Source organism: Equus przewalskii, chromosome 7, assembly GCF_037783145.1.
Source record: "Equus przewalskii isolate Varuska chromosome 7, EquPr2, whole genome shotgun sequence".
Taxonomy (NCBI): Eukaryota; Metazoa; Chordata; class Mammalia; order Perissodactyla; family Equidae; genus Equus; species Equus przewalskii.
This window is the reverse complement of record NC_091837.1, coordinates 22,773,223-23,240,022: the sequence shown is the minus strand read 5'-3', so window position 1 is coordinate 23,240,022 and position 466,800 is coordinate 22,773,223. Positions and strand designations below refer to the sequence as shown.

Sequence of the window (466,800 nt, the reverse complement as noted above, 5' to 3'; positions counted from 1 at the left end):
GATTTCCTTGACAGATGTTTCCCATTAGTGCAGGCTGACCTAGGTTTAGATTTGTGACATTGGCCGGGCCCCTGAGGGGAGCCTCCATTTTGTGGGTCCTGATATACGAATTAATTTTATCACTACATTCATCCATCCCGTTTATTTAATAGTTATCTCATAATGGTATAGCTTGAACAGGCTCTTTCTATGGCCTAGAGATTCTGGACTTGATAATGAGTCCTTCGATGTTTGCTGTAGAATTTTTGAGCCAGAAGAGCCCTTCAAGGTCACTTTACGCACCCTTTTCATTTCACAGTTGAAGAAGCTGTGCCTCAGAAGAGTCAAATGTGCTCATCTACCTCCAGACAAAGCTGGGACAGGGGGACAAGTCTCTAGTCTCCAAGTTCATGCTTTTGGGGTCAGAAACTCGGATCTACATAAAGAAAGGAAGAGCATATAAAGAAGGACTAGGTAAAGGTAAAATAACAACTTTTATTTTTCTTATTCTTAATTGATCTAACAGATAACTGTTTGTTCAAAATAATAATAGTAACAATGTATTCAATTATGTATGCCTCTGTATATAGTATATATCATATATATACTTATGTATACTTGTATATAAGTGAAATTAATGACAGCAGTGATGCAAGGGACAGGAAGAAGGAATTAGGATTGTTTTGTTATTGGAAGGTACTCACACTACCTGTGAAGTGGTATAGTGTTATTTGAAAGCAGGCTTGGATTAGTTGTAAATGTATATTGCAAATACTAAAAAATTTTAAAAATGAAGTATAACTGATATGCTAAGAAAAAAGCAGAAAAAGAGTAGAAGACAAAAATAGGAACAAAGAACAAGAGCAAATAGAAAGCAGTAATGAATACGGTAAATATTAATCCAACCATATCAATAATCACTTTGAATGTCAGTGGTCCAAATGCATCAGCTACAAGACAGAGCTCATCAGAGTGGATCAAAAAACACAACACAGGGGCCACCCTGGTGGTGTAGTGGTTAAGTTCATCTGCTCTGCTTTGTCAGCCTGGGGTTTGCTGTTCAGATCCTGGATCCGGACCTATACACTGCTCATCAAGCTGTGCTGAGGTGGTATCCCACATACAAAATACAAAATAGAGGAAGATTGGCACAGATAATATAGCTCAGCGACAATGTTCCTCAAGCAAAAAGAGGAAGATTGGCAACAGATGTTGACTCAGGGAAAATCTTCCCGGCTAAAAAAAAAAAATAATAACAACACACAACCCAGGGCCAGCCCCAGTGGCCTAGTGGTTAAGTTTGGCATGTTCTACTTTGGCTGCCCAGGTTCAGTTCCTGGGTGTTAACCTATACCACTCTTCAGTGGCCATGCTGTGGTGGCGACCTACATACAAAAAAAAGAGGAAGATTGGCACAGGTGTTAGCTTAGGGCAAATCTTCCTCAGCAAAAAGAGAAAGATTGGCACAGATGTTAGCTCAGGGCAAATCTTCCCCAGCAAAAAGAGGAAGATTGGCAACAGATATTAGCTCAGGGTGAATCTTCCTCAGCAAAAAGAGGAAGCTCAGCAACAGACGTTAGCTCAGGGCTACTCTTCCCCAGAACAAACAAAACAAACAAACAAAAAACATACAACCCAACCATATGTTGTCTGCAAGAAACTCACTTTAAATATAAAGACATGTATAGATTAAAAGTAATGAATGCAGAAAATATATCATGCTAACACTAATCAAAAGAAAGCAGGAATATCAATTTCAGACAGAGCAAATTTCAAAGTAAGCAAAGTTATCAGGGATAAAGAAGGGCATTACATAATGATGAAGGAGTTAATTCCCCTAGAAGATATAACAATTATTAACATGTACATGCCTAACAACAGATAGCCAAACTATGTCAGGCAAAAACTGGTAGAACTGCAAGGAGAAAGAAATGAATCCACTGGGCTGGCCTGGTGGTGTAGTGGTTAAGTTCATGAGCTCCACTTCGGCAGCCTGGGGTTCGTGGGTTCAGATCCTGGGCGCAGACCTACACACCACTCATCAAGCCGTGCTATGGAGGCATCCCACATACAAAATAGAGGAAGATTGGCACACATGTTAGCTCAGAGAGAATTTTCCTCAACAAAAAAGGAAGAAAGAAAGAAATGAATTCACTATGATAATTGGAGACTTCAAGACCCCTCTCTCAGAAATGAACAGATCCAGCAGGCAGAAAATCAACATGGACAGAGCTGAACTCAACAACACCATCAGACAACTGGATATAGTTGACGTCTATAGACTGCTTCATCCAACAACAGCAGAATACACATTTTTCTCAAGCTCACATGGAACATTCACCAAGACAGACCACAGTCCAGGCCATAAAACACACCTTAACAAATTTAAAGAATGGAAATCATACAATATTTGTCCTCCAAACCACAATGGAATTAAACTAGAAATCAGTAAAAGAAAGATAACTGAAAAATCCCAAAATATATAACTATATAAGGTGAATGCTCATATATCACTCAATAATTTATTAAAAGAGATGAACTGATTGTTGATACAAAAGGAAATACAGACTGTATTGATGAGAGACAATAGAATGTCATGGGAGTCCAGAATCTGAAACCAGGGGGCTCGGATTTGAATTTTAGCTTTCCCACTTATGAGATATGTAACCTTGGGCAAGTTACTTAAATGCTATTTTCTCATCTGAAAAATGGGCACAATAATAGTACCCACTTCCTACGGTTGTGAAGATTAAATGAATGAACATAATGTGCTTAGAACAGTGCCTCACATACTAGTAAATTATATGTTTGTTTTTAAAAGTGCTTTAAACAGTACCTAACACAATTTACATTGATAACTACTATCATACGTGGAAATACGATTTGGAATTAATTCTATGCGTAGCATTATACTAAGTAGGAAAAAATGTGAACATTTAAACCAGAGTGTCTCAACTTCAGCAGCATTGACGTTTTGGACTGGATAACTTTTTGCGGGGAAGAAAGTCTCTCCTACTCACTGTAGGATGTTTAACAGCATCCCTGGCTTCTAACAACTAGATGCCAGTAGGCCCCCCCCAGCTGTGACAATCAAAAGTGTCTCCAGGGGACTCGCCTGGTGGCTCAGTGGTTAAGTGCGCACGTTCTGCTTCAGCCACCTGGGGTTCGCCTGTTCAGATCCTGGATGCGGACCCAGCACCGCTTGGCAAGCCATGCTGTGGTAGGTGTCCCACATATAAAGTAGAGGAAGACGGGCATGGATGTTAGCTCAGGGCCAGTCTTCCTCAGCAAAAAGAGGAGGATTGGCAGTAGTTAGCTCAGGGCTAATCTTCCTCAAAAAAAAGTGTCTCTGGACATTGCCAAAAGTCCCTTGCTAGACAAAATCACCCAGTTGAGCAGTGCTGATGTCAAAGTCTCGTGTGGACCACAACTCTCTTCCCTTGGATAATTGTCCCCCACTCCCAGGTTTCCCTTCTACCTCTTTGAGCTGTTTCTTTTCAGTCTCCTCTGCCCACCTTCGCACTTTGGTATTCATAAAAATATTGTGAATCTCTTCACTTCTCACTCTACAGATTCTCAATGGATGGCATTGCCCAGCCCAGTGTCTCCCTATATCATAGTCATTCTAAGGAATCCCATGTCTAGAGCTGCACAGCGTTCTCCTGAGCCCCAGACCGCGTGCATCTTCACCTGTTGATCAGATCTGTCCCCTCATTACCCTCTTCCCTACCCCTTCTGCTCCTTTCCCTGGGTCCCCATCTTGCTTTGTGGCACTACACCAGAGACCTGGGAGTCATCCTTGACTTTGACTTCTTCCTAAATCCCAAAGCCAGTCAGTTCTGTCCCCTACTTTCTGCTCAACTCCATCTACTTCTCCAATCCCTCAGCCATGGCCGGTGCTCAGGCCACATCTTCTCTTACTTTATTGCAGCTGCCTCCTAACTGCCTCCCTGCTGTTAGTCTTGCCCACTTTCAATCTATTCTCCACCCTGGAGACAAATTGCCTTTCTGTATCATAAGTTTGACCTTGTCTTTTCCTGTTTAAAATCCTTTAGGGCTTCCCAGTGGCTTCATGATAACCTCCAAACTCATTAAATTATCTATACAGGGCCTTTCCTGTTTTGTTCCCTGCTCATCCCTCCAGCCTCATCTGCCACCAACCTCACCTCACAACTTCCTCTCTAACCATAGTGAACTGCTTGCAATGCCCCAAATGGGTCACACTCTCTCCTGCCTCTGGGCCTTTGCATATGCAATTTCTCTATTGGAAAGAGCTCTTCACTGGCTTCTTCACCTGGTTATCTTCAATCAACCTTCAGGTACCAGCTCTGCATAGTTTTTCGGGGAGAATTTCTCTGAACCCCCAACACTGTGCCAGGTACCCTGATATATGTGCACATCACACCTACACTTACTCTGTCATAGCATTTGTCACACAGTATTGTAATCGCTTTTTGGGGAGGTTTTTTGGCTTCTGCTTCTTTAAAATTGAGGTGCAATTAAGATATAATAAAATGCATAATCTTAAGTGTTCAGTCCAGTGTTTTGGTGATTGTATATGCCCATGTAATCACCACCTAAAATAAGATATGGAACATTCTCATCACCCCAGAAAGTTCTCTTGTGTTCCTCTCTAGTCAACACCCCCTCCTGCCAGCAAAGGCAATCCACTGTGTAACTGTTTATTTGTCTGGGTAGACCATAAGTTTCACGAGGGCAGTGACCATGTTTACCTTCTTTATACATTTCAAAACCTAGCACACAATAGACAACTGGTAAAAATGGGTGCATGAATGAATGCTTGGAACATTGATAGAATGGATAGAAAATTGGAGTGATTGCATTAATTTATTTGGGCATTTTGAGGGTTAACATTGCTAATTTTACGAGCAATAGTACCTGAGACAATTTTCTTTGAATAATATTTCCTTTCTGTTCTATAGCTAGCTTTAGCTATTCTCTTGATCTGACCATACTTTTTGCTTCTGCTAAACACCCACACACTTAGTGAGAACCATCCTTCCAGTTTACAATTTAGAGGGACTCAAAATCAAGGGTCTCTGCCTACTTTCATAGATTTTTTAAAAACTTTTTTATTATCAAATGCTTTTGTAGATGTTTGTTAAACCTCATACAGCAGTTATTAACATATGGGATCAGGTGAAACGAAGGAGAACTAAGTGTTATTTACCAAGTCAGTAACGAATGGAGCAGAAAATAGAAGTGCTCTCTCTCCCTGGGCCTTTGTCCAGGTTCTACACCTGTGCTGGTAATGAGACCTTTCTCTTGTTTAGGTTAAAACTCAAGGGTTAAGCATTCCATCCCCAGTAACAGTTATTAAAGTCAAAATAAAGCTTTGTAATTCTTCATTTATTTGAAAGCACTTTGAATTCCACAAAATTCAAATTTCACACTAAAGTGAATCAAATTTTAAAACATATTTATTTCAAGTTGCCAAGTATATATAATAATATCACATCAAACAGCTACAGAAATGTGAAAATATAACATTTCAGACTGGATTGTTTTCCAACACCACCAAACCACTCTCCAATTCTCAGTGGACCTTGAACTGGGTGCCCTAAAAATTTAACTCAATTCTGGCACTGTCTCCCTGGAAATAGCATCGGATCCCACAACTTAAAGGCTCAGTTCCACAAGACTGCCCCCACTTCAGATGCCCATTGGAAGTCCAGGTTGTCACCTGGACTTCTGACTGACCGGCTATAAATCGGGGTTCCCATGATCCCCTCCTCTGGTCTGATAATTTGCTAGAATAGCTCACAAAGCTCAGGGAAACATTTATTTACATTCGCCAGTTTATTATAAAGGATATTATAAAGGATACAGGTGAAGAGGTAAATAGGGCGAAGTCTGGAAGAATCCTGAGCACAGCAGCTTCTGTCTCCATGGAACTAGGGTTCCACCCTCCCAGCTCTGCCCACGGATGTGTTCACCAGCCCAGAAGCTCATAAAATCTTGTTCAAGAATTTGTATAGAGTTTAATCTCCAGCCCTCAAGTCACTTGGTCTTCTGTTGACCAGTCCCATCCTAAGTCACCTCCTTAGCATAAACACAGGTGTGCTCAAAAAGGGCTCCTATGAGTAACAAAGCCACCCCCATCACTCAGGAAATTCCAAAGGTTTCAGGGGCTCTGTGCCAGGAACCCAGGGACAAAGACCAAACATACTTATTATACCACACAGACATTCACCAATAGATACCACTGGTAGGCCTCGGTTGTTATATTCTGCATGGGCTTCCAGGCTAACCATGTGGGAAAAGTAGATCAGGTCAACTTTCCCCACTCTTGAGAAGTGCTGGCACTACCAAGAAGGCAGTAAAGGGGACTAAGCCTGCTTCCAAGGTCATAATAAATACATTTATTAAATCCCTAATTGCGTGTGGTGCTGTGCCATGCTAGATGATTCACAGAGAGAATTAGCTAAACCTTGTCTCTTCTAATACTTTACAATCCAAGGCAGACAGGCTGATGCTCATTCACATTTACCGACAAATTGGACAGACGCAAACATTAAGTCAACTCATAAATGAACAGGGTAAACATTCAGAGATGGGGGGATTCAGATGGTTGAAATAGGCAGAGTTGTCTTGAAAAATTCCAATTTCAGGCTATGCAAGATAAAAAGCTTGGTACTTTTCTCTCCTCTCCACCACCACATTCATTTACAACCGTATAGTATATGTAAGTGCCTCATAATTGTTCTCTAAAATGTCAGTCTTTCGCCCATCATCCCAAAAGGAAATCTCATACCCATTAAGCAATTTCTCCCCATTCCTCCCTCCTCTCAGTCCCTGGAAACCACCAATCTGCTTTCTGTCTCTGTAAATTTACCTGTTCTGGACGTTTCATATAGACTCAGACAATGTAACCTTTTGTATCTGGCTTCTTTCACTTAGCATAATGTTTTTAAAGTTCAGCCATGTTGTAACACATATCAGTACCTTATTCCTTTTCATACCTGAATAATATTTCATTGTGGATACATAGCACAATTTATTTGTCCATTCATCAATTGACAGACATTTGGGTTATATAGATTTTGGCTGTTGTGAATAGTGCTGCTGTGAACACTCATGTACAAGCATTTGTTTGAGTACCTGTTTTCAATTCTTTTGAGAATATCCCTAGGAGTGGAATTGCTCGTTCTTTAAACTTTTCCAACTGCCTATAGAATTCAGCATAACCCAGCTCTGAGCTGCTTGCTGAGGGTGACTGTTTTCTGGGAGAAGCAAATGCCATTATTAGGGCAGAGGAATTCTATATATTAAGAACTAGACTCTTATATATTCATCAGACAGTAAAAAGAAAAAAAAATCTTAGGAGATGTACATACACTATATTTTAGAAGGTATTTGAAAATATAGTTATTTAAAATTTGGCAGGTATAGGAGCTATCTTTTTATATTCAAGAGTCAGTTCCAAACCAGTCAACGTTGAAAGCCTGTTTATCCATTACAAGATTCATTTGCCCCTAAAATATATAGAGACTAAAATGTTTGGCTTGATGAAAAAAATGTTCAACTCTACCAGAAATAAAAGAAATGCAATAAAAACAAGAAAGATACCATTATTTAGATACAATATTAGCAAAGATTTAATAAATTGATAAATAAATACTAGTCAAGGTGCATGGAATCAGGGCCTTTCTTTACAAGACTAACCCGTCACCATTCATGTGTGCCCTTTACCCCTTTTGCCCACCCCAGCTTCCCCTCTGGTAACCACTAATCTGTTCTCTTTATCCTTGTGTTTATTTATCTTCCACATATGAGTGAAATCATACAGTGTTAGTCTCTCTCTGGCTTATTTCACTTAACATAATACCCTCGAGATCCATCTATGCTGTTGCAAATGGGATGATTTTGTCTTTTATTATGGCTTTGGAAAAATATCTGTTCATATCCTCTGCCCATTTTTTTTCTTTTTGTGAGGAAGATTGGCCCTGAGTTAACATCTGTTGCCAATCTTCCTCTTTTTGCTTGAGGAAGATTGTTTCTGAGCTAACAACTGTGCCAATCTTCCTCTATTTTATGTGGGATGCCGCCACAGTATGGCTTGACGAGTGGTCCTACGTCAGCGCCTGGGATCTGAACCTGCAAACCCCAGGTCACCAAAGCGGAGAACATGAACTTAACCACTATGCCACTGGACTGGCTCCCTTAGCCATTTTTTGATCAGGTTGTTTGTCTTTTTGTTGTTGAGTTGTACGAGTTCTTTATATATTTTGGAAATTAACCTCTTGTTGGATATGCGATTTGCAAATATTTTCTCCCAGTTGATGAGTTGTCTTTTTGTTATGTTCATGATTTCCTTTGCCTTGCAGAAGATTTTTAATCTGATGTAGTCCCATTTGTTTATTTTTTCTTTTGTTTTCCCTTGCTTGAGTAGACATGATATTCAAAAAGATGCCGCTAAGACCAATGTCAAAGAGTGTACTGCTTGTGTTATCTTCTAGGAGTTTTATGATTTCAGGTCTTATGTTCAAGTCTTTAATCCATTTTCAGTTAATTTTTGTGTATGGTGTAAGACACTAGTCTATTTTCACTCTTTTGCGTATGGCTGTCCAGTTTTCCCAGCACCGTTTATTGAAGAGACTTTCCTTTCTCCATTGTATAATCTTGGCTCCTTTGTCAAAGATTAGCTGTCCATAGATGTGTGGTTTGGCTTCTAGCTTTCGATTCTGTTCCATTGATCTATGTGTCTGTTTTTGTGCCAATACCATGCTGTTTTGATTACTATAGCTTTGTAATATATTTTGAAGTCAGGGATTGTGATGCCTCCAGCTTTGTTCTTTTTTCTCAAGATTGCTTTGGCTATTTGCGGTCTTTCATTGTTCCATATAAGTTTCAGAATTCTTTCTTCTATTTCTGTGAAGAATGTCATTGGGATTCTGATTGGGATTGCATTGAATCTGTAGACTGCTTTAGGTAATATGGACATTTTATTTTATTTTATTTTTGAAGACTAGTCCTTAGCTAACTACTGCCAATCCTCCTCTTTTTGCTGAGGAAGACTGGCCCTGAGCTAACATCCATGCCCATCTTCCTCTACTTTATATGTGGGATGCCTACCACAGCATGGCTTATTGCCAAGTGGTGCTGTGTCTGCACCTGGGATCCCAACCAGTGAACCCCAGGCCACCGAGAAGTGAAACATGCGAATTTAACCACTGTGCCACCAGGCTGGCTCCCTATTTGTTTTTTTTTAAGAGTTTTGATCTCTTTGGTGAAATATTCCTTCTGCTCACTAATTTTATTCCTGAGCTCATTGAACTGTCTTTCTGAGTTATCTTGTAACTAATTCAGTTTCTTTATGATACGTATTTTGAATTCTCTGTCATTGAGATTGTAAGTTTCTGTGAGTTCAGGATTGGTTTCTGGAGACTTGTTATTTTCCTTCCGCTCTGAGGTGTTAATGTAGTTCTTCATGGCGTTTGATGAAGTGATCCTTTGCCAGTGCATTTATGGTAGTATCAGGTCACAGATTCCACCTGCCTCCTCTGGAGGGTTGGCAGGAGCTGTGTTTTTTGATCCCATCCCATCTGATGGAAGTTGTGTTGGTAGGGCTGCTGTGTGTTTGCCCAGACTGACTGCAGCCAGTCTGTGGTTTTTGCTCATGTGGGTAAGGTCTCTGGGCTAGGTGGGTGGGTCTGGCACCATAGGTTGGGCCACTGTTCTTGGCAGGGGACTGGCTGAGCTGCCGCATGCTAGGTAAGAGGGGCACCTACACAGGGGCTGAGCCATCACTTGGTGGGTCCCATGGTCTGCTGTGCTCTGCAGGGGGTGCAGGGGTACCTTCTTGCCTGCACTGCACTAGTAGGGTTGGGTGCCCACATAGTGTCTGAGCCACTCTCACTCAGTGTAGAGTGTTCCCATAGGTGAGGCCACCATGGCACATTGCACACTCCTGCAGCCAGGCTGCAACTCTGAAAGTGTTCGTGTGGGCTGGGCTGTCCCCACCTCCTCTTACAGTCGCACACGAGGCTGTTGTGTGAGGATCCGCCAACTGGCTTGCTGCCGCCAGGGAGAGGGAGGAGTGTGCTTACTTAGTTTCACTGCTTCCCAGGGATGAAGCCCACCCACCCTCAGATGTCTAGCTGTGTGGATCTCTCAGAAGTCCTGTTGTGCCGTGCAGGGAGTCCTTTGCTGGTTAACAAATCTCCATTTAGTTGTAACTTAAATGAGAGAGACAGAGGGAACAACTCACTCTGCCATAATGCTGACATCACTCACTCTACAAGGCCAAGTTTTATAAAATGGATCTATATGCATAGAAAAAAGTCAGTTTCTTTCCTCTATAAAATGAGAATAATAATGTCATGCACCTATCCTGACATCTGTAGGGGGAAGCCCCAGGTTTGATCTTAGTCTCCACTCCCTGCTCATTCCTCAAATCTGGTCTACTCTCTTCTCAGCCTGAGTGATACTGAACAAAGAGCATTCAGAAAATATTTTGGAATGAATGAATAAATGAATGCAGACGTGACAAATGAGTGTTGAAGACTGTTGCTCCATCAACTCCGAGAAGGAAGAAATCATTCCAGCGGGAATGTCAGGCACGGTTCCAGCTCTGGCAAGTCTAGGCCTCTGGAGGAGAACCTCATATAACCTGAGCTATCGTGTGCCTCCAGGCCTATCTTTACAGTTGTCCTCATGGCTTCTCTTGTAGACACTGGGATAGAATCACACTTCAGGTAAAACCAAAGAAACTCACAACATTATCCTTCAAACTGGCGTCCTTCCTAAGTTGCACATCACAGCTGATGAAAGGGCTGGCTGACCCCTAGGCTTAAGTTTGGGGGTAATTTAACATTTTTCTTGATCCTCACTAACTGCTTTATAATATCTTCCTTCAAAATACCTCCAAGAGATCTTCCATTCCTTCTATTTCTGTCTTTTAAAGACAAATTATATAAATAATGCATTGTGTTTGCAGAAACTTGGAAAATGAAAAAAATATATATCCTCATGATGTGGACTGAATGTGTCCTCCAAAATCCACATATTAAAGACTTAAACCCCAATGTGACGGTATTTGGGATAGAGCTTTTAGCAGGTAATTAAGGTTAGAGGTCATAAGAGTGACCCCCAATCTGATATGACTTGTGACCTGATAAGAAGAGGAAGAGAGATCTCCCCATCCCCCTCCCTGGTCAGGTGAGGCCTCAGCAAGGAGGCAGCCATCTGCAAGCCAGGAAGAGAGCTCTCAGCAGACACTGGATGGGCTGGCCCCTTGATCGTGGACTTTCCAGCGTCTGGAACGCTGGAAAGTAAATTTCTGTTGTTTAAGCCCCTGAGTCTGTGGTATTTTCTTATTGCAGAATCTTTTAACACAGAAGACAAGTACTGTTAACACCATTTCCTTCCAGATTTTCTTTTTCTTTCTCATCCAACAACTATCTTTGCAGTCTTGTATACTTTCCTTCTCATGTTTCCCTCTTCTTCCCAAATTACAGCTCTTTTACTGGACTTAAAATGTTTTCACTGATCAAATTCACCAGACTCTGCCTACGCTTGAGGCCTTTTTAGTCTGGATTCCTTCAGCGTGAGGCATGAGGTTGAAAAAGATGCTAGAAATCTTCTTGTTCAAATCCTTGCAAGAGCATAAATCCACACTAGTATTTTTTTATTTTTTATAAAGAACATTCACATCTATCACTTTATTTAGTTATCAATAAATTCCATGAAGTAGGTATTGTTATTTTCTTTCTTTTCTTTTCTTTTTTTTTTGAGGAAGATTAGCCCTGAGCTAACATCCACCATGAATTCTCCCCTTTTTGCTAAGGAAGATTAGCCCTGAGCTAACATCACACTAGTATTTTTTGACGTAAAATGAAATTACGACAATTTGTGTGGATTTGGAAAATGGCTGTCTGAATTAGTGAAAAGTCTGAATTATGATAATTTTGAAAGAGATGTGATTTTAGCACACTCAAGTATGTGCAATAAATTTGAATAGGCCAAACAAAATTTAGCAAAATTGAAACTCTTGGAAATTTGCTTTTATGAATAGATAAAGATGATTTCCCGTGCATTCAATAACAAGTTTATGTTTTTATAGTACTTTATCACTTTCAAAACACTTTGCCTTTATTATGTATTTTGATCCTCAGTCTCAGAATTAGAGGAAGCAAGTATTATATTTTCCATTTTAGAGATAAAAAGAAAGCTAGTGACTGACTTGGAATGGGTCAAAAATCCTCTAGCTTATCAGTATTTTTAATGCAATAAAAATAACAGCTAACATTTATTGTGGTTTCTTAAGTCCTGGGCACTATTCTAAGCACTTTAAGTGTATCTTCTTATTTAATGCTTATTATTTCCGTTTTCTACCAAAGATGCATCGCAGCATGATGATCTGCTTAACAAGTTCCCCCTAGTCTGTCATTAGCACTCTCCCCTAAGGCACTGGAAAATTTATCCAGCATCAAAAGACTTACCCATCACTTTTGATGAACTCTGCTTTGGGGAAGAATAAGAGTCTTGACAATCCAAATCACATACCAGAGGCTAGAAAACGTTAATGCAGCTTCCAAATCAGCAAGGGAAATTGCCTTCATATGTGAGATGTGGCCGAGTATATTCAAGTAATGAAATGTTTTAGAGTACCACTTCTGAAGTGGATTCTAAGTGGATGGTTTAAAAGAGGCCGCTCCTTGGCTTGGAGTCCCCTGCCTCTTCTCTGTGATTTGGATCTGTCTGTAGTACTTCCTCAGAATTCTGAACTAGAAAATTGAAAGATACTAAGTCAATACAGTGATACTCATAGTCTCACTAATTTTATGGTAAAATTTGCTTGGTTTAACTCAACAGAGAATATCATTAATGTCCTTAATGAATATTTATCATATGCTAATTATATGTCAGGTGCTGCTATATGTGTGGAGATTCAGCAGTGACCAAAGATAAGGGAAACATACCAAAGTGACACAGAAGTTATCACTGGGTTGTGATGTGATAGTCAGTTTTGCTTTTTCTGCTTTATCCTTTCCTATATTTTTCAAGTTTTCTACAATGAGCATGTATTACTTCCATAGTCTGAAAAAATATATAGTTATGTAAAGTTTTTTTTGCGGAGGAAGATTCTTCCTGAGCTAACGTCTGTGCTAATCCTCCTCTATTTTGTATGTGGGTTGCCACCACAGCATGGCCACTGAGGAGTGGTGTGGGTCCATGCCTGGGAACCAAACCCAGGCCACTGAAGCCAAGCACGCTGAACTTAACCACTAGGCCATGGGACCAGCTCTGTAAACAGTTCTTAATAAATATAGTGTCATGTCAGTGTTCAGTATAAGTTTAATCTGAAGGTGGAATAGTGATTTTTAAAGCTGTTAAACTATTACGCTTTTATTACAGTTTTTCTACTGCAAAAACTGCTTAAGAACTATATCTCAATCAGGATAACAAGGTTAAGCATTAACATGTACCTTATAAAACCAATTAAAAAGTGGAAATTGACCTATGGCTCTTCCTTGTGTGTGCAACAAGGAACTAAAGGGACAGATTGTTTGTGTGTCCCTTATAGAACCCAGCCTGGTTAATTTGCAATAACACTACACACGTATAAATACACAGATATGCAGTCATAATGATTGCAAAATGAAATAAAATATACTCCTGAAAACTTTAACTTTTGAGTCTTTTTTTAACCTTTTTAAAAGTGTAACCTAGAGTAAAGTGTATAATCTTAAGTGTACAGCACAGTTTTTTTTGTTTTTTTGTTTTTTTTTTTAAAAGATTTTATTTTTTCCTTTTTCTCCCCAAAGCCCCCCGGTACATAGTTGTATATTCTTCATTGTGGGTCCTTCTAGTTGTGGCATGTGGGACGCTGCCTCAGCGTGGTTTGATGAGCAGTGCCATGTCTGCGCCCAGGATTTGAACTAACGAAACACTGGGCCGCCTGCAGCGGAGCGTGTGAACTTAACCACTCGGCCACAGGGCCAGCCCCCTACAGCACAGTTTTTTAAACCGAGGTAAAATACACATAAAATTTACCACTTTATTTTTTAATTTTTAATTTTTAATTTTTAAAATATTTTATTTTTCCTTTTTCTCCGCAAAGTCCCCCCAGTACATAGTTGTATATTCTTCGTTGTGGATCCCTCTAGTTGTGGCATGTGGGACACTGCCTTAGCGTGGTTTGATGAGCAGTGCCATGTCTGCACCCAGGATGAAACACTGGGCCGCCTGCAGCGGAACGCGCGAACTTAACCACTCAGCCACAGGGCCAGCCCCAAAATTTACCACTTTAAAGTGTACAATTCAGTCGCATTTAGCACATCCACAATGTTGTGCAACCATCACCTCTATCTAACTTCCAAAACATTTTCAACACCCCAGAAGAGATCCTGTACCCGTTAAGCAAGTACTTCCTTTTCTCCCTCCCCCCAGCCCCTGGAAACACCAATCTGCTTTCATTTCTGTGAGTTTGTCTATTCTGGACGTTTCCTGTAAATGGAATCACACAACATGCGGCCTTTTGTGACTGGCTTCTTTCACTTAGCATAATGTTTTCAAAGTTCATCCATGTTGTAACGTGTATCAGTGCTCCATTCCTTTTTACGGATGAATAATATTCCATTACATGGATACACCACATTTTGTTCATCCATTCATCAGCTGATGGACATTTGGGTTGTGTCTATCTTTGGGGTCTTGTGAATAGTGCTATTTTACGTGGACATGTTTTAATTTTATTAGGTTCATACCTAGGAGCGGAATTGCTGTGCCCCATAGTAACTCCGTTTAGCTTCTTGAGGAACTGCCACAATTTTCCGTTCACACCAGCAGTGAATGAGTGTTTCAGTTTCTCCGCATCCTTGCCAACATTTGTCACGAACCATCTTTTTGATTATAGCCATCCTAGTGGGTGTGAAGTGGAGTCTCACTGAGGTTGTCCCTGTCTATGGCTTGTCTGTGTCTGAACTAGACTGTGACCTCAGTGTGGGCCTGAGCTGAATTTGTCTCACTCACCACCATTTTACCGCGTCTAGCTAAGTACCTCACACAAAGTAAATGATAACAACATATTTGGTGAATAAAAGAATTGATAGACACTGCTAGTTTTGTGCAATCCTCCTAACATTTCCTCTCGTATACATTTTGCCAGGGCTCACCAGAAACAGCTTTAAACATAAAGCAGTTGATAAAAGGAATGAATTTTTGTGTTAAAGTCCCCAAATCTAGTTTTTATTTCATAAATTCCTCATATAGTGATATTAATATTGGTTTTGGAAGAATTCTAAAATTTGTTTTGCTGATTGAAGATTTATTGATAATCTTGTTGTCATAGATATTGACTAAGTTAAACAGCTTTCTCGAATGCCCATTTCAAGGGTTACACCTATCCAGGTGTGGATGTTGGGTAGTCAGGCCAGAAACATATCATAAATATATTAGTCTATTTTTAACACACTGTCTAAACAAATTAAGCTCATCTTTTCTCTGGGATAATACTTTTTTTCTCTGAAACTTTTCCCTCTTCTTAAAGATGCTCACTCTTTTATTCATTAATTCATACAAACTAAGATCCTGAAGAAGAATTTCCTTCTTTTCTCTCCCACACACACAATGAATAAAATACCTGTTCAAAAACTTAAAATGAACAAGATATTAGAGAAGTTCTCTGGCAACTTAATTGTTTTTGTGGTTCATGGCCATTAAGAGCCTGAATATAAAGAATGAAAGAATCATACAGTTTCTAAGACTGAATAATAACGCTCAGAAGTTCCAGAAGCTTATGGGAAAGATGACCTCTAGTGCTTTGGCTGGGAAGCATGAAGCCACTTTTAATTTTCCAGTAAATCTGGCTTGACAAGAACTGGCTATCATTCCCTCAAGCTTTAAGTCAAGTGAAGCTTTAGATCAAGGATATATTATATCCTGAACTCTAGTAGAAATAGATTGTTTCTAAAAACTAAATAAGAAATGCTGTGGGTACGTTTCCAATTTATTCTGATCAATCTCTGAGACTCCAAAGTTAAGTTCTGACTTTGATTTCTAATATTAGGAAGTTTTATTCACAGCTGGCCTCAATATGAAGTGAGAGATGTATGTGGGGGAAAGAATTAAAAAGGAAGGAAGATACTAAATCTGAAATTATTAAATTTAGCTCATGCTATGGACTAAATTTTGTCTCTCCTCCAAATTCACATGTTGAAGCCTAACCTCCAACATGATAGTATTTGGAGAAGGGCCCCTGGGAGGTAGTTAGGGTTAAATGAGGTCTTGAGAGTGGGGGCTTCATGATGGAATAAGTGTCCTTATAAGAAGAGACATCAGAGAGTTCGCTCTCTCTTTCTGCCGCATGAGGACATAGTGAGAAGGTGGCCATCTACAAGCCAAGAAGAGAGCTCTCACCAGAAACTGAATGGACCTGCACCTTGATCTCGGACTTCCCAGCCTCCAGGACTGTGAGAAAATAAATTCCTGTTGTTTAAGCCACTCATCCATGGTATTTTGTTATGGCAGCCTGAACAAACCAAGACAGCCCATACATCTATTTATATAATTGTTTGGTGAGATTAAAAACACAAAAATCAGTAAAATCTATTCCTCTTGCACCAAATCTTCCCTTTGTATAAACAAACTGAGGTTTAAGAATGGACTGCACAGGGGACGAGAAGGGACTGCCTTTAGTAGATTGCACTTTTGGCCTCAAGTCTTCACCTCTCCCTGTGTCCACACTTGTTGCCATGCGACTCTGCAGTTCCTCTTGCTAAAGAGGCAGAGTCTATTTCCTGACTCTTGGATCTGGGCTGGTCTTATGCTTTAGCTAACGGAATGTGACAGAAGTACTGATGTGTGCCACCATTGAGCTTAGGACTCTAGGACCTATTTGTTTCCACTTTCTCTCTTGCACCTCTGGCTTCACTGCAAGAACATTCTCTGGGGCAGCCTGCTAGAGGAGGAGAGATACATAGATAGAGCCACTCCAGTTGTCCCCAGTCACATCTGTTTTAGATCATCCAGTCAGCCAGCACTCAGATGATCTGTGATGGAACCTCAACAAGATTAGCAGAGCTCCCCAGCCTTTCACCTCAGATGTGTGAGCAAACACACTTCTTGATCTAGTTCTGATGTTCTGTATTTATGAAACAGTGTTGTTGTTGCAGTGGAGAACTATACATTGCCATTATTAGGCACTAGATGTTCATCAAACATTACAGATCCAGAAACTCTTGCAAACTGAAATGTATGCAATTTTTACAAACCAAGGAATTAACATCCTGCAAAGAAGGAAAAGCAATGAGCAAATGTAGTTTCTGCTTCTATTACTGATATTGGCCACTTCTACTGGAAACTGCCATTAAGTATTGAGAGTGAGTCAGTGTATCCATAAAGAAATGAAAATGGTGAGTGTAAGATGTACTCATATACTTGTGAAAATTACGTAATGTATATTATCTTTCGCTTACTAGCACTAAGAGATATATGAAGTGGGTTCAAGCAAACAAATGATGAGAGTTGACAATAGAAATGTAAACTCGATCCCAATTAATTAATTTGTTCATTGATCCTTCCAGCTACAGACAGTGATGTCTACTTGGGATGAAATAGAAGGTCCAGAGACAATGAGAGTTTCTTTCCCCAGGGAGCGAGGTCACTTTAGTTCATGAGCTTTGAGAAGCTGGAATGTTACCTTGAGTCTGGAAATACTTAGTGATGCTTGTCAGGCTAGAGATCAAGTTTCCCCAGCAGCTCAGTTAACTACCCAGAACTTTTCGTATTGATTGGGCCCCGAGACTCTGCATGACTCTCTCAAAGTCAGCGCTCATTTTACTCAATAGGAGATATTTTCTTCTCTCTCAGCTGGATTTTCTCAAATTATCAAAAGAGAGTGTTTATGCATGCACACTGGAGAATTGGTTCACACATTACATTTTCCTTTTTCAGAGCAATCAGCGCTATTATCTATTTCCTCTAACATGATGTCTTAGAATTGGACAAAAACCAGTTAGGTTTTTCATTTTCACAAGTTTTGCATCTGATTAGCAGGTAAAGCATGCATTCTGTGACACTCCTGTGACACTTTCCCATCTGTGGTGGGAGCTGCAGATGATGTGCCAGCACTTAGCTGCTGGTGAGTTACTGTCTAATGAGCAATGCGGAAAATTGGTTGTACTTGGCACAATTCTACTTAGGTTGTACAGTGTTCAGAGATACATAAAATCATGAATGCCATCATCCATTACTCAGAATAACTTAAACATCTTTGATAATTATTCAGTTTTTTTAATAATCATGACATTGCTAATCATGATTCATAATGAAATAGCAAGCTGGGTTCCTGATCCTTGTTAAAACGTAGAGGCTACCCTCATGCATTGCTGATGGGAATGTAAAATGGTGCAGCCACTGTGGAAAAGAGACTGGCAGTTCCTCAAAAAGTTAAATATAGAGTCAATATGACCCAGAAATTCCACTCCTAGGTATATACCCAACAGAACTGAAAACATATGTTCACACAAAAATGTGTATACGAATGTTCACAGAAGCATGATTCACAACAGCCAAAAGGTGGAGACAACCCAATGTCCACTGACAGACGAACAGATAAACAAAATGTAGTCTACGCATACAGTGGAATATTATTAACCCATGAAAAGGAATGAAGTACTGATACATACTACAACATGGATGAACGCTGGAAACATCACACAAAATGAACACAGAAGACCACACATTGTATGAATCATTTATACGAACTATCCAGAAGATGTAAACCTACAGAGACAGAAAATAGATTAGTAGTTACCACAGGTTGGTGGGATCGGGAATAGGGAGTGACTGCTAATGGGTGTGGGGTTTCTTTTTGGGGTGATGAAAATGTTCTGGAATTAGATAGTGGTGATGCTTGCAGCCTTCCTTTCCAAGCGCCTGAGTCAATTGGCGGGGTTGAACTAATAGGAGCCTCTGGAGGGAGGTTGGAGGGTGAGAGAAACAGAGAAGCCACGGTACTTCTTGCCCTCTCTCTCAGGCAACATCCTCCTGCAGTGGCTGTGTCATTCCTGCAGCTCCACTTCCCACCCAGTGACTTCAGCTTCTGGGCTCTGGTCACCACCTCTTTTCTTTGTCCCTTCTGTCCTGGGAGTGGTAGCATCTTCTTGTTGCTAATCTCTGTCCCACTTGGCTTCTCAGGTCTTCTATCACCTGTAGAGCCAATTCTCTGTATTAATTTCCCTCTTTTTGAAACATCTAGAGCGGCATCTATTTCCTGCCTGGATCCTTCTAAGGGCTACATCAGCTTACATGCCTTCCAGTAGTATGTGACCTGCCAGTTTCCTCCAAACCTTACTAATACCGCATAATATCATTCTAGGATGAATGGGGAGTTATTGCTAACGTACATGGGTTTTCTTTTTGAGGTGACGAAAAAGTTCTCGTAGTAGATAGTAGTGAAGGTTGCACATCATTGTGAATGTACTTAATGCCACTGAATTGTACACTTTAAATGGTTAAAATGATAAATTTTATGTTTTTTACCAGAATAAAAATTTTTAAAAATAAAAGTAAAAATAACAAGTCATAAAATTGTAGCACAGTAGAGGACTTAATGGATCGTCCAGTTTAAACTTTTCATTGCTACTGTGCCTGATCCAAGTTCAAGGGAAGCCTTAGTGGCTGCCTAAACCACAGAGCTGATTAGGCAGATCACTATTAATAATAATTCAGGCTATGAGAAGTAAGTGTCTTGGGAAAGGTACAGATGAATGGAAGGGAAGTTGTGAAAAATCGGATTGAAAATATTGTCTAGGAATTGATTTTGGAGGGCTATGAATGCCAGACTATGGATTTTGTAGTTTATTAGGTAGGAAACAGAGACTCACCACAGGGAGGTGATACTATCTTCTTTTCCACGTTGGGATACGTGGCCACTTGCAACCTGATCTGGTTATCTGCAAACGGCATTTGTGAAATCCTGAGAAAAAAATGTTTATTATTTAAAGAACTTACTGAAACTCCCAAACCTCGAGGTTAAAACTTAACATAATGGGCTAAAAACTTTAAAGGTGTAAATTTAGTTTCGTTGCTTCTAAATACAATCATTTTAAAATTCAATTTTAATTGCTTTCAAATTAAATGAACAAACGGACAGCCCCCGGGACCCTTCAGCCCTGGCCCCCAAGCGTCGACTCCTTTTCAACCCATGCCAGTCCACGTCGCCCGGGAACCTGCTCTCCTTCCGCAACAGTTTCTGTGGGGACGCAGTCTTTAGGTGCACCGCCTTTGCCCCACCCTCCACAGTGCCCCTGGGCATTCTAATTGGCTGTAGCCCTCCCAGGTGCTCAGCTCTGGTTCTCTGATTGGCCCACGGCGTGCCGCGAGCGCGAAGAGCCCGGTTTCCTGGGATACGGCGCTGGCGAGTGGAGGCGTAGGGGCGGCGGTTGTGTGCCCTGACCAGGAACCCGGTGGGCGGCTGGGGGCCGGCTCGGGGGCTTCGTCGGGCGCGCCATGGCCAGCGTGCACGAGAGCCTCTACTTCAATCCCATGATGACCAATGGCGTGGTGCACGCCAACGTGTTCGGCATCAAGGACTGGGTGACGCCGTATAAGATCGCGGTGCTCGTGCTGCTCAACGAGATGGGCCGCACGGGCGAGGGCGCCGTCAGCCTCATGGAGCGGCGGAGGCTCAACCAGCTGCTCCTGCCGCTGCTGCAGGTGAGGGGCCCCCGCCAGCGCCCGCTCCTCCAGCGAACCCCGCCCGAGCACCTGCGCTGTGCCGGACGGCTCCCTGGGCCTGGGGGCAGGCGGTTCATCAGATAGTCTCCGCTGCAGGACCGCGAAAAAATAAAGATTCTGAATATCACCAGCGGACGCTCAATGAGTGCTTAAGGCGGGCCAGGCGCTTCACGTGCGTTTTTGTTTGCAAGTTCATATCTGGCCCCAGCCTGCGACTGGGGGAAGTGTTATTTTCTCAGATCCTCCGTCTTCTGTAGAGTGGGGCTACACGTACTCTTGAGCGTGGGAGACACAGATGGATCATAGAGGCCCCGTACCCTGGAGGACTGTAATAAATACTAGTAATGACATAAAAGTAACAGCGAACATTGAACCCCTACTGTGTGCTAAGCACTTTACGTGTTTTATTTCATTTTGCAGACTGAGGTTGTAGCTCTGCCACTTACCAGCTGTATGGGGCTTACAAGCCCCATAACTTATTTAGGTCTCTGCTTTCTCTCTAAAATGGGAACAATAATAGAAACTGGCATGAAATGGCTGTATTAAATTAGAAGATCCATGGAAGCACTTAACAGTATGTGGCACGTAGTAAATTCTCAATCAGTGTCAGCAGTTTTCATTTTAATGTGTTCTCGTAGGGCATGTACCTCCCCTTATATCAGTTGTGGTTTGTCCACTTATTTGCGTGATTGTATGGCTGATGTCTCTCTCCCCTACTAGACTAACCTCCATGAGGGCAGTACTTTGTCCTATTTTTGTTCCCCCTTGTATTCCTCAAAGCCTAGTACAGTGCCTGTACTGTACATTCATATGTGGAATGAGTGAAATGTGACATGCCCTCCTTCTGGTGGATGGATGTACTCAGGTGAATGGGGAGGACTTCTTAGGGGAAGAGTAGTGTTAATCTGGGGCTTGAAAGATGAGCAAGTGTCTATTGAGGAACAGTGAGGGCAGAAACAAAGGTCAGGGGTCTTGGGCCCCCAAATTATGGGATATGAAGAGGTAAACCTAATAAAATTGTACCCAGTGTTGCACATCTGCAACTCAGTATAGTTTATAAAGGGCTTTTTAAAAATCCATCACCTGTATTTGTTGGGAGGAGAAGGGGTACTGAGGACACAGGTTAAGTGGCTTCCCCAATTAGTTAAATAAAAGGAATGAGGTCTCTCACTTGGAGCTCCTGGTCCTGTGTACATTGCTATTATTATAAGTGCCTTTCCCCCGTTATTCAAATGAAAGTTATAACACTGAAAAATTTGATGAGTAGAGAAAAGGAACAAAACAGTAATTCTGGTGTCTTCACTCACACACTGTTCTCCCTTTGCTCATGTTGTTTTTCTGTCTTGGATTCTCCTGTCTGGTTCTTTGCCTGGCTGACTACTATATGGTTGTAATCAATGTGCATACAGAATTTGTCTAGTGAAGTTTCAACCAGACCTCAATGTCTTTACTTACTGTTTGGCTTTAAAAATTAGCTGATTTCTAACTACTCAACTAATACACAGAGATTCATTGTAAAAACTTCAAATCGATGAAGTGAAAAGTTATGGTTCTTCTGCATGCTCTCCAGTCCTGTTCCCTGAACAGTTAACCTCTGGTTATCACTGTTAATGTTCGTTTGTTCAACTATTTGTTAATAGTTCAGAATGGATCTTTCTAGATCTTTTACTATATTTTTGTGTCTAGAGATAGGTAGATGCGTATAATTATAAGTATATATACATGTATCCTTTTACTTTAATTTTGCCTTTTTTTAAACGTAAGTTCTGCTTCTGTTCTACACTTACTCCTGTCACTTAATGAGTCTTGAAATCTTTCCATGTTGGCACTTTTGAATAGCTATACCTTATTCTTTTTAACAGCTGCATTATATTCCACAGTAAGAAAAGAAATGTAATTTAGCTCATCATTTTAACTAATGTTAAAATTTATAATTTATTAAAAACTCTTTATTGACAAATTTATAGGTTCCTTTCAGCTTTTCTTCATTTCAAACAATGCATGCTGAACATCCTTTTCCAGAAGTGTAATTGCTGGGTTATCCACATCAGAAATTGGCATATATACTGTCAACTTACTCTCCAAAAAAGATTCAGTTTTTAATTTTAAGCCTCAACTAGGTGTAATCTTCTTGATGGCTGAGGTTGCATACTCTCTGTCTCTAATGGTACCTCTTATGGACTTAGGCACGTAGTGTGTCTGCCTACCTTACAAGGTTTTGGGAAGGATCAAATGGAATTATGTTTATGAAAAATAGGACACCTGTGTTTGTATAATGTTTTCCAGTTTACAAAGCACTTTTCATTATCTTACTTAATCTTTGCCACAAACAAGAGAGATAGTCATTATTATCTCCATTTTACTGATGAAGGAAACTAAGGCCCAGGGAGGCTACAACTTTGCCGTGATTATAAAACTAAGAAGGAAGGAACAGTGGATCCCCAGACTACAGATTCTATACCTTTTTTTTTTTTTTTTTCAATTTTAAACCATTCTGCCAATGAAGGGAAATACTATGCAAATGTAAAATATTACTTTAGCATTTTATGTAGATAGATTTTTTTCCTTTCCTGATTTGAGATTTCATGTTTGGAATGGTTGTTAAAGCAGTGGGGTTGATAAGTGAATTCATGTTTGCAGCTGTTTATCAATCTCCAACTCTTTAAAATTTATCTGTAACCTTCCTCTCTCTCCTTTACCCAGGGCCCGGATATCACACTGTCTAAACTATACAAGTTAATTGAAGAATCTTGTCCTCAGCTGGCAAATTCTGTACAGATCAGGTAAACTTCATTTTCTTCTGTATATATGAGAAGATGTCAAAGTAGTTGAAAATTAGAAAAGAGTACCCAGTAATTCCTTAAAAAAGATATCTTTATTATTCTAGGTTGTTTTCCAAAGTACCTTTGTTTGTTTGTTTTTAAAAATAGAGAACATTAAATATACTGCTTCAAAATTTAGTGTTCTATGTGGGTCTACCTCATTATTTTTACTTGTTGCGGAGAATTCCATTTTTACTGGCTGATGTGTTGCTTTGAGAAATGTTTTGATCAAGAAAACGTCGTCAATGATACTTTTCAGAATATAGGAGTGACATTTTGGATTATCAAGTTTGTTTTATGTGCTGCCATTTTATGAATCTCTGAATTGCTTTTAAAATAATTTTAGATAATTGTGGAATGTGAAATGTGGCAAGATGTTCAAAGGGCCTTCCTAAAATACACATCTCAATTTTCTCATTTAGAATCAAACTGATGGCTGAAGGCGAACTGAAGGATATGGAACAATTTTTTGATGACCTTTCAGATTCTTTTTCTGGAACTGAACCAGAGGTTCACAAAACAAGTGTAGTAGGTATGAAGCTCTTCTGAGGAGAGCAGACAATGTTTTCATCAAAGTGAGCAGCTTTCTAAATCACATCTATCCTTACTCTGCTATATCTGAACAAACACAATGGGGATGTTGGACGTGTTTTAGTTTGTATTTATTGCCTTGCCAATTTGATCTATGTTTAAATAGTTGTCTTGTGGAGAAGCATCTTCTGTTCCGTCTACAATCGTCACAGTATTAGCGTGGTTCTTGAGGCTTTTAGGGCTTCTCAGCTCTTTCTCACAGTCCTCTGGATCACTTGTCTGCTTCGTACAGCTCTAAGTCAGGGTCACCAACTAAGCTTTTATGAAAAGAGGTAAGTAGGAGTATCTCATTGATACGGTTTATAAGACGAGGGCATACCTGAAATTTCTTGACGCTTTTCTGTTATCTTTACATCCATGCTCCATCCATATGGCTTTTTTCACGTGATAGTTTTATGTTATTCAACATCCATTATTTATTGATCTCCTCTGTGCCAGGCTCTGGACTTACAAGATAAACACAGACCTTCGTCCTGTGGGGATTACACTCTGGTAGTGGGAGCCCAGACGATAAAAAGTAAACAAATAAGATAATTTCAGATAGTTACAACAGCCATGAAAAAATAGATTGGATGGATAAAGAGTGGTTATGCAGGTGATAGGACTGAACCTTGAATAAAAAGAGGAAATCAGCTTTGTAAAGGATGGGGGAAGAGCATTCTAGATAGAGGGAACAGCAACCACAAGTGTCTCTTTTTGATTCTTTTGAAGAAAGAATTGTGACAAATAGTCATCAACTTTGTATAGCTTGGATCTCAGTTAATGCCTTCACCTTGTCTGTGTCATATCTTGTAGGTTTATTTCTGCGTCACATGATCTTGGCCTACAGTAAGCTTTCTTTCAGTCAAGTGTTTAAACTGTACACCGCCCTTCAACAGTACTTCCAAAATGGTGAGAAAAAGACAGTGGAGGATGCTGATATGGAACTGACCAGCAGAGAGCAGGGCGAAAGAAAAATGGAAAAAGAAGAGCTCGATGTATCTATAAGGTAACTTGAGTTTTTCTGACAGGGATCCCTTTCCTGCAAAATAGCATCAGTGTGGGCACAGTAAATCCTCATTGGTTCAGAGTTCGTGTGCTGGCCGTCATCGTTTTGCCCCTCCAGATCTGGGAAGTTGACTTATACAGGCTGCGTCAGTGGGCTCCTTGCCCTCTGACTTCTGATTGGGAGGCACTGGTGGGAAATCCAGAGGGCCAAAGAGAGTGAGGTCAGCGTGCTGATTCGCTGGCTCCCTTCCTTTGGGGTCATGTTGGGCTGACTGTAGGATCACAGCTTCTGTCAGGTGATCCTCTCTGTGCTCCTCTGAGGTATAGTAACTAGGAACATTTCCCAGGCCTGGTATGTTAAGGTGCCCCACTGTTACCAGCCCTGGGGGACTGTGTTGTCCCTTGGGGCTTCTCTATCCTCTGCTCCTATTTTTGTAAGTGGTCCTTTATTAAACTCTTCTCAAATTACCCCATTTGAATGTGCCATTTGTTTTCTGCTGGGACCCTGACACATAGCATTTATTACATCTGAGTGAATTAACAGTTGATTAATTCAGGGAAAATGTATTAAATCCCTACTAAAGTTCAAGCACTGGGGATGTGGTGCCACTCTCACCTCGTTGTTCAGGCTCAAAACCTAGGAGTGTCCTTGGTTCCTCCTTCTCCTTCACCCCGACAGGCAGTCCTTCCTCCACAGTCTGTTTGGAGTTAGTGCAATTCTCTCCATCGCCACTGCTCCCCCCGTAGTCTAAGCACCGAATCTCTTTACTGGATGACTGCTCCAGCCTCCAGCCAGCTGGTCTCCTTGCCTCCACTCTTGTCTCCCTACAGTCTATTTTTCATGCAGCATCCAGGGGAACCTTCACATATGTAAATCACACCACGCACTCTTCTGCCCCAAGCCTCATTGACTGTCCTTGGAATTTAGACAGAAATCCAGGCTTACCATGGTCTTGGTGCCTATGTGGCCGGGCTCCTGTCATCTGCCCTGCCTGCTTCTCCCTGCTCTGCCTTCACTCTCAGTAGTCTGACTGCTCTGGCTCACTTTCAGTTTCTTGAATACTCCAAGCTGATTTCTGCCTCAGGTTGCCTGGAATTGTCTTGCCTAGCTCCTCGCTTGCTCTCTTTCGCCATTCAGATCTCAGCTCCCATGTCCTCATACAGGCCTTCCTTGAAGTAACCTCCATCCCAAATACTTCTAGCTTCTTTATTTCCTTCATAGCTCTCCTCGCTATTTGCTTATTCATTTATATCTGCTTCCTCTGCCTTCACACCCCTTCAGAGCTAAGACCCTTCTCTGACTTGTTTCACCAGATTTTTGTCGGTGCTTACTATAGTGCCTGACTCTTAGAACGTGTCTGTGAATATGTGTTGGATGAATGAATGCAGAGAATGAAAATATGTAGTCCATTGCCCACACTGGTAACTGGACTCCTAACACACTTTTTACTGACTTCCTCCCCTTTGCTGTCTCATTTCTCCCCTCCCCAACTGTTACCTGGGATCACCTCCCAAATAAACTACTGTTACTTGGAGGGAAAAACATGTATGTGTGTATTTCATATTCCCTGATCTCAAGGAGCCCAGTGTGGTGAGGAAGACTGACACGTGAACAGACCATTACAGTACACTGCGTTCAGAGCTCTAAGAGAAGGAAGCCCTGCCTGCCCTTGAGACTGCCTGACCCCCTGGGAGGTGGGGGACGACTGTGTAGACTGAGTGCCTCCATGCACTTCCTGTGAGTGGCCTTTGTACTGTTGCTGGATTTGTTCAGCACTTCCTGGGAGCAAGAAGGTTGTAGTACCATTCGGTAACACTTAGAGCTGCTTACAAATGCTTCTCATCTAGTGGAAAGACAGTACCGTGCAGGGTTAGGAGTCTGGCTCTGGAGTCAGACCACTGGGTTTGAATTCTGGCTCCTCCACTTATTCCCTCTGAGACCTTGGGCAAGTCACTTATCCTCTCTGTGCTGCAAAATGGGGCTCATATCACCTCCTCAGAGGGCTGTTGTGAAATTAAGTGATAAATCCATGTCATATAGAGGGTTTGGTGCCTGGTGTGTAGTAGACATTCAACAAATATTTGCTCTTATTCTTCTATTATTTCTCTTTTAGGCAACAGTGTAGTCTTTGTTCTAGTTACTTTATATACTTAAAGTAGCAGAATGATACTTGTTCAGAAATGTTAAAATTCAGACTTTACTTATTTTGGTTTGACTTTCTCCTAAGTTAATCTGGTTTAATTAGGTCTAATGGCATCTTTTTGTTTTTATCCTCTTCTAAGAATTCAGTTGTCTGTAATCTGGTATTTACTGTTCAGGTGTATGATTTCAGAAAATAGTGTATATTTAGTAAACTGAATTTTATCACTGTATTGAAAGAAATGTATTATTCAAGTGTAGTTCTAGTTAAGTATTATAATTCTTTGTTCAAAAAGAAAGGATTTTACTTGTTATAGGATTTTTAAAGTTTTATGACATTTATATATATTTCTTGATTCTTTTAAAAAGGAAGATTTAATTTTTTTCTTTTTGTGATCTTTTCTAGTGTTTTATTGTGTTATAAGTGTCTCGCTTTAGTTCTTTGTCTTTTTGTTTTTTGTGTTTTTTTGGTCATTGGAATGTTTTTAGGTCTCTTTTCTTCAGGGAAATTATTTTTCTTGCCTTAGGAATTTGTATTAAAATTAGAAAGGGGAAAGTCACGTTGAATAGCTTGCAAACCCCCCTCCTACAATGAAATTATTCCTATTTGAAAATGGGAACCCACCTGTTAATTTAGAAGAGAGGAAGTAAATATTTGGTTAAAAAATGTTTATCAGATGTTTTTTAAAATCCAATTACAGAAGAAAGTGCAAACTGAAATGTAGCTTCAGCTTTTCACCTGCTCCTTGTTGCTAAGTGGCATCGTTTGTGTCCTGCGGAAAGAGAGCAGGCCTATAGGGTTATATCACGTGAGTTTCCAGTGGGGACTGCTAGTCTGCAAGCGGCTGGAACTGCATCTTCTCTTTGCTTCTAAAAAGACCTAGCATGAGTAGAAATTCTCTGGTATTTCTTCACTTGCCTGTGATTTAATGTAAATTTCTCAAATTCATTAATTTGGTCAACAGTACTTACTGAGTGCTTCCTGTGTGCCAGGCGCTATGTTAGGGGCTGTGCTGTCAGCGAAAAGGGGACAGTCCCTGTCCTCATAGAATTATGTGGGGACAGTCAGATAATAGGGAGGAGCTAAATAAATAAGTAATGTAGTTTCAGAGAGTGTCAGTGCAGTGAAGAAATGAAGTGGGATACAAGGATAGCGAATGACTGTGGGGTGCTGTCAGGGAAGGCCTCTGTAAGCCTGGGAGCTAGGCGATGCAGGAGCCAGCCCGGAAGAGGTGCCAGAGTGCATTGCAGACGCAGGGCGCCCAAGACAGTTCAAGCTGACACGTTGGAGGGGCAGACGGAGCACAGTGTGGCTTGAGCACATGAGGTCGGAGAGGAGGGCCTATCATGCCCTCTGGTTGCATACCTCCAAAGGGCTCAGGTCCTCGTGGCCTCCTTGGATGTTTAATAACTGTTCCCTGTCTCAGTCCCTCCCCTCCCCTGCTGTTGTCCTGTCACTGCCCTGCTCAGAAATCTCCAGATTCCACAAAGTCTCCCAGCCTGGGTTTGAGGCCATCCATAGTTGACCTCTCTGACCTTGTCTTCTGTCTCTCTGCTTGGATCCTTTACGCCAGCCAGTCAGGTCTGCTTGTATCGCTCTTTTCCCAGGCCTTTCCCCATTCTGTCTTTTGTTTTCTTTTCCTGGAGTGCCACCTTCCTTCCTCATCATTTTCTCCAGTGCTTCCCAGCTTTCAAGTTCCCTATGTCTCCAGCTGGAGTGATTCTCCCTTTTCTAAGTGCAGAGATCATATTCGTAATTGATATTTATTGTTTACTGCCATCTTTCCACCTGGGCTGGGCTTAGCCCTCACCAAGGCCATAAGCCTGTTAAGACATTGCATTTTCCTCCAGGACCTAGACTTGTGTTTTATGCATTACAAGTGCTAAAAAAAATAAAAAAGTTGTTGATTGATTAATCCTATATCATATTTTTAAAATTTCAAATATAGTGATTTAAGCCCTTTAGAGTTCCCAGACTCCTTTTGGGGATGTGATGAATGCCATGCTCTGCCTCCATGTTAAAAAGCGTATCCATGCAAGCTTTTGATGCAGTTTTGCAAGGTTCCTGGACTCCTTAAAGTCCTTCCATGGACCCAGGGGAAATGCCCTTTCAATATAGCACTAGTAAGTCTAAAATTCTGTCTCAGCTGATAATTAGATTCATAAATAAGGTATACTTGAGCCCTGTTCCTAAATTGAATACCTCTGACTTCTTAAGAGTTACTTTCTCTCCAGGTATTTATGAGGACCTGAGGAAGGAAAGGAGAAATGAGTAAAGGGTGGTTTGGGCCATGGCATTTTTACTTGCTCTTCCCAAGCTTGTTCATATCGGTTGCCACCATGGAAGCCAGAGCCAAATTTAATCTTCATTTATAGTAACTGTATTTCTCTTCATTTGTAACAATTCCACTTTGGGTGATTATGATTTTCTCTTTCTATTTTATTAACTTTATTGCTTTTGTGTCCTTTATCATAAGATACCTCAAGTCTTTTTTTAGGAAAAGGTGTAAGTAAATAAAGCATTGGTAACAGTGAGCGTCATGGAGTTTAGAGGAGGATAGGGCCAGCAGAGGCGCATCCAGTTTCATTCCGATTCTCATCCGTCTCTCTCCTGTTTGTGTGCAGCCGTATTTCTTTCAAGCCTTGGGCTTACTTTCTTTAAGTGCTGTGTTAGGAGAAAAGGGCTTTTATTGCCTTAACTGTTTTCCATTTGAGAACTTGGCCTGTGCATTTTTTTTCCATTTCCCTCTAGGTCACTCAGGGCTGGTCCTTGGCAGCTGTGATAGTTGCAGAATCTGATACACTGCCTTGTATCAGCAGTGAAACCAAGAGAATATTAGAGCAGCTCTTCCCGAAGTGTGTTCTGTGGAACACTGGTGCTTCTTGAGAGATGTGAGGAAAGGATTCTTTGTTCTAATGAGTTTAGTAAATGGTACATTAAACAAAAGTGAATAAAGTTTCTTTCTGTTGGATTTCTCTACTGTGCATCATGACTCTCCAAGCAAAATAGAGTATACAGCTTTCGCTAAATAATTTAACTTCAGAAGCATTTTTTTTCTTTTAGACTACCCATTTATATACTGTTTGCACGAAACAGTTTGAGAACTGCTGTATTAGACAAGGAATGCTTATAAAAATATTATTGATGAGTAAATTGATATTATGCTTATCATAATCCTATATAGAGAAGCCATTTCTTTAGAGTCATGTGACAAAAGGATATTATTCATGCTTTGCTCCCAAAATAAGTGTTTTGTATTGTGCATGTATAGATTTCTCAAGTCTCAATTTATATCAGCGCATTTCTTTTTTATTGATTCTGCGTAATCTAAACTTCTAGGCAAGTGGTTTTTTCTTAGGTAAAGCCCCTTTTTCCTGCTCTCTACATGCTCTATACAGCACCATCTTATATCTGTAGCAAGGAGTTAGAAACTCTTCATTCATTCATTTCCCAAACGCTGAGTGCTGTGTGCCTGGGCATGGACTGGGTATTCATGTACAAATACAAGTGAGAACCACCAAATGTGGCAAGGCCTAGGTGCTGTTAGAAGCATCTCTAGGAGACAGTGGGAGGTCAAATGAGAAATGCCAGGAGAGATTCGTGGAGGATATGCCACTTGAGGTAATCCTGTATGGTGGAGGGTGTACAACAGCCCAACAGTGGGTGGGACCATGGGCTCTGCAGGCCGAGGAAGCAGCGGGGGGTATCTTGGCATGACAGGAGACCTGTACGTAGTTCATCAGGGCTGGAGTGTGGCTAAGAAAGACGGCAGAGGAGAGCGTGAAAGGTAGGACGACCATGAAGCGTCACAGCTGTCCTGCTAAACAGTAGGGGCTTTATTCTAGAAGGTGATGGGATACCACTGAAGGGCTTTAAATCAGGGCTGGCATGATAGATTTGCATTTTAGAAAGATTACGCTGGGAGCTGTGTAGAATTGAGATCTGTGTCTGTCCGTAATTATATTGCATGAACTTTGGCAGGTCATTCAACATCACTTTTTAAGTATGTTTTTTCTATTCCTGTGAAGAGAGAATTTCGTTTTGAACTGCTCTGATGAAGAATGTATTTGACTTTGTAAGCGTTACCATTTTCACTATTGTGTAATTCTTTATTATTTTAATTTTATTTTTTCTAGAGAAGAGGAGGTGTCTTGCAGTGGGCCTCTGTCCCAAAAACAAGCAGAATTTTTTCTTTCTCAACAGGTATGTTTTGTAATTTATCATGAACTTTTTTTAATCCTTTTAAAAATTTTCTATAATGATATAAGGAATTAAAATAGAATTTATTAGTGATAAAGAAAAATTTAGGTAAAATTGAAGGATCTAAAACCCAGTTAAGTACTAATATTAATTTGGAACTAGTTTTCTACATATTTTCTGTGACATTACATGTCATGACATATGCCTGTTACGTTAGTAGGCTTATTAGTGAATCTGCATTATTCCTTACTCTCGGTCCTCTTTTCTTCACTAACAATGCAGTTGTAGTTGTGTTCCTTCCTATTTTGTGTGTGATTGTATTTTTCAGTTAGAGTTATAATGGAGGTTCATTTTGTAGTGGTGTGTGACTGACAGCCCAAAAACATGATTTAGAAGACCGACTTCCCTTCTCCCAGCATCTTATTGTGGACATTTTCAAACAGAAAGAAAGGGGCTGGTCCCTTGGTGTAGTGGTTAAGTTCTCATGCTCTGCTTCAGCAGCCCAGGGTTTTGGTGGTTGGGATCCTGGGCACAGACATGGCACTGCTCATTAGGCCGTGCTGAAGTGGCATCCCACATGCCACAACTAGAAGGACCCACAACTAAAATATACAACTGTGTACTGGGGGGGTTTGGGGAGAAAAGGCAGAAAAAAAAAAAGATTGGCAACAATCGTTAGCTCAGGTGCCAATCTTAAAAAAAAACACAAAAAGAAAAATTGAAAAGCATTCTACAGTGAATACCCATCACCTGGATTCTATAATATTTTGCTCTGTTTTTATCATATATCTGTGCATCTAGCCACTGTTTCATTTTATTTTATTATTTTTTTTTTGAGGAAGATCAGCCCTGAGCCAACATCTGTCAATCCTCCTGTTTTTGCTGAGGAAGACTGGCTCTGAGCTAACATCTCTGCCCATCTTCCTCTACTTTATATGTGGGACGCCTGCCACAGCATGGCGTGCCAAGCAGTGCCATGTCCGCACCCGGGATCCGAACTGGCGAACCCTGGGCCGCAGAGAAGCAGAATGTGTGAACTTAACCTCTGCGCCACCGGGCCAGCCCCTCATTTTATTTTTTGATGCATTTCAAGTTGCAGACATCAGTACACTTCACCCCATACATTTCCTGCTCGTGCTTTTGAGCCTTGCTTTTTCCTTTTCTTGGTGACATAAGGTGAACGTTTTTCTCTCATGTTTTCAGCATAGAATTTGGATTTTTGCTCTACTTTTCTAGTTTTCTCTAATTTTGTCATTAATTTTCTTTCTACAGAAAGTTGTAATGTTTAAACCTAGATAAAAGTGATAGAATCGCCCCTGCAGATGAATTTCAGATTAGAAAGACCCGTGTAGACAATTGGTTAACTATTGAGGAGAAAATATACCTGGGTCCTCACCTCATCCTCACACCTTGGAGCATTACAGATAGATTAAAGGATTAAATGTAAATATTGAAAGCTGTAATTAGACTGGAAGGAGCTACGTATTAACTTTTAACAGATCTCTATGTGAGGAAAGACTTTCTAAACATAAAAGCTGTGGGAGAAAACACGTAGGAGAAGATCATTTGATTTTTCAGCATAAAAATTAAAAACGTCTGCATGTCAGAACCTGTTTTAACAAAATTAAAAGGCATACAACAAAAGGTGAAAAAGTATTTGCAATAAAAACGACAAAGGGTTAATAGTTTTGCTTTAAAAATCATATTTTCAAAGACTTTGAGAGAAAGTTTATATTAAAAGAGCAGCAAGTAAAATTACATATCATATTCTAGTTTTATTAAAAATATAGTAAATATATATATATATACACACATATACATATCTGTATACACACACGTAGAAGAAAGGCTGGAATAAGATACACTAATGTATTAATAGTGTTATTTCTGGGTGGAGGTTTACAGATGATTTTTTTTCTTCTGTATACTTTTCCATGTTTTTGGAATCTTCTTCTAATGATATAATTAATTAAAATAAAATTGGAACTTGGGGCTGGCCCCGTGCCCAAGTGGTTAAGTTTGCATGTTCTACTTCGGTGGGCTGGGGTTTCACCAGTTTGGATCCTGAGCGTGCACCTAGCACTGCTCATCAAGCCATGCTGAGGTGGCATCCCACGTAGCAGAGCCAGAAGGATCTACAACTAGAATATACAACTGTTTACTGGGGGGCTTTGGGGAGAAAAAGAAGAAAAAGATTGGCAGCAGATGTTAGCTCAGGTGCCAGTCTTAAAAAAAAAAAAAAGAATTAGAACTTATTACTTATAAAGAAAAATGTGTCTAGGTAAAATTGAAGGGTTGAAAACCCAGTTAAGTACTTATATTAATTTGGAACTAGTTTTCTATGTATTTTATATAGTTGTTGCTGGCATCATCCATAGGAAACATATAACCAAGAATAGGGCAACTGTGTGCTGCCTGGCTCTTCGCAGTGCTGGACGTACACACTGCCTGCCCTGAGGGTGCTTACAGTCTGGCATGGGGTCAGACTGGCACTTTTTTTTTTTTTTTTTTGGTGAGGAAGATTTGCCCTGAGCTAACATCTCTGCCAGTCTTCCTCAGTTTTGTATGTGGGATGCCTCCACAGCATGGCTGATGAGTGGAGGAGGTGTGTGCCAGGGATTCAAACCTGCCAACCCAGGCCACTGAAGCAGAGCTCACAGAGCTTTAACTGCTTGGCCACGGGGCCGGCCCCTAGACTAGCACTTTTAGTATAGTTTGATAAGCACTCCAGGAAGGGTTAGTGCAAGGGGCCTATGGGAGCATGTAGGCATTTATATGGGACCCAGTCTACAAGGTGGTAGAAGCAGGTGGCTGAAGTCTAAATTGGGGCCTGAAGGATGAGCAGGAGTTTGCATGGGGGAAGTGTGTGGTGGTTGGGAGGCTTGTGTTTCAGGAAGAGGGAAAAGTGTTCTGTATGGTCAAGAGGAGAGTAGCTATGGAAAAGAAAATAATCAGGTGATGCTATTTAGAATTCATTTCCACATGTTTATTGGCCCTTTCTTTCTACTGAATTGTCATTTTTAAATTTTAGGCTTCTTTGTTAAAGAATGATGAAACTAAAGCCCTCACTCCAGCTTCTTTGCAGAAAGAATTGAACAACTTGTTGAAATTTAATCCTGATTTTGCCGAAGCGGTGAGTTTTTCCCAGAATTTATTGTGGAGTTGGAAAGCAACGATGAGACTCCTCTTCATATTGAGCAGCCCTGCAAATGAGGACTGGTCCATTGGCTCAGGTTCTTGGAGGGAAATCACGTTGTTGGCAAGTCAACAACTCAGCCTAGGTTGCAAAGCTTTTTCCCTCCCCCTCCTCATCCCCGGGCCAATGGGAATTTCTTCAATCCATTGATGTTCCCTTTATTCATCATCTGTCTGATGTGAACTTTGGGTGGGAAGTACTAGAATAGACTGATTTTTTTTGTTTTGGGGCTAAAATTTCTTTTCCTTTCTTCAGTCAGTTTTTATTTTTTAAATTTAAGTAATTTCATTATTCAATAAGAATTCAAAAATCCTTATTGGATTTTTACCCTGAAAACTTTTTTTTTTTTTTTTTGAGGAAGATCAGCCCTGAGCTAACATCTGCCAATCCTCCTTTTCTTGCTGAGGAGGACTAGCTCTGAGCTAACATCCGTGCCCATCTTCCTCTACTTTCTATGTGGGATGCCTGCCACAGCATGGCTTGATGATCGGTGCCATGTCCCCACCTGGGATCTGAACCGCTGAACCCCGGGCCGCCAAAGCGGAACATGCGCACTTAACCGTCGCGCCACTGGGCCGGCCCCTTGAAAACTTCCTTAATAGTACCTGGATTTGACGTCTGACTTTGTTCACCTCTAGAAATGTGTCTGTTTTGCTTCTTAGTAACTGTGATCTGCCTTCTGGAGGGAAGTTTAACAGTGAATCAAACAAAATGAAAAGAGTGTCAAAGTACAAGATAACTCAGTAAACTGGTAAAAGTCTCACTGTTTCTTAACTTGGACATTCAGAAAAATTAATTTTGTAATTTTTATGTGATTCAGGTTTTAAAATCTTTACTTCTGAACTCGCAATATTCCTTAATAGCTGAGCTAGCTGAGTTTCCCCCTCCACCCTTTCTCACCCATGGGTCTGAACATCATTAGTGGCATAGCGGATGTATATTTAGGATAAACACTGGCACAAATGCTGATGGAACTCCCGTTTTTCATTTGGGGACTCCCTGGCGAGGGGACAAACCAGTGTATCCTGAACCTGTTGTATTCTGCCTGGGGAGAAGAGATTAAGCTAAACTATGACCATCCTGCTAGAAGGGTGGGGGATGCACGGGGGTTTGCAGCCCGTGGAATTCTCTGCATTAGTCTTAGCACGACACTTGAAGTACGGTGCTTGTTTCTGTTTTAGCACTACCTCAGCTACTTAAACAACCTCCGGGTCCAAGATGTTTTCAGTTCAACACACAGCCTCCTTCATTATTTCGACCGCCTGATTCTTACTGGAGCCGAAAGCAAAAGTAACGGGGAAGAGGGCTACGGCAGGAGCTTGAGATACGCCGCCCTGAACCTGGCCGCCCTGCACTGCCGCTTCGGCCACTAGTGAGTTTATGTTTCACTCTCAAATGGTAATTGAGATGCATTTTTTAAAAAATGCTGTTTTAAGAAAAAGAAGAAGAAAAGAAAGAAAGAGACTGTTCAAGCTGGGCTTGTCCATAACTTCCAAAGAGGGAAGCTTTTCTGCACTGGATGAGAGTTCGTGAAAACCTTCTGCCTGAGTGGTCTGCCCCCTGCTGTCTCGAGCTAGCATTGCTCTCTTAGTTCGCGGCCTCTTTCTTTCATTACTTCTAAGAACAACAGCCATTGAATTAAAAGGAAATTAGGTCATTAGGGCAGAGATTCCCAGAAGGATTTTTCTGAGGTAATAATGGGGATGTAAAAGCTGTTTTGAGTATTTTGAAAAGCCAGAAGGAAGTTGTGCCTTTACTGGGTGAAAGACCAAACAGTTTACTGAAAGTCACGTGTTTGCACTTGTGGACAGAATTCAGGCGGCTCCGTGAGGTGATGCTGGCTTCTCCCGTCGCTGAGATATGCCTATGATTTTAATGACTCAAAATAGGAAAATTGACCAATTATTGTTTAGAAAGTAAAGCTAAGTGGATAAAAACTTTCAAAATATGGAGGCTATTTTGAAAACAATGAAGTAATATGAATAATGATGAAAAGGTAGGAAATTCTAATTGAAAGAGTCTCTCTCCCCCTCCCCCAGTGGCTTTTTCCCATTTGAGAGAAATGTGGCTGCTACAGGCATCTTTGAATAGACTCTGGCGTGTATTAGTGGAAGCATAGCGTCTAAAGTTCGAGAATTGGGACTTCTGCCCCTTGCTGTCTGGGCCGAGCAACACCTGGTTGTCACATTTTGAAAGAGACGTGGACAAGCTGGCGCTTGTGTGGGAAACAGTGTTGTTGGAGGCACTCACAGCCAGGTCACATGGATAGTGTGGGAAGGACGTGAGCACGCTTAGCCTAGAGAATAAATGATTTAGCACAGCATGTGTTTGACATCTTCCTGAGGTCAAAGGTCATGTGAAAAGTGCTTGGATTAGTGGAGGATGTGACTACTAGAGAAGGTGGAGAGCTCATGAGTGCAAGTTAAAGGGCAAAACATTTTTGTTCTTTACAAGGAAGAAGTTTCCTTGTATAGACCTATCGGAGGACGGGGTCAGTGGAGTGCTCAAGCCTACAGCAGGGGCATCATTAAAGGAATTCAAGGGTCAGATTGATGCTTGTGACAAAAAATGTTTAAGGCTACTCTAAAACTCCATGATTTTGTGAGATTCTGTATTATCTCTCTCTCTCTCTCTTTTTTTTTTTTTTGCTGAGGAAGGTTTGCCCTGAGCTAACATCTGTTGCCCGTCTTCCGCTTTTCTGTATGTGAGCCACTGCCACAGCTTGGTCACTGACAGGCGAGTTGTCTAGGTCCGAGCCCAAGAACCAAACCTGGGCCGCTGAAGCAGAGTGCACCGAACTTAACCACTAGGCTACCGGGGCTAACCCCCCGTGTTATCTTTTAATAGTCAACTTCTTTTTGTCTGCCCAGCTTTAATAACCCCTTTGATCATGGCCTTTCATTTTTTATGTACTCATAATGAGTAGCAAAGCCATTTGTAATATTTACTAATAACCTATTTCTGTGTTACAAACAGCTTGTTCTAGGGTTTGGAAATTTGTATACAGCCTTCTAGATACAAATAATCTGTTGATGTACAGAATTTCTTTATGTTTACAACGTTATCAATAGATAGGCAGCTAACTGTATGGAATTAATTACTAATTAATTCCTGATTTACTCAGGTCCAGGCTTCTTTTTTTAGTCCTGAAGCTATGGGCCTGTGTAAATCTCTGTCACTTAGCTAGCAAAATTGTAGAGGGTTCTTAAAAATCTTTATAGCTGTTTATTGAATATCTACTGTGTACTAGGTACTCTTCTAGGTTCTGGGGATACAGTAGTGAAAAAAGAAGAAAAAAACCCTGTTCTCATGGATCTCACAGCCGAGGAGATAAACAATAAACAGCACTCAACACAGTTGTCTCAGGTGGTGACAGGTTGGGATGGGGGCTTAGAGAGTGATGATGGGGAGTGCTGTTGTTTTCATAAGTAGCATGCTTCCTCCAGCTTTGCGCATAGATCACTCACTCCTCAATTGGTAAATCTCTTTAACATTGAAATTGGTTTCAATGTTAAGGGGGCAGTTCAGCCCTCCCTAACCTCTGCCATCTTAATATTTGAATGGAGATTTTAAGGATTTGAGGGAGTGAGTAGTCTCTGTGTGTATGTGGAGGAAGAATGTTCTAATCTGCTAGAACAACAAGTGCAAAGGCCCTGAGGCAGGGATTTACTTGCTATATATGAGGAGGAGCAAGTGTTGTGGTTAGAGTGCTATAAGTAAGGGGGGAATAGAAGAGAATGAGGTCATAGAGGTGGCAGGGGTCAGCATTTAGGGTCCTGTAGGCCTAGTTAAGGACTTTGGCTTTTACCCTGAATGATATAGGTAAGCCATTGTTTAGAGGGTACAGACCTTTCTACTCTGGCATTTTGAAAAGAGTAGATAGCCAGTGCATTCCAGATATGACAATCATTTTGCCTCCTGCTCTTGTACTGAAAATTTTTCTCAGAGGCTTTTCCAGTTAGCAGTAATGGAAAACCATAAGGTCCTTCAAAGATTTGCCTGACTTTCTTGAAGTTTCTGTGTTGGTAGTCTACCATTTCTTCCTACCTTGGAAAAATAATCTCTTTAGTCCTGTTTTGGCATACTATCTGTACAACTATCCTAAAAGCCTTTTTTCTAAACATAAGATTATCTATTTGGTCATCAGATTTTTAATAAAGTTAAATCAACTGATATTTATTGAAGGCCTGTGTGTGAAGATATTTTTCCTGCCCTCAAGTGGCTTATGTTCTGGTGCATCTCAGCATTAAAAGAAATGTAAAATAGGTAAAATATCTTGTTTCTTTATTCAAACAATTAGTTACTGAGGAACAGTTCAGCTCTCCCCAATTAAAATTAATTGTGTGAGGGGACCAGCCCAGTGGCATAGTGGTTAAGTTCATGTGTTCCGCTGCAGGAGCCTGGGGTTCACCAGTTCAGATCCCAGGCGTGGACCTACACGCCACTTATCAAGCCATGCTGTGACAGGCGTCCCACATACAAAATAGAGGAAGATGGGCACCGGTGTTAGCTCAGGGCCAGTCTTCCTCAGCAAAAAAGAGGAGGATTGACAGCAAATGTTAGCTCAGGGCTAATCTTCCTAAAAAAGAGAAAATTGTGTGAGGCTGTTGCTTGTATTGAAAGAAAATTTGTTATGTAAATTTTTCCCTAAATAAGTGATACCCGTAGAATTTCTGATTCTATTTGAGATTCTCAGTGACCCAGCATTAATAGGACTACTATTCTCTAACTTGCCACTGGGAAACCCAAAGTTTCAGGCATCGCCCGTGACCTCTACAGGTTTATAAACTAGTTGAAGAAATAAAATTAACACAGATTAAATAAATAGGAGGTGATACACAGTAGTATTTGAGCACCATAAGGTGGGGTACACATAGCATTTCTGGGGCATTTGCGGAAGTGAGGGCTAAGTGGGGCCAAGAATAGTTGGCTGAATTTCCATGGAAGTTGAGAGGCTGGGGGAGACATTCCAGATGGAGGGGAACCACATGAGCAGAAAAAAAATCTTAGAAATGGATATCCTCAAGCTACTTTATACAACTAGTTTTGAAAAAATTATAAAAGTGTCAAATGCCACAGTTAAAAGAAATTTAAATAATGCAGAAAGGAATGCAATGAAAAGTAAAATACGGTCTCCTCTCCTTGCCCTTCCCCTCAGTGATAGACAACTAAAATAAAAATCTTAGGGGCTGAGATCAAGGAGAGCCGTTACTGCATGCCCCTTTCAGTAGAAACGCACCTTAGAAGGGACATGTTCTCTGTCTCCACTGTTGATGTTTCTCGCTGCTGGGGAGGGGAGTGCCTCTGAGGGAATAAGCCCACAGTTACAACTTCCAACCCAGAGGCCTACACCCTGGTGAATTACGCTACCGATGACTCCCTGTTACCGTCGCTTGCGCGTGTTTGTGGTTGTTAATGAGAGATTAATGTTCCGTCTGTCGTTAGTCAACAGGCAGAGCTCGCCCTGCAGGAGGCTATTAGGATTGCCCAGGAGTCCAACGATCACGTGTGTCTCCAGCATTGCTTGGTGAGGCCACCCTCCTGTCTTGGAAATTGTGCCTATGGGTTGAATTGGCCTTTGGAAGGCCCCATTTGTACTGAGTTATTTTGCAGGTGGAAGCTTCTTAGCAGTGATGGCAAATTAGTTAAATGGTCATGGGAATTAAGGAAAAGCAACCCATATTTATTTATCTTTCTTAATTCTTTTTATTTTATTTTATTTTTCCTTTTTCTCCCAACAACCCCCTGGTACATAGTTGTGTATTTTTAGTTGTGGGTCCTTCCAGTTGTGGCATGTTGGATGCTGCCTCAGTGTGGCCCGATGAGCAGTGCCATGTCGGTGTCCAGGATTTGAACCGGTGAAACCCTGGGCCGCTGTAGTGGAGCGCACGAACTTAACCACTTGGCTACGGGGCCGGCCCCTACCTTTCTTCATTCTTGACATCTGTTTTGCACTGGGGGCATTTCTTCTCTACAAATTTTAAAGCAACTTGCCACGCAAAACTACCGCATTAAACATTAGCACTAACAGAAGGGGTATCCAACACCTAGTAACTGCATGAGATGTTGTTCTGTAGAGGCATAAACACCAAGCACAAGCAGAACACAACTCAATCATCACCTGAGAATCTCGCTTTCTCAATTACAAGCCATATGGGGGCTTCGTGCTTTTTTTCTGGAACCCTTGCCACTCACTGCTGTCAGAGGTGAAGATCAATGGCTTGTTTATTTCAGTCTGATAGTTTTAATGTTTGATGGGTTTCATTTAGGTTCATAATTTGTGAAAGCATATTTCAGAGGATTTATTTTGTCCCTTGTTAATTCCTCCTTACAACCACACTGATATTTCAGTAGAACATTAGCCATCATCATGGAATACTTTGATGCTTTCTCTTGCCAGAGCTGGCTTTATGTGCTGGGGCAGAAGAGATCCGATAGCTATGTTCTGCTAGAGCATTCTGTGAAGAAAGCAGTCCATTTTGGGTTACCGGTAAGGCTCATCTTTCTGTGAGATTGTTTAAATAAATGGTGTGGTTTTTAATTCTTGGTAGTTTCATGTGACCTTAATTATTAATCAAACCACTGAATTCCTTTGATAGGTTTCTCCCTGTTCCCTTTATCCTATAACATCTGTGAAAGTTGCATTTATCATTTTAATGAGATCTTTGTTTAGTTTATTGATCAACATTAACTTCCACATAGTCACTTAGAAAAATTTAAGAAAGGCTCATTTTTAAACCAGGGATTGGCAAACTCTACAGCCCGTGGGCCAGATCTGGCTCACTCCCGCTCGTGTATGGCCCTCAAGCTAAGAAGGGGCTTTACATTTTTAAATAGTTGGGGGACAAAAACAACAAAGAGGAATATGCAACAGAGACCAAATGTGACCCTGCTAACCTAAATTATTTACTGTCTGGCCCTTTATAGAACAAGTTTGCTGATCCTTGTTTTAAACAATAAACAAAGCCAGGAACCAGTAAACCTGATGGGCAGATTCGTCCTTTCTCATTTGAGTGACAGGGAAGGACCTGAATTATAATCCTCAGTGACACGTACTGGGGGGCATTGAAAGGGCATAGTCTCCACACATGAAGTAGTAATGACTGTTGGAATCTGGATTATTGTTGCTCAAAGAACCTTGTTCTGTCTCAAAAACGTCTGCTGAAAACTTAACCATTGACAGTGAAACTGCTTAAGCATTCTGTCTCATAAAGTTTGCAACAGAGTCCAGTAAGATCGAAAGTAATGTGTCTAATAATTTAATGTATATGCTTTTTAAATCTGTAAATTGTCCATTTGACTCATTTCTGGGAAAGGAAACTTACATGTACAGAATTGATCATAACAACAAAAGTAAGTGGCTCCTTAAAATAAATGATAGATTTCTTAAGGACAATTTTTATTATGGATTTAAGCTGACTTTTTTTAATTGAGCTTTCATCCTTGAAAATTATACCAGAAGTTAATGAAAAGATAACTATGCTCATAACAGGCATCGTTTTAAAATCTCCTACTACATAATGTGCCCAGCACTGTTTGCCATATACAATTTCATTTTAATCCTTACAGTAATTCTTTACGATAGGTTTGATGCCCATTTTACAGATGAGCAAGCTGAAGCTTGGCTAAGAAGCTAAGTGACACAGTAGCAGCAGAGGCAGTGTGTAAGTCCAGGTCCATCAATGTCGAAGCCCTGGCTCTTCTCGGTGTACCATTAGCCTCTCCCACCCCTAGTTTTTCAGGAACATGCCTCATATGGGGCAGGGGCAGGGGCAGGCGGTTGGTACTTTCCTTGTAGATAGTGCTGTCACTGTACATGTGCTGGAATGTGAACTAGGCCAGATTTCTGAAGAGCACAACAAATTCTGTCATGTAATCTCTGTCTTGAGTGGATATGTCTGTCCCCTTAGTACCTCGCCTCCCTGGGAATACAGTCCCTGGTTCAGCAGAGGGCTTTTGCTGGGAAGACAGCAAACAAACTTATGGATGCCCTAAAGGACTCCGACCTCCTACACTGGAAACACAGCCTGTCAGAGCTCATCGATATCAGTATCGCACAGAAAACGGCCATCTGGAGGCTCTACGGCCGCAGGTGGGTCTTCAAGCAGACTGTGAAGGCTGTGGGGGCGTGAATCCTTGTAGAGATGAGCAGAAGCTAATAAACTGGTTCTATGAAGGCCAAACAGACAGTCTTTCCTCCTTTGATGGAAGTTGTTTGTGCAGGGGATTAAAGACAATGCTTTCTAGTTTAAAGTCATTCTGTACTTTGCTCAGACTTTACAAAGTTTTTTCCTGTGCCCATTCTTATTTACTCCTCCCAACTGCTCTGTGTGGTGACTGGTGGCTGATGTCCATTCTAAGATTCGTAAACCAGGGCGCAGACTGGTGGCTGATGTCCATTCTAAGATTCGTAAACCAGGGCGCACACATCTGATCTGCCCAAGATCACAAATGAGTTAACAGTGACAGAACCAGGATGCAAACCCAGGTCCTCTGACTCCAGGCGCTGTGCCTGAGTGCTCTCAGACAGGAACCTCTTCTCGTTTGCAGGAGGCATGGGCCATGGTCGCTCAAGTGGAGCACCCCCTGAACCCCAAAGCTATTATGTAAAGAAAGTCGCTCCCAGTTAGCCAAGGTGTGTTCTAGGGGATATCTGCAGCCTCATGTTTAATTTCCATTTAGCCTCCTTTAGCTTGGAAGTAAGCTTCTGAACCAGAGTTTTAATCCTGGAGCCCTGTCACTACCTGACCTCTCACCTAGACAGTCTGCTGTTCCTAGGAATTCAATAATGAAAGGAAATGCCTATTTTACAAGTCTTGTTTTTGTACTTGAGATAATTTTTTGGCATTATTTGGTCTGAAACAGCTGCAGACCCTGGCTGCTGCTTACACTGCCAGAGCATCTGGTGCCAGGATGGCATCCGGTCTGAATTTACCCATGAAAACTAATTTACCCATGACCACAGGGAGAATTAGAGGCAGCGGGGGGCGTCTGGAGCTTGGAGCTCCTGGTTGTGCTGTAGCTGCTACATTTCCCTTAAGGCTGCACACCCAGGATCTTTTCCACCCTGCTTGTTCTGAGGGTGGGGAACCAGCGCTGGGAGGCAGCTTTCTGACAAAGCCGGAGCCTAACTTCCGTCAGTTTCCACTCAAGATAGCTGTAGGGCGTGGCTGAGGGTAGCCTGGGTCTGTGGACTGAAGGGGATTCCTGTTCCGTCTCCTCACCCAGCACCATGGCACTGCAGCAAGCCCAGATGTTGCTGAGCATGAACAGCCTGGAATCGGTGAATGCGGGCGTGCAGCAGAACAACACCGAGTCATTTGCCGTTGCGCTCTGCCACCTTGCAGAACTGCACGCGGAGCAGGTAGGCGGGTGGCCGGGCCAGTGTGCTTCTGGAGCAATGGAGGCTCCACCATTTCTTCCCTCTAGAGCTTGAGAAAAGCACTGGACATGTCTGGGACAGGTCTGATTGGATGCAGGTGGCTGAAGAGGTGCAATCCCGCCAGTGGAAATGGACTGGGTGTAGAGTCTGCAAAGTTTGTTGAACTTGGATCCCTTTGGGCATCAGTGAAGGGAATAAGAGGCTAGCTGTTTCCATGTAACATGTAGAATAAAGAAGGATCTTTGAAATTTAAGGTAATAGAGCTGTGTATGTTTATAGGAAAAGGGAGAACATAATAAAAGTACAGCTAAAATGATCGTAGCTCATGCTCGTTGTACATTTATTCTGGGCCAGGCCCTGTGCTCAGTGTTTTACGTGTATTATCTTACTGAATCCTCACCATAGCCCCTGAGGTCACCTTCATCATTATCCCTGTTTTACAGAGCAAGAAACGGAGATCCAGGTAGCTAAGTCCTATACCCATAAGCAGTAAATGCCACTTAGGTCTCCAGCCCGAGTCTGATTGACTCCAAAGAAGGACAGTGGAATTGGACATAACTTTGATTTATAGCCCAAGTAATTTTACCTGATTCTCTTTGGAGGGGATTGATTAAAACAGCTCTCAGGGGCCAGCCCGGTGGCACAGTGGTTAAGTGCGCACATTCTGCTTTGGCAGCCTGGGGTTCGCTTGTTCAGATCCTGGGTGCGGACATGGCACCGCTTGGCAAGCCATGCTGTCATAGGCGTCCAGCATATAAAGTGGAGGAAAATGGGCACGGATGTTAGCTCAGGGCCAGTCTTCCTCAGCAAAAAGAGGAGGATTGGCAGAGATGTTAGCTCAGGGCTAGCCTTCCTCAAAAAATAAAACGAAAAACCACAGCTCTCATGCTGCTCTAGTCTTTCTTCTTCGCTCAGAATTATCTCCTTTCATGGAAAGAGGTCAGGGAAACCTCTTACCTAAAGCCCTCTGTCTCACTACAGCTTTGGCTGTAAGTACATTTCCTTGATCAAATTATTTCTCTCCACCTTTTTGTGGTACAATGATGATTGTTAGGTTGTGTCATAACACTCAATATTCCGTAATCTGCAGCCTAAAGATCTTTGGGTGGTTTCTACCCCTCTCAGAAGTCTATAAATACCTCCCTCTGCTAACCCTATTTTAGCATTTTACAGTCCGCTAGGTAGCTGTGTAAACCAAGGGGATGGCTGGCTCTAGCTGCTGGGTTCTGTGTGCGCCATCATCAGCCGCTTTCTTCCTGTACCTGGGAAGCATGGCCAAGCTTTCTGACGTCGAACAGTAGGCCAGCTGCACTTGCTGTTTGCTTTCCTCCAGAAATGTTGCATGCTCATCACTTTCTTGTTTTTTTCCCCTCTTAACGGCACTGGAACCTCTTTAACATTGCTTCTTTCCCTCTTCTGGCTCCGTGGTTAAGTGGAGCAGTTGATAACAAAAGAGTCAGTGAACACTCAGTTGGATATTTGATGTGAGCCCCATGTGACTTTTTTACCCCAATAAGTTTATTGAGATACAATGCACACTCCATACAGTTCACCCATTTAAAGTGTCTCCGTGTGGCTTTTTGAAGTAGGATTCTCCCAACTGACCCCACCCTTAAACAGTGGAATGACTTTCCTTTAGTTCTCTTTGAGTTATGTAGGATAGAATTGATTTTCTTTTCTACTGGCATGGAAAACTACTTGACAGAAATCTTGTCTTGGCTCAATTCTTTTTTTTTTCTTTAATCTTATGGTTTTTTTTTTTTTTCTTCTTCTTCTTCTCCCCAAAGCCCCAGTACATAGTTGTGTATTCTAGTTGCACGTCATTCTAGTTCCTCCTTGTGGGATGCCTCCACAGCGTGGCTTGATGAGCGGTGCTAGGTCCACATCTGGGATCCAAACTGGTGAACCCTGGGCTGCCAAAGTGGAGCACATGAACTTAACCACTCAGCCACGGGGCTGGCCTGTTGGCTCAATTCTTTAGCCTTGAAATTTTTTACAAGGTCAGTTGTTAAGAGTTCTGTGATTTTTCCTGGGAGTAAGACCCTGAAAGTTAACCATGCTTTGGATCTATGTTAATATTTCCATCTTCATCCACTTTTCATCTCTGGGCTCATGTGAAAAACCTGCTGTCCCCATCATTGCCTGGCTCGATGGCCAGGATATGTCAGGAAGCCTTTTAATTGCACAGCTGGAAGATGGTCAGTGGCCTCTTTATTTCAGTTCAATCCCTTCCCCCCTTTCCTCAACCTGCCTTCGAAAGACCTAGCTTCTAGTGTTAGAACATCCACCATGTAGATATACTCACTGGGCTGGTGACGGTCACCTTTTAATTACACAGAAAGCAGCTTTATCATGAGTTTCCATTTGCCCTTTGATTTCCCTTGTATGTGCTTCACATTGTGTTCTGAAATGGATCTCCAGATAAACTGGATGCTGCAGTTTGGCGTGGCAGTGACGGGGGCTCTGGAGAACCTATGAGGGAGTCAGGGGCTCTGAACTGCTGTGTCTGAGCTTCCTCCTGCGTCCCAGAGGAAGTACTGAGATAGCCAGCCGCCTTTGCTCTTTCTGCGTAATTCTGGGCTGTCATGTATCATTCCGCTCCCAGCCTCAGGACTGGCAGGTCACAGTGGGAATGGTTTGGGGAGTACTGCAGCGTGTGCACTTTTCTCGCTAGTTGGCCGGAATGTTTGACGACAACCCATGTAGGTCCACGTGCCCATCTCCCTACGGCAGTGATGAAAATAATTGGCAAGATTGGCCAGTTAAAATCACAAGAATAAAAACATTAGTGACCTTTTATTGTAATTCAATGTAATTTCCACTTATGTTAGATGAAATTCACTTGCACTCTGAGCAATACAGACAGAAGGTATATTACCTAATCAAAGGAGTGGGACAAATTGAAAAGCTTTTGGAGTCAATAAGATAAAGATAAACATTCCGACAATATAAGAGTATAAAAAAGACATGAACATTTATTCACAGAAAAAACATAAATGGCCAAAAATCATGAAAAAACTCCAATCTAGTCATTAAAGAAGTTCAAGTCAGTGTAATGAAATAGCAGTTTCACCAGTCAGATAGGCAAAGATGCTTAAATTTGGGGGAGGAGAAAGGCATGGAGTGCTGGTGTGAAAGTACTTGGTACGTTTCTGGAGGGTAGTTTAGTAATATATATCAAAGGGCTTAAAAGTGCCTCCCATTTGGCCCGGCAATTCTAGTTGTAATGTTTTATCCTAAGGAAATAATAAGACAAGTATGCAAAGATATATGCACCAAGATATTCATTGTAGCATTTTTTTAAATGGAAAAAATAGGAAACAACCAAAATATCTCAAACTAGGAGATTATTTTGATGTAAAACATTATAATGATATAGATTTGTATTTGTCGACACTGCAAGTTGAATTCGCTTAAAAAATATTTATTGAGAGCCTACCATGTAGTAAACAGTGTTATAATCAATTTACAAAAATAGTATATGTAGACCTGTTTTCGGAATATTTATATGTTTTATATTTATGTGGATAAAAGAAGTGTAGAAGGATGCGTGCCAAAACATTACTGTAATTATCTTTGGTGGGTTAAAAAGTAATTTGTCTTTTTCTTGTTTACATATATTTTGTAAGTTTTTTTCTAGAGTGAACACGTATTACATGTATGATTAAAAATATTTTTTTAAATAAGCAAATAAAATGTATTAGAACTTAAAAAAATGGCCCTTGGATATTTGACAGTCTTTGCCTGGTGTCTTCCAGGTTGCCGCACCAAGGACACGTGAATCATATCACATCTGGTGTGCGGTGCAGCAGGTGTGGTTTCAACACAGGTGTGCTAATCAGATCGCATCTTTCTATTTAGGGCTGTTTCGCTGCAGCTTCGGAAGTGTTAAAGCACTTGAAGGAACGCTTCCCGCCTAATAGTCAGCATGCTCAGGTAACTGCCTTTTGCGTGGCATTGGATGTATCTCTGAAAAGAGTGTTTTTACTGTATTGTTGTCAAAATGGAATATTTTAGAGTCCCCTCAGTTTGTTGTGTCTTGGTTCCTTTCTATGACATCTGTGCAGTGAGGTCAACATAGGTCCATATGAGACTCTGAGAGCTCTGTTCAAGAAGGCTGAGAGGGGCCGGCCTGGTGGCATAGTTGTTAAGTTCGCATGCTCTGGTTCAGCAGCCCAGGATTTGTAGGTTTGGATCCCAGGCATGGACCTATACACTGCTCATCAAGCCATGTTGTAGCAGTGTCCCACATGCAAAACAGAGGAAGATTGGCACAGATGTTAGCTCAGGGCCAATCTTCCTCACCAAAAAAAGAAAGAAAGAAACTAAATAACATCAAAAAAAAAGAAGGCTGAGAAATAAACTCTAAGATTTAAAGTAGGGTACAGGCATACCTTGGAGAGATTGCAGGTTCGATTCCAGACCACTGCAATAAAGCGAAGTTCGAAATAAAGTGAGTCACACAAATTTTTTGGTTGCCCAGCACATACAAAACTTATGTTTACACTATACTGCAGTTTATTAATGTGCATTAGCATTATATCTAAAAAAACTATGTACCTTAATTAAAAAATACTTTATTGCTTAAAAATGCTAATCATGATCCAAGCCTTCGGTGAGTCTCATCTTTTCGCTGGTGGAGGGTCTTGTGAAAAATGCATTATCTGCAAAGCACAATAAAGCAAAGTGCAATACAATGAGCAATGCCTCTACTTCTTTTCTTCCTGTCTTCCTGGCTTAAGTTAGTACTCCTTGTATCTCTGACTATATGGGAATAAGGAAATAAATCATCAATGTCCTTGGATAGATCAAGAATTAGGTTTCAGTTTTGTTGTTTTGTCTCTTACTTGGCAACTCTAATCTTTTCCTCCCAGAATTGAATAACTTCTTGGGAAGATGTTGTACCCAGAAGGAGTAAACTTTATAAAAGAGTCCTAGGCCCTCTGTTCCTTATTGTACCAATTTCCAGCCCTGATGAGACCAAGAAAATTGTTGTAAGACCCTCTTTCTCTTCCTTCCCTTACCAAGTTTAGTCTTCACTGGATTAGGGAATTTGATATTGGAAGAGACCAGGGCCTGGGACTCTGCCACTGCTGGTCCCTGAGGCTGCCATTCCCCTGGGGTGTTGGCCCTGCCTCATTAGGTTTATTTCTCAGCCTTCTTTTTTTTTGATGTTATTTAGTTTCTTTCTTTCTTTTTTTGGTGAGGAAGATTGGCCCTGAGCTAACATCTGTGCCAATCTTCCTCTGTTTTGCATGTGGGACACTGCTACAGCATGGCTTGATGAGCAGTGTATAGGTCCATGCCTGGGATCCAAACCTACAAATCCTGGGCATGCGAACTTAAGAACTATGCCGCCAGGCCGGCCCCTCTCAGCCTTCTGAGCCCATGGGCATGGGAGCCGAGCTGGGGTCTCATTGTTGCTTTTCAGCAGGCTGCGATCTGAATTCCAAGTACCCAGGTAGCAAGGTGGTTAGCAAACAAAGTAAAAGAAGATAGCACCCAGGGATGCTGTGGGGAAGAAAGAATTAGGTGTGGTTCTGTGGTAGTTCTAATACGATGGGACATTTTTGGTTACAGTTCTAGCCATTTTTTTTAAAAGGTGCACAGTAAAAAAAAAAATTTAATTCGCAGTTCACAACAAAAACATGTATGGCCCATAAATATATGACAAGATGGTCAACCTAACTAGTGATCGGGGAATTGAAAATTAAAACAACGGTGAGATATTTCCTACCCATCAGATTGGCCAAAAATAAAATATCTGGGAGCTGGCCCCGTGGCCGAGTGGTTAAGTTTGCGCGCTCCGCTGCAGGCAGCCCAGTGTTTTGTTGGTTCGAATCCTGGGCGCGGACATGGCACTGCTCATCAAACCACGCTGAGGCAGCATCCCACATGCCACAACTAGAAGGACCCACAATGAAGAATATACAACTATGTACCAGGGTGCTTTGGGGAGAAAAAGGAAAAAATAAAATCTTTAAAAAAAAATAAAATAAAAAATAAAATATCTGACAATACCAGTTGTTGGTGAGGGTGTGGATCAAAGAGTAATCCGTTACTGGTGGGAAGTGTAAATTGGTATAACCTGTTTGAAGAACAAATGGGCACTATATTAACGTGAAGGTGCATATGTCCTACAACCCAGCATTTCCACTGCTTGCTGTATAACTGAGATAAACTCTTGTACAAGGAGAGATGTATAAGAATGCTTGTTGCAGCACTGTTCCAGAAGAGTGAAAAACCAGTGCTACCTAAATACCCATCAACACAAGAATAGATAAGTTGTAGCATATTTATATAATTGAAAACTATATTCATTGTGAAAAGGAATGAACTAGAACTACTTGTATGAACATGTGTAAGTCCCAGAAAAATAATCTTGAGCTTAAAATCAAGTTGTGAAAGGATATGTACAGTATGATACTATTTATTTATACAAAGTTTAAAAACATACAAGATCATACTTTATATTGTTTAAGTATGCATGTTGTAAAAGTTAAAAACATGAATGGGAAAGGTAAACACCAAATCCAATGCTTACTTTGGAAAAAGAGGGGAATGGAATTTGCAAAGGACTTCAATAGCATGTAATAGTATCTGAAGCAAATAAAGCAAAATGTTGTGATTTGACAAAGTTGTTGATTGGCACACATGTTTGTTATTTTATTCTCACTGCTTGTTCATATACTTGAAATATTTTTTTAAATGTTTTAATCTCAAAAAAAAGGATATGTGTGAATTGTTATAAGGATGTTTGCTAAGCAAGCCAAAATACTTTTATATCCCTGTTGAATAATGAGAACATTTGCCTTTTTGTCCCTAATCGTTTTTTTTCTCATTAGTTATGGATGCTGTGTGATCAAAAAATACAGTTTGACAGAGCAATGAATGATGGCAAATATCATTTGGCTGATTCACTTGTTACAGGAATCACCGCTCTTAACAGCATAGAGGGTGTCTATAGGTAAGAAGCTTTGAGAACTTCAACCCCAGAATGAAGTCATTCTCAAATGGGTTTATTCTTATTTGTTTTATGTGTGAATTAATTTATTAACTTTAGCTTAGGAAAAATACTTTTTTTCTATTTATTATCTGTCTATTATAGGAAATTAGAAAATACAGATAAGCAAAATGGAGAAAATAAGTATCACCCAGAGATAATCACTAACATTCTGATGTCTGTAATTCCAGGTTTTTTTCTTGCATGTGTGTGTGTATGTTGGTGTATACATGTCTGGGCTTACACACACAGACACACACACACACACACCCTTTTCTTTCTTTTAACGAAAATTATATCAGGCACGGTTCCTCCTCTTGGGAGGTTTACAGTCTAATTGAGGGAATAGAGATTCTAACCCTGAAAGTGACTATACTTATAACGCTTGCAAAACATCAACATAACCAGTTGTCTTTCTTTTGTTTCTGTACCAGAAAAGCCGTTGTACTACAAGCTCAGAACCAAATGTCAGAGGCACACCAGCTTTTACAAAAATTGTTGATTCATTGTCAGAAAATTAGGAATACAGAAATGGTGATCAGGTAAGGGGTCTCTCGTGCGTCTCTCATGGATGGTCCTCTGTGCTGGACGTTCTCATCCCGTCTTTTCCTCTTCGGGCAGCGTCCTGCTGTCCGTGGCAGAGCTGTACTGGCGCTCTTCCTCCCCCACCATCGCGCTGCCCGTGCTCCTGCAGGCTCTGGCGCTCTCCAAGGAGTACCGGCTACAGTACTTGGCCTCCGAAACGGTGCTGAACTTGGCTTTTGCCCAGGTAAGCTGATCTGTTTTTGTAGCACAGGTTTGTGCTCAAGAACTGGCGAGTCTGTTAGTACTTTTTGGTTTTTGAAAGGATAATAATGAGCTTTCACTTCTTAATATTGAAGTCTGGGGACGTAGTGTCCTTGTGAGAGCCCTCCACGGAAGTCCGGAGTTGTGTACTTGGTGACACATGACACCTCCCAGTGGCATTGGCTTTACTGAGCTGTGTTTAGTAAGGGGGACTCGCCACTCCATTGAGGACATCTGCATCATATTAGTGACTAGCTGGGCTGGAGCTAGGCTCGATTGAACAAGGGGATGAGTAAAGAAATGAGGGAGCTGTGTTTGTTGAACGGTTTTGGAAATTGAATTGTATTTTATGTGGTTTTCTGTCTCCTCTTGCAGAATGTAAAGGCATGAGAGAAGGGACTCTGTTTTTTCCCTGCTGTATCCTGTGGTGCCTAGTAGGACCCATACATAGTAGGCTTTTAATAAATGCTAATTGAATGAATGAATTTTGAACTCACTAGAGGAATTTCCTAGCTAAAGCAGAGGTTCCCCAAACTGTGCATGAGAATTGTTGGGAAGATTTAAAAAATATCCATATATCTGGCCTTGCCTTGAACCTGTCAGTCAGAATCTCTAGAGGAGGAGCCTAGGAATCTGTTTTCCTTATCAGCTTCCTCAGTTTCTTTTTCCTCTTTTTTTCTTAATTAAGATAAAATTCACATAACCTAAAATTCACTATTTTAGCCATTTTAAAGTGTACAATTCAGGGGTTTTTAGAATATTTACAATGTTTTTGCAGCTATCACCACTGTCTAATTCCAGAATATTTTCATCACATCGAAAAGAAACCCCATACCCATTAAGCAGTCACTCCCCCTCTCTGCCGCCCTCCTTCCCCTGGCAGCCACGAATCTAGTGTCTGTCTGTATAGATTTGCCTGTTCTGGATATTTCATGTAAATGGAAACATACAATATCTGGCCTTTTATGTCTGGCTTCTTCACTTAGTGTAATGTTTTCAGGGTTCATTCATGTTGTAGCAAGTGTCATTACTTCATTCCTTTTAATGGCTGAATAATATTCCAGCAGATGGATGTACTGCATGTCATTTATCCCTTCATCAGTTAATGGACAATTGGGTTGTTTTCATCCTTTGGCTATTATGAATAGATGCTCCTATTATTATTCCTGTACAAGTTTTTGTGTGGATATATATTTTCATTTCTCTTGAGTATACTTAGGAGTAGAATTACTAACATGATAATTCTGTGTTTATCTTTTTGAGGAACTGCCAAACTGTTTTCTACATTGTAGAAAATCTTATATTCCCACCAGCAATGCATGAAGGTTCCAATTTCTTTACATCCTTGCCAACACTTGTTATTTTGCCTTTCTTTTTTTTATTGCACACATCCTAGTGTGAAGTAGTACCTCATTGTGGTTTTGACTGGCATTTCTCTAGTGACTAATGATATTGAGAATCTTTTCATGTATTTATTGGCCATTGGTGTAGTTAGAGAAATGTCTATTTAAGTCCTTTGCCCGTTTTTCAGTTGAGTCATTTGTCTTTTTGATGTTCACTTGTAAGAATTCTTTATATATTCTGGATACTAGACCCTTATCAGATGATTTGCAGTATTTTCTCCCATTCTGTGGGTTGTCTTTTCACTTTCTGTTTCTTTTTTCTTTTTTTTTAAAGATTGGCACCTGAGCTAACAGCTATTGCCAACTGTTGCCAATCTTTTTTTTTTTCCTTCTTCTTCTTCCCAAAGCCTCCCATACAACAGAAAATAGTTTTATATTCTAGTTTCAGGTCCCTCTAGTTGTGGCGTGTGGGACGCTGCCTCAGCATGGCTTGATGAGCTGTGCTTGGTCCACGCCCAGGATCCGAACTGGCGAAACCCTGGGCTGCCAAAGCAGAGCGTGTGAACTTAACCACTCGGTCACAGGGCCAGCCCCTTCACTTTCTTGATAGTGTTCTTTGATGCACAAAAGTTTTTAATTTTGATGAAGTCCAATTTATCCATTATTTTTGTTGCTTGTACATTTGGTAGCCTATTTAAGAAACTGTTGCCTAATCCAAGGTCATGAAGATTTACGCCCATGTTTCCTTCTAAGGATTTTATAGTTTTAGCTCTTACATTTAGGTCTTTGACCCATTTTGAGTTGTTTTGAATATGGTGTGAGGTAGGAGTTCAACTTCGTTTTTTCACATATGGATATCCAATTGTCCTAGTGCCATTTGTTGAAAAGACTATTCTCATTGAAGGGTCTTGGCACCCTTGTCGAAAACCAGTTGATCATAGATGTACAGGTTTATTTCTGGACTGAGTTCCATTGATCTATGTATCTGTCCTTATGCCAGTACCACACTGTTTTGATTACTGTTGCTTTGTATTCAGTTTTGAAATCATGAAGTAAGAGTCCTCCAACTTTGTTCTTCTTTTTCAAGATCGTTTTGGGTATGAGTGTTCTCTTGCAATTCTATATGAATTTTAGAATCAGCTTGCCCATTTCTGCAAAAATGGTAGTTGAATTTTGATAGGGATTGCTTAATCTGTAGATCAGTTTGGAGTATTGCCATCTTAACAATATTATAGTCTTCCAACCCAGTAACACAGGATGTCTTTTATTTAGGTCTTCTTTAATTTCTTTCATCAGTGTTTTATAGTTTTCAGTGTACAATTCTTGCAGTTTCTTAAACTTATTCCTAAGTATTTTATTCTTCTTGATCTATTGTAAATGGAATTTTGAAAATTAGTTTCATTTTTGGATTGTGCATTAGTAGTGTATGCTGATCTTATATCCTGCAACTTTGCTGAACTTGTTTATTACCTTTTACAGTTTTTTGGGAATTCTTTAGAGTTTTCTGTATATAAGATCATGGCATCTGCAAATAGAGGTAGTTTTATTTCTTCCATTTCAATTTGAATGCCTTTTACCTCTTTTTCTTGCCTAATTGCCCTGGGTAGAACTTCCAGTCCAGTGTTGAATAGAAGTGGCAAAAGTGTACATCCTTGTTTTGCTCTTGATCTTAGGGGGAAAGATTTCAGTCTTTCATCATTAAATATGGTGTTAGGGCCAGCCCCGGTGGCCTAGTGGTTAAGTTCAACGTGTTCCGCCTTGGTGGCCCGGGTTCAGTTCCTGGGTGCAGACCTACACCACTCGTCTCTCAGTGGCCATGCTGTGGCAGCGGCTCACATACAGAAAAAAGAGGAAGTTTGCCAGCAGACGTTAGCTCAGGGCAAATCTTCCTCAGCAAAAAAAAAAGAAATATGATCTTAGTTGTGAGTTTTTCATAGATGCCTCATTATTAGTTCAAGGACATTCCCCTCAATTCCTAGTTCATTAAGTGTTTTTATCATGAAAGATGTTGGATTTTTGTCAAACGCTTTTTCTGTATTAATTGAGATGATCATGTTGGGTTTTTCCTTCATTTTATTAGTATAGTGTATTATGTTGATTGATTTTTGTATATTGAACTACTGTTGCATTCCTGGGATAAATCCCACTTGGTTGTGGTATATGATCCTTTTAATGTGCTGCTGGATTTGGTTTCTAGTGTTTGTTGAAGATTTTTGCTTCTGTATTCATAAGGGATAGTGGTCTGTAGTTTTCTTGTGATAGCTTATTTTGCTTTGGTGTTAGGGTAATAGTAGCCTCAAAAATAGTGGCCTCTTGTATTTTTTGTAAGAATATGAGAAGGATTGATGCTAATTCTTTAAATGTTTAGTAGAATTCACCTGTGAAGCCATCTGGTCCTGGGCTTTTCGTTGTTGGAAGTTTTTTGGTTCCTGATTCAGCCTCTTTACTTGTTACAGGTCTATTCAGATTTTCTCTTTCTTCTTGAGTCAGTTTTGGTAGTTTGTGTCTTTCTAGAAATTGTTCATTTCATCTAAGGTGTTGGCATACGATTGTTCATCGTGTTCTCATTAATCCTCTTCGTTTCTGTCAGGTTAGTTAAGTACCCACTTTCATTCCAGATTTTAGTCATTTGTGTCCTCTCTCTTTTTTTTTCTTGGTCAGTGTAGCTAACAGTTTGTTAATTTTCTTGGTCTTTTCAAAGAACCAACTTTTAGTTTCATTGATTCTCTCTGTCATTTTTCTGTTCTCTATTTTGTTTATCTTCATTCTAATCTTTATTATTTCTTTGCCTCTGTTAGCTTTGGGTTTATCTTCTAGTTTCTTAAGGTGGAAGTTTGGCTTATTGATTTGAGATCTTCTTTCTTTTATAATATATGTCTTTACAGCTATAAATTTGCTTCACTGCATCCCATAGGTTTTCACTGAATCTCATTGGTTTTGGCATGTTGTAGTTTTGTTCATCTCAAAGTATTTTCTAACTTCCCTTGTGATTTCTTCTTTGACCCATTGGTTATTTAAGGGTTTGTTGTTTAATTTTCCTCTGTTTCTGAATTTTCCGGGTTCCTTTCTGTTATTGATTTCTAATTTCATTCCATGTGGCCAGAGAAGACACTTTGTATGATTTCACTCTTTTTAAGTTTATTGAGTATTATTTTGTGGCCTAACATATGGTCTATCCTGGAAAATGTTCCACGTGCACTTGAGAAGAATGTGTATTCTGCTGCTGTTGGGCGGAGTGTGCTATAGATGACTATTAGGGCTGGTTGGTTTATGATGTTGTTGAAGTCTACTATTTCCTTGCTCATCTTCTGTCTGGTTGTTCTATCCTTGATTGAAAGGAGAGTATTGAACTCTCAAACTTTTATTGTTGAACCGTCTATTTTTCCTTCAATTCTGTCAGTTTTTGCTTCATATATTTTGGGGTTCTGTTTTTTGGTGTATATATATTTATAATTATATCTTCTTGATGACTTGACCCTTTTATTGGTATATAATGTCCTTTGTCTCTTGTGACAGTTTTCAACTTAAAGTCTATTTTGTCTGATACTAGTATAGTTACTCCAGTTCTCTTTTGATGACTGTTTGCATGGAATATCTTTTTCTGTCCTTTTGCTTTCAGCCTATTTGTGTCGTTTAATCTAAAGTGAGCCTCTTGTAGACAGCATATAGTTGGATCATGGTTTTTTTTTAAAATTTTTTTCATCTATTCTGCCAATCTCTGCCTTTATTGAAGTTTAATCCATTTACATTTAATGTAATTATGGATAAGAAAAGACTTTTTCTACTTTGCTATTTTTTCCATGTCTTACTTTTTTTTTGTTCCTCCATTACTACTTTCTTTTGTGTTAAACAGATGTTTTCTAGTGTACCATTTTAATTCCCTTGTTGTTTCTTTTACTATATACTTTTGAGTTATTTTCTTAGTGGTTCCCCTTCCCACAATGATTCTTACATGGCTAATTCAATTCTTGAGAATCACCAATTGAAAGAATTTTGATGCTGAATCTTTTGGTAAAGATAAAAATCTTGGGGCCGGCTCTGTGGCCGAGTGGTTAAGTTCGTACTCCGCTGTGGTGGCCCAGGGTTCGGATCCTGGGTGCGGACATGGCACCGCTCGTCAGGCCACGTTGAGGTGGCGTCCCACATCCCACAACTAGAATGACCCGCAACTAAGATATACAACTATGTACAGGGGGGGTTTGGGGAGATAAAGCAGGGAAAAAAAAAAGAGAGAGAGAGGGATTGGCAACTGTTGTTAGCCCAGGTGCCAATCTTTAAAAAAAAAAAAAAAGATAAAAATCTTTCCATAGTGTGAATAACTACTCCCTACTGTATCTATCATAGTCTGAAATCAGATTGTCACACATTCTATTTTCTAGGAGTGTGGTGCATATTATTATGTAGTACATGTCGGGGACAAGGCAAGCCAGACATGCCGTTCAGCAGAGAAGAGCCAGAATGAAGGCCTTCCTTTGTGGGCAGCGGGTGTGGGTGTGTGCAGTGCCACGATGTTTCTTTTTCAGCTCATCCTTGGAATCCCAGAACAGGCCTTAAGTCTTCTCCACATGGCCATTGAGCCCATCTTGGCTGATGGGGCTGTCCTGGACAAAGGCCGGGCCATGTTCTTGGTGGCCAAGTGCCAAGTGGCTTCAGCAGCTTCCTATGATCCACTGAAGAAAGCAGAAGGTAGGAATCAATAGAAAGATTGTTACTGTTACAGAAAACTTCTAAAACTTCGGACCCAGAAGATTTAGAAAAGACTTTAAATTGGGGACAGTATTTAAGTTCTTAGTGTTCACAGATATATGTTAAAATTTCATGCAGCATTTAAAGTGCTTTCACATGCATGCTTGGCATGAAGGTTGAGGACAAATGATGGCTATTTTAACTCTGTAGAATCAGGTTCCAGGCTAGAAATCAGGACTAAAGACCTTTTAAAAACCTCACCCTAGTATATATATGTTTTTCCTCTCAAAGAGTAGAATATAAACGTATCTGGTTCATGTCAAATTAATAAAAGTAGATATTAAGTTTTGAAAACTGTATGTGAAGTGTTCAGTTAAAAATGTGTGGTATTTTCCCCACTTTCCATCAGCTCTGGAGGCCGCCATTGAGAACCTCAATGAAGCCAAGAACTATTTTGCAAAGGTTGACTGCAAAGAGCAAATCAGAGATGTCGTTTACTTCCAGGCCAGACTCTACCATACCCTGGGGAGGACCCAAGAGAGGAATCGGTGTGCAATGCTCTTCCGGCAGCTACACCAGGAACTGCCCTCCCATGGGGTGCCCTTGATAAATCACCTCTAGTGACAACAGCCCTGCTGGGCTGCTGTGCAGAGTATAAGACTTTGGACTTGTTCACACCCCCTCCCTCCACATAAACGATGGACTTGATGTCTGTCCTGTCAATAAAATTGCATTCTGATTAGTTTGTCGTATTTCGTTGCTAGAATATACATATTTGTTTTGTTCTCCCTTTTTTTTTTCTTTTGATAGCAAAAGACATTAACTTTTTGTTAATAAACAGTTTATAAATAAGTTAGTGCAAGTGTTAAAGATTATTTTTTCTCTGGACAAAATTGCCAGTATCTTTTTAGAAATTATGCACACTCTCTATCATTATGTGAATTCGTTTAACACCTATGCTCAGACAAGAGCTATTTAGGGTGTTGGTAGGTCTCTCTGGGAGGTCAGCACCGGTTTTTCTGAGGCTTGGATTTTCCTTCTGGAGCTCCCCTGCTTTGTTGGACTGAACTGGTGTTTGTGGTGGGGCTGTGCGTGCTTGCAAGTACATGTTGGTTCCTGACTGGAGATTAAGAAGGAAAAGATCTTTTTATCGTTTTTGGACCAATGACAAGAAGCATATTTCAATCACTTTCTGGATGTTGGCTTTCTTATATCTCTTGCGTGGGTGTATATTTTCTATATTTAACTATATAAATGAGGGATGATGATAACTTAAGTCTAAGGATTCATCATGAATAAGGTGATTATAAATTAAGAAAGAGTCCGGAGCTCAAGGGTATGGATGCCGTCACTCAAGTAGACAGTGTATGTTTAATGACATCTCACCCCTGCAGTCAAACAGAAGCCAGTTATTGCTTTGTCTTCATGAATTTATCTTACCCTTGAGTATTCACAGAAAAATCCCTATGTTTCGAGTCTAAAAGAGCAACAAGGAACCAACCAAATTTTGCAGCTTCTATCATTGGCTCTTTTTCCGTTAAATTTAAACCCTCTGATGGGAAATAATTTATCTCCAGAGCTCTTTGAAACAGTGTAAAACAACTCCCACTCATTAGGATGGGTTTGCTGGCCAAAGACAGCTGCTCTGGAAACAAGAGACTCAGTGTAGAGATAGAGATGCTAATTGGTATGTTGATATTTAAAAATCTTTCCTTAAATTTATTTGAAAGGTTATATAAGTAGAGGGTAAAAATTAAATATTCTTTTTTTTTCTTTTGAGGAAGATTAGCCCTGAACTAACATCTGCCGCCAATCCACCTCTTTTTGCTGAGGAAGACTCGCCCTGAGCTAACATCCATGCCCAGCTTCCTCCACTTTATATGTGGGACACCTGCCACAACATGGCTTGACAAGCAGTACATAGGTCCACACCCGTGATCTGAACCAGTGAACGCTGGGCCGCTGAAGTGGAATGTACGAACTTAACCACTGCACCGGGCCAGCCCCCAAATTAAATATTCTTAAAGGCTGTATAGTAAAAAGTAATTCCTCCTCCCAGAAAGTAACCACTATTATCAGTTTCTTTTTATTCTTCCAAATATATTCTTTCATCTGATGTCAGTTTTGATCAATGTGTTTAAACTAAGATCCTTCCAATCGAAGAAGTGATCTTAATCATTCTGCCTTATTAAGGTCCAAGAGATGGGGCAAGCTTGCGCAGCTGATCCCACAGGTATCAACATAAAAACCAGACATTAAACCTGACCAGGACTGGCTACATAAATTGTGGGGCCCAGTACAAATTAAAACCATGAGGCCTATGTTAAGCAGAGCATTAGACCAGGTACGAGGCCCTTATGAGCATACAGCTCTGTGCGACTGCAGTTTGCATGCCTGTGGAGCCAGCCTGCCTGACCCTGCTCTCAGCCTGCACATTCACCTTGGGAGGACTGAATCCCAAGCTAATATAGTCTGTGGCCCCCCTGCCATCTGTGACTTAGATTTGTTGGCTGGGGCCCATCTCCTCCAGGAAGGAATAGTGGGTCAAATGGAAAGTTGGAAACATCAGAGTGACCCCAAAACTCAGAAATGTCTGGGTCACAGCTAATTGGGTTTTTTCCTGGTGGAGCATTTGGTGGGGGGAGGAAGAGTCAGGCTGGTGTAGTTACGGGTGGTTTAATTCAGGGGTGTAAGTATTCATGAATGGTTAAATGGAGAAAGGGTTTGGTGAGGAAGGAATTGAAGCGAAATAGCCAGTGCGCATTCAGGCCTATCCCAGAGACCTTAGGATCTATCCTCAAAGGGGAAGAGAAAAACAGTGTAGTGACCTGAGCCAGTGGCTTGGCGTGGTGGGAACTCTGTACCTAGTGGATTTGGTGTGGGTGTTTCCAACTGTGGGGCAAGGGGACAAACAGCTAACACAGAGTGCCCTGTGGTAAGTTATTTATGTATATTAACACATTTAAGCTTCATAACAATTCTAAGAGTTAGGCAATAGCATTAATCCCATTTAACAGAAGAGAAACTGAGGCATAAGGAGGTTAAGCCATTCACCCAAGGTCACACAGCTAGTAGGTTGCAGAGCTGGGAATCCAGCCTAGTTGGTGCATTACCCTAAAGCAGCCTGTTCTCAGTTTTGAAAAGTACTGTACTGTCGTTGTGAATATTCTTCTTCAGTTTGTTGAATGCATAATTGATAATATGAGTCGTCATTTATCTAGTGCCCAATATAGGCCAGCCACTGTGCTAGGTCCTTTCACACATACCATCTCTAATGCCTGGAAGCCAAATACCATTTTATAGGTGAGGAAACAAAGCCCCAGAGATCCAGCCTGATGGAGCCCCCTCACTAGTAAGGACCAACGTCAGGGTTCAGTTCTGGGTGTGACCGGCTCCTCACCTACAGGCTCTCGCATCACCAGACCACGTTGTGTTCCTCTGTTACCCCGAATCTTTCTACTGGTTCAGAGCGTATGAATTTTGTCCTGACGCGTTTTGGTGGTTACACTGACTTTTTTCTTTCTTGTAGTACATCTAAGACAAATGAAGAACTTTATCTACACCCCAGCTGCCTTCTTTTATGTTGTTAGTTATTTTGGGGACTCACAAACATATTAATCTCGTTGGTTGAAGGGAAACTTCTCAGGGTCTTTTTTTTTTTTTGGCCAGCATTTTTCTACTGTTTTGTTGAATGGGAAAGAATTCAACAAATAAAATAATCAGTGTGATCAATCCTGCTGTCTCTATCCGGATGCTCAAGTTTTGGGAGGTGGAACATTCCAGTGAACAACATGAGTAGAACACAGAACAGTTCAAAGACGAAGCGCTGGCAGGAGCTTGTGGCGCCATCCTAGTGGGCGGGATAATTTCAAAGTCTTACCTTTCAGCCCTTCCCTTGTACTGTTCAAGTTTCCTTTAAAAATAAGATTCAGATGCTTTGTTTACTTATTTTCTTGGCAATCTGTGTTGTCAAGACAACAAGATCTGTTTGCCTAGAATAGGGTTTTCTGGTGTTCTTGGAGGAGAAAACTCAAAAAACAAAGCCAATTCTTAGTTTCCTATCTCTAAGACGAAAATGGTTTCCTAAAGTGGGATAATTCCTATCATAAGAGGGGCTGAATGACAAGGAAAGACAATTGTGATGTTCTCTGCTTTGTTCTAATTCCCCTTAATAAGACAAGCACATAATTGATGGGGTTTTTAGCTCTGTGCTAAGTATATTCATAGTTAGCTCCATTGAACGTTTATGTGCCAGGTACCAAGCCATTATCTTTATACACATTATTGTATTTAAACCTCAAGCGCAGCCTGTGAGCTCGAGTGCCATTACTGACGACATTTGACAGCTGATGAAACCAAACCAGGAGAGATCAAGTCACTTGTCCAAAGCCACAGGGCTGGTAACAAGCAAAGGTGGGATTTGAACTAGGTCTCCCTGACTCCAGAGTCACTGCTTTCAGCCCCAATGCTGACAGTATACAAATGTTTCAGATGTGGTACCTACCTATACTCCAGGAATTTACAGCTCTATTGGCAAATCAAAGCACATGAGTGAAAAAAGTAAAGATTAGGAAGACATGGTGGCTGAGCATCAAATAAGCTGCAGTCTTTGCTATAAGAGATCAGAGAGGAGAGACGTCAAGGAGGGTCTGGGTCATAGCATTTCAGGAAATTCTTCCAGAAAGAAGAGAATCTCAGGCTAGGGTTTCAATGGGCTCCTTCTAACCTTTCTTACACAATTGGTTTCTAACTTTACACAGCCATCTGTATATCTAAGTTTCTGCCTGTGTTAGCTACAGCGTTCTAATAAAACAGGCAATTTAGTAACATGATGTAAACATATAGAATTGTATATTTTAACAAGTAACAGGAAAAGACATCAACTAATATCTGTTTTGGTTTCCTTAGTAAAGCAGGGGTTGCCAAACTATTGCCCCATGGGCCAAATCTGGCATGCCACCTGTTTTTATATGGCCTGCCAGCTAAGAATCAGTTATTCATTTTTAAATGGTTGAAGACAAATCAAAATTCCTATTTTGTAGCATGTGAAAGTTACATGAAATTCAACTTTCAGCATCTGTAAATAAAGTTTTATTGGAACACAGCTATGTCCATTCATTTACTTTGGTCTATGCTGCTAGAACGGCAGAGTTGAGTGGTTGCAACATACACGGTACGGCCTGCAAAGCCTAAAATATTTACTATCTGGCCCTTTACAGAAAAAGTTTGCTGACCCCTATCCTAGAGTCATAAATGTCCAAAATGCTCCCCATCAGCCCCACTATGTATTTTTGGGGAGAAAATAGAAAAATACAGAACTACGCATCCACCATTCAGAATTGACTGTTAACATTTCGCCATTTGCTTCAAATCCATTTATAAGTAAAAGGCATAAAACTTGACAACATTGCTTATGCTCCTCCCTCTCTGTTCTCTGTCCCTACTTCCTTTTTTGGGACAGACTGTCATGAATTTAATTTGCACCCTTCCCCTTTGACTTTTAAAACACATATGTAAACACGTGTCCGTGAACAATATAGACTGTGTGGGATTTAAAAACAGTACACACAAGTTGTGCATCATATTGTCTTCCGCAACTTACTCTTCAGCATTTCCTTTTTGGGAATCTCTTCATGTCTGTACACACAGATCTAACGTATTCCTTTGAACTGTTGCATGGTATTCCACCAAACGACACATCTCATTTATCCATTCCTCTAATGAACATTTAGGACGCTCGTTCCCAGGTCCTTGCTGTTACCAACAAATGCGTGCATGTTGAATAACATCAGAGAGGCGAGGAGAGCTGTGAACCTTTCATTAATATGGCCCTTGACTCTCTCAACTCTTGATTCCCTTTTGGCTGCTTGGCAAGGTCGGCGAGACATCTCCTGGATGACTTTCGGTTCAGGACTGGGTTTCGAGACCACCCAAGGACCGCGTCCGGCAGCCCTTGAGGTCTTCTCCCCCGCCCCCTCCCTCGCAGTGCTCTTGCCCAGTTGGGAGACTAAACACACACTTAAGGCTCCAGCAAAGCAGGGCGCCAAAAGGAGTAGAATGTTCGGGAAGAATATGATGTTATCTCACAAAAAGCATGTAAGCAGTCTTCGGGAAAAGCCAGAACTTCACTGGGATTCGTGTAGTTTGGTATATCCTGGTGGAGTCGGGGTGGGAGAGGAACACCGGCCCCCAGCCTTTAGGGCGGGCCCCGAGCAATGGTCACTGGGGAGGGGTGTGCGGAAGGGGTTTCTCCAAACCGGTGGTGACCCGAAATCCAGGTCACGTCCACCGCCGGGCAGGGGTTGCAGCCCCAGGGCGGGAGTCGGGGAGCGGGGCGGGACCCCGGTGTCCCGCAGGCTTGGGGAACTTTCAGCCGCCGCCCTGCAGTCCCCGCCTTTGGCTAAAACAAAGCGAGCGCTGCCGGCGCGTCCGGCCGGCCCGAGGGCGCCGCGGCCGCCGCGCAACGAACGGGCCAGGTGCGCGTCGCGGCGCCAGCGAAGTTGCAGCGCGGCCTCCGGGGCTCGTGCGCCCGGCAGGCCCCCCTCCCCGCGGGTCGGCCACCTCCTGGCCCCCCCGCGCCGGGCCGCACTTCCCCTCCCCGCCGCCTCGCCCCCCCTCCCCGCCCTCCCCTGCCTCCGCCCCCCGTTACTTTCGTCTCCGGCGGCTCCCCTCCCCTCGCTCCCGGCGCGCGCCCGAGCCGGCGGGGACGCGCCCGGGGTTCCAGCGGCCGCGGCCAATCCCCGCGCAGCCCGCGGCGGCGGCGCGCCCGAGCCGGGCCCGGCGGCTCCTCCCGCCCCGCCCGCCGCGCCCGCCGGGGCCGCGGAGAGAGCGCGCCGCCGCCGAGCCGGGCCGAGCCGAGCCGGGGGCGCCGAGCGCGGGACGCGGCGGCGGCGCGGAGCCCAGGTGAGCGGCGGGAGCCGGGCGGCGGGCGGGGACTGCAGCCTCCGCGGCTCCCGGCGGCCTCGCGCTCTCGGGCGGGGACCCCTGCCGGGATGCAGACAAAGCCCCGAGGCCGGCTCCGGGCTCCCCCACCCCGGGGACCCCACGTGCGCCGCCAGCACGCCCCGCCACGTGGGGAGACGCGGCCCCCCGGCGCCCCTTCCCCGCGTGCTCGGGCCTGGGGGTGGCCTTCTTGGCTGGGCCGCGCCCGGCCCGGGGTGGCAGGGGCGGTCCCGGAGTTTGGAACCGTTGTCGCCGGGGGCGGGGGCAGTGAAGGATGTTGGAGGCGGCCTAGGCCCACCCCCACGTTTGACAGGTGGGGAAACTGGAGCGCACAGGGGTGAGGGCCACGGGACTTTGAGCTGTCCACCCCCGCACCCCGCCTGTCTTGGGGGCTAACCCAGGCCCTATGGGTTGGACACCAGGCGGCAGGACCCCAGAACAGCAGTTGTGGGGCGGGGGGACTTTGCCCCCGCCCCGCTTCTGGCAGCCGGAACCTCACGGGCTTGGTCCTTTTGACCTAAATTCACCTCGGGGCCGCAGCACGCTGTGAACGCAGCGGTGCCTTCCCTGGCACCCTGCGCCTGACTCTTGGGGACGCGGGGTGCTGGGCCCAGCCCCGCTCTGCATGCCTGGGGTTCCACTCGCTCCAGCCTCGAGCTTTTCCTGGCTTCCCCCACCCCCTGCACTGCCCAGTTTGGGAAGCCGGGTGTTTTCACAGCTCTGCCAGCCGCCCTGCTGCTCTCACTTGGCGCTGAAGAGGTTGCACCTCCGCCCCTCCTGTCTCCCCCAGAAGGTGGGGGCAGACGGAGGGTGCTGGGGGCGGGGATCTTAGTGCCGGTCAGCAGGAGAGGGGCGCGCTGGCTTCGGGGTGGGACATGCAGTGTCCACCTCCTGAGAGGCAACTTTTACCTTCCTCGGTCTGGAAGTGCCCACAATCCTAGAGATAGAAACTTCTTGCGCCCTAGAGCTGCGCTGTCATTCACCACTCCCCCGCCCCTGGCCCTGCCCCCAGGGGAGAGAGAAGAGGATGGATCTAGGTCCCCATAGGCTCCCTTGCTCCTGGGGGGAGGCAGGGGCAGCAGCAGGGGGACGGCTTTGGGGGAGTTAGACCCCTTCTCCCAAGCCACCCCACAAAAATGTGCAGTTTGAGAGTAAACAGTGTGCATGCTATGCAAATACAGCTTCCTAGTGAGTCTGGAACCCCCTTCCATATTGCTGCTCATACCCCTTCCTGTAGAGAAGCAGCCATTCACAGCGAGAACGCGCAAGATATTTTTGTAGTAAGAAGTGACAGCCATCATTCGATGAGCCGTAACTTGGATAATAATGCTGATAATGTTAATAACTCATATTTGTTGAGTTCTTGCTGTGTGCCAGATACTGTGCTATGTGTTGCATGCGTTATCTCATTTAGTGCCTACCAAAATCCTATGAGGCAGATTTTTGTCCCTATTGTAGAGATGAGGAGATTGAGGCTTGAAACAATCCTGCAGTGTTGCTAGGAATTAGCCCCATTTTATAAAAGGGCTCAGAGAGGTTAAGTAACTTGCCAGGGTCACTCAGCCGACCCAGGCATGTCAGGCTCTAGAACCTTTGCGCTTTACCACCTGTTTTAGAGTAGGGGCCCTTGCAGGCTGCCCTCAGCTTCTTGAGGGGCCCAGATTTGTTTACTAGAGTAGCCTATGAAGACACAGATCTCCGCAGGCATCGTGGTGATGCTGATCAGCTTGGGCTTATCTTTCCTCCCAGGTTGTTAGGAGGCTGGTAGCCAAATGTATTCACTCATCACTATGCAGTGGCCCTCATCAGGGGCTGTCTCGCCTTCCTGGTGAGCATTTGGAAAAGTCTGGAGGCAACTTTTGGTTGTCACAATGATGCTGAGCACCCCTGGCTTTTGGTGGGCAGGAGCCAGGATGCCAAATATCCTGCAAGCAGGCCAGATCCTCAAGCAGACATCCACAGTAGGCATGAAGAATTGCCCTGTCCTAAATGCCAGGAGTGCCTCTGCTGAGAAATACCAGGAGGGATGAGTGCTGTGGGATGAAGGAGGCAGAGGTCAGTGGGGGTTCTGGAGAAGTCCCTTCTGGGTGGTATGAATCCAGGAGGCTCCCTGAAGGAGGTGTCATTTGTGCTGAGCCTTGAAGGATGGGCTAAAACGTGGAGATTGGATGGGAGTAGGAGGAAGGGAGATAGGACGGGATGACCTGGCAGAGGGAACTTTCTGCAGGAACCCAGAGTTCCCTCCTTGAGAACCTCAGTCTGGATCCAAGATGAGCTGGTGGGTGGGGGGCACCTCCCTCCGGAGGAAGGGGTGGGCTGCGTGGGACAGGCACTTTGGCTCAGATTTTAACATGGACCACAGCGTCGCCCTTACCTCTCCATGAACCCGTTTGATGTAAGGGCTCAGAGAGGCTAAGTAACTGTTCGGCGTCACCTGTGACCTTCTCCCCAGTGTTCCTTCTTCTGGTGGCTGCGGGAAGCACATGGTTCCCATTTCTTTTCCTGATCCTGGAGATTTGGGGCAAATGCTATTTCAGATTTTCCTTTGGGTCAGAGGGCCTTCATTGCTATTTTCTCCAGATGCTTTGCTTTTCCAGTGGCTCCTCCTCTTTGGACCGGGTTGAAGAACCCGGATGTGGGGTGCGGGGTGGCCTGGCTCGGTGGTGCCGCAGCTGCTGTCACCCAGCTTCTGTGCCTTCTTTCCTCGAAGTTGAGGCATCTGCGCTTCCCTTTTGGAATGGACTTTTCTTCTTTCAGGCTGTGCTTGTTACCTTACTGACCTGCTAATAATATGTGACCTGTTGTGTCTGGCTTCTTTCATTGAGCCTGATATGTTCAGGGTTCGTCAGAGTTGTAGAATGTATCAGCGCTTCCTTTCTGTGGCTGAATAGTATTCCCTTGTGTGGATACACCATGTTTTGTTTATCCATTCATCCGTTGATGGACATTTGGGTTGTTTCCTTCATAAGGGCTTCTTAAGGCCAGTGTGTCCATTCCTCTGCCTTGGCAGCCCCCAATTAATAACCCTCTGGGCATAAGACATTATTTGTCACTCTGTTTGCAGAGAGGGTGATGGAAGGATGGTTCTGTGAAATCAACTGGGGACCAGCTTCCCGGAGCAAGGTTTTCAGGACTCCCTTAATTTCACCGCCACCTGCCCCTCCACAAGAACCCTAGCTCCCTTTCTAAGCCCACTGCCTCCCGGGTCGAGTCACAGGTATCATGTGTGATTTTCAGAGACAGTCTGGATTTCATTCAGTTCCATTCTTTTCAGTGATGACGATTTGTTAAATGTAGGTCCCCGTGTGATTTTATTTTACGTATTTTGTGAGACTTTTTCCAGGTAAGTAAATCCACAAAGTAGAGAGAGCCTCACCAGACAGATGGTGCCCTAACTCCGTGCCTGGGCGTGGAGTCAGCTCCGTCTGTCCCGATAGCTTTGCCAGAAATGCCCACATGGACCGGACATGGAGCAGCGGGAAAATGGAGCCAGGAGGGGGACCCAGAAACGACCAGACCCTCAGCCCCTTCTGATTGACCAGGGGATGGTGGAGCTCAGAGAGGAAGGGAAAACGTGGTCTTTTCAGAGCGTTGACTAGGAGGTGAGCTGTGTGCTGGGCACCGTCATACAGAAGACGGACCTTGGGGACCACCCGCTAGGTGAGCTGAGGTGGCTCCATTTTACGGAAGGGAAAACCGGCGCTCAGGTCCCCTGGGGTCCTGACATACCTTCGGGTCCTGCACCCTGTGTTTCCCTTGGCCTCCTTATGCTGGCCGGGAAGCCCATTTTCTCATGCGGTAGAACCCACGTTCTCCAGGATGTTGTGGCGCAGAAATAATTTCCAAATGGTTTTGCTCTCTGAAAAATAAGATTTTGAATGATTCTTTTTTCTTTCTTCTCTGATTGGATCGCTTCCTCAAGAAAACCAAGAAACAGAGCCTATTGAAAAGGAGGTGGGTGCCCCTTGACCTCGTAGGGAAGCCCTCTGGCCCTGGCCTTCCCCGGCGGGGGATGTCACTGACCAAAATGGGGACGGGATTATTTTAGCCGCCAGTGTTTTCCGTTTCAGTCATGTTTGTAGTGTTGCCACCAAATTTTTTTCTCCAATTATGAAACATTTTAAGCATAGAGAAAAGCCAAAGTTCTGTTTTGTTTTATGTTGTTTGACTGGCTGGTTTTTTTGGAAGGCTGGAAGGAGGCCCAGGAGGTGACGGAAACAGGGCAGAGCAGGGCGCTGCGTTGTACTTAGCGATGGCCCTGGAACCGTCATGATCTTTCACTGAACCCATACTTCTCGGGGGGGCTGGTGACAAGCCCTGCCCTGGGAACTGAGGAACGCTGGGACTTGATCCCTGTCCCCAAGAAGCTCCCAGCAAGTGGTTTGTGAACTGTCGGGGTGCGCTTTGGAAGAGGTAAACAATTCTAGCCATTTTTTCCTTTTGAAAAGGAGAGAAAGAAAACTGGAAGTGTCTGTGTTGCGCCCCCACCCCCATCCCATCCTGAAAGCTGCTGAGCAACTATTTTTGTGTTGTCTCTTTTTATCCTGTTGCCTTCTGTAAATAGTTGAGAGATGGCAGTTGCAGAGATAAAAATGCTAATTCTAACCTGGCGAGGAGAGACGATGGTCCCCCAAGAAAATGCCCCTCTCCCCAGGCCAAAGTCTTGCCCCGCTGCCCACATGGCTTGGGCATGAGACAGGAAGTGAGTGAGTGGGGAAGAGGACTTGTGGGTGGTGCCCAAGAGAAGCCTCTGCTGGAGAAGTTTAAATGGGGAACCAGTGGTTGGGGTAGGGGCAGGGTGTGGAGGAAAGGACGCCTCCCTTATGGGTCTTTTTAGGTTTTTATTCGGATTTTGCCTTCAAGGCCTCTGGGGCAAAGAGATTTTATTTAGATTCATTTCAACGGTTCTCTCGCCCTCTGGGTCCAGGAGTGGGGCACAGGGTTGGACCCGCAGAGCCGGCTCCCAGCCCCTCCTTGCCCCTGGCTGGGGGTGCTTTGTGCTGGAGGCTGGGGAGGGAGGGAGCGAGAGTTAGCATCTCCTCCAAGTGGCAGGGAAGAAGGAGGGAGAAGGGCTGTGGGTGGGCAAGGCCCGGATGCCTGTGGAGGCCGAGCCAGCCCCCTCTATCTCTGACGTGCCAAGCTGCAGAATGTCGAAGTCAAAGTCTTTTTCTTTTCATTATAAATTGAAAATTCCAGTTGTTTCTCTACCTCTTCCTTCGGTTCAGTGAAAGACTGGGGGGGGGATTCAGTGGGAGAAGAGGAAGGAAGCAAGATGGTTCCGACCTCCCTTTTCTAGATAACCCCCCACACCCACACCCACACCTTCACACTTCCTTGCTCTTCAAGTCAGGGCCACCAGTGCACACCTGGCCTTTGATACCTGGCTGCTCTCTCTGCCATCCTTCACTACTGACGGACTCGAGACCCTAAAGATGTGGAGTTTCTTGCTCCGTAAGCATCCAGGGCGGCAGGGGACACTATTGGGCTGCAGGGGTCAGGACGCCTGCTTCTCGCCCTGGCCTTGCCTCGAACTTGCTGGACTGCCTCCGAGAGGTCCTCTCACCTCCCTGGGTCCGAGCGACTCCCTCTGCAGCCCTGGTGCATGGCTTATGGAAGCCATGTGAGAGCATGCACGAGCTCTTACGACACAAGTGAGGCAGCGTGCAAAATTATATGCATGCTGTTTTTAATTTTATAAAAAGTGTTGCACGTGGACGGGGGTTAGAGAGGAAGATGAAAAGAGTTAAGTTAGTGTGGTCAGATTAGAGATGAAAAAATTTTGTTTTCATGGAAATTAAAGCCAGTCAAGGAGCATGAACTTGACAGGTGCTGAAGTGCTTTCTTGGCAACAGCTTCCATTTGGGGAGCACTCGCTGCGTGCAGGGGCCTGTGTGGTAGGCAGCATTGTTATCCCCAAGGTCACATGCTAAGGAGAAGGGGGGGTGCCCCTGATCACGTGTTCCACCTCTTTGGAGCCTGTGATTTCACACCTGTGCCCTCCCAAACTGTGTGATTGTGCACGAGTCCCTCGCACTCCCTGTGCCTCAGTTTCCTCACGGTGAAATAAGCGTGATGATGGTGCCTAACTCATAAGGTTATTAGGATGATAGAATGAGGCAATACACGCACAGTGCTTGGGATAGTGCCTGGCACTTGGTGAGCACTGAGGATGGCGAGCCGGCAGCCATTCCTGCGTCTGCGGCTACTCTGGCTGCTGCAACTATGAGGCAATCCTTGTGTCGAAAGTGCTGGTCAGTTTCTTCCCTTTACTCTGTCCTATTCCTCAGCCCTGCCCTTGCTTGATTTTTTTCTTTAAAAAAACAAAAGGACTTTGGAAGTTCTGGTCTCTGCCTGACTGTCAAGGTGAAGGCTGTGCAGGTTGCCAGAGGACTTGCAGCTGCCTAATAATTTTGCCTGGTTGGGAGCCTTACGGTGTAGAGAGCTTAGGGAAGAAGTTTTTCTGTTACTCAGCTCTGTGATTCTGTCAGTCAGGACCCTTGGGTGTAAGTGACAGAAAAGCAGTCGCAAACTAAGTTAAGCAAAAATGGGAATTTATTAGGTCATGTAGTTAAAAATTCCTGGGGTATGTGGGCTTCAGGCGTGGCTGCATCCAGGTACCCAAACAATGTCTCCAGCCTCAGTTCTTCTCCATCTGTTGTCTCTCTTCTCTCTCTCTGTCAACTTCATTTTAAGGCAGTATTCTCCCCAGCCCCTGGTAACTGTAGAAGTAGATACTCATTGCTGTGCATTTCACAGAAAGAGACATTCTTCTCAATACTTCCGCAAAATCCTAGAATAGGACTTGGTAGACTGACTTGGGTCACACATCTACTCTTGAATGAGTCAATTGACCAGAGCAATTGATGTCCAGTTGACCAGGCTTGATTCATATGGTAACCCCTGAAGCTGGTGGTGTGGACATCTCCGTGGAGTCACCTTTCGCACAGAAGGTTAGGTTCCCAGACATAAATTGGGCTGCTGTTCTCAAACTGAAGGAACATAGATTCTAGGTAAGCTAAAGAAAGCATCTGACCTTCTGAGCAGCCTTGGGAATAGTGAAATAAAGTGACCTCTATCCAATATTTATTGAGGGCCAGCAGTGTTCCAGAAAGTTCTAGGTCCTGGAGTTCAGCAGTAAACAAGAAAGGCAAAGGCATAGCTTTCACAAGTTTGGTCAAGTTGATATCACTGTGCCTGAATCCTCTGCATTTCTTTTCTGAGCACCATAAGGCACCGTGCCTTCACACTGTCCCCCTAACACAGGAAGATTAGCCCTGAGCTAACTACTGCCAATCCCCCTCTTTTTGCTGAGGAAGACTGGCCCTGAGCTAACATCCATGCCCATCTTCCTCTACTTTTTTTAATATGTGGGACGCCTACCACAACATGGCTTTTGCCAAGTGGTACCATGTCTGTACCTGGGATCCAAACCCCGGTGAACCCCAGGCCACCGAGAAGCAGAACATGTGAACTTAACTGCTGCGCCACCAGGCCGGCCCCGAGCCTTTGTTTCCATATTGGTGAAATAAAATGGTTGGAGCAGGTGACCACTGATGTGTGCCCTTTTTAGCACTAACATTTGATGAGTCTCAAAGGAGGGCCCGTAGGGGTATAGTAGGTCCTGGGATGTGGAAAAGGGAGGGCATGTAATGCCGCACTCAGCCTGCCCTTGGCATTGGGGAGGCAGTGGGGAATGGTGAGGACTGTGGCATGCTGGCGAGTGTATCTCATGTTCAGAGCTGCCCAAGTTGCTGCCAGGAGAGAACACAGGCCCAGTGCCATCAGAGTGTCCAGTTCTTCAAGACACTCTGGAAATTTTTATTTTTATCTGAAATCTCCCAGCTCTAAAATGTTGGCATGTCATTCAAATGGTTTTAAACACAATGTAGGCCAAGCAAAATACATCAGTGGCCGGATGTCACCCAAGAGTCACCATTTGCCACCTTTTTGCTTGAGGGCCTGTGATGGGGTGGGTCTGTGCACTCTAAAGGGAGAGCCTTTGTCTCTGAGGAGACAGTCAGTTTCAGTGACTCCAAACTGGTTCAAGGAGAGACAGTCCTAAGAGTTGATGTCACTCAATCTGATAAGACTGCTTGGCTGGGCCACGGCCCCGAGTCTGGAATATTCCAACTGGCGTCCAGCCTCAGTGCTGCGTCGGCTGGTACAGCTGAGCCTCCCGGGTCTCCCACTCAGGCCTTGGGGGCTCCTCCGAATCCCTGGCCTCCGAGGCAGCAGCCTCTCTGGTTGGGTGGGGAGCTGTGTTCCTTTGCCAGGACTGGCGTGATGACATCCCACAAAACGGGCGACTTCAACCACGGAAGTGTATTCTCTGACAGTTCTGGAGGCCAGGAGTCCCCGAGCGAGGTGCGGGCAGGGCTGGTTCCTTCTGAGGGCCCTGAGGGAGAACCTGTGCCCTGCCTGTCTCCCGGCGTTGGTGGCTTGCTGGCCATCTTTGGCGTTCCTTGGCCCATAGGTGCGGTACCTGGATCTCTGCCTTCGTGTTCTCTTGGCGTTCTCCCTGTGTGCGGCTCTGTCTCTGGGTCCAAGTTTCCCCTTTTTATAAGGATACCAGTCACATTGGATCAGGGCCCATCGTAGTGACCTCGTTGTGCTTATAGAGTCACTTGTGTGCCTATTTTTAAGAAATCACATCTGTTTATCCCGCACATAGTAGGTCCTCAGCAATTACTTGTTGAAGAACAAATGGGTGAGTGAATTTCCTTTAGGACCTCCCTGGGCCTCAGTTTCCCCACATGAGAGAGGAGGCGGCTGGCTAAGCCTATCATCTCAGGGAGGACATTGTCCCTGTCCCTGGCAGGATCCTCACAGCTATTTTGGGCGATTTTGGCCCCTTTGTTGTCTCATGGTGCCTGGGACCTCAGGGGACCCTTTGCAGGGTGTGTCTCGGTGTGGGCATGTCCCTGGCATGCTGCAGCTCCCGCGGTGGCTCTGCATTTGGTGAGCAGGCGCCGGCTGGAACCTGCCCCCAGGAAATGGGAACGCGTTTCCTAGAGGCCTGTGCCACTTGGCTTCCTGGCAGAGGAAGGAGCGCTTCCCTTCATCCTGGCCCCAGCCGGTCCATCTGCTCCAGGAAGGGTCTGGTGGGTCAGCTGAGCCACCCTGCGAGAGGGGATGGGGGGGAGCCCGGGCTGCTGGCCAGGGTGTGGGGGAGGCCTCGGGGCAGGGGAGGGACCCCGGGTGGAGGCAGGAGGCTCAGAGGAAAAGGCTCTTGACATTTTGTCAAACCCACGCAGCTCTGCAGAAAGGTCTTCTTACTCTGGGGCCCCCTGAAATCAAATGCTTAGCTGTCCCTCCCTCTCGGAGGGCCTGTGAGTCTCAAATGACCAGGGCAGAGCAGTTAGCCATGCTTGGTGCATGGTACATGCTCAGTTGGATGCTAGCTATTGCTGTTATGCAAACCATTGTCCCTCTGTGTGATTTTTTTTATTCCTGGGATGAATGTTGGTAACTTTCATCAGACCCTTAAAGGGCCTGTGACCTCATAGGGTCTGTGACCCCAAAACTGTTCAGAATGCTGGCTCAGACTCTGTAGGGGTCAATGGTGGAAGATCTTCCATCAGGCTGAATGGCTGAGACCTTGCCTGCCAGGCCTCGCTGCAGACCTGGGGCATCCAGGTAGCTTTGAGGCGCTGAGGTCTGTGTCCCAGGGGGCTGTCTTTCTTGAGACCTGGACACACCTGCCCCTCCAGCACAGAGGCCCCCTCGGTCCCAGCTGGCGCATTTCTCCTCTCCGCCCTCCTCCAGACCTCAAGGGCCAAGGCCCAGGCCAGATGCCAGCTTGTCAAGGAGACTGATTAAAAACAGCTTTGCTGGGGGCGGATGGCTTGATGTCCTTGGCCTGGAGTGGGGATCGATAAGCAATTGTTTTTCTGTTGGCAACAAAGAAAATTCTCCATTAACTTTCTCGGATGCTGCCAGACTACTTTTCTTTTCAGGAACTCTGTAGCCCTGTCAGAGGTGGCTCTGGGAGGGAGGACGGGCCGCTGGAGCCGCTCCCTGGCCCTGGGGAAGGCAGGCCCACACCACCGGGGCTGGTGGAACACACACAAGAAGAGGAACATTCTGGAATACAACCCGGCAGGTAGCCGGCATTCAGTAGGTATTTGTTGAAAGAATAGCTTTCTGAGCACTTAACCATGAGCCAGACATGATATTGAGTGCTTAGCTCATTCAATCCTCATGGCTACCTGGTGAGTGTCCATTTTGTAGATGAGAAAACCGAGGCTGAGAGAGGCTGAGTCACTTGTCCACTGAGGGCCCAAGCAGTCATCCTTCAGGGGCCCTGCCTATCCCCTCCTGGGAGATGAGGATCATAAAAAGGCTATGCAAAGTCACAGAGAACGCTGAACTTGGGTCGTGTATTCTTTCACTGACGGGGAGGGCAAGACAGGAACACAGTTTAGGATTTCTTTCTCAGACGCAGTAAGGGGGGATAGAGGATTAGGAGATGGGACCGCCTCTGACTTCTATCATGGTTACAGTTATTTTCTTTCTTTTAAAAATTCATCTCTGGGGCCTAGCCCAGTGGCTGAGTGGTTAAAGTTCCATGCATTCCTCTTCAGTGGCCCGGGATTGCGGGTTCAGATCCCAGGCGTGGCCCTACTCCACTCACCAGCCATGCCGCAAAGAAAATAGATAAAAATATAGGAAGATTGGCACAGATGTTAGCTCAGGGCTAATCTTCCTCACCAAAAGAAAAAAGAAAAGAAAAGAAAAGAAAAAATTCATTTCTGAATGGTTACTGTTTGCACATGGTACAAAAATAAAAGTAAATACAGTAAAAGTAGGTTCCTCCCACCCTGTCCTCCCACTTCCAGTTGTTTTGTCATGAGGCCATTGTTACCATTTTCTTGAGTACCTTTCCAGAAATATGCTATCCATGTGCAACTATGTATACATGTTTGGCTCCCGCCCCCCCCCCCCCCCCCCCCCCCCCCCCCGCCCATGGGCAGCACACTAATGCTTAAATTATTTTCCATGTAACAATGTGTCTTGGAGGTAATTCACATTAGTATGTGTAGAGTCATCTCTTTTCAAATAGAGGCATGGTTTTCTCCTGGGATACGTGTACCTCATTTTATTTACTCAGTCCCCTTGGATGATCATTTCAGACCACACTACCAAAATGATCTTGTACATACATCATTTTTTACGTATAAAATTGTTTGTAGAATAAACACTCAGGCGTGGAACTGCTAAGTCAAAAGTATGTGCATTTGGAATTTTGTTAGATATTTGTGAATTTCCCTACATAAGGATGGTACCATTCGTACTCCCCATGGCCTCACCAAAATAGTGCTATTATTATATATTTTTGTCTTTGCCAATCTGATAGTTGAAAAAAAGTTTCATGGTAGTTTTATTATTATTATTTTCTTAATTTTGGTAAAATATATATAACATAAAATTGGCCATTGTAACCATTTTTAGGTGTACAATTCAGTGGCATTAACTAAATTCACAATGTTGTGTAGCCGTCACCACTATCTATTTCCAGAACTCTTCATCACCCCAAACAGAAACTCTGTACCCCTTAAACAGCGACTCCCCTCTCCCCCAGCCCCTGCTAACTTCTACTTTAACCTTCCGTCTCTATGAATAAGTGGAATCATACATTTGTCCTTTAATATCTAGCTTGTTTCGCTTAGCGTGTTTTCAAGGCTCATCCGTGTTGTAGCATGTGTCAGAGGTGAATAACATCCTATCGTATGGCTAGACCACATTCTGTTTATCCCTTCATCTGTTGATGGACACGTGGTTGTTTCCAGTTTTTGGCTCTTGTGAATAGGCTGCTGTGGACATGGGTGTCTGAGTATCTGTTTGAATCACTGCTGTCAGTTCTTTCGGATAAATACCTGAGAGAGCAATTGCTGGGTCAAACTTAAATTCTACGTTTACGTTTCTGAGGACCTGCCAAACCATTTCATTGTAGTTTGAATTTGCACTTTTCTTACTATACTCGAGGCTGGGCATCTCGTCACATGACTAGGTTCTTTGTCATCCCTTTACAGTGAACTCTGTGTTCATAAACGGTGCCCGTGTCCAGGCTGGGACACTGTGCTTATTTCCTTAGTGCCTTTCCCATTGGTCTCTCTCTGCTCCACAAGAGCAAGGACCCCATCAGCCTACGTCACTGTGCGAATTGCCTGACGTAGAAGCTGTGCCATAAATACTTCTTGCAGGACTGTCCCAAAAGGGCAAGTGGAATTTGTCTGTCCCTCAGCCAGGTTCCCTGGGGAGCACAGGCTTTCTGCTCCCATCTGTACCCGCCTCTCTTCTCCCTCACTGCCACCCAGTGTCATTGAGAGATATAACTTTATTCATTCATAAAATCTCTCTACTCGGCACTCACGGCTTTCCTGGCACCTTCGTGATGTGGGTGATCAGCATGGAGCCGCCACCATCCACATCCTCAGATGTACTCCCTGAATTCCAGCGGCACCTGTGACATTTGTCCAGTAGAATTTGTCAAACACATGAACCAAAGGTTAATATTCTGTCCCAGAGACGGAAGGAATTGACAGTCTAAGGGACTGAGTCAGTTATTTTTTCTTTTAAATTCACATAACATAAAATTAACGATTTAAAAATGTACAATTCGTGGGGTGGCCCAGTGGCGCACTGGTTAAGTTCCCACGTTCCGCTTCGGCAGCCTGGGGTTCGCCGGTTCGGATCCTGGGTGCGGACATGGCACCACTTGGCAGGCCATGCTGTGATAGGCGTCCCACGTATAAAGTAGAGGAAGATGGGCATGGGATGTCAGCTCAGGGCCAGTCTTCCTCAACAAAAAGAGGAGGATTGGCAGAAGATGTTAGCTCAGGGCTAATCTTCCTTAAAAAAAAAAAAATTCAGTGTCATTTGGTACATTTCCAGTGTTGTGCAACCACCACTTTCATCTAGTTCCACAACATTTTCATCACCCCAAAGGGGAACTCTATACCCATTAGCGGTCACTCCCCCATGCCCCCAACACCTCCCCAGTCTTAGGCAACAACTAAGCTACTTTCTGCCTCTATAGATTTGCCTATTCTAGAAACTGCATATAAATAAAATCACACATATGTGACCTTCTGGCTCTGGCTTCCTTCACTTAGCATGTAGTTTTGAGGTTCATCCAGATTGTAGCAGGTGTCAGTACCTCATTCCTTTTTATGGCTGAATCATATTCCATTGTGTGGATGGACCACATTTTGCTCCTCCATTCCCGTGGTAGACGTGGAGGTTGTTTCCCCTTTTGGCTTTCGTGAATAGTGCTGTTTGGGTGTATACCTAGGAAGAGAATTGCTGGGTCATATGGTGATCATCTGTTTAATTTTTTGAGGAACCACCAAGCTGTTTGACGTCAGCCTTTTTGACCTCATGTTTGCCTCATGTCTGGCGACACCAGCTGGGGGCTGAACTAGGAAAACTTTCGATAATAGATATGTCGAGCCCGGCTCCTCAGACAGCGCAGACTGCCCTCACTCACGCTCTCGGGCGCCTGCCTGTCCTTTCTCTGTGTGACCCCGACCCGACCCCCCTCCTCGGTTGAGAACCATTGGCCTGAGGCCAGGCCAGGAGACCGGACTGCTGTGCGCGGGCTTTGCTGTAGGAGTCCTTGGACAAATTCCTTTCTTTCTTTCAAGCCTTGGTTTCGCCATTTACAAAAGGGGGAGTATAATAGCCAACCGATAACCTAGGGTGCTTGTGAGATTATGTCGACGTGTGGAAGATGTTTTGTAAAGTGCTGTCTGGGTCATTGCCATTGTGAAGCAATGTAGGCCAGAGGTTGCCATGTGGAACTATTTCATTTGGCCTGCCCAGCACTTAAAAATATTTGAAATAATTGCTAATTTAAAAAAAAAATGAAGCCATCTCACCTAACATCTTGGATTTAGGGCTTCTCTTGGAAAAAAAAAAAAAAAAGGGAAAGCCAGGCAATAGCAGGCCGGGATCCCTGCTGAGCAGCAGTTGGCTTGAGCTGAGCAGCTGCTGTGGCTTAGCCAGCGTAGGGCTCTGTTTGGGGTGTTTTGTTTAAAAAAATTTTTTAATTGCTTTTTCTCTCCAAATCCCCCCAGTACGTAGTTGTATATTTTAGTTGTGGGTCCTTCCACTTGTGGCCTGTGGGACACCACCTCAGCACAGCCTGATGAGCCGTGCCATGTCCGCACCCAGGATCCGAACCCAGGATCCAAACCCGTGAAACCCTAGGCGGCAGAAGCAGAGCCCACAAACTTAGCCACGGGACTGGCCCCTGTTTTGGGGTTTTCTCCTACTTGGTTCCTACAGGAATTGAGTTTGGACTCTAGTTAAGAGTGTGAGGAGGGGCTTTTAAAATAAGGAAACGTAGAGGATGCTCTTCTGTACGACTGAGAGCAGATCCCATATTTGGCAAGATTGTTTTGAGGACTCAGCCCGAGGGCAGCAGGAGAGGCCCCTTCGCTGGCCCTGCCCGCAGGCTGGGGCGGCTGACCCCCCCTCTCTCTGCAGGTGTCCGCTGCCGGATGGGACTGCCCCGGTGTGTCCGCGAGGGGTGAGGCCCGCACCGCACCATGTCATCATGCGTCTCTAGCCAGCTGAGCAGCGACCGGGCCGCCCCCCAGGATGAGCTGGGGGGCGGGGGCGGCAGCAGCAGCGAAGGCCAGAAGCCCTGTGAAGCCCTGCGGGGCCTCTCGTCCCTGAGCATCCGCCTGGGCATGGAGTCCTTCATCGTGGTCACCGAGTGTGAGCCGGGCTGTGCTGTGGACCGTGGCTTGGCCCGGGACCGGCCACTGGAGGCTGATGGCCGAGAGGTCCCCCTCGATGCCTCCGGGTCCCAGTCCCGGCCCCACTTCTCCGGTCGCAAGCTCTCCCTGCAGGAGCGGTCCCAGCTGGACGCGAACGGCCGCTGCGTGCACCCGGGCCTGCCCCCGTCACCCGTCGGCTCCCCGCAGTCGTCCCCGCGGCTGCCCCGGCGGCCCACGGTGGAGTCCCACCACGTCTCCATCACCGGCATGCAGGTGCGTGAGCCGGCGCCCCCGGGGCCCGCGCGTCTCCGCGTGGGGTCGGCCCGGAAGGATTGCAGTGCACCCAGTTGATCTGGGAGGTGACCCCAGGAAGTCTGGGAAGAAGTCGGCAAAGGGCGTGCGATGGTGCGGGTTCCCACCGTGGGCAGCTGGGCTTCATCTCCGGGACCCCGTGAGACAGCGGAGAGCCTGAGCCCCAGAGTTATCCCACCCGGGGCCGAGGGAGCACGGCCCTTCACCCCTCCTCCCGCAGTCACTGGGAGGCCCGGGTGGGCGGGGCGGCTGCGGAGCCAGAGTGAGCCCCCAGCGGGGAGACGCAGGTGCCGGCGGCTCTGGAACGGGGATGGCCGGTCAGCGAGAGGCCCCCGGCCTGAGAGCTGGCCCCCTGGCTGGGTGCGCACCGGACACTGCACTCAGGGCGCTGTGTGCGTTCTCATCCCATCCGCACCGTAACCTTAAGGGAGGGAGGGAGGTTAGAACTCACCTCCCCGCCAGGGTTCCCAGGGCCCCGAGTGACCCCGCGTGACCTGCTTCTTTTCCCGCCTTCCTGTGACTCTCAGGGCTGAGTCCACACCCACTTCCGTAGGCTTCTCAGATATCCGAGCTCCCTCCCTCCCTTAGCCTTGACTCTTGCTGTCCAGTCTCCCTGGAACCTCCCCCATCTTTGCAAGGCCACCTCCATCTGATGCCCAGGTCTCAACTCAGATGTCGTCTCCTCTGAAAGGCCTCTGGGACCACCCTCTAAGCAGCCCTGGGTCCCCAGCCCCTCTCTGGCCTGTTACCCTGTTGACTTTTCTTCCCAGTGCTCACCACCATCTGATTATGTGTGTGTGTAAGTTGTGTGCTGCCTGTCTCCCCCAGCTGGGATGGAAGCTCTGTGGGAATAGTCTATTCCACCACCATCCCCAGCTCCTAGCAGGGTGCCTGGTGCATAGTAGGAGCTTGAAAATATTTGTTGAAAGAATGAACGAATTGAATTGGGAGCAGCCTGGAAATCAGGAATGGCTTTCTTAGGAGACTGATGTTTCGCTGAATTTTCAGGGCTAGGTAGAATTTTCAGGGCTAGGTAGAATTTTCATAATTGGAGATGGGTACACAGAGAATTCACTGCAGGGGGAGTACACAGCATGAACAAAGGCCCAGAGGTAGAAGGCATGATACGGGGGAAAGGGCAGTCAGGGATTCAGTTAGCTAGAGTATGGGGCCCATAATGGGAGCTACTGTGGCAACAGGGCTAGAGGGAGAGATTGGGTTTATATCAATCAATATCAATAGAGAAACAAAGGAGCCCCTCCCCGCCCCCCTGACAACAGTGGCTTTAACACAATAGGGCTTATTTATCATGTAAAATAAATCTGGAGCTAGGCATTTGAGACTGGTTAGCCTCATGGTCTCAAGATGGCTGCTGTGGCTCTAGTCTTCACAGCTCCATTCCAGGCAGAAAGAAGGAGCAGGGAAGAAGCGCAAAATGTGTCTGGCTCCTAAGTCAGTCTTCTTTCTTGGAAGCTCTACCCAACAACTTCTACCTACCTCCCACTAGCCAGAACTCAGTCACGTGGCCACCCCAAGCTGTAAGAGAGGCTGTGAAATGCAGTCTTCTAGCCCAGAACATTGCCCCCAGAGTTCCGTTAAAAGGAAGGAAGGGGAGACTGGTATTTGATGGGCAACTAGGTGCTCTGCGAAGGTCAGAGCTTTAGAGGGCCTCGAAGGCCAGGCTTGGAGTCAGGATTTGCCCCTGGAAGCCGCAGGGAGCTGGGGCTGACATGGTCAGAGTGGACCCTTGAAAGCTGAATTTAGCAGTGTGTAGGGGTTGGATTAGAAGGCAGTGAGAGCCCCCAGGACAGCTCCACAGTGTCCCCTTCTGCCTGTCATTTCCCTCCAGGACTCAGGGGGATAAAAGCGACACTGGAGAGAAACATTTGAAACAACCTAAAATGTCCACCAGTGAGGGGCGGGCTCTGCGTGCCGTGGAGACACACGGACAGCAGAGACACGCGGACCTGCTCTGTGTGTACGTTCTGACACGGAGCTGTCTCCAGGGACACTGTTGAGTGAGAAAAGGAAGTTGAGAAATGATGTAGTGTGACACCATTTATGTCTCTCCAAACCCCATCCCCAAACAGTGCCCTGTATTTTCCCCGGGTGCGTGTGTGTGCATCTGCACAGAAAAGGGCCTGGGTGTGTATACGCCAAGCTGACAGCAAGGTCTGGGGAGAGGGTTAGAATTGGGAGAGGCAGTTAAGGGAAGTTTTGGGCTTATCTGTCACACTTGAAGTTTTCTCTCGTGTTTCTTTTCCCAGTTTTACTTCTTGTGATATTCTCCCCCTAACTATATTGAGGTATAATTCATTTCAAATGTACGATAATATGGTCAGCTTTGATGTATGTATATCTGCAAAACCATCACCCCAGTCAAGGTCGCGGGCATTTCCAGCACATGCAATGATGCAGCCCTCTCCCCGCTTTCCCTTTCCCAAGTACCCACTGACCTGCTTTTTAATAGATTAATTTGCAAGTTTTAGAATTTTGTATAAGCGGAATCATTTAGTGTGCACACTTTTTTAGCTCAGCTCCTTTCACAGCACAATGATTTTGACCTTTATTCATGTTGTTGCATCTGCTAGTAATTCATTCCTTTTTACTGCTAGATAGTATTCCATTGTATGGGTGTGCCACGGTTTGTTTATCCATTTACATGTTGATTTGTTTCTAGCTTTTGACTGTTACAAATAAAGCTATTATGAGCTTTTGTATACAAGTCTTTGCTGGACACGTGTTTTCATTTCTCTTGGGTAAATACCTAGGAGTAGAGTGGCTGGGTCGTATGGTAAGAAACTGCCAAACTCTTTTCTAAAGAGGCTGCACCATTTTAAATTCCTCCCAGCAGTGTATGAATGTTTTATCTGCCCTACATTCTGACAACACTTGGTTTGGTCAGTCTTCTTGGTTTTACCAATTAATGGGTGTGGTTTTAATTTACATTTCCCCTCGATTAATGATGTTGAGCTTCTTTTCATGTGCTTATTGATCATTTGTATATCTTCTTTGGAGAAATGTCTTTTCAAATCTTTTGCCTATTTTTTAATTGGGTTGTCTTCTTAATTTGTTGTAAGAGTTCTTTATATATTCTGGATACCAGTCTTTTCTCTGATATATGTGTTACAAATAGTTTTTTTCAGTCTGTAGTTTGCCTTTCATTTTCTTAATAGTGTCTTGAAGAGAAAAATTTTAATTTTCTTGAAGTTCAGTTTATCGTTTGTTTCCTTTTATGTTTTATACTTTTTGTGTATTGTCTCAGAAACCTTTGTCTGTCTCAAGGTCACACAGATTTTCTCTTGTGTCACTTTATGTTTTCACAGAAGAACATAGTCATAGATTACTTGTTTAATTTAAAATTAACTTCTAGGAGCCCGCCCGGTGGCGTAGTAGTTAAGTTCATGTGCTCCGCTTCTGTGGCCTGGGGTTCACAGGTTCAGATCCTGGCCTGGACCTAGCACTGCTCATCAAGCCACGCTGTGGTGGCATCCCACACACAAAATAGAGGAAGATTGGCACAGATGTTAGCTCAGTGACAATCTTCCTCAGCAAAAAGAAGAAGATTGGCAATAGATGTTAGCTCAGGGCCAATCTTCCTCACACACACACACACACACAAAAATAAAATTAAATTAACTTTTAAAAGTGGGCACAACCTTTTAAAAAGTGGGCATTAAAAGAGTACATACTATTTGATTACGTTTTTACAGAGTACAAAAGCTGAGGTGTTAGGAGTCAGGATGGTGGTTGCTGTGGAGAGGAGCCAGTGACTGGGAGATGCTTCTGGGCAGCTGGGAATGCTCTCTTTCTTGACTTGGGTCCTGGTTGCATGTTTGTTTAGTTTGTGAAAAATGTATCTGGCTGCAAACTGACAATTTGTGTTCTGTGTGTTTCTACTTACTTTCCAGGATTGTGTACAGCTGAACCAGTACACACTGAAGGATGAAATTGGAAAGGTAAATATGCCAGGAGCCAGGCTGGTTTTCCATGCCTATCAAGGATGTCTGAGAAACTATGGAGGGAACCCACTAGAGGTGGGAGTGGGAGGTGAGGCTTTGGAGACAAGGCTATAGGGGAGAGTTTTGCCATTCATGGTCCATTTATTTTGTTTTATTTTTATACTGTCATATTAATACGTTTCTGCAAAAGCTCAGAAAGTTTAGAGAAATCACGTATCATCATGGTGATGGTTACATCCTCCCTAATTAGTGTTAGTTTTTCCCCCTCTCAGGTATTCTCACTTCTATTTTTGCTATTGTTTCAGCCAATGAGCAGTGTCATTGCAGGGGTCAGAAACTCAAATGCCAATAGAGAAGAAGTGAGTAATAGAAATGACTAATGCAGGATAGGTGTATAGTAGGGAGTGGTGAGGACTGTGGCAAACTGTTCACATACAGAAATGAGGGCTCCATATCTTCTCATTTTTTCAAAAGAAGCTGGGAATCTGGATTTTTATATTCAATCTTTCTGTTTTTAAATGTTGGCAACTAATTCAAACTTTGTGAAAACTGCAGGTCCGACAGAATACTATTTCAGGGCAAATTCGGCCAATGAGCTATTGGTTTGCAACCTCTGTATGAGGGTCCTCATTTTACCAATCATAATTTCTGGATAGTGTGTCATGGGCATCTCCCTTTATCCAGGGCTCCTATGGCGTGGTCAAGTTGGCCTACAATGAAAATGACAATACCTACTATGTAAGTATCCACATCCCCCTCCCACCCCCATCCTTGTCCCTTGTCCAGAGGAAAAGCCTCCTGTCCAGCACTTGGCTTCCTGGACGGTTTTCTTAGCTGTTGTCTCATTTTGTTCTTGGATCATGTCCAATTTGTGCACTAGGAAGGAAGTAGTGTTCCCATTTTACAGATGGGGAAATGGGGAAGCAAAGTGATTGGCTCAGGAGGAAAATGAGTAAATCCAGCAATGTCTCATATCCTTGCTCCGGCTGCCATTTCTGCATCCTCCATAGCACCGGTAGCAGGTGGAAGTGAGACAAATTGCCCTTATAGCTGAGGCTCCAGCCTCAGTCCAATGTGGGTTCAAATCCTGGCTGTCCCATGTGAGAACTGTGCGTTCTTGGGCAAGTGACATAACTGCTGAACCTCAGTTTCCCCATGGGCAAAATAGCCAGTCATACCCCTTCCTGCCCATCACTCCAGCTCACTCATGTCTTGATTCAGTGGTAGCGAGTCCTAAGGCTCGTGATCCCCCAGCTTGGAGAGCTGACCTGGAACCTTGGAAGCACCCTTAGGGCTGGAGGGGCCCCGGGAGTTCAGCCTCCACACGACCTGTAGCTTCTTGACCCACTCTGATGACGAAGTGCTTACTACGTTGTCCTCAGGCGGCCAGCGCACCAAGAGCTGGGGCAGGCCTATGCGTGGAGCGAGCTCTCCCTCCACCCTCCTCTCCATTTTAATCAGGATGTGGGGTCTTTTCTCCCACAGGCGATGAAGGTGCTGTCCAAAAAGAAGCTGATAAGACAGGCGGGCTTTCCACGTGAGTTTGGTGGGCCAGGGCTTTGCTCTTAGGTGCAGGGGCTGGGGCAAGACAGAAGATTCCACTGAATGGTGTCTCCTACAAAGAGTGCCCTGGGTGGGTGACCCAAAGACAGCACTGGGCCTCCTGCTGAGGTTTTTAATTCATTTTCATTAAAAAAAATTTATTGAAGTAATATAGGTATCAAGTCAAAAAATCCATTAAAGGAAAACAGTTTGACAGTTCCTCAAAATGTTAAACATGGAGTTACCATATGACCTAGCAAATCTACTTGTAGGTCTATGTACCCAAGAGAATTGAAAACATCTGTTCACACAAAAGCTGGTACACAAGTGTTCAAAGCAGCACTATTCATAATAGGCAAAAAGTGGAAACCACCTAAATGTCAGTGGATGAGTGGATAAATAAAAGGTGGTCTGTCTATCCAATGGAATATTATTCAGCCACAAAAAGGAATGGAGTATTGATATAAGACCTTGAAACATTATGCTAAGTGAAAGAAACCGGACATAAAAGATCACATCTTGTATGATTCTGCTTATATGAAATGTCCAGAATAGATAAATCCATTGAGACAGCAGATTAGTGGTTTCCCGGGGGCTGGGAGTAAGAGGGAGTGGGAGGTGACTGTTAATAGGTATGGGTTTTTTTTGGGAAGCCATGAAAATGTTCTAGAATTATATAGTGGTGATGGTTGTGCAACCTTGTGAATGTACTAAAAACCATTGAATTATACATTTTAAAATGATGAATTAAAGAAATTTAAATACCACAAGGCATTACACTTGTATCTACAAAAAAAAAAAAGGCAAAAGACCAGGAGGACTTAGAAAGGAAGACAAATTCCTTGCTATACTCCTCCCTCTCCCTACAGGCAGCCCCCACTGTTAGCTCTTTTTGTGGCTGGTAATTACTCTGTGTGGTCAGATGATAGACCTGTGGGTGAGCATATCTGAGGCTGCTCCAGCATGAGCTCCCTGTCAGCAGTGCAGGGAAAAATGTATTCTTGGACCAAAAAGAGAAAGTCAATAAGGAAAAACATAAACCCCATCTTAGCACCCAACCCTGGTTTATCCTGCTTATCCGAACTCTGAGCCAGATAATATCCTTGTGCTGTTATTTGTTATCTATTTTTGACATTTTCTTCTGACTTCCTTTGAGGACAGCTTAACCCACTCCTTACCTCCCTTTCCCCAATCAGGCAATGTTGTGTTACTACACTTGTCACTTTCTTCCTTGTTCCAGCAGGTGTAGCGAGTGGCAAGTATCCTTTCCTTGAACTTATCTTTCCTCTTTTTCTATCCCACTTATGACACCTGATCTTGCTTTTACTTTTCCAAGGCTGACACATCTACGTTCAGTTCTGTTCATCACGGTTAGATCCTTACATGTAGTGTGTGACGTGAGTGTCTTGACTGTGGGCCTCTCCATCCCCGACCTGTTGACTCTTAGTCACTGCAGGGCCAAGCTGGGAATTGATTACGTCTCCCTTTTGTCATAGTCTTTTGTATTTTTCTCTCATTGGCTTTTCCTTCTTTTCCTATCTCTGACCTCATTTGATATCTCTACTATTTCCATGAGTTAAGGAGATGAGGGGAAATGTTTTTGTCTATCTTATGGAGTGGGAAACCTGAGCCCCAGAGAGGGGAAGTGATTCATGCTCCCTGGGATGTTGAGATTGCCACACAGACCGCAGACTTCTTTTTCTCACATCTCAATGTATTCCTGATTTTCACTGAGGCCTGGGGCATGCGATGGGAAGGAGGGGATTAACAGAGGGCTGAGCAAGGGGCTGGGTCTCTGGTCTCACTGATTTCCAGCAGCAGAGGAGACAGATGAGAAAAAGGATGTGTAAAGCCCCTGGTAGCATCAGCTACTCTAGCCCTGCTGAGACCCTTCCCTTTCAGTTGTCCTACCTGTAGCTGCGATCTGCAGGGGAAAATCTCTTTGCCCTGACCCTGGATGGTTCATGTCTCCTTCAGGTCGCCCTCCACCCCGAGGCACCCGGCCAGCCCCAGGGGGCTGCATCCAGCCCAGGGGCCCCATTGAGCAGGTATACCAGGAAATCGCCATCCTCAAGAAGTTGGACCACCCCAACGTGGTGAAGCTGGTGGAGGTGAGGTGGGGGGACATGGAGGAAGGTGGGAAGAAGGGTCCAGCCCTGCCTCTGTTATTAATGAAATGTCATACCACTAGTCTCCAGGGACAGCCATGTCACCTCAAACAGCTCATTGCAGGGCTGAGTAGTAATTGCTGCAGGCTCCTTCCTCCCTGTTATTTCATGTAATCCTCACTCTTCTCTAAGACTATTTATTACTCTCATTTTACAGATGAAGAAATTGAGAGTCAGAGGGATACTGAGGGTGCACTTCACCCATTTCTGTCTCTTTGGAGCTGGTTCACTTTCTACTACACCTATGTGTAATAACACAAAAGCAGCCATACACAAGTAAACAAATGGGCTGTGCTGTGTTCAAATAAAACTTTATTTACAAAAACAGGCAGAGGGCCGTATTTGGCCTCCACACTGTGGTTTGCCAACCCCTGCTCTAGAAGAGCAGTTCTCATACTTTTTGGTCTCAGGACCCTTTATGCTCTTAAAAATTATTGAAGACCCCAAGAAGCTTTTGTTTGTTTGGGTTACATTTGTTAATATTTACCACATTAGAATTTAAAACTGAGAAATCTAAATGTTATTTATTAGTCCATTTAAAAACAACAATAATCGTACTACATATTAACATAAGTGGTATGTTTTTATGAAAAATAACTTTTCTGAAACAAAAAATATAGTGAGAAGGATGGCATAGAATTTACCTTTTTGCAAATTTGTTATTGTTGTTAATGTCTGTCTTAATGGAAGACGGCTGAATTCTCGGATCTGCTTCTGCATTCAACCTATTGTGAAATCCCATGTCGTGGTTTCTGGAACACCTCTGTATAGTAGCAGAGAATGGGAGTGAAAAAGGAAAATATTGTCTTAGTGTTAAAGGGAAAATAGTTTTGATCTTATGGACTCTTTCAAAGCATCTTGGGGACCCCCAGAAGTCCCCAGACTTCGTTTGGCGCACCTCTGGTCTAGATGACAAGGGTTTGTAAACTGTGTATGATAAAGTACTTTATTGGTTGTGTGTTCAAAGTGCTGTGGGCGTGCGGAATGGGAGCAACCAGCCCAGCCTGACGGGGCGGGAGAAGGCCTCTCAGGGGAGGTGATGTTTGAGATGACCTTGGTTGTTCCTTGGATGGAGAAGACAGGGAAGGAATAGGGAAGGGCATCACAGGGGAAGGAACAGCATGTGCAAAGGGCTGGAGGCCGCTATTTGGGGGTTACATCCCTGCCTTTGGTAGATATGAGGGTTAGCAGCCATGACTTGCCTAGGGCCCATCAGGTGGAGAACTCTAGGTGGGCCAGGCCTTGGGTCTGATTCTACTCCGCAGAGCAGGGCTTTGGGCACAGGGCTCCAGGTTGGCTGCCCTGGGCCTCTGCCTAGAGTGCATCCCTTTCTCATGGCTCTTGTTCCGTGGATCTTGGGTGGCTGGGGAAGGCAAATTTGATGTGGGAAGAGGTGAGAGGGCCAGTCTACCTGAGAAGCCTGCCTTTGTTTCTCCCCAAACAAGAGAGATGGTGGCTGCAGGCCATCTCCACCTGTCACGCTGAGTTTCACACTCTCAACTCACTGCTGCTTGAGTTGGCCATCTTGGAGGAAGCCCAAGAGCGCTTGGTTAGCCAGCGGCTCTGGATCCTGGCGGGATCTCCCTTCTCCCCGCTGCCCTGTGGCCTGTGACCTCTCCACCCAACAAGACCGTTTGCCGGCCTGCCTGTCTGTGCATTCATCAGACATTTCCTGAGCTCCTGCCATGTGCCTAGTCCTGTGCAGGGCACCATGGAGGCAACTGAGGTGGATCCGCCTGCCACCTGCCCTTGGGAGAGAGGGAGAAAGTGTGATAAAGCGAAAGCAGGAGGGCCGTGAGAGAGGGCGAGAGAGGAAGTGCTGGGGCGATTCCAGGCAGGGAGACGTCATTTCCTGGGCAGCAGGGAATGGGGGCACTTCATGGAGGAGTCCATAGAGCCCAGACAGGGTTTGAATTTTCACCCTGAGGATCAGTCCATTGTCTCCTAGGAGACAGGCGGGATTCTTAGTAAAGCTGAGACATTTCCCAGGGGAGGAATTTTTGTAACCTTCCCTTTTGTAACCTCCTTTCTGGGTGTTTTGGACCCTTGAGGATTGGGCTAGAAGGTGCCTATTTTCCAGATGGCCATTTGGATCACACCCTCTGGGTTCTCTCCAGTGCCCTTCATCTTAACTGGGAAAAACAGCGGAAAGCACAGCCCTCCCCTCGGCGATGCAGGCATGCGGATGCTGCTTCCTCTCTGCTCATATCTGTTCTCTCTCTTCCTCTCCCCTGCTCCTTATCGCCTGCCTGTTCCGTGGGGCTGCGCCAACAGGTCCTGGATGACCCCAATGAGGACCATCTGTACATGGGTAAGAGAGCCCTTGCCTTCCGCTGCCCTCGCTCTGGCAGCTGCCAAAGCCCAGGGGCCCTCTCGAGGCACCCTCTGTCCCTGGCCTCTCGCACCAAGGACAGCTTCCCCTTTTGCGCTCTAGCTGGGCCCCACAGGGAGCCACAGAGAAGGCCATACCCCTGGTTTGAAGCAGGAGGTGGAAGCGTGTTCTTGCTGGGCCTTTATCTGGATGGCCTATTCATTCATTTGTGAACGCTTATTGAGCACCTACTGTATGTTGGGCACGTTCTAGACACTAAGGATGCAGTGATGAGTAGGAAAGACAAGGCCCCTGCTCTTATGAAGCTGTTATTCTAGTCGGGCAAGACAGATAGTCAACAACTAAATAAACTGGATCATCAACTTCGGATAGATGTTCTGAAGATGATTAAACCGAGCAATGTGAGAGAGAGAGATGGAGGGGCCATTTCAGATAAGAGGTGACCATTCGGCACCTGAGTGGTAAGGACACAGCCCGGTTACATCTGGGGAAGAGCATTCCAGGCAGAGGGAACAGCAGGTGCAAAGACCCTGAGGCTGGTGAGAGCTTAGCATGTTTGAGAAAAATATGGCTGGAGCAGAGTAAACTAAGGAAGTGAGTGGGGATGAGGATGGACCTGAGAGGTCGTGGTGGGGCATTTGAGTCTTAGGGGGCCATTGAAGGATCTGGGCACTGCACATGGAAATGGAAGGACTCAGGTGTGTCCTCAGACACATCATTTTTTTTAAATGGTGAGGACATGAGGCAGCCCTCAGTCAGCTCTCAGCATAAGTGCTGATGAGGGAAGGAAGGGCAGGACTAATTCAAAACTGGACAGCGGACTGTCAGGCCCAGGAATGTCTGATTGACAGGTCACATGTCCCGGTAACGTCTGGCTTCGGTGGGTGTTCAGACGAGCCTGCGCATTCGAGCGAGTACAAACGACAGCAGAGAGGGGTATCAAGGAGATGAGGGAAGTGGACATGGCCAAGCTCAGTCTAGAATCCAGAAGTCTCCTGGATGAGCAAAGGGATGATCCTTTGCTGCACAAGGACTGATTGATCATAAAGGAATGGGTCTGGTTTGAAAATAGAGCTCAGAGCTCAATTTCCCCTAAAATAGTTGCTGTGGTTCTGTTCTGAGGATGCTGTTGTTGTGCAGGACATTTTATTTCCCCCCAGGGTATTATTGTGAAAAATGCTAAGCCTACAGAAAAGTCGAAAGAACAGTACAGTAAATCCCTGTATACCTACCACCCGTATCCAACAGTTAGTAACTTTTTGTCATATTTGCTTTATCAGTCTAGCTGCCCACCCATCCATTTCTCTGTTTTTTTATTGCTGAACCGTCCAAAAGGAGCAGACGTCTTGACATGTCAGCCCCTAACCCCTCAGCGTGCATCTCATAATAAGGACATTCTCCTATAGGACCGCAGGACATTGTCACATCTGAAAAAGTTACTGCCGCTTCCTCGAGAGCATCTAGTGTGCAGTCCAAATTCAAATTTTAGAACTTTTAAAACCTTCCCTTAGAAACAATTTAGAAGCGACACAGTAAATAACATCAGGTATGTTAACTTAAAAAAATTTTGAGACAAGGAAACATTGTAAAAATGTGAACATTACAGAATCACAGTATTTCTCAAAATGCGGTACCACCCCCACTTTGCATCTGCGAGATGATGTTAGGTGAGATATGGACAAACATTAAAAAAAAAATTTTAGATTTGATTTACCATTGTATAGGAAAAACTGTCACCAGCACAACACTCAACTCATGATTTCATGGATATCATTACCTACAATAAGGCTAAAAACTTGAGTTGATTTCAAGAAAAATATGAGACAAATAATACTTTACCTGGTTTATAGATATGGCCAGATTATAAACATGGCAGGCAAATGAGAGAAGTTTGGGGAAATACAGCAGAAGTCACAAAATGTAGATCGTTTTGGGCACAGAATGGCATCCCCCGCATAATTACCACCCTTGGGGCCCCGGACCTGACTCTGCATGGCTTTGTTTCTGAGGTGGTTGTTTGTTCATTCGACAAACATCACAGTTTGTTGGGCCCTGTTGTAGCTTCTTCAGGGAACAAAACTCAAAGCTCCCTGCCCTCAGGGTACTTTCTTGCTGTGGTGAGGACAGACAGACACACTCAGCGATGTGTCTGCTTGGGTCTTAAGCGTAGGCCTCAAGGGGACGACACCATGGGGAAAAGCAAACCTGAGCAGGCTGAGGGGAGCCAGGAGTTCCGAGTCAGGGGATTGGGAAATGGAGTGGCTCCTCGAGATGCCTCACTGAGGGGACGTTTGTGCAGGACGGTGGGAGCCGGGTGGCAGAGGGACTTTGCCTTGTGCTGAGCGGGAAGGCAGCCATTGGAGGGCTTTGAGCAGAGGAGTCAAATGCGTATGGAAAGAACATGCCCCAAGCTCCGAGGGGGAGGTGCCGAAGCCCTTTGAACCAGGCAGTTGCAGGGCCAGAGTTGTCCCTTCTCAGGCGGCCGTGTGGAAGGGAGCCGTGCTGACTTTCGGTCTGCAACTCCAGTGGTTTTGAAAATCTTTCCAGCCGCAGCCGTGTGTGGTGAGCCTGACCCTCAAACGGTCATGAACATGATCAGTATTTCTAGAGGTTACGACCTTCCTACCCACCGCTCAGCCCCGGGAGTGGTTAAGCTGTTAGTGACTGAAAACAGACCTGTTTCAACAGGCCGGCTTCTCTGGGCGGTGCTTGGGTGGGTGGGAGGAAGGTGCAGAAAGTCGGGAGGCAGCTCTTGAGAGACTGGAGGGGCTGGAGGGGCTGGAGGGGCTGGAGGGGCTGGAGCAGAGGCAGCCTGCGTGCCTGTCTGGGGAAGCCTTTCCCTTGGTGCTGCCGCCTTGGCTTCTGACCACAGGCTGAGGCCGTGGCGGATCTGCTCTGCCGCAGTCTTGCCCGAGCTGGTTGATGAACCTGAGGACAGGGAGGGGCCCCGGGGGAGTCAAGTTCCTTTTCTGGTCAGAACCTTTAAGTTTTCTTTTTGTCTGAGCAGGCGGCTCTTTGTCCTTGGGCACCTCAGCCCTTGGAGAGTTTTGAAACAACACTTTGGTTTCTTCCTTAAGAAACTCCAGTGTGGGGAGATGATTCCAGAACCACAGACAACTCCAAAGTTATTCTCCACTGGATTTTGAAATCCACTGTGCTATTTTCTCACTCCCTAAAGTGCAGCCTCATATTCCCAGTTATGTTTGTCTGAGCAGAACAAAATTAGAAGAACTATATCCCACGACCCAGCAGGTCCACTCCTAGCCATATACCCAGAAGAACTGAAAGCAGATATCCACACAAATACGCGCACGTGAATGCTGTCCACGCGTGCTCACAGCAGCAGTGCTCACAAGAGCCAGACTGTGGAGACACCCAAGTGTCCGTCAGCTGATGAATGGATAGTCAAAATGTGGCACATCCACACAGTGGAGTATGTTTCAGCCGTAAAAAGGAATAAAGTACTGATCCGTGATGCCACGCAGATGAACCTTGAAAACGTTATGCTAAGTGAAAAAAAGCCAGTCACAAAAGGTCACGTGTTGTGTCATTCCGTTTATATGAAATGTCCAGAAAAGGCAAATCCGTTGCAACAGCACTCAGAGGAGTGGTGGCCAGGGGCTGGGGAGGAGTTACGGGGAGTGACTGCTAATGGGGTTTCTTTTGGGGGGATGAAAATGTTCTGGAACTAGATAGAGGCGATGGTTGCACACACAATATTGTAAATACTAAACGCCACTGAATTATACACTTTAAAATAGTTAATTTTATGTTACAAAAATTTCACCTCAATTTTCCAAAAATGCAAAAAACAAACAAAAACACCCCAGCAACAACAAAATACTGCATTCCCTGAACATAGTTTATCTACTACTTGGTGGGTGGGTTCCCCACACGCAGGGCTGGCAGGAAGCTGGCGGGCAGTGGGGCATGTGCGTGTTGGGTGGGCATGTGGGTCAAAAAGGGCCCTGTTTCAGAGGAATGGGACGAATTGTTCTTTGAGGCGATGAGGAAACCTCCAGCCCCGCCTCTAGGTCCAGGTCTTATTTTGGATTGAGAGTCACAGGAAAGTGTCTGAGGGCCAGCTGACCACAGAGCATTGAGGAGTTGTAACAAAATTATCCAACCTTTCTTGGTCTGTAGCCTGACACCTCCTGGCAGCTTGGAGAATGCGGGAGGCATTGTCAAAACCTGTTCTTGCTGTTTCTTGAATTGCAACTTCCCTAGGATTCCGAAGACCGCTAGGGCTACTTTGTCCCTAAGTAAGATGATGTTTGGGTTGTGTCCCCTTAGACCTGTCCTTTGGCATAAGATGGCTCAGGAGCTAGGTGTGACTAAGAGGACATAGGTGAGCATCAGTCACATCCCTGGCACCTCCAAGGTATGAGTGGAGAGATGAAAGGAGCCCATGAGCTTTCCCGCCTGTCTGTCTCCCTGCTTTGTTTTCTCTGGCCAGATGGGCCTCAGCTGTTTTAAGGACCAGAAGTACGGCTGGGCTAGGATCCCAGGGACACCGGAAATCTCTGACCCCTAGCCTCGTGATAGGAACTTAGAAAAGCAGGACCGTGAGCGGCTTTGGTTTGGTGGCCTGTTCCTCGCCCCAGCCCAGTCCCAATTTTAGTTTCTGTGCTTCCCGGTATTCCTAGGGGTGGTCGTGAGGTGGGGCGGATCAGGAGGAAGACAGATTTCCCAGTGTAACCATTTACCCCCTTCTCTTCCCTGCAGTGTTTGAACTGGTCAACCAAGGGTGAGTGTCCCAGCTTCCGGTGGGCGTGATGCCCAAGGCTTCTAGAGCTGCAAAGCCAAGCCAGGCGGCACTGGGCTCTGCTGGCGAGAGAGGGCAAAGGCCGGTGTGTCTGGTTTGCTTTTCATACCTGTGTCGACCTTTCAGGCCTGTGATGGAGGTGCCCACCCTCAAACCGCTGTCTGAGGACCAGGCCCGTTTCTACTTCCAGGATCTGATCAAAGGCATCGAGTACTGTGAGCGGGGCCTGTGGGAGGACTTGTGCCCCGGGGGGTTAGCATTCCCTGGTAGTGGGTGGAAAGTTTCTCATTTTCCTCCTGGAGCTCAAGAAGGTGGGAGGGAAACAGAATTGTCTGAGATGCAGAGTCACGGACAGCCGCAGAGAGCCCTGCTGGGGCCGCCGTGCCCCTGGTGAGCAGAAACCCTTCTTCCGGCCACACACAAAAATGAAAAGCAATAACTATAGTGACTAATTATCCAGCATTTTCTATGTGTACCAGGCACTGACAGGCGCTTTATTTGCATTGTCCCTTATTCCTCCCAGCAGCCCTGAGAGGGGATCTTGTTAACCTCCTGGAACCTTAGTTTCCTCTCCTGTAAAGTGGGAATAAAGAATCTGTCACCAGGGCTGAGATCAGCTGCTGCCCATCGGTAGTTCTGACTGGCGGGTGTCCTTTCTTCTGCTGGTTGTTAAGCATCTTGACTCTTACCCTTGCCGATCACATCGGATTGTTGTGAGATTTAAATGGGAAGCACTTAACACAGGGCCTAGGGCCCAGGACTGGACACTCAGCAATGGGCGCTACTCCTCATCTCCATCATCATCCTCATCATCACCACGGGAATGCAGTTGGGTCTTCCACACCATAGGATTGTCCCCTGCCATGGCCTGACATCTGGGCAGAAGAGTTAGCCAAGTCCCCAGTCCTGCTGTGTGGGTCACACTTCACGTCAGCCTGCTCCAGTCCTTGTTGGTTTGGTGAACAGGTTGAGGGTTGGCATTAGTAAGTGAAAATATGTTTGACTGTCACAAGTCTTGAGGCTTCTAGCTGGGAGCCAAGCTTAACGAGAACTCTCTATACACTGTCACACCTACTGTAGCAGGCGGTTACTAATTGCTATTGGCGTTTGATTTTTCACTCCTCTTTTTTTTTTTTTGTGAGGAATATTGGCCCTGAGCTAACATCTGTGCCAATCTTCCTCTATTTTTGATGTGGGACACCGCCACAGCATGGCTTGATGAGCAGTGTGTGGGTCCATACCCAGGATCCGAACCCGTAAACTCTGGGCCTAAGTGGAGCACACTAACTTAACCACTATGCCACCAGGCTGGCCCCTTACTCATTTTTGAAGACTGGAGAACTTCCTTAAAGACACTCTTTTCCCCTCATCCTTCAGAGCTGTGGGTGTTCCGTGGGTTTGGGAAGGGAGGGCTGGGAAGGGCCTGGGCTGTGGGAGAACAGTATGGTCCATGCTTGTGTCTCCGGGCTGTGCGGGCCATGTGGAGCTCCTCACATGGTCTTCCTGTCCCCTCTCTCCCATCTGGTGTCTACCCCACCCCCAGTGCACTACCAGAAGATCATCCACCGAGACATCAAACCTTCCAACCTGCTGGTTGGAGAAGATGGGCACATCAAGATTGCCGACTTTGGTGTGAGCAATGAGTTCAAGGGCAGCGACGCGCTCCTCTCTAACACTGTGGGCACGCCCGCCTTCATGGCACCCGAGTCGCTCTCGGAGACCCGCAAGATCTTCTCTGGGAAGGTGGGTTTGGACCTGCCTGAGGTGCTGAGTTCTGTGCCTGTGTTAAGGTCCTTTTAGTTGAAAGCAGCAAAAGTCCAGTTTAGACAGGCTTAAACAGTAAATCCATTGGATCGTGTACATCAGGAGTGGGGCACCTTTGGCTTCAGGCTTGGCTAGGTACAGGGATTCAAATAGGAGTCTGTCTTTCCATCCCTCAGCTATTTTCCTGAATTGGTTTCCTCCCCAAGGGAGGATGGGTTGTGTGCCCATCCTGAACCAATCACTGTGACTGGGGGAAGTCGTGCTCTCAGTGGCCAGGTCTGGGTCATGTGCCCATCCTTGAACCGATCACTGTGGCTGGGGGAAGTGGTGCTCTCAGTGGCTGGGTCTGGGTCACGTGCCCACCCAGAGGCCAAGGGGCAGGATCAGCCCCACCCCAACTCTATAAACCAAGAGTCAAAAAGAGGTGGTTCCCCAAAGGATAGCTGGAGGATTGGTTGCTGGACAGGCAAAAACAGTAGAAGCCCTTCACTGCCCTGTGTCCCCTCACGTGAAGCTCTCTTTTTCTTGCAGGCCTTGGATGTTTGGGCCATGGGTGTGACGCTGTACTGCTTTGTGTTTGGCCAGGTAACAGGGTGGGCTGTCCTGTCTCCTGAGTGATGCTGGGTGGTCCCCTTGGATTAATAGTTACCCTTGCAGGGAGACAGTATTTATTCATTTAAAAGTCATATCATTTTATTTCCACAGCTAGATCTGAATATGAAAAAGGGTGCCTTCCCAAATGTATATATCTGTATATGGTAGTCATATCTGTGAAAAAATGCTGTGATAAAACAGAAGGATTGACAGAGGCTCAAAAAGGTTATAAATAGTTGATGCATTTAAGGCAAGGACAGCAAATGTGCCACCTCTTCCCACTCCTAACTCCAAGACAGACATCACTAATCAATAACTGCACTCTTTCCTCTTGAGCCCAATACTGCTTTGATGTTCTCGCCGGAGCGTTCCTAGAAGCTGTTGCTGGAGGGATGGAATTGGAATGCAAGTTAAAGTCCATGTGGCGTTATTGATTTAGGGGTGCCGTTTCGTCTTTTCTTAATTGTTGTTCTTTTGTTGTTGTTTTTATATTATCGATATTTAGGGGCTTCTATTTTTAACTCTGAAGTTCTGATTGATTATGCGAGCAATAAGAGCATGAATTTTTCCTCTTCATGAGCTTGTGCTCCTCTTAGCGAAAACTTAAGAAACTGGTCCTGTGAGGCAGTAAAGGAGTTTATAATCTCCTCCCCCACAATGTTTGATTAGGACATTTTCACTCATATAGCAAAGCTGAAAGAATTATACAAAAAACACCCATGCAGCAACCACCTGGATTCTACCGTAAATGTTTCACTGTACTTGCGTTATCACATGTCCATCCATCCTCGATCTGTCTTATTTTGTTACACGTTTCAGAGTGAGTTGCCGACACTGCTACACTTCCTTCCAAATGCTTCAGAATGCAGTCATTAGTTACAGCTCACTATTTGTTTATGGTTCTTTTTTTTTCTTTTGGGGTGGAATTTACATAAAATGAAATGCCCAGATCTTCAGTGACTATTTAGTGAGCTCTGTCAGTTGGATCCACCTGGGCAATCCAGACTCCCATCTCAAGTTACTGCTCTCATTGAAACCATTTTCTTTGGACAGGAGTGGACCAGGTCACTTTCTGCGACCTTTTCCAACCTTCTGAGCACCCCACATAAAGATTCTTTTTTCCGGCACAATACCTGAGCTCCTCCTGGTCAGGCTCTCTGCTGGGCGAGAGCATCACTTTGTCACCTGGGAGGTGGCTTCAGAGTCAGCCTAGTCTAGGCTCAAATCCCATCTTTGCACTTCCCGGTACACATCACCTGTCTTAGCTTCTGTTTCTCTCTTCCGTAAAAGGAGAAGAATACTTAATTATCTCTTACGGCTTCTGAGAAGATCGACAGAAATAATTCAAACATTCATTAATTCCACAAGTATTTATCAAGCCCCTCCTATGTGCCAGGGATGCTCCTGGCTCTGGGGAGTCAGCAGTGAGCAAGACGGACGAAAATCCCTGCCCTCTTGGGGCTGACCTTCCAGTGCAGGAGTTAAACAGTGAACAAATGCACGTGTAACATAACGTCAAGAATTGGTGCTCCGAGGAGAAGTCACAGGGTGGTGGGAGGGACTGTCTGTCTGAGACAGAAGCTCAGGAAGGCCTCCCTGAGAAGCTGGGCTGTGATCAGACACCTCAATGATATTGTGCAGATGCTGGTGGGAAGAACATTCCGGGCAGAGGGACCAGCCAATGAAATGTTGGTCCTGAGCGACCTCAGTCCAGGGCCTAGCCCAGGCTCGGTCCTCACGAATCATCGCTGTTGCCACTGTGTCTTTTGTGTTGTTCTTAGCGTTATTGTTGTTCACCTGACAGGTGAGCGAGGAAGAGTGCTCGCTTTCGTATAAGCAGATAAATTACAGCACAGCTACAGAGGAAGGCTGCTGTGTGTTTGAGAAGGGCTCTAGCCCTTCTAGAAGGACGTGCCTGGGCCTTCTAGAACTTAGGAGGATGGGAACTGCTTCCTCCCTAGACCAGGCCCCTGGGCTGTTTATTTCTCGGCTGTAACCCATGCAGAGTGACACCAGCACAGGGCCGCCCTTGCAGGACGCGTGTGTCAGCCGCTGACAGCCATCTGTCCTTGACCTCTCTCTGCAGTGCCCGTTCATGGACGAGCGGATCATGTGTTTACACAGTAAGATCAAGAGTCAGGCCCTGGAATTTCCAGATCAGTGAGTATCGCCTGTCTATCCCAAGGCACCTCCCTCTCCAAGCCCTCGGTGGTCCTGTGTATGTCTCCCACCCCTGATGTGTCTCCTACCCCCAGGCCCGACATAGCTGAGGACTTGAAGGACTTGATCACCCGCATGTTGGACAAGAACCCTGAGTCCAGGATTGTGGTGCCGGAGATCAAGGTACCTGGGGGTCACCACTGCCCCATGGGGCGTGCACCAGGGGCTCAGCCTGCATCCTCTGCTTGGAATTGTTTGGCTCAACCCTGCCTTGGCCAGGCCCCACACCCCTCCGCCCACAGTGCTGTGCCCTTCTTGGCACCACTGCCCTCCCATGCCCTGGGGCCTCTGGGCTGCTGGGGCTGCTGGGGGGCTTGGAGGAGGATTTAGGACTTGTGTTCACTCTGGTTGTAGAAGTGGGATCTGTTGCCAGCCAGGCAGCCCACACTCACTCGGATTGGCTTGGGCTGATGCATCCACCCTCCCTGGACCAGACCAGACTGGGGCCTCTGTGTGCTCCACGGCCTGGCTGCTGAAGTCCTGGGTCCTTTCCTTGACCCTGCCTGTCCCTTTGAGAGATTGTAATGAAGGTGGGAGGAAGTTAGTGCACAGTTTGACCCCCTCCCACTCCAGCCTGCTGAATTCCACCTAGTTGCAGAAAGCACTGTTAGGAGAGACCCTCGTCCACCGCCATACCCCACCAGTGCCACACTGCCAATGCCACATGCACACATCTGGCCCTTTAAGAAACCTAGAGATTTGCTGTGGGAGCTCCTAGGCACCTAGATAACTAGCATTTGAAGAGGCAGCAGCCCCAAAGGTTACAAATAAGGAGTGGGTAGTGGGGGACAGACCCCTGCTGGGTCTTCTCCTGATTGTCCTTCTGACTGGTCAAACTGAGCCTCCAATTCCCCTTCTGTGGAATGGCGAGGATGCCGCCTGCTCTGAGCTGAGCCTTCTGGGCATCAGGGAGAGTTGCTGAGGAGTGATGGGTGCTCCTCAGGCAACCGTGTGAGGCAGATGCCAAATTCCAGTTACTTCTGCCAAGACCGGGAGCCAGATGGAGAATCCGGTCCAGTGTACATCCCGGCCTTGTAGCTCCCTCCCATTCTCTGTCTCTCGGCCTTTTCCACGTTTCCTCCCATCTTGCTCACCCCTACCCTCTCCTGGCTTGCCAGCTCTCTTGCATGCCTGACCTCAGGTCACTGCCTCTCCCCTCCCGCATTCCCTCCCTGGCTCTGCTCGCTGGCAGGGCCTTGGTGTTGCTCTCTGGCCTCTGAGAACCAGCTGTGCCCACCCCTCACCCCTCCTGTCATTCGTTGAAGCTGCACCCCTGGGTCACGAGGCACGGGGCGGAGCCGTTGCCATCGGAGGACGAGAACTGCACGCTGGTCGAAGTGACTGAAGAGGAGGTCGAGAATTCGGTCAAACACATTCCCAGCCTGGCAACCGTGGTAAGGCGGGACGAACCGCTGGCCGAGATAGAGCTGAGCTCAGCCTGGCGAGGACAGGCTGGGACCCAGGCGGGTGTCTCAGAAGCAGACATTGGGCCTGAGAGTCAGAGGATGGCTGGGTCTGCCCCTAACCCATAGCCACCAGCCTCTGGGCCTTGGTCACACATCCGGCCAGGTTGCCCCTGCATCTTCCAGCTTTATTTCTGTCTACAGCCAGGTCCCATGTTACCGTAGAGAGGGCTGGTCCCTCTCTAAGGATCCCATTGCCTCTTTTGGAATCCCTGCTTTCAGAGCATGTCACGGGGAGCAAGGGGCGGAGAAGGACCAGGGCAGCTGCCAGGGATGGGAGCTGGAGCCAAGGTCTCTACCATGGGATTCCCACCTGGCTGGATCTTAGTCTCCAGAGAGGACGGCTTAGCTCGTCTCACATCTGCCATGTGGGCAGCTTCCAGGGCTAGGGGCAGGGGCTCCCACTTCACATGCCTCAGAAAGTTCTTCCTGACACCTGAGGGTGAGAGTTTGCTCAGGAGCCACCAGGCCCCCTTCTGTGGCCTTACATTTGGGTCCTGACCCCAGAAGAAGGAGCCAGAATGTGGAGTCCCCAGGCCTAACCTCGGAGACTCTGGGAATCACCCAATTGCCAAGCCTCTGCCCAAAAGAGTATCTGGTTCAAGGAGGGAAACCAGGACCCTCAGGGGCCCAGGCTCCAGGCAGCAGTCTGAGGGGCAGAATCCAGCTGGCCGCCCCACCATAAGCACCTGTGAAGCCCCAGGGTGCATTAGGCCAGCCCCAGCACTAGCAGACAGGCAGGGCCTGACTCTGGGAGGGGATCAGTGGGACTGTCTACAAAGGCACAGTGTCCGGCCTCGAGTGACTGCCCTTTTAGGAGCCCAAATGCTGGCTCCTTCTCCCCCAGCTTTGCACTTCTCCCTCCTGCTTCCCCACATACCTTCTCTCCTCCTTCCAAACCCTGAGCCCCGGGGTGGGGCATCCATTTACATCTTCCTCCTCCTCCCCGACCTGGGGCCTCTGCATGACCTTCTCTATTAAAAACTCACCCGCACCAATTCACTCTTTCTCATCCACCAACTGCACCCATGTCCTGTGTCTACCATGGGGGCAGCTGGCGTTGGACCCTGGTGCCCACCATGGGTTATTCTGTTCCAGGCTGGATATGTTCTTGGGAGAAGGCAATTGACCCTAGAGGTCGGTATTAATCATTGATTATTCAGGAAGCACTTCTTGAACACTGAGTGGTTTCTGAGGCCTGTGCTGGGAGCAGGGGGTCCAGTGATGAATAAAACCAACGTGGCACCTGCTATCCTGGAGAGGCAGATGCTGGGCAAACAGCCAACAAATAAATGTACAGTATAACGGGCTGCGAGGTGTACCCCGGCCCTAAAGGAGGGGCGCGGCCCAGGTGAGGGGTTGGAGAAGGCTTCCTGGAAGAGGTGGACGTGCACTGAGAGGATGGCAGGGTGTTAACCGGGCCGAGAGAGAGTGGAGGGCGGAGGGTGTTCCCGGCAGAAGGAACAGCACCTGCAGTGATGCTCTGGTGGGAGGGAGCTAGGCCAACACGAAGCCTCGAGGAAGCCAGGGCCACTAAAGCAGAGCAAGGAAGGAGGAGGGAGGGTGGCATGAGGCTGGGCAGGAGGTGGGGCAGTGGCAAACATTTAAATCTTGGTCCCAAGAGGTGTGGGAAGCACCTGCAGGGTTTGAATTGGGGCAGCAGCACGGTCAGAGTTGGCTTTGGAAAGATCCCACAGGGAGGATGGACTGTGGGGGCCAGGAGGAAAGCAGGGGCTACTGCAGCCATCTGGGGGGGGGACGGGGCTGGAATAGGGAGGTCCAGGCCCACTCCTGACACCCAACATGCACTGGGCACAGGGTTACAGAGATGAACTAGGTACAGCGCCAGCTCTCATGGGGCTCCAGCCTCATAAGAAAGATGGACTCAGAAAGAATCACCCTCTTGTGCCATCACACGGCGACAGGCCAGCGCAGAGAGGAGTAAGAGTGGAGGCTTCACAGAGGAGGAGCTCCTTCCGCTGGGTCCTGAGGGCTGGAAAGTGTTGTCTGGCTTGACAAGGCCCCAGGGGAGGGGCAGGGCAGTCTCCTGAGGGAGAGCGACACCTGCAAAGGCCCACAGGCAAGGGGCTGGTGTGTTCCAGGAACCCGGAGCACGGGCCTTGCATCATTCTCTAAGTCAGTGTTTTTCTTTTCCTTCTTTTTTATTGAGATAGAATTCATGTAACATAAAATTAACCATTTTAAAGTGAACAATAAAGTGGCACTTATTACCTTTACAATGTTGTACAACCATCATCTCTGTCGTTCTGAAACATTTTCATCCCCCCAAAAGAAACCCTGTATCCATTAGTAGTCACACTCCATTCCCTGACCACCCCCACCACCTCCACCCCAGCAACCACCAATCTGCTCTCTGTCTCTCTGGATTTGCCTGTTCTGGACATTTCACATCAATGGAATGGTATAGGATGTGGCCTTTGTGGCCGGCTTCTTTCATTTAACATCATATTTCTGAGGTTCATCCATGGTGTAGCATGTCATTCCTTTTTATGGCTGAATATTATTCCATTGTATGGATAGACGACATTTTGTTTATCTAGTCTGCAATTGATGGACATTTGGGTGTTTCCACCTTTTGATAAATCAGTTTTTTTTTAAACACTTTTCTTCTTAGCAGCACACCCTTAAAAAAAAAATTCAGAAGCTCAGTTAGTACATGAAACAGCTTGAAGAGGCACCACACTCTGCTCGAAGTGGGTGGGAGCCCAAGTTTGGCTTCTCAGTGACTCTTTCTCAGGTGTTGAGACCATTTCTTTGAAAATTCCTTCCCAAGATACAGCAGCCAAAAGCACTCCCATGCTCTAGAACCTTCCATGGCTCCCTAGCTGGCAAGAGGATAAGTTCCAAACTCCTATGAGTAAAGGATTTTTGAGTCATAGAGGGAGTGGAGTCTGGGTTTCCGAAACCGGCCTTGTCCACTGCCAGGGGTGGGAACTCTCTGTTGCCCATCCCACCCCTGGGGTGGATTGAGGGGGTGAGGCAGGGAGAGAAGCTGAGCAGTGGCTGAGGAATGTGGTCATGGATATTACCTTTCCCGAAGGATCCTCTCCTCAGGCAGGTGTTTCCCAACCAAGCTGCGGACCTGGTCTTTGTTAGAGTGGGTGGGGGGGTGGGCAACAGAGAGTTCCCACCCCCGGCAGTGGACAAGGCCGGCCCCCAGGGTCTCTCAGACCTAGAATGACCTTCAGGACCTCTGAGCTCCCTTGCCCTCACACCACCCCAGCCTGTGGACTGGCCATCCTCAGTGTCCTGGGATGTTTCCTCTGCTCCTTAGACTTGGACATGTGTTCCCCTCCTCCATCGAAATGCAGCCCCCTGAGAAACTGGTACCCTTGTATGTTGCTTGTGGGAATGTAAAATGGTTCAGCCACTGTAGGAAACAATCTAGCAGCTCCTTAAAATGTTAAACATAGAGTTAACAATATGATCCAGAAATTCCACTCCTGGGTATATACCCGAGAGAAATGAAAACATTTTGTGTGGAAAACGTACATCCACGTAAAAACTTACACACATGTTCATAGCAGCATTATTCATAATAGCGAAAAAGTGGAAACAACCCAAATATTCACCAGTGGATGAATGGGTAAACAAAATGTGGTATATCCATACAAAGGAATATTATTCAGCCGTGAAAAGAAATGAAGTACTGATACAACATGGACAAACTTTGAAAACATTATGCTGAGTGAAAGAAGCCAGACAAAAGATCGCATACTATGTGATTCCATTTATATGAAATGTCCAGAATAGACAAATCCACAGAGATAGAAGGCAGATTGGTGATTGCCAGGGGCTGAGGGGAGGGAGAATGGGGAATGACTGTTAATGGGTACCAGCTTTCTTTTTGGGGTGATGTAAGTGTTCTGAAATTAGATAGTGGTGATGTGAATATACTAAGAGTCATTGAATTGTACACTTTAAAATGGTGAATTTTATGCTATATGAATTATATTTCGATAAAAAATGTGTAGCTCCCCCCTCTCCCCAGTTATACCTGGGAAGCAATAATTAGTTTCTTGTTGGGGTGGCCGTAGATGGCTTTCATTGAAAATAAAGGCCTGGGTTTGAAGACAAGACAGGTTGATGGGCCAGGAGGACATGTCTCAGAGGAGACAGATGGTACCAGGTGTGCTTAAGGGAGAGTACAGGCCAGCTCTCCTGGAGCACAGGGTCCCTTGGTGTCAGATAGGCTGAAACTAGATTATGACAGGCCTTGAATGTCAGACGAAGGAGTTTAGTCTTGTCTTGTTGGCAGTCAGGGAGCCATGGAGGGTTTGGGAGCAAAGGAACAGACCAGTCAGACTTGGTGATGGCTTCGGCTGCTGTATCCCGGGTGGGAAGGATGCTGTCCAGTGTCTCTCAAAGACCTGCCATCAGCCACAAGTCCTGGGAGCTGGCAGGGGCTGGGGGGAGAGGAAGAAGGAGATGGTACAAGGGAGGACGTTGCCCGGAATGTCCCCCAGGTGGCCGAGCCTCCTCTTCTCTCCTTCAGATCCTGGTGAAGACCATGATACGAAAACGCTCCTTTGGGAACCCGTTTGAGGGCAGCCGGCGGGAGGAGCGCTCGTTGTCAGCACCTGGGAACCTGCTCACGTGAGTGTCCACCTGCCTTCTTCCTGGCCGGGAGCTGGAGGCTGACTACAGGGCAGCCCTGCCTAGCCCACCCTGCCTGGGCCCATCCCTGGAGCGGTACCGTCTGGGAAGTCTCAGACCAGACCCGCCGGGCACACTGGGAAAATCAGAGCAGCTGCTGGCTTTGGTTTTGCCCCACCCTGTGCGCAGCATGCCTCCTTTTGCTGACAGCTAATCCACACTGAAGGTTTACCTTTCTCAGGGGATTTGCACTTTAACTGGGAGGGCTCTTGACAACCACAGAGCGCTTTTGTGGTACAGAAGCATGCGTGCTCGATAGTGGAATTTTCAGCCCTGTGATGGGTGAGCAAGGCCAGTCTCACTCCCAGGACCCTACGTGTCACAGCAGAGAGGTGTTCTCCTCATTATTTCCCTGGCAACAGCTCTGTGAAGCTGGTGTTTGGGGTCTGAGTGTCTCTGGGGTGGGGGACAGGCATCCCATGGATCCCATGTGTCCCTTCTCACTTCCCTTTTCCCTCCCCTCTGGCCATTCCAGCAAAAAACCAACCAGGGAATGTGAGCCCCTGTCTGAGCCCAAGGTAACGCCTGCCTGCCTGCATAGCCTCTGCTGGGGCCTGGGGGCGGGGGCAGCTGCAGAGCACGGGGCATCCCCACCCAGGCGGAGGTTCCTTCCAGCCTGTGCTGCTGTGCCCAGGCTCTTGGGCCTCTGGACCCAGGGTGAAAATGAGGGGCATCTAGGGGCTTGGACCCAATGGCGGGTCGTGCATGTGGGCTGGGGCTGCGGGTGCATGGCGCTCCACCTGGAATGCCTGTGAATTCACCCAGGTCCTATGGCCCAGTCTGGCACCCACATATGCTCCGTGCACGTCAGTGGCCTTGAAGCTCTGTCACAGGGCCCCGTGGCTGTCCCTGCTCTGGGTCCGCGTGGTCAGAGCATAGATCAGGCATGCTGCACTTGGTGGCTCTCCCCTGGGCTCTACCCTACCCAGCATCTACCCTTTCTTCTCTGATGGATTAAGACCTAGAAAATAAGTCCCCTTCCAGCCTCTGTCCCTGCGGAGGATCTGGACCTTTTCCTTGAGACCACCCCTCTTTCAAACATATACCCAGGTCAGTGTTACCAGCACCTCCCAGGACAGATGAGAATTTTTGTCACTATAAGACCAAGATGACAAATACTTGGCACCCCTGTGCCACTCATCACCCCAGTGCCTGTGGCAGAGTGGAAATGCCAGTACTCTTCCCACTGAGCCCGACCTACCACGTCTTCCTCAACTGGGAGCTCCAGGGAGCTTTTTCTATGTGTTAGGAGCAGCTTTATTGAGAGATAATTCACATACCATACATTTCATCCATTTGGAGTGTATAATTCATTGGTTTTTAATATATTCACAGAGTTGTGCAACCATCACCACAATCAGTTGCAGTACGTTTTCATTAGCCTGAGAAGAAACCCTGCACCCTTAGCTATCACCACCAATCCCCTATTCCTGGAAATCACTAATCTACTTTCAGTTTCTATAGATTTGCCTATTCTGGACATTTCATATGAATGGAATCATACACTGTATGACCTTTTGTGTCTGGCTTCTTTCACTCAGTGTCATGTTTTCAAGGTTCATCCATGGTATAGCATGTGTCAGTGCTTCTTTTCTTTTTATGGCTGAGCTATATTCCATTGTATGGATAGACCACTTTTTCTTCATCCATCCATCAGGTGATGGACGTCGTTTCTACTTTTTGGCTATCATGAACAAATAATGCTGCTGTGAACATTTGTGTGCAAGCGGCAGCCATTTCTATTTGTTAGGAGTTGGCTTATGAGATGAAATTTACTGGCCACCCATATGTAGGAATCAAGGGCATATATGGTAATGTAGGAGGAACACTTGTTTGGGGGTTATTTATGCTTTTCTGGAGCAGAGAAAGCAGCAATTAGCAATCAGAGCCAGTCCACAGCTGGAGAAGCCTGCCGGGTTGTTCCCAGATCCACTGCAGCCAGGTGACGGGGTGGCCCCACCTAGCATTTGAGTCTCACAGGGTGACAGGTAGTGGAAGCCTAATGGGCTGGCCTTTGCTCCACCTTTCTCATCTCAATCTCAAGTTTTAGGGTTTGTCTCCTGTCTGTGTGCAAGTCTGTCGTTTGTTTCTTTTCTTATTTTCAATGAGATCAAAATTGCAAGACACCGACAGACTGAGATTGGGCCAGAGGGCTTTTATTGCCCCTTTATTCCCTCACCTGTAGTCCCAGCAACGCCTGAGGGTTCCTGCACTTCCTTTAGCCTGCACGTGAGATGCTCTGGTTGTCCAAATGGTCCAGCACTTGGGAGCTCATGGGGCTTGTTTAGTCGCAGGTCTTGAGTCCACGGCTCGCCAGCTGTCTGCTGTGAGAGCCAGCTGGTACGAGCAGGCAGCTGCTAGGGCAGAAATCGAGGGCCTGATTCCACATCTAGTTACAGCTGTCGTCCCTGGGAGATTTGACGCCCCTTGTTCTTTGGCAGAAACATAAAAAGCCAATGAGCTAGTGATTTTTAAACAGAGGGATTTCTTCCTAGGAATGTACAGACATGGTGCTTTCTCTTCCTTTGTGTAGGTGAGTTTTCCTTATGGACATGAGTCCTCTGTGGCAACCCCAGTGGCTTCCCTTAGAAGGGGCAATCTTTGCTTGATGGTGGCAAGGGGTTTGGACCTTTCCTCTCTCATCACTCTCCCTCACATCTCCCATCACTCTGCCTATGTCTGTCACCTCAGGCAGCTCTAGCTGGGGGTGCTTCAGGATATGGCCTCTCGGGGACACAAGGACACTTCCTCCCACTTCCTCAGTCTCTTCTGCTCTGATCACTCACATGGCCAAGAGGAGGGCCCTTCTCTCTGTGCGAGGTGTCCCTTGGGCCTGTGTGCTGGGGCCAGTTCTGTTAACAACCGTTTCTGGAAGGCTATGTGCCAGACCAAGCCCAGGTGGTCCTGCTCGTTGCCCCCAAGAAGCTCACCTTCAGGTGACTGAAGAATCTTCAGTCTCAGCCTATAGTTCTTTCCATTTTTGGCAAATGATGCTGGTTTTCCATTTACAGAGGGGCTACAAAGTCTCCTTTGAAACTTTTGTATAAGCAAGAAAAAAGGGGAAAGAATCTAGAAGAAGTGGTTAAGTAAATAACGTCCCAGGCAGTGCGGGAACGGGAGACGCTGGTTCAGGCTGTGCCCGCATGGCCCCGGTCTTAATGCTGGTTTTCTGTTCGGCGAGCAGGAAGCAAGGCAGCGAAGACAGCCTCCGGGGCCCCGATCCGCCCCCCGTGGGGGAGGAGGAAGTGCTCTTGTGAAAGGCGGTCCCCGCGTGGAGAGCTGGGGGGCCCCGGCCCCGGGCTCCCGCGCACGCATGCCTCCTCTGCGGCCCGACGAGGCGATGGACTAGCTGCCCGACCGCGCGACCTCGCATGCAGGCGGCTCACCTGCCCCCCTGCGTTTCCATAGCAGCATGTCCTACGGAAACCGAGCACGTGTGGAGAGCCTTGACCGTCATCTATGGTTTTTTTTTCCTTTGTTGTTTTAAAGGGGACGAAAAAAAAAAAACTTGACTCCATGACGTCGACCTTGGCCGCTGGCTGGCTGAATAGGCGGGTGTGAGGAGTTGGCAGACCCAAACCTACGTGCATTTTGGGACAGTTGCTTTTTAAAAACGTTTTTATGCCAAAAATCCTTCATTGTGAACTCAGAACCATGTCGGATATACCAAGTGAATGTGTGTGGGGTTTGAAAATCGTGAAAAACTGGCGGAAAACTCCGGCGACGTGGTCTGAGACCACAGTTAGTTACTGCATTTGAAAGGGACAGAAAGAGAGTGACTCCTCGTGCAAACCCTAAACCTTAGCACCTTCCAGAACCGTGGACTCAAGGAGTCGGGAGAGGGTTAGCCCTCAGTAGCTGCAGGGAGCTTCAACACAACTTATTCGTAAGAAAGACTTTTCCATTTTTTTTATGGGTAGAGTTGTTGTCAGGAAAACGGAAAGGGCTTGAAGTTTAATCGCTTCGCAAAGGGGTTTTGCAACCCTAGAAGGGCATTTAGTGGTTTGGTGGGAGAAGTTTCGCCTAAAGGACCGATCGGGTTTCTTAATGACAGCCGCTCAAAGCCGGTTTCTGAAATAGTTAAATCTCTTGTTCAGTGAGAAAAACTTCAGGGTGAAATCCTACACTTCCATGTACATTACATGGCTCAAGAGTAAACAAAAAAACCATTTTCAGTTCTCTAGGCTGAACTCTAGAGGGGTTCAGAAATCATTTAGAGCTTCCAGGATATATTCCACGGCTTCAGGTATGTGATTGGAGTTAGAGCCAATGAAATCTATGCCTGTATATTAGCAGCTTAGCTTGTTTATAACCTGTGTATTCTAGAGACTGCTAAGGTTTGTGTTCTTCTTAAATACTAGCTGATTGTTGTAGTCAGTGAAACTTACCCAGTTTCTGGAGGGCCAGTTTGGAAATACTTTCATTCAACAGAGACAGAAATGCTTGTCCTTAACTGGCAAAGCTCTGTTAGGATCTACAGAGTAACTTTGGGGCAACTCCCCCCCTTTTTTTTTTAAAGATTGGCACCTGAGCTAACATCTGTTGCCAATCTTCCTTTTCTTTTCTTCTTCTTCTTCTTCTCCTCCCCATAAGCGCCCCAGTACGTAGTTGGATATTCTAGTTGTAGGTCCCTCTGGTTGTGCTGTGTGGGACGCCACCTCAGCACGGCCTGACGAGCGGTGCCATGTCCGCGCCTAGGATCTGAATCAGTGAAACCCTGGGCCGCCAAAGCAGAGTGCACAAACCCAACCACTTGGCCACGGGGCCAATGGGACACCCTTTTAGAGAAGATTGTTGGAACCCAGAGCATCCTCAGGTTCCAGAAGAACTAGGGTCTGGCACAGGAAGTTCTCCTTTGTGGCCGAAAGTCCAGAAAGAAAAGGTTTACCCTTTTGACTTCCAACTAGTATTGAGAAGTTTGGTTGCAGTTCAAGTGGGACATCTTCCAGAGCCACACGCGTGTGAACGTGAAGTTCAAGGAGGAGGAAAATGGGACGGACTTTGCCCCGGGAGATTCCCAGTGCTTTTTGGAGTCTGGCTTGGGGGAAATAGTGTTGGTAACTGGGCTCAGAAGGACATGCTGTCCTATAGTTTCGCCTGATTAGCGTTGATCTGAGGACTTTTTGCAGAGAGAGAGAGAAGCAAGGCCTTGTGCCCCCCTGCTCGGCACTTTCACAGAGCCTGAGCGTTCTTGGCTTCCACAGATCTTCATAAGCTCTTGACTGTCGTTTACCTAGCCTTTTCTCACTATCCTATAAACAGTACAGAATTAGGGAATGCTGGTTTCCAAGAGCAGAGGACATCTGTCTGATGGAGGGTCATGTGGCCTGCTCTCTTTCTTTTTGTAACCCAGTACTTCCTCTTGCCCTCCTGTGCTTGTTTACATTTATGGGCTCCACCCCTCTGGGAAGAGATGGGGTCTGGTTAGTTTGCAATAAGCACCTTGCAGTGGTTAAAGTCAATGGGTCTTTAGTCTTAGTCCCAGCCTGTCTGTGTGGACTCCAGCCTGGCTGAGTGGCTCACGTGGCTTGCCTGGGGAGGGCAGGCAGCATGTGGAGCTTTGGCAAAACAACTCGTGTTTACACTGCTGCATTGGACAACGCCATTTCTCCCACCACCAGACTCTCCGTGTAAGATTTCGTATGTGGAATGCCAGCGATCAGGCAGCACCCAGCTGCTTAGGTGGGTGGGTTAGGGGAGGCCCAAGTTCATAACATTTTTTTTTTTTTTTTTTTACAAAGAAACACCAAAGAAAGCTATAGAAAGGAACTGCCACCCCCGAAGTATAAGCAGAGGGCTAAAATGTAAAGCATTAGAGCTACCACTCTCTTGGAGCACATACTGATTTTTTCAAAAGCCAGTTCTGTCAGGAAAGGGGAGCTGTCAGGAGCGGCTTTTCCAGGCGAGCAAAAAGGATGGCCATCAGTTTCTTCCGTCGCTGGCTCATCTGTGGGACCAATGTGGTGTAAGCAGCCTGTGGCTTGCACGAGTTCTCTACCCATCTTTCCTCCATCCTGTTCCAGTTCCCTCATCTATTCCGCAGCCTTGCCAGTGGCTGCTATAAAGCCTTATCTAGCCCCTTGTTGGCACTTGGGGCCAGAGAGGCCATGCCCCCACTGGTCTGGCCTTTCCCTTTGAGTTAGGGCTCCTGTCCTCAAAGCCTTTCTGAAACAAGGAGGCCAAAACCTGTGCATTTAGACACATAGGTCAACCTGTTGCTCTCACCCATCTTCCAAAAGGGAGCTTCATGTTACGGGGGGAAGAACCATGACCTCCACTTGCTTCCAAGGTGCTAGGGAAGGTTTCAAGGTTGTCGGTTCCCATCTTCTCTCCAGCTTTATGGGCCAAGTTTCGTGGGACTGCTGACTTTTCTATTCTGTGATTGATTTAATGCCGGATGCTTCTGTTTTATTCCTGATCCTTTCTACTATGCATTTTCCTTTTATCAGGTGTATAAAGTTAAATACTGTGTATTTATCACTTAAAAGTACATGAACTTAGGAGAAAAATAAGACTTTGGTGTTTTCCACAGATGTTTAAGCTTCTCTGTAAACTTGAAATAAACGGACAGCAAAATGGTGCAAAGCCTGGCCTCTTTGGGAGTTTTTGTTGGTCATTGTTTGAGTCAGTGCTCTGCAGGTGGTCTGTCCTTATGTCTGTTTTCCTTCCTTAGGCTGACAGCAAGATCAGGTGTCCAAGTCGGGGCTAGTGTCTTCAGCATTACATTATTCATCCCTAATTTAAGCATGTGCTAGTACCTCACTACTCAAAGTGTGGTCCCCAGATCCACAGCATCGGCATCACTAAACAAGATCCCCAGGTGACTCGTCTGCACGCTGAAGTTTGAGAAGCACTGCTCCAACAGGCAGGTCCTTGCGAGATTCTTCTGGTGGAGAGCAAACAGGTGAACAGCTACAGGAGCAGTTTTCATCACACATGGAACACATCCTACATGACATTTCACCCCATGAAGTAGGTATTAACCCCATTTTATGGATCATCACCTGTAAACTGAGACTCAGAAAAGTTACGTCAGTTGTCCAAGGGCTCTGAATTTGTCAGCAAATTCAGTGTTCTACAGAACCTTGATGGTTGCCGGTTTTCATGGCGTCTGGAAACTGTTTCAGAACTGATGCTTTCTCCAGACTAGAGGCTGGGGTCCCCTGAGCTCCATATGTGAATCCAGCCCATGCCATTGCTTTACTGGCTTTGCACTTCATTTTTCTGTTATCAAAGGACAGTGGATGAAGTCTGAAAGATTCCTGTTGTAATGCTGCAGAAATACAACATTGAGATACTGCCTTTTGAGAGTCAAGAGCAGGTGTTCTTATTCAAGGATCCACTGAGAATCTGATGACAGCTACAAGAAATGCACACAGGTGCATCACTTTGCAGAGTTTTAGGGGTTTTGGAGCCTCCTGGAAGCCCATCCATGGACGCAAGGTTGAAGGACCCCTCCTTAGGAGGCAGCACCAGGCAGTGCCAACCAGTGGGGATGGAGCTGAATGCAAGATGACTCTGGTGAGTAAAATAAGCAGTGCCACCCCCAGCCCCCATCCCTCACCCCAGCTGGCCTTAGCATCTATGTTAGAAAAAGGGAGGCCAAGGAAGTCTCCCCCACTCCAGGAACCGATACTCCTTAGCCTGAAAGCTAACAAGCCATTCCTAAAAATTCCAGCTCCATTTAACCCATGGGTTCAAGCAGGCATTTTTCAAAAAGGCAGCATGAACCAGAGCTTTTTCAAAGGGGTTCAGTAATTTTATTTCCCCCAAAGAAAGAAAAGCCCAGGTTTGTCGTTTATCCAGCAGAAGCAGAGCACTTCTAAAATAAACATTTCCTTCAGTACTTGGAAATGAATTCATGACAAGCGGGAGGGGCAAGCTGCTTTCTTTCTTTCTTTTTTTTTTTTGAGGAAGGGTTTGCCCTGAGCTAACATTCACTGCCAGTCCTCCCTTTTCTGCTGAGGAAGACTGGCCCTGAGCTAACATCTGTGCCCATCTTCCTCTACTTTATATGTGGGATGCCTGCCACAGCATGGCTCGCCAAGTGGTGCCATGTCCACACCCGGATTTGAACTGGCGAACCCCGGGCTGCCGAAGCGGAATGTGCGAACTTAACCACTGTGCCACTGGGCCAGCCCGACAAGCTGCTTTCTTTAGGGAGATCCTGAACACCTGATGCAGAATTAAGTCGGTGTGAAGGCTAAGCTAGAAACAGCTTCCTTGACATTTCAGTCCGCGGCAAGGTGGGTGAAGTGGTGCTGCTCTTGTTGGAGACTTCTGGGAAGCAGATGGGGAGGAGGGAGGAAAAGCCATTTTCACGTTACCTAAGTTTGTGTTCCCTATAGCGTAGAATCACAATTTAATGTAAAATCTAAGCACAGGTAAGGCAACTAGTCACCACAGGAAAAAATCTGGTAAACTTTATAGGAATACAGTCTAATGAAGATCAAAATTCCTAGGCCTTTAAGAGATGGTTAAAGTAGAAAAAAAAATGCCTAAGTTTCAGCAACAGACTGCTTCGGGAACCTTTTCTGGAGCACAGTGAGCTGGGACAACAAATGCATTTACTGGATGAAGGAAATCTAGCACACGCTATGAAACGACACCCACAAAGATTAAGAAAATCATTTGTTTTAATGTTTGGTCCTCAATCATCTGAACATAGCTCTTCTCAGAGGAGAAACACTGACTGCCTCACGATTGCAGGGACGGACGAAATCTCTGGTTGGGGAAGAGGAGCAGCAGCCCAGGCACGCTAAAAGTCTAGCGACCACGCCCAGGGTCCTTCCTTTCGTTATAAAGAGCTTGAACAGAGCTGCTGGGCCTCAGAGGACTGGACCTGCCTCGACCGGGGCTGGAGATGGCAGTTTCTGAGGAAAGCCAGCCCTAGAGAAGACTCCAGGCCTGTAAGCCACTGTGGCGTCACTGCCCTTGGGCCAGAGCTCACCCCAGTGACCCCAAGTTGAAGGAAGAGCAGAGGCAACCCAGCCAAGGACAGGGGGTCACCTCTGTGCAGAGTGGTTTACTGTGCAAACCCCCCACACAAAACACAGGAGCAGCTGGGCAACTCCGAAGTGCTTAGGGACTGGAGACTGACTCAGAATCTGGAACTTTCTCTAGACATAGCAGCCTTTTCTCCCTCCTTGCTTTGCTTTGATGAGGGCTGTGGGGAGCCCAGGTGTGAGGCAGGCATCACTGGTCTGACTCACTGCCAAGACCCTGCAAAGAACAATATGTTTATCATTAATCGATATGCTTATGGGTAAGTGTACACCTACCTCGCGCCTGGACCATTTGGAGTAGGCAAGAACCAGGCACTTCTCCTGAAGACTTTGGACAGCTCTTCACAACAGAGCACACTCAAGTTGGTCTTAGTGCGGGGGTCTCAAAGCATGGTACCCAAACCCTCTTGCTACGCAAGGCGTGTGTGTACATAGACTTTGTCATAATATCCATTATCATAACTAACTCAAATGGGACTAGTTAAAATAAGACTAGATTTTAAAAAGTGAGTCCATTTGAAGAAAAGTATGAAATAAATACTAGTACAGATGGTCTAGAAGTGGAACAGATGACGAAAATGGCGTGTGCCTGCCTAGGTTGATGACACACCCAAACGGTGCCCACCTTTCTATCAGGGCCTTTCCCAGACAGGCTTACCGCCCAGGGTTCTCCCCACTGGTACGAGGTCTGAGCACCTTACCTCAGGCAGATGCCTGCTGGAGCTCAGGGGGTGGCATACCTGATCGTAATCTGCCACATATTTATATTTCTTCTCCCGATAGTAGTATTTTTTCTTCATGCAGTAGAGGACTATGACGTCACACAGCACTGTTGCCTGAGTGGAGCACAGGGCGAGAAAGAACGAGCCAGGATGCTTTCTCCCTGTTACTCTGTGTGTGCCCCTTCCCACGAAGCCTGGAACCTTTCACTGGAAAGGAAAGGCTCTTCCATCTCTCCAGAGAAGGCCGGGCCCTGAGGGTTGTGGTCTTGGGGAAGGGGTCAAGGGAAACAAGCCCAGAGGGTCAAGTCTAGAAACAGTCTAGGGTCAAGGGGAAGGACCAGGCCATCAGCTGAGGATCTCACCTCGCTGTACTAACTACCGCTGAGGAAGGCGCCAGCCCTGGGGGGACGGAGAGGTCTGAGTCACTCACCACCCCTAAGAGCGCCAAGCCAGAGCCAATGTTGATCATGGTAGGGATGATGTCAAACTTCCCAGCCTGCAAATAACAGAAGAAAAAGAAAAAAGAATTGTGATAGGGGTGGGGTAAGAGGAGAGAGCAGATACAGGGTCGGGTGAGGGCCCCTTGTCCCGGCCAACCCAGAAGAGGACTAGTGGGGTCTGACGAGAGGAGCCAGCAGCTAGCGGCCAGGCTACCTTTCCAAACACGATGATGTCGAAGCGGATGCCGTAGGCCTTGATGAGTGTGCGGTGCTCTGTGCCTGTCAGGTCATTGTAGTACTTGGCAAACCTGGGGGAAGGAGGACGGGTTAGAGGGAGACAGCACAGGGCAGCGAGTGACAGTGGCTGGATCTACCACTCTGGGTCTGGGTGAGGGATGTTAGAGCAGAACTCCCCAAAGGCCCTGGAAGAGTTGGCACTGGCTAAAGATTTGCTCTGCCTGCTGAACAGACCACACTTGAGCACTTCAGGGCCTCTCCTGGCTACTGTGGGCTGTGCAGCAGGAGGACTGGCCTGGTGACGAGGACGGCCCAGGGCCCACAGAGGCAGAGGGTCTGGAATGCTGGCAGAAGGCACAGGAAGCATTCCTTTCTCCATCATCACTGTTGCCTCCTACAGCTTAAACCGGAACTTCTTGCTCTGAAAGTCTTTCTTGATATAGCTGAGCCACCTGCCTCTCTCAAGGAGACCCTGGCCACTAACAGAATGTGGCCAGCCAGCAGCAATCTCCAATACTGCTTTGTGAGTAAGGGGACCGAGCCGGCCATGACACTCACAGCATCAGCATTGGACTTTTTTTTTTTAAAGAACCATTGATCTGTCACTGGATGAGTGGATGAACAAAATGTGGTATGTACACACAATGGCATATTCTTTGGCCATAAAGAGATGAAGGACCGATAAATGCTACTACATGGATGAACCTTGAAAAGAACAGGATGCTAAATGAAAGAAGCCAGTCACAGAATGCCACATATTGTATGATTCCACTCATCTGCATGTCCAGGATAGGCAAATCTGTAGAGACAGTAGATTAGTGGCTGCGAGGGGCGGTGGTAGATGGGAGGACAGAGAGGTGACAGTGAAGGGTACGGGATTTCTTTTTGAGGCAATGAAAATGTTCTAAAATTGACTGTGATAATAGTTGCACAGCTCTGTGAATATGCTGAAAAAGATTGAATCCTATACTTTAAATGCATGAGCTGTGTGGTATGAAAATTCTATCTCAGTAATGCCATTAAAAAAAAAACACGAGGGGGAGTGAGAACACAGTAGGATGAGAACTGCTGAGACACGACACCATTTGCAGCCCTGTGTTATACAGGGGATCTACCAGGAGCCTCAACTCTCAGCCCCTGATCTATCTGGCCCACGACTGGTCCAGGCCAGGGGAACTGAGGCAGGCCTGATGCTGGTGGAGCTCGGGGGATGGGTTCCATCAGCTTCTCTCTGTTCTGAGGTTCCAACCCACGCTTGAGGTTTCCTACAGTGGTTTCTACAAGAACTCTGTAACAGCAGAGAAAGAGCAACACAAATCTAACTCCCTTACTAGGAAAAAGTTCAAATATCTGCCCTCCTATCAGCGGGTTAGATGGTTCAAAAGGATAGCAGAGCCACGTGCATTTGATTCCACACGCCACCACTAGAGGGAGACAGGTGCAACAGAAAGCGCCATTGGCCTACTCAGCAGGTCCCCGTGGGGCCTAATTTTAAGAGTGGCTAAGTGTGAAAGATGCAATAAAGGACACATGAAAATGTACCTGGTTATAGATTTTACTGCCTTGAGAAAGTGGAAAACAACCCTAACCCTAACCCTAACCCTAACCCTAACCCTAAACCCCTAACCCTAACCCCCGAACCCTAAACCCTAAACCCTAACCCTAAACCCTAACCCTAACCCGCACCTCAGCCCTTGCATCAGATTACCAGCTGCTACTAGGTTGAATACTGTCCCCTAAAATTAACGTCCACCTAGAACCTGAGAATGTGACCTTACTTGGAAATAGGCTGTTTGCAGATGTAATTGGTTAAGATGAGGTCATACTGGATTAGGGTGAGCCCTGAATCCAAGATGACTGGTTCCCTTATCAGAAGAGGTGAAGACACACAGTGACACAGACACACAGGGCTAACGCCATGTGACGACAGAGACTAGAGGGATGTGTCTACCAGCCAAGGAACACCAAGGATGGCTGGAGCCACCAGAAGTTGGAAGAGGCCAGGAAGGAGCCTGGCCTTGCTGACACAGTGATTTCAGGCTTCTAGGCTTCAGAACTGTGAGAGAATAAGTTCCTGTTGTTTCAAGCCACCTACTTTGTGGTAATTTGTTATGGCAGCCCTAGTAAACGAAAACACAGCACTTCATCAGGGAAATAATAGCAAAGGCCTTCCTGGAGGCTAACACCTGTATCCCCTGCACCTCGGAGATTCCAGGAGCAGGCCCTGGCTTTGAGAAACCAATTGCTGTGTCAGGGCCCAGAGGCCTTTGGACTGGAGGATCATGAGCTCATCCACTCCTCAGAACTCGTGAGTGGACGTCCTGCCTGAGGCTGGCCTGAGAAAGCTCAAGCAGCCAGCCTCTCTTGGCTCCTCTGAAAACTGTCTCAGCACGTTTCTTGAGGCAGGAAAGGGCAAGGGAGGCTCTTATGGGCCAGGATGCCACAGGGCAAAGCCCTCCCTGGGACACTGTCCCTGGTGCACGGCCTTCCCACCTGCTCTTGGGGTGCTGCCCGACTGGCTGTGGAGCCCTACTGGGAAGTGATCCAGCCACCATCACCCCCAACACATGAGAAATGGGGCCCAAGCTCATGCCCACCTGAAGTTGTAGCCGGGGGACACATTGTGGTCCACATCCCGGGTATCCAGGCGGCGGAAGGAGTACTTGGGCAAGCAGAGGGAGGCAGCTCTATCCAGGTTGCAGTTCCACTTGATCTGGATGCCCATGATGCCTCCCTGTGGGTTGCAAGCAGAGACAGAGCACGCTTTCCTCAGAGCCCATTCTAGAACAAGATGTCAAAGACTGTGCTAGAAAAGCCAGGATCTGTGCATGAGACAGGAATCAGCCTAACGAGACAGGGCCATCTGCAAGGCCCCTGCCATAACAAGATAAGGCCCCTAACCAATTGGAAGCTAGGAGAATCAGACAGAGGCCACCAAGACCCACATTCCGCAGCCTCCAGACCTTCCTGGGCTCACGCATGTGCCCTAGCACCCAGACGTCCACTGAAGGTGACCCCAGCCCCATTAGCATAATAAGAATCACATCCAGAGGTGGAGAGCTAGGCTGCTAATGATACATGCATTGCATATGGTAACATGCTACGAGACAGCATAGGCACAAGCACAACCCCACCTCTACATGCCATGACAAGGCCCTCCTCCCCAGCCTTTGCCTAATAAAAGCCCCACAATCCTACTCCCTAATGAGCTGGTCACCGGTCCCTTTCCTTTCTGCACTGGCTCCCTTGTGCCTCTCCTTTGCACAAGCTAATGAACTTTTACTTTTCTACTCCCATTTGTTGTCTTTCTCGATTTTCATCCTGGAGGACAATAAGAACCAATGTGCCGGTAACACACGTACCTCGACAGCCATGTCCTGGAAGCTGTGCCCTGCGTTCGCCACTATGTTGCCAAGACGGAATATGGGGCAGAAGGGATCTGTTATGGCATCATAAATGCACGATTTGAGGTAGGTCGTGGTGATGTTGGATAGGATATTCCTCCTAAAGTCGGGAGGAAGCAGAAAACAGGAGCGAAGAAAACTTCAAAGAGCCAGAAATTTCTTCAAGACATTGATGAACTCACACGGCTGGCCACCACTTACTTGCTGAAATTAAATTTGGGATACCAGATGTTGTTCTTAACCAAAAGAGTGAAGTTTTCTGCAGCCTTTAAAAGAGCAGGTCTGAAAAAAATTATAACATATTGTTAATAAAAGTACAAATACATGTAAACTTGCATACTTATGTAATATTTTTTAAAAGCATATACACATCTTACAATGTCATTTGTCAAGAAGTGAAACATTTCTAGCATTTTCTACTCTGCTCTGCATGAACTCTAGGTCAAGAGAGGAGACGGTAAGCAAGCCTTCCGGGTTCTTCCTCTCATGGCCTCTTGCCCAAGGCAGCAGGAATTTCAGAGCCCAAGGAATAGCTAATAAAGGGTGGTGCCTGGTGGCCTCACTGGAAATCATTCAGCCGGCAGCTGTTGGGTTTCAGGGCCTGCCTCCCTCAGGTGGTCTCAGGGGAGTGCTCAGCAGATCTGGTTTGACAAGTGAAAGCAAAGGGAAATCCACCTACAGGCTGGATCCTGACCTGTCTCAAAAGTACACAAATAGTGCTGGCCTGCTGGTGCACAGTCTCTGCTTGGAAGTGCCATGTCAGCTCCTGGCTAACAATGCGAGTGGAATCTGTCCCCAAAGGGACTCCATTTCTTTGGTGGATTTCTACAGGAGAATCTGGCACTGTAGGCAGGCCCCTCCCTGGGGGAAGCTTTGAAGTTATAAACAATATCAGCAGTTTTCCCAACCCTGAGACAGGAACAAGGCCGATGACAAGGCCACACAATGAAGTGAGCTGAGCCTGATGACAAGCACAGGCCTTGACCAACACACTTCTCTCGGGGCTTCAAATTCCCTCATCCCTGTTTCAAGAGGGATGGATTATATCAGGGTTTTTCAAACTTTTGTCATTCCCTATACCATGACCTTTCCCCCACATCTGTGTATTTCATATGCAATACTCTTAACTCACCTTTTTAAAAAATTGAGGTGAAATTCACATAACAAAGTTAACCATTTTGCAGTGTACCATTGTGTCATTTAGTACATTCACAATGCTATGGTTACAATGCTATGTAACCATCACCTCTATCTAGTTCCAGAACATTTTCATCATCCCAAAAGGAAACTATGTACCTATTAAGCAATTACTATCTATTCTTTCCTCTCAGCCCTTAGGAACTACTAATCTGCTTTCTGTCTCTACTGATTTGTCTATTCTTGATATTTCATATGAATGGATGTTTCATACATGGTCTTTGTGTCTGCCTTCTTTTGCTTAGCATAATATTTTCGAGGTTCGAGGTAGCATATATCAGAACTTCATTCCTTCTTTATGGCTGAATCATATTCCATTGTAGGGACATACCACAGTCTCCCTCTTCACCTGTTGATGGGCATTGTTTCCACCTTTAGGATCAACTCACTTTTCTATTGACATTCATTTTGAAATGAAACTTTCCATCATGGCCATAAAAAATATCATTTACTACAAGTCAGAGGTGGTTATTCAAATAAATGTAACCAAGTCAAAACAATGTTACTGAAAGTTGTGGTTAATATTATTGTCTGCCCAAGGTGCTGAATCTAGGGCTTGTCCTTTGTGAGAAATGGAAATCAGCAAGTGACAGAAGCGTATTAAAGACACTCCAAACCAGGAATTCTTCCATGATATCAGCTAAGGGGCTGAATAAGAATGGCAATGAGTATGTCTTTCTCTCCATGTGACTCAATGTTATTTCATGTATCAGTGTACACTTAAAAATCATCTTATATTAGATTATATCTTTAATCGCACTGTCCAATGAAAATATACTGCAAGACATAAACCATATTGTAACTTAAAACTTCCTAGTAGACATATTAAAAAGTAAAAAGAAACAAGTGAAATTAACTTTTCTATAATCACCCAATATATCTAAAATATTACTTCAACATGTAAACAGCATAAATATTATTGAGATATTAATATATATTTTTTTCATAACAAGTCTTTGCAATCTGGAGTGCGTTTTACACTGATGGCACATCTCATTTTGGACCCAGCCATACTTCAAATGCTCGACAGCGACACATGGTCAGGTCAGTAGCTCGTGTTGGAGCTACTGTGTTGGAATATTGGAGAAAACAGCTCCATGAGATCTTTTCCAGCTCTAAAATATTAGGACTCCCTTTCTTTTAGTATTTCCTTCCCTAGCCTGAGCTACTGCCCTCAGCAATCTCTAAATCAGTGGTTCTCAACCTTTTCTTCTGTTGCAATGCACCCTGGATAAGGTTCACGTGGCTGCCTGCTCCCCCAGGACTTATCTAGGTTTCAGTCTTCTGAACTCTGGGTAAGACAGGCTGAGGTTGCAAGCAATTCTGAGAGCTTACCTCTAACTCCACCCACTCAAAGCACAGCAAATTACAATGGAGAAGAATGTTATTCTAGGGCAACCTGCTCTAGTTGATAAAACACACTTTATAGTGGGCTTTAATTATTTTCCAGCCCAGAATTTGTTCCCCCTTTTTCTGGTAACAGAATCCCAATTTTCCTTTAGAAGCCACACCTCCCCTACTCTCAGCCCGTGTCATTTGGATGGGCTGACTCCGCCTCTAGCTCCAGAAGTGGGCATGTGACCCAGGCCCAAGATGATAAGCAAAATCCATCACCCAGTCACAGTGATGGGTTGGCCTCAGGTGTGATGACAGACAGGTCTAGAATCTCAGTGGACAACTGGGCAAGGAGACCCGGCCTTGGGGGGATGTAAGCCCAGAGCCGCCTCCTGGGACTACGCCAGGTCCTGCAAATGATGCCAACGTGAAGGCAGCAGAGCCAAGAGACGGAGGCTCTGATGTTGTCCTTTGAGCTCCAGATCTAGCCATGCTGGGATCTCTGTGGTTAGTTAAATAAGAAACTGTCTCCATGGCATGTGCACACGCACATGCACACACACACTTAAGGCATTGGGAACAGTTTCCTGTCAGTTACTTGCAACTGACAGAGTCCTAACAGAAATAAGTCATCTGCACTCTTATCATGAGTGACGAATACTGTGGCTCACCTCACCGCTGATGGTTGCTGACTTGTGGTTGAGAACCGTCACCCTAGAGAAGCCTGACTACACAGACACCAAGAGCACAAAGCCACAGCACACAGGCTTAAGTCCCCTGCAGCCTTCTCTCAGGCCCGAGAATCAGAGTTTAGGGCACTTCCTTCCCTCGGTCAGGACTCACTCTGGCGCACGTGCATCATACTCCACAGGGCACCAGGCTGCCACCTCGCACGTCTTCACAGTCTCATTGAACAGCACACATCTTCCTGTTGCGACTCCTACAGGGGTGAGGAGGACCCAGGCCCACAGGGATCTCTTATTTTCTATTTTTGTGAGGAAGAGAATGGAAGCCCCACCACAGCATCCTATGTGATCCATCTTGAGCTATTCCGATTCTGGGATTTAGACAGTGTCCAGAAATAGGAATTGGAGGAAAACAGTTGCCTGAGCTCTAGCCATGTCTCTGTTTTGCCAGTTGCAGGGCTAGGGTGATGCCAAGCCACAGCACAGGGCAAGATCTGGGATGGCTTCTGGATGCAGATGACAGGTGTGTGTCAAGAGGGTCCTGCGACCCCAATCTGGACATCAGGCTCACCCAGGGTCATGCAAGGGCACTGGGGGATGTGCGAGATTTCTTTATCCTGGAGACTTTGCTATCAGAGGAGCCCCACAGGGGGCACAATCTGGCCAGGGGCTGCCCTCCCCAGGCTAAGCGTCTACTGTGGGGTCACAGCTGTGCATTCGTACCGCTGCTATGGGTGCCTGTGGAGCCAGCAACACAGTCGGCATCTGACTTACACACATTCGTCTTATCTGGAATCTGGAAAAAGAAGAACGAGTGAAAACAAGGTCCATGTGGTCCGGGTCCACATCCAGCTGATAGGCATGGACGCAGGGGACGTGAGGTCCAAGGCTCTTTCCAGGAGAAGCTGCCTACCTCAGGACAGAGGCCCTGGGTCTGGTTCATGGTGATGATCATGTTGGTCATGACGAAGAGGGAGTTTTCCTCCTGTAGAGTGGGCAGAGGGGAGAGAGTACTGCTCTGTTACCTTCAGAGGAGTCACGCAGAACCACAAGGAAGGCCAATGTTCATTTAATAGGACAGCACCTTTCACTTCTCCCACATGCCACACAGAAAACAATTTAAAAAACTGATCTTATGGTCTCCCATTCTCTTCTATGAGAGTTTATAACCTAATCGAAAACAGGAACTCAAACAAATACTTGTATATGCGTGTTAATAGCAGCATTATTCACAATAGCCCAAAGGGAGAGACAGCCCAAGTGTCCGTCAACAGATGAATGGATACACAAACTGTGGACTATACCTATAATGGAATATGATTCAGCCATGAAAAGGAATGAAGCACCGACACATGCTACAATGTTGACGAACCTCAAAAACATGATGCTAAGTCAAAGAAGCCAGACAAAAGGCCACATGTTGTATGATTCCATTGATATGAAATTTCCAGAATAGGCAAATCCATAGAGACAGAAAGTACATGTGTGGCTGCCAGGGGATGTGAAGGAGGGTGGAAACCAGAGTGCTTAATGAGCATGGGGTTTCCTTTTAGGGTGATGAAAATGTTCTGGAACTAGTTAAGGTGATGGTTGCGTAATATCATGAATGCACTCAATGCCACTGAATTTTTCATTTTGAAATGATTAATATTATGATATGTGAATTTCACTCCAATTAAAAAATGTCTATAACCTGAAATGGTTCCTTAATAAAGTTTGATTTGTTGAGGGAAAAGAGCCAAATGCTCTAAAGTTCTCTGCCGACCAGATTGCCTCAGAGGTAGAAAAACACGAGGCCCTAAAGGGCTCATATTTGGCTGTCTTCTCTCCTAGCTGGAATTAAAATAAAACATTTTGGAAAAGACTCAATCAGGGTCAGCAATTGACACTTCTCCCTTTGTGAAGGTTCAGTTTTCTCTTTGTGAGTATGAAGGTGCGACATGGTTGACGTGAGTTCTGGAGAGCAATTCGCTGGGGATGAGACTGAAGAATTGCTAATAATGACCTCCTGATATAAAGACAAAGACCTCAAAAGACTCTAGCTGGACCTCCCGTTCACTGGGTGCTGGCATTCTAAAATGAAACGCCAGAAGCTTTCTCTCAGCGTTTCATACTCCTTGGAAGAGCGGAATCAGCGCTGTGAGCCATCTGGGGGATGGACTCCGGGTAACTCGGGGATCAAAGGTGAAGATATCTCCACCTCCAGGTCTGACAAGGTGGTGGAAGCTCAGGGAATAGCTGGCATCTTTCAAAGAAAGGCCTAGAACAAATCATGTTGGGAGACGAGGAAATGGCCACAACACAGGTCACAAGGCTGTGGCATGACGCCCGAGTCTCTCCCAGCACGGGTGTTTCATATATAAACGCACTGCTTCCTCAGTGTTCACACAAGGCTGCTCCCGTGACTCTCTGGAGTCAGAAGGGAACATTCCGTACGGTCTACTTTTGGTTGCCTATTTCTTATCTATAGTCAGGCGCTGCACAACTTACGACGACACACCACATATACGACGACCGTGGTCCCAAGAGATTAGTACCGTGGAGCCTAGGTGTGTAGCAGGCTATACCATCTAGGTTTGTGTAAGCACACTCTATGATGTTCACACAATGACAAAACTGCCTAACAATGCATTTCGCAGAACGTATCCCCAAAGTTAAGCAATGTAAGACTGAATTTTAAGTTTAGGGAACTTTCAGTCTGGAGATGAGCCAAGTAGATGTGGTGCAAACAGATGTTTGATTCTCATCTTCAGAGAAGCAGAAGGACACCATGAAATCTCATGAAGAGAGCCCTGTGGATCTCATACAGCCCCCTGTCCAGATCCATGATGGAAGGCAGAGTTGCTGCATGTTCCCTCCACTGAGGGACAGAAGCAGGTGGCCCGTACCCTTCCTTGGTTCCAGTAAACAGACTGAGTGTGATATTCCCAGAGCCTGCCAGGACGAGGCCGTGCCATCCCAGGAAGCAGAGGTCTCTCTGTCCAGACAGGTGCATGCCTACAGGACCACCCACCTCCCACAAACTATGAATCTTCTGTTCCATTTGATGTTTACAGCTCATTCGCTCTGTCTTCTCCCTGGGCACCCCTCAAGACCCTCCTCTGGGGAAGGCAGGGAGAAAATGAATAGACTTGAAAAAAGAGAGAGATTCCGAAGTCCTTGCTTTCCCTTGCAGAGCTGTGAGCCAAGACTTGGCAGCTTATCTGCATTTGGCCACCCCTAGTCACCCTCGCACGTAAGCCATCTGGAGGGATATGTCGGGGTTTGGCTGCGTAAGTCAATATTTAACTTGGAGTTTTGTGGATTAAGAGACTGGAGACTAGGATGCTGCGCCAATTTTTTCCCTTACCTTTGTTCCTGAAGGAATCCTATGTGGGTATGTCTGTTTCGTTCTTGTTTTTGGTCTCTAATTGCTGTTAAAGTTTTTACACTGTCTGAAAAGATTAACCTTGTGAGTTTACAACAATAAAGCAAATACAAAATGTGGAAAGACAATATTTCCACCTGAATTTTTCCCAGGATTTAAAACATTTGCTTTTTTTCACCTTTCAGGGTTTGAGACAGACTCAGATGTGCACATGGAAAGCTTCCTGTGTTTAAGCCAGCCATGTTTCAGATCTGAAGAAATATAGCTGATTGAATATTACCTGTTAGACCCTGAGCACTGATTTCTTGACTAAGATGATCAGTGTGGGCCCTGGTGATGTTAGAACTCTGCCTGTGCCATTCGTTAATCAAGTGTGCCAGGTCAGGAATGGGAAAGGAGCTAATCAGAAGCTTTACTGCTGGACAGATGTCACAGGTGAAGCCTACCTGAGCTGGAATCACATAATCAGCCACATCCCAGATCCGGAATCCAAGTGCAGAAGTGTTGGTGACAGTCACACCCTTGGCTTTGGCAGTAACTGAGCTGACCACTGAGTCCGTTTCCTGGTATCCTTTTTCCCACACAAACACCCACCTACAAAATAAAACAGGCCTCTTAAATTGCCATTAGGATTCCATGAATCTGAAACGATGCTAGGGAGCCTCTGATAGCCAGAGGCTGAAAGTATGACACTTAGTAATTAAGTGACTTTACAAAAGTAGCTTAACATATGGGGGCTCCATTTCCATTTCTGGAAAATGGGGATAATAACATCTAAACCACCGAGTGGTTTCTGGGAAATAAATGAGATGATGCAGGTAAAGTACTTAGCACAGTGAATAACATAAAGAAAATACTCGGTGAGTGCTGTCTATGTTACTAGATATTTGAGCACTTTTAAGGAACTATGACTTGTGGAATCACCAAGAGATAATAAAAATTATGATAACAATGGTTACCATTTGAGTGTTTTTAGGTGCCAGGTACTGATCTAAGCTCTTTATATGTATTAACTAATTTAATACTGACCATTTTGTAAGGCAAGCATCATAAGTATTCTCCATTTCACAGAGGAGAAAACTGAGAAACAGAGAGGTTAAGTCACTTGCCCAAGGTAACACAGCTAGTAAGTGACAGAGTCAGGATTTGAACTCAAGCCTTTTGCCTCTGAAGCCTCTTCTCTTGCCCTCTATGCTGTCCCTCTAGAATGGAGAATCTCACCACTTAAGTAACATTTTATAGTAGTTTCTTACTTTTTCCCCAAGAATTCAGGTCACATTAATGCTTCTCTCCTCTGAAGTAGGGGCATTACTACCAGCCTGAATAATTAAAAATCTAAAAGCAATAGTGCATAGTGGTTAGGACACTGGAACACAGACTGAAGCCATGAACACAAGTTCATGTCTCAGCTCCACCACTCACTAGGCATAACTTTGGCCAAGTTGCTTAACTTCTCTGTGCTTCAGTTTATCCCATCTATAAGATGGGAACGATGACAGGACGTCACAGGATTGTTGTGAGGTTAAATGAGTTAGTGGATGTCAAACGCCTAGAACAACGTTTGTGAATCGCCATCCGTAGGCTGAAATTGGCCATGATGGGAGTATTTACACTATGGAAGTTGGCCCATACTGCAGATCAGAACTCCTCCCCACCAGAGCTGTTGTTAAACATCTCCCAACAACTTATTATTTCCAGAACCAAGGAATGCTAGCAGCCCTCTCCCCTCCTTATAAGCCCTGGATGCTGAGACTTCAGAAATTCACTGGTTTTGGTTACTTATTCATGGGTTTGTCTGGTCTGAGCAGTTTCCAAATGCATTGCCCATCCCAGAGATGGGCTTTCCCGCTAACAAGTCCTCTTCTTCAGGGGTTCTAGGAATTCAGCTGCAATAGAAGCTTCCATTCAATTCTAGTTGGACGCACGGAAGCTTAGGGCAGGAAGATCATTCTCATTTTACCACCGAGGACAGTGAGTTGCTAAATCAGAGACACATGGTTTCACAGGAATCACTATGAGATTAACCGTTTCCTCATCATGTGATGATAATGGAAATAAACGAGAAATACGTCTTCAGTCTCTTTTTTTCAGGAAGGACTGCTGTAGGTCACTATGGGAAGAGACCACAATTTCACCAAAATGAACTGGGTCAGGAAGTTAAGAGAAAAGTTAAAAAAAAAAAAAAGTCCTTAATTCAGATCCTGAGTCAGTTTTGATCATAGTAAGATGGATAAAAGCAAAAAGCAAAGCATTTACAGCTTTAAAAATCCACCTGATCAAGGTAGAGAACACTCGTAGGAACCCTAGAAAGCTCGCTGCCCAACAGAAATATAACACGAGCCATATATGTAGTTTAAACATTTGTAGTAGCCATATTAAAAAGTAAAAAGAAACAGGTAAAATTAATTTTAATGATATATTTTATGTAACCCAATATGATCAAAACATTTTAACATGTTACCAATGTAAGATGTATTAATATGATATTTTACTTTGTTTTGTACCATGTCTTTGACATCTGGTGTGTATTTTAGTGACAGCACATCTGAACTTGGAGTAGGAACATTACAAGGGCTCGACAGCCACATGTGACTACTGGCTACCATATCGTGCAGCACAGATATACATACTTTCTGCAGTCTAGAACTTTACAGACAGCTACCCTAAGGTAGATGTAAACTGATCCTTCCACGAGCATCAAAAGCCGAGAGGGAAAATCTGAGAGAGTGCTCCTGATTCCAAATGCTTCAGGTCTGACCAAGCAATGTGAGTTTAGTTAACCCGCTAGCAGTGGGTCTCAAAATTTAGGATGCATCACAATCACTGGGGGCAAAAAGTTGGTAGTAGTGGTACTTAATGAGTCCAAACCTGGGGGAGATCCAGGTGGTTCTGATGTAAAGTCCATGCCTGGAAAGCCATTTTATTGAATACTGTCAGAACCTACTGCTGCTGGGCAGATAGAAGCCAAACCCACCAGAGCATGCAAATTCCCTGGGGCAGTGTTAACAGATTCCAGTCCCATCCCAGGGTGGGGGAATCTGATACTTTTAAACAATTCCTGAAGTAAGTCATGATCAGGTAGGTTTGGGAAACTCTAGGACACTGGTTCCCAGACTTTGGTGCACATCAGAATCTCCTGGAGAGGGGCTGGCCCAGTGGCACAGCGGTTAAGTTTGCACGTTCCGTTTCTTGGCGGCCTGGGGTTCACTGGTTGGGATCCCGGGTGTGGACATGGCATCACTTGGCAAAAGCCATGCTGTGGCAGGCATCCCACATATAAAGTAGAGGAAGATGGGCATGGATTTTCAGCTTAGGGCCAGTCTTCCTCAGCAAAACGAGGAGGATTGGCAGTAGTTAGCTCAGGGCTAATCTTCCTCAAACAAACAAACAAACAAACAAACAGAATCTCCAGGAGAGCTAGTCATACTCCACAGCAATCAAATCAGAAGGTCTGGGGATGGGTGCCAGCAATCAGTAGTTTTTAAAGATTCCAAAATGGTTCTAATGCGTAGTTGGGGACCACTGCATTAGGCCTTTTAAGAAAAGGAATGACCAAGCAGATAACATCTGTCAGCTTAACAGGTGTAAATACCAGAACACTCCAGGTGGACCTTACCTCAGCTGCTAAGTTAATGTCCACCTCCTCTCGTAAGTTTTACTAAATTGCAATGCATGCATTCAATTAAAATTAAGCACTTGGTGAGGACTGAAGGTGGCAGGGCACACAGAAGCGTAAGAGGGCAGCATGGGGAATGATGAGGCTAAGGCAGGTACCTATACAAAGAACCTCAACGACCCGACAAAACGAAGCGAACTTTAAATGCTTTTTGGAAGCGTAACCTCTGTATTATCCTGGGTTACCACATGGTGCTGAAAGCACCAGAAGCCACAAACCCAAAATGAACCATGTGGAAATTCGAAATCTTGGTTTCTGTCAGCAGATAGATCAGAATGGGAAGTGAGGAGCAAAGATTAAGATGTTTAGGGCACAGCCGCACCGCCCCCGCCCCTCGCCCCCGCCCCATTGCCAAAGGACATCATGGAGCACGTCGGAAGAAAAGCAGCAGGAAGGGCGAGGATAAAGGTCTAGCCAGGCTTTATCCTTAAAACACAACGTCAAAGCACCCTTCTGCCCCGGAGCCCGGCACAGAGCCCATTCCCCCCGTGGCTAGGGTCCGGAGAGGGGTGTGTCACCGGCCTCGGGTCGCCACCCGCGGGACCCCACCTGGAGGGCGCCCGCGGGGCTCATCCGACGACCTCGGCCAGGAGGAGCAGGTGCACGGCCGGGTCCCAGAAGGAGGAGCTCCCAGGCCTCGGGTCGCCCCCAGGCCCGGGGGTCACCGGGCCGGCGCGGCCGCGCTCACCCGATGACGTAGGCCAGGATGAGCAGCTGCACGGCCCGGTTCATGAGCCCCACTTTACGGCTGCGGATGAGCACGATGCGCGGCGTGTCGTACTCGAACAGGAAGGCGGCCAGCCCTGCGCAGCAGCCCGCCATGGCCCGCGCCCCGCCGCCGCCGCCGCGCCGCCCCGCTCCGCGCTCTGGCCTAGGCCCGCGCACCCGTCGCCTCGTCCCCGCTCGGGAGCCCCGCCCAGGCGGCCCGGCCAGCCCGCGGCGACGCCATTCACGGGGGAGGGCCCGGAAGGAGGTGGTGCTAGCCCTCGGGGGAGGGGGCCAGGCGGAAGGCGTGACCTCCCCCTCGGGTACGAGCAACGCCTGGGAGGGCCGGGGGAGCGACCCCTTCAAGTGGGATGGGCTCTACGGGCAAGGAGTGACCTCCCCTTTGGGAACGAATGACCCCCTCAGAGGAGCCGGGGCCAGGGGAGTGGGGTGTGAGTGACTTCGTCAGGAGTGGCAAGGAGAGGGAATGACCCCTTCAGGAGGGCCCGGGAGAACGAGTGACCCTCTTAGGGGACATAGCGCCCTCCGGGAGTTACCTCCTCAGGGGGGCCCTGGAGGAGGGGTAATGAGCGACCTCCTTAGGGGGTCTAGGAAGTACGAGTGACTTTGTAGGGGGGCAGCCTAGGAGAAAGAGCAATCCCTCGGGAGCTCCAAACTTGTGCAGGCTCTAATGAGGGGGAGCTGGGGGCAGCCTGCCTTCTCGACCTCTTGGGGGGAAAGCCTACATATCAGGTGCCCTAGGAGCCTTTGGCTGGAGCGACACATCCTAGAAAAGGCCCCTCTTGGAATCGAAGCCAGGCCACATCCCTGCTCTAATTCAGATGCTTCCTTAGCTGCAGGACAGGGGAGGAAGCAGCCAGAGGCAGGTGAGGGGTTTCCGTGGCCATCCTTTCAACTGAGAAAGTTTTATCACAACTTTAGGGAAACTTGGAAAATAGAGGGAAAGTGGAGGAAACACCCAGAGTTCCACTACTTGAACGTAATTTTCCACGTTTGTTCATTCTCTTCAGGTATGTTTTCATAGATACGTTTTATATTTAGTTTCATTAATTCATTCAACAAGTATTAGTCAGCACCTTTGTATGCCAGGCACTGTCCAGTGAACAGAACAAGCCCAAACATCCTGCCTTCGTGGGGTATAAATTCTAGCAGATAACTGAGTATAAAATTTTAGTTTGTAGTCGTAGTCAATGATGGTGCTTTTCATTTCCTGACTCACACTAGTTATTTTCCATGTTACTGCAGACTCATCATAATGATCCTTTTTAATCTATGGATTACTTCTTCCAGAGGGTTTGCCCTGATTTCCCTAACTGTTCTCATCTGATTGCTTCTAGTTGGTGGATCCTATGCATAATCTTTGATACAACATTTTAGTTCATTTCCTGGGGGTGAGATTCCTAAGCCACTTTGTTTTTCCAAATATAGAAAGGTGAATAATAAGACAATTTGAAAAAAAACAGACAGTATCTGTCTCTAGAGATGGAATTATTGAGTTAGAGGGAGGACCAGAGCTGCCACCTGCCTCAGTCCAAAATGGTCCCAGGAAAAGGTGATGACAAATTAAGTGGATTTTATTCATTCATTAGACAGATATTTACCAAGTGCCTGTTTTGTGCTTGGCGGTGTTCTTGATGCTGGGGATATAAGGGTGGACAGAGAGATGAACTCTCTACCACAGTGGGGCTTGGTGCGGTTGGGAAGGTTTAACTTCTATTTAGAAAAGGAAAACCTAGTCACTAAATTCTCATTGGAAGGGGACTTAGAAGTGCTTTTCCTTAAGAGTCAAAACACATTTCTGGCTCTGTTTAATATTAATCCCATAGTCATGAGATGGTCCTAGCCTTAGAAATCTTGAATTTAAATGGTCTGCTTGCACTTTGGAACAAAGTCAATTAAGAGAAATGTAGAAATACAAGTTTTCCTAAATTACTAATTGATACCATATCCTTAGGCCCAACCAAAGAAACTGGTCCTGAAAAATGATCAGGAAAAGAAAACTGTTTCATTTACACTTTTACCCCTGGTTTATCTCTTTAAAAACAGCTTTCTTGGGGTATAATTGACATAAAATAATCTGCACCTATTTAAACTGTACAGTTTTATAAGTGTGACGTGTACACCCATGGGTCTGTCACCACAGTCAAGATAGTGAATATATCCAACGTCCGAGCCAGAGTAATCTTAGTTTACGTAAAGTAAAAGTAACTGCTGATTACAGTTGGGACTTTTCACACACATATGTCTTAATTACATTCAGTTGCATATTTGTTTTATAGCTTGATTGAGTATAGTCAGTTATTGAGTAACCTTGGGAATTTAGTTTAAAAAGAAAAGATTTTCAGTAAAGATGCCAATTCAATGAGGAAAGAATAGTCTTTTCAACAAATGGTGCTGAAACAACTGGATATCCACATGAAATGATGACATTTGACCCCTACCTCTTACCATATATAAAGATTAACTCAAAATGGATCAAAGACCTAAATGTAAGAGCTAAAACTAGAAGAGTCAGATGAAAAGATAGGTGTAAATCTTTGTGACCTTGGATTAGGCAGTGGTTTTTTTGATATGACACTTAAAGTACAGGAGACACAAGAGAAAATAGATAAATTGAACTTACAATTTAAAACTTTTGTGCTTCAAAGGACACCAAGAAAATGAAAAAGACAACCCACAAAATGGAAAAAATATTTACAAATCATGTATCAGATAAGGGTCTAGTATCTTAGACATCTTCACTAAGAATTCTTGAACTCTTATAATTCATCAATAAAATGACAACCTAATTAAAAATGGGCAAAAGATTTGAATAGATGTTCTACAAAGAAGATACACAAACGGTCAATAAGGACGTGAAAAGATGTTCAATGTCACTAGTCATTAGGGAAATGCAAATCAAAATCACGAGATACCCCTTCATCCTACTAGCATGACTATAATCAAAATGATAGACGCTTAAAAGATGGCAAGGCTGTGGAGAAACTGGAAAACCCATACGCTGTTGGTGGGAAAGTAAAATGGTGTAGCCGCTTTGGAAAACAGTTTGGCAGCTCCTCAAAATGTTAAACAATTACCACATGACCTAACAATTCCATTCCTACATATATACCCACGAGAACTGAAAGGATATGTTCGTGCAAAAACTTGTGCATGAATGTTCAGAGCATTATTCATAATAGCCAAAAATGTGGAGATAACCTGAATGTATCAGCTGATGAATGGATAAATAAAATGTGGTATATCCATACAATGGGATATTATTTAGCCATAAAAAGGAAACTGATACATGCTGCAATGTGCATGAACCTTGAAAATATTATCCTAAGTGAAAGAAGCCAGGTACAAAAGGACACTTATTATATGATTCTGTTTATATGAAATGTCCAAGATAGGCGAATCCATAGAGACAGAAAGTACATTAGTGGTTGCCTAGGGCTGGAGGAAAGCAAGAATGAGGAGTGATTGCTAATGAGTACAGCATTTCTATTTGGGGGGATGAATATGTTCTGGAAAATAGATAATGGTGATAGTTGCTGAACCCTTGTGAATGTACTAAAAGTCACTGAACTATGCATTTTAAATGGGTGGATTTTATGGTATATGAGTTATATCAAATTAAAAAAAGAGAAGAAACAGGGAGTAGACAACGAAGGCCTCAGAAAAAACAAGCTACATATCTCACAATAATGGGGCCAAACCTCATGTTCTTACTTCATGGGGAGCACCTCAGGCCCTTTGTTTTAGACAAAGTTCTAACAGTCTGGGTTATCTGACTCCTTCTTTGCGTATTAAGCCAGTTTGCCACAAAGTTCTTCCTCTGAAAACTGCCCTTCCTCACAGAGGTGCCTCAGCAGCCATTTTTGTACTGTGTGACCTTGTCAATTGGACCACAAGGGGGAACCGAACCCAAAAGGGCCCATCTAGTTCTGTCCTCTGGGACTGTGGCACTGGGAGAGAGGCAGCCTTTTGTTTTCTGCAAGTGACTGGAACTGAGTTGATGTAACCTCAGGGTTTGCGGCAGAGTTGTGCTCAGGGAGAAGCCGGGAAGGGGAGTCTGCAGAAGCAAAAGAAAGAAACAGACGTGCAAAGGGACCCAAAGGTGAGAGAGACTAAGAAAATGGCCTCTTTGGTTTCTGCTGAGTTCCTGGTTCTGCCCCCTTGGTTCACTTTTGCCCTTAAGGTACCCCTATAACTGTATAATAAATGTTCATTTTTTTTTTCTGTAAGCTAGTAGGCTTTTGAAACTTGGAATTGAAAGGACTTTGGCTGTGGTGCTAGGTTCTGAGAGATGAAAAATGTTCTGTCACCAGTAATGTGGGCATTAAAATAAATATTTGTATGAATAAACATTTAGAATTAGATTAGAGGTGGGAGGCACTGCCTGAGGCCACCAATACTAAGATCAGCAATAAATAAATTAACAGCCTATAAAAAGGAAAAGTCCCTGTGGAAAGCAGAGCCAAGAACTCCTAAAAACTCATCAGTCTGGGACCATTTAGTTGACAGGCCAGCAGTGGCTGACCTCGGTGCACCTTAGGGTGTCATTTGGTTATAGCATGGTAAGAATGATGTTTGTTACAATGGCCTCAAGCCGCAAAAGGTCAATCAGATAAGTTCGGGAGTCTCTTCTGTGAAAAAATGTTTAAACTTTCAAGCATTTATAGATGTAGGATTCACTTACTTGGCACATAGACATTGTGAAATACGTCATTGTATAACATAATGATAGATACATGTGGTCCAAATGTTTAATTATATATACCTCCAGAAATAGCACATCCTCTAAATAAAGAACAGCTTGGTAGCAAAAGTGAGGAGTAATTTATTTTATAATTTTGCTGTTGCTTTCTCCGTGGAGTCCTTGAGACTGAAGCTGCATTGGAACATAGAAGAAAAGAAAACCTGACTTAGCTAAGAGGCCGTGTGCTGATCACAGATAATCCTCTGTGCTATCTGCTAGATCAGTGGATCTCAACCCTATCAGATGCAATGTCCCTTCAAAAAGAAATATTTTCTAATATCCTGTTAGGAGCCCTGAAAGAAATTAATATGGAATATAAACTACCTACACTCCATTAAATGTGTATGTATATGTAAATGTGTGTATATATACGTTTGGTTTGTGTTTTTGTAATGATTAATGATGTTGAGCTTTTCATGTGTTTATTGGCCATTTGTACATTTTTGAAGATCCTTTGCCCATTTTTTAATTGAGTTATCTCTTTATTTATGTTCTAAGAGTTCTTTATATATTCTAGATACAATTCCTTATCAGGTATATGATCTGCAAGTGTTTTCTCCCATTCAGTGAGTGGGGGATAAATTCCAGATTATTGAAATGGAGAAATTCTGGAATAAGTCCCAGATTATTGAAATGGAGAAAATGAGGGCCAGCCCGGTAGTGCAGTGGTTAAGTTCACACGTTCCACTTCCGTGGCCTGGGGTTTGCCAGTTCAGATCCTGAGTGCGGACATGTCACCACTTGGCAAGCCGTACTGTGGCAGCTGTCCCACGTATAAAGTAGAGGAAGATGGGCACAGATGTTAGCTCAGGGCCAGTCTTCCTCAGCAAAAAGAGGAGGATTGGCAGCAGTTAGCTCAGGGCTAATCTTCCTCAAAAAATAAATAAAAAATTTTAAAAATGGAGAAAATGGGAAGTATGATATTCTTGCAGATGAACTGGACCTATTCCTGGAACTGTTGTCTTGAAATCCCAGCACATTTGACATTTGGTCTCTAGGATATAAAAAGACCTTGGAGACTACATCTTTTGATAGGCAACAGAGAATAGAGGATGGATAGGGAAAAAAAGCTATGAATACAAGAGGTGGGGGCCAGCCTGGTGGCATAGTGGTTAAGTTTGTGCCCTCTGCTTCCATGGCTCTGCGGTTAGCAGGTTTGGATCCCAGGTGCAGACCTATATACCGCTCATCAAACCATGCTGTGGCGGCATCCCACATACAAAAAAGTAGAGGAAGATTAGCACAGATGTTAGCTCAGGGACAGTCTTCCACAAGCAAAAAAAAAAGAAAGATGATGGAGCAGTTATGAGGTCAGCCTGTGGGGATTGTGTCTGCTATTACTGAAAACAAAGGTGTTCAGGAGTAGATACTGTGGGTGCCAGGCACTGGGATATATATAAGATTATTTACTAGTTGTGCATCCTTAGACGAGCTATTTACTTTTTGGGAGTCTGTTTCTTTATACGTGTTATTGTGTCAAGTATGAAATCGTCTTTAGGATAGTAAAAACAGCAGCTAAGACACTGCTAAATGCGTTATAGGCTTCATTTCATTCACTTGCACATGAACCGTGAGGTAGACACCAAGGAGTAAAACTGAGACTTAGATGATACAAGCGGTTGGGTCAGGATTTGAATCCATGTCTGTCTGATTCCAGAATCTTTGCTCTTAACTGTTTCATTATGTAGCCTTAAAATGCTATGAAATCATTTGTCCACTCTAAATCATTGTGTAGTATTATGTGGGACGATTTTTATGGTTTCATTGCTTGGAGTGTACCAAGATTAAGAGATAATGAGGATTGTCGGGGTCACCTTGAAATGGGAGAAATCTTGTTGGTGGAGATGATAGTTACTGGAACTCCCATACATTTCATCATGTTTCCTGTTAACGTTGTTAACATACAATGTAATCAAATATCTTTTCAAATTTACTTAGAAATTATTAGATACCTAAATATTTGGAAGGATACCCAACAGACTCAGAAAAATAAGACCTAAAGATACAGTCCCATTAGTGTCACATCTGAGAACTTTCTAAGATGGCATCTTTCCTCAGCGTGGCCTGATGAGCAGTGCCATGTCCTCGCCCAGGATCCGAACCCTGGGCCGCCTGCAGCGGTGCGCGCGAACTTAACCCCTAAGATGGCATCTTAACTACTGTGGGAGGCAGAATAATGACCCCACCCCCAGGTATCCAGGTCCTAATCCCCGGACCTGTGAATGTGTTACCTTATATGGCAAAAGGGACCTTGCAGATTGGTTGAGTTAAGGATTTTGAGACGGGGAGGTTGTCCTGGATGATCCTGGTGAGTTTAATCACAAGGCTCCTTAAAAAGTGAAGAAAGGGGCTGAAGAATCAGAGTTGGAAAAGGCCTGAGACAACAGAAGCATGGGTCAAAGTGATGAGATTGCCAGCTGGAGGCCGTCAGCCAAGGAATGAAGCTGGGAAAGGAAGAATTGGATTCCCCCCCTGGACCCTCCCGAAGGAATGCAGCCCTGCCGACACCTTGATTTTAGCCCGTGAGACCCATTGTGGATCTCTGACCTCCAGAACTGCGGGATAGTATATTTGTGATGTCTTAAGCCGCTAAATTTGTGGTAGTTTGTTAAGCATCAATAGGAAACTAATACAGTTACTAACTCCATGGAAACAGTATAAACATAAGATTCTTAATTCAGATTAAGCTCCAGAGAACTTCATTTACTGTCTCTAGTCTTTAATCTTGGGACAGTTTGATTTCTTTTCTTTTGGGAGGGTTTTGGTGTATGTTTTTCTGTGTACGCTCAGTTACTTGGCAAGGGGCCAGGGCTTGAGAGAGAAATACAAAGCTAACTCATTAGGTAAATAATTATTCCATCACAAAATAATTTCTGTAAGTACAGAAAATAAATCACCCCAACAAAACAAGACCTTCAAAAAAATTCATGGCCATTCATGTGAATTTAGATTTTTTTCCCTTAAAGAATATGTGGAAAAATAAAGATTTGTAACAGTAGAAACATTTGCCTCATTTGATGTTCTTAATGCTGCTTTTGTGGTAACTGGGTGGGAATCCTATGTAGTGGTAGAAAAACATTGATGCTGTGCTAGGTGGTGCAAAGAGACAAAGGCTGCAGAGCACATGGATTTAACTTGAAAAGTTTATAGCCATTTGAGTCCCACTCAGGATGTCTTGTTTGTATACGGTACAGCTTCAAGCAAAGGAGGTAAATCTTTAGGTGATAACTATCCTGCTTGCCGGGAACCAAGAAGTTTCCCAGCATGTGGGACTTTCAGTGCTAAAACTCGGAAAGTCCCTGGCCAATAGGATGAGTTGGTGACCTTGGAGGGATTAAGTCAGCTAGCTGCTGGAAGGCTCACGGTTGCATGGATTCTGAGCCAGGCCCCTACAGGCCATTGACACCGCTTACCCTACTCTCCTTGTCCACCCCACCCCAAGCGGACCCCTTGTCTGCTTCACTCTGGAGACTTGTACCGGTTAGACTTGAAGCAGATCTGTTAGAAAAGAGAAGGGCTGTTGCAAGAAGCAGGGAGGCTTTCCAAGAGGTGTAGCCTCTAAACCGCACTTCTCCTCATCTTACATCAGACAACTTCAAGCTTGCTTGGAAGTCTGAATAAAAACTAAACAAAACAACAACAAGAAGCATCAAAGGTGTACTTTTTTTTTTTTTTGGTGGAAGATTAGCCCTGAGCTAACATCTGCCGCCAATCCGCCTATTTTTGCTGAAGAAGACTGGCCCTGAGCTAACATCTGTGCCCATCTTCCTCTGCTTTATATGTGGGACGCCTACCACAGCGTGGCTTACCAAGCGGTGCCATGTGTGCACCCGGATCCGAACCAGTGAACCCCGGGCCACCGAAGTGCAACGTGCACACTTAACTGCTGCGCCACTGGGCTGGCCCCCAAAGGGTGTACTTTTATGTGACTTGTCTTGTAATGAAAAACCCATCTGCTTTGTTCTCTAGTGAAGACAGAGTTTTCTGGAATACACAGACTGTGTGTTAATCTTTCCCAGCCCCCAGCAGTTACTGGATTATAAGCCAAACAGTCTCTAGTAGATCTAAATCCAGCACAGTGGGAATCCAGGAGTTTTGGCTTTGCATAGCCATTTCTATTTTGAAAACCACCTTCACATGAGTGATACTCAAAATCCCATTTTATAGTTGAGTAAAAGCTCAGCCTCATCAGTGTTTGCTAAAACATTCTGGAGGTCTTGCCTCTCTGTCATAAGAGATTTCTGTTAATAATAATTGGTGGCTAAGAGCGAACGAAAGCACAAGGGGAAGGACGCGTCAGACTCCAAAACCATCACCCTAATAATAATAACAGTTTGAATTTCCGTTATCTGGAATAAGAATAACCTCTAAGGGGCCGGCCCAGTGACCTAGCGTTTAGGTTCACGTGCTCCGCTTTGGCAGCCCAGGGTTCACTTGTTCGGATCCTGGGCGCGGACCTATGTGCTGCTCATCAAGCCATGCTGTGGCAGGTGTCCCACATATAAAGTGGAGGAAGATGGGCACAGATGTTAGCTCAGGGCCAATTTTCCTCAAACAAACAAAAAAAAGGAATAACCTTTTAAATTCATGTAAGCAAATCACAAAGCATTCTCGGGATTTTCCCAATTCTTTTCTATCCTTAAGTGTAGCCCCAAAAACTCAGCGAACACTGTGCGTCTTAGGTTTGTAACTTTCAAGTGCCAGGTGTGTGTGGACATAGGCTATGCTGAGATATGAGATGTGTGGCATGCAGTTAGAAGTTAGCACAACCAACAGGAAGTGTTTGTGGAGGGTAGCATCTTGTCTCTTCCATAGCTTCCCTTTTCCTGGGTTTTCCATTTCTCACTCAGTAGGAAATTCCACAGGAAGTGGGATGACAAACTGAAGTCACTTTCTTTGGGTCAGTTGAGGGTAAAGGTTGCCTCTTTCCTGCCTTGAGAATTATCCAGAATGCTCATCTCCTCCTGCTCCCTATGTCTAGCCTCTTTACCAGGGGTGGATGCCATCAGCCTCAGCCTTCCATTTGGCCCAAGTCTGCCATTTGGCTTTGGTTTGGGTCTCAGCCTTTGGAAGGCCACGTAGTCAAATGACTACTTCAACATCATTTCTGGCCTCTCTGAACTTGTACACGATCCTTGAATGTGGGATCACATAAGTAACCATCATCTCAAATTGGAGTATCTCTGTCAGTGATACGAATGAGGCCTGTCTTTGGGATATGTCGTTTATATGTGAATATCCACTTTCGAATGTAAGTGAGCATTCTAGTTGCAACTGGAGTGAAAGAAATTTCCTTAGGTACAGTATGTTGAAATTTTGTCAGTAGTTTATATATTTAGATATATTATTGCTAAAATAAAATAATGATTGGAAGCCTTTATTTTCAAAAATAAGTTTCAAATAGTTTAATAGAAAAATCGATGGACAGACTATTAGGAAACATTTTTCTTGGCTAGATAATCTGAATAACAATAAAGGTCTAAAAATATTAGAAATTTAAAATATGAGTGAAGAAATAATCTTAATTGTGCTCTTGAAAATGCTCAGAACGTATCTTCAAGCAGTGCACAAAGCTTGTTTATGAGGTTGTTTCAGTGAAATTACATCATTATCATTGACCCGGTTTTCAAGTACAGAAGTTGAAAAGGACATTACTCTTTACTATGGTTGTGTAGTATCTAGGAGGAAGGAAAATTTAATGATCTGGTGGCAACATCACTATCAACAGTGTCCTGTTCTGGCAGAGCAGCCAAAAAATATCTTAGCTCCCCCTTGAACAGTTGGAAGTGAACGTCTGTCTAATCAATGTCCAAATGTTCAATGGAGTAATCGCAGGAGCAGTCCTAAGGAATTAATGCCCTTGTATTATAAAAATCAAACTTTAAAATTTGATTAGTAAATGTAGTAAAATTGAAATAATAATTAAACTTTTGGAAATTTTTCAAATTTACTCTTGTGCTATGGCAGTAATATTAGGCTTTGGTTATTGATTTTAATACGCTGCTGTTTGGCCAAATGTGTATTTGGTACTACTCCTTTACTCTTTTTATTAATTAATTTATTTTAATTGATGTTAAATTCACATAACATAACCTTAACCATTTTAAAGTGAACAATTCAGTGACATTTAGTAAATTCACAATGTTGTGCAACTACCCCCTCTGTCTAGTTCCAAAACATTTTCATCACCCGAAAAAGAAACTTGGTACCCATTAAGCAGTAGCTCTCCATTTCCCCTCCCCCCAGCCACTGGCAACCACCAATCTGCTCTCTGTCTCTATGGATTCACCTAGTCTGCATATTTCATGTAAATAGAATCATATAACACGTGACCTTTTGTGTCTGGCTGCTTTCATCTAGCATAATGTTTGTAGCATGCATCAGTACTTCATTCTGTTTTATGGCTGAATTATATTCTGCTGTTTAGATATATCACATTTTGCTTATCCTCTCCTCAGTTTAGGCATTTGAGTTGGTTCTACCTTTTGGCTATTGTGAATAGTGCTGCTATGAACATGTGTGTACCAGTATTAATTTGAGGCCCTGTTTTCAATGCTTTGGGTTATATACCTAAGAGTGGAGTTTCTGGGTCATATCTTAATTCTATATTTAACTTTGTGAGGGGCCACCAAACTGTTTTCCTCCTTTACTCTTCCTACTCAGGATATGTGGACAATTGTAGCCCGCTGAGCCAGCAATTCATAGTTTCTTTGAGTGGCTCCAGAAGTAACCAAGGTATGGTAACACTGTGCCCGTAACACTGTGCCATTGGTATGATCGGATCCCAGAGACCTTTACTGGGATTCCTTTGCAGTTGTCCTTGTACCTGGGCAGATCTGTGGAAGACAAACCAAAACACCTGTATTGGGAAGAACTTATCTGACCTCATTGTGCTGGCTTACTGGGGACGTTCATCTGTGCCTTCATCAAATAGTTATTCGATGTTTGGTGTTTATCTAGAACCAAACAGACAAAAATCTCTGCCTCCAGGAAGTTACATTCCAGTGACAGGAGACAAACAATAGACAATAAAAATAATAAGTAGACGGGGCGAGAGGTTAAGTTTGTGCACTCTGCTTCAGCGGCCCAATGTTCCCTAGTTCGGATCCTGGGTGCGGACCTATGCACCACTCACCAAGCCATGCTGTGGCCGCATCCCACATCGGAGAACTAGAATGACCTACAACTAGGATACACAGTTATGTGCTGGGGCTTTGGGGAGGAAAAAAAAAGAGTAAGATTGGCAATAGATGTTAGCTCAGGGCCAATCTTTCTCACCAAGAATAATAATAATAATAATAATAATAATAAGTAGAAACAGTCAGAGAGATCCCTGGAAATTTATTAGCAGAAGATTGTTTGTAATAGTCTTAATATTTTAAAAAATCTATGTTGTGACCATCGTTGTGTTCTATGTTTTATTTTGTAGTTTATTTGCTTTTTTGTTTTTCTTAGATATACCTCTGGCAAGACTTCTGTCTTATTATTAATCTTTCCATAGAACTAGCTTTTAGTTTTGTTAGTTGTCTCAGTTCTGTACTTCATAGATTTCTGCCCTAATAGTTATTTCCTTCTTTTTTCTTTCAATTGGTTCTGCTACTCTTTTCCCAATGTTTTGAGTTGAATGCTTAGCCCATGTCTTTTTTAACCTTTCTTGTTTCCTGATAAATGTATATAAAGCTATAAATTGCCCTTTAAAGTGGTCTTCTTGCTGTATCCCACTATTTTGACATATGGTGTTTTCATTATCATCCAGTGTTAAATATTTCTAAGAGGCATTTAGCAGTATTTTATTTAGTTTCCAAATATTTTTTAAATTTATCTTTTAAAAATTAATTTCTAATTTCATTGAAACGTGGTTGGAGAACCTGGTTTGTATCATATTGATCATTGGGAATGTATTGTAGGAAATACATGCTCTAATGCATGTCTGTTTTTGTAACTATTCCATGTGTGCCCTAAAATAATATTCATTCTCAGTTGGATGTTGAATTCTCTATGTATCTATTAGCTTGAGGGAGGCCCAGTCTAAGGAAGCACATTTGAGCTGAGATCTGAATATCAGGAAGGAGCCAACTCTCTGAAAATCTTGGGGGAAAGGATCCCAGGCAGAGGGATAAGCAAGTGCAAAGGCCCTGAGATAGGAATGAGCTTGGTGTGTTCCAAGAACAGAAAGAAAGCCAATATGAATGGAGCATAGTAGGCAAGGAGGGAGTTGGGTGAGCTAAGGTCCTGAGAAGTAGTCAAGAGCCAGATCAGGTAGGGCCTCAGAGGCCATGGTGTGGACTTTTGATTTTAACTAGCACAGTACATTCGTTGACCACTTAGCAGCTGATATGCCAGGCACTTTATATAAGCATAATGCCAAGTACAAACCGACCTCATTTTATACAATGGAGGGAGCATTTTGAGATTAAAAGTACCTTAGAGATCATATTTAGCCCAGACCTTTCCTTTTGCAGATAAGAAAACTAAGATGAGGTCTGGAGGGGTCTCACAGCCGGTCAGTCAAAGCCTAGGCTCTGGACAGCCTGCTCTTTCTTTGGTAGATAAGCTCCTAAAAAGGCTCCGTTTTTATATAACTTCATTCAAATGTTGTTGAAAGGAATCTTACCTTGTTATGAACCCGTTTATAAAACAAAACTCATTCTCACCCATCATATTTACTTATTTTGTGAATCTAGATTTTTATAGATTGGGTTTATTTAAAGTGAGTTTCCTACAGGGACTCCTTCCCCCCCTGAATGTTCTGCTCACTCTAATTTTATCCGTCGCTGCTTCACTTCGACATTTGGATCTGTTTCTATGAGGCAGCAGCTTCGGCCCACTCTGTATTCTCCTGGGCGTCACCTTCACTTCCAGGATGACCTGTCCCAGCCCTTTTTGATGAGGCTTCTGTGGCACGTTTGCCTCCACCTCGCAAAGACACACACAGTAATTACCCTTGGGCACGGCCTGGCTGCATGTGAGTTTTCTCACCTCACCCACCGTGGAGGCCGAGCCACTTTGCTCTCCCGGTGGCACAGGAGCTAATGCGGACAGACACTGAGCTGGAGAAAGCTGATTCCAGGCATTGGGTCAGGCAGTCTTCAAGCTGAATGGGCACGGTGCACATTCGGTGTTTGCTTGCAGAAGAGCCTGGCTCAACACAGGGGTCAGCAAGTGCCTTTGAGAGCCTCGTCTGTTGCTGCTTTATCTGAAGTTGGAGCAGACTTATTCCCATCAGAGCAGTAGAAATAGTAGTGGATGACAAAATCCATGCCTCAGGCAAGGTCTCTACCTTAAATTCTACCCTACGAAAGCCAAAGGTAAGATTTATATCCACCGACCACTGGCTTATCCCTGCTTCCTTGCAAATCCTTCCAAATAGCTGTTCTCCTGGCTTGCTGGCCGTGCTGGAGATCTCCACTGGAATATTTTCTTACAAGACATATTTATATGCATTCGGAGGGCACAAGGAAATATGAACAGCAAGCTGCCCCAAGCCTCCAAATGAGACTCCGACTGTCTAGACACTGCAAAAAAAAGTATGTATTGTTTAATAATATAAAGAAATCTCCACAAAATATAAAAATCCCACGGTTGCCTAAGTGTTAGTTTTAGTTTTGGGCAATTTAAAAAATTTTGGTAAATAAACATAAATTTATGATTTTAAGTATATGTGTACAATTTAGTGGCATTAAGTACACAGTGTTGTGCAACCATCATTATTATCCATTTCCAGAACTTTCTCATCATCCCAAACAGAAGCTCTGTACCCGTTTAAACACTAACCTCCCATTTCCTTCTCCCCCCAGTCTCTGGTAACCTTTATTCTACTTTCTGGCTCTATAGATTTGCCTGTTCTGGATATTTCATATAAATGGAATCATAAGGTATGTAGCCTTTTGTCAGGTCTGGCTTATTCACTTAGCATAAGTTTTTCAAGCTTCATTCATGTTGTAACATGTATCAGAACTTCTTCTCCTTCTTCTTCTTTTTTTTTTTTTTGATGAGGAAGATTGGCCCTGATCTAACCTCTGTTGCCAGTCTTCCTCTTTTTGCTTAAGGAAGATGGTTGCTGAGCTAACATCTGTACTAATCTTCCTCTATTTTGTATATGGGATGCCACCACAGCATGGCTTGATGAGCAGTATGTAGGTCTGTGCCCTAGATCTGAACTGGTGAACCCCAGGCCACCGAAGCAGAGTACGCAAACTTAACCACTGCATCACTGGGCTGGCCCCAGGACTTCTTCTTCTTCTTTTCTTTTTCGCTAAGGAAGATTAGCCCTGAGCTAACATCTGTGCCAATCTTCCTCCATATTTTTATATGTGGGACACCACCACAGCATGGCTGGTGAGTGGAGTAGTTCTGTGCCCTGGATCTGAACCTATGAACCTGGGCCACTGAAGCAGCGCACGTGGAACATTAACCAGAGGGCCAGGCCCAGAGCTTCATTTTTTTAGTGGCCAAATAATATTCCATTGTATAGATATACCCCATTTTATTTAGCCATTGACCTGCTGATGGACACTTGGATTGTTTCCATCCTTTGGCTATTGTCAATAATGCTGCTATGAATATTTGCATACAGGAATCTATTTGAGTCCCTGCTTTCACTTCTTTTGGGTATATACCTAGGAATGGAATAGCTGGATCATATGGTAGTTCTGTGTTTAAATATTTGAGGAACTGCCAAGCCCAGTGTTAGATTTCCTATTCAAAATATATTTGTCACAATTAAAAAGAAGAGGTGTATTTGGTAGGGCTGCCACAACAAAGCACCCCGACAAAGATGGGATGACTTAAATAATAGGAATTTTTCTTCTCACAACTCTGGAGGCTAGAAGTCCAAGATGAAGGTGTTGGCAGGGTTGGTTTCCTCTGAGGCTTCTCGCCATCTTTTCCCTATATCTTCACGTGATCTTCCCTCTGTGCCTGTGTCCTAATCTCTTTATAAGGCCACCGGCAGATTGGATTAGGGCCTACCTGTGTGATCTCACTTTACCTTCGTTGCCTCATTAGAGGCTGCATCTCCCAATACAGTCGTATCCTGAGATAATGGAGTTGGGACTTCAACATATGCGTTGGAGGAGGGGGACAAAATTCAGCCCATCACAAGAGGCACAGAGCCAGCCGCATTCCGAACAAGTCATGGTAGGAGAAAACCCAAAAGCAAGTTTTTAAGCTTGGTTTCTGGATTTCAGGAAATGCCGGTTACCTTTTCTGATGTCTCTGGATAGTTACAGTTGTCGTTATCCGTGATATATTCCAGTGATGTGGTTCTTCTTTGTCTCCACAAATGTACATTCAGGGCTAAAGGTTTTTAATAAGTACTGTCTTTGCAGAAAAAAAAAGTGCTAATTAAAGGTTCACATTCTCCTTAAGCAAGAAATATCATGCAGATTGTGTTCTGCCTTGAACATCTTTCAGTGTCATTTGCCATCCTTCTATGGCGTCATTTAAAATAGCTGCATACCGTTCTAATTTATTTAACCAGTCCTCTATTGTTGGACTTAAAGGAATTTAAAAAATTCTTTCTCAGATTCTTCCTTTTCTTTTTATCACGACCATTCAATTAGTCCAGGTTGCTTATTGAGTCATTCTTATGTGATCCTTGCAGACATCTAAGTAATCTCCCTTCCCAGGGTTTCCCCCTCCACCCAACATCCTCATGGCTGTCTGAGAGGTGTTCTCTTTTGTTTTTTTTTAAAGATTGGCTCCGAGCTAACAACTGTTGCCGACTTTCCTTTTTCTTCTTCTCCCCAAAGCCCCACAGTACATAGTTATATATTCTAGTTGTAAGTCCTTCTGGTTGTGCTCTGTGGGATGCTGCCTCAGTGTGGCTTGATCAGCAGTGCCACGTCCATGGCCAGGATCTGAACCTGTGAAACCCCCGGCCGCCAACTCAGAGCAAGAACTTAACCACTCGGCCGTGGGGCCAGCCCCATGTCTGAAGGATATTCTTTTTTTTCGTTTTTTTAAGATTTTATTTTTCCTTTTTCTCCCAAATCTCCCCAGTACATAGTTGTGTATTTTTAGCTGTGGGTCCTTCTAGTTGTGGCATGTGGGATGCCGCCTCATGTGGCCTGATGAGCGGTGCCATGTCCGTGCCCAGGATTCTACCCGGCGAAACCCTGGGCCACCAAAGCAGAGCGTGTGAACTTAACCCCTCAGCCACGGGGCTGGCCCCTGAAGGATATTCTTAAGTCACTGCTTTCCTTGTGTCCCCTATCAGCCCAAGAATGCTTCATCTTGACTTTGCAATTGGTCCAAACATCTCAGCCTTTTTTTTTTTTTTTTTAAGATTTTCCCAGATCAGTCTCTATTTAATCTTTGTCTACTTCCTTCCCAATCTGGGGAGCCAGCCAAATCTACTTATCTCAGCACATACCATATTCATTTCTTTCTGGACCTAGCTCGTGCTACTGGTCCTGTTGGGAATGTCTCTTCTCATCCCACTGAATGTTTCTAGTTTCTTCATCCGGGAGGGCCAGCTCACGTCTCATGAACTTCATAAAGCCCTATGTGGTTACTCTTGCCTGTATGGATTTTATTTTGCCTTTCTTTGAGCTTCTGTTTCACTGAGATGGGACCAAACAGTTTATGAAGCAGTAAGAAAACAACTAAGCCTGTATCCTTTCCTGGCTAGACTTAGAAGGTAGGGACCTTGTCATAAATGTCCCAGTCACACTGGCAATCTGACCATTCTTGGAACACACTCATTTCTTTTCTACTTCAGTGCTTTGTGCTTGCTGTGCCTCTGCCTGGAGTGCCCTTCCTCCAACTCGTCACAGCTGGCTCCTTGACATTTAGATCTACTTAAATGTCGCTTCCTTGGATAGGCCACTCCTGACCCCTGTCAGAGGTAACGCTATTGTTTCTATCACAGCATGCTGCTTGTTTCTTTCAGACCCTTTATCACAAGTGATTCTCACCTCATTTCTTTACACATTGCTTCCCTGCCCGAACCCCCCCACCCCCACCCCAACACACACCTACCCTCCTGGAGAGCCTGTCTTGTTCACTTGTTTATACTGGCACCTGCACAGCCAGGGTGCTCGATAAATGTTCGCTGAATGAATTGGTGAGATTGGATGGATTGGGGAAGGAGAAGGGAGATGTGAGACATTGAGGCTATCTTTTGGATTTCTGGCTTAGGAAATTGAACTGATGGCAGGTGGTGCTACTAAGGGAGCTTGGGAGTTCTAGAAGAACATGTGGGTGGGGTGGAGGGAGCAGAGATATGATTTCTGCTTTGTACCTCTTTGCATTGTCTCTAACCTATTTAAGTAAAATATCTTCAGGTGGTTAACTATATGGGCCTGGAGCTTAGGAGTGATGCTTGGGCACCGTGCAAATAACAGTAATACCCAGCATTGTTAGACCTATGGTTAACAGTTTAAATAATAATAATATCTGACAATTATTGAGTGCTTACTCTGTGCCAGGCAGTGTGCTAAGTGCTTACATACGTTTAACACTTATATCATGTGATAATTAATACAACTCTGGGACACAAAGATACAGCTGAGGTTTCTAAGGATTGGGTAAACTGCCTGAGGCCACTGAGCTAGTGGGTGAGCTAGGATTTGAACCTGGATGGTCTGTTTCCAGTGTGCCAGCTCTTCCCCACTGCACCTCTGCTGGAACAGGCGTGTAGGGACACAAACCCAAGATGAGGCTTTTGCCTTGGAGGAGCTTATTGTTTGCTTTGGGAAATATAATGTAACTCATAACTTACTATACTCAGCAGGCTTGCATAAGGCCCCTATCCAAGCCTGTCAAGTTTGGCAATTATTTGGTGAGAATGGCCAGTCAGAGCTGACCACCTCCTCCTCCGATTCCTGAAGACTCAGGCTCATGTGACTTTCATAATACAGTGATCATTAAGAGCAACTAAGGATGTCGGAAACACAAAATCATCATTCATTTTGGAAACATGTTTCGTAATCCTTCTGGGCCTGGAAAAGAGGAAACTGAAAGATCACAGTAAAAGTGAAAGAGGATAGTGTGTCTAAATCTGTCCATGAGAGAGCAGAAGGTGTTCAGTCGGAGCTCAGAGATTCCCAGAATGTGGACTGCCTGGGGATAGAATATGGGCTGAGAAACGTACAAGCAGCAGAAAGTGAAACCACTCCCAGTGCACTCTAGCGGCTAATTTGAATAAGTGGGGGAGTCGTCCCAGTTTCTTGTGGGCCCTAGGAGGCAGTGCTTTGTGCAGACAGTGACTCTGTGCAGAAGCCAAGCCTCTAGTTTTTGAGGACTGAAGGAATTAGGACCTTCATCACCTTCTCTGCACCCCGTTGGTGAGGGAGGGGTTCCCACTCCAGGGTTATGGGGTTGGCCAAACACATGACACCCAACACTAGACAAATGAAATTGACAGCAATTTATTAGTCACATATACTCACAGCTTGGGGGAGAAGGACACTACATGCCTTGCAGTGTCACAAGGGGATAGCATTTAGGAACAGAGTGAATAAGCAGCAGCAGTGGAAGGCAAGCTTGCTCTGTGGTGTCAAGAGAGTGAGCTGCCCTGTGGTTCCCACAGGAGGATGTGATTGGCTCTTTTGGATAATTCCATGGCCTGGCAGGAAACTCAAACCCACTACTTAGTGATAAGCAGGAAGTGCATCTGGTCCGTTTGATGAGGAAGATTTTATTTATTTATTTATTTTATTTATTTTTTTATTAAGATTGTGATAGTTAACAACCTTGTGAAATTTCAGTTGTACTTATTTATTTATTTTTTAAAGCGTGGCTCCTGAGCTAACAACTGTTGCCAATCTTCTTTTTTTTTTCCCCTGCTTTTTTTCTCCCCATATCCCCCCAGTACACAGTTGTATATTTTAGTTGTGGGTCCTTTTAGTTGTGGCATGTGAGACACTACCTCAACATGGCCTAGTGAGCAGTGCCATGTCTGCGCCCAGGATCCGAACCCTGTGCCGCCGAAGCAGAGCATGCCAACTTGACCACTCAGCCACAGGGCCGGCCCCGAGGACGATTTTTTTTTAACTAGGCTACCTTTTCCATGGGAGCAGACTGGGGAGAGGAACTTGCAGTTAAGCCATTCTCGGCCCTCCTGATTTCACCAGGTGTCAAGGCAGCATGTAATATTAGACCTCACTTTTAGGCCTTGGATCACAGGATGGAATGCATCAGTAGGCTCTGTTGACTGACTGCCCTTTCTCTCTAGATTCGGCACATTCCTGCCCCTGACTCAAACCTCAACAAGTGGTCTCATCCCCACCAACTTGGGATGGGGAGATATTCTAAAATTCAAGGCACACTGAGCATTTCCTCTTTTTTTTTTTTTTCAAACTTCCCAAGGAGAAGAGGAGAGAAAAGAGGATCAGTCCATTTTGCTGCGTATTTGGGGCAAATGTTTCATGGAGTAGGGAAAGACTGAAAAATGAAAACTATATCTACCACCTCTCCTAGTTCATTCTTCACACAGTGATCAGAATGATCTTCTAAAAATCAAATATAATCTCGCCAGGCTCCTACTTAAAACCCTTCAGGGGGCCGGCCCCATGGCCGAGTCGTTAAGTTCGTGCACTCCGCTTCCGTGGCCCAGAGTTTCGATGGTTCGGATCCTGGGCGTGGACATGGCACTGCTCGTTAAGCTATACTGAGGCAGCGTCCCACATGCCACAACTAGAAGGACCCACAACTAAAATATACAACTATGTACTGGAGGAATTTGGGGAGAAAATGCAGGGGAAAAAAAAAGATTGGCAACAGTTGTTAGCTCAGGTGCCAATCTTAAAAAAAAAAAAAAAAACCTTCAGTAGCTCTCTGTTGGTCTTTCTTAGGATAAAGACAAAACTCCTTGCCATTACCTATAAGGTTCTATGCAGTCCAGCCCCTGGCTCCCTGTCCAGTCTTTTCTCGTGTCTTACTTCCCCTTACTGTTTATGGAACAGTCATACAGGTCTCCTTTAAGTTCTGCAAACCTGCTATGCTTTTTCTGCCCCAGGGACTTTGTATGTGCTATTCTCTCTGCCTAGAATGCTGTTTCCTCCCCTATTCACCTAGTTATCCAGTACTTATCCTTCAGATTTCAGCTAACTGGCTGTTTCCTCAGGGAGGACTTTTCTGATCCCCCCAAATTCCCTTATTGTAGGCTCTCAGACCATCATTTACCTTCTTCATTATGATACTTATCACAAAGTGCAAGTTTACATTTGTTTGAATTATTTAATATCCGTCTCCTCACATCTCCATGACAGCAGCAACTTTATCTATCATTGGTCTCTTATGAATGCATTAAAAAAACCCTCCTGTTTTCCTATACTCTACTCACTTTTGATACACACACCACAATTCTCCAAGTCTCCAGACACCAACTGGGTGTCCTACAATTCAGTTATGACATTAACTACCTGGAGTTAGCCGCACAGATTAAAGGCTCAGTCCCACAAGATTGTCCCCTACTTCAAATGCCAGTCACAAGTCCCAGGTTGTCACCTGTACTTCTGAGCAACTGGCTATAAATTGGGGGTTCCCATAATCCCCTCCTCCGTTCAGTCATTTGCTGTAACAGTTCATAGAACTCAGGGAAACCCTTACTTGTATTTACCGGTTTATTATAAAGGATATTATAAAAGATACACATGAACAGCCAGATGAAGAGGTACATAGAGCAACGTCTAGATGGGTCCCAAACACAGAAGCTTCTGTCCCTGTGAAGTTGGGGTGCACCACCCTCACAGCATGTAGGTGTGTTCATCAATCCAGAAGCCCTCTAAATGTCATAGTTTAGAGATTTATATAGCTTCATCATGTCAGCACAATCCATGATTAACTCAGATTCCAACCCCTTCCCATTCTGGAGGATGAGGGAGTGGGGCCAAAAGTTTCAAGCTTCTTATCATCGGTTGATCTTTCTGGTGACCAGCCCCCATCCTGAAGTTATCCAGGAGCCACCAAGAATCGCCTCATTAGAACACAAGACATTCACATCACCCAGGAAATTCCAAGGGATTTAGGAGCTCTGTGTCAGGAACTGGGAGCGGAAACAAAATATATATTTTATTATATCATAGTGCCTCAATGAATATGTTGAATGAATGTATCAGTGAAGGAGCTAACTGTGATTTGAGGATCTTCTGAGGTAAGAAGTAAAAGGAGCACTTCAATAATCATGAATTACACATTATTTTTTATTATCATAGTAGTGAAGTTAAGATGTATACATTGCCAAGCTAGAATTAGAAGGGTTTAAAACATGGTTCCCTCTAAAGAGAGAAATGCAAGTCCATTACCAGTTCTATGTGAAATCAGCCAACGTTAAAAGAAAGCAGATGTCCGATACAGAGGGGAAGCGGTGAATACTGTGCAATTACCATAACAGAAGAATTGACTTAAGTACAAGAAAACAGATCCTACAAAATGTGATTCTCCTTGGGATGCCTTTGGCAATGACATTATTTTATGCAGTAGACTAAAAATAAGAATACAAATATGATGCATGTTATTGTAGGAAGTGTCAGACATTTTGCACAGTTGGCATAACACATCACTCTCTCACCCTCTCACCCTCAGCATCTGTGGGGAAGGTGAAGGAAAACAGTAGGTGGATCCAGTGATATTTGTCATCCCAGATTCTATCTGGGGCCTCCACGAGGTGATAGAGACACACTAGGAATAAGGCACCAAAAAAATAAAGATATAAAGGCTCAGGCCATCAGAATGGAAATCTGTAGCAATTACATAGAATTCTAGGAGTATAAATTTTCATTTCCGAAGAAGTCACATATAATCCACTTTTCAAAAATATCTCTGGATGGTAGTAAAAATGAAAGTTGAATCTGGCCTAATTAACTTGTTTCCTGAGTTTAAAGCCAGATAAAATCCTGAGTCAAAAAAATATTTTTGTTCACACTATTTTGCATTAATACAGTAGAAAGCTGCTGGTTTTAAAAAGTATCAAAATGGTAAGTCTTAGCGTATGTATAAAAAAACTCATAGATCCTTCATCAGTCACAGTTTTGAATAGTGGTCTCTATTTATTCTTTGAAATAGCTTTTGTTTAGAAATAGATGACTAGTCAATTCTATTGCCAAAACTATCAAAAGGAAATTCTGCAGGAGGATCCTAACACCTAACACATCCATTTTCATATTCTTAGCAGTTGATGTATAGACATGGTAAAGGTTTGGGTGGGAGTTGCTTTTTAGGTAGCATCCAGACTACATCCATTATAATTGGCTGCAAAGTACAGGATGTTAAAGGCATAAAGGTGGCTTTTTCCGGTTTTTAACAGCAGTAGTTACTTCCAGTCATAGAAACATGAGGTGGATTGGATTGTATTGAGTAACTTGGCAGTTAGATTGGATGGATTCCAGGGCTGGTCTGCTGAGTTACCTGATTCGGTCTGCAGCCCTCCTAGAACTGCCGAATAGAAACCTAAGCCCTGAGGGGGTCCAGGGGTTGTCCAGGCTCCCTGAGAATCTTAGAACCAGGGAGGTTACGGGCTGAGTCTGTGTCCCCATGAGTCAGGGTTGCTCTCTGTCCCAGTTATTTGTTGCTGTGTAACAAACAACCCAAAACTTAGTGGCTTACAACAATTTTGTTCTGTGGGTTCACTGGGCAGCTCTCACTTGGGGTGTGTCATGCAGTTGCAGCTTTATGTTAGCAGGCTCTGGAATTATCTGAAGGCTTCTCTCCCATGTCTGGTGACTGGGCTTGGATGGCTTGAAAGCTGGGGGCTGGTCAGGGGTCTCACCTCTCCACGTGGCTGCTTGGGCTTCCTCGGGCAGGCAGGTCTCAGGATAGTCAGACTTTTACCTGAGGGCTGACTTTCTTCACAGCAAGAGTGTCAAGGGACAGGAGGTGGAAGCTGCCAACCTCTTAAAACCAAGACCCTGAAGCTGACAAAGTGTAACTTCCACTATTGGATAAAGCAGTTAGAGCTGCCCAGATGCAAGGGGAGGAGAGACACAACCCTCAGGTCCTGAGGGACAAGTGCCAAAGAATTTGTGGCCACTTTTAATCTTCCACATTCTCCAACTAGAACCCAAAGGTTTGTTCATAGCTGGACATTATCCTAGTGTGACCTCATAATGAGCTGCTTTGCATTCATGTAGCTGTTCACGCATTAACGAGAAAGTTCATGTACACTGTCTCAATTTGTCCTCCCAATATCTCTGTGAGATAGTACATTGGATAATAAGGTGACTGAGGTACAGAGGTTAAAGGCATAGGATCATACCACTTCCTAGGGACAGAATTAGGACATAAATTTGAATCTCTTGACTCTTAGTCCATGCTGAGGGACTCTGGTTTGTTTGTTTGTTTACCCAGGTCACTCCGCTCTCTGACACATATAGAGCTGTAGGAGAGGAAAGCACATTTCCCTTTGGCTGAAAATCTGGCCACAGATCTTTGCAGGTGAAGCTCAAGGTGCAAGCAAAGGTGCTGTTCATATGCCTGGTCAGCCCCGTGCCATCAGTAAGGACTCTTGAAGCCACCGTACTGGCCTTCACTCCTGGGAAACTCTCTGCGGATCCTCCAGCGGCAGCAGCTGGGCAGGATAGCAAAATCAGCCAGGTCCTGGGAGCCAAAGCGCCAGGTAGCATAGCACCTATAGGCACAGTGCCGCAGCTGGCTGTTGGTGGAATCTGCATCCAGCACCAGCAAGGGCTCCCGGTAGAGCAGGAGGAACTGCAGGACGCGTCTGGACAGGACGAGCTTCCTGAACGGCTCTGAGGTGGTGATGCAGGCACCCATCTTTTTCCGACAGCACAGCTCCTCCAGGCATCTGTGGCTCTCGGGAAGCTGGGACGGGAGGCAATTTCCACACTGGCACCAGTGCGGGCTGTCTTTATGTCTAGGAGTCACCTCTTCACTAAGCAGCTGGATGTCCTCTGGTTGTCCAGGAGTGACGTGTGGGTCTTGGAGAGACAGGGGCAGCCTGGACAAGTCTGTGAAGTCCATCGAGGGCCTCTGAAAAAGTCAGGTTTCCAAACGAATCAGCAATGACAATCCGTAGAATTCTAGGTTCTTTAATTTTATTAATTTATAAGATTACATTTAATATATTATCAGTAGTAGCTATCATTTATTAAGTGTATGTATCAGGACCGTACTAGTGTTTTACAAGCATTGCCTCATTTAAGCCTTCAAAGAACCTCATGAGATATGTGTCCTTATGTCCATTTTACACATTTAGAAAGTAAAGTTCAGAGAAGTCAGGCCTCCATGCAGATAACACCTCTTCAAAGAGACTTTCTTGCCCTGACCACCTGATTTAGGTAGTTCCCCTCCTCCCAGGTCATTCTCTTAGCCCATCATGAGATTCTACGTTCTTCATAGTATCTATCACCATCTGAAATGATCTTATTAATCGATATGTGTACTTGATGATTCTTCTTCTTCCACTGGAAAGCAGGTCCCTGTCTGCTTTGTTTATTCCTTATCCTCTTTACCTAGGACGGTGCCAAGCACATAGTAGGCAGTAAATATTTGTTGACTTAGCTTCACTCTCTCCTTTCCCACCAGTCTCCCTCTTCTGGCAAATCTGTTTGTTATCCTTCAAGAGAAGTTGCTGTAATTGCCATCACTTATGTCTATTCTTTGTGACAAATACCTTCATTCACCAAAGAAAGTGTGAGTCAAGTACATTAAAACTGAATAGTTCAGGGCCGGCCCCGTGGCCGAATGGTTGGGTTCACGTGCTCTGCTTCAGCAGCCCGGGTTTTCACTGGTTCAGATCCTGGGCACGGACATGGCACTGCTCATTAGGCCATGCTGAGGTGGCGTCCCACATGCCACAACTAAAAGGACCCACAACTAAAATATGCAACTATGTACTAGGGGGATTTAGGGAGAAAAAGCAGGAAAAAAAACCCTGAATAGTTCTTGTATGTGAATGTTCACAACAGCACTATTTACAATAGCCAAAGGGTGAAAAGAACCCAAGTGTCTATCAATGGATGAATGGATAAAAAAATGTTATGTCCATACAGTAGAGTATTATTCAGCCACAAAATAGGAATGAAGTACTGACACATGCTACAACATGGATGAACCTTGAAGACATTATGCTAAGTGAAAGAAGCCAGACAAAAAAGGTCAAATATTGTATGATTCCATTTATACAAGAGGTCCAAAATAGGCAAATCCATGGAGACAGAAAACAGATTAGTGGTTGCCAGGGGCTAGGTGGGAATGGGGAATGGGTGCTGAATAGGTACAGGGTTTCCATTTTGGGTAATGAAAAAGTTCTGGAACTAGATAGTGGTGATGGTTGCACAGCATTGTGGATGTACTAAATGTCACTGAATTGTACACTTTAAAATGGTTAAAATGATAAATTTTATGTTATATGTATTTTACCATACATGCACACATACACACACAAGAATTCACTTTCTACCTAAACTCAACAAGGACATTATAGTCATGTGTTGCTTAATGATGGGGATACATCCTGAGAAATGTGTTGTTAGGCAATTTTGTCATTGTCTGAACATCACAGAGTGTACTTACACAAACCTAGATGGTATAGCCTACTACACACCTGGGCTATATCGTACTAATCTTATGGGACCACTGTTGAATATGCAGTCCATTGTCGACAGAAATTCTATTATGCGGCACTTGACTGCAAGAATGGAAAAATTTTGGCCAGTCTCTCAAGAAGAGATGTAAAAATCTTAGATGTTAGTGAATTGAATCCAGAAATAAATACAAAGAATAATAATACATCACATTCAAATTGATTTTATTGCAGGAATGCAAGGTTGGCTTAATATTTGAAAACCAATCTAATTCACTACATACCAGAAAAAAGAAAACTCATTATTTCAAAAGAAGCAGGAAAAAAACCCATTATTTAAGAATTCAATATCCATTCATGATAAAAATTCTTAGTAAACTAGGAACAGAAAGGAGTTTTCGTAATCCGTTAGAGCGTTCTTGAAAAACCTACAGCAAATAGTATAATTAATAGTGAAATATAAAAAGCTTTCTTCCTGAGCTAGGAAGTGAGACAAAGATGCCTGCTATTACTGCTTCTACTCAGTGTTGTACTGGAAGTCCTAGCAGATGTAAGTCTTAGCAGCTGTAGTAAACACCTAGAACTGGAAGAGGCAGGGAAGAATCCTCTCCTAGAGCTTTCAGAGGGAGCACAGCCCTGCCCACACCTTGATTTCAGACTTCTAGACTCCAGAGCTGTGAGAGGATAAATTTCTGTTGTTTTAAGCTACTTAGTTTGTGGTGATTTCTTATGGCCACTGTAGAATACTAAAACAGTTTAGTGAAGATGTCCAGAAATCAGAACTGCTGGGGAGAGTGTGAATTAGAACACCCACTTTGGAGAACAGTTAGGTAGTATCTACTCAAGCTGAACATATGCCTGTCTTATGACTCAGCAGTTCCACTTTTAGGTGCCATATGTTTACCATGGCAGCATTGTTGGCATGAGCCCTGAACTAGAAACTACCCAAATGTCCGTCAACAATAGAATGGATAAATTGCATGTTTATAAAATGAAAATTATTTAACAATGAGGACGAACTATTGCTATATGCAACGTTGTGAATGACTCTCTCAAAAATAATGAAAGAAGCCAGACACTCAACAGAGTATTACTAAGTATATACTTTAGGATTCATTTTTTTTTTTTTTTGGAGATTGGCACCTGAGCTAACAACTGTTGCCAATCTTTTTTTTTTCCTGCTTTTTCTCCCCAAGTCCCCCAGTACATAGTTGTATATTTTAGTTGTGGGTCCTTTTAGTTGTGGCATGTGGGATGCTGCCTCAGCACAGCTTGATAAGTGGTGCCATGTCCGCACCCAGGATCCGAACCAGCAAAACCCTGGGCTGCCGAAGCGGAGCACACGAACTCAACCACTCGGCCACAGGCTGGCCCCAGGATTCAAATTTTATAAAATTCTGGAAGAGGTAAAACTAACCTTTGGATACAGGATAATGACAAATTTTAAGCAAGGGTAGTGATTGGGTGGAGGCATGAAAGGACTTCTGCTAGCTAATCTTCGCTTTTTTAATCTAGGTGCTGGTTACATGTGTTTGCTTTGTTAAAATTCATCAGTTGTGATTTGCACAAATTTCTAGAGGTATTTATATTTACATTTTATTTTTATTTTTTACTTTTATTTTTTTGGAGGAAAGTTAGCCCTGAGCTAACATTTGCCACCAATCCTCCTCTTTTTGCTGAGGAGGACTGGCCCTGAGCTAACATCCATGCCCATCTGCCTCTACTTTATATGTGCGACACCTGCCACAGCATGGCTTGACAAGTGGTGCGTAGCTCTGCGCCCGGGATCCAAACTGGCGAACCCCAGGCCGCTGAAGCAGAACATGTGAACTTAACCACTGCGCCACCAGGCCGGCCCCAGAGAGGTATTTACATTTAATAGTAAGCTTAAAAAAAAAAAGACTAAATGTCTTAACTTACTGGGACTTTTTCACCCTTGACATCTTGTAGGCTTCTCCCAAGTAGCTGCTGGTCCACCATCCTAATGTGGGATTCATCCACAAAGGACACATATTTTAATGTCTAGGAAAATAAAGTTAAAAGCTTACCCATTTTTGTATAGAATTATCAAGAATTGCATATCGGAACATATCTAAAGGCAGCTGTTACTCCAATTTACCAAATGACAAACTGTTAAACAAGCTAATCAAAACCTCTTGCTAATCAAGAATGAATGATTTTGAGTCTAAAGGTAAATCCGAAATGGAACCCTAAGCACTTTGTTGGTAGACTCAGAGTATCCACAGCTTACTGCCTAACAGTTTTAGGTCCCCCAGGAGCTATGTAAAATTCCTATATTGTGTTTCCTCAATTTCAGTTATTCTAGATTGAACATCTCCAGAAAGTTATATTATTGCAACTTAAATTATTTACATTTTCATTAAATTTCATCCCATCTTGGGCCATGAAATGGTGATTATTTTTAGTTGCAAAGATGAACTTTTATTTTAAATTGCAAATACGTGTACGACGAACAATGAATTGTGCATTCAGCTGCTAGAAAAGGACAGTAATGTTCTTGTATGAGGAAAAGACAAAGAAGCCCTCTTTGTTGTTTTTAAGTACTAGAGATTTCTCTTTGATTGAGGGAAATCATGGAAACAAGTGCAGAGGACCTGCTTAGGAAAGTCCAAATTAATCGAATCAAAGCCATACAGATGAGCTAAAATTTCCTTTGACTAATCCTGCCTCCTAGACTCCTTTCCAGAAGCAATCACTCGTATCACTTTTGTGTATATCCAATAGCTCTTTGTATACATATATTACCCCCCATACACACATATATGTGTGTGCATGTGTGCATATAATACATGTAAAAAATGTATAGAATATAAAAATATAGAATATATGTGTATATATACACATATATAATATACATGTAGAAAATACATGGAATTAATTTATATGTGCAGTTGTTTTTTAACCTATAAATCATACCATATATATTGGTCTAGAGTTTTCTTTTTTTCCTCTTGACCAATATCTTGGATATCTGCTCCTCCAGTACCCATAACATAGTAGTTGGGAATATGGATTCTGAACCAGCCTGCCTAAATTGGAATTTCAGCTCTGCCACTTCCTAGCTGTATGATGACTTTGGGCAAATTATTTAACTTCCTTGTACCTCAATTTCCTCATCTATAGAATGAGGTAATAGTAACACCTACCTATAATGCTGCTAATAATCACATAATCACATAAACCTATCAATAGAGTTGTTGTGAAAATTCAATGAGTTAATGTATACAAAGTGCTTCAAGTGCTATATAAACCTTTGCTATTTTTATTATCTACCTCATTCTTTTAAACTGGCGGCTGGCATTCCTTACTCTGGGTTTATCATAGTTTATTTCACCATTTACCTATTGGACATTTGGGTAGGCGCTCTTTCTTCCCTCTTACAAACAGTGCTGTGATGGGCGTCTTGTACACATGTGCCACTTGAGTACCCATGTGGATGTTTCTCTAGGGCAGGTATGGAGAAGTGGAAATGCCAGGCTGTAAAGTATGCCCTGTTTAAATGTTATTAGATACTGCCAAATTGTTGTCTAAAGTCATTATACTATCTGGTTTTTGGCTGTATCAATTTAATAAGTCTGTCAAAATTGAACATAAAAGTTTGTTTTCCCTATATCTTCCTCTCTATTCTTGTTTCTATTCTTCCGTAAGGCCAAAGAATTCGTCTGAGAGATGGTAGATTGGAGTCCAGAAACTTGTCTACCATGGGATTACACTTGTGGTTTTGGCCTTGTTTTTGCACATTTCTCAGTGATCTAGCAGACTCTCTGGGTGTTTTGACGGCCTGTAGACACCTTGAGCCTTACCGGCTTTGGCTCCACAATGGACTCACACTTCTTCCTGTAGTAGTATTCATTGACTGAGCAGGGTTCGCAGTACTTGCAACAGGGATAAATACTGGATCGACAGAATTTACTCGAGTAAGTGTTGATGAGAAAGTCGATGAACAAGGTGGCCTGGGAAAAACCCAGACAAGTGCCATGTTAGTGGAACTTCTTTTTGCCAAATTGTTTTCATCAAGCGTGGGAAAGAGAATCCCTTACCAAACCAAAGTAGGAGAGAGTTGAGCCGACGAACACGATCAGCTGGATAATGTCAAATTTTCCTCCCTAAAAACAGAATGGGAAAGGTTACTCAGCTGAAATTCAGAGCAATGCTCTTTTGCTCTAACATGTAATTGTTGGTTCAGGCAGAGGAGGGAGCCCAGTGCCATGACTTTGATAGATGCATGTAAGGTGTTCACACAGCAACAGACACTGTGGAGACTGGAAATACGACTCCCACTCGTCCTGTTTGTGCCTTGGATGTGCTTGAAAACACGAGTGTTTTAAACAAAGAAGCACTGGAACACACACATTCGGAGGAGAACCCTTGAAGGTTTGTTGTTATTCCACTCAAGGTGAGGGTTTCAGACAAGCTTTCCCTAAAGTGAGTTGAGATTACTTTGGAAGCAGAGGGCTGGAATGTCTGCACAAATTCTTCCCTTAGGTGTCCTTGTGGTTTTTATTCTCAATGGTCTTTCTATCCTTGCAGCTTATCTCATTGACTCTTGTGCTGCTTATCACCATGTTACATAAGTAATACCTGTTGGACAAGGTGGTGTGGGCGTCTATTGATTTTTGCATGCCCAGCATCCCCTCCTTCTTTCTTCTGGAGACAGCACCCAAGTTTTCCTTTGGAGCACCATCTCTATCCATACTCAGTCTATGTAGTTTGAGGGTGAGGGGCTGGTCCAGGGCTGGTCCAAGACCAGCCATTGGGAGTACGGCATGACCTTGATCACAGTGATTAGTTCAGCACTGGGCATGTGGCCCAGATTGGGCCAATCAAAGCTAATGACATCTGCCTGAGGCCTTTGCTGAAACTTCCAGCAGAGATGTTCTCTTTTCACTGAGGTTGCTAAACTGGTGAGATATAAGGAGCTACCTGACACCACCATGTAGAGATGGCCAACTGAGAATGAAACCAAAACAGAGGAGAACAGATGGAAAAGATGGAGGGAGGCAGATTCCTGATGATGTTGTTTGAACATCTGGATCCAGTCATGCCTGAAGCCTGAAAATTGCCCCTGGGTTTTTCAGCTATATGAATTAAAAAAGAAAAGACTTTTCTTCTTAAGCCAATTTAAGTTGGATTCTGTTACTTACAACCTATTTTTCAGAGGGATTTCGTCATCCTTTTTTTCCCCAAACATCAGAGTATTTTTAAAGTTGAGTATTGGATTTTTTTCCCAGTCCCATTCTTGTACTCCTCAGATGACTTATTCATGGACAGAACCCCCAAGGACATTTCTTCTCCCTTTCTTATCCTACATACAAGATGCACAATGCCAGCTAACAACTGTGACCAAAACACTCACCCCTTGAGGCGCTACAGCAGTAATTAGGACACAGTCAGAGGAGTAGAGGTGCCAGTGGCTGGGAGAAGAGACTTACGGTGCCAAAAACCAGGATGTCAAAACGGATCCCAAAGACTTTTATCAGAGTCCGTTTTTCAACATTGTTTTCCTTATAGTACTTGGCATATCTGTAGGAGGAAAAGGATCCGTATTTATAAAGCTCTATCTGAAAGTGCTGTTACTTTATGAAAAGAGAAACCAAAACAGCAGCCGATCTAGTCTTCCTTGTCCGTCTTCTAATTCTGCTGTGGTTCGCAGAGGCAAGAACACAATCCAAACCCATGAATTACTCTCTCTGCCTGCCTGGAACTGAAGCACCACTTTCCCACGTCATCTCCTCTACTGCCACCAACACCGAGCGATGGAAAATCTGCTTTTCATTTAAGATTGAAATGAACAATTTTTAACCAATACAGGATTAACGACAAGCAGAGACATTTTTAAAAATAGCTTCAAGCAATCCGATTATTCCTTAAGAGGGAAAAATAGATTTGGCTTCTAGGACAAATGGAGGGGAGGTGAATCTTAGATTCCAATTATTGGATTGGGGACAGATACTCCTCAGCAATCTGTTCTCATTGTATTTTCTTAGATTCTGTATTTGTCTATTTGGCATCTGTTATCACAGGACCAAACTAACAGCCAAAGTTGTTTGCAGCCCCCCTGTGATCCAGCTTTTGTCAGTGTGTAAAAATCATGTTACAAACCATCCAACCGATCCTGAGTCCGTATCCCCAGCCACCTCCTTTATCTAACTGTCACACAGCCAGCCAATATTTCCTCTGAGCTGAATCACGCAGGGCCCAGTGCCAAAGAGGCAGAGACCACCCTATAGCCCAGAGCCTGCCGACATTGCTCAAACTGACCAGTCCTAAGCTGTTTCCCCTGTCCTGCCTTGCCTGTCCCACAAAAAAACACAATAAAGGTTCTGAGCCATGCTTTTCTCTCTATCCTTCTACCTCCTGACCAAACCTAGTGCTTCTGCCTGTGGCCCTGTGTGGCGTGGCCTGCCCCCTCCTCTTAGGAATGTAAGTAATAAAATATTTTCAATGGCATTGACCTCTTCATGTCGTTGCTCAGTCACCTTTATAAATTAAGACTCAGGCACAAATCATAATCAGCCCAAATATGCGACTTTCACCAGGGCTGCAGTCAGGAAGGTGGTATGTTTTGCTTTTTATGAATAATTAGGAAGGTTTAAATAACATGTCTCAAGAAACTTTTAAATCTGTCCCTCCCTCTTACCGCCTTTTGGTGGTTGTTTTTAGGTAAGGGTATATATTTTCTTTCTGAGTTATTAATTCACAGTCTATTTATAGGTGTGAGGAAAGAAGAAAACAGAAGACAGACGCTCTGCCAGAATATACTATGGAACATCTGAAACTCTTTTTTAACTCTGAAAATCTGACGTTAGGATTGGTTAGATATTCTCAGGTGCTTCGATGCCTGTTTTTGGCCAGAGGGGTTTTGATTTCTTTGCAACTGATTGTTCTCATTTCATGACAGTTCCTTCTTCTGCTGCTCTATCGAATGATTTTTTTTTTTTTTGAGGAAGATTAGTCCTGAGCTGACTGCTGTCAATCCTCCTCTTCTTGCTGAGGAAGACTGGCCCTGAGCTAACATCCGTGCCCATCTTCCTCTACTCTTTTTTTATATGTGGGACGCCTACCACAGCATGGCTTGCTAAGCGGTGCCATGTCCGAACTGGTGAACCCTGGGGCCACCGAAGCAGATTTGTGAACTTAACTGCTGTGCCACCGGGCCGCCCTGGATTTCTTTCTTAATACCCAAAGCAAGCATGCATCCCCACTCCATGCCCTGGGGCTGGCGTTCTCTATGAAGCTGGTTTGCCTGGGAAGGTTAACATAGAGTAAATACTTGAGTTCCTGCTTTCAGGGTCTTGGTACAGTGGTTCTCAAAATGAGGGCAAGAATCACTTGGGAAGCTGTTCAAAAGGCAGTTTCTGGGCCTCAGCCCCAAAGGGTAGTTTCAGAAGCTCTGAAATGTTTCTAGGAATCTGTATCTCCAGGAAAGGTACTAGGTGTTTTTCTGCAGGTGGACAGTGGGCCACACTCTGAGAAACACCAGGCCCTGGACAAGGATGTTTTTGTACACTATAATGGGTTGAATAGTGGCCCCTAAAAGATACATCCAAGTGCCTAACCCCAGTACCTGTGAATGTGGCCTTATTTGCAAATAGAGTCTTTGCAGATGTAATTAAGGGTCTCAAGACAAGATCATCGTGGATTTAGGGTGGGCCTAAAAAAATCCAATGACTGGGGACCTTATAGAGAAAGGAGAGGGAGAGTTGAAAGAGAAACACAGAGGAGGAGGCCATATGAAGATGGAGGCAGATACTGCAGTGTTGCAGCCACAAGTTAAGGAATGCCTAGAGCCACCAGAAGCTGGAAGAGGCAGGGAAGAATCCTCCCCTAGAGCCTTTGGAGGGAGCATGTCCCTGTTGACACCTTGGTTTGGGGCTTCTGGCCTCCAGAACTGTGAGAGAATAAATTTTTATTGTTTTAAGCCACCAAATTTGTGGTAATTTGTTTTCGCAGCCTCAGGAAATGAATACACACATATACCCGTTCTGAACAAGATAAGTGCATCGGGCTTTCTGTGTGGGTCTGCCCTCCTTTACACGTGCTGTAAATAAACTGAATCGTATGTTCACTGAATAAGGACCTTTTGCCATGGATCTTTCGGTAAAGGATGAAATTTTGTAATGTGATCAACTTCTTCAATTCCTATGTTTTAGAAAGTTATATTTTCTCATATAGCTATTATAACCTGTAATTTCCTTCTCTTTTGTGCAGCTATTTGAAAATAACTTGTCCAGTTACCCATCAGATTTCAACAATTTATTTTTGGCCAAAGATTTCTTATGGTGCTCATTACAGACAACAAATGATCTAACACTTTGTTCTAAAAGAATATTAACATCATAACCACCTCAGTTCTTCAGAAAGCTCAGATCTCTCCAAGAGCCAATGTTCTTAGGCTTAGCTGAACAACTCGAAGGGGGTTTGCTAATGTCTGGTTGGTACATTGCCCTGCATGCTTCTGCTGCTGGCTAAAAAAACAACCTGCAAGGGCAGTCAGGGGACCACTGATCTGGTCCTCTCTTCTTGCTAATGGCCGTGAACTTATTCAGCAGAGCAGCAGGGGATGATCTAAAAGTTCCCTAAACTAGGAGCTGGTTTCAGGGCCCTGGATGAAACTCCAGTGATACAAGAGGCAAAAAGCCTCTTGTGTTTTGATCTCAGCCAGCTTTTTGTCAAGGATTTCAAACTCAAATGCCTACAGGGGCCAGGCAGATAGCACAAATGAGTGATTTGAGCCAGGTATAAGACAGTAAGGAGTGGTGAGGACAGTGGCAAACCAAAAAACACATAACTTTTCTTTTTTCTTTTTGCTGAGAAAGATTCGCCCTGAGCTAACAACTGTTGCCAGTCTTCTTCTTTTTTTCTTTTATGTGAGCCACCCCCACAGCATGGCCACTAACAGATCAGTGGTGTAGGTCCACACCCAGGAACCAAACCTAGGCCACCGAAGCGGAGAATGCTCAACTTAACCACTAAGCCACTGGGGTTGGCCTGACATGTAACTTTTCTAAAGGGAACCACTGATGTTCAGCTCTAGCCGAGTGCTGCCATGTGAGATATGAACCCAGAGTTGTCACATGGCTTAATTTTTTTTCAAATAGTTTAACTTTTCAAGAAAAATAGAAGTCCAGATTTTTATGTAGAATGTCTCAACTTTCAAAACATTGTGTAGGCCCAAAACAAAAATAAAAATATAGTTGAAAGCTGCTTGCCAGTTTATGATGCTGCTTTAAATAAAATATAACTAGACCCAATTGCTTGAGCAGACCCCTCCAGAAGTCAGTAAGAATGCTAGCAGCAGGGTTAGGAAGCAGTCGATATATGTGTGTGCATACGTGCACTTTTACATGCATTCACATGCACAGATTAAGTAGACACATCATTTTATTCTGAATCGGCATGATGTGGGAACTCATCAGAAATGCAAATTCTCAGGCTCTACCTGGACCTACTGAATCAGACACTCTAGGGACTAGCCCAGCTACTTGTTCTTCACAAGCCCTCCAGGTGATTCTGATGCACACTCAAGTTTGAGAACTGCTGATCTAGAACCTCGATACTCAAAGTATCTGCATCACTCATTTCTGTTATAACCTGGCTGTAGAGACGAAATGTAGTCAGGTGAAGCATCTAAGAAGGAAGTACATTTGGGATGCTAGATGATGTAGTATAGACCACGCTTCTCAAACTTTAATGTGCACATGAATCTTCTAGGCATCTTAAAATGCGGGTTTTGATTCAGTAAATCTTGAGTGGGGCCTGAGATTCTGCATTATAACAGGCTCCCAGGTGAGGCCCATGGTGCTGGTAGTATTTTATTACATAAATATACCACAATTTATTTCTCCAATCATCTGTTGTTGGGCATTTGGATTTTTTCAGGATTTGGGCTCTGTGAACATTCATATACAAATCTTTGTGTGGACATTTTTTTCTTTCTTTACCGAAGAGTGGGATTTCTGGACTATAGGGTAGATATATGTTTAACTTTATAAGAAACTTCCCAACAGTTCTCTAATGCAGTTGTACCATTTTACACTTCCACCGGAAATCAGGAGAGTTCTAGTTGCTGTTCCTCTCTGCCAACATTTGGAATTGCCAGTCTTTTTTAATTTTAGCCATTCTGGTAGATAAATAGTTATATCTCATTGTGGCTTAAATTTGCATTTCCCAGATGACTAATGATGTTGACTTGTCGGAGTTTTTTATTTACTTATATTTTTGTCTTATATGTTATACTTGTAATATATTCATGTCCTACTAGGATATAGCTAAGTAGTAACTTTGTCTATCCTGTTTACCAATATATAGCCAATTGGCACAACAATATTTTTTCTTCATTATATATTTGATGAATGAATGAATGAGGGATGCCAATATCAGTTTCCTACTGGCTTCATAGGCAAATTGTATAGCCATTATTCTAGGGATATCCCTGGCAACTCTTTCTGAAAGGGGAACAGCATATGCCTACTTTGTGTCTGGAACCAGGGTGCAGAATGCCCATAACCACAGTCACAGAAACCTGCCTGGCTCCCACAGGCAACGATAGGTCATGGAGACTGTGTGGTAAGCCTCAAACTGAAGGGCCAGGTTAATGTTGGGACAGAGTTGTAGGAAAAGGCAGAAAAAATGATCCAGACGTAGGAGGTAATGTGGAAACTAGATCAGGATGGCACAGGACCACCAGCAGGCAACAAGAGCAGAGGAGTAAACCGTGCAGAGGTCAAAACAAGAGTAGATCAACAGCACAAAACCAGCCCCAGCCAGCTTAAGAATGGAAATGAACCAAGATTCTAGTAAGTTTGTAGGGTTGAAGTCCAGAAGCCAAAAGCATACACGACGCACTACAAAGAACTTTAAAAGTCAAGACTGCAGTGTGGCCCAAGGGATCAAGAGTCTGTAAGCTGTTCTTACTAAACGGACTTCCAATCAAAATGGCAGCCTAAGCCAGTACAGGAAGCCCCACCACCTCCACTACCACCCCCAACTGCATACGTCTAGAAATCTAAGATAAAATTTTTTTTTAAGTCGTATCAATATATTAGTGAGCTCAGAACAGGGAAGAGCGTATTCTAGGTGCTAGAGATGAGTGGTGAGTGGGGGCTGAAGCCATGTGACCCCTAGGAGTACTCAAGCCAGATCTGTATCTGAGGAGTTGGAGTCTTACACTTCTAGGGAAGGGAGCTGAGGCTGCAGAAGCCCTTTATCGCGAGTGAGCTGGGGTGGGATAGTTTTAGCAGAGTGAAATAATCCAGCACCCAGAAATTAAACCAAAAACTGGTTCATAATGGATAGATGTCATACAGACCCAGCAGGCTACAAAATTACATAATCATCCCAGAGGAATATCTCCATATCCCGTGGCACACACAGAGCTTTGCACAAGATCATTCCTGATGAAGCCCACCAACAAAGCCTCACAAGGAGAAATTCCATCCAAGTTACTGCAGATAACAGGTCAGTGTGAAAGGAGTTATACTTCTACTGTATAACTTGTACATATATGGACAAAAGAAGTAGGATCCATATGGTAAGAATGGAATTCATTCAAACAACTATAGATGGCCTTGAAAAAGAACTGACTATAAATCCAAGAAATGAAAAATAGAGCCATAGAAATTTCCTTTTAAACCTGAAAGCATATGGTAAAATGATCATAACCTTTGATCCAATAATTCTGCTTCTACAAATTTATCATAAGGAAATAATTCCAACAAAGATTTATGTACAGAGATGTACGCTGCAGAGTTATTTATAGTAGAAAAACTGGAAACACCCCAAATGTCCAAGAATGGAGGGATGGGTGAGAAAATCATGAGATGGAGGGGAAAGGGTGTGAGTGTTGGGCACAGAGGGACCTAGGTTAGGAGTATGGAGCTTCTTGGGCAAATCATGTCACCTTTCTCAGCTCTCCCCTGGAACACTAGTATCTTCCTTCCAGGGTCATTGTGAGGTGTAGAGGTGATGACTAGAATGCCTGGTTTATAGAAGTCCCTCCCTAATCTGTAGCTATTGTTAGCATTACACTCACACAAGGGGATCATTAATGTGACGGTCACAAAGAATTCTGAGTGACCAGGGCATGAAAAAAACCTCACAGAATACCAAATTGTAAGTGTGATATGGTCTCATGTAAACCTCAGGAAAGAATTGGTTAGGCAAAGGAAAATTCACCACAGGGTTATCCCGATTATCTCAGGGTAGAGGAATTATGGGTGATTTTTATCCTCTTTTCTGTGTTTTTCTCTGTTTCCCATTTCGTTTTTGTTTTACAAAGAGTGTGCATCTCATTAATAAGTAAAAAGAAAAAGAAATGCTTACAAAAATCCAGTCACTGCCTAGTTCTTAGAGAAAGTCTTTTACACTCATCTTGTTGCCTTGGGAACCAAAACTAGTCTTACTGGCTGCTGGAGATGCAATTCAGCCAGGTGGGAAGGTACCTGGGGAGCCAATGGTGGCCAGTCTGACCTGGGGCACTGTTACCTGAAGTTGTAGCCAGGGTACGAGGACTCACTGGCGGTCTTGTCGTCAAGGCGACGGAAACTGTATTTTGGACGGCAATGATGGAACCACCTGTCCAGATTACAGTCCCAGTAGATCTCAATGCCCATGATTCCTCCCTGGGGAAGACAATGAGAGACAATCTCTAAGTCCTGCTGGACGCGGGTTACACAGCCACCAGACATCTCCCTGCATAGTGATGATCACTGAAGGAAAGGTTTTCTTTTTAGGGGAAAAATGCCTATTAAAGTTTTCGGAACCATAAGCACAGTGCTATCTAACTCACATATATCTAATATCTAATGTGGCAGCTGCAAACGCATCTTCCTGCTCCTCCTCCCATGTGGGACACACCGCCATTAGACTTCCTAAAATATAATTTTCTACAAACCATTACCATAATCAAACACCATAAATACTCCCCTCATTAAAGATTAAGTTGAAACTTGTTAGACTGGAATTCAGGGCGCTCCATCACATATCTTCTCTCCATCACATATCTCCCAATATTACCCTAGAGAAAGCTCTTATTCCAAACTCTCTACACTTTTTCCTAAACACATTTGGCACTTGGCATTTCTTTTTTTTTTTTAAACAGCTTTATCGGGATATAGTTCACCTACAATTCACTCACTTGAAGTGTACGATTCAACAGTGTTTAGTATATTCACATATACATGCAACTGTCACCACAATCAATTTTACATCATTTTCATTACCTCCAAAAGAAAATCTGTAATCTTTAGTTATCACCCCCTTATCCCCTCTCAGCCCTAAGTAACCACTAATCTGCTTTTTGTCTCTGTAGAGTTCCTTTCATATGAGTGAAATCATATAACAATGTGATCTTTTGTGTCTGGCTTCTTTCGCTTAGCATAGTGTCTTTAAAGTCCATCCCCATAGCATGTCTCAGTACTTCAGTCCTTTTTGTAGTGGAAGAATATTCCACTGTATGGATATACTGCATGTTGTTTATCCATTCATTATTTGATGGGCATTTGGGTTGTTTCCACCTTTGGGCTATTATGAATAATGCTGCTATGAACATTTATGTGCAAGTTTTTGTGTGAACATATGTTGTCATTTCTCTTGGGAATATACTTAGCAGTGGAATTGCTGGGTACTTTGAACTTTTAAATCTTGGCCCTTGACCTTTCTTCCAGTAAAATGTTTCTCCCATCCACCTGTCTAGCTAAATTTTCCTCATCCTTCAAGACCAAGTTTACATCCTTCCTCATCCACTCAGCCAGTCCTATCCTCCTCAATTCAAGGTGAGCTTTCTCTCTTCTAAACTTCTAAGGAATCTCTTAATCTCTTACCTGTACTTGGTACTTCTTTCTTTCTACCAACATTCTTTGAGCATTGACTATCATATTTCATTGAATCTTAGACACCATTGCTTATAAGACATATATATTTTTTATGTTCCTCTAAGAAAAAATGCTGTCAAACTGTGAGACGCTATCAATTGAAAGCATTTCCTGACTTCAAAACTATTAGAATGTGGAAAAAAATATATATCTTTGAATCAATGAAATATGGCATTTTAAGACAGTATGCTAGATGCAGGGGATACAGAGATGAATAACAAGCAGGCTCTGACTTGGATAAAGGGGAAATAATACAGAATAATCACAACTGTTATTTATTGTCAGGCATTAAGCCAAGCACTCTACATACTATAGTGAATATCTAATGTTTTTGTCACTCAGTATCCAATTCTCCTTCTTCTGGTAAAAGCACCTGGAATTTTTTGGAGGAAAAACCCCTCCCCACTCTCTGTGGTTTGAATGGGACTGTCTCCTCTCTCAGGTCCAGGAGTGTGCACATGAATCGGGATAGTGAATCAATCTGGACCTGATGATTGGTTCAGGGATAGGTCTATGGCCCAAGGTAGACCAATCAGAGCCCTCCCTGCAACTTCTGCCAACTATAGAGTGTGAAAGTCCAGAGCAGCATTGTCCAGTATAATTTTCTGCGATGATGGAAATACTTTATATTCATGCTGCACGATATAAGAGCCACTGGCTACATGTGGCTCATGAACACTTGAAATGTGGCTGGTATGACCAAATAAATAAATTTTTAATTTCATTTGATTTTAATTAATTTAAGTTTAAATAGCTGCCTGTGACTAGTGGCTACCATATTGGACAGCACAGTTCTAGAGCTTTGATGGCTTTGCCTCAATGTGTGGAGCATCTGCCTGAGAATGACATAATCCTTGAAGAAACAACCAAGAGTCAGATTCCTGAAGACATCATTTGAATTCCTGGATGCAGCTATGCCTAAAGCTATCATACCCTTCATTCAGACAACAAATATTTGTTGAGTGTCCATTATGCGTTGAGTGTTACACAAAAATTAACCAAAAAAAGCCAAAGATCCCTGCCTCATGGAATTTACATTCTAGTCAGGGATGACAGACAACAAACAAATAAATAGATATATATTTTAAATGGATATTTAAAATATATAGTGTGTCAGATAATGCTAGGTGCCAAGGATAAAAATAAACCTGGGAAAGGCCATAGGACATGATGGGATAGGGGTGGAAATTATCATTTTAAATGTAGCGGTAAAGGAAAGCTCCACTGAGCTTGTATGGAGCAAACGTTGGAAGTAGGCAAGGGAGAGAGCTAATGCTTTGTCTGGGGCAAGACTGTTCCAGGCAGAGGGAACAGCAGGAGAAAACACTCGAGCTAAAAAGATGCTTTGGGTGGATTAGAAGGTCTGTGCCCCCGGTCGTTTTATACAAGCTGATATGGTTCCTTTGTTGCTTAAGCCAGTTGAGTTTGGTTTCTGTTATTTGCCCTCAAAATTACTTTATTTATTTTTTGCTTACTCATTTGAGTTGCATTTCTATAACTTGCAACTAGAAGAATCCCAATTAATCCAAGTATGGTAGTCTGAATAATGGCCCCCAAAGATATTCCTAACCCCTGGAATCTCTGAATATGTTACCTTATATGGCAAAAGAGACTTTGCAGCTGCAATTAAATTAAGGATTTTGAGATGGGGAGATTATCCAGGTGGGCCCTAAACGTTCCCTGTTTATAAGAGGGACGCAGAGGAAGATTTGATGCAGAACAAGAAGTCAATGTGACCACTGAGGCAAGATGCTCTGCTGCTGGCTTCGAAGCTGGAAGAAGGGGCTGTGAGCCAAGAAATGCAATGAATGAAGCTCTAGAAGGGAGAAGAGGCAGGGAAATGGATTTTCCCCTAGAGCCTCTGGAGGGAGCATGGGCCTGCTGATACCTTTTTTTGAGGGGGTGGGGGGTATTTTATTAACATGTTTTAATATTTTAGGTTGGAATTTATGGATTTTTGCTGAGATTTATTTTTTATTTTGCCCCCAGTTTTATTAAAAATTGACATACATCACTGTATAGATTTAAGGTGGATACCTGCTGATATCTTGATTTTGGCCCAGTGAAACTGATTTTGAACTTCTCACCTCCGGAAGTGTGAAAAAAATGTGTGTTGTTTTAAGCCATTAAGTTTGTGGTAATTTGTTCCAGCAGCCACAGGAAGCTAATACACCAAGTATCTCACTCATAGGGTTGTTATAGGATTAGATGAGGTAATGCAGGGAAAGTCTTTGGCATCGGCCGTGGATTTAGTACATGCTCAATAAAGGGAGCCACTTTATCAAGACCCAGGGGTCCAGCCTCTTGCCTATTTGACGTCTTCCATCTCCCAGCACACACCCCCACACCTCATGGTACAAAGGCACCACCAACCTGAATTGCCACATCTGAAAAATGATCTCCTGTTTCTCGGAAGATATCTCCTAGTCGGAAAATGGGACATTGTGGATTCTGAGTCTTGTGAAAGGTGCAAGTGATGTTTAAACCTGGCAAGAAGTTTCTCCTGCACATAATGAAAAGCAAACAAACATCTCTGTTGAAAACTAGGATCCATCTCTTTCATAGGTGTGAGGCAGTGTGGTAGCTGGGCTCCATGAGGTGCCCTAATGATCCGCCCCCACCTGGGATTCACACCCGTGTGTAGTCCCCTACCACATTGTACCAGGGTTGGTCTTTGTAACCAATAGCTTATGGCAGAAGTGGTGATGTGTCACTTCCAAGATTAGGTTGTAAAAGACTGTGGCTTCTATCATGATTCTTGTCTTGCTTGCTTGTTCTCTGTCCCTCTTGGGTCATTTGCTCTGGGGGAAGCCAGGCACCATGTCCTAAGGACACTCAAGCACTCCTAGGGAGAGGTCCCCGTGGTAAGGAACAGAGCCCACCTGCAGACAACTGCATGAGCGAGCTCAGAATAGGATTCTCCAGGCCCAGTCAAGCCCAGAGATGACGGTCGCTCCGGCTGACAGCTTACGTGCAGCCTGAGAAACCCTGAGCCAGAACCACCCAGCGAAGTCATTCCCAGATTCCTGATCCTCAGAAACTGAGAGATGATAATTGTTTGTAGTTTTAAGCTTCTAAATTTGGGGGTTATTTGTCCAACAGCAGTAGACATCTAATACAGCCAGACATTCTAGGCACTTACGTGGTATAATTGTGGCCAGGGAAGTCGATGTTATTCTTGATGAGCACAGTGAAGTTTTCAGCACTGTTCAAGAGCGCAGGCCTGAGAGAGAGAACAGTGGGCCAGTGGGACCAGAGGCTTCTGGTTTCTTGTCTGGGTCATTGTGATGAGTGAAGAGAAATGCAATCTAGTTGGCCAAACCATCTAAAATTCTCCAGCTTCTCCAGGAATAATTTCTCCCTTCTTGAGACCTCACGGTATTTATTATAACACTTCTCTGATGTAATTATATGTTTATATGTTTAGATATATGCAGCGGTGTGCTGGTAAATATGTAATAACCAGCTCTCCAGGAATAAAAAACAAGCCCTGAGATGTAGCATTTACTGATTATTGTGATATAAATACTCCCATCACGCCGATTTCAAGCTACTAATGGGACATCACTGAACTTGGAGTTGTGAAGGGATGAGCATAATTGGCTCAGAGCTGGTACAAGCCAGCTCCAGCACAGCCCTGTTTGTATTTTTCCTAACAGGCGTGGTATTCCTTCAGGGCCGGGACAGTAATTTTCTTATTTTGGCATCCCCAGCCTTTAGCACAGGGCCACACACACGTAGTTGACTCTATCAGTCATTCTCTAGAGGCTCCGAGTAGTGTAAAATTCTCCATGAGTTAGAGGAGCACAAATTCTAGACTGCAGGAAGGTTCACTCACCATCCATCCATCCCTTCATTCAATAAATATTTATTGTACTGAGGATGGGGCGGGGCACTGGGGATGTAAAGTGGTGATGGGTGTGTTGAATGAACGATTAAATCCCTTCATGTAAGACATGAGAAAACTGCAGTTCAGGGCGTTGCTTGCCCAAGGTTGTGACCAGCACAATGGAGATGCACAGTATTTATTGAATAAGTTTGTGGCAGAACCTGGACTGAAAACCACAGGCAATCAAGAGGCCCCTGGCCTTGAAACAGACTACTTGAGTGTAGGTCGAGGTCCCAACCAGGCCTTGGGCAATTCCTTCTGCGACAAAGAAACTTCCCTGACCTAGAAATGAACCTGGGTGGTGCCCTTAATGACGGAGGGCCAGACAAGCTGACACTGCCTCGTGCTTCCCACCCTGACGTGGGGAACCTTTGCCTGAACCTTCTAAAAAGTCAGCTTTTTGGGTGGTCTTCTCTTTGCCCCATAGATGCTGATAGTGTGGTCCTGAGTCACATTCATCTAGAGCTGGACTCTCCAATTTGCATCCCCTAGGCATGTATGGCTGTTTAAATTGAAATTTAAGTGAATTAAAAATTCAGTTGCTGTGTTGCAGTAGCCACATTTCAAGTGCTCAACAGCCACATGTGGCAAGTGGCTACTGTATTGGACAGGACAGGTACAGGTGGACAGTGCTGGTCTAGAACCACCACACTTCTGGGGGCAGATCATTTGTGTGCACGTCTGTGCGTGTGTGTGTATCTGTCAGTGTGTCTCTGCGTGTATGTGTGTGTTACTGAGCACTTTACTATAAGCCAAGCACATGGCTCACTTTACAATCACTGTACAAGTATCATTTTATTAAATTCTCACAAGAGCTCCGTGTGGTCGGTGCAGTTATTATCCTCATTTCACAGATGAGGAAACTGAAACTCACAGAGGTTATGCCACTTGCCCAAGGTCACACAGCAAGGATGTGTTAGAGCCAGGATTTGAATCTAGGTCTTTTTGTCCTCTTCAGAAATGCAGCAGTCCCTATGGTTTCTGTGATTTAACAGTAATTTCTGCCTTCTGAGCCCGACCTTGTGTGGTAAAGAAAATAATCAATACAGGGGACCACCCAATCTGTATGTCACTGTGGCCATTTAATTTAAGCAGACTTCCCTTCCTGCCCTCCTTCCTTTCTCTTCCTTTTCCTTCTCTTTCCTTCCCATCCCCTTCCTTCCTTTTCCCTTTCCTCCCTCCCACCTTCCTATTCTTAATCACTCAGTATGGACACTGACCAGTCAGAATGGACGCCACTGTAGCACCAGAGGTGCCCTGGAAGGTGCTAGGACAGCCAGGGGGGCAGGAGCACCCAATAGTGCTTTGGGTGATAGCTATTTCCCAGCTGGTACAGAAATATTTCAATATTTTTACAACTGGCATGGCCCTCCCAGAGACCATCACTGGTGTGGCTGGCAGTGAGTCACCAAGCTATTAGGACCCAGGACTTTGCAGGAGTTTGCTGAGAAAGGAATCCAGAGCAACACCTGGCAAGGCCTCATCTGTGCACTGCTGAGGGCCACCGTGTCTGTCCCCAGCCTGCAACTCACCGGGGGGCCTCTTCCACTGCCTCGATGGGACACCAGGCAGAGACTTCACAGGTCTTCTGGTTCCCTTTATACACTATACACCTTCCGGTCTGGATTCCTGTGAGGGTCAAGGGGTGGTAGAAGCACTTGATGTGTGAAAGAACTGTGGGGAGGAAACTCTCCAGGAGGCATGTCATTAACCCAACCCAAGCACAAGACTATTTATGCTTTTCAACCTAAGTAATGTCCGTTTCCAGGAAACCCCATCTGAACCACAAACTTACATAAGGCAAACCAAGCAAGCAACACATCAAATGGTAAGCTTCTAGAACTTGGTTTCTAAATGGTTATCCGAGTCCCTCTAGGGGTCTACAGTATGTACCAAGGAGGTGCAAAGCCACGGAATAAATGTAGCACCTTGTCCTGGAGCATCAATGTCATTAACAGATTTCCGGGTGGGACTGTAATGTTAAATAGTAAGTAATGTTAAAATGATCTCTATACCAACTCAGACACACGTGTTATGGAACAGAATGTCACATTCATGTGCCTTTTTGTGTGTGTGTATGTTATAAGCACTGATGGTTTTTTCTTTTCTGTGGTAATTTTTTAATTGTCATGTGCCTCTTCAAGTTAAAACAAGAGATATGGAAATTCTGCAGGTTAATACGAGTATTGCACCCACGTGACCTCAGGGTACAATTCATGTTCCTCAACCTTTGGGGAAATTCAAGAGGGAAAGTTTAGAATACTGAGATGAGTATTTTTTATCAATTAGATTTTCGATTACCATGTGGTTTTTCTATCGGTTAGAACCCTGTAGGTGCTAATTCTTGGAGGTTTTCAGGAGCTGCCCTCAATGGGGAATTAGAGTCACATTCATTGCAGCTGGTCCTCTGGGGGCAGAGCCGAGTCATGCAGGGGACACACGCTCTCCCGTGGCCTGATGATGGTGGAAGAAGGCAGCTGAGAGCCAGAGCTAAAGATCTGAACTTTAGGGCATTGCGAATGTCACCAAGATGCCAGACAGTCCACCCCTGGGATCACAGAAAAGAAACAGAACATACCTTTGCTCTGCGGGTCCATCCATCCCTTTTTACAACCCCGGTCAGAGGAACAGAGCGTCCTGCGGGTGGGATACTGCAGGGAGAAGGACAGGATAGTGGGGAGTAAGCAACGTGTGTCCCTAAGATATGGACAAGTGGGCGTCTATGTCCACACAAAAACCTGTACTCAGGTGTTCATAGCAGCACTATTCACAGTAGCCACAAAGTGGCAACAGCCCAAATATCCATCAACTGATGAATGGACAAATAAAAAGTAGTACGTTTATACAATGGAATATTATTCAGCCATAAAAAGGAATAAAGAACTGACCCATGCTACAGTATGAATGAACCTTGAAAACATGATGCTAAGTGAAGAAAGTTAGACACAAAAGGCTACATACTGTATGATTCCATTTATATGAAATGTCCAGAATAGGGAAATCCATAGAGACAGGAAGTAGATCAGTGGTCGCCAGGGGCTGTGGCAAGAGGGGATGGGGAGTGACTGCTAATGGGTACGGGATTTCTTTTTGGGGTGATGCTAATGTTCTGGAATTAGACAGTGATGCACACAACATTGTGAATATACACTAAAAACTACTGAATTGTACACTTTAAATGGTGGATTTTATGGTATGTGAATTATATCCCGATAAAAAAGAAGAAGAAATAAAAATCTAAAAAGCAGATGTCAGGGCAGCCAGGGACCACTTTCAGGGAGGGCCCTTGGGGTGGTGAGCAGGGGGCCTGCTCCGAGCAACCCTGTGGCTGCAGAACTGAGTGAAGCAGACAAGCACAGAGGCTCCGCAGGAAACATGGAAATAAGGGATGCCAGTTACTCTGTCCTGGCCTGAGAAAACGAGGTCAGTCAGGTCTCAGTGCTGAGGACAGAATAAGGAGAAGAGAAACGAGATGACTTGGTTTATGCATATTCAACTGCCCATTTTCACGGGAGCGGGTTAATGGCAAGTCTTAGGAAACCAGAACATGACATAGGTGTGAAAATAGCCTCTACTCATGATCTTCCTCTGACCCGTGCCTCCTCCAGGAACTCTTGTCACCTGTCCAACCACTCTGGGTCCCCTCCTTACCTCAGGACACAACCCCTGCTCTTGGCCTTCTGTCTTGAGAAAGTTTGTCATCACAAAGAAGGAGTTCCCCTGCAGAGAAAAGGAGAGAAGGCAAATGCAAGGCTTTGAGAACAGAACTACTTAATCATAATAATCCACTTTGCTGAGTGCCTGGGGACGAACCTTCCCACTCTTCTGAGCTTCAGTGTAGAAATCAGGGTCCAGGAGCAACTCGGACTACGCCAAGGGCTTAATATGAAAGCTGGACTAGCCGCCCTGCTGAGCCGAGGGAGAGAAAGGAACGTTCAAACTGATTGACTATTCATTTTCCATTCCAGCCTCAAAAGCAGCCTTTTCATTTTTTTGGACACAGTAAAATCCTGTTAAATTGCAACTCAAGAGACCTGGGGAGGCGGAGGTGGGGTGTGGGCTTCCATCAGAACGCTGTTCAGATTATCCAGGACTTTAATTAAAGGGCAATAGGGCATCTCGCCACCTGGGAAATAGCTGGAGATTTTAATGACCCACTGTTAGAAACAAACAGATAGCAGCTTGGGTTTTATGGTTTTGCAAAGCATTCCAGCTCCCAGGGGCTGCACATGTGCCCTCTTTTCCCTCCCGCCCCACATCTGTTCTCGGGTGTTCTCAGTCCCACTTCCATTTTTCCTCTTTGACAATTCGACTTTCATTTTCTCCCTTTGCAAATTTAGACAGTCACATGCCCTTTCTCTGTGATCCATACCCTTCCTTTCTTTGTCATCTATATCCTTCCTTTGTGCAAAATCTTATCCAAAGTGTTTTCCTAGAGACATTTTTTGTTGATGAAATGCCGCGCAAATGATATAGAATGGCTGGTTCTGTCTAGGCAGAAAGTTCTTTGCCCTTCTGAATCCAGGCAGACTTGATGGCCCTGCTTCTAAAAAGCTGTGCATAAATCAAGCGTGAGTGAATCAAATCATGTTTTAAATGCACTAGGGCACACTGCTATTTTGAGAAACCCTGTAGGACTTGATAAAGCAAGGAATCATCTCCTTTGAGCTGCTGGATCTGACCCAATTTTGCAATTTTTAGGTTTTCTCAGTTGGGATTTTCACAGAGCTTTTTAAATAGGGCCAATGTTTTTCTGGAGTGAGGCTCTAGGTCCCAGGGGAAGGGGGCGAGTCCTGGGAGGATGCTGACAGGTGCTCACCTGCAGGGGGAAGGTGTAGTCTGCGGTGTCGAAGACGCTCTGCACCACCTTCTTCGCTCCGCTCTCTATAATCTCCTCTCTCACCTCTGCTATTCCTTTCACCTTGGTGTGCACAGAGCTGATTAGAGGCTCTTTCCGCTGGTACCGCTTGTCACTCACCAAGGCAAAGCTAAATGGCAGACACAAAAAAGCATCAATGGTTTTCTCCAGGGAGGCACAATGCAGTGGTTTTGGATGCAGGTGCTGAAGACTTCCTCTAGTCAAATCCTAGCTTGGCATGCTGTATTTTATTGAAGTATAATTGACGTACAATATCCTATTAGTTTCAGGTGTACATCATAATGATTAGATATCTATATACATTACGAAATGATTACCACGATAAGTCGTTACCATCTGTCACCATGCAGTTATTACAATATTATTGGCCATATTCCCTATGCTGTGTGTTGCGTCTCCACGGGTCATTCCCTTTATAACTGGTGGTTTGTACCTGTTAATGTCCTTCCCCTATTTCACCTCCGCACCGCTTCCCCACTCTGGTAACCCCGGGTTGTTTTCCGATTCTATGAGTGAGTCTGTTTCTGTTTTGTTTGTTCATTTGTTTTGTTTTTCAGATTCCACATATAAGTGAAATCATATGGTAATTGTCTTTCTCTGTCTGCCTTATTTCACTTTGCGTGAGTGGACTCTATGTCCATCCATGTTGTCACAAATGGCAAGATCTCCGTTTGTTTTTGATTTCAACAGACTCCAACTGAACTCTCCCCGTTTACATTCCCTGCCCATAAGTGCAGCCTACCCCAAACCCTCAACGGACTCGCCTGTAGCTTCCTACAGTTTGCATGTCCCAAATTGCAGTTCCTCTGTTATTTACAAATAAACTCAGCTCTTTGACAATTTCAAGCTTGCCTCAGTTTACCTCTTTATTTAGGTCGACAGCATGCAAACTCCTTAGCACTGAATGCTCACTACATGGAAACTACTGCCCCCAATACCAACTTCTAATATTGCCTAATACAGATCCTAATTCACAGGACAGCTTCTGAAATACCGAAGTCCAGCCCCAGGTTGGTCCACCAGTGTTGTTCTGGGGTCCCAGCAGAACATCAGCACCTATCTAAGAGTGTGTCCAGCAGGTCAGCCACCTGTTTTCCAAGAACACCCACCAGTATATAAATAATTGATAATAGCAGTTACCCTTTATTGAACACTTAGTCTGTGCCAAGTGCTCTACATGCATCATCTCCTTTAATCCTCACAACAACAAGAGGAGATAGTTCCTGTAATCATGGCTCTTTTGTAGATGAGGGAATGGGCTCAGAGAGGTAAAGGAACTTGCCCAAGGTTACACAGATAGTCAATGGCAGAACTGAGACGCTCCACTGGTTTACCTTATAGCCCAGAGCCAGACCTTGTAACCATGTGCTATACTTATTCATGCATAATATAGGGCTCTGCCTCTGGTTTCCTGCCTTTCGGTCAGTTCATTAGCTGTTAATACCTTCTTTAGAATATGATTCTAAATTATTATGGTAGAGGGAAGAAAGAGAGAAAGTGAAATTAATAATTAAAAATGGTAGATTGCACCCCAATTTATCTGTTTTCCCTGTCTCCTATTTCCCTGAATAATTAAGAGTTTATTTGGCAAGATGAAGTACATTCGAAGAAGAGCAGTCCGTATGACCCAGCAGTTCCACTCTTAGATGTACGCCCTAGAGAAATCCCATACATGTGCCCAAGGAGTTAGATACAAGAATGTTTATGGCAGCATTTTTTGTAAGAGGGAAAACTGAGTAACCTAAATGTCCTCAAACACTGAGTGGCTAAATAAATTGTTGGATTCATACAATGGGACACTCTATAGCAGTGAAAATGAAAGAAGAGCTATTTATATCAACATGGAAATAACATAATGTTGAGCAGACAAAGCATGCTGCAGTATGATATACAGTTTAAAGAAATCCAAAACAATATTATATACTCAGACAAATACCTGTCCATGCATGTTCATAGCAGCACTCTTCACAATAGCCGAAAGGTGGAAACAACCCAAATGTCCATTGGTAGATGGATGGATAAACGAAATGTGATCTATCCATACAATGGAGTATTATTCAGTCATAAAAAGGAATGAAGTACTGAGATGTGCTGTGCTGTGGATGAACCTCAAAACATGATGTTAAGTGAAAGAAGAGACACATTCAATATCACATAGTCTATGATTCCATTCATATGAAATGTCCAGAATGGGTAAATCCATAGAGACAGAGAGTAGACTGATGGTTGACAGGGGCTGAAGGAAGGGGAAAATGGGAAGTAGCTGCATTATGGGTGTGGGGTTTCCTTTTGGGGTGACGAAATTGTTCTGGAATTAGACAGAGGTGGTGGTTGCACAACATTCTGAAGGCACTAAATGCCAGTGACTTGTTCACTTTAAAATGGCTAATTTTATGTTATATGAATTTCATCTCAATAAAAAAAGGAAAAATATTTTTTATAGATACAGACATATTATAGAAAACAAACATAGAATGACAAACACCAAATTCAGGATGGTGTTTATAGGGGGCGAAGAAAGGGAATAGGATAAATGCTGGGTTTGCTGGGAGCTAAAACTGGATTAGTAGTGTTTTGTTTCTTAAGTCGGATGGTGGTACTTGAGTGTTTACTATAGTATTCTCAACATATTTTAGTATTTCTGTAACATTCACTAACCAATAAAGCTCATGAAGAAAGACATTAAGGCTGGAGATCCAGATCTGAGATCCAATCAGCATATATGAGACAGAGTTATTAAATATGATTCCATAGACAAACATGCAACAATATCTTTCAGCCTAGCCTCACAACATGTTCATGGTATGCGCAATGTTTCTTCATGTTAGATATTGCAACATTCTCCCAGAATAACACTGGGTCAGTTTGGCCCACCATTTGGGAAGCTCAATTCTGATCTCTCTTATTCATTCCAGAATGCCAACATGTTATAGGTCAGTCTTAATGGAATCCAACCCTCTTATAAATCAGAAAACTTGTCTTTGTGTAGTAATGAATATATCATTTTAAGAATGAAAATGCTTCAGAGCTGCATCAAAGGAAAGAAGAGGAAAAGAAACAGAGTTTGCAGTATCCTGCCCCATGGAAAGAACATTCTAATGACCATCCCAGCAGCTCTCTCCCAACTCGCTTGGTGACTCAAACAAGCCATGCCATCCCTCTGGGCTGTGGGTTTAGTCCCTGAACGAGAGGATAACTGCCTGGCTCCCTAATCTCTACGACCTTTCGGCTCCAAGAAGCTACAATTCTGTGTGTTCAGAAGATGCAAAACCACTGGTGCCTGGAGCAAACGGGCATGAAAGAGTTGGGGTTTGGCTGGGCCCTGTAGCATGAGTAGGTTAAGCTGGCGGAGAGGAACGCTGCAGAGAGTCTGGGAAGGTGGAAGAGGGCTAACATGAGAGAAGCCTGGGCACTCACAGGGAGTCTGGCTGTGGGGGGCCAGGGGAGGAGGGAAGGAGGGAGAGCGAGATCAGCCCTGGAGCCCTCAGGCTGGCACACTGCACTCAACTCACCAGATGCAGACGAAGGAGCCCACCATAAAGAGGTTCTTCAGAGTCCCGAGCCACGTGTTCTGACTATGAATGGCTTTCACAGTCTTGTAATGGCACCTCAGGGGGGGTTGGCTGCATGCCAGCATGGCGGTAGGGTCCTCAAAGCACCGTGGGGAGGAAGTCCCCTCAGCAAAGCCCGGCTCTCCCTCACAGCGCCTGGGCTCACGGAGCAAAGGTAACACTGAAGTGGAAGGACGGGACCTGAGAATGAACTGCCCTCGCATCTGGTTAACTCACGCCCAACCCAGGGCCAATAGACATTTTCGTGAGCCCCTAGAAGAACTGTGGGCCCTGGGCACTGTGCCCGCTGTGCTTCTTGGAGAAGTGGGGCCTGCAGCCTCTGCTTCTTGTATTTAAAATCCCAGGAGGTGAATCTGATTATGTCCCTCCCTGGTCCACTCAGCTGTGGTGGGAGGCCAGCAAAGGGCCAAGGGCAACAAGACGCATGCTGAGAAGAAAGCACAGCACCCCCCGTGGAAAGTTAAATACCAATTGTATTAGTTTCCTATTGCTGTCGTAGCAAATTACCGTGACTTCAGTGGCTTAAAACACCATGAATTTATTCTCTTACAGTTCTGGGCATCAGATGCCTAAAATCAGTCTTACAGGGCTAAAACCAAGCTCACGACAAGGCTGCTTCCTTCTAGAGGCTCCATAACAGAATCTGTTCCTTGCCTATTCCAGCTTCTAGAGGCTGCCTTGGCACTCCTCAGCTCATAGCCACGTCACTCCAACCTCAGCTCCTGTTGTCACATCTCCTTTTTCTAACTTTGACCCTCTTGCCTCCCTCTTATAAAGACTCTTGTCCTTATTATTACACTGGGGCCACTCAGATCATCAATCTCCTCATCTCAAGACCTTGAACTTAATCTTATCTGCAAAGTGGCTTCTGCCATGTAAGATAACCTATTCACCGGCAATTAGGTGCCAGGAATTAGGACACAGAGATTTTGGGGGAGCCATTCTTCAGCCAACCACAATATAGTAAGCCTGCTGTAGCTGTATAAGAGCCCCCATTCCACCCTACCCCAGCTTTCCTTGAGCTCACCTGAGGGGGTTTCAGTTTCTTGTCACCCACGGCTTGACTAAGACATCGTCTTCACTTCTAATTCCCTTTAGCTCTCGTCCTTCTCCGTCATCTAGCACATACTTCCCAAACTCTCTTTCCATACTTCCCAAACTCTGTCTCTGTCTCGTTCGAAAAACTCCCACTCCGGAACACAATACTTTCTACACATTCTACTATATGGAGAGTAGGGAGTGAGTCCTAATCTATTGGTTAATGTTTACCAATTAGAGGAAATATAATGGATACATGTAAAGTCCTGGCCTTGAGCTCAAAAGCTCAATTATGCACATACAAACTATGGACCACGCAAATTGGCAGAGGTTTATGTTAAAGAGGCTGGAAAATTTTAGAAAACCTTAAGCTTGTATGAAGTGACGGTTGTGTTATATCATCCAGATTAAAAAAAAACACAACAAACTAGTGTTGTCTTAAGCTTCAGTGAGAGTAGAATATTCCGCTCTGGGTAGTGCTAGGCCCAGTGACCTATGCCCTGATCAGGCAGCAATAGGAGCCCCGTGTTCAGGTTTTATGAGCCACATTTTTAAAGAAAATCCCTTTTGTTGTTGTAAAGGTGTAAATTTCACAGAAAAGCACAAAGAACATGAAAAGCTTCCAACATTTTCCCTCTGAGAGGTTAAACTTGAAACTTTGAGAGTAACTTCTAGAGAGCTGGACACACAAACATGGCCACACTCTACATGCTTTTTTATAACTTGCTATTTCTACTGAATCATATGTTATTAATTCTTCTACAACTGTAATGATAAATTCATGATAGAGATAGATTTATGATAGGTAATCATTTTTAATGGTTACAGAGTATTCTAGTGTTTAGATTGGAATGTAAGAAATTACCCACTTTGTGGCGCTAAACAGTAGGATATTGGCAGGTCTATATGGTTCAAGCTAAGAGGTAAGTTGTGATAATTCACCAGCCAGGCTCTTACTGATGGATACTTAACTGGAACTTTTGTTTGGTTTTTCCCTATCGTAAACATTTTTTCAGTAATTCTGATATCGCTTTTACTATGTGTCAAGCACTCCTCTAAGCGTAGTTTAGTAACATATTAACTCTTCCAATCCTCACCTCCCCAAAACAAACCTGTAAGGAAGGCACTGGTATTACACCCACCTTTTAGCTGAGCAAACTGTGGCTTAGAGGAATGAGCCTAAGTTCACAGAATGCTATAGCCTGGATGTTTGTGACCCCCAGCATTCATATGCTGAAACCCAGCCCTCAATGTGATGGTGTTTGGAGGTGAGGCCTTTGGGAGGTGATTAGGTCATGAGGGTGGAGCCCTCATGAATGGATTAATGCCCTTATATAAGAGGCCCCAGAAACCCCTCACCCCTTCCACCATGTGAGGACACAGCAAAAAGACAGCCGTCTGTGAACCAGGAAGCAAGTTCTCGCCAGACAGTGAATCTGCCAGTGCCTTCATCTTGGACTTCCAGACTCCAGAAGTGGGAGAAATAAATTTCTGTTGTTTATAAGCCGCTCAGTCTGTGATATTTTGTTATAGCAGCCCGAACAGACTAAGATACACAGTAAGTAGCAACACTGGCTCCACAGCCTATGCTCTTTTGGATGCTATTGTAAATGGAATTGTTTTCTTAATTTCTTTTTTGGATTGCTCATTGCTGGTGTATGGAAACACAACTGATTTTTGTGTGTTGATCTTGTACCTTGAAACTTTACTGAATTGGTTTATTAACTTTAACAAGTTTTAAAAAAAAAAATTTATTTTTTAATATTTTTTTGAGGAAGATTAACCCTGCACTAATGTCCGCTGCCAATCCTCCTCTCGGCAAACCCTGGGCGACCAAAGCTGAGCGCACAAACTTAACCGCTACGCCACCACAGGGCTGGCCCCATCTTTAACAATTTTTTTGTGAATTCTTTGGGATTCTCCATAAATAGGATCATATCACCTGAGTATAAAGATAGTTTTACTTCTTCTTTTCCAATTTGGATGCCTTTTATTTCTTTTTCAAGCCTAACTGCCCTCCCTGGCTAGAATTTTCAGTACAATGTTGAATAGCAGTGGTGAAAAGAGGCACCCTTGTCTTCTTCCTGATCTGTGGGGGAAGCATTCAGTCTTTCCTCACTGAGGCTCAGTTTATTCTCTTAAGCACTATACTTCGTTGCCTCTCGGCCCTCCTCTTCTATGTTGTCGGGCATGTACTTGCACAAGAATCTTTTTACGTCTAAGGTGTTAAATCCTTAAGATGAATTTCGAGGCACAGGATGTGCACATTCTATATCTCAGTTCATTTTGCCAAACCGCAAAAGGTCAAAGCATTTCATGCTTCCACCAGCAAAGCAAGAGTGCACACACTGCCTTTTAAGAGGGCCTTGACAAACAAGAGTGGCTGTGTGGGCTTGGCTGAGAAAGCAAAGGGTCTGGACACAGTGTTGGAGGCACATGGCTGGAGGGATCAGAGTTATTATTTTGAAGAGGAGAAATGCAGTAGGAGGGTATAGTTATTTGAAGAGTGTCAAGTAGAAGAGGGACCACAGAACAGAACTCTAACCAAAGGGGAAAATTACAGGGAGACAGATTTTCACTTAGTATAAGGAGGAAATGTCTAACAATTAGAGCAATCCCAGAACAGAACAGGCTTTCCTTGTGGTTGTTAGTGACAGTGATGACGATGACTATGATGATAATTTCTATTTATCTCATCATCTCTTGCTCTCTGGTCTTCTCTCCATCTGCATTTTAACATCACTTCCCATCTTAAAAATAAACCCTCCCTGAACCCCGACATTCTTCTCCTACCACCACTGGATGCCTCTCTTCTCCTTTGTAGCCAAGTCCTTTGAAAGAGTGAGTCACCACATCCGTTTCCGCATCTGCATTCACTCCTCTGCCCACTCCAGTCTGGTTCCCGCCCCCAGCACTTCTCTAAAGCCTCTCTTGCCAAGTAAACAACAACGTCATCATCACTAAATCCAATAGACATGCCACAGACCTGATCTTCCTGGAACTCTCAGCAGCATTTGATGCCAATGACCATGCACCACCTCCCTCCCTTTCTTCCCGTAGCTTCCTGGAATCCACTTCTCCTGACTTTCTTTGGATCTCTATGACCATCCCTTCTCATAATCCTTCGGGGACTTCTGTGCTTCCCATCACTTAAAGGTTAGCATTCCTCAGGGTCTATTCAAAGCCCTCTTGCCTTCTCACCTACATCGTCTCTTTTTTTTTTTTTAAAGATTTTATTTTTTTCCTTTTTCTCCCCAAAGCCGCCCGGTACATGTTGTATACTCTTGTATACTCTTCGTTGTGGGTCCTTCTAGTTGTGGCATATGGGATGCTGCCTCAGCGTGGTTTGATGAGCAGTGCCATGTCCGCGCCCAGGATTCGAACCAACGAAACACTGAGCCGCTTGCAGCAGAGCGCGCGAACTTAACCACTCGGCCACAGGGCCAGCCCTAGATCTACATTGTCTCTTGCTGATCAGTTGCAGCTACTTCCATAGTTCTAGTTGCCATGTATATGCTGGTGATATATAAATCTATATCTCCAGCTCCAGATCCATATATCCAACTACCCACTAAGCATCTAGATTTGTGTGTCCCATAAATATGTCAAACTCAATGCCTTCAGTTCTGACTTCATCTTCCACTCCAAATGGGCTTTTTCTCCCACATTTCCTATGCCAATAAGTTCTTCCACCACCCACCAATTGCCCAAGCCAGAGACATGGCATACTCCTTAACTCATCCTTTCCCTCATTCCCCCTCATCCATTCAATTTGTCAAATCCTATTGTTTTATCTTCCTAGTGTTATTCAGATCCATCTACTTCTCTACCACTGTCACCTGCTCAGTCCAGGTCACCATCAACTCTCACCTGGACTACCCCATAGCCTCCTAAATGGTCTATCTCCCTCCACTTGCACTCCTATCACCTCCATTCTCTACATTACTTCAGTAAGAGCTTGGACTCTGGAGTGACATGCTTGGGTTGTGTGTTACTACTACCACTCTACCACTCTCCCTCTTACTAGCGACACGACCTTTTGTCAGTCACTTAACCTTTCTGGGTCATCATGTCTTCTTCTATCATAAGGGGATATTAATATTCTATTGGACAGGATTTCTGGTTCTAAACAACAGAAATCATTCTGCCAAGTTTAAGAAGAAAGATTGTCTAGAAAAGGCAGATCTGTAGAGGTAGAGAGTAGATTAGTGGTTGACTGGGTCTGGGGAGTGGGATGGGGAATGACTGAAAATGGGAATAAGGCATCTTCCTGGGGTGATATAATATTCAAAAACTGGATTGTGGTGATGGTTGCATAACTTGGCAAATTTATTAAAAATCATTGAAGTGTATGCTTAAAGTGGGTGATTTTACAATATACAAATTATACCTCAAAAAAGTTGTTAAAAAATAAAGGAAGAAGGAGATTTTGAAAGGATGTTAGGCAGTTCATACAATCTCATGGAGGACCAAAAACCAGGCTCACTTAGACACCACACAGTCAGGAATAACACCCAGGGAACAGGAACTATTCCAGAGAAAAGACTGTCAGCCACTGCTAAGCCCTAAAGTGGGAACTCAAACATGGGACAGCTCATGCCAATAATGTTTGGGAATGAGAGCCAGGACCTCAGTCACTGCCATTCTCCAATGAGCTGGATGCTACTGGGGCCTCCCCTCTGATAATAGGCTGAATGATGGCCCCAGAGCTATCAGGCCCTAATCCCTGGGACCTGTAAATGGTACCCTATTTGGGAAAAGGGTCTTTGCAGATGTGATTGAGGATTTGAGATGATGAGATTATCCTGGATTATCCAAGTGGGTGATCACATGTGTCCTTAGAGAGACAGAGGGGGCTTTCACACACACACATACACACAGGAGAGAGCTTTGTGAAGATGGAGCAGAGACAAAGATACTGGCCTCCAAGATCAGGGTGAGGCAACCACAAGCCATGGAACACCAGCAACCACCAGAAGCTGGAAGAGGCAAGGAAGGCTTCTTTCCTAGAGCCTCTGGAGGGAAGGTGGCCCTGCTGACACCTTGATTTTGGCCCAGTGGTACTGATTTTAGATGTCTGGCTTCCAGAACTATGAGAGAATAAATTGGGTTTTTTTGTTTGTTTGTTTGGTGAGGAAGGTTGGCCCTGAGCTAACATCTGTTGCCAATCTTCCTCTTTTTGCTTGAGTAAGATTGGCCCTGAGCTAACATCTGTGCCGGTCTTCCTCTATTTTGTATGTGGGTTGCCGCTACAGCATGGCTGCCAACGAGTGGTATAGGTCCGCACATGGGGACTGAACCCAGGCCACTGAAGAGGAGCACATGAAACCTAACCATTAGGCAACAGCGCCAGCCTGTTGTTTGAAGTCACCAAGTTTGTGGTTATTTGTCATAGCAGCCACAGGAAACTAACACCTGGGCAAGAGAACAAGTGGAGGCCCATATACCACGTTAAACATTTAAAATCATAACTGACTTAAAATAAAATGTGCCCTCTTGTCTACTTTGACATACCTTCATTACAACCTGATTCAAATTTAGAATTCTTAGACTCCTCAGGATTCTGAGCTGGAACGTGGAAGCACTGGCTGAAGGGACCCCGGCCCATAGCCCACACCCCTTCTCATCTCACTTCTGGTTCCTTCCAGCTCTGTGAGGGGCCTCATGTACGTGTGTGTGGATGCCCTGCACTGCATGGCCAAACTCCCTCCATACCCTCCACCTGCATACAGCATCCCCTTGGACACCCCTTGGTCTTAGAAGCATGCCCACGGGTGCTATGGTCATCTCTCAAGAGGATAAATCCACAAAGAGGTTCAGGGCCATTTGGAAAGTGAATTCTGGGGTCCTGCATACCCAGAGCTTGGTGGGATGTGGGGAGTGCAGCTCTGGATGAGCACATTCTGCCCTTATGGCAGGCAGACTTCTAAGATGACCCCAACATTTCCTGTATCATGGCATTCACATCCTACCTAATCCCCCAAACTTTGAGTATGATGGATATACTTCCAACATTAGGTTATATTATACAATTGACCTTAAGATAGGAAGATCATCTGGGTAGGCCTGACCCAATCACATGAGCCCTTCAAGAGGAGAGAGTTTTCTTTGGCTGATCCCAGAAGAGAAGTCAGAGATTTGAAGCATGAAAACAATTCATTGTGTCATTGCTGGCTTGAAGATGGAAAGGGCCACAGGGCAAAGAATGCAAGTGGCCTCTAGGATCTGAGAGCAGCCCCTGGCTCACAGCCAGCAAGGAAACAGAACTCTCAGTCCTATAATTGCAAGGAATTGAATTCTGCTAACAAGAATGAGCTTCGAAGTGAATTTTTCCCCAGAGCCCCAAGGTTAGAACTCAGTCCAGCTGACACTTTGATTTCAATCATGCCCACTACTGACCTATAGAACTGTGAGCTGATACACGGGTGTTGTTTTATGCAGCTAGATGTATGGTAATTTCTTACACAGCAATAGAAACAAACACAGCCCCTCTTCCTCCAGGGGAAGCTTGCAGCCAGCAGAGGGCCCAAGAGGGGTCTCTGAAGCATGGGGTCCAGGGAACTGGTCCCTGTTGTGTAAGTCAAGGCTGGTCCTGCCTCCATACATTCCTAAAGATGAATTCTGCTCACACTCACTACCTCATGTTATTCCCTGTGTACCAAAGTGTTGCATGGTGCATATGTTTGAAAAGCTTGGGTCTCATGCCTATGTCCTAGCTGCAAGGGAGGCTGGGAAATTAAGCTGTGACATATAGTTGAGAGGTGGAGCCCATAACACAGGAATTTCCCTATAGTTACGCTGTTCAAATCATGATTTCCCACTATAAGAACCAGTCTTGTAGGATTATTTATGATGATGAAACAGGCTAATACATGTCACAAGCTAAGAACAGAACCTGGCCCATGCTAAGCGCTCAAAAGTACTCAGTAGGCGTTACCGTATTGAAAGCAGAAAGCTCTCTCTCAAACAAAAATATGAGCAAAAAACCCTTAATGTTTTCTGGCTGGTTGAAATTTTTCATAATAAAATGTTGATGGTGGGCTGGGGAAGACTCTTCATGCTTTCTCAGTGTCCTCAAGATGAAGTTCAAGGTTGTTCACAATCTGATCCCTGCTGGCTTCTCCAGTCCCACCTTTGCCTCCCTTTCTCTGGCATTTGGCACACCAGCCAGGTGACACACATGCAGTCCTGTGAATAATCCATATAATCTGGTCCTTGCTCTTCCCAGCACTGTGCTAAGAACCCAGGAGATTCCTGCCCCAGGTGAGAGGCTGAGCTGGAGCCCTGGCACCCAGAAGCCTATGGGTGCATGAGAGCTGGTGCTTAGAGAAGCCTCCACCATCCCACAGGGAAATGAGAAAACCAGGACAACAAGGCAAGCTCTTCATAAAGCAAAATTCAGTTGTCTGAAAGGATCGTGCTTGTATTTTTAGAGTATGTGCATCCATCTTTTTTAACATTTTGGTTTAGACATTGATGAAGGGATGCTGATAGATGGTATAGTTGGGGTATTTTAATAGCTTGCTTGACATAATTAACAATGCTATGTTAGCCAGCAAGCTTGCCTCTTCTTGTTCTTCCTCCTCTCAGTAAAAGGCGTCATCATCCACCGAGAAAGCTAGAGTCATTTTCCACCTCCTATCAAATCCATCAGTTCTGCCTCCAAAACATATCCCAGCTTTGCCCGCTTCTCTCCAGCTGCACCGTCCCATTCTGGTCCTTTTCTCCATCTTCTCTCATCTGAGTGACTCCAGCAGCCTTCTCACTGGTTCCCTCACTGTCACTCCCACCCCCTACAGTTTATATTCTTCACGGTGGCCTGAGAGCGCTTTTAGAAACGTGAATCAAATGGCTTCACTTCCCAGTGTAACACTTTTCAGTGACTTCACATGGCATTGAGAAACAAACTCTAACTCTTCCTGTGGTCTGGCCCCCGCCTACTTGTCTGCCCTGGGCTCCTGTTCCTCCCTTCTCCCTCACCAGATTCTGGAACATGCTGTCTTTCTGGCTCTTCCCTTCTTTTGCTTCCAGACCTTTGCATTTGCTATTCCCTGAGTCTCCGTCCCGTGTGTCAGGTGGCTGGATTCTTCCCCTTCTAGAGGGGATCGCCTCCTGAAGTGGGTCTTCTCTGGACCCTGCCGTCTTTATCACGTCACCCGGGGGCCCAGAGTGGGATGAGAATGTGGCACCGAAGTGCAGGGGCCACAGGGAACATGCCTGGGATGGATTTGCCCCTCCCCGGCCTCTGGTGCCTCCCTCCACCTCTGTGAACTCACTTCCACTCAGCTGGAGGAGGCCCAGCCTCACAGGTGTGTGGCTGTCCTCCCAGGAAACAGGCAACCAGCCATTTTAAGGATTACAAACTAGCCCAGCAGCACCGTGTCCATGGTGACAGACAGCCTGCGGCTGTGCAGGACAATATTGAGCTTGCCGCTGGGCCAGGTGGGGGTTGACTGCGTGGCAGAGAAGCAGTTGTGAGTGGAGTTTGTTCTTCTGTTTCTCTCTCAACCTTCCCTACTCTTCTGTATTCATTAGAAAAAGCTTCTGAGAGGTCTAGCCTCCAGGAAGAGGGAAATCTTCACAAGAGAATGCAAATATCTTTTACTTCTCTGCATAAAATCCTCCTATGGCTTCTCAACTCATTCCGAATAAAATCTGAAGAACTTAGAGTGGCCTTCAAGGGCCTGAATGATCTGCCCTCCCTCCCCGACTCATGTTACCTCTCCAACCCGCCTACTACTACTTCTCATTCTCTACCTAGTCCACTCTGCTCCAGCCACATACCTCCTTGCTTTTCCTTGAACAGCCTGTCAAATCCCTACCTCAGGGCCTTTGCACTTGCTGTTCCCTCCACCAGAAACACTCTTCTAGATACTTCATGGTTTGTTCCCTCTCTTCGTACAGATCTCAACCCAAATGTCTCTATCACACATATGCTTACATATGCCCTTCATCATTCTCTATCCTCTACCCTGCTTTATTATTCTTCATACCACTTATCACCATCAGACATTTTATTATGTCTCTTTGCATTTTTGTATCATGTCTCTCTCCTCCATTTGGATATAACCCCATGAGTTTCAGGAACTTTGTTTTGCTCACTGTTATAGTCTCTAGCTTCATTGAATGGTGCTTGACTCATAGCAGATACTCTAAAATTTATTTGAGGAATGAATGAATAATGGAGGACAAGCTCATGGGATGCTCATCCCAGCCTCCCTCCTTGTTCACTTGCCCTGGCCAACCCAGAAGGACAAGATCATAGTGAAGAAGGAAGAATGATGGGCCAAGGAGTGGCGAGGCCCAGTGGCTGGCCTTTTACAGTCTGACAGGTAACCACTTCAGCAGAGTGATTTGTGGGTTAAGAACATTGGCTTTGACTCAAGTCCCTTTCAAAACCCGCTTTCTAACTGGATGATCTTTTAGAATTTAGCTCCATCTTTCATAGCTTCTGTTTCCTTATCTGGGAAATAATGAAAAGAATACCTAAGTCCCAGCATATCAAATGAGATGATAGAAATAAAGCCAACAATAAAAGGAAGTTATCTTTATTGTCATTTAGGTTTTCGAATCTCAGGTTCCTGGGAGTATAATCATCATTATCCCATTCTTCCCATCTCATTGAGGCCAGAGAATAAAACAGAATCATGGGATGGAAAACTCTATGGAATTCCAGGAACTGATTCTCAGAGGAAATTTCTGTTGAGAATACAAGGGCCTGGCCTTGGCAATAACCTGGGGCAGAGTCTTCACAGCCCAGGTACAGGGCTGAGACAAGCCAGGGGCAGAGGAGTAACCTTCAGAAGTCCCTGGAATTTCTGGCTTTTGTAAAGACTTTGTAACAGATGCTTGTTTTTTGTCTGTCTCTCCCACCCCACCCCTCACTTTCTTTTCCCATTTCTTCTGGCAATCGAATTCTTCTTTCTTAAAGAAAAGCCACTGGATGTGGTTCAGATCAGGCTCATTCAGCTCTGCCACCCTCTCCCTACTTCCTGCCATAAGAGTGAGCACATGACCAGGGTTGGCCAATCAGGTGACACCATGCCTGTAGCCCCAGCGATTTGCTCAGAGATGGATATGTAACTCAAGCCCATCCAATCAGAGTCTTTCCTGCCAGAGCTATCAGGAGAGGCTCGTTTTTTCCTCTGGGATTGCTAAAGTGGAGGATGTGAGGATACGAGTGTGCTGTCTTGCTACATAGCCTATTCAAGAAGAAAGCCAAATAGAGCCAAGATGTGGGGAGAGAGACTCAGCCCTGATGACACAGTTTGAACCTTTCTAACCATCCATGTCTGATCTCTTCCACTGCCAAATTATGTGGTGGCAAATTCCCCTGTGTGGTTTCGTGGCTATCTTGAGTTAGGTTTCTGTCACTTACTATCCAAACAATTCTAACTAACACAGACCTAGTCAGCATCCTGTCCATACGCTCCTGCAACCCTGGAAGCTGGAGCCACTTGATCCCACCTGTAGCTGCAGCGTCTGCCTTTGACTCCAGATCTGAAGTTGGCTGTGAGGGACTGTGAGAAGCTAATCAGCCCCTCGTTTTATTTCCTCTGTTGCCAGCCCCTGTCTTGTACTCCAGTCTCAATAACTGAGGCCCTGTCTTACTTCATTATCCTGGATCTTTGCTTTTTCACCTCTAGAATGGACAGCATCTGAACCCAGAACCCCATGGCCAGAACCTCTCACCTGCTGCAGTGTATCCTGAATATTACCTGAGCCTGTCTGGACTTCTACCTATGGTCCGTACCAGTCCTATTTGATGCAAACTATGGGTCTACCCATTTCACGGGTGGCCAAGTTGCAGTTACATCAGCATGAGGCCTCACAGTACAACTTAAGGCAGCATTTCCCAAGCTGTGTTCTGTGGGACTCCATTCAGTGAGATGCAAATAGACGTTCCATTAACATAGAGGAAAAAAGCAGAGTTGGCAATATTGTTTCTTCAGTTTTGTATTTTAAGATATAAACAATGGAGAAGCATTTTACATGGCAGTTATCTTCTAAAGTCAGCGCTTAGGGTGAAAATTGTGTCTGGTCAAAACTGCCTTTGGTAAACCCTGAAATTTTCCACAAGCCATAGCAAACAGACCTTCCACCTCTCAGTGATTTCATCAGAACCAATTTTTCCTCCAGCTCTGGAACAAGTTGCTGTTTTTCCAGTTTTGCACCAGGTGAAAGTCAAGGAGTTGGATTATTTTAGGGGATATGTTAGGTGGAAAACATGTATCTAGATTCTCAGGTAGGGCTGCAAGATTCTCATTCTGTGAGAAGCATGTGAGAACAGAGACTGACTGAGGGAACCGCAATTCAAGCATCCATCTCATGCTTACACCCAATCACTGAATCACTGCATTGTTTAAATTGTGCTCTCGCTCGATGCCCTTGTGGAACCCGTGTAACTGAATTTGAGGGAATTAAATGCATGTAAGATAAGAGAAGATAAGATCCCACCATATGAAAGAAAAACATTTATCATTTTATAGATAAGGAAACCAAGGCTCAAAGAGGTGAAGAATTTTTGAATCCACGTTTCCAGATCTCAAATCCCAAGATTGGGCGCAGTTACTTTGACAGTCAAAGGAGAGGGTATATATGAAAGTACCCATGATATTCAAAAAGATTATTTTTATAAATAGCTACCATTTGTGGAGCTCTTACTCTATGCCAGGCATCGATAGGGCTTGTCATGCCTTTTCTTGTTTGATTATCACAACAACTCTATGAACAGATGCAGAAGCTGAGGCTCAGAGAGGTTAAGTGACTTGGCCAAGGAAATTTAGGCAGGATTATAAAATAGGTTGCTCTAATCCTTAGCTAGTAGACTACACCATCTTCCTATATAGATGCAAGTTATCATCATCATCATCATCATCACAAAGAGTAAGGGGGCATTAGCTATTAGGGAAATGTGAATCAAAAGCACAATGGAATAGCACTCAAAACTCACTAGGATGCCCATAATCCAACAGGCAGACAACAACAAGTGTTAGTGAGGATGTGGAGAAATGGGAACATATGTTGCTGGTGGGAATATGAAATGGTGCAGCTGCAGTGAAAAACAGTTGGATGGTTCTTCAAAAGGTTGGAAATAGAGTTATCAAATGATCCACCAATTCCACTCGTAGGTGCATACCCAAGAAAACTGAAAACATGTTTATGCAAAAATGTGTACACAGATGTTCATAGCAGAATTATTTGTAATAGCGGAAAATTGGAAACAACTCAGATGTCTACCAAAAAGTAGTATATTCATACAATGGAATATTACTCAGCCATAAAAAGGAATGAAGTAGAGATACATGTTCCAACATGGATAAACTTTGAAAACATGATGCTAAGTGGAAGGAGCCAGTCACAAAGGACCACATATTGCATGATTTCATTTATATGAAATACCCAGAATAGACAAATCCATAGAGACAGGAAGTAGATCAGTGGGTGCCTGGAGCTGTGGGGGAATAGGAGGGTTGGGAGTGATGGCATGATGGCTAAGGATGTGGGGTTTCTTTTTGAGGTGATGAAAATATTCTAAAATTGATTATGGTGATGATTGCACAACTCGGTGAATGTACTAAAAACCACTAAATTGTACACTTTAAATGGGTGAATTGTACACTATGCAAATTATCTCTCTCTTTTTTTTTTTTTTGAGGAAGACTAGCCCTGAGCTAACATCTGCTGCCAATCCTCCTCTTTTTGCTGAGGAAGACTGGCCCTGGGCTAATATCTGTGCCCATCTTTCTCTACTTTATATGCCTATGTGAGATGCCTAGCACAGCATGGCTTGCCAAGCAGTGCCACATCTGCACCTAGGATCCAAACCGGTGAACCCTCGGGCCACCGAAGCGGAATGTGCACACTTAACCGCTGCACCGCCAGGCGGGCCCTGCAAATTAAATCTCAATAAACAATAAAAAAAAAAAAAAAAAGAGCAAGGGGAGGCTTCCTGACACTGGAGAGCACCTAAAGTTACATTTACAAGTCCAGTCCTATTCCTCCCCCTAAGTGGTGATGACTCAGACAGATGCCAGCATTACCACCAGGCGTGCCCTGAATCCTTGCCTCCTCCCTGGGAATCCAGGGTGTTGCCCTGCATTTCCCACCTTTCCCAGCCTGCTCTGCCTGGCTTGCCTCAGCAGGCCAGGGTAGAACCCAAAGTGTCACACTCACCTCCCGTGGCTTCTTTCTGCAGCAGACTGGTACTGCTTCCTCCTGCCTGCTCCTTCCTCCCCCCGCAACCCACCCCGACCTTGCTATGAGGTGCACAGCTCAGATTTTAAAACCACATGGAATTCAGGATGTGCACCAGAAGCTGCGCCTTGGGATTTTCCGTGCCATCAACCACTGCAGAGATTTGGGGTCATCCCCACACCCCACTTACATAACGTAGGAAAAGACGATCAGGTGGCAGATCCACTTAATGGTGCCATAATTCATGCTCTGGATCCGGGTGACTTTGTTTGTCTCATACTGGAAAACATCGTTCCAGCTGCAGCAGGCTGGCATGGTGAGATGCTTGCTCTGCTCACTCGGGGCTGGACCAGGGCTCAACCCTCACAGATGGGCCACAGTGGTCCCCCCAGTAAGAAGAAAATGAAACCACTTGATTCTTAGCAGGAGCCTTTTAAGTTTGAGCTCCTCCAATGACAGCAGAGTGGGGGCGGGCCCTGGCAACTTCCCCAGATGTGGCTGGAGATAAACAAGAAAAGCCAAGTCTTACAGTCCTGGCTGGCAGATTACCCCGCCCCAGCCGGCCTCCCCCGGTTGCCTGCACAAAGATGGTGTTCAAAGGGGGGCATTTTTAGAATTCTGTCTCTCCCCTTTTTCCTTTCACTTTTTTTTTTTAACTCATTTCAGTGGGAGGAAGGGGCAGCCCTTCACATGTCAGGAGACCCAGTGCCTCCATCGTGCCTCAGTTAAGGGCCTCGATTTTTTCCATTGCCTCAAGCCCCACTCAAGAGACTGATTGATTCATTTCTACAACCCTTTATTTAGACCCAGCTGTGTAAGAACACTGAGTGAATGAAGGTTTCTCCCTCTCCGACTTCCTAACAACACTCCAGTCTGTAGATGGTGGGGGATTCAGGTTTATCGGGGGAGTGGGAGGGGAGGAGGACTTTATTTCTATGCTGGATATTTCCTGCGTGACCCTCTAGATCCGCTCTCCATCCTGCTCTGTGCCCCAGGAGGTCCACCCATGACCTGGGCCAATCAGCCTAAGACTGCCAGAAACAAACCTGCTGTCCAACAAAATGAGGTTTACTGACCCATTCAGTGAGAGAGAGTATGTGCCAGAGGGGCCATGGGGCCTCATCAAACAAAGGGTCCTCGGGGATGTGGAGTTTAGGTTAAATTGAAATGAAAGTGGGTTTTAATAGGTTCAAAGCAAAGCAGGTTTGTGTAAAACAGTCAACTTCAGATCTGGATTGCAGAAAGGACCCAGGGCCTTGTTTCCCTGGAAGCAATAAAACTGTAAGAGATGTTGAATGCTATGTCCAGAAATCCTTTATCTGAAGCTCCACACACAAGGTGCATGCAGATCGAAGCTGCTTCTCTGTGTCAGGGACTTAGATCCTCCAGGCAAAAATGGAGTATTTTATTCCTACTGATGCAATTTCAAAAGCAAAGTTTCTGATAGCCTCTGATTTTAGAGGATGACATTTCTCAGAAAGTAAGAAAGCAGCAGCCCCTCACTCAAAGATGGGGGTGCGTTATCATTGTACAGCTACAGAGAAATATCGTTTCCTGTTCTCTTTGTGGCGACCTTTATCCATTTCTGCTCTTCCAGCCTAAGTGGCCAGGCCTATTTTTGCTTTTCCAGTCTAAGCTAAATTTTACTTTCCCATCCATGTGAGCTGTGTCAGGGGCTCCCATACCTCCTGGCTGCCAGGTCAGGAGACTGGAGGGCAGGAGGGCAGTGAGGTTGGATGTGAATTTTCCTGGCTCTTTCCTGCCAGGTGCATGTGGTAGGGTTTCTGGGCACCACTCCCTCCTTCAGGCTTATGGGTGGTAAGGGCTCCCTGCTGTTGGTCAGCCCCAGGTGGCTCATCATCCCTTACTGCTTTTTCTTAACACTGCCCATACCTTTGTAAATGGCTCCATCATTAGTTACCCCACTGGAGTACACTATCACTTTCCTACCAGGCCTCTGAGTGATACAGTAATCTTCATCTGGATCACAGAAGAGATCCACAGGGCAGTAAAGTCTGATGGTTAGAACATCGGTGCTGAGGAACTAGTTGCCTGGCTTCCAATTCTGGTGTCACATCTTACCACCTCTGTGACCTTGGACAGCATTGTGCATGATGTTCATTCCCAAAAGCACCAGCCACTAGCAGATGTAGGAGTGAATAGGCAGACAACCCAAATGTTCATCAACAGGTGAATGGATAAATAGAATGTGGTATATCCACACAGTGGAATATTATTCAGCCATTAAAAGGAATGAACTACTGACGCATGCTGCAACATAGATGAACCTTGAAAAGATTATGCTAAGTGAGAGAAGCCAGACACAAAGGGCCACATATTATATGACTCCATTTATAGGGAATGTCCAGAATAGGCAAATAGCTTCAGTACTGGCCTTGCCACCACCTGAAGACACATATTTCCTCCTAGTCTTTCTGCTGAGCTCTTACACTGATCCCTCATGCTCTTTCCTCTCTGCTTCCTCAGCCCTACTCTTTCCCCACCACCACCACTGCATGGATACTGTTATCAATAAGCTTGCCAATGAATTCTCAATTGCCAGATTTAGTGGATATGTTTTATTCATTATTTTACTTGACCTCTTGGATGCATCCAACACCATCGACTAGTCTCTACTTCTTGGAGCAGTTTCTTCCCTTGATTTCCATGACCCCTCTGAGTCTCATCATCTCCTAGTTTTTCATTTCTACCTCTCTGACTCTTTATCTTATCATTCTCTGGTTCTCTTCTCCCCTTAAATTTCAGTTCCCATGAATTCTGTCTCAGCATTTTTTATATTTCTATCAGTCAGGTTATGCTGAAATAACTCCCCAAATATCATAGCTTAAAACAATGACAATTTATTTCTCATCCACACTAAATATCCATCATGGGTCACCCAGAAGGCTCTGCTTATTCTAGTCTCTCACAACCAAGACTAATGGAACAGCCACTATCTTGAACTCTTGAATGAGAAATCTGGAAGTTCCCACAGCAGCAATTAAATGCTCTGACCTAGAAATGATGCACTCACTTCTACTCCTAACTCAGTCAAAACTAGTCACTTGGCCTCATCTAACCACAAGGGAACCATGAAATGCAATCCCACCATATGTCCCCCATGTCCCCAGAAACAGAAGAAGCAGAAATTTTTGGTGAATAGCACTAATGACTTTTACATCTTCTCCCTGGGAAATTTCATCCACAGACATTATTTGAAGAATTACCAAATGCTAAAAGAAAACGGAGTGGGAGGAGGGGCACATGTGTATATTATGTGTTTAACTCTGCATGGAATACAGCTGGAAACAGGACCTACTACATAATTTGTGGGACCCAGAGCAAAATTAACATGTAGGGTCCCTTATTCAAAAATAAAGAATTTGAAGATGGCGACAGCAGAGCATTAAACCAAGCTCAGGTCCCTTCTAAGCGTAGCTCCCTGTGTGACTGTGCAGGTCCCATGTCCAGGAGGCTGGCTGTGTCTGGAAAGATGATCTCTGGGGCAGGAACTGGGGGTTAGTCAATGTTTGTCGAGACACTTATTTATCACCTTTCTATAAAGTTTTTTCTTCCATATGCAAGCATTATTATTTTTTTTAAATCACTGATAGAGTTTAAAAATCTGTATCTCCAGACCAAACCTGCCTTCAGGTCTCCATACCTGTAGTCTATGAACCTCCAGACTTAAATATCCCACAGACACTTTAAATCACTTCTTCAAAATGAAACACCTTCCTACAGAATAATAGCGCAAGTAAGGAGCAACTAATAAGAGGGAGAGAGTGGAGACAGCAGATGCGGACTACTTTTCCTGCAGGCTTGGCTATGAGGCGAGAGAGATAAGGCTGGTTTTTAATGGAGACATAGAGTCAAGGGAAGATGGGGGTGCTGGTAGTTAACCTGGAAACATTTGAGCCATTCAAAGATGTTCAAAGTGGAATGTCAAGATTGGTGCTCTCTGTTTGTGAAGTAGGAAGCCAGGTCAGGATGGAATGGGACTGGGGGGCTTGGGTGAATTTCTCTTAGTCAAGGTTTTCTCTGTGTGTGTGTGTGTTTCTGGTTAGAGGTCAGAAAATCAAGTGACTTTCTTGGGCAGGAATGGGAGTTTTTTAAGGAAACGCTGGATCTCACAGAACTTAAGCATAGGAAATGTCGGCAGCCTGGCAAGAACTTAATAGAAATGGAAACTAAAATGTCCTGCGCCGAGGTTGCTCTTTCAGTTTGCCTGAAGCTGTGCGGTGCCACCTCTGCTTGTCTCTCTGCGCACCCACTGTGTCTCTCTAAACACTGGGCTTCTCCGCTGCCCTGAGGGCGTGAGCCAAACTAGGTTCAAGCGAAAGCCCAAATCAACTACCCCAATTCCAAGATCCCAGAGGAATGAATCTGATTGGTCTAGCTATTTATCTCTGGTCCACTATGGCTGTGGTTGGGGCCACAGGACACACATGGCGTCAGGGCCCTCCCCACCCCCACCCCCCCACGCCTGCCCTCAGTTTCCCGAAGGAGAGGGAGGAGGAAGGAGGGAGGGCTGGGAAGAAGGAAGAAAGGGATGGAAGGAAAGACAGAGGTGGTGTGGCTCTCAGAGAATAGAGGCTCCTAAGCTGGGAGACTCTGGTTAGAGCTCCTCTCTCTCAGGCGGCACAACTCTGAGGCACGGTTAGGTAGTCTCCCAGGGGTCCCTAGTGGAATTGAAGCCCGGATGCCCACAGCAGTGACCTGCTCTTGAATGCTTCCTGTATTGGCTGCCTTCCCTCCCTGTCCCACTTTCCCTTCCTGGCCTCACCTCCCAAACAAACTACTTGCTCCCAAATCCTTGTTTCAGGATCTGCTTCCGCGAAACCCAATCTATTTCAGCTTTCTGTGCTGTTGTTAAGGAGTCTGGAATTTATCCTCAGAGCAATAGGTGGATTCACAAACAGAGTCGGGGCATGATCTCTTTTGCACTTTAGTAAAATCACTCTGGCTGCTCTGTGGAAAATGGATAGAAAGGGCAAGGCTGGAAGCAGGGGCTCTGCCTGGGGAGGGGGTATAGTGACATGGAGGAGGGCTGAGGATGGATGCCTGAAGGATCTGACACCAAGGAGACTAAGCTAGGCACCAGGGAAGGAGAGGAAAACCAGGAGGGAGTGTCTACCCAGAAGCTATCGGTTCACAAAGAAGCCAATGGCCATAGCAGATATTAAGAGCAATTACAAAGCTGTGTGATTAAAGGGCGCTAGTGAGGGAACTGACAGATACACTAATGGAACAGGATAGAGTCCAGTATTAAACACAAAGATAAGTGGGAACTTAGCATATGATAAAAACATTTAACATCAGGGGAGATAGAAATTACTTCCAGTATGATCTCAGAGCAATTGGCTTAGCCATTTAGAGAAGGGCAGTGGAGGGAGGGGGATATGGTATTCTAACTTGTCATATTTAAAAAGATGTGTAAATGTTTGAAATGTGATAGAATCATCCACAGTGAGCAAAATCAGGGCCGGCCCAGTGGCGTAGCGTTAAATTCACGCACTGGGCCTTGGCGGCCTGGGGTTCGCAGGTTCTGATGCGGACCTAGCACCGCTTGTCAAGCCATGCTGTGGCAGCATCCCACATTAAATAGAGGAAGATTGGCACAAGTGTTAGCTCAGTGACAAATCTTCCTCAAGCAAAAAGAGGAAGATTGGCAACAGATGTTAGCTCAGGGCCAATCTTCCTCACATACACAAAAAAGTGAGCAAAATCAGCTACACAAAACAGGACATGCAACTTACTGATATATTTGTGTTGTGCACATTTTGCATTATGGTGGAAAGTGCGAACAGAGATAATGGATTGTTATTTGAAATACCTCAGCTGATAAGGACACTGTCACCTGGCTGGTGTTTGGTTCTTCCTCCCACTCAGACTCTGTTGGTGTCAATACCAGAGTGGATTTGCACAGTGACACAATTATACCAGCCTTACTCTCCTTCAGGAGTGCGATATTTCAGCCAGGATTCACTGTAGTTTCTTTCTTGGGAACCAGAGCTACTAAAAAAGCATGTCACAGTGATATTTTTTCCTATTTCTCCATAGCAATTCCTCATTAACGTGCCTTTCTAACCCTCTCTTCTTTCCTTCTCATCACCTAATTCAGAATCCTTATAAAAAATTCACTGAGTCTACTGCTTAGGGATGTCACTGAATTAGGAGAAAGCCCAGTGCCCTGATATTCAAAAAATGTTTTTGGGGGGCCTGCCCCACGGCCAAGTGGTTAAGTTAGCGCGCTCCACTTCAGTGGCCCAGGGTTTCACCAGTTTGGATCCTGGGTGCGGACATGCCACTGCTTGTCAGGCCATGTTGAGGTGGCGTCCCACATGCCACAACTAGAGGGACCCACAACTAAAATATACAACTATGTACTGGGGGGATTTGGGGAGAAAAAGCGAAAAAAAAAAAAAAGATTGGTAACAGTTATTAGCTCAGGTGCCAATCTTTAAAAAAGAAACCCACATTTTTCTTGGAGTTACACTGAACCAGTGTTGTCTATCATGGTGGGCACTAACCACATACGGCTATTTAAATTTAAATTAAATGAAATTTAAAATTCAGTTATTCAGCCACACTTCCCTAGTTTCAAGTGCTCAATAGCCACATGTGGGTAATGGCTACCACAATGGACAGTGAAGATATAGAACATTTCCACCATCATAGAAAGTTCTATTGGACAGCGCTGCTGATAAATCTGTGGGATAGAGGAAAAGGTGAGTACGGTTGCAGATGAGGAAGGTGAGGGTGGGCCCGGTCAGATGGCATCTATTTTCTGTGTGAAATAGGAGGAAGTTCCCTGATGAGAGAGAAAGGGAAGGCAGAGGGGTAGGAGGTTTGATGAGAGTGAAGAAAATTCAAAACAGTTGCCATGGTGAACAGGAGACGAGAGCCAATAGAGAAAACAGGAATTCCAGGGTGGTGTTGAGAATTAAAGATCATCAATTTGTTTTTGCAACAGTCTGCGTGACTAAGATTATGAAAGAGGCTGGGGCCTTCCCACCTCCAGAATCTACCTCCCACGTCCACACCCAGAGACCCACCAGGTCTTGCCAAGTGATTCAAATAGTTTTAGAATTTGTATCATTGATATCTACTACGTTTATTCTGGTCTTCTACATTTGTTCCTGAAACAGTGTGAGCAAAGCTCTATCTCTTGCCCTCCTTCCTCCTAAGTCACCCTTCCCTGGGGCTTGTATCCTTTACAAACAGGGCAAGAGTCTTCCCTTTGTCCCCTAATGCAACCCAGGCACTAGGGAATGACTTGGTTCACTCAATTTATTCTGGGTATAATGGTTCTATCCTTCTTATGGATGCTAGATTTCTTTGAATCTTGGGGTCTCCCCTCCACTTCACTTCACCCAAGCCCAATACACATATTCTTCTTGGGAACTTTTCAAATCCATTTCCAGGCCAGCCATGGTGGCCTAGTGGTTAAGTTCGGCATGTTCCACTTCAGTGGCCTGGGTTCCAGTGGGCGTGGACATACACCACTCATGTGTCAGTGGCCATGCTGTGGTGGTGGCTCACATACAAAAAGAGGAAGATTGGCAGTGGATGTTAGCTCAGGGTGAGTCTTCCTCAACAAAAACAAGATAAAATAGAATCCATTTCCTAGTCAAGACAGCTGGCCACTTTAGGTAGTAACTGAGGCCTTCTGCAGCCCTAAACACAGAGGCTGGGGATGGGTGGGGAAACTGGGGTTCTCCTTCTAATGACAGACGGTAGCAAGGTGTCTGAGATTTCTAGGGGACCAGGACCCGTTGTTTTCTCCATCAGTCTCAGCAGGACAGATATGAAAACTGAATAGAAGGAAATTTACATTGATTGAGGGCTGCTTTTGCTGGGGGCTGAGAATTATGTCATTTAAGGTGCTTTTGTCTGAATGTAACAGAATGCCTGACTCAAAGTGGCTTGAATATGAAAGAAATTATTATCTCATTTATAGGATATGCAGAGAGAGGACAAACTTCAAAAGGGGTTGATTTAGTGGCTTGACGACATCATCAAAGGTCCAGGTTCTTTCTGTCTCTCTGGACTGCCACCCTTGTTGTTGAGTTCATCCTCAGAAAGAAAGACCATCAATTCTTTTGTCTCTTTCATGGAAAAATCTTGCCCAGAGCCCCCCTCTCTTCACCTCACCCTACCGTCTAGTTCTGGAAATGAATCACATGCCTATTCATCCCCTGACAAGAGAGAGGGAATCACCATGACTGGTTTGGACCAATCGTCTGAGTTGGAGTGGATGTTGGGGTGTCATCCACAATGTCCACTACTTGGGCACTGGCAAGAAAGTGGCTAAAATGAGGACCAAGGAATCTATCCTGGATAGGGAAGGAAGTGGAGGAAAGAGGGTCCTAAGAGGGAGAAAGTAGAAGGGTCAAGGGATTCTGGAGTTCAGAGAACTGCTAAGCCTGGAATAACTGAAAGAACAGAGCCTGTAATGAGAGGAGTTGCAGACTTCAGAGGAAGATTATTTCCAGCAGCAACTGAGGTCCCGGACACAGTCTAGGGAGGCAGTGGCTGAAGTAGAGTGAAGATCACGGAATGAGGAGGGAGAAGAGCCAAGGGGCCCGGAGGCTGGCCAGGTCTTAGGTCATCCTAATAGTCATTAAAGTCATCGATATGGTGGTAGGAACTGGGGTGGGTAGGAAGGATGAGCCAGATGCCCAAGTCCTCTGAGAATAAGGGTTGACTGTTTTAGTAGACACCAGCAATGAGAAGGCATAGAAGGTGGCACGGCTAGATGCAATGAACCTCAGAGTTTACTCAAAATGGAGGACCATTGATCTGGAAATAGAGTTGGGGAGCATGGAGGACACTGTGAGAGTGGAAGAAAGATTAGCATCCTCTGGGGAGGACTTCCAGGATTCTCAGAGGAGAGCCAGGTTTTACTTGGGCCAAGGAGTAGAAAGAACTCTGTGTACTGAGGTCATGACCTAGAAAAGAAAAGAGAATGCCCTCCACTCTTCTCTTTCTCCTTCCCACAAGCTGGAATGAAATCTGGAGGTGAGCCATCTCTGACCCAGAGTATAGGAACTCATACTCTCACCCACTAGTTCATGAGAAAAGCAAGTCCAAAACAACCCCTCCCAAGTGCCCATTAAGCCCCAGAGCTTATTGTATCCGAGGGTGTAGCAGACATTTTTGGTTGCCCATCCAAAATCCATTCTCCTTTTCTTTGCTAACAGAATCTCCAATTTTGTTCAGGTTTCAAACCCTCAGGCAAGATAACTCTATCCCCTGCTCAGGGGTATCATGTTAATCCTGCTCTACCAATGGGTGACTACTTTAGGTAGGAATGGGTATGAAAACCCATTTTGGCCACTGAAGCACGAGGGAAAGTTTGTTAGGGTCTTCAAAAGAAAGATTTCATTCCTAAGAAAGAAGCATGAGAAGAAATGGTCTTTCTAATGTGACATGCTCAGGATGGCAGAGCAGAATGAAGGAAAGAATTTGTTGGAACTGCTGAGTTAACTAACTCTTGATCCATCCTTCCTGGGACTTATTCATTCACCCCGTTGTTTAAGCCATTTTAACTGGGCTTTCTTTTACTCATGGCCAAAGCATTGTGATTTAAGCATTGCTGGGGAACCCTTATAAAGTTCATCAGGAGGCTGGCAGACAACATCTCTGAAGCACAGAACGGACAGAGATAGAATTTCTGTGGTAATCAAAGATATTGGACAGCATCCCTGAAGCAGAGACAGGCGGGGACCCAAGTGCCAAGAGGCAGACTGCTTGGGTGCTGGGATGCATTTTAGGTCCAGCACCTCGGCAGGCCACCCCCTTTGTCATCTTTTCCTTGGTGTCCTTTCCCTGGCATCTCCTGGTCATACCCTGAACCATAATATTGGAATGTGGCTCAGTATCTGCGACCTTGTATACCCAAGTCTCAATTCCCTTCCCTTTCCTCATTCCCTGTGCGAGTTCTGCCAACTTCTCCTTTAGACCAGTTAACACAAGAGATGCTCTCACTTGAATAACGGATGGGTTGACTACCTCTAACTTTCCAAAACCCAAAAGCTTTTCTAAAAAACTGTGGTAAAATATACATAACAAATTTTACTATTTTAACCATTTTTAAGTGGCATCAAGTACATTCACATTGTACAACCATAAGCCCCGTCCATCTCCAGAACTTTTTCATCATCTCACACAGAAACTCTGTAGCCATTAAACAGTACCCCTCCATTCCTTCCCTCCCAGCCCCTGGCAAACACCATTCTACTTTCTGTCTCTATGAGTTTGACTACTCTGGGTGCCTCATAGAAGGAAATCAGACCATATTTGTCCTCTTATGTCTGGCTTATTTCACTTGGCATAATATCTTCCAGGTTCATCCATTTTTGTAACGTGTCAGAATTTCATTCCTTTTTAAAGCTGAATAATATTCCATTTTGTATATACCATTTTGTTTATCCATTCACCCACTGATGGAGATTTAGATAGCTTCCACCTTTTTGGCTATTGGAAATAATGCTGCTATGAACATGGGTGTACAAATTTCTGTTCATCCTGTTTTCAATTCTTTTGGGTATATAACCTGAAATGAAATTGCTAGATCACATGGTAATTTTATGTTTAATTTTTTGAGGAACCAAGTTGTTGGGTGTTTTTTGTTGTTTTTTTTTTTCAACCTACCAGGCTATCCACATGTGCTTGATAGCTTCTTCTTTTTTAAGGCAAAATCTGAATTCGTTACCCTTGGGAAAGGAAATACCTTCCTTATATCAGTGAGTTACCATCTCTCTCATTAAAGTAGAGATAAAAGCCATTAGTTTAATTTCAACAGGGCATTCTGTTACAGAGAACAGAGGGGGAAAACAGAATAAACTTATGCCAAGGGGCTGGCCTGGTGGTGCAGTGGTTAAGTTCGTACATTCGGCTTCGGCGGCCCAGGGTTGGCCGGCTCGGATCCCGGGTGCGGACATGGCACTGCTTGGAAAACCATGCTGTGGCAGGCATCCCACATATAAAAAGTAGAGGAAGTGGGCACGGATGTTAGCTCAGGGCCAGTCTTCCTCAGCAAAAAGAGAAGGACTGGCAGCAGATGTTACCTCAGGGCTAATCTTCCTCAAAAAAAATTAAAAGATAAAAATAAAATTATGCTGAATAGATGGGAATTTAGCACATGAGACAAAAAGCAGAAGCAGAGAGAGAGAGCAGACAGAGTGGAGCTGAGGGTGGGGCTGTGGCATGAAGACCCACCGGCTCCAAGGTCCCTAGAGTGATTCTGAATAAAGAATTCCTCCCTCGTTCTGGACTCCAAGAAGACTGACCCAATTACATTTCTGGCTTTTTTTTCCCCGTGAAATCCTATTTTCCATATTTCTCTCTGAGCGTGTGCATAACGAACCCTTGTGCGACTAAAAGGAGAAAGCTCCGTCTCCCTCAACGCTCACACCACTTCTGACACCAAATGTGTGGGTTTTCCACATCAACCAATTCTCCAACTCTCTGGACACCAACTGGGTGTCCTACTATTCAATTATGACACTAACTTCCTGGAGTTAGCACAGACCCCACAGGTTAAGGGCTCAGTCCCACAAGACTGTGCCCACTTCAAATGCCAATCCCAAGTACTGGGTCCCCAGGTTACCCACATTTCTGTCTGACTGGACTACAAATCGGGAGTTCCCACAACCCCTTCCTCAGGTTCAAGAATTTGCTGTAATGGCTCACAGAACTCAGGGAAACACACTTACTGGTTTATTATAAAGGATATAATACAGGATACAGAAGAACAGCCAGATGAAGAGGTACATAGGGCGAGATCTGGAAGGGTCCCGAGCACAGGAGCTTCTGTCCCTATGGAGTTGAGGGGTGCTACCCTCCCAGCATATGCATGTGTTCACCAACCCCGAAGCTCTCTGAACTCCACAGTTTAGGGATTTTTATGGAAGCTTCATCATGTAGGCATGACCAATTATTAACTTAATATCCAGCCCCTCTTCCCTACCCAGAGGATGGGGGATGGGACTGAAAGTTCCAAGCCTCTAATCATGGCTTGGTCTTTTTGGTAACCACCCCTCATTTTGAAGCTATCCAGAAGACCACCAAGAGTCGCCTCATTAGGACAAAAGATGCTCCTGTCACTCAGAAAATTCCAAAGGATTTAGGAGCTCTGTGTCAGGAACCAGGCGCTGCGACCAAATATATATTTCCTACTATATCATGGTGACAATGTGACTGAGTATTTATTACTCACAATCAAACAAACTTAACCAAAACACAGCCTCATTGTCTTGGCCTCCACCAAACTGATATCACCTTCATGTCAAAGATGTTGACTCACTTTGGCCCTTTTTGTTGAGCCAGTGACGTGGCATTCATAGGGTAGTCTCAATCCAGCTCAAGGGCTCCAAGCCAAATGAAGAAGCCAATGGAAGGGGCAGGAACAGGGGTCAGGTCACCAGGCTGAAGCTAGACACATGGACATGGGATAGAGCAGTACAGGAAACAGGAAGTGAGAGCCAGAGCCCAGGGGCAGGCCAGGAGGCTGAGCTCAGGGTCTCTGGAGGCCCTGGAAGAGGGTAGGGAGAGCACCCTTGTTCTGCTCACTTGCTGGAAGAAGGAGCGGGTGGTGGTAGAGTCCATGATTTGAAGATCTCTGTACTTGTCCCTGCCCATTTCATTGCTCTTACCAAAACTCACTGTCCATTTTATCCAGTCAAACCAGATTTCCCTTGGCTCTCTCTCTCTCTTGCTTTTTTTCATACCCACCCCCATTTCCCTTATGCCTGGAACAGTCTCCCACTTAGCATCTGCCTGCCCAGGGCCTTGCCTTCCTTTACAACTCCACCTACCACTTAGTGTCTCTGATTAAGTGAAAGTTGAATAATTATACTTCTTTCCCCAGAGCACACCTCTTAAATCCCCAATGCCCCTAAGGCTGCCATATATGATGAAAAGTGTCTGACTGACTGATTTTCTTTAAGGGAATTAAATGAGATTACTCATTAAAAGCTCCATCCTTGGTACATAAAATACTGTCCAGTGAGTTGCCACTATTAATTAATAATGAAATGTTATTAGTAATAGTATCAAGAAGAAGAAGAGGATATAAGCTCTTAGAAGACAAGGAGAGTGGTTACTCTATACCCAGGTTCAATAACCCAATATTCAAATATTTAATTATAGCAGAGATTAATAGACTTTTCTGCCATGCCTAACTTCTCCTTTTAGCTCAACCTGAAATCAGCAGGCCTTTATATCCCTAACCATGGCTGATTGGACCAGGACCTGCATCTGCCCAGGAGAGCCAGACCATTGGCTGGCAAGTGGCCAACTGGGATCTCTCTATCAGGAATATTAATTAAGAGACAAAGACACTAAAGGATCAAGTAAAAAGAAGAGGACTAGAGTGAAAGTTCTCTTCTCCAGCTCTAAATGATGTGGTCCCTGGAACCACTCTGATTCTTGCCCTTCCTGAGGCCATAGCTTTTCTAGAAGATTCCATGAGAGCTACATCCTTATTGTGAAAATTATTCTCTGGAGTTAATTTAAATAAGTGGTTCTGAGCTCATATCACAACTCTGCCACTTCTATGTGACTTGGAGAAAGGTATTTAACTTCCCGGAGCCTCACTTTCCCTATCTGTAAAAGGGGCTGATAATGCCTATTTTATGTTTTCCTGATGATTAAATGAGGTAGTGCTCTCTTGTACTAGCATTTATCAAGGGTGTAGCATCTTTATTTCTTCCCTTTCTCTTCCCTAAGGACATTCGCAATGTCCAGATACAGGCATTATATCAGTTAGGATATGAGTTCAACTGCATGCAATAGAGATCCCAAATAACAGTGACCTAAATAACATAGAAATTGATTTCTTTCTCACATACAGTCTGGATGAAGATGGTCTTAGAGCTGGTATGGCAGCTCTGAGCAATGAATTCATCCAGGGACCCAGATCTGCCATCTCTAGAGTCTTGCCCCTATTGGCATGGTCCAAAATGGCTCCCCACTAGGATCAAATTCCAAACAGAAGTCTGGCAAAAGAAGGAAAGGAGAAAGAAAGGGCATGTTCCTCCCTTCAAGGACATGACCTGTCACTGCCACTTGCAGCACATTGGTCAGAATTTAGTCACATGGCCATACCTACTTGCAAAGGGAGGTGGGAAATGTAGTCCTTATTTCTGTTCAACCATGTTCCTTGCTTAAAAACAAGGATCCTCTTACTTTTATTGAGAAAGGAGAATGGATATTGAAGGGCAAACAAGAGTTCCTGCCACTGGTACCGATGAAACAGTCCTCTGACCTGGAACCTCTCCCAAACGTGAAAGGAAATCTTTGTGTTCACAGGGAACCTGGACAGCTATAAGGCAGATGAAACAGCCCAGCCAGGGAAGAGCTCCATAGAAAAGAATTTATTTTCCCAGGGATATACAGATAAAATGATCTGTTTGTGTTTTTCCAGAGGGAATGGGCCCATACAATTTGGTCTATCTAGCTTGGCACTGATGAGGGCATCTGAAGATCAGAGTCTCAAGGATGGAGTATTGCTCTGACAATCTCCTAGGCTATGTGTCCTGGAAATGTGCTGGGTCTCTAGATATCCTCAAAGGTCACTGATTTCACAAGATCCACAAAGCCTTCCCTGATCCACTAGCTAAAAGACATTGCTCTCCCCTTTAAATTCCCATTATACCTGGCGTAGACATCTGTTGGTTTTGATGTCTGGCTTTACTTTCTCTTCTGGTTTTCCTTTGGCAGAACTATGCCTTCTACATTCTCAGTTGATTTGGTTCACATTGAGCTGTCCCCATCCAAAGACCCCAGGGGTGGACCCAGGACCCAGTTCTGGACAATCAGAGCACCACTTCACCATGGCTGCTGTGCTGTGTTCAGGAGTGGATACATGAATCCAGCTGGTCTGATAAGAGTCCTGCAACTTTGGTTAAAATTATTGAAAAAGTGGTGCTCTCTTTAGGCTGGAGTTGCTAAGTTGGTAGGATAGAGGCTTAAAGCTGTTGGCGGCCATCTTGCCAGCAGGGAGTAAAGTTAACTCAGAGAAATCCAGAGGTAAATGACGGAGTGATTCCTGATGATGACATCATTTGAACATCTTGATCAAGCCATGCATGTAGCCTTGACTAGTTTCAGAAGCCACTAACTTCCCTTTTTGGCTTACGCCAGTTTAAGTAGACATTCCTATCACTTTCAACCAAAAGAGTCTTGACTAGTACAGCATCTAGGTGCATCTTCATGACAAAGATATTACCTTGTATGTGATGTTGCAGTTGTGTCTGAATGCATCCCGTGTCTCCTGCTCGACTATGAGATCTTGAAACCAGAATCTCTCCTAGGTGCCAGGCACAACCTATGTGTTCGGGGAATGTTTGGTGAATGAATGGATGGATCAGTGGAGAGATCAATGTATCAATGGCTGGATGAATAATGGAAAGAAGTAAGATAATACATGTCCTTCCTGAACATCAAGCTCCAAAGAAGCAGCCTATGCTTCTCCAGGCCTTTCTCACAATCCTTTCCCCATTATTTTGTTCATTCATTTAGACAACAAATATTTATTGATCAGATCACCTAGTATGTGCAAGGCTCTGTGCCAGGGGCTGGGAATATGTAGTTTGGTGGTGAGGAGCTCATGCTCTTGAGTCATATGGAGCTGAAATTGAACCCCAGCTCTGCCCACATATGTTCAGTGTGGCCTTAGACAAGTTAACATCTCTGAACCTCGATTTCTTCATCTGTAAAATGGGCATTAATGGTTTCTTCTTCAGAGGGTTGTTGTGAGAGTATTTAAGATGAGAGACTTAAAGTGTTGACCATGGTACTGCTTCATAATAATTATTATTATAACTAAAATTAACACTATGTGCCTTTACAAATGTTAGCTGTCATTGTGCTCTCCCTTTCCAATTTAACTAGCAAGAGAAAGTATATATATATAAAGAGAGACAGAGAGAGACAAAGAGAGAGACAGAAAGAGGGAGACAGAGACACAGAGAGAAAGACAGGGACAGGAAAGATCAAACAGCAAAAATAATTTTGAATGCATTTTTTCTCTCTGATAATTGTGGTTCTATCTGCGTTTGGGAAAAATATACATACTTATCTGGACCAGTGGTTCAAACAGGAGTGATGGTGCAGCTCCAGGGACATTTGGCAACATCTGGAGACATTTTTAGTTGTCATGACTGAGGGAATGCTAACAGCTTCTAATGGCCATGGATGCTGCTAAACATCCTACAACACACAGCTCAACCCCACCATGACAAAGAATTGTCTAGTCTGAAATGTCAGTGGTGCTGATCTGAGAAACCTGGGTTTACACAGTGTTGGCACCTAAACTAGAAATTCAATTGTAAACTGTGAAATCAAGGGCAACAGTGCAAGGCACAGAGTCTGGCACACAGTAGGTGGTCAACAGATGTTTGATAACCACATGAATGAATGAATGATTATATCTTTCATTTGTAATTTGGCCATGTGCCTGGTACAGTGCTATGCCAGAAGAGCTGTTCAGTAAATGGTTATTGACTCCTTCCTCCCCTCTGAAGAGCCACCATGCAGCGGCTGGGATGATGTCCTCCTGGCTGGGGGATAGGATGGCCTCGGAGCAGTGGTTTGAGGTTACGATAAGTTTCTGTGGGAAGCCACAGAGCAGCAGAGCAGTGCTTCTCCACATCGTGATGGATTCATTGTCTTCTCTCCTGCCCCTCTGCTCTCCAACTCTCCACAGAGAGCTCAGAGGGCTGAGCCGAGTGAGAACCTGTGGATTCTGCTCCTTAGGAAAAAAAGAGCCCAGGTTGAGGATTATTGTTAACATGCTTGATGATCAAGAGCCCATTAGATTAGAGCCAGGGGTGGAAGACTGGGGGGGTGAGACTCTCCTTCATCACCACACTCTGTCTAATTCACTTATCCAACAAATATTTACTGAGCACCAGGGACTTTTTGGGGATTTGTGAGTGAACAAAAGAGACCAAAATCCCTACCCTCTTGGAGCTTATATCCTAAAGAAACAGGATGAACAGTAGGTAAGTAAGTTGTATAGACAGTGTGTGAGAGGGCCATATGTCCTACAGAGAGAAATCAAGCAGGAAAGGAAGATAAGATGTGTTTGGAGTTGAACTTTACTGGTTAAATTGAGGTGAAATTCCCACAACACACAATTAACCATTTGAAAGTGAACAATTCAGTCGCATTTCATGCATTCACGATGTTGTGCAACCAACACCTCTCTCTAGTTCCAAAACATTCTCATCACCCCAAAAGGAGAACCCATTCCCATTAGCAGTCACCCCCCCCCCGTTTTCTCCTCCCTTGCAACCCCTGGCAACCACCAACCTGCTTTCTGTTTCTATGGATTTACAAGTCCCTGGTAACCACCAGTTTTCTTTCTGTCTTTGTGGATTTACCTATTCTGGGCATTTCACATAAATGGAATCATATACTATGTGGTCTTTTGTGACTGGCCTCTTTCACAATATGTTTTTGAGGTTCATCCACATTTTAGCATGTATTAGTAGTTCATTCCTTTTTATGGCTGAATAGTATTCTGTTGGATGGATATATTACATTTCATATGTCTATTCATCAGTTGATGGACACTTGAGTTGTTTCCACCTTTGGCTACTGTGAATAATGTTACTGTGAACATTCTGGTACAAGTATTTGAGTTCCTGTTTTCAATTCTTTTGAGTAAAAACCTAAGTGTGGAATTGCTAGGTCATATGTTTAACTTTTTGAGGAACTGACAAACTGTTTTTCACAGTGGCCGCACCATTTTACATTCCACCAGAAGTGTACAAGGGTTCCAATTTCTCCACATCCTTGCTGACAGCTATTTTCCGTTTTGTAAATAATAGCCATCCTAGTGGTAAGAAGTAGGATCTTATATGGTTTTGGTTTGCATTTCCCTAATGCAAATCATTAGGTGTTGAGCATTTTTTTATGTGCTCATTGGCCATTTGTATATCTACTCAGAGAAATGGCTAAGTCCCTTGCCCACTTTTGAATTGAGTCTTCTTGTCATTGAGATATAAGAGTGGGGGTTGAACTTTTAAATAGCGTGATCAGAAAAGGCCTCCCTGAGAAGATGACTTTTAAGTGAAGACCTTAAGAAGATGAGGGAGCAAGGCACTGGGATGTCTGGGAAGAGCATGGCAGGCAGAGGGAACAGCAAGTGCAAAGGCCCTGAGGCAAGTCATTTTCACTTGTCTGTAACTGTTTTCCTGTCTGCAAATGGGGGAAAATATGACCGTGAAGACAATATCACATAGAATGTTAGCAAACTATCAACACCTGGGCTCGCCTGCACACTTGAGCAAGATAACTTCTCGGAGCTTCAGTTTGCTCATCTGAAAATGGGGATAATAATCACTATCTACCTCACAGCGTTCTCGCAAGAATTAAATGAAATAACATACCCAGCCAGGGCCTGGCACATGGTAGTGCTCAGGAATGTGGGGTTGGAACCCAGAGCAAGAAGGCTTCAAATCCTGAGGCATCCAGGAGGGAAACGGCTTACAGGAGAGTTTGAGGGGTGGCATAGCTGGGAGCCTGCAGGCCAGCCTGACCCAGACTACCATATACTTTCCTCTATTTGTGGATTTGAGAGCATAATTTATTTGTATACTAATAGCAAACAGGAAGATTCGAGAGTCTGAATGCTGGCTTTCGCTGAGTGACCTCAGGCAAATTTTTTAACCTCTTTGAAGTCAGTTTCCTCATTCGTGCCTCAATATTGTGGACGGGATTCAAGATCATATAATTGTCAATAGAAGAATTAGCAGCTAGTGTACGTGAATGTCACTGGCATGTGGTAGGTTCTCAAAAGATTTCCCTCTCTCATTGTTTCATCATGTGTCTGCTCAGTATTCAAAAAACCAACATTACCTTTAATCCTATCTTCAACACAAGTTGCCATGACATTTTGCTTTGTTTTGTTTTTTGGTGGCAGGTAGAATGTGGGCTTTGGGGTCCCGGGCAAGAGTTCAGATCCCGACTCCCATGCTTACCAGCTATTGGACCTTGGGTAAGTGTCTTACCTCTTTGAGCTTTAGTTTCCTGGGCCACCTTAGAAAGCAGTTGTAAGAATCTGAGATCGTTTTTGTAAAGCACCCAGACCAGAACTCTTGGTCTCAGGGCCAACGATGGCTGGCTTGGTATGAAGAAAAGGACAGGAGGTCCATGCAGGTTGGGTGGCAAGGGAAGAACAGGAGAGGAAAAACCCTAATCAGACTATCTAGTAAAGCTCCTGAAAGCCTAGCAAGCGTGAAACCATAATAGGTGAGTTTCCAGTCCTCGTTTTTCTCCCTCTGGAAAGAGCTAAAATTCAGGAGTCCCAAATGCTCTGTCCAAGGCTAGCTCCACACCCTCAGGCAAGTCCCTTCCCCTCTCTGACCTCAGTTTCCCAGGGGTCCCTCTCCAAGGACCCTCTTCTCTCTATAACCATCTGTGGCACCACTACTGACCAGCAGAGGGCAGCGATGCACCAGCATCCGCTATGGAGTCTGTGCCTCCAAGTCGGGTTTGCTGAGTTGCTATTGTCCGACCTGGAGCCAGAAAACTGTAGTGAATTAACAATAGTGGTATGTTTCTCTTTTTCAAGGAGCCTTATTTCATCGTCAATGCACAGTCAGAATGAGGCCTTGCCACAGTATACAGATGAGGAAGCAGAGCCTCAGAGGCATAAGAAACTTAAGGCCACATATAAACAATAGACTGACAATTTTGGTCACACCAATCCTCAATTCATTCCCCACACTGCTGTATATCTGGTCTGCTTAGTATTGATAACCCATTACCTGCTTTATGATTCAGGAAGTATTTTCTGATCCTCAACATCAGAAGATTCTCATCTTGTTCTCCCCAGCTTACAGATAAGCAAATTGAGGCTTCTAGAGGTTATGCCACTTGGCTCAGCATTTTCTTTTCTTTTTTTTTTTTTAAAGATTGGCACCCGAGCTAATATCTGTTGCCATTGCCAATCTTCTTCTTTTTTTAATTCTTCTTTTCCCCAAAGCCCCCCGGTTCATAATTGTATATTCTAGTTGTGAGTGCCTCTGGTTGTGATATGTGGGACACCACCTCACATGGCCTGATGCCATATCCGCGCCCAGGATCCGAACTGGCAAAACCCTGGGCCACCAAAGCAGAGCACACAAACTTAGCCACTCGGCCATGGAGCCGGCCCCAGAATTTTCTTAATCAGCTCCGTCTTAGAGGCTGTTTGGTGAACTCCAAGAAATATTAGCCTAAAAACTACAGAACTTGGTGTTTTGCAGCAATTTTCATGTGATAGGACATAGTGGGTTCTAGGCCAAATATTGCTCCTTGTTTTGCAGAAGGAATTAAGCCCCCCTCTCTGCCTCAGCATCTGCACAGGTTATTAGCAGTTATTCCTGGAATTGGAATAGCTTTTGATCAGTAGTGATACTCAAAAGGGACTCTCAAATGATACACCTGTCCCCAGCTCTAGATTCTGATATCCACCCCCAACCACCCAGCAAATCACTGTTTTTAATGGTCGTTTTATTCATATGTGTATGCAAGGCCTTTTTACAGACCCCTGGGTTGGTTAACACACTGTAATAGAACGGCATGACTCAAATTAGCTTGAACACTTAAACATTAAGGAAAATTTTACTTCATATATCAAATAAACTCCAAGGTGGCTCATGCAGCAACTCAACGTCTGCAGAATTATCCTGCCCCAAATGTCAGTAGTGCCGAGGTTGAGAAACCCTGGCTTAGACCCAACAGGATTTAGGATTTACCCTCTAGTGCAGGGGTTGGGGCTGGGTTTGCTTCGATGAAGCACATTGCAGTGAGGAGGAGGTGGGAGGACACTGCACGAAACCGGGGTTTGGAGCATCTGAAAGAGGAAAGGGGGACTGGCTTCTGGGAAGGGAATCAACAGTCTCTGTTATAAGCCTGGATTGCTGTTAATTTAGCTCCCAATGAGCTCTAACTGGCTCTTACACTGTGTGTGCCCCGCTGTTGGGAGTTAGGGGGCTATAACAGGATCAACACTTGGTCCTTACCCCCACCTTGCTTATAATCTAGCTGTTTAAACCAGACTCACATTACTTCCATCTCACTATTATCATTTTGTTGTCGTTGTTGTTTAATTGTAGAAAATACTGAAAGGAATAAACCCAGAATTACCCATAACCCGTCAGGATAGCTACCACTAACATTTTTGTTTCTTTCCTTCTCGCCTCTTTTTTCTAATTATTGCAGTTGGTGCGGATTATCTCCTCATTCATTCATTCAACAGCTATGGAGCTGAGTGCTGCTGTATATGGTTCAGATTCTCTCTGTACTAGGAGTTCCCAGAAAAACGATTTCATTGTAGCCTTGAACGGTTGAATAGGGGAGGCTTAACCTGGGTCTTGAAATCGATTTGAATGAGGAGAGAGGATACAAGGACAGCCTTCCAATGAGAGGAAGGGCAGGTCCCAGGAACAAAGGCAGGGCAGGTTGGGGTCGAGGAGAAGACTAGTGTATACTGGAAGGCTAGAGAGAAGGAGTGAGAAGTAGGGAAGATTCTGGGTGTAATGGATATCTGTTTTTTTGGCCTGTCCATCATTGTCCCCCCTTCTAATAACAATACCTGCTTTTTGTTTGGGGAGTCACTCCTTCTCCATTCCAGCTCCTATTTGGGTGTAGCTAATCCCACCTTCTTATTTAGAGGTGATCACATGACTGAGTCTGACCAATCAGAACACCACATTGCTCTGGCCAGTGATTGGCTCATGGGCGGGCACATGACTAGATCAGGCCAATCAGGACCAGTGAGACGCAATTCTGCTTGTTGGGACTGTCTGGAAGGAGAACTTTTCTTTCCAGTTGGATTGGAAGCTACTAGGATGAAGTCTAGAGCTGCAAGTAGCTGTCTTGCCATCATGAGGGGAGAGGCTGCCTTAGAACAAAGCCAACAGAGTAAAGAGTAGAACGGAGAGATGGAGAAGGATTGACAGAGTCCTGAGGACAACGTTTGAGCTCCTAGATCCAGTTGTTCTTGAAGCCCATGGCTCCTTTTGGTCGCCCAGTTGCATAAGCTAATAAGTTGCATTTTTTGTTTAAGCAAGTCTCAGTTAACTTTTTGTCTTTTGTAACTAAAAGTTGTAATACACTTTAGAACCTAGGGTAATGAAAAAAGTATTGGACTTAATGTCAGAAGGACTTTCCTCTGCCATCTATGTCCTTGGCAAACCACTTCATTTCTCCAGGACTCAGCTCTTCTCTAAAATGGAGGCAATAATATGTGCCTCTTGGGTTGTTGGAAGAAGTGAATGACAGTGCTTTGTGAACTGAAGGGAAATAAAAATATGAAGGATTCTTATGAAACCACAGGGATAATTTTAGGCAGGGGATTCCAGAAAGGCTTAAAAGAATGACAAGCTTAAAGGTAAACTTGGATGCTGCTGATGCCAGGCAGCAATGTAAGAGGGTGAAGTGGGACAGGTACAAGAAAGATCATAGGCGTCGTTGTCTACCTTTCCCATTTGATAAATAAATAAGACAAAGGAATATTATTCCAAGAAAAATGACAGCATGACTATGATGATAATCAGTAACTGACACTGGTTGCAGGATCACATATGATAGGGAGTGGTGGGGACTGTGGCAAACTGGACAGTAACGTGTCCATCTGAAGCAGGCAGCCTCTTCTCAGCTCCAGCCAATCTGCCACACAGTATATCCAGATTTCCTAAATTTTCAAGGGAACCCAGAAATCCAGACAGTCCCAACAAATGGAATTGAATCTCATTGGTTTTGATTGGCCTCATCTTGAAATATCTCAGTTTTCAAATGGTTCACCCTATTTGTTTGTTTGTTTAGCACCCTGTGAGCCAAAGACAGCTTGTCTATCTGTCGAACTTAGTCGTGGGGATGCTGGTTTGTTGTCCCCGTGTGGGTGCCAAGATGAATCTTAGTTTGAAGGATGAGAGGCTAGCAGGGAGAGATTCATACAAAATCAAGGGATGGGCAGAAAGTTTGTGCAGGAGGACTTCCATCTTCTCCTGAAAAGCAGTTCCATAAATATTCATTCAATCCTCACATCAGCCCTATGAGATAAGGCAGGTTAATTCCATTATGCAGAGCGGGGAAACCAAGGCTCAGAGAGTGCCCACATCCACAAGCTACACGGTAGCCCCTCAAGGCTGTGCTCTTTGCCTCCTTGCTGGTTGTACCCAAGTGAGAGCTGACTTTGAAGATCACCAAGAAACTTGAGACATTGCAAGGAAAATGGACCCTTTTGCTTAAAAGATGCCAGCCTGGCTTTTTTACCCGCTGCATCTCTGGTGCTTTTTGTGTCTTCTTGCCTTAAGGCTAATGTAACTACTGGGCAGCACTTCTCTGATGATGTGGCAGCCATGGGGTGCACCGCTCAGAACTCCTTTGAGAGATTCTGCTGTGAAGAGCATGGTTGACTGACAGCCCTAGTTCCTACCACTCTCGATCCACCAAGTTCATGCCAAGGCCCAGGCTGCTCCCAACCAATGAGTGAGCACAGTGCGGGTGCTAGTGCAGCCCCACGGCTGCCTGACCTGGGATTCCTCTTACGGCTGACTTTGGCTCAGGAACTCCCGGTGAGTATGGCCGAAACCTTCTCAGGACTGCACTGCTCTTCAAGGTCTTCCTGCCCACTCCTTCCCTCCCCCTCTCCTTCCACAGGCATCAGACCAGCATTGCAGTCTGAATTCTCTCCTGCCTGCTCTCACTCCCTTCCCCCTTATGCTTCATAGGCATAAATAAAAAAATCCTCAGTAAATGTCTTGCAAGTCTAAGCCCACCTTGGTGTCTCCTCCTCAGAGGATCTGAACCAGCACAGATGACTTCCATTTTGTGGAATGAGCTAATGAAGTCTACAACCATCCAAAACCACAGTCATCTGTTGTCAAGGAAACAGGGTTTCACATTGTAATGGTTAGGCCCACGGGCCTTGGAATCAGAATGACTAGGGTATAAGTCCTATTTGTCAGTAGTACGACCTTTAGGAAGTTTCTTAACCCACCCAGAGCCTTGACTTCCTTGTCTGTTGAATCAGTGGTTCTCAACCAGGAGTGATTTTGTCCCCTGGGGACATTTGGCAATGTCTGGGGATGTTTTTTGGTTGTCACAGCTGGAGGAACCTGAGGGAGAAAGGGTCATTGCTACTGATGCTTAGTGGGTGGAGGCCAGGGACGTTGCTAAATATCCTACAGCGCATGGTGCAGCAGCCCCAACACACACACACACACACACACACACACACAAACACATACACGCACAATAAAGAATGATCCAGCCCAAAATGTCCATAGTGCTGCGGTTGAAAAACCCTGTATTAAATGGAGATAGTGATGGTAGCTAATTCAAAAAGCTGTTGTGAAGGTCCAATGGGATCACTTGTTCAACATTTGTCATTTCTAGTCTCCTCCACACCACTTGCAATCTCCACAAGGGCAGGGACCAGATGATTCTAGATCAATGTTCTGTATTGCCAACGAGTAGAAAGTGAAACATATTAGTAAACTGTTATGAATTGAAATATTTATCAGATGAGTGCAAATCAACAAATAGTAACTATTGTCATCATCATCATCAATAACAACACTGTCTTCCCAGCGTCTGGCTCAGAGCCTGGGGCATAATTGGTCCTCACTGTTTGTTGAATGAATGAATGAGAAATGAAGGGGTATTTACTCATTAACTACTAATTTATGTGCTTTGGAGAAATATTGGAAAATCTTGGGAAAGAGGCCCCAGTCTTTTCCTTGTTAATTCCAGAGACGAATCTTGTTCGTCAAAGAAATGACTTTAAAGGATTGAGACCTCTGCCAAGCCAGACTTGGGGGCCCACCTCAAAGTCATGGAGAGCTCAGGACGCACATCTTGCTCCACTTAGGCAAAAAAGGAAAGCGGGCCAGGCTTTGTGCGAACTCGCCGTGAAACAAGAGCTGTTTTCAGGGCCCAGGAACACGCTCTGTCCCATGTTTAATTTCTTCCATCTGTCTGGTATCTGACCTCTGCTGCCCTCTAAGCCATTGCCACACATTGTCTGCGCACGCTCCCATATAAGGTGATCTCTCTCTCTCTTTCTCTTCCTCTCTTCCCCTCTCCCTCTCTTTCTCGGGGTTGGACTGCAGCAGCACCAGCTTCCTCCTCCCTGCTCTCCCTCTCTCCGCCTTCCCTGGCAGACTCTGCTGTGAGGATGGATGGCTGGAGAGCGGGAAGGGGCAGGGGGCTGCCAAGGAATGTGGCAGGTTTATTTTTGTTCGAGCTGCATTCTTTGCCAGGCCTGCAAGCCCCAGCCACTTGGGGATGTCACATGCTGATAAGACAGTGGGGGGTGACTGAGACCTGTGGCTCAAATCTGCAACACCCCAGGTGTGAGCCGTCGTCACAGAGTCGGGGGCTGGGGGTGGGGCCAGGCAGGGATTCTGAGGTCATGGGACTTGCCTCTTCCCACTGCCGTGTGTCTGATTCCCAAAAGAGAAGTTCGATCCTTCAGGGAAGCAATTGCAGGAACTGAGATTTGTAACCAGTCAGGCCCATCTCTGGGTAAAACCCAACATCTGTGGCAGAGTGGAAAAGAGCCAGGTATCAGGGTGAAATTATTAGCTGTGTGACCTTGGGCAAATTGCCTGACCTCTCTGACCCTCAGCGTCCTTATCTGTCAAAAAAGTATCAACAAATCTGCTTGGTACTGTTCTAGCATCATAGCAAAATGTAAACTCTGTGAGGGCAGAAATTATGGTCTATTCTGTTCATTGTTATTTCACCAGCACACAGTAGGAGCTCAACTGTGTATGTGTGGAATAAGTTTAATGAGATAATGCTTTTAAGTGCTCTGCACTCATAAATGATAGCTATTATTTCCTATTCAACAACACAGATGTTTATTCAGCACCCATTAAATGCCAGGCCCTATTAGGTGCTGAGGATACAGCCATGAACAGGACAGACAAGGTCCCTGCCCTCAGAGAGGTTATATTCTTTATTTTTTTTGAGGAAGATTGGCCCTAAGCTAACATCTGTTGCCAATCTTCCTCTTTTTGCTTGAAGAAGATTGTTGCTGAGCTAATATCTGTGCCGATCTTCCTCCATTTTATGTGGGATGCCACCACAGCATGGCTTGACAAGTGGTACTAGGTCCTCGCTGGGGATCTGAACCTTTGAACCCTGGGCCATGGAAGCCGAGCACGTGAACTTAACCACTATGCCACGGGGCTGGCCCCGAGAACTTATATTCTAATGGGGGAGATGTATAATAAATTAGGTTCAGAGAGTACTAAGTGCTATGGAAGAAATTTTAAAAGGGATGTGAAAGAAGCGTGTTTTTCAGATCTTTTGACTGTGACTCAGCAAGAAATATGTTCGCTGCGTGGCCCAGTGAACACACGTGCATGGTTATTAAACTGAAGTAAAACTTTCAAAAAACAGTTGTGGTAGATTGTCTGCAAAGATGTCTGCCAACAATTTGGCAAACATCATTCTTGTTATGCACATGCCACTCCTCAATCAAGAGGTAGAGTCTATTTCTTCTTTCTTTGAACTTGGGAGTGTCTTATGACTTGCTTTGACCAAGAGAACACGATGGAAATGACACTGTGCTTGTTCTGGGCCTCAGCTTTTTTTTTTTTTTAAAAGATTGGCACCTGAGCTAACATCTGTTGCCAATCTTCTCTTTCTTTCTTCTTCTTCTTCTCTCCAAAGCCCCCCAACACATAGTTGTCTATTCTAGTTGTGAGTGCCTCTAGTTGTGGCATGTGGGATGCCATCTCAGCATGGCCTGATGAGTGGTACCACGTCCGCACCCAGGGTCTAAACCAGCTGAAACCCTGGGCCGCCGAAGCGGAGCACGCGAACTCAACCACTGGGCCATGGGGCCGGCCCCTGGGCCTCAGCCTTAAGAGACCTGGTGGCTTTCACCTCTGTGCTCTTGGTACAGTAATCATCCCTTTATCCGCGGTTTCACTCTTCCCTGTTTTAGTTACCTGTGGTCAACAGAGGTCTGAAAATATTAAATGGAAAATTCCAGAAATAAAGAATTCATAAGTTTTAAACTGTGTGCAGTTCTGAGTAGCATGACGAAATCTCACGCTGTCCTGCTCCATCCTGCCCAGGATGTGAATCATCCCTTTGTCCAGCGCATCCATGCTGTATACGCTACCCACCCGTCAATCACTTAGCAGCCGCCTCGGTTATCAGATTGACTATCATGGTATCGCAGTGCTTGTGTTCAACTCACCCTTATTTTATTTAATAATGGCCTCAAAGCACGAGTAGTGATGCTGGCAATTCAGATGCGCCAAAGAGAAGCCGTCAAGTGCTCCCTTAAAGTGAAAAGGTGAAAGTTCTCGACTTAATAAGGAAAGAAAAACAATCATACGCTGAAGTTGCTAAGATCTACGGTAACTTTTAATACAGTATATTGTTATAATTTTTATATTTTATTATTAGTTATTGTTTATCTCTTACTGTGCCTGATTGGTAAATTAAACTATATCATGGTATGTGTGTATAGGAAAAAACAGTCTATATAGGGTTCAGTACTATCCGTGGTTTCAGGCATCCACAGGCAGTCTTGGAACATATCCCCTCAGATATGGGGGGACGACCATACTGTTAAATTACTTTAAAAAGAAAGCCATTAGACTGATGTGACTGTAATGCCGTGGTGGCCTATGTAAGCAAACCAAAATCTAACCCTGTAAATGCCTCAAGGTTACGAAATCAAAACACTAAGGACAACCAATCAGAAACAGCCAACCAGGCTTTTAGCTCTAGCCCATCCAATAATTTCCTTTCTTTGCTTCTGCGCTTTCCTCTATGTGAGCCTTTCCTGTGGCTCCTGTCCACAGAGGCTCCTGCCACTTCTGGTTTGGCACTGCCCGACTGGAATCGATTTTTGCTCAAATAAACTCTTAAAATTTTGGGGCCTGGGGCCGGCCCCGTGGCCGAGTGGTTAAGTTCACGTGCTCCACTGCAGTGGCCCAGGGTTTCACTAGTTCGGATCCTGGGCGCAGACATGGCACCGCTTGTCAAACCAGCTGAGGCGGCATCCCACATGCCACAACTAGAAGGACCCACAACGAAGATATACAACTATACCTGGGGGGATTTGGGGAGATAAAGCAGAAAGAAAAAAAAAAGAAGATTGGCAACAGTTGTTAGCTCAGGTGCCAATGGTTAAAAAAAAAAAGAAAAAAAATATTTGGGGGCTGGCCCGGTGGTGCAGCCATTAAGTGTGCACGTTCCACTTCAGCAGCCCAGGGTTCACCAGTTCAGATCCCAGGTGCAGACATGGCACCGCTTGGCACACCATGCTGTGGTAGGCATCCCACATATAAAGTAGAGGAAGATGGGCATGGATGTTAGCTCAGGGCCAGTCTTCCTCAGCAAAAAGAGGAAGATTGGCGGCAGTTAGCTCAGGGCTAATCTTCCTCAAAAAAAAAATAAATTTTAATGTGTCTCAGTTTATCTTTTAACAGAACCAGCTGCCAATGAACGACGAGAGACCACAAGGAGAAACAGAGAGTTCACATGAAGGAGAAATGGCAGCCAGCACTGAGGGCCAGAAAGGAGGGAAGCCATCTTGGATGTTCTAGCCCAAGAGAAGCTCCCAGCCGAAGTCAGCCACGTGGTGACCCCAGCAGATACCACGTGGAGCAGAAGGACTGCCCAGCTGAGCCCAGATAACCCACAGACTTGTGGAAGAAAGGTATTGTTTTTAAGCCAATAAACTTGGACTAGTTTGTGACACAGCAAAAAACAGTTCTGACATAGAATATTTACCCTTATTCTGTGAGATATTTTCTGTTCCATTTCATTTCAGCTTCTTCAAATGTTAATGAAGACCCACTAAACTGATTTCAATACTCACTAAGAGGCCATAGCTAATAGTCTGAAGAATATGGTGACGGAGAATGACTGGTAGGTGGGTTACGTTAAGTAAGAGATTCAGCTAAGGTCTCCCTGAGGAAGTAGCATGTGAGCTGTGGCCTGAGTGAGGAGAGGAGCCAGGCTGGGGAGGATCTGGGAAAAGAACAGCCAGGCAGAAGAAACAGCAGTGCAAAGGTCTTGAGGCTGAGATGGGTTTGGTGTGTTTGAGCAACAGAAAGGAAGCCAGTGGTGGGGGAGTGGAGAGAGAAGGGAAGCCTGGAATGAAATTAGGCCTCACACCAAGCAGCGCCTGGGATGTCAGCTGTGGAGAGCAACGACAGCTCGGGAGACTTGGGGCGGACAATTGACCTCCCAGGGCCCTGACTACCCATCATTTTTTTAAAAAATTGAGGTGAGATTCACATAATATAAAATTAACTGTATTAAAGGGAACAACCTGGGGCCGGCCCCATGGCCAAGTGGTTGAGTTCGCATGCTCCACTTCGCCGGCCCAGGGTTTCACTGGTTCAGATCCTGGGCATGGACATGGCACTGCTCGTCAGGCGACGCTGAGGTGGCGTCCCACAGGCCATAGCTAGAAAGACCCACAACTAAAAATATACAACTGTGTACTGGGGAACTTTGGGGAGAAAAAGGAAAAATAAAATATTAAAAAATAAAAGGGAACAACTTAGTGGCATTTGGTACATTCACAATATTGTGCAACCACTACCTCCGTCTGTTTCCAGAAGATTTTCATCTCCCCAAAAGGAAACCCCTACCCATGAACCAGTTGCTCCACATTCTCCCCTTCCCCAAGCCCCTGGCAATCAGCAATCTGCATTCTTCTCTATGGATTTACCTTTTCTGGATATTTCATATAAGTGGAATCATACATTATGTAGTCTTTTGAGTCTGGCTTCTTTCACTTAATGTTTTCAAGGTTCATCCATGTTGTAACATGTATCAGTGCTTCATTTCTTTTTATGGCTGAATAATATTCTGCTGTATGTTTATACCACAATTTGTTTAGCCACTCATCTGTTTGTCCGTAATTTTGATTCTATAATTCCATCTATAGCACTCTTAGAGACCTTGATTTGACGTCATCAGCCCAGGAGGGAGAAAAGGCCTTGGCGACATGAAAGAGAAGGACAGTTTGTGCGTGCTGATCTTGGCCTTTTCTTGTTCCCTCCCATGAACCTTTTCCTCTGTGATTCTGAGCTTCCTGATGGCCCAAAATGCAGCTCCACTGCTGGTTACCCTTAAATACTCCCCCTGAATTCTATAAATACACCAGCACTCAGCTGGGAAAAAAGGAACTTGAAAGGCATCTGAAATGAAAATACACTTTTTTCCCATCATCGGCCAAGTGTTTTCTCCCTGCCTTCCCTCCCTGTGATTCTGGGGTAAGCACTTGGATTTCAAACCGTCATCCCTACCTGGGTAAGAGAAGAGTTTCCTTGGCAAAGCCGTTGTAGGCAGAGAAAGCCAGACAGTGTGTTAACACTGGCCCTCCCACACAGAAAATCCCTCTGCCTGCCACCTCAGCGGCCTGTTTTATAGTCCTTCTTCCAGACTCGGCTGAGCCGGTTTTGAGCCAGTTTAGTAGGTTGGTGAAAATGACTTTGGGATCAGGCAGACCTGTGTTTGAATCTTGGCTCAGCAGGCTGCCAGCTGTGTGAACTTGGGCCCTCTATTCACTCTCCAGGCCTCAATTTCCTTAATTATAAAATGGAAAAAACAATACCTTCCTTGCAGTCTCGTTGTGAAGATTAAATGAGATGGTGTGAGTGTGGGCAGTGTGCTGAAATGAAATTAGGCCTAACTCCATGTGATGCCTGGAACTTCAGTTAGGGAAGCCAGGGCAGCTTGGAGATGTGGGTGTGGTTTAGTTGACCTCACAAGGCCTTTCTGCCCGGCATTTTGATTGTATAATTCAACATATAATTCAATTTATAATTCATTCCATCTGTCTGAATCCTCCAGATCCCCACCCCACCATTTTCTTCCTTGCTCTGTGTCTTGGGAATCCAATCTACATGGATGATCTCAAGGTGTTGCCTGCCCCTTTGGTGCCCTGTTGGGTTTAGCCAATGGGAGGCCCAGGCAGGAGATCAGAGGGTGGGAGGAGAGTGAGGTCAAGACTGGCTGCATCTAAAGGCTCCCGTTGGGCAGCGTTCTCTGTACAGTTGCTCTGTTGGGCTTCTGGTGCCTGTTCCCTTCTCTTGCTGCTTCAGGCTTAGGGCAGTAATGGCTGCCTTTGTCGCTGGACCCGTGCTGGTTTCCCTAAACCCTGCCCACACCTTTATAAATAGTCTTTTATTAAGTCTCCTCAATTGCCCAGAGTGTGCCATCTGTATTCTGCCAGGAAGCTGACTAATACAGAGGGTATTCATTTTAGTCCACGACTCAGATTTGCCAGAGGAAGGACATTATTTTATAATCAACTGACATCCAACTCGGAGCCCCTATCCTGTCCTTATTGGGCATCTCCCCCTCACACACACCTTGGGGGATGCCAAGTCCCTGGGCTCTTTTGCAGTGACAAAGCTTCGGAGAGTCATTTGCACTCTTCTGTCAATAGCCCATCCTGGTGACTGCTTGGTCACCCACCTATCACCCCAGGCTGCCTGGTCCTTTTCTGTCCAATGGCATTGCTGCGTCCATGTTAGGCCTAGGACAAGGAAAGCTTTGGCTACACTGAAAGCCACTGGATTAATGATGTGGCCTCCCCAGCGTATTTCCCCCTTCTCAGGAGCTGCCCCAGAATTATCAACTTGTGATCCTTTCCCAGTCTTCTTAGCATCTCTCTTCTCTCTTCTTACTTTGGAAGGAAATCCTCTCTCCACTCCCTCCTTGAGGACAACGGGTATAATCTCCCCCAAAGACCTCTACAGAAGACAAGAATTATAGCTTCTGATTTCAACCTGCAAAACTTCAAGCAATGCAAATTATTTCAAGAGGAGGGGAAATGGAAGGAGTACACACATAAATTAATGTTTTAATAAATTCTGACATATAGGTGGTGTATTTAACAAAGTTCCTGACATACACTAAGCACTCAGTAAGTGATAACATAATTATTAGTTGAGCCCAGTAAAAATGTTAGGTACATTCTCTATTTCAATCCATACTTATAACCAAGGAATTAACATGGATTGCATGTTATTTTGACTCCTCTACATTGCCCATTAATCTCAAAAACACATTAAAAAACTATTTGACAAAGATGTAGTACAAGGCACACATTTAATAAGACCTCTGGAATCTCATCCATTCAGTTGAATGTTTCGCGTATTATTTATCTTTTCACCTTTTAGAAAAGCCCATTCTGCTACTAAACATACCCACAAGATTAAATTGCCAGAGCAGAGACAATTTAGGATATCTGCAAAACTCAATTCAGGCTTCCATTTAAATTTAATTTCTTTCATCTCCAAGTAACCTAGATGGCAAAAGCATTAAATGACAATTAATGGCTAACAGAATAACCCACTTCCGAATTTGTTCCTGCGTCTGGGTTGTTTTTCCCAGGTTTAAAAGAATGAGATAAAGTGGGCAGTGTTAAGAGTGGCCCCAGATGGGATAGCATCTTGAAAACTGGCATGCACTGAATACTCATGCAGAATCCAGAAATATCTCATGGTCAGGATGAAAGGTCTAAATTTAATACCAAAAACAGAAAATTGGCGTGGCTTCCCTGTACTCTGCACAGGAAAGTTCTTGTTCGGAAGTTCTGAAAAGAGAAGGGGCTGGAGACGTTATGTTCACGGCATACTGAGATTTTTGGGGGGATCTGGAGGGTCTGATGTTATCCCAAGACATCATATGGCCCATGATGGAAGCCTGCATTGCAGAAAGATAATTCATTGGAAAGAAATTAGGGAGAAAGTTTTCATTGATACAGATACTCCCTAAAATAAGTATAGGCTTATTTCTTCCTCTTCTGGTTTTGCTTAGCCAGCTTTCAAGATTTAACTACCTTCCCTGACCACCTGTATGAGACATCTGTTGTTCTTGTTGGCATTACATCTCTGCCTCTGGTAAGAAAATGCAGCCCTTTGTTTTGGGGAGCCACTCTCACCCAGTCTGTTACTATGTCCATCAGAGTCCTAGCAATTGATTCAAGAATGGTCTGACACCTTTCAGACCATTGAGAGTCAGCTGTGGGAATTTGCTGGAACTATTGGAGAAAAGATTTTACTTTTACTGAGGTTGCTAGGCTGGCAGAATGTAAGGCTGTTGCTACTAGCAGCTCATTCTGGGGAAAGTAGGGATGGGAGACGGAGAGATGGAGGGAGAAAGCATGTCAAGATGACATCATTGAGCTTTTAGATCAAGCTATACCTGAAGGTAATAATATCCTTGGATTTCACAACTGCATGAAATAATGACCCCTCTCCTTATTTTTTATCTTGTACTAAACTGAGTCTTGAAAAATACACCTGACGAGGAGTGATTGTTTTCCCCTCTGAATAACCAGAGCAGAGGTTCACAACTGTGGCTCGTCCTTTCAGTATCTACAAGGTTAGGTAAGGGAGAAGCTTCCAGTTTCTCTCCCACCTCCTCCATTCCCTTCCATCCTCTCCTCCACTAGAGGCTGGTGAACACTGAAAGGACGATTCCATATAGCAGCATCTTCTCATCAGAGGGCTCATCAGAGAAGCAGACTGGGAATTTTAATGGTTTGGTAGCAAGGGACACGTAGGTTTCAACAGCTGTCTGTTGTTACAGTCGAAAACTGCTAAGGAATCCACATCTTGGGTCCTGTAGTCTACAACCAGGGGCCCCCAAGAGGCCAAACTTAATAAGAACTGCAAAGAAAAGACAAACTCAGGAATGCATGGCCACCCTCCCGCCGCTTACCCGTGTTCCTGATGTGCATACCATGTTCACCTGACTTAGCCAATGGAAGTGCTTTATATAAAGTGGAGGAATGTACATGAATGTTCATGGCAGCATTGTTCATTACAGCCCCAAAGTGGAAACAATCCAGATGTCCATCAACAGATAAATGGATGAACAAAAATCCGTACAATGGAATATCATTCTGCCATAAAATGGAATGAGGTACTGATAAATGCCCCAACATGGATGAACTTTGAAAACATTATACCAAATTAAAGGAGCCAAACACAAAGAGCCACGTATTTTATGATTCCATTTATGTATATGAAATGGCCAGAAAAGGCAAATCCATAAAGAAGGAAAGTAGATTAGTGGTTGACAAGGGCTGGGAAGTAGTGGGGTTTTTTAATTGCAAATTGGGAGATGATGGCTAAAGGGAATAGGGTTTGTTTTTGGGGTAATGAAAATGTTCTGGGATTAGATAGTGGTGAGGTCGCATAACTTTATGAATATGCTAAAAGCAATTGAATTGTACACTTTAAGTAGGTGAATTGTATGTATGTGATTTATATCTTTTTTTTTATGAGGAAGATTGGCCCTGAGCTATCATCTGTTGCCAATCTTCCTCTTTTTTTTTCTCCCCAAAGTCTCAGTACATAGCTGTGTATCCTAGTTGTAGGTCCTTCTAGTTCTTCTATGTGGGATGCCACTACAGCATGGCTTGATGAATGATGTAGAGGTCCAGGCCCAGGATCCAAACCCACAGACCCAGGGCCGCCAAAGTGGAACATGCGAACTTAACCTCTGGGCCACCGGGCCAGCCCCCGAGTGATTTACATCTTAATAAAGCTATTTTTTTGGAAAAAGAGAAAGAGTCAGGGTAGGAGTGGGAGTCTTTCAGAAAGGCTGTCTCATACAAATGGGACTTCCCTTCACCTAGTAAAGATGTCAAATATAGTCCAGCCAAGAGGTATCTATCTTGAGGGGTTTACAAGGAAGACTCAGCATAGCATCTAAGGAAAAAAAGTCTTCAAGTAGGTGGTTTGACTTGGGATGTAATCAGCAATGCCTTCACTGTGGTGAAACTGTGCTGAGAAATTCCTCTCGGATCCCTCCACGAATCCATCCACGGTTTTATCATAAATGAATCAGGGAGTGGTAGCAAATCTTCCTTTGGCCTGTGTCTGGGCCCTGTAGATAGGCAGGGACCCAATAAGTGCAGGCCTCTCTACGTCTCTCTTTTTTGCTTCAAGTTGGAACATAAGCTTCTCAGTATATGGATCCCAGGAAGCATAGTGACTGGCCTCAGATTCTTCCCTGTGTTCCAGAGCAATCACAATAAGCATAAGATCCCTTCAAGTTTGAGCACAAAGAGCAGATTCCACTGCTTACTTGAATTTACATAGTTTGCAGTCTCATAACGGAAAAGTATAGTGTTTCTATAACAGCTGCAACAGGCAGAAGAGGAACTAAAAACTGTTAGATAAGCCACTCTTCTCTTTCCATAAGTTACATCTGTAGACCCTACAGAAGGAATAAATCTAATCATCTCATTTTTTTAAAAAGAAGAAAGTGGTAAAATGTCCTTAGCTCTTCCAGTGTCAGACACTGTTCTAGTCATTTTATCTGTATCAACTCAATCCTCACATCAACTCTTTTGGGGAAGGTATTATTACAGCCACATTTTACGGGTAAGGATACAAAAGCTCAGAGAGGTGAGGCCACACAATGGCAGACCTAGGATTCGAATCTGGGCAGCCAGGAGAATCTCCCAATACACTAAACAGGATCAATTAATTATTGTAGTCCCTTATACGAATCTTTTATTGTTTTTCCCAGAATTATTTAAATTATTTAACTTTTCAAGGTTTTAAGTGTTTCCTCCTCCAACTGGTTGTGAGCATCTATGATCTGGTATCGGTCTTCATTTTTCACCAAGTGTCTCGCAGAGTGCCTTCGCTTGACAGTTCAATAGTCAGAATGCAGAATGTTCTGTTCCCTCTGACCAGAAAACTCTCCCCTTTCCTATTTGGCTAAAATTTTTACCGATACATAAACATCACTTTGTCCAGTGGAACTTCTCCTCATGGTACGGTCCCTTCAGCCCCAAATAAGCTTGGGATCCTTACTCTGGGCTCCCTCATCATCGGATCCTTTTATGATAGCATTTATCACAGTTGTCTTAGTGTTGCCCATTCAATTGTCTCTCTTCCTGCACTAGACTGTCAGCTCCATGAGGACAGGGGCCAGGTAATTCCTGCCCTCCACTGCATCCCCAGCAGCCAGCATAGTGCAGGGCATAGAGGAGATGTCCACTATGGAATTTGTTGCTATTATTCTTATTTTTGTAAACCTGATGCTAAATCTGTAGTTGGTTTCTTCCAAGATGTTTGAGCAGACAACAAAGTTTTCAAGGTGCGAGGAATTTCGTGTTTTTCTTCTTTTTATTGCCAGCTGCCATCACCAAGTACAGTGGTCTCCAGTCTAACAGAAGTGGGTTCAAAATACCATTCACTAACTAAGGTCTCCCTTAAGTCAGCTAGTGCAATCCTGGGGTCTCTAGTTCCCTAGACTTCCGATCCTCGTCTGTGATCTGGGCACGAAAATCTTCCTCCTGCCCACCTCATAAGATATGAACTCCAAGACGACGACAAGGAGGACTTCATTTCTGCTGGTGCCTAAAGACACTTTCAAAAGGAGTCTTAGGCCATTTACTTTTTTTTTTCCCCCAGGCTCTCAGCATATTAAAAAAATTACCGGATTTAAAGAAATTTAATTCCCAGTACAGGCTACGTGGCCCAATAACGTGAGAAAGAAGCTGAAATCTCTGTGATGAATGTGTCTTCTTTTAATCCTGCCGGAGACTCTCCAGCTGTTCCCACCTATAACCTAATTTGTAGATATTTATGTCAAAAACTTAAATTTGAAGCTCAGGCCAAATGCTTCCTCAACCCAAATCCCACTGGCCCTCAAAGAAGTCATCACCGATGCTTGGTGAATGAATGAAAGGGCACACTCACTTCAATGGGTTAATAATGAAGAGAGTATTTTGTAAACTGCAGAACGTCCGGGAAAGTTTATTGCCAGGGTGATAACCGCGCATTCCGCAGGCTGCCCGCAGGGGCTCGGAGGCCCTGAACCCGCTTTGCAGGGGGCGCGGCGCCGGCTCTGCGCTTCGCCCTCCCGGGCCTCGGCCCAGCGCGCGCCCAGGGGCCCAGCGGAAACGCGCCCGCCCTCCCCGCCGGAAGTGAGCGAACGCCACGGCCTAGCAACCGTTGCCAAGGAGCTCGTCTCTAGGAACCCGCTGGAGCCCGGATGCCTCCTGGGGGGGGGGGGGGGTGGGAGGAGTGGTTTCGTGAGGAGAATTTGAGGTAACCTCCCCAGCCCGCGGTCGGAAACTCCCCCGAACCCCGAAATAGAGGAGAACTCCCGCCCCCTCCTTCCCAGGGCAGCGCCTCGCAAGTGGAGGGGTCGCAGCAGGGAAGCCCTCAAATTGGGGGTCGGCCCGTGTGGGGCCGCGCGGTGATCCAGGCCGCTCCCCGGCGGGGTGAGCCGTCGGGGAGCCCAGATCAGCCCCCGCTAGGTGCCCGGGGCGGATGTGGGGTCCCCTGTCCCTCTCCCGAGCTCCGGGGTGGGGAGGTGGGGACACTATTCTGGGGACTCTCAGGAGGCTGCTGGTCCAGCGCTCGTGCCAGCCTGGGACCAGAGCGGCGTCGTTTCTGTCCCGAGTTGTGCCAGATAAACGCACGTCCTGGTTTTCGCCCCCTCCCCCCCCCGGGTTCTTACGTGGGTAAGTGCTTGTGAATCAGTGGGGCGACTTTCCGCTGCAGGAGGGAGAGTAATTGCTTTTGCTAATTTTAGAGCGCAGAGCCCACTGGGCATAGACAACCTACCTGTTCAGAACATCTTTGTCCTTCGCGGGTGACCGTCTGAAAGCTGGTGGGCCGCTAGGGGGGACGTCTCCTAGTTTCTTTTCCTCTCCTGGCAACGTTGTACTTTTTATCCAAGTGTTCTGTTTTTGTTTTTTTGAAAAAAAGAATATGTATGTGTGTGTGTATACATGTTAAATATTATATATATTAAAATTTTAAATCGTTGAAGATTAGATACATGTGCGAAGATTGTGACGTGGACTTTTACTTAAAATACTTTTAACTGGAAAATTTGCATCTCCAATGTGAATTTGTACTTAATTTATGTAAAGATTTCCCTTTAATAGTTTGAAGGAAACTTCAAATTTTAAAACCACATTGGTTATCCTTTCTACCGTCTTTTGACTTATATGTTTAACAATAATAATCATTTACTCATAGTTTTATCATGATTATGGAGAAAGGATAATACCTTCACATTTTTATGTTTTCTAAATATCTGGCTCCACCCACCCAATTTTAAAAACCTATTACAGAGCAAGATGCATGCAACCCCACAAATGTCTTTGGGTAAAATAGCATCTGTCCATTTCATGGTTAAAAACTACTGGAGCACTGAAGTAATTTTTTTCTTTGTTTCTTTTTTAGCATTTAATTTTTAACTCATTTTTTAAATTGCTAGTTTAAAACATTGCCTGCCTGCAAAATTTATACTGCTTCTTCCCATACTAAACAAGTGACATCTGCATGGAGAAAACACTTGGAACCTTAGTAAAGCTGTTTCAGCAATTAAATAATGAGATAGTTTTTTAAAAAGTTATGGTCTTTTTCACTGCCAGCCTGCTTAGGCTTACGTTTTTTCTGGCCTTGATCCTGTGAACAAATTCATTCATTCTAGTGGAAGAAGTCACTGTTTGAGATGCAGTGGATGTTCAGAGATGGAATTAGGCACAGGTGTGTCCTGGTGGAATTTACAGTTTTGTAGGGAAGACAAAAATGTACATTAGTAACTAGTACAAAATACAAAAGTAACTGTAGGAGAGCAGTGCAGATAAAGCGTGGTCAACTTGGAGGAGCAGGGGCTGTTACTCTTGCAGAATGTGGGGACTAGCTTGAGAAAGATTCCCCTGGAGGGACTTGCATTTGGAGGGCTCCAAGGACAGTTAGGATTTGCACCTCTGGTGACCTGGAAAGGGAGAACAGTCCTTCTAGGCAGAGAAAACAGCATTAATTGAAGGCAAAGGTGGAAACACTATTGAAAGTCAACTGAAGTTTGAAAAGGTGAAAGGTAACAATTTGGAAATAAACTTGGGAAAGGCTAAATTCAGCTAGATCTTAAACAGTCTCAAAATCCAAGAAGTTTTGACTTTATTTTGTATGCAATGAGAAGCCTACAAATGATTTGGAATGGGAGAGTCAGAAACTAGAAAACATGAGGCTGTTTCCATGTTGAAGGCAAAGGAAATGGAGGTCTGAATTACTCTAGGGTGGTGGAGGCGATGCCTCCAGGGCTAAGCTGACAACACAAATGGATGGAGAAGGCTTGGTGGAGGAAGCCAAAACAAAACCGAAGAGCGCATACCCAGGCTGAAGCTTGCAGCCTACGCTCTGCTTCACTTGGATGTGGCCCGGTACCAAGTGGGCCCAGGGTTGCCAGATCTGATTTTCAAGAGAAATTGGTAATCTAGATTAACATGGGTTACTAATAAAAAAAATTAGAAGTATGTCTGCCGGTTAACAAGTTTTTACCCCTAGATAGAAGTTGTGGAGATGAATGGGAGAGATGTTAATGTAGGTGGGATTTATTATTCATTTGTTCATGTTAATTCAGATGATTGCTATCACAGCAGTTGCATATGTAAAAACATTTGGCATTAAATATTAACAGTATGTACAGTAGGATCCATAATAAAGTCTTCATACTCTGATTTCTTTCAACAAAAGAACCCTTCTCACAGCATTTTGTATGCCATGTGGAGTTATACTTTTCATGCCTACTTCCTATCAACTTAATGCTAATTTTTTCCGGAACTTTTGTTACCAACATTGAGGAATTTTTCTGTTTTTTACTTTTTAGTTTATTTTATAAGACCTAATTATGAGTGATCAAATCAAATTCATCGTGGACAATCTCAATAAGGAGCCTTTTAGGAAGAACTATAATTTAATCACATTTGATTCCCTGGAGCCAATGCAACTATTACAGGTTCTCAATGATGTTCTGTCTGAGATTGACCCAAAGGTAAGAGTTTTCTTTTTTTCTGTGATGAAAAGGGTGTCAGGAAAGCCAGTTTCTACCTCTAAATATTTGTCAGTCTGGGGCAAAGTATTTAACTTCTCTGGGCCTTATTTTCCATGCCTGAAAAGTAATAGTAAATGATCTTTAAGGTTTCTCTGTTGGCTCAAAAATTAAATTTTCTACTTATACCTTATTTAGAAATTATTTCTCTACTTCCAAACATAAATAGAATGAAAATGCTTTTACAAAAGGTTTTATTGTGTTGCAAGTTACCTCATATCTCTCATACACTTGTCTTTTTCATAAGACTTTTAAGCTTGATGTTCTTAATAAGAATCCTGATCTGACTTGTATGTACCCTCACTTGGAACCTAGGAGCCTTCATACTTAATCTATTTTATGAAGAGACCATTGTGCCTGTTGTGTTCTAGCAGAACAATTTTGTCAGTGAGTTTAAATATTGTCTTTGTTAGATATACAATAATAACGTATTTTTTCCAATTTCTTTATTTGTTAGCAAGTTGTTGACATCAGAGAGGAGATGCCAGAGCAGACAGCCAAACGGATGTTGAGCCTTCTTGGTATTCTTAAATACAAACCTCCAGGAAATGCCACAGACATGTAAGAATCTGAGAGTGTGTTGCTTTATTAAAACTGTGCTTTAATATCTAAGCCTTCATAGGCTACAGTCAATCTTTCTAGGCAATACCTGGTCTCCCTAAGCCAGTGGCCTCAGAACATCACTAAATTTCAAAATAATCTTGAACTTTTAATGTTATTTGGTCATGCACAAGTCTTAAGTGAGTCAGTTCTTTCTCCTAATCAAAACAGTCAGATAAAGCCACTATTCCGTTTTATCATTTGTCTGTCATCCTAGATAAAAACAATAACTTAAACTTGCCTAATTAGTGAAGTATTAAAGCTGACTGTACCAATTAATGGTTCCAATACAACCTCCCCCTATTTTCCAGTGATATATTGAGGGCCTAATTTTATGTTTATTGTTAATATACAGACTTACTTTAGAATAGCCTTGGTTTTATCTTTTTTAAATAGTCATGGAAAGCAGTCATGAAATTGTAAGTAGGATTTTGAACAAATGTTTCAAGGTTTACTTATAAGCCTGTGTGTATGTGTGTGTTCTTTTCATAGGAGCATCTTTCGTCAGGGTCTCGTGATTGGAAGTAAACCTGTAATTTACCCAGTGCTCCACTGGCTTCTTCAGAGAACTAATGAATTGAAAAAAAGAGCATATTTAGCTCGTTTCTTAATAAAGCTTGATGTACCAAGTGAGTTTCTTCAGGATGAAACGGTTGCTGATACCAATAAACAGGTATACAATACATAAATGGTAATTTAAACTGTCTGTAATGGATTACAAGGTGCACATGTTCAAATACGTTTTAATCTCTCTCTAGTTTATTTGCTGTCTCTCTATTTCCAGGTGACACCAAAAGGTAAAACAGTTATCAGCAAATGTTCAGCTGTAATCATGTATGAAAATATTGACTTTTGCACACAAATACCATTTCAGTGATAGTGGTACGTGGATAGAAAAAAACTCTGAAATTAGGATTTTAGAATAATTTAATACTTAAGAATTGTGTATAGAAAGGATACTGGGCTTGGGACTGCAGAGCACTTTGGCGATCAGTTAGGTCTATACAATTTGTCATCCAAATCAGAGGGAAAGGGATTGTCATCATAATTACATTAGGACACAAGGTATAAATTGACACTATCCCAGGCAAATCTGGACATGTGAGCCCCTGTGAGGGTTGTGTGTAGGCAAAGAAGCTTGGCTTTGCATTTCAAAGGACTTCTCAATCAGGCAGAAGATAGAGAAAGGGCCTGGAGTTTGAAATATCAGTATACTTTTCTCACCAGAATTCTGGGTAATATTAGGCTCTGGCCTTAAGATCCTAAAGCTCTTAACTGCTGAGGATTCTGGATGATCGGGCTCCTGGTCCTGGGATTTCAAAGCACATTGCTGATCAAAGACTATGAAAAGAGAGGATTCGCTTGGCACGCCATGCTGTGGTAGGCGTCCCACATATAAAGTAGAGGAAGATGGGCATGGATGTTAGCTCAGGGCCAGGCTTCCTCAGCAAAAAGAAGAGGACTGGCAGTAGTTAGCTCAGGGCTAATCTTCCTCAAAAACAAAAAAAAGAGGATTCAGGCTTAAGATTTCAAAGGACTTTGATTAAAAAACACAAAAAGTACCTCTGTTTAACACTTTATGCTTTTATTCCATAGTAGGTACATAGACTGATTTGTGCCAGTTTGTTGTGAATGGCTTGTCAATCTGTCTCTCTCTCTAGATTGTGAAGTTTATGAAGATAGGTATCATGTCTTATCCATCTTTTTTTTCTTCTAGAGTTTTGTAGAGTTGCTTCTATATGGTATGTGCTCAAAATTTGGATTGAGTCAAAACAACCAACTAAATGTTTTTTCATAGATTTTGTTATTTTGGGTAGCAATAGCAGGCGCTCAGAGTCAATATTGATCTCTTAAGACATTTCTGCAGTTGAAAGGTTTCTGCAAATAATTATGTCAAATGTCACAGAAGATGCCATGGGAGAAGTACAGCAGAATGAGACCACACCAGCCCCTACTTTTGAAGGCTTTATATAATGTAGGAAATAGGGAAGTGTAACTGTGAAATATTTTCTCCTCCCTACCCTCCTCCATCAATAAATTTGATAAATACTAATTCTTCTGAAGGAAGTTTATTAATAGTTTTTACTAAATATGCCCAGTTAACTAATGGAAGAATTAATGATAATAAAGACATATTTGTTCTCGAAGTATATTTGAGGTGTGTATATATAAAATGACTTACATGTTTAGCCAGTCATTTAGCAGAGAACCTAATAAAAAATTCACCTTGTCTTTCTGAATAAAGAGTCTTTGAATGAATGATTTACAGATTTGTAGGATATGATCAGTCAAGAAAAATATTATTAATTTCCTGTCATTGCTCACAAAAAATACTGTTTTTTAAAAATTTTGGGTAAGAGTTGTGATTTTTTCCATTCATTCAACTACTTTTTATTGAACACCTAAATGGGTTATGCGCTGTGCTAGGCTCCAGGGATGCAAAAGTGTACACGATCAATATGATTTTTGTCCTCTTGGCTCTCACTGTCTAGAGGAGGGAGACAGGCAAATAACTAGGCAATTATAATTTTACATGATATCTACTCTGATATCATGATACTCTGATATAGGATAGGTACAGGGCTGGAGAAGCTTTCTCTGAGGATAGTGGTATCTATGCTGAGACCTGAAGGATGAATAGGAGTTATCCAGGTTAGAGATGAGGGCGTCAATAGAGTATTCTTGGAGGGAATAAGGTGCGTAAACTGGAGATGAGAGTATGGAATGTTCCAGGAAGTGAAAGAAGATCAGTGTAGCTGGAATATAGACTGTAAGGTAGAAAAGTAACCAGAGGGGCCAGCCCCGTGGCTGAGTGGTTAAGTTCACGCGCTCTGCTTTGGTGGCCCAGGGTTTCGCCAGTTTGAATCCTGGGTGTGGACATGGCACCGCTCATCAAGCCATGCTGAGGCAGCATCCCACGTGCCACAACTAGAGGGACCCACAACTAAAAATACACAACTATGTACCAGGGGCCTTTGGGGAGAAAAAGGAAAAATAAAATCTTTAATAATAGATGGAGTAGGATGAGGGGAAGAGAAAGAAGAGGAGGAACAGATAGAGAGAAAAATCCAAATTACTGCAATTAAGAGCCTAGATGAGATGGGAGTTTTTTTTAAATAAAAAAGGAAAGAAAAGTAACCAGAGAGGAAGCTGGAGAAGTATTTAGTGACCAGATTATACACACTTACCTTGTTGTGTCCCATATAAATGTTTAGGATATGTTTTTAATACTGTTCTATAATGATTTAAGTAATCACCATAAGTTAATTGATAACCTGATTAAGAAAAGCCTACTGGACCTAGTCATTAGTTTATAATTTTTTAACTTGTTCTTTTAGTATGAAGAATTGATAGAAGCCTTTAAAACTTTGCATAAAGAATGTGAGCAGCTCAAGACATCTGGATTTTCGGCAGCAGAAATAAGAAGGGTAAAGAAAATAAAGCATAATAATATTTTTTGAATGATATTAGATTTAGTATCTTTGTTAGTTAATTGAGTATAAGTCTTAAGACTATATAGAAACTAGTGACAGCAGTTGACAGATTTTCTTTTGTAGGACCTTTGCTAGTTCTTTACTGAAGAAATTAATGAGGCCAGAGTAAATTCATAGTGAGTTCTCATAGACCACTATCATAGATTAAAAAGATTACGTTTTGGGTCTTTATCTAATATATATACATCAGTTATATATTATAGAAAATAGAGAAAAGGACAAAAAAGAAAAAAATCATCCAGTTGTTAATGTGTTGTATATCCTTCTAGGCTTTTTTTTGTATGTATGTGTGGATTTGGGCTCACGCCATACATAGTAATTTGTATCTTGGTTTTTTAATTATTACATTGTGAATATATTCTCATTATCTTTCTATAGTATGAATTTTAATGACTAATATTCCGTAGTATGGATAGGTAAATCATTTTTTGTTTTTATTTTTTGCTATTAGAGATAATGCTATGATTATCTTCTACGTGAATTTATTTTTGTGTAGCTGTGATTGTTTCCTTAGAATAAATTCCTAGAAATGCAATTGCTCATTAAAGCGTCTGGAAATTTTTAGGATTTTTAATGCATGTTACTTAATGTTCTCCCAAAAATATTTGTACATTGTCATCAGTCGTATAAGTTCCTTCTCTAAACACTTGGTAATTTTCACTTTCATGGATTTTGTGTTTTTAGAATTCCTGAGTTATCAACACCGTCTTTATCTTATTCAGTCAGGAGACATTGGAAGCTGCTTCCTTGGGGAGGCCTTTCCTGATTCTCTAGATAGATTAGTTTCCCAATTCTTTTTGTCTAATAACACTCATTACACTTATAATTACTTTAATGTCTATCTTCCCAACTACCCTGAAGCCCTATGAGGGCAAGAACTATGTCTGTATATCTTGTTCACCACTGTATCCCCAGTGCCTGTCACAGTGCCCTGCACATGGCACGTTCTTAATAAGAGTTTGTTGAATGTATTAGGAATGAAAGATGAATTCACATCTAGTGGGGGAGAAAGACCCATAAGTTGATACCTATAACATAGTTTGGAATAAGAATGATAAATGTCCATCTGCTGTTCCTCCATTATGTCATGTGAGTAAACTGAAAGATAAAATAACCTAGAGTCTATAATTTTAATTTCATTAATTATTACCAAAGTATTTTTGAGCGTATTCTTTGTAGAAAATATGATTAAGCAAGATATAGAAACTAATTCACTCATAAACCCATTCTCTAGAGATAATTACTATTGACATTTTAGTGAATATAGTTAAATCTTGATATTATACTGTAAATAAATGTAATCTGCTTCTTTCAAGTAATGTCATATCATGACTTTTTCTCATGTTATTAAACATTCTTCTGCATAATTTTTAATGACTTTCATTGTATTGTGCCATAATTTATTTAATAATCCTCAGACATTTGGGTCATTTCCAAATTTTAGATATACTTAGCATTTATGAGAATCCTTATAGAGAAGTCTGTGACCTTTCATGAGTATTTTTTTAGGACAAATTCCCAGAGGTGGAATTACTGGGCTAGAGGGTATCAACATTTATTTTAAGACTTTTGATATTGTCCTTCAATTCAATGCCACCAGTAATGAGTAAGAGTGCCTGTTCCCTCAAATCCTATCAATACTGACTACTATGTATATTTTTACCTTTAGTATTACTATGCTGGATAGGCTATTCGTTTTTTAGGTTTAGGAAGGAGTTTTTACTTGTTTGTTTTCATTAGAAAATATGGAGCTGGTTAAAAGGAAGGTGGCTTATTTTTGAAGTCCTTATTTTTAGGAAGGGAATTGGTTAATTGACAAAACCAGATACAAATTTATGTCTTGGAAACACCATAGCCTTAAAAATAATTTTGATGGAAAATTGGCAGAATATATAGTTTGGTATTTAACAGAGCAGATGGGATGTCAGCAGCTGTTGTTCATGTTTTTAGACCTGCATACTTTCCATTATAGAAGATTTTTGAAAAATCGTGTGGCCATATTTGGAAGCAGAACACAAATGTGCTGGTTGGCAGCTTTACCTTGCTACGTTATAACCTGTCCTAGTTGCTTTTCTAGATGAACACCAAGCTGCCAGATAAATTACCCTGCATATAAAGAAAGAAAAAGAAAGAACCCTGGGGGGGGAATAGAAATGCCCTTCACGCAAAAGAGGATCTTTGTTCCTTAATACTCTGGTTTAAGTGATAAAAATGGTAGATGCATAATCATATAAAACCTTATCTGAAGTGTACAGACAAAGAATACTTTTTCTTATAATAATTTCTTGACTAATTTTTAGGATATCAGTGCAATGGAAGAAGAAAAGGATCAACTCATTAAGAGAGTCGAACGTTTGAAGAAAAGGGTAAGGAAAGAATTAGCACTGTTAGACTTTGGCCCTAAGTCTCAACGACTTGGAAAGGTTTAGGAATGCAAATGAAGATTAAGCAAAGCATGGGTATACATCTGAGGATAGACTCAAGTAACACTGATGGAAAGAGAATCTCCCTAAGCAGTAGCCCAACACTTTTAAGGACCTGTAGTCTAGAGCTTTACTGTCATCTCTAGGGAGTACTGTTTACCAAAAGGAAATGATGAGTGGATGTCTGAGTCACGTGACTTGCTGATTTCTTTCTTAAATTTGACAGTAACATGTACTACTTATTCCCTTACTGTAGGTGGAGACAGTTCAGAATCATCAACGGATGCTTAAAATAGCAAGGCAACTTCGGGTTGAAAAAGAGAGAGAAGAATTTCTTGCACAGCAGAAACAGGAACAAAAGAATCAGGTATCCACATAAAAGTTTATATTCTCATGATGAAAGAAATAATTCCTTCTGATAATTCAAATGTAAAGAAAGAGAATTTTAGAATTGTAGAAGTTCATATTTCCCTTTCTTAACACTTTGGAATACTCTTTTAAGAGTACTTTGTGGTGCCAGTAGCAACAACAATACCACCTTCGGGTTCTGAACTCTGTGTGTATCTATACGATATCTTTTGACCTTTGTTTAACTCATGTTGTTCCAACATTACAGAACATTCATTGTAATGCTAAGCAGCACGGTCAACTGCTGATAAAACTTCTAGAATCTCTCAAGGGTGTCCTGAGATTCTGTGGCTATGAGAACCTCCTTTCTATTCCACTGACCACAGTACCCTCTACACTTTACTCCAGTGGCAAATAAGCAAATCATGAAAAGGCTCAAAATCACCCACACTCCGCATTTTTAGACTTTGTCTTAAAGAAAAAATAATTTGTCCAGAAAGTATTACTTTTATTTTGTTAAAAGTCTATCTTAAAACTAAGTAGACTTAATACATTAAAAATATAGTTCCTGAGCTGGCCTGGTGGCGTAGTGGTTAAGTTCGTGTGCTCCACCTTAGTGGCCCGGGGTTCATAGGTTCAGATCCCAGGCATGGACCTAGCACTGCTCCTCAGGCCACACTGTGGTGGCGTCCCACATAAAATAGAGGAAGATTGGCATAGATGTTAGCTCAGCGACAGTCTTCCTCACACACACTCAAGTATTTATATATATAGTTCCAGTCGGTGCCATTTCCTACAAAATAGGCAGTTTAGATGTTTGGCTCTTTTGGAACTTGAGTTGGCATCATAGGAGTTCCACTGCAGCAGTAAGCTGCATTGCCCAGGCCCGGAGTGGTTACTTCGCATCAGTTTCTGATTCTGAGACATCATTTGTGAGGATGCTTGCAATCCTTATAATTAAGAAAACTATGTTATGACAAGAAAAGCCTGGTACATATATTTTTTTGACAAGTATTTTTCCTTGATCACCAAATTCAACAAATAACTAAAAAAATTTCTTAAAACTTTTTTTTAAGTTTTACGTGAAAGCGTATTGAGTTACATTTTGGGTTTAATATAGTAATTTTCTTAGTTTTTATTATTTGTTCCTTCTATATCACAACAATTATGTGCAACTTGTGTTTTTCATTGCTTGTCTATATGAGTGGTAAGTTTCAATAGACTAAGCAAGTAATGAATCTAATTGTATTTTAAAGCTATTTCATGCAGTGCAGAGACTGCAAAGAGTACAAAACCAGCTGAAAAGTATGCGCCATGCAGCAGCAGATGCAAAGCCTGAAAGTAAGTAGAAGTTGTTATATCATATAGGTGACCAGAAAATATTAGTTTAAATCACTTGTCTTCCTTAAAGTAATCGACTAATGAAAATTAATTATCATCAAGTGATATCTCAGCATATTGGAGCCTCATTTCCTAGCTAGTAAGTGAGAGTCCTAATGAAGACATCCTTAAGTTTTCACCTGGGGTTTTATATTCCCCTTCAGTGTTTCATCAGAAGGTGAGGGTAGTGGAAAGCACCATGGGGGCTGGCCTGGTGGCGCAGTGGTTAAGTTCACATGTTCCACTTTGGCGGCCTGGGGTTTGCTGGTTTGGATCCCAGGTACGGACCTACGTACCACTTGTCAAGCCATGCTGTGGCAGGCATCCCACATATAAAGTACAGGAAGATGGGCACGGATGTTAGCTGAGGGCCAGTCTTCCTCAGCAAAAAGAGGAGGATTGGCAGCAGGTATTAGCTCAGGGCTAATCGTCCTCAAAAAAAAAAAAAAAGAAAAAGAAAGGAAAGCACCATGGAGGGAGGAGGAAGGTCTCCTGTGTGTGAGTATATAAAGTACTTAGGATGGATGAAAAAGGTGGATGGAAAAAATGTGAATCATTATTTTAGAACCAGGACTACAAAGAAAAAGACTAAAATACTGAACCCTTAAAACTGAGTGTTTTTACATATTTTTGGTTGTGCTGATGGCATGGATATCCCTGACTCTGTTGTCCCATTAGCTTTCTATAGAGGATAAATTGTTCTGATATCCCAGATTACACCACCAAATCCATCCTAGGCATTTTTAAAGTGTTTTTGCTCATCAGAAGGGACCACGTAAATTAGAAGAACAGTGCAAAGCTCTCATTGGTATTGGAGAAATATTCCAATGTAAATTTCCAGCTGTTAGAGGGGTAATTCATCTTTCTGTAGTATTCTTTGGAATCTACTCTAAGGTATAATATATAGAATGACTATAATAAAGAGAAACAATAACAAGTATTGGCAAGTATATGGGGAAATTGGAATTCTCATATGTTGCTGGTGGGAATGTAGAATGGTGCAACTCCTTTGGAAAACAGTTTGGCCTCAAACGTTAAACATAAAATTATATTTCTCAGTATCTGCCCAAGAGAATTGAAGACATATGTCCACACAAAAACTTGTACATAAATGTTCATAGCAGCATTATTTAGAAACAACCCAGTGTCCCTAAACAGATGAATAAGTAAGCAAAGTGTGGTGTATCCATACAATGGAATATTATTCAGAATAAAAGGAATGAAGTATTAATGGATGCTACAGTATGTATGAACCTCAGAAACATGTTAAGTGAAAAAAACTGGTCACAGAAGACCACATATTATATGATCCCATTTGTATGAAATGTCCACAAAAAGCAAATCCATAGAGATAAAAATCAAACTAGTGATTGCCTTAGAGTTAGGGGGTCAGCTGTTGGGGTGGGTGGGGGGAGGAAGTGATTGCTGATGGATATAGAGGCTTCTTTTGGAGCTGATAAAAATGTTGTAAAGTTGATTGTGGTAATAGTTGCATAAATCTTGGAATAGACTAAAAACCATTGAATTGTATACTTTAAATGGATGAATTTTATGGCATATAAATTATATCTCAATAAAGCTGTTAAGAGATAATACAGTATTTCCTTAATTCTAGACATATATTCTTTCCCATTTTAGTTGTTTTTATAATCAGGATGTATCTTACATTCTATATGTTCATTTAACGTGGTATTTGTAATTTAGTTAATGGCACATTAACTAAAATTGTTGGCATCTTAAAATCAAGGAAATATGGTATATTTAATTGATATTTAAGAAGCCAGTACAGTACTCCCTACAAGATGTATGATTAATACGTTAACTAGTAGCTTTCCATACAATTTCTCACTCCTCTCAGTCATTATAAATTCAGATTCAAGCAATACCTGGGAGCTGCTATGCATTTAGTTATTGGTGTTATTTGATTCTTTATTTGCTAAGTTTTCACTTTTTAGGAGAAAGTTAATTTTCAGGACAAAATAAAATAATTTTTTAATGATTTTTTCCCCTTAGTATAATATGTATCTTTTCAGTGTATGTTCTTTGGATTGGATGTAGATTCCTTCACCACATCTTTGTTATAAAAAATTAAGATGAATCTTCAAAAGAAATTCATTAAATTATAGCCATTTAAAAATTAATATCAGTAAGCAATTTTTAGGCCTACTCTTGTTAAGAAATTATTAGAACTTATTATTAATAGTGAATTTTTGGAAATGAAGATAATGAATATAAGAATTGAAAGATTTGGTATGCAGAAAAATAATTGATTGATCAGTACAGTTTAATACCATTTAAAATGTTAGCCTGAACATATATTTCTGCAATATCTATTATCCTTAATTTTATTAGGTTAAATATTTCTTGCTATTATGTTTTAGTTCTGGCAACTAAACAGAATAACCAGAGATATTTGTAGTATTAGTAATATTTCATTTTTTATTTGAGTTAAGAGTCTTTATTTTGCTTTGGCTTTCTAGCCTAAATAGAAATTGTTTGGGCCAGGAAATATGTAATTATTTAGTAATAAAATAGACAAATAAAGTTCTGTTTGGGGCATGTCTTGGAATGTTGGTTTAAAATATTAATGTAAGTAATATGTTAGTAGATGCTGCAAAACAAAATCTATTGCATTGTTTAGTAATAAAAATAATCGGCTCAAAACCAATAGTCCGTTAACTCAATATTTATTGAACATCTTCCACATATCAGGTACTATGCTAAGTTCTAGGATTAGAAAGAAAGATATTTCTATTAAAGTACTCACAGTCTAATGGAGGAATGACAAACAGCGGACAATTGTAACGCAGCACGACGATGGAGCTCAGGATAAGGTTCTGTGAGAAAGAAGAGATAAAACAAACCCTAACAGTGTCAGATGGCTTCCTGCACATGGTGGCAACTGAGCTAAGTTAAAGTTGGAAAGATGAAGGAGTAGAAGACATCCCATACCAAGGCACGGTGATCTGAAAGAATGTAAATACAGTATAGTGGGCTGAGCAAATGATAGATGAAGTAGAGATAATAGAGTAGGCTTCTTCTGACTGCTTGTTTTTGAAAAGAGGGTAAGAGAGGGAGTGTGCAAATGAATGAGAAAGACAGTACTGTGCCTAGGTTGAGGGAGGGTAGTAGTGTAGTGGTCTTTATATGCTGGAAGAAAGAGTTAGACAAATGGAAATTTGAAGATTCAGAAGGAAAAGGTGAGAACTGATAGCCTTTCCTGTGTGCTCCCATTGTACTCCATGCATTGCATTGAATGTTCTACAGCAATTACCATGATATGTTAATTGTTGGCATATCTGACTCTGACTCAACTAAATTCCAGGCTAGTCACCAAGTCATAATTGGTCTATTTCCAGGCCCTAGCACACTAGGTTACACATGGCAGGTATTCAATAAATATTCTGTTAAATTGTTGGGAGGTGAGAGTAGAGACCTTAACCCTGGATAGGAAGAAAATTATCTTTTCTACAGGTAGGAAGGGAATCAAGTAAGAAAAAATGGCCGAAAATATAAAAATAAGCCATTATGTGTGCAATATGTGTTTTTTTCTGGGTAGAATGGGAGTAGGGAGCAAGAAGTTAAGGAGTTCTTGCCTTGTTGACATCTTTCTGGGAAACAGAGTCTCAAGGGTTGTATTCAGCAGCCTAGGAAAAGAGTAGATTAAACAGATGTTTAATTGATCTAGGTTTTTAGTTTAATAAGGTCTACCTAAATTTTTTACTAAGAAAGAATGTTACAAAAAGTTTCTTTCTATTTACTTAAATGACAAAAAGTGTTTTTAGTGTAACGATGTAATTTGTATTTTTTCAGAATAATGACCATATTATAAAGCATTCATTGAAGTTAATTCATCTTTATACTCTACACATTCAGGACATTTATTATATAAAAGGACTCTGCATTCAGTTATAGTAGGATCAGTGAGATGTTTTCAGAGGGTTTTTAATCAAAAAGTTTGATGAGATCTTAGTGACCTTATTTTTAATTTCATCAGGATTTTGAAAGATATTTTTTAAAAAACTTTAGAAACATATGACTACTTTTCAAGGTCTAAGTTGATAGTTTTTTTATTTTATTGAGGTTGTATTGGTTTACAACATTGTGTAGTTTCAAGTGTATGTTATTTTGTATCAGTTTCTACATAGGCTGCATTGTGCTCACCGCCAATAGCCGAGTTTTTATCCATCAGCATACATGTGCCCCTTTACCCCTTTCACCCACTCCCGCACTCCTCTCCCCTCTGGTAACCACTAATCTGTTTTCTTCATCCATGTATTTGTTTGTCTTCCACATAGGAATCAAATCATATGGTGTTTGTCTTTCTCTGTCTGGCTTATTTTGCTTAATATAATACCCTCAAGGTCCATCCATGTTGTTGCAAATGGAAGGATTTTCTCTTCTTTTATGGCCAAGTAGTATTCCATTGTGTGTGTGTATATATATATATACACCACATCTTCTTTATCCATTCATCAGTTGATGTGACTTAGGTTGCTTCCACGTCTTGGCCATTGTGAATAATGCTGCATTGAACATACGGGGTGCATAGATCTCTTTGTATTGTTGATTTCATGTTCTTTGGATAAATAACTAATAGTAGGATAGCTGGATTGTATGGTATTTCTATTTTTAATTTTTCTGAGAAATCTCCGTACTGTTTTCCATAGTGGCTAAGTGAGTTTGCATTCCCACCAGCAGTGTATGTGGGTTCCCTTTTCTCCACAACCTCTCCAATGTTTGTTGTTTTTTATCTTGGTAGTTATAGCCATTCTGATGGATATGAGGTGATATCTCATTGTCGTTTTGGTTTGCATTTCCCTAATAATTAGTGATGTTGAACGTCTTTTCATGTGCCTGTTGGCTATCTGTGTATCTTCTTTGGAAAAATGTCTGTTCATATCCTCTGCCCATTTTTTGATCAGGTTGTTTGTTTTTTTGTTGTTGAGTTGTGTGAGTTCTTTACGTATTTTGGAAATTAACCCCTTGTTGGATATATGATTTGTAAATATTTTCTCCCAATTGGTGTGTTGTCTTTTCATTTTGTTCATGGTTTCCTTTGCCTTGCAGAAGCTTTTTAGTCTGATGTAGTCCCATTTGTTTATTTTTTCTTTTGTTTCCCTTGCCTGAGTAGACATGGTGTTCAAAAAGATACTGCTAAGATCCATGTCAAAGAGTGTACTGCCTATGTTTTCTTCTAGGAGTTTTATGGTTTCAGGTCTTACATTCAAGTCTTTAATCCATTTCGAGTTAATTTTTGTATATGGTGTAAGATAATGGTCTACTTTCACTGTTTTGCATGTGGCTGTCCAGTTTTCCCAACACCATTTATTGGAGAGACTTTCCTTTCTCTATTTTATGTTCTTGGCTCCTTTGTTGAAGATCAGCTGTCCGTAGATGTGTGGTTTTATTTCTGGGCTTTCAGTTCTGTTCCATTGATCTGTGCATCTGTTTTTGTGCCAATACCATGTTGTTTTGGTTACTATAGCTTTGTAGTATATTTTGAAGTTAGGCATTGTGATGCCTCCAGTTTTGTTCTTTTTTCTCAGGATTGCTTTGGCTATTTGGAATCTTTTGTTCCATATAAATTTTAGGATTCTTTGTTCTGTTCCCATGAAGAATGTCATTGGGATTCTGATTGGGATTGCATTAAATCTGTATATTGCTTTAGATAATATGGACATTTTAACTGTGTTTATTCTTCCAATCCATGAGCATGAATATCTTTCTATTTCTTTGTGTCTTCTTCAATTTCTCTCAGTAATGTCTTATAGGTTTCATTGTATAGGTCTTTCACCTCCTAGGTTAAATTTGTTCCTAGATATTTTATTCTTTTTGTTGAGATTGTAAATGGGATTGTATTCTTGACTTCCCTTTCTGTTAGTTCATTATTAGTGTATAGAAATGCTGCCACAACTCGAAGGACCCACAACTAAAAAAAAACATGCAACTGTGTACCAGGGGGCTGTGGGGAGAAGAAGGAAAAATAAAATCTTTGGGAAAAAAAAAAGAAATGCAACTGGTTTTTGTAAGTTGACTTTATACCCTGCCACTTTCCTGTAGTTGTTGCTTATGTCTGATAGCTTTCTGGTGGATTCTTTAGGGTTTTTTATATATAGAATCATGTCATTATTCTGGCTATTTATTTCCTTGCTCGAGGTTTTCTAAACCTTTCCCTTTTTGTTACAGGTAGGAGGGCTTCCTTCCTCATTTCTTGTGAGGGAAGTCTAGTGGTGATGAACTCCCTCAGCTTTTGTTTATCTGGGAAAGTTTTTATTTCTTCATCATATCTGAAGGATAGTTTCAGTGACTAGAGTATTCTTGGCTGAAAGTTTTTGTCTTTCAGTATTTTGATTATATCATTCCATTCTCCCCTAGCATGTAAGGTTTCTGCTGAGAAATCCTCTGAAAGTGTGATAGGGGTTCCTTTGTAGATTATTTTCTTCTGCCTTGCTGCCCTTAATATTTTTATTTGTCATTGACTTTTGCCAGTTTTAATAGTATATGCCGTGGAGTGGGTCTTTGTGCATTGATGTAATTAGGAGTTCTATAGGCTTCAAGTACTTGTAAGTCCAGTTTCTTCCCCAGGTTTTAGAAGTTCTCGGCTTTTATTTCTTTGAACAAGTTCTCTGCTCCTTTCCTCCTCCCCTCTCCCTCTGGAATACCTATAATCCTTATGTTGCTTTTCCTAATTGAGTCAGATCTTTCTCAAAGAATACCTGCATTTTTTAAGAATCTTAGTTCTCTCCCCTCCTCCACCTGAAACATTTCTATATTTCTATCCTCCAAATCTCTAATTCTGTCCTCCATAATGTCAGGTCTATTTTTTATGAATTCTAGATTATTTTTTATCTCATTAATTGTGTTCTTCATATCCAGAATTTCTGTTTGGTTTTTTTTTTAGAGTTTCAATCTCTTTGGTGAAGTATTCCTTCTGCTCATTAATTTTATTCCTGAGTTCACTGAACTGTCTTTCTGAGTTTTCTTGTGACCTGTTGAGTTTCTTTATGATAGCTGTTTTGAATTCTCTGTCATTTAGATTGTAAATTTCTGTGAATTCAGGATTGGTTTCTGGAGACTTGTCATTTCCCTTCTGCTCTGAAGTGTTAATGTAGTTCTTCATGGTGTTTGATGAAGTGATCCTTTGCCAGTACATTTGTGGTAGTGTCAGGTCACAGATTCCACCTGCCACCACTGCGGGTAGAGGGTGCAGGCAGGAGCTGTGTTTTCTGATCCCACGCTGTCTGCTGGAATTTGTGTGGGTAGGGCTACTCTGTGTTTTCCCAGGCTGGCTGCAGCCACTCTGCAGGTTGCACTCACGTGGGCAGGGCCTTTGTGCTGGGTGGGCACATTGGGTACCATAGACAGGGCCTCTGGGTTTGGCAGGGGACTCACTGAGCTGCTGCATGCTAGGCAGGAGGGGCACCTATGTGGGGTCTGAGCCGCCACTTGGTTGGTCCCGTGGGCTGCTGTGCTCCATGGGCGAGGCGCTTTCTTGCCTGTGCTGCTCTAAGTGTGAGGGGTACCCACAAGGGGGCTGAACTGCAACTTGGTGGATCCCTGGGGCTGCTGTGCCCCATCGGTGGGGGCATCTTCTTACCTGTGCTGCACTGCGGGGAGGAACACCCATGCAGTGGCTGAGCTTCCATCACTCGGTGTAGAATGTTCCCACGGGTGGGGTCACAGCAGCACATTGGACACTCCCGTGGGCCAGGCTGCAACTCCAAAAGCATTGGCTCAGGCTGGGCTGTCCCCACCTCCTCTTATGGTCATGCATGGCTGCTATGTGAGGATCTGTGAACTGACTCACCACCGCTGGGCAGGGAAAGGGGTGTGCTTACTTAGTTCCACTGCCCCATCCACCTGCCTTCAGATGTATAGCTGCACGGATCTCTCAGAAGTGTTGTGCTGTGCAAGGCATCCTATGCTGGTTAATTAATGTCCATTTAGTTATAACTTAAAGGGGAGAGCCTGAGGAAACAACTCATTCTGCCATGATGCTGATGTCACTCCTAAGTCAAAATTTTTAAGAGAGGAATTGAAAATGTGATGGAAATCTGTTTTTTAACAGCTTTATTGAGGTAAAGTGGATATAAAATAAACTGCACATATTTAAAGTATGTACCTGATAAATTTTGACATATGTATGCACTGGTGAAACCATCAGCCTTAATCAAGATAACAGATATGTCCATCACCCTCAAACATTTCCTTATGCCCCTTTGTAATGTCTCACTCCTGCCCTCTCTGCCCCTCTACCCATCCCCAGGCAACCACTGATCTGCTTTCTGTCACTATAGACTAGTTGGTATTTTCTAGAATTAGCAACTTTTTTTTAAATAGGAAAAATAATATTTAAAACTTTAAATCTTTAAAAACATTTTAGATTTTGGTTCCTCATACCTCTGATTACATGCAGTATGTTTAAGAACTTGAAGATGGAAAAACTAGTCATGTAATAGCCCAAGAAGCCAGGATGTAGATTTAATCAGAAACTACAGAGGAATGACTGCCTAATTATAGTGTGATTCATTAAGCGTTTTCTCTTGCCTCCCCTTCTCCAGTCCCTGAAAAGGGGGGAATATTGTAGGGATGAATGGAGAACTTGTGAATTTGCCATTAATAAATTTTTACATGTTAATATATGGCTAGCACAACAGAACTAAAAATAATTTTAAGGCTTTGGTCCAGATTTATTATGCAATCTACGCACGCAGATTACTTAAACCGGAAATCCAGTGTTTTAAAAAGTCAAGCCAGAATTTGTAAATGTGTAATGGAAAGATCTGAAATAAACTTTGTAAAGCTCTCTAGGCTGGGAATTTATAACAAAGCCATTATTCACTGAAAATCTGTGTGTGTGTATATTTGTGCACTCTGCCAAAATAAAACTATTAAGTCTTAAAAATACAGTTTAAGTTGCCACATAACTTTAAACGAATACTTTGCAAAAGCAAAACGACCAAACATGGAAAACTGCAAACATTTATGAATGTAGATAATTTCTCTTTTTTGGATTTTTAACTTGTACTTTTAGTAATGTCTTCATTGGTTTGAAGCTGACAAATTATAATGTATTACCATTTGTGGAGTATTAAAATAGATATAAATTGCTTCAGAAGTATTGCCAAAGAAAAAGAATAAATGACCGCTTATAGAAGAAAGAATCTGGGTTAGATTTCATTTTTGTTGTCATTTGGTTTGTGGATTTCTTAAATACTTACAAGGCAAAATGTGACCCGACAATATATCTGGCTCTGCAAATGTTATTTTTGCATATTGTAGAGTATGAAAGAATTAGGTGGTAATTTAGAAGATCATAATATAACTTTTTCTGTAATTATTTAAATATTCTTCTTTGTAAATTGTCCTCCTTCATTATCGTTCTAATTAACCTCAAAAGATTTCAATGGCCAATCTTTTTTTGTACTATGCTAGATATTATACAGAATGCTTTAGACAGATATGCCCTACTACCCAGGTCTTATATTTTCAAGTGTACAAAGTATCAATATACCTACTCTCTTGAGCTGAGTATACATTTATTTTATTTTTAAAGGTTTAATGAAGAGACTAGAGGAGGAGATAAAGTTTAATTCATATATGGTAACTGAAAAATTTCCTAAAGAATTAGAAAGCAAGAAAAAAGAATTGCATTTTTTACAAAAAGTGGTTTCAGAGCCTGCTATGGGCCATTCTGATCTTCTTGAACTTGAATCTAAAGTAAGTGACAATCATCTTCTTTTTATAGATCCCAATTTTATCTCATCCACAGTTCTGTGAAAATTATGTGAACTGCTTTCTATAGTGTTCTACTCTTGACTCTTAAGTTGACAGCTCTTATGAACAGTTGTTCTTTATGAGAAATTATAGCATATAATTCTTTTACTTAATCCACATGATGTTGTAAGAACCTAGTCAAATGATTAGGTAACTAAATAACTTGGATATATAAATTAATGCATATGATTGGCTCATAGGTTTATGTATTCATAATGGGATCATTTAGAAGACAAATTTTAAAATATTTTAAATATCATTAATTTTTATTTCTAAGAATAATATTATAGCAATTTTATATTTAAAGCTAATATTTTTTATTAGCCTTTTATACTTGCTTTGCAATTACTAAACTTTCTTGTAATGGTCATTGAAACCTGGTAACATAACATTTTTGTTCCCTAGAAGTAAAATGCTAATCAGATGTATATTTCTTAAAAGTAATTAAATATCATGAAAATTGATTGGAAGGTTTTGACTTGCAAATCCTTTAATGTGCTTACTATGTGTTTAATAGCCACTACAATTAAATATATAATTCTGACCATTTTATTCTTGTAATTTACTTATAGAAATTAGATGTACAAGTCATATTTGGCTCAATTTTAATGTCATAGAATTGACAGGAGAACTCTAGTCTTTTCAAAGGAAGGATATACTGAAAGCCATGTAATTTTTTTTATTTTTTGAGGGACTATATGCTTCTCTTGGCTTTATTCAGTTTTATTTTATTACGTTTGGGAAAGGTTTAGATTAATGAGTATGATAAATGACAGCTATGATAGAATCACAGATCATTAGAACAGGAAGAGTTTTTAGATGTCATCCATGTCACCTCCCAGCTGGGTTCATGAATTCCTTGTACTAAATCCCTGGGGAATGTTAGTCCAGATTTGCTTTATCACTTGCAGTGACTTGAAAGTCACAACCAAGGTGAGCGGATAACTTCAGATTGTTAGAAATCATCTTTTTTATAATAATGCATAAATATTTCACATAGAATATTTTAGGATAATTTAGACATGGATGGTTGAATCCATATAAGTAATCAAATTGTGTGAATATGTATCCTGAGCTGTGAAATGTAAATTGTTTTTAAAAGTAATTGTTACAACCCACATTAATGGAACTGTTCCTCCCATGAAATCACTGATAAGAACTGTAAATTCAAAGCTTGGTTTGGCCAGATGTCCCTTAGTTTATATAATCATAGGAAGAGTTTTAACCTTTTCTACTTTCATACTGTTTTAGATAAATGAAATGAACACACAGATCAATCAGCTGATTGAAAAGAAAATGATGAGAAATGAGCCAATTGAAGGCAAACTCTCACTATATAGGCAACAGGTAAGACCACTCTTTTGGCCCACATAGTTAGATCTGTATTCTTATTGGTGAACACCTTCATAAACACCAGGGGCTGTATTATTGATAGTCTTAAAGGGAGAAGGCAATAAAGAATAAATGTTCTTCTGTCATTGCTAGTCTCCAGGTTATAACGGAATTTGTGGAAAAGCCACAAAAGATGCCTGTGTAAGTTTGAAATTCAATATACCTGATAATGCTTAGTTTCTTTAGTGTCTGCCAACTGTGGTGACAGAGCTGTTGGTGTTTATATCTGTGAGTGTGGAATTTGATTTTTAAATGAAAGCTTACCTTAAGTGATATAAATCAAAATATTCGTGATCTTTAATGAATTAAGGTAATATAACTTTTTCAGATTTCAAGTTAGTTTGCAAGTATAGAATAAAGTAAATTTTAGTACTAAGGCGTTTATCATTTTATCCACAACTATTAGATTATGAGAGTATATATGTTATTATGTATTTCTAGACCAAAGATTCAAATGAAAGCCATGGATTATCTGAAAAGAACCCAGGTTGGGGGAGTTTAGTGTGAAGAGAATTCTATGATCTCAGAAAATACTGAGCTACATGACAAAGCATTAGTCAAGGATGCTAGAATTTTTAAAAACCTTTTTATAATGGAAAATTTCAACCATATACAAAGGTAGAAAAAATAGTTCAATAAACCCTCATGTGTCTCTAAACTATAGCAATCATGGCCATTCTTGTTTCATATGTACCCTTGGCCCTGACTGGATTATTTTGAAGCAAATCTTAGACTTCATATCATTTCATCTGTAAATATTTTATAACGTATTTCTAAAAAAATAAAGGCTTTTAAAAAACTTAGCAACATACCACATCTGAAAAATTTAATAGTTCCTTAATATTGGCAAGTATCTAGTCAGTGTTCAGATTTCCTTGATTGCCTCTTTCTTTCTTTTTTTAGTTGCTTTATTTTAATTAGAATCCAGACAGGATTCATACACTGCATTTGGTTGATATGTTCAAGTCTCTGTCTTTTTTTTTTTTTTTTAAGATTTTATTTTCCTTTTTCTCCCAAAAGCTCCCCTGGTACATAGTTGTATATTTTTAGTTGTGGGTCTTTCTAGTTGTGGCATGTGGGACGCCACCTCAACGTGGCCCCTGATGAGCGGTGCCATGTCCGTGCCCAGGATCCGAACTGGTGAAACCCTGGGCTGCCAAAGCAGAGTGCACAAACTTGACCACTCGGCCATGGGGCTGGCCCTATTCAAGTCTCTTTTTATCTATAGGTTCTCTTTCCCAGTTAGTTATTTGTTTATTTAATAATTTTCTTGCAATTTATTTATTGAAGAAACTTGTTTATTTATCCTATTTCGTTTCCTATAGTTTGTAGTTTACTGATTGTGACCTTATGGTTTCCTTTTAACATGTTCCTCTGTTTCCTGTATTTCCTATATATTAGAACAAGAAGCTTGAACAGATTCTAGTTTGATTTTTTTTTTTGGCAAGAATATTTTCTAGGTGGAATTATGTACTTTGATTTAGAGGTAATAATGTCTGGTTGTCTCTCTATGATGTTAGCAGCCATTGATTATCATTGCCTATCCATTAATTTCATTAGAGATTACGAAATGTTGGTGCTGTGATTCCTTCTTCGTTTATTAGGTGGACTACTTCTGCAAAGAGAAACCTCCTCTCGTCAACTATGTGGTTATCCTGCTCTCTAGTTCATATAGGAAAGGCAGGGTACTTGCTTGATTCTTATTTTTATCAATTTTCAAAATAAATTGGTTTTCTCCAACTCGTTTTCTTCCTCCAACAGTAAGTGTGATCAATAAGGGTTAGTTTTTTATTTTTTGTTTGCTTGTTTATTTAATGTCATTTTGAATCATAGATGTAATCATATTTGATAAGTTTCAAACATTTTCTTTAATGATGCTCAAATTGTCCCATTTTGGGCTAGTAGGAGGCTTTTCAAGTTAACTTCTCAGTTCTTTTAAGATTCTATTTGTCTTTGATGATGTTCTTGCTTTCTGATATGATTAAAATATTTCTAAGCTCGTTTTTTACATTTCCTACCCTAGACCTGGAATTAGACTTTCTTCTATGAGTGTGATTTGTTTTAGTAGGAAATTATACTTAGAGACCACAATCTGGGCTTTGCAGGACCTTTAGTCCTGTCCAAACGTCCATAAGACGTGTGGTCCGTAAGACATTTGGTCTACGCCAAAAGGTCCTTAATATCTGGTCATATTTGGTCCTGTCCAAAACGTCCATGGAGAAATTGGGTCTACACCAATAGGTCCTTGGTAGTTGGTCCTGTCCAAAACCGTTTGGCACGGACCAAATGTCAAGGACCTTTTGACATGGACCAAATGTCTGCTAATCCAATCTGGGTAGTATTAGGATTTCTCCTTGCTACTGGGGTGGCCAGTTGTTTTTAGGTCTTTTCAGTGGACAGAGCTAGGAAGTAGTTTTTCTCTTTTTTTTCTCATGAAGTACACTGTGTACATCAAAATGTACTAAAGTACACCATGTACTAAAGTACATCATACTAATCCTTCCAGTTCAGATTCAAGACTACTGGGTTTTTACTTAACCTCATCAATCTCACATCTTTCTCCTTATGCCACAATGAAAATTCTGGTTCTCAGTAACACCAGCATAATTTAATTTGTTCTCTGCTTTAGTCCTTTGGCACTGTCATAATTTGTCATTTGCTTTAATCCATACTTTACAGACAATAGTTTCAAAATAGAAGTACCAGTACTACCACCAAAAATATGATTACTGCTGAAAATTGTTCTTTAGTTTGTTTTTTCTTTAGCGTATATCCCACTAGGGACATAGAGTCGAAATACTGTTTTAAAGTCATTTAGAATAGTTCTTCTGTGTGGTTATGCCAAAAATTAAACTGGATACATAGATGTGTTTTTTTTATATTTTTAGGCATTATTTTTTAGGGATTAATTTGTTTTATAATTATTTAAAATATTTACATGATTCCAAGTCAAATCTACAAAGCAAGAAATATTCAAAGAAGTTCCTAGCATCTACCCCTGTGCTATCCACCCTATTCTTTCCTTTCCCCATAGGTAATTATTTTTTTAACTTTATAGTTTATTATTCCATTAAGAAATAATGTTATATATTCATGTATCTCCCTTCTTAGGGAAAGAAGAATATATTATACACACTTTTATTCTCCATGCTTTGTTTATTCTTAACAATATATGCTGGTGAATAGTAGAATAATCCTTATTCCTGTTTTTTATAACTTTATTGAGATACAATTCACATACCATACAATTCACCCATTAAGGTGTACAATTCAATGATTTTTAATATATTCACAGAGTTGTGCAACATCACCACAATCAATTGTGGAACATTTTTATCACCCCAGAAAGAAACCCTAAACCCATTAGCAGTCACTTCCCCTTACCGCCTGAACCTCCAGCCCTAGACAACTACCAGAGGCCAAACTGTCTCAATAGATTTGCCTGTCAGGGACAGTTCATATAAATGGAATCATGCAGCATGTGGTCCTTTGTGACTGACTTCTCTCACTTAGCGTGCTGATTTTGTAGTTCATTCAAGTTGTAGCATGTGTCAGTACTTCATTCTTTGTTTATTACTGACTCATATTCCATTGTATGTATATATCACATTTTGTTCATCCTTTCATCAGTTAATGGGCATTTGGGTTGTTTCTACTTTTTGGCTATTATGAGTAATGCTACTATGAACATTCTTGTATAGGTTTTTTTATGGAAATATGTTTTCATTTCTCTTGAGTATATTCCTAGGAGTGGAATTGCTGGTTCATGTGATAATTCCTTATTCAAAATTTTGAGGAAATGTGTGACTGCTTTCCAAAGCGGCTGTACCGTTTTACATTTCCACCAACAGTGTAGGAAGCTTTTGATTTTTCCACGTTCTCGCCAGCACTTGTTATTATATGTCTTTTTCATTAGAGCCAAAGTAGTGGGTATGCTTATTCCTGTTCACAGTCACGTAGTACTCCACTGAGTGGGTTTTCCACAGTTCATTCAACCAATCCCCAGTTGGTGGACATTTGGGTTGTTGCCATTCTTTTGCTATTACAAATCGTGCTTCCATGAATAGCTTTTTGTTTATGTCTTTCATGTTTTTTGCTAGTGTATCTTTAGGATATAGTACCAGAAGTGAGATTGCTACATCAAAGGGTAAATGTATATGTAAGTTTGCTAAATATTGCCACATTCCTCTCCATAAGGGTTAGAGCATTTTACATTCCCACCTGCAATGGAGGAGAATGCCTGTTTCCTCACAGCCTTGCCAATAGAATATGTTGTTGAACTTTTAGAGTTTTGTAACCAGAAATGATATCTTATGATAGTTTTAATTTTCATTTATCTTACTATAAACAAGGTTGAGCATCTTTTCACATGAGCAACAGTCATTTTAACTTCTTTTTATGTGAATTGTACCTTCATATATATATATCCATTTTTCTATAGGGTTCTTGGCCTTTTATTCTAGTTTTAGAAACTCTTTATGTATTAGGAATATTTACTTTTTGCCTAGCTAATAAGTGTAGCATTTTTCCCCAGTTTAGTATTTGCCTTTTTACTTTGCTTATGGTGTTACTTTGCCATGAAAAAGTTCTTCATATTTATGAAATCAAATTTATCAATTCTTTCTCTTATTACTTCAGATTTTGAGTCGTATTTAGGATCATTTTTTCTTCTTGCAAGTAAAAAAATTTACTCATATTTTCTTTTCAGACTTCTACAATTTAATTTTTTATATCTCTGATCTGTTTAAAATTTTTTCTGATGTATGGTATTTATCGTCTGTGGCTATCCAATTATCCAGTTGTCCCAACACCTATTAGTAAAAAGTCCATTTTTTCCCCTGTGGATTTGAGATTCTACCTTTGTTTTATTTTAAATGTAAAAATGCTATTGGATTTATTTCTAGATTTTCTATTGTTCTACTGGCCTGTCTGTTTATGTACTCATATTAACTGTTTTATTTAAAGAAGCTTTATAATAAAGTTGTAATATGTAATAAAAGTAGCCACCTTCACCCCAACTGCTTTACTTTTTCAGGGTTATTCTGAGAATTCTTGTTAGTATGTTTTTCCAAATAAGCTTTATTATCAACTTGTCTAGCTCTGTTAAAAAGCCATAATTTTTTAATTATTGGATTTGCTTTATATTTATTAATTACCTCAGGACTTACATCTTTATGATATTGAGTCTTCCTGTCTAAGAATATGGTGTGTCTCTCCATTTGTTTATTTTTGTGTCTTTCAGGAGTGTTTAATAGTTTTCCTCATAATGTTTTGGAACTTCTCTTGTTAAATTTATGGTTACATACTTTATTTTATTTTTTGCTTTTATAAGTAAAGAGTTTTTCTTTCCTTATGTCTTCTGACTGATTTGTTTGTCTATGAAAGCTATTGATTTGTTTATTGTAGTTTTTACATAGATTCATTTGTTTTTTTAGGTACGTAATCTCATATATACTATGAAAATTCCAATTTTTCTTTTCAAATTCTTATACTTCTTATTGCTTTCTCTTGTCTAATGGTATGAGTAAATACCTTCAACATGATATTAAATTGTAGTGGAGGGGCTGGCCCAGTGGCATAGGGGTTAAGTTTGTGTGCTCCACTTTGGCGGCCCAGGTTTCTTGGGTTCAGATCCCAGGCACGGAGCTACACACTGCTCATCAAGCCATGCTGTGGAGGCATCCCACATGCAAAATAGAGGAAGATTGGCACAGATGTTAGTTAGCTCAGGGACAGTCTTCCTCAAGCTTGGCAGCAGATGTTAGCTCAGGGCCAATCTTCCTCAAAAAAAAAAAAAAAAAAGAAAGAAAGTAGTGGAGATAGTGGGCATTTTTATTTTGTTCCAGACTTTAGTGGGAGATAACCTCATGTTTCCCTATTAAAGAAGATCCTGGTTTGGACTGAGGTTTATATTTATTTATTCTCTCATGTTAAGGAAATATATCATCAATTCCTATACAATTCCAGTACTCTTATCATTTCTTCTCTCCCTTTTTTTTGGTGGAATAATTCTATAGAGAGAAATATTCCTTCCTCACCTGTCTTTTCATTTTTTAAACACAAAGGACAATGGAATTTTTTAAAGGATTTGTATTAGAGATTTCCCCTCTCCCATCAAATCTTTTTGAAGAAAATATTTGTACTATTTCACCTAAGAAGGCACTTTGGTTAATGTTTTTGTTAAATTAGTATAGCCATGATTCATTTAAGGAAATCCCCCAAGAGTTGCTAACTAATACAAAATGCGGCATTCATGGGTAAGAGCAGCCATTTGGGTTTGTAAACATTTGCATAATTCTGATGAGTCAGATGTTTGGTTTTAAACCTGCATTTTGTTCACTAGAATGCCCCAAATATAATAGATGTTTTAATATTTCATTTTAAAAGTATAGATGTTGAACTTAGATAAGATGACCTGTGTTGTAGTTGTGAGAATAAACCATTCTTGTTTTCTTTCAATAAAAAGAAACCCACCAGGCAGAAAAACAATAGACTTAGTGATAGCTTCTATTTACTTACCTAGAAGGTATTTTCATTAGCATTTGAGTGTTACTTGACAAGATCTTAATATTTTTATTACTATTGCGTTTTTGTTTCTCTGCTGATGTGCCCTATATTTCCAGTGCTTTTGTCTTCCAAAATGTTTTTAGGTTAATGTTTAACATATATTGCATGCTCATTCCTAAAAATATAACTGGTGATGATAGATGGTAGGACAAGAAGTATTGGTCAGGGGAAGCCAAACTGATATTAAAAATTTAGCTCAGTAAAATCTAAAAAACAGATAATTTCACAAGATAATAGAAAGTTAATTGTATCTTATTTTACATTCATTTTAATGCTCAATTAGGCATCCATCATTTCTCGTAAAAAAGAAGCCAAAGCTGAGGAACTTCAGGAAGCAAAGGAGAAGTCAGCCAGCTTGGAGAGAGAGGTGTCGGTGAAGACAAATCAGACCCGTGAATTTGGTGGCGCTGAAGTTTTGAAGGGAGATGAGGTAAGTTGGGCTAACGGGACAGAGATATAAATATGGTTTTTGTTTGAAACAGTTAATGTTTTTGACTTTTTTAGTTTTAATATCAATAATGGGAAGTTAATCTTATTTTATAAAACCTTTTTATTTAAAACTGAAAACTCTTTGCAATAATATTGAGATATTCTTGATGTATAATGAAAGAGATCATAGTGATTTTTTGAGATAATGTCCCAGATTTTCACTTTTTAATTAAGTGGATTTATATATTATAAGTATTAAGTTATAAAAGTGAAACAAAGTGAGTAGGAACTAACAAATAAGACAAATTTTTTTTTTTGAGGAAGATTAGCCCTGAGCTAACTGCTGCCAATCCTCCTCTTTTTCTGAGGAAGACTGGCCCTGAGCTAACATCTGTGCCCATCTTCCTCTACTTTATATGTGGGACGCCTGCCACAGCGTGGCTTGGCAAGCAGTGCCATGTCTGCACCCGGGATCCGAACCAGCGAACCCCGGGCCACCGAAGCAGAGCGTGCGAACTTAACTGCTGTGCCACCGGGCTGGCCCCAAAAGAAAAATTTTTATTTGTTGATAATTGTAATTCCATAAAGGGCTGAGAAAATATCACTGCTAAGTTACTTGTCAAGAGTGTGTATTTGGCCAGTGGGACTGGCATCATTAAAATGACTTCATTGTAGATGCTTACAAATTGTAAAAATACAGTTATATCTTATGTTGCTATACACTTTAAATTTTGAACAATGCTTTAGCAGCTGTTATTTCATTTAGGCTTCTGTTAGACTCATGAGGTTACTAGGGCAAGTAATATTGTTTATAGATGGCTAAACTTAAGCACCAAAAATATAATTTCCCATCTCCTTTTCATAAAGTTAGCTCAAGAAAGAGTAAATGAATGAAGCAAAATATCTTGTCTTTAGCTCAATACGTTTTTTTAGCAATTCAACTAATAGGTCTTATTTTAATTCCTAGACATTGCCTGTACTTTACCACCTCTTAATGGCTTTTTAATTTTATATTAGCTGCTAGGCCTCAGCAAAAGCTACTTGGAAAATCTGTTCATGTCCAAACCTCATTTTTGGCTTTGAACAGTTATCGAATTCATACTGTTACAAATTGGTAGTGAACCTTGCCTGTGCCAAAAACAAATGAATTGTTCCCACAGCACCACTTTTCTCTGTGGTGCTTCTGATTGTAGCCTCGCAACATGCCTTTTAGCTGATCGAGGAAGTAGTAGATTTCAGAAGTCAAGACTTGATTGAAAAATTCCTTTGGCTTTCAGCATCTACTTCCAGATTGCTTTAAGACATGGGAATATTTTTAAATGATACTTGGAAGCCAACAGGATGTGCTTCGTGACATCCTTGCTATCCAAGGAAAAAAAAGATTAATTATATAGCAGTTTTGATTTATGATCGATCATGCTACCTCCTAGCATTTTATCTTTTCTTAAGAAAATGCTGCCCAATTGACAAGAAATACTAATTGCTATGGCTGCATTTAGCATGAATAGTGCTTAGAATTCAGTATTAGATATTTCCTCCATGAAAATGTGAGGGAAAAGAACCTAGTGCCAAGCTATTACCTTTTATTTTTGATAAATTATGGTGAATAGGAGAAGTGTCTGATGACAGAAAAGTAATGATTTTTTTTAAAGGGTAAAAGATAACTTTGGAAATGCTAAGGTCAACTTAATTTTTAAACAATGTCTGATCAGAAACTAGAACAAATCAAGTAAATCATTTGGCAGTTACCTAAAAGAACAGAAGGTATTGGGGAACATTAAGCATAATTTTATAAAGAACAAATCTTGGTAGACTAATTTTATTTTTTACTTTGATAAAAGTGATAGACCATATGGACAAAAGGGAGGAAGTTTATTATACTTAAAATTATATAATATCGCTGGACTTCACTGAGGTTTTATTTGGTGTCACATGGTAACCACCAAAAAATAATGTTCTTTGCCACCCAACTGTTAACATAGTTGGTAAGAGGGTATCAAGAAGTAGTAGCATGGTGTTTGGAAAGATTACTATGTGACGAGTCACAAATAGGAGAGTGAGGTGGGGGGGGCTGACATTTACTGAGCACTTTATATGCAAGGCTCTGTGCTAGATGCTTTGCAAACAGATGCTTCTTTACCTCTTGTAAGAGATGTTATTGTTATGTACGTTTTACACTTGAATGAAGCTCAGGGAGATTATAGATTCACACAGCTAATAAGTGGCCAAGATGGGATCCACGTCTCTCTTATGTGTTCCTATTGACCTTAAGTAAAATGGGGGATGTCACAGCTTCCAAGAAACTCACAGGTTCAGTCAACATATAGTATCTGGCATCTGAAAGTAATTATTCCTGTGGGCTACATGTTACTACATGTGTGAGAGGCAGTATAATGGAATGGTTAAGAGCACAGATTCTAGAACTTGGTTAAGTGTAAATCCTGGTTTTTGTCAAGTTAACAGCTGGGTGACTTGGGCAGGTTCCTTACCTTTTTGTACTCAGCTGTAAAATGTGACTTGTTACTAGTATATACCTCCTAGAATTCTTATATATATATATATATGCATATATATATATCACATATATATGATACATATGTATATATATATATATACACACACATACATATGTATATTAGAAAATATCCTAATTCGTCTTCTCAAAAAGCCTGTGAGGTAAATATTATCTCCGTTTTTTAGTTGAGGAAACAGGCTTAGAGAAACTTAGGTAACTTGCCTAAAGCTACACCGTTAGTGATTTGCAGAGCAAGGCTCTGACCCCAGTTCTGAAAGTCTCTGCGGCTGTGCTCCTAAGTGAATACTGTTGCTATTCTCCAAGTCACTATTAGAATGAATTAATTTCAAGATTCACATTTGACTCTAAACAAGACTACATTGTAGAGTCATTAATTGGAAATGTTAGCTTGCTGGAAACTGTATGACAGCCATTTGTTTGCATGTAAACCTTATTTCTTTGATTATCCATATGTAGTTGTTTGATTAATCTTTTGGAAAAATTTAGGGATATAACTGTGTTAATAAGGATAAATGTAACCAATACTATGCATATAGTAATTTTTATTACTTTGTCGTTTTCTTTTTAGAGGTCAGATAGCAGTTTTTAAAGTTCAGTGTTGAAATATGCTTTTTTTTTTTTTAAAGATTTTATTTTTTCCTTTTTCTCCCCAAAGCCCCCCAGTACATAGTTGTATATTCTTCATTGTGGGTCCTTCTAGTTGTGGCATGTGGGATGCTGCCTCAGCATGGTTTGATGAGCAGTGTCACGTCCGCGCCCAGGATTCGAACCAACGAAACACTGGGCCGCCTGCAGCGGAGCGCGCGAACTTAACCGCTCGGCCACGGGGCCAGCCCCTGAAATATGCTTTTTGATGCTTTTTGATGCTTCTGCTGCCATTAAAGTTAATATTCTAGATGTTTAATTTTATCTAAGAATTTTAGCTCTTCTGATTGCAGATGACAAGTGCTACAGGCATTTGTTCTTCACTAGACTTTTTCATTAGTATTCCCTTGGTTTTTCTTATTAATAAAAGATAAAGTATCTAAAAATGCTCTTTTTCATTATACTTTGGTTATCATTTTAGCATTTTATTTTCATTGTGTTACTTTGTTTAAGGCAATGCACAGTAATAATCACAGGAATGTGTTTCTCTTATTCTGCCAGACTTCTGATATAAGTAGGAATTTCTTGAAGAGTTGAAATTCTCTTCTCAGTGATAGAAACTTTCTTGCCAGTCTAGGCTATCTTCATTTCTTTCTCTTCACACCAGTATTTGGTAGGTGATAAAAAGGTTAAGTTTAGAGACTGCAGTCTCTTAACATAATTAAAAATTGATTATAATGAATATCTTTTTTTTATATCTTGAAGTTTCTTATATTGGGTTTAAGTATATTATAAAATATAAATCTGGTTGAATTGATATTCTCAAAGAATTTTGGTTGCTGTCATCTCTGAGAGAAGTCACCCAAAAAATGCCATAAATCTTCGCCCTTGATCCTGACCTGTTTATTATTCTTATCAATAATTTAGATAAGTAATAATAATTGTTTATTATATAATTACAATGTGCCAGATACCATACTAGACTTATTATATACATTATCTCATTTATTTCATTGAATGACTCTGTGAGATAGATATGATTATTATTCTTAGTTTTTATAGATAAGGGAACTGTGGCACACAGAGGATTTATGCTAACTTGCCCGAGATCACATTGTTATAAGTAGTAGTACTATGATTTGAATTGAGGTAGTCTGGCTCCAGAACCCTGAATAATTTTCACACGACAGGAAACTAGAAGGAATAGTCAACCTGAGACAGACGATAGAATTACGATTCAAAATGATCTTGGTCAGTAGGAGCATTGTGCTTAAACTTACAAAATGCCTAATGGGACTATAAATATAATGTCATAGAACTCGAGTTTTGTCTGCCAGCTCAACATATCACCCATTAGTAATGCAGCTTTAAAAAACAAAATATTAAACTCCATTAGTAAAAATGTAATATCCTATTTATGGTGAAATTATGCCTGGAATATTAGTTTACATTTTTGGCTTCGTGTTTTAAGAGGGACGTAGTCAAGCCAGAGTGCAGATGAGGGTGACCAAAACAGATGAAAAGTCTGGAAACTTTCATAGAAGGAGTTGATTATATATTAACTGAGAACAAAAAACTGAAGAAAGACATAATAGAATTTCATTTAAATATCAAAAGGATTATGCAAAGGATGCTGTGCAGAAAAGAATTAACATAGCAGGCCTGAACTGCTATTCTTAGAAAAGCTTGCTTGCAGGGTTGGCCCTTGACTGGCATCTGAGGACTTGGATTTTAGAAGGATTCCCACCATTCCCCAATTAGAATGGCTCACTGTGCCTAAATTGAATGCACAAAGAGTGTGGTTTATATTGAACGTCTGCTTTCCTTTTGGGAGTCTGGAATTTTAGTATGGGCTAGACAAGTGTGCCTACGTGACCAGCCCCCAGTAAAAACCCTGGGTGTTGAGTCTAATGAGCTTCCCTGTTTGGCAACATTTCACACGTATTGTTACAACTCGTTGCTGGAGGAATTAAGGGAGAAGATTCTTGGAAGCTTGCCTCTGGTTTCTTCTGGGCTTCACCCCATGTGCCTTTTCCCTTTGCTGGTTTTGCTTTGTATCTTTTCACTGTAATAAAGCGTAGCCAAGAGTGTGACTGTATGCTAAGTCCTGTAAGTCCTCCTAGGAAATCATTGAGCCTGGAGATGGTCTTGCAGACTCCCAATACAGATGGATTAGTATTATTCATTCTTGTTTGCTTGACAGAGGGCAGAATTAGGACCAATGGATGGTGGTTAAAAAGAAGCATTTGATTGACTATAAGGAAAATCTACCATTTAAGCTTTTTTTCAGTAATAAAGCAGGGTGAAGTAGAGTGCTCTACCATTTAAAATATTCTAACAGAAGCTGGATAAGGGACATTTTAGGAGTAAAGTGTGCATTGAGTAGAAAAAGATTTTACTGGATCAGTGTTTCGAGTTTTTTAATCTTAAAAAAATGTGATTATACAAGGAATACCTGATTACATTCTTGTGGTGTGAAAATCAAACATACACATAAAACCAAAGTCCCCCTTGATTGCCTCCCACCCCCAATCCCAGTCCCTCAGTCCTTTTTCCAAAGAGAAACCACTGCTACTAGTTTTGTATATCTTTTCAGTCCTTTCTCTGGAGATAAATACAGATATAGATAATATGTTTTGGTTTTTTTAAAAATAGGAATGGTATTATACTGTGTACATTGTGCAATTTGCTTTTAATAATGTATCTTGGAGATTTTTCCATGTCAGTAAATAAAGAGGCTTTTCTGTAGAGGTTAAGAAAATCAGCTTTGGAGCCAGAACCCCTGTGTGCAGATTGCTGTTCTGCCACCTGTTAGCTGTTCAACCTCCACGTGTTACCTAACTCCTCTGTGTCTCAATTTCCTAGTCTATAAAGTGGGGATAATAACAGTACTCACCTCATATGGTAGTTGTGAGGGCTAATGAGTTAATATAAGTAAGCAATATACAACAGTGCCTGGCTTATAGGAAACAATAAATATTACCTGCAGTCATAATAATAATTATTGTCATGTACTTCTTTTCATTTAACTGCTATACTGTGTTCCATGGAATGGATATACCAAATTTATTCCAAGAGTGTACAAGAGTATCTGTCTCCTCTGTTAAACTCTTTACCAGCACTTGATCCTCAATCTTTTCATTTTTTGCCATTCTGACAGTATTTTTTTTCTTCTTTTTTTTTTTTGGTGAGGAAGATTAGCCCTGAGCTAACATCTGTGCCCATCTTCCTCTACTTTATATGTGGGATGCCTGCTACAGCATGGCTTGACAGGCGGTGCATAGGTCTGTGCCCGGGATCTGAACCTGCGAATTCCGGGCCACCAAAGCGGAGCACACAAACTTAACCACTACACCACTGGGCCAGCCCCATCCATTCTGACAGTATTTTGTTTTTATTTTCATTTTTCTCGATTAGGAGTGAGATCAAGCATCTGTCCACATATATGTTTGGTCGTTTATATTTCTTCTGTCATGTGCCTGTTTCTTTTCTTTCTCCATTTTTTTCTAATGGATTGAGTGTTTTTTCTTATCTGTCATATTTTTACATATATTCTGGATATTAATCTGGGTAATTGTTTTCTTCTAGTCTGTCATTTGTCTCTTATCCTTGTGTACGGTGTCTTTTGTCACAGAGTTTTCTTTCTTTTTCAAACAGCTTTCTTGAGATGTAATTAACATACAATAAACTGCATTTATTTAAAGTGTAAATTATTGCTATTATTCCAAGTTATGATAATATTAAAATCCTGTCCCAATGTTTGAAGTTAAGTGACCTTAGTGTTCCATAATTTGGAGTGTTTTAAAAATGTTTACGTAGAAATATCTTACTTTATGCAGGATTCAGTGTGAGAGGAGATGGAAAAACAGAGTATTATAGCATAGTATAATAGTTATGGTCATAATTATGACTCTGAGTTGTCAATAAAAGGTTGCTGTGATCATTATGATCTTTTTAAGATAAAAGAAAGAGGTTAAGTAGCATCTCTTCCAGGAAACATACCCTGTTCTTTTCCCAGCTCACACCTACAATCTGAAATGTGTTCCCATAGCACTGTTTGTGTGTGTCGTAACATACAGCATGCTTAAGATCGCTTGTTCAGTTTCTGCCTCCCCTGAGAAACCGGTAAGTTCCATGATGGCAGGAGCATATCCCTTGTTCACCACTATTTACTTAAAAGCTGGCATGTAATAGGCATTTGGTAAATGTTTAGAAAACCTGAATGAAAGTGTATAATCTAATCTAGATTTTTTTCCGTTAGAAAAGTGATAACGTTAAAAATGTCTTGGCGCTTCAGTTGATAAGAAGAATTGTTTATTTGTAACTCTTCGTCCTATAGTTGTTTATTTTATTGTGTAAAGTTATTTTTAAATGCCTGACCACAAACCTATTTGCCATTTAATATATAGCCTCTGGTCAATCCTTTTGGTAAGTTTGATTTTTGCCCTTTCATAAACAGCGATCTGAGTTTGATGACTTTGTCTCACTTAATGGAAGAGCAAAGAATAGAGCCTATGCTTCCTGTGGTGGTGCCACATAGCTGCTGTTCTTTACGGTCCGGGTCACCTTGATATCTCTGAATCTCTGCTTTAATTATTTGAAAAGCAAACAAAAAGTCATTCCTAATGATACAGTGCTAGTACCCTTCCCAGAGCTGTCATTCAAATGAATGCATGCTTTTTGGGTCTGAACTTTTTAATAGCAACAAGTGAACCTCTGGTTAAGGTTCCACTGGCACTTCATACGTTGAAAGGTCACTCCAGGTTTATGGTGTATGGGAACAAGGTCCATTGTGTTTTCTTCCCTAACCATTACAAGAAGCTCAGCTGTTTTTCAGTTAATGGCTACTTTAAAAATGTGCTGGGTCAAATAATATTTATAAGCAGCTTTAGAAAGGGCCAACCAATTCATTCTACAGCTACCGAGAGAAATCCTAGAGCTAAATTGCAAAGATTATGAAATCTTCTTTAAATACTTCAAAGAGAAGCACAATGAAGATAAGGGAATCCTGGCAAGATTTGCTGCAGCTGTCAGATACTGAAAAATTAGGAATCAAATTTTGACACTTGTAATTGAATCATCCACCCTTCTAAGTGAGCCCAGACAAACCTGTGGTATTTTTAGAACCTTTCAAATCACATTACACTTTTCAGAGTTCATAGCAGGACCTGAGGCCTCTAACATTTCCCAAGAGATGGAACAAAACAGAATCAAGTAAATTTGGCTCAAATTCTATTCACTGTAATAGAAGTAGTGTATTCTGCATGCAATCTAAGTAATGCCACAATTTTAACCCAAAATTTGAAAACTTTTCATAGACCTTTTTTTGAGAGGTAACTGCTTGGACAGTAGTTGAAAACCCACTGGAGATATAGTGACAGCTGTGCGGTGGTGACTTGATTTATAATAGAAGCACAGAGACCTTGGATGGTGTGATTAACTGTTTCACAGATGGATGTTCCTGTGCCACAAGTTTGTGTTGAGACAGATTCGTACCACATATATCATAGCGCTTATTATAGACCCCTCAAAAGGATTAGCAGGTAACCATTCTCTACCATGTGTAGGTAATTACATTGCTTATGCTTGACTTAGTGAGATTTTCTACTTTAAAGTTAAAAATGTAATGCTAACAGGTTGTAAAAGGTTAGAATAGGACTTGTACGTGTGTTTATATATATGGTACTAGTTATAATGGGTAATTTGAAAAGACTGTCATTTTAGCAGAAAACAAAGGTTGCTTTGAAACATTTTTTCCTGCTTTAAAACAAATAGCAGCTCTGAGACCAGGCTTCAGGGAGTTCAAATGATTTATGACATGAAGCGTGACATAAAAAGATGGCCTTTTCAGGTTTTTTGCAAGTCTGAATTCAGACAGAATACGAGCCACTGACAAATGGGCAAAAAAATTGTGACCATTTGAGCATATTCATGCTACTCTTGAATAGTTGGTGTTCTCTCTTCTTACACCTAACTCCCTTGGGCCTATTTCTATAGTTTTCTATGCTTAAAAATCATTTCATGAAATACTTGACAAAGATGTGATTTAATTAAGAAATGGAAAATAGCATGGATATTGGACTAACAGGATTTGAGGACAAAAGTACTCAGTCTAGTCCTGTTTTTCTAACTTGCTGAACTTTGGTGAGTTGCATTAATTTCTTTGTAAGTAATTAATTGCTCTGTAAAAGGGGAATAGTACTTTTTTTAAAAAGGAGCTCTTTCTGATTCTTCACAACATGAAGTACTTATCATATGGTTGTCTTGTAAATTCTTCACAGCTAATTGCTGTGGACGTAGTTTTCATGTCAGATACTGAGGTGGAAAATTTGCAACAGGAGCAGAGATTCTTGTTTCCACGTACGTATCCAGAATGAGGTCTGGAATCCAATAATAGTTTTGAGTTCCAGATAAGCTTGAAAAGCATTTGTAAATGGTTACATACTTAGGGAGAGAAGCTGCCTTGTGTGTTTAAAAAGCTAGCCCAGATTTTGTTTTTTTTTTTTTTTTAAAGATTTTATTTTTTCCTTTTTCTCCCCAAAGCCCCCCGGTACATAGTTGTGTATTCTTCATTGTGGGTTCTTCTAGTTGTGGCATGTGGGACGCTGCCTCAGCGTGGTCTGATGAGCAGTGCCATGTCCGCGCCCAGGATTCGAACTAACGAAACACTGGGCCGCCTGCAGCGGAGCGCGCGAACTTAACCACTCGGCCACGGGGCCAGCCCCGCTAGCCCAGATTTTGATCATTACTATTAAAGGTTCTAAAACATGGTAAATGGATAAAAGGAGAAAGGACATCTGTCAAGTTCCATTTTGATCACAAAGGACCCTGAGTTTGTAAAATTGGTCCCTAAACCAGAAGCTAGCACTATAAAGCATTAAGATCTCAGCATCTAAAATGATGGCTGCTCTTTCATAAATGACCAATTTAGATTACAAATGTATATTGGTCCAAATGATTAGTAATAGTGGCTGTAATGGGCCTTCCTGCACAGTGGCAAGCTTTATAGTTCACTTTAATTTGCTTGATTGACCTGCTATTGTGCACTATAGAAAGCTTTTTCCTTAATGTTCCGAGGATTTATTGCTTATCTCCTGTGCTATAGTTCCTTTAAAAATGTTTTTTGTTCCACTCTCGCTGTTTGCAGACGACATGATCTTATATATAGAAAACCCCAAAGAATCCACTGGAAAACTCTTAGAAGTAATCAACAACTACAGCAAAGTTGCAGGGTATAAAATCAATTTGCATAAATCAGTAACATTTCTATACTCCAATAATGAACTAACAGAAAAAGAACTCAAGAACACAATACCATTCACAATCGCAACAAAAAGAATAAAATACCTTGGGGTAAATTTAACTAAGGAAGTGAAGGACCTATATAATGAAAATTACAAGGCCTTTCTGAGAGAATTGGATGACAACATAAGGAGATGGAAAGACATTCCATGTACATGGATTGGAAGAATAAACATAGTTAAAATGTCCGTTCTACCTAAAGCAATCTACAGATTCAATGCCATCCCAGTCAGAATCCCAATGACATTCTTTACAGAATTAGAACAAAGAATCCTAAAATTCATATGGGGCAACAAAAGACCCCGAATTTCTAAAGCAATCCTGAGAAAAAGGAACAAAACGGGAGGCATCACAATCCCTGACTTCAAAATATACTACAAAGCTACAGTAATCAAAACAGCATGGTACTGGTACAAAAACAGGTGCACAGATCAATGGAACAGAATTGAAAGCCCAGAAATAAAACCACACATATATGGACAGCTTATCTTTGACAAAGGAGCTAAGGGCATACAATGGAGAAAAGGAAGTCTTTTCAACAAATGGTGCTGGGAAAACTGGAAAGCCACATGTAAAAGAATGAAAATTGACCATTCTTTTTCACCATTCACCAAAATAAACTCAAAATGGATCAAAGACCTAAAGGTGAGACCTGAAACCATAAGGCTTCTGGAAGAAAACATAGGCAGTACACTCTTTGACATCAGTATTAAAAGGATCTTTTCAGACACCATGCCTTCTCAGAGAAGGGAAACAATAGAAATAATAAACAAATGGGACTTCATCAGACTAAAGAGCTTCTTCAAGGCAAATGAAAACAGGATTGAAACAAACAACCCACTAACTGGGAAAAAATATTTGCAAGTCATATATCTGACAAAGGCTTAATATCCATAATATATAAAGAACTCTCACAACTCAACAACAGAACATCAAACAACCCAATCAAAAAATGGGCTGGAGACATGAACAGACATTTCTCCAAAGAAGATATACGGATGGCCAATAGGCACATGAAAAGATGCTCATCATCGCTGATCATCAGGGAAATGCAAATCAAAACTACACTAAGATATCACCTTACACCCATTAGAATGACAAAAATATCTAAAACTAATAGTAACAAATGTTGGAGAGGTTGTGGAGAAAAAGGAACCCTCATACACTGCTGGTGGGAATGCAAACTGGTGCAGCCACTATGGAAAACAGTATGGAGATTCCTCAAAAAATTAAAAATAGAACTACCATACGATCTAGCCATCCCACTACTGGGTATTTATCCAAAGAGCTTGAAGTCAGCAATCCCAAAAGTCCTATGCACCCCAATGTTCATTGCAGCATTATTTACAATAGCCAAGACATTGAAGCAACCTAAGTGCCCATCAACAGACGAATGGATGAAGAAGATGTGGTACATAGATAGAATGGAATACTACTCAGCTGTAAAACAGAACAAAATCATTCCATTTGCAATAACATGGATGGACCTTGAGGGAATTATGTTAAGTGAAATAAGCCAGCGAGAGAAGGATAATCTGTGTATGACTCCACTCATATGAGGAATTTAAAATTATGGACTAAGAACAGTTTAGTGGATACCAGGGGAAAGGTGGGGTGGGGGGTGGGCACAAAGGGTGAAGTGGTGCACCTACAGCACGACTGACAAACATTAATGTACAACTGAAATTTCGCAAGATTGTAACCTATCATTAACTCAATAAAAAAAAAAAAGAAAAAAAAGTTTTTTGTTCCAAGGATTTGTTGCTTATCTCCTATGCTAGAATTCCTTTAAAAATGTTTTTAGGGGCTGGCCCAGTGGCACAGTAGTTAAGTTCGAACGTCCTGCTTTGGCAGCCCGGGGTTCGCTGGTTCAAATCCCGGGTGTGAACCTATGCACCACTTGTCAAGCCATGCTGTGGTAGGCATCCTACATATAAAGTAGAGGAAGATGGGCACGGATGTTAGCTCAGGGCTAGTCTTCCTCAGTAAAAAGAGGAGAATTGGCAGCAGATGTTAGCTCAGGGCTAATCTTCCTCAAAAAAATATATATATTTTTAAAGATTTTATTTATTTTTTCCTTTTTCTCCCCAAAGCCCCCCAGTACATAGTTGTATATTCTTCGTTGTGGGTCCTTCTAGTTGTGGCATGTGGGACACTGCCTCAGCGTGGCTTGACGAGCAGTGCCATGTCCACGCCCAGGATTCAAACCAACGAAACACTGGGCCGCCTGCAGCGGAGCACGTGAACTTAACCACTCAGCCATGGGGCCAGCCCCACGTCCTAGTGGTTAAATTCTTCGTCACACTCTGCTTTGGTGGCCTGGGTTTGGTTCCCGTGGACAGACCTACACCACTCGTCAGTGACTATGCTGTGGTGGCGACCCACATACAAAATACAGGAAGATTGGCACGGATGTTAGCTCGGGGCACATCTTCCTCAAGCATAAAGAGGAAGATTGGCAACAGGTGTTAGCTAAGGGTGAATCTTCTTCAGCAAAAAAATATATGTTTTTTAAATTTTTTAAATACTTAAGAAATAAATCTCAAAGAATTCACTCATACCCTACCTGCCCAACACAATAATTAAGAATTATTTCTTAATTCTCTCCCAGTATTGGTTTATAGACTTATATACAAAAGTTTTACATAGTTGTACTCAGAGTATGTAGATCTGTAGTTGCTTACAGTAGTAATTATTCTGTTTTAGTTTTAAAGAGCATCCATCACACCTAGATCTTTACTTTTCTGTTCATTCTAGTTACTTGACATTTCTTTATTTCTTTAGTATTTAGAAGGAACAGTAATTATCTCTTATTTTCTAGGTACTCTTTAACTGTATTCAAACATAATGACAGACATTATTAATCATTATCCATTAGTCAATTTTTATAGAATTTTAGTACATTCTATAGATCTTATTTTAAAACTACCTAGTTTTATTTTAGGAAAATAATCATTCATTTTATGATGTTTAATATTGTATGTTTTGATCCTCAAATGTTATTTAAAAAACCCTTTACACAGTAATAAAGTATAATGAAGAATTGGCTACTAAACAGTGGCGGTTATGATTATTAATAATTGCAGACATTTAAGTCAAGAATTTGCTTCATTTTATTAAAACATTATAGCATAATTAATTATAACAATGAGAGCTTCTATTTATTGTATGCCACACTAGGCATTGCCTAATTGCCTTACATACATTTTCATGTCTGAGGTAAGTATTGTTAGCTCCCTTTTTGTTGTTGATGTTGAAGAAATTGATATATAAAGACAAACGTAACTTGCCCAAGTTCACTTTACGTGGTGGAGCCAGGATTTGAAATTACTTTTCTGTGACTCCAAAGCCCTTGATCTTAACAACTCTCTGGACAGTTTCTGTGACCTCGTTGTACTGTTGCTAGGACCTTTAATGACTAAGATCTAAATGAAATTATTTGTGAATTTTTGCTCATATAAGTTATTATAACACAGAATTATGAGTAAATTTCTTTTTTAATACTCAAAGTCTATTCAAAATAAAATCTATCAGCTATTAGGTTTTTGTTGGTGCTGAGCTTTTTTAGTTGGGTTGTTCTTTTAGTTTAATTATAATTTTTTAAGATTAATACAAATATGTAGTTTAAAAAGTAAAACAGTACTACAGAATTCATAATGAAAATAATGATCCTGTTCTATACTCTGAAGTCATGCTTCCTTGAGGCAACCAATCTTAATGCTTTTAGTTATTTCTTCTAATATTTACTTCTGTATTTCTTTTTTTTCTTTTTGTTTTTTTTCATTGCAGTAACATTGGTTTATAATTTACTTCTGTATTTCTAAATAACATGTTTATACCAAAATTTCTTGATTTTTTTCAATCTTGGACATACTACCATGGGAAATGAGGATTTAGCTCTACACTCCACATTCCCTGCCTACTCCCCCATTCCCATCATTCCATTCTTTATAGCATCTCAATACAATTATAATTTTTGGTTAAATCATTATTTAGTATATTCATTATGATGATTGTATAAACCTATTATTTACAGCTGAGCCACATAGTATACTATGATTATATATCCTTTCCTGTACACTTTTTTCCTTAAATTGATACCTCACTTTTTTTCATTTTTGTTTAGTTAGGTTTTTTATGTACTTTTCACTCACTCAGCTCCAGCCCTTCTGATAGAACTGTACAGTTTCTCTTTACATGGCATGTGGTCATACACAGTAATCTTTTAATTATGTTTTTTAAACCTTGGATTCATTGTTTCTGGAGCCCTTGTCATTCTTCTGTTCCAGTCTGGGAAGATTAATTTCTAGGCTTGTTGTACAGCTGTAATCTGGGGCTTCACAATCATCATCCTGGGAGTTTCTCTCACTACTCCCCTACTTTAGATCTCCTGTTTCCTGCATCCCAAGTCTTCTCTTTCTTGCTTTATTTCCTTGTTGTAATAGAGAATATTCCTGAAAAGGGGGACTTGGAAGATAAATTTTTGAGACTCTTGCTTGTTGGAAACTGTCTTCGGTCCATTCTCATATATGATTGATAGTTTGACTGGATAATAATTCAGGTTGAAAACTTTTTTCCCTGAGAATTTTGCAGGCTGTTCTGCTGTCTTGCAGTGTTCGCTGTCGCTGTCTGAGGCTGTTCTGATCCCCAGCCTTTGATGTGACCTTTGATTGTTGTTATTGTTGTTATTTTACCTCTTCTTGAAACTTTTGTAATCCTCTCTCTACCTCTGATTTTCTAAATTTTTAACATTATGGGCTTAATTATAAGTCTTTTTTTCATTCATTGACCTCGGTATTCCGTCGGCCATTTTAATTTAGAATCTTATGTCCTTCAGTTATGGGAAATTTTCTTGTATTCTCTCTACGTTTTTTTTTTCTCTTCAGACTCACTGGTTAGATTTGGGACTTTCTAGATTGATTCTTTAATGTTTATTTACTTTTCAGAATGCTTAATTTTTTAAAATTGTGTTAAGTAAGAGTAGGTGAAAATGCGTTTTTATACGTGTGTGTGTTATATGTGAGGAGTAAAGAATAATGAGGTCATGAATATGTATATACTTATCACTCAGCTTAAAAAAATAACCTTTGAGGTTCCGTGTGTGCGTCTCCTCTATCCCATCCAATTTCTACCCCTCTCAAAGGTAGCTACCATCTTGAGTTAGATATTTATCATTCTCTGACTTTTATTTACTGCTTGACCACATATTTGTATCCCTAAACAATATATTATTTAGTTTTCATAAGCAATACTCACGGGAGCATACTCTGTGTGTTCTGTAACATACTTTTTTTGCTCTACGTTATTTCTTGAGCCTATAATTATCTATTTTAATTATATATATTGTATGAATATACAACAATTTGTTGTGGCTTGTTTTCCAATTTTTTGCTATTGCAGTGTTTCTGTCAATGTTCTTATATATATTTCCCAGTGACCATGAACAAGAATTTTCCCAGGGCAGTGTTTCCTAACTTTTTTCATGGTATGACACTTAAAGAAAATGATCATTGTTTAGCATATGAGGTAAAAGGACAAGGCTGCTTATAGCTGAGAGTGACTGGCTTGAGAATTCTTTATACTATCTTGCCCAGCTGCTGCAAAGTCTAAATGGATTAATATCTTGGCACACCTGTAGTATTTGTGCCATCTGAGTGTTCTGGAGCATATCCCATTTAGGAAACTCTGCTCTCAAGCAGTGCTACTCAGAAGGGTGGTCTGAAGACCACTTCTAGTCCACAAACGGTTAGTTACTAATCCACAACCTTCTAAGTTGAAAAGAAGCATTTAGAAACATTTATAGTAATTTGCCTAACCATTTTTATTATTTTATAAAAGTATCCAGTCTACAAATGATCAGAAATTTTTAAAAACTCCCCCATCACCATAGATAAGTTTGTTGAAGCGGAGTTGGTGAGACATAGAGTAAGCACAATGTCAACTTCAGTTGATACGCTAAGTTGTTTTTCAAACTTGTTCTAAATTGTATATCCCACACTCCCAGTGGTGCGTAGCTGTTCCACTTCCTCCACATCTTCATCAACACCTAGTATTGAAGGATGTTTTATTTTTGCTAATTGGGTGGGTATTAAAATCGTACCTTATTGTGGTTTTAATTTATATTACTAATTTGATTACTAATGAGATTGAGCATCTTTTATATGTTTATTAGCCATTTGGGGTTTTCTGTTCTATGAAGTGCCTATTCAAGTATTTCATCCATTTTTCTGTTGGATTATTTGCCTTTCTCTCACTGATTTGTAGGTTGGTTTATATGTTTTGGATACAGATTCTTTATTGGCTTAATGTGTTTCAAATATGTTCTCCCAATGTGTGATTTATATTCTTTAAATTTTTTTTTTTAAATATTGGTCCTGAGCTAATATCTGTTGCCAATCTTCCTCTTTTTTTTTTCCCTTCTCCCCCAAACCCCCAGTACATAGTTGTATATTCTAGTTGTGGGTCCTTCTAGTTCTGCTATTTGGGATTCCGCCTCAGCATGGCCTGATGAGCGGTGCCATGTCTGCGCCCAGGATCCGAACTGGTGAAACCCTGGGCTGCCAAAGCGGAGCGCGCGAACTTAACCTCTCAGCCACGGGGCCAGCCCCTGTGATTTATATTCTTAATCTCTTAGTATGTATTTTGATGAATGAAAGTTCTTAATTTTAGCAAAATTAAGTTTATCAGTCATCTATTTTCAGTTTGTGCTTTTTTTGCCTTTTTTTAAGAAATCATTTCCTATCTAAAAATCATAGTATTTTCCTATGTTCTAAAAAATTTTTAGGTTTATCTTTCACTTCTAAGTCTATAATGCAGTTAGAATTGATTTTTTATTGTTATGAAGTAAGAGATCCACTAAATGAAAATTCTATTCTTTTCTCTCAAATTTACTCTGCCAGCAGTCTACATAAACAAAATCCCTTTGAGATCTTCAATAGTTTTTTTTAATGATTTTGTTTACTTTTTTTTTGCAAGGAAAGATTCACCCTGAACTAACATCTGTTGCCAATCTTCCTCTTTTTTTTTTCCTCCCCAAAGCCCCGGTGCATGGTCGTATATCCTAATTGTAAGTCTTTCTGTTTCTTCTCTGTGAGCCATTGTCACAGCATGACAACTGACAGATGGGTGGTGTGGTTCTGCGACCAGGAAATGAACCCAGGCTGCCAAAGCAGTGAGAACACTGAGCTTTAACTACTAGGTCATCAGGGCTGGCTCTTCAATAGTTTTAAAAATGTATAAAGGGTTCCTGAGGGGTTGGCCCAGTGGCGTAGTGGTTGGGTTCGTTCATTCTGCTTTGGCAGCCCGGGGTTCACTGGTTTGGATCCTGGGTGTAGACCTGTGCACCACTCATCGAGCCATGCTGGGGTAGGTGTCCCACATATAGAGTGGAGGAAGATGGGCACAGATGTTAGCTCAGGGCCAGTCTTCCTCAGCAAAAAGAGGAGGATTGGCAGCAGATGTTAGCTCAGGGCTAATCTTCCTCAAAAAAAAAAAAAAAAGTAAAGGGTTCCTGAGATCAAAAAGTTTGAGAATCACTGTTAGAGATCCACAGGAAAAAGTCAAAGGCTCCAATAAACTTGGACCAAAGACAGGCAAGTCATTAAAAAAAAAAATCCCCACAGATGTACAATGAGCATGACAAAAAAGTGATGACCCCTAATAAAGAAATGCAAATAAAAAGTAAATATGCTATTTTACTTATCAAATTGACAATTATAAAAATACTTATAAGTAGCCTTTGAAAGGCAGTTTGGCAGAATGTATCAAAACCCTGTTTCCTTCCAGCTATTTCTGGAAATATGTCCTATAGAAATTATTAAGAATGTATCTGAAGATTTAGCTTCAGTATGTTCATCATGGTTTTTTTTTTTAATTTGAAAATTCAGAAATAATCTAAAATCCAAGTGATAGAAGAAACTTCCAGTGGAAGAAAAATATTGATAATGGGTTTTCTTTCCTCTAATTCATTTGAGGTAGTAAAGCCCCTGGAGTGCTTTGATGGCCACCTGCTGCTTTGTTGTGTGGAACCGTCATTAATCTGACCCTGACTACCCTCCCCTTTAGAAGTTTGTCCAGTAAATGTCAAATAATAACCAATCAGCATAGAGCACATTAAGTAATTGGTGGGTTTGTTCTTTCACCAAAAACATTTATAGCTTTTAGCTTTTAAAAATAGTTTTGGAGTGCAGCAAGACAGAGAAGGGGAACATTGGCCTAGATGATACAGAGGATAGCAGATGAACAGGGTTGATTTCATTTTGGGCACTTTGCCCAGGACACTTTTAATAGAACATATAGTTACTCTAGGGATTCTGAGTCTGTGGTTATGTCAGGCTTACACATTTATTCTTTAAAAGGAAAAATTGCACCTTATGAGACTCTAGGTACACCCATATGACTTAAAATCTTAAAACTGTTTCTACCTGGTGGCACAGCGGTTAAGTGCTCACATTCCACTTCAGTGGCCCGGGGTTCCCCGGTTCAGATCCCAGACATGGCACCACTTGGCAAGCCATGCTGTGGTAGGCGTCCCGGATATATAGTAGAGGAAGATGGGCACAGATGTTAGCTCAGGGCCAGTCTTCCTCAGCAAAAAGAGGAGGATTGGCAGCAGATGTCAGCTCAGGGCTAATCTTCCTCAAAAAAAAAAAAGTTTCTATAATCCGGCCATTAATAATTTGCTGTGTGTAGGCTGGATTCCTTAATATTAAAACTATCTTAATCATGGGTAGAAAATATTTTGAACTTCCTTCCTCTAAAACACAATGTGTTCATTTCTTTCAAAGTTTAAGTTCAAAAAGATGTCTAAACTAGGAATTGGAAGGTTATTTTTATGTGAAGAATTTTTAATCTTACTATATTTTTAAGGAATTTTTGTATACTCAAGAATCAATCAATTTAGAATTGCTGATCTTAGATTTAGACCTAAAAATTAGAAGGAAAAATACCAACATGGTAATAGAGCTTGTGTTGGGATAGTGGCTTTGAGTGAATTTCTCCTTTTTGCTGTTTTCCAAAATTTTAGTAATATGTTCATTACTTTTATTATTTATAGAATTATTTATAATCCTCTCCCCAAAAAATTAGCCTTAAAAAGGATGTGACATTAAAAAGGCTAAGATTTTCAAAGAATTATCTCATATTAGGTAATATGGAAGTCTACTTTTGTTTTGAAGTGATGTGTTTAAATATAATGGGCCAGATTCTTACCATGGAAATATTCTTATAATTTGGTTAATAAAAGGATAGTTAGAGTAGAAAAAAATTATTGTATGTGGTAAAAAACATCTGGGAATTATTAGTTCTAATGATACATAAGAGGAAGTGACTTTTTATTTATTTATTTTTTTATTTCTTAATAAATTCTTTAGTTTGTTTTTTTCTTCTTCTTCTTCTCCTCCCCCAAACCTCCCAGTACCTAGTTGTATATTCTAGTTGTAGGTTCTTCTAGTTGTGCTATGTGGGACACCACTTCAGCATGGCCTGATGAGCAGTGCCATGTCTGTGCCCAGGATCCGAACCAGTAAAGCCCTGGGCCGCCGAAGCAGAGCATGCGAACTTAATCACTCGGCCATGGGGCCAGCCCCAGGAAGTGACTTTAAAAAGTACTATGTTTTGTTTCAGAAATACCAGAAATTTCTCACATTTGCTTCTCATATTGAGCAGTACAATACTTTTAATGAGCCAGTGCCTCAGGACCTTTATACCTGCTGTTTCTTCTACCTGAAATACTCTTCCCTGCTTCTTCCTCCTTCCTCTAACACACTCCTCCTTCTTCAGTCTTGGTTTAAATATAATTATTTTGACAAGCTTACCATCACCCACCTCCCCTAAATCCCAACCCCACCTTTACTATCTCCCTCAACCCAGGTTAAACTATTCTTTGTTTTCAGGCCACTCCACTTTTTCACAGTGTTCACTGTGGTTGTAAACATCAGTTCAGTTTGTTTGTTTTCCCCACTATTCCTTAAGCTTGATGAGGGCAGGACCTGTGAATTTCTTATTTAGAGTTGTGTTTTCAGTGTCTGGCACAGTGCCTAGTACATAATAGTTAATAAATAGTACTTATGAAATGAATTCCTTTAAATATTCATTTCATTTCCTTTTCTAAACTCTAGTTGGTATTACTTAATAATGGAGTCTTTCCATTAGAGTAGAGTAGTTATAACTTTAATTAATCATTAGTAAGTAAATAGCTGAAATAAGCAGCTGTGAGTTCCCACTAACTTGGAATATTCTTAGCTTTTTAACTTTAGGGATAAGTTTCATCCCAATGTCTCCGATGCTTCTTAGGGTACACGGTCACAGTACATTTCTTAAATGATAGATCGTAGCTACAAGTGTTGACTCTTCTGATTAGCTGTATTAATCCGAGTAGATCCAGTGCTGCCCAGATAGTACAGTACATAAGAAATACAATACCCCAGCCAGAACTGGTCTCTTGCTTTTTCTTCTTCCCCCTTTTCTTTTTTTTAACCTTTTTACTTTTATAGGGTTGAGTTTCTGTTTTCCTAATCCTTATTTGTAAAGCCCAAAATGAATAGCTTTTATATAAGGATTTACAATATTTAGATAAAATAAAAACATACACAAAGTATTTTAATTGAGCTGTTAGTCTTTTCAAGTTTTCTGATAAAACTAAGTTATTGTATTCTTGTGACACACGTGTTGGACAGTATAAAAGAAAATTTTTTCTAATATTTTTATATGTGATCTTTAGCAATTACTTTTCTACTCATTAGGTTACATATTGTTTTCTTTTACAGTTCAAACGATATGTCAGTAAACTTCGAAGCAAGAGTACAGTTTTCAAAAAGAAGCATCAAATAATAGCTGAATTTAAAGCTGAATTCGGTCTCTTGCAGAGGACAGAAGAACTTCTTAAGCAGCGTCACGAAAATATTCAACATCAACTGGTAATACAATATTATCTTGGGGTGCTAGAAATACAAATGCCAGGAGGTTTATGGGTTCCAGCTTTATCCTGAGGTCATTATTTTTACTGAAAAAAACATAAAATTATTAATTTTCTCTGATTAATTACAGAGATGTCATATAAGCTGATTCATTTATTTTTAATGTAGCAGTAAACACTAACTTATTTTTATGTGTGCTGACTTTGGGTTAATTAATAGAAGTTGAATTCCAAGTAGGTTTTTCTTTTGTTTAGCTATTAATATGAGCAAAATTATCATACCAATAACTGTAAAGTATTTATTTTTCCTGGGCTGGTGGGCAGAAATTTCTAAGCAGTCACTTCTGTGGAGCTTTGGAAAGAAATATCAGGGGAAGGTGCTGTACGGGAGTTTGCCTGCAGGCTCGTTCCGCATGTGTCTGCGCCTTCACTGTCAGAGAAGAGTTAAGCCCAGAGCGGTCCCTCTGACAGCAAAGCTCTTCTCATTGTGGATGCCAGTCCTCTGACTTCTCTTGGTTTCGCTTTTTTTTTTCTTTTACCCTGGGGCAATTATTTCATTAGGATGTTGGTTTCCCAGCTAGTAATAATTTGGAGAGGTAAAGAAAGTTTCAACCAGTTGTGGTTAGCTGGCAATATAACTCTTTCTGTCTCGTGCTGTTGAATATTGTTTGCTTCTAGGGAACTTAAGATTGAAAATTTACCTGCATCAAACATAGATTCTAATGGCAGTTCTAAAATATGTAGTAACTGCATTATTGTTCACTTCAAAATATTTTCCAATTTCCATTGTGATTTCTTTGACCTATGGGTTATTGCTTAAAACCAAGCATTTGGGGATTTTCTAGTTGCCTTTTTGTTGTTGATTTCTACTTATTTCCGCTGTGACCAGAGAACATGCTCTGTGATTTCCGTCCTTTGAGATTTGTTGGGTGTTGCGTTACGGCCCAGCATATGGTCTGTTTTGGTAATTGCTCCATGGGCAGTTGAGAAGAATGTATACTCTGCAGTTGTTGGGGATGGCATTCTATATATGTCAATTCTGTCAAGTGTGTTAACCATGACATTCAAATCTTCAATATTCCTATTGATATTTTTGTCTGCTTGTCCCATCAGTTATTGACAGAGATGTGTTAAAATCTCTAAATATGAATATTGTTTTGTTTGTTTCTCCTTTTAGTTCTATCAGTTTTTGCTTTCTACTTTTTCTTAAGTTGGGTTCCCTAGAAGCAGAGCCTGAGAAGGGAATACTTTGTACAAGTGATTTATTGAAAGAGGGAGAGCCTTCAGAAGAAGCAGACCGAGGGAAGCAGAGGGGACAGCAGAAAAAAACAAGCAAGAACATAGCTCTGACTGAAGACAGCTTCATTTTGAGCCCATGAGGAACTTTAGAACACAAATTGCACGATGGAGTTGATTCCATCTTGAGGCAGGAGGCTGGCCTTTTATACTCCCATATTAGTCAGTCATTGGCTGTGGCAGGGTGTAACCTCCTAGATGAGGCGGCTCCCAGTGGGCTGAGGGCATTCTCTGGAGAAGCAGCAACTGTGAGACATTAGCAGTCAACACTCATAGCAGCTTGCAGATGAGGTCTGAGTGGGGCACCAACCTGCTTGTTTATCATGTTAATTCACTCCATCCAAGTATAGCTTCTATAGGATTCTGGTTGGTCACAATTTCTAGGAAAACTTAAAGGAGGAGGGTTAGTGGGACAAATTAAAACTCTCATTGCTACATTTGGTCCCAAGGATATAACTGATACTCAACATCCCCTTCTTCTGCATTCTAGATTTCCGTCACCTTTGGCTAGCACCTCCACTGGTCTTGATGACTTACTTGGTGGGATGACCCAGTCCCTCATCTTTAAGAGGTCTGAGTTTCTAATAATCATACCCTTATTAGGCTGAGGTTGCTGTATTTACCCGTATACTGATAAAACTGGGCATAGGAATACCAAGATACATCCTCGTGGCACCTGAGTGCCAAACATATTCCTATCTGCCCTCATTATATAGCAGCATCTGTATCGTCTTATGATGTCCTGCCAATATAATAACTCTTTTCTTTGCCCACTTGTCCACATGCATGACAAGCCCAAGTGACAAGATGATAGCCAGAGCTTAAGTTTAGAGGACCTCTTAATGTACCTTCTAGTGGAAGCATGCCCACTCTGGAAACCAGAACATCTGTACCTACAGAGCATAAAGTTATCAAGAAGGGAGGTGTAGGGGCCAGCCCAGAGGCACAGTGGTTAAGTTCATGCGTTCCACTTCAGTGGCCCGGGATTTGCTGGTTCGGATCCCTGGTGCAGACCTATGCACTGCTTGTCAAGTCACATTGTGGCAGGCATCCCACATATAAAGTAGAGGAAGATGGGCATGGATGTTGGCTTGGGGCCAGTCTTCCTCAGCAAAAAGAGGAGGATTGACAGCAGATGTTAGCTCAGGGCTAATCTTCCTCAAAAAAAAAAAAAGGAAGTATAATTCCCTAAGTGGATAAGTGGGAATCCTGGTGAGTAGTGACACTGACACTTTTATCTCCAAAACCCACGTGTTCTGTCTTTTTGGAACACAGCACCATAGAATGGGTATTGGTTTAAGATGTACACTCCATCTTGAAGAATAGAACCCATTCTCATAGGCGATCAGTTCCAGGCTGACACCTTAGCTGTGCCTTCATGAGGCTCTTCCACTATTCTGTCAGGCCGTTAGCTTTCTGGATGGTGTGGTATGTGGTACAGTGACTGAATCCCATGGTCATATGTGAACTACCATACCTCCTTTGCCATAAAGTAGATCTCTTGGGCTGAAGTGATATGATGTGGAATTCCACATCCGTTGACCAGGCACTCTGATCCCTTGTTTAGTAGTGCGGGCTGAAGCACGTTGGGCAGGAAAAAGTCAGAATATGAGTCAGTCCTAGTCAGGATGAAATGTTACCCTCTTCAGAATGGAAAGGATCTGATGTTATCAAATTGCCACTAAGTAGATGATTGGTTTCCTCAAGGGATGATTCCATACCCGGAGCTCAAGATTGGTCTCTGTTGCTGCCAGGTCAGATGTTTGGTGATGGCAGTAGCTAGATGCATATTGGTGAGGGAGAGCCCGTGCTGTCTGGCCTATTCTTGGCCTTCATCTCTGCCAACATAGCCATTCTGTCCATGAGCCCATTGTCCAGGCACTAGGTGGCCAAGACAGAGGCTGGCTGACATCTACTGGCGAAATCATCCTTTCTACTTGGTTGTTTGGTGCCTCTTCTGCTGTGGACATTCTCTGGTGGCCATTAACATGTGATGAAAAGAACTTCATACTTAGTGCCTACTCCTATAGGTCCATTCACATACCTCTTCTGCAGACCTCCTTGTCTCCAATCTTCCAATCTTGCTATCCTGCTTTTTCTAGGCCCTGACCAACAAGCTAAGCCACTTGCCACTGCCCAGAGAATACAGGATGATCTGAGGGTTCAGCGTTCTCAAGTGAATCTATCTAGATATCCCCACCCCAGACTCAGCACCCTTTCTCTTCCCTATCAGAGCTCTGACTTTGACATAGAATATATTCAGCCTTCTGTGAAGTTTTACTAATCTTACATTTAAGTCCTCTGCTTGGTTTCTAGCTCTCTCTGCCCCTGAGCCATAGGAAATGAGAGTTTCTTTAAAGCTCCTAAGGAGGTTCTCTGACCTTATCACTTTGTTTTAAATTACTGATTAATGGATTTGAGCCTGTTATTTTCCCTCTTCAACTATCAGTGGAGCTTAGCAACAGCCACCTCAATTCCATAGTGCTTATAATTATTATTTCTCCGTACTTCTCAAACACCAGCAACATTGCACCAGCTAGTGCATCAGCCTGTGACAATTCAAGTTCCCCAAGAAGCAGACACCAAGATAGGATTAGATGTACAAGAGAATTATTGGAGGAAACACTTGTGAATGATAAAGGGAAGGGAGCAGAGAAGGCAGAGAAAGCCTTTAGGCTCTAATGCAAGTCTGACATCTGTAAAGGGAGAAGGAGAAGGAAGGAGGATTGGACAGGAAGACCTCAGACTACAGCACAGTTTTCAGAAAGTTTTGGTTGGGATGATGGGAGTTCCTGACACAGTCGCCAATTAAGGGAGTCCTCTTTCAGGCAGGAATGGGCTAGCACTAGTACTACTGCCATGCTCGGTCATTGGCTGGGAACAGCCCAGGGGAAGCATGGCCTTGGAGCAAACATGATTGAGCCAGAGAGGCAGCACTTATGGCTGTCAGTCAACTCTGTTCCTCTCAGCAGGCTCTCTTGAAGGAGATCTGAGCAGTCCATTTTCATAGCCACCACAATCCCCTCCCACTTATATTGTGCCCCAGTTCACCACAAATCTTAGCAATTGCATTGCTAAAACATGCCTCAGACTAACAATACTCTTAAGTGCCACCAGTGGTGAAGCCCTCAGTTCAGTCATCCAGTAAGTGACCCCACTCTAGAAGCCCATCCTTATAGTTTGGTCAGATTCTCTAGAAGCAGAACCTGAAACAAGAATTCTTATTCCTCCTCACATGGTTAATTCAGGCAGTGCTCTTAGGAGAAAGGAAGTGAAGGAAGCAGATGAAGCAGCGGGGAAATGGATTCAGTTGGAGTCCAGTTTCAGTCTGATCCCATGAGGATCTCTGGAGTACAAATTGCATCACCGAGTTACTCTCATCTTCAGACAAGAGGGCTACCCTTCTGCACCCCTGTGTCAGTCAGTCATTTGCTATGGACATTCTCAGTACCACCCAGAAGGTGGTGTGATACAGTTTGTGTTTAGCCCACAGCACACTTTGAAGAAAGGGCAACTGTAAGCCATTAATAGCCTATTCTCATAACAGCAGAGGGGATGAGTATATTGGCTCAGTAAGTAGATCAGGGCAGAGGACCCACGATATTGCCTGCAAATATCCTGAGATTATGTTATTCATCCATACAAATTTAGTATTATTATCTTACTGTTAAATTAGCCCTTTGATAATTATGAAATGTCCTTTTTTATTTTTTTGAGGAAGATTAGCCCTGAGCTAACTGCTGCCAATCCTCCTCATTTTGCTGAGGAAGACTGGCCCTGAGCTAACATCCACGCCCATCTTCCTCTACTTTTTTTATATGTGGGATGCCTACCACAGGATGGCTTGCCAAGTGGTGCCATGTCCACACCCAGGATCCGAACCAGCGAACCCCAAGCCACTGAAGCGGAACGTGTGAATTTAACCACTGCACCACTGGGCCGGCCCCTGAAATGTCCTTTTTAATCTCTAGTAATATCTCTTGCCTTAAAATATACTTATCTATTATTAATACAGCCACACAGCTTTCTTTTAGTTAATGTTTAAATGACGTATATCTTTTGCATCCTTTCAACCTTTCTCCATCCTTATATTTATTGTGTATATCTTGTAAGAAACATATAGTTAGGCTTTATATTTTTATACAGTGTGGTAGTCTTTGTCTTTTAATTGAAGTATTTAATCCATTTATACTTAACGTAATTACTGATTTTTCAAAGTTTTCTATTTGTCCCATCTGTTCTTCATTCCTTTTTTCTCCTTTCTTCCCTTTTCTTGTATTAGTCAAGTATTTTTGTCTTCCATGTGTTTCTTCCTTTTAGCTTACTGGTTATAGCTTCTTTTTGTTATCCCTGTTAGTTTTTTAGTGCTTATGCCAGAGATTACAACATGCACCTGTGACTGATTACAGTCTTCCCTAAATTTTTCATTTTGCTCTATCCTGGGCAATGCAAGAACCTTACAACACTTTAGCTCCATTTACCACCTCCTCATATTTTGTGCTATTGTGGATATATATATTTTAAATTCTGTATATGACTTAAATTCCACATATTATTATATTTAGTGTTATTCTAGATTTATCTATATATTTACTCTTTTCATGCCTCTTCTTTCCTTCCTGCACCATCATTATTCTATTGGGATCATTTTTCTTCTGTAAAATGAGCTCATTTTCAGTATTTCATTTAGTGTAGGTCTGCTGGTGATAAATCCTTTCGGTTTTTGTTTTTCTTGAAATATCTTTACTCCACCTTCATTTTGAAGCACATTTTCACTGAATATAAAATTTTTGGTTGGCAGCTATTTTCTTTCAGTACTTCAAAGATTTAGTTCCATTGTCCTCTGGCTTCCATTATTTCTTTTGTAAATCTTGTTGTTTTCTAAGGTAGTGTGTTATTCCCTGGTTGCTTTTAAGATTCTCTTTCTGTCTTTGGCTTCTCAGCAGTTTTACTATGATTTTCCTAAGTGTGATTTTCTTTTTTGTTTATCTGGCTTGGAGTCTGTAAAGCTTCTCAAATTTGTGGCTTAATGTCTTTTGTCAGTTTTTGGAACGTTCTCAGCCAATATTTCTTTGAATATATTATTGTCTCATTCTTTCCTCCCTTACTTGAACTACTGTTACAGTTAGATGTATGTTAAACTTTTTCACCATTTACCATGTTTCTTATGGGTTTTGTGTTTTGCTCTTTTAACTTTTTTGGTTTTTTCATTTTCCTTTTTTTGTCCTTACTGTGATTTAATCTGGATTTTTTTTCTTCCGTGCAATCTTCCAGTTCATTAATCCTCCTTTTTTGTTGTGTCTAGTCTGCTATATAATCCATGTATTGACTTCTCAATATCAGTTATTATGTTTCTCAGTTCTAGACTTTCCATTTGATTCTATTTTATAGATTTCAGTTATTTATAACATTCTCCAACTTTTCGTTTATTTTCTTGAATATATTAATCACAGCTATTTTAAATGTCCTGTCTGATAATATTCATCTGAGTGTCTATTTCTCTTGTCTATATTTTTTCTCCTGATTTTCAGACATTTGTTCCCATTACTTTGCCTACCTAGTAATTTTTTATTGAATGTCAGGCTCTGGATGTATTTGTCTTCCTTGAAAGAGCATTTGGATTTTTTTTCTTGTAGATTACCTTGATCCAGTTTTGTTAGAGCTGGCACTTTTCCAATCTTCTTTTACTCCTAAGATGCAGCCCTTATTACTGTGGCAGAAACATTACTCCTGGAAAGTAATCATTCCTAGGGCCTAACTCTTCCTCCTAGGATATGGCCCTTACTCCTAAGGAGTAGCCCTTCTGAGGTTTTAGATGATAGTCTGGGGCATTTACCAAGGCCCCTAAAGTTTGACAAGTTTTGAATTCCTACGTCTATCTATCTCCCTGGCACTATGAGACTGCTGAAATCTTTGCTCAGCTCTTTAGCAACCTGTCTGCTGATTTCCACTTATCTTTTGGGAATTTTACCCTGCTTCTACACAGCTTAGGATTTACTAGTGCCTAAAGAGGAAATTGCATACAAACTTTGGGCTAATACTCTTTAGTCCCCTCTATTTCTTTCTTAGGAATCCCAATGTTGTTGGCAGCCCTAAATTCCAACTCTGCTTCCATTCCCTCTCTCCTTGTCTTTCTTTCCATTTGGTTCTTCCATCCTCTTTTAAACCCTCTCCAATCAGGTTTTCATGCCTACATTCCACTGAAATTTCCCTTGTCAATGTCACCAATACATTCATGTTGCTAAATCCAATAGTCAATTCTTAGTCCTTTTCCTCCTTGACCTGTTAGCAGTATTTGACATAGTTGATCACTCCCTCTTCCTGTAAAATTTTTGTTTACTTGTTTTCCTGGGGTTTTTTTTCCCTTATTAACACTCCTGTTCCCACTCCATGGCTGATTTCTTCTCATTTCTCCAAGGTCTAAATGTTGGAGTTTTCTAGGCTTAACCTTTGGATCTCTTCTCTACCCTCACTCTTTTGATGATCTTATCCTGTCTCATGGCTTTAAAGACCTTCTATATGCAGACAACTCATGAATTTATATCTCCAGCCTAGATTTCTTCTCAGATTCCAATCTTGTACATATAACATCTTGACCTCTTTATTGGATATCTGCTAGACATTTGAGATTTTTTTCCTGAGGAAGATTAGCCTTGAACTAACACCCGTGCCAATCTTCTTCCACTGTATATGTGGGTTGCCACCATGGCATGGCTGATGAGTGGTGTAGGTCTGCACTTGGGATCTGAACCTGTGAACCCAGGCTGCCAAAGCAGAGCATGCTGAACTTAACCACTATGCCGTGGAACCAGCCCCATTTCAGATTTTTAGCATGTCCAAAACTAAGCTTCTGATCCGTACTACTCCCTCAAACCTGGTCTTCTCAAGTCTTCTTCATTTCAAAAAATGGCAACTCCATCCTCTCAGTTCTTCAGGCCAGAAACTTTGGAGTCATTTTTTACCCCTCACTTTCCCTCACACCCTACATCTAATCTGTCATGATTTCTTATTTGATCTATCTTCAAAATGTATACAGAACTCCTCACTACCTCTGCCGTCACCACTGGGTTCACACTACCATCGTCTCTATCTTGAATTATTGTAATAGTCTTCTACTGACTTCCCTGCCCTGACCATTGCCCCTCTATAGTTTGATCTCTGCACAGATGTTCGAGTGATCATTGAAAAATTCCTTTATTCTGAACCTTCCAGCAAGCATCCCATCTCATTTAAAATAAGTCCAAGCTCTTTCATTGGCCTAAAAATAAGGTAACGGTATAATTTATATGTAATTTATCATCTAAACTAGGATACTTGAAAATGCAAGGACAATAGACATAAACTGTGACTATGCCAGCAAACTAGCTGTGTTCTGTATGATTCCTCCCCCACTCCTACCTCATTCTTAGTTCATTTTTAGCTCTACCAATCTCCTAGCTGTTTCTGGAAAAGGCCAGGTGTGCTCCTGCCTCGTGACTTTTGCACTTGCTGTTCCCCAGGTGTCTGTGTGGCTTGCTCGCTCACTTCCTGCGGTGCTTTGCTCAGGTGTCATCTTCTCAAGAAGACCTTTTCTAACCAGCCTGTTACTTAAGATTCCAACCCCACTCTCACCTCACACTATATGTATTTTACTTGTTTACATATTGTTTATTTACTCTCACTAGAAGTAAGCTCTTTGAGGGAGGGATTTTTTTTTTTTTACACTCAACATCACCAAATAATTTAAGAACATTTGACAGTTGTGAAATTTATATTTATTCTGATACTTCCCATCAGCAGTACAACTAATCTAGAGCAAATTACCAGGTAAATTTTAAATTATTTCTTCAGGACTGGGTTTTGTCAAAGACTTCAAATTTGAGAGATCTTCAAATTTGAAGTTAGGGAACGTGTTCATGTCTGCTTTACCGTACATTTGCTTAAGCTTAAAAAGCTCCCTCTCCAGATCTTGCTGATACTCTGGGCCAACATCAACAGGTGAGGGAGGGGATTTTTTTCCCCTATTTTGTTCACTGCTGTATATTTTGTGCCTGTAGCTGTGCTTGGCACATTTATGTATATAATAAATTTTAGATAAGTGAGTGAACACAAGTGCAATTGATCACCTGAGAATTAATTCATTCACCAAACATTTATTGAGTACATCCTATGTTTTTGACTCTGTGCTCAGTACATAACATTATTCTAAAGTCTAAGATTAGATATGTACCTGAAGATACCATAGTAAAATTTAGTGTAAGTTTATAACATATAAAGGTATGTAATTATTGTTGAAGTCAATAAAGATTGTCCTTTAGGATTTTAAACTGATTTATTTTATTTACAACTTTATTGTTACATATTAAATCTGGATACTTCTTATGGAATCATTGAGGTTTTGACACCCATTTTCTGGACCCCTCCCCCCTTTTTTTTTTTTAAGATTTTATTTTTTTCCTCTTTCTCCCCAAAGCCCCCCGGTACATAATTGTATATTCTTAGCTGTGGGTCCTTCTATTTGTGGCATGTGGGATGCCACCTCAGCATGGCTTGATGAGTGGTGACATGTCTGTGCCCAGGATTCAAACCAGCAAAAACCCTGGGCCGCCGCAGCGGTGCGCACAAACTTAACCACTTGGCCACAGGGTTGGGCCACTGGACTCCATTTTTTACACCTATTTTTTATCTTTACTTTTAGCAAGCTATTGAGGAAAAAAAGGGTATATCTGGATATAGTTACACCCAAGAAGAGCTAGAAAGAGTATCCGCATTGAAGAGTGAAATCGATGAAATGAAAGGACAAACACTGGATGACATGTCTGAAATGGTGATTACATATTTTTTCTTAGTTTTGTTTATTGTGTAGCTAAGAGGCAAATGCTTTTGTGTTTGTTCTGTTTCCAGTGAAACATTCAAATTTTCATTTCTGCAAATTGTTTACTTTATATTCTTTCATCTATCTTTATCAACATCTTTTGAATTTTTCCATTTAGTAAGATTATTCAACTTGTAATCGTTTATGCATTTTGTGGTTTTCGAAGTGTGTAAAAGTTATATAAAATTAAAGAAATACTTAAGATAAAAAGTAAGTTTTCCCAAATCATATCACTCTAACTAATAAAATTACTTCATTTTTGTGTACATCCTTAGTATCTTACCATATTCAGGACTGCTTTTCAGCCAGAATGCACTGATCCAGCTTCATTAGGCATTAAAATGTTGAAATCTTTCCTTACTTTTTCGTAAATAGCTGCTGCCCCAAACTCTCAGAGTACCCATCTCCACCTGTCGTGTCCACATTGGCCCAGAACCTTCTGGATCTCACCACAATCTAACTCCTAGAAAAATTAACATTTAGCACAGCAGAGGCCTCCAAGACCCTTTTCATCTCTATAGCTGGTGTCCATTCATCTCTATGGCTGGGTCATTACTTATGCCATTTGGATTATTAAGTGTTTTGACTATCACTTCATCCATTTTATATGATCTACATAATTTTTTATATAATACAACATGATTGTAGTTGTATGCAGGCAACTTTGTAATTTGTTTTAGTCATTCAGTGTTAGATTATATTTTCCCATAATGGTTTGCAATATTAATAATTGACATTCTGAATAGCTAAGTGTATTCCATCTTACTGAGGAATCAAGATTTACTAAATCACTTCCCCAATGTTTGACTGAAGTAATTTATAGTTTTTTTACTCTCATGTGTAGCATTTCAATAAATGTCTTTATGCATATAGTACTTTTGTTCTTTTGAATTCTTTTTTTAAATTTCATTTATTTTGTTTAAATGATAGGTAAAAAAACTGAATTCACTGGTATCTGAAAAGAAGTCAGCTCTAGCCCCAGTTATAAAAGAACTACGACAGTTGCGTCAGAAATGTCAAGTAAGTAAATTTGATTTTGTGATACTTCTGGTATTCTATCTTGTTCATTTGTACTAGTTATAATCCTGAATATTTTACTTGGACAATTTTAAAAAATTATTATTATTATATTGACGTGATTCTGCAAAAGACAGTAGTAATGTGACCTACAAAGGTTTTTGTTTGATTTATGCTATTTGTGTTGTCATAAATTATTGGGGAGAGGAGAGAAGGAGAAGACAGAGTTTAAGCTGGAATCACAAGTGCAGCCAGATGAGATTTTTTTGCTTTAAATCTATGCATGTCAGAGCTATAAATGTGAAGTCACATTCTTCGGTGGCCAGGTAAAAGCTCAGAGTCTCCCAATGAGTGGTGACAAATTAACTTTAGATTAATGAATTTGCTTTGCTGGTGAGCAGGGTGGGGGGCAAACTCTGATATCTTATGATAAGTGATGAAATACCATCACTTGGGAGCTAATTCTAACCACTACTTTAAAGTTAAACTGTTAGAAGGTAAATGCCCTCCACAAATACAGATCAGGTGGCCTCTGCGATTTGACGTTAGAAGTTGTTATTTTATCACTCTCCATGTAGTAATTTTAGGTTTGAATGTGAGCTGTACTGCATGTGCCTGAGGTTGGAACTATAAAATTCTTCTGAATGCCATCCATCAGAGTCAGAGAAGCAGAGTGAAAAACCATATGAACTTTGAAATCAGATAAATATCATTTCCTTTTTATAGAAAATGCCATGGAGTCTGAGACAGGTTTAGTGACTCATCCAAATAGACAAGCAGGAAATCAGAGAGTTGGGGCTTGACTCTAGCATCTATATCATCTTATTTCAAATCTCCTGCCTGTTCCATTACACACCACTGCGATCACAAAGAAATGGAAGAGACAAGTCGTTGTTCTCTGAAGTTCATACTGTAATAGGTCAGATGGGATACACACATGAAGAGATTCAAGAAAAACTAAGATAACCCAACTTAAGAACAATGTAGAAAAAACTATAATCATAACCACATACTTAAATCATGAGGAAAGAAGACGCAAATGAAGAGATTGTTAGGAAGGAAAGGTTTCAGAAAGGAGATTTTTAAGCAAGGTTTTCAGACTGAGGACATCAAGAATTGTTTTTGTGAATACTTTCTAATTCATTGATTTTCTTAATGCTTTTCTTAAGTAAACAACTTGCAGACAAAAGGGACTGGTCTATCTAGTGATGAAAAATTTTTCCCTAATAGTAAGCTAATAAATCTGTTTGTATTTAGTTCTTTTATTAAATCCATTTACATTTTAAATGAGTTTTATTGAAAGGATATTTTGGACAATAAAGGAAATGTTCTGTCATGGAAATCCAAGACCAGAACCATAGTCTACTGTAAGCAGAGAGCATTTTGGTTCAGGGAAGCTTCAGGAAGCTTAGCATCAGGAGCTTATGGATCATGATGATGAATGTGATAGTAACAACATTTATTAAGTGATTCCTATGTACCAGGCACTATTACATTACTCAATTAAGGCTCACAACCACCCAATAAGATAGGGACTCCTCTTTACACAAATAAGCAAATAAAGGCACAGAGAGGTAAGGTACTTGCCCAAGGTTACACAGCCAGTAAATGGCAGAGCCCAGTTCTTTATACTAAATACTATATCAATAACGTGATTCAGTGAATCTCTTTGTATTGACTTCTCACTCTCTTCCTGCCACCAGCCAGGTTTTTCACCCCTGTTCTTTCCTTCTGTCCTCTGTCTTATAGTTTCTCCTTACTCTTTGGATTAGCATCCTCATAACCTCGGCTTGCTTATGGCTCCTCATTGTTCATGTCTCACGTTATGGCCTTTATATATACTTTGTGTTGAATTTTTCACTACCAACTGCCCTATTTTCTCTGCATTTTCTAATTCAAATTCCTGGTGCATCTCCTCTCTTTTTTGGGCAGTTCTTCATGCCAGACTACCTCAGAGACTATTGGCTATCCTCAGGTCAGGTCAGGGGTCCATCGTTAGTTCAACCAGCTATGCTGGTAGGTAAGGGTGGGAAGAAAGGAGAGTGAATATGGTACCAAGTATGGCCGCCTAGAGAATTTTTCCCTCTGCAAAGGCTATGGGTATATCAGGTATTTCAATTGACATTTTTAGTACACCACCCATTATCCTATTACTAACAGCTGAACAGCATTCATCTTTGCATTTTATCCTTATCCTTTCATTTATACTTTTTTACATGGTTGCAATTGTAGTATCCATTGCATTTATAGTCACGCATCGCTTAATGACGGAGCTACGTTCTGAGAAATGTGTTGTTAGGCTATTTCGTTGTTGTGCAAACATCGTAGAGTGTGCTTACACAAAGGTAGATGGTATAGTGTTTAATGGGTATGAGTTTCAGTTTCAGTCTTCAGCTTTCAAGCTGAAGAGTTCTGGAGATGGCTGGTGTTGATAGTTGCACAACAAGGTAAATGTGCTTAATGCCCCTGAACTGTACACTTGAAAATGGTTTGTCTTAATTTTTGTTTTATGTCTATTTTGCCATAATAAAAAGAATCTTAAAAAACAGTTCAGGGCTTGCCTACATTTGCATTAACTGGTTCTGAGTTCAATGCAGTTGGTGAGTACCTGATACTCATTTTGCTTATCTCCATATGCCAATCTCCTACATTCCTGTATAGTTTTATTTTTACCCAGAAACCTTTTGTAATAAAAAGTATACTGGAAAAAAAAGCCACTTCATTGACTTTAAGCTGTTTCCAAATATTAACTGAAATTCTTAATTGTTCTCTACTTTGAATATTATTTTTTTAACTTAAGTATATTTAATACTCAAAACTACATACATGTATTATCATATTGTTAAAGTGCAGCAGTACTTAAAAAGACTTTATGCTTCTTGCTTTAATGAGTAACTCTCAAATATTTAGAAATTTTATAGTGAAGTGCTAGTACGTTTCCTTTCTATTGTATTTGCGCTGTTCTAAATTTGAATATTAACAACTATTTTAAAATTAAAGACTCACAACTCGAGATGTGTAACTTATATTTATCTAAATCTTTTGTAATTATCTAAAATTAGAATAACATCTTGAAAAGTTTCATGTTTATCATCCTAGGAGCAGTTCTGTAAATTGTGTGTAATTAAATGGCATAATACATATAATTGCTAATATATGGGGAAAGGCTAAAATACTCATTTTGGAGTATACAATCTGATAATTATTGATTTCACTGAAATATTTCTTATTCATTGCTTTTTCTCATAAAATTAAAATCATGCTCTTAGCAAGAATTCAAACTGTAAAGAATTGTTTAAGGGAAAGAATAGAAATTATTTGTCTCTGCACACCCCCAGCACACTCCCCAGAGGTAATAACTATTAAGAGTTCCTTATGTATTTTCTAGAAATTTTCTGAGAATTAATGAATGGATAATTATTTATTGGCTACCTAAAGTTTGTTCTCCACATCTTTGTTCTACTCTGAAAAAACAGGCTTTCTTTAATTTTTGGTCAGAATTCAACTCTGATACTAAGATCAAAATGCTTCCTTTTGTTTGCATTTGCCTGCTATGCTTTTGCCCATCCTTTGCTTTCAAATTTTTAAAAATTACCTTCTTTTACATGTGTCTCTGAATAGATCTTGAATTGGGTTTTGTTATGTGATACCATCTGAAAAGTTTGTTTTAATAGATAAGTTGAGCCCATTTATATTTATTCATATGCAGACATATTTGGTCTTAGTGCATTTTATGTTTTGCTTTCGATTTTAAAGCCTGTAAAAAATCCTCTGTTCTTCTCTGCACATGTGTGTGTGTTTTGGAGCTTGTGGTTTTGCTCTAGCGGTTATATTTGTAACTCCAACATTAACCATCCATTTCTGTAGATAGTATCTATTAATCCCCACTGTGAGCAGTGATAAAAGTAGCATATTTCCTCTGACTTCTCGCCCCCTTCCCGCTCCTTTAGCACCTGATTTTAGTCAATTGTATTGTCTTTCTTTCTGCTTGCCTTTATACTTTGAATTTGCTTTTACTATGACTTGATTCGTCAGCTTTAGATTATATCCTTTGACGTTCCCCCACCCATTCCTAGCAATTAAAAATTGAAGAAACCAGCTTACTTATTCTACCTTCCACCTTCTTTTCTCCTTCCCCTCCCTGCAGGTCCTCTTGTATCACTTCTACGTTGTCAGGGCATGTAACATTTACCTTCTGTTTTGTTGCCCTAGTTCCCACTTTTGTTTTAGTGGTAGGCTTGTAATTATTAGATTCAATGCTCATTACCAATCCTTTCACTGCCCTTTTTCCTACCTTTTTTATTGTCTGTGATTTGTCCTATAGTAGAGTTCTCAAAAAAGGCTAGGAACAATATTCTCCGAGTTCTTGCACGTTGTAAAGTTTGTTGCCTTAAGTATTTCAACAACAGCTTGACTGAGCATAAAATTCTTACCTCATGCTTTCTTTCCTTGAGAATTTTTTTTTTCAAGATTGGCTCCTGAGCTAACATCTGTTGCCAATCTTTTTTTTTTTTTTCCTTCTTCTTCTCCCCAATGCCCCCCAGTACATAGTTGTATATTCTTGTTGTAGATCCTTCTGGTTGTGCTATGTGGGATGTCTCCCCAGCATGGCTTGATGAGTGGTGCTAGGTCCACACCCAGGATCCGAACCAGCAAAACCCTGGGCCACTGAAGTGGAGTGCATGAACTTAACCACTCTGCCATGGGGCCAGGTCTCCTTGAGAATTTTTAAAGTACAGCTCCACAGTCTTCCAGGGTTAAGTGTGGTCATGGAGAGATCTGAGGCCAACCTAATTTTTTTAGTAACTTGATCTGGAAGAGAATGTGTGTTTTCCAGTTCTTGAGTACTGGGTTCTCCATGTGTTCATGAGATCAAGCTGCTTAAATGTGTTGTTCAAAACTTCCTGGTAAATGGAGGAGTTATCGTGTAATGGGTACAGAGTTTCAGTTTTGCAAGATGAAAAGAGTTCTGGAGATTGGTTGTATAGCAATGTGAATGTACTTAACACTACTGAACTTTACGCTTAAAAATGGTTAAAATGGTAAATTTTATGTTATGTGTATTTTACCACAATTTTTACAAGATTCCTGGTTTAAAAAACAAAATTCCCTTGTAAATTATTTGTTTATCATTATTTTTTGACTCTTTTAAAAAATTCTTGGTAGCATTTTTTTGTCTAGGGGTCTTATCCTGTCTGCTATTAACGTAGGTATACCAGCTTTCTTGTGATTAGTATTGCTTGGTATATCTTTTTATTTCTGTTGCTTTCAGCTTTCTGTATCCTTATTTCTGTCGTGTATACATATGTCTCATAAATAGTATGTAGCTGGACTTTGTGTTAAGTATAGTTTCTTACACCTAGTTTGAGAATCTGTCTTTTAATTGGTGAGATTAGTCTCATTACATTTACTCTTATTATTGGAATTTATTTCTATTTTGTATATCCTATTTACTATGCTTTTTCTTGGCTGTTTTTCTTCTTTCCTACCTCCATTACACCAATTCTCTTTTCTTTTATCTTCTTTTTTCCCTTTATTTCCTTTTCAATCTTTTTCTATTCTGATATTGTTTACTCTTAAATTTTTAACATATTTTCCTGAATTAACAAAGTCTAAAGTTAGTCAGCATCTCCTGAACAATACAGGGGCCTTAGAATATTTTAACACTGTCTCCTGCCTTACATGTGTGATTTTTATGCTCTGGTATTTTATTTCCACTTTCTTTCTTTCTTTTTTTTTTTAATTGTTTTTGAAGGTTGGCACCTGAGCTAACTAACATCTGTTGCCAATCTTTTTTTTTTCTTTTCTTCTTCTTCTCCCCAAAGCCCCCAGTACATAGTTGTACATTCTAGTTGTAGGTCCTTCTGGTCGTACTATGTGGGACACCACCTCAGCATGGCCTGATGAGTGGTGCCATGTCTGCACCCGGGATCCAAACCAGTAAAACCCAGGGCTGCCAAAGCGGAGTGCGCAAACTCAACCCCTCAGCCATGGGGCTGGCCCCTCCACTTTATTTCTTTATCTCTAAAAGTAGTTGTTATGGTGGTCATTACTGTTATAATTACTACATTATACAGTCATTTCCTGTTTGGATTTATCCACATATTTAGCAATTCTAAGCATTGCTTCTTGTCTTTTAATCCTTCCTTCTAGATTCAGTTTCCTTCTTCCTGAAATTAAATGTCTGTGTTTTGTTTTATTTTAGTATATCTCTCAGTAAAGAATTATTATGATAAGTAAACCATCTTTTCTTTTCTTCTTGAATAATGGTTTGGTCAGAAAAAAATTATTTTCATTGCTTTCTAGTTTCTCTTGTGTTGAAGGGTCTGCTATCAGTTAATTATCATTTCTTTTTAGGTAATATCTCCCCTAGATAGTCATGGGCTACATAAGGACATTTCGGACGATGACACACCACACATACAATGGTGGTCTCATAAGATTAGTACCATATATCCTAGATGTATAGTAGGCTATACGATCTAGGTTTGTCTAAGTACACTCTATGGTATTCGCACAACAGCAAAATCACCTAACAACACATTCTCAGAACATATACCTCCTTGTTAACTGACCATGACTGTAATTGATTTTAATATTTTTATCTTTGTCTTTGGTGTTGTCTAGTTTTACTACTGTGTTCTAAGCATGAATTTAGTTTTATTTGCTCTGCTGGAATTTGTGCTTTTTGTCTTTCATTAATTCTGGAAAAATTCTACATAATATCTTCAAATATTCTCTCCCATTTTTTTTCTAGCCTGTTCTCTAGCAACTCCTATTAGATATATGTTAGACATATTTATTCTCTTCCCTATTGCATAACCTCACTTTCATATTTTCATGTTTTTTCTGTCTGTGATGAATTTTAAATAATTTCTTCATCTCTATTTGCTAGTTCATTCTTTTATCTCCTGAGCTGTGTCTAATCTTACTGCCGTCTACTCATTTTTCAATTTCAGTGACTGTTTTTTTTTTTCATTTTTGTGTGTTTTTACTCACTGCACCTTTTTTTTTAATCTTTTGTTTTCAGTTCTTCCTTCATCACTTTAAGTATTTTAAGCATACTTATTCAGTAGGCTTATTTCTAGTATCCAAAGTTCCTGGAGGTATAGTCTTACTGTTTTTTATATCTTCCGGTTCTCACTCAATGGATCAATCATTTCCTCATCTCTTTATACTTTGGGATTGTGAGCTTCTCTTTAGTACAGTGTTGTCTCTTCCGTCCTGGTAGCTAGGATGGAGAGTGTGTCCCTTTAGAGTGGTTTTGCAGTTGTTCTGCCAGGTGTTTTAGGAATACCACAAGCTTGGAGCTAATTTTGAGTTAATGTCTCAGCTTGGGAGTTCTTCCACCATTTAGTAAGATAAATTCAAACCCAGACCTGCCTGGGGACAGGCTCCCTTTTCCCATCTGCCTCTGCAGCAGCATGGCTACATTTACTAATCAGTTTGGCCATCAGACTTACAGACCAAAAAAAGGCTTTCATCTACTCTAATGCCTTCATCTCACTGAGAGGCCCAGCAGCTACCTAAGTATACAGCCTCTGTTGCCCCTTCTCCCACTTAGGGAGTGTATCACTGTCACCCATGGGAGCCTTAGGTGTCTATAGGTCATTTTGATACTTAAAAGCCACAGCTCCTTTTTCCTACCAATCTTTTATACTGTGCTTGTCACCCCAAACCAGATGCAGTCTCACACAACGAAGGAAGCACACACAACATTACCCATTTATGTTAACTCTCAAGTTCCCGAGAAAATGGTGCTATGTGAAACCAAGGTCCTTCTGAGGCTGGCCTACATCAGTCCAGGCCTGGTGTTAACCCTTTGCTCGCAGGTTCCCAAGTTAAAAAACAGCTTGGATTCTGTGGGGTTCTCACTTCTAATTTCCCACTCTGCCTTTTGTCCTGCCTGGACATTATAATCATTCTGTCACCAAGATTGACTGTTCCCGACTCCCTTCACCAAAGGGTAGCCACAGGGGGTCATCCTTTGTTTCTGATCCATAATACCTCTTACTTCCTTGAGAATTCAGGTTAGCTCTGGATTGGAAAGGATGTTTGGTCCACCTTATCAGGCGTTTGAAGATACTTGTAGCATTTCTAGGTATTTGTAGTTGAAGATTTTCAGATTACTTAATTCAAAATGTTATGTTAGAAGAAAGTTTGAAACTACTCAAACAGCCTGAATTAAAATTCTGACACCCTTTTCCATCAGTGTATTTTTGGTGAGGTACCTGGCCTCCCTGAACTTTGTCCAAGCATGATATGAGGATATTAACACATACCTCAGGGGGTTGTCATGAGATTTAGTTACTGTCAAGAGGAAAGCTCAGACACCCTAACATGGTTTACAGAGTTCTGATCAGGACCCTTCCGAAGTCTTCAGCCTCTTCTCATACTTCCCAGACACACTTCAGCATAATAAACTACTTGTACGTCCTAAATTGTTCTTCTTCTCTCCAGCTTCCAGCCTTTATACATAGTGTTCCTTTTTTCTGAACATTCTCCTCCCCTGTCCACCTTCCCCCTGGCTATTCTTACTAATCCTTCGTACCTCAACTGAGATATCAGTTTCTCCAGGAAGTTGTCCCCGCTGATCCCCAAGCCTGGGTTAGGTCCGGTGAAAGTCCCATGTGCTCCCATAACACTTGTATTTTCCCATGATAGCATTCTGCAGCCTGTTTACTTGTCTGAACATTACTTGAGGAGAAGGGTTTTTGGCTGTTTTGTTCACTCTTGTATCCCTAGCTCCTAATAAAGAGCCTGGCACACAGCTCATTACATGGTAGCTATTATTTTTATCAGCACCTTCATCTGTCATAATTCTCAAATGTCTGATTGTTGTATAAATAACTCTTAAGTATGGCAGGAAGCTTAGAGTTAAGTTACAAGACTGACAAGGGCATGCATTGTTTCAGAGCCACATTTTAGACCTTTGTTTTTCACTTATTCAATCATTTACCCTTTTCATATTAGGAACTAACCCAGGAGTGTGATGAAAAGAAATCCCAGTATGATAGCTGTGCAGCAGGCCTCGAAAGCAATCGGTCCAAATTAGAACAGGTAAGAAGACAGTTTTTATTTTAATAATTTAGCAGAAACTGCCTGTGTGTGTGCATATTTTCACTACACCGATGTCAAAAGATTCCCAAATCTTTACCCTCATCTTCTGAGTCTGCCTCCTAAGCTCCAGAGATCTTTATTTCTTCACACTGGATGTGTACACACCGAATTCTCCATTTGTACCACTACTGCAAAGTCCAGGCCGGCATCATGTCTTTCCTAGACTCCCACAGTTACCACCACATGCTTCCCACCTCTACTTTTGCTATCCTAAGGTTTTTTCCTCCATAGAGCAGACAAAGAAATCTGTATAAAACTTAGGCGACCCTTCATTGGCTTCCCGTTCCTCTTAAAATCAACTTCCAAACTGTGGTGTACAAGGCCCCACCTGCCTTATGAGCTTCACATCCATGTGCTCCACTCCTCATCCATGGGGCTCCAGCCACACTGCCTTCTTCTTGTACTTCAAACAGGCCAAGCTTGTTTCACCTCAGGGCTTTTGTTTGTGCCCTTCTCTCTCTGGGACACTCTGCCCCCATCTCTTTGCCTTGATCTCTCCTTTTCATCTTTCAGATCTCAGCCTAAATGTCACCTCTTCCTAGAAGTCTTCTCTGATCACCCTATCTAATGTTGCCCATGCAGTCACCCCATCACACTCTACTGCTGAATTTTCTTCATAGTCCTTATTCCCGTCTGAAACTATCTTCATTATGTGTTTCCTTGTTTATGTCTGTTTTCTCTACTTGAATGAGAGTGGAGACTTGTCTCTTATTCACTGCTGTGTCCCCAGCACCTAGCACAGAGCTGGGCACACAATGGGTACTTAATAAATCAATAACTGAACCTGTAGGTTTTAGAATGGTATGAGCGTTCTCTAGAAAAGATTGCAGCCTAGGCTATTATAGTAAAGAAAGTTACAATTGCAGAGGCGGAAATGACCCTGATGGTATTTCTTTTGTTGTACGTTTAAAGTCATCCTCTCCACATCTGATTATTCTTTCAATAATATTTCCCATTTAAAATTATGTTGTAGGAAGTCAGAGGACTCCGTGAAGAATGTCTTCAAGAAGAAAGTAGATACCATTATACGAATTGCATGATTAAAGTAAGACAAAGGAAATGAATCAAAAACTTTTCTGAGATTCCTCTGTATTAAGGACATAACCTAAAACTTCGTCTTTCCACTTAGAACCTGGAAGTACAGCTTCGTCGCGCTACTGATGAAATGAAGGCATATGTCTCTTCTGACCAACAAGAAAAAAGAAAGGCAATTCGGCAAGTAATTTTGTTGTTTTTATATTGTTACTTAAAATTTTCCCCTATATAAGATTTGTAAATAAGATAGAATTATAAAATTTGGAGTACTTAAATGAGCAAGACACTAAGATATTATTATTTAGGGTTAAATCTTGTTAAGCATCATCTAGATAGTCCAGCTCTGCTAACTAAGTCGGAATACATATAATTTTTTTTCTTGCTTGCTTAATTTTTTTATTGTGGCAAAAGATATATATGTAACATAAAATTTGCCATTTTAACCATTTTTAAGTGTACAGTTCAGAGCATTGATTACATTCACAATATTGTGCAACCATCACCACTATATTTGACCAAAACTTTTCATCACCTCAAACAGAAACTCTTGTAATCATTACCCAATAGCTCTCCATTCCCCCCTCCCCAAGAATACATATAATTTCATAGTTGCTTTTTTATAAGCACTAAGGGTGGTCTATTTTTAGTCCCACATAGCCCGGACTCTAATCATCTGCCTACTTATTGTGCAGTGTGAGTGACTGCATTTCAGCTAGAAACTGTGTCGTTGCAGAGTGCCAGCCTTCAAAATGAGGCAGGGTGTGTAAATACCACTAGTCCTTATATGGTGAATTTTTTTATAATCCTAGCTTGCAGCCTACAAGTAATATATCAAATGCTGCCTTAGAAAATACATTTATATTTGAATTGATAGCTGTGATAAAATGCAGTAATTGAACAAGAGAGCTTTTTTTGTCCCTTATGATAATTCAAATATTTTGCTTTTATCATACAGTAACACCTCAAAGTGTTAGAATTCACATTTATTTTATATTGCAGTTGAGATTTTTAGTGTCATTATACATTAATGTTACAAAAAGGAATCTAAGAAATACAATGTCTTGCAGAGTCTAAATTTTTTTATATATAGTGCATTGGAATGCAAGCCAGACTGAAAATATCCTATAAATAGAACAATATTTTTTAATATGCTAACATCAAATGTGTTTATTCAGATTCTTTCATTGAATGTAAATTTTGCTCAAATAAATCTATATTGTCAATAAAAAAACTATATGATCAATGCTAATATTTCACAAATATGAGAAGTTAATTTTGTTCTTGAAAAGTAAAACGTTTTAGAAATTGTTTCATTTCTTCCAAAGTTATCAATATAAATAGTAAAGAAGGAACTATTGCTCCTAAACTATTGGTTTTCTGATCATTTTTCAAGCTGGATATTCTTATTCTTCATTTTAAAAGTTATAAATTTTACCATTCCTTAGTTTTCCTGTAGACAAATATTGTGCCCTGACTAGAGTAGTACATGATAAGAATATTTTGAATAAAATAGAGTTAATTGTACTCTAAACTCACTGATACATGTTTAAAATATTATTACTATAGACATAATATTTTACTCTTATTCCATTTTCTACTTTTATGATACTTTCTGGTAAGGCCAAAGGTCTAAGAAATTAGCTTGATTTGAAAGATTGTCTGAAAATTTTAATTTTGTTTGAAAAGGCATCATGTTTTATTTCAGAGTACTAGAGAAGGACTCATAAAATTTTGTTTCTAACCTGGTTTTTCCAATTCCTAGTTTTGTGACCTTGAGCAAATCACTTGCTCATCTATAAAATAAGGAGAACAATATATACCACAGAAGATGAAGTTAAATATGATGTATGCAGCAGTGTTTTGGAAATTATATAGCATGAGTTCCTGGAGGGCAAGGACCCTGTCCTGTTTTCTTCTTGAAACCCCAGGGCATGCTTAGTACATAACAGGTGCTCTGTAATTATTTCTTAAATAAAGTTCATTGAATAAATTAAAATTACATATTAGTGTTATATAGAAAAAGAGCGCGAGCCTGTTGATTTCTTGAGAAAATATAAATGAAATTCTAAAATAATTTGGATGTTTCTCAGGCCTACGGTAATAAATGAATTATTTAAAGCCATCTGAACTATGACCATGTGTTCTTCTTGAGCACTATGTCATTTACATCCTCCTAGCTGTTTTTCATTGGCGAGCTGGAGAGGCAAACAGTTTGACTCAGTGTCTTATAAACTTTAAGGGCACAATGAAGATTTGTCAGGACTGTGTTTGTTCCCTTCCACCCTGTTCCTGTGCATACGTTCTGCCTTCACTTCAGCTCTGTAAGGACTTTGGATACTTTTGATTGTCATTTTCTCTATTCTAATCACTTCTACCTCCCTTTTTGCATAAATGCGACTCTTCCTTCACTTAGGCTGCTAGAGTTTCTCTTTGTGGTTTATAACTAAGATCCCCAAATTTGTGTTGTTTAATTTCTCCTTAAATACTACAGTTTAGCTTTACGTGGAAACATAGGCTGTTTCCATCCAAATTTGAGGTCTAAATTCTCTCGTATCTTCTTTGTCATTGGTTCTTTTGTCTTCATCTTTGTCCTTAACACTTTAAGTCTCACTTTTTCTCTTACGTAGTGTTAAAATGTAATTATACTTTTGTTTAAAAGTGCAATATGGTGTTATCTGTGCTTTTTATTTTTACATTAAAAACTTTTAGGTTTTTTTACCTTGCATAAGAAATACTTGTAAAAACAAAAAGGTAACCATTATGAAGTATAGTACAAAAAAATTGAATGTTGTCCACATTGGCATGCCTCAGAAATGTCTACTGTTAATATTTTGATGTACCTTATTCCATATTCTTTTCCCATGCATTTGCTAATATGTCTGTATATGTATGTGTGTGTGTTAGCAAATGCATGGGAAAATTTTATGTGTGTGTATAACAAAAATAAGATTAAACTACATATACAATTTTTCTCTTAATAATTTATCTAGAATTCTTTCCACTTCAGTATTTATAGATCTACCTCATTTTTTCTTTTTACTATTCTATATTATTCCTTTGAATGGATGTACTATAATTTATTTAAGCATTTCCCCATCTATCAACATTTAATTTGTTTGCAAATGTTCACTATTACAAGCAATCTTGAATTAAATAGTCTTTGCTTTTGTCTTTATTAACTTATGAGAGTTTTTGTGTAGGATGACTTCCTAGAAGTGGAATTGCAGGGTTAAGTGCTGTTAACTGTTTATTTAAAATGTGTATCCAAGGGCCAGCCCTGTGGCATACTGGTTAAGTTCACACACTCCACTGTGGCACCCCAGGGTTTGCGGGTTTGCATCTTGGGCGCAGACCTACACACCACTCATCAGGCCATGCTGAGGCAGCCTCCCACGTAAAAATAGAGGAAGATTGGGGGCCAGCCCTGTGGCACAGCAGTTAAGTTTGCACGTTCCGCTTCAGCTGCCTGAGGTTTGCCAGTTTGGATCCCAGGTATGGACGTAGCACCGCTTGTCAAGCTATGCTGTGGCAGGCATCCCACATATAAAGTTGAGGAAGATGGGCATGGATGTTAGCTCAGGGCCAGTCTTCCTCAGCAAAAAGAGGAGGATTGGCAGCAGATGTTAGCTCAGGGCTAATCTTCCTCAGAAAATAAAAAATAAAAAATAGAGGAGGATTGGCACAGATATTAGCTCAGGGCCAATCTTCGTCACAAAAAAATAAATAAAGTAAAATGTGTATCCTTTCTCCTGTCTGCAAACCTCTTCAAAAACAAAGTGTAATTTAAGCAAATGAGTTGCCATTGTTTTAAGGGTAGATTAAGTAGAAATAGTACTTAACATTTTAAGTCTCTTAATTTATTATGCAATCTTTTGCCTTTTTTCCCCTTAAATTACTATTTACCAGAACAACTGACTAAAGATGGGGAAAGAAAGTATTTGCTAATGAGTTTCATTCTGACTCCAGTACTCTAAACTATATTGTCTAACATCTTTAGAGAACTATGTTAATTTATAATTTAGTTGTGTGGTGAAATCAATTGAAGTGAATTGAAACTAAATCATTATGTTGACTCCCTAGGGAACAGTATACCAAAAATATTGCTGAACAGGAAAACCTTGGAAAGGTAAGAATGTATTTGTTATTTTTAAAAATTTGTCCAATATAGGTTTTCAGTACGTGGTTATAATATTGTCATTCTTTTTAAAATGTTATGGTACAGTTTTCAAGGGGAAATTGGATCCTTAATCCCTTTTAAAGATAAAAACTCCTCTTTAGGAATTTAGTTTTATAAAAGTAAAGGCACATGGATTTTTGAAAAAAATCTAGTTTTAAATAACAAAGAGCTCATGAGAAGGTTCTGCATAACAAACAGAAATATTATGTGTAATGCACTACAAGTTTTCAGATTATTCTCAGGTATCTCTGTGTATGAGATAAGCATAAATGTATTCATTTATTTTATTTGATAAATACAAAACTCTTACCATGAGCCAGGCACTGGTCTAAGCCTTTTACAAATATTGATTCATTTAATACAAATAATCGAAAAACCTTACTGGAGATATTCAGCTCCCTCCCTGCCAATTTTATATGAGGGCTACTGAAAATAGGAGTGTGTGATGGAGTGTTGTTTTCTCAGTTCTCTGAGCCACTCCTAGTAGAAGACATGGCAAATAGTAAGGGCCTTGACCATCAAGCCCAACTAATGACCAACTGGTTAATTACTCTAATTGATTTCAGAAAGCAACACATTTTGACAGTCATTTTAAAGACACTGGCTCTGTCATTCTTTTTTTTTAAAAAATACCTGCATTTATCAACAACTCAGGACCAGTCGTCAAGTACACTGACTTCAGTCCTAAGTTTGTGATTCTGGACAAACCCCTTAACCACTTTGGAGTTTACTTCCTCATATTTAAACTGAAATAGGTAGATTAGAAATTTAAAAGTTAAATTGCCTAAATGAGTTCTAAGATCATCTTTGGTGATTTTAGGTCCATGTTGCATAGTGAGGGCTAACCATGCTTCACTATACACCTTTTTATCCATTTCTTATTTAGTTTTACCAGTGAAAATTGAGGTTTCTTATTACTTTTTATAATAAGAGTGTCAAGTTTGTAGCATCATAGTTAGGGATTGTTTAGCTGCAATTTTTCTTTTAAAATATCGACTATATATAGGTGTCTGACTTCACTGTTCAAATATTCTTGAGTCTACAACCTGGAAATGGTTTTATATATACTGTATTAAAGCTTGTCCATTCTCAAAGGACAAATGAAAAATATGGCTTTGTTTCAGTCTAATGCATTGTACAGTTTAGCTATTGGTCTGACTAAATAAATTGATGATAATGAAATTATTCATCTTCATTTATATTTTCTGATTTGAATCATTATTTAAAACATACATGTATGTATGCTTTTATATGAAAGCTGAATTAGCTCCCATAAACCTAAGTAGTAATATTCTAAAGGTGAACCTCAGAAAAACAAATCGTATAGAAAATAATGGAGGGACCGGCCCTGTGGTGCAGTGGTTAAGTGTGCACGTTCCACTTTAGTGGCCCTGGGTTCACTGGTTCAGATCCTGCGTGTGGACATGGCACTGCTTGTGGTAGGCGTCCTACATAGAATAGAGGAAGATGGGCACCGATGTTAGCTCAGGGCCAGTCTTCCTCAGCAAAAAGAGGAGGATTGGTGGCAGATGTTAGCTCAGGGCTAACCTGCCTCAGAAAAAACAGAAAGAAAGAACATAATGGAATAATTGCTAAATAAAGTGGATATGTTCTCTGCTCTATCAAAACAAAACTTTTTATTATGTAAAATTTCAAGCCTATATAAAAAGTAGAGAAAACAATGGAATGAACTCATGTGTAACCACCACCCAACTCCAATAATTAAACTCATGAACAGTCTTGTTTTATCCATGGTTCCACCCCTTTCCCTCTCCACATCATTTTTAGGCAAATCTCTGGTCATAGTTCAGTGTGTATCATAAAGATTCTTTTTCAACATAACCACAATACCGTTATCATGCCAAAAATAATTTAACAATAATTGCGTAATACCCAGTTCCCAGTCAATGTTCAGACTTCTCTAGTTGTCTCATAATTTCTTAGTGGTTTATTTGTTTGAATCAGCATCCTACTGAGTCCATACATTGCTATTAGTTAACATATCTCTTCTCTCTTTTTCTCTAGAATTTTTTCTTTACAATTTATTTGTTGAAAGAAAAAGAAAAAAGAAAGTCTGATCATTTGTCCTGATGGATTTCTAAATTCCTGAACTTTGCTTATGGCATCCCTGTGGTATCAGTTAGTGTGTTCTTCTGTGCCCAGTATGTCCTGTGAATTGGTAGTTAGATCTAGAGGCTTGATTAAATATGATTTGATATTTGGGAAGCACACTTCATAGGTGGTAATATATACTTTTATCAGGAGGTTCTTCTTGTAATGTAGGCAGCCATTGATAATCACTTCCTAGATACATTAATTCATTAGAGGTTGCAAAATGGTGACATTCTAATTATGTTGTTCCTTCTTCGTTGGCCTGGAATAAGTCTGTAAAGAGCAACTTCTTATCAAATAGTTAACCCTGTGATACAGTTTGTATAAGAAAGGCAGAATAACAACTTGATTTGCTTATTTACTTGTTCTCAAAATGATGAGTTGGTTCTTTATCACTCTTCAAAAGTATGTTTATGACTCCCAGATTTAACATATTTGTTATGTTTTGATCTATTACAATTATTGTACCCATCAGTGCTCAAATTGCCTCATGTTTGGCCAGTGGAAACTTCTTGAAGTCAGCTTCCGAATCCTTTTGAAACAATCCCGCTAGACTTTGATGCCTTCTTTATTTTCTGGCATGACAAAATGTTCTAGGCTCATCCGATACATTTCCTGTCCAAAACCTAGAATCAGCTATTTCTCTAAAAAGTGTTCATCTGTTCCTTCTGTATGATTTGTGAATAAATGTCCATCATATTAACGATAGTAAGTGAAAAATAAAAGGAAACCTTCTTAAAGATGATTTCTCCATTTTATCAGAGAGATTGTGAATTCTCTGCACATTATTCCATTGGTGAGATGACATGCCATACTCAAAAAGGAAAAAAATAATTTTTATGTTTGAAAGCATATATTTGAATCAAGTTGTAAACATTCATTTGTACAATATTTTAATTGGAGATTTTTGGGTTTTTAGGATTTAGTATGAATATCAGTAATTGGCTTTCATCCAGACATTTCATATGGTTAAGTAATGTAATTTTTCACATGAAAACATTTCTGTTTCTTTTGTTTTGAAAAGTATCTGGATGGATGCTGTGTGTCCCTCTGTATCTGTGGGTTCTGCATCCGTAGATTCAACCAACATAGATTGTGTCCTATGTCCATGATCTGTGGTTGGTTGACTCCTCGGATTTTGGTATGTGCAGGGGGTCCTGGAACCAATCCGCTTTGGATACTGAGGGTTGACTGTATTTATAACCTTGAATCCTTTCAAAAACGCAAACTTTCTTGTTAAATCTAATTCAAGATTATTATTTTCCCTTCCAGTGTGGTGTTTTACTGCAGAGTCTTTGGGAAAAGCGGTAGCAGCAATCTGACATCAAGTATATTTCAGAGAAATGAGCTGTTGACTGGCTCATTCCTCAATGCAGGCAGAATCATTTAAGCTCCTCGATCTTCACACTTCTGGAGTAGATCTAAATTTTCAAGACAGAGAACAAACCTAGACTTTCAAAGTAGTGATAGCCTGAGCCTTCCAAACTAGCATAGACTGGACATCCACAGACCTCCTCACACCAACTGAGTTTCTGAAATTACATCAACCTATAGGGCTACAATTCACACTACCGTATGCTAGATGTTGCCTTACCAAGTACTCTGGAATATCGATCGTACTGAAAGTTGCAACCTTCCCCCCTACTATACTGCTTCCTCCTTTAAAGAACACTGAAATCTGTGACAAGTATTTTCTGTACCTTGAAACTATCAGCAAAATAAATCTGTATTAAGTGACAGTAACCTTAAAAATAAATTTATACTCAAGTCAGTTGTATTCATAAATATTTTAAACACACGTGGTTGTGAAGCAAATTAAATTTAATATTCCTGACACAGACAGTGCCTACATTGTATCTTTGATTCTTTAAATAACTTTTATAGGTTGTTAGGATTTTGACAAGGAAACTGTTCCAGTAATATAAGAAAAGTTACAGTTTAAGTGGGACCTTAATCTTAAAATCATGCTCAGAACTCTTAAAATTCTTGATCTGACTTACTATTTTTGTTTTAGGTTATGAGGATAAAAATATTTGTTCTAAGATACTTTATTTGTAACATAGACTTAAACAGATGTATTTGCCTGCCAGGTATTGTCTTAAAACTGTGCTGATTATATTTCAATCGTATTTTCTTCATTGTGTTTTGCTTCCTGTTGCTGTTTGCTGTCTGCTGTGCTTTCATTGGCCATCGCTGGGGAGGGCGGTCTTCAGAAAGTGGTTTGAATCTGGTCCTCAGCTCAGTTTAGTCTCTTATTTGGGCAAGTATCAGCGACCAGCTTTCTCATTTGTGTGCTTAGATCGACTATTAGATCAACCATATACTAAAAGAGGAAAAGCTGAGGATGTTCCTGTGTAATCTGTTTCTGGGTCTTAGCTTGTTTTTCTGTCCTTATTGGTGATTTCTCACACTCAGTGTCAGTGTGTGAATTTCTGTCACACTGTTTCCTTATGTGGGCACTATCATGTTCTCTGTTTCCCTCTTCTTTGCTTCCTTCTTTTCTTTCTTTCCTCTCATTGTCTCTGACTTTGTGCTACACCTCCATTCAGTCACCCTTCCTCAGTTTGCCATAATTTAGAACCAAAGTATATTTTTGCAATTTATTGAAAGTTTTTCTTATTCCTGTTTATAATTTTAGAGTCAATGAGTAGAACAGTTTTGGCAGGTGGAACCATATAGCCTATTAGTAAGAAAAACAATTCTGATAAGGATTTGGGCCTATTTAATAATGTACTTTTTAAAAAATCACTAGACTTTCTTCCTGAGGATTATCTGCATACAATTTGATTTATTTGGATATACATAGAGCATACACTGATTCAGGAAATAATACAGTATTTAACAATAACATATGTAATGCATGATAGTTTATCAACTTTTCCCATGTCTATTAGGTCATGTGAAAAAAATCTTATGAGGCAGATACGTTTATAATTATCCCCTATTATTAGCCTTAATTGACAATTGAGAAAACTGAGGTCCAGAGAAATAGTGTCTGTCTTATAGCTAGTCACAAAGCTGAAGTTGAGACTCAAGTCTTCTGACTTCCAAAATCTGCATTTTTTTCTACACCGTGATACTGTTCCACTTTCCTGATTCCCTTTAGTTTTTCCCCCTCGTTTTCTTTTATATTTTTTCTGTTCTTTTTAACTTCAGGTTGTCCTATGCCTATCATAAGTTTAATTAACTCTTAGTTTTCATACATCGTAGGAGAACCTGGTTTAGTTTACGTTACTCATCAAGTGTACATAGCATACCATGTTCTTCTGATTATACCAATAGGAGTAAATCCCTATACCTGAGATTTAATTATTCTTGATTTTTTTTTTTTACGATAGAAACTCCGGGAAAAACAAAAAGCTGTACGAGAAAGTCATGGTCCAAATATGAAACAAGCAAAAATGTGGCGTGATTTTGAACAATTGATGGAATGTAAGAAACAGTGCTTTCTGAAACAACAAAGCCAAACTTCCATTGGTCAGGTAATTCAGGAGGGAGGAGAGGACCGGCTGATCCTCTGAATTCATGTGCCATCATTTGGGGTTTCAGTTGATACTACTAGCTATAAGCATAATCCCATGTGTCTTTCTTTTCTTGAAAGTGATTTGTACAACATTTTGCTTTCGGATTAGCCATTCCTGTTAAGTTTTCTTGGAAAATAATGTTAAAGGAGATTTAGGTTTTAAAGTTTTTAATATGAAAAAGAGACTTTTATGGTTTTGCTTAGTTTAAACATCATTGGTGTCTTCTGACTTTTATGAGAGAAGAGACTAAGTTTGCTATCTGTAAACATAAACCTATGTCCATTAAGAAATGTAGTTTTTTTTAAATGTAATAACCCAATGTCTTAATGTTTTTCTTAATCTTTTTTTAACTTTAGAGGAATCTTTTAGGAGCTAGTATCTCTTGTTTTGAAGAAACATTTATCTGAAGTTCAGCAGTTCCTACAGTTTCACTTCAGTTTCTTTTTCTTCTGTAAAACTCAAGAAAAATTAATATTTTGAATAACATATTTGTTCTATTTGTATTATTTAAAGACAAATAAAACTTGATGTGCATATTATGGCTATTTAAAAATTATATAGTGCGTCAAAATTGATTATTTTTTAAGTAAAGTATTAATGTTATTATATTATATTAAATTTAAGAGTTATTACTTATTTTCACCAAAAATCTAATATAGTGTTTAGGTCTTGGGGACTATTATTTTAAATATAAAAAATTGTCATGGAATATAGATGTTATCAGTGCTGAAAAGTCAAGCACAAGATTCCAAGTGAAATTTGAAAGAGTTCAAAGTGCTTCCAATCTCTACTTCATCTGAACAAGATACTTGAAGATGTCTTTGAATTTGTCCTTAAAGAAAGAAATTAAATTCATATGCTACCCTTTACTTCATTTCAGTTTCAGTATACTTTTCAAAATGTCTTTCCTTTAGATTTGAAAGCCAAGATTTCACATTGTTAGCATGTCCATCTTGAGTTAGTTCTTTCTACCTTTCCTGGGGAAAAAAATTTTAATGAAGAAAATTGTTTTTACCCTGTGTGAAATATACAAACAATCTCGATTATGGCTTTGGATCTCTTTGTTTCCAAGTATGTTCTACTCTTATTTTTTGTTTAAAAGCTGCTTTTTTGATAATCAGAGAACCTTACCAGCATTGAGATATGTTGCAAGAAGAGATGGGATCAATCAGAGCAAGGAAGGACTGGACTTACCAGGAAAGTGTAGAAAGAAATTTCTTTTAACAAAGGTTAAGAAAAAAGAAGCATCTCAGTGTTATTATTGGTTTGAATCTGGTCCTCAGCATACTTTAGTCTCTTATTATTAGTCAAGTATTAGCTACCAGCCTTCTCATTTGTGCCTTTAGATTAACTATTGGATCAACCATATGCTAAAAGAGGAAAGGCTGTGTTTCAGTGTGGAAACAAACCCTTAGTAATTCAATAATCTGTTTGTGAACATTGAGGTAGATATATTTGTTGAGTGTTGGATACTGGCTTGTTATTTTTTTTTTTTTTAAGATTTTATTTTTTCCTTTTTCTCCCCAAAGCCCCCAGTACATAGTTGTATATTCTTCGTTGTGGGTGCTTCTAGTTGTGGCATGTGGGATGCTGCGTCAGTGTGGTCTGATGAGCAGTGCCATGTCTGCGCCCAGGATTCGAACCAACGAAACACTGGGCCGCCTGCAGCGGAGCGGGCGAACTTAACCACTCGGCCACGGGGCCAGCCCCGTGGCTTGTTATTTTTAAGACAATAGTAAATGATGTTTCTTTAACCAGAGTATTAATTCCTTTGCAAATATTTGAAAAAGACTAGATGCCCTTCAGAGAAATATTGTATTCCCAAAGAAAAGTCAACTTGCAAGATTAGTAAGCCTAGTGATTCATTTTTTTAGCCTTCACCATCTTTGGTGCTCTTCTCTCAATTTTTGAAATTGTTAACGACAGATACTCCAAGGAATGCTTGTGATTCTGATTTGATTATTGCTTGCCATCCATATTCCACACAGAAAGAGTATGTGGATTAAACCCTAAGGCAGCTCCAAAATGACTTTATTAACTAAAGCAGAGCATCATTAGTACTTCAAGAAAAGCAAATTGGAAAAAAAAAATAACCTAAAAGTACAAAGTTATTTATAGTTTTTATGTAACGTTGGACATTTATTAGTGCAGCTTAGTGGGTTTTGTGCAGTGAGTTTCCACTCATTTCATGATTTGATTGGAACATTAAAAAGCTTTGACTAACTCTAACAGTTTTTGACAGCTGGCACTTACAGAACAAGAGCTTACGACATTTTTCCTTCAGGATTGATACTCTAGCTGGCTAATTGATGAGAGTACTTAATCATTTTGGAAAATAATCTGTCTTCCCTGTAGCCCAAATAAAGGAGAACGATGCAGCCTGTGAGATCTGCTTCTGCGCCCGTGGAGCTCCTCCTCCTGGGGCTCAGGGCTGCCGGCTGTTGCACGGGACTGACTGTACGAACTGTAAATTTCAAAAGGCTGCTGCTTATCTCGCGTTCGGTATTAGTTCGGGAAATAATCCAACGTTAAAGGTTGTCCTTTAAGAAGGATCTTGTAATAGGATAATGGCTTTTCTGTTTTAAATCTGTTAACAACTGAATCCAAGATCATGTGTTTTCTCAGTTCAGAGAGTGTACCAGAGGGTCTTAGGACATCATTCAGAGGCATGTGGAATTCAAACCAGATCTCAGGAATTTGCGGAACACTTAACTTTCTTCTTTAGATTAATACTTTCTGTCATTTTACTTTAATTCAGCAGGCAGGAATAATAAAAGAAGCCATTTCCAAATGTATTATTTATTCCAAATAAATCCAGATGTATTATTCTGCCTAATTCATTTGTATAACATATGTAATTTTTTTGGAAAATGTTAAGCTCTGTGCATTTTCCATGTATATTTGTTTCTTAAGATTTTAGGCTAACATGATAGAGAGCACTTTTTGATAATTTGAGTAAAATAAGAGACTGAATATGTTGCTAAAACTAAAAATACATAAATTTGCAGAATTCTTCTGAATTAAATTTGAAAATATGCACAAATGGGTAACTTGCCAAAGCTACCTTTACAAAGGCAAAATCAAGGTTTGTATTGAAAAGTGACTTCGTATGAATGTGTGTGTCTTATAGAAAGCTTCTTGTCTTATGTAGGCTTTCACCTAATGTTAGTGACTAATGAGTATGAATCAAAGACTTGTTTCTACGAAGGGTGCTAGGCGCTTACATCATTCCTCTTGCTTGTCCTCAAGGAGTGTTTAGCCCTAGGGAGTGGGTAAGTTAGCACCCAATGATTAACTTCCATTAAACTTGGTTATAACAATAGCTTCTCCATTGTTGTAGTGCGGGTGAGATCTAGATTGCATATATGATGAATCCTTCTTTTTAAAAATCCATGGCAGACAGGAGAGAAATAAAGTTAAATATGTCATTGTTTTTCTGCTCAGGAGGAGCTACTGCCATAGCTCCTCCTCCCTTTCCTTTTAATAAGAGCAGTTTAATTAGAGCTGTTTGACGTGTGGCAGCCAGGCATGAGGCGAGCATTTTATCTCGAGAGGATAGAGAAGGAGCATTCCAAGTTATCTGTGTATTTTCAATCTTTGACCCTCCTGTCTTAAGACAATCTTAAAAAAAGAGAAAGCTGGTGTTATGTCGTTTAGTCCCATCCTAACCTTGCAAAAGAAATGAAACCAACATTCTCTTGGATACAGAATCAAACAAGGCTTTTTTTAAAGACTTGGACAAACATGCTTTCTGCTCCCATGCTCCCTCTTATGGCAAACTGGAAGTACTTTCTCAGCAAACCATGAAATTTCAGTTTCCTTTCTAGAATTGCTGAGAGACTTGAGTCATCAAACTTGGTTTGCTGCTGTGGAAATTCACTATTCAGAACTCAGGAGGAAATTAAAGATTTCTGTTTTTCAGTGAAAGTATTAGTTTCCACCTCAGTTCAGAGTTTAACAGCAGATTCCTGGCAAGGCTGCTGCTTAGCACTGCACGTGATTTACCTGGTAAATAGTCATAGCATTTTGGAGCTTGAAAGGAACCTCAGAATGATTCGTGTAATCATTTGTTAGATTGGGACCTTTGAGGGGTCTCTTTCCACTTCTCTTCAGGGCAGACATCAGTACTGTAGTGCTCATAGCAGATTGCTTTCCAGCATCAGGAGAGTGACCGCAATGCAGTTCACTCCTCAGGAGGGAGCCTGTTCCATTGTTAAAGAGCACAGCCTAATTAGTTTCTTGGTTCTAAAGGTAAAGCAAACTTAGAGGAAGGAAATTCTTTTAAAGCAGCAGCTAGGCAAAGCAAAATTGAACAAATTTTGCTCCCTGAAATTCTATAGTCATAATAATCATAATCATATGATGATGATGCCAGCGACTAACCCATTATTGAGCACTTGTTATGAACCAGACACTGTTCTAAGTGCTTTATGTGTAGGAACTAATGTAACTCTCACCATAACCCTATGAGGTAGGTACTATTATCCTCATTTTATAGATGAGGAAACTGAGGCACAGAGAGGCTTCCATGGCTAATAACTGGCAGAGCCAGGGTCCAAGACCTGTGCTCTTAACTACTGTACTGTACTGCATTGTGATTCATTTATATACTAGTTGTATGTATGCAGACAGGACATGTACATATATGATGTCCATTTATGAGCTGTAATATATATATGCAATTATTTTTAATGCTTCTTCTAATTCTTTTTTTTAATGTATTTGCTTACTGTACCTGAAGAACAAACTTTACTAAGTGATTAAAAATAAGCTCTAGCAACAAGATCAGGGAATTATACTAAAAATGGATGTCAAGTAAATGCATAAAAGGAATGAGTAGTAGTTTTAAATACAGAGCAAAATTGGAAGCTTTACAGGTTATAATTAAATCTTTCTCTGTGAAAGTATTAAAATCGTATACATCTCCTGTTGCTGGACATTTAAATTGATTCCAGTTTTTACTTTATGAACAATGCCGCACTGAAATAAAGATTGAAATGTAATAAAATAGTAAGCAAAACCACAAAATTTATTTAGTCAATTCTGGAATCTACTGCGTCCTCTGTGAAAATGCCAGGGCTAAACCAAAGAAATTAGCAAGATATTACTTGATTAATTGGAGAATGAAATTGTAAGTTCATTCATTTATTTACATATGAATATTTATTGAGCCTCTTCTGTATGCCTGACACTGTGCTAAGTGCTAAAATATAAAATGAACATGACCTGGTTTTTGCTCTCAAAGAGCTCATAGCCTAGAAAACTAATGTTATGTAGCAAAAATAAAAAAGGACTATGTATAAAAAGAACAAGGAGCTCAGAGGAATAAGCAATTAATTCTGACATGGGGGATTGAGGAAAGATTAATGGAACAAGTGGGACTTAAGTTGGATTTATAAGGATAAGTAAAGGTTTTGATGGGCATAGGAAAAGTGGAAGACAAAGGCATTGGAGAACATGGCATGTTCAGGAAATGACAAGAATTGTAGTATGGCGCAATAAGTTGCCCAGTTGTGTGGAGGAGGGCAAAGAGTTTCTTTTATGTGCCAAGCTCTTATGCTCTATAAGTTAGTGTGCAGGGCACTTAGCTAGACTCCATGAAAAGGGACAGTAAAGTATAAGACACGGCCCCTGTCCCTAACTGGCCTACCAATATGTTAAACAACAGTAAACGCACCAAAACCTAATAACCAGGTGCTGAATTTTGTCGTGCTAAGTTCAAACAGAACAGGGATCTAGGGAAGACCAAAGAGTCAAAGGAGAGTCCAGGAGACTTTGTTGAAAAGGGCCTGGGAAGATGAGTGAGATTTGGATAGATGAACGGGAGAGCATGAAACTGGCAAGTATTCATTAGCCCTCTCCTGCCTCCAGCTCTGTATTGAGCATATCAAGCAGGAAAAGGCATGACTCCTCCTTTCAGGGAGCTTAAGTCTAGTTACCAAGACGAGAAGTGTAACCAACAGTTGGAGCAGTTTGTAGGCAAGCAGATGCACCCTGAATTTTCTGAAAGTATCTGATATTTCAGAAATCAAAGAAGTTTTCATTAGAAAAATCGGAACTCAGACTTCTTTACACTCTTTTTAGGATTTAGGATCTCTAAAAGTTTCAATTCAGTTTTTTGGAATGGGATCAAGAGTTAATAGTCCTAAGGAAATTCAAAGGAAAAAAAAACTCTTTGGACTGAAGCAATCTGGGCAGGCTAGAGAAGGAGATGATACAAAGTTAAAACCCTTCTGGAAGCATGGGTAGAATTTGGCTCAGGGAGAGAGCAAGAGCTCCATGGGGAAGAGGAAGCCCCAAGGAAGGAATGCCCTAGGGAACAAGCCAGACAAGTCTGGAGGGAATAAGGGAGTTGAAGCTCAAAAGGGAGTTGGAAACCAAATTGCTGAAGGTTTTGAGTTGATGCAATTGCGAATCATTGTCTGTTTGATGTGTAATGGTCGGAGTTGTTCTTAATATCCCTGCTTCCTTTTAGACCCTTGATGAAATGATAGATTGACACCTTTGTAGAGAATGACAAATGATCATCTCCACGAGAGACTGCTATCATGGACTAAGTTTGGTTTGCTTTTTATGACAAAGGAGAGCAATAGGCAATAAGCTAGTTATTTGTTTCATTGTATTTTGGGAGATACTTTTTACACCAACTCAAAGATTCAGCATTTTGTTCTTTGATTCAGTTTACAATTCTATATCATCTATACCATCACTTTTTTATTACATGCACCATCTTCAGATATGTGAAAAAGATTTGATAATTCCAAGGCATTTAGCTGAGAAACAGAATATTTAAAAGTTATATTTTTGTTGGGAGACATTTTTATAAGTTTATATGATTTCCTATATATCAAAAAATGTGATAAAAAATTCAGAGGCGGTGGTTAACTGTGCTTAATTTCTTTTTCTTGAGCATAGGAAAAAGAACTCCTTTTTGTTGTAATAATTGCTGAGTTGCCAAGGAGAGCCTCAGCCCTTGAAGAGACCCACTTGCTAGTGACTTGGCAGTGTCAAACAAATGTTCAACTTTTATTCTGACACTTCTTGAAGAATTTGATTGAAACTATATATGTCCAGATAACACTCAGCAAAGTGCCCTTCTTGCATTTGTTTCAAGATATATTTGGAAACAAGAGAGATGACCTTGGACTCAGCTGCTTTTCCAATTTAGGACTTCTCTCTGGGTCTACTGAATAATATTCCCCAACGTTGAAAATCCAACGAATGGAAAAACATTTTAGTTACTATATGCTATAAGTCATATGATAGAGGATTTTTTTCCCCCAGCAATATGTTCTGCCTCTAAAAGAACGATAAATTTAGACCACAAACTCTATATTAGCTTTCTAACCATCTACTTCAAAATATATTTAGGGACACATTTGCTTTTCATCAGAGTGCCTTTTTGTAATTTAAATTGAGCTGTCTTTGCTTTTTAAAATATTTTACCACGTAAGAAATAAAAAATAAAGAGGAGTTAACCCTTTACTTTTGCTTTCTGGCATTCAAAATTTGTTTCTAAGCCAGGGTTCATTGTAGCTTGATGTAAGATCTAAAAGAAGACTTTGGAGGCTCTGACATCCCCGTCTAAGGTTATTGCCACCTGTCCAGATGACAATAGAAGTCCTACTAGTCTAACCTCAAGCCTGAAAGCCAAGGTTAGCTTCCACTTGTATCTACATTTAGCCCATGGAGATGGATGGTTTTAACTGTCATTAAAGTGATGTTCTTTCAGTTACCATTTTGCATATTTTGGAGATTTAAGCAGTTCCATTTTTAATTTGTTGTCACAGTCAAAGGACAAGACTTAGGTAACCTTTTTAATAAAGCAATTTTACTTTTAAACAAATAAATAACTAGTAATTATAGTCTGATCATTATCCTACATGGCACATTACCAGGGATAGTAAAGTTTTCTATTTTCATATGGTTTCCTAAGATGTTATAGTCAGTCAGAGCATTTATAGAGATGATTATGTTGTTGGCAACAGTCCCAGCATGCGCAATACATTAATTCCCAATAAAATGTTGTGTTACACACGTGCACACACACACGTACATGTAGCAATAGAAAAACACACCATATTCTAAAACCTCAAAGGCTAGCTTGTTCTCGAGGATTCCTTATTGCTTGATTTGGTATCAAGTGTTACGTCAGCTGTTAGCCATGGGGTGAGTGGTTTTTAACAGTCAACAGGTTTTAAAGCTGTTACCACTTAAGATACTTTTAAAGATGATCCGTCCCATCAGATAACAGACTGATCTTGAATCTTTAATTGTTATAAATTATTGCACCAGCGTTACTTTGCAGTTTCCTAGTTTAAAAACTGGTGACTTTTATTTTTAATCTGACATTTACTCCTCTGTAAAAACAGGTTTTGCATGGGTGTGACTATACTGTGTACATTTCCATTATTTTATTGATGTTGAACTTGACCAATTGCTGCAGTCACCACATTGCCCTAATTAAGTAAATAAGAATTTGTAGTATCCAAGCTAATTGATTTTGTAGGATAAGCAGTGAAGTTTGCTTTTCCTGGTGCCAGAGACTCCTCCAACTGCATAATTTTGAACTGTGCTTTTTAAAGATATGAAAAAGGAAAATAAGGTGATCTTCTACAAAATGTTCCTAAGATCTGTAGTGCTCAAGGAAGATTTTAATGAGGGAAAAGTCTCAGAGAAAAGTTAATTTTCTTTTAAGTAATACAGAGATTAAATATGAGTTTTGCTGAGTGTTTTCATAAACCTTTAGCTTTCAAGTGTATGTTTTCTCATCTTTCTAAATACATACACAAAACTTTGAGTCAAAGAGTCAGACCAGGGGCCAGCCCTGTGGCTGAGTGGCTAAGTTCACAGGTTCAGATCCTGGGCGCGGACATCACACCACTCATCAAGCCATGCTGAGGCAGCGTCCCACATGCCACAACTAAGAGGACCTACAACTAAAAATATACGACTATGTACCAGGGGGCTTTGGGGGGAAAAAGGAAAAATAAAATCTTAAAAAAAAAAAAGCAGCAGACTATTCATGCATGGTTTGTGCTTATTAATTTTGTCAGTATGTTTCAGGAGCCCTTTTCTCTCTTATCGGCTCTCCTTCTCAGAGACTCTTAACCAAATCAGAGCATCATTGATGTTAATGAGTATTCATTGCTTGAAGATGAGTCTCTCTCTGTCAGCCTTCCTAAGACAGGAGAGATTTCTAACAACTACAAAGTAAATATATTTCTTTCTTTCTTTTTTTTTGAGGAAAATTAGCCCTGAGCTAACATCTGCCGCCAATCCTCCTCTTTTTGCTGAGGAAGATTGGCCCTTAGCTAACATCCATGCCCATCTTCCTCCACTTTACATGTGGGACGCCTGCCACAGCACGGCTTGCTAAGGTCCACACCCAGGATCCAAACTGGCAAACCCTGGGCCACCAAAGTGCGAACTTAACCGCTGCATCACCAGGCTGGCCCCTAAATATATTTCTTTAAATCTTTTTTTTTTTTTTTTTTTTTTTTTAAGATTTTATTTTTTCCTTTTTCTCCCCAAAGCCCCCCGGTACATAGTTGTGTATTCTTCGTTGTGGGTTCTTCTAGTTGTGGCATATGGGACGCTGCCTCAGCGTGGTCTGATGAGCGGTGCCATGTCCGCGCCCAGGATTCGAACCAACGAAACACTGGGCCGCCTGCAGCGGAGCGCGCGAACTTAACCACTCGGCCACGGGGCCAGCCTCTTTAAACTCTTTTTATCTGTGTCTTCCGTAGATAGAATTCATATCCAGCTGTCTGTAGATTTATATAGAATCTGATTTATCTAAATATTTGCAGTACCATCAAGTCAAGGGTTTCTTTCTTTTCTTTTTCTTATCATGCCCAAATATCTTACCTTGATCTTTGTGTTACAAAATCCAGATGTGTTTATTTGATGAAGGCAGATCTAATATGTTTCTAGTTAAAACTCATTTTAACATATTCCTTTTGTTCTGTCTCTGACCCTCTCCATCTTTTTTTGTTCTCATATTTTTTTCTTCCTGTTTATGTGTATCATTCCCTTACTATTCAAACTTTTTCTGACCATGTCTCAAACAGACATTCTCTTGCCACTGGTAAGTTCACTTTTGGAGCATCTTTCAAAAATATTTTTCATTTAAAAAAATACATGCTGTCATGATGATTGTACAACTCTGTGAATATACTGAAAAACATTGAAAAGGTGAATACACTGAAAACCACTCTAAATTGGTGAATTGTATGTTATGTGAACTATGTCCCAAGAAAGCTGTTAAAAATAAAAATACATGCTCAATGTAACAAAATTCAAAGAATATCAAAGAATATAAGTTTAAAAAAATAAAAAGCCCTCACCTACCTCAGTCTTCTCACTTCTCAGAGGTATTTCCAAGTTAGGTTTAGAACATTCTTCCAGACATTTTAATTGTATTCACAAGCACATATATGTATTTATAGCCTTTTAAAGTTGTCTACAAAAGGAGTTATATCGCTTTTCTGCAACTTGCTTTTTGCACTAAACAGTAAATTATAATCATGTACATACAGAGTTACCTTATTCTTAACAGTTTCAGAATATTCCACTATATGGATATAGTATAATTTAATTAACAAGTTCTGTATTGAAAATTCTTCTATACATATCTTAGCACCCTTATGCAAGTATATCTATAAGAAAAAAATCTTACAGGCTGGCCCAGTGGTACAGCGGTTAAGGTCAGACGTTCTGCTTTGGCGGCCCGGGGTTCGCTGGTTTGGATCCTGGGTGCAGACATGGCACCGTTTGGCAAGCCATGATGTGGCAGGCATCCTACTTATAAAGTAGAGGAAGACAGGCACAGATGTTAGCTCAGGGCCAGTCTTCCTCAGCAAAAAGAGGAGGATTGGCGGCAGATGTTAGCTCAGGGCTATCTTCCTAAAAAAAAAAAAATCTTAGAACTGTTGGATTCAGAAGTGTGTGCATTTAAAATTTTGATAGATATTGCCAAATTGCCCTCCAAAGAGCTGGTGACAGGGGCTGGCCCCGTGGCCGAGTGGTTAAGTTCACATGCTCCGCTGCAGGCGGCCCAGTGTTTCATTGGTTTGAATCCTGGGCGCAGACTTGGCACTGCTCATCAAACCACGCTGAGGCAGCATCCCGCATTCCACAACTAGAAGGACCCACAATGAAGAATATACAGCTGTGTACCGGGGGGGCTTTGGGGAGAAAAAGGGAAAAAATAAAAATAAATAAAAAATCTAAAAAAAAAAAGTCAACATTAAAAAAAAAAAAAAAGAGCTGGTGACAGTTTGTAATCCCATCAGTGTGTGACGGTGCCTAGCTTGCTCTTCCCTCACCAATACTAGGTATACTAGGATCTTTTTCAATATGATAGGTTTAAAGAATTATTTTAATTTGTATTTTTAAAATTATGGGTGAGGTTGAGTTTTTTATGGCCTATTTTTAATTCTTATGTAATATTTTTTCTAATTGAAAAGTCTATAATATTAATTATAGAAATTTTGAGTAATATATAAAATAATTAAAATCACCTATAATCTCACTACCCAGAGATTATTGCTGTTTACATTTTTACTTCTAGTCTTCTTTCTATGAAATTTATCTTGTGATATTTTTCAACAAATAATGAGAGTTGGTAAAGGAGCTTATTTTTGTATTTAAAATACTCCATTTACAAAATGAAGTTATAATTCATCCAGTTAGAATATTGCTTTGAGCTCTTTTAATCAAGGTGCTGTATAAATATTCAGTGGACTGAGCTCCTCTCTGCCAAGCTTTTGGGATCAGCTAGTGGAAAAATCATTAGCATTCTTTCCTTGACGCTGTCCTATCACTACCAGGGCTCAAACTGGATGAGATTTCCTGGGAGCTAATAGGTCTCTTAGCAGAGGAGATGGAGCTCTTATGATCCCTTAATGCCATGGAAGATAGGGGAATCCTGTACTTTAAAAAATGAACACACGTATTTCCTTTAAATATATCTATATGTATGTGTGTATGTGTGTATATATATATATATATATATACACATATATATTCGTTATTCTCACACACACACACATAAAACAGGAGCTGAGATTAGTGAACCAGGATAGGAACATGCAGAATGTGTGGTGGACACCTGGGGAACAGTAAGGGTCAGACATTCAAAGACAAAAGTCCTGTATGATAATCCCATGTTTCCTTATCTGATTCTCCTTTTGGACTGTAAGAGCATGGGATGCAGGATTGGTTTCTGTTCACCTTTGTGTTCCCTGTGCCTACTTAGGCAAATAGGCAGCTTTGATCAGTAAATACTAGTTAAATGAATGAATGAATGAGAGTGAAAGAATGTGACCTGGAGTAAATCACTTAATTGCTTTGGACCTCAGTTTCTTTCTCTGACAACTTCAAAGAATTATTGAAAGAGTCAAATAAGGTACTGTATGAAGGTGGTGGGTGAGACTGGGAGCCCTCTCCAAGCTGTCTCCTCATTATTTTTACAGAGCTATATACAGTTGCCATTCAGACCCTAATCAAGGAGGCCCTACCGTAGCAATGCCTGAGTATCATCTTCTTGGTTAACCAGACAGAGAAAAAAGTAAATATAACACAGGTTTTTTGGGGGGTTTTTTTTGAGGAAGATTATCCCTGAGCTAACATCTGCTGCCAATCCTCCTCTTTTTGCTAAGGAAGATTGGCCCCGAGCTAACATCCGTGCCCATCTTCCTCTATTTTATATGTGGGACGCCTGCCACAGCATGGCTTGATAAGCGGTGCATAGGTCCACATCCAGGCTCCAAACCAGCAAACACTGGGCTGCTGAAGTGGAGTGTGCAAACTTAACTGCTGTGCCACCGGGCGAGCCTCATAATGCAGCTTTATAATTAGAAATAATCACCAGTATGTCCTGGAAACTTTGACATCTTAACCACTGCCTCATTCTCAGTATCCAAGAGTGTCTTACATAAATCTAATACTAGAACATTCATCAAGCTTAGGATAAAGTTTATAGACAACAGATGCTATCATGCCTTTAACATGCTTAGAAACGTAGCTGTGTAATTATTGTTTAAAAGCAGAGATGATAACTCAGGAAAGCACGTGGTATATGTATGAAATAGTAGCTGCTCTCAGAGTTGACCTGTTGTACGTGATTATAATGAACATCTGTCCTTTTTGGCTTATCTTGTATCAAATTATCAGAGGTAGTTCCAAGCAATGGTTACATTTTGGAGTTAATGTGATGAAATCAAAAAAATTTATGAAAGATTTTGTGTATTACTCAAGATAGAGTCTGTGACCTTTTAAGTTTGTTGAAAGAGGAAGCTAGTGTGTTATAAAACCAGTTAATAAGAATACACTGGAAATATAAAATAACATCAGCTTGTAGACCTTAGGGGAGATACCTTTCCTAATGGCCCAGCCCCCGAAATTCCAATTTATTTAGAAATAAGTTTTTATAAATCTTGATATAATAGAAATATTTCCCAGTCCAATTCTCTTTAATGTTAACACCATAAAAATAATAGACTAGCACATAAACTTTCCTTTTTTTCTATTTGTAACCAAAAGCATTGCATAATCAGGCAGGAACCAGGAAGTAAAAATAATCACAAAATTAAACCAAGTGATCTGTTTTCATTACGCCAACAGAAATAAAAAGTAAAGATAAACACAGCCAGCAAGTTTCTTTATCAAATTCGAAAATTCTTTCCATGTCAGTTATACCTTAATAGCAGAATAAAAATGAAATTTATATTGACTTTTAATTCAATACTGTCTTTTAAAAAAATTTTTTTAAATTGTGGTGAAAAACATAACCTAAAATTACCATCTTAACCATCTTTAGGTTTACAGTTTAGTAATGTCAAGTATATTCACACTGTTGTGCAATAGAGCTCCAAACGTTTTCATCTTGCACAACTGAAACTCTGCACCATTAGATGACCCCCATTCCCCTTCCCCTTGACCCTGGCAACCACCGTTCAACTTTCTGTCTCTATGAATTTGACTCCTCTAAGTTCCTCATGTAAGTGGAATCATACAGTATTAATCTTTTTGTGACTGGCTTATTTCACTTAACATAACGTCCTCAAGGTTCATCCACGCTGTAGGATGTTACAGGATTTCCTTCCTTTTTAAGACTGAACACTATCCTTTTTAATATCACTTTTATGGTACAGTCTATTCTGCTCTTAAACGTGTTTGCAAGTATTGTCTATTTTAACGTCCCAGAGCATGATCAAATAGAGAATGATGAGGAGGAAGTTGAAATGCGCGTTTGACCGTCCAAAGTCTCTCGTCAAGAATTCAAAAGAGGTCATAAAGTAATTAAACAACGTAGTACTTCCTCGGTGTGAGAAAAACTATTTGATGCTAAATTAGCAATCAGGCCTTAAAGACCTTTTGTAAGTCCCTTTTATTGAAGGTTTTTAGTTGTTTTCTTTTTCCAGAGTTGTATTTGACCTATTACAACTTTTTTTGAAGTACCTTCTAATATATCTCTACTGCTGGGTTATTTCTTTCCTTCAAGTCTGCAGACATTCTTTCTCACTTCTTCAGATTGAGTCAGCTGGATTCCTGTTTGTGAATTACACTCCTCACTGTTCTGTCTTGTCAACAGCCTCATGTTCCACAGTTCAGTAAGAGAATGCAGTCGTCAACTGTAGATCACAGAATCTAACAGTAGTAATTTTTAAAAAGAAGCAGAGTTCATTCATTTTCAGTCTTCCTACCTTAATTTCTTAACAGCTTTATTGAGATAAAATTCACATGCCGTACAGTTCACCCATTTAAAAATTCAATGGTTTTTAGTATATTCCCAGAGTTGTACAACCACAACTACATTCACTTTGAGAACACTTCATCACCCCCAAAGAAACCCTGTACCCATAAGCAGCCACTCCACAATTCCCCAAGATTCCCCAGCCTAAGGCAACAACTAATCTACTTTCTATCTCTATAGACTTGCCTATTCTGAAATTTCATCTAAATGGAACCATACAATATGGGATCTTTTGTGTCTGGCTTCTTTCCCTTAGCATAATGTTTTCAAGGTTTCAATGTTTTAGTATCCATCATTACTTCATTCTTTTTTTAAAAAATTGTGTAAAAATACACAAAACATAAAATTTATCATCTTATTTTTAAGTGTACACTTCAATATTTTAAGTACATTCATATTGTTAGGCAACCAATCTCCAGAACTCTCTTCTTGTAAAACTAGACTCTATTCCCATTAAACAACAATTGGCCCATTGTCCCCTTCTCCCAGCCTTTGGCAACCACCATTCTACTTTGTCTCTATGAACTTGACTATTTTAGGTACTTCATATAAGTGGAATCATACAGTATTTGTCCTTTTGTGAGTGGTTTGCTTCACTTAGCATAATATCCTCAAGAGCTTTGTCATTCATGTTGTAGCATGTGTCAGAATTTCCTTCCTTCTTCATCTTTTTTTTTTTTAAGTTTTATTTTTTTCGGATGTACATCATATTTCGAATTCTGTATACATTACATCATGTTCACCACCCGAACACTAATTAGAGTGCATCCCCTCACATGTGACCCTAATCACCCCTTTTGCCTTTCCCCCTCCCCCCTCCCCCCTTCCCCAATGGTAACCACCAGTCCAATCTCCAATGCTATGTGTTTTGTTTTGTTTTTTTTTGTCGTTTTTATCTTCTAGTTATGAGTGAGGTCATATGGTATTTGACTTTCTCTCTCTGACTTATTTCGCTCAGCATAATACCCTCAAGGTCCATCCATGTTGTCACAAATGGCCGGATTTCGTCATTTCTTGTGGCTGAGTAGTAGTCCATCGTGTATAAATACCACATCTTCTTTATCCATTCGTCCCTTGATGGGCACCTAGGTTTCTTCCACGTCTCGGCTATTGTGCATAATGCTGCAATGAACATAGGGGTGCAAGTATCTTTATGCCTTTGTGTTTTCAAGTTCTTTGGATAAATACCCAGCAGTGAAATAGCTGGATCATATGGTAGATCTATCCTTAATTTTCTGAGGATACTGCAAACTGCTTTCCATAGTGGCTGCACCAGTTTGCACTGTCACCAGCAGTGAACAAGGGTTCCCTTCTCTCCACACCCTCTCCAACATTTATTGTTTCCTGTTTTGTTAATTACAGCCATTCTGACTGGAGTGAGGTGATACCTCATTGTAGGTTTGATTTGCATTTCCCTGATAGCTAATGATGTTGAGCATCTTTTCATATGCCTGTTGGCCATCTGTATATCTTCTTTGGAGAAATCTCTGTTCAGATCTTTTGCCCATTTTCTAATTGGATTGTTGTTGTTTTTCTGTTGTTGAGCTTATCCTTTTTTGTGTGTGGTTTTCTTTTTTTTTTTTTTGGTGAGAAAGATTAGCCCTGAGCTAATATCTGTGCTAATCTTCCTCTACTTTGTATGTGGGATGACTCCACAGCATGGCTGATGAGTAGAGTAGGTCTGCGCCCAGGATCCGAACCCACAAACCTAGGCTGCCGAAGTGGAGCACACAGAACTTTAACCACTTGGCCAGGGAGCCAGCCCCTACTTCATTATTTTTTTTTTTTAAGATTTTATTTTTCCTTTTTCTCCTCAAAGCCCCCTGGTACACAGTTGTATATTTTTAGTTGTGGGTCCTTCTAGTCGTGGCATGTGGGATGCCACCTCATCATGGCTTGGTGAGTAGTGCCATGTCCACGCCCAGGATCCGAACAAATGAAACCCTGGGCCGCCGAAGCAGAGCACACGAACTTAACCACTCAGCCACAGGGACTGCCCCTACTTTGTTCTTTTTTATGACTGAATAAAATTCCATTGTATGGACATACCACATTTGTTTACCCATTGATCAGTTGATAACATTTGGGTTATTTCCACTTTTTGATTATTAATAATGCTACTATAAACATTCACATACAAGTTTTTGTGTAGACATGTTTTCAGCTCTCTTGGGCACATACCTTGGAGTAGAATTGCTGAGTCATATGGTAATTCTATGTTTAACGTTTTTGTGGAACTTCGAAACTTTTCAAAGCAACTGCACTATTTTACATTCCCACCAGCAAAGTAGGAAGGTTCCAGTTTCTCCACATCCTCACCAAGGATCTTAGAGGAAAAGATATTGTCATTGTCCATCTTTCTTATAGCCAACCTAGTGAGTGTGAAGTAGTATCTCATTGTAGTTTTGTTTGCCTTTCCCTGATAGCTAATTTTCATGTATTTATTGGCTATTTGCATATCTTCTTTGGAGAAACATCTGTTCAGATCCTTTGTTTTTTATTTGGGTTATTTGTCTTTTTGTTGAGTTGTAAGAATTCTTTATATATTCTGAATACAAGTCCCTTATCAGACATGTGATTTATAAATATTTTCTCCTATTCTTTGGGTTGCCTTTTCACTTCTTGATGGTGTCCTTTGAACCACAAAGGTTTTTAATTTTGATGAAGTCAAATTTATCTGTTTTTCCTTTTGACACTTTTACTTTTAGTGTTGTATCTAAGAAGGCTTTGCCTAACCAAAGTGCACAAAGATTTACTCCTGTTTTCTTCTAAGAGTTTTTAATAGTTTTAACTCTTATATTTAGGTCTATGATCCATTTTTAGCTAATTTTTGTGTATGATGTAAGAAAGAGATCCAACTTCATTATTTTGCATGTGGATGTCCATTTGCCCCAGCATCTTTTGTTGAAAGACTATTCCTTCCTCATTGAATTTTCTTAGCACCATTGTTGAAAATTAATTGACCATAATTGTGACAGTTTATTTCTGGAATTTCAGTTCTAGTCCATTGATCTATCTGTCTATATGTATCCTTACGCCAGTACCACACTGTCTTGATTACTATAGCTTTGGAGTAAGTTGAAATCAAGAACTTTGAGTCTTCTAACTTTGTTCTTCCTTTTCAAGATTATTTCAGCCATTCTGAGTCCTGTGCATTTCCATATGAATTTTAAGATTGGCTTCTCAATTTCTACAAAATGATAGGGATTGTATTGAATCTGTAAGTCAGTCTGAGTAGCATTGCCTTCTTAACAATACTAAGTCTTCTAATCCAATAATATGGGATGTCTTCATTTGTTGCTTTCAACAATTTTTGTAGTTTTCAATGTTCAAGTCTCTCACTTCTTGTATTAAATTTATTTCTAAATATTTTATTCCTTTTGATGCTATTGTAAATGGAGTTGTTTTCTTAATTTCATTTTCAGATTGGTCATTGCTAACAAACAAAAAAAATGGTTTTTGTATATTGACCTTGTACCCTGAAACCTTGCAGAATTCTTTTATTAGTTCTAACAGTTTTTAAACGGATTCCGTAGGATTTTCTGTATACAAGACCATGTCATCTGCCAATAGAAATAGTTTTACTTCTTCCTTTCCAATCTTTTATGCCTTTTATTTCTTTTTCTTGCCTAATTGTCCTGGCTAGAACTTCCAGAACAACGTTAAATAGAAGTAACAAGGGAGGGCATCCTTGTCTTATTCCTGATCTTAGGGAGAAAACATTGTCTTCCACCATTAAGTATGATCTTAGTTGTGGGTTTTTAGTCGATGCCCTTTATCAGATTTAATTTATCAGATTAAGGAAGTTCCTTTCTATTCCTTTTATTATAACAATGGTGTCAGATTTTGTCCAATGCTTTTTCTGTATCTATTGAGAATAACATGTGGGTTTTGTCTTTCATTCTATTATGATGTATATGTTAATTGATTTTCAGATGATAAACCAACCTTTCATTCCTGGGAGAAATCCTACTTGTTTATAGTGTATAACCATTTTTATATCTTGCTAGATTCAGTTTGCTAGGTTTTTGCCGAGGATTTTTTGCTTTGAGACTTTTTGCTTCGTAAGTGATACTGGCCTATAGTTTCTTTTCTTGTGATGTCTTTGTCTGGTTTCCTCTCTTACTTTTGTTCCTTGCTGTTCCTTTTAAACATATGTTACATGGGATGATTATACTTTTGACTTGTTCATTCATTTATTTTATTTATTTTTCTCTCCTCAAAGACCCAGAACATGATTGTATGTCCTAGCTGTAAGTTGTTCTAGTTCTTCTATGTGAGCCATCACCAACGCATGGCAACTGACAGACAAGTGGTGTGGTTCCGCAACTGGGAAATGACCTGGGCCACCAAAGCAGTGAGAGCATGGAACTTTAACCACTAGGCCATCAGGGCTGGCTCCATTCAGTTATTTTGTTGAATACCTGTTCTGTGCCAGACACTATTTTAGGCACTGGGATCCCTTATAGAAAAGACAAAGTCCTCTGCTTTTGTGAAGCTTATACACTAGTGGGATAAGACACTAAAATGTTAAATAAGCCAAGAAAAAATCACATAGTAATAAATTACCTCATGCCCACTTTAGATTAGATGTGCAGGGAAAGTTTCTCTGAAGATGTGTCATTTGAGCTGAGATATAAATAAGAAGCCAGCCATAGACGAATATGTGGAATGTGCATTCCAAACAGAGTATACTACCAGTGCAGAGGCTACAAGATAGGAAGAAGCTCTGTGTGTTTGAGGACCAATAAGATGGCCAGTGTTGCTAGGACAGAGTTGGGGAAGAAAGATACAAGATGAGATGGGAGAAACATACAAAGTCCAGATTATGAAGTGCTTTGAAGCTAGGGTAAGAAGATTGTATTTTATTCTTAAAGTACTGAGAAGACCTTGGAAGCTATTAAGCAAGAAAGGAAATGATCTGATTTGAATTTTAAAAGATCGCTAACTGAACCATCCCAGTGGCATAGTAGTTAAGTTCACCAGCTCCACTTTGGTGGCCCAGGATTCACAGGTTCGGACCCTGGGCCTGGACCTACGCACTGCTCATCAAGCCATGCTGTGGCAGTATCCCACATACCAAATAGAGGGAGGTTAGTACAGATGTTACCTCAGTGACAGTCTTCCTCAAGCAAAAAGAGGAAGATTAGCAACAGATGGTAGGTCAGGGCCAATCTTCCTCACACACACACACAAAAATCACTAACTACTAGGTAGAAAGTGGATTAAAGGGGTTGTGTAATAGAAGTAAGGAGGTCAATCGAGGAGGCCATTGTAATATCCCAGATGAGAGAGAATGATGGCTTCAACTAGGACAATGGTAGTATACATGGAGAAAAGTAGACAAATACAGGACGTGTTTTGGAGATAGAGGCAATAAGATTTTCTGGGGCCTACCCGGTGGCACAGCAGCTAAGTTTGCACGTTCTGCTTCTCAGTGGTCCTGGGTTCACTGTCCAGATCCCAGGTGCGGACATGGCACTGCTTGGCACGCCACTGCTGTGGTAGGTGTCCCACGTATAAAGTAGAGGAAGATGGGCATGGATGTTAGCTCAGGGCTAGTCTTCCTCAGCAAAAAGAGGAGGACTGGCAGTAGTTAGCTCAGGGATAATCTTCCTCGGAAAAAAAAAGATTTTCTGCAGGTAGGGGATGAGGGAAAAGGGGTATCAAGGATGACTTTGAGATTTTTGTCGTGTACTGAGTTAGAAAGATTAAGAGAGAAGCAGATTTAGGTAAGGTGGGTCAAATGAAGAGTTATACTCTGTCCATGTTAAGTTTGAGGTGCCTATTGGACATACAAGAGGAATTGTCAGGTAGGAGCTACATTTAGGAGTCTGATATTCCAAGGAGAGGTCAGAGCTGGAAATCAAGATAAAGACTTGAAATTATAAACATATAGGTCTCATCACTCCTTCCCATGCACTTCTCCATCCCTCTGTGCTCTCTTGGGTTCCCCCCAACAGTCTTTCTCAAATTATTTTCTTACAGCTTCATAGGTGCTCCAGACCACAGAGTTTCTCCCCATGTTGTCATTCTCTGGAAACCTTTCTGTTATGGAACTGCCTACACCAAGGCTGAAAATCTTTACCCCTCAACCTTTCAATTGTGCCTTTTCATTTAGATATTAAAATATTCGATTACCCAGGGAAACCAAAAGGGATGAGTAGGTTTGGGGAAGGGGAACTTTGGAAAGAGAGGTGTTTATGAAACTGATTCAGATTTGGATTGGCCCAGAAATCATTGCTAAGTAGTAGGGATGGTGGAGCCTGAAACGAAAGTGGAATGGGGAGTCAGTATTGCATTACTACTCTCCAGCTTGATATTTCCAACTCTTCCAGCTCAAAAGGACTTTTGGTACCTTTTAGGAGGCTTATTATAGTTTAAGAGAGAAAGACGTCACAAAAGAAGGCCAGGAAGGGCCTTCCCAGGGAAATCAACACCTTGCTGAGATCATCACTTTGCAGAGTCCGAGTAAAAGTTTTGTAGATCTAGGACAGTGGTGATGGTTGCACAACAGTGAGAATGCACTTAACGCCACTGAACTTATGTTTAAAAATGGTTAAAATGGTAAATTTTATGTTATGCGTATTTTACCACAATTTAAATGTTTTGCAGCTCTGGAAGACCAATCCTTTTCTTTTTTATTATCTATTATGGAAACTTCTTTTCTGTTATCAAGGGATCTAAGACACCTAGTTGGTAATCAGAAGCTCTTATAGGGAGACTAGAAAGTAGCTGAAGACTCTGAAGTATTTTTACTTCCAAGGATGTAAGTGTAGTTCTGCAGTGGCTGGAAAACTGACCAGGAGACTGTGTCTCTGCCCTGGACTGCACAATGCTATATAAACAGTGTCAAATTCTTGTTGTGGATGGAGGTCTCCTTTTGTCAACATCCTGTAGGCCATCCTTCCATTTGTTGGTACACATCCTTGAGTCTAATTAGAGGATAGATGAATAAGGTGCAGTTTCCTTGGGTTATCCATGGTGGGGAGGCCCCAGCTGTCATGTATAAAATGACCTAAAGGATGGATAGAAGTCAGCCTAGTAATTGGAAGTTCACAGTCACTTCAGCTACACATCTTTTATGATGTGTCTGCCTTTAAATGGCAGACATTATTATTTTTGGATTCTTAGTAGTTTTCTTCTGAGAAGTTAACCTTATAAAGAGGTTCTGAGGGCTCTCTCCTATCTGATCCTTTGCTCTGGGTCCCAGTCTTCCTTTCTGACTTCTTCTCACCAATAAAACCCATTTCTCTATCTTTTCATGCCTGTGTGTGCATATATCTAGCATATGGGAAGGGGATTCGGGAGCACTGGGCTGTTTTTATTTTTTTTTAATTTTTATTTTTTTTTAATTTTTTCTTAAAAGATTTTATTTTTCCTTTTTCTCCCCAAAGGCCCCTGGTACATAGTTGTATAGTTTAGTTGTGGGTCCTTCTAGTTGTGGCATGTGGGATGCTGCCTCAGCGTGGCCTGATGAGGGGTGCCATGTCCGTGCCCAGGATCCGAACTGGCGAAACCCTGGGCCGCCGAAGCTGAGCACACGAACTTAACCACTCAGCCAGGGGCCAGCCCCAGCATTGGTTATTTTAAGTTTAAGGCTAGAATAAGGTTGAAGGATAGTCAACCAAACCCAAACCTGAGTCCACTAATGGCTCAGACTTTACAAAGCACTAACCAGCCTTTCCAAGTGCCACGTCCCGCCAGTCCTTCCTTCTGTCTTGTCTTGACATCTTTGGACCTCCATGGTGTTGTTTTGTCACATTCCTGCATTCAGATTTTGAGGGTCATTGACTTTGCCTTTGTCAGCTGCCATTTTCTGCCCTCTAGCTAACATGACACAGGGTCCATGTTGTGGTTCTGTCTGCTCTGGGCCCTTAGGAAAGGCACCTGACAATATCAGCTTAATTTCTACATTAAAAGATTTTAAGTCTGAAATACTTAAACCAAATCACTCCATTTTCCTTTCTTTATAGCTTAAAGAAAAGAGAGGGGAATCCTTTCATAGTCTTTGAGAGTCACAAAATGTGGGCAGCAAGAAATGACGGTGGCTCTGCAGAGCGCTGTGTGTGTGAAGGGGCAGTAGAAATGGCAGACAATGTGCAGAGCTTCTCAGCATTCATGCTGAGCTGTGGGCATTGACAGTTCTGGCTCCTGAAGCCTCAGCAGCTATTCAGTATAAGCCAACTCAGTCCCCTTGCCGTGAGTTGGGGGAATCAATCAGCTTTGCTCCTAAAGTTAGATTCTAGGCTGTCTCAGAAGAATTGTAGATAGAGGAAGAGGAGGAAGGATGAATGAGAGAGAAGCTAGAAAAAGATTTGTATTGATGGCAAGAAAAAAATGAAAGCTCTTCATAGGTTTACTTACCCAAGGTAGAGTGCAATGCCTTGACCTGTCAGTTGTTTCACACCCCTGACTACCTTCCAAATTCACACACACACACACACACCCCAGACACACAGAGCAATTCAGAGCTCTGATCTGGAAAATCTTCCCAGTGGGGCATCAATAGTTTGCCTTGTGATGACAGGTTTAGTGGTTTTATATCTCTGCATTCCACTGAGACCACCTACCCAGAGGCTCCACCCTACTGACCTGGTTAGCCAGGGCCTGAGACAAAGCATAAGAGCACAAGGGCAGTGCCAATCTGGGAGTCAGGAGAGCTGAGTTCTGGTTTGGTGAATCGCTCTGACTTGCTCTGTGACTGCATCCATGTTGCTTGCCCTTTCTGTAATTCAGGGTCCCAAATTATATAATGGGCCTGATGGTTCTTGTCTTCTAGAAGTATGAGACAGAGTAAATTATGATATTCAAGTGCTTATGCTTGTTGAGATAAGGTTTGCTAGACTCTCTTATGCAATCCCTTAGAAGACATTTAATCAGATAATAGTCTGAAAAAAAGTAAACCTGCTCACAAAAGAAAAGAGCCTTGAGTCTCTTTAGCTTCTTCCAGACAGACGTCCAAGAAGTTCTTCAGTAGTTTCTGGCCAGCAAACTGGAGTAGGGGGATAGAGGTGATTTATTTTTCTTTCTTCCCGTTTGCCTTTCTGGTTAGATCTCTCTTTGAGTGACGCTGGTTGCGGGGGCAGGGGCGGAGGAGCACAGATTATGCGAGAAAACAATATCCCAGCTGTCAAGTCTACCTATTGGATAATACATTGATCAGCCTGCCCTGTCAGTGGGTTTAAAAAGAAAAAGCAGTCTTTTTATTGTTTTGTATTTATTTGATTTGTTGTTTAAAGGAAGCCATGATATACGAGAGTGAATCAGCCCAGCTGATTCAGTGCCCCCTGATGGTCTGGTCATCCGTGGTCAAGTGCATCAAGAAGGAAACACCTTGGTTTCCCTGTCGTCTGCCTGCAGTGCTAGAATACAGAGTGCCCAAGAACTACCATAGGTTTCTTGTCCTTATAAGAGATCCTTGCGTTCTCAGTTGCTGTATCAGTCTCCTATTGTTGCTTTAACAAATTACCACAAACTTAAAACAACACAAGTGTATTTTCTTACATTTCTGGAGGTCAGCAGTCTTATGAGGCTGAAATCAAGGTATCAGCAAGGCTGTGTTCCTTTTGGAGACTCCAGGAGAGAATCTGATTCCTTGTCTTTTCCATCGTCTGGAGCCACCTGCATTCCTTGGCTTGTGGTCCCTTTGTCTGTCTTCCAAGTACATCACTCCAACCTCTGTTTCTGTCATCACATTCCTCTCTAACTCTGATCCTTCTGCCTTCCTAGTACAGGGACCCCTGTGATTAAGTTGGGCCCCAGCCCTCTTTTGTCTTGGGTTTCTAAGGACTTCTCAGGAATAGGAGTTCTAGTCATTGTCAGGGCTGGGAGCCAGGGGGCAGTATATTGATTAGAATCTTTAGAACTTTCCTTAGGATGAGAGGCAGCCTGACATCTCAGGACCTTTGAGCCTCCTGCCTCCATAAAGGTGTTGATGACCATGGAAAGAAATTAAGAGTCTAGGAATAAAGAGAAGAAGGGCCCAGGGTCAGCCCAGTGGCATAGTGGTTAAATACACGCACTGCACTCCAGCAGCCCAAGGTTTGCAGGTTCGGATCCTGGGTGCAGACCTATGTACCACTCATCAAGCCATGCTGTGGTGGCGTCCCACGTATAAAATAGAGGAAGATGGAATGGACATAGATGTTAGCTCAGGGCCGATCTTCCTCAGCAAAAACAGGAGGATTGATGGTGAATGTTAGCTCAGGGCTAATCTTCCTCACAGAAAAAAAGAGGGGCCCAATATGTCTGGATTATAAGAAACTTGGTAAATAAGCATGAAATCAGGCAAATGGGCTGATGCAACAGGAAAACAGCCTCGTTGATACCATTCTCCTCCCCAATTTTGGAATTACTTCACCAAAGCACCACCACACTTTCCATCCTTTAATGCCTTTATTTTTAGTTTGGGGTATTTTCTATTGTTTGAAGGTTGCCTTGCAACCCATTTGCCTGAGGGTTTAAACAATATAGAGTTTCTTTGCTGAGCAGCAACGGTAGCCAAGAGAGACTGAATATAAACTTTTAAGTCTATTTTCTCAGAGTTTGTGCATCAGCAATGGCTTTAAACAGAATAGCTCACGCCCCCTGGCTTGCCTCTCCCTGGGGGAGGGGAGGAGGGTGGCTGGTGGAGAACATTTTGTGTTCTCTTATCTTTCATGCTAGTGGAAGGGGATAAGCACCAGAATAGGAAAACAAAATATCTGGCTATTAATATACCCTAAGTCCTCTAGCACATGGATTGGATTTGTTTATTTGTGAAAGAGAAGGATGCTTCTCTCTGACTGTGGGCTCCCCTGCCAGCTGGAAGGAAACTGGCAGGCATAGTGCTCTCCATAAGGTTAAGGGGATAGAGAAGCAGGGCCTAACTCCTTACTTAAAAGAGAAAACCCTCAGACTTTTCTCAAGAAAAGGTGCTTTTCTGGCCCAACCTTTCTCAAGCCCTAGCAGCATCATTCAGGGAAATTAAGAAAAGAAGAAAGAAAGAGGAAAAAAAGCAGGAGGATTTACCATGAGAGAGCCAAAGAGTGCCCACACCTCCTCAGCAGATATGTGTGTCCATCACCCTCCTTGTGTCCAATCTGGGGAACCAAAGCACTGGAGAACCTTTCCGGAAGAAAGAACACACAGGTTCCTCAGGATGACACTTAATTGGCAACCAGAGGACAAGCAGTGCAAAGAGGAAAGCAACCTGCTGAGCTCAGATTGGGGGTGCTGTTCTTTACTATGATCCCTTGGACCCCTAGTGGTTTTGAATGAAGGAGTGCCCCAAAGGAGATAAAGAGTTTTCTAGAGGAGCAGATAGCTAGTTAATGATAAGCCTTCCAGCTGGAAAAAAGCCAGAGAGGAAGAGATTTCTTTTGGAGACAGGAGGGCACACACACCTGTGAGCTGTGCCCCTGCCGTGTCTTGAAGGAGGTTCAGAGCGCCCTTTGACTGCCTGAAGAGGTCTCTGCTTGCCACCCACCAGGGTCAGGCCCTCTCTGGTCCCCAAGAACATTTTGATTAGCCAGGAATCCCAGGCAGACACCGAGTGAGGAGAGCAGCATTGGCAAGGCCTGCCCTCCCCAAGAGCAAACAGGGACAAAGGTCAGTGTACTTATGGCTACCTCTCCCAGCCTGCCTGCCAGCCTGCCAGGCCAGATGCCCCAGGTTGTCCCGGCGTTGCTACATGATGCAGGAATCTGTCATCTCTGTGCCTGCTGGGTCACCCATTACCCCAGATCCAATTCCCTGGCAGGGAAGGTTAGGACACCTGAGCAGAAGTAAAGGTTTTGGCCTTCAGTAGCTTTAGAACAGAGATGCTATCGTGTCTTTACCTGTTCAGTTGGAAGCCAAACGTGTTTGTTACGCATGTTATGACGCTATCGTGGAAGTATGTTTGAGAGGAAAGAAGTTGTAAGCCAGCTGCCCTGCCTGTGTGCAGAAGGGGGCTCTCTGTGTAAACCACAGCTCTTCAGGCACTCTTAGAATTTGAGCAAACTTTCTTTGCGATGATTTCTTATACTACATTTCACTGCCACCCTAGCGCATTTAAATTTGTCTCTGCTCCAGCAGGTCTAAGATCTGTTGGGATTCTCTGTGAGAATAAACAAGTTGGAAGTCACAGAAGTTGCCAAGTATAACCAGGTCTGGCACAGATTTGGCATGAGAGTGAGCAGGAGAAAGAAGCTTTGTTGAGTTATGAAATCATTGAGGCTCTGGCCCACAGCCCTTACTGTTTGGGACTAGAATTAGAAGTGGTATTGTTTGTTTGTTTGTTTGTTTTCCTTCTTTGTACCTGGGAATGGCCTTCAGCCAATAAGATGATGATGATATGGCAGCTAACAGTCATCGAGGTATTAGCCTAAGCACTCTCCTTGAATTACCTCATGTAATCTTCACCTCAAACCCAGTAGGTGGACATGACACGATCCCCATTTGTAGGTGAGGATTGAGGGTCAGAGAAGTTGAGTAATATACTTAAGGTGATCTGCTATATTCATCTGCAGTTGTGACTTGCTAGCACGCTATTCTGAACATAGAGGAGGAAAGAATATGAGAACAAGTATTTCTGAGGGCTGCGGTTGTATACAAGTTTCTTGGAAGCTAGGGCCCTCTTGATTTATATTCCATGGGGCCATCTGAGGAAGTTGTTTAGCTTCTGAGGTGATAGATGAGGGCTGGGTCACTTCTGTTTGCGGAGCGTGGGTTGAAGGGTAAGTCAGGACAACATTTCTTCTCTGGTCCTCATCAGGGACTCCACAGGCTGACTTCTGTGGCTATGTTTATATCATTATTTTTAAGGCACCAGCACAGCAGCTCTAATCTCTCTCTTCCTTTAGCCATCCTCCATATGGAAAGAAGCCAAATGGGAGAATTTCCCCAACCATTTCCCCTCAGTGCAGCTGGTACCAACTTGAAACCTAAGACATATAACACTGCAGCCCAACTGAAGCCTGGCTAAGCCGTTTTTCTTTAGACACAGCAGGAAGCCATTCCGTGCACTAGCATCAAGAACCATCTCAGGCCCAGCGGGGCTCTGCTTCCTTGGTTTGACCCCAAGGGCTCAGCTGGCTGGTGAAGCCCGTCAACAGTGATTTTGTAGACGGGGACCGTCAGCAGCAGCTTACTGGGAGAGAGGGAAGAGGATGCCCAGGATTTGCGTATTTAATTTAGGGCCTCTTCGTGAAAAATAGTCTCTTTGGAAAGGAGAGATGATAGAAGAGTTCCTGTAGTGTGAAGAGATTTGTTGCTCTGAGAGGAGAGTGTGGATCCAATGCCTTGTCCCACCCCAACTAGGATTCCTCCAGCAGCCTTCAGAGCCATTCATTATCCTTTGTCCTGGCTGATGGAACTCTATTACGGACAGACAATGTTGGTAGTGAGCCCCTGGCTCCCTTGGCTGCCCCCACAGGTCACAGGACCCTCCAATCTGATGCTTCAGCATGGTGACGAGAGTCTGGTTCCGTCCTGCCAGGCTACCTCTGTCACGTAGACTGCACGTGTCAGCTTTGCTTCCCTCTCTGTTTCTGAATTACTCTCGCTGGCAACTGGTACCAGCTCTCCCCTCCCAGTGTCTTGATATCCTCTGGTTAATAAGCAGCTCACATAAAGACACCAAGAACTGTTGCAAGATGGGGAGAAAGGCTGAGGCTCACTGAATACAGGCCAGCAAGCCCTGGACTTGGCCCAGTAGCTCGGTACTCGGCCAGTAACTCGTAACAGTAACTCGGTAGCTGTTTCCATTCTCTGCCTTTTACTAGCCTTCCTCAGGGGTTGTAGAAAGAAGAGAAGCATGAATGCTTCACCTAAAGCTGTAGTGGACCATAAGGCAACAAGGTATCTGTTAATCAATGAGAGACGCTGAAGCCTGAGGTCCCTTCCTGGAGGTATTAGTCCTCTCTAGAAGAGACCAAATTTCTGCCCTTTATTCTTTCAAACCTATTTCTAGAAGAGTCTTAGGCCCCTGTTAATTAAAGCACTGGTCTCCCCCATTTCCTTCTCTCCTGTCTGCCCAGATGGCACGCTTCTCGCCAACAATCCCCATCCTCTGTCTCCTATACTGTGTTTTATCCTCCAGGGTTTAGAGATGTCCTTGAGATGTCTCTGTGGAAGGAACCAGTGGGGAGTGTGTGCCAGACCCCACCCCCCTTGTTGTCACTTTGGTCTGAATACAACCCCACAAGGGGAGCTAGAGCCCTCTCCCTGGGCCTGCCCGTTGTCAAGGTCCTGGTCACCTTTAAAGCCTTCTGCAGGGATCCCCATTGCCAGCGGAGCCTTTCTGTAGCACGGCACCATGACATTTTAGACTTGGAAATCCCTAGACAAATATGTCTCACTTAATCCTCACCCCTAGGCTGGCCCCCAGCAGAGACTCTCGCTTGGCCAAACTTATCAAGTACCACTAGTTCTTGCAACAGACGTTCCCTTTGTTCCACGCATTGTGTTCGGGGCCAGGAATACAGGATAAACAAGGTAAGGTCCCTGTCCTTGAGGAGCAACCAGACTATCAGAAGAGACACACATAAATCAGGGGCTCCTCTCGTTCGGAATGCCTCATACCCAACGTTTCTTTACTTTCCAAGACTCTCCAAGGCCCTACTCTCTGGCCTTTTACCAACTCTGTAACTTTAGCTTAATTGCTTATTCTAAGCCTCAGGTTGCTCATCTGTAAAATGGGGTTATTAATAGTATCTACCTTATAGAGACACTGTGAGGATTAAGTAAAACCACTTAATTTGTAAGGCACATAGGGCTGAGTAAATGCTGGCTGTTATTATTTTCCTCCTGAGGATAACGTTGGCCAGGGAAAGTGGTGGAAGCAGGCAGAGCCGGATTTGAACCCCAGTTTTACCACCCACTGACAACTGTGTGCTGACAGGCAAAATCACTGTTCTCTCAGAGCATCAGCTTGGTGGGTGGTAATAACTTACTTAATTAGAGTAAATTAGTTGATATATGTCAAAGTACCTAACATATAGCAGGAGTTCAACATGTTGGCCTCTTTAAACTTTTTAAAGATCTGAAGACCCTCAAGCTCCAGGAAGCCAGAGGAGACTCAGGAAGATACTAGCGCCTCCTTTAGGAAATAGCCCCCATTCTCCTGGCTTGACCCTCCCTGATTTGGTTCTCATTCTCCCAGAGGGGCGTGCTCCGTGATCGACTGTGTTCCCTCCCTCTGTCCTCTGTGCTTCTGCAATAAGTACCTGGAGGCCCTTGTCCTGTCCACACTCAGGCATCACTTGGCCCAAGATATCCATTCAGCTCCTCTAATCTTTCCCCACAACTCAGCCTCCCTCTCTCCTCACCCCCCACTTCATCCCTTGTTCCCCTAGCTCCTTAATCAAATTAAGGGAAAGAAGAGGATTTAGATAGGGTTACTAAATATATTTCTGTTCAGGGGAGGGAGAGAAAGAGAAGAGCTTGGAGGAGGAGGCAGAGTGTGAAATTCCTTAATGGAATGTGCTCTGAGAGCCTCCTTTCTCTAGAATAAGCCCCAGAATCACCTATCTGGATAGAGTTTTCTCTTTGGCAAAGTGCTTTCACAAACATTATCTCATTATGATACAGGCCTGGGTGGCAGAGTGCCCACTCCCCGGAAAGGTCTGCCGAGGCCATCGTGCCTCACGAGCTGGTCTGACCCTGGTCTATATATTTCACAGGACACCCTGGCCCCACAGGGGTGACTCGGCTTTCTGTAGAGCATGACACCAACAGAGGGGCCACTCACAGCTGGAGGTCACAGTTTTCCCTTCTGTATTCTTCCCACACCAGATTTGGAATCTTGAAAATTTTTACTTTTTAAGAACTATAAAGTGCTTATCGTAGAAACCTTTGAAAATACACCTTGTATAAAGGAGAAAACAGAAATCACCCATAATCCACAACTTAACTACTGTTAATATTTTGAGGTAGCTCCTTTAAGTGTTTTTGAAATGCATGCATATATATGTGTACGTGTGTGTGCATTTGCAAAAGTAGGATTATATGCACACATGTTGTCTGTATTCTGCTTTTATATTTAATGTTATTTTTGTGTTCCATTTTATCAAAAATTCTTCTGAAATGTTATTTTAAAATAACGTGAATTAGGATTTTTTTCTTATTAAAAAATTATATGTGTCCATCATGAAATAATCATTGCTCATGTTGACTGAGTCTTATAATAAGCTGGGAACCCTGCTACGCACTTTCCATACAGTATCATATTTAATTCTCACAGCAACTCTCCCAGGTAGATACTGATAAACTCATTTTACAGTAAAGAGAATGAGGCCTCAGACAGGTGAAGGAACTTATCCTAGCCAGCAAAGACTTAAAATGCCACAGGATTTCACACACATTTTTGGATCAAGTTGCCTATACCAATGACCATTTTTAATTACTACATAATATTCTCCAACATGGGTTTATCATGATTAACCGTTCTCTTTTGCTAGACATTTAAATTGTTTCCTTTTTCTTTTTTGCTATTACAACAAAGCAGTGATCGTCTCTGCATAAAATCATCCTTATTCACTTCTCTTGTTATTTCTTTAGAACCATTTCCTAGAAGTGGAATTACTGAGTCATCATGTCTCAAGTCTTGTTACTTATTACCAAGTGACGCTTCAGAAAGCCAGTATGTGCTCCCACCAGCACGTGTAAGAGAAGGCCCTTTTAAAAACAGTTCAGTTTGGTAGGTGGAAATTGTATCTCTTAATTTGATTTACATTTCCTTGATTAGTAGGGAGGTTGAACTTCTCTTTCATGCTTTTATTAGTTGTAAATCTGTGAGTAATTAGGACTTGTCCCCATTTTGCCCCCTCTCTCCCTCCTCCCACTCTCAGCCACACTGTGTAGCTCCCTCAGAATTGCCCCACCTCAGAGGCAAGGTCAGAGTTCAGGATTGCCCTTCAGACAAACTGAAGTTCAATCTGCAATCTCAGACCATTCTGGAGGCGGTATAGTTTTATTCAGGGTGTAACTGAGCTAGAGCCAGGAGCCCCATGCACTCTGCTTTCTCTTTCCAAGAAACTTCAATTCCTTTTGTTCTCAGGGGAGGTGAGAAAAGGATGGGAGCCAGAAGCAACTGGCTTTCTCATGAACCCCATGGCTGAGGCTGCCTAAGTGCCCCCTACTGAGCTTTTTGTTTGGGACCTCCATCTTTGAAGAACCCCTGCAGTCCTTTGAGCTAGACAGGAATGCACTGTCATCTCCAACAGATTGTATAGTCCCCTTCTGCCTGGAGCATGAGGAGGACAGAAGTGCAGCCCGGCACTGAGGAGAGGCAGGTAGTAGCTGGTAAGTCACGTGCACCTTCAAAGTCCAGAAGGAGTTTGCACAAGAGTTCCTTGCTTCAGGCTCTAGCGTGTTCCCTTTGGGTGGGGCTCCTGCACTGCAGTCACCCTGTCCTGCCCGCTTCTCCAGGACCCCCTAGTGCTGCCTCTCAGGCTTCACATGGAGTTGTTCTCTCGCTGTGATTGGAGAACTTGGGAATCTCCCCTCTATGGACTCTCTCCTCTGCCAGCCTCCAGTTTTTAGCCCCCATTTCCTTCCTTGTCACCTCCACTTAGGAACTTTGGCTCAGGTTGTTGGACATGCAATTCTGTCAGGTTTTCCCTGCATTGAGCCAGAGGGGACTTCAAATCCCTGCAGGTAGAGGAATTGGAAAAAGTGAAACTCTGGCCTGAAGACAGAGCAGCAAGACCTTTCCTCAGCCTCTTTACATAACTCCTATGTGTTTCTACATCAAAATCAGGTCTTTGGCTCTATTCCCTATTTGAATCATGTTTCAAAGGGCCCCCTTCTGTTATTCTAGCGTACCTGAGCCCCAGAAGATGGGTGGGGATGCTCCACACCCTTAAAAAGGTTGGCACCTGTGAAGGGACAGGAATTATGAAATGCATCAGAAAGCTAAAGAGGGCCCTCTGCTTATGCTGGTAGAGCTTCGGTAATGTCTGAGTATATTCTTTGGGTAGAGCAGCAGTTAGGATTAGGGAAACAAAGATGTAGAAGTCATGGTTCTGGGGGGCAGGCCCCATGGCCAAGCGGTTAAGTTCACATGCTGTGCTTTGGTGGCCCAGGGTTTCACGGGTTCGGATCCTGGGGGCGGACATGGCACTGCTCATCAAGCCATGCTGAGGCGGCATCCCACATGCCACAACTAGAAGGACCCACAACTAAAAATACACAACTATGTACCAGGGGGCTTTGGGAGAAAAAGGAAAAATAAAGTCTTTCAAAAAAAAAAAAGAAGTCATGGTTCTGACCCTTCTAGGGTTATAGCAAGATAAAGTCGGTCTGCGGGCCAAATGAGTGGTCACCCGCAATGCTGTATGAATTCAGAAGAGGGAGCACTGACAGATCTGAGGCAGCCAGGAAGGCTTCACAGAGGCAGCTCTTCAAACTGGTCCTTGAAGGCAAGATGTGAGACTTGAAAAGTGGCCTTGTGGAAGAGGACATTCCAGCAGCGTGTAAGGAACAAGCTGCAACACAGAGGTGGAAATGCCGTTGGCACATTTGAGGACTATGAGATCATTCTAGCTGCTCCAGAACACGCATGCAGGGTACTGTGTCAGCCAGGGTTCTACCAGAGAAACAGAACCAGCAGGGGACATGTAGTAAGAGATTTATTGCAAGGACTTGGCTTATGTAATTCTGGGGGCTGGCCAGGAAAATCTGAAATCCATAGGGAGGGCATCAGGAAGGGCAGGTTGGAAGGAAACTCTTCAGCAGAAACTGAAGCCGCTCGCCACAGGCAGAATTGCTTTTTCCTCAAGGAAGTCTCAGTGCTCTTAAGGTCTTTCAACTGATTGGATCAGATTATCCAAAATAAATTCACTTTCTTAAAGTCAACTGATTTTTTTTCAGCTTTATTGAGGTATAATTGACAAAATTGTTAGATATTTAAAGTATACATCATGATGATTTGATTTACATATACATTGTGAAAAGATTCCTCCCGTCTAGTTAATTAACGCATCCATCGCCTCACATATCTAGCTATCTATATGAACATTTAAGTTCTACTCTCTTAGCAGACTTCACTCATACAGTGCAGTGTTATCAACTATAATCACTGTGTCTTACATTAGGTGCTCAGACCTTATTCATCACATAGCTGAAAGTTTGTACCCTTTTACCAACCTCTCCCTGTTTCTCCCACCTCCAGCCTCTGGGAACCACTTTTCTACTCTCTGCTTCTATGATTTTAACTTTGATTTTTTTTTTTTAGATATAAGTGATACCATGCAGTATTTGTCTTTCTCTATCTAGCTTATTTCACTTAGCATAATGCCCTTGAGGTTCATCCATGTTGTTGCAAATGGCAGGATATCCTTCTTTCTCATAGCTGAATAATATTCCGTTGTGTGTATATATATATATACACCAAATTCATCCATTGACAGACAGGTTGTTTCCATATCTTGGCTATTATAAATAATGCTGCAATGACCATGGAAGGGCAGATATCTCTTCGATATCCTGTTTTCATTTCCTTTGGATGTATACCCAAAAGTGGGATTGCTGGATCACATAGTTGTTCTACTTTTAATTTTTTGAGCAACCTCCATACTGTTTTCCATAGTGGCTGCACCAAGTTACATTCTCACCAACAGTGCCTAAGGGTTCCCTTTGCTCCACATCCTCACCAACACTTGTTATCTCTTGTCCTTTTTATGACAGCCATTCTAACGGTGTGAGGTGATATCTCATTGTGGTTTTAATCTGCATTTCCCTTATGATTAATGATGTTGAACACGTTTTCATGTATCTTTTGGCCATTTGTATGTCTTCTTTGGAAAAATGTCTCTTCAGTTCCTCTGCCCATTTTTTAATCAGATCCTTTTTTTGTTGTTGAGTTGTGTGAGTTCTTTACATATTTTGGGTATTAATCCCTTATCAGATATATGATTTGCAAATATTTTCTCCCATCCCCTAAATTGCCTTTTCATTTTGTTGATTATTTCCTTTGCTGTGCAAAAGCTTTTTAGTTTGATATAGTTCCACTTGTTTATTTTTACTTTTGTTGCCTTTGCTTTTGGTGTCAAATCCAAAAAATCGTTACCAAGACTGATGTTGAGGAGCTTACCCCCTATGTTTTCTTCTAGATGTTTTACAGTTTCAGATCTTAAATTTAAATATTTAATCCATTTTGAGCTGACATTTGTGTATGCTGTAAGATGGGGGTCCAGTTTCATTCTTCTGCATGTGGCTGTTCAGTTTTCCCAATACTATTTATCGAAGAGACTATCCTTTCCACATTGTATAGTCTTAGCTCTTTTGTCATAAATTAATTGACCATAAATGCATGGGTTTATTTCTGGCCTCTCTATTCTATTTCATTGATCTATGCGTCTTTTTATCCCAATAGCATACTTGTTTGATTACTGTAGCTTTGTAATATAATTTGAAATCAGGAAGTGTGCTGCCTCCAGTAGAGTCAATTGATTATGAATATAAATCACATCTACGAAATATCTTCACAGCAACAACTAGATTAGTGTTTGATTGAATAACTGGGAACTGTAGTCTAGCCAAGTTGACGCTTAAAACTGACCATCACGGGTACCAATCAGAAATGAGAATGGAAAAAGAGAATGGGGTTAACATGGTTTTTAAAAGCATGAGACTTACCTCCCCCTGGAGTCAGATTCCCATTATCTTTCCCTATTCCCAAATTCTCCAACAGGATGTCTCTTTAGTGGAACCTTAGGATCCAGAGAGGGAAATTAGATTCATCATGAACCCCCTTTAGAGATGAAACCTCATTTTTCCAGGGCTAAATCAAATAGGTCAATTAATTGATACAGGTTCCAGCCTACCCATGTTTCCAGAAGACATAGCGTCAATAAGTACTCGGCCCAAGAATTCATGAGCTGAGAAGGAAGACCATTTTGAACCTTTTCTCTCTTCTCTCTTTTCAACTTTCTCCATCACTGAAACTAGAAAGTACAGTTCCAGAGGGCAAGAATAATGTTTGAAGGTTTTTGTGTCTCCTTCCATACCTGCCACCCTTCCCCACAAGTCTAATGTGGACCTCTGAACACCAACAGGTCAAATCTACAGCTGAAGCCAAATGAATTAGGCGCAAGTGGGAAGCTGCCAGTGCTAGACTGACCCTGGTTAGAAGATGATTCAGGACTCAGAGCTCAGGACTAGCAGTGAGCCAGACTGTCCACTGGTGGGGTGGTTGTACAGAAGAAGAAATAGCCTGTAATTTTCTTGTCTGATATAGAGCTTAAGGGGATGATCTGAGCAAGGACTCCATCCTTCTGTGACTTGGGAATTGAATCATTCATGACTCTGAGCCTTTCCCTTTAAGAGCTCAGTGCTATCAAACCCTTAGAGCCACAGGTGACCCTGAGGAGCAAGAGAACTGGGAGGAAGGTTCTACTAAATGTTTAGATTCTATGTACCTGGGCTTCTGAGAGCCCGTTTCATCCACTTCAACGGCCTCAAGAGCACAAAAACAACAGAATGAGGCCGACAGACTCCCTCTGACAGTTACATCTTCCGTCCTAGAAGAAAGAGGAGGAAAATAAGAGACAAATGTCAATGCTTCCCAGATTTAGAAAGAAAATAGCCCATAGATGGTTTGGTCGCTGGGACCTCAGGTCCTGCGCCTGAGCCCTGCTCCATCTGGAATCACTCTCGGAGGCCTAACCAAGGGAGCTGAACAGAGTGGAGCTGCCGGAGCTGCCGGAGCTGCCAGAGCCCCGAGCAGCTAGTGTAACCAGAGTTGAATTAGCAGAATAGAGAGCACGGGTAAAAGCTGAGCTCAACAAACTAGGGGGCAAAGCAGGACAATATAGCAAGGATCAGAAGAAGGTAGGGCACTACTGTTGGTGGGAATGGAAAATGGAGCAGCCTCCATGGGAAACAGTATGGAGATTCCTCAAAAAAGTTAAAAATAGAGTTACCATGTGATCCAGCAATCCCACTTCTGGGTAGAGACCCAAAAGAATTGAAAACAGGATCTCGAGGAGATATTTGCACACCCGTGTTCATCGCAGCATTATTCACAATAGCCAAGAAGTGGAAGCCACCCAAGTACCCATCAACAAATGAATGGACAAAGAAAATGTGGTATATACGTACAATGGAATATTTTTCAGCCTTAAAAAAATAAGGAAATGCTGTCATGCTACAATGTGGATGAACCTTGAGGACATTATGCTAAGTGAAATAAGCCAATCGTAAAAAGACAAATACTGCATGATTCCACTTATATGAGGTATCCAAAGTAGTCAGATGCTTAGCAACAGAAACTAGAATGGTAGTTGCCAGGGACTGGGGGGAGGAGGGGAAAGGGAAGTTGTTGTTCAGTGGGTATAGAGTTTCAGTTTTTCAGGATGAAAAAGTTCTAGAGATATGTTGCACAAAAATGTGCATATAGATAATACTATACTGTACACTTAAAAATGTTAAGATGGTAAATTTTGTGTTATTCACCATAATAATTTAAAAAAAGGAAGCTGGGCACTATAAAATCCAATTGTGTGTATGCCAAAGGTTAGCTCAGTAACAATTCTTGGGGTGGAAGCCTGTCCGCTGTGTGGGTATACTCCACCTCAGCAGCCCGCCTGTCCACCCCGGAACACATTATCTGAAGACCCAAGCATCATCTTTGTAAGCATTGACCGTTTTCCATGACGCCTCAAACGGATTTTCTTCTTCCAGAATTCTTGCAAATCAGTTATATACTTCACCTCTCTAATAATAGCAACAATAATAACTAGCATTTACTGAAAACTTAAAGGAATGACAGCATATGTGATGAGTAAGGTGAAAATTAACTATAGTCAAAACAACCTCTGAAAGTTCCTTAAATTGCCAACAAAGTACAATATATATGATTTAGGGTGAACAACCCTCCCATACAGTAATTCTCAGGCAAACTGAAGAGTCTGAATTATTGAGGTGAGTTCCTATGCAGATGTCTGGGTTACGCATCATTTGTCCTTAAAATTACTCTGAAATATTCCTAATGGAGAATTGGGGCGAGGGGAGTGACAAATTCATGCTGACCTGCAGGTTTTACTCAATTCTCTTTTAATATTAAGGCTGTATCAAAAGTCTGACAATTGAGAAATTGCCATCAGCCAGTACCCTCACAGTGCCAGACCCCACGGCAATGCTGGCTTCAGCTTTCTTCAAGGTAGGAGCAGCCTTCACAGTCTGAGAGAGGGGGTGGGACCTGACTGTCACGCGAACATAAATTCTCTACAGTGCAAACTAGTCTATTTACAGGCACCTGCAGTGTAAGATTTGACAGCCTTAAATGAAGTCTCATCAATTTTGGAAGCCAGGGGAAAAACAGAGCTAAGTGTTTTAGGGAAGAGAGAGAAAGTGAAATCCTCATCTTTGATTTTATCTGGGAAACCTAACGTTATAAACTACTTATAATATGGACTACAAGGAAAGGCAACAATGAGACTTTCAGCTTTTCCTGTGTTGTTTTGTTTATTTAAAAAATATATAACAACAAAAATGAAGGAGTGGATCTACATATATCTATGTGGATAAACCTACAAAAGAAAAAACCATAATGATGAGTAAAAAAAATGCAAGATATGCACAGAATTGGTGAGATTTATGTACAATTTGAAAAATGCAAAACAGCACAGTTTGAAAAATAGTTGGTGGTTCTATATATCTGTAGTGAAAATATAAAAATATGCATGAGAATGACAAACTCCAAGTTCAGGATAGAGGTTACCACTGGTAAGGCGAGGAGGACAATGAATTCAAGGAGCACACAAGGAACTCCCACTGTACCAATCACAGATTTCTTAAACTGGATGGTGGGTATACAGGTGTTTATTGTTATTATTATTTTTTATATGTCTGTCATGTTTCTTACTGAAAAAAGGAAAAATATGAAGCCTCTATATCCTCAATAATGTTAATGAATGTGTTTGCTCTTATGAGATTGAACCAAATGAATTATTTTCAGAGGGCTGGATCTTAAGATGAGCCTAAGATAAGGTCTGTCTCTCTACGAGCTCTGAGAGGCACTGTGCGACGCGCTTCACATGCCTTCTCTCATTTCACCTTTGCAAAAGCTGCATGAGCTAGATTCTGCTATCCACATTTGAGCAATGAGGAACTAGGGACTCGGGTTAAGTACTTTCCCTAAGATCACACATTCACACGTGCAGGTGGCTGCAGTTCTCTGAATTTGTTTCCCTACAATTCCCAAAAGGTGATATTCAGAAGACCTATGATAACATCAAATCATGTAAGTGGAAGAACAGAACAAATCATGTTAAAACATACCTAACGTCTGACATGTAGCGAGTACCCTCTGAGAGTATCATTAGCCTGAAGTCTGGATCTAATGCACTAAGCCCTTTCAATTCTCTCCCCATCTCATCATCTTTTTAATTGACATTTATGCCTGCGGTTAGATCTCTTTCAATTCCAGTGCCTAAGGCCCCTCATTTTGAGGGACTGGGAGAGCTGGACCTATCTTTTCTTAGATTTCCACTGACTTCTCAAGTTATTATTCCTGGTTACAATGGGCAGCTCCATGTGCACATCTTGCTTTATTTCCCTTGTTTGTGAGCATACTGCTTCAATTGGGCAATCATAATGCCTTTCTCCCATTATCGTTGGTGGGAAAGTGAGTAATCAAGCTCTCGATTTTAAACTTCGGTAAGATAAGGTCAGCAAGATGTGTGGTGTGGAGATGGCACCCCGCAAGGGAAAATGACTCTCGGTGGCTCATATTGTTTTGGGGCTTGTTTGCGTTGCTGTGCAGTTGTAATGGAAAACGAATAAAAATAAAAATGCCGGGGCCCGTTTTGGCTAGCGCTTGGGAAGTTAATCCCACTGTCCTGGCAGAATTCCAGCTCAGGTCACTGCATTCTGCTGGCAGAAACTTCGTGCGTTTTTAGTGGACGTAACTCTCTGCTTCGCCTCTCTCTCAGCTCCCTGTGCAGTGAATTACACAGCTGTCTCTTCCCCACCCTGGGGAGACTGCAGTTCTGCTGGACTCAGAATGATCCCCTCCCCTTACCACAGTGGAGTAGGGACTAATCTGGGACCAGGAAATTAACCTGGTCAGAGGACCAGCTGCAGAGATACTTGCTACATTCAAGATCTATGTGCATGTGTCTTTCTCTGAGCGCTGTAACACAGTCATGCAATCGCAGATCCTTGCATTAAAAGATTTTTGCAGGAATCATCTAGTTTCTTTCCAAAACTCTGTGCATGTATTTCCTCCATTTGTTTTGTAACATTTTGTTATGCAAATTTAAAATGTTTCTTTATCTGAAGTACTTAGAAATTTATCTCCCTTCCACACATTTATGCTTTTGTTGCTTCTTTTAATTGTTTTACAGATTTTTTTCCCCTAAAATTTAACTCTTTCCCATAAGAAATTGATGCATTTCATGGTGTGAGGAATGGGTCCTCTCTAACTCTTTTCCATACAAATAATCTTCTATTCCCAACACTGTTTATTGAATAGTGATTTCTAATTGTATGACTTCAGCAAATGACAACATCTCTGAGAATCAGCTTTCGGTATCTAGGAAAATAGGAACGATAATGATACCTACCAGACAGGCTTGTCCTAAGCATGGAGTGAGACAACCTGTGAAAATTCCTAACATATCGCAGGCATGGCAAGTACATGTTTAATAAATGATGGCTTCATTTTTGTCTCCTTTCCTTCCTTTTTATCTGCATCTGACTTTTTTTTTCTGGAACCCTTTTATGTACCACTGAAATCAAGCCTAGCTGGAAGGATGCAAAGGTTGTCTGTCTCAGGTTTTATATTAGGAAGCTACTAAGTAGGAAGGTTGGGGGAAGGGAGTGGGGGTGAAGGCACTTTTCTTGAAAAGAAAGCGACACATGCGCTTTCTTTGCTTGTGAATGATCCTGCTGTTTCTGTAGCACCCTCTTCTCCCAGGTCAGAGAAGACCCTTGGAGGCTGTTCTGAGGCCTCAAAATGCTCCCCTCCCCAAGTTGCCATGTCAGATCTTTGAGGGAAATCTCAATTTGAGGACAAGGCTCTATATGTGGGTTGTTTTATTTTGGGGTGGGGTGGGGGTAGGAGTTGGCCATGGGTTTGCTGCATTCCAGGAAGAGGGAGGACTCTGATCTCCTCCGATGAGTCATGGAAGAGAAACGTCTAATGTTTGCAAACATCTCCAGCCAAGCTTCTGCTTTCTTGTACGCCACCCATCCCCCATCTATTGGACCCACCTGAGAAGATTCAAATATTGAGCTTGAAAGCTAAAGCAGAGGCCAGGGGTTCTACCACCATTTGAGATGGAAAGCAGCTAAGAGAAGGGGAGGCAGTTGTCTTGTACCTCTGGACTCCAGCATATAAGACACAGGACCTTACAATGGGTGTATCTGTTTCCAAATCAGGACATGATCTGGGTGGTGCAGGAGGACTGAGTGAATGAACAGGGCTGTCCCGAGGGCCGTGCGTGAGAGCATTTCCAATCAACCCCACATCTGCAGAGGGGTGGGAGATGGAGAGAAGCCCTGGCTGAGAGAAAGGAGCAAAAGGAATTGCAGAAAAGAAGGCAAGGGCTTAGGAAGAGAGGGGAAGTGTTGCAACTGAGAGATGCCAGAGCTGCTGCTTTCAGGGGAAGATGAAGGCTGGAGAGGGACGGGAGCAGACGAGGGTGTGCTGGGAGAGGACCGTTGCCTCAGCCTCAGCAGACTGCTGGAGCCAGATGGGGCTCATGATGCATCCTCTCAGATGGAATGGATCAGGCTTGTCAGACATGCTTCCCTCAGGATACACAGTGTCCCCCTGCCTCCCCCTCCAAAATCAGGAGAGAATCACAAGGTGACTTGGGAGGGCAGCCAACCTCCTGGGATCTTTTGTGAACTATCAGGTAACTACAGCAGGATCACAATAGGAGACCTAAACATGCCCCTGCCACCACCGCCCCCTTTTTTTCTATTGTGGGACATCAAGGGATTGAGCTGGTCAGCTTGGGAACAAAGATCCTATTCTAGGAATTTGTCCACTGCAACTCTATCCACTGCATTCACAGTCCTTGGATTTCTGCCCGACGGAAACTCTACCTGCTCACTGTGCTACCACTACTGCTAGAGCAACGCCCTGGCACCCGGTGGGGAAGGGAGAATCTGAGTAAGTCATCATTGAAAATTTAAATTGCATTTAATCACTGTGCATTTTTCTACAGGCTCAGGAGGCTGTATCATCTCTGCATTTTAAGCATTTTGCTGTTTAAGGTCTGAGCACCTTGGGGGTGAGGAAGGAGGGCAGTGGAGGAGAACTTTTGAAATCTTTCCACAAAAATCAAAGAACAAACTGACTGGAGGGAAAAATAGCTGCTATATTTAAACTACATTATCCCATCAGGGAGCTATGGTTTTGAAAACCATTCCACAGTACTTTGTTTGGCACTGCTGTATGGGTTTCTTTAATTTTTTTTTTAAAGGCAACTTTTTTTCCCAGAGCAGTAGTTGCAAAGGAAGTGAAGGGCCTCATTAGTTAATTTAGTAGATATGTACTGAATACATGTCCCACACTGTGCTAGGCACTGGGGACAGAAAGCAAATAAGGGAACAGAGTCCTCAAAGCAAATAATTATCATGCATTCCTTCATTACTGTGTGTCTTCTGAGTGCACAGGATCCCTGTTCGTCTGGAGTTTATAATCTGGTGGAAGAAGACGAACAGTAGACAAATGATGAGCACCATGAAAGAGGACTCTCCATATGTGTGTTTGCCTCTTTGCTTGTCCTTCTGCCCCAAATGCTGTTCTTCTCAGGTCTGAATATACAAATGGTGTATATTATTCTTGGCTCACTTCTCAGAGGAAGGTGTTCATCATACTGCCCCGCCCCCCACCTGTCACTCTCGCATGAGTCCAAGTGGCGAGGCCAGGTAGACAGTTGGGTATAGGAGTCTGGACATACAAGTGTGTATGTTATCAATATTTAGGTGGGGTTTAAAGCACTGGGCCTAAGGAAAGATTGCAGATAGGGAAGAATGTCAAGTCCTAAGTCCTGAGACACTCCACAGTTCAAGTTGAGTAGAAGATGGGGAGGCATGTGAGAAAAAGGCTGGAAAGGAGGCAGACCTGAGTTACTATACTATAGTTGAGTGATGTACAAAGTGCCGTGTGGGACACAGAAGAAGTAGCAACTAATTCTGGGTGGTGAGGATGGAAGTGATAGAAAGGGGCATTATAGGGGAGACTTCCAAGCTGGGATGGGATTTGAGCCTTTTGAAGGATGATTAGGGGTTCACCATGCAGATCCAAGTAGCAGGAACAGCCTGAGCAATGGGATGGAGGGACGGCTAATGGTTTATTCTGGCGGAAGCTTAGAATGGGAGGGGAGGTCGTGGTGGATATATGTCAGATGGGACTGAAAACTGCAACGGAACAATCCATGGCCTCTCCAAACAAGGTTTCCAGTGTCCTGTGCTGGTTACTTCTGCTTCCTCCATACCAGTTAGAGCTTTGACTTTCCTCAGTGAAGTGGACACCTTTTGTTTTGCCAACCCAACGTTCATTCCCCTCCTTCTGGTAACGGCACTACTATCCTTTGGGACATCGTTTTCCAGGGTGTGGGTCCTGAAATAACAGCATCAACATTACTTGGGGACTTGTTAGAAATGCAAAGTCTGGGCCTACCAGGTGGCGCAGTGGTTAAGTTTGCACATTCCTCTTCAGTGGCCCAGGGTTCGCCAGTTCTGATCCTGGGTGCAGACCTACGCACAGCTTGTCAAGCCATGCTGTGGCAGGCATCCCACATATAAAGTAGAGGAGGATCGGCAGCAGATGTTAGCTCAGGGCTAATCTTCCTTAAAAAAAAAAGAAAGAAATGCAAATTCTTAGGCTCTATCTCAGACCTACTGAATGAGAATTCTGGAGGCAGCGCCCAGCAGTCTGTATTTTCACGAGCCCTCCAGGTGATGTTGATGCACGCCAAAGTTTGAAAACCACTGCCTCAGGGAACCACTTCTTCCCCACTCTCAGTCCATGTAATTCAGGTGGGGCTGACCACAGTCTTTGCGTCCAGGGTGGGCACGTGACCCAGAGAAAATATTAGGCCTTTCTCTCCATTGAAATTGTTAAACTTGGTGCATTGTAAACTGGAGATGCTGGTGGCCATGTCTGCTCCCACCTGGAGAGAGCCCACATGAGACTAAAAAGCAAAGGAAAGTAGCAGAGCCAAGAAACAGAGATTCTCAGTGACTTTGTTTGAGCACCTAGATTAAGCTGTTCTGAATTTGGAGTCTACTCCCAATAAGTCCCTTTTTTATAAGCAGAAGCTAGTCAGTGGCTTTTTGACACTGAGCCATCAAAAGAGTGCTTATTAGTGGAGGCAGGGAGGCGAATTCTGGAAAAGACATTTTGTGAAGTTTGGTTAATTCTCAGATGTTAAAGTTATGCAGTAGTCCCCCCTTATTTGTAGTTTCAGCTACCCACGGTCCGCCACGGTCCAAAAATATTAAATGGAAAAATTCCAGAAATAAACAATTCACAAGTTTTAAATTGTGCATGTTTTTTGTTTGTTTTGGGGGTTTTTTTAGATTTTATTTTTTAATTTTTCCCTTTTCTCCCCAAAGCCCTCCAGTACATAGTTGTGTATATTTAGTTGTGGGTCCTTCCAGTTGTGACACGTGGGATGCCACCCCAGCATGCCCTGATGAGCGGATTCGAATGGGTGAAACCCCGGGCCGCTAAAGCAGAGCGTGCAAAGCCAACTACTCGGCCACGGGGCCGGCCCCAAATTGTGCACTGTTTTGAGTAGCATGATGAGATCTCTGCCAACCCCTCTTCTTCCCACCTGGAGCATATCGTCAGAGGGTCAATAGGAGCCTAATGCTATGTTGCAACGCCTACAACACTCACCTCACTTCATCTCATCATGTAGGCATTGAATCAGCTCACATCATCACAAGACGAAGGGTGAGTACAGTACAATAAGATTTTGAGAGACATTCACATAACTTTTATTACAGTATATTATACTTGTTCTATTTTATTATTAATTATTGTGACTCTCTTACTGTGCCTGATTTTTAAATTAAACTTTATCGTGTGTATATATATATATATATAGGAAAAAACATAGTATATATAGGGTTTGGTACTATCCATGGTTTCAGGCATCCACTGGGGGTCTTGGAATGTATTCCCCATGGATAAGGGGGGACTACTGTAGTTTGTGGACTTGTAGAAAAAGTGGTGGTCACTCAGCACTGGCATGTGTTCAGTAACACAAGCCATGCCAAACTGGACACATTTCCATGAAAAGATCACTAGAATGTGGACTTGGAGATTGTTGTAGACATTGTACCTAGATCTTAGCAACATGTTTGACAGTCTTCTCGTTAAGTGCTCATGGACAAGTAGAGAAATGTGGCCTAGATCATAATGCAGTGGACTGACATCCCATAATCACCTTAAATGATTCAACTTATATTAAATAATTATTTATATTAAATAAATTATTATTATATCTATTAAATAAATAAAAACAAAGAATTGAAATAGTGCAGACAATTCTACCCATCATTTCAGAGTCAGTAAGAGATGGCAGATGTGACTAGGTTGGACGGACTTAGTGCCCACCTGCCTCTCAATATAAAATCTTACTGTGCTAGTTCTGAGTCTAGTATGTAAATATGTATTTTTCACCTAACATGATTCTTAAGTCAAGCTGACTACATCAGGTGCTCGACTAAAAGAATGATCTGTTCCAATGCTGTATAATCAAGTATTATGGGAGATAAGGAGGCAGGAGAATGCATTATAAGACTTTCACTTTCCTGACTTTGGAACCTGTAGTCAAGTTGATTTATAGCAGTTGAACAACTAAATCCAGTTGATTGGTTATTTTCTAATCTGGAATGAATGTCTAGAAGTTCTGTTGTATAAAGACATAGAAGTCATAAGTCATGCTTATCAAATATGTGTGTAACCCAAGCGGAGGCATATAGCTAAAACATCACTTAAAGATGAAGACTCCAAAAGACCATAACAGACTGCAAAGATGGGCCAAAATGAACATAAGAACATCCCATCATAGTCAGAGTTCAGTGATTGGGTTAAAAAGAATCAACAGTGCAAGTACACGATGGGAAGATTTAACATGGCTATGGTTTATACATACAGGCCTCAGACTTGAGTTGATTGTTAACACCAATCAGCCATGCGTGGGGGAAAGCATCCACAACCAAGGTGGGCAGTGATAACTCCACTGTGAGACTGTGCCAAGACTTTTGTGTTCACTATTGGGTGTCTCCAGGACTGGACAATGAGGATGCCAAGGGGTTGCAGACTCCTGCTGTAGGAGGAACATCCAGGGACTAAACGGTTCTTTTCCATTGAGAAAATAGACTTTTATAAGATATCCTGAAATACTCAAAGCGATCTCACACAGAGGAGGGATAAAACTTATTCAAAGTTGTTCCAGAGGGTAAAACAAGAATCAATGTATAGGAGAAGTTAGTTAGTGGAAGGTGGATTCAGTCCAGAATGAGACTACTTTAATGATTAGAGCTGTCCAAATATGGAACAGACTGCCTCTTGCAATCTCCATGGCTTTACAGAAGGGCTGTAGAGGGCTGGGAAGTTGGCCGGGGCCTCTTTCAAAAGTCACTCTTTTCTATTGGGACTTTTCTGTCTGCCTAGCTTCTTAAACTAGCCTGCTTATTACCAGCTAATGTCCTCCTTTATTAATTCCTTTGTGGTTCTTTGATCAAATCATCCATCTTTCTGAATCACAGTTTCTCTTCTTTTTCCTCTCCCTGTCCTCAACTGATTGAGTGTAGCTGCAATCCTTGGTGAAAAATAGGGTATTTCTAAAAGCCATTCTTACTTTGTTTAACCTTGTTAATAGGAAGCATGTATACTTCATAAAATAAATTGAGCATAAGTTTCTTTTTACATAAGAGTGACTAGATCTTTCTGCTTTTGGGAGGTTGTGTTTATGCTAAATTTTGGCAACCTTTAAACAATAGTTTTCAGAGACACCAACAGGTTGAGGAACCAAGGGCATAATTGGTATGTGATGTAGAAGGGGCCAACTCCAGGCTAAAAATCACACTGTCTCAGGTTAAGGAGTATTCCAACCTCCAATAAATGGGAGACTTGCAAAGAACAGTCTAGGAGAGTGATGACACTGTGGCAACAGTACCAAAGAACTTACGCAGTACTCGTCTCTGAGAAATCTATAATACTGCCTAGCTTTGTATTTGTTTATTTGTTTTAAATCTGACTCACCTTCACAGCCATTCTCATGAAGCAACAGTTCAGAGGCCCTCCTGTTTATTTCACAAATTGGAAATCAGTGAACTTGAGTTCAGCAAAAATTTGCTGAGGCTTTCCCATGGCGAGGCCCTTTCCAAGTCCCTGATAGATGAGGGATCCTGGGACTCTTTCATTCACTCAAACAGTAGGCATTCAATAAATGACAAGTGTATAACAGGGACTGTTCTGCATCCTGAGGATGGACAAGCTAGACAAGCTCCTGTTCTCACGGAGCTTATAGCATAGTAACGGGAGACAAGGAGTAAACAGCTAAACAAAAATACAGTATCAGAGATAAGTGCTGTAAAGAAAATAAAACAACATTATAGCGAGGGTGACTTGGGAGGATAGCCACTTTAAGTAGTCAACCAAGACATCTCCGAGGAGGTGACACGTAAGCTGAGATCTAAATGATAAAATGGAATTAGGCACTCGAAGATGTGGGGAAGGACACTCAGTACAAAAGCTGAGGTAGGGAAGTCCTCAAGAAGCTCATAATCACACCAGAGGTGCTTAAAACCCCCAGCAGAGAGCGCACCATGGAACAGAGACCCAAAGCCAAACGCCCAAGATAATTTCCATGCTGAGAAAGGTAACAATCCTTCTGCCCATAGTGCTTCTATCATTGCTGAAAGAGACGAGGTGAGGCAGAAGACTTGGTTGGAAATGGTGCAGACCTGTCTCAGAGAGAAAAGAACCACCAGCCTTCCATTACCAGATCCCCACCGTGCAGCCACGTGTCCCTCCTGGAAGAGGCTCTAATCTTGTGACCTAACCAGTTTCCACCTTGTTTCTCTTCGTGCATTGCCATACACTAGAATTCGTTTCGTGTAGGGTTTTGTTGGTCCTTTTCCAAGTATCAATCAAACCTGCAAGCCTGCCTCCGCTCCTTGGAAATAATTAAAGAAATGACGTGCCTGATTTTTTTCAGCTGGGTAATACACTGTGCTTTGCATCTGTTGAAGAAATGCATCTCAAGTCCTGAGGCTGAACCATCTGGGACAACTGAGGCGATTTTTGCTCTGTTTTGGCTCATGTGGATGGTACACTGTTGCCAAATACAAAAGTGGACTAAATGGTCATTCTGCGACATACTCCCTTAAGAATGCTGCTCTTTGTGATGCGAATACGTTCACCTTTTGTTCATGAATTCAACGCAAAGTTCCCTTCCCCTGTTAAGTAGTCTAATTTCTTTATATTGGCAAAATTCCCTTTACCTTGCTGTTACCTAGGTTTTGTACAGACCTCACGAGCAAATTCTGTGTGGCTCAAGAATAGGTTTTTGATTAAAGTCTTTTTCTATTGAGAAAAGTGGGAATCTAGAAAATAGCCTTGATCTTAACGTCCAAGTGAAGCACCTTCTAGCACAATTGTCGCTGCTACTTAGCAGTTACAGTAGCATAACCTGTGACTTCTATGGAGACATGCATTAAAGGCTGTGTGGGCTCTTAAAAATAAAATAAACCCCTCCTCCTCCCCCGCAGTGGGATTTCCTCAGGCAGGGAACAGAACCCGCTGGGGAAGGGCTGATATTTGCATGCGGTGGCGCGCTCGGCTGGGGGTGTGGGATGCGGTGTTCTCGAGGCAACAGATGAGGGATTTTGGCCGTGTGGGAAGTGAACTGCGGAATTCCTCCCCTTGGCTCCTGAGGGGAGCTCTGAAGGAGACAGATTAGGATGCAGAGAGCGGCCTGGAGGCGGAAGGCGAGGGGGCGAGCCAAGGACACGAGCCCGAGCGCGCTTCGGGGAGGCTCGCGCGGACCCAGTTCCCAGGCTCCTCGGCCTCGCCCTCCCAGCCACCCGCCCCGGCCCGAGGCCGACCCCAAAGGGCCGGCGGTTCCCTAGGGACGGCGAGCGCAGGGAGCCCAGCGTGAGACCTTCACCCCCGGGTTTGCCGTCTGCGGGTGGGTGGGGATTGAGAACTGCACGAGCGGAACAGGGACCCGGGGCTCGCCCTCCCAGCGCCCGCCGAACCTCCAGCCGCACGAGCGCTACGCGGGCGCGGCGTGGGACGCGCCGGCCTCGATCCGGGTTCCTGGAGGCGGCGCGCGGGAGGGGGCGGGGCCTGCGCGGCCGCGAGGGCGCGAGTCGCGCGGGAGGGAGGGAGGGAGGGAGGGAGCGGGAGGGGGCGGAGCCGCGCCGCCCGCGCCGCGCTGGGCCCTCTCGGCCAATGAGCGGCGTCCACATGCCGCGGCGGCGGCGAGAGGGGAGGCAGCGGCCGATAAATGCTATTAGAGCAGCCGCCGCGGAGCCGTCCCCGACGCCACCTCCTTCTTCTCCGCCGCAGTTTCCTCCGCCGCTGTCGGGGGTGCGGAGCTGGGGGAACAGGTCGAGCGCGCCACGCGCCACCCAGCCGGCTCGCCTCCCTCGCTCGGTTCCGCCCTCAGGGTCGGCCGGGCGCCCCCTCCTCCGGCCGGGCGGGGCCGCGAATCACCTCAGGAGAGCGAGGAGGGGGCTCGGGGGCCGCGGCCTGCGCTCCGGGCGGGCGGTTGAGGGCGAAGGAGGGCCTCCCTTCTGACGAGGGGAGGGAGAGTTGGTAGCCCCCCGCCGCCCACCGCAGCCCGGGCGGGCGCCGGCAGCTGGAGGGGCGGTTGTCTGGGGGAGGGGGCGCGGGGTGATTCAGCGCCCGGGGAGGCGGAAGCGGCCGGAGGCGGAGGGGCGAGGCCCGGTCCGCGCCTGGGCGCCCGGGGTGGCACGAGCCCGCGGCCCGAGTGCGAGGCGGAGGCCAGGAGGCCGCGGGCACGGGAGGCGAGGCCGGCCGGGCCCCCGCAGCCATGGAGAACGCACACACAAAGACGGTGGAGGAGGTGCTGGGCCACTTCGGCGTCAACGAGAGCACGGGGCTGAGCCTGGAGCAGGTCAAGAAGCTCAAGGAGAGATGGGGCTCCAACGGTAGGTGCCCGGCGCCGGGCTGCGGGGCCCCGCGCGGCCGGGCGCGGGCCTGAGAGCCAGGGAAGATGGCTGACCGGGCTCCACCTCGTGGGGCTCGGCTCCGCGCCCGCCGGGGCTGCAGGCGGCGGGGAGCCCGCGCCGGCCCCGCGGGAGAGGGGCTGCAGGCGGGGGCGTCGGGCCGGGGCCGCCCCCTTCTCGGCCCCCGCGGGGGCCCCCTGGACGGGACCGGGGACCCCGCTCGCCTCCGGCTCGACGGCTTCGCACCGGCAGCCGCCGGCCGGGGAGGGAGGGACGCGTCTCCGCGGCCGGGTCGTCGCCCGCCGGTTTACGAGGCGTCGCTGCAGTTGAGAATGCCGCCGAGCGCGCCCGTGCTGCCCGGAGCTACGGTGGCAGGAGTGACAGGCCTGGGACGACTCCTAGTTCCGGAGCCCCGTTTGCGTGGCCATGACACCTTACGCTTCGGGGTAGACCTGAGGCCGTGGGTTACGACGAGTATTGCATATTTTCTCGGGGTACCATTTTAGCATGGTTTCCATTAAAAATGGTTGAAAGTCATCTGTCTAGGTGTGTCTTTCAAAGACAGCGATGATTTTAGGAATTCTTTTTAGAAAGATAGAGTGCTAACGTGTTTTTTTCCCCCCCCTCTGGACACGTTGCCTGGCGAATTTCTACATCCTGCAGAGTTACCGGCTGAAGAAGGTGAGCGATCTGAACGTGTTCTTCCCCCGCTTTGTGCTGATGTTAAGATGACGTTTACAACAGATGTTTGTTTCTAACAGGGAAAACCTTGCTGGAACTTGTGATTGAGCAGTTTGAAGACTTACTAGTTAGAATTTTATTGCTGGCAGCATGTATATCTTTTGTAAGTATAAAGAAATTTATTTTGTCTCCAAAAAGTTGGGACCGTTCCATAGATGAAAAGCGGGGAAAGTAATGTCTATTGGATGAGAACATTGTATTTGCAGGTTTAAGCCGGGTCTCCATGCTTTTTTTCTTTTTAAACTTAAGTATTTTAAAATTATAAATAAAACACTTGAAGCCGTTCGTGTACAGAAGATAAATGGATGCCTGACGTTTACGGTGCAGTTGGAAACAGTTCCTGAAGGCAGCAGGGTCTTCTAAATTCTTGTGGTTTATCAGGTTTTAATATCAAAAAGTTCTTTATCGGAAGGCCTTTTCTGTTTTGGGTTCTTCCATTGTGTAAGATCCTACTGACATGATGTTAGGCTCTTCGTAGTCTGTAAATAGAACTTACAAAAGGAATATTGCAGTTGCTCTCCCTTCCTGGTAATGGCAAGGTGACAGTTGTTTCTGACAGTGACAAGAATGATGACAGCAGTGATGGCACCACTGTTGACCAAATTTGGTCACTGACCTTTAGGGTGGTATATTTATCTAAATTAGACCCCTGTCTTGAGTGACTCCTAGCTTGAGAGAATAAGGTTCAGTATGTTGGTTCTAGATCTTAAAAGAAAAAAAAACCTATAGTGTTTTTCTTGTTTTGTATGTGCTTACCTGCTTGAGTCCTATATGGTTGCTAAGAAACTGGTGAAATGCAAAGAGCTATGGAAGAAAGGTGAATGGGGGTTGATGAGGATATTTCCACGGTATTAATATTTTTTTGTTGTTCCATATTAATTTTTTATGGCATTTTTTGTTGGGCAGTGGATTTCTTGGTAGTTTTTCTTAAAGTGGTCATGAATAGGACACAGATGTTCCTAATCCTAACAGTGTGAGATGCCTTTTGTTCTTAAATTATCTTTTGTTCTTAAATTACAGCATATTATTATAAAACCATTCTGGGAAGTGAAATTCACCCAGTGCAGTACTTTTTTCAGGCCTGGCAAAGTTGACATAGCTTCAAGGTTTCGTTTTTCTATGTTTGTACGTATACAAGCCCCAGGGCTTGCGTCAGTCTTTATGACCACCATGGAGGGCTCTTTTGACGACTAACTATTCGAAGCAGTGGGCATTTCTTTAGGTGAGGGGAAAAAAATTGGCAACAGACGAACTTTTTTGGAGTAATTTTTGGAGTAATTTACACAAATTACGCTTGAGACTTTAATATATTGTGCCATGTTAGCCAAATGATGTGCAGCCATTAATAATTCAGTCCACAAATCTTTTGTATGGTTTTCGTTGCATAAAATTAAGAGAGTGTCATAGCAAACCATTCAGCATCCTGGATTAATCACTCCATATCTCTTACATGTCTCTTTTCTTGATTTACACCCCACCCCCAACTTCCCAACCCCCCCGGAAATGGCTGCTGCTTTACCAATTAAGAGTAGAGCCGCCGTTGGGTTAACTAGTTTCAATAGATTGTCATGGGGCCAAACAAATGATATATTTGGGCTAGTATGTTTAAGCTGGCTATGTAATTCTGAAATAGTCTCAGCTTTAGTAGTTAAAATAACTGGGGTTCATTAAGGTCATCAGGGACCTCCTAGAAGTTAATCAGCTGATGAGTACAAGTCAGAGATAAAATAAATTTTTGAGTTATTCTGTGTGTGTTGTGACATCAGTGCATTATTTCCAATAAACAAGCTATTGACTGCTTGAGTTGTATAGGATCTCTTGAGGGGCCAGTTTGACTTTATATTAATATTTTGAATTAATGATGCGTGTGATTTTTACTTTGAAGTAAGGAGTTAGTTTCTAGGCATTTTCAAATGGGTTTTGAATGCTTTCGTTTTGTTAGAAGGTAGGATGTTGGTTTTCTGTAGTTTTTATAGAGCTGTATTTTGGAGTTGCAGTTTGAGATACCTTTTTGGTGCAACTACTTGGAGTTATTATTTGGGAAATGAACTATGTTACATTTTTACTCTATGGGTTGCTAAACAGAAAAATAATAAATGTTTAGAAATACTGTTACTTAATTTGCTTGAGTTGTTTGATCAAGAGTGCGGATATAAAACCTGTTGATTTTCTTCACCTGGGCTTGGCACTGCTCCTACTGTGTACTTGACCTTTTCATTTCTTTATCTTTTGAAAGAGCACTGAGTCTTTTGGTGTAGTCAATTTATTTCTATTAGTTTAACCAGAGAAATATGGGGGAATATTCATGTTATTTTGGAGAAGTGAGTAGGCAGTTCTTATATGTACATGATATATCATCAAGTTTTGCTCAAGTTAAAAAGAAATATTAGGCTTTAGTGATTTAGTTCAAATGTCAAACTAAGTAGTAAACTGTTAACCACAGTTAATATTTTGCAGTGGCAGAAAGTAGGAAACTGCATTAATGTTTTACACTTGTGGCCTGTGGGGATAAAGTTTAATTAACTTGTAATTAAATATTGTAATATTCACCCAAATAGGTTTTTTTAATTGAGGTAACATTGGTTTATAACATTATGTAGATTTCAGGCGTGCGTCGTTAGAATTCAGCTTCTTTGTACAGTACATCATGTTTACCCCCAAAACTCTAGTTTCCATCCTTCACTGTAAAATGTCCCCCTTTACGTCTTTCACCCTCCCCTCACCCCTCTTCCCCTGTGGTAACCACAAATCTGTTCTCTGTATGTGTTTGTCTGGGTTTTTTTTTTTTTTTAAATCCTCTACATATGAATGAAATCATAAGATATTTGTCTTTCTCCATCTGACTTATTTCACTTAGCATAATACCCCCAAGATCCATCCATGTCGCAGTGGCAAGATTTCCTCTTTTTTTAAGGCTGAGTAGTAGTCCTGTCTGTGTGTGTGCGCACGCGCGTGCGTGTGTGTTTATACATCTTTATCCATTCATCCATCACTGGGCACCTAGGTTGTTTCCATGTCTTGGCTATTGTGAATGATGTTGCAATGAACATAGTGGTGCATATACCTATTTGAATTAGTATTCTCATATTCTTTGGATAAATACCCAGAAGTGGAATAGCTTGATCATATGGTAGTTCTATTCTCAATTTTTTGAGGAACCTCCATACTCCTTCCCATAGTGGCTGCATCAGTTTACATTACCACCAGTGGTGTACAAGGGGTCTGTTTTCTCCATATCCTCTCCGACACTTATTTCTTGTCTCTTTAATAGTAGCCATTCTGATGGGTATGAGGTAATGTTTCACTGTGGTTTTGATTTGCACTTCCCTAATAATTTAATGATGTTGAACATCTTTTCATGTGCCTGTTGCCCATCTGTATATCTTCTTTGGAAAAATGTCTGTTCAGATCTTCTGCACATTTAAAAAAAATTTTTTTTTTTTTTTTAAGTCATCTGGTTTGGAAGAAGTGTCTCCCTTCACTTATGAAGTAACATTAGAAATTCCTTAATTTGACCTTCAGGAGCTTCTTTCCTTTTGCGTTGTCTTCCTATCCTCCTTGCTCACCAAATTTGCTCTTCGTATAACACATCATGTACTTGCTTAACTGGAATGCTTGTCCTTTCCTCTTTTTCATTGCTTCATTAGGTACTTATTGAGCACTTGGTACATGGCACAGACACTGGGGATACTGCATCCAGCAAAATAAATAAAATCTCTTACCTGGAGCCGACATTCTAGTGGAGACAGATAATAAACAAGCAAAATATATAATAATCTGTTGGACGGTGATGCACTGTGGAGAAAAATAAAGTGGAGGAGAGTGGTGGTTGGTGGTGGAATAAGGGAGTATGGGGAGGGGAGTACAGTTTTCAAATAGAGTCAGAAAGGCCTCTAAGAAGGTGACATTTGACAAAAGACCTTGAGGAGGTGAGCATGAGGACCATATTTCTCTTCTCTGTCTGAATCGTGAAGTCCTCTGGTATCACAATTTGGATAAGTTTCTCTACCCTCCACCCCCATTTCCCTACCTCAGCTACTTAAGTTGACTGTAAAATGCTAATAAAACTTTCTTAGACCAAGGCACTTCTCAACTATTCACTTCCATGTAAATAATTTGTCTTTTCTTATTGGACCTTTTAAAGGGATTCTTAATTGCTTTAGGAGCCTAGGTTATTGCGTTTGATATAACAGATATTTGGATGAGTTTGTGTTGGTAGCATTTTCAAAATATGAGCTCCATTTACTTTGGTTTTCTCAGAAGAATATATTCAAGAAGTATTTGGTAACGTGTTATGTAGTGACTTAATTTCGTATTTTAAAAAAAGGATAGGGGGCTGGCCCCGTGGCCGAGTGGTTAAGTTCGCGCGCTCTGCTGCAGGCGGCCCAGTGTTTCGTTGGTTCAAATCCTGGGCACGGACATGGCACTGCTCATCAAACCACGCTGAGGCAGTGTCCTGCATGCCACAACTAGAAGGACCCACAACAAAGAATATACAGCTATGTACTGGGGGGCTTTGGGGAGAAAAAGGAAAAAAATAAAATCTTTAAAAAAAAATAAAAATAAAAAATAAGAAAAGGATAAAATGGGGCCTGGCCCCAGAGCTGAGTGGTTAAAGTTCTGCGCGTTCCACTTCAGCGGCCTGTGTTTGTGGGTTCAGATCCTGGGTGTGGACCTTCCCCCCTCACCAGCTGTGCTGTGGAGGTGTCCCACATGGAAAAAAATGGAGGAAGATTGGCACAGATGTTAGCTCAGGGCAAATCTTCCTCAGCAAAAAACAAACAAAAGGAGGGGGTGGCCTAGTGGTTAAATTTGGCACACTCTTGTTCAGTGGCCTGGGTTTGATTCCTGGGCACAGACCTACATCACTCCTCTCAGCAGCTGTGCTCAGCTGTGCTTGTGGCGGCTCACATAGAAAACAGAGGAAGATTGGCAACAGATGTTAGCTAAGGGCAAATCTTTCTCAGCAAAAAAAAAAGGGGGGGAGTTGCATAAAATGGGTAGTTTACTGATTGGTTTAACTGATTTATTTAGAGTCTTTAAAATATGGCTTGAGAGGAGAAGACAGGTGCCGGGGTTTTTTGTTGTTGTTTTGAGGAAGATTAGCCCTGAGCTAACTACTGCCAGTCCTCCTCTTTTTTTGCTGAGGAAGCCTGGCCCTAGCTCACATCCGTGCCCATCTTCCTCTACTTTATATGTGGGACGCCTACCACAGCATAGGGTGCCAAGTGGTGCCATGTCCGCACCCGGGATCCGAACCAGCGAGCCCCAGGCCGCCGAGAAGCGAAACGTGCAAGCTTAACCGCTGCGCCACCGGGCCAGCCCCTTGTTTTAAAGAAGATTGTATTCTCAAATCTGAAAACATTGAAAAATGTTTCTACATAAGCTTTGTGTCTGAATCAGAAAAGAATGTAGTCTAATTCATAGAATTTTTTTTAATGGTTGTATTTGTTTCCCACCCCAGAAAATTGCCGTAACACTTGTGATGCTTTTTTCATTCTTGCGAAAAGCCTAATTTCCATTTCCTCTTTAAAAAAATTTTTTTGATGTAAATTTCTTCATTCATTATTGAACAAGTGTTTGAGTGCCCAAAGGCATCGCAAGTTTCTAAGGATACAAGGAGGACTGCAGCCCAGGCCCTGTGTCTTAAAAATGTGCTTGTGATTGCTCTCATTTTCTTTTTATTCTCTCAGTAATAGCTCAGCACATTATCCCAACATGTAGATAAGATAACTGACTCACAGTACCAGGATTGTCTCCCAGTTTATACCGGAACATGCCTTTTTACCTTGGATTAAAATTTACTTTATTCATTAAACTCTGCTTTCCAGCATCTTTTGGCTGTCCTGTCAGAATTTTTACTGTGCTGAACCAGAGACCAGTCTTACAGATAGAAATTAGAAGATAAACTGCTACCTTGTTTAAGCAGTTTAAATTGTAGTTGAGGGTTCGTTAGCAAGTGATTACTTTGAATAGGATTGGCAAGTTTGAAACTTTGAACTTGCTGGAGAATATAAGCCCCGGAAGACAAGTAATGTTAATAGATTAATATTGCAAAGTAATGGGAAGAAGAAACACTGTTATCCCCAAATTATACTGCAGTAGCCTTTTCTTCCACTTTCCTTTGATGTTGATGCGCAGTTGGTTACCTTTTTGCTGTCTTAATGTTTAAATTCATGTACTGCCACTTAGGGTCTTGTACCGTGTATGAGATTTTGTTTCATTCATTCATGATCTATTCAATAAATATGTAGTGAGCATCAACTGTGTACCAGAGACTCTTCTAGGCCCTTGAGGATACCACAGTGAACAAAAGGCAATCCAAACATAATCCTTTGTGTTCAACCTATTCTCTATTTTAGAAACATTTCCCCCCTCTCCTGTGTGAATATATTTTGTATAACTTCTGGTAAACCATAATTATGAACTGACTGCACTATAATGCCAATAAGGCATCTTGCTTTTCAGTAATAATGTGTCACTCATCTAATTTTCCTCTGTCCCCTTCCCCATCTTGTGGAGTCTTTGATTTGTCAGCATCATCTTCCTCCCTTCACAGGAGAGGTTTTCTTTTCGGTAGAACAAAACCATGAAGGACTGCACAGTGTGATTTGAACATGATTGGCTGGGTTGGTTCTTACCAGTTAATGAAATATGATTGATCTTTATTTTGGGCTGTAGCATTCAGTTCTTTGGGTTTTTTGTGGTTTCAAAATAGACATTTTTCAGAAGTGTTCAGGAAATTGTTGGTTGTTAATTTTAAACAGGTTCAGCACCATCCTTCCGTGCTAAGAGATTTGCCCCTGGTTTCTCTTCAGGCAGTAATTGGTATATCGGTAGAAACTTCAAATAACTATGAATGCTTGCTTGTTACACCTAAACATTTAAAGTCATGTAGTGGAAGGAATGGCGACTGCATTGTACAGATTAGGATTACTACATTATTAACGAATACCACTTGTGCAAAGAGACCACACATTTCTTAAAAAGTAGAGGTTTACTCTGATAATCCTGTCACTGCTTGCCTTAGCCTTTTCCTTTGCTCCAGCTGTTAGGGGATATTGCGTTGTTTGTTCCTCAGGCCTAGCTGCCAAGAGGGAAATTCATACCCCCTTTAACAAGGTGTGAAGCTTATCTTAAATTGCTAATGCCTCACTGACCTTTTGGAAAGGTCCTAGTTACTCTTCAGTTGAGCATTTTTTCTCCCCCAAGAGCTAATTAAGTTTCTTATTTCTGATATGCTCTCTTTGGCAAATGTTTGAAAGTCTAGTATCAAAACAGCTGTGATCTTGCATCTATCAAAATTTATAACTTCCTAGAGAAGTTTTTATTCTGGCATTAGGCCTGACCTTAACACCAGGAATTCCCTGTTGAAAGCTTGCAGCAACATTTATATTCATTCTGGTTTTCTGCCTACCCAGACTTATTAGCTGTCAGTGGTGATTGGCATCTATCAGGACCTGCTCCTGGTGTCTCCTGGGTCTTTCCTGCTCAAATTGCTATTTCTTGTTAATTCATCATTACCTTCTTTTACTTGGAAAATTTATCTTGGGCCTTGCCTTAAGCATCTTTCTGGTTATTTGCTATTTGTGTAAAAGCTCACTTTATAATATTCCACTGAGTACAAACAGTATTTATATAGTATTCCACTAAGTACAAAAGTCGATGGTTTCATTATTAACAGAAATCATATCTGACAATATTAAAAAGTATCAAAAACAGTTCTTTCATTGTTTGCCAAATAGATCTTTTAAAGGAAAGGTTCTGTTGTGAAATATGCAAACATTTTAGGCAATGTGAAAAAACAAAGGCAAATCTTAACTGTAAGATTGACTCATTAGATATGTTTAACGTCTTTTCTGGATTGGCAGTTTTCCACAAAAATTGGTTGTTACATTTTTAACCATTTAGATGACTCTCTTACTATATTCTTGATTATTATTTTGAGATTCATTGTGTTGGATTCTCTCTTACCACCTTAGGGTTGCTTATTTAGGAAGTACAGTGTGGCTCTCTTAACTTGCAGCTTTTAAATCTTAAAGATAGGGTTGTCTGAGCCAGGATTTCTCTGCTCATTTTTCTTGGGGCAGTGTTCTGTGTCCAGTTATAACATTTTTGGACTTATGTCATCTCTAAAGTTCTGTATTACTGTACTAGATGTCATATGGAGGATCACCTTCAAGATACATTCCTGATTGTGGAACAACCTTGCAGTAGTTCTGAGATGACCTTCAGCAATGCTGCTGAAAATAAGTGGTGCATTAAGTTTATATACTCTAAAATTTTGAGTCAGTGATCGTTATTTTTACTATGAATTTGTGCCACATGGATATTGTTTGATACAGGTATTAACCAAATCATCCAAGTTGTTGATGATCACCTTTAACAAAATCAAGAATTTAAGTTTTCTTTCTTCTGAATATATACATATAAAATGAATGGGATTTATTTCCCCAAAAGTATTTTATTTGAATTTTGAAACGGAATTGTTACATGAAAAAATAAATTAGCTCTTAAGGGTATTGTTAAGAAGTTGTATAGTTTTGATTCTGAAGAATTATTATGAACAAGACATAAGCTGGTTATTTATGTTGTTACATTTTGCCACCATTTGTTTCCAGGGATGGTAAGAAAAGAGATTTTTTATATCATAATTCCTTTAGTGCAAGCCACTTCTGTTATAGTAACACTGAGCCTAAAAACAAATTACAATTCTAACACATGCCATTTCTCTTTTAGGTTTTGGCTTGGTTTGAAGAAGGTGAAGAAACAATTACAGCCTTTGTAGAACCCTTTGTAATTTTACTTATATTAGTAGCAAATGCAATTGTGGGTGTATGGCAGGTAAGCAAAAATTCCTACAGTGCTAAATTTAGTAGTTTATGTAAATGATTTAAACTAAGTTAACCTTTCTGTTACCTATTTTTCCCGATGTGTTGACTAAAAGTATCTCTAGAATGTCTATGTGTGTTTTGGGGGGTTTTCCCGTTAGTTTATTTAATGGCAAAATTTTAGACTTCTCATGCATATATACTCTGCTGTTAAAATTGCTCATCCTTCATGGTAGCAAGGAGTTAAGAACATTGAATGAGAGAAGCTACTTAAGGAAAACCAGAAAATTTGAGAGCCAGTATCTGTCTTGATGTTTCCTAGCTGCTTCCTGTGAAAAACTTTGTGAACTCAATGTCGTTTTTATTCTCCTTAGATTTTTTCCTGTGGGTGGATGGGTTTAACTATAGAAATTGTTTAAATCCTAAATTGTTTTCCCTTTAGACATATTCCTGGCTGTCTTCCCTCAATTGTCCAGGCCTCTCTTACTTACAGAATGGAAGCTAATTTACTACAGAAACATAATGGAATTCCTCCCTCCCACTGCCCATTCACATATCTGCAGATACCCAGAACTTTTCTAGGACTGTTGATCTATTTGATTTTTTTGAAAATGTTTTAACAGACTTTGAGACTATACTTCAGATTCATTTTAAGTACTGATCTTTTAGGTTTCTGATGGATATAGTTACCCCTTTGAGGACTAAAATTGAGTGCATCTATCGTTCTTAATGTGGAAACATCTTATAAACATAATCCTGTTGAAATTGTTATCTTCTGACCTTATTAATAAACCCTGAAGATCTTCGTGGTGGGCTTATATGGAAAAATGGCCTACTTAGAAGAAAATTTTAATTGTGCTGTATTCCTATTTTGATTTTTTTGTAAGAAATTTGCTTATATTTAATTAGAAATGGTCCTCTTGTGAATAATTTAGGCAAAAGAAACAATACACAGCAGTAGATTGTTCTTTTCAAACTAGTCTTATGTATTTTTTAATTAAATTTATGCTAGTTATGTGGTAGATACTTCATGTACATTCCCATTTCATCTTTACAGTGATCTTATAAGGCAGGTGATATTCCCATTTGACAGATGGTGACATTGAGCTTCAGAGTGATTAAGTGACTTATCAAAGGTCATACAGGTAGCTCATAGAGTATCTGAGTTTTGAATCCAGGCCTAGGCTGATCTGAATTCCAAAGTAAAATTTTACAGCAGTTTTCGCAGGACTTTTATAATGTCTTAATTTAAAAAAAAAAATTCTTAGGTTTTAATCCTATTTATGTAGTATACAGAATAGAATGGACAATACTGAAAGGTTCTTGCCTTCTGGAAGTAAGGGAAATGATAGTTATTTTGTAAGGTAGTATTGGGAGTGGGGTGGGCACATGTTTATGATCAGTGTTATCAAGTAAAGATTTTAAAAGAAGGTGACAAGCCGTTGGGAACTATAGAGAAATAGAGTTTTGTGTGTGAAGGCTGGGGAGAATATTCCAGAGAGGGAGTGGCATGAGTGGAAAGGTACAAGGTGAGCAATTTTGGTTTGAGTGGAGGAGGTGGAAGTTTCGAACTGTTAGGTCCTCTAAGTTATGCTTTTGTTGATAGTAAGTTAGGCATACTTATATTTCCCTGAGTTGACGTATTTTTGATGTAACCTATTGGAATCTATGATCGTTCGCTTCCCTTTCCCACCCCCTACACTCTTAATGTTCCTTTTGATAGTTTGAGTTAGAGGGAGGGCTGTTAAGTGATTTTAATTGGCATCCTTGTCCTTGGTATCTGAGAGAATTTATCTTGTAAGTTTGTGCTTCTAATTTAAATGGACCGTTGTTAGTTTTTAGTAGGAGCCAAATAGACTGCTCCTGGGATGTCTCCTTAACCTTGAGCATCCAGTTATGAACTGTCTGACATGACTTGAAGGAGAAAGGAAATAAGACTGCCATAATTCATAAATTGGGCGGGGGAGGGGGAGTCCTGTGCAGAAAGTGGTTTCAAATTTGATTAACTGAATGGCAACAACACTCAGAATTTGTTCTTTCCACAATCAGTAACATTTGAACTTAATATGAAGGACCTTTAGGAGTAACATTAATTAAGGTTAAATATCCTAACATTGCTGTTAATTATAAAGTGATGCAGATATGCTCATTCTTTCAGCAGATCTGATAGGGGATTAAAATTACTATTATGAATTTCCAAAATTTAAGGTTTCCTAGACTCTTTCAGGGATGCATACACAAAACGTGAGACACACATGCTGTTAGCTTTCAGGTTTGTGTCATCTAAGTTCTCTTTAAGCAGGTCTAGAGATTTTTCACAACAGACTAATACTCTTACAACAAGGTGAGAAATGAGATCACATGGTACTGCGTTTGTATTCTGTTCAAGTAGAGGTTAAATTGAAGAGCTTCAGATTGGAAGGCAAAAATGTGAGAAATAAAAGAATCCTTTCCTTTGTCCATTGAGTAACCTCACCTGGGCGTGCACTTCGTAGATTCACCCCTTGACATCTTTTTTCTTCTTCTTTTTGTTCTCTGCAAAGCCCCCCAGTATCACAGTTGTGTATATTCTAGTTGTAGGTCCTTCTGGTTCTGTTATGTGGGACGCCACCTCAACATGGCTTGATGAGAGGTGCCATGTCCATGCCCAGGATCCGAGCTGGTGAAACCCTGGGCCACCAAAGTGGAGTGTGCAAACTTAACCACTTCGCCATAGGGCCAGCCCCCGCTCCTTGACTTCTAATTGTTTACTCTCTAAAAGGAGAGAAGACAAATTTGTCATATGAGCTTTTCTTTGTTTCTTGTTTTCCTTAAAAGAACTTTGCTATAGCTTCCCCCTCCCCGCAACATGACTCATTTGGGTTCTACATCTTTCATCTTGAAATTAGGAAAGAAAACCTGTGTGGCTGAGTCTTGATATGTTTGTATATCGTATTATGGTAAACATGGCATGTGACTGGCAGTCCTGTGATGATATTCCAGCTATTTGTTGGTCATTACCACTGGAGAGAGATTTCTTAGAGTTTGTGAGATTAACCTGATTTTAATTCATCACTCGCAGCATTTACTATGTGCCAGAACAGTCTAAGCATTTTACATATAGCTTGTAAATCTTCACAACACTTGAAGTTTAGGTGCTATTACTGTCCTGGTTTTGTAGGCAGTAAACTTGGTTTTGTAAGCAGTAACTTATCCACGATCACGTAGCTGATGAGTGGAAAAGCCTAAATGAACCCAGGCAGCAGGCCCAGGCCATCGTCTTTCACATGAGACAGGATCGATTTAAATGGTATGGGTGTGGCTGGAGGTGATGGCATGTTTCACAGCGTGCTTAAGGACAGCAGATTCTGTAACTGCTTTTTCCCATTACGATTTTATCCCCTTACCCTTCTTAGGGTGCTTATTTTTTAGTTTTTAATAAAAAATCATGAGAGCTTAGTGTTTATCAACAAAGATGTGAATTGTTTACTATAAATGCCATTGACCTGCTTCTCTTTTGTCTTTTTTATTTATTTATTTATTTATTTATTTAGATTAGAACTCTACGGTTTAATTCCTTGGGCTAGAAATACTTGCAGTGGCAGGCATATGTTAACTACTTTTACCTTCTTTTTTCTTTTTTACAGGAAAGAAATGCTGAAAATGCAATCGAAGCCCTTAAGGAGTATGAGCCTGAAATGGGCAAGGTATATCGACAGGACAGAAAGAGTGTACAGCGGATTAAAGCTAAGGACATAGTTCCTGGTGATATTGTAGAAATTGCTGGTGAGTTGAGTTTATCATTTTCTTTTATTCTAGATTGTATATCTGAATACAGTTCTTTTCTCAAGGCTCATAAATAAATGTTTTAAAAATTGTGCTCATGTATATCAATTATAGTAACAGATTTTCATGCCATCCAAACAAATATGGTTTTCCGTAAAATTATTTCTTAAAGTGTTTGGCACCTCCATGTCATTGAGGTTTTTTTTTTTTTTAAAACGAGATGTTTTGAATTATTGTGCCTATTACTTTTGGTACATTGTAGAACACTAATGCTGGTGAAATAATGAACTTAATCTTGATTTGACAGTTAGTTGTAGTGAGCAGTTTGTTAGAATACTAGTTAATGACTATGTAGTTTTTCCTGTTTCAGTTCTTGTCGCAAATGTTGTCATCCTTGTAACCGTCAAACTAAGTTGTTGAAGGGTAATTTTGTGCATCTAAATCTGCTTAAAAATACTTTTACGTAACACTGAGCCAGGGGTCTTAGCCTGGGCTCTTTGGATGGGCTTCAAAGAGTTTGTAAATCCACTGCAAGGCCAGAGCTCTCCACAGATCTCCAAGGGGTCTGTATTTTCATTGCTCTAGATCAGTGCCATGTTTCAGGCCGCCCCAAATGTCTCTGCAACCAGTCAGAACAGTCTAGTCTTTTTGCTGGAGAGTCGTTACATTGGGCAATTCGAATCAGCATGGTTTTTCTTTTTCACACCCTCCTAAGCTCAGCATACTTTTTACTTGTTTTCTTTTTGTGAATTGTTTTACACTGACTTGTGGGGAAAGTATGCTTTGTCTTTATTGTCTTACTCATTTTAATGGTGAGAATTCAGAGCGCTTCTCTTGGCCTATCCCCTACAGTGTTGACCTCTGATAGGAAATTGCCTTGTTATAGGTATTCTCTCATCCATAATTTTTGTTATTATTCGTCCAGAAAAAGAATGTTGTTGCCTGTGTATCCACACGTTTATTACTTAGGACTGCAAACTGTGTGTAATTGACCCAATAGCTTACTTAATAGTGTTAACAAAAGTACAACTCTCAATGAAGTATTTTGGCCATTTGATTTTTTTTTTAACTTATTTTGACATAATTTCAGACTTAAAAGTTGCAAAAAATTGTGAGAGTTCTCATATAGCCTTTACCCAGATTCTCCAAATGTTAACATTTTATCACATGTGCATTATCCCCTTTAAGTCTGTATCTGTACATTCACACATTTTTGTCTGAACTGTTTGAGGTTAAGTTGCAGGCATAGTGCCACTTTACTCCTAAATACTTGAGTGTTTATTTTATAAAATCAAGGGCATTCTCTTAATATAACTCCAGTATAATTATCAAAATCAAGAAATTGATACAATACTGTTATCTAATATACAGACCTTATTCAGATTTTACCATTTGTCACAATGGATTTTTATAGCAAAATATGAGTTAGAAAGGGAATTCTGGGGGCCAGCCCCGTGGCTGAGTGGTTAAGTTCTCGCACTCTGCTGTGGTGGCCCAGGGTTTCACTGGTTCGAATCCTGGGCGCAGACATGGCACCGCTCATCAGGCCACACTGAGGCAGCGTCCCACTTGCCACAACTAGAAGGACCCACAACTAAAAATACACAACTGTGTACCGGGGGGCTTTGGGAAAAAAAGGAAAAATAAATCTTTTAAAAAGAAGAATGAGAGAAAAATTTTGAGTTTATAAAGAGTGGTTCTTAAGCAGGGTGCACATCAGAATTATCTGGGGGCACTCTTTAAAAAGTTTTTACCAGGTCTCAACCCAAAATCTTAACTCTGAATCTCCCTTGGGCTTGGAATTGTGGTCATGTATAGTTTGAAAAGGGAGCTTCAGATTTAGATGCAAAGCATGAGTTTTGATCACCGAATGTATATGGGAATGGTTAGGAGTAGGATGTAGAATCAGAGATACTGGTGGGATTTCAAGTGGAGGTGAGTGATGGTGGTGCTGGTAACTGAGGAAGGAAACATCACAGGAAGATAGCTTGTCTTTCCACAAATACATACATGGTAGGTGTGGTTGCAGATAATGTTGCCTAAATATGTGTACAAGATCCTGTTGGACTTTGCATGTTTTCTATTTCCAGCTTAATCTGGTGATATACTCTTCAGCTTCTCAAATTAAGAATTTTTATGCTAGTTAGGCTTTCAATGTATTGAGTCTGTTTGAAAACCTTGAGAAATTACCCCCAAAGTGTTGATCCTTAGTTTGCATCAGTAGATGGCAGTGGTAAACAGTGTCGGAGGAAACTAGTCTTTATCCTGAAGGCATCTTCCCTTTGGGAGAAATAAACTAAGGCCAGCTTCTCCTCAGTGCTAGTAGTTTTGATTTCTCTTTTCCTCTGAATCTTGGATCTCCCCAGTCTCTCCTATCTCAGTAAGTCACTCTAACCACCTACATAACTAGAGAAACTTGAGAGTCATCTTGATTCTTCCCTCTCTCATTGTCTAAGACCAGTTGATTCTGTCTCCAAAACACACCAAATTTGTGAACTTCTGTTTCCGCAGTCCCCACACAAGTTCCACCATCACCTCAACACGCACTGTCATTGTGTTCTAACCAGGCTGTGGCTTCTTTTGTCGTCATCTTCCAGTCTGTTCTCTGCACAGCAGCTAGAGTGGTTTCCTCAAAGTCATGTTGTTAGTCACCTGCTAAAAACCTACGGTGGCTTTCCCATTACACCTGAAATATAAAAAAGACCTTGAGTAGTGTAGCTCCTGCTTGCTTCTGTGATTTCATCATATGCCACTCCCTGTGCTCTAGCCATACAGCCCTCTTTTCAGTTTTCAATACTGCCAAACTTTCCTGCCCTTTTTTAGGATGTTAGGCAAATTTTATATAATTTGTTAATTTGCCCAGTACATAGATCTCACAGTGGCAATGTTTGGTTATAACCCTGATCTGATTTTTCTTGCCCACTGTGAAATTCTATTCCCTGTATGTAGTGTTTTGTACATTGCATTTGATAGTTTAGGAAGGACAAATAACGATTGATCGATAGTGTATGTGACCTAAGATTTCCAGTCTTCTGGAGTATCCCTTTCTTATTTTATTTGTTTATATTGTGGTAAAATACACATAATATAAAGTTTACCATTTTAACCACTTAAGTGTACAGTTCCATGACATTAGTACATTCACATTGTTGTGCAACCGTCCTCACCATCCGTCTCCAGACTTTTTCATCTTCTCATACTGAAACTGTCCCCATTAAACGGTAACTTCCTTTACCCACTTCCTCCAGCTCCTAGCAACCGTTCCCTTTCTTTTAATGTTCAAAAAACAGTGACTTTAATATTAAAAGAGGAGTTTAAATCCCTCATCTTAGGTAAATATACTTATTACTAATAGTAACTATTCTAAGCAATATGCACATTTAAACTTGTTCCAGCTTCACCTGTTCTGAATCCTTTGTGGGGAGTACTAACAGGTCTGATAGTTAACACTTTTTGCTCTAACTCTTCCCCCATTGTATCCAAATTGCTAAAAGCGTATGCAGTACTTGGACACTGGGTTCTTGTATACTATTTCTTCTTGAATTTTGACCATTCCAAGGGATGCAGAACAGAGGTGGTTAACTAGTTTTAGGTAGATGGGAACATTTTATTAAATACTGTTGTCATACCACTAGGCAGTGAGCACCTTAAGGGCGGAACTATGTCATGCTGACCGTTGTAATCTTGCTGAGCATGTAACAAGCTCTCAGTGAATAATAAGTGAAACTTGAAATCAAAAGTATGGGGTTAGGTTCAGCTAATGTAGACATGCTTATTATGCAACTTCTGTGCAGAACAGATAATTTGAAGTCTATATGCATGTGTTTGATAATAGCTGAACTTAAGATTGTGTGCCAGATACTGTGGTAAACTTGCAAGTGCTTGGTTTTTAACCGTCCACCACTCTAGATATTGTGTACTGTTATTCACATTTTACAATTGAGGAAACTGAGTCTTTGTGATTTGTTGCTTTTGTCTTCAACTGCAGCTAATTTGCTAGAGATGACAGGATATTCAGCAAATGTATAGATAGTATGTGTATCAGTCATTGCAATTTGTCGGAGGCCCAGGTCACAATTTTTTTTAAACAGTTTTATTGAGATATAATTCACATGCCATAACATTCACTCTTTTCAAGTGTATGATTAAGTAATTTTTAGTATATTCAGAGTTGTTCGATCATCATCACTATCTAATTTCAGAACGTTTTCATCCTCTAAAAAGGAAACCCCATGCTCATTAACAATCACTTTCCCTGTCCCCCTTCTCCCAGTCCCTGGCAACCACAATTTACTTTGTTTTTATGGATTTACCTACTCTGGACATTGCATATAAATGGAATCATACAATATATGGCCTTTTGAGACTGGCTTCTTTGACTTAGCATACTGTTCAGGATTCATCCATGTAGTAGCATGTATCATATTTCATTCATATATATGCATGTATATATATATAATGTGTTTCATTTCTTTTTATGACTGAAGAATCCGTTATTTGGATGTACCATATTTTGTTTATCCTTTCATCAGTTCATCAACACTTAGGTGGTTTCCCCTTTCTGGCTGTTACAGATAGTGCTGCTGTGAACATTGGTGTACAGGTTTTTGTGTGACTATATGCTTTCACTCTCAAGTATATACTTAGGCATGGAATTGCTGGGACTTATGGTGACTCTATGTTTAACATTTTGAGGAACTTCCAAACTATTTTCCAAAGTGGTTGTATCATTTTTCATTCCCACTAGCAACAGATGTATGTTCCAATTTCTTGACATTCTTGTGAATACTCATTATTGTCTTCTTTTATTTTAGCCATGAAGTAGTATCTCATTGTGATTTTGATCTGCACTTCCTTCATTTCCTAATGATGTTGAGCATCTTTTTATGTACTTACTTTCTATTAGTATGTCATTTTTTGAGAAATGTCTATTCACATTCTTTGTCTATTTTAATTGGGCTGTTTGTCTTTTTATTGTTGAGTTGTAAGAGTTCTTGATGTATCCTGGCTATCAGATATGATTTGGAAAAAATTTTTCCCATTCTGAAGGTTTTCTTTTTACTTTTTTTTTTTCTTTCCTCTCCAAAGTCCCAGTGCTTGGTTGTATATCCTAGTTGTAAGTCCTTCTAGTTCTTCTGTGTGAGCTGATCCCACGGCATGGCATCAGACAGATGGGTGGGTGGTATGGTTCCATACCTGGGAAATGAACCTGGGCTGCCAAAGCAGTGAGAGTGCTGAAATTTAACCACTGGGCTATCAGGGCTGGCTCTCTTTTTACTTTCTTGATGGTGTCCTTTGTGGCATAAAGGTTTTTAATTTTGATAAAGTCCCATTTGTCTGTTTTTTCCTTTTGTTGCTTACACTTTTGCTGTCACATCTAAGAAAATCTTGCCTTAATCTAAGGTCACAAAGATTTTGTATATGGTGTGAGGTGGGGGTCCAGCTTCATTCTTTTGCATTTGGATATCCAGTTGTCTCAGCACCATTTGTTGAAGAGACTTCTCCATTCTGTTGATCTGGCATCCTTGTCAAAAATCAATTAACTACATTTTCCACTACAAATTAACTTGTTCCATTGAGATCTGTATGTCTTTCCTTATGCCAGTACCACACTGTCTTGATTACTGTAGCTTTGTAGTAAGTTTTGATATCATTAAGTTTGAGTCTTCCAGCCTTGCTGTTCTTCTAGATTATTTCGGGTATTCTGAGTCCTTTGCATTTTATATAAATTTTAAGATTAGCTTGTTAATTACTACAAAAAAGGCTGTTGGATTTTGATAAGAATTATATTGATTCTATAGATCAGCTTGGGGAATAGCTATCATAACGATAATTAAATCTTCTGATCCATGACCACAGGGTGCCCTTCCATTTATTTAGGTCTTTCATTTCTTTTAACACTGTACAAGTCCTGTAATACTTTTTAAGTTTATTCGTAAGTATTTACTGTTTGTTTGTTTTGGGGGTAAGCTGTTTGTAATAGGAATTGTTTTCTTAATTTTGTTTTCAGATTGTTATTTGCTAGTGTATAGAAATACAATTCATTTTTGTGTGTTGGCCTCGTACCTTGCAATCTTGCCAGACTCTTATTAATTCTAATAGTTTTGCAGGGGTTCCTTGAGGTTTCCTATATATAAGATCATGTCATCTGCAAACATGTTTTTATATCTTTCCAATCTAGGTGCCTTTTCTTTTTCTTGTCTAATTGCCTTGGCTAGAATCTCCACTAGAATGTTGAATAGAAGTGGCCAGAGCAGACATTCTTTTCCTTATTCTAAGGGAAAAGCATTTAGTTTTTACCACAAAGAATGATGTTAGCCATAGGTTTTGTAGATGCCCTTTATCATGTTAAGCCTTGATAATTTTAATTTTTAGGTTGTCAATATAGTCTTATTTGGTTATTTTGGTGACTTTTCATGGTGGTTGTATATTTATATTCAAATTAGAAATGATAGTTTTGCAGGATTACTAGGAACAGTGGGTCATTGAATTGGGTAAGATGTAATCCTATGGCATTTACAGTGAATTATATACAACATTGTGGAAAAACATATTGTGACTGCTTGACCTGGGCCCAATAGATAAGTGTTTATTTCATTAAGACTTTAAAGACTATACATGTTGAAGCTTTTTAAATTCAACTTTTATTAGGTTTGGTAATCTAATTGACCGTATAATTTGCTACTTAGCCCAGTAATTCAGTTCTGTGAAACTATAGAAATGAACTTCAATTCTAAATGTAGATCTACGATGTTTCTTGTGAGTCAAAATCTTAACTCTCTACATAGCCTGAAGGGATAAATGGCGTGAATTGGGCTTTTAGACATGGTAACTTTTATACTTCTATTTAAATTATGAAATTGAGTGTGAAGGGTTCTTCCTGATGAATTGGAAAACTGGAGAATATTAGGAACCATTTTGAAGATGAATGCAAGTATGGAGTTGCTATTTTGATACTTGCAAAAGGAAAGAGACCTGGGGCTGGCCCCGTGGCCGAGTGGTTAAGTTCGCGCGCTCCGCTGCAGGCGGCCCAGTGTTTCGTTAGTTCGAATCCTGGGCGCGGACATGGCACTGCTCATCAGACCACGCTGAGGCAGCATCCCACATGCCACAACTAGAAGAACCCACAACGAAGAATATACAACTATGTAACGGGGGGCTTTGGGGAGAAAAAGGAAAAAATAAAATCTTTTAAAAAAAAAAAAAAAGGAAAGAGACCTTTTTGCGTCATTGTTTGGAGGTAAGGATCATCTCCTAACTTCAGGTGATAAAAGTTGTTTTTGCTAGCTTTTGGAAGACATCTGATAGGATTAGTCCACTGGACTTTCTAAAGGCTAGACTGAACTGGGTGGTTTTTTTGGGAAGAGATGTGGGGAGTTGTTAAGGAAATTAAATTTTAGATGTTGCTATATCAGCTAATAACCTTTCTAGGAAGATGTTGTGTAAGCATGCATAGCTAATGCTTATGTAAACCCTAGAAGTATCTACAATACAAGAGTCAAATAAAATTGATTTGGCAAGTAAAAATAGGAGATAGTTACCCACATGTTCATCTTCTGAAGCTACAGTAATTTTGTATAATCTTAATGCCAGAAAATACTTCTCTGGATGGGTGGAAACCAAAAGAAGTAAAATCACATCCTCTTTTATGAGGAAAGAACATCAATGTTTTTAAGCTTCCCGTATTATCTGCTAATATTATCAAAGTGAATCAAGCTATGATAGTCACAAAAGTCTTAACTTTAGAATTTTAGGGGTTTCACTATATGCCCGGGGAGCAGGGGGTGTTATTTACTGACTTCTTGAGGTCACTGTTTTCAAGATTGTTTAAAACAAACTTCATGTAACTTGGTAACCTGGAGTTGACTAATAGCACAAGGACATAAATATCCTCAGCTGACTTCTGTCCTGTAGTATACTCTGGAGCAAATCATATTTTAAGATTATGTAAGTGATAAACATGACACAATCTTAACATAAAATTGGATTTGCTTCAGTTCCTAAAGAAATTGATTTTGTATTTCCTAAAGTGAAGAGTAAATGTTCAGCAGTAGTGTAAGTAATTTTGAGATTTATTCAATAAAAAAACTGATTCTTAAACTTGGTAACTAAGGGAAGGAAAGTTTTGTTTGATATTCCACTTGAAGTAATGAAGTTTAGTAACATGTATGAAGTGGCATTTCCAAGCAGTCAGGGAAAAGGAAAGACAAAGCTGTAAATAGAAAGATGACTGATTCATGTAAGAACTTGGATTATTGTCCTAATTCTGCATGACACTGGACAGAGTAAATTAACCTCTGTAGAACTGGGTAATTGGAGCAGACTCTTTTGGAGCTCTCTGGCTCTAGAAGGTGTCTGATTAGATAATGTGGGCACATCATCTGTTTGCCTGGGCCATGAGTCTGGGTGGACTTCTTTTGCTTCTGGAAGAAAAAATTGGAGCAGCCTGACTGAATAGTCAGCAAACACTTAATCCATACCTGCCGAGCTCCCTAACACAAATATCAAAGAAGTCAGTTCTAGGCTGTAGAGCAGAGAGCTTGGCAAACTTTTTTTTTTGTACAGGCCCACCTAATAAATGTTTTGGGCTTTGTGGGCCCCAAACTGTCTCTGTCGAAAAATCTCTTTTTGTTTTTGTTTTTAAAACAAGCCTTTTAAAACATGTAAAACTCTTTCTTGGTTCAAGGGCTGTTTTTAAAACAAACAAAAGCAAGCCTTTAGATTTGGCCTGCTGCTTAAAGCAGTATTTCTCTGACTTTATAAGCATGGGAGTTTTGTTGAAGTGCAGGTTTTGATTCTGTAGGTCTGGAGTGGGACCTGATGATTCTGCATGTCTGCTGAGCTCCCAGGTGGACCACACTTTGAGAAGCAGAGCCCTGGAGCAGGAGTTCTAAATCATTTCTAGATCACAGTCCCTTGAGAATTAATGGAATCTATGGACTCTCTCCCCAAAAACACACATTTGAAATCTTTTGTGTAATTTCAGGGGTTTATTTGCCCTTTTCTCCAGAAATCCACCTCAGGATTCTAGCTGTTTGGTTTTTAAAAATGAAGTAGTACACCATATGATCCAGCAATTCCACTTCGGGGTATGTATCTGAAGGAAACAAGATCATGATCCTGAAGAGAGATCTGCACACCCATGTTCCTTGCAGCATTATTTCCAACAGGCGAGACATAGTCACAGCTTAAGAGTCTGTTGGTGGATGATGGATAAAGAAAATGTGGTGTGTATATATGTAGTGTAATAATATTCAGCCATTAAAAAAAAGGAAATCCTGCCATTTGTGACAAAATGGATGGACCTTTGAGGGTAATTATGCTAAGTGGAATAAGTCAGACAGAGGAAGACAAGTACTGTGTGATCTCATGCATATGTAGAATTTAAAAGAACCCAAACTCATAGAAACAGATCAGGTTGGTGGTTGCCAGGGACCGGGGAGTGGGGGAATTGGGTGAAGGTGGCCAGAAGGTATAGAATTCCAGTTATAAGACAAATATGTTCTGAGTGTGTAATGTACAGCATGATGATTATAGTTAAAGTATAATTAAGTAAAATACTCTCTGGTTAAGCAATTTATGTAGTATTGCTGGAACACTGTTAGAGTAAACAGTTTTCACCTGTTCCTAAAATGATAAACATGGATCAAAGAAGTAGAAGCAAAGATGTATGACTAAGTGAGGTGGTGAGTAGGTTTGTTCTTCTTTGCTGTTTCCTCCATATGGAGTTGTTTCACAGTGAGAAGGATGAGAGAACAGGGCTAGTTAGAAATGTAAATCTGAGCCCATCTGTATCCAGATAACAATAGAAATCATTATTTTAGTTCTTGTAAGTTATATCTCTGTTTCACAGAGATCTAAGTTCTTAATCTTAAGAACTTGGATATAAAAGGAAGAGCAAATAATCTAAAACAGAAATCATTGAGACCTAGAGCCCTTCATTTGTCACTGTCAGGGTAGCTAAGACATTAAGAACCATGAGAAATGAGGAACTCAACAACATCTCCCCAACCATCAGAGCATGATGGACCAGTTGCTCTTGAAGCCTGACCTGAATTTCATGGGGCTGGCGTTTCCTAATTTCTTGCAATCACCTCCTCCCCACTCCCCATGACTCAGTGATAGTCACAGTACCAGTAAGTGTCCAACCTTTCCATCGTGATTAAGATTTTGGAAAAGTTAAAAGAAACCACGTGGTATAGGGAACAGTTTCCTGAGTGTGACACAAAACCACTGAGATCACCAGATTTGATTATGTAAAAATATAAAACAGCTTTTATTTTGAAGATGATAAAAGAATTTTGAAAAATACAGTGCTCAATGTTACCAGTGCTCAGAAAAATACAAGACTGAGGAAGTATGGGGAAATGGCAGGAATATAAATTTGGTGGAGGTATACATTTGTAGGGAAATTGTGCTTCTGTGAATCTATCCTCCAGAAGTAATCTAAGTGCACAAAGCTGATATAATCATATAACATCATAATAGGAAAAATTAGAAACACCGGATGGCCATGAAAATAGTGACTGATTTAGTTTGGAGTATGGCTATAAAACACTGTGACCTTGAGCAAGTTTGCTTTCTGTGCCTCATTTTCCTCATCTGTAAGCTGGGGATGAAGATGATCACACCTTCCTTAGAACTGTGAAGATTAAGAGTTAGAAACCTTGGGCCAGCCCCGTGGCCCAGTGGTTAAGTTCACGCGCTCTACTTCAGCAGCCCAGGGTTTCGGCAGTTTGAATCCTGGGCACAGACCTAGCACTGCTCATCAGGCCATGCTGAGGCAGCATCCCACATGCCACAACCATAGAAGGACCCACAACTAAAATATACAATGCTGTACTTGGGGGACTTTAGGGAGAAGAAGAAAAAATTTTTAAACTCCTAATAAAAAAAAGAGAGCGAGAAACCCATAAAGTCCTTACTGCAGTGCTTGCTGTAGAATAAGCATTTTCCAAATTTACATGGACATTATTACTGTGTAGCCATTCAAATAAGTATATAATAATATAAAATGAGGTTTGTGATTTTTATTTCAGTGAAGTTTTAGTTAAGTGTTATCCATAGAGAAAGGTCTAGAAGATAAATACTGTTAACAGCTTGATGTATATTTTGTGGGTGAGGAGCACGAGAGATGTCTTCACCTTTTAAAAGCATGCTTTACTTTTGTAATAAAGAGAAAACTATATTGGTGGGTATACCAGATATCGTACACTTTAACCTTGCCTGGTGATGGGCTGCCTCTGCAGCATCTAATGAGTGGTTATCTTCTACCTCTAGTAACTGGAAACTTGCCTGCTTAGGACCAGCTATGCCATTTTTAGTGAGTTTTATTATAAAATGTTCTTCATAAGGAGCTAATATATATTTATCTGTTCTGTATGTTTTTTTGCTTTGGAGCCACATAGAAGTTTGATTCCTCTTCCTTTGATGGCTTGTTAAGTAGTTGAAGGTAAATTCACCACCATTTTAGAACTAGAGGGGAACTTACCTAAAATGCAGAGTTTGCAACTTATCCAAGAGCATGTGGCAGTTTGTGGTAGAAACAGGAGGCTTGAGTGTTAACAGCGTGGTGTAGCCTAAAAAAAATTTTTTTTTTAAAGGGACCCTCTCCCCCCCCGCCCCCCCCCCCCCCCCGCCTTAAAGATCGACACCTGGGCTAACAACCGTTGCCAATCTTCTTTTTTTTTTTTCTGCTTTATCTCCCCCAACCCCCCGGTACATAGTTGTATATCTTAGTTGCAGGTCCTTCTAGTTGTGGGATGTGGGACGCCACCTCAACGTGGCCTGACAAGCGGTCCCATGTCCGCACCCAGGATCCAAACCCTGGGCCGCCACAGCAGAGTGCGCGAACTTAACCACTTGGCCACAGAGCCGGCCCCAGACCCTCTTTTTTAAATTAACTTATTTTTTCTTCTTCTCCCCAAAGCTTCCTGGTACTTAGTTGCATATTCTAATTGTAGGTCCTTCTGGTTGTGCTATGTGGGATGCCACCTCAGCGTGGCTTTATGAGTGGTACCATGTCCACACCCAGGATCTGACCCAATGAAACCCCAGGCTGCCAAAGTGGAGTGCACGAACTTAACCACTCGGCCATGGGGCCAGCCCCTAAAATTTTTACTTCCATGTTAGTCTTAGCTCTGATGGCTTTCTTTGGTGCCCAGAGTTGAATTCAGTTATGTGAATGGGGTCTGTTTGATATTCTAGACACCTTGTCTTGTGCTCTTACAGCCTAAGGACATTTCTTTGGCAGTCTTAATTGCCCTACCAGCTAAAACCCCTGAGTCTTTGTCACACATGCCCTTTTCCACCTAATCCTCTATTAGCATTCATGTTTTTTGGTTTTCATCTAAATGTATATAAACTACAATCACGGTACAGCCCAATGAAGTCTGAGATCTCTTTGGATCCTGTTTTTTTTATTGTTTCTAGCCTTGTGATATTCTTCAACTGGATAATTACCGTCTCTGATGATTGTTGATTAAAGAAATAATGTGTTACAAGTACTTCATTCATTGATAGATATTTTGACACCCATTGTGCGCCAGCACATAGGAACTAGGAAGTTGGTGGTGACTGAGTGACTCTCTTCCCTCATGGAGCTTTTGGTCTAGTGGGCAAGGTACATCAAACACTGTAGTATGATGAGTGTTAGGAAAAGAAAAGGACAGCTCTGTGGGCACATCGTAAGGGATAAGAACCTAATCTGAGAGTTCACAGAAAGCGTTGCTATTTGGGGGATGGGGGAAGGAGAGAAGAATGCATGTAAAGACTCAAAGGATTTTGAGGAACTGAAGACCATTGTGTTTGAAGTTTAGAGGGAGAAGAGAGTGGTAAGAAGTAAGCAGCAGTTGAGTCGTGGAGGGTGTTACAAACCGTGGTTAAGATACTAAACTTTATCTCAAGTCTAGTAGGAAGAAGCTGTTGAAAGGTTTGAAACAAGAGAATATCACATTTGCCTTTTTTTTTAATTGGAGCGATGTTGGTTTATAACATTATATAAAGTTCAGGTTTATACATCATCGTATCTCTTGACTTCTATATACACTACATTGTGTTCACCACCCAAAGTGTAGATTCCATCACATTTGCAGTTTTAAAAGATGGGTCTCGTCATAGATAATACTCCCAAAAAAACAGATTGGTAGCAAACAGTGTCCTGTTTGTAATGTTCCTTCCCTGCTCACCCTGAGGCCTGGAAATAATTTTAAGTAGGGCTTCTCAAGTGAAGAATTTCATTCATTCTGCCTGACTACAAAATTTATGACTGAAATTGGAAACGTAGTGAAAATGTTTGAGTCATAGTTAAATGTTTAAGTAATGTAGGTTAATTAATTCTATTATGGCTTGCTTTTTCCAGGAGCCATTTAAACTCAAAAACAATAGTGGTATTTAAGAGGTCATTTCTGATCTTGTATATAGTTTCTCTTAGAAAAGTTAAATAACTGGTGGAATTTGCCAGAGTAAGTTAGGTTTTTTTCTTTTTTACATATAACCAATTCATAATAAGGCTTTTTCTGAGTAATGCTGATTTTAACCATCGCTATTTATTTTTGACATAATGATGTAAACGATGTTTAAGTATCATGGCTTATAAACTCTCCTTCCTGGATTTTAAGGTAAAGAAAGCTTGTGTTCAGTTCAATGTGGTAAAGTAATAATTGCCTTTAACTGACTTTTACTTGCATTTTCGGTAATCTAACATGAAGTATACATTGTGGATTTTGTTCAGAGTGGAAATCTCTATTTTCATAGCATGTTAAAAAGCTACAGACTTAAGGAGCCAAGAGCTGAATTTGAAAAGTGTCAGATGTTGAACAAATGGAAGGTAGTTTAGAAGAGTTTATTCTTTTATTACACCACCTGAACCCAAGAGACAGAGAAAAAAAATTTCGAAGGAAAAAATTGCAGAGCATCCCTTTGGCAAGAGTAAGAATTTTCCACTACCACCTGCCCTAAAGGCATTGACATACCCCATCAGGGAAATAGTACTGGGTGTGCTCATCAGAAGAGTGCCTAGTCCTCAGGCACAAAACCCTGTCTGAAATTCACAGAAGCCTGCAGACAAAAGAAAATGGTCTTAGTTTGAGAAGTATTCATTGAATCTTTACTTTCATACATCTTTTACTTCATTAGAGAACCTGCTTCCTAATAGATTCAATCCTAAATCAACTCTAACAAACAAAAAGCACAGTCACACAGCAAGATTCCTTTTACTTCCTAGCTTTAGTTTCCTGTCTAAAATGAGGACATGGGTTGGTCGAGATAATGTATGTGTCTTTCTAGCTAAGAGAATGCTAGAATATGGCAGGTTTTTAAGACCAGTTTGGATTTATGCTTTTTTAGTACCTTTCCACAGAGTTCAGTTTTGTGTTTTTTGTTTTTTGTTTTTTTAAGATTGGCACCTGAGCTAACAACTGTCGCCAATCTTCTTCTTTTTTTTTTTTCTTCCCCAAATCCCCCGGTACACAGTTGTATATTTTAGTTGTGGGTCCTTCTGGTTGTGGCATGTGGGACACTGCCTGAGCATGGCCTGACGAGCAGTGCCACGTCCATGCCCAGGATCTGAACCGGCGAAACCCTGGGCCACTGAAGTGGAGTGCACAAAGTCAACCACTCGGGCATGGGGCCGGCCCCAAGAGTTCAGTTTCTAATGGAAGAAAATTAAATGTAAAACTTGGGGGGAAGTAAATGTAAAACGTTCAGGGACTGAGGGTCATCTTGGCCTGAAGTTGGCATACTTGGCACATGAGAAACAGCACATAGTAAAGGCTGTTGTAAACAAGCCCTTCACAGGATCTATGACCCTAGTTATTATGCTTGTGTTTTTTTCTTGTATTAATTTTTTAGTGTGTTTGGAGAACTTTTTAAAATATGGACCCTCACCCGAAATGTATTGAACCAGACTCTTGGAAGAGCATGTCCTGAGATTCTGTAAAGGGCCCCAGATCATCTTTTTTTTAATTCCTAAATGTTTAATTTCCTCCCAATTAAAATGGCTGTTGTAAGATGAAAGAAAAGTTAAGGAGAACTTGAGGTCGATTTTTAAGGGCTTCTCAGGTCATTTGTTCCACTACATTTGACACTGGAGTTATTCTTGAATATTTGGCCAATAATTAAACGTATATCAATCTAATTTTTCTACAGCACAGAGACAGCCTTCATATTTTTAAAATAGACGGTTAGGGGAAAAGTAGCTGGTTTCTTTATTATGCCAGTATAAATGTAATTTTTAATGCTGCGTATATGTAATATTGATCCCACCTTAAACTAATAGCTAATATGTTTACTGTGTTAGCCAGGAAAGAAATTTAACCTTGGTATTTATTGCCTCAAAAATACATTTTCCATCCATTTTACATTCTGTGAGCTTTCACTGAAACACAGCAAAATAAATGCCAGGATACTGCTTGTGGGTCCTCTTGTAGTTTGTCCTCAATTTGAGTATTAGATTTGCTGGCCTTAAATATGGCAGGTATATGAAAGTATGAGCTAGGGCTTATATAGGAAATTGTTTAAGTAGAAAAAGGGATTCAACTTTCAGTATAAAATGAAATTTCTGCTTTTAGATTGTTGGTGTATGTTCACCTAGCTGTTACAATGCAGAAGTGTGACAGTGCTTTATAGATTGTGGGGATCTCTGTCCCACATTAGACAGATGTCTTCTGCTCCTATAGAATCATGGACATAAGTTGCCTCAGACATCAAAGGAACATTGTCAAGTAAGTTTTCCATTTAGGGTCATATACTTGTCATTGAACTTGTATTCTTTTCATGTTTAAGGTCATGTTGAATCAAATTAATTATGACAACCAGAAATAATACAGTAAAAAATAATTTCCAGTTGATTGTAAATTTTCATCTTGGTGGGGCATTTTTAGCTGTTGAGGGTCACTAAAGTTTAGGATATGGTTACTTTATTGTAAGTACGAGCAGAATTATATTAAAGTGAAAGGTTCTAGTTTATTCAGTTTGATTATTGCTATTTGTTGCATAAGCATTTCCAGCAGGAGTTTCATCTTAACTTAATCCGTCCCTGCAGTCAAAGGCAAGGATGATCTTTGCCTCTTGAGATTATATATTGACAGTCTCTTTCTGTGCTGCCTCGTGGACCACATTTCCTACTTAGACCATAGGCTTGTTTCATGAACTAGAGTTCAAAAAGTAAACCATACTCTCCTTGAATTTAAAAGCTCTGAAATGCAGAAAACTCAGAACTAAGTTAAAGGTTTAACAAGTGAAATAAATCTGCTTCTTGGACAGGATGGCTATTTTGCCAGTTTATATATAACCAGTGACAGTTAGAATGGAATTATGGAAAATGAAGATTTGACTTAAAAATACCATATGCAATTCTAGGGGAGACTGTACTAATTTGTTACAATTTTTAGCTGTCCTTGTGTAAGACTTCCAAAACTACCTTAGTTCCTTTTCAGAAAGTCAAGGAAAGCTATTGTACACTTATTTTTAATGTCGAATTGCTTTGGCACTGATGTGTGCTCATGTAACAGTATTTGAACACCTGCAAGTGTGCTGGACGCTGTTCTCAAAGTGCACGTAAAGCAATGGATTTATCTCTTCCTGGGTCTGCGTTGTGGCATTTGCTTTATACTCATCAAGGAAAGGGGCTGAGACATGGGCCTTTAAGAGCTATTCAAGGAACTCTTTGGCACAGAAAAGAAGACTCAGTTGACTTGAAGATCTTCTAGAGGTTATGCAAGAGATTTATTCATTTATTTGATAGTTCAGATTTCAAAAGGTAACAAAGGGTACAAGGTTAAAAGTCTCCCTCCACCTGTGCCCACCTACCTAGTGTTACCAGTTTGTTATACCTTCCCAGAGGCATTGCCTTAGACCAGTGGTAGCTCCATACACTTGATGCCTCACTCTTGTGTTTTCTTCACTTAATACACAGTATATCTTAGAAATTGTCACTTTAGTATGAATAGAGTTGTCTCATCTTTCTACTATTAATTTACAAAAACTGTGCGGGACTAACCATATATTGTGTGAGTATATCTGTAGAATAAATTCCTCGTAGTGGAATTTGTGGGGTAAAAGATTGTGCGTTGCAGTTTAGATATATACTGCCAAATTGCCCTCCAGAGATTTTGTAACAGTCTTTTCTTACTCAGCAATGTATGCAGGGTGGTCACAAAGCCTGGAAGCACAGTTGAATTATAAGTACTAAATGGACTGTTAATATTACATGATATGTTTAGTGACGTTACACACATTCAGTTTGCCCTTGTTAGCAGTGCACTAACATAGAATTTTCATTACTCTGCTCAGGCAACTTGCCTATGAGTGATTTATGCCTCTGGCTTGGTTTTGGGTTTTTTTTTCTTATTAAAACTAAAATTTCCAGGGGCTGGCTCTGTGGCCAAGGGGTTAAGTTTGCACGCTCCACTTTGGTGGCCCAGGGTTTCACTGGTTCGGATCCTGGGCATGGACATGGCACTGCTCTTGAGCCATACTGAGGTGGCATCCCACATGCCATAACTAGAAGGACCCACAACTGAGAATATACAGCTATATACCTGGGGGCTTTGGGGAGAAAAAGGAAAAATAAAATCTTTAAAAATTTTCAGATCTTATAGTCACCCTGTATAAGAGTCCCTGTTTCTATACATTGGTGCATTTTCTCAACTCTCGTTTGTCAATTTGAGAGTTTAAAAGTGGTGTCTCCGTGTAGTTTTATTTTGCATCCCTCTTATGAGTGAGATTAGTTGAACATCTTTTTAAAGAGCCATTTGCTTCCTACTCATGATACTTAGCTTTTCGTTTGGAATAAACCATGGCATATGTATCTCAGTCCCCTTCACTATCCCCTCTGTGTGTGTGTGTGTGTGTGTGTGTGTGTATAAATAACGTATACTTAGAGGTTTCCTCAAGCATCACTCTCTTTCTTCTTATGTAATTCAAATCTTGTATCTATCCAGCAAGAATTTTTATGACTCTGAGGATAAATTATCTTGCTTACTCTAACAGATTTTTATGTATTTGTGCTGTATATGGGCTATTTATTTTCTTTAAAAATTGTGTTTTATTTGGAGACAGATTCATCTCTTCAAAACATGATTGCAAAAGTCCCTTATTTTAGCTGCCTTTTTTCTCTCCAATTAGTTGGTGACAAAGTTCCTGCTGATATAAGATTAACTTCCATCAAATCTACTACTCTAAGAGTTGACCAGTCAATTCTCACAGGTAAATATTATGTATTGGAAGGTCATTGAGTTTCTTAAGCCTCTCTCACAGCCCATGCTAATAGAGTCAACTCTTGCCGCACTGTCCCTTTGTAGTATCCCATCTTAATCCTCTTCAAGATAGTTATTTTTTAGTGCTTTATCAGTTAGGCTTTTTGCTAACGTATGGAGTTTAAAGGCATGATTTAAAAGCAAAACGAACTTGGCTTTCGTCTCATAGGGCTTCTATCTTTTAATTTTATCAAAAATTAGTTTTTACCAAAAATCACCATTATGTTTTTACTTTTTTTTAAAAGGTTACACAAATTCCTTCATTAGCAGAGGTAATTATCTTTAGGTCAAAGTATTGTGTCTCTGTTTTGTGGAAACTTCTTTTCCCAGGCAAGGAAAAATGGCTCCAGAGCTGTAATTTTTTTTCACTGAGGGAATGCTAATCTCACATCTAACAGACTTTGCAATAATCAAATGTACAGTTAACCAAAGTTAGCAAGCCCAAAAATGGTGAATGTTTTACTACCTAAAGTTTGCACTCTTAGATTTGGGATTGTTTGGAATATTTTCATATTTCTATTTGATAAAGGCACAGTCTAGGGTGGAGGGTTCATATTAACTGGAAGGAAGGTGGTCAGAAGATAAACACTGTACTAACCTGAATTAAATAGAGAGTAAATATAAAATCCAAAGATGATCAAGATTTATCTGATTATCAGTTTTGAAAAGCAACTAATGTCATAGAGGTAGTAATGTGAATAACCTGGGCTCTGTATTTTTTATTGTTTCTTTATGAATAGCTTATCTACTAAGACTCCCAGTAGCAGCAACAAGCTGGAAGTTGATTAAGCCATAAAATGTTGGGGAATTGGTTGGGTTATATGTATGAAATTCTCATAGTTTGCCTGAAGAAATAATTAGCATTTTAAAACTTTTCACCGAGTTTCTTGAATGTCATTTTTTTGTTAAAATAATCATACTGTAGTTTTAGGCTAGATTGAAGAACCAGATTCTTTTGTTAAATATCGAGAGTGAAGTTTCCTGCCTGAAATTTAAATTAACAACTGGAGCCATTTTCACATCACTCAGACTGACCCTGATTATATATTTCATAAGTGATATTAAGTAAAATTGAAACCAGATTCGATAAGACATTGTAAAAGTTCTAAGTAGTCCTTTATACCATGTGCTCTTTTTAGTGCAACTACTGATTGCTGTTTTCTAATGTTACTGAAATAGAATGGTCTGATTAGTGCATGTAAATATTTCTAAAACAATGTTTTCATTTTTCACCTTTGGCAATATTGAACAAAAACAGGCTTCCCAGCGGATGATCCTCATTATTCATACACTGTATCTATAGTTGAACTCATTAAAAATAAATATACTTTCACTTTTTTTAAAGTATTAGAGTGTATGTATATATAAGTATACAACAAATATATATAAATATATATTCACAGTATTAGAGTGTAAAATGATACCTGAAAATAAACTAAATTTGAACAGTTACTCCAAAAAATAAAGGTAATTGACTGGGATTTTACTTCAAAATTAAGTTCCTTTATTTTGAAATTGTATTGATTTTAATCCTGACATTCCTTGCTCTGAAATTAGTTTCTAATACTAAATTTTACTAGTTTACCTCTGAATAAATTGGGCCTTTTATTCCTTTTCCTGAGAGTAGTAGTGGCATAAGTAGATGAGGGTTCCCAGATTCTAGGTGTGGATTGCACAGGTCTGACCATCCCTTCTGTCTTACCACCTGCTTAGGTGAATCTGTCTCTGTCATCAAGCACACTGACCCTGTCCCTGACCCACGGGCTGTCAACCAAGATAAGAAGAACATGCTCTTTTCTGTAAGTAATACTTTATCAAATGTATTTTTATTTGGAGACATTCGCAGAGTTTTAAGTCTACAGATTTTTTTTTTCACTCCTTACCTTCTAGTGGTCAAACTTAGGAAGTGTTGGCTGTTATTCCAAAGGATAATCCTACTCTTTGTGATCACTCTCAGCTGTCAGAATGGTAGAATGTGTGACCTAGATGTTTTTTGTTTTAATTGGCAAGTTTTTGAGGATTAAAATAAAAGATCAGGTCAAACATCTTTAAACTCTTTATCTGTAAACCTAGTGGAAAACTTGATTTGTTTGGAGAAGGCTTAGCCTATAAAGGATGTTTTCAAAATGTGGATGATACGTGTATGTGGTCCACAATAAAAAAGGTATGTGTTTAGAGAGAAAGCAAATGTGGCACCATTAATAATTGGTGAGTCTGTGTGAAAAGTAAAATGGATGTTCATTGTACGTACTGTTTCAACTCTCCTGTTAAATTTTTTTGAAATAAAAATTTTTACAATTTATAAATTTTGCTCCTTTGGAATTTAAAATGTTATTTCAAGTGGTAGGCTTTTGTGGGTTAGTATAGGAGCCTAACCACCCACGGTAAGTAAAGTGCTATAGAGTTACAATGAAAGTAATGAAGCAGTGTCATTCCAACACTAGCTGAAGTGGGGTGAGGAGAGAACTCTCATACTTCATTGATTTTTGAATGCCAGTGCGTGAGTGGAGGTCCTCAAGGGAACCCATGGTGCTGGCTTCCCTTCTTTATTATAGGTGATAAAAGGAGGGGAGGTTGAGCTGTTAGAGCCAGAGGTGGAGAATGCTTAGAGTTGAGAGCTGTATGGAGTTTAAGAAACTGGGCGGGGAGCTGGCCCCATGGCCAAGTGGTGAAGTTCACACATTCTGCTTCGGCGGGGATGTGGCACCACTCATCAAGCCATGCTGAGGCAGTGTCCCACATAGCAGAACTAGAAGGACCTTCACTGAGAATCTACAACTATGTACCAGGGGGGTTTGGGGAGAAGAAGGAAGAAAAAAATATTAAATTGGCAAAAAAAAAATTAAAAATTAAAGAAAAAGAAATTGGGAACCCAGAGGGTTTAGAACGGTGCTCCAACCCAAATCTAGCCTATAAACCAGTCTCAATGTTGTGAATCGAGATTCCAGGTGGGTCACTGTAGAGCTACTCTGGGGCAAGTAGGTCCCACATGAAATGAGAATCAGGGAGAGCTATACCGCACCATCCTGCATGAGGTATTGCGCATTATCAAAGTTGGATGGTTGGTTCTCTGAATAGTAGCCTCTGGCAGGCCCGGTAGAATGTAGTGAGAGAATCTGGATGCTCTAGTCAAAAGCTACACTAGTCTGAGTTTACTAGTCAGTATTTAAGTGTGGTGTGGTATTAATCTTGTAATCAATTCTCTACTTCTGTCCTAGGGCACAAACATTGCTGCTGGCAAAGCTATGGGAGTGGTTGTGGCAACTGGAGTTAACACTGAAATTGGCAAGATCCGGGATGAAATGGTGGCAACGGAACAGGAGAGAACACCTCTCCAGCAGAAACTAGATGAGTTTGGGGAACAGCTTTCCAAAGTCATCTCCCTTATTTGCATTGCAGTCTGGATCATAAACATTGGGCACTTCAATGACCCAGTTCATGGAGGCTCCTGGATCAGAGGTGCTATTTACTACTTTAAAATTGCAGTGGCCCTGGCTGTAGCAGCCATTCCTGAAGGTCTACCTGCTGTCATCACCACCTGCCTGGCTCTTGGAACTCGCAGAATGGCAAAGAAAAATGCCATTGTTCGAAGCCTCCCCTCAGTAGAAACCCTTGGTTGTACTTCTGTTATCTGCTCAGACAAGACTGGTACACTTACAACAAACCAGATGTCAGTCTGCAGGGTAAGTGGGAGTAATTTAAGAATCTTTCCTGGTGGTGGTGATTTATACATACTAACAGTATGCCCTTATGCCATCAAAACCTTTGATTTATAATTTGATAGCTTTTTCTGTGCTTTAGATAAATTGAGTTGTATATGTAGCCTGAGCCCAAGGAAATTTGTAATACTTCAGAAGAATTAATCATTTAATTTCTAAAACTATTTCATGAAATAAAGGATATCTGCATGGCTGATAAACAGTCGTGGGCCACATAATGACACTTTGGTCAATGACAGACCACATATACGACAGTGGTCCCATGAGGTTAGTACCACATAACTGGGGTGTGTGGTAAGCTGTACCCTCTAGGTGTGGATAAGCACTCTCTATGATCTTTGCACAACGATGAAATTGCCTAAAGATGCATTTCCCAGAAGGTATCCCTGTTGTTGAGCAGTGTATGACTCTACCTGTATTGGGGCAGTCTGTAAATGTGTTAAGTCACGAAGCTCCCTTTATATTTCCCCGTCCCTCTGTCTCTAAGTGTATGTGTGTCCCTAAAATTCTAATTGGTATTTCCATAACACATTGAATGAGACATGCTTTCTTGAAAAGTAAATAATTGCCTTTAACTTCATTGTATATTCATCCTTCCTTAGGTTGTTTTGACCATCACTTGGGGGTAGAAAAGGAACTGTTTAAACCTGCCCTTAGAAAAGTAAGAACTAAAGAAATAATATAATGATATACAGCTGAGTGAAGTTCTTCCATATAATTCAATTTCCCTAGGTTTTATTTAAACAACTTTGTATAGGTCAAAGTATAATTTTCCAAAAGGTAGACGACTCATGCAACCTGAGTGGACACATGTCAAAGAGTCTGTTTGGTTCATTAATTAATGAGGAAATCAGTAAGATGGTAAAACTGATTACAAAAGCATTTGAGGAAGTACTCAGTCTTAGAAGAGAATTGCTGTATGTTAGATGACCAAAACTGGTTAATATCCTTTAGGGAAGTACTACAGGTTGTCTTTTCTACAGGACACAAATCCACAGCTTCACATAACATGAGCCCTTAATTAATAATAAATAGCACAGTGAAACAATGTTACATTTTTCTAGAGTACTAAATCTTTGAGTGGGCCTGTTACGTAATGCTTCTGAATGACATTGAAAGGACGTGGAGTCATCGTCTCCAGGTTTTGGATAATGTTTTTTAGCATTAGAAATTGTTTTTGTTTTAATAGAATTAAACCCTCTGAATCTTTATCTTGCCAAATTTAAATCTGTGATGATGGTTTTAGATCTACATACCCTCAACTCTTTGTGTAGTGCAAACCCAGATTTAAGATGAATGAAGAGATGTTTAAAACAGATTGGGGTGTTCTGTCTCTCCAGTGGGTAAGCTTCTAGTTTGTCTTGGGTTTCTCCAGTAGATGCAGGGTTCGACTGAGCTACCTATGTTCTCATTCCTTGGAACCAGAAAAGGTTGGATGAATCAGCTAAAAGCTGATTGTTTTGGGGAGAAGGGAATTTCATGTTTCCTGTTTGGTTCCCCACCTCCGCCCCCGGAAAGTGTTTAAACTTTCTGAAAGCTTTAATTCCTCAGAATAGTCGTTATATCCATGAAAGTAGGCAGTGTGTTAAACTGTAATCTTTAAAAATTTTTTTAATTTCGGGCCTGGCCCCATGGCCAAGTGGTTAAGTTCACGCACTGCTTTGGTGGCCCAGGGTTTCACCAGTTTGAATCCTGGGCGCGGACATGGCACCATTCAACAAGCCATGCTGAGGCAGCATCCCACATCCCACAACTAGAAGGACCCACAACTGAAATATACAACTACGTACTGGGGGGATTTGGGAGAAAAAGGAAAAAATAAAATCTTAAAAAATAGATAAAAATTAAAAAAATAAAAATTTTTAATTTCAAAGTTGTGGCAGCAAATCAGAGATCAAACTAAGAAGAAAACGGAGTCCATAATAATAAACAATTTTTTGGGATGCTGGCCCCGAGGCTGGGTGGTTAAGTTCGTGCACTCCTCTTCAGCAGCCCAGGTTTTGCTGGTTCGGATCCCGGGCTCGGATGTGGCACCACTCGTCAGGCTGCGCTGAGGTGATGTCCCACGTAGCACAACCAGAGCCACCCACAACTAGAATACACAACTATGTACTGGGGGGCTTTGGGGAGAAGAAGGAAAAAAAAGAAGATTGGCAACAGATGTTAACTCAGGTGCCAATCGTAAAAAAGAAGAAAAAACTGGTTTGATTTAAAATGTTTTCTTCTATTAAACAGCCTGGCTCTTTGTTCTGTTCTGCCTCAGCGGCAGAAAGCTGATGCTAATCAGTCTCCTACAGGAGGCTTCTTGCAGAGGATTGCATAACTGCCCTTAACTTAGGGGTACTTTCATCATGCAGCTCCGAAATGTTCTACTTGCTTGAAATCTAAAATGCCCAAGTGCATTCAGATTTAGTTAATGTGGGTTAGAATTCTGAATATCTCACAGTATTTTGGACTCTGGTATAGACGTAAAGAGTTTCACTTTTTATAAACAGTATCATTAAAGAAGTGGCATGATGTGTAGCAATGATAATGCCAACTTGCTTTGCTACGCCTAGTGCACTTAATTTGTTTTTCACATGTGACTTTATCTGGATCATATGGTAATCCTGCTCAAGAGGTTAGAAAACTAAGGCTCTGAGAAGTTAAGTGACTGAAGGTCACAGAACTTAGTAAAGTTCTGTTTTCTTATAGGAAAGATTGGTAGTTAAACCTGGTCCTATCTCTTCCACTTAATAATTGTGTAACTTTGAGCACATCCTTTAACTTCTCTGGCCCTTTATTTCCTCTTCTATAAAATGTCAAACATCTTTGGAAAGAGCCCTTTGACAAGCTTCCCTTTTTTAGGTGTTGTATCTGTTAGAAAAAAAATTGTAGGAGTACGTGATCTTGCGGCATGTGACCTTGGACATGGATCTTTTTCCTCATTTGACACAGTGGTTGTATGTGTTTGAATTAGAGCCTTTTATCAGGAGTCATTACAGTTTTTAAATCCCATTATATATTTTTATTTTTTAAAAAAGTTTTGTATGTCTTATAGCTTTAGTTCGGTTCCAAGGTTGGTTGATTTAGTTCTGGCATTCCAAAAGTATGGAATGAAGCTTTTGGAATTTAAAAGTATATGCTATATAACAAGCAAATCTTGTGAGGCAAAGAAAGTTATTTTAAAATGAAGGCGAGCTGATTTTCTTATTGAATATGAGTTGGAATGCTCTGAAAAGATGTTTTTAAAGCATTACATGGCTCTTTTTAACTTGAGTTTAACACTTTTAAAATTCCTTATTGTAGAATGGTTTGATCATATTCTTAATTGCTCATATTTCAGAGAGATCTTGGTATGATAAAGTGTAGTTGAAGTATCACTTTGCCTGTTTTTGTATCTTTTGTTTTAAGAGAAGGTTTTACAGTTTCAATTTGCAATGAAAACACAAAGCTAAATCTCAGTCTTCCAAACTGGGCTTCTGAATTATAATTGGAAAGCAAACCAAGAAAAAACCTCATCTTTAAGAAACTTAATTCATGTCACTTTATTATTCTATAAAATTTAGAATTCTTTCCTAAGCATGCTTCCATCGGTATTGTCTTGGTAACATCAGGTCATTCAGCTCTGTGGGCTCCTTACTGTATACGTGTAGTTATGCAGCTTCATAGAAAATGAGCTATTGCCACCATAAAAATAAGTGGGAAGGAGCAGAGAAGCAATCTGTCTTATTTTACTCAGGGACTGTTTATGCAACTCTGAAATGTGAGTTTATTCTTCCCAGCTTGTACTCTTAGTCTAAGGCAGGACTCCCTAATATCACTTTCTCAGCCAGCCATTTGAAATTTGGAATTCTGAGCATTCTAAAGAGTACTGCTGAGTCTTTGGAATTGACTGACCCAGAGTCCTCGTAAGTCAGGTTTCATGGGGGGGGTCTTCTGTGTCTTTGGGGCCACTGCTGCTTACTATTTATTCAGCACCTCAGTGGTGCTGTTTCTCAGATGGTTAGATGGATGGGAGAGGCAGTATTAAATAGTATCTAGTTGGAATAAGGCACAATACTACTCATGCTGAGCTTCAATTAATAAGTTTCATTAAAACTTTTCTTAAATGAGAAAAGCTTTTTTTGTCTTAGGAAAGATTATTTTTTCTAGCATATTTATTATACCTTGTAAAGACTTCAGCTTTTTTTTTGTTTCTGTAGATGTTCATTCTGGACAAAGTTGAAGGTGATACTTGTTCCCTTAACGAGTTTACCATAACTGGATCAACATATGCACCTATTGGAGAAGTGTGAGTAAACCCTCCTTATCATTTAAAGGATCCATTGTGGCCGTTTGGTACTTGTATAGATTTGCAGTGTATCTAAAAAAGTTGAGGCAGTTTTCCAACTGTAGCTCATGTCATCAGTTACTGGCATAGTAAATTTTTTTAAAAACAAATGTAATACACACTTAGAACACAGGTCATAAGCCAATGACCTTTTTCATCTTTATTTAGCTCTCTTTTGAAGCCTACGTTTTGAAGTAAGGTTTCTGTTTGCTCTTTTTTGATACCAGTGGTGGAGGAATTTCATGAACTAAGAATTTCTAATCTTTACCCATTGATTCCTGATATCAGAGACACACTTTCCTGTCTCCAGCATCAGATTTCTAAGAGCCATCCTCAGTTTTTTTGAATACGTGCCAGTCTCTTGTCCACAGATTCTATTTATGTTATTAAATAATTAAGTAAAAATCACTAGAGATGGCCACACTGTGTTCTGAGTGTTTTTTCTTTCGATAGGCATAAAGATGATAAACCAGTGAAATGTCATCAATATGATGGTCTTGTAGAATTGGCAACAATTTGTGCTCTTTGTAATGACTCTGCTTTGGATTACAATGAGGTAAGACTCCTCATAAATGAGAAACTAGACCTGGCTGTTCCTCGTTCAAGGGTGGGGTGGGTGGAATGAAAATCCAGCCTTCCTTCCTCCCTTTTGAAAGTAAGGGTTCCTGATTTTATTTCCCCTTTCCATTCAAGAGCCTATCTCAATCAGAGTCAACATGACCTAGCCAAAGAAAGCTGAGAGCTTTTCATATACCCTCTTTGAGCATTGCAGCTACTTAACTAAGAATTGTAGTATACATCATGTTCTCAGCTATTTATAGTTTGGTTACTATAAATGAATAAAATCCAGGATAGAAAATGTTCTCCTGGAAGTGTATAGGGTATCGAACTTGCTTTATAAGATATCCTTGAGGACACACTGAGGCTCAGAGGGTTGTTTTGATGATGATGGTGGTAAAATACTAATATAAAATTTAACCAGTAGAAAGCCTTTTTTATTCCCTTTATAATTATAAATAGATAACCCCTTTGGTTTCTATTTAAAAGGCAAGCTAGTCCCCATCAGAAACAGAATGTAAATTCTGTAGAATAAGTAATGACATGGAATTACAAATACTATTTGAAAGCTCTGTTTGAATTAATACTGCTTCTTGTAGTTAAGGGAAATGAAAAACCTATTATTAGAATAAGATAAAATTGAACACCTGTGCTTCGAGTATATTTTTAATTATCTGGATCCTGTGCTCCAGAATAGGATAAAAATGGCCCACAGAATCATCATGCAACAGAAGACAGGTTGTCCTCCTATGGAAAAAAGTCTGCATTAAGAAAAAACTTACTTGTTTACTACTTTTCCCTTTTTGCACTTTCTGTGCCTTTAACCAATACAGGCAAAGGGTGTATATGAAAAAGTTGGAGAAGCTACAGAGACGGCTCTCACTTGCCTGGTAGAGAAGATGAATGTATTTGATACCGAATTGAAAGGTCTTTCTAAAATAGAACGAGCAAATGCCTGCAACTCGGTCAGTATTTGAGCTTGGTGTATTGTTCATGCTGCCCATCACTCATACCAAACATCCGTAGTCCATTCACTCTCCTACTATCTTAGACAACTAAGTTTATACCTTATCTTCTCAGACTCGTAATATCTCCTCCCCATAGTCACACTCAGGTAAAATGATGAAAACCAGCTGCTCCTTGTGCAGTGAGCCCCCAGCACCTCTCTCCTGCACCCTCCATTTTCCCTCTGTATTGGATCTTCTTCATCAGCATAGGAGAAATAAGAATACGTTCCTCTTAAAACTTGGTTTTGATTCTACTTCCCACTTCAGTCCCTTACTACTTTTCTTTTACGGTAAACTTCTCAAAAGGGCTGTTTTTATGTATTCTCTTGTTTCATACCTCCCATTCTCTTGAATTCATTCTAGTGAAGCTTTTGACTCTTCAGTCTGTCAAAACCTCTTGTCAAAGTTCCCCATAACCTTGTGCTAAATATAAAGTCAAGTGATTTATGTGTATATACCTAATAGCACATTTAAAATACATGAAGCAAAAATTGACAGTAATAAAAGGAAAAATAGAGAAATCCACAATGGGAGTTAGAGATTAACATAACCTATTTCAACTGATAGAACAAGCAGATGAAAGAAAATCAGTAAGGATATGGAAGATTTGCGCGATGCTATAAATACACTCAACCTAATCCTTATTTCTATTATGTTCCTTCTAATATGCTTTTCAGCTGTATAAGGAATGTTCACCAGAATAGACTGTATTGCTGATCCATGAAGCAAGACTCAGCAGAAGTACAAAGGGTTGAAATCATACAGAGAGTTGCTGTATAACCGTCACAAAAGAATTAAACTAGAAATTGATAACAAAAAGATAACTAGCAAATTCCCCAAATATTTTGAAGTTAACACTCTTAAGTAATCCATGGGTGAAAGAAGAAACCACAGTGGAAATTAGAAAATATTTTGAACTAAACAATATTGAAAACACAACCATATGACAATTGGAGGATGTAGCTAAAAGCATCATTTCAAGGAAAATGTATAGCTGTAAGTGCACATACTATAAAAGAATGTTAAAAATCAATGATAAAAGCTTCCATCTGAAGAAAACGAAAACCAGCACATTAAATACAAGTAGAAGGGAAATAATAGGCAAGATCAGAAACCTCTCATGAACTATTTTATACCAATAAATTAGACAACCTAGAAGAAACTGACAAATCCTTTCAGTCGCACGACTTTCTAAACTGACTCAAGAAAAATGGAATAATCCTATATCAAATTAATTGAATCTGTAATTAAAAATCTACCCCCACAAAAATTTACCAGGCCCAATTCTGCCAAACACTTTAAGAAATAAATTCCAGTTTTACACAGACTACAAAGATTTAAGAAATATCTGTTTTACACAGTCTACAAGAAAGTGTAAAATGAAACCCTTCTCAATTCATTTGATGAGGCCTGCATAACCCTAATACCAAAACCTGATGTGGATGTGACAAGAAAAGGAAGTTACAAACTAATATCCTTCATAATAGAGATGTAAAGATTCCCAACATATTAGCAAATCAAGTCTAGTAATATATTAAAAGTATATATAGTAATATAACAAGCAGAATTGCCATGACTACAAGGCTAGCTTAACAAAGGTCAGTCAGTGTGGTGGCAGTGCAGGTGTGTCTGTTAGGTGTGAGAACACTGGACAAATGCGTGGCCCCTCAGTCCTTTCCCTCTGCCTGTCAGAGCCTTTGATTCCTGGGCTGAGCAAAGAGGCAGGCAGGAAAGGATGGACTAGTCTGTTGAAGAGATCCAGGTGCTGAAGGCTGAGCAGATGGCCAGTGTCTGCCAGCAGCTGTTGCAGATTGTCTTAACTCTGGTCTAGATTCCCCACACATGTGAGGCCACACAATCCAGTAGCATTTTATTACAAGACAGATGCATCATAGTGACCTGGGAGGGCAGCAGCTCCTTGACAGGGACCTCTTTCAGGCTGCTGAGCTCAGGTCCAGCTCACTGCTGACCAGCTTGTTTTTGGTCGTGGTGATGCTGGTTGAACGGACCTTAGTGATAACCTCCTTTGTCCTGGCCAGAGTGTGGTGAGTGAGTGCTTGGATGAGAAGCAGTGTAAGCAGCCTGCAAACAAGATGTTACAGTACATGAAGGTCAGGAGTGACAGGCAGCAGCAAGTGGAAGTAGAACGAGGGGTAGAGAAGAAGCATGAGGCCAAGAGGCAAGCTAAGGAAGCTCAAGAATGGGAACCACTGAAGCCAGAGAAGGTGCATTAAGAGACTGATTGTCCTCACAGCAGCCAAGCAGGAGGAGAAGAGATGTCAGAAAAAAGTCAGACCCCAAAGTCTGTCTGGTCCCACCCACTCCCAAGCCACCACCCCAGAAACACACCAGCCCCTCTGCACATGGTGAACACCATACCATCTTCATGTAGTCCAGGGTCTACACAGCTATAAGAACCTAAAGTGGGTCTTCCAGACCAATTCCCAGAACCTCCTGCCTCAGAGCCTTAGAGCTTAGATGCCTACAGAATTGAGTTCTGCTGCACATAACCTCTTCTAGTGTCAGACCTACCTGTCATCACCAAATGGCTGCCAGTTGGTACTGGAGGTACCTCTTTATAGCACTTCTTTGTTCTCAGTTAGGGTTTTCTGGTGGAATAAGGAGAAATGGGAGGTAGAAATACAGCCTTTTCTAGGGGCTGCCCCAGTGGTGTAGCGTTAGGTTCACACTCCACTTTGGTAGTCTGGGGTTTACCGGTGTGGATCCTGGGTGCAGATGTACGTACCGCTTGTCAAGCCATGCTGTGGTAGGCGTCCCACATATAAAGTAGAGGAAGATGGGCACGGATGTTAGCTCAGGGCCCGTCTTCCTCAGCAAAATGGATTGGCAGCAGGTGTTAGCTCAGGGCTAATCTTCTTCAAAATATACATATATAGCCTTTTCTAGTTATTGCAAAAGCAAGGCTCATGTGTACTAGATGGTCAGCTATCACTACATTTAGGCTTTTATGTGTCACAGACCCTTTCTTTCATCCTTCCCTGGGAAACCATGGCAGATTAAGAGGCAGTGTGGTACTGGGGAGGAGGGTAGCATCACACTTGTCACATCCACCCTAAGGTTGGGGAGAGCACATCTATTTTCTTAAGGACTTTAGCTATATAAACTTTTTAGTGACCACACCAAATCTCAGGCTGTGAAAGGGATTTCAGGACTATCCAGTCCAGTCTGACACAGGCAGGGAAACTGAGGCTTTCAATGGCTTGGGTACAGTGTTGGTATAAGGCAGAGCCAGATGCCTGCCCCAGTACTCTTTCCTTCACCTTGTTTTGCCTCCTGTACGTTGTCCTGAGAAAACAAAAACTCACACCAGAATGGAGGATGTCTCAGCTGAAGTATAGAATCTTTCACAGTAGACCAGTTCATGCTACACAACTAGCAATCTCATAGCCACGAGGGTCTTGGGCAGCTCCCGTGGCATCCTGCCCCGACTTAGCAGCTTTCCTAAAACAGAAGTCCACGCCCCTTGTCTCCATTTTAGAGCCCTCACTCCCCTATTGTCGGTAAGTCAGAGGCCGACCCTCGCAAAGCCACCTTGTCTGACAGCTCTATTGTTCGTTGGTGTGACAAAATCCTTCAGAGGCAACTTGAAGACTCAGCTTCACAGAGACTGAGGTTTAGAATTGTTTGATTCTAGACCTGTAACTACTCAATAGAGGGAGACAGGTAGCACTATGGAGTTTAAAAGGGGTGCGTTAACTGTAGTGATGACCACAAATGAGGATAGATTGTTCTCTTGTCTGCAGACTAAGCATTTTCTTGTTCCATGGCTGCCTTTGCCACAACAGCTGAGCAAAAGGATCAGAAATGACTGTCACGATGCTCATTCACTGAAAATTCTCAGATAAGGACTCATGCCAACCCTCCACCCCCTAGAAAGCAAGAACTTTTCATAGTTCAGAGACAGAGGGCAGGACCCAGGGCTTTTTGTTTTGTTTTTCCTGAGGAAGATTAGCCCTGAGTTTATATCCACCATCGGTCCTCCTCTTTTTGCTGAGGAAGATTGGCCCTGAGCTAACATCTGTGCCCATCTTCCTCTCTTGTATATGTGGGACACCTACCACAGCGTGGCTTGAGGTATGATGCATAGATCCATGCCCAGGATCCAAAACAGCGGAGCCCCTGAACTTAACTGTTACGCCACCGGACTGGCCCCAGGACTCAGCCTTGTAAGGCCTCAAGTCCTGTTTAGATAGGACTACCGCTCTTGACTGTCCTGAGAGTGGAATACACGGCTTTGTTCTTTTCTCCCCCTAGGATATATCTGGTGCCTAGGTCCACACCTTACTCAGAAACACTACACGTTCCTTCAGTCTGCTAGAGCCATTGGTACAAATGCTTAATGGAAACTAAACATGTAAGAAAAACCTGAGTCAGATAACGCAGAATTAATGGTGATTGTCCTTTTGCCGCTTAAGTACGGCAGCTCTGGCTGAGAGGACAGCTATATAGTACACCCAGCCTGGCTGAGCAAACCCACAAACTTCAGTCCACTCATAACTGCCCACATTGGATGCTGGGGTTCTTTGGGATTTCTACAATTATCATTATATGTGTGTCTGAATAGGGGGCAAAAAATGAGTGTAATTCACATAATTGAATAAAGGCAGCCATAAGATCATTTAAGTAGATGCAGAAAAGGCATCTGATAAAATTTAATCTCTGTTATGATAAAAACTCAGCAAACTTGTCTTCAAGCTAATGGTATGTTTACACAAAGCCTCTGTTAATATATGGCAGCACAAGAATTTCCACTTACCATTTCTACTCAGTGTTGTGCTGACAGTCCTAGTCCATGCACTAGGGGAGAAAAAGAAATCAAAAATATAAAAATAGAGAAGGATAGAGTATATTTTGTAGGTAACATTGTATATACACAGACAATCCAGCAGAATCTAAATCTAAAAGTTAAATCTCAGTCCTTGTTTTACCTGAGCTGTCAGTTGATCCTGTCAGTCTCCCTCCTTGGCACATTGCTTCACTCATTCTCTTTCCCTCCCTGACCCTCCGCTGTCTCTGGCTGGATCTTCCACATCCCACCAGGGGTAGGAAGGCCCCAGGGGCCAGTCCTTGAACTTTTCTGTCTGCAGGTACTCTCATGACCTCTTCTGGTCTCATGATTTTAAGCATGTCAATGTGCTAAAGCCTAATACAGTAGCCATTAGGCACCTAAAGCTATTTACTTAAAATAACAGTTCCTCGAGTGGACTAGCCCCACTTCATTCAGATGCTTACTAGCCACAGACGACCGATGCCTGAAGAGCACTGACAACATTTCCGTCACTGTAGAAACTTCTTTGAGGCAGCAGTGCTCTGGACCACTTCAGTCCACCTCCAGGGCTGTTGCCCTGGCCCAAGTCACCATCATCTCTTGGATTATTTGTATTCAGTGGTGTTCTTGCCCTCCTTCAGCTGATTCTTAACACAACTGCCAGAGCTTGAAATCTTCCACTGTCTTCTTCCCCTTCTCACTTGTTATAAAAGCCACTATGCCACCCCTGCCATTAGACCTCTCACCTCTCTCTCTTGCAAACTTTGTTCCAGCCTGGAGGCTCCTTGACACCTGCCACGTCACACCAGCCTGCACTTCTCTCTGCTCACACTCCCACATCCTTCATGTTTTACTCAAGTGTTCTCTTTTTCTGACCACTTTATGTAAAACTGCAATCTTTTCATACACAAATTTTCCATCCCCCTTCCCTGCCTTACTTAAGACTGTTTTTTCTCCATAGCCCTTATTATAATCTACTTCTACATTCTCGTCTATCTTTTCCAAACTAGAGGGCAGGTTTCCTGAGGGCGAGGACTTGTTTTGTTCATTGTCCGTTGCTGTGTCCCCAGTGCCCATTACGTAACAGGTGCTTAGTGACTATTTGTTGAACAAGTGAAAAGTTTACAGAAATTGTTGTCCAATAGTGTTCCATTTATGTTTTCTTTATAGGTCATTAAACAGTTAATGAAAAAAGAATTTACTCTAGAGTTTTCACGTGATAGAAAATCAATGTCAGTTTATTGTACACCAAACAAACCGAGCCGGACATCGATGAGCAAAATGTTTGTGAAGGTGAGTACAGCAAATTGCCTTTGAGATGTTCTTACCAGGATTAGGACCCTGGGTGAGCCAGTAAATACAATTATTGGTCTAAATCTGTAACGTTTTCAGGGTGCTCCCGAAGGTGTCATCGATAGGTGCACCCACATTCGAGTTGGAAGTACTAAAGTTCCTATGATCCCTGGAGTCAAACAGAAGATCATGTCTGTTATTCGGGAATGGGGGAGTGGCAGCGACACACTGCGATGCCTGGCTCTGGCCACTCATGACAACCCACTGAGAAGAGAAGAAATGAACCTGGAGGACTCTGCCAACTTTATTAAATATGAGGTTAGCTAATGAAAAGTTTATTTACCCACATCCTGCACGTTCATTGTGTTTAAACAGCACTCCTTCAGTAAAAGGTCAAATAAGTCTTGCTTTTGCCAAGGAAGAGGTGAGGTTATTTGTTTTTCTGCAAGCCCGATGGCATTACCTTTATAATTTAGGTTGCTGCTTCAAACATATATCGTTAACAATTTAATACAAATCTGTTACCCTCAAAGTAGATTAATCAATAGGTTTTACAATTGAGTTAAACTGTAAAACCTATTAAGATATTTTAAAATTTGGGAACATTTTTAAAATGTTCATTAGTTATTGAAGGTCAAAATATCCAAGTTGAGAGCCTCCTTCTACTTTTCTGCTCATAGAATTCTTTCATATCAGGTACGTAACTTCCTGAAGTGCTGAATGAAAGGAACTAAGGTGGCCAATATCAAAATGCTCTTATTCCTCATGAAAATGATTTGGTAATAGAATGTAGTGATGTTTTTAATCGTTTCTGATTAATCAGAATTAATACTATTCTTGATTGGATTTATATCAGTAGTGTGAATGTTAATCTTAGATAAGAGTCAAAGTTAGAGAATTTAGCATAAGAAAATGCAGAAACCTTTGTTCTCAATGTATAACCTCGCCCTTGTTCCACACCAGGGGAAAAACCAGAATTTCCTGTTTGAACAGAAGGTGATTCTTTTTTTGTAGACCAATCTGACTTTCGTTGGCTGTGTGGGCATGCTGGACCCTCCAAGAATTGAAGTGGCCTCTTCTGTGAAGCTGTGCCGGCAAGCAGGCATCCGGGTCATCATGATCACGGGGGACAACAAGGGCACCGCTGTGGCCATCTGTCGCCGCATTGGCATCTTCAGGCAGGACGAGGATGTGACGTCAAAGGCTTTTACAGGTCGGGAGTTTGATGAGCTCAGTCCTTCAGCCCAGAGAGATGCCTGCTTGAATGCCCGCTGTTTTGCTCGAGTTGAACCTTCCCACAAGTCTAAAATTGTAGAGTTTCTTCAGTCTTTTGATGAGATTACAGCTATGGTGAGTGTCTTTGGACATGTACAGGTGACTCACACTACACACACACAGCAGATGCTAAATTTGACCATTAAATTTGTGGTCATAGCTCCCAAGTTTGGAATTTCTAGATTTTTGTCATGATTTGAGCTATTTCTCTAGGATTCTGTTGGCCAGTAGTTCGCATGCTGGATGTTGCATGCAGTGGAGATTCTAGAGTAGTTTAAGATCTAGAAGTGCCTTCTGAATCAGTTACAGGAGAAATATTTGGTGGTGTCTAGTCTTTGTCTTGGTTAAAGTATGCATGTTTGTATCTCAAGTTTTATAAACACTGATTTAAGATATAACTAATTTGCACTCTGCCACCCCATCTTTGGATACCCCTACCTGAAATTAGATGTACTGGTAAAGCACTGTGTAAGAGCTGCCTGTTGATGGAGCCTTTTCGGTATTCTTCCCCTCACGTGATTTTTCACCCACACACGTTAACATTGTGTTATACTTCCTTTCTCTTACTTGTCTATAAAACTTTACTTTAAAAAAATTGAATTTTGTTGTTTGAAACCAGGTATTACAGGTCTCCTCCTCCCTTCCTCCTTCCTCTCCCTTCCCTTCTCTTCCCAGAGGGAACCACCATTCTGAATTTGATGTGGGGTGTTGAGTAAAAATATAAAAAACATACATGGGAGTGATAGTTCACTATCTATACAGAATATTTAGTATTTTTGCATATTTTTGACGTTTATAAATGGCGTATTGTAGTTTACATATTTTTGCAGTCTGTACCTGTTCTACTTGAGGGTTATCCACGTGGACACAAGTACTTCATCTTGACTGCCATATAGGTTTTTTGTTTTATAAAAAGTAATACAAATGAATTTGAAGTCCCTTGGTTCTACTTCCCTCTGAAGTCTCTTTGGTAAGCTTATTGACAATTTTACATTTCCCAGGTAAAATGTGCTTTGTGCCACCAACTTATAAAAACAAAATTTCTCCTCTAACTCTTCTGCCCAGGGCCCCATTGATCTCATTGGTTCCATTCATTTCCCTTGCTTCAAGATGGCCGAGCCTTTGTCCGGGATGTGTGTGTTAGTGGTCACGTGTGTGTAAACCAGGCTTCGGGTTCCCTTTCAGACTGGGGATGGTGTGAATGATGCTCCTGCCCTGAAGAAATCCGAGATCGGCATTGCCATGGGCTCTGGCACTGCAGTGGCTAAAACCGCCTCCGAGATGGTGCTGGCCGACGACAACTTCTCCACCATCGTGGCTGCGGTGGAGGAGGGCCGGGCCATCTACAACAACATGAAGCAGTTCATCCGCTACCTCATCTCCTCCAACGTGGGCGAGGTGGTCTGGTGCGTCCCTGTGACAGACCCCTCGTGCTCCTCTATCGAAAAATCAGGGCTTGTCATGACCAGTTTTCCACGTTTGCTCTTCATATGGTAGCAGCGTTGGTCTTTGTGCACGAGTTGGGAGGGAGGGTCGGGCAAGACAAAGGAAGCCCTCGTGCAGCCCAATGGCGCAGCAGTTGGGTGCGCACGTTCCACTTCAGCGGCCCAGGGTTTGCCAGTTCGGATCCCGGGTGCAGACATGGCACCGCTTGGCAAGCCGTGATGTGGCAGGCGTCCCACATATAAAGTAGAGGAAGATGGGCATGAATGTTAACTCAGGGCCAGTCTTCCTCAGCAAAAAGAGGAGGATTGGCAGCAGTTAGCTCAGGGCTAATCTTCCTCAAAAAAAAAAAAAAAGCCCTTGAGAAGGTAGGGGTACTTCCGGCCTTCAGGAGGGCTGTCTGCAGCTGCCCCAGAGTACAAAGGACGCCCTTTAACAAAGAGATGAGTAACTACATAAAGGAGCAAAATTCTTGACCTTCTCAAAGTTAACTTTAATTTGAAATTGGTTATAATAGATGTTTTATGATTGCCCAAAAAAACTTATTTCAAGCAATCATTGCTGTCCATTGATTTTTATGGAGGAGGAGAGGGTGGTGGTCCTATTTAAATAGTGGTCAAAAATAATTGGGGTCTTTCTCTTTCCTTGGGTGGAAACAGTATTTTCCTGACAGCAGCCCTTGGATTTCCTGAGGCTTTAATTCCTGTCCAGCTGCTCTGGGTCAATCTGGTGACAGATGGCCTGCCTGCCACGGCGCTGGGGTTCAACCCTCCCGATCTAGACATCATGAACAAACCACCCCGGAACCCGAAGGAACCACTGATCAGTGGGTGGCTCTTTTTCCGTTACCTGGCTATTGGCTGTGAGTACAGTTTGTTATATTGTCAATTTTTAAACAAAACTTTGTGAGCCCAAATTTTGTAAAATCATCCCTAAAAAGCACATTCTTCTATTCTCCTGTTAGGGTAGCAAAAAATGGAGGCTGCCTTCTTGCAATTTAATGAAGTGTATACCCAGTTTACAGTGAAGTTAGTCCTTATCCTTGGGCATTTGTGAGTGAGGCTCTCAGGTTTAACCTGTGGGCATAGGGGTTACAGGGGCATCTCAGGTGATATAATATCAACAGAATATAAAACTTAGTCCCCCTTTCCCTAAGTGAGAGACGGGATTTTGTGTGTTTATCGGCAATTGTTGATAAATGCGTGGAGGCCCTGCCACAGGTCAGGTTCTTCTCCATACGTCATCTCCGTGGACCTCATCTTCCCGTGCCGCTTCTCTTCCCCATGTCACAGATTAGGAAAGTGAGGCCCAGAGAGGTTAAACGACGTTCCTAGGGAACCACAGGAAGGTTTTAAGACATTCACATGACTTCAAATTCAAAAAGCACACTATGGCATAAAGTAGGAAGGCCCTTAGCCAGTCAGCTCCCCTCAGCGTTAACTGTTTCTCATGTGCCCTTCCAGAGATACTCTAGCTCGTAGAGTTTGTGTGTACTCTCGCAAGCGACGGCTGCTATACACACCTGTGTGCTCAACCCCATCTTTGTATTTCTCCCTATTTGTTGGGTGATTCCATGTGAGCACATGTACAGCTGCCTCCTCCCTGTGCACCAGCTGCCTACTGCTCCGTTGTCATTGCTGGGTGAGGGGGTGTGTGTGCTTGTGTTTTCTGGTGGAGGCTACCACATTGGGCCATTCTTATTCTCAAGTCGTGTGTTCTCCACTACCCCTTGTTGCTTCTTTGTAATAAACTTGATGGATTCACAGACACTGGTTGGGGGGGTGCCCATAATCAGCTTCAGGCATTGCCATGTTGCTCCCTGTTCTGTACTAACTGCTCTAATGGTGTTTTCATATAAAGGTTCTGCCAGGGCTTTGATGGGTCAAATAAATTAGCATATAACTGGTAGCATCAGTGTACCTAAAAATTACGGATGGTGTGATCTGCTCCTCCAGCACAGCATGGCCTTATGTGGAGGACACATACCTGCAGCCTTAATGTACTGGCTGCTGGTTAGAGAAGGGCATGGCTAGTATAAAGGTCCGACCAATTCCAGTAGGTACTTTTTCTCACAAATTTTGGAGGAAAAGTTCCCCGGTTCTTCTGTACCACAGACACCCCCTCTCCCTTGCAGAGACCCTCCATCTGGCTGCTTTGGCTGATGCGAGGGAGCAGTTGCTAGTGGCAGCACAGGCTCCAGTTTCTCCCAACACACCGTGTCTTTCATCTCTGTCCTGGGGATTGGCCCACAAGGCAGCACCTGCAGTGGACGCTGTAGGCTGCCAGCCCCACGTGCATCAGCGTCGGCATGTCTGTTCCAGGTTACGTCGGCGCTGCTACTGTGGGTGCTGCTGCATGGTGGTTCATTGCTGCTGACGGTGGTCCAAGAGTGTCCTTCTACCAGCTGGTATGTAGCCACCTTTCTTTCTGTACCTTAGAGGCAAAGCATTGTAAGCCCTCACAAACAAGGTTGTCCTTGAGCTTTCTGTGGTTTGAGGGTTGTGTTTGTCAGATAATCTTAAGGCTTGAACAATAAGCAGTTGCATTTAAGATTATTCTGAAGGATCAGGGCTTCTCTGGGAAATGGGGTGAGATCTTGTGTGTGTGGGCTTCATGTGGAATTGTTGTGCCGTCTTTGGAAATGTACTTGGCTGATCAGGAACTTGACTGGGCTTTTATTGCAGAGTCATTTCCTACAGTGTAAAGAGGACAACCCAGACTTTGAAGGAGTGGATTGTGCAGTCTTTGAATCCCCGTACCCGATGACAATGGCACTCTCTGTTCTAGTAACCATAGAGATGTGTAATGCCCTCAACAGGTCAGTGAGTCTTCTTGGCAGGCTGGGGCAACAGCTCTGACAAGCAGGGTGCTGGGGGATTGTGTGTGTCATGGTTGATTGAAGATCACAGGAAAGCTCTTCCCTTCCAAAAAGAAAGAGCAAGTAGCACTGGTTTTAAAAGCTTACGTCGTCACCACCTCCAGGAAGTAGTGGGAGTGCTTAGCCACACGTTCCTTAAGAGACAGTGGAAGCCAAAAATAGGGACTTCACTACTTTAGTATGCCAGTGCCCACAGGGAAGGAACTCTTGCCCTTTAGCATTGAGACAAATGGTATCACCCAATTAAGCCAGTGACAAAAATGGAAATTTCAAAATAGCCTGAGTGTCAAAGGCAATTGAGAGCAGCTTAAGGCCCAGTGAAATGAAATCTGCTGTGCCAAAGCCTAAATTTAAAATGGGAAGTTTGTCCTACATCTGAGCATTCTTCCTTAACTTTGCCCCAGTAGAAATATTAGTAGAATTAGGTCAGTGGGCAATGCTAGGTTAGCCGCTGCCTTATTGAAGCATAGTTCTGAACAGTCTCACTTGTGACATATGCCTTTGCCTTTTTCACAGGTATGTTTCATGTACCTCTCCTTGTTTTGCAGCTTGTCTGAAAACCAGTCCCTGCTGAGGATGCCCCCTTGGGAGAATATCTGGCTTGTGGGCTCCATCTGCCTGTCCATGTCGCTCCACTTCTTAATCCTCTATGTGGAACCCTTGCCTGTAAGTGATGTTGGGGCCTGGGCCGGGCCCTGGCTGCCTCTCCAGCAAGGCTGGGAGCTTGACGAGGCTTCTTTGTGTTTCAGCTTATCTTCCAGATCACACCGCTGAATTTGACCCAGTGGCTGATGGTGCTGAAAATCTCCTTGCCTGTGATTCTAATGGATGAGACGCTCAAGTTTGTGGCCCGCAACTACTTGGAACCTGGTAAAGAGTGTGTGCAGCCTGCCACCAAATCCTGCTCGTTCTCGGCATGCACCGATGGGATTTCCTGGCCGTTTGTGCTACTCATAATGCCCCTGGTGATCTGGGTCTATAGCACAGACACTAACTTTAGTGACATGTTTTGGTCTTGACTGACAGTTTTACATAAAGAAGATGTTTAACTTAATCAATTAATTTTTTATTGTTTAAAGCAACTGTCTACTTCTGCTGAATTTTCACATGAACATATTGGCTGGTGAAGGTTTCATACTCTAGATTTTGTTTCGCTTTTTCTGACTCCAGTGGGGCAAGATTTTCCTTTTTTATACACATAATTAAAGTGTCCATTGACATGTACAGAGAACTAACACTATTTTATGCAAATATTTTTTTGTAGATGAAAAAAGCATGTACAGTGTTCTGTTTAATACTCATCCTTGTATAAAAAAATAGTTGAGCCAGCAGACATTGTCAGCAAATTAATTGGCAGCAGATTTTAGGAAATGAATGTGTGTGGTTTTTTCTAAAACTAAATAGCATGTATTGTGTCTTTTGCATGATCATCTGGATTTAATCTGAGATCACAGTCTAATTTTTATTCATAAGCCAATTTTTCTGCACTGAGCAGAGTACTGCTACCTCAGTCAGTATTTTTTGGTTTGCCACTCCCCTCGCCCACCTCGGCCCTCACTCACCCCCACCCCCACCCCCACCCCCACCCCGGTCCTGCTCGGCTGCTGCTCCTGTAGGGTTTCGATGGTTCTGTTTACATCAGTCTTAACAAGAGGTATGCCTGTTCTCGCTTGTGCAGAAAACATTGTTCCAGATTCAATCGACTGGGCTCATGTCCCCTCACATAGTTTTTAAGGTTATTTATTTAAATGTCTAATGTATTTTATTGTAACAGACATTGTTTTGCCAACATCGCCTATTTCAGTGGCACTTCACAATCTAGTTTAAAAAGAAAAATAAAACATTTTAAATGGACAGAACAATAACTGTCTTGTTTTTAACTCTTAAGTGGCTTAGCTTGAACTCTGTATTGGATGTGTCCAACTTTCTCTTAATTTGTTAGCTCAGAACTTTAGTTTTACTTTGCTTCAGGGGAAGAAGGATCCTGTTCTGCTGCATAGGTAGTTGTAGGAATTTTATTTTTTAATGTATAGGCAGTAATTGTCGTCTGTGATACATTTTGTGCAAGTTTCTGCTGGCCTGTTTTAGCCTGGTGTAGAGAACATAAGGGGCAAGCGTGTGTGTTTGTATGTGCGTGTGTTTTGTAAAATCTGTAAATAGCACATGACCAAATGAACATATTGTATAGAACTATTTTTATTTGAATGTGGCACTAACCACCACCATTGTTACTATGATAAATGTTTGCGCATGTTCGAGATCAGTCTTACCGACAGTGTATGAGTCATTAACAGTCCTAACTGTGGTGTTTTCCTCCAATGCCTTCCAACATCCATCAACTAACGTGAGTATTCCCTGGAATCTGGATGCTTTAGCCTAAAGGTGACTGCCACCAAGTGAGTTAGCTGTATGACACTAAGGAATAAGCCCCTTGTGTCACAAACTGCGGTCTTCTGTGACTGTCCCAGAGAGCAACAGGCACACAATGCATGGAACCTGTACACACATGGACCAGGTTAGCCGACCCCGGGTGTGATACCCGGAGACTCCACACTCTGCCAGGACAGTGGCACAGCCAGATGTCAGGGAGGACCTGAGGGAAGAGAAACTCATTCTGTTTTGGTCAGACTGACAGGCTGAGGGGCTGTCCCGCGCTAGTGCCAAGATGAAGAGTCACAAAACTTCCTGTGGTTCTTTTGATCTGTTAGCTGCAAGAACGCATCCCAGAATCTCGCTACCTGGTTCATTAAAAAGCAAAAAGCTAGTGAAAGCAAGTAACCAAACCAGTGAACTCATGCACCCATAGGTTCATCTTAAATAGGGCACCTTTCTGTACGTTCTGGGTCATATCCTTTGCGGCTGAGGCTTGTCTTCTCTCTCCAGGGTACAGGAAAGCACAGTTATGAGGACATGGCTCTGCTCAGCCAGCAGACAGCCAGCCTAGTCATTAGCCAGGGTGAAGGAGGCCTAGGCACTTCCTTCCTTGTATTCAGTGGGCTGGCAGCTCCCTCCCTGTGAGGCCGAGTGTTCTTGCGAAGGCATTTGGGCCCTGCTTACTGGGCCAGCCAGAAGATGTGATATAAATGCTTGGAATTTGGGGGGAAAGTTAATGGGTCTCAAGCAGGACAAGGTGCTGCCAAGTTCAGAGGTCTTGAGTGTAAAGGGAGGGCAGTGAAACATGGAGACTGACTCTAAATGCAGAGTCCTGGCCTGGCTCACCGAGGCCTCTCTCAGAGGAAGGGAGGTTGGTTTGCTTGGCAGAGAATGGGGGATAGGTTTTGTCAGTTTTAGTATCATGAGGCACAAAAAGAAATGGGTTGAGTGGATCAAATGCAAGGAGTGCGTCTTGGCTGCACACCAAAACAGGATGTCTAAACTTGTTAGGTGGTGTGCTATTCAGTGGCAACCAAACTAACCAAATAGTCAGCTTTTCCTGATTCAGTTCTTTGATTTAGTGGCCTGTACAAAATAAGTGGAATGGTGTGGGCTACTATAGTAGGAGACATGCACAGCCCCAGATGGCCCCAGGCTGGCTGTTGCCTTGTCGTTTGTCATCTTCAGGCCCGTCCAGCCCACAGAGGTGGTTTGGGCGCCCACTTCCCTCAGCCCAGACAGCTGGGAGTGAGGAAGACCCACTGCTGCCTCTAGCAGAGTCCCTTTGTCCACTCTGCCTCAGGCTCTGCCACTGAAAAACATGTCCGAATTGGCGCCGCCTCAGCATTCGTGCCACTGCAGGCACATCCCTGGCCTCGGGCCTCCATCATGCAGTGAGCGGCAGGGACCCAGCCCCATCCTCACCCAGCACCTGCAGGAGGGCACTGTCAGACTCTGCTTTTGCTGCCACCAGTAACAGGATGGGGCGGCGGCGCCCTCAGACCCACCATGCATGTGCTGTCAGGCAGCTGTCACCTGAAACTCACTCCAAGTTCTTTCCCGATGGGCAGGTGGGCCAAAGGCCCATCCCATCGGCATTCTGCTTTTTGCCGTCCCCCATGCCTCACCCAGTCTCTTGGACAGAGCTTGGTCTGGAGGGTGGCAGTCTCCCACCTCCCCTAACTGGGGTACCACTCCAGCAGCTCATCCTGCATCTGCACAGTGCAGGTGAAGCGTCCTATTGGGAGAACCACATGAGCTCACAGGCACGCAAGGCAACTGCCAGCCTCTCCCTCACAAGCAGCTGCTACCACATTGCCCTCAAACTGGGGCCTCAGCCCCCTAAATGTCTGTGTGGTGGGCAGACCTCAGAAATAGCTGTGACCACAGGCATTAGCTCAGTGTCTGCCAAGCACCTGCCCACTACCTGGAGCCAGAGCCTGCTGTGTCTGCAGTAGCCATGAGCTAAGTCAGCATCCAACACATTTTTAATTGAACCATCAAATTTTGTCAGAACCACCGCCCTGCAGTTAACAGTGAGGGTTGTCTCCAGCCTTCTTTATCGAGAGGGAGCGGTGAGAAGCGGCTGAGGCGCAGCAGTTCCCCTTCTAGGACTTGGCGGGGTTGCCTGCAGCCCAGAGGCTGATAGCCAGGGAAGGGAGCAGGGCGCTAGAGGCTTGGCGCTGATTGCTACACTACTCACTGCTGCTTCGTCTTCCTTACCCTCTGCACTGCTAACCAGGAACTTCTCCTCTTGCCCATCTCACTTCTGTTACGCCAGGAGCAGGCCAGTGTCTGCCTGCTGGGATGCTCCTGTGAGCCAGGGGCAGCCTTTGCTCTGTAGCCGGACAACGAAGGGTCTGTATTGCTGAGCCACTGCCCCCTGTGTGGGCAACTCCTCAGAGGCAGTTAATCAGAAATCCTGGTCTTAAAATCTTAAAAGATCAAACAACATTCCTTTTCATCTGTCACTATTAATCTTAGTCTTAAATAGTTATTCTGACATTTCCTCCCCATATTTCATAAAGCTGATTTCCTGTCTCTTTCCTTTTCAGCAATACTGGAGTAACCGCTTCCTAAACCATTTTGCAGAAATATAAGGGTGTTCGGTTGCGTGCATGTACGTTTTTAGCAACACATCTGCCAGCCCTCTGCATGATTGATGTTGGGGGAAACGAAAAGTAGAAAAAAGTCCCCAACTCATTGTGTGCTATGTGGAGGAGACGCATATTACCAATGGGGTTTTTAGCTTTTAAATCAAAATAATAATTATAAATGTATAATTTAGCTTAATGAATCAGAAAGCCTCTCCAGAGAATTTTGGTTTCTTTGCTGCAAGAAGAATGAGGTTTTGAAACCTTATCCAAGAACTTAGAAGCCATCAGCCAAGGCTCCATATTTCTCTGTACAAAATGTCATAGTTTATATAAATGTACAATATTAAATTGTAATGCATGCCTTCAGTTGTAAGTAGCCAGACTTCTCTGTGGTGTCATTGAAACATGCTACTTTTTAATTGGCCCTGTACAGTTTGCTTATTTATAAATTTATTGAAAACACTACAGGTGTTAAATGGTTAAAATGTAGGCCTTCAGTTCATAACTTCAGTTATTTTTCTGAGTGTGCAAACAGCTATTTTGCACTGTATTAAATGTAACTTATTTAATGAAATCAGAAGCAGTAGACAGATGTTGGTGCAATACAAATATTGTGATGCATTTATCTTAATAAAATGCTAAACGTCAACTTATCACAACGCATGTTTGACTTTAGACTGTAAATAGACGTCAGTTGTTTATTTCTGTGCTGGTAACAAAAAGCATTGCACAGACATGGTTTCAGGTAAATAAATCTATTCTACGATAAGTCCAGTGTGTGTCTACTGTTGTGCGGGGGGGGGGGGGGGGGGGGCGGGTGCTGTACACTGAGGGCCCCAGCCTGTGCCCTGAGCAGTGTGCCCCTCATATGGATTTAAAAAACAGGAAGCTGGGGCCAGCCCTGTGGCCTGCTGGTTGCATTTGTGCACTCTGCTTCGGTGGCCTAGGATTTGTGGGTTCGGATCCTGGGCGCAGACCTATACACCACTCATCAAGCCATGCTGTGCGGCCTGCGTGCAAAGTAGAGGAAGATTGACATGGATGTTAGCGCAGGGACAATCTTCCTCACCAAATAAATAAATGAATGATTTTTTTAAAAAAAACAGAAGTTCTTGGACTTGACTTTCTGGGTAGGAGAGCAGGGTGGTAGAAGGTCTGGTGTGACACAAGATCTATGAAATACTCCTTCCCTGGCTCCACTGTCCACCCTCAAGCGTGAGGAAAGCTGAGTGTCATCAGTGGGTTTTTCAGAGGTAATTAAGATGATTAAAAAGTTGTCAGCAGTGTAGAGACTGCAGCAATGGAGAAATGCTTGTAATACTGTTCAGATGCAAAATGTAAAATTCTACATTCCTGTCGTTAATAGATACAGGAAAGAACTGAAGCAGGTACTGGAATCATTCACTTGATGGCTATTTAGTGCTCATCTGAGAGGGCTGGGTTTGGGGGGCAGTTCTCTGTTTTCTAAATTCAGAAAGATGGTTCTTATATCACAAAGAAGAAGCAGGGATGCAGTGATAGTTGGGTGATTCTGTAAGTTGATTATATAAGCCTCATAACAAATACAAGTCCTGTTGACTCTAGATATGGCAAAAATATTTGATAAAATTTAACATCCATCCTTGATTTAAAGAAAAAGACTTAGGGGAATTACGGATACTACAACATAATGAAAAATAAGGCAGAGCTATTGAAACACCAGAATTCCACTCACCGTCCACTCTGCCCACTAGTTAGCACTGTTCTGGAGGGTCGCTGCCATCAGACAAGAGAAGGGAGAATGCCTAGGAGTGAGCAAAAAGCAGCAAGCAAGGGTCACGTTGGGTCAGTGGGAACATCTTGTTCTTAGGAGAGTTTAATCAGGGCAACTGATACCTTGATGTGAATGATAAATAATGCCTGTATTAATGATACATGAAAATCCAACAGGCATTTTAATCAGACTGATTCTAACGAAGGAAGAATAGCAAGGAAGTAGACCAAACCTCTGGAACATAAAGCTGTAGTCGTTCAATAAACAATTTGAGGAAGGTGTTGCGGCTTAGTAGGTAAAAGTTGGGTTGTTCGTTACGTCAGTGGTCATCTTGGGAAAAATATGGCTGTATCTCTTACACCCAATCATTTGCAAATGGATCAAAAGATTTGAAAAATTAAACTACCTTCCAAAAGAAAAATGGCTAAATGGTATAAACCATTAAATACAAAAAGATGTTCAAATGCACAAATTAAAATCACAGTGAGCTACCATTTGTGCCTATCAACTGACCAAAAAAATGGGTCTTCTAATACCAAGGATGCAGAGAATGGGCCCTCCTTACATGGTAGAACAACTGGGTATCAGCTAACAAATTTACAGATGCTCTGAACAGACAAGCCAGCGGGTCCATTCCTAGATTTACCTTAGAAAATTCCTCACGTGTGCTGCAAGAGCTGTACCACGATGTTTATAAAAGAACAGCAGTGGAGAGCCAGCCCTATGGCCTAGTGGTTAAAGTTCAGCACACTCTGCTTCAGTGACCTGGATTTGGTTGGGTGCAGAACTACACCGCTTGTCTGTCAGTAGCCATGCTGTGGCAGTGGCTCACATAGAAAAACCAAAAGGACTTAGAACTATACACAATTATGTACTGGAGCTTTGGTGGGCAGGGGGAGGTTAGCAGATGTTAGCTTAGGGCAAATCTTCCCCTCCAAAAACACAAACAAAGCATCGGAGGAGGCCAGCCCCGTGGCCGAGTGGTTAAGGTCGCACATTCCGCTTCAGCGGCCCAGGGTTTCACTGGTTTGGATCCTGGGTGTGGACATGGCACCGCTCATCAGGCCATGCTGAGGCGGTGTCCCACATGCCATAACTAGAAGGACTTGCACCTAAAATATGCAACTATGTACTGGGGGGATTTGGGGAGAAAAAGTAGAAGGGAAAAAAGATTGCTAACAGTTGTTAGCTCAGGTGCCAATCTTTAAAAAGAAAAAAAGCATTGGAAACAATCTGAATGACCAACAGCAGCAAAAAAATGGATAAGTACATTTGAGGCATGTTCAAATCACAGCAGCAAGGAAAATTAATAAATTAGAACTGCAGGTATCAACAGAAATTCCCACACACACACAGTGAAAATAAGTGCAGTGTATATATCAAGTTCAAAATATGCAAAATAATACTACGTGACAGTCTCTAACCTGGCCCACGGGCCAGCGCCCGTCTGTGCTAAGGTAAGTGCACCAGAAGGTTAACACACAGCTTCCTTTGTGAGAAAGTCGCCCACACAAACACAGTTGGCTAACCAGTTACGAGGTGGATTTATGTTTGACTGCCAGCTCCTCACCTCTGCATGGAGTAGTAGCGAACGGATCAGTAGCAGCTCGCAGAGACCAGCCACAGGGATGGGAAACGGCGCGTTGGGTAGTGGTTGGCTCCAGGAGGGAGGAGGGGAGGGAGGAGGGAGGGTGGAGGGAGGGCAGGGCTTCGCCTCTCAGTAATGCTTGGGTGCTCTGCGTGCAGGTGTCCATTATGCCTGCTTGCATGTCTGAGATTCTTTTTTTAAGTAAACCATAAAAATAAAAGTACATGGAGAAAATATGGAAAATAAAAAGCCTTTCTAAGCATGACACAAAATCCTGGAAGAGTAGTGAATAACTGACTACATAAAAATGTAAAAATTTCATAGAATACCCCTCTCTAGAGTTAGGAAAATGGATTTGTGTTACACACGTAATGAAGAGTGACTTCCCTTCACGTGTAATTGGCAAAGATCAAAGTTTGACATTCATCTCTCCTTCACAGCTGGCATTAGGAACCAGGCACTCGTGCTGATGGTAAGAGTATAAAATAGCCAGTCTCTGGAAGGTAATTTGACGGTATCAGAGATTTTTTTAACATCCATAGCCTTAGATCAAGCACTTCACTTTGGTGAAATCCTCCCACATGTTCCCCAAAACAAACGTAATCCTGCTGCACCGTTGTAGCAAAACAACCTGGATGCCCGTCAATAGGCAAGATGTTGACTAAACTAAGAACATTCACGCCATGGAGTATTACACAGCCATTCAACACCACAAAGCAGATCTGTGCAAACTAGCAAGGGATGGTGTCAATATATGCTGTCTGCCCAGTGGAATATTCAAATACAGAGCAGTTTGTATAATATTCTACCACGCATTTTAAAAAACAGGAGGAAGTTATGGAAAGTTCCAGGTAGTTGCTGCAGATAGTTGCTGAAGACACTGTGATATAGATGGCACGTGGTGGGAGCCAGTTTTCTTACTATTGGCATGAGAGGTTACAGATAAGCCAGGGGAGAAGGCTAGAACGATCCACATGGTAATGAATTACAGTTGGAGACACCAGGATGAATGCATATTTGGCTTCATACCAATACAGATGATTCTGTAGAGAAATATTTATGGTTATGTGTATTTCCTTGCACCGTCAGCTGGGAGGGCCTAGAAGCAGGAACACTCCTAGCAATGAGCACACTTAGCTCCCAGTTTTAGGTTTCTAATACCATTTCCCAATAAAAGGAATCAAGTCTCCTTGGAGAAATGGCTGAGTCTCCATTGACGATGGCTGATTCTAGGGCTGGGGGATAAAACGTACAACACATGCCTGGAGAACACTGTAGTGCCAGAAGGTAAAGAAGTACTGAAAAACACAAATGGGCCAACCCTGTGGCCTAGTGGTTAAGTTCAGCATGATCATCTCCGGCAACCCAGGTTTGGTTCCCAGGCACAGACCCACACCATTTGTTGGTAGCCATGCTGTGGTGGCAACCCACATACAGAACAGAGGAAGATTGGCAACAGAGGTTAGCTCGGGGCAAATCTTCCTCAGCAAAAGAAATAATAATAAAACAAATAAAATAAATTTTAAAAAATAATGTTAAAAGATAGGGTTATGTCAAAGGGACACAGAAGCCAACTGAAAAAGCTCTCAATGGCCAAAGCTGGAACAATTTGAGCAACAGAATAAAGTAGTATTGGATCATAATCCACAGTATAACATAAATATCCATGAGTCTATACTGATATAAATAAGGGGGAGAGACTAGAATTTCCCCATGCAGAAGAATTCCAAGTAATTTCTGTAGATCCTCTGCCCTCAAGGAAGTGAAGCATTACTCCCGTTCCTTAGGTGTGTGCTGCACAGAGTGACTTCTTTCCAAAGAGTACATGCAGTGTGGACGTGGGTAAAAATAACCCCCACTGGAGAAACCTGCCAAGACACTACCTCAGCCAAGTGACGTCATCTTGAGATGATGTACCTTTGACATGAAGTGATGAGAATGGCATTTTACCTGTGGTCTTCTTCCCAAAAGCACATAACCTCTGTCTAATCAAAAAGAAAACATCTGACCAATCCCAAAAGGTTCTGCAAAATACCTGACCAGTAAAAACTGTTAAGGTCATCAAAAACAAGGAAAGTCCAAAACTGTCAAAGCCAAGAGGAGCCTAAAGACACGAAATGACCAAACGTAATACGGTGTCCTGGATAGGATCCTGGAACAGAAAGAGGCAAAAACTAAGGAAATCCAGGGCTGGCCTGGTTAAGTGCACACGTTCCGCTTCAGCGGCCCAGGGTTCGCTGGTTCAGATCCCGGGTGCGGACATGGCACCGCTTGGCAAGCCATGCTGTGGCAGGCGTCCCACATATAAAGCAGAGGAAGATGGGCACGGACGTTAGCTTAGGGCCAGTCTTCCTCAGCAAAAAGAGGAGGATTGGCAGCAGTTAGCTCAGGGCTAATCTTCCAAAAAAAAAAAAAAAAAAACTAACGAAGTCCAAATAAACTATGGATGTTAGTTAATAATAATGTATAAATCTTGGCCCATAATACTGTGTAAGTATCGTGACAGATGTACCATATTGTTGTAAAATATCAATAACAGGAGAAACTGGGTCTGGGGTATGTGGGAACCTTCTGTACTATCTGCTCAGTTTTTCATAAGTCTAAAAATATTCTAAAATAAAAACTTTATTTTAAAATGCTGAGATAAACATTTTTTATTGCTTTTTCTCCCCAAATCCCCCCAGTACATAGTTGTATATTTTAGTTGTGGGTCCTTCTAGTTGTGGCATGTGGGATGCTTCCTCAGCATGGCTTGATGAGTGGTGCCATGTCTACGCCCAGGATTCGAACCAGCGAAACCCTGGGCCGCCGAAGCGGAGTGCGAGAACTTGGCCATGGGGCTGGCCCTGAGATAAATATTTTTTGAAATCTTCATAGAAGAATCAAAGAACTACAAGTTAGTACAGAATCTCCAGGCCAAAATCTAAGAGAGAGAATCAGAGCATCCACAGTCACTTTTCCCCCGTGGCATCTACCTATCCACATAAACTAAGCTGTGAAACAAGTGAGGGTTTGAGGGCTCACAGAGCGAAAAGGCACAGTCAAAATCCAGGGCCCAGCAGAAGTGGGAAGTCTCAGAGGACACTGAGCTGTGACCCCGGAGGACCAACACCTCAGTGTGAGGGTGAACCAGAAGGGAACCCGCCCTTTCCCAAAACTCAAATGACACTGAGCAGCGTTGCCTCGGTGCCGAGCAGAACCAGAAGAACGTGCACACCCTCGAGAGAGCGTCGACATGGGCTCTCGAGGGTCTACAGCCCCAGCCACATCCTGGGGGTGGCCTGTGGAAGCTCGAGGCATGAACTGAAAGCCGCTGGCAGTACCCCTGAGCACCAGGCAGAAATAAATGTACATCCTCTCTAGAGGGAGGCACCTTCATTTCAGGTCTTGGGAGATCTACACAATTATTTCTCAAAGCAGCACCCAGTAAAAGATAACCAAGTACACAAAAAAACAGGGAACCATGAGTGAGAGCCAGCGAAATTAAACATTACAAACTCATCCAGATTTCACATATTGAAAGTAGGGTCATGTGTCACTTGACCAGTGTACGTCCTGAGAAATGCGTTCTCAGGTGACTTCATTGTTGTGTGAGCATCAGAGAGGGCACTTACACAAACCTAGATGGTAGCACCTACCTACACACCTAGGCTGTGTGGTACTAATCTTAGGGGTCCACTGTAGTATATGCAGTCTGTCGTTGACTGAAATGTCGTTGTGCAGTCCATGATTATGTAAGATACAGATCATAAAACATCCATGCTCGCTTTGTTTAAAGAAAAATAGACATGCTTGAAAATCTGCAGGAGACAGGAAATGATAAAAAGTGAACATAGCAGCTATGAAAATTAAACGGAATCCTAGAACTGAAAAGTACAATCACCAAAATTAAAAACTTGATGGCTGGATGGGTGTAGCACCACAGTGGACACAGCAGAATAAGGAAGTGGAGGACAGATGAGAAGATATTATCCAGAATGCAGTGGAGACAGGAAAAGAAAGTTAGAAAATATGGAAGAAAGGTTGAAAAACCTGGAAGATAAACTGAGAAAGGTGACAAAGTCAAACATACATTTTATCATAGTTTCAGAAGACAAGTATGAGAGGGGTTTTATTTGAAGAGATAATGGCTGAGAATTCTCTAGAACTGATTAAAGACAGCAATCCACAGATGCAAGAATCCCAACAAGGGGCCAGCCAGGAGGCTCAGCGGTTAAGTTCACACATTCCGCTTCTCAGTGGCCCAGAGTTTGCCGGTTCGGATCCTGGGTGCGGGCATGGCACCGCTTGGCAAAAGCCATGCTGTGGTGGGTGTCCTACGTATAAAGTAGAGGAAGACGGGCACAGATGATAGCTCAGGGCCAGTCTTCCTCAGCAAACAGAGGAGGATTGGCAGTAGTTAACTCAGGGCTAATCTTCTTCTTCAAAAAAAAAAGGAATCCCAATAAATCCCAAACAGGATAAATAAAAAGATATCCAGCCCCAGACCTAGTATAGTGAGGTGCAGAAAAGCAAAGAGAAAAATCTTAAAAGCAGCAATGGGAAAAAAAAAAAGGCACTACCTGTAAGGGAGTAACAGATCCCTGCTGACTTCACAATAGTCAGTGGAGGCCAGAAAACAGGAGAATGACAGCTTCATGTGCTGCAAGAAATCACTGGCAACCTAGAATTCTAAACCTGGAGAAAATATGCAGTATTTAAAGAATCAAGGTAAAATAAAGACGTTTTCAGACAAACAAAAACTGAGAGTTCTTCCCCAGCAGACTCAAGCTCCGGGAAGTTCTAGATGGGGACAAGGTAAACAGTCTGAGTGATCCGCAGGAGCTGGGCCAGGAGCCCGGCTGCTTCAGACGTAAATATACGGGGAAGGATGTTGCTATTGTAGGGCGACCACCAAAAGACAGAAATGGAGGCAAGACTAACAAATCAACAGAAGGAAAAAATGAAGGAAACCTGAAAAGAACTAATAGGAAGGATAATAGAAGATAATAGTCAACCCCAAATATAACCAATAATACCATTATGAGAGTTCACTAAGCATGTGATTCCTGCTGCTCTCTGTCTGAAAGAGCGATTTCAGCACGACCCAGGTGTTCCTGTTTTGAACTGTGATTCCTGCAGCCGGAAGAGACAAAGACGGCCAGGAGGCAGCCAGCAGTGCTTCGGAGGCTGACATTGGTTACTTTTCCATCAGAGTTAGTGGAAATTATAAAACATATTTTGTAAGTTCTACTCAAAATGCCTTGTTTCAGGACTAAAAATGTACAGTTTAATGTTTATATCTCTGAAATTTATAAATCATAAACTGTTAAGAAACAGATTTCAATGAAAACTGAGAGTTTACTTTTTAAAGAAACTCTGCTGATGAACTACGCAACTACACAAAGGGGGGTGGTATACACACACAAACTTATGCAATTTCAAATTATTTCCGGAAAAATACACAATCTAGTAACTATGCTTGCTTTTGGGGAGGAAACTGGAAGAAGAAAGGCAGGATGGGGAAATTTCACCATACGCCCTTTTGAAAATTGTGAATCTAACTTAAATAATATATTAGACCATCTGATACTAACAATTTTATGGAAGTACAAGGAGCTAAGAATAGTCAAAACAGTGCTAAAAAAGGATAAGGTCAAGGGGTCTTGCTCTTCCAAACATGAGTAACTTTTATAAAGCTATAGTAATCAAGAGTGCAGCCATGGGTGCTGGGATAGAAAAACCGACCAATGGTGCAGGAGAGAGAGCTCAGAAACAGAGGTGTTCTACAAACACCTGATTTTTGACCCAGATGGCATTACAGATCAGTGGGCAAAGCAAGTAATTTTTCAATGACTGGTGGTTTAGTATGTTTAAACATAAATTAAAAAATCAGGTGGCATGGTGGTTAAGTTTGGCACGCTCCACTTCGGCACCCTGGGGTTCGCAGGTTTGGATCCCAGGCGCAGACCTACACCACTCAACAAAGCCTTGCTGTAGGGGCGTCCCACATGCAACATAGAGGAACATGGGCACAGATGTTAGCTCAGGGCCAATCTTCCTCACACACACACACACAAATCAATAAAAGGGGATCCCTACCTCATACCATACAATATAGGAGAATATATTTTTGACCTTGGGATGGGGAAGGATTTTTTTGTTTTTTTTAAAGGAAGATTAGCCCTGAGCTAGCATCCACTGCCAATCCTCCTCTTTTTGCTGAGGAAGACTGGCCTTGAGCTAACATCCATGCCCATCTTCCTCTACTTTATATGTGGGACGCCTGCCACAGCATGGCTTGCCAAGCGGTGCCATGTCCGCACCCGGGATCCTAACTGATGAACCCCGGGCCACTGAAGTGAAACATGTGCATTTAACCACTGCACCACCAGGCCATCCCCAAGGGAAGGATTTTTTAAGAATTAGAAAATACAACCATAAAGAAAAAGATTAGTGGGGCCGGCCTGGTGGCGCAGTGGTTAAGTTCGCACATTCCACTTCAGTGGCCTGGGGTTCGCCGGTTCAGGTCCCGGGTGCGGACCTATGCACTGCTTGTCAAGCCATGCTGTAGCAGGTGTCCCACATATGAAACAGAGGAAGATGGTCATGGACGTTAGCTCAGGGCCAGTCTTCCTCAGCTAAAGAGGAGGATTGGTGGCAGATGTTAGCTCAGGGCTAATCTTCCTCAAAAAAAAAATAAAGAAGAAGAGGGGCCTGGCCCCGCGGCTGAGTGGTTAAGTTCGCACGCTCCGCTGCAGGCGGCCCAGTGTTTCGTTGGTTCGAATCCTGGGCGTGGACATGGCACTGCCCATCAAACCACGCTGAGGCAGCGTCCCACGTGCCAAAACTAGAAGGACCCACAACAAAGAATATACAGCTATGTACTGGGGGGCTTTGGGGAGAAAAAGGAAAACAAAGACAAAAAAATCTAAAGTAAACTAAAAAAAAAAAAGGAAGAAAGAAAAAGATTAAATTCAGCTACATTAAAATCTGCTAATGCAAAGATTAACAGGTCTGCTAACCAGAAGAGAATGAAAAGGCAAGCCATAACCTGGAAGAATATACTTGCAAGTCATATTCTGAATTGTATCTAGAATACATAAAGAACTTCTGTGAATTAATAAGAAAAAAGATAACAAAAGTGGGCAAAGAGAGGAAATTCACAGAAGAGGAAGTACAAATAGTTCCTAAACATGAAATGATGTTCAATCTTGTTATAAAACAGAAAAATGTGCATTATAATCACTACTTCATCTCATAGCCACTGTGTTGGAGAAAATTAAGGTTTGACAATATCAATGCCGTGAGGCAGTGGATGAAGGACCGTGGGCACACATGTAAATGTGCACAACTTCTTTGGAAAACAGTTTGGCAATATCTGGTAAAACTGAACCTGCACAAACCCTACACACTCAGCAGTTCCACCTCTGGGGATAATCCTACAGAAATGTGTGCTCATGCACACCACACGACACAAAAATACGTATAGCAGCGCTGTTTGAAAGAAAAAACTGAAAACAACTAAAATGTCCATCCATGGCAGAGTTAATAAGATGGGAGCACTACGTCCATGCAGGTGAACGTTACAGAGCAATGAAAAATGAATGAGGTAGCCTACAAAGTCACTGAGCAGTCCTCCCTCAAAACCATCAAGGTCATCAAAAACCAGGAAAGTCTGAGAAACTCACAGCCAAGAGGAGCCTAAGGAGACATGACGAGTAAACGTAATATGTGTCCTGGGTGGGATCCTGGGACAGAAAAAGGACATTAGGTAACAACTAAGGAAATGTGAATAAACTAGGGACTTTTGTTGATAATAATGTATCACTATTGCTTCATTAATTGTAATAAATGCACCATACTAATGTAAGATGTCAAAAATAGGAGAAACTGTGTGCAGGGTATATGGGAACTCTCTGTACTATCTACTCAATTTTTCTGTAAATCTAAAACTATTCTAGAAATAACATCCATTAATAAAAATGAATAAGTTATAGCATATTAATATGGATCAACTTTTAAAATAATGTTAAGCAAAAGATATCATGGAAAAATACAGACAACATGACTCCGTTTACATTAAGTTCAAGAACAAGCAAATAAATGTGTTGTTTAGGACAAAAACATGGTAAAACTAAAAATAAAAGAAGAATAACAGTATTATTTTACAGGTGAGAAAAACGAGCTCACCATCTGCCCACAGTTCACAGAACTTCCAAGGTCAGAGAATGAAGGACGCATACAAACAAAACTCAGAACAGCGGCTCCCTCTGGGGGCAGGGCGGGGGGCAAGAGGGAGGGAGTGGGCGTGATCAGGTTTGCGCACACAGGGGGCTTCTGGGATTGTGGAAATATTCTATTTCTTGTCCTGGGTGGAGTGTACATGTGTGTTTTATGTGGTTCTTTAAACACTACGTGTGTTTTCATATACTTCTATACGTATGCTATATTTCACAAATTTTACATTCTTATTAGAAAACAGAAGAAATCCCTGTCCGGCCTTTGGGCAGTTTCTGGGCCCTGGCGCACTGGCAGAATTATTCTCCGCAGGAGGCTGCTATCCCGGACCTCCTTAGGGCTCTCCACCCGGCCTTGACCTCCGAGGTGGCTCCCGCCAGCCTCCTCTGAGCTAACAGAAGCTGCTCTCTTGGTCGAAAGCTGGCTTGACCACCACTCCATAGGGGTCATCTCTGTCCCTTCACGTCACACACTGTCAGGCTGAGCAAAGTAGCAGCATGGGAGTGAGAAGCAGCCTGGGCCCGCAGGGCTGATGGGGGTCAACTTGTTTCAGCCCGCCAAGGATGGAGCTTCAGTCTGGGTACCACTGAGGTCATGGGTGAAAGATGACCCAAAAATTTAAAAATAATTTCCCTGAGCCAGAGACCCATGCAGGACTAGAGGTGCCTCTGAGGGAGGCTCAGGGCAAATCTGTTGATCCAGTGCCAAAGGGGGCCCAGTCTGAGGACCACAGGGCAAGGCTCACGTCCACAGGGCCACTGACCCCAAAAGGATCAAGGTGTAGCCCTGGGAAGCCACTCCCCTCCTACACGTCCCACCCCAGGGCTTGAGTGCTGATATCCCTGCCACAAGGCCCCCCACAACCAACAACAGGGAGAGGGGACGTGACTCTCTGAGCTCTCTTCCAAAGGAACATGGAGGCACAGAGAGGCTAAGAGAGCTGCCCATGGCCACACAGCCAGTGACAGGCCATCGACCTGAGGCTTCCACCTGGTAGTGGAGAGAGTCCTTCCCTGCAAGACGCTCAGCCCTTCTAGTGAGGACAGTGGGATTCCTCCAAGGGGGCCCCGAAGGAAGGATGGGAACTCGGAGACGACACAAGCAGTCAGCAACCACCTCCCACACACAATATGCCTCGTCAAGCACAGCCTCCCTCAGCCCAGGAAACTCCCCAATCCAGAGCCACCAAGGGCTAACCTACGGGGGAAAAGTTCCCAAATCCCCAAGGCATGAGAAAGCAAAAGCAGAGGCCTCGGCGGACCTCACCCGAGTCCACCACAAGCTCCCAATTCCAGTGACGGGAAGTGAGGTGGGAGTTTCAGCGACTGGGGAGCTCCTGGTTCATCCCTAACCTGAAGCCAATGGTTGGACTCCCTGAGTAGATAAGGGCAGCTGGGGGAGGCGGCAAGGCTGGCCTGGGCTTACAGATTCACTGTACAGAGGGAGGACCAGCCAGCCCGCCCCCTTGAAAGTTCCAAAAAAGATCATTATACCCTTTCGCTCTGAAATCTGCCTCGTGGGAATTTACCCAAAGATGGAAAAAGTGTGAGCACAGAGTGTTGTTTATGAAGAGACAGACACTGGAAGATTTCCAAGTGGCCAGTGGGAGCTACGTCGTGATGGTGCTGCCCTTGCCAGAAGGCCTGGCAGCCTCTAAATCCGGCAAGGCTGAGGACCACAGAGGAATGGCGAAGTGCGCTTAGGGAGGCCTGTTTCCTCTTTAACAGACTATAAAATTGTGTAGACATCACAACTGAAAACATACTAAAGCTCCAGGGCTAGAATCCCAGACAGACAAAAACAGCCATCAGACTCACCATCAGACTCAGTTTGCTCATCTTTGAAATGGGGCTAATTCCACCCATGCCTCAGGGGTGTGAGGCTAAGATGTGATAACATGTGCATAGGGCTTGCCTCATGGCCCGGCCACATGAATGCTCAAGAAATAGCAGTTCAAGCAACTCAAAATGATGGAATATTTCTCATATCTAAGGCTGGTAAAAAACAAAAACACTTAAAAAAAAAAACAAAAAAAAAACACTTGATGACAGCAGCATCAGTGAGGGCGCAGGAAATAAGCGCTCTCACCCATTGTTGGGGAGCAACCTGACAGCATCCCTTCAGAGCCTGAAATGCACATACTGAGACCCAGACGTTTCACTACCAGCAACTCAACCTCTGCCTGTCTTTGGAATATTATGCCAAAATATGTTCATGACAGTGCAGACTGTAATAATTATATACGCCACTGGAAACAACTGTCCACCAATAGCAGAAGGGTTACAGAAACCGTTCCATGGATCTGAGGAAGTGTCGAGACAGAGGAGGAGGAGGGGTAGGTTGACACTGCTGACAGGACTCTAAGTGTGACAGCGTGACCACTTTAGTCTAACTTACAGATCCGTACCATTAGGTACAAGCTCGAAACTGCTTTTCCAAACGTGGTACCAGAAACAATTTATTTTGCAGAGAAACACTGGGATTCAGTAGAGATTGGGAAATACATGTATTTTTAATTTTACACCTTTCTTTCCTTGATTTTTTCCCACCATGTACGTCTATATAACACATATGTATGACAAATGCATGTGTTAGTGGGGTTAACTGGATGCCAGGGTTATGGGCCATTTCTTTACTGTTTATACATATATAACAAATTCGCCATCTTAACCATTTTTAAGTGTACAGTTCGGTGGCATTAAGTACACTCACACTGTTGTGCATCCATCACCACTATCCATCTCCAGAACTTTCTCAATATTCCCAATGGAAACCTGTCCCCATTAAACCCTAATTCCCCATGCCCCTCCCTCCAGCCCCTGGTGCCCCCATTCCACTTTTGTCTCTAGGAATTTGACTACTCCAGGTACCTCATCTAAGTGGATTCATACAGTATTTGTGCTTTGTGACTGGCTTATCTCACTCAGCATGTTCTCAAGATTCATCCACGTTGTAGCAAGTGACAGGACTTTCGTCCTTTTTAAGGGTGAATACTATTCCATTGTAAGCACACACATTTTGTTTATCCATTCATCCAAGGATGGACACTCGGGTTGTTTCCACCTTGTGGCTATCGTGAATAATGCTGCTGTGAACATGGATGTGCAAATATTTGTTTGAGACCCTGCTTCAATTCTTCTGGATATGTACCCAGAAGTGGAATGCCTGGATGATACGGTAAGTATTTAAATTTCTGAAGACCTTCCAGGCTGTTTCCACAGCGGCCGTGTCACTGTACATTCCCGCCAGCAGTGCATCAGGGTACTCTGCTATCTTTAAACTATTTTAATGGCTGCTAAGGAGACCCACCTGGGGGCTTCTGGCTTATTCCTGGTGTGGCTGGCACCGTTTGGTTTGTGAAATCAGTGACATGTGCTGTGCTGCCAACAACTGACATCTTCCACAGCAATCTGGGAAAACCTCACACACCATGGTGTGGCCTGGGCTGGTGGCGGCCCAGGTGCAGCTGGGACAGGTCGGAAGCATCTAGACAGAGGCCTGCCCTTTGTGCCCCAAGAGGGGAGGTGGTGGCTGGTGCTCCCTCCCACTGCCTGGGGCCAGGGAGGCTCCTGAGGTAAGTGGAAAACCTTAGTAAGACACTTACCTCTACAGGCCCTCCCTGGCCCTGCCAGGGATTCCTGGCGAGCCGGGCTGTGGCCGCTCTCCCCGGAGAACGTGGTGAGCTGCTTGTCGAGTCAGGCTCACTGCCTGTTGTCAGCAGAGAATGCGGTCACTGTGTAGCAGGCAGTGCCCACGACCTGGTGGTTGGCGAGCAGGCCCGGGCATGGGAGTTACTTCCACTCAGACAGCTGCAGAGTGGGAGCCCCCAGGTCCCTCTGAGGTCAGGTTTCAGCCTCTAGCACCCTCTAACCCCCTCTCCCTAGTTTCTCAATATTTGGACAGGGAACACCTGCATTAGAATAGAAAGTCAGGGCAGGAGTGATGGAAGGATGCAGACTCCTGGGCCTGGGCCCTGGATTAAAGTCTGGTGCTGGGCCTGGGAATCTGCATCATTGAAACGCATGCTCAAGTTTGAGAATTATATTTTGGGCAAAAGATGGCCTCATTCTCTGAGGAAGAATGCAATGGCAGGAGTGTGGCCCCCAAAGTAAGCCTGGCAAGGAGAGCTCCTGCCATCAGCCCTGTAAGGGCCACATCTGCCAGGTCCCTGGCACAGAGCAGGGCTTCAGAGTGTGAAAGCTCAAGTTGGAGGGCAGGGAGCACATCTCCTTTGGACCCAGCCTCCCTGCTCAGCTGAGGGGCCTCCAGGAGAGAAGGGCACAGCGGCTTCAGATACTACCAGTCCCTGGTACCTGTTAGGGAAGGACTAACAATCTGGCATTTACTCGGGTGAAAGCAATGACTTTCACAATGGGCATGAGGCTGAACTCCTCACTGGCTCATTCAGGCCTCAGCCCCGAGGCAGAGGTGGAGCCCAGGCCACGAAGGCCAACTAAGCGGCCGGGACCTGCAGCTCGGATGGGGGGAGTTGGGGCTCTTAGAACTCAGCCTGGTCTCTGATTCCAACCTGTGCCATAATCTCAAAGCCAGGGGGAATGACAGAAATCAGTTAAAACATCCCCGTCATGGCTGTGTGAAACTCGACGCTAGAAGGCACCTGTGGTGACCGTGGGCACCTGGGAAGCCGACCCTCGTCAGGTTGGTCTCCTGGCAGGTTGCGCAGTGTGACAGCCAGAGCTGAGCAGCCTGATTCTCTCCCTGCTTTCTGGGAGGTTTTCTGTTTGTGAGAGCAAGTGACAGTGGCAGTACCAGGCAAGGTCTTCAGCACCTTCCAAGTCAAACTCCTCCCATTCTTTGACGTGGACCGAGAGTGTTTTCAGTCCTACCTCAGGTGCTCTAAAAACATGGCTTCAGTTGTCTCTTCCAACCTGGCTGTCACCTCAAGCCTCTCAAGGTGGAAACACTGGAACTGCAGGTGGGAGGGGCCTGAAGGATCCAGCCCAGGGTGTCACTGGCATGGAGGGGCCTAGGATGGACAGGCCACATTGATGTAGAGGCTCCCAGCAGAGCTGAGGGAACCAGCCCACGACAGTACGGACGGAAGGTGATGCCCAGGGACTGGCTCCAGGGCACATCCTCACCCCATGGGAATCTCAGGGGTCATGGTGACGAGCCTGGCGTGCAGGAACAAGATTGGGAGGGTGGAGCTGGGCTTCCTCCCCGAGCCAGGAAAATGGCAAAAGCTTTCGCCTTTTCTCCCAATGCACTGACTGGTAACAGCTGCTCAGAGGCGAGCTGAGGAAGGACATGAGACTGCATCCTGGAGAGAGGACTAAGGCCAATGAGCAGCATCTTCTCTGGGCCGCCCATCCACCTGGCATGACCCCAACGGCCTGCTGGCTCTTTAGAAACTGCTCGATCAGATGCTGCTGCTCAGGCTTTGGGTCTCATACTGAAAGACACTAACAGTAACTTTCTGCCTATTTTAAATGGCAGTTATCAGATGATGTGAGCTCCTAAACTTCCATTGTTCTTAGACTTCCAAACTTTCCATTTACATCAAAATCACATTTTGCATCACCTTTGACTAATTTTGTTTTTGTTTTGTTTTGGTGAGGAAGATTAGCCCTGAGCTAATATCAGCCACCAATCCTCCTCCTTTTGCGGAGGACCACTGGCCCTGAGCTAATCTCTATTTTATATGCAGGATGCCTGCCAAAGTGTGGCCTGATGAGCGGTGTGTGAGTCCGCTCCCAGGATCCAAACTGGCGAACCCCGGGCCATCGAAGCAGAGCACACAAACTTAACCACTACACCACTGGGCCGGCCCCTAACTAATTTTGCTTTAATGAGAATTTGAGGTTACCTGTGCCATCCTTCCCCTTCGCCTCCAAGTTAACTATATAGTCAAAGGCATCGCATCTTAAGAAACAAGGGGAAGGATGGCTGAAGTCTCCCAGCACCCAAGCCCAGGGAATGAGCCCCCTGCTGACCCCATGACAGAATGCTGAAACTGGATCTCAGCACTGCTCACTGAGCCGGGCAAAGACTAGTCTAAACTCCGACCAAAGACTCTTGCCCAGGGAAACTTACGAACTGAAAAAGCAAATGGATGAACAAACTCAGTGTTACCTGAGGTTCCCAATCCTCCCAGCTCCCAATACTCTCGGAAGAAAGGGAGTCTATTTATGGCAAATAATTCTGGGGCTGAATCAATGTATTGTGAGTATGAGACCAAAAAAAGTAAAAATCTACAAAGGGTTTCCATTCTGATCAACCCAACACCATTACTGTACAAAAAACAGTTTTATTAGTTAATTACCCCAAGTGTGCCTCTGTTCATGCTCTAGGTCACACCTGTTTCTCAGACCCAGCCCAGGCTCATAGACAAGTTACGAGATTAGCAAGTTGGAAAATTGTTCTGCAAAATAGCAACTGTCGGCTTAAGGCATTACTAACATTGCAGAAGGAAGCAAGGTTACTAGGGAAGTTTGGACAGCCCAGGACGATGACTTCTGGGACAGGAAACCCTCTCTGAAAGGGCCAGCTCGTGCTGCTATCTGACTTGGCAGATGTCACACTTGCTCTGGTTGACTGGTCACTCCTTTAAACCCATCCACAACATCACAGACAAAACACTACCTATTCCTTGAGTTTTCAGATGTAGAAATTAGTTGTATAAAAAGCACTCTGTCCCAGAACACTGGGCACATCTGGTGGCCTCCCAGAGTGCTCACTCAGTCCTCCCTGGCTGGAGCAAGGGAGGATGGAGATATGTGGAAGGTTGGTCAGGCTCAGTTTTTAAAAACGAAGTCATTACTAGAAATACGGAGCAAAGGGGTAGAGACCCCTGCTGCAATCACATGCTGAATCATTGTCCTCCCAGAGAGCAGGCTCCTACGGGCTCCTTCAGTCCACGGAAGCGCTCAGAGCAGGGCAGGCCAGTGTGGCCACGGAGCTGCCGCCAGCCTCACTGCATGCCGAACCACTGCTCCTGGTCAGCCCACTGGGCCGCCTCACTGTCGCTGCCCTCCAGGTCCCCTTCTTCCCCACTCCCTTCCATGTCGTCCACATCCTCCTCCTGAGTGGCATCCGTGGGACTCTCCTCCTTCTCCATCTTCTGCATCCCCTCTAGAGACTTCTGGTCATTGGGGTCCAAACTAGGGGACAACAAAACAAAGGAGAGGCCTGAATCTCTGCCTTGTTTCTTGCTGGCTGAAGCGTCATCTCCCTGGCGCGGCAGTGAAATGACCACCCAGTCACAGAGAAGCTGCTAATGCCTGGCCTCTCCAAACAACTCCGGTTCCACAGGTGAGAGCGAGGGAGTCCACCACTAGAAGTGAAAAAAGGCGTCTTGTCCTAATTTTTACAATTCTCAATTTGAGTTTTTCTCCATGTATTTCTTAAACCTTTTCACACTTATCACGTCTAGCAATCTGCTAGAGGAAGATACTAGATAACACAAATGAAAAAGTAGCAAACAACCATTAACAGAAAAATTCAAATTTCTTAACAGTATCGGGTTTTTAAGCTACAGGGTTACAAAAAAGTTATTTTTCTATGAGTAAAACTGTTGCATGTTCTTATGATATAATTAAACCATATCAGCATTTCAGTAGTCAACCAAAATCATCACGCTTATAATCGAACAGATTTGTCAACTCCTAGGTTAGTCCCCAGGACCCAAAGCCACCCCTCCTCAGACAATCGAGTGCAGCAGCTAAGAGTCATTACACGTGCCAAAACCCTCAAAGCTCGGAGGCTCCAGAATATTTATTTTCTTGGCTCCTAAGCCATCTTTCCTCTTGCCTTTGGTGACCACCACCTAGGCCAGCAGGTGTCCAGTCTCTAGCAAATCCCACCTCTAATGCAAGTCTGGTATTTTATTTTCTCACTTGTTTCTGGGCTTGTGAGAAGCAGATAAAACCCATGTCGGAATCCTGTTCCTACTTAAATAACTGTAGACCGATTTGTAACACCTCCTCTTCTCTGGAACCTTCCATACAGCTCTCACCCACACGCAGGGCCCCCCGCCCTTTGGACTCCCACCTTGCCTTCTAGGGACTGCTATGAAAGAACTTAGCACATGGTATAGATCAGTCTGCATGTCTGAGACTGAGAGCTCCGGAATCACAGCATCCCCAGTGGTTGCTGAGATGCCAAGCATACAAGTCGTGCTCAACTGCTGATAAGTAAATGGATGTGATCAGACTCGATTAAAAATAGGCCTTCACCATAACCTTACAGACACAGAGACAACCCTCAAAGAAATCACTTCTGTATTAAGCAGTAAGAATACCACTATTTATTTAGTATTTACTATGTACCAGGCACAGTGCTAAGAGCTTTACATGGAATAAGCATTTAATCCTCATTTAATTATTTAATACCTAATAAGGTAGATATAGACAAGGAAATCTGTTAGTAACTTGCCCAAGATAACATGTGGTGAAGGTAGTATTCAAACTGCAGAGCTTAAGTTCTTAACTACTACAGCAGGTAGAAACATGGGAAAGTACTTACAATACTTTGATTTGAAAAAGAATATAAAATATATACTACATGTAACCCTATAAAAATATGTATATGTGTGGGCAAGCCAGGAAGATGATCTACACAAATGAAGACAGATGTTATAGTGGTGTGGGCTGGTGATGAGTGAAACAGTTCTTTAATGTTGTTAATATACTTTAAGAAAAAAATTTTAGACATGAATTCACATATAACTCTTCTACCATTACTATTACTATGTTTTCCACTGTGGGCACAGAGTGCGTGTGTTTCCAGAGTTCCTGTTACACAGTTCCCTGCCTCCTCTACCCCTCACCGACCTTCCCCCCACGGGAGGCTAGGTGCCTACCTTAGTGCTATACTATACTGGTCCATTGCTTCCTGATACTCATTGACAGCTACAAGGAAATCTCCTAGGATCCGATGCAGAACACAGTCACTCTGATTAGCTAGTGCATTCCTTAGCAAAGCAATTCCATCTTCATATTTCTGTTCTCTGCCTGGAAAGAAAAAGATCCTCATTTTCCTACTTACCCAACATTTTGAAAATACATTCCCATCTCAAGTCACATACACAAAACCACAACAATGACCACAATCTGACAATCCATTTGCAGATGTCAAGGGAACAGTGGTGGGGCAGGAAGTCAGAACAGCTCATCTGAATTCATTCCATCAAGATATTCGCAGTTTGAGTTCTGACTACTGAAAACGTACTCTTAACCTAAGTTCAAGTAAAAACCAAGATGCATTTTATTTGCCAAATTAGCCCAAGCTCAGTAGTTCATCATATATCAAGACTAAGAAAATCAAGGCTAAAAGGGAAGTCCTAAGAGGGTCGAGATGGGTTAAAACAGTTCAAACTGGCTCAAATTGATTATATTTGGCCCGAACTAGTTCAGGACAACTAAAATTAGATCAAGCCGGTTTGAGCCACTCCACAAAAGTCAGCCACTGCCATTCAAGAAGGCCTAAGGCAACTGCGTCTGGTTGTGGTAAATGGAACCAGTCCACACGAGCTCAGACCTGCGGTAAAAGGCACACACCTGTGCGTTTGGTTGTGCTGAATGGAACCAGTCCACACGAGCTCAGACCTGCGGTAAAAGGCACACACCTGTGCGGTCATCTGCAACCAGCTGGGACTGGGGAATCCAACTGAGATCAGGCTTTATATGATTAGCAACGAACAGGGAAGTAAATAAAATACACTTACTAAGTAGTTCTGCTTTTTTCACCACTGCCTTAATATAATCCGGCCTTTGGGTCAGGGCTTTATCTAATAAAGTTTTGGCTTTCTCCTGTGTCACTGGGTCTTCAAGACAAACGGTGGCTAAAAGGGTAAGGGTCTGTGCATTTGCTCCTAGAGTTTTGTAAACGTTGTTAGCCATTACCATTGCTTCACGAATACTGTTGGAAGCTAAGTAACATTCGATGAGGCCTGAAAAAATAAAACACAGAAAGTTCAACCACATTACCATTCCAAGCCATGCTTCCACTCTGACAGCCTTCCAAATTGCAAACCTTCAAAGCTGCAGACAAAGGGCAGGCCAGGGGAAAACTTTGATGGTAAGATTAGACTGGAAGGTATATTGATGGAATAGCTAAGAAGCGCTCTTCGCCAGAGCACTTGATGGATGTGGAAGAAGCTTGCACTGCAAAGGTACCTTCAGTTTAGCAAGAGAAACCAACATGCTTAAGTAAACCGAAGCATGTAGGCAGCCCAGCTGAATGTTAGAGGAACACACATGACAGTAATCACTAGTTGAAATAGAAAGATGATGAATCCAACACAACCCAAAGTTTTGCTCTTAACAAGCTGTTAATTTCTGGCTGTGTTCAGTCACCTTTAATCCTAGGTTTAAGGAGGAGAGAGAGCTCCTATAGTCCAAAGTGAATGTCCACTTCTACAAACTAAAAGACCTAGGGAGCAACCTAAGGAGAAAGGAAGGCTTTTTCATTTGAAACATTAAAGTTATCTCAAAAGGCATTTGCTGAGGGCTTCCCCAAACTAGATGGAAAACAGATCGGATATACCGAGATTGGCAGCTCCTGCCTCTTTTCATACCCACAACAAGATGCCTTATGGGGACACTTCAAGTAGAGTCAATTCTCAACTCTTTATGCCAAGAAGTTGAGGAGAACAGAGGAAGTACTTTTTGGCACAAAGCATTCATCCAAACAGAAAAACAGCTTAAACCCCAAACCCACACAATCCCTGGCAGATTTTCTCTGTATACTCCTCCACCCTAGAGGCATTTATAACATTTGTGCACATTCTACCACACACTATGGTTACTTAACCAGAAATTACCTAACTCCTGAGGGCAACATGTTGGATTCAGAATTTGGTTGTTTGCAACTACTTAGTAGTTTTACTTCCCTGCTAAAGCTCCACTGGAACTTCTGAAGGAAATGGAAGGAGCACACTTCACGAATCCAGCAAAGAAAGCTCAGCTAGAGGCTGCAAGAAGCACCAGACAGTATACCCAGGGTCACCCTGATCCGAATCTCCAAGTGGTAGTGTGAGTGAAGGTAGCCCATGAAGCCTCACTGGCCAAGTGGGGAACGTCATCTTCTGCCCAACAACTCCAACCACGCTGTGTGCAAGCACTGTGGTAGTGGAGTTATTCAAACACATTCCTGGGCTCTTGTAAAAGAGGCACGCAGCAGAAAGGAACTAGCGTGACCAAAGCAGCTGGGAAGCTTGGGAAGTTATAGTTGCACGACCAAGAATTTAACCTGAAACCAAAAGCTTAGTTTGGCAGTTTCTTTAAAAACAAACCCACAACAAGCATAACTCTCTGGCTACCTAAGCAGGTTTGTCCTTTACCCCAACTTCCAAATTTTATTTCTCAAATTTGAACTCATCTTCCTGTGAAGAGCTAACCCACTCTCGACTCCTGGGCTCATTTGCAATTGCTTTTGAAAATAGGCTTTGGAGGAACTGCATCTTGTAAGATTTATTTTAGCGTCTGTGACCGAGTCACCAAATGCTGCTGGAGCTGGCACAGCTCCTTTGAACTTCTAGGGTCAGTTCACGTGAACTTCAAATAGTATATAACAAAACAAAGTTGGACCTTGATTGTGCCTACTCTGGATCCAGCTCACAATGAACTGACTGGTTCCCACAACCAACACTGTCATATGGATATGAAGTTACTCTATGAGTAATCTTTCTGACCCAAGGTAAGACAACTGGAAAATAACAAAGACATAACCAAGCAATCTAGCACAATGCTAGCACAGACAGAGTCACATTAATGAGTGGGCCATGTTTGAAAAATAAAAAAAAAGGACAAAAAAACGACACCAACTACTCTCTTATCAAAAAAAAGAAAAAAAGAGAGAAAAATGAATTCTGAAAGTATAGAGTGAAAAGTCCAGTAAAAGTCCTTAACGAATTTAACATGCCTAGTGCACTGGTTCCCAAACTTGTCTGCACACTGGCATTACCTGAGATCTTCAAAAAATACTGATGCCTATTTCCCAACCCCAAATATTCCAATTTAAATGGTATTAAGTGACCTGGCATCAGGATTTTTAAAAGCTCCCCCAGAGGACTCTAAAATACAACAAAGTTAGGGAACTGCTGGTCCAACAAAACCTTCCATCTCAGTGCGATCACCACACCTACAGATTCACACTATTCATCTATATTTTTTATCTTACCTTCATAACAATCTAAGCGACAAGGTGCAAGTCGTATAGCTTCCCGAAAGTGGATAATTGCTTCTTGGACTCTGCCCATGTTTCTGAGTGCTGCTCCCTTAAGTAGCAAAGCTTGAACACTATTACTGTTAAGCTGAATGGCCTTGGCTCCTAAATAGAGGGCCCGGGAGTAGCGTTTGCTATAGAAGCTATGACACCTGGAGAAAAAACACCACCAGAAGTTGTCTGAGAGGAATATAAAGAAACTTCATCCAAAAATCATCAAGAAGGCCCTCTACATGAGCCTTATTACAAACCACACCTATAGCTTTAACCTAAGATAGTGAAAAAACAGAACAAACAAAATCTACTAAATATTTATTTTTAAGGGGGAAATCTTTGATATTGGAGGGGAAAACTATGGAAAAGAACTTGATCATCTGGCTGTGTTATCAGATGAGACACATACAGAGAATTTGTAAAGTCAGGTCAGTAACAAAGCAGCAGCTCCTAAGCTTTTCACTGATGGCTTCCAGTGCTGAGCATGACACATTCACTATCTCAGTTAATACCTACCCCATGAAGCAGGGGTATTAGCCTCATTTTCCAAGTGAGAAATCAGACTCAGAAAGGTAAATAATGCATCCAAAGTCATAGACAGACCATGATTTAAATCCAAGTCTGATTATCTCTTAAACCTGTGCTTTCAACCTACAGTCTATTCAGGAGGAACCACGATTTCCTAAAGAACCTACTGAAAACTAAGGAGAAAAGGGAAAGCATAAACATACCCAGAGACCACCCAGGGTTCTGCATGCTGATCAGAAATATTGAAAAGGCGGCAACCGAGGTTCTCCACATCCTCCAGCCGCCCTTCCCGCGCCAGGAGGTAGCCATATACATCCATGCCTAGAAAGGAAGCAGCTCTTTACAGCAGAGCAGCACCAGCACCAGGGCAGACGCTGAGACCCCAGCTCCCAGAGGGTCTGAGCCCTTTCCACCATCATGAGCTCCTCCCACCAGCACAACCAGTTTCCTACAAAATAACTAATAAAAAGATAAAACACATCCAAAAACTTAAAAAAGCAAAGGAGAAGGACCTACCTCACAATTTGAAAGCCTGTTATTTTCAAGAACTGTTTGTCCCTACATCCTGTGGCATGATACACAGCTATCCTAACTCATAATCAGAAAAAGTCCAAAAAAGGCATCAAATAAGTTCTCTCTTCCAAGAGGTCTAGGCACAGACAGGGCACTTAATAATGCCAGTTAGTCTCAGAAAAAGTTAGCCTATTCCAGAAAAAGCATTTAGTTCTTTCTGGAGTCTAATACATTTAAGATCAGCCCTCTCCAACTTATTCTCACTCATCTTCTATAGAAAAGGCTCCATGCTCGCTGTCACCATCTCTTACCTCCAATCCTTGCTATCCCTTCAGATTCCCAGGAAAAGCCTCTCAAGCGAAGATTACTGCAACATGCCCTGCTGGCCCCCAGACGTGCGTCTGAGCTTCTAACTCCAAGCTGCCAAACTAATATTTCTAAAACACCATTTTCATCTTGGGCACGGGCAACTTGGCGAAGAGAAATAAGCACTGGACACGAGGGAGACCTTGCGCAAATGAAATCATCTTTCTGGATCTGTTTCCTCATCTCCCTACTCTGTCATTCTCGTCCTTAAAAATTTACAAGACTGTTTACTGTCACAAGGTCATATTTTTCTGTTGGCCATTTTTGGGCCTTTACAAGCAGACTTTGGCTTATCTATCCAATCTTACTTCCCACTACTATTCCTAAGCATGCATCCTTCAGTCACTCAACAGTCACCCTTTGGAAGTCCCTATGGCTTACCCTTTCAGCTACACTCTTCTTTGAAATCAATGATCTTTTGTTTCTCACTCCTAATTACTTCCTTTAGTCACCTTGCCCTTTTCTTAGTATCTGCTGTCGCTCCCTTTTACCCATACTAAGGACACAGTGAAGCTAGATTCCCTAAAAGAGTATCCTGGCTCTGGGGATGCCGTCCAAATCCCAGTCAGGCAATCATAAATTCATAAATCCTGAGGAGGAGCTATGACCCCTCTCAGAAGAAAAAAAGCCAAATAATGATCTGTGGGAAGATGACACTTAAATTCAAGCAAAAACAACTGCTTAAAATGGAATTACCCAAGTGTTAGAGATGTGTCAGGACCTAAAACAATGTAAAAGGCTACTGTAATAAATTTTACAAAACAGATCTATGAAAAATGGTATCAGAAGATCATGTCACATTTCCTCCCTGTCTTCTCTGATCCGCCTCAAGCCACTTCCACCCTGCCCCAAGCATTACTTACCTTTTATCAGATAAGGATCCAACATCTGTGCCTGTTCAAACTTGAGGACAGAGTTCTTATTGTCTCCAGCTCTGAAGTACAGATCCGCTAGGCTTCCCAGGAGGTCCACGTTATCTCGCAATAAGGACTTTTTCTCTAGTGAACTTTAAGACATTAAACATTAAACTTTAGAATCCATTACAAATCCTTATTTGTTGAATCTGGGTGGGCATATAGGTACTATCTTCTTTTCTGTGTGTATGAAAGTTTTCGTAGTAAAAAACCATTTAAAATAAACTGTGTATACTAACTAGATTTTCTTACTGTGAGCTTATGATTGAAAAGAAAAAGTTACACAGGATAAGATAACAACACACAGAATAAAGCAGAAATCTCTCTCATTACCTACAAAGAACTTTCTGGCTTCAATTTTTCAGAGGACAGTATACAGCATATGGCATTAAATACAGTGTCTATATGGTCATTCACGAGTGACAGCTATTTATTACTCAACCAAATGACTGCGTAACACAAAAAGCAGTCTCTTGTCCTTGAACTTTACTTTGACTAGAAAGAAAATCCCAGTCCTAAGGAGGCAACCCAGGACAGATGCTGCAATAAACTATGCTTCTGGGACGACCAAAAAGATGTTCTTCCAAGTTCAAGAACGACACAATAAGGCAGTCTGCTTTGCAAGGGTTACTTCTTTTCTAAGTACAGAGCTGAACTTGGTCCAAGTTTACATTTAACAGGTCCTCAGCAGAGATTATTACATTTGGGACCGTTCAGTACATTAAGAGACTATCGAAGCCCTGGGACAACAGGCTGCAACACCAAGAGATAAGCATCTCACTCTTCTGTTTTGCTAATTTAGAGACATAAAACCTCTATACAAGAAAAGGGCCTCAAGAACACTGAAATAACTCTGTGACTCTCACCAGATGGTATTGATTGCTCTTGAGTTGTCACCAGTGTGCACAAAAGCATATGCTTTGATCCACACAGAGAGCCAATCCAAGTTAGGCACAGTCTGGATCACGTTCATCGTCATTGATGCCACCTCTGCACCTTTTACAGAAAGGGAGAGCAAACCTAATCCAATAGAAAGCAGGAGAAAGAAGGTGAGGCACAGCACCCCTCTTCCACAAGGCAAGAAGTAATAGGCTACCCTTTCCCTAGGCTACAGGACAGCCTTTTCCCCAGTCTAAGCAAGACGCACATGACAGAATGACCATGATTTAACACCTCTTGATCAGGGAAAGAATACATGACAATAGAAATCTACTGAATCACTCTCTGGGCGTGAGGCATGGGTAACCTTTAAAAAAATAAAGCTATTCTACTGTATAGCCAAGATTAAGAACTACTATCTTAGTTGGGGCCGGCCCTGTGGCCGAGTATTAAGTTTGTGCGCTCCACTTCGGCGGCCCAGGGTTTTGCCAGTTCAAGTCATGGGCATGGACATGGCACCGCTCATTAAGTCATGCTGAGATGGCATCCCACACGCCACAACTAGAAGGACCCACAACTAAAAATACACAACTATGTACCAGGGGGCTTTGGGAGAAAAAGGAAAAATAAAATCTTAAAAAAAAAAAAAGAACTGCTATCTTAGCAAACACTCCCTGAAAATAGGCAGAGAATGATCTGCACCTAGAATGGCATCGAGGGCTAATGGGCACTGCCTCAGCACTTCCTTATAGCTGGTGACTGAAGGGCGCTCCTGACCGGCCTTCTTGTACAGGTTTGCCAGCATCATGTTTATCTGTAACAAACAAAAACAAAAGACAGTAAGATAAACATATATTGCATATAAAATATCTCACCATCAGTAAGTCCTGATTTTTATTACCAGCTACCATTCTACTTTTTACTGGAAAATTTACCCAGAGCTCTGTGGAAATGAACAAAGACCAACCCCATTCTTCAAACAAATAGGACACTACTACTCTTGCTTTTCCTATGTCCTCTCATTTCTAAGAGGAAAGTCAAATTCCTCTCACTTACCCAACCAAACGGTCCAGTGACAGCTGGACCGAAGATGCTGCTTCTGGAAATGGGAATAACATTCATTTGAGAAATGTTACAGAAAACCCACAACTAGAAGGACCCACAGCTAAGATATACAACTATGTACGGGGGGGGTTTGGGGAGATAAAGCAGGAAAAAAAAAAAAAAGATTGGCAACAGCTGTTAGCCCAGGTGCCAATCTTTAAAAAAAAAAAAAAGAAATGTTACAGAATTCTAATTACCTTGATTCTTTCTTGATCTTAAGACAGAGGATAAACTATTCTAGAAGTGCTCAAGTTTACATATTTTAAATGCAATTAATATCAAGGCATAAGAAAGTGAGGCATTCTTAACATAGCTAGTTAAGAAAATGAGATGAATTTTCCCCAAAAAGGAAATGACAAACACAGACGTAACATACTTGGCTTCTCTCTGACAATCAGTCCAGCAACTAGGCTCTGGCCTTTCTAATGGTTAAAGCTTTGACCCATTCATACTGTCTGACTCATCAAAGTAATGCTACCAAAACCACACTCTTAACTGACCCCTGGAGGTGACAATGATCCAGAGACTAGCTACACTATTTAAACCCAGTGAATGCATTTTCAGCACAGTTCAAATATGTAACTCAGTTGAGCTCTATTAAAATAACTCTTCCCAAAAGCACAACAGGGAGAACTTGAGAAAATCTAAAAGTTCCAAAGAAATTAGAGGGAAGGGATAAATGATCTTAATATTACAAGGAGAAAAACACAATATCCCAATTTAAAATTGATAGACCTTAAATGCAACACAGTGTTTGTCAGATCATTAACCTGAGGAAGCAGTCAACATGAGGACACAAAAGAAAAAAAAGCCAATCCTCAATCTTGTCAATGATCTGTAGCTTGGTATGCCAGATATTTACTCAAAAGAGTGTCTCTGGAGGAAGAGCATCTGTCCACTGAGGGACTTAGAGTATGTAAAACGATCTAGTATGGCATTAATCCATACTGATTCAAACAATGAAACAATGAAATACTACCAATCAGACTATTTTTTCTTTTTCTTTTTTTTTGAGGAAGATTAGCTCTGAGCTAACTACTACCAGTCCTCCTCTTTTGTTTACTGAGGAAGCCTGGCCCTGAGCTCACATCCGCGCCCATCTTCCTCTACTTTATATGTGGGATGCCTACCACAGCATGGCGTACCAAGTGGTGCCATGTCCACATCCAGGATCCAAACCAGCGAACCCTGGGCTGCCGAGAAGCAGAATGTGTGCACTTAACCTCTGCACCACCGGGTCAGCCCCCAGACTATTTTTCATTTGGCCTCAGACTTACCATTTTAGGCTATGTTGAAAATGCAAAAGAAGGTACTTCAAGGAAAACTCCAGTATTGGTGTCAATACTTGAAAAGAATAAAAGGTTAAATTTAAGATCCTTTCTTGACTGCTTGTTATTAACTATGACTGACAGACCATCTGTCTCAACAAATATGAAAATTCCCTTTAAACTATCTATCACTTTGAAAGAATGAGTTTTGAGTACTACCTAGTGGGAAAATCAAACCTTTTAATACAGATCCTTACTTGGGAACATCATAAAGCCATATTCCACCAGTTATAAACACAAGCAGTCATCATTTTCTAAAAATGGAGTGAGAAGTGGTATGTTTACTCTTAAAAGTTGAAGATTTACCAAGACATAACAATCTCACACTGGCATTTTCCTTTAAAATACGAAGAAATGTGTGGCGGTGTTTACCATACACGAACAGATGTTCATTTAGACGCATTGTGATTCACTTCCTTGTCCTTTACACAGACTGAGAAGCCAGTTAACTCCCCAACCGACAAGAAAGAAAAACTGTAAATATCAAAGGTTTATGTTTGAGGCACATATCTGTTTGCTCCTGGATATAACCTCTACAGAATGAAGGAAATGTACTCCTAATAAATACAGATTCTGCTAGTCCCTCTTAAAATGACGGCTGTAAACACTAAAGTGTTGGATACCACAAAGCTGAGCTTCTTTGCCATTACTCATTTTCAAAAAATGTCTACAAATTCTCTCAAGCATTAAGAAGGAAATTATAGTACATTCACAATAAGATAAGGAATAGGTATCATTCACAGTTTAGAATAAAAAAATCTTCCAAAAGGAAGACACTCTTCATACGCAAAAAAAATTAATCTTGGGTAAGACTTTCATAGGGTACGGAACACAATTTAGTATACAGCATCCAAGCTTATTATGAGACAGGTTAGTCTATAAGATGCTTCCAAATGTTTTTAAAGGCAGTCACCACCATAAAATATACTGGGGAAATAGCTTAATTTTAAAAACTAAAAAAACAGTAAATAAATCCTCAATATGAAGAGATGCTTAAACATTCTCATCAAGTTTGACTGGTTACTTTTAAAACTCAGCAATACTTGGGTGAAAAAACACTAACTAAATTCACCAGGTCCCTATTGCTTAGATTCCTTTTAAGGGCAAGAGGATGTACACAGACATCTTACACATAAAACTCCTTATTGTTAAGCATAAGTTGCACAGTTTTTCAGTGAAGTGAGGAAGGCAGGTGACATGAGAGTATATGTTAGAATATTAACTAGTGACATGAATTCAATCCTAAGAACAACGATTCTTATTGCTCTTCTAAACTAGACTTGAAAAAAAACTGTAATCAAAGATGCCCAATATAACACTACTTACAGAATAGTACTTTTTAAAGTATTGTCACATACATCAACTTATTTAGTTTTTCCAAGAGTAAGCAGACAAAGTATTATTACCCTCATTTTATAAATAAGAAAAAAGTACTGCTCAGATTGGTAACCTGCCCAAGTCCACACTGCACACACCTTTTTGTCCTAAACTCAGACAAGACACCAGATCTTTTCAGTTGAAGGTATTCTATTCACTACAATATGTTGCCAAATCAAGCACAAATACATATCCCCCTCACAAATAAGTACACAAGGATCTTATAGTCTTGATTTTGAAAACAAAGGGATTAATAAAACCATTCATATTATCAAATGGGCATTCCTACAGAATGCAAAAAATGAAGTTCTAAAAAAGCGTTGTTGCCACCTGGAAGTGTATTGCAAATCAGTATTTCCTACAGCAAGAATACAAAGAATAAGGGCTGGCCCAGTGGTGCAGCAGTTAAGTGCGCACGTTCTGCTTCAGCAGCCCAGGGTTCACTGGTTCAAATCCCGGCTGCGGACACAGCACTGTTTGGCATGCCATGATGTGGCAGGTGTCCCACATATAAAGTAGAGGAAGATGGGCATGGATGTTAGCTCAGGGCCAGTCTTCCTCAGCAAAAAGAGGAGGATTGGCAGCAGTTAGGTCAGGGCTAATCTTCCTCAAAAAAAAAGAGAAATACAAAGAATAAGCACGTGTATCGTTCTCCAGCTACCATTTTCATCCACTGAACATTCAGGGTCTCATAAGAAACTCACTCTTCTATCTCTCTGAACCCTCACCTCATTAACAGGGGAACAAAGTGAGAATTAAGAGTCAAGAGTAAAATGTTCAGATGGACTCCCTAATGCATAGAGAAAACATAGAGGAAGAGGGTTGGAGGAACTGGAGAGGAGAAATATATGTAACAAATTGTTAATTCAACTCACTTTGGGAGTTCTTTGTCTTGAAGGGATCCCATCAAGTATAGCAATGGCATCTTTATCTTGTTTTAGCATCGTATAACATTCAGCCATTTTGTATTTCACTTCAATTTCAGATGGAAGACACTAAGAAGCAACGAAAACATCTCTTCAAAATATTACTTCAACAGTACGGCAGTTCTTCAAAACGTTAAACAGTCACGACCCAGCAATTTGCTCCTACATATACAGCCAAGAGAACTGAAAACATATGTCCACATAAAAACCTACACACAAATGTTCACAGCAGTATTTTTTTCCCCTGAGGAAGATTAGCCCTGAGCTAACATCTGTGCCAGTCTTCCTCCACTTCATATGTGGGATGCCACCACAGCATGGCTGACAAGAGGTATAGGTCTACACCTGGGATCTGAACCGGTGAATCTGGGCCACCGAAGCAGAGCGCATTGAACTTAACCACTAAGCCATGGGGCTGGCCTCTAGCATTACTAATAATAGACAAAAAGTAGAAACCCAAATGTTCATCAACTAGTTAACAGATAACACATGGCATAACCACACAATGGAATATTACTCAACAATAAAAAGGAATGATGAACTGATTCAGGTTACAACATGGATCAACATTGAAAACGCTACGCTAAGTAAAAGAAGACAGACACAAAAGGCCATGTGTTGGATGATTCCACTCACATGAAATGTCCAGAATAGGTAAATCTACACAGACAGAAAAGTCAGTGATTCCCAGGGGTTGGGGAGGGGGAGATAACAGGCACCGGGTTTTTCTATGGTGATGAAAAGGTTCTGGAATTAGATAGTCGTGATAGTTGCACAATTCTGTGGATATACTAAAAGCCAGTGAATTGTGAATTTTATGACATGAATTATATATCAACTTTTAAAAAATTCCTTAGAGATTAAATGTATTTAATTCACATGAAAGGTTTGGCATGGTGTTTAGCATACTGAATGCTCAAAAAAAGTTAGTTACTTCTATGAATGATCCTATATGGATGATATACATGACTTCAATTCAGTGTCAAAAAAACAGAAAATCCAGGCAATCAGCTCTTCAATAACAAAAAACAAATGTTTTACAAAAAGAGAAATAAAACGAGATGAAGATCTACAAGCTTTAAAAAAAAAAAAAGAGCAACTACACTGGGGCTGGCCCCGTGGCTGAGTGGCTAAGTTCACGTGCTCAGCTTCGGTGGCCTGGTGTTTCACTGGTCCAGATCCTGGGTGCGGACCTAGCACCACTCATCAAGCCATTTTTGAAATGTGGTGTCCCACATAGCAGAGCCAGAAGGACCTACAACTAGAATATACAACTATGTACTGGGGGGCTTTGGGGAGAAGGAAAAAAAAAAAGAGGAAGGCTGGCAACAGATGTTAGCTCAGCGCCAATCAAAAAAAAAAAAGCAACTACATTAATGTGTCTTTTTTTTAATGTGGAAAAATACAAAGCAGAAAAAACATGACTTATAATTCACTCCCAGTTCATTCTACTGACATTCTTTTTAAATATAAGTTGTGGAGCCGGCCCCGTGGCCAAGCAGTTAAGCTCGCGGGCTCCACTTTGGCAGCCCAGGGTTTCACTGGTTGGGATCCTGGACATGGACATGGCACCACTCATCAGGCCATGCTGAGGTGGCATCCCACATAGCACAACTAGAAGGACCTACAACTAGAATATACAAATATGTACTGGGGGGCTTTGGGGAGAAGAAGAAGAAGAAAAAAAACGATTGGCAACAGATGTTAGCTCAAGTGCCAATCAAAAATAAATAAATATAAGTTGTATGTTTAATTTAAAGACAAGTTCAACTTTAAAAGTAAAAGTTCCCCTCTTCCTAAAGCTTTCCACTGTGAAATTCATTTCCTTTACACACTAAGTCTTTCACGGCATATTAGCCATACATATTCTAGGCATCTATCAGGATATATTTATACTTCTATAAACTATCCCCTTTAGACAAAACAAGTTTAGATACACTGCTTCAAACCTTATTTTCTTTACTAATATATACAGTTCTTTCCAAATCAGCACATATACCTGCATCTCATTTTTCATTTCTTTAATAGTTTCATCATATTCCATCTTACGGCTATATTATAATTTAACTAGACCCCACTGATGAACACTTTTGTTTTAAATTCTTACTATTATAAACAAAGGTGCAACAAGCAGCCTTAGTTATGTATCCTGTAATCCTCTTGTGAGTCTGCTATTAGGGTTAATTTCTAGCAATGAGATGACTCCATCAAACAGTGAAATTATTTCCCTTTATTTATTTATCAAGCAACCAAAATTGGCAGGAATTCTTAGACTATTTCCCATAAATTTCCTTCCCTAGGTACTTACTGTTCTAACAACTGAGTTACATTTTAACAGTTGTACTTTCATTAAACTTACAAAGACACTTTAGATTTTGAATTTTGTTTATATAAAAGGGAGGAACAATGCATGACTTGGTTAGAATCCAAATAATTCATGTTTAATTCCGTTTTCAGATCTATCCATGGAGTGAATTCTGCTTTTAGCCCTTAATGTTTGCTTAGATACATTCTTGCATCTAAGTGGTTTTTCATCTTTATTTCTCCAGTCAGCTCCCCTTTAAAATTACTTTTTACTTTACCATCTTCAACATCTAATCAGCAGTCTTGTAAATTCTTTCAGTCTCTCTCACATTTCTATTTCCAATTACCTGACTTTGCGGAGTGGATGCAGAATTTCCAGTTGAAGGTCTCACTTTTGAAGTTTTACTTAGGGCTTTCTTCTGCTGTAAAGCCATGGTATACTTACTCACAGCATTCCGATATTCCTTATCATGAAAGAGAGAATCTGCGTGATACACCAAAAGCTGGTACTTCTGAGATGGGGAGAATAACTCACTAGAAAACAAAGAAAGTATAGCCCCTACATGGGTTACTTTGAAACGTTACAAGAGCACCCTCCCTAGGGTCCATATAAGCCTAGCACAAAGCCTTGTGTAATGACAGTTTACAAAAGTCAACGTACCTTAAGGACTAGTCTCTAAAATAAGAGGCATGAGAGTTGTAGTCCACGCTAACATGGTCAACACGTTTAAGAAATTACCTTAAACTGTTCTGCTTTAATATGCTTTTTTCCTTTACTTACTTACAAAAGTAATGATAGCTCTAAATCAAATTCAATAATATAGCATACAAAGAGAAATGTAATAAATCTTTTCCTTCCCTTCTTTAACCCAAGCTCTCTTAATTTAATAGTTTGATATATATCTATACTCTTTTATTTTAACCTCAATTCTTAGGATAATACACACAAAGGAGAACAATCACAATAACTAATACTACCAGAGAAGGCTCGAAGAATCTGGAAAAGAGAAACCTCACCACTTTGGATCCTTTTTAGGAAAGTGCTGAACAAAAAGAGGTTTGGAGGGAACTGAAAACTCTTCAAATACTGAAGAAAATGAGAATACTGAAATACTTAAGTATGGGACTAGAATAGGATAGGCCAATGAGATAGAGTGGGATAGAAAGGAAGAAGATTAGCCTAATTTGAAGAAAGTGGTTTTTTTAAATTTTACACACAAAAGTAAACTTTACTTGCACTATAAAAATTTTTATCTCCTTGAGTCTCGGGGCTTAAGGATAGTGTAAAGGAACCAATATGTTTCAAAACTTTTTCTTTAACATTGAATATTGCTCACAAGTGTTATAACTGCCTAGAAGCTGGCCACCAATCATTTTTTGTTTTTTTTTGCTGAGGAAGATTTCTCTGAGTCAACGTCTACTGCCAATCTTCTTCTTTTTGCTTGAGGAAGATTTGCCCTCAGCTAACATTCATGCCAATCTTCCTCTATTTTTCATCTGGGCCGCTGCCACAGCGTGGCCACTGATGATCCAAAGCATGGCCGCCAAAGTGGAGTGTGCCAAACTTAACCATTCAGCCATGGGGCCGGCCCCAGATAATTCATTTTTAATCTCCAATCCTACTCCTCCCCAAATTGAGCAGTTTACATGTCTTTGACAGATAAAAGCTACAGCCACTTAAAATGGAAAGTCAGAGTCAAAGAACTCTGCAGATAGTTAATTTCTCAACAAATGAAGGTTACTCAAGAACAGGTACCATAGATTAGTGGTTGCCAGGTACTGGGAAGAGTGGGATTGGGGAATGACTACTAACAGATACGGGGTTTCTTTTTGGGGTAATAAAAATGTTTTGGGGTCAGCCCTGGCGGCCTAGTGGTTAAGTTCAGTGCACTCCACTTTGGCGGCCCACATTTGGTTCCCGGGCATGGACCTACACGGCTCTGTTGGCAGCCATGCTGTGCTGGTGGCCCACATACTACAAAACACAGGACGGTTGGCACAGATGTTAGCTCAGGGCAAATCTTCCTCAGCATAAAAGAAAGTTTTAGAATAAACAGTGGTGGTAATGGTTGCACGACACTGTGAATATACTTAAAACCACAGAAATGTATTTTTTAAAAGGGTGATGAATTCGATTGTATGTGAATTTTGTCTTAAAAAAAAGCAGAGGTAGGCTAAACGCTGGATATAAAGTTACAAAGGAAAGTCAAGGACAAAGCTATAGTACAGGTAGATGTCTTCCAACTCTGAGATTCTATGTATTTAGTGAGAAATAAGATTTGATAGAAAATATTACTACACTCAGAGAAAGCATTCAGATACTTACATATTGTAACATACATGCCTACTTACGCATGCATAAGTCACCTCTGGAATGATACATGAGAAACTGTTAATAGTTGCCTCTGAAGAAGGGAAATGGTGGGGTGAGCTTCAAAACTCAGGCACAGACACTTATCTGCATACCCCTTTTGTACTGTTTGAACTTGTTCTACCATGTATATTGCCAATTCAATAAGAAATTTAAAATATAAATGATAAAGATCAGAATTTAAATGCCTCCTAAAGCTGCGAAACTGCTAGTTTAACCTAGTATGAAGCAGCAAGGGCTAACTAAGTCTAGTCCGAGTATCAAACTGCTTCTAACTATCCTGTAACATCTTCCAGGACGAAGAGTAATGACTAACTGGTGTATAAATTTCCAACGGTGCAAACTGTGTGCCTTGACAAATCACTCAGAACCAAGTGAAAGACTCCAGAATAAACACAGAAGGCTGACAGAGACCAGGCTCCTCACCGTCAACACTAGGTGAATGGTGGCAAAATGATGGGTCTCACGTAGCGAGGCCCAAAAGCACACTAATGGAAAAGAAACAGGGAGCAGCGGCTGCATCTCAGGCACTTAAGGAAAGGGGCCTTTCCTTTCTGACCCAGACAGCTTCTAGAGCAGGCCAAATGGAAATGCGTCCACCGAGTAGGAGATTTAACTATAACCCATTTAGAAGCAGTAAACTGTGGTGGGTCAGAAGGGACACTTTACAGTCAAGACCAAAATCCAGACGTGTGTGAAATAGGACAGTATTTCACCTCCCTCAAGTTGTATGCACTTCCTTACCACGTTCAAAAGACGTGTGAATGCTTACTGCACACAGGACTGCACTGCCTTCATTAAGTGTTAACAGTCATGTAGGAAGACGGGCACGGATGTTAGCTCAGGGCCAGTCTTCCTCAGAAAAAAAAAAAAAAAAGAGGAGGATTAGCAGATGTCAGCTCAGGGCTAATCTTCCCGGGGTGGGGGTGGGGGGGAAGAGTCATGTAGAATATAGATCTTAAAAGTTCCCATCACAATAGAAAAAAGAATTGCAACTCTGTGTGATAGTGGAAGTGAACTAGACTTACTGTGGTAATAATTTCGCAACACATACAAATATCCGATCATTACGTTGCACACCTGAAACTAATACAATGTTACATGTCCATTACACCTCAATTGAAAAAACAGGGATGTAGAACATAAAACAGGGCAAAGGGATAGGACAGCAAGGGTTAGGGCCAATTCTGACAGAGAAGAGTTCTCTAGGAGGGATCTGAGCTGACACCCGAAAAGAGGAGGCGGCCCTGGGCGCGGGACTCCCAAGCAGAACAGCAAATGCAAAAGCCCTGCGCTGAGAACGAGCTTGGCGCGTTCCAGCAACAGAAAGAACAGCCGGGGAGGCTGGAGCACAGGCAGCAGAGTAGATAGGATCAAGTCGGGGAGAAGAATGTGTGGCCTGGTAGGCCACGCGAAGGAACGTGAATTCAAGCCCAACGGAGAAACTGAAGCAGGGCAGCGACGGGCACGCAAGGCTCCTCCGCCCTAAGACTCAATGGACGGCGGCTCTGAAACCGCGAAAAGGGCCCTGCGAGTCCTCAAAAGACGCCACTCCCGCCCATCAAGGGAGCCTCCGTTGGGAGGGGTTTGACGAGACGAGAAAGTGCACCCTCCGGATACACTCGAGGGGAAGAGCAATCTCAGATGGGGGACGGAGGGACAAAACCAGGAGCCGGGAAGGGAACAGTCAGCCCAGCGATGTGACATTCGCTGTGCCCGGCGACAGGTGCCTGGGGAACCCCCCGCCAGGGTCGTCCTCAGAGCCTCCGCCTTCACATCCCCCGCAGGGAGCGCGCCCCAGCGCCGGGCACGACGCGGGGACCCAGCCCGAGGCCATCGCAGGCGCGGGGCTGCGGCTGGGCCCGCGGCCGCTCCTTCCCGCCACGCCCCGGGCCCCCGCGGTCCCGCTTCCAAACCGGCGCCGCTTCCTCCTCAGCCCCGGCCGCTCCCCGCCTCAACTCACGGGTTATTATTACTCATGGTAAGTAACAGGCTGCTGAGGAGCCGCACGTTGGAGTGCAGCCCCGCGGCCGCCATGTCTCGCACGTGGTCTATCACATTCATCCTGCCCGGCAAGGCCGCGGGCAGCGGCGACAGCGGCGCGAAAAGCCGGTAAAGGATCCTTAGCGAAGACTCCAAAATGGCGGCCTCGCCGGGGTCCATCGGGTCCACATGCAGCACCGCCCCCGGGAAAATAGGCAACTACTGAAGTGCCTGAGCAAAAAAAAAAAAAAAGACCCCAAAACTCAGTTTCTTCCCCTAAGGTCCCTCTGAGGTGGAATGATTTGGTTTTGGGGATTTTTGGTTTTGTTAGCAAAAGTTGCATCATCATTCTAAGCTGCAAACTTTATTGAGGGCTTACAATAGGCTGGAGACAAAAGGCACCTCAGTTTGAATATATGCTCAATTGAAATGAGTCTGAGAGGAATTTGCGTCTCACAAATTAATAAAAACAAATGGACAATTATAAATAAGAGTATAGTAGGTGGTTGGGGGAATCCTCAACAGCTGGCATTAAATATTTTAATCAGGCGCCAGGGGCAGTCCTGAGCGCTTGCACCGTCGCTCTCGCGCACCTGGCTGAAGGTGCCACGCCTCCTCCCCTCAGGTGTGCGTACCTGTGGGCTTCTGGCTTCAGCTTTGGATGGACGCCCTGGGTGGAAAAAGGACCTGTTTTTACCCTGTGATATGACTCAGGGTAAGTTCACTCAGTTCAGAGTGGATAAAGACCACGTTGAGTTTTAGCCGTCCTAATATGTGTATAGTGGTATCTTATTGTTGTTTTAATTTGCAATTCCCTAATGACATGTGACTGAACATCTTCTCATAGCCCTATTTGCTATCTGTATATCTTCTTTCGTGAGGTATCTGTTCAGACCTTTTGCCTATTTTTTAATCAGAGTGTTCGTGTTCTTACTGTTGAGTTTTAAGATCTCTTTGTATATCTTGGATAACACTCCTTTAACAGATATGTGTTTTGCAAATATTTCCTCCCAGTCTGTGGCTTATTTTCTCATTCTCTTGATCACCCCCTCTCTTTTACAAAAAAATTGCTTTCAGTAATAATCCTGAAATGAAGGGACTAATAATAATAGCCAGAAAACAAACAGTGAAAATATTATTTTATTAAACTTCATCTAAATAAGGATGCCAGTAAAAACTTTAATGAAAAATAAAACAAATATTACGGTACAAAAAGGCAATGGATTAATACTTTTAAATTACATTAATGTACTTAAAAAACAAAACTTTTATCCCACATATTGGATTAATAAAGAAATGAATAATATACAGTTTCTGGTTTTGACCCTTAAATTCTGCAAACTTGTCATTGACTATCAAAACTGATCATCTTTGCATATTCACATTCAATAAGTAGTATAAACAGATTTGTCAATCATGGGAGCACAGCCGTGAAAAGACATGGAGGAAACTTAGCATATTATTAAGTGAAATGAAGCCAATCTGAAACGGCTACATACTGTATGACTTCAACCATAAGACATTGTGGAAAAGATGAAACTGGAGACAGTAAAAAGATGAGTGGTTGGCAGGAGGTAGAGGGGAGGGAGGAATCGTGGAGCACAGGGGATTTTTAGGGCAGTGAAACCATTCTATATGCTACTCTACTGGTGGATACATGTAACATCTGTCAAAACTCATAGAATGTACAACACCAAGAGAAACTTAACATAAACTGTGGACTTGGGTGATAATGATGTGTCACTGCAGGTTCATCAGTTGTAACAAATGTACCACACTGGTGCAGGATGTTATCGTCTGGAGACTGCATATGTGGGGACAGGGGTGTTTATGGGAACTCTCTGTATCTTCTGCTGAATTTTGCTCTGAACCTAAAACTGCTCTAAAAAATAAAGTTTACTAAAAAAAAAAAGAAGGGGGGGAGGGTGTAAAAATTGACCTTCTCTAGGTGTCAAACATGCTGCATACACCACTGTATCTAACTTGGAACAGTGACTGGCACAGAGCAAACACTGTATAAATGGTTACTATTATACTTTTTTCTACATTTACAATATTTCATAATTAATATCACATCTAATAATAGCCAAAAAGTGAAAACAATTCAAATATTCACTAACTGATGACTATATAAACTAAATGTGGTATATCCATACAGTGTAATCCTACTCAGCAAAACGTTTAAAAAAAAAAAAAGAACAAACTACTGATAACAACATGGATGAATTTCAAAATTATTATGCTAAAAATAACACTAGGTAAAAAAAAAACAAAAAAAATCACATCATCTCTGACTCCATTTATATGAAACATCCAGGAAAAACAAACTGATAGCAACAGAAAGATAAGTGGTTGCTTGATGGTGAGGGTGGGAATGTGGAGTGACTACAAATGAACAAGAGGGATCTTTTTAGGGTTAATGGAAGTGCTCTAAAACTGGATTGTGGTGATTGCTGCATAACTGTAATTTACTAAGAAATCATTGAATTGTACACTTAAAATGGGTGAATTTTATTTTATGTAAATTATACCTCAATGAAACTATTAAAAAACACATCCATAAGCCACATGACAGTGAGTCACCAATTTACCTTCTCCACACTACACTATAAATGCAAAATATAGTTAGGTTTATATCTGGATTGACATCTTATTGTAAAGTCACATATTCACTGATCCTGGAATAAACCAACATGCATAGACTCAAGAAACATTTTTAGGGGTCGGCATGCTGGCACAGTGGTTAAGTGCACACATTCCACTTTGGTGGCCCAGGGTTCGCTGGTTCGGATCCCGGGTGCGGACATGGCACTGCTTGGCATGCCATGCTGTGGTAGGCGTCCCACATAGAAAGTAGAGGAAGATGAGCACGGATGTTAGCTCAGGGCCAGGCTTCCTCAAAAAAAGAGGAGGATTGGCAGCAGATGTTAGCTCAGGGCTGATCTTCCTCAAAAAAAAAAAAAAAAAAAATAGAGAAATATTGAGTCCACATGAACCCATCAACCAGCTTCAACAATTGTCTACTCATGACCAATCCTATTTCATCAGACTCCCCACCTTCCCCCGACCCTCCAAAATATTTTGAAGCAAATTCCAGACATCAGGTAACTTTATTCATGAATATTTCAGTATTCTCTGAGAGGAAGACTCCTACTTAAACAAAATGACAGTACCATGATCACACTTAAAACAACAGTAATTCTTTAGTATGAGCAAGTATCTAGCCATATCTAGTCTTCATTCACATTATTTCATATATGTATGAAATGTATATGTATAATTTTTCTTTTACCGTTGGTTTGTTTGAATCTGGATCCAAAAAATGTCCATTCTTACAACTGGTTGATATGTCTTTTAAAATATATAGGTTCTCCTCTCTTTCCTTTTTTCCCTTGCAATATTTCTTAAAGAATGAGATGGTATTTAAAGCCATGAGACTGGATAAGATTACCAAGAAGGTGAGTATAGGTAGAAGAGAGGTTTCAGGACTGGGCAGTTGATAAACAGGTAAATGTTTAACAACTGGTGAGGGGGAAGGCATGATTTGTAGCATTTGCCAATTTCCATGGTGGTGTAAATACTCTTACCATGGCAAACTGCCAGTGGGGTAACAGACTAGCAAAATTCCTTACAATGTATCAACTGGCTCTCTAGGTGTTGAGGGCCTCTGCACCCCCTTAGCTCTAGGGCATCCCACCATTAAGAGGTCAGAGAAAAGAAGAGAAACCAAAGGAGACTGAGAAGGAACTGCCAATGAGGTGGGAATAAAGGAAGAGAGTGGTGTTCTGAAAGCCAAATGAAGAATACGGTTCCAAGACGGTGGGAGTAATCAACTGTATATATAGAAACTGCTGGCGAGCGGTCAAGATGCGAAAGGGCCACCAGATTAACAACATGGAGGTCACTGGTGATCTTGACAAGAGCATTTTCAGTGGGGTGGTGATCAAGAGAAGATGGGAGGAGACAAATGTGACAGATAGATCATTCTTTTGAGGAGTTTTGCTGCAGAGCAATGACTCTCAACTGGGGGTGATTTTGACCTTCGGGGGTATTTGGCAATGTCTGGAGACTGAGGGTAGAGGTTGCTACTGGCATCTAGGGGGAGAAACCAGAGATGCTGCTAAACATCCTGTAATGCACAGGACAGACCCCCCGCAACAAAGTGGAGCAGAAATTTAAATGTATAAATTTTGATGTCAAGTCCAAAACATCAAAATGTCAAGATTGAGAAGTCCTGTTGTAAAGGAAAGGAGGAAACGGGTAGTAGCAAGTGAGGGAAGTAGATAAAGAGAGGACTTGTTTTCTAAGATGAGAGAAATAACATTATGTGCTGATAGGAATGAAGGAGAGCATCACTGGCTAAATGGCAGGAAAGAAGTTATAATTTCTATCAAGAAATAGTGCTAAAACACACCTGTGGGGTTGATAAGCCCACACAAAGAATGTATGAAGCAAAATATTAATAAAGAAAAAATAAAGAGGCAAAGGAGAATCCACCTCCTCTGGATTTTTTTTTTTTTTTTTACAATTCTCTTTAAAATCAATTAACTCAAATTGGGGTAAATTGCTTGGTTAGGATCCATTAACCTAACGTAAGTCAGATCATACTGATTTTAATATTATTCAAAGGACATGTATAGCATTAAACTAACATGGGGCACACAAATATATCCAGGGGGACAATGGCTTCTCTTTCTCGTGGAATCATCTTTTAAAATGATAATTTTGGAACTGGAGGGGACTTTAGAGTTTACCTCACTTTCATTTGTCATTTTATGCGTGAGGAAACTGAGGCCTAAGGATGGTAACTGACATGAACAGACGCACAGCTGTCTGCGAACCTTAGGGTGAGCCATAAATGCAGAGTGCTATGGCTATCATGGAGTGTTGAATTGGATACATCAGAGGAACAATTCATAAATGTAAATATTCTGCTCCACTTAAGTTAATTTCTAAACGTCCGGCAGTCTCCTAAGAATGAAAATCTTTCCCAGCTACGTTAGACATATTTTCTTAGATCTGTCTTTTGTACAAGGGGAAGAACACAACACTTGTAAATTGCTCTAACGGAAACTTTACTTAACATCCCTTAAGTGTCTCCTGGCAGTGATAGCCTTCTTTTCAGTGGGAAAGTAACTTCAGGACAAAGAATTTGCTTGGACAACTGGA

At 42.1% G+C, this 466,800-nt stretch overlaps 7 protein-coding genes and 4 long non-coding RNA genes across 65 annotated transcripts; 5 read left to right on the top strand and 6 right to left on the bottom strand.

The window, feature by feature from the left end:
* Positions 1 to 18,688: 18,688 nt before the first annotated feature.
* Positions 18,689 to 20,256, bottom strand: LOC139084745 (uncharacterized). Its single transcript, XR_011542429.1, has 2 exons — positions 19,833 to 20,256; positions 18,689 to 19,155 (listed from the first exon to the last, which is right to left on the bottom strand). It is a non-coding gene; the product is annotated as an uncharacterized lncRNA (long non-coding RNA).
* On the top strand, positions 20,226 to 58,674 carry ANAPC5 (anaphase promoting complex subunit 5). 2 transcript variants are annotated; one of them, XM_008508212.2, is made up of 17 exons: positions 20,226 to 20,664; positions 23,389 to 23,468; positions 23,930 to 24,039; positions 24,894 to 25,086; positions 31,363 to 31,429; positions 34,458 to 34,559; positions 35,804 to 35,994; positions 40,068 to 40,149; positions 41,023 to 41,112; positions 42,533 to 42,714; positions 43,851 to 43,986; positions 47,866 to 47,940; positions 50,850 to 50,971; positions 51,442 to 51,549; positions 51,629 to 51,776; positions 57,660 to 57,822; positions 58,232 to 58,674. In XM_008508212.2, exons 1-17 carry the CDS (start codon positions 20,458 to 20,460, stop codon positions 58,441 to 58,443), a joined length of 2,268 nt encoding a protein of 755 aa, XP_008506434.1. In that variant the 5' UTR covers positions 20,226 to 20,457; the 3' UTR covers positions 58,444 to 58,674. The 2 variants fall into 2 exon arrangements, with proteins under 2 accessions (XP_008506434.1, XP_070485089.1); XM_070628988.1 differs by lacking the exons at positions 57,660 to 57,822; positions 58,232 to 58,674 and adding an exon at positions 52,169 to 52,317 and having other exon boundaries at positions 20,295 to 20,664.
* Positions 58,675 to 64,586: 5,912 nt separating this feature from the next.
* On the top strand, positions 64,587 to 111,874 carry CAMKK2 (calcium/calmodulin dependent protein kinase kinase 2). Of its 34 annotated transcripts, none has more exons than XM_070629001.1 (18): positions 68,122 to 68,366; positions 68,687 to 68,718; positions 79,255 to 79,763; positions 83,714 to 83,761; positions 84,449 to 84,502; positions 85,250 to 85,301; positions 87,284 to 87,417; positions 89,749 to 89,785; positions 94,532 to 94,553; positions 94,698 to 94,786; positions 96,115 to 96,314; positions 96,867 to 96,920; positions 99,016 to 99,089; positions 99,185 to 99,272; positions 100,415 to 100,543; positions 105,129 to 105,229; positions 105,765 to 105,807; positions 108,474 to 111,874. In XM_070629001.1, the coding sequence occupies exons 3-18, from the start codon at positions 79,317 to 79,319 to the stop codon at positions 108,636 to 108,638; spliced, it is 1,737 nt and encodes a 578-aa protein (XP_070485102.1). In that variant the 5' UTR covers positions 68,122 to 68,366; positions 68,687 to 68,718; positions 79,255 to 79,316; the 3' UTR covers positions 108,639 to 111,874. The 34 variants fall into 34 exon arrangements, with proteins under 34 accessions (XP_070485109.1, XP_070485100.1, XP_070485127.1 ...); XM_070629010.1 differs by having other exon boundaries at positions 68,200 to 68,366; positions 108,779 to 111,874; XM_070629011.1 differs by having other exon boundaries at positions 68,209 to 68,424; positions 108,779 to 111,874.
* LOC139084746 (uncharacterized) lies at positions 76,128 to 80,342 on the bottom strand. Its single transcript, XR_011542430.1, has 3 exons — positions 80,254 to 80,342; positions 77,924 to 78,054; positions 76,128 to 77,616 (listed from the first exon to the last, which is right to left on the bottom strand). It is a non-coding gene; the product is annotated as an uncharacterized lncRNA (long non-coding RNA).
* On the bottom strand, positions 107,430 to 108,474 carry LOC139084747 (uncharacterized). Its single transcript, XR_011542432.1, has 2 exons — positions 108,220 to 108,474; positions 107,430 to 107,721 (listed from the first exon to the last, which is right to left on the bottom strand). It is a non-coding gene; the product is annotated as an uncharacterized lncRNA (long non-coding RNA).
* A 2,033-nt stretch (positions 111,875 to 113,907) lies between the features above and the next one.
* Positions 113,908 to 130,235, bottom strand: P2RX4 (purinergic receptor P2X 4). The gene is made up of 12 exons (XM_008508556.2): positions 130,047 to 130,235; positions 126,129 to 126,276; positions 123,229 to 123,300; positions 123,039 to 123,111; positions 122,473 to 122,569; positions 119,299 to 119,379; positions 119,056 to 119,197; positions 118,291 to 118,427; positions 115,671 to 115,764; positions 115,447 to 115,512; positions 115,035 to 115,130; positions 113,908 to 114,511 (listed from the first exon to the last, which is right to left on the bottom strand). The coding sequence occupies exons 1-12, from the start codon at positions 130,178 to 130,180 to the stop codon at positions 114,485 to 114,487; spliced, it is 1,167 nt and encodes a 388-aa protein (XP_008506778.2). The 5' UTR covers positions 130,181 to 130,235; the 3' UTR covers positions 113,908 to 114,484.
* On the top strand, positions 130,147 to 316,090 carry IFT81 (intraflagellar transport 81). 9 transcript variants are annotated; one of them, XM_070628994.1, is made up of 24 exons: positions 130,251 to 130,386; positions 131,006 to 131,094; positions 215,729 to 215,803; positions 225,258 to 225,487; positions 225,602 to 225,699; positions 236,449 to 236,613; positions 237,128 to 237,231; positions 237,763 to 237,943; positions 240,609 to 240,698; positions 243,065 to 243,130; positions 243,444 to 243,554; positions 244,792 to 244,876; positions 254,475 to 254,638; positions 255,947 to 256,042; positions 262,938 to 263,084; positions 284,273 to 284,422; positions 294,395 to 294,523; positions 295,502 to 295,591; positions 304,562 to 304,648; positions 305,682 to 305,753; positions 305,838 to 305,923; positions 309,824 to 309,869; positions 315,371 to 315,514; positions 315,913 to 316,090. In XM_070628994.1, the coding sequence occupies exons 6-24, from the start codon at positions 236,470 to 236,472 to the stop codon at positions 315,961 to 315,963; spliced, it is 2,043 nt and encodes a 680-aa protein (XP_070485095.1). In that variant the 5' UTR covers positions 130,251 to 130,386; positions 131,006 to 131,094; positions 215,729 to 215,803; positions 225,258 to 225,487; positions 225,602 to 225,699; positions 236,449 to 236,469; the 3' UTR covers positions 315,964 to 316,090. The 9 variants fall into 9 exon arrangements, with proteins under 9 accessions (XP_070485094.1, XP_070485095.1, XP_070485096.1 ...); XM_070628993.1 differs by lacking the exon at positions 215,729 to 215,803 and having other exon boundaries at positions 130,147 to 130,386; XM_070628995.1 differs by lacking the exon at positions 225,602 to 225,699.
* On the bottom strand, positions 151,961 to 197,257 carry P2RX7 (purinergic receptor P2X 7). The gene is made up of 13 exons (XM_008508271.2): positions 196,979 to 197,257; positions 178,922 to 179,090; positions 177,754 to 177,822; positions 176,681 to 176,753; positions 175,635 to 175,731; positions 173,356 to 173,436; positions 172,587 to 172,716; positions 168,826 to 168,962; positions 161,772 to 161,862; positions 160,380 to 160,445; positions 160,143 to 160,292; positions 158,239 to 158,340; positions 151,961 to 154,763 (listed from the first exon to the last, which is right to left on the bottom strand). Exons 1-13 carry the CDS (start codon positions 197,101 to 197,103, stop codon positions 154,266 to 154,268), a joined length of 1,788 nt encoding a protein of 595 aa, XP_008506493.2. The 5' UTR covers positions 197,104 to 197,257; the 3' UTR covers positions 151,961 to 154,265.
* Positions 316,091 to 357,305: 41,215 nt separating the features above from the next.
* Positions 357,306 to 363,861, top strand: LOC139084742 (uncharacterized). The gene is made up of 3 exons (XR_011542425.1): positions 357,306 to 357,408; positions 359,862 to 360,204; positions 363,482 to 363,861. It is a non-coding gene; the product is annotated as an uncharacterized lncRNA (long non-coding RNA).
* A 1,306-nt stretch (positions 363,862 to 365,167) lies between these two features.
* ATP2A2 (ATPase sarcoplasmic/endoplasmic reticulum Ca2+ transporting 2) lies at positions 365,168 to 424,066 on the top strand. Of its 2 annotated transcripts, none has more exons than XR_011542422.1 (21): positions 365,168 to 365,441; positions 366,123 to 366,140; positions 366,221 to 366,303; positions 374,940 to 375,044; positions 378,658 to 378,796; positions 396,923 to 397,003; positions 398,767 to 398,852; positions 400,272 to 400,736; positions 404,957 to 405,045; positions 405,538 to 405,640; positions 406,476 to 406,607; positions 412,609 to 412,731; positions 412,831 to 413,049; positions 413,746 to 414,081; positions 415,192 to 415,412; positions 416,109 to 416,311; positions 417,771 to 417,856; positions 418,134 to 418,267; positions 418,876 to 418,993; positions 419,077 to 420,671; positions 423,256 to 424,066. XR_011542422.1 is itself a non-coding variant. In XM_070628980.1 (21 exons), the coding sequence occupies exons 1-21, from the start codon at positions 365,324 to 365,326 to the stop codon at positions 423,267 to 423,269; spliced, it is 2,994 nt and encodes a 997-aa protein (XP_070485081.1). In that variant the 5' UTR covers positions 365,168 to 365,323; the 3' UTR covers positions 423,270 to 424,066. The 2 variants fall into 2 exon arrangements, 1 of the variants encoding a protein (XP_070485081.1); XM_070628980.1 differs by having other exon boundaries at positions 419,077 to 419,197.
* Positions 392,629 to 461,834, bottom strand: ANAPC7 (anaphase promoting complex subunit 7). 12 transcript variants are annotated; one of them, XR_011542424.1, is made up of 13 exons: positions 461,612 to 461,824; positions 457,625 to 457,811; positions 454,923 to 455,042; positions 450,941 to 451,052; positions 450,226 to 450,379; positions 449,309 to 449,451; positions 447,770 to 447,887; positions 447,000 to 447,196; positions 444,544 to 444,768; positions 443,680 to 443,830; positions 425,012 to 425,081; positions 411,427 to 411,467; positions 392,629 to 392,854 (listed from the first exon to the last, which is right to left on the bottom strand). XR_011542424.1 is itself a non-coding variant. In XM_070628981.1 (12 exons), the coding sequence occupies exons 1-11, from the start codon at positions 461,809 to 461,811 to the stop codon at positions 425,027 to 425,029; spliced, it is 1,662 nt and encodes a 553-aa protein (XP_070485082.1). In that variant the 5' UTR covers positions 461,812 to 461,824; the 3' UTR covers positions 423,646 to 424,307; positions 425,012 to 425,026. The 12 variants fall into 12 exon arrangements, 10 of the variants coding, with proteins under 10 accessions (XP_070485082.1, XP_008506556.1, XP_070485087.1 ...); XR_011542423.1 differs by lacking the exon at positions 392,629 to 392,854 and adding an exon at positions 406,524 to 409,258; XM_070628981.1 differs by lacking the exons at positions 392,629 to 392,854; positions 411,427 to 411,467 and adding an exon at positions 423,646 to 424,307.
* Between the last annotated feature and the right edge of the window lie 4,966 nt (positions 461,835 to 466,800).

Excerpts from the sequence above, each read along its gene's own strand:
- CAMKK2 (XM_070628999.1), top strand. The coding sequence starts at position 79,317 with ATGTCATCATGCGTCTCTAGCCAGCTGAGCAGCGACCGGGCCGCCCCC. Across the intron at positions 96,921-99,015 it reads ACTGCTTTGTGTTTGGCCAG|TGCCCGTTCATGGACGAGCG; the intron begins GTAACAGGGTGG and ends CTCTCTCTGCAG. Across the intron at positions 105,230-105,764 it reads GCACCTGGGAACCTGCTCAC|CAAAAAACCAACCAGGGAAT; the intron begins GTGAGTGTCCAC and ends TGGCCATTCCAG.
- ANAPC7 (XM_008508326.2), bottom strand. The coding sequence starts at position 461,811 with ATGGACCCCGGCGAGGCCGCCATTTTGGAGTCTTCGCTAAGGATCCTT. Across the intron at positions 455,043-457,624 it reads CATCCACTCCGCAAAGTCAG|TGTCTTCCATCTGAAATTGA; the intron begins GTAATTGGAAAT and ends GTTGCTTCTTAG. Across the intron at positions 451,053-454,922 it reads CAAGACAAAGAACTCCCAAA|ATAAACATGATGCTGGCAAA; the intron begins GTGAGTTGAATT and ends TGTTTGTTACAG.
- ATP2A2 (XM_070628980.1), top strand. The coding sequence starts at position 365,324 with ATGGAGAACGCACACACAAAGACGGTGGAGGAGGTGCTGGGCCACTTC. Across the intron at positions 378,797-396,922 it reads TGATATTGTAGAAATTGCTG|TTGGTGACAAAGTTCCTGCT; the intron begins GTGAGTTGAGTT and ends CTCTCCAATTAG. Across the intron at positions 406,608-412,608 it reads GAGCAAATGCCTGCAACTCG|GTCATTAAACAGTTAATGAA; the intron begins GTCAGTATTTGA and ends TTTTCTTTATAG.
- P2RX4 (XM_008508556.2), bottom strand. The coding sequence starts at position 130,180 with ATGGCGGGCTGCTGCGCAGGGCTGGCCGCCTTCCTGTTCGAGTACGAC. Across the intron at positions 123,112-123,228 it reads CCCAGGGCCTCTGTCCTGAG|ATTCCAGATAAGACGAATGT; the intron begins GTAGGCAGCTTC and ends TTCTTTTTCCAG. Across the intron at positions 114,512-115,034 it reads ATGTGGCAGATTACGATCAG|GGTCTTGGCAGTGAGTCAGA; the intron begins GTATGCCACCCC and ends TGTTCTTTGCAG.
- P2RX7 (XM_008508271.2), bottom strand. The coding sequence starts at position 197,103 with ATGCCAGCCTGCTGCAGCTGGAACGATGTTTTCCAGTATGAGACAAAC. Across the intron at positions 177,823-178,921 it reads ACTACACCTTCCCCCTGCAG|GGGAACTCCTTCTTTGTGAT; the intron begins GTGAGCACCTGT and ends TTTTCTCTGCAG. Across the intron at positions 158,341-160,142 it reads CCATTGTGGAGCCAAAGCCG|ACATTAAAATATGTGTCCTT; the intron begins GTAAGGCTCAAG and ends TTATTTTCCTAG.
- ANAPC5 (XM_008508212.2), top strand. The coding sequence starts at position 20,458 with ATGGCCAGCGTGCACGAGAGCCTCTACTTCAATCCCATGATGACCAAT. Across the intron at positions 31,430-34,457 it reads AATTTTTTCTTTCTCAACAG|GCTTCTTTGTTAAAGAATGA; the intron begins GTATGTTTTGTA and ends TTTAAATTTTAG. Across the intron at positions 57,823-58,231 it reads TCCACTGAAGAAAGCAGAAG|CTCTGGAGGCCGCCATTGAG; the intron begins GTAGGAATCAAT and ends ACTTTCCATCAG.
- IFT81 (XM_070628993.1), top strand. The coding sequence starts at position 236,470 with ATGAGTGATCAAATCAAATTCATCGTGGACAATCTCAATAAGGAGCCT. Across the intron at positions 237,232-237,762 it reads CCAGGAAATGCCACAGACAT|GAGCATCTTTCGTCAGGGTC; the intron begins GTAAGAATCTGA and ends TTCTTTTCATAG. Across the intron at positions 305,924-309,823 it reads GAAAAAAGAAAGGCAATTCG|GGAACAGTATACCAAAAATA; the intron begins GCAAGTAATTTT and ends TTGACTCCCTAG.